The following is a 576,716-nucleotide window of genomic DNA, read 5'->3' as shown; positions in this document are numbered from 1 at the left end:
GAGTTCTACCTGATAAGATACAAAACATCAAGAAAGGGGATTATTATTATTTTTTTTACATATTCCAGCTGTGAGGAACTGCAGAAATGCAATGTATTAATGTAAAATTCACACTGTGCAAAATAACAACTGTTTGAATCGTGTCCAATTTCGCTTCTACCGAATGTTAATGTAGGTGATTTTCTTAGATATGTTTAATGCACCTCTATGACCTTGAGGGTAGCTGTGTCCACACTTTACCCCGCTATCCCCACACTTTACCCCGCTATCCCCACACTTTACCCCACTATCCCCACACTTTACCCCGCTATCCCCACACTTTACCCCATTATCCCCACACTTTACCCCGCTATCCCCACACTTTACCCCGCTATCCCCACACTTTACCCCGCTATCCCCACACTTTACCCCGCTATCCCCACACTTTACCCCGCTATCCCCACACTTTACCCCGCTATCCACACACTTTACCCCGCTATCCCCACACTTTACCCCGCTATCCCCACACTTTACCCCGCTATCCCCACACTTTACCCCGCTATCCCCACACTTTACCCCGCTATCCCCACACTTTACCCCGCTATCCACACACTTTACCCCGCTATCCCCACACTTTACCCCGCTATCCCCACACTTTACCCCGCTATCCCCACACTTTACCCCGCTATCCCCACACTTTACCCCTCTATCCCCACACTTTACCCCGCTATACCCACACTTTACCCCGCTATCCCCACACTTTACCCCGCTATCCCCACACTTTACCCCGCTATCCCCACACTTTACCCCGCTATCCCCACACTTTACCCCGCTATCCCCACACTTTACCCCGCTATCCCCACACTTTACCCCACTCTGACCCTGTCTGACGAAATCAAATCAAAAAGCGTGTGGGTGTTTGCATGTAACCCTAATCGTCACGTGAATCGTATTTCCAATACTTCTACAGAGTCACTAGTGTTTGGGATGGCAATTGGATTGGTGAAACTGTGGCCTCAGCTCTCCACTTACAGAACTCTCCCCTGAGAGAGCTTGAGCGTAGAAACAAAGACCTGGTGTATTCAGGATGGAAGCTACACTGATGGACTGTTGAGGCCACACTGTAAACTGGAGGCTCTGAGGTCAGTACAGTCACATAACAGATAAAAACAAGATGTTATGTCAACAGAGGGCCTTCAATGGGTCATCAAATGATGAAGAGCACATTACTGAGATAAAACTCACCCTTCTGCTGATATACTTTCATTTTTTTCACTACCATGGTCATTACATAACAATGTATATGCTAATTCTGCCCACATAGAATTGGCATACACATGACTTTGCACTTGGATTGAGGGTAACCATGTATTTTGTAACCATTTATATTCAAATGATTTTCTCTACCTTTTATAGTCATTCTGGTGATGGACTCTCAGCAGATGGACATGAATCCCTGGCATCTGCTCTCAAATCAGTGAGTCTCCACCTGAGTGAGCTGGACCTGAGTGGCAACACACTGCAGGAGTCCACATTGTAAACTAGAGAAACTGAGGTCAGTGTTTTTGCTCTCACTTTTGTGTGTACAGTAATGGCATAAACCATGTATTCGCTCTTGTAATACTTACATATTAAAACGAGGTCAAAATGACAAATAAATGAGGTGTTTTTAATGTTTTTAATGGATTATTTGCATTGTTGTCCCCCCCACCCCCATTTTACACTGCTGCTCTCTGTTTATTATCTATGCATAGTCACTTTACCTCTACCTACATGTACAGTACATATTACCTCAATTACCTAGACTAACCTAAATGACCTAGACTAACCTCAATTACCTGGACAAGCCTCTCGACTGTTATTTTGTTGCTCTTTAACTATTTTCTTATTTTTATTTAGATTTTTTTTAACTTCAGTTTATTTTAGTAAATACTTTAACACTTATTTTTCTTAAAACTGCTTTGTTGGTTAAGGGCTTGTAAATAAGCATTTCACTGTAAGGTCTGTTGTATTTGGCACATGTGATGAATACGATTTGACTTGATTTGAACTGCTAGGCTCAACTCTTAACTTGAACTCCAAGAGAGCTGAACCTGAGTTCCAGTTACCTGAAGGATTCAGGAGTGGAGTTTCTTTGTGCTGGACTGAAAAGCCCACACTGTAAACTGGATGCATTTAGGGCAGTAATGAATTGTTGTTCAAAATGTTGAATTTAATAACTAGGGCTGTCAAAATTGTACACGTTAAAAACACTTGAACTCATTACATGTTTATCGCTGTTTCTTCACCCTAAGGAACCTTTTAAGCAGACAGGTTTTCTCACAGAACCTTTTATGTGCAGAACACAATAATTAATCTAACTACAGTCAATGCTTGATACTTTACATCGCTGAAGACCGTGTGCCTTCAGCCAAAATCTTGTAAAGTTATGCTCAATCAGTTGTGGTGGGTGACGTTTAAGATGAGGGAGGACGATATTTTTTTCTATTACAGCATATTGGATGACTGTCATTCATATTCCATTTACCCAGCTCAATGTAACATCAATAGGTTTAGGCTACTACATGATACTTCCATTTTTGCCTCACCCATCATGAGGTTGCTACAATCAAGCCTACGAATGAAGTTTACAATGTAAGTGCACAGGTCTAGAGAAAATATTTGAGTAATCAAGGTGACAGACAGTGACGCATTCAATAACACACTCTTGTCTGAATCTAGATAATCTAGGGTGTAATCATTGGTCTAACAGTTGCAAACGAGAGTTTCTATTGGACGAATTCAGGTATGTTTTTCCCCGTTCTGTTTGCTTCCGTTTAAGAAAAGTTTTTCAACAGAATCGGCGGAATGAATACACTCCTGATCACACGCAAACACAGTTCACTTTCATAGCAGCAACATACTGTAACGCTCTGGGCGTAGTGGGTGCGAAGTCAGGTGCAGGAAGCAGAGAGTACAGGGTAGTGCTATTTATTGCACACACGGCGAACATAAGCCACCCCACGAAACACAGGGCGCACACAAAACAAATGCCCCAAACACAGGGACTCAAACAGTCGGGAGAAAAACTCACGAACGAAACACGTCAACATCGAACGTGCTCAGAGCAACACAAAACAATCCGGCACAAAGACCAGGCGGGCCTACTGGCTAACATTGCCCGACTAATCAGCCTACACACAAAACAGGTGAAACCAATAAACAGAAAGGGGAAAAGGGATCCGTGGCAGCTAGTAGGCCGGTGACGACGACCGCCGAGCGCCACCCGAACAGGAAGGGGAGCCACCTTCGGTAGGAGTCGTGACACATACAAACAGCATGATCATTTTGCTCATTGTATAATTCCTTCTCACATCTACCCACTCTCCTCCTCTCACCATTTCCCTCCGCTTATGGACTTCAGTGCACAACACATCAGCTGTCTGTGACCAGGCGAAAAAACCTTTCCAAGCCAAACCTTCATATCATAACCGCTAACCACTACACAGAGACTACATCATTGTCACCATTATTAGCTAACGCCATAGTCAACATAGCTACTAGAACCAACGCGTTAGTAAACCTGTTACAATCATGCTGTACAGTGTACAGTCACCAAGCAGTTTAGCAGTTACGCACATAGGGCCCACGTGTGTGTGTGTGTGTGTGTGTGTGTGTGTGTGTGATAAGACGGAGTAGGCCTACTTAAACATTGGGAGCATTACTAGCTGTATGTAACAGTGACTGTTGTGTTGTTTATGGTGAAAATGCTATTAAAACATTCTGATGTAGATTATTGTGTTTCCATCCCTTACAATTAAAGCATAGTATGATTTTAACTCAATACACTGCTTTTAAATGGACAAATCTTTATTTGGGGCCAATTTTTTGCTAATTCCAAAATGTTAAAACATTTAGATTAATCGTGATTAACTAATGCCATTAACTCTTAATATTTTTCATTATTTGACAGCCCTAGTAATTACCTGAATTATCTATACTACCTTATCTATTTTGATATGTTTATTTCTCATTTTGCCTATATCAGAGGTAATGGCTTCAGCTCTCTGGTCAAACTCATCCTTCCTAAAAGAACTGGACCTGAGTAACAATGACCTACAAGATTCTGGAGTGAAGCTGCTCTCTGCTGGACTGAATAATACACGCTGTACACTTGAGAACCTAAGGTCAGTATTGATACAGATGCTCATGCTGTAAGTGACTGAAGCAAGAGTTTTGCCAAATAATCCCATCCCATGACCTTTCTGCACAGTCTGTCACTCTGTAGAGTCACAGAGGAAGGCTGTACTTATCTGGCTTCAGCTGTTATGTTACACTCATCCCATCTGAAAGTGCTAGACCTGAGCTACAATCACCCAGGAGACAAAGGAGTGAAGCTGCTGTCTTCTAAACCTTGAGAAACTGAAGTAGGTGTAGTTGATGGGAAAATATATGAAGTACATGATGACGTGGGGGTTTCACATCTGTCTCTCTGTCTGGACCATATTGAAGAGTGCTGGGTGAAGTTGGAGCTACTGAGGAAGTGTAAGGACATCTGTCTATAAATTCTGAGCTGTCACGTCAAAGGCCACACACACGACCTAGTGTTGCGCTGTACACCGAAACGTCAGTACTTATTCCGTCAACTAAATCTATTGAACTTATTGGAAATATTAATAAATTAGCCTAATTGTATCATAAGACATTAACAGAATGCATCAGTAATTCGTATACCCAGCAAACTTTCTGAAGAAACAACAGCACGGGAATCCCCCTTCTCCCTCTGTGTGTGTGTGTGTGTGTGTGTGTGTGTGTGTGTGTGTGTGTGTGTGTGTGTGTGTGTGTGTGTGTGTGTGTGTGTGTGTGTGTGTGTTTCGCGTACGTCTACCACTTTGTGTAGCCATTAGCGTGCTAATGATAACCGTCTTCGGGCAGGCTTTCCAAAAAAAAACGTTTCTATTAAAAGTTTAAGGTGGGTAGCAATTCATTTCTGAGAAACATTTAAGTATCTTTCTGTGATTGTTTTCAAATTTATTTATTTTTTCCAAACACTAAAAGAGCATCATCATTTTCACAGTATTATTACAACCTCCTAGTGTGGAAGTATATATAAAACACAGGTACGTCCAAAGCAAATTATTTGCATCAATCCAGTGGCCATTTGTTTTGCAAACTCCATCACATGTGCGGTACAGAATCACCACTGATCTCTTGGCTACATAGCTGATGCACGCTGGACTGTCCATTAATCACGGTACTCCACTCCGCTTGTTTGTTTTATCTGTCGGCCCCGTTGCCTAGTCAACGCCATTTTACCTGCTGTTGTTGTGCTAGCTGATTAGCTGTTGTCTCACCTACTGCTTTAGCTAGCTTTCCCAATTCAACACCTGTGATTACTTTATGCCTTGTGTATGTCTCTCTCAAATGTCAATATGCCTTGTATACTGTTGTTCAGGTTAGTTATCATTGTTTTAGTTCACAATGGAGCCCCTAGTTCCACTCTTCATACCCCTGATACCTCCTTTGTCCCACCTCCCACACATGCGGTGACCTCACCCACAACCAGCATGTCCAGAGATACAACCTCTCTCATCATCACCCAGTGCCTGGGCTTACCTCCGCTGTACCCGCACCCCACCATACCCCTGTCTCCGCATTATGCCCTGAATATATTCTACCATGCCCAGAAACCTGCTCCTCTTATTCTCTGTCCCCAACGCTCTAGGCGACCAGTTTTGATAGCCTTTAGCCGCACCCTCATACTACTCCTTCTCTGTTCCGCGGGTGATGTGGAGGTAAACCCAGGCCCTGCATGTCCCCAGGCACCCTCATTTGTTGACTTCTGTGATCGAAAAAGCCTTGGTTTCATGCATGTCAACATCAGAAGCCTCCTCCCTAAGTTTGTTTTACTCACTGCTTTAGCACACTCTGCTAACCCTGATGTCCTTGCCCTGTCTGAATCCTGGCTCAGGAAGGCCACCAAAAATTCAGAGATTTCCATACCCAACTATAACATAGAACTGCCAAAGGGGGAGGAGTTGCAGTCTACTGCAGAGATAGCCTGCAAAGTAATGTCATACTTTCCAGGTCCATACCCAAACAGTTCGAACTACTCATTTTGAAAATTACTCTCTCCAGAAATAAGTCTCTCACTGTTGCCGCCTGCTACCGACCCCCCTCAGCTCCCAGCTGTGCCCTGGACACCATTTGTGAATTGATCGTATTAGTATTGAAACCTGTCCCTGTTTTTGTAACTACTTCTTCACTAATGGACACACACACACACACATACACACTTATATGAACCCCTGTGTTGAACAAGCCAGTGATCCCCCATCTAGCTTCAGAGTTTGTTCTGTTAGGTGACCTAAACTGGGATATGCTTAACACCCCGGCAGTCCTACAATCTAAGCTAGATGCCCTCAATCTCACACAAATCATCAAGGAACCCACCAGGTACAACCCTAACTCTGTAAACAAGGGCACCCTCATAGACGTCATCCTGACCAACTGGCCCTCCAAATACACCTCCGCTGTCTTCAACCAGGATCTCAGCGATCACTGCCTCATTGCCTGTATCCGCTACGGAGCCGCAGTCAAACGACCACCCCTCATCACTGTCAAACGCTCCCTAAAACACTTCTGTGAGCAGGCCTTTCTAATCGACCTGGCCCGGGTATCCTGGAAGGACATTGACCTCATCCCGTCAGTTGAGGATGCCTGGTCATTCTTTAAAAGTAACTTCCTCACCATTTTAGATAAGCATGCTCCGTTCAAAAAATGCAGAACTAAGAACAGATACAGCCCTTGGTTCACTTCAAATCTTCACTGGAGATCCCCTGACTTTTGTGTAAAACATGCATTGGGAGAATTGTGCAAAAACTCTAGTAGTCCAAAGGTTTTTACTCACATTTAGGCCTACAAACCGACAAAGTAGCAATGCATGTAAATCGAATTCTCAACTCTACAGCACGAATGCTGAACACTAGCCTCAAGCTAAGTACACGGAGTGCACAGTGGGACACTGATGACAACTTTATTGAATCTCAGCCTTCCTCAATACAGCTAATTGTCAGTCTAATTCTTCACACAGACCATAAATCCATGTGGTTATTGGGGTTCCTGAGTGGGTTAGTATTGAAACCTGTCCCTGTTTTTGTAACTACTTCTTCACTAATGGACACACACACACACACACACACACTTATATGAACCCCTGTGTTGAACAAGCCAGTGATCCACGCTGACTCTACACCAGGATGCCTACGGTATAACCCTGCCAAGTTGCCGACGGCTACAAATAGATTGAGACCCCTGGTGAAGGCATTGTTTTGGGACCTCTGCTGTTCCTGGAGGAGGGGTGAGTGAGGACAGAGAGCAGCTAGGAGGGAGGTATCGGTGTCATACATACTCACTCTATACCCACTATTGAAACTGCAATCTTTCCACAACCTTCATTTGAACCAAACTGTGACAATATGGATGAAAGTGTGCATACGTATTTGATTGTTATAATAGTATAGATAAGGAGGATAGTGGGAGGCTGCTGCATTGCAGGAGAGAGACCAGACGAGCACAGTGGCTGCTATGTCATTGTGGATTTGCTGTGGTGATCTGCGGTGCCCTATCATTTGCGTGCGATTTGTCACTCAACAGTGAAGTTTTATCCATATGAAAATATCAAAGATTTACATAGCAGCACTGAGGAGCGCACTCACACGGAGATACATTACGTCACCAGTCTCCATCAGCCTGCATCCAATGCAATAGAACTGTGACAACAAACCATGGGAGGATTTGAATAATAATAATAAAGAGGAGAAGACTGTCACACCACCGGGAGTGGCAAACCAATAACAAGGTCACTCCACCCAAGAGAAGGCTCTCAAGTCTTCCCAATATCAGTGTTCCAATTCAAATTAACATATAAGTCAAGCCACATCCAATACATATGATAATGGAAGCATACATTTGAGGTCACCAGCAAAATGATTGAGGGCCTTGTACTGAGAAGTGCAGTATGTTACAGCCAACACATTTTGTGGCTTCCTTTGACATTCAGTGGCCTTGTGTGTTGTCTCCATAACATTGTGATTTAGAAAAATAAATACCAGGATCAAAAGTTAGCTATTTAGTAGAAGAAAAGATCAAACTACTCAGTTCATTTGTGCTGAATATTAAATGTGTCAAAACATGCTCTCTATAAAATCGTTATCTGTTATTTTGGCCCATTGAAAACTGACAGGACCCACACATACATGCACACACATCTTGACAATAGAGGCATTCATTGAAATGCCCATGCAAAGACTAACACATCAGTGGACTCTTTGATGTGGCTTTTCAGCTCATTAGGCTCCATTTCCCATTGACTGGAAGCCACTGTGACAGCCATTTTGTGCCAAACAAAGGCTAGTGATGAGTTAACGCCTCTGTTTTCATTATCAGGCTTTAAACACTCTGTCCTCAATGGCCCGTAGACAGACCCTTACTGGCTGCCCTATTAATGGTCATTGTATCTAGTGACAGCTGTGGGAAAACACTAGGGTCAGAGTGCAGCCATGCAGAGAGGGAGTTCAGAGGTCACAGTGGCATTGTTGTAGCGCCACGGAGGAGTGCATTGAAGAGCCCATAAACATTACTCATCTCATTGGCTTCTACAGCTGCCTCCATCGCCCCTTTGTGCTGCGACATAGACGCTACCAATTCCTATTCGGCTTCTGAATGGGGTCGATTTCTATCTGTTTTTGCACTAAATGGTCCTTGATTGGCTAAGGTCACGGAATTTATGATCAATGAGGACTGTCAATAGTTTTTTAGGACTGGGGAATGGGTTTGTAAATGCAGACAAATGTAAAACTGTGTATGACACAGCCATTGAAAGGATATTTGGCTGGTAACCTTGGTACGGAGGTCATGACCAACGCAATAAAGTGTTGTGATGGACATTTACACAAACATGAACTTTTTATATGCGCAGGCATGTGAAAGACACATCTGCAGCTGCAATGGTAATGTCTGAAGTCTAACTGACATTTCATTTAGAGGGTTGAAGACTCCTTTTGAGGCATCGTGTGCTCGGTAACTCTCCATCGCTGGTTTGAGATGGCTTGAGAGACCGAGCACTAGCTAACTTTTTTAACGAGCTAAGTGACAGCTTCTTCAACTGTATAACCCGAGAGCAATCAGGTCTGATAAAGTTCTGACCATAAGAGAAGGGCAACAATTGAGATAAGTCTGCTGAAGTTTTGACCAAATAGCAACAACTGACATGGGTAGGGTTGATAAAGTTCTGACAAAACTCAAAGACAGCCACTAATCACTCCCTGTGATCTAGTGGACCTATGGCCCTCTCCTCTGTGGCACTCTCTCCTCTCTTCAATCTTAATTGAATCAGTCTGATAGAAGACTTGACACTGAGAGATGGCCTTAATCTAGGAGGCCCAGTCTAGGTAGAGAGAGAAAATGAGAGAAACCGTCTTCACGCCTCCATTCACCTGTCTGCTGTCTCCCACCCACAGATTCCCTCATTATTCACTGTCTGTCACAGATAACATCACAGTGACAATCAGATAGCAGAGAACGTGGAAGACCACTCAGATCTCCTATATATGCACTGGAGCATTATGTTGTGCCAATAGGATTTAGTGGCTGTGGAGGACCGATTTAATTGCTTGTTGGCTGTGGGAGGGCCAATTGGATCTCGTGTATATACGGTGTCTCATGTTGTCAAGGGTCAATCAGAATTTACTCGGTCATACAAGATTTTAAGGCCCCGGCAGAGTTTTCGAGCACTCTCACTTGACACAACCAATTTCCTTATGGTGTCTTGAATTCATGAAACAAATTCTTAATAAGATGAAACACTTATTGAACTAACAGAATCATGTCAAAAATCCTGTAGGGTCTATACTAGTTGTAGTCTATCGCATGAATGTGATTATGAACCAGGGTCAGGATGTGACCCTAAGCCATTTAGCTACAATTAATCAATAACTGCAAGAAGATGTTTTGCATGAACTGGCTGATGGTTTCGGTCTAGTTGTCTAGCATCTAATCAATCAGGCCATAGATATCTGCTCATCATTAATCTTGGGCTTTCTTATCAGTTGTGTGTACCTGAATGGGTATCTGATCTATTCCACTGATAAAACTCTGCCCTATCAGATAATAGAATGCAGTGGAAATAGACATTATGCTATAGGCCTATGTTTTTATTCACCTGAATAGCAGATGAAGTACATATTTAATGTGTTGGATGATTTTCTTATTGTCCATCAAGATTGTACATTTAGCCTGCGTAGGGATATGTTAAGAAGGTCCTTGGTTGTCTCTGAACCTTGATTGTCATATTAGTCAAAATCCATCTTCTTACCAGGCGGTATGACCTGGCTTCTGTTCCACCCCCAGTGACGTTACACTATAGAACTATGATCAATGGCGCCGGAGGGAATGGCTGCCATTTTACAGGCTCCTAACTAACTGCTATTTTGTGTGTTTTTTTCGCATTGTTTGTAACAAATGTTGCACATAATGTTGCTGCTACCGTCTCTTATGACCAAAAAGAGCTTCTGGATATCAGAACAGTGATTTCTCACCTTGAACTGGACAAAGATTTATTTCATTAATGAGTCCGATGCGAAGGAAATACTGCTTCTTTGAGACCCGGCCCAAATCCCTGTCATTCGCGTGAAGAAAATATGGAAATACAGGGAGCAGAGATCAGGGTGCCTTGTTAGAAATCGTTGGCAAGTGGGTAACCCGCCTCTACCATCCGTTCTATTGGCCAACGTACAATCACTAGAAAATAAACTGGATGATCTCCGTTCGAGACTATCCTACCAACGGGTCATTTAAAACTGTAATATCTAATGTTTCACTGAGTTGTGGCTGAAAGACGACACGGATAATATACATTTGGCTGGGTTTTTCGTGCATCAGCAGGACAGAACAGCTACGTCTGGTAAGACGAGGGGTGGGAGTGTGTGTCTATTTGTCAATAACAGCTGGTGCGCGATGTCTAATATTAAGGAAGTCTCAAGGTATTGCTCACCTGAGGTAGAGTGCCTCATGATAAACTGTAGACCACACTATCTACCAAGAAAGTTGTAATCTAAGACCGTACTCAATGGGCTGTATAAGGCCATAAGCAAACAAAAAAATACTCATTTAGAAGTGGTGTTTCTAGTGGCCGGGGACTTTAATGCAAGCAAACTTGAATCCGTTTGACCTTATTTCTACCAGCATGTCAAATGTGCAACTAAAGGGGAAAGAATTCTAGACCACCTTTACTCCACACACAGACACATACAAAGCTCTCCCTCACCCTCCATTTGGCAAATCTAACCATAATTCTAACCTCCTGATTCCTGCTTACAAGCAAAAACTAAAGCAGGAAATACTAGTGACTCGGAAGTGGTCTGATGACGTGGATGCTACCCTACAGGAATGTTTTGCTAGCACAGACTGGAATATGTTCCGGGATTCATCCAATGGCATTCAGGAGTATACCACCTCAGTCACCAGCTTCATCAATAAGTGCATCGAAGATGTCGTCCCCACAGTAACCGTACGTACATATCCCAACCAGAAGCCATGGATTACAGGCAACATCCGCAACGAGCTAAAGGATAGAGCTGCCCCTTTCAAGGAGCGGGACACTAATCCAGACGCTTCTAAGAAATCCCGCTATGCCCTCAGACGAACCATCAAACAGGTAAAGAGTCAATACAGGACTAAGATTGAATCCTACCACACCGGCTATGACACTCGTCGGATGTGTCAGGGCTTGCAAACTATAAGGGACTATAAAGGGAAACCCAGCCGTGAGCTACCCAGTGACACAAGCCTACCAGAGGAGCGAAATGCCCTTTATGCTCGCTTTGAGGCAAGCAACACTGAAGCATGCATGAGAGCACCAGCTGTTCCAGACGACTGTGTGATCACGCTCTCCATAGCCGATGTCAGCAAGACCTTTAAACAGGTCAACATTCACATTATGTAATACCTACATGTTTCAAGGAGACCACCATAGTCTCTGTGCAAAAGAAAGCGAAGGTAACCTGCCTAAATTACTACCGCCCCGTAGCACTTATGTCGGTAGCCATGAAGTGCTTTGAAAGGCTGGTCATGGCTCACATCAACACCATCATCTCATCATCCCAGAAACCCTAGACCCACTCAAATTTGTATACAGCCCCAACAAATCCAGAGATGACGCAATCTCAATCGCATTCCACACTGCCCTTTCCCACCTGGACAAAACAAACACCTATGTGAGAATGTTGTTCATTGACTACAGCTCAGCGTTCAACACCATAGTGCTAAAAACCTCCCTCTGCAACTGGATCCTGGACTTCCTGACGGGCAACAACACATTTGCCAATCTGATCCTCAACACGGGGGCCCCTCAGGGGTGCGTACTTAGTCCCCTCCTGTACTCTCTGTTCACCCACGACTGTCTGGCCAAGCATGACTCCAACACCATCATTACGTTTGCTGATGACACAACAGTGGTAGGCCTGAACACCGGCAATGATGAGTCATCCTATAGGGAGACCTGGCAGTATGGTGCCAGGACAACAACCTCTCCCCTCAATGTGAGCAAGACAAAGGAGCTGATCGTGGACTACAGGAAAAGGAGGGCTGAACACATTCCCCATTCACATCGTCAGGGCTGTAGTCCACGAGTTCCTTGTTGTCCTCATCACCAACAACCTATCATGGTCCAAACATACCAAGACAGTCTTGGGCTCGACAACACCTTTTTCCCCTCAGGAGACTGAAAAGATTTGGCATGCGTACAAAGACCATCAAAGAGTTCTATAGCTGCACCATCGAGAGTATTCTGACTGGTTGGATCACCGCCTGGTATAGCAACAGTTATGCATCCTACCGTATGGCACTACAGAAGGTAGTGCGTACAGTCCAGTACCTCACTGTGGCCAAGCTTCCTGCCATCCAGGACCTATATTTCAGGCGGTGTCAGAGGAAGGCCCAAAAATTGTCAAAGACTCCAGTCACCCAAGTCATAGACTGTTCTCTCTGCTACCGCACGGCAAGCGTTACCGGAGCTCCAAGTCTTGGTCCAAAAGGCTTCTTAACAGCTTCTACCCCCAAGCCATAAGAGTCCTGAACAATTAAGCTAATTGCCACCCGGACTGTTTACACTGCTACTACTCGCTGTTTATTATCTTTATTATCTAAATTACCTCGAGTAACCTGTACCCCCGCACATTGACTCGGTACCGGTACCCCCTGTACATAGCCTCACTATTGTTATTTTACTGTGTTACTTTTTAATTACATTTTTTTAGTTTCTCAACTCTATTTCTTGATCTGCATTGTTGGTTGAGGGCTTGTAAGTAAGCATTTCACGGTAAGGTCTACCTGTTGTCATCGGTACATGTGACAAATAACATTTGATTTGATTTATAAATGTACCTTCTTATAATGTACCATGACAGGGTTGTCAGTTTGTTGTCAGAGGTTTGTCATAAAATACTATGACATATGTCAGACATTATAACGGTGTTATGTCATGCAATTTTAAGTGAAGACTTCACAGCATATGCAATTCGTAAGTTATGATAGCGTTACACTCTGATGGATGTACATTAATGCTCTATGGGAATCTTAACACTATTTCGAGTCAGTCAGTGTTCATTAGCAGTGCACAGTGTCTCTAGCCACTGGTCGCTTCATTTCCCACTTATCGTTTATGCAAATGGTTTTGGCATACCTTATTAAACCACATAATGACCTTAATGCTATAAGGCAACCAATGAATTGAAACCAAATTGAGACTTTTAAGATATTCTGTGGAGGGGGAAACATGAAACATGCTTCTCTATTTCAAACAGAGCATTTTAGTTCTCAGTGGAAAGCTATAACACATCATGTTAATGCTAAATGAGTTTACATGTAAATTGATTATCAGGAACACTGAAATAAGATGTTCAAGTCCAGCTTTGAAATGTAATTTTCCAAATACCAAATCAGGAGAAGTTAGACTCTAGACTAAGGAGTCTTTCAGCAGCGGGTGTGTTCAGGCAAAGATCTAACTGAAGACCTTCAACAAAATACACAGCTTGTTCAACTGGATCACTCTCTCACTCACACACTCTCTCTCTCTCTCACACACACACACACACACACACACACACACACACACACACACACACACACACACACACACACACACACACACACACACACACACACACACACACACACACACAATAAACAGTCCGTAATTAGCAGTGCCATTTATGTACATGAGAATATATGAAAACAAAGTGTGTTTTATTCTGTAAATGAAAGCAAAACACATAGCTACATAGGCATCCCAGAAGCATGGTTTCCATTTCAATTTCTACATCACAGAGCAGATACAGTCATAGAGGAGCCCAACCCAGCAGTGGGGAACCGTGAGGGCCTTCAACGCCATCAGAGAAAGCCTACTATAATAGTGGTAGTTTTCAAATATATATTTAGGTTTAATTTCTATTTAATCTCTTCACTAAAATGTCAATGGTATTCTAATTATATAATTATTTTCAATTATATTTTGATTTAATCTCTTCAGTATGGAAAGGGGTAACACTGAAAAGAAAAAAAGATCCAATCAGGATTTTTCTTTGGTGGTCTCTGGGTTAATCTAGCTACCTAAATCCGCCATTGGCTAGGCCCTCAAAAGCTAGATAGAAGGCATTAGGGCAGAATTTTGGAGTGACAATGGAATCAACCAATCATACATTGACTTGGAATGTGTGGGACCATTTTACAAAAACTTATGGAAACTTCTGCCTTTTCGAAGGTTGACCGGTCACTGTGCCATAGCCAACAGTAGTTTTGTCATGGTCTAGCTAGCTGTGCGTAACGGACGGAAAGACACAAGAAAACTGTTGTAACTGAAATAACTGTTGGCTGCAACTGTGTTAATCACGGTTACAACAGTGCACAGTAAGTGTGTATATAGCATTTGTGAAATTATTCTAATGTGATATGAAATTAAAGGGCTTTATATTTCTATAATCGTATCGCAATTGAGTCTCCCTCTAAACATAACATATAAGGTCAATGGCTCGCCTACACTCCTTCACAGAGCATGTTTGAGGTAGGTGTTATTGTGATAGTCATGGTGTTAGGCTACCATACAGGGCAGTGCACAGACCTTTCAGGGGGCAGCTGCTCAAATAATACATTCATAATACAGCTTAAAATTCATAATATTCTAATTCATGATATACAGTATGGCTGGCTGGCTGGTTAGTTACTTGTGTGGATGGTTCAGCTAGAGTCTGGGCCAGTGTTCCAAAATTGGCGGCCCACGGGTGGTTTTAATTGGCCCCCCAAATCTGAGCAAAAAAAGGTAAACAAATAATAATATACAGTTGAAGTCGGACATTTACATTCACCTGAACCAACTACATTTATACTCAGTTTTTCACAATTCCTGGCATTTATTCCTTATAAAAATTCCCTGTCTTAGGTCAGTTAGGATCAGCACTTTATTTTAAGAATGTGAAATGTCAGCATAATAGCAGAGAAAATTATTTATTTCAGCTTTTACTTCTTTCATCACATTCCCAGTGGGTCAGACGTTTACATAAACTCAATTAGTATTTGGTAGCATTGCCTTCAAATTGTTTAACTTGGGTCAAACGTTTCGAGTAGCCTTCCACAAGCTTCCCACAATATGTTGGGTGAATTTTGGCCCATTCCTCCTGACAGAGTTGGTGTATCCGAGTCAGGTTTGTAGGCCTGCATGCTCGCACACGCTTTTTCAGTTCTGCCCACACATTTTCCATAGGATTGAGGTCAGGGCTTTGTGATGGCCACTCCAATACCTTGACAATACCTTTTCCTTAAGCCATTTTGCCACAACTTTAGAAGCATGCTTGGCGTCAATGTCCATTTGGAAGACTAATTTGCGACCAAGCTTTAACTTCCTGATGTCTTGAGATGTTGCTTCAATAATCCACATAACTTTCCTACCTCATGATGCCATCAATTTTGTGAAGTACACCAGTCCCTCCTGCAGCAAAGCACCCCCACAACATGATGCTGCTACCCCCGTGCTTCACGGTTGGGATGATGATCTTCGGCTTGAAAGACTCTCCCCTTTTCCTCCAAACATAATGATGGTCATTATGGCCAAACAGTTATATTTTTGTTTCATCAGACCAGAGGACATTTCTCCCAAAAGTATGATCCTTGTTTCCATGTGCAGTTGCAAACTGTAGTCTTGCTTTTTTATGGCGGTTTTGGAGCAGTGGCTTCTTCCTTTCTGAATGGCCTTTCAGGTTATGTCGATATAGGACTCGTTTTACTGTGGATATAGATCATTTTGTACCTGTTTCCTCCAGCATCTTCACAAGGTCCTTTGCTGTTGTTCTGGGATTGATTTGCACTTTTCGCACCAAAGTACGTTCATCTCTAGGAGACAGAACACATCTCCTTCCTGAGCGGTATGATGGCTGTGTGGTCCCATGGTGTTTATACTTGCGTACTATTGTTTGTACAGATGAACGCGGTACCTTCAGGCATTTGGAAATTGCTCCCAAGAAAGAACCAGACAGACAGACTTGTGGAGTTCTAAAAAAAATTCTGAGGTCTTGGCTGATTTCTTTTGATTTTCGCATGATGTTGAGCAAAGAGTCACTGGGTTTAAAGTTAGGCTTTGAAATATATCCACAGGTGCACTAATACATACACAGGTGCACTAATTTTCAAAACTGTTTAAAGGCACAGTCAACTTAGTGACCTCTAGATCTCTAGGTCTGTCAGAGTGACCATCGGGTTCCTGGTCCCCTCCCTGACCGAGGCCCTTCTCCCCCGATTGCTCAGATTGGCCAGCTCTAGGAAAAGTGTTGGTGGGTCCAAACGTCTTCCATTTAAGAATGATGGAGGCCACTGTGTTCTTGGGAACCTTCAATGCTGCAGAAATGTGTTGGTACCCTTCCCCAGATCTGTGCCTCGATAAAATCCTGTCTCGGAGCTCTACAGACAATTCCTTCGACCTTGTGGCTTTATTTTTGCTCTGACAGGCACTGTCAACTGTGGGATGTTATTTAGATAGGTGTGTGCCTTTCCAAATAATTTCCAATCACTTGAATTTACAACAATTTTAGAATAAAGCTGTAACGTGATGAGGAAAAAGTCAACGGGCCTGAATACTTTCTGAAGGCACTGTATATATCACAGTGTCAAGGGATATGAACTAACAGGTTATGGAGCAAACAATGCAATAATCACAACACATAGGTTGTAATTGGGGCTGTTACGGTGACCATATTACCGCTAAACTGCAGGTCACGAGTCATGACGGCAGTCAAATTCCATGTGACCGTTTAGTCACGGTAATTAGGCTAACTGCCTGGTACTCAACACTCTATTGTCCCTCTAATCACTCTGACATCAATGCAATCAAACACTTCATGAGAGCCCATGAGCTCATATTGCTCACATTTCTATAGGCTATGCAATTGTGTGAGAAAACAGAGTGTTGGACTCTATGAACTTCTTCGGGATTGGTGTCCTGTCCATGGGATGATTGAGCTAGGCTAATGCGAATAGCATGAGGTTGTAAATAACAAGACAATTTCCCAGGACATAGACATATCTGATATTGGCAGAAAGCTTAAATTCTTGTTAATCTAACTGCACTGTCTAATTTACAGTAGCTATTACAGTGAAATAATGCCATGCTATTGCTTGAAGAGAGTGCACAATTTTGAACATGAAAAGTTATTAATAAACAAATTAGGCACATTTGGGCAGTTTTTATACACTATTTTGAACAGAAATACAATGGTTCATTGGATCAGTCTAAAACTTTGCACATACACCGTTGCCATCTAGTGTCCAAAATCTAAACTGCACCTGGGCTGGATTAATACATTATGGCCTTTCTCTTGCATTCCAAAGATGATGATACAAAAAATACAAAAGAACGGTTGTTTTTCTCTTTGTATTATCTTTAACCAGATCTATTGTGTTATATTCTCCTACATTCCTTTCACATATTCACAAACTTTCAAGTGGTTCCTTTTCAAATGGTACCAAGAATATGCATATCCTTGATTCTGGGCCTGAGCTACAGGCAGTTAGACTTGAGAATGTCATTTTAGACGAAAATTGAAAAAGATGGGTGGATGCTTATTAAAAAGAGGAGGATCCCATAAGCTTTCTATAGGCTAGACCTACTATATTTATTTATCAATTTTCCTAATATTAACCACATTTCTTATCTTTACAACAGGAGTATAACCTACCTAGCTGGCATGAAAATGAACCACGGGAAAAGTGTCCTCCGTTCGCTATTTAATTACATAGATTACGTATTTTTTTACATTGCCCGGTTCGAGACGGTGCATGATAATGTTCCCTTCGAAATAAAAACAATTGTCACGCGTATATTATTTAGTATATGTAAAGATAAGATTAAATCAAGAATAGTGTGATGGGTGACATTATTAGCCTATCACTGGTGAATGATGTATTTTCACTTGTGAAGGATGCTCAATGGCAAGAAACACACATGCATTTTTAAAAACGTTTTCAAATCATAGTTGCACACCTCATGTGCACCCATAGGCCTATATGTTATGATAAGGTTTGAATCACAACTAAAGTGGCCAAATAACTTCTTAAAGTGAACCGCATTAATCTGCTTTACACGGGTGAAGAGCCTAATTGGCATACATACACAGCACGTTTTGTGTTTTGGGCAGATAATTTTCACCCAAAAAATGCACCTTTATAATAAAAGCATTACATGCATAATTGCATTTGTGGTCAATTTTGAGAATGGTGTTTTCCTGCTAATGGAACGTTCACACAGGAGTAATATCATTTTGTGAATGTATTTACATTTATTTTTTATTTTTATCAGAGGTGCTGCAGCACCCTACCTCCCCTATGCCATGATTGCTTTCCAACCCCAATGCAGCTCAATGTAAACAAGCATAACGGTAGGGTCAAAATCTTCTGGCAATGCTGACACATTGGCTGTGAATCATAATCTTGGATTGGCTATGTTCAAACGTGTATTTACTGTTGGCTTCCATGACAGTATGGTGACAAGTGTTGGGGAGGTAGTGAACTACATGTAGTTCAACTAGTAATTTAACTACATTTTGCAGTAGCTTGGTGGTAGTTCAACTAAATTCAAATCTAGGTAGTGTTTTGGGCGCTTGATTGCGAATAATGTAGAGGGAGTCGAAAAGAGAACAAACCTGTCTACGGATTACATCTTCAAACTAAGGGCAACCACATGGCATCCATGACAGAGAGAGAGAGGAGCGTTCATCCATGTATACGGGTAAAATAGTCTAGCTACTGTAGCTACCTTTTCAGATATTATACATTTCAAATTTTGTCAGAAGTCCTTTTCATTGCAAGTTAAAGTGTACTTTTAGCTAGTTAGCTAACATTTGCTGGCTGGCTCGCTAGCTAATGTTACGTGTATGATCTGTGTAGTAATATTATTCGTATCTCAGAACCATTTGCATTGCTAGTTATAGCCTAATGTTAGCTAGCTAGCTAACATTGAACCCAGCTAGTTGGTTAGCCTTAGCTACCAGCAGGTGCATGCACGCTAACATTATGAGTTGGGATTATGGTTCATTGTTTAGCTAGCTAGCTTCATGTCTAAACAAAAGATTCCACTCTGCAAGTAACCACTTCACTGTACTGTTTACACCTTCTGTATCATGTGCATGTGACAAATAAACATAACTTTTATTTTATATTGTGTGTGTACCAGAGACGGTAATGTAAAGAACAACATGACCTGCACCAAAGTCAAATTAGGATATAACGTTAGGCCAACGAGACAGTGTCCAAGTTCTAAAATTCTCAGGTAGAAAGCCCTGCTTTTATTTAATCACACTTATGACCATAAGCTATTTTCTGTAGTTAGCTCACCCTTAACTTGTAAAAAATTATCTTGTTGTGAGTTTATTCTCCTGTAATAATGAATACAAATTAGCTAAAGTTAAGACATTGTCAGCTGTATGGTATGGTCAGTATTTGAACTGGCTAGCTAGCCAGCTAACTAAATGTTCGCTAGCTAGCTAACAAGCTAGAAACGAATCAAAACATTAGTTAGAAAGTTGCTTTTAGTTGCCTGGTTTAATAGATTGACATACACTAAATTCATTTTTAAACTGTTCGGTTTATTGGTGTTAAAATACACCAGTTATGCTATTTTGGACAACCTGTCATTTTGTGTTTATACTTTTTCATAACGTCAACGGTAAGTTTGATGTCGGACAATAGAATGTTCATGATGTCACCACGACAAGTGTCTATAGACATATTGATAGAAATAGTATAAACCAGTCTTTAGTCTTGAAATCTTTGGTTGTTTAGTACACTACCATACCCACTCTGAATAGCACATTGCCTCACATGTAAATCCTTAAGGAGATGGATGGGTCTAAGGCTTAAGATGGCGTGAACGATGCTGAATGAGTGTAGACAAAGAAGAGCTCTCCAGTAGGTGTACCAAAACAAGGTTCATTTTCTCAAAAGTGGGGATACAAGTTTCAAAGCAGAATTACTTTCCCCTTGTTCCTCAACTGTCGTGCATGATATACCATTTTCTAGCTCTGTCTATACTTTTATCCAATGTAAAAAACACAATTTTATATATAAGACCGAATCGAGCCAGTTGGTCACATATTTTTCACTAAATGGTTTAGCTGTAGTGAACTACTTTTTCGAAGTAACTTTTAACTATTCTATCTTTTTCATTGGGGTAGTTTAATGTAGCTTAACTTCTTTCGTTGTGAAGTAATTGGTAGCCTGGTAAAATATATTTTCGGAGTAGCTTCCCCAACACTAAAGGTGAGTCTCTCTCTCTCGCGTGCACTCTCTCTCTCTCATAGGAGATGGATTGGATCTGTAAGTCAGGATCTTTCATGAGCAGTATCTGTGACAAGGGGCCTGGAGCTGATCTACTGGCACTGGAAAACACCTCAGACGGGACAAAAAGTGATTACTAAGAAGACAGGACATCACAAGTGTTTAGTAATATCAGAATCACCTTTATTCGCACAATAAATGTCCAATAAAATAACATCAAATTGATAAGAAATACAGTGTAGACATTGTTAATGCTGTAAATGGCAGATTATTTTAATGGAATATCTATATAGGTGTACAGAGGCCCATTATCAGAAACCATCACTCCTGTGTTCCAATGGCATGTTGTGTTAGCTAATCCATGTTTATCATTTTAAAAGGTTAATTGATCATTAGAAAATCTTGCTCAGTTGTGCCGTGGGACCTCCAAACTCCTCTTTCTATTCTGGTTAGAGCCCATTTGCGCTGTTCTGATTTTGATTTGTAAAGTACAATGTAGGCATACTGACATTTACAGCAGAAAACTTAACACAAACACATCCATCAATTTTTGTTGTTGTTGATATATCTACACTCAAGCTGGGCGATGTTTGTGCAATGTCCATATGTAGCCTACACCTGTAAGGTGATCTAACAGCGGACACAAGGAGAGATGAGACAAAACTAGCCAGTTATAGAGTATTTTGCTGTAGGACAGCTGAGCTGACTGAATACCACGACATTCAACTTGCAGTAGTTGATATAATTTCCACAGTAACATGTATTTCCATGTCATAATGAAACGTTGAAACTAAGTTGCAAGCTACTTTCGTAGCAAGGTGTTGTAGAACAAGTTTCTTATGAAACACATTCCAGACACTGGAATCTTGCTATCTTGCCATAACTGATTTGACAGAGAAATATCCGCTAGATAGGATAGTCAGCTGCAGCTATCACCAAGCGTTGCTAGCTAGCTTCCGTCAGCTTGGCTAAACACAAGGTCGCACGCTTTAGCCTCCACAAAGAACTGAGAACTGAATTAGCTGACCATCTTGAGAAGGAAGGGAGAAGTCCTCAACTTAAAACTTTGTTCTCTCCACAGCAAAGATAACTTAGTTTGCATCGCCATACTCACTACTGCACTTGTTTGTTGTGATTGAAGGGCAAAGACACACCCAAGAAATACCCACATCAAACCACACCCCCAGACAACTCTTGTTTGCCTCCAGTCATGGGCCAAATCTGGAAGTGTAGTTCTCCTTTAAAGGAGGCTATCCCCCATTTTGACGTGTAACTATTTTTGCAGTTACCTACACTGTTTTTTGATATCCCAAGACATATCCCACATACAGTGCCTTGCGAAAGTATTTGGCCCCCTTGAACTTTGCGACCTTTTGCCACATTTCAGGCTTCAAACATAAAGATATAAAACTGTATTTTTTTTTGTGAAGAATCAACAACAAGTGGGACACAATCATGAAGTGGAACGAAATTTATTGGATATTTCAAACTTTTTTAACAAATCAAAAACTGAAAAATTGGGCGTGCAAAATTATTCAGCCCCCTTAAGTTAATACTTTGTAGCGCCACCTTTTGCTGCGATTACAGCTGTAAGTCGCTTGGGGTATGTCTCTATCAGTTTTGCACATCGAGAGACTGAATTTTTTTCCCATTCCTCCTTGCAAAACAGCTCGAGCTCAGTGAGGTTGGATGGAGAGCATTTGTGAACAGCAGTTTTCAGTTCTTTCCACAGATTCTCGATTGGATTCAGGTCTGGACTTTGACTTGGCCTTTCTAACACCTGGATATGTTTATTTTTGAACCATTCCATTGTAGATTTTGCTTTATGTTTTGGATCATTGTCTTGTTGGAAGACAAATCTCCGTCCCAGTCTCAGGTCTTTTGCAGACTCCATCAGGTTTTCTTCCAGAATGGTCCTGTATTTGGCTCCATCCATCTTCCCATCAATTTTAACCATCTTCCCTGTCCCTGCTGAAGAAAAGCAGGCCCAAACCATGATGCTGCCACCACCATGTTTGACAGTGGAGATGGTGTGTTCAGGGTGATGAGCTGTGTTGCTTTTACGCCAAACATAACGTTTTGCATTGTTGCCAAATAGTTCAATTTTGGTTTCATCTGACCAGAGCACCTTCTTCCACATGTTTGGTGTGTCTCCCAGGTGGCTTGTGGCAAACTTTAAACGACACTTTTTATGGATATCTTTACGAAATGTCTTTCTTCTTGCCACTCTTCCATAAAGGCCAGATTTGTGCAATATACGACTGATTGTTGTCCTATGGACAGAGTCTCCCACCTCAGCTGTAGATCTCTGCAGTTCATCCAGAGTGATCATGGGCCTCTTGGCTGCATCTCTGATCAGTCTTCTCCTTGTATGAGCTGAAAGGTTAGAGGGACGGCCAGGTCTTGGTAGATTTGCAGTGGTCTGATACTCCTTCCATTTCAATATTATCGCTTGCACAGTGCTCCTTGGGATGTTTAAAGCTTGGTAAATCTTTTTGTATCCAAATCCGGCTTTAAACTTCTTCACAACAGTATCTCGGACCTGCCTGGCGTGTTCCTTGTTCTTCATGATGCTCTCTGCGCTTTTAACGAACCTCTGAGACTATCACAGTGCAGGTGCATTTATACGGAGACTTGATTACACACAGGTGGATTGTATTTATCATCATTAGTCATTTAGGTCAACATTGGATCATTCAGAGATCCTCACTGAACTTCTGGAGAGAGTTTGCTGCACTGAAAGTAAAGGGGCTGAATAATTTTGCACGCCCAATTTTTCAGTTTTTGATTTGTTAAAAAAGTTTGAAATATCCAATAAATGTCGTTCCACTTCATGATTGTGTCCCACTTGTTGTTGATTCTTCACAAAAAAAATACAGTTTTATATCTTTATGTTTGAAGCCTGAAATGTGGCAAAAGGTCGCAAAGTTCAAGGGGGCCGAATACTTTCGCAAGGCACTGTATTTAGATACTTTATAGGAAAATCATGTTATGCCATTTTCCCATAGGATCCCATTCAATTAAAAAAATACATCTGAAATACCTTATAACCCCACATATCCAAGTCCTAATGTACCAATATTACCTAAAGACCTTTATTTATAAGTCACATGTATTATTCTTTTTTAAATACAAGCACATAATTACAGTTCTTATACCTATGCTAAAATATGGGGTATTTTTGTCAATTGCATTAAGATCAGTGACTTTACTATTATGCAAGTCATTTGGGATCAGTGTTGGGATTAGTTACTTGAAAAAGTAAAATATTACGTATTACCTGTTACATTTAGCAGAAGTAACGTGTTACTTTACAATATTACTTTGTCTGGAGTCACGTTTTATTTAAGCAATAAGCCCCGAGGAGGTGTGGTGTACCGCCAATATACCACAGCTAAGGGCTGTTCTTGCCTGGATACTGGTTACCACCGTATTTTTTTTTTTCATATCCGTGGTACACCGCAGATTTCAGACGATCAGCATTCAGGTCTCAACCACCCAGTTTATTATACCCGTTATATTACTTTGCATTACTTTCATGAAAAAAAATACTAAAAATCGCAACGTTTGTTTGACAGTCGGAGCGAGCAACGCGAACCGCATGCGCTCTACCAACGATATTCTACTTACTAACGCAGGTTTGATCAAGAGTTTCTCCTTTCATCTGTGACGCTGCTTTCCTGTGCTAGTCTACATATGGGCTGCTTAAATTGCCATAGAACTACATGAGAAAACGGTTGGATGGGAGACCATAGGGTAGCTGTAGATAGATACATTCTCCAGTAACAGGTGCTGCCCAGCCGATTGTTTTTTTTTTGTCTGAGTGGATATAACATTGAAGAACTGACGTTGTTTGAATGGTAGACATTCAACATATTTTATTCAAGGTTTGTCTATGTTGAAATTTAGTTACCATGATGACATAATCCTGTGGTCCCAATTTCATTCTCAAAACAGCAGTTGATTACTTTTTCAAATCCAACGTAGTTTCCACGTAGATTGGTATGTCACAATTCGTTGACAAATTGCGTTGAAACAATGTTGATTCAACGAGTTGGTGCCCAGTGGAATCCAATCATGAATGCAAGGAGAGCGTTCATAAATGTAATACACTTCTGAAAATATATATCAACAAAGGTAAAAGCGAGAGTAGCTAGCTATACTGAACATGCAACAATTTCATTGATATTACTGAGTTACAGTTCATATGAGGAAATCAGTCAATTGAAACAAATTAATTGGGCCCTAATCTATAGATTTCACATGACTGGGAATACAGATATGCATCTGTTGGTCACAGATACAGGCCTCCAATGGGCATCAGGATCTCGTCACGGTATTTTTGTGCATTCAAGTTGACATCAATAAAATGCAATTGTGTTCGTTCTCTGTAGCTTATGCCTGCCCGTATCATAACTCTACCGCCACCATAGGGCACTCATTGACATTAGCAAACCGCTCACCGCTTTTATTCTCTGGCAACAGCTCTGGTGCACATTCCTGCAGTCAGCACGCCAATTGCACGCTCCCTCAAAACTTGAGACACCTGTGGCATTGTGTTGTGTGATAAAAATACGCATTTTAGAGTGGCCTTTTATTGTCTCCAGCACAAGGCGTACCTGTGTAATTTATTATAATGTTAACTATTATTTAACTAGGCAAGTCAGTTTAGAACAAATTCTTATTTACAATGACAGCCTACCCCGACCAAACCTGGACAACGCTGGGCCAAATGTTAATTATCTTGGCAAAGGAGAAATGCTCACTAACAGGGATGTTAACAAATTTGTGCACAAAATTTGAAAGAAATATTATTTTTGTGCGAATGTAATATTTCTGGGATCTTTAATTTCAGCTTGTTAAAAAAATGGGACCAACACTTTACATGTTGCGTTCATATTTATGTTCAGTGTACATGCTAAATTCCATAGTAAGGAGAGAGACCTGTGCCAGACAGTTGAACAACTTTCTTTAACTTTCAATCAATCAAATCCTTTTGTGCTTCTCTGAAGTGACCAATCATACTTTATAGCCATGATCGTAATAAAAATGGCACCCTATTCCCTACACGGTTCACTCCTTTTGTGTGTGTGTGTGTGTGTGTGTATATATATATATATATATATATATATATATATATATTTATTTATTTATTAATGGGTTTCATGTGTCCTGCATATATATATATATATATATATATGCAGGACACATGAAACCCATTAATAAATAAATAAATAAATATATATATATATATATATATATATATATATATATATATATATATATATGCACTATATATATATATATGCACTATATATATATATATATATGCACTATATAGGGAATAGGGTGCCATTTGGGATGCAAAATAAAACAATTATTATCTATCTTTAATCAGAAATGATCTCCATAGAGCTGTGGGGATTGAAAGCTGTGGAAGTCTATACTGGATGGGGAGCGGGGGGGCCGTGGGGTCTGAGGCGCAGTCCCAAACTCCAGGTTGTTGAGGTTCCCCTGGCTCCGCGAGCGAGAGAGGAGCAGAGAGGGTAGGTTGGTGTAGCGCTGGGCCTTTCTTCCTCCTTTTGATGACCATTTCCCACCTGAGAGGGGGAGGACCAAAAAGGCATGTTTCATCAGTATCGGCATGCCATGGTCTACAGAAAGCGAGAGGACACATGAAAGGACACTTGCAACCCATTAATTACAACAGCTCTACTCAAACTATACCAAACTACATCATTAGTGGATGAGACGGCTGAAACAATACCACCTACTATGCCTACTACATGGATTGACTAACTGTTGTGGTGGATGTGGTGTTCCCTTTAGCTACAAGAGGAAACCACAGGAAGGCCACACAGTAAAAGCACTTACATGACTGCGAGCCTGGTTTGTTGAACACATCAGCATTGCCACTCCAGTAATGGGCTGCAAGCTTGCCATGGTAGTCCCTGATGTTAGTTCTGGCATCTGATCAAATGGGGAAGAAGATATTTTCTGTATATCGATACTTAGACGTACAGTGAGGCCCAAAAGTATTGGGACAGTGACAATTGTTTGCAGTTGTTTTGGCTCTGTACTCCAACACTTTGAAATGATCCAATGACTATGAGGTTAAAGTGCAGACTGTCAGCTTTAATTTGAGGGTATTTTCCCCCGATATGGATGAACATCTCAAATTAAAGCTGACAGTGTGCACTTTAACCTCATAGATATTGTAGAATACAGAGACCAAAACAACACAAAAATGTGTCACTGCCCCAATACTTTTTGAGCTCACTGTGCAAGACACTAGATTTTGAACATATCTGACTTGCAAAGTCAGGAGATCATTTGATATAGTCCCAATAATTAATTTATTTACATATAAATCCATTCATAACATGCAAAATAGCAAATAATATGATAGTGTATTCCCTAAATCCCTCACTCACACACACACACACAGTAGCCTAGAAACTAGGCTAGAGGCAGTTCAGCTGGCTCATACTGTAGGCCAGCAGCACTAATGGTTTTGAGTCGTATCTCAAACTGTCAGTGAGTGAACAGGAGTGAAGGACACAGGAGCGACTTGCTCCTCAGCTCCCGTATCTGACGTTTTTTTTAAAGAAGTACCTGTGGGGGGTGTCATTAAAACTAATCTCCACAGTGTGATGGGCGGGAGGTGGTGCGGTCTCTGGCTATTGGCCCCGTGTTTTCCCACAATGCTCATCACTGTTACACTCTTGTGTACGGAGGCTCTCAACTGGGAGGGGAGCCTCCACCACCAATACCTGAGAGCCTCATTAAGAAATAGCTTGTTGGCTAGCAGGAAGATGGGCTGAAAACTCCCCCTCCACTCTTCTTTTTATTTTCCTCTTTTCCTCCTCCATTCCCTTCCACAATGGAGCGGCTGAGTGAGAGGGAGGGAGAGAGAGGCCCCCAGGGACTCTGGAGAAAGGCGGCAGGTAATTATCTGAGATAACATGCAGTGGAGGAGAGGGAATTGTGCTTTTGAGAGGAGGGCGGGCAGAGAGAGAGTGACTGAGAGAAAGGTCAGCAGCTCCTCTATTCTTTCTGAAGGCAAATCAACAGCCTGTAATACCTCTTCAGAATGAATGACACAGGATCCACCGATTTTAAAACGTCTCATTCTGTATTCAGGTTCTCTCCCTCTCGCTGCAGACGCACAGTTACCATCTGCCAGCCCTGCCAATCCAATCTGAATGAATAAGGGTGTGCTGTGTCTGCTTTGATTGCCATTTTGGGGCTGCTTGATGCAAAACAGCATTTAAACCTCTCATGACCATATGCAGATGAGGGGCAAGTCCCCCCTGTCCATGTAATCTTATTAATTGTGATCTAAAAGGCAAAACTGATCCTAAATCAGCTCTCTTACTCCGAGATGCTTAATACATACAGTCCTAGGGCACTGTAGATAAAAACAGGCCAAGGGTAAACAATATTTCCATTGGTATAGTTTCAGAAAGGAATGCCAAAAAGTCAATCTATTGGGTAATATAATATAAACATGAGTATTATGAAGATCATCCTGTCTGTGTAATTGATGCAAATTGCTGTTATTTGTTGATTGGACTGTGAATATGATACATTTACAATAGTTGGGTAAAAAACTGTAAATTCAGTCAGAGTACTTATTTCCCCCCACAAATGTACATGATACTGTAGATGTACATATCTGTGTAGACCAAGCAATTATAAAGCAGTTTAAATGAGGTAGAGGGCCCACAGAGGTTGTTTTCTCGCTCACACAGAGACAGTAATGGATGTGTAACTGACTCTGTTCATTACCGACAGTTTCCTCCTACTGACACTCCCTTGCAGCTCTGGTAAACAAGAGTTAGACAACTACTGCTGCGTGTCTGTCTGCAGAGACTCACCTATCTCTTTACAGTGCCTTCAGAAAGTATTCACACCCCTTGTCTTTTTCCAAATTTTTTGTTGTGTTACAAAGTGCGTTTAAAATGGATTTAATTGTATTTTTTTTTTGTCAAAGACCTACTCAAAATACTAACATTTGAAAAAACTATTATGAAAAATAAAACGCTAATATATCTTGATTAGATAAGTATTCAACCCCGAGTCAATATACACTATACATACAAAAAGTATGTCGATACCCCTTCAAATGAGTGGATTCAGCTATTTCAGCCACACCCGTTGCTGACAGGTGTATAAAACAAAGCACACAGTCATGCAGTCTACATTGACAAACACTGGCAGTAGAATGACCTTACTGAAGAGCTCAGTCATTTTCAACGTGGCACCGTCATAGGATGCCACCTTTCCAACAACTTAGTTCGTCAAATGTCTGCCCTGCTAGAGCTGCCCTGGTCAACTGAAAGTGCTGTTATTGTGAAGTGGAAATGTCTAGGAGCAACAACGTCTCAGCCGCGAAGTGGTAGGCCACACAAGCTTAACAAATGTGATTGGCGAGGGCTGAAGCGCGTAAAAATCGCCTGTCCTCGGTTTCAACACTCACTACTGAGTTCCAAACTGGCTCTGGAAGCAATGTCAGCACAAGAACTGTTCATCGGGAGCTTCAGACGCACACAAGCCTAAGATCACCATGCGCAATGCCAAGAGTTGGCTGGAGTGGTGTAAAGCTCGCCGCCATTGGACTCTGGAGTAATGGAAACGCGTTCTCTGGAGTGATCTGGCAGTCAGACGGACCAATCTGGATTTGACGGATGACAGGAAAACACTACCTGCCCCAATGCATAGTGACAACTGTAAAGTTTGATGGAGGAGGTTTAGTGGTCTGGGGCTGTTTTTCATGGTTCTGGCTAGACCCCTATACGTTCCAGTGAAGGGAAATCTTAACGCTACAGCATACAATTACATTCTAGACAATTCTGTGCTTCCAACTTTGTGGCAACAGTTTGGGGAAGGCCCTTTCCTGTTTCAGCTTGACAATGCCCCCGTACACAAAGCGAGGTCTGTACAGAAATGCTGTGTCGGGAAGAGTGTGGAAGAACTTGACTGGCCTGCACAGAGCTCTAACCTCAATCCCATCGAACACCTTTGGGATGAATTGGAATGCCGACTATGAGCCAGGCCTAACCGCCCTACATCCGTGCCCAACCTCACTAATGCTCGTCGCTGAATGGAAGCAAGTCCTCGTAGAAATGTTCCAACATCTGGTGGAAAGTTTTCGCAGAAGAGTGGAGGCTGTTATAGCAGCAAAGGTGGGACCAACTCCATATTAATGCCCATGATTTTGGAACGAGATGTTCAACTAGCAGGTGTCCACATACTTTTGGTAATGTAGTGAATGTTAGAATCTCTAAGAGCTTTCCACGCCTGGATTGTGCAACATTTGCCCATTATTATTTTCAGAGTTCTTCAACTCTGTCAAATTAGTTGTTGATCATTGTAGGATGACCATTTTCAGGTCTTAGATTTTCAAGCAGAAAAAACTAACTCGGCCACTCAGGAACGTTCACTTTCTTCTTGGTAAGCAACTCCAGTGTAGGTTTGGCCTTGTGTTTTAGGTTATTGTCCTGCTGAAAGGTGAATTCATCTTCCAGTGTCTGGTGGAGAGCAGACTGAACCTCCTCTAGTATTTTGCCTGTACTTAACTCCATTCCTTTTATTTTTTTTTATCCTGAAAAACTCCCCAGTCCTTAATGATTACAAGCATAGCCACCACTATGCTTGAAAATATGGAGAGTGGTACTCAGTAATGTGTTATATTGGATTTGCCCCAAACATAAGTTAAAAAACGCTGCTGCTTCTTTATGGAACCAAACTCTTTCAAAACTTTTTAAAGAGACCGGCCCGTAGGCAAGTCTGAATCGCGTGAGGGTGACAGACAGTCAATTGACAGTCATGTCGGGGAATGTTTGGAGAGTAATCTGGCGAGCCTAGCTATACATTTAGCTGGCTATCTACCTTGAAAGGCAATAACAGAAAAGCTTCAAAGATATGGACTCTGGTAGAAATCTACGCAGTGGTGAGAAAAGCATGGAGCCGAATTGATCAAAGAAAGTGCCAATAGCATGGCTAATCTCATGACGGAGATAAGGAGTCTAGGTACAAAAATAAAAAAGAAGATGGACGAAATGAAGCTTAGTATTGAAAAAGGAATGAAAAGTCAAGTTGATAATCATACAGTTTTGCTGACTCAACTGGAGAATAATAACAAGCAGCTACAAGACCACATAGCTCTTGAAGTTGGACGTCTGGAGTCCCGTGTAGAATTCCTAGCATCTGGGAGAATAGGTGCTGCCAAAACAACAAAGTTCTATCATGTTTGCTGGACTTCCAGCTGATGAAAACAAGGACCTAAATCTCCAAAGTGAACCAGTTGACGTCGGTAGGCCTTAGGCTGCGAAACAGAGGTGATTGCAGTTGAGAGGACGAGGGACAGAGGTAAAGGTCCCGGGGTTGTGAAGGTGGCGTGACGGTCCGTGAAGGAAAAAGTGGCTCTGTTATGAAACAAAAAGAAGCTGCGAGGCCATCCTGATTATGACAGAGTCTTCCTTTGATCAGCCAAGTCCCACACCGATCGCCTGAACTTCAAGAAGCTGCTGAGGGAAATACCAGGAGGAAAGGACTATTTCGTCATGGGAAGCGGATGGGTCATGAAACGAGATCAACCAGAGGGACAATGTGGACAAGGACATGGGGTGGACAGACCTACGACATACTGAGGGGCTTCCCATCCCCTACGAGATTCGATTTCAAATCCACATTGAAATGTTAACGGATGGACTACCTTAAACAATAAATTACGAATACCGATAATAAAATACTTAAACCCAGACAATATCTCAATAAATGAAAAGCATTTGCATCTGCAAGAAACTATTGATATTGAAGTTTATGTAATGGCATGGACTCAACATCAAAACTAATGTGAAAGCTCCCAGAGGCTCAGCGGGAATGGAAATATGTGTAAAGTTTGATATGATGAATGCAAATAAAATTGAAATTATCAATAAAGCCATAGAAGGAATTATTGGTTTGTGCTTTGAACATAGGGAGCCAGAATATTGTTTTGTTGTGTTTTCATGCAATTTGCCACCTGAACAGTCCACATGGGGTAGAGATGCATCCTCCCCCTATAGTAATTTGTTAAGTCAAGTACACCTATATACAGAAGCAGATGCTATTTACATACACTACGGGTCAAAAGTTTTAGAACACCTATTCTCATTTGTTGTTCTTTATTTTTACTATTTTCTACAATGTAAAATAATAATGAAGACATCAAACCTATGAAATAACACATGTGGAATAATGTAGTAACCAAAAAAGTGTTAAACAAATCAAAAAATATATTTTATATTTGAGATTCTTCAAATAGCAACCCTTTGCCTTGATGACAGCTTTGCACACGCTTTGCACAACCAGGTACTATGTCCATAACAGAGCAGTACGTAACTTTTTAGGTGTCCACACGTTTGCACCTATACCCTGCAATAACTGGGGACATGGGCTGGGAACCCTGTGAGGTGAAATGGAAGGCATGTATGGTGAGACTTTGGAATAGACTGTTGGACATGCCAACTGCCAGAATAGCTAGTCAAGTTTTTCAATGGGATCTATCCAGAGGTGGAGCCTGGGCAATTGAAATGTCTGACCTTTTTCAACAGTCTGACTGAACATCTGTACGAAAACCAAATTAAGGGAGACATAGATATGATTAAAAAAAAACTGTTAATACAATATGAAAAAAAAATGGGTGGAGGAGATGAATCATAAACCCAAATTGAGAACCTTTTGTTTGATTAAGGGTGAATTTGTGTGTGAGAGATATGTTATGTATAACCTACCTAAAAGCAAGAGATCGCTATGTGCACAGGTAAGATCAGGGATATTGCCTCTGCATATTGAAACAGGTCAGTATTGTGGTGAAATGGAAGATAAAAACCTATGTAACTATTGTGACCTCGAAGAAATAGAGAATGAAACTCATTTTATCCTCTATTGCCCTTTCTACCACAATATATGCTTGCTCTTATTCCAGAAAGAACACCAGATATACCCTGGCATTCTGTGGCTGAGAGATGAGGAGTAACTGAAATGTTTTTTTGTCCATTGTGTATTTCCGTTTGCAGAATATTTAGATAAAGCCTGGAATAAAAGAAAAAGGGCTACCTAAAATACAATTTTTAACTTCTATGTGGTAAATGGCATGTGTGTCTATAGATTGTGTATAGGCTTGTCTCCCATATGAATCTTCTATGTGGTAAATGGCATGTGTGTCTATAGATTGTGTATAGGCTTGTCTCCAATATGAATCTTCTATGTGGTAAATGGCATGTGTGTCTATAGATTGTGTATAGGCTTGTCTCCCATATGAATCTTCTATGTGGTAAATGGCATGTGTGTCTATAGATTGTGTATAGGCTTGTCTCCAATATGAATCTTCTATGTGGTAAACGGCATGTGTGTCTATAGATTGTGTATAGGCTTGTCTCCCATATGAATCTTCTATGTGGTAAATGGCATGTGTGTCTATAGATTGTGTATAGGCTTGTCTCCCATATGAATCTTCTATGTGGTAAATGGCATGTGTGTCTATAGATTGTGTATAGGCTTGTCTCCAATATGAATCTTCTATGTGGTAAATGGCATGTGTGTCTATAGATTGTGTATAGACTTGTCTCCCATATGAATCTTCTATGTGGTAAATGGCATGTGTGTCTATAGATTGTGTATAGGCTTGTCTCCAATATGAATCTTCTATGTGGTAAACGGCATGTGTGTCTATAGATTGTGTATAGGCTTGTCTCCCATATGAATCTTCTATGTGGTAAATGGCATGTGTGTCTATAGATTGTGTATAGGCTTGTCTCCCATATGAATCTTCTATGTGGTAAATGGCATGTGTGTCTATAGATTGTGTATAGGCTTGTCTCCAATATGAATCTTCTATGTGGTAAATGGCATGTGTGTCTATAGATTGTGTATAGGCTTGTCTCCCATATGAATCTTCTATGTGGTAAATGGCATGTGTGTCTATAGATTGTGTATAGGCTTGTCTCCCATATGAATCTTCTATGTGGTAAATGGCATGTGTGTCTATAGATTGTGTATAGGCTTGTCTCCAATATTAATCTTCTATGTGGTAAATGGCATGTGTGTCTATAGATTGTGTATAGGCTTGTCTCCCATATGAATCTTCTATGTGGTAAATGGCATGTGTGTCTATAGATTGTGTATAGGCTTGTCTCCAATATGAATCTTCTATGTGGTAAATGGCATGTGTGTATATAGATTGTGTATAGGCTTGTCTCCAATATGAATCTTCTCTTTGTGCCAGACTGGGTTTAAATTCATTCGGTTTCTTTTTTTCTGTATTTATTATGTATGTTATGTATGTATGTATATTATTTTACTGCTCTAGGGATATAATAATTTTTTTGTATAACCTTATTTACTATTATGTATTGATTTTTACATGACATTTTTTCACTATTTATGCGATGTGCATTGCAGAGAACACCGGAAGAAGAATTATAATTTAATATCCACAGTGAATTATTGTAATGTTTGTTTATTTGTCAATTAATCCCATAAGGGATGGTGTGCCAATTGGCAATTTGACACAAAAATAAAATGTAACTCATTCATTCAAAATGTAATTCATGCTTTGCCACATTTTAGGGCAGTAATAATTTTAGTGCCTGGTTGCAAACAGGATACATGTTTTGGAATATTTTTTATTCTGTACAGGTTTCCTTCATTTCACTCTGTCACTTAGGTTAGTATTGTGGAGAAACTACTGTTGTTGATCCATCCTCAGTTTTCTCCTATCTCAGCAATTAAACTCTGTAACTGTTTTAAAGTCACCATTGGCCTCATGGAGAAATCCCTGAGCAGTTGCTTTCCTCTCCAGGCAACTGAGTTAGGAAGGACGCTTGTATCTTTGTAGTGACTGGGTGTATTGATACACCTTCCAAAGTGTAAGTAATAACTTCACCATGCTCAAAGGGATATTCAATGTCTGCTTTTTACATTTCTTACCAATCTACCAATAGGTGCCCTTCTTTAGAAGGCATTGGAAAACCTCCCTGGTCTTTGTGGTTGAATCTGTGTTTGGAATTCACTGCTCAACTGAGGGACCTTACAGATACTGGTATGTGTGGGGTACAGAGATGAACACTATTATTGCACACAGAGTGTTATAAACTTATTATGTGACTTGTTAAGCACATTTTTACTCCCAAACTTATTTAGGCTAGCCATAACAAAGGGGTTTAATACTTATTGACCCAAGACATTTCATCTTTTCTTTTTTTATTAATTATAAAAAAATATATATGTATATATTCCACTGACATTTATGGGGTATTGTGTGTAGGCCAGTGGTAAAACAAACTAAATGTAATCCATTTTAAATTCAGGCTGTAACAAAGCAAAATGTGGAAAAAGTCGAGGGGCGTGACTACTTTCTGAAGGCACTGTGTGTATGGTGAGGTCGAGAGCTCAGGTTGAAACAAACAAATAAAGTTGGACTAACCGTTCCTTCACTTTTAATCAAATCGTCCTTCGCTATGGTTACGCAGTATCGTTGCTTACAGTTTTCAAAATAAAAGCCTATTGTTAAATGTTGGAGTGTTGAGTCTTGTCCAACAGGGGTGGAATAGGATTTAGAGAATTACATTAATTCAAACAGTTCTCCCAGGAGACTGTGTGTGTCACTTCTTTGGTCCTTTCGAAGACAGAATCAAGGGAAAAAACACCAATTTGCATAGAGAAATAAGGTTCAGACAAATTGGGTGCATGTTTGCAACACACCATTGCTAAACCAGGAGTAGGCAATCCTGTTCCTGGAGTGCTGCAAGCCGTGCAGGATTTTGTCCCAACTAGGCACCACACTGAGCTACTTAGCTAATTGATCAGTTCAGTGATCGTCTAAATTCAACATATAATATTGATATGTGTCAACATTCTGAATTGTAATTGGTTGCATTCTGCCGCCGTATCATACTGCGATATGATTGGTTAAGAGGTCATTTTTTCCAGTTGATCCTGGCCGGAGACACATGAACATGCCAGTTATAGCTAACTAATAAAGAGCTACGTTTACAAAGAGAGGTCAAGCCTAGAGCTGTCCTATACCTGTGAAATGTCAAAGGGTGTAGTTTGATCGCTGCCCTAAAAGAGTTCCAGACTATAAACTTGTTTTTAAAAAGTTAACTTGAAATGCTTTGGTATCGAATTCATTTGACATGTTTTGATGTCATTGCTACAGTGAAAAGCTGAGTTGCTGAGAAATCTTTATTTTAAAAGTAACAGTATGTTGAGTCATTGTTTCAGAGTCTGTTATGTTGATGCAGTTGGTCCAGTATGCAGAATAAATGGTTACTTACCTTGAGTTCAAACTACAGAGCATGTATTGGTTGCATTCTACCGTCGTATTATACTGTGATATGATTGGTTAAGACCACCCAGGTCATGAGGTCATTTTTTCCAGTTGATCATGGCCGGAGACACATGAACATGCCAGTTATAGCTAACTAATAAACAGCTGTCGTCTTGAATTTTATTATTTTGTACAAAGCGTGCAAAACAAGACACAGCACACCTGGTCTTCCAGGTTAGTTCTTAAAAAACATGAAGTGCCCGCGGCACTACAGGACCAGGGTTGCCTATCCCTGAGCTAAACTGTCACACAGCAACAGGAGCACTTGACTGACAGGCCAAACGCCCATCCTCCCTCCCTGCCTTCCTCCATACCTCGCCTCAATCTCATTGACTCTGAAAGACACAAAAAAAAGGGATTTGTAGAGGGGGGTCCTTGGCAGAGAGAGACCAGACTCATTATTCTCATTGGCCATATGGAAACATGCTTTTGTGTACAGAGAGAGTGTCTGAAGACAGCGACGCTGAGGGCCTGTGTGTCTGGGTGAATGGTACAGGCTGACTCTAAGCATATGGCTGTCTATACTGGCAGGAGGGTTCCACAACCAAGGCCTCTGACCTGGCACACCACCACAGGGATCCTGCAGATTTGAGGCTGAGTCCCAAATGCCACCCTATTCCCTATATAGTGCACTACTTTTGACCAGGGCCTAGAGGAAGGGCCCATATGGCTCTGGTCAAAAGTAGTGCACTATATAGGGAATAGGGTACCATTTGAGATGCACAACTTGATCATGAATTGCTCCACTGGGCTTCATATATTGGTTAGACACATTAGAGCCCATATGTACTTATCAGCCTCTCCTTTTGCTATATTTTGAGAGTTGGCTCGGCAGCGTCTAGCCTTGTCATCTGATGGAGGAGTTTGGTGCTCTGTTTCAGCTCTAACCAAGGTCATTTGGGATGCGCTATTCTTTAGATTGGCTTTCAGACAAGCCTCGAATGCATGATCTGCATATCCAGCCTTCTCTCGCAGTGTCCGAGCCTGAACCCATATGTCATATCCTGTGTGCAATATGCATTTTAAACACTTTACAGCAGCTACAATGTAACACGTGCAAGAACAGTAGTCGTAGGCAAACAGTTGTAGGGACGCGTTTCTAGTGTGTGTTGAGGGTCTGATTACGGCAAAGATATCAGATAGACGTGCTGCATTATGATTAGAACAAAAGTAGAGTAAGCGAGTCAGGTCGGTGTAATCACTTACTGTAGATGTTGATCAGGAGCTGGATGACGTGCTGGTGTCCGTGTATAGAGGCCAGGTGAAGCGCTGTATAGCCCTAACAGTCCCAAAACAAACAAATCAGTGTTATGAACTCAACTCTCATTTTGCTCATGCTGTGTTATAAAATCCAACGGGGATCTTAGAGCACCAGGTCTGTGGGAAGTGCTTTGGAATATGGATTGCGAACGGCAGTGTCACGTTCTGACCATCGTTCGTGTGTGTTTTCCTTGTTTTAGTGTTGGTCAGGACGTGAGCTGGGTGGGCATTCTATGTTGGATGTCTTGTTTGTCTATTTCTATGTCTGGCCTGGTATGGTTCTCAATCAGAGGCAGGTGTTAGTCATTGTCTGATTGGGAACCATATTTAGGTAGCCTGGGTTTCACTGTGTGTTTGTGGGTGATTGTCCTTGTTCCTGTCTCTGTGTTTGCACCAGATAGGACTGTTTAGGTTTTCACATTTCATTATTTTGTAGGTTATTCATGTATAGTTTTTTCCTTTTATTAAACAAACATGAATCATCATCACGCTGCGTTTTGGTCCGACTCTCCTTCACCCAAAGAAAACCGTTACAGGCAGAGTGAAGTATTTGTTAGCAGTTTATTTTTTAATAACCGGTGTGTCTCTCATTCTGTCCATCTGCATCAGTCTGAACGGTTCTATCTGTACATTCTGATATCGTCACTAACCAAATGACACGTCGTGCTTTGACGCGTGAGGAATCTTTGCGTTTACTCCCGTCTAATGTGGGCTACTACCCTTGACTCACACCGAGTCCTTCTCTGGCGTCATTATCATACGAAACACAGTGCTCCGAAACTTGAACGCCGTTTTCTTCGTCAGAGAGAAGTTAAGTGACAACCCGGGTGAGACTTTGATGTCAGTATTGATAGAGTAATGGGTCTGTGTGAGGCGCTGGAACACAGTCATGCTGAACTCTTATCACAACAGAGACTTTATACGGGGCCCGGGAGACTCTTTGATCTAGAGTGCATCTAGGGAGCTATCAGACAAGCTGAAACACCGTACTGTGACTGTTTCCTCTGTGTTTCTTTCTGGTCACTTTCCTTCCAAATGGGTCTTTAAATCCAATTGTCCACTGAAAATAGGTGTGGATGGATGTGAGCGTGTGGATGTTGAGCAGATTAATATGCTGTGCATAAACGTAATGCACTTAACATACTGTACTGTGTAAGTATGTATTGGGAGGTCTACATTTGTATGGGTATTAAAAACATGCTCCGGTACTTTGGCAACTAAGTATGTTTTACACCTCTGCTTTGGGCTGGGATGTGTCATACATGTAGAATTACTGTTTTAACTCAATTAGCCACAAAATCCCTAGTTTGAAAGCAACTGTTTTCTTGAAGTTGTGCCGCGCCATTTTCCCTACATGTCCCCCCCCACGTGGGCCAGCCCCCTAGCAATTCAAGTTCAAGCAAATGAGCTCCAGCCCCTCCCATTTGAGTGACAACTAGTTAGAGGCCTGCCCAGCTTTATCCAATGAGGTTGCAGGGGGGGCCCCAACAGCTCAGTAGACACAGCAGAGAGAGAAAGAGCAATGACGTGATGCACATATCTGCACATATGTGACATGGTTAGAGCTGTTGCGGTGACTGTATTACCGCCACACCGGGCAGTCATGACCGCAGTAAAATTCTACGTGACCGTTGAGGCAAGGTAATCTCCTCTTATGCACTCTGGACATCATCAGGTTGCTAATGGCCTGGTACGCGGGGCTCTATTGTCCCTCTAAATAACTCTGTCATCGATGCAAATGCGATTGAAAATCACATCAAACACTTATCATCAAAACAGTATGTACTTTTAAAAACTCACCTCACGGTGAATGATCAATTGGAAGAAAGATGTTCAATAACAGGTTAAAACTGAGTGGAAAACATGGTTGCTGTGGATGTTGTTTCAAAGCCTAACACCACGAAATGGACAGCTCTTTCTAAGGTGATGATTAATTCAAAACATCCATATGCATATTAGAGCTTATGTATAAGCATAGGCCTATATACAGTGCATTTGGAAAGTAGTCAGACCCCTTTAATTTTTCCACATTTTGTTACGGTACAGCTTTATTCTATTATGGATTAAATTATTATTTTGTATTATAAAGACAAAGCAAAAACAGTCTTTTGGGAACTGTTGCTAATTAATTAAAAATAAAAACAGAAATGCCTTATTTACCTAAGATTCAGAAACTTTGCTATGAGCCTCGAAATTGAGCTCAGGTGCATCCTGTTTCCCTTGATCAGTAAAAGGCACATGACAGCCCGCTTGGAGTTTACCAAAAGGTACCTAAAGACTCTCAGACCGTGAGAAATTCAATTCTCTGGTCTGATGAAACCAAGATTGAACTCTTTGGCCTGAATGCCAAGCGTTACGTCTGGAGTGAACCTGGCACCATCCCTACGGTGAAGCATGATGGTGGCAGCATCACGTTGCGGGGATGTTTTTCAGCGGCAGGGACTGAGAGACTAGTCAGGATCGAGGGAAAGATGAACGGAGCAAAGTACAGAGAGATCCTTGATGAAAACCTGCTCCAGAGCGATCAGAACCTCAGACTGGAGCGAAGGTTCACCTTCCAACAGGACAACTACCCTAAGCACACATCCAAGACAACACAGGAGTGGCTTCGGGTCAAGTCTCTGAATGTCCTTGAGTGGCCCAGCCAGAGCCCGGACCTGAACCCGATCTAACATCTCTGGAGATACCTGAATAGCTGTGCTACTTTCAAAATGTGGAAAACGTCAAGGGGTCTGAATACTATCCGAATGCACTGTATATTCAATTGATTTATTAAACTTTTTTTAAATGTAGATGTTCCAAAGGCACCCATCAGCGGCTTGTATGTGGCTTGTATTCGTTGAGGCCCGGCAATGCTAAACGTGTTTATGTTAATTAACGGTCAATTTAACACGAGACCGGCATTCTTTTGCATGACAATAATCGTCTGACAAAATGTCATGACCACCACAGCCCTAGACATAGTACGCCGTTTTCAGGGACCACTTTTGGCTCGTGAGCGCTACTTTCAGAACTACTGGCTAAAAAAGTATACAAAAGTACTTGAGAATCTCTTTAAGGCGGGTAAAAGAAAAACAGTAAATATATGTGTGGTAGGAGCTATAGCATACAGAAGGCATGTACTGTAGATACTGTATGCTGCTTTTTCAAGGTAAAGGAGACCACCTTTCACTTCTACAATTTCCAGAAAGTTCAAAGCCCCTTTAATGTGTACTTTGAGCTTTACATTGGAGGTAAAGGGCGTTTAACTAGGGGTTTCGAGGGAGCAGGGTGAGATCAAGGCACAGTATATGAATTCAGCGGGAATCCAACTCTGTCGTTGGTAGGCTAGCTTGTTTTGTTACTTGTCCAAGACAACCCATAAGCTACTGACGTAAGCCCACTGACAAACAGGGAGACGATCTAAACAGACACAGAATACCCTCTCCTTTCACTGATACACGCTGACTTTGCCATGTCAGAGAGTACAAGTTTCAGTTCATTCTGATTGTGGACACGAACCCTCCATGTATGATAACAGTTAATTCAACGACCCAATGTAACTTCACCCCTCTCCTACTCCTGTCTGTTGAATGCCTATGGTGGGCAGACTGGTATTGACTTACTTCTGTATGCCTGTTTGTATGAGTCCTACAGCCCACACATCCTGTCTCCAAACACACGTGAGGGGATATTGCTATAAGGCGTGACAGCTCTCCTTTACCATATTCATGACCACTATAGTATGGACTCATTTCAAATGTGTATTAGAGTATTACAATATAACTTACCCCCTTCAGAGCAGAACGTGTCGACAGTCAAATCGCCAGGCATGGAGAAGGCCAGAGGAATACAGGGAGAATTAGAAAACATCAAGAGACAGAGGCACAACCTCATTTTACACTACCAACACAGGTCATTTGACTTTGTAAATTGTTTGTCAATGCTCATTTCATATTTTGGTATTTTTGGTATTTTATTAGGATCCGCATTAGCTGTTGCGAAAGCAGCAGCTACTCTTCCTGGGGTCCACACACAACATTAAACATGACATAATACAGAACATTAATAGACAAGAACAGCTCAAGGACAGAACGACATATATGTTTTAAAAAAATATTTAAAAAAGAAGGCAAATGTAGCCAACATATCAATGCATACACACAAACTCTCTAGGTCGAATAGGAGAGAGGCGTTGTGCTGTGAGCTGTTGCTTTATCTGTTTTTTTAAACCAGGTTTGCTGATTATTTGAGGAAATCTGATGGAACGGAGGTCGATGCAATAAATGCTCTATATAAAACTGTACACTTTTTTGAAACTGTGAAAAGACCCCTGGTGGCATGTCTGGTGGGATAAGTGTGTGTGTCAGGGCTGTGTGTAAGTTGACTATGCAAACAATTTGGGATTTTCAACACATTAATGGTTCATATAAAAATAAGAAGTGATGCATATAAAGTGCATATACAGTTGAAGTTGGAAGATTACATACACCTTAGCCAAATACATTTAAACTCGGTTTAGACCATTCCTGTCATTTAATCCTCGTAAAAATTCCCTGTCTTAGGTCAGTTAGGATCACCACTTGATTTTAAGAATGTGACATGTCAGAATAATAGTAGAGAGAATGATTTATTTCAGCTTTTATTTCACTCAATTAGTATTTGGTAGCATTGCCTTGAAATTGTTTAACTTGGGTCAAACGTTTCGGGTAGCCTTCCACAAGCTTCCCACAATAGGTTGGGTGATTTTTGGCCCATTCCTTATGATAGAGCTGGTGTAACCGAGTCAGGTTTGTAGGCCTCCTTGCACACACACTTTTTCAGTTCTGCCCACAAATTTTCTATAGGATTGAGGTCAGGGCTTTGTGATGGCCACTCCAATACCTTGACTTTGTAGTCCTTAAGCCATTTTGCCACAACTTTGGAAGTATGCTTGGGGTCATTGTCCATTTGGAAGACCCATTTGCGACCGAGCTTTAACTTCCTGACTGATGTCTTGAGATGTTGCTTCACTATATCCACATAATTTCCCTACCTCATGATGCCATCTATTTTGTGAAGTGCACCAGTCCCTCCTCCTGCAAAGCACCCCCACAACATGATGCTGCCACCCCCGTGTTTCACGGTTGGGATGGTGATCTTCGGCTTGCAAGCCTGGTCATTATGGCAAAACAGTTCTATTTTTGTTTCATCAGACCAGAGGACTTTTCTCCAAAAAGTACAATCTTTGTCCTCATGTGCAGTTGCAAACCGTATTCTGGCTTTTTTCTGGCGGTTTTGGAGCAGTGGCTTCTTCCTTGTTGAGTGGCCTTTCAGGTTATGTCGGTATAGGACTTGTTTTACTGTGGATTTAGATACTTTTGTACCTGTTTCCTCCAGCATCTTCACAAGGTCCTTTTGTTGTTGTTCTGGGATTGATTTGCAGATGTCCTAACCGACTTGCCAAAACTATAGCTGGTTAACAAGAAATTTGTGGAGTGGTTGAAAAACGTGTATGTAAGTGTATGTAAACTTCCGACTTCAACTATAGCAGCCCTAGGGCTATTCATATTTCTAGCATTTGCATATGCATTTTGCGGTACTGGCCACAGTGAGGTCAGGGACTACTTACATGCTTTGTAGAGATGGTGAGGATTGTGTGTCATAGGAAGGGGCAGGAGGTAAGAGGAGAGCAAATTCGTTTTTAATCTTGTTCACAATATCATTTTTCAAATAAATATATATACATTACCAGTCAAAAGTTTGGACACCTACTCATTCAAGAGTTTTGAAATAACTATGAAATAACACATATGGAATCATTTAGTAACCAAAATAGTCACCTGGAATGCTTTTCTAACAGTCTTGAAGAAGTTCCCACATATGCTGAGCACTTATTGGCTGCTTTTCCTCCACTCTGCGGTCCAACTCATCCCAAACCATCTCAATTGGGTTGAAGTCAGGTGATTGTGGAGGCCAGGTCATCTGATGCAGCACTCCATCACTCTCCTTGGTCAAATAGCCCATACACAGCCTGGAGGTGTGTTTTGGGTCATTGTCCTGTTGAAAAACAAATGATAGTCCAACTAAGAGCAAACCAGATGGGATCGTTTATCACTGCAGAATGCTGTGGTAGACATGCTGGTTCAGTGTGCTTTGAATTGTAAAGGAATCACAGACAGTGTCACCATAAAAGCACCCCCACACCATCACACTACCTCCTCCATGCTTCACAGTGGGAACCACACTTGCAGAGATCATCAGTTCACCTACTCTGTGTCTCACAAAGACACAGTGGTTGGATCCAAAAATCTCAAATTTGGACTCATCAGACCAAAGGACAGATTAATTGCTCGTGTTTCTTGGCCCAAGCAAGTCCCTTCTAATTATTAGTGTCCTTCAGTAGTGGTTTATTTGCAGCTATTCAACCTCGAAGGCCTGATACACGCAGTCTCCTGTGAACAGTTGATGTTGAGATGTGTCTGTTACTTGAACTCTGTGAAGAATTGATTTGGGCTGCAATCTGAGGTGCAGTTAACTATAATGAATTCATCCTCTGCAGCAGAGGTACAGTAACTCTGGGTCTTCCTTTCATGTAGCGGTCCTCATGAGAGCCAGTTTCATCATAGCGCTTGATGGTTTTTGCGACTGCACTTGAAGAAACTTTCAAAATTCTTGAAATGTTCCGGATTGACTGACCTTCATGCCTTAAAATAATGATGGACTGTAATTTCTCTTCGCATATTTGAGCTGTTCTTGCCATAATATGGACTTGGTATTTTACCAAATAGGGCTATCTTCTGTACACCACCCCTACTTTGTCACAACACAACTGATTGGCTCAAACGCATTAAAAAGGAAAGAACTTCCACAAATTAACACACCTATTAATTGAAATGCATTCCAGGTGACTACCTCATGAAGCTGGTTAAGAGAATGCCAAGAGTGTGCAAAGCTGTCATCAAGGCAAAGGGTGGCTACTTTGAAGATTTTCAAATTTGATTTGTGAAAAACTTTTTTGGTTACTACATGATTCCGTATGTGTTATTTCATAGTTTTGATGTCTTCACTATTATTCTACAATGTATAGATAGTAAAAATAGTAAAAATAAAGAAAAACCCTTGAATAAGTAGGTGTGTGCAAACGTTTGACACGTACTGTATGTGTATATATACAGTCGTGGCCAAAAGTTTTGAGAATGACACAAATATTAATTTTCAAAGTCTGCTGCCTCAGTTTGTATGATGGCAATTTGCATATACTCCTGAATATTATGAAGAGTGATCAGATGAACTGCAATTAAATGCAAAGTCCCTCTTTGCCATGCAAATTAACTGAATCCCCCCCAAAAATGTCCACTGCATTTCAGCCCTGCCACAAAAGGACCAGCTGATATCATGTCAGTGATTCTGTCATTAACACAGGTGTGAGTGTTGACAAGGACAAGGCTGGAGATCACTCTGCATTGCTGATTGAGTTCGAGTAACAGACTGGAAGCTTCAAACGGAGGGTGGTGCTTGGAATCATGGTTCTTCCTCTGTCAACCATGGTTACCTGCAAGGAAACACGTGCTGTCATCATTGCTTTGCACAAAAAGGGCTTCACAGGCAAGGATATTGCTGGCAGTAAGATTGCACCTAAATCAACCATTTATCGGATCATCAAGAACTTCAAGGAGAGCGGTTCAATTGTTGTGAGAAAGGCTTCAAGGCGCCCAAGAAAGTCCAGCAAGCGCCAGGACCGTCTCCTAAAGTTGATTCAGCTGCAGGATCGGGGCACCACCAGTATAGAGCTTGCTCAGGAATGGTAGCAGGCAGGTGTGAGTGCATCTGCACGCACAGTGAGGCGAAGACTTTTGGAGGATGGCCTGGTGTCAAGAAGGGCAGCAAAGAAGCCACTTCTCTCCAGGAAAAATATCAGGGACAGACTTATATTCTGCAAAAGGTACAGGGATTGGACTGCTGAGAACTGTGGTAAAGCATGATGGAGCACCTTGTCATAAGGCAAGTGATAACTAAGTGGCTCGGGGAACAAAACGTCGATATTTTGGGACCATGGCCAGGAACTTCCCAGACCTTAATCCCATTGAGAACTTGTGGTCAATCTTCAAGAGGCGGGTGGACAAACAAAACCCCACAAATTCTGACAAACTCCAAGCATTGATTATGCAAGAATGGGCTGCCATCAGTCAGGATGTGGCCCAGAAGTTAATTGACAGCATGCCAGGGCGGATTGCAGAGGTCTTGAAAAAGAAGGGTCAATACTGCAAATATTGACTCTTTGCATCAACTTCATGTAATTGTCAAAGCCTTTGACACTTGTAATTATACGTCAGTATTCCATAGTAGCATCTGACAAAAATATCTAAAAACACTAAAGCAGCAAACTTTGTGGAAATGTATGTGTCACTCTCAAAACTTTTTGCCACGACTGTATCTGTGTATATATATATATATATATATATATATATATATATATATATATATATATATAATGGACTAAGGTGAACTGGGCAATACCATATCTATGTGATGCATTGCATGTCAACATTGTGTGTCCTCCCTTTCAAGTTCAGCTGACAGCGATGGCTCTTTAATGTCAGATGAAAGCTGACTTGGGGGATAACACACACACATGAAATTCATCGGCAGTCAAAGAAAAAGCTACAAAACCCTCTAAACCGCCTCCAGTGAATGGAGTATGTTCAGTGAATCCAACAGTTTCACAGCACTTAAAGCCATTCTATGAATTATAGATTTTTGATTTGCTTTCTGCTTTGGCTGAAAAGCCGTTTCATCAGTGCCATTACCACTGTAACGATTAGAGACAAAAAAGTGAATTATGTAATTATAGAGCCAATAACTGACTTGTCCGGTTTACTTTGCTCTGGTAAGGATTAAACATTATCTCTCCTGTGTGTGTACACATCGCATCATAACCAGGCAGCGGTCTGCGAGGACAGGAGATTAACACTTAGAGAGGCAGACGCTAAATTGAATTCTACAGGCCCATGGCTGTCTGAGAAGCCATTAAGTAATCACAACATTGCCCCTTCAAATAAATCCACCACCCACCTGCCTCTGCTGCCTCTCTACATACAAGGCAGCAGGGTTTGTGTGTGGTATGGTTTTCCATTTTATTTACTGTGAAGGCAAACTTAGCCCCGGGCTGAGAAAATAACAAAACTCTCAAATGTCTATATCAGCCCCAAAATGAATGACAAAAAGAGTATGATGTGATAGATAAAAGAGAAATTAGCATTTTTAAAATAACGAAATGACAGAAAACAAACAATGAATATTTTCACACTACTTAAACCAGATAGGGAGGGATTGAGTGAAAATCCTTATGAGGTAATGCTTAACTGATATTTATTCAGTGCTGCACATTAGACAATGTCAGTTGTCTTGGGGACATTGACTTGGGGTGGAATGGGTTTAAGTGTAGCTAGAGACTGTGCACCAGATAATGTAATATAACATACGAGTTTTGGTGTAAAGCCCCATACCAACCGCTGCCATAGAATTTTCAAATAACCTGTATTTGGCGATACCTTTTTAGTTGTCGATTCGGGCAAAGAAGTATATTATAAATTATTGTGTCCAGTTGCAGGTGGTTCATTTGAATTTAGAAAATGCTCTGTTAGTAACCCTTTCCACTCACAGCCCGAGTCATCCCGTATACAGATTTTGTCATTGATAAGTGCATAAATTGGAATGCAGATGCTGTACAGTAACATGCTGTACATGACGTCAGAGCGCCTGTTCTCCGTTTCGCAGCGCTGTATTGGTTTTGACTGCCCGCATCTCTACCGCTAATTGGGCTACTTTTGCACATTTGTTGTTGTCTGATTGAACCAAAAATCTTTAGTTATATCAAATTTTCTGGTGTACAATCTGTAGCTAGCTTATGTGGTGCACTGCTTTATCAAACCAGCAGCCCAGAGTCGAGGAGAAGTTCCTTCGGAAGCCTTTGGACTAAAACACCACAGGGAAACGGAAGTATAACCTCAGCGGGAATTTTAAAGAGTAGTCACACCTGTACATCTCTATGTGTGTGTGTGTGTGTGTGTGTGTGTGTGTGTGTGTGTGTGTGTGTGTGTGTGTGTGTGTGTGTGTGTGTGTGTGTGTGCGCGTCTGCATCTGTGGTGGACAATCGACGGACATAGAAAATGATAACTGCGTGAGGAGATGCGGTAGCTGTGGCCTGTATGAGGTGCGAGCGAGTAAGGCGTCAGTGTGAACTGAAGTCATTGACCCTTCACAGCCCGACACCACCTGTCACTGCGGCGTTCGCTCACCGATCTGATGTTGACGTCCACGCCGGTGCGAGCCATCATGTCCACAGCCTCCACGCAGCCTTGCTTGGTTGCCCAGTGAAGCGCCGTCTGAGAAGACGCACAGACAGAGGGGAGGGGCCAGTCATTCAACACTGAGACTGCTCCTACCATACGCACCCACTGAGTGACTGACTGGCTGGGTGGAATCCTGACTAGGAACTAGGCTACGTAACATGTAAATAAAGCACTGATGCCAATGGGAGATTTGTGCAGAGGTTTGAGTTGAGTTTTTTTTTGTGTACATAACTAATAAGGTATTGTATGGTCACAGATACTATTCCAAATCTTTAATGAAGGCATATTTCTTGAGTAAAATTTCAGTTAGGACTTACTACGTTTCAAGGTTACAATAGAAGGGATAACCGCTCCTCACTCAGGCCAACTGTCAATTAATATAAGAAGAATTGTACGTCTACACAGCCTCCACAACAGCAGTGACACAAAAATGAAAAAACACGAACGGCTCATTTAAATAAAATGTCCCTTTGAATTGAATTCATGCCTAATTTGCCTAAACAGATTTGGCTGTGAAGAATGGCCAGGCACTGTGTCTGCTCTGTAATAAGCTGGCTTAATTCGGCCCAATGTTGAGTTTATTGATGCCTCACTAAAGAGCCAGATTCAAGGACAGTTATCCAATTTCTATTGTGTAGAACTGAATGAGTCCAAATCAGATCATTTCATGTATTATAATGAATCGACTGGTAACTAGCTACACAATTAGGGAACACAACAGTCTAATGGGAGAGAAAGAGGAACACGTTGTACACACACCCACACAAACAGAGTCATTGAAGCCCATCTATAATATTGATGTTTAATTCTATATACTTACAAACTTGATGTCCAATTCACGGGGACAGAAGAAAAACAAGACGAAAGGAAGGAAGGAGTGAAAGTTTAATGTAGGATCACTGTTCTAACCATTCTAATCAATCACAATGTGATACACGGTGGGCATCATAACCTGTGTATCCCTTTGTATTATGTCCGGATTCCATCCCTGTTCTGCCTTTCTCCAGAGCAGCTATTCTTATTGTCCGCGTGGACGTATTGATGTAGAGCCGGGACGCTAGCTATTCCCCTCCGTCCACATTCCCAGTCGAAGCACATCAAAGTAGAGAGAGGTGAGAGGAGAGGCATGCTTTGATGGGTTCACTCTCTGACATGTCCATTCATTGACACCTTTGGTCCTATTCTGTTCAGATTTGGCATGGGTTCAAACTAAACCCTTCAATCAACAAGAGTTCCCCGTAATCTTCCTTTTAAGATTAAGATAGTCCCCATAGAGAATGCAGGGAACTATAGTAACAGTAATCTTCTTGTCCTTCTGAACTGATTCTTTGTATCTTGTAACACTGAGATGGTTAAAACTCTTTCCACCCCATCCCTTTCATAAGGACACACAGCATCAACCCTGGCCTTTCCACCCCATCCCTTTCATAAGGACACACAGCATCAACCCTGGCCTTTCCTACCCCGTCCCGCTCCCTACCAACCTCACACTGTCACTACACTGTCACTACCATGTTGCGGTACAGTAGATTAGATGAAACAAATAGAACAGTGTTTCCCACTGGTTTCCAAGCGTTTAATTATCTCTCGCCAATATATATCATTCAGCCAACAACCGAGAGCGCGGAAATCTAGCAGAAACCAATGGCTGGGAGGAGGGGGGGGGGGAAATGTCTGTCTGCGGGATAGCTAACGGGAGTTATTTTTGGGTGCCTGCAGCAGCCCCCTTTAAGTGTGTGTGTGGGGAGCGCATGCATGCGTGTGTGTGTGTGTGTTAATGTAGACTGACCACTGCGCGCGTCGAGGCGGGATGCTGCCAAGCTGCTTTACCCAGGCCTGGTTTCATTACAAGGTGCTAACCGAGCTCTGTGATGCCTGTTGGGGTTCTTCCGTCACTCCGTCAGACTGTTTGGCCTCCCCAACGCTCCAGACACAAACTGATTAAAAAAAACGCTTCTCCATCCAGGTCTGGAGCTACTGTCACTCTCCATGTTATGATGAGCAACTGTGACCAGTATGACTGTCCACTTTACATCAACGATTTAAAAAAAATAATAAAAAATGAAATAAATGTTTTGCGGTTACACTTATAGGATTAGTAATGATGCACATAGTTGCTGAATACAATACAATCGAACAGTATCATATTGTGTTTAAACCAGTACCTACTGTTTACAAAATGTCCCATGTTAGTTAGCATTATGGCACACCATAAATTGCATTAGATTTACTGTGGCCGTAAGGTACAACCTTTCTTTAAAACAGGGTGTTTTAAATCCGGCCCATGAATAGAGAGAGAAGCCTTCTGGGAGGTATCTGCCATGCATCATGGGACAGTTTGACAACAGTGACCCTGTTCAAACTGGTAACTGCCATCCGACCGTCTGCTACCATCAGATTGGCATCTGTGGCCCTTTAGTGGGTGGTATTCTGGTACAGGGACGAACAACAAAACCAGTTCCCAATGCCTCGCTGAAAGCAGCAGGAAAAAGAACATCAAAAAGGCGTAAATTCCACTTCTTCCATTTTGATCAAGTGAAGCATAAAAAGAAATGTAATAATCTCAAGTGGCAAGGGTTTACACCATTGATGTTGTTACTTCTGCATGGTGGGGCCCATGGAGCTGATATCGGGGGGGGCTATACAAACTGACTGAAGGAGGGAGAGTTGTAGGAGAGGCCATATGGACGAGGTCTTTTGCTTTGGAGCCTTTCAATAGACAGCTTAGCGCTTGTTTATGCAGTCTCACTCAACGCTGTGTGAAATTCCTGCTCTGGCTTCAGCAGTTGCCTTTCAAAGCCGGACTGTGGCAATAGGCTACCATATGCTCTGCTGGTTGAAACATTCTCAACAGACATACCTCAACAAAGTTTTCATAGCAAGTGAAATAATGCCTTTGTGTTGTAGCATACTGGTGTGGAGCCAGTTAGAGAGAAAGTATTGGTTGGGGTTCAACTAAACCAAAGTAATGCTGCATTTCTGTACAAATGACAGTGGCAGTGAAATTCTGTGTTTAAACACACCAAATGTTCAAACAAAAAACCTACATAAAATTTAAAAAACACTGCAAAGTTCATGGAATTGTTTCATTCTACGAAAAAACGATCAGTAGCTCTCATCTGGTGAGGACAGTATAGTGGTATAAATCTGCCTTCAGGCACTGAAAGCTGTGTGTTTTTTCAACTATTAATTACCATTCAATTACAATATCATTACACACCATGATCATCTGGGCTCCGGCGTCATGTCTGCATCCCAAATGGCACCCTAGTCTCTTAAGTAGCTCTATGGGCCCTGATGAAAAGTAGTGCATTATATAGGGAATACGGTGTCATTTGGGACCTAGCCCATGACTACAGAGTGAGCTAAACTCAGTGGATACAGTCATTTGGATTCTCTGGCCCATTACACTGACTGACCGTAATACTAAACAAAACCTCAGACGCCTGAAGAAAGGCTTGATAAAAAATAACCAGCCCTGTAGGACAATACAGTGTGTGTGTGTGTGTGTGTGTGTGTGTGTGTGTGTGTGTGTGTGTGTGTGTGTGTGTGTGTGTGTGTGTGTGTGTGTGTGTGTGTGTGTGTGTGTGTGTGTGTGTGTGTGTGTGTGTGTGTGTGTGTGTGTGTGTGTGTGTGTGTTTGACTGTAGGGTGATAGGGAGAACCAAGGCATGTCAGAATGTAGGGTGGTGTGTTTTTGTGCCTTGCAAAACAATTTCAGCTTTTTGTTTGTTTTGTAGATAAACATATGCTGTCATGCCCTGATTTGTTTCAACTTTCTTTGTGCTTGTCTCCACTCCCCTCCAGGTGTCACCTATCTTCCCCATTATCCCCTGTGTATTTATACCTGTGTACTCTGTTTGTCTGTTGCCAGTTTGTTTGTTCGTAGAACCTACCAGCGTTTTGTTTCCCTGCTCCCGCCTGTTCCTTACTCCTGTTTTCTAGTTTCCCGGTTCTGCCTGTTCTGCCTGCCTTGACCCCTGCCTGCCTTGACCTGTCATTTGCCTGCCCCTGTATAAAGAATAAACTTCAGTTTCTTCAACACTGGCTGCACCTGGGTCATACCTTAAAAGTTGATACATGTCAGAAATTGGATGTTGGTGTGAATCCCATTTAGTAGACTTCTGAATAAATGTTCTTCCTGTTTTAAAGAACAGCGAGACACCCAACCTTTGTCCAATCTTTGACACTGCCAGAGCACTATGAAAGAGCACTATGAATTATCAATGCTTAGCTAATTGAAATAAAAGTATTGGGGATGTTTTGTTTTAGCTGTAAGCCAGCAGCAACATGTTTGATCAGTACAGAAAGGAGGCACATGGACCATGTAAAAATACCACTACTCACCCCCTTGGTTTCCAGCAGCAGGTTAACACAAAACAGTTGTAGAACGGCCATCGGGCAGTACAGTTCATAGGAGAAAGAGAATATTGAATATTATGGTTCTTGTTAGAGTATAAGACGTCATTCCTATAGGAGTATTAATATTAATAGTGTTCAGTTTTGTCTGCAGAATTTGTCAATAATGTATTATTTGATCATTTTAATCATTTACAAAAATTCAACCTATCATGGTTCACAACAGCTGGTTGTTGAGATTTTTTAACACCTTCCACCTTTAATCTTGGATAGAATCATAGGTTTTGGAAAGGGGGATAACCTGTCCTTTGGAAAGGGGGGATAACCTGTCCTTTGGAAAGGGGGATAACCTGTCCTTTGGAAAGGGGGATAACCTGTCCTTTGGAAAGGGGGATAACCTGTCCTTTGGAAAGGGGGATAACCTGTCCTTTTTTTGTCACATGTTCTTCTCTAATCTGGCTCTCCTGTCCCTCTGATAAAGGTGGGGAGTCTCTCTCCCTCCATCTCTCTGTCCCTCCACCTCTCCATCCTCCCTCATTTCGTCATGCTAAGAAGTTTACTAACTGCTTGTTTGTTGTAGCTGAAGCGTCTGATTTCCTTAAGACCATTGTTTTGTAAGTGCTCCCACTCGAACGCCAGAGCTTCAGTGGGAAGGGAGGGATTGGTTTAACCAGCCAGCGGACCGGTCAGATAGAAATCAATACAGGCGTGTTAGCCAATAGGTGGAGGAGAGGGGCTGTCGATGCACACTGGAGAGAGTAGTGCAGTATATTTAGTGGGGGTCTGAAGAATTTAAACCTGTGTCATTTGAGTCCACCGCTTGTTTCCCCCATTACACACGGGGTAAATCAAGGAGGCCATTTGAAGAGTAGAGGATATACACTTAATATGTTGACGTCACACTAAGTTTCCTTCGTACAGTTTGGCATAGTACTGACTATTCAAGAAGGAACTATGTATTTGTTTTGGTAAAACATCAAACTGCAGAAATAAAACAAAAAAACAAAGCTACTGTATATGGACTACTTTTCTATGTGAATCACCAACATAACAGATTAGCTTAGGGCCAGGAAGAGAGGAAGGGAGGATGGTAGGAGAAATACTGGAGGCTACTTACAGTGATGAAGTCCTGGTGAGAGCGTCAAACACATGGGAATAGAGTGCAAATGTTAGGCATCTGGGGGGAAAAAATGGGTCTAATCTATTACCATAATATTTATTTAATATTTATGGTATGGTATATCAGAACTGTATTATAAGAAAATCCTTCAATATAAGTACCAGATGGCTTTCAGAGGATCCCTATCGGAAGATCTCATCTTTAAACAAGGTCAATGACATCAACATTGCGATCTGACAGCTTTTGTGGAGGTGAAATGGTCCATGAAAACCTGATGTCTCAAGAGAGGACGACAAGACAGCAACTATGGGCTGTTTCAATTCTGTGAGACAACGCTTGATGGGATTGACTGATAAGGGATCAAGCTACCTTTCCTGATGTTTATTTTTTGTCTTTCAATCTCAGCAGCCTCAGTAGCTAGATGCCCATCAACCCCATCAACAGAGGCTCTCTTATCTGATCCTAGATGAAGAGAGGCAGCTCCTGGGTGCCATCATGCTGAATCCTATAGGAGGCCAGAGTCTGTGTGTTTAGTGTCAATCCTATGGGAGATGGGCTTGAAAATGTGCCAATCAAATGTATGGCTTTGGATAGACCAGATCAAACAGGTTTACCCTAGTCCAGAGCCTTATATTTGGTATCTTCTTGGAGGCCAGAATGGCGCTGATGGTGAGGTAGAGGGTGAGGGTTAGGGGGAGGTAGTACCTTCTTTGAGGCCAGGCTGGGGTCCTGTGTGAGGAGCTGTCGGAGAGCAGCTGTGTTCCCCAGGGCACAGGATCGTAGCCAGTCCTTCTCCAGAGGATCCAACTGAATCCTGGGGAACACAGACTGAGTAGAGAGAGACAGATTATCAGTAGAAACGAAACAATGAAAATATTTTACGCTTGTCTACAGTTGCTGGTGGAGTCGGATTAAAACTACACCATGCTAATATTCCCGAAAAGCTACACAAACACGATGTTTGTTGGTAATTTCACACCAAGAAGAGCATTTCTGAACAACTCTGGTCATTCTTCTTGAGAAACAAAACAATCTCTTTCACTACAACTATTTCACATCATTTTCACTACGATCCTCAGCTTTCTTCCAAAGCACACATTTTGTCATCCAGTCTGAAGACTCTCCCGGGCTGTGTCCCAAAGTACCCTATTGCCTACATTAGTGCACTACTTCGCTGATCAAAATTAGTGCACTATATAGGGAATAGGGTGCCATTTCTGAATCTTTCATGAGCCTCTTCTTACAAGGTGATGAGTCGGGAGGACAATCCATTTATCTTCACAGAGTGGAAAGGCTATTATCAGTGGGAAGTGAGGGAATTATTCCCGATAGTAAACAAACAAAGCCAACTAATAAAGTAGATAAGGATCTATATGCAGGCAGGGAATCTGTGGTAGAAACGGCAGGTACTCGCTCCAGGGCTAAAGAGAGGCAACCAACCCAAATCTGGCTTAAGCTGGCAAATCAAGGTCAATGATTAACTTGAGGGGATTTTCAGCATTCGAGGCTGAGGCAAAGACGAATTGTCAACACTGCAACTCTGAATAGTAGAGCATCAATCTAACAAACAGAGCGACATGAGTACATTTGAGTGCACTCGCTTGTGCAAACCCATCTAAAAATATGTGTTTTTTTTTAGGTTGAAGAATCATATAGAACTTTTCTGAAATTAGGTTCAGTCCAACTACAGTACACTCAGGCCACAGACCAGCCCCACCACCTCCCTGTTATGTTTGACCTTTATCCGTGCCCGTGGGCTGGGTGGGTGGTCTGATACCATTAGTGGTGTTTATTGACCAGCGGGACAGCGTGAATGAGAGAGAAGCAGAGAGCCAGGCTTTAATCAGTGGCCTGCCAGGGAGGGCCTCTTCTTCACAGTTCACCTGTTTACACTGGCCATGCAGGTGTCAGCTCCACGTTAATTATAAAACCCTGCCTCTCTACCTTTCGCCCTGGGAAGCTGTCCCTCAGCCTGACAACAGCACCACAGTGGGGGGAATGGTGGCAGCAGAGAGGCAGAGTTAGCTAGAGGATAGAGGGCGGGAGGGACACTGAAAGAAAGTGAGAGGACATACAGTATAATGCGGTATTGCAACGCCAGGGTCGTGGGTTCGATTTCAGAGGCGGCTACCCATACAGAGGGAGAATGAGGGAAGAAAAATGTGTTCAAATTAAAATGATGGTTTTCATACTGTTTGTGTAACTGGAGAAGTCTCCACGTTTTTCCAAAGCCAATATACAGTAAGATACTGTAGTAAAGTAGGTCTAATTATGGACACGAACCCCTAGTGTTATGATGAGCATCACTGTAGGGACCCATCTCACTCTCCTACCTTCTTATGGGTACCGTTCTCTAATTACCCCACCCTCTTTCTCCCTCCCTCCATCCTTCCCCTCTCGTTCAGTTATAGGAGATACCCTGCTATTTCCACCGATGGCTCCTCTCAGGCCCCTGCTGCTTCCAGTCAGTGAGAGGTAGGAGGCTGTCACAGCCAATGAGCAAATGAGTCTGTGTCCCACCACGAAGGAAGACAGGAGTGATTATGGGATATCACCATGGGAACGGCGTGGGGGGAAAGAGGCTCCATTTTATCCTGATGGCAGCTCAGAATGCCTCTCTCTCTCTCTCTCTCTCTCTCTCTCTCTCTCTCTCTCTCTCTCTCTATCTCTCTCTCTCTCTCTCTAACAAATAAAGGGAACACTTAAACAACACAATGTAACTCCAAGTCAATCACACTTCTGTGAAATCAAACTGTACACTTACACTTATGAAGCAACAGTGATTGACAATAAATTTCACATGCTGTCGTGCAAATGGAATAGACAACAGGTGGAAATTTTAGGCAATTAGCAAGACACCCCAAATAAAGGAGTGGTTCTGCAGGTGGCAACCACAGACCATTTCTCAGTTCCTATGCTTCCTGACTGAGGTTTTGGTCACTTTTGAATGCTGGCGGTGGTTTCACTCTAGTGGTAGCATGAGACGGAGTCTACAACCCACACAAGTGGCTCAGGTAGTGCAGCTCATCCAGGATGGCACATCAATGCGAGCTGTGGCAAGAGGGTTTGCTGTGTCTGTCAGCGTAGTGTCCAGAGCATGGAGGTGCTACCAGGAGACAGGCCAGTACATCAGGAGACGTGGAGGAGGCCGTAGGAGGGCAACAACCCAGCAGCAGGACCTCTACCTCCGCCTTTGTGCAAGGAGGAGCAGGAGGAGCACTGCCAGAGCCCTGCAAAATGACCTCCAGCAGGCCACAAATGTGCATGTGTCTGCTCAAACGGTCAGAAACAGACTCCATGAGGGTGGTATGAGGGCCCGACGTCCACAGGTGGGGGTTGTGCTTACAGCCCAACACCGTGCAGGACGTTTGGCATTTGCCAGAGAACACCAAGATTGGCAAATTCGCCACTGGCGCCCTGTGCTCTTCACAGATGAAAGCAGGTTCACATTGAGCACATGTGACAGACGTGACAGAGTCTGGAGACGCCGTGAAGAACGTTCTGCTGCCTGCAACATCCTCCAGCATGACCGGTTTGGCGGTGGATCAGTCATGGTGTGGGGTGGCATTTCTTTAGGGGGCCGCACAGCCCTCCATGTGCTCGCCAGAGGTAACCTGACTGCCATTAGGTACCGAGATGAGATCCTCAGACCCCTTGTGAGACCATATGCTGGTGCGGTTGGCCCTGGGTTCCTCCTAATGCAAGACAATGCTAGACCTCATGTGACTGGAGTGTGTCAGCAGTTCCTGCAAGAGGAAGGCATTGATGCTATGGACTGGCCCGCCCGTTCCCCAGACCTGAATCCAATTGAGCACATCTGGGACATCATGTCTCGCTCCAACCACCACAGACTGTCCAGGAGTTGGCGGATGCTTTAGTCCAGGTCTGGGAGGAGATCACTCAGGAGACCATCCGCCACCTCATCAGGAGCATGCCCAGGCATTGTAGGGAGGTCATACAGGCACGTGGAGGCCACACACACTACTGAGCCTCATTTAGACTTTTTTTAAAGGACATTGCATCAAAGTTGGATCAGCCTGTAGTGTGGTTTTAATTTTGATTGTCACTCCAGACCTCCATGGGTTGATAAATTTGATTTCCATTGATCATTTTTGTGTGATTTTGTTGTCAGCACATTCAACTATGTAAAGAAAAAAAGTATTTAATAAGAATATTTCATTCATTCAGATCTAGGATGTGTTATTTTAGTGTTCCCTTTATTTTTTTGAGCAGTGTGTGTATATACTCTCTTATATTCTCTTATATTGGAATAGAATACACGGCACCAGAATGCTGAGCATACCATGACAGAGGATGCAGCCACACTTCTTGTATCTTCTTCCTGGACATATCCCTCGCTCTAAAACAGAAGAAGAATCAGGAGTTAGCATGAGCATCAGAGATTTAGAGGAAAAAAAATTGCAACATTTGTGGCAAATAACAGTACCATTTCCATATTGTCAATTATCAAATATTTTGACAAGAACACCTCTGTGCTTACATTTTTGGGTATGAACCTCCCTTAGGGAAAAGGAAAAGAGGGAATATTAAATGAATCTATTAAAATCCTAAAATGATTCTCTAAATTCCCAAAACACAGAGACAAAACTGTTTTCATCTTCAAACTGACATCTTTACTTCCAGTCTACAGTCAGTTGAGCAAAGACTAAGGTCAAGTCTCTTGATTTTTGGTTTAATTCTTTCATTTTCTAAAATCTTTTGTTTCGTTTCTACTGATCAACGCTCCCTCTCTCTCTCTCATTACTATGCTGCGTGATTACCTTCAGAAACATTTTTAAAAAACTAGAGCACACCTTGCATTGTTGGGGTAAGCTGTCAATGAGGAGTTTAATCACGGTACTTCAAGATGGAGGACTTTAGTAATATACTTCTTGTAGCTTAAGTGAGCACACAGGGAAGGAAGAAAAAAAAACCTACGGAGGACGTTGTGGTTTTCTCTGTTTGGTTGTTATTAATATTAAAGGGAGACTACACACAAAAACTATCTTTGATATGATGCAAAACGCATCATCAAGCCAAGTTGAGCTCTGTGCTGCAAGTGCTCCATTGTGAAAACTTGACTGCTGACATGCATATGTTTTTGGGATTGTATTAATAGTGGACTAATGAACAAACATTTCTGAGTGTAGCATTCCTTGAAACATGCTGCATCCTGCTATACCCTACTGGGTGTTACCTTATCCCCCATCCTGTCAATTCTAACCCCTCTTTTCGTAACTGTCGTCACAGAAAATGATCACAGTGGCATGCCATTCATTTTCTAATAAAAGCTGAGTACTGGGGTATTGTCCAGACAAAGATTTTTACTGTAGCAATATTAAGTTGTATGAAATTAAATCAGATGTGAAAAATAGGCTATGCAAAAATGTGGGCACCCTTGTCATTCTGTTGATTTGAATACCTGTAACTACTTAGCACTGATTAATTGGACAATTGGTTTGGTGAGCTCATTAAGCCTTAATAACCTTCATAGACAAGTGCATCCAATCATGAGAAAAAGTATTTAAGGTGGCCAATTGCAAGTTGTTGTTCTCTTTGACTCTCCTCTGAAGAGTGACAACACGGGGGCCTCAAAACAACTCTCAAATGACCTGAAAACAAAGATTGTTCAACATTATGGTTTAGAGGAAGGCTACAAAAAGCTATCGCAGAGATTTAAGCTGTCAGTGTCCACTGTGAGGAACATGGTGAGGAAATGGAAGACCACAGGCACAGTTCTTGTTAAGGCCAGAAGTGGCAGGCCAAGTAAAATATTGAAGATGCAAAGGCGAAGGATGGTGAGAACGGTCAAAAACAGCCCACAGACCACCTCCAAAGACCTACAACATCATCTTGCTACAGATGGTGTCACTGTGCACCGTTCAACAATTCAGCGCACTTTGCACAAGGAGAAGCTGTATGGGAAAGTGATGCGAAATAAGTATTTTCTGCACACACGCCACAAACAGAGTCGCTTGAGGTATGCAAACGCACATTTGGACAAGCCAGCTTCATTCCATCATGCTGTGGGGCTGTGTGGCCATTGCCGGTACTGGGAATCTTGTTAAAGTTGAGTGTCGCATGGATTCCAGTCAATATCAGCAGATTCTTGGGAATAATGTTGAAGAATCAGTCACAAAGTTGAAGTTACGCCGGGGCTGTCCATGCTCGACAACCATCAAACTGAACTGGAGATGTTTTGTAAGGAAGAATGGTCCAAAATACCTTCATCCAGAATCCAGACACTCATTAGAGGTTATGGGAAGCGCCTAGAGGCTGTTATTTTAGCAAAAGGAGGCTCTACTAAATACTGATGTGATTTTTCTATTGGGGTGCCCAAATTTATGCACCTGTCTAATTTTGTTTTGATGCATATTGCCCATTTTCTGTTAATCCAATAAACCTAATTTCACTACTGAATTATTACTGTGTCCATCAGTTATTTGATAGATCAAAATTAAATTGCTGATCCAAAACACCCAATTATTTATAAATGGAAATCATGGAAATTGTCAGGGGTGCCCAAACTTTTTCATACGACTGTATATATATATATATGTACATATATAAACATGGGGAAAAAGACCCAAGAGCGGTGGCGAAGACCAAGAGTTATTGAGAAGCCCACCATAACACTCCCTCCCTTATCCATCCCCCAATTCTCTCCACAGCATGACAGCATCATCGCAGAAACCCCTAGTGTTGTGATGGACACTTGCTTGCTGTTTTGAAATGGACACGATGGCAATGCTTTGGAAGAGAGGGAGCGGGAAATATCCCAGGAGAGAGACTTTCCTCATTAGCAACCTAAGGACAGATTGTCACTGTGAAAATTACATTTATTTTATGGTGATGGGTTACTAGGACATCATTAGACAGTCAACCACAAATGAAAGGGTAAAATATTCATCAAACCAAGGAATGAGGAAATAGAAATACTAGAAATGACCTCGACTCCTTTTCTCCATACAACATCACCATCCAGCCTTCCTTCCTTTCACATCCACAGCCTCTAAATATGGGCCAATGAAATACAATAAAAATAAAAACTTTCTCTGTGTTGATAAATGACTGGGGCTCCTCTCTTCTACCTCGGCTGAATAAATTGGCGTATGAAAAAGGGAGGGACTTTGTAGAATACAAAAGAAAGAAGAATAGCTAAAGGACACAGAGAAAAAGAGAGCGAGATAGCAAGAAAAAGAGAAAGAGTCAGGGTAGTAATTATGAACATATTATACAACTGCAATCTGATCAGGAAAAGAGCCTGGTCCCTTCCTGTATAAAAGAGGTGTGTTATACTGAGTGTACAAAACATTAGGAACGCCTGCTCTTTCCATGTAAAAGACTGACCAAGTGAATCCCGGTGAAAGCTATGATCCCTTATTGATGTCACTTGTTAAACCCACTTCAATCAGCGTAGATGAAGATGAGGAGACAGGTTAAAGAGACAATTGACACATGGATTGATTGTGTATGTGTGCCATTCAGAGGGTGAATGGGCAAGACAATTGAGGCTGTTCTGAGGGCAAAAAAAGGGGGGGGGGGGTGCAATTCAATAATAGAAAGGTGTGCTTAATGTTTTGTACACTCAGTGTATATCAGTGTTGTGTGTCCCCTCACCAACCTATACAGAATAAAACAATATTGACCCAAAGGAGCCTGAGAGATCCACATCCCTTTTCCATCACCAAAGCCAGTTAATGACGGATGCGATTGTTTTCAGCTTTTCTCATCGTCAAAAACAAGAGAGAAAACATCCGACAAGGAATACATTATTTCGCAGTAACAAGAGAGATAAAAGCTAGCTATGTAATTTCAGCAACCTGAAGTTCAGGTTTTTATCACGAGCCTCAAAAGACAAGCCTTTGATCATCCAATTAAATGTAATTAACGGTCTCGTCCATCATCGTGTTTTCATCTTATTTGATTAAGGTTACTGGGCAGCAACATTAACGCAAAATAATTTGCCTACGTCCCAAACCATATTCCCAACATAGAGCTCATAGGGCCCTGGTCAAAAGTAACTATTGGACTATGTAGGGAGTAGGGTGCTAGTTGGGATGCAATCAATAACAACAGAAACCCACAACTCTCTGGTTTTCGCACTACTTCCCTTTTAATTACTCTTAACCCTTTTTCACCCCAATTTCGTAGTTACAATCTTGTTCCATCGCTGCAACTCCCTTACGGACTCAGGAGAGGAGAAGGTCGAAAGCCATACGTCCCCCGAAAACACGACCCTGCCAGACTCTGCTTCTTGACACAGTGCTTGCTTAACCCGGAAGCCAGATGCACCAATGTGTCAGAGGAAACACCATCCAGCTGGCAACCGAGGTCAGCCTGCAGGCGCCCGGGCCTGCCACAACGAGTCGCTAGAGCCAAACTCTCCTCTAACCCGGACGATACTGAGCCAATTGTGCGCCGCCTCATGGGTCTCCTTGTCACGGCCGGCAGTGACACAGCCTGGGCTCGAACCCAGGTCTGTAGTGACGCCACAAGCACTGCGTTAGACCGCTGCGCCCCTCGGGAGGCCCCTATTATTAAAATCTAAAGTTAGCCCTGCAGTCATGATTTAATAATTCGGTTTGAAAATTAAACGGCCTAAATAGTCTAGTGAGATTGAAAGGAGCAAGTGGGGGCTTACAGCCTACTCTCTAATCATACAGTAGTTAGGGAAGTACATTTTTGCTGATGCATGTCTAAGCTACTAACGAGGATATCAACATTAATTCTCACACATTTCCTTTGGCATAACGTCCAAGGTGGTGGCACTGGCTCATTTGCCACATAACAGCTAAGAATGTCAACAGAGCACCATTTATAAATAATGAATTTACAGTGTTAGTAAAGGAAAGGAGGTTTACTTAGAAACATTTGAGTTCCTTCTGAATACTGAGTCGGATTTAACTACAATGATACATCAAGGTAACAAGTTATAAGTTGAAGATGTATCGGCACAAGGACTGCTACGAATCTAGCATATCAACGGTAGTTATTCCTTCTTGGTTGAGGATTTCAATTTATGATTTGTAATTGAAAAACCCCTCCAGCACCAACAGGCAATTTAAACAAAGCAATGCCCCCCCCTAAAAAAATAAAAAATATTCCTGAAAAAAATGACGCCAATAACTCTTCTGGTAACTAATGAAAAATCTCAGAGACATTAACATATTAATTGAGATTTTGACAACAGGGCTGCAGCAGTGATGAGCATATTCAAATTGGGCTTTCAGGAACGCTCAAGGAGCTAAATTAAATGAGAGGGGGAAAAGAAGATAACAGTACCGTCAGCACGTACACTAGGGTCAGACCACACGCTTCTGGAGTTTAGAAAAAAGCACTTAACTCAAACCAGAGAACCCACAGCTTATGTCATCTGCCCTTCCATTCAGAGGATCTAGCGTATGATTGTTTGAGGAATGAAAAAGCCATTTTGGCGTCGGCGGGCGTGAAAGAGAGTGCCTGTCCTGTAGCATGGCCCCGCGTTGTCAAAGCCTCCGAGGGTCACCAAGGTCAGGGGAATTATGATTTGACGAGCGCTCTGCCCGATGTCTGAAACAACGATACAGCCTCGCTGCTCATTGGAGAAGTGCCATGGTTCCATATTCCCGGCTGACCTCTGGATAAAGCGGCCCTTTTTTTCTGCGATGATGAAACTGGATAGCTCTGAGGTGAGACATGAATGTTTTGTTAACAGAGGAATATCTGTGTCGTTTGGTTAGAGAGGTACATCTTGGGAAGATGAGGGTCTTGGTGTATGAGAGCCTCACCTAGGCCAATCTCTTACAGCTTGTCGTGGCTTTATCAGACTGGGCCCAGGTGCCATAAATGCAATAGGCTATCCACAAAATGGATGCTGTCAGGAAGAAGGGAATCGAAAGGCAGAGAAAGCATCTTAATGCTATTCTGATATGTGCTTCAGAGCTCGCTTTACATAACACTAATGGCAATGACATATCACCTGTCAAGACAAAGTCACCATGAGAGTAGCTGGAGGGGTGCTCTCATTTTATCTATCAGGGCTCTAACTCCTCTTGCTCCATAATGAGACAGGGTGCAGGCCAGGCAGCAGGCTCTTAGCCAGCCTGCCAGCTTTAAGTTGGCCCCTAGCACAGTCAGTGTAGTCAGCTCAGCTTTTCCCATTGAGACTATGTCTGAGCCTCGACCTAGGTCGGGCAAAACTAAACATGGCGGTGTTCGCCTTAGCAATCTCACTGGAATAAAAACGTCCATTCCTTTCATTATCCCCCGACAGTTGACTGACACACTGGTGCGTCAATCTAAGTTACGTAACAAAAGAAATCCACATCAAAATCAGTTTAAGCTAGAGATATGTTTTTTTTTTTTGTATTGGATGGGTCTGAATCCACCACATCCGCCAGGGTCGCACTTCCGCATCCGTGGTGAAAGGTGGCTAAAGCAGTGTTTGTCAGACCATGAGACACGGTTTGACCGACAGGAGGAGACTCTCACTATGGTGTCCGGAGTCTCGCCTAAAGTCGATACCGTTGATGTCAAATCAAATGTTATTGGTCACATACACATATTTAGCAGGTGTCATTGCGGGTGTAGAGAAATGCTTTTGTTCCTAGCTCTACCAGTGCAGTAATATCTAACAGTTCACAACAATACACTAATCTCAGAGTAAAAGAATGGAATTAAGAAATATATTAATATTTGGATGAGCAATTGGCATTGACATTGACAAGAATACAGTAGAAGGCAGTATATACAGTTGAAGTCGGATGTTTACATACACATTAAGCAAATACATTTAAACTCAGTGTTTCACAATTCCTGACAATTAATCCAAGTAAAAATTCCCTGTTTTAGGTCAGTTAGGATCACCACTTTATTTTAACAATGGGAAATCTCAGAATAATAGTAGAGAGAATTATTTATTTCAGCTTTTTTTCATTCATCACTTTCCCAGTGGGTCAGAAGTTTACATACACTAAATTAGTATTTGGTACCATTGCCTTGAAATTGTTTAACTTGGGTCAAACGTTTCGGGTAGCCTTCCACAAGCTTCCCACAATAAATTGGGTGAATTTTGTCCCATTCCTTCTGACAGAGCTGGTGTAACTGAGTCAGGTTTGTAGGCCTCCTTGCTCGCACACGGTTTTTCAGTACTGCCCACACATTTTCAATAGGATTGAGGTCAGGACTTTGTGATGGCCACTCCAATACCTTCACTTTGTTGTACTTAAGCCATTTTGCCACAACTTTGGAAGTATGCTTGGGTTCTATGTCCACTTGGAAGACCCATTTGCGACCAAGCTTAAACTGCCTGACAGATGTCTTGAGATGTTGCTTCACTATATCGCCATAATTTTCCTACCTCATGATGCCATCTATTTTGTGAAGTGCACCAATCCCTCCTACAGCAAAGCACCCCCACAACATGATGCTGCCACCCTCATGCGTCACGGTTCGGATGGTCTATGATCTTTGTCCCCATGTGCAGTTGCAAACAGTAGTCTGTCTTTTTTTATGGCGGTTTTTGAGCAGTGGCTTCTTCCTTGCAGAGCGGCCTTTCAGGTTATCTCAATATAGGATTAGTTTTACAGTGGATATAGATACTTTTGTACCTGTTTCCTCCAGAATCTTCACAGGGTCTTTTGCTGCTGTTCTGGGATTGATTTGCACTTTTCACACCAAAGTAACTTCATCTCTAGGAGACAGAACGCGTCTCCTTCCTGAGCGGTATGACAGCTGCGTGGTCCCATGGTGTTTATACTTGCTTACAATTGTTTGTACAGATGAACGTGGTACCTTCAGGCATTTGGAAATTGCTCCCAAGGATGAACCAGACTTGTGGAGGTCTACAATTGTTTTCTGAGGTCTTGGCTGATTTCGTTTGATTTTCCCATGATGTCAAGCAAAGAGGCACTGAGTTTGAAGGTAGGCCTTAAAATACATCTTCAGGTACACCTCCAATGGACTCAAAGGATGTAAATTAGCCTATCAGAAGCTTCTGAAGCCATGACATTATTTTCTGGAATTTTCCAAGCTGTTTAAAGGCACAGTCAACTTAGTGTATGTATAGTATAGTTGGGGACGGTACCAGAGGTAACAGGAGAGAGTTCAGTTTTGATCCCCACAGGACACAGCAAGACCCGGAGCTCAGAAGACGGTATCCGGAGAGGGTCCCGGAGGCCCTGCTGAGTGGGTGCCGGACCGAGTCGGCGACCCATTCGAGGAGTCGGAAGGACAGCCCCACTGCTGGGTATCCCGAAGCGACAGTCGGTAGCGCCAAAGGACCGCAAACCAGTGTAGAGACAGCCAGGGTAGGGCCGACCCGCCAACGACAACCCCAGGTAGATGGAGACCAAAGGAGGTTTGAGAGGAGTCGATGCCCTCTGCAAGCCCCGGAAGCGAGGTGGGTCATACTGCACCCATGGTCCCGGTGATGGTTGACGGACACGGAAGCTCTATTAGACTCCGGAAGTATGGTTACCCTCGTAACCACAAGCCTGCTGAACCAGGAGACTGAACGTGGAGACGTCAATTTCCTGTGTTCACGGGGACACAAAGCGGTATTCAACCGTATGGGCCAACATCGTGACGCCACAAGGGAAGTGCCAGATGATGGTGGGTGCAGTACCAGACTTACCGGTACGCTCAAACAGGATCGTAAGAACTAGGACCAGCTACTACCCCACCTAATGTTCTCAATCTGAGAAGTACCCCAGTCCTCCACAGGGTTTTCCCCTTTCGAACTCCTCTACGGGAGGAGGCCACGCGGCCTACTGGACCTCGCCAAGGAGGTGTGGGAAGCCCAACCGACCCCCTTACGCAGTGTGGTAGAGCACATGGAGATGATGATGGAGAGGATGACAGCCATATGGAGAGTCGTGAGGGAACATATGGAGAAGGCCCAACGCGCCCAAGCCCAGGTCTACAATAGGGGAGCCCAGCCCCGAGAATTCCAGGTGGGAGACAGGGTGTTGGTCTTGATTCTACTCTGTCCATGTCTGATCTGTGTAAACGTTTTGAACCAACCCCCTGGTCTGCCACAGTATGTAAACTTCCGACTTCAACTGTAAATAACGTTCATTCGGAAAGCATTCAGACCCCTTCACTTTTTCCACATTTTGTTACATTACAGCCTTATTCTAAAATTGATTATTTTCCCTCATCAATCTACAAACAATACCCCATAAAGCAAACATTTTTGCTACATTTTTCGAAATGTATTATAAATACATAACTGAAATATTACATTTACATAAGTATTCAGACCTTTGACAGCGATTATAGCCTCAAGTTTTCTTGGGTATGACACTATACGCTTGGCACACCTGTATTTGGGGAATTTCTCCCATTCTTCTCCGCATATCATCTCAAGCTCTGTCAAGTTAGATGTGGAGTATCACATCTTGTTTCTCATGGTCTGAGAGTCCTTTTGGTGCCTTTTGGCAAACTCAAAGTGGGCTGTCGTGTCTTTTACTGAGGATCACCTTCCGTCTGGCCTCTCTACCTTAAAGGCCTGATTGGTGGAGTGCTGCAGAGATGGTTGTCCTTCTGGAAGGTTCTCCCATCTCCACAGAGGAAGTCTGGAGCTCTGTCAGAGTGACCATCGGTTTCTTGGTCACCTCCCTGACCAAGGCCCCCGATTGCTCAGTTTGGACGGGCGGCCAGCTCTAGGAAGAGCCTTGGTGGTTCCAAACTTCTTCCATTTAAGAATGATGAAGCCACTCTGTTCTTGGGGACCTTGAATGCTGCACACATGTTTTGGTACCCTTCCCCAGATCTGTGCCTCGACACAATCCTGTCTTGGAGTTCTACGGACAATTCCTTTGACCTCATGGCTTGGTTTTTGCTCTGACATGCACTGTCAACTGTGGGACCTTATTTAGACAGGTGACAGCCTTTCCAAATCATGTCCGATCAATATAATTTACCACAGGTGGACTCCAATCAAGTGGTAGAAACATCTCAAGGATGATCAAAACAGGCTGGACCTGAGCTCAATTTCGAGTCTCATAGCAAAGGGTCTGAATACTTATGTATTTCTGTGTTTTATTTTTTTTAATAAATTAGCTAAAATGTCTAAAAACCCGTTTTCACTTTGTCATTATGGGGTAATTAATCAATTTTAGAATAAGGCTGTAACGTAACAAAACGTTGAAAAGGTGAAGGGGTCTGAATACTTTTCCGAATGCACTGCATGCTACCTCTTTGTGATGTAATTCAGAAACACAATGTCAAACTTTCAATGCTATTGCAGACGACACATACATTGCAAATAAACGTGGTGAAGCCCCAAAACTGCCTGGCATGGCGGTAAATGTTTTATTTGTAAACTCGGACAAAACAGAGATGCTAGTTCTAGTTTTCTTGAAACAACGACATCTGCTGTTGGATCTGACAATGAATCTTCATGGATTGTACATTTGTCTCAAATAAAACTGTGAAGGTCCTCGACCTTATTACTCTTGTTGGGTTCGACACTTGGACCCGTGCCACGTCTTCTGTGAGAAAATGGAGCGATTCACTGTTTTGATGTTTGCAGAGAACAACAGGGATCTTTGCTCCAGGGATCTTTGGACTTTGGGAGTTGTCAACCGTGATGAAGAGGTCTTAGAGTGGGCAGGCTTTCCCCAGGAGGAAGAGCAGCTCCGTCTTGTCGAGGTTGAGCCTGAGGTAGTGGGCCGACATCCAAGCTGAGATATCTGCCAGGCACACAGAGATGCATGTCGCCAACTGGGTGTCTGAAGTGGGAATGAAAAAAAGTAGTTGAGTGTTATCTGCATAGCAATAATTGGAGAGACCATGTGAGGATATGATGGAGCCGAGTGACTTGGTGTATAGAGAAAAGAGGAGAGGTGCTTAAAACCGAGCCCTGGGGGACACCAGTAGTGAGAGCACGACGTGCAGACACAGATCCTCTCCATGCCAGCTGGTAGGAGCGACCTGTCAGGTAGGATGCAATCCAGGAGTGTGCAGAACCTGAGATGCCCATCCCTGAGAGGGTGGAGAGGAGGATTTGATGGTTCATGGTGTTGAAGGCAACAGATAGATTTAGGAGGATGAGAAAAGAGGAGAGAGTCAGCATTGGCAGAGCAGAGAGCCTCCGTGACACAAAGGAGAGCAGTCTCAGTTGAGTGACTCATCTTGAAGCCTGATTGGTTAAGGTTAAGAAGATTGTTTTGAGTGAGATAACGAGAGAGCTGGTCAGAGATAGCCCGCTCAGGTTTTTTGGAAAGAAAAGAAAGAAGAGATACTGGTCTGTAGTTCTTTGATCAGAGGGGTCGAGTGTTGGTTTCTTGAGGAGGGGAGCGACTCTGGCCATCATTACATCAGAGGGGATGCAGCCATTGGTGAGGGATGAGTTGATGAGGGAAGTGAGGAATGGGAGAAGGTCTCCAGAGATGGAGTCTAGAGAAGGGGATGGTGTTGAGTGGGCAGGTTGTCGGGTGGCTGGACATCACTAGTTGCAGGATTTCATCTGGAGAGAGAGGGGCAAAGGGGTCAAGGTGTAGGGAAGTTCTGTGTGAGTGAGACCAATGGACTCCGTAAGCTGAGTGAATGAGGAGCGTTGTCAACCTTTTTTCCAAAGTGGTTGACACAGTCGTTCACAGAGAGGGAGGAGGGATGGGGAGAAGGTGGAGGATTAAGGAGGGAGGATAAGGAGGAAAATAGTTTCCCAGGGTTGGAGAAGAAGAGCATGTAGAGAGGAGGGAGTGGAAGGGTGATAGGTCCTATGGAAGTTTAGTTTTTCCTCCATTTCCACTCTGCTGCCCACATCCCTGTTCTGTGAGCAGGAGGAAGGGTCGAGCCAGCCGGGAGGAAAGGGGAGAGTGGGAGTTAAATGAGGTGTAAAGGAAAGTAGGTTCGAAGAGGCAGTCAGGAGACAGGAGGGAGAAGGATTTAGCAGAAGGGAGAGATGATAGAATAGAAGAGAGTAGTGGGAAAAAGACAGTGAAGATTGTGACGGTGCATGACCATCTGGGTAGGGGCTGAGTGGGTAGGGTTGGACGAGAGTGGGAAGGAGAAAAAATAAACAAAATAGTAATTAGAGACCTGGTGGGTAATTGGAGTGAGATTGGTAGGCTAACAGCCTCTAGTAAAGATGAGGTCAAGCTTACTGCCTGCCTTGTGAGTGGGAGGGGACTGGGAAAGGGTGAGGTCAAAAGAGGCAAGGAGAGGAAAGAAAGAGTTTGAAAGAAATGAATTGAAGTCATGCTTCGGGACGTTGAAGTCGCCCAGTATGATGAGCGGTGAACCATCGTCGGGAAATGAGCTTATCAATGTGTCAAGCTCATTGAGGAACTCTCCAAGGGCACTTGGTGGACGATAGATGACAACAATGTTAAGCTTGAGTGGCAGTGACAGTGTGACAGTGACAGCATGGAATTCAAATGAGGAGATGGGCAGGTGAGAGAGGGGGGAAATTGAAAATCTCAGTTTAGGAGAAATGAGTAGTAGCAGTGTTCTCATGGGTAATCTATGTCTCAGCCTTGTTGACCACCGATTGGCAGTTCCAAACACTGCCAGAGACTAGGAATTGCACATGGGTTGTGCGGGAAGGGTACACTAGATTAAAAGGGTTGCAGCCACGGAGTGGGGAGTTCCTGTAAAACCTACAGGTAGAGGAGTGAACAGGAAATCACACATACTTGACAAAACTACACAACAGCAAAATCTGATCATCTGAAATATCTTGTTTCGGCAACAGTCTTCATTTTGGGCAACAACGCGGTGAAAAACTAGGGGAGATTGAAGTACTTACACTAATTGCTGATTGCCTAGCAGAGGTGAAGAAAAATACCCCCTCCAACAGACATACCCACCAATTATCAGAAAGCTCTCACAAATTCCCTTGAAACCAGTTGAAGTCAATGGTCCAACACTTCAAAGTCACAAGTACTGAGCATTCAGCAGCTCAAAAAGCAATGATTAGGCTGCTAGCTAGAAAGAGGCCGCATTTAACTAGAAAGGTCTTAGCCAGACTATATCAACAACAACACTTATTGAAAGACAAAAATAAACTTTGACTACTCTTGCAGAGATGAGTTGTCTTCCCAGGCAATAGATGAGCACTGATCGGGTGACAGCCCTGTAATGTGTATACATGTATGGGAGAAGTCACTCACCCTCCCTGTAATGTGTGTGTTCGGGAGAAGCTACACACCCTCACTGTAATGTGTGTGTTCGGGAGAAGTCACTCACCCTCCCTGTAATGTGTGTGTTCGGGAGAAGTCACTCACCCTCCCTGTAATGTGTGTGTTCGGGAGAAGTCACTCACCCTCCCTGTAATGTGTGTGTTCGGGAGAAGTCACTCACCCTCCCTGTAATGTGTGTGATTGGGAGAAGACACTCACCCTCCCTGTAATGTGTGTGTTCGGGAGAAGTCACTCACCCTCCCTGTAATGTGTGTGATTGGGAGAAGTCACTCACCCTCCCTGTAATGTGTGTGTTCGGGAGAAGTCACTCACCCTCCCTGTAATGTGTGTGTATGGGAGAAATCACTTACCCTGGCCAGGGACACAGTGTCACTCTTCAGGGACAGCAGATCACAGCAGGCCAGTAGGTCCCCCCCTTCGATGAGGCTGGGACTGAGGTCTGCACTGAGAGGGCTGGGACTGAGGTCTGCACTGAGAGGGCTGGGGCTGAGGTCTAAAGTGGTCACTGGAATCATGGTTGCGATTGCTAGTTCTTGTGGTCTCTCTGGTCCTGTTGGTATCTCTGGCCTCTCTGCTGGTGTCTGTGGCCACAGTGGTCCAGCCTCCACTCTCTCTGTTACCTCTGGCGCTGTCTCTCCACCTTGATTCACCACTTGCCCCCGGCTCTGATAACACACAGGAGAAAATACATTAGTCAATGGGGAAACACACACGCACACTTGGATGCAATATTCCAAATGTTTTGTTTTTAAGAACTGCCCTATCTATGGAGTAATGGCAGTTAGTGCCATTTAAGATGACGGAGGATGATAAAAAAATAAATATGTATGAGCATAGACTGCGACGAATACAACTGGTGTCGACCTTACAGTGAAACACTTACTTCACAGTAAATACCTGTTGTATTTGGTGCATGTGACAAATAAAGGCCATGCTCAAAAAAAATGTAAAGAATCATCCTCCGTCATCTCATCTTAAACGGCACTGACAAACACTGATGGGACAGTACTTAGAAACAAAAAGTTTAGGATATTGCATCCAAGTGTGATTCTATGTTTTTCTATTACAGCTTATTGGATAACAGTCAGTCATATTCCATTCACCCAGCTCAATGTAACATCGATAGGTTTAGACTACTACATGATACTAACATTTTCCATATACCCATGATGAGGTTACTACAACCTAGAATGAAAGTTTATAACGTAGGGGCACATGTCGAGAGTATTTTGAGTAATCAAGGTGACAGACAGTGACACATTCAAGACCGCCTTGCACACTCTTCCCTGCATCTAGCTGATCTAGGGTGTAATCATTAGTCCAACAGTTGCAAATTTGAGTTTCTATTGTACAAATTCAGTTATGTTTATCCCTGCTTCGTTCTGTTGGCTTCCGTTTAAGAAATGTTTTTCATTACAATCGGTGGAATGAATACACCCCGATCATACGCAAACACAGTTCACTTTCATAGCAGCCACATAAAACAGCATGATCACTTTGCTCGTTGTATATACAGTGCATTCAGAACGTTTTCAAACCCCTTGACTTTTCCCACATTTTGTTACGTTACAGCCTTATTCTAAAATGTATTAAATTAATTGTTTTCCTCATCAAATCTACACACAACACCCCATAACGACAAAGTGAAAACAGGTTTTTAGACATTTCTGCAAATGTATTAAAAATCAAAAACAGAATTACCTTATTCATTTAAGTATTCAGACCCGAAATTGAGACTCGAAATTGAGCTCAGGTGCATCCTGTTTCCATTGATCAACTTGATTGGAGTACACCTGTGGTAAATTCAATTGATTGGACATGATTTGGAAGGCACACACCTGTCTATATAAGGTCCTACAGTTGACAATGCATGTCAGAGCAAAAACCAAGCCATGAGGTTGAAGGAATTTTCCGTAGAGCTCTGAGACAGGATTGTGTCGAGGCACAGATCTGGGGAAGGGTATAAAAACATTTCTGCAGCATTGAAGGTCCCCAAGAACATATTGGCCTCCATCATTCTTAAATGGAAGAAGTTTGGACTCTTCCTAAAGCTGACTGCCCAGGCCAACCTGAACAATCGGGGGAGAAGGGCCTTGGTCAGGGAGGTGACCAAGAACCCGATGGTCACTCTGACACAACTCCAGAGCCTGTGTGGAGATGGGGGAACCTTCCAGAAGGACAACCATCTCTGCAGCACTCTACCAATCAGGCCTTCATGGTAGAGTGGCCATCGGAAGCCACTCCTCAGTAAATGGCACATGACAGCCCACTTGGAGTTTGCCAAAATGCACCTAAAGAACTCCAAGATTGGACTTCAAGACTCCAACTGTTTGGCCTGAATGCCAAGTGTCAAGCCTGGAGGAAACCTGGCACCATCCCTACGGTGAAGCACGGTGGTGGCAGCATCATGCTGTGGGGATGTTTTCAGTGGCAGGGACAGGGAGACTAGTCAGGATTGAGGGAAAGATGAACGGAGCAAAGTACAGAGAGATCCTTGATGAAAACCTGCTCCAGTGCGCTCAGGACCGCAGACTGGGGCGAAGGTTCACCTTCCAACAGGACAATGACCCTAAGCACACAGCCAAGACAATGCAGGAGTGGCTTCGGAACAAGTCTCTGAATATCCTTGAGTGGCCCAGCCAGAGCCCGGTCTTGAACCCAATCAAACATCTCTGGAGAGACCTGAAAATAGCTGTGCAGCGACGCTCCCCATCCAACCTGATAGAGCTTGAGCGGTTCTGCAGAGAAGAATGGGAGAAACTCCCCAAATACAGGTGTGCCAAGCTTGTAGTGTCATACCCAAGAAGACTTGAGGCTGTAATCGCTGCCAAAGGTGCTTCAACAAAGTACTGAGTAAAAGGTCTGAATACTTATGTAAATATGATATTTCTGTTTTACTTTTTGATAAATTAGCAAAAAAGTCTAAACCTGTTTTGCTGTCATTATGGGGTATTATGTGTAAATTGATGAGGGGAAAAAACAATTTATTCCATTTTAGAATAAGGCTGTAACGTAACAAAATGTGGATAAAGTCAAGGGGTAACGAAAACTTTCCGAATGCAGTGTATGATTTCTTCTTGCAACTATCGACACGCTCTCCTCCTCTCACATTTTTCCTTCACTTTTGGACTTCAGTGCACAACACATCAGCTGTCTGTGACCAGGCGAAAAAAAACTTTCCAAGCCAAACCTTCATATCATGACTGCTAACCGCTACACACAGCCTACATCGTTGTCATGTCATAGTCAACATAGGTACTAGAACTAACATGTTAGTAAACCCGCTACAATCATGCAGTACATTGTACAGTCAGAAAGCAGTTTAGCAGTTTCACCGGCGGGCCCGGTGGCAATAAATGAATCAATCCAAAAACGTACCTTGACTTGGAAGAGTTCCAGTGTTGGATAGCCATAGCCAGCTAGCTAAAATAGCATCCCTCTCTGTTTGAGCCAGGTGTTTGAGTAGGCTAAACCAGCAAGCTGCATTTGCTAGCTAAGTAAGTGAATGTGAAAGTTTAAAAAAATATAACAAAATCTCTCTCTCACTCTTGCTTCTTAATTTTGGAGGAAATTCATTTGTTCAAAACTGTTAAACTATTGTCTTTCTCTGTCTTTGAGTCAACTACTCACCACATTTCATGCACAGCAGTCTTAGCTAGCTGTAGCTTATGCTTTCAGTACTAGATTCATTCTCCAATCCTTTGATTGGGTGGACAACAAGTCACAGTTCATGCAGCAAGAGCTCTGATAGGCTGGAGGACGTCCTCTAGAAGTTGTAATAATTATTGTGTAAGTCTATGAAAGGGGGTGAGAACCATGAGCCTTCTGGGGTTTGTATTGTCAATGTACCCAGGAGGACAGAAGCTCTGTCCTCCGGGTACACCATGGTGCTACCCTACAGAGTGAGGCTACTGAGGCAACTGTAGACCTCCATTGTGACATGAATACATTTAGTATAGTTTTCCCCTAAAAGGATAACTTCTTTAATGTTTCACTCTTCTTATTTTCATTCAATTCACAGAGGACGATGGTCCTCCCCTTCCTCCTATGAAGAGCCTCCACTGCTGTGGAGAGCTATGGTTATTTTGTGAACTTCAAGGGCTGTTTTGCAGACATAATATGTAGGCCAATATCTTCTATTCTAATCCTGCTCAGATATCTTGAAGTCATTGTAATATTAACTTAAATTCCAGATGCTAGGCTATGCAAATCTGAATTAATCATCTCTTGCTCCACACAATTGTGTTTGTCCTGAATGAATGCAAAACTAATTTACCAAAAACAAACAATGCAGAGAGAAAAACCCACTGTTGGCACTCAGCACGATACGATCTACCCCCATCAATTCCAATAAGAGACCTGTCTTTCAAATGTGCTTTCGTGTGCCACTGAATTATCATACGAGAGAGTGTTTACAACTCCACAAAATATCAGTCCGTCTGCTTGTGTGAAAGTCTCTCATTCCTGTGAAGCTACAAAGTGAAGCACCTGCCTGGCCTGTAGAAAACAATTAGGTCGCAGTAAAAGACAAAGGCAGCAGGCAGCAGTTTAACATCCCATAGTGCTATGATTGTCCTTTAACTGTTCCGACTGTCATCCCTCGAGAGCTAATTATCCAGACGAGTCTGTAGCACACACACACACACACACACACATTGACACGTTACACAGATTCCTTGTTCAATCACGGCGTAAAATGCACTAAAATTGGAATATATAGAGGATACTGCTCCAATCAGTTTGATTTCAGTTAATTACAGTATGTCGAAGTGCTCAAGTGTTACTGCGTTCCATAGCTATGACACCATTTGAAAAGAGACACCATGTAAAAGACTGGCGTCTGTCTGCATTGTAATTCACATCTAATAGTCAGATTAAAAGTCATGAAAAACAAGTATTTGCCAGGCTGCTGGTAGGGAGCATACAACAAAGCTGGGTTTAAAAGCTTGGCCCTTCTGAGTTTCAACTAGGGATATACTGTAGCCAGTACAATACAGTGATATAAAATCCACATTTGGTGAAAGAGCGAGAGAGTTATAGTACTCATCATTTGCTCATTTAGTTTTCATGGCAGGTAATGACCAGGCACACAAACACAATGTTATCCTCCTACTGTTAAAGAGTAACGTTGGTGAACTTTTCTGTGGAAATCTGTGGTGAAGATACGAGTTGTCGTCATGTACAACAATTATTTTTAATTCACAACTGAGAGCATGTAAATGATCAAGTGGGTTTGAATTGGGAAGACAAACGCCAACAGAAGACAAGATGGGAGACATTTCTACATATATGACACGGGGGGGGGGGGGGGGGGGACTCTAATTGGTACAGTGACTGACAAACAATACACATCAATGTTTCTCTATTACACAAATAGCACCACATAGACCATTAACAAGGACACGCAAATGAAGTGTGAAGGCAGTAAGAAACCATAGATGTGAAGGGCAGTATGGAGATGAAGAGGCAAAAGGAGGGGAAGGAGATGACGTACACGATGTCGCCCAATCAAAGGCAATAGAAGGAGAGCAGTGATTTGCGGTGCCTTGACAGCCAGCAGCACAAAAAGGGAAGAGAACTCCGACAACTAAATGTCAATTGCAGGGCTATTGCTAATCCCCTCTGTTGTCGAAATGTATGTTGACACTGTTTTGTATGGCTCCCACTTGTAGTACTATTGTGGGACCATAATTGAATTACATTTATTGTGATATCAGATGCTATTGCTCTGGGTATAAAGATCAGGGGTACTGGGAGATCTCTTCGGATTAGGGTTTGGTGCCATAGCAGTTGCTAGCTATCGGCTCATATGATTTCTCCTTAGATTTGATTTGTCCCCAGAAGTTGAGTAATTAAACGTTGAGTCATATCTGAAGTCACAGTGTCCATGGAAAATCATTCTTTAGCCCGGCTTACACTATTTATTTGCTCAAAATGTGGTTGCTCTGTTAATCTCCTTCATGAGTCTTAAAAAGTTACAAATTGAGACTTTTTGCAATGGTTGCCGTAAAAAACAAATCACACACTTCACCAAGCATATGTCTAACGTTATGGCATTCCAAACACTATTCTTCACTTTAACCAAACCTTAAGGAAGTCGATGAGCTGAAAATGTGGATGATTATTTTTAAAGAGCCACCGAATACGCCGATTGGCAAGTGTGTATTTAATACGAGAATTCAGTCTTGGAGGTGTGTTTCCTGACCGATTCTGCGTTTGGTTAATGATGTTTGTCCCCCATGAGACACTGTAGACGTGGAAACCGATTTCACTTCCTCAAAATCCCCAGAAGGAATCTAAGATAACTTTCATTTTTGATGTTTTTGCTGAGGATGTTTTAGTTGCCCAATTTTACATCTAACTAATTGTGTTTGGTGCAGTATTTCTGAAGTAAAAAAAAGAATAATGTGCGACGTGTTGTCGGAGCTGCTGGGCAGGTCTGTCTCACTGTCCATGCTATTGCATGCTAGTGGGCAAATGGACAACATCAAATCCAAACCCAGCCTTAATTTACCCACTGTGATTCACGGATGTTCCAAACTCTATTTTAGACTAAACTGACTTCATGACCAAAATTATCCTATTTACACTAAATGTTGACACTGCCACAGAGGCCATTTTCAAAGGGATTCGTTTTCGTTTCTTTAAGACAAAAATGACTTAATTCGGACAACAACAACAAAAATCACTAAAGTCAAAATGGCCAAATACCATGGGAAATGGGAGGAATACCTACGGTAAAAAAGACATCCAAAAGAAATGACAACTGTAGATACACTACATGACCAAAGGTTTGTGGACACCTGCTCGTTGAACATCTAATTCCAAAATCATGGGCATTAATATGGAGTTGGTCCCTCATTTGCTGCTATAACAGCCTCCACTCTTCTGGGAAGGCTTTCCATTAGATGTTGGAACATTGCTGTGGGGACTTACTTCCATTCAGCAATCAGAGCATTAGAGAGGTCGGGCACTGATGTTGGGCGATTAGGCCTGGCTCACAGTCGGCGTTCCATTTCATCCCAAAGGATTCGATGGAGTTGAGGTCAGGGCTCTGGGCAGGCCAGTCAAGTTCTTCCACACTGATCTTGACAAACCATTTCTGTATGGACCTCGCTTTGTGCAAGGGGCATTGTCATGCTGAAACAGGAAAGGGCCTTCCCCAAAACAGTTGCTACAAAGTTGGAAGAATGGAATTGTATGTTGTAGCGTTAAGATTTCCCTTCACTAGAACTAATGGAGATTGTCTATGGAGAACGCATGGCTGTGTGCTTGATTTTATAGATCCGTCAGCAACGGGTGTGGCTGAAATAGCCGAATCCACTAATACGAAGGGGTGTCCACATACTTTTGTATAGCTAGTGTATTTCATGCTTAAATTATATTTCATGCTATATAGTTCATCGTGCTAAAATGTAACAGGGTGGTCTGATCTAGTTGTAATGATTCCAGAAGCTCAAGGGGTTAATAGAGATAAGGACGTCGAAAGAAAGGGGATGCTGGAACAGACCCTCTCTCTCCAGATTGGCATCCTCCCCATCTCCTCCTGTGCGCGGGGGGGGGGATTGTGTGTGTGGCCAGGAGAGTGTGTATTCCCCAGTGAACACTGAGGCCTGTAAATTGTTTATCAGACACTAATGCAGGAGGCTAACCCTATTTGCATTCATATTAGTTCCCCCGTACCGCCATCTGAGGGAATTACTTATTCCAATTCTTCAGAGGAGTAAATAACTTTATGCATGATATCGGTATCTTCATAATTCAGATCGGTATAGTCAATTTGGTTTAAGTGCTCCTCGGCTCCGCCTGCCGTGTGTGAGGGAGAGGCTGTGAGGGGAACTTATTTGGAGGCGGTTTGGATCACTGGACATGAGAGCAGGAAATGGATTCTGTCATAAGAGCGCTGGCTGTAAGAGAGTTCAATTCTCACATGTTTACCCCCTCGGAATCCTCCCGCCTCTGATTATAGCATCTTACAGTCTATAACTACAGTATGAGCGGCTTGGTTTAAAACATTCTGTTCCACTGTGCTGAATAGCTACTTAAGAAACGGACCTGGACTCATTTGTAGGCCTACTTTAATATTGTTTTATTTTTGAAAGTGGAGTTATTGCCAGAAGGGCAGGTGAAGGTAGTATAAAGACAATAGTGCAAACTAAATCAAGATGGAAAACGGAGGGTCGGATAGGAAATGGACGACAGAGAGATGTCCTTACCTAAACACACACACAACCTATTCACTAAGGAGGGCTTTGTGAAAGCATTTGCTTGAATAAGAAAATCCGCTGCAGTAGGAAAATCATCTATATTATGAAGGAAGTTCAGATCATCTCTAATCAACATTGTGATGTGTGGAACCAGGACAAGAACGCCTTATTTACCACCCTAAACCTATAAAATCATGTACAATGTGAACATAGAGAAACAGATTTCAGTGGAAGAAATAAAAAATGGTTTGATGAAACAGGATAAAGAGAGGAGGGGTGAGAGAGGAAAAAGCTGTCAGAAAAGATGGGCTTTGAACATGATCAGAGACATCGTTTAAACAAAGAACAAAGAACAAATACGGAGAAGAAAGGCCTACCTGCGAGTTGGGAAAACAAAGGGGTTGAGGAAGAGAAGACATTTGGCAGTGTGAGCCGTGTGGCAGAGCTCTAGTCTAGAGTGGTGTGGAACAGTACAGTTGAAACCCATGAATATCAATGAGTGCATATTATTATTTTCCATCGGGTATTGTATCTTTACTCACCCCTTCTGTCTGAGTGATCACCACCGCTGGGATACAGGCGCCTTGTTCCCCTGCCGCATCTTCCCCACAAGCCTCATCTGTGGTGTGGTCCTGGTTTTGGTTAAGTCGTCTATCTGGGTCCACTGGGGCCTGCTCCTGGTCTGTCCCAAGCAGTTTCTCTTGGTCCTGTTTTGGGGTTGGATTTGGATCTGTGCAGTGTGGTAGATCCATTCCACCAGCTAGATCATGGATTGAGTCCTGTGTTTGGTTCTGGTTCCCAGCTGACACCAGAATGGGGATGTCATGAGGGCTGCTGTGGTCTTGTGCGGGACCAAAATATACTGGATCCTGGTTCACACCACTCAGCCTGTTTTCACCCTGGTCTGCGCTATGAGCTGTGCATTGCTCCAGGACTAAATTACATTGATAGTCCTGGTTCCCTGGTGGATCCTCATCCTGGACTGAGACCTTTATGGAAGGATCCTGTTCTTCTGTTGTGCATTTATTGGAGCCTAGTGAACGATCCTGATCCTGGACTTGATGGAAGTAATTCCGACTCGCCTGGTCTTGTGCTGGTCCCTGTTTAAAACCATGCAGTGTTTCCTCATCTTGCACTAAACCCTGGTCTAGACCTTGCGGTCTCTCCTTGTCTTGTGATAGACCCTGTTCTAGACCAGGCAGTGTTTCCTTGTCTTGTGCTGGACCCAGGTCATGACCTGGCAGTGTTTCCTCATTTTGTGCTGGACCCTGGTCATGACCTGGCAGTGTTTCCTTATTTTGTGCTGGACCCTGGTCATGACCTGGCAGTGTTTCCTTGTCTTGTGCTGGACCCTGGTCATGACCTGGCAGTGTTTCCTTGTCTTGTGCTGGACCCTGGTCAAGACCTTGCAGGTTTAGTCTATTCTGGTCTGGTGCTGAACTCTTGCCTAGACTGTTCCGCCAGTCCTGAAACTGTCTCGGTGTCATGGGCTGTTGGTGATGTTCTGAACGCCTCGACTCCCCGTCCATGTCCTGCTGGGACTCCTGGAACTGAGGTAACACTGAAGAACACTCTGTCATAGGGCACAGAGTCACCTGCCAGTGGAGAACAACATGAGGCAATAGTTAAAACATACAAGTATACAAATGTGTGCAGCTGGGCGTCTTGACACAAACACACACACAGAGACAAACACACATTTGAATTCTAGACTAAAAGCCTTGTTCTTAAATACTGTGGTTAGTGGGATATCTCGTCTATACCAACAGAGGCGTCATGCCCATAGGGGGCATGTGCCCCTTCAGATGTGTCCCGTTAAAAAAAATACAATAATAATAATAATAATAATAAACAATAATAATAACAACATTGTGGTTACAAATTTGTTGTGGCTTCTCTGTAATATTGCTAGCCACCTGGTAATTTTATGAAATTGGCTTTAGCTAGCCCAGATTGGGAACCTATCTCCCAACCACACTACCTACCAAGAAGCAATTTCAGGCTTTAAATCAAGTTAGAGTATCTAGATGGTCTAACTATCTTAGCTGGCATGCCTGCTGACAAGATTGGTAGACTTTAGAAAAGCAAACAATTACTACATTTACTGAATAAGTCTCAAATTACTTTCAATCTTTTACCCAGATTTTAGCAGAGCATATTTGCATATAAGCATATTTAGTTTCTTAAAAAATATTACCACCAGTCAGGAGGACTTACAGAGATGTATCCTCCTGACTAGGCTACCTAGGGCTACCTACACCTGGGGCGGCAGGTAGCCTGGTGGTTAGAGCCTGTCAGAATCCTTTTTTTTCTTTAACGAGTCTGATGAGTCCGACGCAAACGATATACTGCTTTCTTGGGAACAGGCCTAGATCCGTGATTTAGACCCGTGATTTGCATGAAGAGGCGGAGAAAAAGGGGCCAGAAGAGGGCAGGCTGCCTTCTGAGAATTCCTAGGCGATCGAATAAACCCCCACTTCCTCCCATTCTGCTAGCAAACGTGGAATCTTTGGAAAATAAAATCGATGACCAACTCACAAGATTAAACTACCAACGGGATATTCAAAACTGTAATATCGTATGCTTTACGGAGTCGTGGCTGAACGATGATACTATCAACATACAGCTGGCTGGTTATACGCTGTACCGGCAGGATAGAACAGTGGCGTCTGGTAAGACAAGGGGCGGCGGACTATGTATTTTTGTAAATAACAGCTGGTGCATGATATCGAAGGAAGTCTCAAGCTATTGCTCACCTGAGGTAAAGTATCTCATGATAAGCTGTAGACCACACTATCTACCTAGAGATGTTTCATCTGTATTTTTCATAGCTGTTTACATACCACCACAGTCAGAGGCTGTCACTAAGACAGCATTGAATGAGCTGTATTCCGAAATAAGCAAACAAGAAAGCGCTCACCCAGTGGCGGTGCTCCTGGTAGCCGGGACTTTAACGCAGGCAAACTTAAATCCATTTTACCAAATTTCTTTCAGCATGTTAAATGTGCAACCAGAGGAAAAGAACTCCGGACGACCTTTACTCCACACACAGAAATGCATACAAAGCTCTCCTTCGCCCTCCATTTGGCAAATCTGGCCATAATTCTATCCTCCTGATTCCTGTTTACAAGCAAAAATTTAACAGGAAGCACAAGTGACAAGATCAATTAAAAAAGTGGTCAGATGAAGCAGATGCTAAGCTACAGGACTGTTTTGCTAGCACAGATTGGAATATGTTCCAGGATTCCTCAGATGGCATTGATGAGTACATCACATCAATACAGTATGTGCATCGATGACGTCGTCCCCACAGTGACCGTACGTACATACCCCAACCAGAAGCCATGTATTACAGGCAACATCTGCACTGAGCTAAAAGCTAGAGCTTCCGCTTTCAAGGAGCGGGACTCTAACCCGGAAGCTTATAAGAAATCCTGCTATGCCCTTAACAGTTAACAGGCACACCTGTTAACTGAAATGTATTCCAGGTGACTACATCATGAAGCTGGTTGATAGAATGCCAAGAGTGTGCAAAGCTGTCATCAAAGCAAAGGTTGGCAATTTGAAGAATCATACATATATTTAGATTTGTTTAACAATCTTTTTCGTTACTAATTACATGATTCCATATGTGTTACTTCATAGTTTTGATGTCTTAACTGTTATTCTACAATGTAGAAAGTAGTTTATTTATTTTTATGAAAAACCCTTGAATGAGTAGGTGATCTAAAACTTTTGACCTGGTAGTGTATATACAGTGCATTCCGGAAAATATTCAGACCCCTTCACTTTTTTCATATTGTGCTGTATTACAGACTCATTCTAAAATGGATTAAACAAAAGAAAATCCCTCATCAATCTACATACAAGACCCCATAATGACAAAACAAAAACAGGTTTTTAGAATTATTTTTTAAATTAAAATTGTATTAAAAAAAAATCTAAAACTGAAATATTACATTTCCATAAGTATTCAGAGCCTTGAAGCACCTTTGGCAGCAATTACAGCCTTTAGTCTCTTCTTGGGTATGACACTACAAGCTTGGCACACCTGTATTTGGGGAGTATCTCTCATTCTACTCTGCAGATCCTCTCAAGCTCTGTCAGGTTGGATGGGTAGCGTCCCTGCAAAGCTGTTTTCAGATATCTCCAGAGATGTTCGATCGAGTTCAAGTCCAGGCTCTGGCTGGACCACAAGGACATTCAGACACTTGTCCCGAAGCCACTCCTGCGTTGTCTTGGCCATGTGCTTAGGGTCGTTGGGTCGTTGTCCTGTTGGAAGGTGAACCTTCACCCCCAGTCTGAGGTCCTGAGCGCTCTGGAGCAGGTTTTCATCAATGATCTCTCTGTACTTTGCTATGTTCATCTTTCCCTCAATCCTGACTAGTCTCCCAGTCCCTGTCACTGAAAAACATCCCAACAGCATGATGCTGCCACCACCATGCATTCAGGCCAAAGAGTTTAATTTTGGTTTCATCAGACCAGAGAATCTTGTTTCTCATGGTCTGAAAGTCATGGCTTCCGTCTGGCCACACTATCATAAAGGCCTGATTGGTGGTGTGCTGCAAAGATGGTTGATCTTCTGGAAGGTTCTCCCATCTCCACAGAAGAATTGGAGCTCTGTCAGAGTGACCATCAGGTTCTTGGTCACCTCCCTGACCAAGGCCCTTGTTCAGTTTGGCCGGGCGGCCAGCTCTAGGAAGAGTCTTGGTGGTTCCAAACTTCTTCCATTTAAGAATGATGGAGGCCACTGTGTTCTTGGGGACCTTCAATGCTGCACACATTTTTAGGTGCCCTTCCCCAGATCTGTGCCTCAACACAATCCTGTCTCAGAGCTCTACAGAAAATTCCTTCAACCAACAATGATGGGCGCTGCACACTTCAACAGACTGGGATACAATTGGTCAGCCCCATGTGGATTTCTTGATGTCTATTGTTAGCAAAGCATCCAGGACTTATTTTTCTGCAAATAGCCTAAAACAAAAGCTTTGAATGTCATTTCTCTGCTCATTCAGCAAGGTCCCCCTATCAGCATCCAGCCCAACATCATTGTGAAGAGGCTTAGAAGTTTTTTCAGAGATAGCCCGCTGAAATAAAAATGGTGATTAAATGCATCAATGAAGGCATTTTCTTCCCATAATGAGTGTCTGAATTAATTTGTTGTGGCAGAGAGGAGGAAGTAGAACTCTTCAGGAACTTGACAGTTTTCCAGAATTTCGCCGGGTTACAATCGGAAAGAGCGGTTACATAATAATCAGATTTAGCCTTTCTTATTTGTCTTACACAATGATTCCTCAGTGGCTTAAAAAGCTTGCCAGTTTGTGCCTAAGCCTGTGTTCCTGGCCTTGACCCAAGCATCTATCTATTTTATGAATGATTTCTGATGATTCCGAAGTGTACCAGGCATTCGATCTACCTTCAACCCTTCATTTTTTTGAAGGGAGCATGATTATCCACAATAGTATTGAAGACATCTGCAAAAATGCTCAACGCTAAATCAGGTTCAGGGATATCTTAAATACAATCAAGGACACTAAAATAAAGATAATGTAAAAAAAAGTATGTTCACTGACAATTTCAAAGTTCCTCTTTGTGATGACACGAGCCTTAGATTTTTGTATTCTCACATCTCTAATACAAACAACTGGGCAATGGTCACTAATGTCTTGGGCAAAGACACCAGTAGAAACATATTTCTTTGGTGTATTTGTTTAAATAACATCAATAAGAGTTGACTTTGAAGGATCTTTAGGGTTGGGCTGTGTGGTCTTAGTCAACAGACGGGTTAGTTTTAGATCTTTACATGTCTTTCAGATTTTCTGAAGCCTGCGTTTCCCAATCATAATTTAGGTCACCCAAGATAATAACTTCTGATTTAATAAAAGAAGACAAACTAGTTAATTTCTCGAGTGCACAAATGTTAGCCGAGGGAGGACGGTAAAGACCCCTATAACAGTTATGGATACATCTTCCCCAGACAAATGTTAGCCGAGGGAGGACGGTAAAGACCCCTATAACGGTTATGGATACATCTTCCCCAGACAAATGTTAGCCGAGGGAGGACGGTAAAGACCCCTATAACGGTTATGGATACATCTTCCTCAGACAAATGTTAGCCGAGGGAGGACGGTAAGACCCCTATAACGGTTATGGATACATCTTCCCCAGACAAATGTTAGCCGAGGGAGGACGGTAAAGACCCCTATAACGGTTATGGATACATCTTCCCCAGACAAATGTTAGCCGAGGGAGGACGGTAAAGACCCCTATAACGGTTATGGATACATCTTCCTCAGACAAATGTTAGCCGAGGGAGGACGGTAAAGACCCCTATAACGGTTATGGATACATCTTCCTCAGACAAAGCCTTAAAGATGGTAGCTACAATTTTGGGACAAGGGAAATGGATTTCTGTAAAGAGACAGAGAAATTATGTTTAATTAGACTGGCCACTTCAACACCACTGCCCTGTCTGCCAGCTCTGAACACATTCTAACCCTCAATATTAACGAAGGTGCAATGTTAAGTATGACTGTATTTACAAATATAAGGGGAATTGTGTCTTGGTCGCGCAGTAGAATAAATAGTATATACTAGAGCAGCAGTGTTGAATGTGTGTGTGCTTGTGTGTGTGTGTGTGTGTGTGTGTGTGTGTGTGTGTGTGTGTGTGTGTGTGTGTGTGTGTGTGTGTGTGTGTGTGTGTGTGTGTGTGTGTGTGTGTACTTTTGTGTAAGGGTTGGATGAGTGGAGAGTAAGTGCAAATAGTCTAAAGTACAGAAAGTCTCTAGGGTGCAAATAGTCACTACGGTGCAGGTCTGTGCAGGGAGACAGATACTGCAGGGTTAGTTGCTCAGCAGTCTGATGGCCTGGTGGTAGAAGTTATCTCGGAGTCTGTTGGTACGGGACCTGGTGCTCCGATACCGCTTGCCAGATGGTAAAAGAGTGAACAGTCCGCGGCTCGGGAGACTGGAGTCCTTGACGACCTTCCGGGCATTACTTAAGCACCGCCTGGTGTAGATGTAGAGCTGCTGATTAGAAATAGATCACCAGCATACCACATGCATTCATGGCCTCTAATATGATTCTCATGCACTCCACACCTACCAACAGTGGTGATAAGATGCAAGCCTACGGTATGCTGCACCTCCCCAACTGTAATCAGTACAGTGCATTAGTGAGGGATGCTTAAAGGCATGAAAATGCCATCTCTAATCTACCCAACCTATCTGTAGTCTATAAACTGAGAAACTGCATATGATCCACAAATGATCATGCCCAACAACTGCACCATTTCCCGCTGCACACAAGCACACACATACACACACAAAGACCATAAATTGCACCAATAAGGAGTGCGGTCATGCTTATGATGTGATGAGAGACTCCTTAAGGAGAAGTGTTTTCACATTGCTCAGGCTTCATTATGCTCAATCAATATTTTTTTTGTGTTTCAGGTTATTGACTTATTTTCATAGAAAATGTACTCTTTCTTCAGGCTCGCTCTGGTAATTTTTTGTGTAATTGAAAAGGGAATATTATCCCAGTCTCTTTCCCAGGTGTCTTAAAAGTCTACTGTTAATCATGTTGCTGTTGCCTTTTAAATACTGTTTATGAAATGTTGTAAAGTCAACTTATTACTGCTATCTGTCACAGATAAATGGATGGGAGAACAGATTCATTTCAGAATATCAACACAGCATTCGTATCTTAAAGGCCCAGTGTCGTCAGAAACGTGATTCTATTGGTGTACGAGCTGACTGAAAAGGCCGCCTGAAATTTGGTGGGATGGACTTTTCACCAGGCTGTAAATGAGTTAATAGACCAATAAGAAAGGGACATCCAAACCTGGTGGGTTGGTGTGGCTGCCATCTAAAGAAAATCAGAAACACTGAGCATATCAAGATGCACTGTTGTTGCTTTTTCTCTCATAAGACAATGACAGAGACTGACCACACACCATGGGCCAGTGCGAAAGTGAAGTCTTAAGCTACCCACTCTAATTATAGTAACAACAAATAAGATTAACTCTGTCCCTGCACACAGGTCTAAGGCCAGACTAAGCAGCGCTGTTCAGGGTTGTGTTTACAATAGAAGCTTACAGTAAGCACGGGCCATATCAATCAAAACGTGTTTAGGCTATGCTTTTAGGCAAATATAATGTAAACAAATATTAAATTGCATGTTACTTGTATGGCTACCTGAGGTGTAAAACGTATCCCCCCCCCCCCCCCCCCCCATTGGTAGACCTTTCCTTAGAACTTAATAGCCAAAACGTGAATTAGGATAGGACTAGGCTACTCACCTACTGTATCTGCTCTTGTTTGAGAAGAAAAAAATGCCAGGTGTAGGCTATATGGTCCAGAGAAATACTGTCCCTTTCTTTTTCTGCTGATAAAGTGTGGTCAAACTATTTATCAGGCTTCCATTGATGTCGATGTGTAGCCTATTCATTGCCCTATTGGCGACAGCGAGAAGCATGCATGTTCAACTGATAGCAGAAACGATCTGTAGAGTATGAGGATGATCTAATGTCTGTTTTCTAGCCAGCTTTCAGCACGTCACGCAACTCACAGATCGTAGATTGGCCTAATCGTCCACTGAGACGTTCCTGAGCTTGAAAATGTGACGTCACTACCTACAGTGCCAACATTCAGCACTTGGACAGTTCCCCACAAGTTATCCGTCTGTCCATTCGACTATTTATTCTATGCCTGATTGGCTATATTGTTGGCAACTGTATTCAGGGGCAAGAAGTATTATTCACAAACATCTACTGACAAATCAAATAACTAATTATTTGAAACCACAACAGCCAATTAAACCAAATGGTAAGACTGTACAAATATTCCTTTGTTTTTATTAGGCTATCTGCTTTTACTTGAGTGTTTTTAAAAGTATTTCTCTGGTAAATAACATATTTAGATATATGCAATTGTGATATAGCCTATATACCTGCAATTGTTACAACTGAAGATCAGGTTAGGGATCCTGTTAGCAGTGCATACAGCGATCCCGCTCTGGTTAACGAGGAGTGCAGTTGATAATAAAATAATTTATAATTGGGTCTAAATTATATAGATTGACATCATTTTGTGTGTTGGGGTACAGATAGCCTAAATTATAGCATAACGTGTTGTGTGTGTGTGTGTGTGTGTGTGTGTGTGTGTGTGTGTGTGTGTGTGTGCGCGCGCTCGCGCACGGGGGTGGAGCTGAGGATCGTAGAATGAGGTTGCCTATTCCTCCGCTGACTCTCCCATATCCAGAGCCTGGCAGGTTGAGCATCGACAAAGCGTTCCGTTGGAAGGCTACATGCAGACAACTTTCCCTGACAAATTGCTGCAGCAAACAACAACAAACCAACCAACGCAACAGTTCGCAATGTTATTAAATGGATTAGTTGTTTTTCAAATGCGAACATTGAGGGAAGGGAACTGTTTTCAGGTGTGAGTTTTCATGCGCTTTCCTTGTGTGTTCGCATCTAAGGTCGAAAGTGCACAAGTGGACATAAGTGACTGACTTTAGGAAGTCACTCACCATGGCCTATCCTCAAGGCTTTCTCTTCCAACCGTCGGTGTCTCTAGCTCTCCATTCCTGTCCCCCGTTCAGTTCCAGTGTGATTTTAGGAGGACCAAGGACAGAGGAACTGGGCCGGTCGTCTTCAGGCTCAGCCTTCGCCCCTTACGCGGGATCACCGGCGTTCAATGGTTCATCCCCTGGCTTCAATTCTCACCTCCAGTATAGCGGAGAGCAGACGGCGGCACTGAACTCATTTGTGGTAAGTGAATACTGTAGAGTTTAACAATTACGCACTGTTCGATTTCGGAATAATTATTGGGAAAAAAATGCCTTTCGTTTCTTTGAAAAGGCCTATTTGTATCCAGATTTTGTAACGAGTAAGCTGAAGTATAGCTTTCTGATACAATTAGTGCACAATCAATAGAGGTTAAATAAAACATGTATAAAAGTTAAGTCATTTATAATAAGAGCTTATGCAATGATTATTCACAATTATTTTTTCTACTTTGCAAAATAAAAACTTTTTTGTTGTTGTTGTTCAAATTGTGCCCAATATTGTATCTGTCATACGTTGTATAGCTTACGTATAGGCCTATAATATATATACATTTTGAACTCCAAATATGATCATTACAATTGGAAATTGAAGGTCTAGAAATTATCAATGTCTACCTTTAAGCTTTCCAGTCTTGTGAGGTCAAACTGTTGAGAGAAATGTGTATCTATTGACTTTCTATTGACTTTCTAGGGCTCCGCGTACGATCCCTCAGCGGGTATCGCTGGCTCTTTAGAGTATCACCCGTTCGGTGTAGCATTGGGCTATCCATATGGAGACCCTGCATACAGGAAAAATGCTACAAGAGATGCGACTGCCACTCTCAAAGCGTGGCTCAATGAACACCGTAAAAACCCCTACCCAACCAAGGGTGAGAAGATCATGCTGGCCATCATTACTAAGATGACCCTTACCCAAGTGTCCACCTGGTTCGCCAACGCCAGACGGCGGTTGAAGAAAGAGAATAAAATGACGTGGACCCCGAGGAATAGAAGTGAGGATGAGGAAGAAGATGACAACATTGACCTGGAGAAGAATGACGACGAAGAAGAGCCACTTAAGCCCACGGCAGAAATTGGGTCGAAAAATGAAGCAGGTAAGTTTAAGTCACTTTAAAAAAAATATAGGTTTCTATGCTACAGTATATCTAAAAATACTTTTTTCCCCAGGCGTTTCATTAGTTTCAAAAGTATTGGCCAATTTTTATGTAATTCACTGCATAGACTTAAACATGTTGTTGCTTTCGTTAGACCTTGACAGGGTGATTAGGCCTAATCCTTGGAACGCTTTGGTCTAATTTATTATATCTTGCAGTTGGGCAGCATCCAAATCCAGTGGGAATCCCCTGTGAGAAATACAAAGAAGACAATAGCGGCAATGACATGGAACCTGTCTTAATTGATCCGAATGTAAAGGACCACGGGGACAGGAGAGTGCCCGAGATGCCACGGCCCACCACCGCAGCATCTCCCCAAAACGCGGACCTTGGAGTGGAAAGGGATTCAGACTCCGCAGCCTCGGAAAGTCCACCTCCACTGAGGCGTAATGACTCAGGCAACTCCAGCAATGCTACATCAGTGATTCACTCGGCCCTTCCGGCCCCGAAACCAAAACTGTGGTCGCTCGCGGAGATTGCAACTTCTTCGGATAAATGTAAAGGATGTAGTGATGCCGCTCAGACCGTGCCCAGACAATTACGTACAGAAATTCCGGGCGGTAGGCCTATGTCATCTCCATTACGAGACGCTTCTCAGAATATTTTCCCTCACAGTGCAGCCCTATCCAGACATGTCTATTATACGTCTCCCTTTTTCCAGGGTTACTCGAACTATCATGGCACTTTTGGACACCTGCAGAACCCCGGATCCAACATGGGGTCAGCGACGCATTTAAATGGATTACATCAAACTATGTTACACAGAGCCGAGGCTCTGGCAAGAGACAGCCAAGCCAGGAGCCAAACACAGATAGATATTTGTAAAGACTTGAGATATGAAATTAAGAAAGGTATGACACATGTCTAGTAGCCTGTGTGACATTTGGTAAGCTATAGGCTCTATATAGACATTTTATTTATTGTCCAACTGGGAAAAGAAACTATATTTTCAGTCGGGGAAAAAAACATATTGAGATGCAAATGGAACAATGACATTGACTATTCCTGGGAGTCCCTAAAAAGGCAACAAACAATTATTTAGGAATGTGAATATTCAATTATTACATTTAGAATGTTTTAAGGGATAATGTGGAGGGAAAAAAAGTGGATTCCTTTGTCAAACCACGTGGTGAATAATTATTAATTAAAGAAGACTAGTTTTATTGTAGTCTTTTTTTAGAAGAAAAGTGTGTTACTTTGTCATTTCCATTTATATTGGTCGTTCATTACGCAACAAAAATGACCTATTTTTACCAGGTTAATTTCGTGTTGCATGGCTGCAATAGTTGACGTGTGCTTTGCCAAATAATCACAGCCATGTGAAGCACACAACTCCACACAGAAAGTTGCCAATGCCGGCAAAAGTATTGGATTATTGGATAAAAACTATTCATCATTGCATTGACTGCATTATCGAAGCACCATTCCAATACGCAATATGTCCTGTATTGCAATAAGCCATGCATTACTCTCGAAATTCCCTCTGCATGTACTCTAGATTTTAGTAGCCATTACTTCAAGCAACTGTGGAAAATGTAATCCTTATATCAGAAATGCTGTAGTCTGTTTTTTAATTTATTTTTTAACTTGAGCAGAGAGGAACTTACATTTGATCAAACCACAAAATATTCCACGGTAACCAGGCATATATCTGGGTTTTTAAAATATCAACACATAAGAAGCTTACATTTTCCAAGGCCATCTTCGAGGAATTAAGTGTGTAAATTCGAATTTATGTTCTCCTGAAGGAGGGGATTTCTCTTAATCGTGGAATTGCAAGAGCCAAACAGTAACAAAACATGCAGAGAAAGGTGAGGAAAAACGCGCCTGTGTGTAGGCCTACTAAATTCACAATGACTCAAAGGGCTATGTAATCTCTAAAGTATGTTTTCTATGTTAGGGATTTTTCGTTGCTTTCTGCATAGGCTACATTTTGCTCAAAAGCCACTTGACAAACAAGTATTTTTTGAAGCTGATAACTAACAGAGAAAGTGTGAATAAATACAAACGTTTGTCTATGGATGTTTAAAGATTTATCGAGATGTTCTAGGCCTACAGTCAACTCAAAGACACACCGTGATCTTATGCAAACCTTTAATATAATTTTTTTTTTTTAATTGACAATTTACATTTTCAGTAAGCTACTTAATTTTTGTATTTGTATACACATCTCTGGTCTTGGTTTCAGTAAAAAAAAACTCAGGCTACACAAAGGCCATAAGAAGAATACATGATATCCTTTTAAACTTTAAACTCAAATTGATAGTATATGGATCATTTTATCACAATGGCAAAATATGACAATTTCGTTTTTGAATAGTGCAGAATATATACCCATTTAGTTTTATAGAATTACTTCTAAGTGCCAGATACACAAATGGCAGCCCATGGGCCAAGTCCAGTCTGCCACAATGTCTAAAAAAGGAGTTCAAATATGATAAGTAACAGCAAAACAAAGACTTATAAATCCTCAGATAATCAAGCCGTAATTGATGGATGAGCATTATTATGCCTGGCTAGTGGCTACGATATGTTAATATTGCTAAATTGGTCCATATAACGCATTCAAATGATTGGCCCATGACCACTTCCTAAAAGAAAATGATCTGCTTCATAAAATCTAAAGAGTCTATCAATGTAGTAACTCGATCATACCAAAGATATACCCTCAGAATGTATTTAAGAGCGGTCCTCTGTATAAATTGGCCAAAGTTGCATTCAATAGATAAACTAAAATGTTAACATTTGCAGTTAAGCAATTGTTTGATTGACTTTAGGGCCCATATGTCTCGCTTTCCCAACTGTGTTGTGCATCGAAGCTAAACACCACCCGACATCCGACACCGTTGGGACATGTCTCTCAACCAGTGTGAGGTCCACTCTGCATGGGATAACCCCTAAGACTGACAGATGTTAGGATCTGATATCACCTAGCCCCCTGCCATGCAGTACACCTTCACCATCTTCTCTCCCTTATGCCTCCTCTTCTCTCCCTCTCCTCACCTTCTCCCGCTCCTCTCCCTCTCCACTTCTCTCCAGGACCTCTATAGAAACATCTGTTCTCAGTGTTGATCTTTCAGCGGTAGAACACCAGGGTGAACGGCCCAGTCTCTGGCCTCTGAGGTCTGAGGTAATGTTCTGCCTCAAAACAAGCTCTCTCTCCCCCACATCACATGCAGTACTTTTCATATGAAAATAATATAAACAAGCCATTTGTAAGTCTTGCATTTCAATAGCACTTCTCCCAAAGTTTTCAAGTGCTTTACATATATATAATGAATGACCTCATGTGTCATCCTCATTTAACATATAGCTTCATGTGGTGTTCAGAGCAGGGGGCTAGCCTCCTGCAAAACAAACTCCATCCCTTTTACCTCAGGACCTCGATTAGCTGAATCAGGTGTGTTAAGAGTAAGGTTGGAACAAAAGCCTGCAAGCCCACTTGCTTTCTAGGAGGGTAGACACAACAGACTGAGGCAGACGTGTAGAATAGATTCATGTAACCATAACTTTGCCTGGAGTGCCCTCTTGTGTGAGTAACACTACACAGCAGCCAGAGAGACACCCAATCAGAAACCACTGCCTACATTCCCTACTGAATGTGGGCTAGGCGAAGTAACTGCAGACGAGAAGCATTCTGTAGCATGCAATATGGCTGCCCCAAAATGTTTCTCATTTGTTTATGTTCTCCAAAAAAAAAAAGTCAAACAAACGTCAACGCTTGACGTTTTTCATCAAAAAGTTTGCCTGATGTAGCATGAGACCAGGTAGAACATCCTAGATACGCTTTCACAATATTATATAGACTTTCCTCCAGTGTTGCCATACTGAGCCTGTGATAGTGTGTGTCGTGTCCAGGTGGTGCTGTTTGCTTAGAGTCATACCTCCAGTGACCCTCACTGTTGAATATCACACAGCAGGACATGCCTTCCGTGGGTTTGGCTGGTGGCATTCTGTCAGGTTCATCCGTTTTCACTGTAACTCTGTTTTTCCACCATCCCTTGTTTGGGATTTACCTTAAAGCAGAGGCGAAAAGGCAAAGCAATAAACTAGTCAAACGATAATATCTTTGCCACAGCCCTGAGTTTGTGTTGATCAAGCCCTTCCTGTCACTCGGTTTGGTACAAAGCTAAAAGATGGGTCTGGTAAATTGTAACCACACTTAAACCACACTCATAGACAGAGAATACAAGGACTGACCATGAGTCTGTGGAAGACACCTTGCACTCATAACTGTCCCCTGCTGCGAGCAGGGAGGCTGAAGTTCATAATGGCACCTGTCCTGAAGTACTGAACCTCCTGCCTCCCCTACATCCCCCTAAGCAGACGGCCATGGAGTACGCTTCACCTGTTTCAGTCAGGACCATGCAAAGAGACCGCCCAGGGTGTGCCTGGGATGCCTTGAACACATTGGCACTCCACACTCGAGGCCAAGTTGACAGTGTCATACATGAACAATATGGACTCCATGGTGTCATAGCAGAAAGCAACATTCTTAGACTGAGGCTCAGCTGTTGTCTCTGCTTACTACTAACTTTTCTGGTAGCACCTAGGGCCCCGCTATTGGATCGCCTGTGGCGGAAGGCAACACGAATTGTAGGGTAAACACCGCCATCTAGTGGTGGATACCATTAAATTAAAATGAGTAGGAGGAGCGTACTTAAAAGTACCACAACAGCGGAAATTCACTTTTGTTCAACTGAAAGACGATGTCCTGAGCTTATCCATGATGTTGGAAATTGATTTAAGTCAGTCATAGTTTTAGTCAAAGTATGATCTATTTGGGCTATAAATGGGAAATCCGAAGTGGGACATTCATGGAAATCTGTGTCAATGCTGTTTCCCTTTTATAGATGACGTGGAAATACTTTGACTACGTTTCATTTCAGGGCTGGGTCTTATTTGAATGTTTACCACCCACCTGCTGCAAAGTTCTTCCTCTTCGTGACTGAGCTGAGCAAGAGAGTAGAAGGCGAAGCAAGACGGGTAACTCGGCCTAAAAAATGTTCACCCACCAAGTGAGGAATTTTTGTATGGAGGTCAATGAGAGTGTCGAATTTGGTCAACAAACAATTGAATGGCTTATTTATTATTTGATCGAATATAAGTTTTGTGATGTTTCGGTTGTTACAAAAGTACCAATATAAGTACACACGAGGCATACCGACAACTTTGAGGAAAGTTATTTTATATACGAGTTGTGCCTTTTGTGCACAGGATATCTGCCTTCTCATTGGCTAGAATGGTCCCACGTGATCTTGCTTCATCCCTCCTGCCTCTTCCTCTCTGAGGACAGCGAATCCCATTGTTAGACATGAAATATGACCAATGATGTCTGTATATAAACCCTGGTTTGCTGATGCTTTGTACTGGCCATTGAATCCTCCTATCTGCCATATTGGCACTTCCCAGGAGCAGTCCTCCACAGGAATGAATGGAATTCTACAGTATTTCAAGGACAACATTACATGTATTCAAGTTTTTTGTTGTTGTTGTAGCAGGGATAGTAGCATTAGTAATAAAAAAATGTATATACTTTTTTATTTGTATGTTTAGCTCACATAATACAATGACAAAGTATGCATTAAGGTGTTTGTCATAGAATACATGGCAAAAACGTATGTAGACATTAATAACTACATTTCCATAGCTTCCCCCCAAAAAAAGTATTGAGTATATATCATATATATGACCATCTCATCATCGAATACCTACGGTTCCGTCGGAAAGTATTCAGGCCCCTAGACTTTTTCCACATTTTGTTACTTTGCAGCCTTATTCTAAAATTGATTAAATGAAACATTTTCCTCAATCTACACACAATACGCCATAATGACAAAGCAAAAGCAGGTTTTTAGAAACTGAAATACCTTATTTACATAAGCATTCATACCGTTTGATATGAAACTTGAAATTGAGTTCAGATGCATCCTTTTTCCAATGATCATCTTTAATCTACAACTTGATTGGAGTCCACCTGTGGTAACTTCAATTGATTGGACACGATTTGGAAAGGCACACACCTGTCTATATAAGGTCCCACAGCTGACAGTGCATGTCAGAATAAAAACCAAGCCATGAGGTCAAAGGAATTGTCTGTAGAGCTCAGAGACAGGATTGTGTCGAGGCACTGATCTGGGGAATGGTACAAACATTTCTGCAGCATTGAAGGTCCCCAAGAACACGATTGCCTCCATCATTCTTAAATGGAAGAAGTTTGGAATCACCAAGACTTCCTAGAGCTGGCCGCCTGGCCAAACTGAGCATTTGGTGGAGAAGGTCCTTGGTCAGTGAGATGACCAATAACCTGATGGTCACTCTGACACAGCTCCAGAGTTCCTCTGTGGAGATGGGAGAATCTTCCAGCGGGACAACCAACTCTGCAGCACTCCACAAATTAGGACTATATGGTAGAGAGGCTTGATGGAAGCCATTCCTCAGTAAAAGGCACATGACAGCCTACTTGGAGTTTGCCAAAAGGCACCTAAAGGACTTTCAGACCATGAGAAACCAGATTCTCTGGTCTGACCAATATTTTACTCTTTGGCCTGAATGCCAAGCTTCATGTCTGGAGGAAACCTGGCACCATCCCTATGGTAAAGCATGGTGGTGGCAGCATTATTTTGTTGGGATGTTTTTCAGCGGCAGGGACACTAGTCAGGATTGAGGGAAAGATGAACAGAGCAAAGTACAGAGAGATCATTGATGAAAACCTGCTCCAGAGCGCTCAGGACCTCAGACTAGGGTGAAGGTTCACCTTCCAACAGGACAACGACCCTAAGCACACAGCCAAGACAACGCAGGAGTGGCTTCAGGACAAGTGTCTGAATGTCCTTGAGTGGTCCAGCCAGAGCCTGGACTTGAACCTGATTGAACATCTTCTGGAGAGACCTGAAAATAGCTGTGCAGTGACACTCCCCATCCAACCTGACAGAGCTTGAGAGGATCTGCAGAGAAGAATGGGAGAAACTCTCCAAATACAGGTGTGCCAAGCTTGTAGTGTCATACCCAAGACGACTCTAGGCTGTAATCGCTGCCAAAGGTGCTTCAGCAAAGTAAAGGGTCTGAATACTTAAATGTGATATCAGGTTTTTTATTTTATTTTTATAAATGGGCAAAACAATTATAAAAAAAACAGTTTTTGCTTTGTCATTATGGGGTATTGTGTGTAGATTGATGAAAAAACAACTGAATCCATTTTAGAATAAGGCTGTAATGTAACAAAATGTGGAAAAAGTCAAGGGGTCTGAATACTTTCTGAGTGCACTGTATCTCTGGCTGAGTCAAACAGCCTTTCTTCCACCTGAGCCATGGCACAAATTAAAATAGGGGGTGCAAACATATGTCTTTCCGCCTAAACTTTTTTTACCCTAAAATGTAATCATTTGTCAATTTTCCCTTATTTTTTAGCTAGCCTGTATATAAAAAATATATATACAGTATATATACAGTACAAGTCAAAAGTTTGGACACACCTACTCATTCAAGGGTTTTTATTTCTTTTTGCTATTTTCTACATTGTAGAATAATAGTGAAGACATCAAAACTATGAAATAAACACATGGAATCTAGTAGTAACCAAAAAAGTGTTAAACACAAATAAATATATTTTATCCCCTATTTTATCCCCTATTTTTTCCCTAGCCATTCATATTTTGTGCCCAATTCCAAATAACATTTTTGGTCAGGGTTGGTATGGAATTGGACATTGGTTTCTAGTTGGTGTTTGCATATCTGGGGGTTCTAGATTTGTGTACGTAATATGGCAGAAGTGTCCTGTAGTCCATTACACAGCAGGGTTGAGTCATCACCATATTGCTATACCTATCCAAGCCCCATCAGGTCAAACACTAAAAAGATAGAGAAGGGGGTTAAAGGCCTTAATTAAACTGTGACTGGCTGCCTGTCGAGGACAAGTGACAAGAATAACTAGTCGCAGCACCTGTCTGTTGATTCAGCCTCTTTCCGCTCTCCTCATCCTTTCTCTTTCCCTCCAGATTCACTTCTGCATCTAGTGACATCTGATTGCCCGACAATCTGTCCACTCATCCCATCCCCTCCTCCATCTCATTACATAATTTAAAGCTACTGTTATTGTCATGTTGTCATTATCTGCTAGTGCCAAGAGTGTTCAAAGCTGTCATCAAGGCAAAAGGTGGCTACTTTGGAGAATCTCAAAGGACCAGTAAGGAACTGGGCAACTGAACAGTCAATTTAACATTTTACTTGCAATGAATACATTTAGAATGCAAATGTATACATTTGTCCGTACAACAGGCGTGAGGCGATAGGGTGAGTACTTGGTGGAGGCCTGGACACTGCTGTTGTGTCCGACTGGGGACTTGCCCATGGCAGTCCTGAGGGTCCAGTTTCAAATACTTACCAGCAAACAAATGGAAAAATATACAAATATTTACATGCTTGTAAACGTTACTTGCAATACAAGACAGATACATGTGCTGTATACTTACCAACCACCTTCACAGCCAATGTCTGCAAGAAAACACATCTTTATACAAATTAATTACAATATTACAACAGGTTATTAAGGTTATTTACAATAACATACAATTTACAACAACATGCAATGTAGTAAAATACCTACCGTCTCGAGTCGGGGAGCCGGCCAAGCAGTGAAAACAAGGGTGGGGAAAACATCAGACAAAACAGATGACAGACGATGGACAGACAAATTCACGCACATTGACGACATGAGACAAACAAGACACGTGAAAATGCTTGCAGCATCTCCTGCACAGGGCCGCCTCCTTACCTTCTCTCACGTATTTCTGACAGAAGCACCGGGGACTGGAATCGGGACTGGGAAATGGTGCCAGGCGTTCAGCCTGAAAACATGAGAACATGTGTTTACTCATGGATTTATGATGGTATCGTGCCATGTAGAGTTCCTCATCTCTGCAGAGAGTAAGACTGTTTGCAATAGCAAACAATCTGTGCCCCCTTTCTGCTTGCTGGACTGCCGGGCCACTCCACAGTCACAGAGGTCCCTGCAAAAGATAAGAGGTGAGTTGTGAGAGAAACTCTGGGGTGGTGTCATGACCACTGCAAAAGAGCTTGAGCATGGTCATGATTGTAAAATTGTCTAACCAGGAGTGTGACGGAATAATGACCCCCCCCCCCCCCCCCCCCCCCCCCCCCCGGAGGTCCTCCATCCGGCCTGAGAGAGCAGTTGGCCTTACCTGCCCCTGTTGGACACTAGTGATGAGAACCTCACTAGTGTCTTCTAGTCCAGTGACTGAACCTACCTGTCCCTGTTCCTCCAGTCGGACACAAGCCTCTTGTGAGAACATTTGACAGATTAGTGCAATGTTATGAAGGAGAGATATGTAGTTTAACAGATTTTGAAAGTATAGCCGACCTCAAGCTGGTCCCCTTCTGACTCAGAGCACAGAGAATCAGACTGATCCGAACTCACTGGCTCTGGTGGATGGGATACCTCCTGGGTGGTTCGGACAGTTGATGGTCCTAAAGTCATTTGGGGAGGTAAATTGAAGAGGTACATTGTTATGAGCTCAGCTAAAAATGTCTTGCTTTCTCAAATGTCAACCAACGCTTAACATACTTTGTCTCACGGGCTTCACCGAAGTGTAGGGCGTCAGGGCTTTCAGTTGTCGACCTTCCGACTGGAGAAGATTGTTGGCTTCCACCGAGGTAACCCTTATGAAGACATAAAGAGAAATGTCAGTGTTAGGAAAACTAGACTAGCTTCAGGTTATTTTGGGTGCAAATTCAAATAATTATTATCTGAGATGCTTTATATTCACCTTAACGGAGGATGACTCCAGCTAGGAGCGAAAGAGCAACAAGGTTTCCCAGGTCTCACCTTCGTTTCATCCTTCTTCCAAACCAAGTCATTCGCCCGGATGTCGAAGCACATGGTCCTCTTCTTGATTTTCCTCCGGTAGCTCTCCTGCTCATCCTGAACATTGTCGATGTTCAGTCTCACCTTGAATGATAACAGAAATAAATGCTAATTTATTTCATATTATTACAAATACATACCTTACATATCTCTTGGAGGGCCAGAAAATAAATTAACAGCAGACAAAAAAATGTACCTGGTCAAAAACCTTCTCAGCCTGTGCCTGAATGTAGTCCTCGAAGGCATTCTGATCTGTTTTCACAACTTCCACCACATCAGGTGGAGTTTCTGTGATCTGAAAGTATGTTATTCAAAAATAGCAATAGACAAACAATAACACATTAAGTCAATCACAAATTTGAATGATTACAGAATATGCCATAATTTTATAAAATTGTATATACAATTGCATTGTTTACCGCAGTCAACAGCTGCAGCTCCCGTCCGTACAACAGGCAATAGGGTGAGTACTTGGTGGAGGCCTGGACACTGCTGTTGTGTGCAAAGAGAATTACCTTCAGGTTGTCCTCACCACCATTCCTGGTACCCATCAAGGGACTTGCCCATGGCAGTCCTGAGGGTCTGGTTGGTCCGTTCATCCAAACCTGGAGGAGGTGGTAGGAAAGGGATATTTACAGACAATGTAAGATCAGTCTGATTATGTACCATGGAAAAACACTAAAAACGAATTGTAAAAAAAACTAAAACAAACCGTTGGTCTGTCTGTGGATGATATGCATCGGAGAACCGGTGCTTCACACCCCATTCCTCAAACAAGGCTTTGTTGTTCTAAGGAAAATCGTACATCAGTAAATAAACTTCGCTATTTATATAGTTGGTGACATAATACAGCCTATAATAGTATTACCTTGTTCCAGAGTTCAAGACCTCGGTCACTCAAGATGACCTCAGGAGCACTGTGGGTGTTGAAGATGTCCGTCATCGCCTTGGGGGTGGCCTCACCATTCTTGTCCTTGATGGGTATCATGCAACATGAAAACCGCTTTTTTTGGTTCCAAGCACCCTTTTTTAATGGGTTACAGAAGTGAATTTAGAGTTAAGCACATTCTCTTCCTTCACTGACCTTAATGGGTATTGCCTCCGCCCACTTGGTGAAGTAATCGGTTGCCGTTAGACACCAGCTGTTGCCATTCCTGGATTTCGTGAAGGGTCCGATGTGGTCCACCCCTAACATTTAAAGTGTTAGAGAGAAGATTACTTTATTCTTACCTGTTTCTGTGTCATTCAGTATGCAGTCTTCATATTTGTAAGGAAACTGACAAACATTTGATAATATTGAACTCTGCTGTGTTCAAAAATAAAGCAATCGTTAAAAAACAACTTATCATTACAAAATTTGAATTGACACACACTTACCGGTCATGTGCCCTGATGAAACAACTTTAATGGGCTTCAACTCAGGCACTACAGTCTTCACCCTCTCAAACTTCTGGCAGGCGAGACAGGTACTGACCTATAAGAACAAAGTGACAAATTGAGAAACTGTGTGCGCTCTGATATGACATTCATCAAAATCATAATCATTTCAGCTATAATAGCATGTGATTGATATACAATAGGTTATTTCACTTGCACAGCTGTCCACATCCTTGACAATCCCACACCAGAAGAAGCGTAGGTTGATTTTGGCAATCATGCGCTTCACTCCGAAATGTCCAGCATGTGTCTCTGTTAGTACAGCCTCCTTCTTCCCCTTACTTAGTGAAAATCACCCTCCTGTGTAGCTGGCCATCCTTCCCCCGTAGGTTAATGTGATTGCCTAACAAGTTGGAAGACAAGAGTTGTTCAAATACTAAAGTCTAAGTAAATTTGCATTGCGGTCTCTTTCGGTTTCTCTTGCTCTCCATCTCTCTCTGACTTTCACCCTCTTCCCACCTCTCTCCCTCTGTCACTTTCTTTCTCACTTTCTTCCTCTCTCTCTATCTTTGTGGGTCTCTCTCTGTCTAGTGAAGACACCTAGTTAAGGGCAGTTGGATTTACCATAATTGCTTACAAATATAAATTTGAGTGATCCGGGTTAACTTATAGCTAGATACCTAAATGTGACAGACATATACAGTACCGGTCAAAAGCTTGGACACACCTTCTCATTCAAGGGGTTTTCTTTATTTTTACATTGTAAAATAATAGTGAAGACAAACAAATTATGAAATAACACATATGGAATCATGTAGTAACCAAAAGTGTTAAACAAATCAAAATATATTTCTATATTTGAGATTCTTCCAAGTAGCCACCCTTTGCCTTGATGACAGCTTTGTACACTCTCTGCATTCTCTCAAACAAGCTCATCTGGAATGCTTTTCCAACAGTCTTGAAGCAGTTACCACATATGCTGAGCACTTGTTGGCTGCTTTTCACTCTGCTGTCCAACTCATTCCAAACCCTCAATTGGGTTGAGGTTGGGTGATTGTGGAGGCCAAATCATCTGATGAATCCCTCCAGCACTCTCCTTCTTGGTCAAATAGACCTTACACAACCTGGAGGTGTGTTGGGTCAATGTCCTGTTGAAAAACAAATGATAGTCCCTCTAAGAGCAAACCAGTTGGCATGGTGTATTGCTGCAGAAAGCTGGGGTTGCCATGCTGGTTCAGTGTGCCTTGAATTCTAAATAAATCACAGTGTCACCAGCAAAGCACCATCACACCTCCTCCTCCATGCTTCACGGTGGGAAACACACATGCAGAGATCATCCGTTCACCTACTCAGCGTCTCACAAAGACCCGGCAGTTGGAACCAAAAATCTCCAATTTGGACTCATCAGACCAAAGGACATATTTCCACAGGTCTAATGTCCATTGCTCATGTTTCTTGGCCCAAGCAAGTCTCTTCTTTCTATTGGTGTCCTTTAGTAGTGGTTTCTTTGCAGCAATTCGACCATGAAGGCCTAATTCACAGAGTCTCCTCTGAACAGTTGATGTTGAGATGTGTCTGTTACTTGAACTCTTATCTTCTGCAGCAGAGGTAACTCTGGGTCTTCCTTTCCTGTTGCGGTCCTCATGAGAACCAGTTCATGCGATTGATAGTTTTTGCAACTGCACTTGAAAACTTTCAGTTCTTTAAATTTTCCGGATTGACTGACCTTCATGTATTAAAGTAATGATGGACTGTCATTTCTCTTTGCTTATTTGAGCTGTTCTTGCCATAATATGGACTTGGTCTTTTACCAAATAGAGCTATCTTCTGTATACCACCCACACCTTGACACAACACAACTGTTTGGCTCAAACGCATTAAGAAGGAAAGAAATTCCACAAATTACACTTTTAACAAGGCACACCTGTTAATTGAAATTCATTCCAGGTGACTACCTCATGAAGCTGGTTGAGAGAATGCCAAGAGTGTGCAAAGCTGTCATCAAGGCAAAGGGAGGCTACTTTGAATCATCTCAAATCCATGTGTGTTATTTCATAGTTTTGATGTCTTCACTATTATTCTACAATGTAGAAAATAGTAAAAAATACAATAAAAAAAACTTTTGTCCAAACTTTTGACTGAATATATTTGATTATTTTGTAAATATTATATTAGGGGGTAGATCAGCTTTAATATTGTAGATCGATTGTAGCTTCCATCAATGTAATTGTCTGCATCATTTCCAATCCCCCATGTGAAATTATTAGTGACTGGTCTTTTTTAATATTGAGAAATATTTCACTTTCTCTGGTCATAGGAGTAACAATATGAATTGGTGCATGAGTGAGAAATAATGCAGTGCGTCCCAAAGCCACTCCTGCATTGTCTTGGCTGTGTGAGTAGAGTACTGTTGGAAGGTGAACCTTCACCCCAGTCTGAAGTCTTGAGCACTCTGGAGCAGGTTTTCATCAAGGACCTCTCTGTACTTTGCTCCGTTCATCTTTCCCTCGATCCTGACTAGTCTCCTAGTCCCTACCACTGAAAATCATCCCCACAGCATAGTGCTGCCACCACCATGCTTCACCTTAGATATGGTGCCAGGTTTCCTCCAGACGTGACGCTTGACATTCAGGCCAAAGAGTTCAATCTTGGTTTCATCAGACCAGAGAATCTTGTTACTCATGGTCAGAGTCCTTTAGGTTCCTTTTGGCAGACTCCAAGTGGGCTGTCATGTGCCTTTTACTAAGGAGTGGCTTCCATCTGGCCACTACCATAAAGGCCTGATTGGTGGAGGGCTGCAGAGATGGTTGTCCTTCTGGAAGGTTCTCCCATTTCCACAGAGGAACTGGAGCTGTGTCAGAGTGACCATTGGGTTCTTGGTCCACCTCCCTTGTCCCCCGATTGCTCAATTTGGCCCGGCGGCCAGCTCTAGGAAGTCTTGGTGGTTCCAAACTTCTTCCATTTGAGAATGATGGAGGCCACTGTGTTCTCGGGGACCTTCAATGATGCAGAAATGTTTTGGTAACCTTCCCCAGATCTGTGCCTCAACACAATCCTGTCTCTGAGCTCTACGGACAATTCCTTCGACCTCATGGCTTGGTTCTTTGCTCTGACATGCAATGTCAGCCGTGGGACCTTATATAGACAGGTGTGTGCCTTTCCAAATCATGTCCATTAAATTGTGTTTACCACAGGTAAACAATCAAGTTGTAGAAACATCAAGGATGATCAAAGGACACAGGATGCACCTGAGCTCAATTTCAAGTCTCATAGCAGATGGTCTGAATACTTATGTAAATAAGGTATCTGTTTATTTTTTATTAAATGTGCAAACATTTCTAAATGTCTTTGTCATTAGGAGGATGGAGAAAACAGGTACAAAAGTATCTACATCCACAGTAAAACAAGTCCTATATCGACGTAACCTGAAAGGCCGCTCAGCAAGGAAGAAGCCACTGCTCCAAAACCGCCATAAAAAAGCCAGACTACATTTTGCAACTGCACATGGGGACAAAGATCGTACTTTTTGGAGAAATGTCCTCTGGTTTGATGAAACAAAAATAGAACTGTTTGGCCATAATGACCATTGTTATGTTTGGAGGAAAAAGGGAAATGCTTGCAAGCCAAAGAACACCATCCCAACCGTGAAGCACAGGGGTGGCAGCATCATGTTGTGGGGTTCTTTGCTGCAGGTGGGACTGGTGCACTTCAAAAAATAGATGGCATTATGAGGTAGGAAAATTATGTGGAAAAATTTAAGCAACATCTCAAGACATCAGTCAGGAAGTTAAAGCTTGGTCGCAAATGGGTCTTCCAAATGGACAATGACCCCAAGCATACTTCCAAAGTTGTGGCAAAATGGCTTAAGGACAAAGTCAAGGTATTGGAGTGGCCATCACAAAGCCCTGACCTGAAAAAGCGTGTGCGAGCAAGGTGGCCTACAAACCTGACTCAGTTACACCAGCTCTGTCAGAAGGAATGGGCCAAAATACACCCAACTTATTGTGGGAAGCTTGTGGAAGGCTACCCAAAACATTTGACCCAAGTTAAACAATTTCAAGGAAATGCTACCAAATACTAATTGAGTGTATGTAAACTTCTGACCCACTGGGAATGTGATGTAAGAAATGAAAGCTAAAATAAATCATTCTCTCTACTATTATTCTGACATTTCACATTCTTAAAATAAAGTGGTGATCCTAACTGACCTAAAACAAGGAATTTTTACTAGGATAAAATGTCAGGAATTGTGAAAAACTGAGTTTAAAGGTATTTGTCTAAGGTGTATGCAAACTTCCGACTTCAACTGTACACACACTCTCCACCGTTCCCCCAAAAACTACCACAAGCGGAGATATTCAACGGTTGTTCCATCCCTGAGCCCAACTCAAAGGACTTGATGTGCAAATGCATCTACAGTTGTAGCTGTTTGAGAGGCATGCAAAATTGAGATTTGTTTAACCAATGTCAAGTCCTAGCTGATGGAGCTCCGATACACCCCCTTCCCCTGAAACAGACACACACTGGTCCCCCTTTGTGATCATTTCCCCAAGCATCTCTGTGCAGTCAGACCTTTGATTATTTTGTGCCACCACGAGCACAATAATTTTACCCCTCTCTGAATGTCCAAGTTTGAACCCCTCCCCATGTGTTACTGCACCTAGTGTTGCCAGCACTGCCACTACCTGGGTGGAGGGCTCCCCATTGGAATTCCCACCGGCTAGGTACAAGGTCATCAAGGTTCTCATTAGCAGCTCTGAGAAATTCCTTGTATATTATGCTCACTCATCCAGGGGCTTTGGCCTTGTAAGACCAACCCTGATAGGCAGGCTCAGAATCTTGAGGGGGCAATTCTGCTTTTAGTGGGTCTCTGACCGCATTTATCCTTCTGTCTTGGCTGGGTAAAGGCTAATTGCCGTAGGCCTATAAAACAGATAAAGACTACTCAGTGTATGGGTCGCTCAGGTGGGTGTCTAGGGTATAGGATTTGGGACGTTCCATCATGATAGGATAACAAATAAATAAACTACATTTATAATTTATTTTCAAATGTATATCCCATATCTGCACAAAATTGAAAGCTCTCTCTGTCACAACTCCTGCTCGCAGACCAGTGGCGGATTTAGGGGCGGCACTGGGCGCCCACACAAAAAAAAATCTAAAACTGCAACATAACGTTAGATAGCTGCCAGTGCCCCATTTGAGGTTTCTCCACTCCACGTTAAAATGACCACTCCGTTCATTCCCACCTCCAATTCGTGAATACGTAGCCTGTGTCATTCTTCTGAGGTAGAACCTAAACGAGCATTTCCGCTCTAGAACAGTGGAACCGGGCTGCCTCACAGTGCCACGTTCAAAGCCGGCTCAAAACAAAAAAGTGCCGTAATTAAGTATTTGGAGTAACGAGTAGGACTCTGAGTTTTCACTTTCCTCTTTTGTTCTGTATTGCTCCTCAAGCAAGGGGGAGGCCAATGACAGAGGGCACCATCAGACCAACTCCTTGAATGGCCTCCATATTGTCTAAAACCCTTAAGTGTATGTTCCTACACTGTATTCATGCATGGAATATTGTTTTTCAACTAGAAAAGCTCAGAAATAGCTGGAGTGCGTCTTTAAAACAATATTTTAACAGTAGAAAAATCACAACATTAACCAACATACCTAGCCTATCATAAAGCACAATATTTGAAAAAATACCAACAATAAGCCAACTCTTGCAAAGAACACAATAGTCAAAACAAATGACCTCTTGATCATGAGTTTATTACAGGTTAATTTGACAAATTAAATAAGGCACGTTCACTGCATCTAACATTTAAAAAAAATGTAATAAAATACTTTAGTAGGAAAATAATCAACATTGAGATTGGAGTGGACAACTGCTACTGTATAAACCAAAACAGTAACTTTGAAATACAAAATACATCTGTACACTGATGCTAGTCATCTGTGTTCAATGTACTGTATGTGCTGGATAATGATGAGTTCAATAAATGTCAGTTCAAAACTACTGATATTTCAGAGTGTTGCTGATAAAACATCCCCCCCAAAAAATGGTACTTGTAAAGTGCAAACTCCCCATAGAATTGGTTGGGTCCTATATGGCCTCGCTTTGCAGGATTAGGATCAACTGCCATAGAGGTGAAATTGAATTATCAGTTGAATGCTACATTAAACACTTTTGTTTTTGCATTCGATTATTTTCTACAGGATAAATATCGGAATAGAGTAAAGGTGATGGATAAACAAATTAAATATGGCAATTGTGTTATTATATTCTCAAAAGCAGTATTTAGCGACAGTACTATCCATTTGTGGAGTCAGTGGATTGAGCTACCGTATAAAGATTTGTGCGTATACACTGTTATGGTTCTCTCTCTACCTACAAAGCAACCAAGATAACTATTCTAAGTGTTTCGACATTCACTGGGATACAAGTGTGGCCTCACTATGCATAGTCATTCAAATGCCACACACCAGGGAGGTACATTGTGTTATAGATAGAAAACCATAAATGGACATTTCTAACCTATGTCAATTTATGGTTTTCTAAATGGGAATAACTCAGTAAATAAAATAAAATCCAAACCGCAGGACTGTAATCAAATGAAAGTACATTTTTAAAAATAGAGCCCTGATTTTATATGTTCAAATAAAAAAAAACATCCAGATGTAACATAATCATAGATATTCAGATTGTCAAGTAGACAAAACAATAAAAAACATACTGATATGCTATGTCACTATCCACTGTCAGAATGTTCTATCGACCGTCTCTTTTATAAGGGTGAGCAACAAAACTAAAATAAGCTAAAACAGAATTACATTCGCATCAAGTTGAATTAACATGTTTTGCATCCCTTTTTCGTGAAGGCAAGGAGAAAAAGTGCTTAAAATAACAGTCAGGTCAACTAACTACAAATAGGCCCCACTCTTCTCTGGACACTGTGCAAGTTCTCCCTTGACTGGGGTCTGCCTTGGCCTCTGCACCTCAGAGTACCTCTATTTCTTCTACCAGTTCTTCTACCAGGTCCTCCATGTCTTTGGGTGGGCTCTCAGTCTCAGGACAGTTCCTCTTAGACTCTACTTCGGTGTCTGGTGAGGTGTGGACATTCTTTTCCTCTCCGTTTCGGTCTCCATTGACTTGGCAAGGTGTGTGTGATGGAACCTCGTGAGTGTGTGACAGGTCGCTGCTGGGGGTTTGTTGTGTATTTGATGGGATGTCAGGTGTGCGTGTACTTGACGGGTTGGGTGTGTGTATGTCAGGTGTGTATGTATGCAATGGTTCACCTGGAGTGTCTGAATGGTCTTTAGCTATGTTTGTCTCCTCATTTGCCTCGGCCTCTCCTGTGTGTCTCCGGTCCCGGCCCCACTGAGGAGACTGGGGGTGCACTGTGTCCAAAGTGTGACTGCGGCTCAGAGCCCTCTCTCTGTCCCTTTGGTCACCAGGCTTGGGGCTTCCCTCTGGGCTAGAGCAGATGCTGAATGGCCCACCGCTCTCCAGGGTCTCCCCCCGCCTCAGTTTCCACCTCTCAGAAGTGGGGGAGTTGATGGAAGGCACACTGGTGTCCCTGGGAAGAACTTTCTTCATTTGCTGAACACTGAAAAAAAACATCAAACAACATCCACAAGCTCAGAGGAATTGCACCGAAGCATAGCAGTTCCTTAAAATGTACATTTATTGAAACTTATGAGTAAACTATGACAAAAGTTGTTCTGGATCGGCTTTGTGTACATAGGAACACATTTTATATCTAGGAAACATTTAACATCTAACTAAACAAACAAACCGCACATGGTCTCAACTGATCTTTTTCCAAACTGTAGTCAAATTGAGATTTACTTCACTATGAAGGACAGCATACATTTTCCACAAGGTGGCACACAATCTTTTCCATGGTACTGACCGGTTTATTGACTGGGCCAGCTTCTGACGTCTCCCACTGACATTAACCTGCTGATGCTTGAGCCGCTGGACAAATGAGTGTGCTGGGATTGGGAGAAAGAAGTAAGAAAGACTGTTCCATATCCACAGCAGTATACCATGGGCATGCATTCTAAGTGGTATGACAGTATGGACAGTGGAACATAGTTTGAATTATTGGGTTTTGGAAAACAAACCTCAATAATCCAAAATACAGCAGTAGTAGATTGGTCCCCAAAATTGACGAAGATAATTATTAGGTGACAAAGTTGGTGAGAAGACATTTCATTGTGTGTTACTTGCAACATATCGCTGTACCTTCACGCTCTAGCAGGTAGGTGGTCAAGGAAAAACAGTGGCTGGTGTCTATACCGACTCTCTTACCCAGAGCCCCCTTGGGCACAGAGAGCAGTTTGATTGGTTCAGCATTGTGGGAGTCTCCAGATGCCTTCTGAAGAGTCCTCAGGATTTCAGTGTTCTGAAAGTGGAAAAACAAAAAGCCCATTTCATAAAGAACTCATTATTTCCCCCAGCTCTATGGTTGTTGGTTCAGATCTGCTACTGAAAAGAATGACATGTAGACCCATACACAAAACAGTTGGTGAGGTGCTGACGAACAGAAAGTTAGCAAATCTAAGACAAATAAAGTTGCACATACTGTACATCTTTGTGCAACTCTGTTTAACAAGGTCACCTTGACCCTGATCTAACCCTTCAGTGGCTGTTAGATTCTCACTTTTCCCCTGGTCTCCACAGCACAGTCCAGTGCTGTCCTCTGTCTCTTGTTCCTCATGTGGACCAAGGCTCCAGCCTGCAGTAACAGCTCCACCAGGGCCAGGTGGCCCCCTTTCACAGCCTCGTGCAGGGCCGTGTTGCCCTGGATGTTGGACAGGTTCACTGAGGCGTTGCTCTGGAGGAAGACAATATAGAAACGTCTGATCGCACACCGTTTTGCTGCTCACAATAGGCAGCCTTTTTAATGAAGCTTAGGTGGCATGGTTTACAAGGTTTGGACCAACACGGTCTTTGTCAGGTGATTGCCCTGCTATCATTTTTCTACTTTTTGGTCCCTGGCAGTTAGCTATAAAGACCCCACTTAGCTGTTTATTTCTCCAGTGTGATGGTGTTGGCCTGTTTGACCCACTAGGGGGCAGCAGTATCAGTGTTCTGTTCACCTGCAGCAGGATGGTTGCCGTGTCCAGGTGACCTCTGAGGCAGGTGTGAATCAGAGGGGTGTTGCCATAGCGATCCTTCTTATTCAGCTTGGCGTTGCACTCCAGCAGTGATGTCACTACCTGAACATGAAACCAATGAGAGATTGAATCTTTTCCCATCTTTGCCCCAGACAATCTGCAGCAGATCTGCGTGTTCTTTCAAACACTTCAAACTTCTGGGCGAGTCTGCCTGGAGACCTAGATGGAAGGGTGCTGGGACTATTCCGGGGTTTCTGATGAGCCAGAGAAGCTCAATCAAACGCAGCTAAAGTATAGTACTGTCTGCCCACCTGTATGTGGCTGTTCTGGCTGGCCAGGTGCAGTGGCGTGGCACTCTGGTTGTTGCGTGCGTTGACGTTGGCCCCGTTGCGGCTGAGCAGGGACACCAGCGCCGTGTGACCATGGAGCGCCGCCACGTGGAGGGGAGTGAAGCCATCCACACTACTGCTGTTCACACCCAGACCACTGGCCTGCAGGCACACAAACTTCTGGAGGCACGCACACACACACACACACACTAAGTTAGCTGGACAGCTCTGCAGGAACATTACAAAAAAACTAAACAAAATCTCCATTCACCATAGCTTTAGTACTACCAGTAAGGCCCTGTCTGAAGACTGCTGTTTGTTTGCTCATTGTACATCAGAAAGAGGTTTGGTAAGTGTGTTTGTCAGGGTATGGAGCCTACAGTGGTGAGGAGACATAAGAGGGTTGTCTGACCTTCTGTGACGGCCCACAGTGTGGACACTGGCACAGTGGGTGGCACAACTTAGTCCAGGAGGGCAGCCCTGCTTCCTCCTCCTCTGGCTCCTCGTCCAACCACTCCAACAGGTACCGCACCATCTCTATGTCTCCATCGGCGGCCGCACGCAGCAACTTCTCCACCTGTCAGTCAAACAGAGAGAGGCAGCCTATTAGAACACCAGACAGTAAACGCAGGGCCTTTAGAAACTGCCAACATGGATTACAAATTACAGATACAGTCAGTCCTACAAAAACTTTGTGTGAAAGCTCGAAATATTAGCATCCCTCAATAAATAGAAAAAAACTGCTTCTAATTTCACCTACATTCCCTCCCCATTTCTGTTCCCTATTTAGGGGACTTTGAGTGGTTCTGGACTAGTTCCGACTGATATTTCTGTGCACAGTGTGCTCTGTGAAAGGTGCAACATCAATTGCTTTACATTCCCTAAAAGTTCTGGTTGTCTTGATTCAAATGCGCTATTTGCAAGCGCAGCTGTGAGGTTCACAGACATATTTGCATAGGGAGCGACATGACATTTTCTGGCCTATCCAGACAAAGGAACGATTTCCAGTTCCTGTGACCCTCGTAGATGCACATGGAATAGCGCATATGAAAACGGGAGAGTCTAGCAGATGTAACAGATGGAAAAAACAGAAATAAATTTCGCAGAATTGAAACAAGACCACTTCCTCTAGGTCACAGATGCACAAAATCTCTTTGTGCTTAAAGCAGAAGTTGTAACAAGTCTGCACACATTTGAATGGTGTCTGAGTCGCTCAGAGGACGTTTGGCAGAAAAAGTTGTAAGTTCTATGAAAAATGGTGCCAATATTGTACTGTCACTAAGTATGATCATGTTTATTTTACAGTTATAAAGCTGAAATCTTATAGTAAGTCGTTTATAATTTGATTGTTGCTATATTTAGAAAGCACTTCAGTCATTTTAAGCCCATTGCCCTACTTTTGTTGAATAGGTGGGGAAAAAATCTTATGATTTCTCATATTTGTACTATGTTCTTCAGCTTGTGTCATCAAAAGTGAGTACACCTCAGCAATTTATAACCACTTACCAGAAGGGTGAGTCCCAGACCTTTCTAAAACTATGCAGCATTACCAGTTATTGTTTATGGCCATCTCATGAAAATAATTACTTTTGGATATGTCTTTTTTGGCAGAAATCTACATTTTGCCCTAACGCTCGATAATTGAATTAAGAGGATGGTACTCCTCAAACATTTTCAGGGTCAACTCTGCCTAAAACAGGGGTCCTGAGTGCTCTGCTCACCTCTTTGTGGAGGACCCTGTCGCAGTCGGGCCTGGCCTCAGAGCTCTGGGAGGTGGTGCTGGAGACAGAGGAACGGCGGCTGCTGCAGTCAGAGGCCTCGGGAGAGCGGTTAGGGGACTGGCAGGGACAGCAGGGGGAGAGAGAGAGCCCCATCAATCAGCTGGCCATACCACACCCAGATCATGATCGGGTTTCCCGATAGAACTTAAACTTACCCGTGTTTTAACGATGCATCGTTACTATAACGTCCGAAGACGTCACATGCTTTTCCCAAAACACCACGTAGACCATGTTAGCTAAGTGCTTAGATGGAGCATGTCTCGATACTGATAGCGCCGCTCTCAGATCAGCTTTCTCCATTCAAATCTCATTCAAATGATTCCACAATTCTGATGACGGATCAGCTCCTAAATAGATATTATATGGCTGCAAATGTTGAGGCGGCTTATTCTAATTCTTACCCCATAATAATGCACTAAATCACAGATTTAAATACATAGGCCTATGTAGCATATACTATATTATTTTAATGCAGTGATCTCTGTTTGAATTTGAAGCATCTTTGTATCATTCGCTTGTTTGTGGCAATTGCAAAGACATTGGCAACTTTTAAGTTCGTTCTGAAGTTATCTGCGGTTACAGAGAGACAGAAACATCTTGATTCTAAGTTTAGCAGAGATTTTCTAACGACCCACTTAGCTTGTTCTTCGAGTGGTCTGAGGTAGTGAGTAAACATCTAGCGTTTTCAAGTGAAACTCCGACGACGGTTTTGGGGAACAGCTCGGGGATTTAACGATGCTCCTACGAAGGTTTTAACAATGAACTTAGCCTTGAGATGCTTTTGGGAAACTGGGCCCAGGCTGCTTCTAGCAGAGCAAGTAAAGAGATTTCTTTGGAATATTTAGGACAATACACCTACAGGATTCTGGTTAATGGTATTTTAACAGCTTGGCTGGTCAGAGGCAATAGTTTATCGAATGAAATGCTGTAGTTCCACTATTCTGTGTCAACTCTTCTATGTGATGACATTTGACTTACATCATTGCCATCTCTTCTGTGAGAACTGTGTTGTGTCAACTCCAGCAGCGTCAAAATCTGCAAGACAGACACACACACACACACTTACTTACATATGAGCACATACAGTGCATTGGGAAAGTATTCAGACTCCTTGACTTTTTACACATTTTGTTACATTACAGCCTTGTTCTAAAATTGATTCAATTGTTTTTCCTCCCCATCAATCTACACACAAAGCAAAATGACAAAGCAAAAACAGTTTTTTTTACTTAGTTAAAAATAAAAAAATAACGGAAATATCACATTTACATAAGTAGCAGACCCTTGCTGAATCAGAATTAGTTAGGTGACATAGATAAATAAGATGTTTTATTTACTTTCATAATATGCTTATGTGAGATACTTGTCATTAGAATGTCTCTTTTTGGACTATACTGTCAGCAGTTGCATTTTCCTTTCTTCTCTAGGGAAAAGTCACTTGGGCCCAGAGAGGGGAGAGGTCAGGCTTGTCTTCATATGTGAATGTATCTGTTAAACCATGTGAAGGGATGATTAAGGGGGAACCAATTATCTCTTGGCTCCACAATGTCTGTGCACAAGTCACTCCCCTCAGTGAGCTTGTCCAGGGGTGGGTTGTATTTGAGATGGGAGTATCTAAAGTTGACAATTGATATATGCCATTGGATGAGGTAATGTTTTGGTACTATGAAGTACCAAGAACGAGATTAGAACCTCGTCTTAGAGAACAAACTGAACAATAATTTATAGCTAATGCTATCTGGCTATGGGACACTCCTCTCTCAAGTAAAAGGCCCTTTGTGAAGTTTCTGAGATCTGTGGTTCGTCAAGTGAGTTGAGAGGGATGCATCTTGGCTATAAAAGATACTAGAATTATTTTATAAGCACTCTCAGAATTCATTTATAGACACTGAATTGATCTGAGAGTCAAAGGGCTATGGTGAAGCTCATATAATTAAGGATTAAGTTTAAAATATAACTCTGACTTGTGTGTGTGTTTTGTAAGCTCTCCTCATTTAGTAATACAGGAAATTACCACGACACCCTTTACTCAGTACTTTGTTGAAGCACATTTGGCAGCGATTACAGCCTCTTGGGTATGACGCTACAAGCTTGGCACACCTGTATTTGGGAAGTTTCTCCCATTCTTCTTTGCAGATCCTCTCAAGCTCTGTCAGGTTGGATTGGGAGCGTCGCTGCACAGCTATTGAGATGTTAGATTGTGTCGAAGTACTGGCTCTGGCTGGACATTCAGAGACTTGTCCCAAAGCCACTCCTGCGTTGTCTTGACTGTGTGCTTAGGGTCGTTGTCCTGTTGGAAGGTGAACCTTTGCCCCAGTCTGAGGTCTTGAGCAGGTTTTCATCAAGGATCTCTCTGTACTTTGCACCGTTCATCTTTCCCTCGATCCTGACTAGTCTCCCAGTCCCTGCCGCTGAAAAATATGCTTCACCGTAGGGATGGTGCCAGGTTTCCTCCAGACGTGACACTTGGCATTCAGACCAACGAGTTATGTCTTGGTTTCATCCAGACCAAAGAATCTTGTTTCTCAGGGTCAGAGTCCTTTAGGTGCCTTTTGGCAAACTCCAAGCGGGCTGTCATTTGCTTCCGTCTGGCCACTGTGGAGTGCTGCAGAGATGGTTTTCCTTCTGTAAATGTATCCCATCTCCACAGAGGAACTCTGGAGCTCTGTCAGAGTGACCATCGAGTTCTTGGTCACCTCCCTGACCAAGGCCCTTCTCCCCCGACTATTCAGCTTTCAACTTTCCGAAACACATACTTCATTTAAAAATATTTTTTTAAATGGCCCATCTGGGTAGGTGGTAAAATGTTTGCATGTGACTGACTAAGTCGCTTTGGATAAAAGCGTGTGCTAAATAGCATTTATTAGGTGGTTTTAGCAGATCAGGGGGTCTCACTCCTCACCTTAGAATTCAAAGCACACTGTAGTGGAGAGTCCTTGGCCTTGTTGTAGATGGTGGTGCTGGCTCCGTTCTCCAGCAGAACCTCGATGATGCCCTCGTAGCCCCAGCGGGCCGCGATGTGCAGGGGGGTGTCCCCCTTGTCGTTCTGGATGTTCAGACGGCACGTGGGCAGGTCGTAGTACACCAGAGCCTTAACACACTGGGACACGGATGGGATAACACCGTCAGACTAAAAGCAATCTCCTCTGAACTACCATAGAGCGCGACACTGTCAGTAGAGGCTGTCGTCATCATCCTCCATCTACCTGTACTCATTTACAGCAGAAAGGACGGGCTCATAGTATTGGATGGAATGGCATTGAACGCAAACACATCGTGTCAATGCGTTTGATACCACTCTATTCACTCCATCCAAGCCATTATTATGAGCCATCCACCCCTCAGCACCCTCATGTGATACAGATACTTTCATTTCTATCCCATGTCCTGTGACTGGTTGCACTTCCTCAGCTCTATCCCTCAGATTACCAAACACATTGGCACAGTCAAAAGCTGTTGAAATGACAGATTGTGACTTTAAAAAGACAGATTTACACTGAAGTGGCTCCCCAGACTGACTTACATCTTCATGTCCATACATACAGGCCAGGTGCAGAGGAGTGTTTCCATTGTTGTCCTGGGCATCTGTGTTTGCCTTATAGTGCAAGAGCAGCAGCTGGGTGGGAGAGAGAGTGAGAGAAAATATGTCAGAGATTGAACAGTTTGTGTAACAGAAGTATCCTTTTTGTGTACAGTTTCTGTGATATAGTGTAGCTCATCTTAGCCTGGTCCCAGATCTGTTTAGGAGTAGGTAAGGCAGCACAAAAAGATCTGGAACCAGGCTATTACCGTCCAGCTAGCATCCCGTCTCACCGTGACTCCCTGGTAGCCCTTCTGACAGGAGAGGTGCAGGGGTGAGAGGGCGTGGTAGTCTGTGGCGTTCACCAGAGCGCCCTTAGACACCAGCAGGTCGATCAACAGGGACTGACCTGCCATGGCAAAGACAGGCTTTTTACTTTATTTAGACAGTGGGGAATGAGAACGGGAGACAGACGGAAGGGGATAAAAAGTACAGAAAGTGGCAGATCGGAGATTTTGATTCCCCCTGCCTTTAGGGTCTATGTGTAGTCCCAAGGAAGATTTGTGGATCAATAGGCCACCCTCAGGCACTTCTTAGCATCACCTACCACAGATAGCAGCGACATGAAGTGGCGTGTATCCTCTATCGTCTCGAGAGAAGGGCGTTACAATGGACGGGTCATTCAGTCTTCTGCGCAAAGCAGACACAGTAATAGAGAAAAGGGAAATGAAACTTCAAGGGGAATTACAAAAGTAGGAGAATAAATCACGTGTTCGGTTTCTATCCACTGCATTTAATGACAATAACACAGAAAGAGAATATGATTCCACTAGGAGTGAGAGAGGCAGAAAAACAGACAAGTGAAGTGTCTGAGACTTACCTGATGGGTGAGGGAAAGGGGATATCTAGTCAGTTGCACAACTGAATGTATTCAATTGAAAAATGTCTTCCACATTCCTCTGAATCAGAGGTGCGGGGGGCTGCCTTAATCAAAGTCCACGTTATCGGCGCCCGGGGAGTAGTTGTTGTGGGGGGTTAACTGCCTTGCTCAAAGGCAGAACGGCAGATTTTTCCACCTTGCTCGGCTCGGGTATTCGAACAAGCAACCTTTCGGTTACTGTCCCAACGCTCTAATTGCTAGGCTACCTGCCGCCCCGTCATAACAAACCTGTGTGTGGTATTGCGTGCGTGTGCTCACCCAGAGACCCGGAGCTCACAGTGATCACAGGAGCAAAGGGGGTGACACATCTTCACCCCGTCCTCATCGCTTTCGTTTTCACTCAACACACGCTTGACCTCCGCTTCGTTACCGTTGGCTATGTGCTACAGGACACACACACACACACACAATCAGTTAAAAAAAAGAAAAAAAATCATACGGATAATTGATTTTTTTTAAACCCAAAGAAAGTTAGTTAAACAATGTTTTCATGTGAACAAATTAAATTGTTTAATGAAGTAAGGTATCCATTTAGCCAATAGACCATGATGCCCAGTCAGTGCTGGGGAAGCTACTCTGAAATCATAGTTTACCAAGCTACCAATAACTGCACACTAGAAGTTAACGCTACACTAAAGCTACCCTTAAGGAACTAAAGCCACTTTGAAAAATGTCACAGACTACAAATTGCAAGAACAGGTCACTCTGGGGTCAGGTGTTAACAGACTGTAATTTAGCCTACTAAACACGAAAACTGTTTCAAGTGAGAATTAGGTAGGTCTGATGCCCTCATATTTTCGTATATATTTGTGCAAAAAAAAGCTTTGTGTAGTTAACTTTTTTTGCCATGTAGTGATGTAGCTATTAACAGAAACCACTACCAAGACTAGAATTGAGTTCAACTACAAACAAACTACTGCAAAATGTAGATAAGTGACTAATTTACAACATGTAGTTCACTACTCCCCAACACAGAGTAAAGCTTTCCTTCCCCCTAAAACTTGGTCATGTTCTCACCTCAAACAGACAGTTGATGGGGGTAGCATCGTTCTGACAGAGCAGGTTTATTTTCTGTGTGAAACGCACCTTGTCGTTCAGTTCCCCTGAGCCCTGCAAACAACAGACACAGTCACTTACTCTGCACACAGGACTTTTTTTCCCCTCACTCATTTCAGTCAAGTTCGCTCACTACTGTGGCCTGTTATGACAGGTATTGCAGTGATAAAGTGGTGTATCTAAGTCAACAGCGCTTGTATAGGATATCAGCTACAACAATGTTGTATGTGCTGGTGGTGTATGAATCCATTTTCACAACATTGAGCCAAGTCAAGCTAGCCAGGGCCCAGGTACACTGAGTGAACAAAAACATTAAGAACACCTGCTCTTTCCATGACACTGACCAGGTGAATCCAGGTGAAAGCTATGATCTCTTATTGATGTCACTTGTTAAATCCACTTCAAAATCAGTGTATATGAAGGGGAGCAGACAGGTTAAAGAAGGATTTTTAAGCCTTGAGACATGGATTGTGTATGTGTGCCATTCAAAGGGTGGATTGGCAAGACAAAAGATTTAAGCGCCTTTGAACAGGCGCACCAGTTTGTGTCAAGAACTGCAACGCTGCTGGGTTTTTCACACTCAACAGTTTCCTGTGTGTATCAAGAACGGTTCACCACTCAAATGACATCCAGCCAACTTGAAACAACTGTGGGAAGAGTCTATGCCCCGACCAATTGAGGCTGTTCTGAGGGCAAAAAAGGAGGGTGCAAATCAATTTTAAAGTTTTGTACACTCAGTGTAGTGTAACGTAAGGAAGGAGCCACCCTGTGTGAGTGCTACTGTACTTTGTTGTGCTCACCATTTGTCTCTGGCTCAGGAAGTTGACCTAGCTGATGACTGTGTGAGTTCTTACTGTGCGAGTACTACTATACTGTACTGTCACCTTTTGTTCCTGGCTCAGGTTGAGGTTGCCCTGGCTGATGAACTCGACGGCGGCCTCGAACGACGTCAGCCAGTAGCTCAGCTCGTCCTTGGTGGAGCTACAGAAATGGAAGTTCTTGATGTAGCTCAGGTTGGCCATCCTGGAAGAGTATTAGTTAAACACAACACTGGCTTTTAATACATTATTTACTAGTTAATGAATCAATCAATGACTCGGTTTAATTACTAGGTCACTTTAGTAATTCATTCATTCATTCAACTAGTTTACTTGAAGTAAATCAAGTCATTCCATAGTCAGTGGTATTAGTAGGTTGAAGGTTTTCTGCTGAACATCTTCCTCACCAATTGGGGATCTCCGTCTTCACAAGTAAGTACAGAATGACAGAGAGAAGATCGTCTGCACATACGGCCTCTATGCTCACTGCATGTGAAGGAAAAAAGGGAAATGAAAGGAAGAACTCAATTACGGTGGTTCCTTCGGTAACTGTAACCTGTTAATGTGACTGAGGTTTATGGCAGGGGCACACAGTAGACTGAATACATCAAAATCGCTTCATCCTACAAACACATGAGCGTTGCTTTACAGAGTTGCTTTACCTGTGAAATGCCCATACAGTCTGTCTAACCTCTGTGAGACAGACACTCTGCCTCTTTCCTTGACGTTTAGGCTTTAAATTGGTAAATTGGCTGTTTGGCAACAGAAATTACGAGTGGATCACACTACGCCACAGAGACAGGGTAAGGGTTGTTATGTGGCCAACAAGGTTTTTATTTCCAAAACAAACTGGACAAACACATTAGGCCCTAAGAGTCAGGACATTGTTATGCGTAAGTACAGAGTTAATTATATTACCAGGCAGGGAGTGAACAGAAATTGAGGAATGGAGGACATTATGTGGGACTGTGCAGAGTTTAGTCAACTTTCCTACACACCCTGACCTGGGCGGTTACAATGACCAGCCTTGTAAGCTACTTATAGTAACTTAATGTCATCATAAAACATTGGTAAATCAGCCACTTGTGCACATGTAACATTTCTACCTGTAACTTTCTGGATGAAAGCTAAAATTATATTTGACTCCAGAGGCCGAAGCATGACCTTACAGATTTGCAGAGATGTGGTAAAGAGGTCAGTGGAACACAGACCATGGGGGGGGGACGGCACACACAATCAACAAATCTGATCTAACAAAGTGGCAATCCGTAATGATTTATGTATTGTAACAGGCCCACAATGCGGTGTATACAGTCCGATTTGGATATAATTGGCTGTTTCGATGCATAACATTTAGAAGTAGCCGCTTTTCAGGCTTAGAAAAAGTGACTCCTAAATGCTAACTTCCGTTCTTATACGCTGGTAGCATAGCTAGCGTGGAGAAATGGGCAGTGGTAGACAGTCGTTTTTAACTGGATTGAAGTTGATTGGTGACAATAACATGAAATTGTATTGGGGTTGACATCCATACGAGCATTATACTCAAGATTTTTTACCTCAACACAACAACAAATTCTTATTTACAATGACGGCACACCGGGGAACGTGACTGGCCCAACGCCCTAACCACTAGGCTACCTGCCGCCCCATGGTTGAGTTTCTTTGATCTCTTTACCGCATCTATAGTACCATAACAAACAGTCCAGAATCCATTTTAAGGCACATTTACGTTCCAGTGTCAACAGTGCTGTTTGTGGCACAACAACACTGTGTAAACTTCTGCCGATGTGACATGAAATGCAGACTGGAGAGACAAGAGACAGACAGATGGTATACCTGAGCTGCTTGGGGACTGCATGATGGCGAGTCCCACCTTTCTGAGGCAGAGCAGCTTGTGTAGAGGAGAGGTGCAGTGGTTCAACTGGCTCAGCTCTCTCTTGGCCCGGGGTATATTTATACTGTATTTGGTAATAGGGAAATACAACTGGGTATTGATACTATAGTAGGATTCAGGGACACACTAGGTGATATTGATACTGGATGAGACAGGCAAACATACTCCTATAGTCTATAGACACAACGGAACAGGTTCTCTTATATCAGACCTATTCGATATGATGATCAGTTTGTATTAGAAGTGGTATATGAGCGATATGGTGGTGTGGCCCCTTTTTGTTTGTGTTGTATGCAGACTTGCAAAGTTTCTCGTCCAGCATGTATAATGCGATGTCTGTATATGGTTACTTTGGACTGTAAGCATAAAGGCGACCAACCTAAATTCAGATTTGACCCCCAAGTCTTTCTGCTGCAGGTCCTGCAGACCTCTGGTGGTTTTGTTGAAGGCAGAATCCTGTTGAAACAGTGATAGTTAACATGGACATTAACCTTTACCGCATGGTGATTCTGAGGCTATAAAAAGACTGACAGTAATATAAAATACTGTACAGACCTGGCTGGCTTCAAGAGTTCCCACAAAGTTAAAGATTAAATCATGGATACCATGATGTATATACATCTGAAAGATAAAACAGAAAATATGTATACTGACAACATTTCATAAAAACACATGAAGCATTATAGCGTCCCACAACTACTCCGTAGGGCAGTTTTCAAATGTTCAATACAACACAATAGACAGAATTCTCTCTTACTTCCACCGATTGTTTAAGGAGAGTCATCTGGAGCTCCTGTTTGGCCAGCACTTTCTGAAAAACAGGAGGTATAACCAATCTGGTTCATATCTCAGGAAAGACAACTGGGTCGTGGTCCAGTAGGCACGTAGAAATGGAAAACCTGAACTTGTCCAATAAGAAACATTTTAAAAACATTGCTACAGTGTGACCTACTGAACTTAACATGACTCGAGATATGTAGATAATCAGGCAGTGTTGCCGACTTAGCAACTTTGTCACTAGATTTAGCGCGTTCAGACCCCTCCAGCTACTTTTATTGGTTAAAGAGTATAGCAACACGTTTAGCTACTATTCAAGGCTACCCCAGCAACTTTTGGTTGATTTAGTGACTTCCCTATTTGTGTGAGTGTGTGCCCACTTGGCTGAGCCTAGCTGTGCTGCTCTGAGCACTGCTACCTCTCTACCAGCTGCTGCTGCACGTGTGCACCTTCCCCCACCTCTCTCGCTCCCTCCCGCGTCTCTCTCCACTCTTAGCCTCTCAACTCCCTCTCTGCTGCTGCAGCGAGAGAAATTCATTTAAATTGTTCCTTATTGTTAAATGATAGAGCTCTCTAGCATAAATTTAAAAAACAATTCATGCAAAAAAATTATCATTCTAAATAAGTTAGCTACCATACATTTAAACAAAAATAAATTTTTGAAATACAAATTAATTTATTCCTTTTTGTTCTCCTTCAAACATTCTATTAATTTTTGCTTTGGAGAATTTAGCATTGCATGAGAGACTGAGGGACAGCATAAGTATTTGTTATTTTCTTATGTGCAAAATAACATTATGACATTGCTATTACTTCGTAACGTCATCTAGTCACTTTTAGCGACAAATGGAGCAACCAACGGCTACCTTGCTTGAAAAATAGTTGGCAACCCGACAATCTAACAGTCATGTTCCTACAGTACTTACCATGCTTGAGTCTCTCAACAGGCACTGAAGACATTTAGTATAAAGGGCATTCACTGAGTCCTGAGGGGAGAGGACAGTCACAGGTTAGAGCAGTGGTCACAGCAGAATAAATATTATATATCGCATAGAGTCCGGTCCAAAATTATTGGCACCATTGATAAAGCTGAGCAAAAAAAACTGAAAAAATCTAATTTACAAATACTGAGCTATATTGTATGCTCCCATTTTTTTGTAGCCATAATGTGCTTTGAAAGGCTGGTCATGACTCACATCAACACCATCATCCCAGAAACCCTTGGCCCACTCCAATTTGTATGTTGCCCCAACAGATCCACAAATGATGCAGTCTGTATTGCACTCCACACTGCCCTTTCCCACCTGGACAAAAGGAACACCTATGTGAGAATGCTATTCATTGACTACAGCTCAGCGTTCAACACCATAGTACCCTCAAAGCTCATCATTAAGCTAAGGACCCTGGGACAATATACCTCCCTCTGCAACTGGATCCTGGACTTTCTGATGGGCCGCCCCCAGGTGGTAAGGGTAGGAACCAACACACCCGCCATGCTGATCCTCAACACAGGGGCCCCTCAGGGGTGGTTGCTCTGCCCCCTCCTGTACTCCCTGTTCACTCATGACTGCACGGCCAGGCACAATTCTAACACCATCATTAAATTTTCCGATGACACAACAGTGGTATGCCTGATCAAAGACAACAACGAGATAGCCTATAGGGAGGCGCTCAGAGACCTGGCTGTATGGTGCCAGGACAATAACCTCTCCCTCAACGTGATCAAGCCAAAGAGGGTGATTGTGGACTACAGGAAACAGTGGCTCGAACACACCCCCATTCTCATCGACGGGGCTGTAGTGGAGCAGGTTGAAAGCTTCAAGTTCCTTGGTGTCCACATCACCAACAAACTAACATGGTCCAAGCACACCATGACAGTTGTGAAGCGGGCACGACAAAACCTATTCCCTAAGAATTGTCAAAGACTCCAGCCACCCTAGTCATAGACTGTTCTCTCTGCTACCACACGGCAAGCGGGAACCGGAGCACCAAGTCTAGGTCCAAGAGGCTTCTAAACAGCTTCTACCCCCAAGCCATAAGACTCCTGAACATCTATTCAAATGGCTACTCAGACTATTCACATTGCCCCCCACCCCCCTCCCCTCTCCACACCACTGCCACTCTCGGTTGTCATCTATGCATAGTCACTTTAATTAACTCTACCTACATGTACATACAACCTCAACTAACCGGTGCCCCGCACATTGATGCTGTACTGGCACCCCCCTGTATATAGTCTTTATTTTTTACTGCTGCTCTTTAATTACTTGTTACTTCTATCTCTTATTCGTATTTTTTGAAACTGCATGTTGGTTAGGGGCTCGTAAGTAAGCATTTCACTGTAAGGTTGTACTCACCAGTTGTACTCAGCGCATGTGACTAATATAATTTGATTTGAGAACACATTGGGAGTGATCTTAGACCCTTCCTTTATACAGAATTGTTCCAGATTGTTGATATCCTTCATCTGCACTTATGGACTGCCTTCTTCAATGCAAACCACAAATGTTCAATGGGGTTCAAGTCCTGAGACTGTGCCATCTGTTGCAAAATGTTGATTTTGTGGTCAAACCATGTATTTGTGGATTTTGATTTGGGCTTGCGATTATTGTCTTGCTGGAAGATCCACTTGCGGCCAAATTTTTGCCTCCTTGCAGAGGCAACCATGTTTTGGGCTAAAATGTCCTGGTACTGGGTAAAGTTCTACTATAAAGTTCAAAAGGGCCACAGGACCAGTGGAAGGGAAATGGCCCCAGAACATCAAAGATCCACCACCTTTATAGGGTTCTTTTCTGTATACGTATATTTTTTTCCGATGCAAAACACTACTGGTGTGCGTGGACTAAGAGCTCTACTTTCATATCATCCAACAAATGTAAACGCCTGGAGTTTGCTTAAAAGGTATTGACACTTGGATTGGAACCGGAGCTATGGTCAGATGACATGAAAATAGAGCTCTTTGGCCAAGCACAACAGTGGTGGGTTTTGCATCCTGGGGCCCTTGTTAAGGTCAACAGCATCATGAACTTTACCCAGTAAATCATTTCCCAATTTTTGGAGCATACAATTGAGCTCAGTATTTGCACTTATTTTACACAGTATTTTTTTGCTCAGCTTTCTCAAGGATTCCAATAACTTTGGCTCGGACTATGTTACTCTGTCTTATACAGTACAATGTGTATTAATAGTATAGTATCTATCACATTAGAAATGAGTGCACTAGCTATGCATTTCAGTATACATAGTGTACAAAACTTTAGGAACACCTCCCTAATATTGAGTTACACCCCCTTTTTCCCCTCTATTCGTCAGGTATGGATACTATAATGTGTCGAAAGCGTTCCACAGGGGTGCTGGCCCATACTGACTCAAATGCTTCCCATAGTTGTGTCAAGTTGGCTGGAGGTCTTGTGTGTGGTGGACCATTCTTGATACACACGAGAAACTGTTAAGCGTGTAAACCCCAGCAGCGTTTGACACAAACGGGCGCGCCTGACACCTACTACAATAGCCCATTCAAAGGCACTTCAATATTTTGTCTCACCCATTCCCCCTTTGAATGGCACACATCCACAATCCATGTCTCAAGGCTTAAAAATCATTCTAGAATCATTCTCCTCCCCTTCATATACACTGATTGGAGTGGATTTAACAGGTCACATCAGCAAGAGATCATAGCTATCACCTGGTCAGTCTACGTCATGGAAAAAGCAGGCGTTCCTTATGTTTTGTACACTCAGTGTAGGTTATCATGCGTGGAAATGGTTTTACTCGACCCTTGTGAAATTGCTAGCTAGCTAGCAGTGAGCTAGTAGTGTCCATCAGGATTAGGCACGGTGCTTACGATGTGGTGTCGCAGTCCCTTCCTTTCCTGCTCTTTAAAGGAATGGCAGAAGCTGCTTATGAACTTGTCCAGTTTCTCCGCATGGCGGCCCAGAAACTCCCGGACATCCTCCACATTCTTCAGACAGTACAGGCCTGGGCTGGGGGTCACCTCCACTGAGAGAGGGAGAGGGAGACAAGAAAGGTGAGAGCGAGAGAGAAGGTGAGAGTGAGAGAGAAGGTGAGAGTGAGAGAGAAGGTGAGAGTGAGATGGTGGCTGTAGGCTGTTTGTATCTGGTTCAACATCAACTAAAATCGCACACCCACTTAAATAGACTTTCACGGCTTCTGGAGGAGAGCGGTACCTGGGCTTTGGTCTGTGTCGATGGGCCTGGCGATACAGAGGATGCTGTAGCTCTGCTCCTTCTCATTGTAAAAAGTCTCCTCAAACAGGATGGGCACGTTGGCAGGGGCCTGGAACCCTGTGCCCAGTCTGACCTGGCTGTCCTGGATGGTCAGTTCCTATCAGAGAGGAAGAGGAGGAGCAGACCCCAATATCCTCCGTTATAACAGAGTAGAATCAACCAAAGAGATACAGTTAGGCCAGAGAATATGAAATAGTCTGATGTTTTGTAAACCAATGATTCAACACATATTTTACCATGTTAAAATAGAGGAAGAGGACAATAGTACCCTAGTATACAACAGTAGAATCAAGAGATGGCTAATACTTTAAATTTTACCTTTAATTAACTAGGCAAGTCAGTTAAGAACAAATTCTTATTTACAAAGACGGCCTACCCAGGTCGACACTGGGCAAATTGTGTGCCGCCCTACGGTACTCCCAATCAGGGCCGGGTGTGATACAGCCTGGATCGAGACTGTGGCGTTTCCATATGCCGTGGTACTGGTCTGATGGAACTTACCTTCCCATCTACAGTCTGATATCCCTCTCCAGAGGGCTGTAAAACGTAGGTTTCAAACTGGGCTGCTGTGTACGCTCCAAGGGTTAGACTTCCACGGCACGGCACCAAAACCTGGGGGCACAGTAATATGACCATCATCAAGGTTTTAAATAAAAAAATAAAAAAAAACATGTTTCTCGTGACTCTAAGAATGGATTTATCAATGGTTTCATTGGTAAAGTTTCTACAATAAAAAGCATCTGATCTCACTGACATTGCTACTTCGCCCCAGGAAGTAGCCTTGATTTCTTTATGATATGGCCTACTGCCCAGTGCCCACATGCAATCCAATACCCATGACCGTAGTGTCAGCACAAACTCTTTGCTTCTCTTTTAAAGCATTTAATACCAGAGGGAGAAAAAAAAAATTCAGACATGATTCGAACACTGTAAATGGAGAAATATACACATTCATCTAACGGCTTCATGTTGTATTTGTTGCAATTTAAATCAAATCAAAGTTCTCTCAAAGTCACCACAGTATTTTGTCGATGTAGCCTAGTTTTAACAGGCCTATGCTTTAAAATAACGATTGAGCCATTATACAATTGTCTTTGGTACATAATTATTCTGGCCTATACTCCCAAATTAAATTAATTCTAGTAATCACCTTTGAGTGTGTACCATCTTATTATGCATACTGGATGGACTGGTTACCTTATGCTACGCCAAAACGTTCTATTCACGAGTCTGGGAAAGAACGTATAGGCCTAGGCCAGTGGTCACCAACCCGTCGATTGCAATCAATTGGTTGATCTCCAAGGCATTCCTAATTGATCACCAAACATCTCTGTAAAAATAACAATTATAAAGCCTTGCACTCCAATTATCTTTATTAGTTTTTGTTCTATTGGTGGTAGATGCACTTGAGTCAGCAGCCATAGTGCCAGGAAGGCACTGTTATTTTTTCACAAAAAAATATATAAAATATTTTTCCCTAACCCTACCACCCCTCCCATAATTGGAGTAAACTAATCAACAGTTAGGCTTCAGCTTCCTTACTGTCATGACTTCAAGGCCTCCGATCAGCTTGGCAAATAGCCAGACCCCCCCGCTCTCCCACTGTTTTTCATTTTGTGATGTCATTAAAAACAGTACAACACAAATACTGTAACTTGACATACAGTGTGAAAGCTCTTCAAATGTACATCCTTTACATTGTGTAGGAAATATGAAGAACAATTTTTAAAAATTGTTAAGATAGAAAACTGAAATCACATTCCTAACGAGAACATAGTTCATGTGCAAAGGACATGAAAACTAAGCCACACACCGAATGATGTCAGAAGAGCGTGTCAATGTGATGGAACCGCACTTTTCGGCTAGAGTGCTTAAAAGGACTCGCTAAGAATTAACATGCAGACCAACAAACGTGAAGAGTGAGCTAAAAGATGTGAGAGCGTGGTCCATACGTTGAAATGGTTAGAAACTGGAAACTCCACACAAGGTGAAGATAAAGACTAGACCGTAGCATTGTCAGTCTGCAGCTGGGCAAGTAAAAAAGTGGTCCTAGAACTTTGACTAAAGACACAAGGTGGAAAGGGAAAAAAATCCCATCTCAGACAACCATTGGTGCATCTGAAGATCTGTTCTATTTGAACACAAGACCAAGACAACTATGAAGAAGGACATTGTGACCTCAGGTGTAAGGCTCTGGTTGTCCACTAATCGAGCCATTCCCCATACAAAGATTGATTGGTTTCAACAGAGACGACGAACAAAGCCATCTACACATAAATACATTGCATTTCTTACCCAAACGGGTGGCAACTTGTGTGTAAGGTATATGGTTACAGTGAGCGTTGTTTCCAAATGTACGATAAATGTCCCTTTTCCCCCTCTCTCTATTTTACACACCTTTTTCATATGTGCAACAAGCCATTATATCTTGTCAGTCCACTAGAGAGGACAAGTACATTAGAGTGTCTAGTTTGAGAAACAGACACCTCATAAGTCCTCAACTGGCAGCTTCATTAAATAGTCCCCGTACAACACCAGTCTCAATGTCAACAGTGAAGAGGCAACTACAGGATACTGGCCATCTAGACAGAGTTGCAAAGAAAAAGCCTAATCTCAGAATGGCCAATAAAAAGAAGATTAAGATGGTCAAAACACAGACACTGGACAGGGGAACTCTGCCTAGAAGGCCGCCTAGAAGGCCAGCATCCCGGAGTTGCCTCTTCACTGTTGAGACTGGTGTTTTGCGCGTACTATTTCATGTTTTGTTATAATCTCCACCCGGCACAGCCAGAAGAGGACTGGCCACCCCTCATAGCCTGGTTTCTCTAGGTTTCTTCCTAGGTTGTCCTTTCTAGGGAGTTTTCCCTAGCCACCGTGCTTCTACACCTAGATTGCTTGCCGTACAGCACTTTGAGATATCAGCCGATGTATTTATATAGCCCTTCTTACATTTGATTTGATTCTATTCTGGTTAGAGACAGATTGCGCTGTTCTGTGAAGGGAGTAGTACACTGCGTTGTACAAGATCTTCAGTTTCTTGGAAATTTCTCACATGGAATAGCCTTCATTTCTCAGAACAATAATAGACTGACAAGTTTCAGAAGAAAGTTATTTGTTTCTAGCCTGTAAATCAAACCCACAAATGCTGATGCTCCAGATACTCAACTAGTCTAAAAGCCAGTTTTATTGCTTCTTTAAAAATCAGAACAGTTCTTAGCTGTGCTAACATATGTGCAAAAGGGTTTTTTAATGGTCATTTAGCCTTTTAAAATGATAAACATGGATTAGCTAACACAACGTGCCATTGGAACACAGGAGTGATGGTTGCTGATAAGGGGCCTCTGTAAGCTTATGTAGATATTCCATAAAAACAAAAATCAGCCATTTCTAGCTAGAATAGTCAATACAAAATTAACACTATTTTTGATCAATTTGATGTTATTTTATGGACAGCCCTTAGCTGTCTAAGGGCTGTCTTATGTTCATACAAATATTTACACACGTTCAGTTTGCTGAAAATAAACACAGTTGACAGTGAGAAGACGTTTCTTTTTTTGCTGAGTTTAGATTTCTTTTAGAATTGAATTTGGGCGTTGTTAACACTAAACAACTTCTTACGTTGTGCCCCAAATTCCAAATGAGTTAATGGTTATATGATTAATTAAATCTGGTAACAATTAAACATAGTTAGTTGATACGTTAAATAACAGTCATCACATTAATTAAAGTCACGTTAATACTATATACATTTTACGGACACAGTATATTTAAGCAATAAGACCAGAGAGGGTGTTGTACATGGCCAATATACCACAGCTAAGGGCTGTTAAGTACGATGCAATGCGGAGTGCCTGGACATAGCCCTTAGCCGTGGTATATTGGCCATATATCACAAACCCTGAGGTGCCTTATTGCTATTATAAACCGTTTACCAATGTAATTAGAGCAGTAAAAATAAACTGTTTTGTCATACCTGTGGTATGCGGTCTGATATACCACAGCTGTCAGCCAATCAGCATTCAGGGCTCAAACCACCCAGGTTATAATTTACAATAGTTATCTTTTGTTTGTTCTTAGTCCCATCCTTCAGCTCCACTCAATCTCTGAACACCAACCAGTTTTTATTACTATTTGTCATATACGGAGCTGTGATGTTTTACAAAAGTCCTGAACATTTCTAATCTCATAGATTCTACATATTGTTAAAGTTTTTTATTTTTTATTTGCTAAGAGTATTATATTATTGATCGATTTTAAAAAAATCCCCCAGCAGTGCTATTTGCAGAGTTAGCTCCAGGTAAATGTTGCAATTCTTCAGCCGTTCCTGAACCTGCGACCAAAAACCAGCTATATATGGACAGTACCAAAACAAATTATCTAATTATTCTCTTTTCGCAGAAAAATCTGCAGAGCTGGGATGGTTCTATCCCCCATACATATATATTTATATATATATCATTCTATTGGTAACAATAATTTTGTATAATAATGGAAATTGAAAAGTTTTTAACCCAGCATTGTTTAGTGTATCAGTTCATAAACCATGTGCCATGGAATCGTACTTCAAAAATCTCTTCCCAACTATTTTGCAATCTATATAGCACAGTCCTTAAAATTAAACTGGTATACTTTCTTTCACCAATTGTGGTCTTTAACGCAGGGCTGACAGACAAGTTCCTTACTTTCTCCCACAGTCCACTTGCTTCTTTCATTTTTGCTGGAAATGCTGCAATTAGTTGGTTGCAATTTTACGTAAAGCAGACATGTCCATATATTTTTGTTAGCTGCATGTGTGACATAACTCCACCAGTACTATTTATGATAGGGAAATTCTATTTAATACTTTTTATTAAATCATTTTTTTAATCAATTGGTATATTTGAGTTTAACCATAATATTTGTTATATTTGTTCAACAGTTATAAGCCATAAAATGTGGTTTGTCTCTTTTTTACTTGAGATTCATCATCAGCTGAGACTGTCCTCATTTCTCAGTGGAGGGAGGGACAGCGGAGGGACGGTGAGACAGTCTCACCGCTGTTCTCTCCCACCCCTCAAATTGAACATCAGATGCAGGCCATCGGTCCAGTAAAATAAAAAGCTAATTATTATGCTCACTCAGCTGTGCCTCAAAAGTAATACAACAAATGATCTATTATACGTGTGATCATATACCTAACATTTCAAAATGGTCTGAAAAGAACATTGGCAGGGCAATTCAAGCACAGCCAATCTGCAGTGATAATGTATTGGGCATATTAGCCTACTTTACAACCCTCCTTGCGACAGATCTGTTTTTAACAGGTTAATGTTGCAAAGGATTATGTTTTTTTAAAGTCATGATTTAAAAGAATCTGAGCAGTAGATAGGGCTATGGCGATCATAACATTGTCAGCCGGAGATTGTCAAGCAAATAACTGCCGGTCTCACGGTAATTGACCGTTAATTAACAAAACACATTTATCATCTCCTGGCTTCTACTGCACCCACTGACCTTTGGAACATCAACACTCAAAAAAAGTTTGTGGCATTATTTTATAGTATGAAAAAAAAGGAGAAAAATAAATAAATATCATATGGCTGTGGGATACACTAGTTAATTTAGCAGACAAGATTTGCTTAGAATTCCGTGGCATTATTTTATAGTATGAAAAAAATAGGGAAAAAAAAAAAACACTTTGATAGTATCACTGCCCTTTAACAAGCTTACGTATCAGCCTCACAGCCTTCGTCAGAGCTTTTGTGAGTAAAAATAAATAAATTGCACCCTTATGTAGACCTAGCCATACCCATATCCGTTCCAACGCATCGAATGGGGTTGGAGTCGAGGGAAAACAAATAAGTGCTACCAAACAATATACATTTCATAAATATTCAATATTCAAATAAAGTGTGTACATAAAACATATTAAAACACGTCTAAAACCACAGCATTCTGCAGCGATATACCATCCCATCTGGTTTGCGCTTAGTGAGACTATCGTTTGTTTTTCTACAGGACAACGACCCAACACACCTCCAGGCTGTGTAAGGGCTATTTGACCAAGAAGGACAGTGATGGAGTGCTTCATCAGATGACCTGGCCTCCACAATCAACTGACCTCAACCCAATTGAGATAGTTTGGGATGAGTTTGATAGCAGAGTGAAGGAAAAACAGCCAACAAGTGCTCAGTATATGTGGGAACTACTTCAAGACTGTTGGAAAAGCATTCCTCATGAAACTGGTTGAGAGAATGCCAAGAGTATGCAAAGCTGTCATCAAGGCAAAGGGTAGCTACTTTGAAGAATCTCAAATATAACATATTTTGATTTGTTTAAACACATGATTCCATGTGTGGTATTTCATAGTTTTGATGTCTTCACTATTCTTCTACAATGTAGAAAATAGTGAAAAATAAAGAACACACCAGAATGAATAGGCATGTCCAAACTGTTGACTGGTGCTGTATAGCTGGCAAACATTAGTAGTGAATTTCATACAACTGTAACTTGATCACCTCACTTAAGTTGCTCTTTGTGCTTCTTTGTAAACAAACACACGTGACTGGCTCAAACAGCTGTTTTGGGAAACTAGTAAGCGTAGATTATTTCTTATTAACAGGCAAAATTATTAACATAATCTGCTTTATCTATTACCTAGTGCACAAGTTGACTGCAGGTATCTATAAAAGCTTTTTTTTAAATTTTTTAAGTACTAATATTAAAATGTATAACCAACACTAAAATTGTATTGGAAACTCATACTGATGATATTTCAAAATACAGTATACCGCCCAACCAAGAGTTTCTCTCTACATTTCCTTCATAACGCTAAGTTTGACAATTATTTGCTAGGAGATAGCTAAGCTAGTCGACATGTTTCAGCGAGCTAAGCTACCTAGCTTGAAGATGTGCTAACAGTGCATGATGTTGGGTTCATGTTTATTCATGTCACTGAGGGTGAGAGGGTAATGTATAATGTTTACATTATATCAGGTATCCTATTGAAATATTGAGTGCAGGGAAGCAATCACATGTGGCAGGCATTGATAAGGGGAGAGAGCCATGGATTAGTGATGGGGGGGGGGGGGGGGGGGGGGGGGGGGGTCGAGATCAGGTCACGTTATGGGAGAAATAAAAGTTTATGGCCCGTATCACTTAGTGTCCTGCCTGGCAGTAAAGATACAATGTTTGTACAGATATGTAGGAGGAAACTCAGCCTAGGTGGAAGGGTTAAATATCAGTGCTTGTGTAAAAAATATGTCTGAGTGCAGCGGTAGTGACCCTCTGGGAAGAATTAAACTTGGTTAAACTTTCAGTGTCCATTGAGTTTTTAACTCTGAGAATTGGAACCTAACAACAGTAAACAACTAGCCAGCTATGATGTTGACAGTCCAATCAAAAGACCTTAATCAAAGACATTAGACCTTGACTTATGTGGCCAATTACTTTTTAATAAAAAAAATGACAGGCAACACTTTGATTATATGCAACGCAGGACAAGCTAGTTAACCTAGTAATATCATCAACCATGTGTAGTTAACGACTGATTATGTGAAGATTTGTTTTTTTATAAGATCAGTTTAATGCTAGCTAGCAACATACCTTGGCTCCTTGCAGCCACAAGGTCCTTTTGATGCTGCACTTGGGTAACAGGTGGTCAGCCTGCCACGCAGTCTCCTCGTGGATTGCAATATAATCGGCGTCCAAAAAGGCAGATTACCGATTGTTATGAAAACTTGAAATCAGCCCTAATTAAATCGGTCATGCCGATTAATCAATGACGCACCGAAGATGGACTTTGGCTGGCTAGCTCACCCAGCAGGTGCTGAGACAATCACACGCAACCACAGAAAAATCAATGACATCTACGCTCTGTAATTCATTTTCTGTCTGCCCCTCCACCACAGAAAGCACAGAGTGAGACTGAAACGGCTGCATTTTGGAGCCGCCTTATTCAACGAAAATGTACCAAACCAACAATACAATGGGAAAGCGACCACAGATGCTGTATTAGGTCAATCAAATGTTTTAAATAAAATGTTATTATTTGATGATATGATATATTGTTGTGACATGAAATAATAATTGCATGCACATTTCCTAGATATTGGTGGGGCTCCACTCCACCTGCCACATCACCACTGCTTGTCTGAACAAGCTACTATTCTACTGAGCCTAGTCCCTAATACATACAGTGGGCTCCAAAATTACTGGCACCCCTGACTGGCAATGCACAAACAATACTTAAAAAATATAAACAATCTAATTATGGAGATAAACTCAATACCAACATGTGAGAAATACTGTACTTTATTCATGTTTCAATGGAACCAACCAAAATAATTTATTGATTTAATTTAAAAAAAATCTATGTCCTCCAAATCAAGGTTTCACAATTAATGGCACTCTTAAAGATCATTGTAAATAACATCTAGCAAAATTAAACCAAATTAAATTCCACTTATTTAAGTTAATCTAAGACGGAACTATATTGAGCCATTACATCACTTCCTGTTTCACTAGGGTATAAAAGTGAGGTAACACACATGCAATATCCCTCTGTCATCCAACACCATGAAGAAAAGAAAAGAAGTGGCAGTTTAAAAGAGGCAGATGGTCGTAGACCTTCATAAATCTGGAAATGGCTACAAGAAGATCCACAAACGATTGAATATACTGAGCACTGTCAGGGCAATTATTTAAAAATTCAAAAGATATGGAACAGTTGAAAACCTCACGGGTAGAGGACGCAAATGCATTTTGCCCCCCAGGATAGGGAGGAGGATGGTGAGAGAAGCAACAAAATACCGAAGAATCACTGTGAAAGAATTGCAGGCCTTGGTGGCGTCTCGGGGTCACCACGTTTCAAAAAGCACAGGCTCTTTGGAAGGGTTGCCAGAAGAAAGACCCCAAGACACAGACACAAGAGCTTGGAGTTTGCCAAACATCATTTAAATTATGACTGGAAGAAGGTGCTCTGGTCAGATGAGACCAAAATCGAACATTTTGGTCAGATACAGCATCAGCATGTTTGGCGTCGAAACAGAGAGGTTGCCTCTGACAGAAGGCTGGAACTTGGCCGTAGGTGGACTTTCCAACAAGACAATGACCCGAAACATACCTCAAGATCCACACAGAAATGGTTCTGTGACAACAACATCAATGTTCTGCCATGGCCATCTCAGTCGCCGGACCTCAATCCAATCGAGTTGAAGAGGGCAGTTGATAAGCGCAAACCCAAGAATGTGAAGGCTCTTGAAAGGATCTGCATAGAGGAATGGTCCAAAATCCCTCCAAAGGCGTTCCTTAACCTTGTCAAACATTACAGGAAAAGACCATGCTGTTATCCTTGCCAGAGGTGGTTGCACTAAGTACTAAATGAGGAGTGCCAATAATTATGAAACCTTGATTTTGGTTCAATTGATTTTGTATTAAACAATTGTACGATTTTGGTGGGTTCCATTGAAACATTAATAAAGTACAGTATTTCTCACATGTTGGTATTTTGAGTTTCTCTCTATAATTATATTGTTTATATTTTTTTAAAGTATTGTTTGTGCATTGCCACTTTGTGATGCCAGTAATTTTGAAGCCCACTGTACATAACGTAAAAGGCTGAGCTGAGCACTATATGTAGCCCCACAGCCATAGCTGTCAGTCACTCACGATGCCATGGAGCTCTGCCACTCTGCTGCACAGGTCGGGACGCTGCTTCTCCAGCGCCAGATAAAAAGGGTTGTTCTGGAGGTTCTCATCATACAGAGCCATAAGGAACTGGATCTCTGGCTCCTGGGAGGAAGAGAGGACAGTTTACAGTAAATATGTGGTGGGAGGGAAGGGTTCCATACCAGGAAATTCAGCTGACAAAACATGCATTCATGTTGCTCCAAAACGGACTCGTCTCAGGAAACTAGGCGTATGTCACGTGTCACTACTTCACAGGAGAGCCATTTGAACGTAAACGTTTTTATTTTTATCAAAATAAATTTTTCGGCAGAAAAGTCTTCTGGAACATGTGAACTTTCATGCGCCTTAATAACAAACATGTCATCTGTAAATACAAATACAATTGTTAAAATACAAGCCTAGTTGGTTTAGCCCCGGAAAAAGGCTGGAACCTTCCCGCTAGCCATGCCATGATTGACTGAGATATGCCGAGAGATGATTGGTCTGCCATGTAGCGAGCTTTTGTCTATAACGTGAGCTGGTCAGTATGTGTAGGTAATCCTTTCTAACACAGCTTTTTTGAAAAATATCACGTAGTAGAACTGGCTGAGTGTTGCTCTCCACTTTCTGGAGGACCAACTTTTGAAATCAGTGGAATTAAAGTATGATAGCTGAGGAGATGGAGAAAATTATGCCGTTTGATTGCAAATTGTCGAAAAGAGAACACATAGGCTGTTGTAGAAAACACCTGTCTCCGGATTACATCTTCAAACTAAGGGAACGGAAAGGGAAACCATGGCAACCGTGACAGAGTGGGAGAAGCGTCCATCCATGTATACAGGTAAGATAGTCTAGCATGCTACACTTTCAGATATAATACGTTTCTAATTGTCAAAAAGTAGTTTTCATTTCAAGATGTGCTAGCTAACATTAGTTGGCTGTGTAGTAATATTATTCGTATCTCAGAGCCATTTGTATTGCTAGTTATAGCCTAATGAAAACATGTTCACTACATCTTCTGTATTATGTGCATGTGACAAATAAACCTAGACGCAAACTATATCAAATAAAATCTACCAGAGACGGTAATGTGATGAACATGGCCTGGACCAAAGTCAAATTAGGATATCACGTTAGGCCAACGAGAGAGAGTGTCCAAGTTCTAAAATCCTCAGGTAGAACGCCCTGCTTTTATTTCGTCACACTCACAATTGTAAGCTATTTTCTGTAATTAGCTTGCCATTAACTTGGCGTGAACTATGCTGAATGGGTGTAGACAAAGAAGAGCTCTCCAGTAGGTTTACCAAAACATTCAAGGGCCATTTTCTCAAAAGTGAGGTTACAAGTTTGTGAACTTTCAAAGCAGAATTACTTTCCCATTGTTCCTCAACTGTAGTGTATGATATACCATTTTCTAGCTCTGAGTCTCTACTTTCATCCAATGTAAATTTCGCTACATAAGACTGAACCAAGCCAGTCGGTCACATATTAGAGTTGTTGACGTGAAGTAGGTTAGGAATAAACTGCTGGTTGGCTAAGAGGGGTTTCAATATCAATAGTGTCTGCCAAGAGGACAGACTAGTGTTGATGGCACCGGCATGTGATTTGGTTGCACAAATGTTTAGTGACTTGACTTGTCTCCCACAATGTACCTGCAATCCATACAGAACCATACTAATAATGACTAGCCAACTTTTAAATTTGCATGTCCCTGCAAGGCTTGACATTCCAGGTAAATTTGCAAGTGGCACACCGGTCCAGTGCCAACTGAAAGCTACTGGCACGCATTCAAAAGAATAAAGGCCAGGGAAAGAAGATGTTACCTTAAATTTTCCTATAATTTCCCTCCATGCACAAACAATTACATTTTAACTTGACAATATGATATTTAAAGTGATTATTTGGAGAACAACAAAAAAATTAACTTTTGCACAATATTTAGCGATTTTGAACAGTCAGTAGCACAGTAGGGCCTGTGTTTTGTTTTTCCAGGTTTCCGAGTTCAGGTTTTTACTGAAAATCACACTTGTTGCTCTCAGTCCACAACAATTCTTAAACCACATCAGGAGACCACTTTTGAGGTCTTTAGTTGACCTTTAATTCAATTACGCACCTAGCAAGAGACCGTTGTTTGTACTGCACAATGTAGGCTACATGTGATGGCATAGTTTGCTAAACAAATGCCACGCGATCGATACAAATCATGATTTCATTCTGCCAGGTAGACCTACTTTGCAGTCAACAGTTAATTGGGAAGGTATTTTGGGAAAGCCTTTAGAAATGTTGATTCAAACAGTGCACAATGACTGAACTGCGCAACCCGAAGATTCAACCAAGACGTCAAACTTTTTGAAAACCTGGTTTGCATACCCATTGCTGTATGAAAAAATAAATCATTGTGAACCGGAAACTAATCTGACCAGCTAACATTTTTTCACTGGCACCCTAGCAACAATTAAAATGTGGTGTGTGTCCATCAAGCTTCCTCAAGCTACAGAAACAGGAGATCCTGCTCCTTCCCTATGGGCTGCTCTGGCTTGGTCAAAGGCTTAAGCCTACTCTACTTGCAGAGGACAAAGAAGCAAAGACGGGAGCAGCTAGGTCCAGAAGCTCTTTCCTGAGGCATCTTAAACCACAGCAGGAACAACAGGAAGATTGTCTCTCTCTCTCCAGGGTCACTTTTCACCTCGCCAGCCAGCTGCCTCTCGGCTGAGCTTGTTAACGTTTTCGGGAAATTAAATTACTTAAAGTTGGTTCACCATATAATTGCATGATCCCCCAACGTGGGGCGTTAGATTTTGTCTCTGTATGACATGCTTGGGAGACCTTGCAACAGACATCAAATTTCAATGAAGCAGTCAGTCGCCCACAAAGACACACGGGAATGATCTAACTAACAGGCTGTTGGGGGGCGGCAGGTAGCCTAGTGGTTAGAGCGTTGGGCCAGTAACAGAAAGGTTGCTGGATCGAATCCCCAAACTGACAAGGTAAAAAAAATGTGTTGTTCTGCCCGGTAGGCCGTCAACATAAATAATAATTTGTTCTAAACTGACTTGCCTGGTTAAATTAAATGTTTAAAAATTACGGTGAGGTGTGACTTTTCTTTCGAGGTCAGTCTCATTACTGGTTGAATCGGCCTAATAGGAGAGAGGAGATTGTCTTGTCTGGTTGGTCTCTGCTTTGTCCCAGCTACTAGTGCAGATGGTAGCTTTGTAGACGACATGGTTGTGCATAAACAACAAATTGTATATAATAAGCTAGGTCTATTTTGTGTGCACTGTCTTGTCTGCATCATGGGTACTCAAGTATTATTTGAGAAGGTCTGGTCACACAGATGCCCTAGGTGACAAAAGTCCCGGATGGATAATGTAATGTATCGGCGTAGTAAATCCCCACTTCACAACCATCTTGTTGGCGGAGAGAAAATGTTGCAGTTTTAAAGCCAATTTCCACCAATTTGACATTTTTTGCATGAGGCAGAGATTCTTTTTAGCTGTTTAAAGCTAAATACCTGTAATTCTATGCATTCATCCATGGCTTATGTGTGTATATATGATACCAGGGGTCGAAGCCCGACCGAGTAAATTAGAAAAATAAAATGACAAAATTCGGGACCTGCAGCCCGTATTGAACCCGTGCCAGTTTGGGGGCTCTACATCTCTGCTTGTTGAGTCAAGTTATAAATGTTCAGATGTTAGCCTCATCTCCTTTTGAATCAAAACTATAATCTCATATAAAATGTTATTGGTCACATACACATATTTAGCAGATGTTTTTGCAGGTGTAGCGCAATGCCTGTAAATATGAGATTTAGCCAGGTCATATGGCAGGCACTGTGTCGTCACATATTCTTCTGATGTAAGATTCCAATCAATCCATTGAAAACACCATAGAAACATGTGAGCATCATCCCCAAAATGGGGAACAAAAGAGTATGAAATCCATTCAATTCTCATCTAAGATCAGTTCATCAGGCTACTCACGTGATTGCACCTCGTAAACAGGCCTTGAAACGCTGAGATCAACATCATCTTTACGAATCCTAGGAATGATAATGCCATGGGCTTCATGACTGGGCTTCATAGTGAAGCAGTAACTGTCTTAGCGTGAAGGCAGCAGCTCCACCTCCACCCTCATCTCACAGTGCTGCTGCCTTCTTGGTATCAGATGGATGCTGCCTGCTGGCCTGAAACCCTGAAGAATGTGCCATCTAACCATGTGACCAGTCAGCTGGGTCTGAACAGCCCTGTTTGGGGGTAACCTTCCTTCACACGTGTGGGGCTTACAGCACATTTTCCACTTCAGGAAAGTCAAGGCAGGCATTTCACGTTGGGTGGGTTGGTGATGGGATCTGGCCTTTGTGAGCATAAATACAAATGTCCGTTCTCTTCAAGATAATGGGAAATAACGTCTTCTCAGTCTGGCCTTTCATCCTGTTTGGTCACACTGTATAGACCATCACCTGTCAAACTGAATCCACGGTGGGATGAGTGTCTGGAGGTTTTCGCTCCTCTCATGTACTTGATTGATCAATTAAGGTCAACGATTAGTTAGGAACTCCTCTTACTTGGTTGTCTAGGTTTTAAACTGGACACACTTCGATAGGAAATAACAAAAACCAGCATACAGTCGGCCCTCCATGGAATGAGTTTGACACCCCAGCTGTACATCAATCTAATATTGAATGACAAAAGGTTATCTTGAGACTGTCAAGTGTTCTACTTATATCTGTACACTCGTAACAACTTAAGCATTATGAAACTTCTATTAGATCAAATAAATCTTAACTAGCAAATAAGCCATTCATTTTTTGGTTGAACAAATTCGACACATTGACCTCCATACAAAAACTCCTTGCTTGGTGGGCGAAACAATGAAAAAAAACGGTATTATCGGCGAGTTGTGCCGCTCACTTCCTCTCTGAACATACTGATAGACTCCAGGACGAGCAGAAACAATCATTGTAATTCAAACACAAGGTTTCAAACTTACCGATTCAATTGCACTTTAAACAAATAGGAGAAAACATAATTTCCTCTGCCAAAGCCATGGCAATGTTTACAGAGTCAGACTCTCGTTTTGATTCCTCAATACAGCCAATATCACCATCTGTAACATCCATCCTGTTGTTTCCATGGAAAGTCGTTTTCCCAACAACATTGCAGAGTAGGGCTATGTCATGTGCTTGTCCAACAGAATAATAAAATAACTGCAATTGATATAATGTAATTTAGAGTTTTGATCACTAGCTCGGTATCCCACGGATAACATTCCAAAACTGGATATCGTTTTATGTGCCCACAAATCACATTTTGTGGATGACCATCTTAAATTGCGCTCATCAAAGGCTTTTAAATACCACTGTTTTGTGTTCTACTTGTAGCCCTGGTTGCCCTGAAAAGAAATGGCAAAACACTTAATTGTGAGGCTAAATATATGGGCTGGTTATGTAGATAAATTAAAGTCAGATAAATGAAAAGCCCATTTTTGCTGGGACTGATGGGGTTAATCCTCACTAGCGATACAGTTTTGGAAACCCTATCACATAAGCGAGAAAGAATCTTCCAAATACAAAAGATACACTTACCGTACACAATTTAGTGAAGTTGAACCAGGCCGTTTTCACAACGACACCATGCGCTCTCGCATTTCCATTGGACACTACGATTCAACATTTCCGTCCAGATCGCAAGTGCGTCTCAAAATACAGCCAGGTGCAACTTCGCTAAACTGCGTACACTAGGTCTATCTTTTGTATGTGCAAGCGAGGCACATTTGCATGCAATTAAACACTGTTTTGGAAACTATGCATTTCTCTAACGCGGCAAATGGAATAACTACTGTAATGCAATTACATTTGAGTCGTAAGGGCTCTCGTGGGCCAATTCTCATGGAAAGATTAAACGGCAAAAATTTGTCAAGGCACACATAGAATTGTGCAATTATGCGCAGCGACAGTTCCTGGTTTGGGTTTTTGTCGTAGATTTTTGGACAAATCAGGATTGGACGAAGGCAGTGGTTGAACTGGTGATTTTCAAGCCCGGGTGCAGATGATAAACCAATTTCCACTATATTCCACAGCCACAAAGTCAAATTGTCTGTATTGTAAAAATGCATTAAAAGAAAAAAAAATGTTTTTGGGGGGAAAGGGAGATACCTAGTCAGTTGCACAACTGAATGCATTAAACCTAAATGTGTCTTCCGCATTTAACCTAACCCCTCTGAATCAGAAAGGTGCAGGGGGCAGCTTTAAATTGACACCATCTGTGCCCGTTGTTGTTGAGGGTTAACTGCCTTGCTTTCCCCATAGAAATGGCTGAACGAACCAGAGGTAACTCATTTCTGGTTATTAGGACTACAAGCTGACGAGCTCTACTGCATTCCGCCCAGCAATAAAACAGGAAGTGACCAACTTTCATGAGAGAAGAGAATTTTACTTCTGGGTAACAGAGGTTACACTACTGACCTCATGGTCTAGGAATTCTAAAGACAGACTGGTGACCTTTGACACATAGGCTACAGACTCCTTGGCCAATACTACTAAATTAAAAACTGGTCTATTATATAGGCACTGTAGTATATGGAGGTATACATATTTAACACAATTGTCCACAACTCCCCAATAGTATCAGACTCTCACGGTTTATTAAGGTCACTGTTTGAATTGTATCTGCAAGCTCTGTATTATTTTACTATTCTTTGGTTTGATATTCAAGTATAGAGTAAACGGTATGTCAGTTTCCATTGCCAAGTTAATTCTACAGAGCATGACAGGCCCTACATATAATTTTTTCTGCATTCTTGGGGGAACTTCCATGTCGGTCTCAACCATTTTTGGATGTACAAGTAAGTAGCCCAAATCACATGTTGCTCTGCACCCACTCATGTGCAATTGATCATTCGGCCTATGTTCTTATTAGTCTTCCCAAGACCTCACTGTGGATAGGCTGGACATGGCTAGAAAGAATACAACTTTTGTTAAATTGACGTCAAAAGTCGTTTGTTTTTAGCTAACCATAGCCGAATTCTCCTAACCTGCTGTGTTAAATTCTAACCTGCTACAAAAAGTCGAAAGCTGTATCCCGTCTAGTCTCAACGGATAGGCCAGGTGCCCCAGGGATACTATAGTGCCACATGTTGAGATCTTCCAGGTAATGGCTAAACAAGGTTGCCCGAAAATTGTGAAATGTGGTAGCAATTTCCCGTGATAAACTGTAAGTGACAACCAATGTCAAACATATGCTTGTTTTGAAAGTGGAATCAAGCAAAACAGAATTTTAATCCAGAACAGCTGCCCGGATCGAGAGGAACACTTCACTCAAAGTCGTAGCAATATATAGCAAATGGATTGCAGCATCTACATGGGTCGAGGTTTCAATGCCAAATATTTGTGTTCTTACATTGGCTAGCTTTTAGCTAGCTAACGTTATATTAGCTGCTCATCTTTTAGCTAGCTAACGTTTTCTATCACAACAACAGCAACGTCGGCTTGGATGGACATTCATACAAACACAATATAGCTATGTCCATAACGTACCTCTTTATCTGCTAAACACTCCGGAATCGCATTGCAAATTGCACTTCTTCAAAAGCCTGACCGTGTAAACAGAAGAAAGTCTACCATTTGATGCCTGCCTTGCTGTCAGCACTACCGGTCTCTCTAACTTGATGACGGGGAAAACATTCGCTAATTTGGTTTAGTCAACCAATCAGGCGCAGCAAACCAATCCCCCAGGTCCTAACATGTCGGTCGTGTTGAGGGTTCGTGAAAACGTCAAAGGAAAGGATGACACCACCGCGCAGTGTATGAAATCAAATTACAGTATATGGCAAGTCAACATGTGGTCCTAAAATAATATATGACTGCCCTGAGAAATCTATTTGGATCACCATAAATTGATTGAATAAGATTGTCAAAGGTGGTTTGTCCCCCCCACCCTACCACTGACTATTGTATTGGCTTGAAATTTTGCATTTTTTTGGTAGATACAGAAGTTATTGTTACAGAACAACGTGATCTATATTTAAGTGTGATACAACAACAAACATGTAGGCCACAAAAAAAATGCACTGGGGTCTAGTTCTCCTCAGGACTTCATCCTTCCAAAATGTTTTTTTCCTACCATCTCCTTTAAAGGGATAGCGCTGATCTGTATTGCAAAAATAGCTCTGATTTTGCTTAATTAACTGGTCCACATAACATTTCCCCATTTTGTTTAGGTGGGGTGTGGCAAAGTTCAATGGGGGAATTTCGTGTCTCCTCAGTAGTGGGGTCTTCCTATCTTTACCAACAAATTAGAGCAGTTTGCAGCTGAATAGTGGAAGGTGCAGCAACCGCATTGATGGTTACAAAAAAAACAAGTTTTTGGGGGGCAGTTATCTTTGGGGGCACTTGATCTCAATGTGAAACACAGATTGGCTAATGGCCAACAAGCTATGTCAACCATAAACTAAAAGTACAGCAATCATGCTTGGCAACAAATTATAGTGTTCAAAAACCATATTAATATATTCACAGGAGGTTGGTGGCACCTTAATTGGGGAGGACGGGCTCGTGGTAATGATTAGCGGATTAGGTGGAATGGATTCAAATACATCAAACACATGGTTTCCAGGTGTTTGATGCCATTCCATTTGCTCTGCTCTGGCCATTGTTATGAGCCGTTCTCCCCTTAGCAGCCTCCTTTCTTTTTTCTTATTGCATTTAACTGCTGACAATGCTGTTATCAAGGTCATTTCCATAGTAGGTGACGTCAGAGGCCAGCATGTGAAGGAAGTTGTGGCTCAGGGATGATGGACAAGTTTTCCACTCGTAATTACCAGTTGGCAGGGTGTTCAAGTGGATTCTTCCTGGTCGTAAAAAAATTATTAGGTGTGCTTGGAAAGCAAAATAAAACTCTACATTTCTTACATAGTCCTATTATTATTATTCTGTGTTTTTGACTGTACGTTTGTTTGTGTGTAACTCTGTGTTGTTGTTTTTGTCACACTGCTTTGCTGTATCTTGGCCAGGTTGCAGTTGTAAATGAGAACTTGTTCTCAACTGGCCTACCTGGTTAAATAAAGGTGAAATACATTTTTTATATATCTATATGTATATATAATGTATTCGCCCTCTCGAGAGCTTAAACGATTTAAGCTATTAACACGAAACAAATTGCCTAATGTCCAGGCTCGATTTTTGATACTATGTGTACTTTATGAACTATAACTGTTTTAAATTAGCAAAAATTAACATGGGTCTAAATGAGAACCATAGGAATACAGACATAGCTTTTCAAAATGGACCTGTTCCTTGGCCAATTAAGCTACAAGACAAACTTTAAAACATTCAGGCTATCCCAACTTCAAATTCTTTCAAATCTTTATTAAATGTTAGTTGAGGTAATTGAGGTAATATGTACATGTAGGTAGGGGTAAAGTGTCTATGCATCGACAATAAACAGTGAGTAGCAGCAGGGTAAAAAAGGGGGCCAATTCAAATAGTAAGGGTAGCCATTTGACTCTGTTTAGCAGTGTTATTGACATCGCCTGGCATAGAGGCCCTAGATGGCACAAAGCTTGGCTCCAGTGATGTACTGGGCCGTATGCACCACCCTCTGTAGCACTTTGCAGTCGGATGCTCTCGATGGTGCAGCTATAAAATCTTTTGAGGATCTGAGGACCCATGTCAAATCTTTTCAGTCTCCTGAGAGGGAATAGGCGTTGTTGTACCCTCTTCATGACTGTCTTGGTGTGTTTGGACCATGATTATTTGTTAGTGATGTGTGCACCAAGGAACTTGAAGCTCTCGACCCCCTCCACTACAGTCTTGTTGATGTGAATGGGGGAGTGCTCGGCCCTCTTTTTCCTGTAGTCCGCGATTAGATCCTTTCTCTGGCTCACGTTGAGGGAGAGGTTGTCTTCCTTGCACCACACTGCCAGGTCTCAGACCTCTTCCCTATAGGCTGTTTCATTGTTGTCGGTGATCAGGCCTACCACCGTTGTGTCATTGGCAAACTTAATGATGGTGTTGGAGTTGTGCATGGCCACGCAGTACACTTAGGTTGGAGTCATTAAAACTTGTTTTTCAACCATTCCAGAAATGTCTTGTTAACAAACTATAGTTTTGGCAAGTCGGTTAGGACATCAACTTTGTGCATGACACAAGTCATTTTTCCACAAGATATGTGGAATTTCACATCTAAAACAAGGATACTCATCATTGTGGCACAATGCTAGGCCATGGATGTTTTATTTAACAATTTTGACGAACATATCAATCATATTTTAAGGGATTCTTTTCTACATCTTCGTAACATTGCAAAAATCTGAAACTTTGTGTTTATTTAATTTTTCTCCCCAATTTCGTGATATCCAATTGCGATCCAATTACGATCTTGTCTCATCGCTGCAACTCCCCAACGGGCTTGGGAGAGGCGAAGGTCGAGTTATGCATCCTCCAACACTTGACCCACCAAACCGTGCTTCTTAACACCCGCCCGATGACCCGGAAGCCAGCAGCACCAATGTGTCGGAGGAAAAACCGTTCAACTGATGACCGAAGTCAGCCTGCAGGCGCCTGGCCTACCACAAGGAGTCACTAGAGCACAAGGAGCCACGTAAAGCACCCCCCGGCCAAACTCTCCCCTAACTCGGACGACGCTGCGTGCTGCCCTATGGGACTCCCAGTCACGACCAGTTGTGACATAGCCTAGGATCAAACCCAGGTCTGTAGTGATGCCTCAAGCACTGCGATGCAGTGCCTTAGACCACTGTGCCACTCGGGAGGCAATCGGAAACGTTTTAGCAAAAAATGATGCAGAAAAGTTAATCCATGCATTTGTAACTACTAGATTAGACTACTGCAATACTCTATTCTCTGGCTATCCTGATAGCCTAAATACACTTCAGTTGGTGCTAAATACGGCTGCAAGAATGTTGACCAGAACCCAAAAATGTGATCATATTACTCCAGTGCTAGCCTCTCTTCACTGGCTTCCTGTTAAGGCTAGGACTGATTTCAAGGTTTTACTGCTAACCAACTAAGCATTACATGGACTAGCTCCTAACTCTCTCCCTGATTTGGTCCTACCGTACAAAACCTACTCATACGCTACCATCACAAGACGCAGGCCTCATTATTGTCCCTAGAATTTCATAGCAAACAGCTGGAGGCAGGGCTTTCTCCTATAGAGCTACATTTTTATCCATGTGAGAGACGCAGACTCTGTCTCGACCTTTAAGTTTTTACTGAAGACTCATCTCTTCAGTAGGTCCTATGATTGAGTGTAGTCTGGCCCAGGGGTGCGAAGGTGAATGGCAAAGCACTGGAATGACGAACCGCCCTTGCTGTCTCTGCCTGGCCGGCTCCCCACTGGGATTCTCTGCTTGACCCTATTACGGGGGATGAGTCACTGTCTTACTAGTGCTCCTCCATGTCGTCCCTAGGAGGGGTGAATCACGTCGTGCCAGGCTTTTTTGAGCTATACTCGACTTGAGTGGGTTGTGTCACTGACGTGATCTTCCTGTACAGTCTTGCGTCCCCTTGTGCTTATGCGGTGGATGAGATAGTTGTGGGCTAAACTAAGCCTTGTCACAGGGTAGTAAGTTGGTGGTCTACTGATATCCCTCTAGCAGTGGGGGGGCTGTGCTTTGACAGTGTGCGGGGTTATATCCTGCCCTGCCTGGTTGGCCCTGTCCGGGGGTATTGTCGGATGAGGCCAGTCCCCCCCCCCCCCCCCCCCCCCCCTCATCTCAGCCCCATTATCTATGCTGCAATAGTCTATGTGCTGCGGGGCTAGGGTCAGTCTGTCCTGTCTGGTGTAATTCTCTGTCTTATCTGGTGTCCTGTGTGAACTTAAGTATGCTCCCTCTAATTCTCTCTTTCTCTCCCTCTCTCCTTTCCCTCCAGAAGGACCTGAGCCCTTGGACCATGGACCCTCAGGATTACCTGGCCTGATGACTCCTGGCTGTCTCCAGTCCACCTGGTCATGCAAAGCTCCAATTTCATGCTACCTTGTCCTGGACCTGCTGTTTTCAACTCTCTCTCTCTCACTCCCTCCCTCTCTCTCTGTCTACAGCACCTGCTGTCTTGACCTCTGAATGCTCAGCTATGAAAAGCCAACTGACATTTACACCTGAGGTGCTGACCTGTTGCACCCTCTACAACCACTGTGATCATTATTTGACCCTGCTGGTTATCTTTAAACGTTTGAAAATCTTGAAGAACAATCTGGCCTTAATGGCCATGTACTCTTATTATCTCCACCTGGCACAGCCAGAAGAGGACTGGCCACCCCTCAGAGCCTGGTTCCTCTCTAGGTTTCTTCCTAGGTTCCTGCCTTTCTTTGGAGTTTTTCCTAGCCACTGTGCTTCTTGTTTATGTTTATAACTGTCTGTTGTAGGAAAGACTGTATTCGTATAAAATAAGACATTGTTTAGAAACGCACATACCCATTTTCCCAGAAAAGCCTTTCTCCGCGACAGACCGGGGCGAGAGAGAAAACGACAGATTCCCGTTCGTTAAAGGGTGAGATACAGCTTTAATACCCTTTATTTAATTCTAAATCTTTTGTACAGACCTTTTAAAACATGTTATAATTAATTAAACAATTGTACTATTCCTTTCTTACAGATAAAGGGCCCGGTTATAGGTTTACCCCTGACATCCTGCCATTTCCAATTCACCGCCGTCAAGACAGGCTCTCTTGCTCGCAGGATATCCCACACAAGCCCCGCTCCGTAAGTAGTACACATCCAGACAGGCTTTGGAAAATACATACGAACTAGCAGATTTTGTAGCATTTCGACTATATCTGACATGTTACTGTGGTCGTTTTTTAAAAGTCAATAAACATGTGTGTAAAGTGTACACTTTTGTTTCAAAATAGATTTGTTTAAGACCACCAAAAAACGCCTGATTTATCCCACTGCATTAATTAGTAAGTGGGGTAGAAAATGAATCTGTTTAAGTTATAAGTAAAGGGCCCAACTTAAAGAGTACAATTACCCTTTCAAAAAGAGGCTGGCATGATTGACAGTGACCGCCACCCCCTGGAGAGCAGCTCTCCTTTGATCCCCAACATAGGAAAAATCACCTGTTGTTTGGGTATCTTTATGTATATATGCCCTCCTGTTGTTGAATTGTTTAGATAAAAAACATTGTTTCAAACACCCCTGCAGAGACATATACACACACACACACACACACACACACACACACACACACACACACACACACACACACACCCTAGGATAGATCAAATGCACACACATGCTTTCACATATACAGACGCACTATCTTGTTAAATAAACACCAACTAAAGAGTGACAGCTTCAAAGGAATAGATGCACTATATGCGTAAATGAACACTCACTCTTAAGGCGTGAGAACAGGAACAGGATGTCCTGACAGGATGCCCTTATATGGGCATAACCACATGATAACTTCCCACCAGGATGTCCTGACAGAATGGGCATGCACACATCACCCGGACATAGGGTCATAAGTCAAGCGTTTGATACGTGCCGTCTACTGTATTCTCTCTGTCCCTCTTTGCCATGCAAATGAACTGAATCCCCAAACAACATTTCCACTGCATTTCAGCCCTGCCACAAAAGGACCAGCTGACATCATGTCAGTGATTCCCTCGTTAACACAGGTGTGAGTGTTGATGAGGACAAGGCTGGTGATCACTCTGTCGTGCTGATTGAGTTCGAATATCAGACTGGAAGCTTCAAAAAGGAGGGTGGTGCTTGGAATCATTGTTCTGCCTCTGTCAAACATGGTTACCTGCAAGGAAACAAGTGCCGTCATCATTGCTTTGCACAAAAAGGGCTTCACAGGCAAGGATATTGCTGCCAGTAAGATTGCACCCAAATCATCCATTTATCGAATCATCAATAACTTCAAGGAGAGCGGTTCAATTGTTGTGAAGAAGGCTTCAGGGCGCCCAAGAAAGTCCAGCAAGCGCCAGGACCGTCTCCTAAAGTGTATTCAGCTGCGGGATCGGGACACCACCAGTACAGAGCTTGCTCAGGAATGGCAGCAGGCAGGTGTGAGTGCATCTGCACGCACAGTGAGGCGAAGACTTTTGGAGGATGGTCTGGTGCCAAGAATGGCAGCAAAGAAGTCACTTCTCTCCAGGAAAAACATCAGAGACAGACTGATATTCTGCAAAAGGTACAGGGATTGAACTGCTGAGGGCTGGGGTAAAGTCATTTTCTCTGATGAGTCCCCTTTCCGATTGTTTGGGGCATCCGGAAAAAAGCTTGTCCGGAGAAGACAAGGTGAGCGCTACCATCAGTCCTGTAAGATCCCAAGCAAAACAGGTGGAAAAAGACTGCCTAAATATGATCCCCAATCAGAGACAACAATAGACAGCTGCCTCTGATTGGGAACCATACCAGGCCAACATAGAAATGCAAAAACTAGAGTACCCACCCTAGTCATACCCTGACCTAACCAAAATAGAGAATAAAAAGGATCTCTAAGGTCAGGGCGTGACACAGACCGTAATCCCATTGAGAACTTGTGGTCAATCATCAAGAGGTGGGTGGCCATCAGTCAGGATGTGGCCCAGAAGTGGCCCAGAAGTTAATTGACAGCATGCCAGGGCGGATTGCAGAGGTCTTGAAAAAGAAGGGTCAACACTACAAATATTGACTCTTTGCATCAACTGCATGTAATTGTCAACAAAAGCCTTTGACACTTATGAAATGCTTGTAATTATACTTCAGTATTCCATAGTAGCATCTGAAAAAAATTATCTAAAGACACTAAAGCAGCAAACTTTGTGGAAATTAATATTTGTGACATTCTAAAAACTTTTTGCCACGACTTTATGTTGGTGTTTTCTTTATTTTTGCACTTACCTTCACATCCTACAGCATAATCTAGTTCAGATCGCCAGTGTTGTATATGGCTGAACTACTGATATATAATATTGTAATGTATCTCTATACGACATCTGTTTTTCCATGGTGATGTTCCAATCTTGTCTCCCTCTCTGTGCAAGGCCAGCCTTCAGGGCATCGTGGTGGTGGAGAAGACCCGGCTCAGTGAACAGTACTTTCCTGTAATGCAGTAGTTTGTGGTGTATGAGCTCGGTCTCAAACTGCCACCTGTTGCCAGCCAGCTGGAAGCCTCCCAGCTTCTCATACAGATAGTAAGTCAAACTTTCATACATGTGAGAAAAGTAGCGAAGAGTTTGGTCTAGCATTGTCACTTTGCAAAGATGATCCTGATTCCACAAATATGTGTTAAACTCGAACTAACATACAGTCAGATCGACCATAGTCTAACTGTGCGTGACGATTGACTGATGAATTGTGTCCTCTCCTCTGCAGGTACACGGAGAGAGTAAAGACAACCCGTTCCTCCGGAGGAGTGTGTCTCGGCTGCTGGACCCCCTGGTCATGTCCCTGGTTCAGCAGATCCCTGGAGTAGGGATGGTCAAAGCAATGGCCCTGCTCCAGCACTACTCCAGTATCCACCAGCTGTACAACGCAGGGACCCATGAACTGGAGCCCATCGTGGGCCAGGCCATGGCTCAGCACATACGCAACTTCTTCCACAACCCATTAGTCTGACTCTGACAGCACGACAGCTCATTGACAAATCATTACTTGTTTATGTTCAAATGTGTAAGGAGGGGGCACACGTGAACCTGACACAATGTTGTAAAGCTAAAGACTCCCTAGTTTGGAATGTATCTTTTTTCCACATCTCGATGGAATGTAACATGCCTTTGTTTATACAAACAAAATGTTTTGGTGTTTCTCGGTGTATGCAAAATGTGTTGCAGTTCTTCAAAAATCAAATCAAATCAAATTATATTTGTCACATACACATGGTTAGCAGATGTTAATGCGAGTGTAGCGAAATGCTTGTGCTTCTAGTTCCGACAATGCAGTAATAACCAACAAGTAATCTAGCTAACAATTCCAAAACTACTACCTTATAGACACAAGTGTAAGGGGATAAAAAATATGTACATAAAGATATATGAATGAGTGATGGTACAGAGCGGCATAGGCAAGATACAGTAGATGGTATTGAGTGCAGTATATACATATGAGTATGTAAACAAAGTGGCATAGTTAAAGTGGCTAGCGATACATGTATTACATAAAGATGCAGTAGATGATATAGAGTACAGTATATACATATGAGATTAATAATGTAGGGTATGTAAACATTATATTAGGTAGCATTGTTTAAAGTGGCTAGTGATATATTTTACATCATTTCCCATCATTTCCCATTATTAAAGTGGCTGGAGTTGAGTCAGTCTGTTGGCAGCAGCCACTCAATGTTAGTGGTGGCTGTTTAACAGTCTGATGGCCTTGAGATAGAAGCTGTTTTTCAGTCTCTCGGTCCCAGCTTTGATGCACCTGTACTGACCTCGCCTTCTGGATGATAGCGGGGTGAACAGGCAGTGGCTCGGGTGGTTGTTGTCCTTGATGAGCTTTATGGCCTTCGTCTGACATCGGGTGGTGTAGGTGTCCTGGAGGGCAGGTAGTTTGCCCCCGGTGATGCGTTGTGCAGACCTCACTACCCTCTGGAGAGCCTTACGGTTGTGGGTGGAGCAGTTGCCGTACCAGGCGGTGATACAGCCCGACAGGATGCTCTCGATTGTGCATCTGTAGAAGGGCCCCAAGGGGCCATGACATTGGTGCGCTACACTGGAAGTGTGTGTGTGTGTGTGTGTGTGTGTGTGTGTGTGTGTGTGTGTGTGTGTGTGTGTGTGTGTGTGTGTGTGTGTGTGTGTGTGTGTGTGTGTGTGTGTGTGTGTGTGTGTGTCTGTGTGTGTGTGTGTGTGTGTGTGTGTCTGACTGACTGACCACTAGATGGAGTAAGATGCCTTTTCCTTATCCAGAACAATTCATAAACTTCCATTGGAACAATACAACCTTAAGCAAGGCCTGTTTTACTTGAACTGATAGCGGGTGCCAACGGAAATACTATATGACAACCTTTTTCCAACCCATGTCAGGGCTTCTTGGAGCTCAAACAGAAACCACCGATCCCCTGGCTTAGTTCAATCCAATCCATTTGCACTGAAGCATTTTGTCTCAATGGAGGAGTACTTTCTTGGCAAGGCTGTGGAAGGCCTTCCTTCCAAATCCACAGTCAGGACTGCCTTTTATTCCAGTCTGACCATGTGACCTGGGCTGGCTGCATGGAGCTTTCCCTGGCCAGTGACTTCCCCCTGTGACACTCCATTCCATCCCAATCCAACAAGAAGTAACATTGGCATGCTGGCCAAAGCATGAATTGACTGAATTAATTAACTGCTACCTCAGCTCATATCCATTCTTAAAAACTGGAACTTACATTTTTTTTATATACTGGACCTAAAAAAAATGTAACTTTACTAATTTGGGGATTTTATTAATGTTATTACATTTGGTCTGTAGAGTCTTTGTTTGCTTTATTTGTTTATGTATTATTTCATTTCAGAGCGTCATCTAAACTTTTGACCCAGTGTGATGCTGTGAACCTTTGCACTTCACAATGAGATAACACCCTGCTGGCAGTTAAACAGCAGTTGGTTAAAGAAGACTTCTCTCTCTTTCTTTATCTCACTCCTTCCCTCTGTCCACATTTCCTCAGTTACCCAGAGTGGCTCCTGTGACGTATTGGTTTTCTGCTCGGCCTCCTCCTTTAAGCGTCGCAGCACACTGTTGGCAGTGTTCGTCCTTCCTCACTCCCTGCACACAAAGCAGCTGGCCGTTTTATTGGCCTTCTAGCAGGATCAGCTGAATCCAGGCCCTTTATTGGGCAGTCTGTGGTGTTAGCGAGAGAGGCAGAGAAAAGGACTGGTACGAGCGCTCAATTTGACTTCCTAAATTCCACCAGGGTGCTTTCAGAGAGGAAGGGAAACATGAAGAAGACCCTCTTTGGGAAGCATGCGCTGGTGGGACAGAGGAGCAAGTCCGCCTCTCTTTGAGTTTCTTCTTCCGAACAGTTCATCAGGAGGCTGTTCAGAGTTGCATCAATAACATGACTGGGCCTAATTTTAGATACAAAAGGAAACAGAGGGGCGGAGTTGTGTGAATGGGAGTGTATCCGACATGTATTTGCCAAAATATGTTATGTTCACAAGTAAATTATTTAAAAGCAGGTACATGATTCATTTTTTTTTGTTTTGGGGAAATCCCTGTCATCCACATGTTTTGTAATCTATTTACACTTTCTCTTTTCCCACAATTCAAAATAGTAATTTTGTTGAAATTGGTTAAGCTACTTTTCTTTGGAGTCAGTTTGAGATCAATTTTCTCCTATACTGTAGTAGATATAGGCCTGCAATGCACGGTGTGCATGCTCGTTAAATTTTGCTTTGATGGACTGAAGATAGTTCAATCAAACCTTGCGTTTGCTCTTTCACTCTCTTTGAAATATTGATTAGCTGGTCAATCATTTAGTATATTCCATAATGGCGTGCACTTGTGTTTACTGTGGTCACTGTTGAATCATTTTCTTTAACATGTATTTCTTTTTATTGGACGGTCTGGTTGCAATTCACAAGATTAAATACCTTCAAATTCCCTATCAATAATATTTGAGAAGATTTTGTGAATTTGTGTACTCTGAAATGGGGGCCTGAACACTGAGCAATCGAGATTATGCAGACACAGTTGTGTTCAAGATGGGGGGCTTACTCAACTAGGAGAGTGCCCCAAACTCTGATGCACGCAAGCCTCAGCTATTATCGTCGGTATTGAAACGGTTCGAAAGGATCTCCGAGTGAGATTTAGTGGAAAACGTCCAGCGACGCTCAAGTAGTTGATGGCACGAGAGTAGGGTAGTTAGCATTCTACCCTGGACAGCGACAGATTGTTGCGCATGCGCACCCTATTCAGTCTGCATCAATGCCGTGTGTGAGTTCAAGAGAGGAATTCGAGAAAGCCTTTGATATGGTCGCAGACATGGATGGAGAAAAGCGGAAAAGAAGTATCTGCTCACGGCAAGAGCCAGCAGCTGCACTGAAGATCTTGAAAGATGGGAACAACAAGCGTGACGAAATCCCTGATAGAGTGACTCTGAAAAAAGAAATAGGACTTTTAAGCGCCTGTACAATAATCATAGGTAAGGTTGGTAAAAGTGAATTGCATTTTAGAATCTATTACTTGGGGGTGTTTGGTCATGGCTTTATTTGATAAAATAACTTTGATGTAAGTTTGCCATTTACAGCCAATTAGCTGAAAACATGCGTTTTCCATTGATGGATTCTGTGTGTCATTAAAGTCAGTATCCTATATTTGTAGTGGTTAGAAATAGGCCCATCTTCTCACCTGTCATGATAAGATGATGGTCCTATTTCAGATGCCATGCCCGTGCGACTACATGAGAAATCGATGTGCATTAAATGTCTACCTCAATGCTTACGTGGCCAAAATATATTAATTAGTAGCACATTGGTTGTCAAGCAGAAGGAAATTGTCTGCCGAAGCAGAGGAAATGGCAGTGGGCTGCTATAATAAATCTAATCCACTTGCTGAAGGGTGCAAATGAAGATATAGGCCCAAGTTACACCTACAGTAGGGTAAATGCCACTATACAGTTTGGAAGAGGCATATTTATCATGACTGATAAATGTAACTTTAGTTGGTTTTGATATTCAGGGCCCCCAGACTGCTGATGAAAGTCCTGGGCTGTTTATTACATATGTTCTGACTTTATTTTCAGGGTTACTGTAAAATGATTATTAAACTAAAAGTTGTATAAGAATAGGCCTATGCTCTTTATGTCATTTATACAGACAGAGATGTTTTCATTTACATTTACTCCCCAACCTACTCTTGTGGCTTTTAGTTAGTTACACTAGTGCAGTTTTTGATCAAGATCAATCCTGAATTAAGACCTCAAACACGAGCAAAGAGTCAGAAATCCCTTTGAATCAGGCTCCTACCTCCTTGTGTGTGTGGAAGAGAGACCGAGTACAGACTGCCAACTGTTGAGCAATCCAGACCAGGAAGCCCATGCTAGCATCCACCCTGTTGTTTCAAAGTTATACATCTTACTCCCCAACCTGGAGTAGACGTAACATAGTAAATGTAAAACCGACCCACTTCAATATGTTAAGTTTCGTATGTATTCATTTGTGGATGTCCATTAGGGAGTGAACATTATTTATAATAAGGGTTACATGGAGAAAATCGGACCTCTCTGAAATGAAAATGGATGGCCCTCCCTTTAACAAATATATTTTACTTAAATCCTGAACCTTTGGGAAAAAAACAAGTGACCCTCCCCATACCAAAAATAATAATTAAAACAAAAGGTGACAGCAGAGAACATGTTTACAGTTTACCGTACCTTCTTGGACAGAAACGGTTCTTTGTCCTGTAAGCATTACATGGCAACGCAAGAGTTTTGATTCACAGACCATCGTGGACAAGATTAGGGGTAGAGAGATCTCCTTTATAGTAAAATCATTGCATGAATCTATCAACTTATTTGCAGATCAGAAAAAACATTGCCGTTTATAAAAATGTCATGCAATTCTACGTAATTTTACATATTAGCACAATATTTTTTTATACCACACAAATGACCGAAATTACAGGCAAAACATTGACAGAGAGATATTTGTTAATCTTATCATATTTCTCCAATGCCAAATCAGTGCGTCTTGTTTGCAACTAAACTGTCCCTGTTTGCAAATAATTACATCTGAGACGTCATTTGGAATCTGAGCATGGTACTTTCAAAAGTTGGGCCGACCTTTCCACCCCAGACAGAGTAGCCCTACCAATGCAGAAAAGTGTCAGTTTTAACTGCTGGCTACTCTTCTTCCGTGGCTTAACCCAACAAGAGAAGGTCACAAGTATTTCCCTAAAAGCTGTCTGGGTTTAAACATTTTCTATTGCACAGAAAGTGACTAGCTTAAGCAAGTGATATTGACATAATTAGATTACAGTGCATTCTGAAACTATTCAGACCCCTTGACTTTTTACAAATTTTGTTACATTATAGCCTAATTCTAAAATTGATTAAATTGTTTTTCCCCCTTAATCAATCTACACACAATACCCCATAATGACAAAGCCAAAAACCTTTTATTTTTTAAATTATTTTGCAAATTCATTTAAAAAAAAACCCTGGATATATCACATAAGTATTTAGACCCTTTACTCAGCACTTTGTGGAAGCACCTTTGGCATTGATTACAGCCTCAAGTCTTGGCTATGACGCTACAAGCGTGGAACACCTGATTTGGGGAGTTTCTCCCATTCTTCTCTGCAGATCCTCTCAAGCTCTGTCAGGTTGGATGGGAAGCATTGCTGCACAGCTACAGTGCCTTGCGAAAGTATTCGGCCCCCTTGAACTTTGCGACCTTTTGCCACATTTCAGGCTTCAAACATAAAGATATAAAACTGTATTTTTTTGTGAAGAATCAACAACAAGTGGGACACAATCATGAAGTGGAACGACATTTATTGGATATTTCAAACTGTTTTAACAAATCAAAAACTGAAAAATTGGGCGTGCAAAATTATTCAGCCCCCTTAAGTTAATACTTTGTAGCGCCACCTTTTGCTGCGATTACAGCTGTAAGTCACTTGGGGTATGTCTCTATCAGTTTTGCACATCGAGAGACTGAATTTTTTTCCCATTCCTCCTTGCAAAACAGCTCGAGCTCAGTGAGGTTGGATGGAGAGCATTTGTGAACAGCAGTTTTCAGTTCTTTCCACAGATTCTCGATTGGATTCAGGTCTGGACTTTGACTTGGCCATTCTAACACCTGGATATGTTTATTTTTGAACCATTCCATTGTAGATTTTGCTTTATGTTTTGGATCATTGTCTTGTTGGAAGACAAATCTCCGTCCCAGTCTCAGGTCTTTTGCAGACTCCATCAGGTTTTCTTCCAGAATGGTCCTGTATTTGGCTCCATCCATCTTCCCATCAATTTTAACCATCTTCCCTGTCCCTGCTGAAGAAAAGCAGGCCCAAACCATGATGCTGCCACCACCATGTTTGACAGTGGGGATGGTGTGTTCAGCTGTGTTGCTTTTACGCCAAACATAACGTTTTGCATTGTTGCCAAAAAGTTCAATTTTGGTTTCATCTGACCAGAGCACCTTCTTCCACATGTTTGGTGTGTCTCCCAGGTGGCTTGTGGCAAACTTTAAACGACACTTTTTATGGATATCTTTAAGAAATGGCTTTCTTCTTGCCACTCTTCCATAAAGGCCAGATTTGTGCAATATACGACTGATTGTTGTCCTATGGACTGAGTCTCCCACCTCAGCTGTAGATCTCTGCAGTTCATCCAGAGTGATCATGGGCCTCTTGGCTGCATCTCTGATCAGTCTTCTCCTTGTATGAGCTGAAAGTTTAGAGGGACGGCCAGGTCTTGGTAGATTTGCAGTGGTCTGATACTCCTTCCATTTCAATATTATCGCTTGCACAGTGCTCCTTGGGATGTTTAAAGCTTGGGAAATATTTTTATATCCAAATCCGGCTTTAAACTTCTTCACAACAGTATCTCGGACCTGCCTGGTGTGTTCCTTGTTCTTCATGATGCTCTCTGCGCTTTTAACGGACCTCTGAGACTATCACAGTGCAGGTGCATTTATACGGAGACTTGATTACACACAGGTGGATTGTATTTATCATCATTAGTCATTTAGGTCAACATTGGATCATTCAGAGATCCTCACTGAACTTCTGGAGAGTTTGCTGCACTGAAAGTAAAGGGGCTGAATAATTTTGCATGCCCAATTTTTCTGTTTTTGATTTGTTAAAAAAGTTTGAAATATCCAATAAATGTCGTTCCACTTCATGATTGTGTCCCACTTGTTGTTGATTCTTCACAAAAAACACAGTTTTATATCTTTATGTTTGAAGCCTGAAATGTGGCAAAAGGTCGCAAAGTTCAAGGGGGCCAAATACTTTCGCAAGGCACTGTATTTTCAGGTCTCTCCAGAGATGTTAGATTGGGTTCAAGTCCGGGCTCTGGCTGCTGAGCCAATCCTGCATGGTCTTGGCTGTGTGCTTAGGGTCATTGTCCTGTTGGAAGGTGAACCTTTGCCCCAGTCTGAGGTCCTGAGTGTTCTGAGGCAGGTTTTCATCAAGGATCTCTTTGTACTTTGCTCTGTTCATCTTTCCCTCGATCCTGATTAATCTCCCAGTCCCTGCTACTGAAAATGATCCCCACAGCATGATACTGCCACCACCATGCTTCACCGTAGGGATGGTGACTGGTTTCTTCCAGACGTGACACTTGGCATTCAGGCCAAAGAGTTCAATCTTGGTTTCATCAGACCAGAGAATTTTGTTTCTCATGGTCTGAGACCTTTATGTGCCTTTTGACAAACTCCAAGCGGGCCTTAGTCACCTCCCTTCTCCCCCGATTGCTCAGTTTGGCCGGGCAGCAAGCTCTAGGAAGATGTGAGGAGGTCTTGGTGGTTCCAAACTTCTTCCATTGAAGAATGGTGGACACTGTGTTCTTGGTGAGCTTTGATGCTGCAGAATTATTTTGGTACCCTTCCCCAGATCTGCGCCTCAACACAATCCTGTCTCGGAGCTCTACGGACAATTCCTTCAACCTCATGGCTTAGTTTTTGCTCTGACATGCACTGTCAACTGTGGGACCTTATGTAGACAAGTGTGTACCTTTCCAAATCATGTCCAATCAATTGAATTTACCCCAGATGGACACCAATCTAGTTGTAGAAACATCTCAAGGATGATCAATGGAAACAGAATGCATCTGAGCTCAATTTCAAGTCTCATAGCAAAGGGTCTGAATACTTATGTAAATAAGGTATTTCTGTATTTATTTTTAATCCAGTTGAAAAAAATCCTCAAAACCAGTTTTTACTTGTTTTTACCATTTTAGAAAAAGGCTGTAACGTAAAACAAAATGTGTAAAAACTCAATGGGTCTGACTAGTAACCGGAAGATTGCAAGATCGAATCCCCGAACTGACAAGGTAAAAATCTGTCGTTCTGCCCCTGAACAAGGCAGGTTCCTAGGCGTCATTGAAAATAAGAATTTGTTCTTAACTGACTTGCCTAGTTAAATAAAATATTTTTAAAAAAAGTTTTAATCCCAAGATAAGTCCATTTTTTGTCTCCTTGCTATAGATGGTTGTAGCTCAGCCTCTGAATGTCAAACAAACTAAACAATGATATCCCGATATGCATCCAAGTCACGTCTTTGCCGGGTATTTTACAGCTTGTATGCAGCATAAAGCATCATGGACCAAAGCACTGTTATACTGTAGATCACTTTATATAATCGGATCTGTTTTATTTTCTTCAAAATCTTCTTTAATAAAATGTAACCTTATTGCTGCGTTTAGATGGCACGAGGTAGGCAGTTGACGGCAAACCGCATGTCATTGTTTTTGATCAGGGAACGATAGTAAATGCGTTGAGGCTGTCCGTGAATGCTTTCAGCCGCCACGGTACATGGGACTTGCCGTCCAAATATTTCAACCTTTGCCGTCTTCCGTAGCGTTGTTTTCTGCCATATGTTTATTTGCAATGTTTGTTTACTGAAATCCAAATGGTAACGCATACCGTCGTGCTGGCTTGCTTTTGCATTAAACATCTTTCTTGCTTTCTTGTCCCGCTATGCCGACTGGTATGACGTTTTTTGCATCCCTCGTCTAAATGCAGCGTATGGCATACCCTCTCATACACCCTTAATTTGAGTCTTGGGCTGCATTCCAAACACTTAACTGACACACCCTCTCCCCTCAAATTAGATGGATGCTTCTGATGACATATCATGACGTCTGACGAGTTTACACTTGCAGGGCAAGGGGCGAGGGAGGAAGGAATTAATTTTAAATGGACCGCCCTTGCCCGGAAATTCGTGTTTTCAGCCACTGGTAGCTTGTGGGTGCTTTATATGCGCTACAGTCAATTATGATTGCATGTCTACTTATATTAACTATATATTTATTAATATATGCCTACTCTGTGATAGCTAGCAAATGAATTAGCTGACTAACGTTAGCCTGCCTAGCTGGAACTTCTGAAGAAGGAAATTTTTTTATTTCTACGATTTCCAAAAGCTAACCAAACAAAAACATAATTACTTTTACGAGAGGTGTTTGTGCATTAGTAGCACAATTTCTAACTTATTTACATTTGTTTTTACTTATATGTTTACTCCATATTGACGTTGAGGTTTTAAGTGTTGGCGGATGTTTCTTAGCGGATGTGCAATTGTCGCGGATTGAATTATGGGGCGTTTCAGGTCCCGAAGTGAACATAATTGTACACTCGCAAACGAGGGATGAGGGGTTTACGTTGCAAACTTCCCTTGCTTGGCTAATCACTTGGACCGACGACAAATATGGCCGCAGGCATTCCCCCAAGGCCATAAGGCAAGGATAAGTGGACGAGGGTATGTCTTTTATGAGTTTGAAACGCAGCCTTGGTTTTAACCTAGCCTAGCAGCCCTTCACTGACATAGAAGTAGGCTATTTAAAGAGTGCATGGTGGGTGGAGGAATTGACCGACAAATCTATGGATATAGCAGCCTATAGCCTAATTTTGTACCTCTTATTTCTTCAATAGGAAGAAAAAGGTTCCAACACAAAGCCCTCTTGTTGTTAGTAAAGTCTAATTAAAATGAAGATGGTTTAAATGAATTATGCCTACTCGAATTTGCCTACTTTCAGCACCATGAGCTGTCCATTTCCAACTGATTGTGCTGCGGCCGCTGCTTCAAGTTTCAGCACCACAATGTAAGTTACTTGAATCTGACTTATTGTGAGGTCAATATCAAATCAAATCAAATCTTATTTGTCACATGTGAAGAATACAGCAGGTGTACCTTACCGTAAAATGCTTACTTACAAGTCCTTAACCAACGATGCAGAATTTTGTAAAAGTAAGTACGAAAATATTTGCTAAAAAATATGTTTTTAAAATAAACTATAGTAAAAAAAAATTATACAAAAATAATCAATACTAAACAAGTAACACAATAAAATAACAATAGTAAGGCTATATACAGGGGGTAACGGTACCAAGTCAATGTGCAGGTGTACAGGTTAGTCGAGGTAATTGAGGTAATATGTACATGTAGGTAGGGGTAAACTCACTATGCATAGATAATAATTAGCTAGTAGTAGAGGCGTGAAAAAGGGGGTCAATGCAAACAGTCCGGGTAGCCATAACTGTTTAGCAGTCTAATAGATTGGGGGTAGAAGCTGTTCAGGAGCCTTTTGGACCTAGACTTGGCGCTCCGGTATCACTTACCGTGTGGTAGCTTAGAGGAACAGTCCATGATTTGGGTGGCTGGAGTCTTTGACTATTTTTAGGGCCTTCCTCTGACACTGCCTAGTAGAGGTCCTGGATGGCAGGAAGCTTAGCCCCAGTGATGTACTGGGCCGTACGCACTACCATCTGTAGCGTCTTGTGGTAATAACTCTGATAAAAACATCATGGGCAATAAATGTACTGTTTTTAATTAAATCTATTATAGTAGTAGCAAGCTATCAAAGTTGACCATAGGCTATAGGCTAGTCCACACGCAATATTGCGCATTATTTGGACTAGGCCTAATACAAAATAAACGGAAGAAGCCTTTGACTCTCCTCCTGAATTGCCACTATAGACCTACACAGCACAGCACACAAAACAGTTTTTGATCAGCAAGAGCAGAGCAGGCCGGGGCTCAGGGTATATCCATTGCAGTGTGTAATGCAGCCTAGTTGTATTTACACCATCCCAGCAGCTATCTTAGAAATATGACTTTGCTCTGTGCTTCTCCGAGCATGCACTTCGCAGCCTATAGTCTACAGTCTATGGATCATTTGATTGAGACCACACTAAATAGCCTTTAGGCGCACTTGAAGGCTATTTATGCGTGCCCAGCTGAGAATCAGAGCTGAGGGGCGGCATCGGGCACACATCGATATGTAGCCTAATAAGCCATGAATTCTAAAAGACGGAGAAATATTGAAATTTCATCAATTACAAATGACATGACCCTCCTCTGGACTAGATGAAAAAAAAAACTAAATCCTCCCCTTGACTGAAATTAAAAAAGCATGACCGTGCCCCATTTTCCTCCAGGTACCCATTCTGTAAATGTTAATCCATCCCTTATCCATTTTGTATGATATGTTACAAATTAGAATTTGCATAATATGTTAAGAATTTGCAAAAATATTATATGTTACCAATTCCAATTTGTTGTGGCTAACATTGGCTAGGTGGATAATGCTAACGTTAGCTAGGGGATTAGTGTTAACTAAGCTAGTGGTTAAGGTTAGGCTTAAGGTTAGGGGAAGGGTTAGCTAACATGCTAAATAGTTTCATAGTAGCTAAGAGTAGTAAGCAGTTGCAAATGTGTTAATTAGCTAAAATACTAAAGTTGTCCATGATGAGATTCGAACATGCAACCTTTGGGTTGCTAGATGCTCGCATTAACACCCGTCCAACCACCCTACTTTAGTTTTTCCCTTAAGTAGCCTTCTGTGTTATGTAATCACACCAAACTTATTTACTTTCACTATGTTACGTCTATTCTATGAGACCAGGCTTTACTCCCAGTCTCAGCATTTCTGACAGGGTCACACACCAAAGGGAAAGCCGGTACAGTCTAGAAATAATGTAATAGATGAGTTGAATTGAATTCCCAAGAGCGACTTGACTGAGCTCGACAGTTATAAGTAAACAATTTACGTATGTCTAGTCATGTAATTAAGGTCTGTGCCACTTGGCTACCTTCTGCTGTGCTACTACCCTGAATGTGTTGGTTGGGATACTCTTGATCTGCATCTGAAATTGCACCCTATTTCATAATGCCACTACTTTTCAACAGGGTGCCATTTCTGATACACCCTTGGACATGGTACAGCCATATTGGAACCCAGATCATTGTATTACTTCAACAATGCGTGTGGTTGATGTTGAAGCCTCTTGGGTTTAATGGTATCACTTCCTACCGTGTGACTGCTTGATCTGTTCGCTCACATCAACAGCATGATTGTTCCATTTCTGAAGTCCTCTATGGATGATGTTGTTAATTTGCGATGATCATCAGAGAAGGTTTATTTTTGTCACGTATATTTGAAGAGAGAAAGCTATGTCGTTTCGGGGTTTTTTCTTAGCGCAAAACGGGCTGTGGCAAGCAACCCCCAGCTCGCTCAGGGGGAAGTGTACAGAGCAGATGATATCACATCCCTCCCTTTCAACACACCAATATATCTAAACAGTCCAGCTAAAGTTCTTCTGCTTTATTGTTTCCCAAACCTTTTCAACATAACTGATTAACACATGATACAGTTACAGTGTAAAGATGTACATGCAAATAGGAAGATTTTATAATAGTCATATTATTTTTAGCAATATTTCCATTTTGCTTGTTTTGTGTGTGTATTCTAGTAATACCTTCTCCCTCTCCACAGGGAACATAATTGGTTCTGGAATCTTCATCTCTCCTAAGGGGGTTCTAGAGCACTCGGGTTCAGTGGGTCTAGCACTGATTGTGTGGGTACTAGGGGGCTGCATAGCTGCCCTGGGTTCCCTCTGCTATGCTGAGCTGGGGGTCACCATCCCCAAGTCAGGAGGGGACTACTCCTACGTCACAGAAATTTTCGGAGGCCTTGTTGGGTAGGTACCTCTCATGCAATGTGTAAGTTTGTAAGCTTATTATGAAACAGCACGAGGTTGGATTTGCTTGGTATTGGGGGTCAGAAGAGTTGGTTGAATGTTCAATTGACTGTTCAGTTTATGCGATAAACAAATTGTTCATTAAAAAACACAAAGTTGGACCAAAGATATTTTACTGTTTCTCTCCCTTCCCAGGTTTCTCCTCCTGTGGAGTGCGGTGCTCATCATGTACCCCACAACCCTGGCTGTCATCGCCCTCACCTTCTCTAACTATGTCCTTCAGCCTGTATTCCCCGACTGTGTCCCTCCCTACATGGCCACACGCCTGCTGTCAACAGTCTGTCTCTGTAAGTACCATGTTCCTGTGCCTGAACTCACTTATGTAAAGGAAATGTGTTAAATTAACATTAAGGTAACCCCAAAAAGATATACTGTGCATCCCACCTGAGAATTTGTCTTTTTCAGACATATATTTCCGGTGTATGAGGGGTTCCAAAATCCACTTGTCACATTAATCTCGCTAGATTGATTGCTTTCATTTTACTCCTGCGACTGGATCATAGTCTTTCTTGTACCTGTCATTTTTTCCCGTTAAAGTTACCACCTGTCAAATGATCTGTCAAACACACCCTGGTAATGGCTGAAATAAGCTCAATGGAAAACATTATTTTTCCTTTGATTGGGATCTCGCAAAAAGAAGCATTCTTGCGTTTTTACAACCCGCTATTCAGTGTACTCGGAAGAAATTCATTAAGGGAATCGTTGACTAACATTGGCACATTCTAAGATCCGATGACAGTATCAGTCATGTGTTTTCGAGCCTTCCTTTGTTTGTATTCTCGCGGGGCAGAAACCTCAGAGAACAATTGGTAAACTCTGATTTACCACCCCAAAATACCCCTGCACAACGTCTATTTGCGCCTCTACTAGATGGAAATTACAAGTGTAATTACAAGTGTAAATCGAGTGGAACCACTCGATTTCGTCCCTACGTTATATCGGCTTCGAACACGTTACCCTCTCTAGGAGAGGGGGTGACCTCAACAATTCATTGTGAAAACGAGAGGCTGACTGGATCTTTAATTTAAAGACCCTTGCTCCCTTCGGTCTCAAGGTAGACTTTGATCTGAAGCTATTCATGTGATTTTACTATTCAATGTAAATGTTTGCAGGCTTATGTAGCCAAATTGTATCTATGATCGTATGCTATCCATTTCTGTTTTTTATAGGTTCTATTTATATCTGTAAATTAACCAATGATATCAAGCCACACCCGGCCATGATTACAGACACCTCTGTGTGTCCTTTGACACTATATAAACTAGTGACGCGCAGTGTTTGTTAAAATGGAGTCGCTGACCACGACTCCATTTTGTTGATCCCTGCCTACAGACAGAAACTAAAACAAGAGGCTCCCACGCTGAGGTCTGTCCAACGCTGGTCCGACCAAGCTGACTCCACACTCCAAGACTGCTTCCATCACGTGGACTGGGACATGTTTCGTATTGCGTCAGACAACAACATTGACGAATACGCTGATTCGGTGTGCGAGTTCATTAGAACGTGCGTTGAAGATGTCGTTCCCATAGCAACGATTAAAACATTCCCTAACCAGAAACCGTGGATTGATGGCAGCATTCGCGTGAAACTGAAAGCGCGAACCACTGCTTTTAATCAGGGCAAGGTGTCTGGTAACATGACCGAATACAAACAGTGCAGCTATTCCCTCCGCAAGGCTATCAAACAAGCTAAGCGTCAGTACAGAGACAAAGTAGAATCTCAATTCAACGGCTCAGACACAAGAGGCATGTGGCAGGGTCTACAGTCAATCACGGACTACAGGAAGAAATCCAGCCCAGTCACGGACCAGGATGTCCTGCTCCCAGGCAGACTAAATAACTTTTTTGCCCGCTTTGAGGACAATACAGTGCCACTGACACGGCCTGCAACGAAAACTTGCGGTCTCTCCTTCACTGCAGCCGAGGTGAGTAAGACATTTAAACGTGTTAACCCTCGCAAGGCTGCAGGCCCAGACGGCATCCCCAGCCGCGCCCTCAGAGCATGCGCAGACCAGCTGGCCGGTGTGTTTACGGACATATTCAATCAATCCCTATACCAGTCTGCTGTTCCCACATGCTTCAAGAGGGCCACCATTGTTCCTGTTCCCAAGAAAGCTAAGGTAACTGAGCTAAACGACTACCGCCCCGTAGCACTCACTTCCGTCATCATGAAGTGCTTTGAGAGACTAGTCAAGGACCATATCACCTCCACCCTACCTGACACCCTAGACCCACTCCAATTTGCTTACCGCCCAAATAGGTCCACAGACGATGCAATCTCAACCACACTGCACACTGCCCTAACCCATCTGGACAAGAGGAATACCTATGTGAGAATGCTGTTCATTGACTACAGCTCGGCATTCAACACCATAGTACCCTCCAAGCTCGTCATCAAGCTCGAGACCCTGGGTCTCGACCCCGCCCTGTGCAACTGGGTACTGGACTTCCTGACGGGCCGCCCCCAGGTGGTGAGGGTAGGCAACAACATCTCCTCCCCGCTGATCCTCAACACTGGGGCCCCACAAGGGTGCGTTCTGAGCCCTCTCCTGTACTCCCTGTTCACCCACGACTGCGTGGCCACGCACGCCTCCAACTCAATCATCAAGTTTGCGGACGACACAACAGTGGTAGGCTTGATTACCAACAACGACGAGACGGCCTACAGGGAGGAGGTGAGGGCCCTCGGAGTGTGGTGTCAGGAAAATAACCTCACACTCAACGTCAACAAAACTAAGGAGATGATTGTGGACTTCAGGAAACAGCAGAGGGAACACCCCCCTATCCACATTGATGGAACAGTAGTGGAGAGGGTAGCAAGTTTTAAGTTCCTCGGCATACACATCACAGACAAACTGAATTGGTCCACTCACACAGACAGCATTGTGAAGAAGGCGCAGCAGCGCCTCTTCAACCTCAGGAGGCTGAAGAAATTCGGCTTGTCACCAAAAGCACTCACAAACTTCTACAGATGCACAATCGAGAGCATCCTGGCGGGCTGTATCACCGCCTGGTACGGCAACTGCTCCGCCCTCAACCGTAAGGCTCTCCAGAGGGTAGTGAGGTCTGCACAACGCATCACCGGGGGCAAACTACCTGCCCTCCAGGACACCTACACCACCCGATGTCACAGGAAGGCCATAAAGATCATCAAGGACATCAACCACCCGAGCCACTGCCTGTTCACCCTGCTATCATCCAGAAGGCGAGGTCAGTACAGGTGCATCAAAGCTGGGACCGAGAGACTGAAAAACAGCTTCTATCTCAAGGCCATCAGACTGTTAAACAGCCACCACTAACACTGAGTGGCTGCTGCCAACACACTGACACTGACTCAACTCCAGCCACTTTAATAATGGGAATTGATGGGAAATTATGTAAATATATCACTAGCCACTTTAAACAATGCTACCTTATATAATGTTACTTACCCTACATTATTCATCTCATATGCATACGTATATACTGTACTCTATATCATCGACTGTATCCTTATGTAATACATGTATCACTAGCCACTTTAACTATGCCACTTTGTTTACATACTCATCTCATATGTATATACTGTACTCGATACCATCTACTGTATCTTGCCTATGCTGCTCTGTACCATCACTCATTCATATATCCTTATGTACATATTCTTTATCCCCTTACACTGTGTACAAGACAGTAGTTTTGGAATTGTTAGTTAGATTACTTGTTATTACTGCATTGTCGGAACTAGAAGCACAAGCATTTCGCTACACTCGCATTAACATCTGCTAACCATGTGTATGTGACAAATAAAATTTGATTTGATTTGAATATACCCTGATGAAGACAGTTTGTCTGTCGAAACGTTAGTTATTAGGTTATTAAATGATTGCACCTGAGCTCCTAGAGGGCGTGCCTCTCCTTCCCTTTTTCAAGTGTTCCACTCCGCTAGCCAGCACCTCGCCTAAACAGATGTGTGCGTTTCTTTCGACCTCAAGTTTATCTGGTACAACAGAGTGAAATATCTCTTGCATAACCATTGCCTGGAAGCCCTTTAAAACTTTCAGAGTTGGAGACAGGAATATAAAAACAATGCATAGGTGTGTCAAATAGAAATTGGAAGGGAGGGACAGGAGGAAGGAGTGGGCAGTGAAGTTAGGGAAACAAAGACCGATGAAGTGTAGAGTTTCTGAAGGATGTAGGAAATCATCCCAATGGACAAACGATTCCTGTGGTGAAATTAGGCCATGGGATGTCAGGGTGACCTAACTTTCTGCTTCCTAATTCTTTTTCAGTTCTTTTTCCAGAATATTTGATTTTTATCTGGTTGTAGACTTATTTATTGGTTCGCTTAAAAGATATCAAAAAACATAATTTTACAACCAACCTGACCGTCATGCCATAAAGACGTCAGAATGACATCACTGCAGCCAGTTCTGTAAACCTGAGGAAACTTGTACTTAGGGCTCTATTCAATCAGATCCACTTTAGCAGACATCGGCATAGCAGTTGCTTTGGCAGGGTCGGAGGTGGAACTGCGTTAGAGCTGTCAAATCCACAATCGGCTCCTAGCATAATACCTAAAATGGAGTCGCGTTAACAGAAATCCCATGCAGCCCTGTGTACAAGCTGGAACACTGGAATGTGAGATGAAATCTACACCTTCATTAAGACGATAGAAACCCTCATTATTTAGTTCAATAATTATTTCTATATAGCCTACACTTTCTCATTCTGAACTTCTAACGTGAGCAGGTGTCTGCTTTTGCTGGGTAGCACTTGATCTGAACAGTGTCTGTCCCATTTGTTGAAGTTCGAGCCAATTTTGTCGCCTGTGATTTGTGTGTTGCTTTTCACTGGGTTGCATCCCTCATTCTATTGACCATGTGGTCGTGCTACTATTACTAATTACTTGGAACCAAGCCCAAGAGTACCTGCACTGTACCTCCAATGAACCCTCTTAAGTAGAGAAAAAAAACACACAAAAACCCCATTGTACCATGAGTGAGCAAAATGTACTATGAGTGAGCCGCAGAAAAGCCAACAAGCCAACAGCGTTATGACCCATGAGGTGAAACAACAGGGTTTTTTTTTCGCGCGTAATCCCTGCTTTTAGAGGACATTATTCACACTTGTTTTTGGGGAACTGGATGCCAATGACCTGGAGAAAATGTGAGCTTTCTGCCCACCCCTTCAGGGACCTGCCCACCTTTCCTTTCTGGGTTTTGTTCTGTTGCGTTGGAAGCGGTTTGTTTTGGTGGCCTTGACAGCTCCCCTTTGTCTGGGAGAGCCAGGCCACCATGAGAGAGAGAGGCGAGCCAATGACAGTGATGGATGAGGTGAAACAATGTGCCCACCCCTAGGATTGTACATAACTTGGGTTTAGGGTTTAAATAGTATTTTGTTTTCTCAATGAAACGCTTAAAAGTATTGTGTGTGTGCATGTGTGTTTGCAGTGTTCCTGACCTGGGTGAACTGCTCTAGTGTGCGTCTGGCCACCAGGATCCAAGATGTGTTCACGGTGGGGAAGCTGGCGGCCCTGGGTCTCATCATAGTGGTCGGCCTGGTGCAGATCTGCAAGGGTGAGACACACACTCACCTTCTCTGTAGAATGATTTTCATTAGCGCACACTGTAGCAAGACGTTTTGCGACTGAAAGCGAAAATGAGGGTTTCTTATTTAGCAAGTTCAGATAATACCTCCCAGTTTCGGACTGCTTTCTTCCACACATGCCTACTGAACATGATCCAGGTGCCGAAGGTTAGTAGCACCTTCAACAAACCAATAGGAACTTGCACGTCTGTAATATTTACCAGTTTTTATTGATCAAAGAGGCTATCATGCTATTTCCCTAAAACATCACCTCGACATTGATGGGGAATTTGTATCCCTTCAGGCAACTACGAGGGACTGACGCCTCATGTGGCTTTTGAGTTCAGCAGGACTCCCTCAGTTGGGCAGGTCGCTCTGGCTTTCCTCCAGGCCTCTTTCGCCTTCAGTGGATGGAACTTCCTGAACTATGTCACAGAGGAAGTGGTTGAACCGCGACGGTGAGCTTCTGGTTCACCAAACATTATTTTACTTTGCATTCTATTCTATTCGCAATTATCTATCCAATGCTGTGTACTGTATAACCAGTCCGGCATGAAAGCAAGCATTGTGGGGCGATGCACAGTTGTATGTTGTGATCTTGCGGTGGTATATCAATTAAAATATTGATAAGAAATGTAAGTGATATAATGCAAATAAATATATATAAAGAGTTATATTTTTTTATATACACAAGATAAAGTACACTACATGACCAAAAGTATGTGGGCACCTGCTCGTCGAACCACTCATTACAAAATCATGGCCATTATTATGGAGTTGGTACCCTCTTTGCTGCTATAACATCCTCCACTCGTCTGGGAAGGCTTTCCACTAGATGTTGGAACATTGTTGTGGGGACTTGCTTCCATTCAGCCCAGTCAATTGCAGACCATTCAGGTTCTTCCACACCGATCAAACCATTTCTGTATGAACCTCGCTTTGTGCACAGGGGAATTTTTATGCTGAAACAGGAAAGGGCCTTCCCCAAACTGTTGTCACAAACTTGGAAGCACAGAATCATCTAGAATGTTATTGTATGCTGTAGTGTTTAGATTTTCCTTCACTGGAATAGGCCTAATCAAACAATGAAAAACAGCCCCAGACCATTATTCCTCCTCCACCAAACTTTACAGTTGTCATGCTTCGGGGTAGGTAGCGTTCTCCTGGCATCCGGCAAACACAGATTCAGCCGTCGGACTGCCAGATAGTGGAGCGTGATTCATCACTCCAGAGAACGTGCACCTACTGCTCCAGAGTCCAATGGCAGCGAGCTTTACACCACTCCAGCCGACACTTGACATTGCGCATGGTGATCTTAGGCTGCTTGGCCATGGAAATCCATTTCATGAAGCTAGGGCAGGGCAGAAACAGGTGTGGCTGAAATAGCCAAATCCAATAATTTGAAGGTGTGCCTACATACTTTTGTGTATATATAATGTATATTGCATGTCAGCTGCCTTCTTACTTCCCCAACCATGCATGATTTATGAGACTGTGTTGATTGCATGGTTTGTATGCTATGTGGATTACCTCATCAGTACTTTGTGTACCTTGTGGATGACCTCATCAGTCATTTGTGTACCATGTGGATTACCTCATCAGTAGTTTGTGTACCTTGTGGATGTCTTTATCAGTAGTTTTTATACCGTGTGGATTACCTCATCAGTAGTTTGTGTACCTTGTGGATGAACTCATCAGTAGTTTGTGGACAAACTCATCAGTAGGCTTTGCACCATGTGGATTACCTCATCAGGAACCTACCTCGTGCCATTTACATCTCAATCCCATTGGTGACCTTTGTGTACACGCTCACCAACATCGCCTACTTCTCCGCCATGTCACCCGAGGAGCTGCTCTCTTCCAACGCTGTGGCCGTCGTGAGTAACGCTGTTCGCTTTGCTTTGCAACATGACAAATATTGCCTGGAGTACTGTACTTTAATGGTGTCATTATTTGATGTATTGACCTTTTAATGAATGTTCAACTCAATGCATGTTCACATAAAGATGCCATTCATTTATTAAAAATACTTTCTCTGCATTGAGCTATTCAAGGCTTGTTTTTTGTCCTAAATGTATAAACCTTGTGCTGCTGCAGACGTTTGGAGAGAAGCTCCTGGGGATGTTCTCTGTCATTATGCCCATCTCGGTAGCCTTGTCCACGTTCGGAGGCATCAACGGCTACCTCTTCACCTCCTCAAGGTATTTTGGATCCCGATTAGCTGCTGCCAAGGCAGCTAATTACAATACATTTATAACAGATTTCACAACACACTGTGTGCCCTCGGTCTCCTACTCCAAAACCACAACACAAAACCCATGTGTATGTGTGTGTATGCATGTGTCTGTGTCTATGTTTGCGTTGCTTCACAGTCCCTGCTGTTCAATAAGGTGTATTTTTATCTTAAAAAAAAAAAAAAATCTGATTCTACTGCTTGCATTTTCTTTTTTAAATGTTCCACCTTTATTTAACCAGGTAGGCTAGTTGAGAACAAGTTCTCATTTGCAACTGCGACCTGGCCAAGATAAAGCATATCACTTCGACACATACAACAACACAGAGTTACACATGGAATAAACAAAACAGTCAATAAAACAGTAGAACAAATGAAAACAAAAAAGTCTATATACAGTGAGTGTAAATTAGGTAAGATAAGGGATTTAAGGCAATAAATAGGCCATGGTGGCGAAGTAATTACAATATAGCAATTAAAACACTGGAATGGTAGATGTGCAGAAGATGAATGTGCAGGTAGAGATACTGGGGTGCAAAGGAGCAAGATAAATAAATACAGTGTGGGGATGAGGTAGGTAGATAGATGGGCTATGTACAGGTGCAGTGATCTGTGAGCTGCTCTGACAGCTGGCGCATAACGCTAGTGAGGGAGATATGAGTCTCCAGCTTCAGAGATTTTTGCAGTTTGTTACAGTCATTGGCAGCAGAGAACTGGAAGGAAAGACGACCAAAGGAGGAATTATCTTTGGGGGTGACCAGTGAGATACCTGCTGTAGCGTGTGCTACGAGTGGGTGCTGCTATGGTGACCAGTGAGCTGAGATAAGGCGGGGCTTTACCAAGCAGAGACTTGTAGATAACCTGTAGCCAGTGGGTTTGGCGACGAGTATGAAGCGAGGGCCAACCAACGAGAGCGTACAGGTCGCAATGGTGGGTAGTGTATGGGGCTTTGGTGACAAAACAGATGGCACTGTGATAGACTGCATCCAGTTTGTTGAGTAGAGTGTTGGAGGCTATTTTATAGATGACATCACCGAAGTCGAGGATCGGTAGGATGGTCAGTTTTACAAGGGTATGTTTGGCAGTATGAGTGAAGGATGCTTTGTTGCGATATAGGAAGCCAATTCTAGATTTAATTTTGGATTGGAAATGCTGAATGTGAGTCTGGAATGAGAACATTGATGTATACAGAGAAGAGAGTCGGCCCAAGGACTGAACCCTGTGGCAACCCCATAGAGACTGCCAGAGGTCTGGACAAATCGGAGGGATTTGACACACTGAACTCTATCAGAGAAGTAGTTGGTAAACCAGACGAGGCAATCATTTGAGAAACCAAGGCTGTCGAGTCTGCCAATAAGAATGTGGTGATTGACAGAGTCGAAAGCCTTGGCCAGGTCGATGAATATGGCTGCACAGTAATGTCTCTTATCGATGGCGGTTATGATGTTGTTTAGGACCTTGAGCGGGGCTGAGGTGCACCCATGACCAGCTCTGAAACGAGATTGCATAGCGGAGAAGGTACGGTGGGATTCGAAATGGTCGGTAATCTGTTTGTTAACTTGGCTTTCGAAGACCTTAGAAAGACAGGGTAGGATAGATATACAGTGGGGAGAACAATTATTTGATACACAGCCGATTTTGCAGGTTTTCCTACTTACAAAGCATGTAGAGGTCTAATTTTCATCATAGGTACACTTCAACTGTGAGAGACGGAATATCAAACAAAAATCCAGAAAATCACATTGTATGATTTTTAAATAATGAATTAGCATTTTATTGCATGACATACGTATTTGATACATCAGAAAGCAGAACTTAATATTTGGTACAGAAACCTTTGTTTGCTATTACAGAGATCATATGTTTCCTGTAGTTCTTGACCAGGTTTGCACACACTGCATCAGGGATTTTGGCCCACTCCTCCATACAGACCTTCTCCAGATCTTTCAGGTTTCGGGGCTGTCGCTGGGCATTACAGACTTTCAGCTCCCTCCAAAGATGTTCTATTGGGTTCAGGTCTGGAGACTAGCTAGGCCACTCCAGGACCTTGAGATGCTTCTTACGGAGCCACTCCTTAGTTGCCCTGGCTGTGTGTTTCGGGTCATTGTCATGCTGGAAGACCCAGCCACGACCCATCTTCAATGCTCTTACTGAGGGAAGGAGGTTGTTGGCCAAGATCTCGCAATACATGGCCCCATCCTTCCTCCGCTCAATACGGTATAGTCGTCCTGTCCCCTTTGCAGAAAAGCATCCCCAAAGAATGATGTTTCCACCTCCATGCTTCACGGTTGGGATGGTGTTCTTCGGGTTGTACTCATCCTTCTTCTTCCTTCAAACATGGCGAGTGGAGTTTAGACCAAAAAACTCATTTTTTGTCTTATCAGACCACATGACCTTCTCCCATTCCTCCTCTGGATCATCCAGATGGTCATTGGCAAACTTCAGACGGGCCTGGACATGCGCTGGCTTGAGCAGAGGGACCTTGCATGCGCTGCAGGATTTTAATCCATGACGGCGTAGTGTGTTACTAAAGGATCTTTGAGACTGTGGTCCCAGCTCTCTTCAGGTCATTGACCAGGTCCTGCCGTGTAATTCTGAGCTGATTCCTCACCTTCCTCATGATCATTGATGCCCCACGAGGTGAGATCGTGCATGGAGCCCCAGACCGAGGGTGATTGACTGTCTCTTGAACTTCTTCCACTTTCTAATAATTGCGCCAACAGTTGTTGCCTTCTCACCAAGCTGCTTGATTATTGTCCTGTAGCCCATCCCAGCCTTGTGCAGGTCTACAATTTTATCTCTGATGTCCTTACACAGCTCTCTAGTCTTGGCCATTGACGAGAGGTTGGAGTCTGTTTGACTGAGTGTGTGGACAGGTGTCTTTTATACAGGTAATGATTTCAAACAGGTGCAGTTAATACAGGTAATGAGTGGAGAACAGGAGGGATTCTTAAAGAAAAACTAACAGGTCTGTGAGAGCCGGAATTCTTACTGGTTGGTAGGTGATCAAATACTTATGTCATGCAATAAAATGCAAATTAATTACTTAAAAATCATACAATGTGGTTTTCTGGATTTTTGTTTTAGATTCCGTCTCTCACAGTTGAAGTGTACCTATGATACAAATTACAGACCTCTACATGCTTTGTAAGTAGGAAAACCTGCAAAATCGGCAGTGTATCAAATACTTGCTCTCCCCACTGTACGTCTGTTTGGGTCTAGTGTCTCCCTCTTTGAAGAGGGGGATGACCGCGGCAGCTTTCCAATCTTTGGGAATCTCAGAAAATACGAAAGAGGTTGAACAGGCCAGTAATAGGGGTTGCAACAATTTGGCAGGTAATTTTAGAAAGAGAGGTTCCAGATTGTCTAGCCCGGCTGATTTGTAGGGGTCCAGATTTTGCAGCTATTTCAGAACATCAGCTATCTGGATTTGGGTAACGGAGAACTGGTGGGGGCTTTGGCGGGTTGCTGTGGAGTGTGCCGGGCAGTTGACTGGGGTAGCCAGGTGGAAAGCATGGCCAGCTGTAGAGAAATGCTTATTGAAATGATCGATTATAGTGGATTTATCAGTGGTGACAGTGTTTCCTAGCCTCAGAGCAGTGGGCAGCTGGGAGGAGGTGCTCTTATTCTCTTTACAGTGACTCTTTACAGTGACTTTACAGTGTCCCAAAACTTTTTTGAGTTAGTACTTCATGATGCAAATTTCTGTGTGAAAAAGCCTTAGCTTCCCTAACTGCCTGTGTATATTTGTTCCTAACTTCCCCAAAAAGTTGCATATCATGGGGGCTGTTCGATGCTAATGCAGAACGCCCCAGAATGTTTTTGGGGCATGGGGCATGAATGGGGCATGCTTATTTAAGATGGTGAGGAAGGCACTTTTAAAGAATAGCCAGGCATCATCTACTGACGGGATGAGGTCAATGTCATTCCAGGATACCCCAGCCAGGTCGATTAGAAAGGCCTGCTCGCAGAAGTGTTTTAGGGAGCTTTTGACAGTGATGAGGGGTGGTCGTTTGGTCGCAGACCCATTACGGATGCAGGTAGTGAGGCAGTGATCGCTGAGATTTTGATTGAAAACAGCAGAGGTGTATTTGGAGGGCGAGTTAGTTAGGATGACATCTATGAGGGTGCCCGTGTTTACAGATTTGGAGTTGTACTTGGTAGGTTCATTGACAATTTGTGTGAGATTGAGGGCATCAAGCTTGGATTGTAGGATGGCCGGGGTGTTAAGCATGTTTAGGTCACCTAGTAGCACGAGCTCAGAAGATAGATGGGGGGCAATCAATTCACATATGGTATCGAGGGCACGGCTGGGGGCAGAGGGAGGTCTATAGCAATCGGCAACAGTGAGAGACTTGTTTCTGGAAAGGTGAATTTTTAGAAGTAGAAGCTCAAATTGTTTGGGTACAGACTTGGATAGTAATACAGAACTCTGCAGGCTATCTTTGCAGTAGATTGCGACACCGCCCCCTTTGGCAGTTCTATCTTGGCGGAAAATGTTAGTTAGCGATGGAGATTTTTTGGTTGTTTTCCTATGCCAGGATTCAGACACGGCTAAGACATCCGGTTTAGCAGAGTGTACTAAAGCAGTGAGTAAAATAAACTTAGGGAGTAGGCTTCTAATGTTAACATGCATGAAACCAAGGCTTTTACGGTTACAGAAGTCAACAAATGAGAGCACTTGGGGAGTGTGAGTGGAGCTAGGCACTGCAGGACCTGGATTAACCTCTACATCACCAGAGGAACAGAGGAGAAGTAGGATAAGGGTACGGCTAAATGCTATAAGAACTGGCCGTCTAGCACGTTCGGAACAGAGAGTAAAAGGAGCAGGTTTCTGGGCACGATAGCATAGATTCAAGGCATAGTGTACAGACAAAGGTATGGTAGGATGTGAGTACATTGGAGGTAAACCTAGGCATTGAGTAATGATGAGAGAGAGATATAGTCTCTAGAGACATTTAAACCAGGTGATGCCATCGCATATGTAGGAGGTGGGACAACATGGTTGGTTAAGACATATTGAGCAGGGCTAGAGGCTCTACAGTGAAATAAGACAGTAATCACTAACCAGGACAGTAATGGATGAGGCATATTGATATTAGAGAGAGGCATGCGTAGCCAAGTGAACATATGGGTCCAGTGAGTGGTTGGGCTGACTGGGGACACGGCGATTCAGACAGTTAGCAGGCCGATGCTAACACGCTAACAGTTAGTAGGCCGGGGATAAACAAGCTAGCAGTTAGCAGACTGGGTCTGGAAAGCTAGCAGTTTGCAGACCGGTTTAGCAAGCAAACAGTTAGCAGGGGCTAGCAGTTAGCAGACCGGGGCAGTCAAGCTAGCAGTTAGTTGACCAGGGCTAGCAAGTTAGCCTTTGGGGGACGTCGCGATGGGGGTAAGTCTGTTTTTGCCTCTTCGTGCGGTGACGTCGATAGACCAGTCGTGGAGTTAGTAGGGTTCCAAGTAGCTCTAGGTAGCTAGCTGGTTAGCAGAATGGGCCTTCAGCGGACGTTGCGCCTGAGGGGCCTGTTGGAATCCTCGGGCAGATTATGTCAGCATTCCAGTCGTAGAGGAACGGTGGGGTTCCGTGCCCCGTACCTGCAGTAGAAGGGGTCCGGATATTGTAGCCCAGGAGTGAGCCGGGAGATGGGTCTAGCATGGGCTAGCCCCAGGCTAGTTGGTGCTAGCTCCGGGACAAAAACTTTAGCCAGGAGTAGTCAACCCGGGTTGCGGTTAGCTAGCTGTGATGATCCAGATGAAAAGGTTCAGAGTTTGTGGAAGGAAATTAGGGATATGGAGAGAAAAATAGGTCCGGTATGCTCTGGTTTGAAACGCGTTGTACGAACTGGCGAGAGCTTTCCGAGCTAAAGGTTAGCTGATGACCGCTAGCAGTGGTTAGCTGACTGATAGCTTGTAGCTAGTTAGCTAGCTAGCTTCAGTTAAGGTATTCTAGTTCAGAGGTAAATAGAAATACTTTAGGAAAAAAAAACTGATCCACACTACATTGGGTGAGGCGGGTTGCAGGAGAGTATTTTGAAGTTGAGGTTTAGGAAAAATATTAAAAAGAATGCAAAGAAAAATATATATGCACATGGGACAAGACAAGACAAAGACGTCTGACCGCTACGCCATTTTGGATACCTGATGTTGTTACCTGATGTGGAATAGAGTTGAGGAGCTCAACCCTGGGAATGTCCTCTAGGCCGTGTCACAATCCACAAGGATGCTGCCTTTGGATTGAGATACGTCCTGGAAACGGAGGTGCATGCATGTTTTTAAATTTCGTTAAATGATTGTACATGGGTCTTTACGTCCTCTATATTTTTATGGGTCTTTCTAGATTGTGTTTCTCTGGGGCCAGAGAGGGACATCTACCCAGCTTGCTGGCCATGATCCACTTTAAGAACTGCACCCCCATCCCAGCTCTCCTCTGCTGTGTAAGAAACAAATACTTAATTTCTACTATTCTATTCTACTATTTCTAGTGCACACTCAGTGGCCAACTCAATGCCCCTGTTACAGCCCTTAACCACTGTCTACGGTAGGCTTCCTCTGTATTCTATACCTCACTCAGGTATATATCAGTTGTCCTCACCTCTCTTCTCTCTCCTCCTTCCCCCTGTCTGTCTCTTGTCTATTTATCTCTCTCACTCCCTTTCTCTCTCTCTTTGTCTTGCAGTGTACTGCCACCATTGTAATCCTGTGTATAGGAGAGACACACAACCTGATCAACTATGTGTCCTTCATCAACTACCTCTCCTATGGAGTCACCATCGCAGGCCTGCTCTACTACCGATGGAAGAAGCCCAAACTTTACAGACCAATTAAGGTATTATTACTCCGCTCATGGTTCAATCATGGGCCCTCTGACATTTCTGTAAAGTTTACAACTGTTTTTATATAGCAGGATGTCAGTTTGTGCTAGTTTGCATTAGAGATAAATGATTGACACAGTAATTGACAAATAAGAGCAAACTACAGCAATACATTGAACCTGTTCTCACCTACTTATTCATTCAATCAATCAATCAAATTTATTTTATATAGCCCTTCGTACATCAGCTGATATCTCAAAGTGCTGTACAGAAACCCAGCCTAAAACCCCAAACAGCAAGCAATGCAGGTGAAGAAGCACGGTGGCTAGGAAAAACTCCCTAGAAAGGCCAAAACCTAGGAAGAAACCTAGAGAGGAACCAGGCTATGTGGGGTGGCCAGTCCTCTTCTGGCTGTGCCGGGTGGAGATTATAACAGAACATGGCCAAGATGTTCAAATGTTCATAAATGACCAGCATGGTCGAATAATAATAAGGCAGAATAGTTGAAACTGGAGCAGCAGCACAGTCAGGTGGACTGGGGACAGCAAGGAGTCATCATGTCAGGTATTCCTGGGGCATGGTCCTAGGGCTCAGGTCCTCCGAGAGAGAGAAAGAAAGAGAGAATTAGAGAGAGCATATGTGGGATGGCCAGTCCTCTTCTGGCTGTGCCGGGTGGAGATTATAACAGAACATGGCCAAGATGTTCAAATGTTCATAAATGATCAGCATGGTCGAATAATAATAAGGCAGAACAGTTGAAACTGGAGCAGCAGCACAGCCAGGTGGACTGGGGACAGCAAGGAGTCATCATGTCAGGTAGTCCTGGGGCATGGTCCTAGGGCTCAGGTCCTCCGAGAGAGAGAAAGAGAGAAGGAGAGAATTAGAGAACGCACACTTAGATTCACACAGGACACCGAATAGGACAGGAGAAGTACTCCAGATATAACAAACTGACCCTAGCCCCCCGACACATAAACTACTGCAGCATAAATACTGGAGGCTGAGACAGGAGGGGTCAGGAGACACTGTGGCCCACTCCGAGGACACCCCCGGACAGGGCCAAACAGGAAGGATATAACCCCACCCACTTTGCCAAAGCACAGCCCCCACACCACTAGAGGGATATCTTCAACCACCAACTTACCATCCTGAGACAAGGCTGAGTATAGCCCACAAAGACCTCCGCCACGGCACAACTTAAGGGGGGGGGGGGGGGGCGCCAACCCAGACAGGATGACCACATCAGTGACTCAACCCACTCAGGTGACGCACCTCCTCCAGGGACGGCATGAGAGAGCCCCAGTAAAGCCAGTGACTCAGCCCCTGTAATAGGGTTAGAGGCAGAGAATCCCAGTGGAAAGAGGGGAACCGGCCAGGCAGAGACAGCAAGGGTGGTTCGTTGCTCCAGAGCCTTTCCGTTTCCTATTCATTGAAAGGTGGAGCGGCACGTGACACTCTCTCTATTATAAAAATTAATCTGTTCTCATCCCTGCTCATCAGGTAAACCTCCTTGTCCCTGTCACCTACCTGATGTTCTGGGCCATGTTGCTGGGCTTCAGTCTGTACTCTGAGCCAGTGGTGTGTGGTGTTGGGCTGGTCATCATGCTCACTGGTGTACCAGTCTATTTCCTGGGGGTGCACTGGAAATCAAAGCCAAAGTGTATCTATGACTTCATCGGTGGGTGTCCTCTTCAATCCTGCAAATACATGTTTGTCTTAATAATCACGGGCTCTTACTTTTCCCCAAAAGTGTCTGAATTTCTGAATTCAAATTCAACCGAGTGTTTAATATTATCCAACGTCCCTAAACCCTGTATACTGTATATGACAAGTATCAAACCATTCTTTATTTCAGTAGACCCAAATACAGTGCCTTGCGAAAGTATTCGGCCCCCTTGAACTTTGCAACCTTTTGCCACATTTCAGGCTACAAAGTATTAACTTAAGGGGGCTGAATAATTTTGCACGCCCAATTTTTCAGTTTTTGATTTGTTAAAAAAGTTTGAAATATCCAATAAATGTCGTTCCACTTCATGATTGTGTCCCACTTGTTGTTGATTCTTCACAAAAAATACACTTTTATATCTTTATGTTTGAAGCCTGAAATGTGGCAAAAGGTCGCAAAGTTCAAGGGGGCCGAATACTTTCGCAAGGCACTGTATATGGCATTTAAAAGGAATCATATTTTAGTTGTCTGGTCAGACACCTTGATGTGATGCTAAAAGTGGGCTCTGTTTTCTCACAGAGTCAGCAACCTACGTGGCACAGAGGCTGTGTTTTGTGGTCTTCCCCCAGTTCGACCCCATCGAGATCAGTCCAATCGAAGAATGGCCTGACAAATCTTCCAACATTCTCTCTGGGAAGTCTTAAACTTTTTTTGCCTTCTGAAGTATGTTTCTTTTTGTATATTCTGTCACTGTATGATGACATGGTCCGTTCCTTTTAGTGGAGCCCCTTGTCTGGTCTTTGGTCACCTGAGACTCATATCCATTTCTTTACTGCTAAGTGGAATTGCCTGCGTTTTGATGCATGGGCCACTTGCAAATGTTTTTCTTCTCTTTTTCTACTAAGTCGTCAAGTACAAGCTAATGCCAACAGTATCACGTTTTGAAACGGACTTCATATTCCCGAAGGAACTATTTGTGCCTTTTCTGTAACTTTTCAACATTGGCAGTATTTTGGTTTTGACCTGAGATTTACTGTGTATCACTGTGCCTTATAGGGAGAAATGTGTTCCTTACATGCTGACCAGACCGGACACGTCGCGTGCGCGAGCGTTGCAAAATAAATTTAGAAATCCATTTTATTCAATTATTGCACCCACACTGCTCGCGCGCGCCAACGAGTGTCTGTGTTGCCAAGGGCTGTCTAAAATAGAAGTCATTCCTATTTCTGACGCAGATCGCGCTGAAAGTCCTGCCTCTCCCATCTCCTCATTGGTTTATAGAAGCAGGTACCCACGTGCCATCTCCTCATTGGTTATACCCGCGTGGGTGATTGAAAGACAAACTTTGTTGCCGGTTATCGTGGTAATACAATGAAAGTTTAGATGCGATCACCATATAAGTTCAAAGATGAGAAAGCCTGGAAGGAGGAGAGATGACTAGAAACGATTCAGTTGGCCGTTTTATGTGTGGATTAATTGTCGGAGTAGAGGTCCTTGTGCATTTCAGGTAAAATAACAACTCAAAGTTTATATCCCAGGACAAATTAGCTAGCAACAGCAAGCTAGCTAAATAGGACAAATTAACGTTAGCTAGCAAGTGCAAGCGAACTAGCTAAATTGCCATACATGTTTAATGCTTTTCGACCTGTCCCCAAATTAATGTAATTGGTTCAGAGTTTGTTTTGATATTTTAACCTGCGTGTCGTGATCGCGTTTGGTGTGGGGGGGCAAAATAAATGTATGCACGATGGCGCACACGCGCAGCCGTTTTTTTGTTCCGTGTTATTAATTAATATTATCTCTTACCGTATTTTGGAACGCTTAACGCTTTGTGTGTTCCTTATGGGAATTAGAAAAAGCACTGGTCTTCCATATTCTGCTTCTTGCCGGTTGTTAATTTGCTACATGAAATGGGTTCCTCGGATTTGTGAACATATTCAGAACTATCTGTGAACATAGACTTCAGAGCCTTTGACTTGATTCCTTTGGAAATTAATATTTTTAGCCAGCAGCAGCAAACAAGATAGATTTGTTCTGATTGTATACTACTGAATGATAGATAGAGTGACCCTCAACTACAGCCTATGTTTTTACTTAGTATAATGCTTGCCATTGCCTTTTACACTACTGATTCTATGTCATAGTATAAATACACACAACTGTAATGTTCACAGCTGACTAAATGACCCAAACTCCAGTTTATACGTGGAAGTAAAACTCCTCACAAAATGCTTGCTGCACTTTTCTAATGTTTGTTTCTAAACTAAGATTGTAATATCAAGTTAACTTATTTTATGTTTTATTTTTACCACACTTAAAACTAAACATCCTTACATGTGCTGGGAAACTGACAAAAACATACAAAAGGCATTTGCTTTTTCAGGGGAGTACTGTACTGCCATTGAATTTCTCAGCCCCAAACAGAGTTCTTTAACAACTATGTGTTCTTCATTCAATACAACGAACTTGTGATTTGTTGTATTTCTTTGTAAATAGATGTGAATTGGCATACCTTGATTGTACTAAATGGATAGGTACAGTGGCAAGAAAAAGTATGCGAACCCTTTGGAATTACCTGTAGTTCTGCACGAATTGGTCATCAAATTTGATCTTATCTTCATCTAAGTCACAACAATAGACACACACAGTCTGCTTAAACTAATAAAACACAAACAATTATATAATGTCTTAATTGAACACACTGTGTAAACATTCACAGTCCAGGGTGGAAAAAGTTTGTGAACCCTTGGATTTAATAACTGGTTGACCCTCCTTTGGCAGTAATAACCTCAACCAAACTTTTTCTGTAGTTGCGGATCAAACCTGAACAACGGTCAGGAGGAATATTGGACCATTCCTCTTTACAAAACTGTTTCAGTTCAGCAATATTCTTGGGATGTCTGGTGTGAACCGTACTCTTGAGGTCATGCCACAGCATCTCAATCGGGTTGAGGTCAGGACTCTCTAGAAGGCGTATTTTCTTCTGTTGAAGCCATTCTGTTGTTGATTTACATCTGTATTTTGGGTGAATGTCCTGTTGCATCATCGAGCTTCAATTGGCGGACAGATAGCCTTACATTTTCCTGCTAAATGTCTTGATAAACTTGAATTCATTTTTCCGTCGATGATAGCAAACTGTCCAAACCATGATGCTCCATCCATCATACTTTATAGCTGGGATGAGGTTTCACGTTGGTGTGTTGTGCCTTATTTTTCTCCTCACATAGTGTTGTGTGTTCCTTCCAAACAACTCAACTTTAGTTTCATCTGTCCACAGAATATTTTTTCCAGTAGCGCTGTGAAACAACCAGGTGCTCTTTTGCGAACTTCAGACGTGCAGCAATGTTTTTTTTGGGACCGCAATGGCCGTGGTGTCCTCCCATGAACACCATTCTTGTTTAGTGTTTTACGTATCGTAGACTTGTCAGCAAAGATGAAGAGTCGCTCTACAATTCTTATTAACCTCATTGAGTATTCTGCGCTGTACTCTTGCAGTCATCTTTGCAGGACTGCCACTCCTAGGGAGAGTAGCATCAGTGCTGAACTTTCTCCATTTATATACAATTTGTCTTACTTGACTGATGAATATCAAGGCTTTTAGAGATACTTGTGTAAACCTTTCCAGCTGTAAGTCAACAATTCATAATCTTAGGTCTTCTGAGATCTCATTTGTTCAAGACATGGTTCACATCAGGCACTGCTTCTTGTGAATAGCAAACTCAAATTTTGTGAGTGTTTATAGGGCAGGGCAGCTCTAACCAATATCTCCAATCTCGTCTCATTGATTGGACTCCAGGTTAGCTGACTCCTGACTCCAAATAGCTTTTGGAAAAGGCATTAGCCTAGGGGTTCACATACTTTTTCCAACTTACACTGTGAATGTTTAAATAATATATTCAATATAGAAAATAAAAATACAATAATTGGTGTGTTATTAGTTTAAGCACACTGTGTTTGTCTATTGTTGTGACTTAGATGAAGATCAGATCACATTTTATGACCAATTTATGCAGAAATCCAGGTAATTCCAAAGGATTCACATACTTTTTCTTGCCACTGTAGATAATTATATACTGTAGATGGATAGATACAGTTGAAGTCCCAAGTTTACATATACCTTAGCCAAATACATTTAAACTCAGTTTTTCACAATTCCTGACATTTAATTCTAGTAAAAATTCCCTGTTTTCGGTCAGTTAGGATCACCACTTTATTTTAAGAATGCGAAATGTCGGGCCTCCCGGGTGGCGCACAATTGGCCTAGCGTCGTCCGGGTTAGGGAGGGCTTGGTCGGTAGGGATGTCCTTGTCTCATCGCGCACCAGCGACTCCTGTGGCGGGCCGGGCGCAGTGCGCGCTAACCCAAGGTTGCCAGGTGCACGGTGTAGCCTCCGACACATTGGTGCGGCTGGCTTCCGGGTTGGATGCGCCGCTGTGTTAAGAAGCAGTGCGGCTGGTTGGGTTGTGTATTGGAGGACGCATGACTTTAAACCTTTGTCTCTCCCGAGCCCGTACGGGAGTTGTAGCGATGAGACAAGATAGTAGCTACTACAACCATGAAATTGGGGAGAAAAAGGGGTAAAAATTAAACAACAACAAAAAAGAATGCGAAATGTCAGAATAATAGTAGAGTGATTTATTTAAGCTTTTATTTCTTTCATCACATTCCCAGTGAGTCAGAAGTTTACATACTCAATTAGTATGTGGTAGCATTGCCTTTAAATTGTTTAACTTGAGTTTGGGTAGCATTCCACAAGCTTCCCACAATAGGTTGGGTGAATTTTGGCCCATTCCTCCTGACAGAGCTGGTGTAACTGAGTCAGGTTTGTAGTCCTCCTTGCTCACACGAGCTTTTTCAGTTCTGCCCACAAATTGTCTATAGGATTGAGGTCAGGGCTTTGTGATGGCCACTCCTATACCTTAACTTTGTTGTCCTTAAGTCATTTTGCCACAACTTTGGAAGTATGCTTGGGCTCATTGTCCATTTGGAAGACCCATTTTTGCGACCAAGCTTTAACTTTCTGACTGAAGTCTTGTGATGTTACTTCAATATATCCACATAATTTTCTTGCCTCATGATGCCATCTATTTTGTGAAGTGCACCAGTCGCCCCTGCAGAAAAGCACCCCCACAACATGATGCTGCCACTCCCATGCTTCACGGTTGGGATGATGTTCTTCGGCTTGCAAGCCTCCCCCCTTTTCCTCCAAACAGAACGATGGTCATTATGGCCAAACAGTTCTATTTTTGTTTCAGCAGACCAGATGACATTTCTCCAAAAAGTATGATCTTTGTCCCATGTGCAGTTGCAAACCGTAGTCCGGCTTTTTTATGACGGTTTTGGAGCAGTGGCTTCTTCCTTGCTGAGCGGCCTTTAAGGTTATGTCGATATAGGACTAGTTTTACTGTGGATATAGATACTTTTGTACCTGTTTCCTCCAGCATCTTCACAAGGTCCTTTGCTGTTGTTCTGGGATTGATTTGCACTTTTCGCACCAAAGTACGTTCATCTCTAGGAGACAGAAAGCGTCTCCTTCCTGAGCGGCTGCTTGGTCCCATGGTGTTTATACTTAGATACTATTGTTTGTACAGATGAACGTAGCACCTTCAGGAGTTTGGAAATTGCTCCCAAGGATGAACCAGACTTGTCGAGGTCTACAATACTTTTTCTGAGGTCTTGGCTGATTTCTTTAGATTTTCCCATGATGTCAAGCAAAGAAGCACTGAGTTTGAAGGTAGGCCTTGAAATACATCCACAGGTACACCTACGATTGACTCAAATGATGTGAAGTAGCCTATCAGAAGCTTCTAAAGCCATGACATAATTTTCTGGAATTTTCAAAGCTGTTTAAAGGCATGTGATACAGTGAATTATAAGTGAAGTACTCGGGCGGTAAACAATTGTTGGAAACATTACTTGTGTCATGCACAAAGTAGATGTCCTAACCGACTTGGAAGACATTTTTTTATGAGTTTTATTGACTCCAACCTAAGTGTATGTAAACTTCAGACTTCAACTTTAGATAGATACCACAAATTACTCAAGGAAAATATGTTATGCCAATAACCAGATAAAATGATTTAGGATTAAGACACACTACATGACCAAAGGTATGTGGACACCTGCTTGTCGAATATCTCATTCCAAAATCATGGGCATTAATATGGAGTTGGTCCCCCCTTTGTTACTACAACAGCCTCCACTCTTCTGGGAGGGCTTTAGACTAGATGTTGGAACTTTGCTGCAGGGACTTGCTTCCATTCATCCACAAAAGCGTTAGTGAAGTCAGGCACTGATGTTGGGCGATTAAGCCTGGCTCGCAGTCGGCGTTCCAATTCATCCAAAAGGTGTTCAATGGGGTTGAGTTCAGGGCTCTGTGCAAGCCAGTCAATTTCTTCCACACCGATATCAACAAACCCTTTCTGTATTAGCCTCGCTTTGTGCACGGGGCATTGTCATGCTGAAACAGGAAAGGGCCTTCCTCAAACTGTTGGCAAGAAGTGGTAAGGACAGAATTGTCTAGAATGTCATTGTATGCTGTAGCATTAAGATTTGCCTTCACTGGAATTTAGGGGGGACTCACCCGAACCATGAAACTACCCCAGATCGTTATTCCTCCTCCACCAAACATTACAGTTGGCACTATGCATTGAGTCAGGTAGCGTTCTCCTGGTATACGCAAAACCCAGAGTCATTCGTTGGACTGCCGGATGGTCAAGCGTGATCCATCACTCCAGATAACGCGTTTCCACTGAGAGTCCAATGGCTGTGAGCTTTACACCACTCCAGCCGATGTTTGGTATTGCGCATGGTGATCTTAGGCTTGTGTGCAGCTACTCTGCCATGGAAACCAATTTCATGAAGCTCCCGACAAACAGTTATTGTGCTGACATTGCTTCCAGAGGCAGTTTGGAACTCGGTAGTGAGTGTTGCAACTGAGAACATACAATTTTTACGCGCTATGCGCTACAGCACCTGGCGGTTGCCTAGACGTTTCCACTTCACAATAACAGTACTTATAGTTGACCGGGGCAGCTCTAGCAGGGCAGAAATATGATGAACTGACTAGTTGGAAAGGTGGCATCCTATGACGGTGCCATGTTGAAAGTCACTGAGCTCTTCAGTAAGACCATTCTACTGCCAGTGTTTGTCTATGGAGATTGTATGGCTGTGTGCTCGATTTTATACACCTGTCAGCAACAGGTGTAGCCTACGTAGCCGAATCTACTAATTTGAAGGGGTGTCCAAATACTTTTGTGTGTGTATATATATATATATATATATATATATATATATATATATATATATAGTGTATCATTATTTAGTTTGTAAGTACAACATTAAGTTCTCTCTCTCTCTCCAACAGCTGCCATAACCATTAAGCCCCAGTCAGGTAAAACACACTGCTTATGCAAGGTTTTATTACTACTTTATATGCAGTTTAGTTCAGATTTCTAGAGTACTCTTGGTATGAAGAGATTTTACAAGTTATTTGTAAAGCATCAGGTGTTTACAATGGGTTCAGTACTTGGAATGTTAACTGGAGTGTATTTTAGTGCACTTTTTGTAAATTAGAAAATAACAATAATAGCACAATAAATCAAATACCTATCGGAAATGCTTTTTCTCATTGCCATTCTCATTTACCATACACTATATAGTATTCAACTGTTTAAATGTGCCAATAATGTACTGGTAACTGCCAGCCAGACAAAAATAAAAAAGTATTTACATCACTTTGAAATATTTTAACCATCGCATTGTTGAATACATGTTTCTCATTGGCTTGAAGGGCATTCTAGAACGTGTATTATTTCCATAAAAAGCACAGAATATTTGCACGCTAGAATTCAATGGCTATAGTTCATTCTTACGTGAATGAATGCCATGAGTGTGCAAAGCTGTCAAGGCAAAGGGTGGTGTCATGGTTGTCATAGTGAGGAGACCAAGGCGCAGCGTGGTAAGAGAACATAACTCTTTAATTAAAGAGAGAACACTGAACAGAACTAAACAAACCGTGACGCAATATGGCTAGTGCAGCACAGGCAACTAAACATAGAATAACAACCCACAAACTATCCAAGGAATATGGCTACCTAAATGTGGTCCCCAATCAGAAACAACGATAAACAGCAGCCTCTGATTGAGAACCAATCTAGGCAACCATAGACTAGAAAACACCTAGACTAGAAAACCCCCATAAACATACAAAAAACCCTAGACAATTCAAAAACAACACAAACCACCCTTGTCACACCCTGACCTAACCAAATAAGAGAAAACAAAGATAACTAAGGTCAGGGCGTGACAGGTGGCTACTTTGAAGAATCTCAAATATACAATATGTTTTGATTTGTTTAACACTTTTTTTGGTTACTACATGATTCCATATGTGTTATTTCAAAGTTTTGATGTGTTCACTATATTATTCTACAATGTAGAAAATAGTAAAACATAAAGAAAAACCCTGGAATGAGTAGGTGTGTCAACTTTTGACTGGTACTGCATATTTTTTGTGGTACCTATTTTGTATGTTATTTTTGGCACTAATATGTGTCACATGTCAGTTTGCAAACAGTGTAAAAGCTGCATACCAACATGGTCTATTTTTTGCTTTCTTGAGTAAGGCAGCTCCAAAATGCAGGTGTTTCAGCCTAGTGCTTTCTGTGGTGGTGGGATAGGCAGCGGAAGATGTGGAGTGTAGGGGTTGGTAATGTTCTCTAGTTGCGCCGTAATTGGCTCAGTGTTCTGTCACTAATGGGAACACTACGTCACTGCAAAATCTAAGGGTTGAGCTCGAAAATTCAAGCTCCTTGGGTGCTGCCATAGAGTTACATTAGAAGTGCCCATCCAAGAAGGCTCAAGGTCACTAGCCACAGATAAAATTACGTCAAATCATGTTATATCTACAGTAGCTTTGATTAGACTGATCATGTCACATCATACTTTCAAAATCTTAGCTAGCAAGCTAGCAGTCATCATGAATTAAGTCGACAAATTACTGGCAAATCCTTTTCAATCTTTGTCATATGAAGATAAATAATGAAGAGAAATTATAGATAAAATGTATCGGAGATAAAATAATGGCGCCGAAGGGGATGGCTGCCGTTTTTAGACAACACTATCAACCAAGACCCCACTCAACGTGCTGTATAAGGCCATAAGCAAACAAGAAAATGCTCATCCAGAAGCGGCACTCATAGTGGCCGGGACTTTAATGCAGGCAAATTTAAATCTGTTTTAACTCATTTCTACAAGCATGTCACGTGCAACCAGAGGATAAAAAAAACCCGACCACCTTTACTCCACACACAGAGACACGTACAAAGCTCTCCCTGGGAAATCTGACCATAATTCTATTCTCCTGATTCCTGCTTACAAGCGAAAATTAAAGCATGAAGCACCAGTGACTAGATCAATAAAAAAGTGGTCATATGAAGCAGATGGTAAGCTACAGGACTGTTTTGCTAGCACAGACTGGAATGTGTTCTGGGATTCCTCCGATGGCATTGAGGAGTACACCACATCAGTCATTGGCTTCATCAATAAGTGCATCGATGACGTCGTCCACACAGTGACCGAACGTACGTACCCCAACCAGAAGCCATGGATTACAGGCAACATCTGCACTGAGCTAAAGGCTAGAGCTGGCGCTTTCAAGGAGCTGGACTCTAACCATCAAACATGCAAAGCGTCAATACAGGACTAAGATCGACTCGTACTACACCAGCTCTAACACTCGTCGGATGTGGGAGGGCTTGCAAACTATTACAAACTACAAAGGGAAGTACAGCCGAGAGCTGCCCAGTGACACGAGCCTACCAGATGAGCTAAACTACTTCTATGCTCGCTTTGAGGTAAATGACACTAAAAAATGCATGAGAGCACCAGCTGTTCCGGAAAACTGTGTGATCACGCTCTCCTCAGCCGATGTGAGTGAGACCTTTAAACAGGTCAACATTCACAAGGCCGCAGGGCCAGAAGGATTACCAGGACATACACGGAACAACTGGCAAGGGTCTTCACTGACATTTTCAACCTCTCCCTGTCCGAGTCTGTAATACCAACATGTTTTAAGCAGACCACTATAGTCCCTGTGCCCAAGAAAGCGAAGGTAACCTGCCTAAATGACTACCACCCCGGAGCACTCACATCGGTATCCATGAAGTGCTTTGAAAGGCTGGTCATGGCTCACATCAACACCATTGTCCCAGAAACCCTAGACCCACTCCAATTTGCATACCACCCCAACAGATCCACAGATTATGCAATCTCAATCGCACTCCACACTGCCCTTTCCCACCTGGACAAAAGGAACACCTATGTGAGATTGTTGTCCATTGACTACAGCTCAGCGTTCAACACCATAGTGCACGCAAAGCTCATCACTAAGCTAAGGAGCCTGGGATTAAACACAAGTCCATGATGATGGTCCATTCTAAATCAAAACAAATATCACACATATATTATTTAGTATATGTAAAGGCAAGATTAAATCAAGAATAGTCTGATGGGTGACAATATTAGCCTATCACTTGTGAATTATATATTATCACTTGTGAATGATGCCCAGCATAAGAAACTGCCTTTCCCCCCGATTTTTTTAGAACCTTAGTCGCACACCTCTTGTAGCCTAGCCCATAGACCTATATGTTTGATTTAGGTTTGTATCACAACTAAAGAAGCCCAATAACTTCTTAAAATTAAGCACATTAATCTGCTTTACAGGGGGTTTAGAGCCTACGTGGCATACATAAGCAGCGCATGAGTTTTGAGATTGGGGAAGATACTTTACCATAAAAATGCACCTTTATAATAAAAGCGTTACATGCATAATCACGTGATGCAGAGCCATGTGAGTGAGAAGAAAGGCACAACGACCACAGGCTGCAAAAGGCATGGATTTTTTAGTGTTCATTACGGCCACAAAGGGGATGCCACCGTGAAATTCGAGGAATTATCAAGTGCTTGTCAAACTGTGAATGAGAGACTAATGAAGTGTGTACAGCCTGCTCAAAAAACAAAGCAGAGCTCATGCCTTTCAAGCAACTTTTTTCAAATCATCATTAGTCACATCATGCAGCCTTACAATGTATTAAAAATCTAAACATATAGCCCAATGTTTGTAGAACTGAAGTTACATTAATAACTCTAATTGAAGCATATAGGAGTAGCTATTTCTTTGTTAACCGCTCAACACAGAATAGCCGCGTGTGCGCACTCCCTCAAATCGCTTGGAGAAAATATTTATATTTTTTTCAGCTTTGTTCAATTCTTTTCTTCATACTATAAAATAATGCCACGGAATTCTAAGCAAATCTGGTCTGCTAAACGAACTAGTGTAGCCCACAGCCATTTGGCATAGCCACATCAGGACCTAACATAAGGACAACTCAGAGTATGATATTCATTTATTTTGAAATAGACTACATTTTCTTCATATCATGCTTCTTTAGACCTGTCTAAAATAAATAATGGATTTATTGTGAAAGTGTAGGCTATATTACATGGATTTATTCGATTTTTTAAAAATGTAGATGTTCCAAAGGTATGTGTGGAAGCCAGGAGATGCTAAATGTGTTTGTTAATTAACGGTCAATTGTTGTGAAACTGGCAGGCATTTGCTTGACAATCACCGGCTCACACATCCCTAGGCCTGATCACCGACAATGATAATAGGGAAGAGGTCAGAGACCTGGCAGTGTGGTGCCAGGACAACAACCTCTCCCTCAACAAGAGCAGGACAAAGGAGATTATCGTGGACTACAGGAAAAGGAGGGCCGAACACGCGCCCATTCAAATCGACAGGGCTGTAGTGGAGTGGGTCGAGAGATTCAAGTTCCTTGGTGCCACAACACCAACAAACTATCATGGTCCAAACACACCAAGAAAGTAGTGAAGAGGGCACGACAACGCCTATTCCCCCTCAGGAGACAGAAAATATTTGGCATGGGTACCCAGATCCTCAAAAAGTTCTACAGCTGCACCATCAAGAGCATCCTGACCGGTTGCATCACTGTCTGGTATGGTAACTGCTTGGTATCTGACCGTAAGGCGCTACAGGCGGTAGTGCGTACAGACCAGTACATCACTGGGTCCAAACTTCCTGCCATCCATGAACTATACACTAGGCAGAGTCAGAGGAAGGCCCCAAAAAATTGTCAAAGAGTCCAGTCACCCAAGTTGACTGTTCTCTCAGTCACCAAGTCTAGGTCCAAAAGGCTCCTTAACAGCTTCTACCCCCAAGCCATAAGACTTCTGAACAATTTATCAAATGGCCACCCGGACTATTTACATTGACACCCCCCTCCCCCACTTTGTTTTTACAGTGCTGCTGATCAATGTTTATTATGTATGCAAATTCACTTTAACCCTACCTTGAAAAATTACCTAACCTGTACCCCCCCCCCCCCCCCCCCCCCCCCTACATTAACTTGATACCGGCACCCCATGTATATAGGGGTGCCTCATTGTTATTTTATTGTGTTATTTTTTTTCTTTTTTTAAACTTTAGTTTATTTAGTAAATATTTTATTAACATTATTTTCTTAAAATTGCATTGTTGGTTAAGGGCTTGTAAAGTAAGCATTTAAGGTCTACTACACCTGTTGTGTTCGGCGCATGTGACAAATACAATTTTATTTGATCACTGACGTCATCATGATTCGACCCTGTTTTTTTCCCCGAGTTCCCTGTTGTAAATGAAAGCACCATAAATCCAGAGAATGCCAGACTGACAAAGTTTGATGACAAAATTTGCCCACGAAGGACCGCCGCGCCACCTTCTTGTTCAAATGAGCACAGCACAACAAGGTGAGTCCAAAAAATGTATTGTATGCTGCTGCATAAATTAAGTAATATACCAGGGAGATATGTATCATGTAGCTAAGAAAGTAATACTAACGTTAAGTGTATGTTGTGTAGTAAGCTTTACATGCTAAAATCGCCACAGCTTACATGTTCTATGTTTTTGGCTGCTTTTGAAAGCAAAATACAATTTGAAAACAGTATTGGCATTGTTGAATTCGATTTTCATTATGTCAAACTAAGGACTGATGGTTTGGTTACCACGGCAACTACTGTAGCTATCTGGTAAACTTGCTAGCTACTTCAGTGGATGTTAAACACATTTCTACCGGCAAATTAACACATTTCTAGCGACAAATGTGTCGCAACTCAGGGGTCTCTGGAAAATAATATAATTCCTTGGAAGGACAGTTGTATCCCCGCTAGAGCTGTTCTTGGAGCACACGTTCCGTGTCATTCATTATTTTCCATAGAATGCACAGCCCATCGTTGATTATCCCTTACATAACTTATGTTTTTTTTTTAGGTTCGCCTGGTTTATAAACAATATACAGTGAGGTATGCTGCACACAACACACCAGGGATTTATTCAATGGAATTATTATATTTAGAACACATTACTCTCATATTGGGTATACCTGTTCTATGCGGTATATTTCGAGACTGAGTCGGCTAGGTTTGATGACCCAAGGAAATAGCAACACGCGTCTTTGGAAGTTTCTAATGAAGACCACTGCAATGTACTTTCTGTAAATGACGGTGAGTTATTTTAATTGTGGATTAAAAACTTAATATCGTAAGTGCTAGATGTGTGTCCTCCAATTATTTTACGAGCAATAAATGCCACTCGCTGTTTATTATCGATGCGTAGTTACTACACCCCTACCTACATGCACAAATTACCTCAACTAACCTTTACCCACGCACACTAACTCGGTACCGGTACCCCCTCCTATATGTTGTGTTACTTAAAAACTTTTTTTTTAAAGTTTACTTTGGTAAATATTTGCTTAACTCTTCTTGAACTGCACTGTTGGTTAATGGCTTGTAAGTAAGCATTTAACTTTAAGGTCCACACCGCATGTGACAAATAATGTTTGATTTGATTTGACTTACACGTTTCTCTAGTTGAACACAAGCAAACTGCTACACTACTATGGAAGGTCAAGAGTTTTAATTCGTCTTACACTTGCAACGATAGTTTTTCACTTGCTTTTTTCTAGTGTCTAATGTAATTTATTGAACACGTGATTTTTTTTCACCTGTGTGTGTTTACAGGCGATTTGAACACTTGTTTTGGGCATTTTTACACGCGTTCATTACATCTGTTCAATGTGCATTTGTGACTCACAACCTGGATTCGGTCTTATGTAGCAACATTTTAATTTCTGTCTTTTGGACATTGGATAAAAGTAGAGACTCAGAGCTACAAAATTGTATATCATACACTGCATTTGAGGAAACAATGGGAAAGTAATCAACTTTGAAACTTGTAAACTCTTTTGAGAACCACCATTCAGTGTTTTGGTACTACTATTGGAGAGCCCTTCTTTGTCCTCACCCATTCAACATTGTTCACACCCTCTTAAGACCCATCTCTTTAAGGGTTGACCTGTCAGCTACTTCCAGACTTCTAAGAGACAGAGAACAGCTCACTGAACATTACTCGCCCTAGCAGAGCTGGTTAGGCTGTTATGTTATCCAGAGCGTTGGTGACTGCAACTGTGCTGTCAGATTGTCCGTTTGTGAATTCATAGCGTTTCATGTTCTAAGCGCACACTGGGCACTCTGGCCAATAAGTAGGGTTGTTCCGAAAGCTCTGACCTCAACGACAGTCAAGCACCCAAGCTAACTGGCTAACATTGGCTAGCTAAACTAAGCAAAAAAATAAAACGTCCTCTTACTGTCAACTGTGTTTATTTTCAGCAATATTTGTATGAACATAACAAGATTCAACAACTGAGACATAAACTGAACAAGTTCCACAGACCGGTCACTAACATAAAGGGAATAATGTGTCCCTGAACAAAGGGGGGGTCAAAATCAAAAGTAAGTCAGTATCTGGTGTGGCCACCAGCTGCATTACGTACTGCAGTGCATCTCCTCCTCATGGACTGCACCAGATTTGCCAGTTCTTGCTGTGAGATGTTACCCCACTCTTTCACCAAGGCACCTGCAAGTTCTCGGACATTTCTGGGGGGAATGGATCCACAACGTCTGGATCCAACAGGTCCCAGACATGCTCAATGGGATTGAGATCTGGGCTCTTTGCTGGCCATGGCAGAACACTGACATTCCTGTCTTGCAGGAAATCACGCACAGAACAAGCAGTATGGCTGGTGGCATTGTCATGCTGGAGGGTCATGTCAGGATGAGCCTGCAGGAAGGGTACCACATGAGGGATGTTACAGGATGTCTTCCCTGTAACACACAGCATTGAGATTGCCTGCAATGACAGCAAGCCCAGTCCGATGCTGTGACACACCGCCCCAGACCATGATGGACCGTCCACCTCCAAATCGATCCCGCTCCAGAGTACAGGCCTCGGTGTAATGCTCATTCCTTTGACGATAAACTCGAATCCGACCATCACCCCTGGTGAGACAAAACCACGACTCGTCAGTGAAGAGCACTTTTTGCCAATCCTGTTTGGTCCAGAGATAGTGGGGTTGTTCCCATAGGCAACGTTGTTGCCGGTGATGTCTGGTGAGGACCTGCCAGCAGGCCTACAAGCCCTCAGTCCAACTTCTCTCAGCCCATTGCGGACAGCCTGAGCACTGATGGAGGGATTATGCATTCCTTGCATATCTCGGAAAGTTGTTGCCATCCTGTACCTGTCCCGCAGGTGTGATGTCCGGATGTACCGATCTTGTGCAGGTGTTGTTACACGTGGTATGCCGCTGCGAGGACAATCAGCTGTCCGTTCTGTCTTCCTGTAGCACTGTCTTAGGCGTCTCACAGTACGGACATTACAATGTGTTGCTCAGGCCACATCTGCAGTCCTCATGCCTCCTTGCAGCATGCCTAAGGCACGTTCACGCAGATGAGCAGGGACCCTGGGCATCTTTCTTTTTAGTGTTTTTCAGAGTCAGTAGAAAGGCCTCTTTAGTGTCTGTGACCTTAATTTCCTACCGTCTGTAAGCTGTTAACGACCGTTCCACAGGTGCATGTTCATTAATTGTTTATGGTTCAACAAGCATGGGAAAGTGTTTAAACCCTTTACAATGAAGATCTGTGAAGTTATTTAGATTTTTACGAATTATTTTTGAAAGACAGGGTCCTGAAAAAGGGGCGTTTCTTTTTTTGCTGAGTTTATTTCCAGACAATGTGAGAACACCCCACTCTGACCATTTTACTCCCCCTAGCAGAGCTGGTTAGGCAGTTTTCATGTTATCCAGAGCATTGGTGACTAACTGTGCTGATGGCAACAATCAATTAATCTGCGCTCTGTCACACTAAGACAATAGTCTTTTGTTAATAAATGTAGCTAGATAGCTAGCTAGGTAAACAATGAATACCAACGCATGATGTAACGTTAGGTAGTGAGCCAGCTAGCTAACAGTACACTAACTTAAAAACAAAATGCTTTGTCAAAATTAGAGTGGAGTCTTTTGTTAAGACATGTTGCTAGCTAGCTAAACAATGGACCATAATCACAACATGACATTACTACCCTACATGAATCTGCAGGTATCTAATCAACCAGGTTCTATGGCCATAACTAGTCAAGTAAATGTGTCTGAGATAAGAATAAGACCAGACACATAACGTTAACTAGCAACCCAGCCAGCTAATGTTAGCCAGCGAACAGTGCACTTGAAATGAAACCACTTTCTGTCAAAATTAGAAATATGTAATATTTGAAAGTGTAGCTAGCTAGACTCTTACCCATGGTCTGAAATTAGAGTAACGTAAACTCACTCACTTTTGTACATCGCCTTGGTCCGTACAAATTACCTTATTTTTGCGCCCAAAAAACGTAATACTTCCAGATCAACTGTAATAGCAATACCAATGTAAAGCACAATTTCTCTCCAACCCAAAACAAAATGAATGACGAGACCTTCATGATGCCCATCTCTGCATAATTCCCACCCAACATTTAAAAATGTCGGGTGGGGAGCTAAGGCTACGAAGTGATCTTGAAAGGGGGAAATATCTTGTGTGAAGAAACAGGTTATTTTTATTTTTTTATTTCCCCCCCAATTTCGTGGTATCCAATTGTTTAGTAGCAACCTTGGTTAGCACGCACTGCGCCCGGGCCCGCCACAGGAGTCGCTGGTGCGCGATGAGACAAGGATATCCCTACCGGCCAACCCCTCCCTAACCCGGACGACGCTAGGCCAATTGTGCGTCGCCCCACGGACCTCCCGGTCGCGGCCGGTTACGACAGAGCCTAGGCGCGAACCCAGAGTCTCTGGTGGCACAGTTGGCGCTGCAGTACAGCGCCCTTAACCACTGCGACACCCGGGAGGCCCAGAAACATTGAAGAGGGATTTAGGGCTGCGCTAACATTAGCCTCACAAGTGAACTGCAGCTGTTCTGGCTTTTAAGTGTCATGATGGCTCGCAGTAATGACATGTAAAAGAATGCAATTGGCACCCTAGTCATGAAATATTAGTTTAATATTAGCAATAATTATATTAATTTAGACAAATCATGAATAATTAAGTTCTTACAAGTGTATAGGGTTAAGCATGATTTTAATCTGTGAGAGAAGGGTGGAAAGAGGCTGTACCCCTGGTACAGGCTCCACCCCTGGTGGAAAGAGGCTGTACGGCACAAAATGAGTTGCAAATGCGCGCTGTACGTTACGTAGTGACACGTCATGATGTAACGTACAGCGTCAGAGGGGTCAGTTTTTTTCATATTTTCTCCAATACTGTTAGTCCATTACCATGTCAATCAACGCTGAATCGAAACGTAGTTCACACCCCGGATTTTGATGCCAACAGTCACTACAGTCCCGTTCGTTTTCATTGCAGCCTCGTTTGAATGTCACGGTATGCACATTTGTACGGAATGGGGTGAGTATACGTTAGATAGCCAGAGCAAATTTGCCAGCTAGTACGTCTATCAACAGTTGCAGTGACATTCTATTGAAATGGATTCTTGCATGGAGTATTTTGTTAAGACATGTAGCTAGCTAGCTAAACAATGGACCATAATTACAACTCATGACGTTACTAGCCTGCATGAATCTGCAGGTAGCTAACTAACCAGGTTCTATGACTATAACTAATCAAGCAAATGTGTCTGAGATACGAAGACACTACGATAGATAGCAGCCCAGCCAGCTAACGTTAGCTAGCGAACAGTACACTTTAACTTGAGATTAGGTTTGTGTAGTTTTACTACGCGATACATTAAAAAAGCCACATTTGACACAATTACCGAGACTTACTGACCAGCTCCAATAGACAGCCGCGTGCTATATGGCAGACCAATCCAAACTCATCTTTCAGCATGTCCAGCCCACTCATTATCTCAGCCAATCATGGCTAGCGGGAAGGTTTCTCACTTTTTCAGTGGCTAAACAAACTAGGCTCGTAATTTAACAATTTAATTTGTATTTACAGATGGCTTGCAAGTTTGATATTAAGGCATTTCTGTCAAAAAACAAAAACAAAATTTTTCCGTTCAAACATCTCTCCTGTGAAGTCGTGACTTGCGACATATGCCTCGTTTCCTGAATCGAGTCACATTTACAGGTGATTAGAATGCTTATGGGAATTTTTACACATTTTCATTACACCTGTTCAGTCTATTGGGTAAGGAATGTTGTTTTTGTAGTTTCTGGATAATTGCCAAAAACTTATTTGATAGCTAACTTCACATTTATGTATTGAAAAAAAGCACAAAGGCTTCATAATTAAGGTATTTTTTCTTTTTAATTAGCTATCCATAATGTTTCCTTGTCTCTAGTATCAAGTGTATGTGTATATAAAAACAACGACTGTTTCCATCCACCAGATGGGATTGTTTTGAGAAGTACCTACTTTTCCAAAACCCCATTTGTTTGATGAATAAATTAAAGCAATAATCACTACACTTTCAAAACCACAAAGGCTGAATTAAAATGTTTTCTAAAAAATAATTTATAAACTTTTACAGTTATCGTAAGGCTACCTCTGCCCAGTTTCTTTTGTCATTGATACTGCAGGCTGTACATTTACCTACTTAATTCCCTGACATTGTCCAAGTTCTGATTTCGCATTCATTCTCCCTTCCTCCAATGTATTTCATATTGTTCACTTCCTCACCAGACAGTAGCAACAAACTATTAGAAACCGTGCTAATTTCATTCATCAGCAACATTAAGGGTAGTAGACATTTCCCCGATCATAGTCTAGCTCAAAACTAATGACTGTTTCAGCATGTAAAAAGTAACAGTACAAACATACTTATTTTATGTTTGCTAAAATAATGTGAGTTTTGACTGAATAGATAGTTAAACATTTCAAAACAATACATTATACAATAGACCTGCTAAATTACTGTTACGAATCCCTTTTGGCCCGACAGTCTAGGGGGGGATGGTAGTGAGACCCGTAACATAACTCATGTAAATTATAATTGTGACAGAGTGTGAACGAAATAACCACGACAACCGAAATAATACCGTCAAACTCAGGGTTTATTTATAAACACACGGTAATGGGGGGAGCAGGAAAAAGGGCTGAGCTGGACCCAAGGAAAGAAACAATAAATATGCAAAAACACCCCTAAGCTAGACTAGCCTACTTTAACAACAGCTAACTAACTAACCAAAAATACAGTGGGTGGTCCGCTCAGTTCTAACTAGTGTATTTAACAAAGTTCACCTACGGGTAGTGTATGCCCATGGGCGACTTGTCTTGGTTTCCCCCTTTTCCCACCAGCAACAAACAAACACCATAACCAAAACAATACTCACAGGAGATGACAAAGTGCTTTGGAGGTGCTCCCACAAAAGGAAAGGTTAATTAATACACAGAGAGCGAGCGAAGAACAGAGATCTACAAACATGGCATTTAACAAAGAGATTGAGCTACTGAAATCTATGAAGAACAGAGATCTATCAACATAGCATTACAAAGAGATTGAGCTCCTGAGCAAACAAATGATGGGGTTTTTAAACCATGGGGAAGGAACTGTGATAGGGTAGGAAACAGGAGGAGGTGTGTCTTCTGATTGATGGGTTGATTGTTGACTGATTGGGGAGTGATGATGTTCACCTGTGAGGGGAGACAGAGAGAAAAGAAACACACAGGATACACACACACACAGGATAATGGTATCCGTAACAATTACCCACATCCTGCATAAAAACAGAATAAACAAAAATAATTATGTATTTATTTCAGATGTAACAATTGTTCATGAAGCAAACATTGCATGACTTGGTGAAGGTATGGTAGATGGAAGCTGTCTGTTTTCCGCCGCCTCCTTCATCCGTGGTGCTCATTCAACATAGCATTTGGAGATTCCTGTGAACATCAAGCCATATACATGTCATTCTGGATAGCAACATCTTCCTAACAAGAATTTGGACCAGTTGACAAGTCAACAGAATTCAGTATTGTTCATGTTGATGATCTGTACAACATGAGACAGATGGCAAGATAGCAATCCATTGGACCATATACTACGGGTATGAGCCAATATTACTTGTTTACTGTTGTAATTATGTTGGTAACCAGTTTAATAGCAAGGCACATTGGGGGTTTCTGATATGGCCAATATACCACAACTACGGGCTGTAATCCAGGCACTCCGTCATGCATAAGAACGGCCCTAAGCTGTGGTATATTGTCCATATAACACAAACCCCTGAGGTGCCTTATTGCTTAAATATAACAAAAATACATGCGCGTGTGAGGTTTCAAATAATAATGTTACTACTACTAGCTTGAACATGTTTATCTGGTACAGCTAGTTGTTAGTTCTTCCTTGCTCATCCAAAGCAGGCGTTTCTCCTCCTCGCTAGTCTTCAGATGCATGACTACATGATCATCATGTTGTGGCTGTAACATGGACATTACAGTAGAACAATTAGATGCACTATTAGGGGAAAAAAAGGGTTCTTCAGCTGTACCCATAGTACAAAACTTTCCACCTGTAACGGTTGTCTTCCTCTTCTGATGAGTAGGAAGGATCAGACCAATGCGCAGCGTGGTAAGTGTTCATGTTATTTTTATTTCAACTGAACACAAACCAAAATAACAAGCGAATGAACGAAAACGAAACAGTCCTGTCAGGTGCAGAAATGTAACGGATGTGAAACGGCTAGCTAGTTAGCGGTGGTGCGCGCTAAATAGCCTTTCAATCGGTGACGTCACTTGCTATTTATACAATTTCTCTTCTTAAAATGTTATTTTAAATCTAACCCTAACAGTGTTGCAGCCATCAAATGAATAGAGCTGATGGGTAGCCTACCAAATGTGCTAACGGCCCTCGCTATTGGTCTGTTATTCAGCCCTCTACTGTCCTGCTGAGCTAATCACTCTCTAAACGCTTCATGATTGAATTTGAATAAAATGAATGATGAAGACAAATGGTGATGGGAGTTAGAGGCCTGTTCCAAAATGGATACGCAAATCCCCGGACCCGATATGAATAAGTTCATTTTTACAACCCATTCCTAAAGGACAACCAGACCATCCTCTTTTTATTTTTTAAATTTAACTAGGCAAGTCAGTAAAGAACAAGTTCTTATTTACAATGACAGCCTACCCTAGCCAAACCCTGACAGCACTGGGCCAATTTTGCACTGTCCCATGGGACACCCAATCACGTCCAGATGTGATACAACCTGGATTTGAACCAGGGACTGTAGTGACACTTCTTGCACTGAAATGCAGTGCCTTAGACCGCTGCATCACTCAGGAGCCCTTGTGGACCGGTCCGATCAGAGTGAGGGATGCAGCACAAAAGCCAATTGTTTTGTTACTTTATTTAACCAGAGCCATGGTGAAAAGGGAGAGGGAGAGGCACAGAGCAAGCTGCTGTAGGCTATAGGGAGCGGAGGCCGTGTGTGAGCCTTGGAACAGCAGAGCAGGCACTGAGAGACAGCAGGCATAGAGAAAGAGACCGCAAACCCTGTTAACTCGCGCTAGACTAATTTATAGTTATTAATCATCCCATCCGATTACATAGTATCTGTCTTTACTGCATCAACCTGAGTGAAGTTAGCTAACTAGGCTAATTCTTAAGTTAGCCTACACATAATGACTGCGTTCAGATCATAGCCTAAATAGCAATCTTTGCATTAGCAGCTTGTATGCGTGGAAGCTTGGAGATGCTAAACATGTTTATGTTAATTAACGGTAAATTACCATGAAACTGGCAGGCATTTGCATGACAATTACCGGCTGACAACTTTTATGACTGCCCTAATTGTGGATCGACCAATTGCACTATGACCTAGGAAAGTTGCATAGGTAATTCAAGGTTTGTCTTTTCACCTGATAATTACTCAATCACAAAATACAGAGGGTGTAAATCAGAGATGACTTGCTAAATACCAACTTTACCAAGCAAATGATAAATTGTGTCATCTTAGAAGTATATTAAGAAATGTCTGTTTTTGTATTTGGAGGCCATCCGCTATGACAACCATGCCTGTACTGCCTGTGTCAGATGCTGAGGGATTAGGTGGAGTGTCCACTGGGGAAGCAACTAAAGTCTGCCCAAACAAAGAGATCTGATACACGTTTTTTGAATCATGATGTCCAAGAAAACCTTAACTGTGAATTCCAGTTAATTTCCTATTAAATGTAGTTCTATTTAATATATTATTTGATTTGTGAACTTTTTTTGGTAAAAGGTACTCAGACATTGTAGTATTGGTATGGTACTCAAGTTTGATGTTTGGGTATTTAAATCTACACCTATGTTTTCCAGTGAGGGCTATGGGCTGCAGGAATACCACAAGAACTCCCAGGCAGAACTACAAGCCAGAAAGGAAGCTTTCCAAACCAACCTTAATCACCTGGACCACCCTGTCCTAGACAGTGATGTCACCACAATGTGTGTGAAATTTGAAAGGTTTGCCCTATTTACAGTACAACTGCTTTTCCTCATCACTCTTTTTGGGGATGCCGGTTGTCACCTTGGGGACATTCAGACCAGTTTGTAAACATTTGTTTAGGTTCCATATGATTTCAATTACTTTCTGAATACACCGCTTTTGATTTTAACAAAACATTTCATACATCTTTTCCCATGGTGGAAGTGGTCAGAAAGTGACTTTTTGGAAAATATTCAGGAGATGGAGGTGCTCAAAGTTGACCCATTTTGCATACCCTACCATAAGAATATAAACGGTTGAGTTTGATGTCATTTGAAAGCTTACAAACAGGGTTGTCAAACTATTCTTAGATTTAAATAATAATAATAATAATAATGAAGCTTTAACTTCAATTACAGTGAGCTCCAAAAGTATTTGCAAAGTGACAATTTTGTTGTTATTTTGGCTCTGTACTACAGAAATTTTGATTTGAAATGATACAATGGCTATGAGGTTAAAGTGCATTCTGTTAGCTTTAATTTGAGGGTATTTTTAATCCATATCGGGTAAACCATTTAGAAATTTCAGCACTTTTTTGTACATAGTCCTTCCATTTTAAAGAACCAAAAGTATTGGGACAAATTCACTTACGTGTATTAAAGTAGTAAAAACATAAACGTACCGAAGAGTCCATTCAAATCAAGAGGTACAGTCAGAAAGTGATTGAAATCATATGGTACGATCCTACTGTACAGGAGTGGGCAACATACGGCCCACGGAGGTTTGATGTTTTTTTTGGGGAAAAACACTCAAATCAAATTTCTTTTGTCATTTGCTTCATAAAAAACAGGTGTAGACTAACAGAGAAATGCTTACTTACGGGCCCTTCCCAACAATGCAGAGAGAAATAATAAAACGAGTAATAAATACACAATGAGTAACGATAACTTGGCTATATACACTGGGTACCAGTACCGAATCCATGTGCAGGGGTACGAGGTAGCTATATACAAATACAGTGCCTTGCGAAAGTATTCGGCCCCCTTGAACTTTGCAACCTTTTGCCACATTTCAGGCTTCAAACATAAAGATATAAAACTGTATTTTTTTGTGAAGAATCAACAACAAGTGGGACACAATCATGAAGTGGAACGACATTTATTGGATATTTCAAACTTTTTTAACAAATCAAAAACTGAAAAATTGGGCGTGCAAAATTATTCAGCCCCCTTAAGTTAATACTTTGTAGCGCCACCTTTTGCTGCGATTACAGCTGTAAGTCGCTTGGAGTATGTCTCTATCAGTTTTGCACATCGAGAGACTGAAATGTTTTCCCATTCCTCCTTGCAAAACAGCTCGAGCTCAGTGAGGTTGGATGGAGAGCATTTGTAAACAGCAGTTTTCAGTTCTTTCCACAGATTCTCGATTGGATTCAGGTCTGGACTTTGACTTGGCCATTCTAACACCTGGATATGTTTATTTTTGAACCATTCCATTGTAGATTTTGCTTTATGTTTTGGATCATTGTCTTGTTGGAAGACAAATCTCCGTCCCAGTCTCAGGTCTTTTGCAGACTCCATCAGGTTTTCTTCCAGAATGGTCCTGTATTTGGCTCCATCCATCTTCCCATCAATTTTAACCATCTTCCCTGTCCCTGCTGAAGAAAAGCAGGCCCAAACCATGATGCTGCCACCACCATGTTTGACAGTGGGGATGGTGTGTTCAAGGTGATGAGCTGTGTTGCTTTTACGCCAAACATAATGTTTTGCATTGTTGCCAAAAAGTTCAATTTTGGTTTCATCTGACCAGAGCACCTTCTTCCACATGTTTGGTGTGTCTCCCAGGTGGCTTGTGGCAAACTTTAAACAACACTTTTTATGGATATCTTTAAGAAATGGCTTTCTTCTTGCCACTCTTCCATAAAGGCCAGATTTGTGCAATATACGATTGATTGTTGTCCTATGGACAGAGTCCTCCCACCTCAGCTGTAGATCTCTGCAGTTCATCCAGAGTGATCATGGGCCTCTTGGCTGCATCTCTGATCAGTCTTCTCCTTGTATGAGCTGAAAGTTTAGAGGGACGGCCAGGTCTTGGTAGATTTGCAGTGGTCTGATACTCCTTCCATTTCAATATTATCGCTTGCACAGTGCTCCCTGGGATGTTTAAAGCTTGGGAAATCTTTTTGTATCCAAATCCGGCTTTAAACTTCTTCACAACAGTATCTCGGACCTGCCTGGTGTGTTCCTTGTTCTTCATGATGCTCTCTGCGCTTTTAACGGACCTCTGAGACTATCACAGTGCAGGTGCATTTATACGGAGACTTGATTACACACAGGTGGATTGTATTTATCATCATTAGTCATTTAGGTCAACATTGGATCATTCAGAGATCCTCACTGAACTTCTGGAGAGAGTTTGCTGCACTGAAAGTAAAGGGGCTGAATAATTTTGCACGCCCAATTTTTCAGTTTTTGATTTGTTAAAAAAGTTTGAAATATCCAATAAATGCCGTTCCACTTCATGATTGTGTCCCACTTGTTGTTGATTCTTCACAAAAAAATACAGTTTTATATCTTTATGTTTGAAGCCTGAAATGTGGCAAAAGGTCGCAAAGTTCAAGGGGGCCGAATACTTTCGCAAGGCACTGTAGGTAGGGGTAAAGTGACTAGGCAACAGGATAGATTAACAGCAGCATATGTGATGAGTCAAATGAGTTGGTGCAAAAAGTGTCAATCCAGGTAGTCCGGGTAGCTATTTGGTTAACTATTTAGCTGTCTCATGGCTTAGGGGTAGAAGCTGTTCAGGGTCCTGTTGGTTCCAGACAAGGTACATCAGTTCTGCTTGCCATGCGGTAGCAGAGAGAACGGTCTATGACTTGGAGTCTTTGTCAATTTTTAGGGCCTTCCTCTGACACCGCCTGGTTTAGAGCTCCTGGATGGCAAGGAGCTTGGCTTCAGTGAAGTACTGGGCCATGCACACGACCCTCCGTTGTGCCTCGCGGTCAGATGCCAAGCAGTTGCCATACCAAGTGGTGATGCAGCCAGTCAAGATGCTCTCAATGGTAAATTTTTATTTTTTTTTTTTGAGTACGCACACGTACTCAAAAACTAAATTAAAATAAACACACAAAAAAAAAATAATAATAATAACATATAACACTTGCAGCAGCACTATCAAGGTTCTTATCAGCTATTTCAAGCATTCGCTGAGACAACGGGCTAATAATTCGTTTTTAGGTTTTACAGTACCTTACACAACATGTATCTGCGCATTTCCCTAGTCACCACGTTCGCTCTGTCCAGTTTGAAATATAGTTGAATAGTGGAGACCAGAGTCTATCAAACTTGGGCTGTCTCTTGTGGAGGTCATAAGTGAGCTTTTCAAGAGGAAGAAAGTCAACAATCTGGTCAATCCACATTTTAAATGTAGGAGGGGTATTAGAGGCCCACAATAGAAGAATACATTTCTTAGCAAAGTATGTAATAGTCATAAGCAAATTTTCTATGTCAGGATCAAGAACAAAGTCCTGCTGGGCATTAAGAAGATAGATACACGGGGTCATATCAAACTGGACATCTAGTATTTTCTGTGCAGCAGTATGTACAGATTGCCAGAATCTGGCAATCTCCCTACAGCTCCAAAATACATGCATATAGGTTCCACTTTCAGAGGTACATCTTTTACAGTTAGGAGGAACATATCTGTTTTCATTCTATGGAGTCTCAAAGGAGTATAATAAAATTTGTACAAAAATTTGTAATTAGATTCTTTCATTTTTACACTGGTAGAGGAGCAGTATACCCTGTCGCAAACCTCCGCCCATAACTCATCACTGATAGTCAGACCAAGGTCCTTTTCCCAGATTATTTTCAAATGAGTAAAGGAGGAGCTTCCTTTCTCAGAAAGGAGTCTATAGATGTAAGATATTTTGCCTTTAATGGATTGTGCTGTGACAAGAAGGGTTTCAACTTCATTCAACTGAGTTCTAAACCTCCTCTTGGAGGTAAATGAGGAAATTACATGTCTAATTTGAAGATATTTAAAAAAATGGGATCTTGGCACATCGAATTCACTGCAGAGCTCTTGAAAGGATTTCAGTGTAGTGGTTTTCTGATGAAATAGGTCTGAAAAGGTCCTGATTCCTAGAGTATGCCAAAGATTAAAGTTGGCATCCCTCAGGGCTTTTGGCAAGTCTGGGTTGCCTACTATAGGCGAGTGAGAACATATTTGGGAGGAAATGCCCAGGTATTTCTTACAGTCCCTCCACGCTAGTAGGGTGCTGTAAGTCGCAAAGGTTTTGGCTATGTTGCCCACTTCACTAAAGTTATTAATGAATATAATTGAGCTTAAGGGCAATGAACCACAAGATTGGGCTTCTATCTGAATCCACGTTGACTCTTGTCTGTTTGTGATCCATGTTAGCATGTTGCGGATTTGGGCAGACCAGTAGTACAGTTGAAGGGAGGGAAGGGCAAGACCACCTTTAGATTCAGGTTTTGATAAAGTGGAAAACTTGATCCTAGGTTTTTTATTGCCCCATATAAATTTGGTGATGCTTTGGTTAGTTGTTTTGAAGAAGGAAACTGGGAGATAGCATGGGAGCATCTGAAATAAGTAGTTTAGTCTAGGGAGGACGTTCATACGGATTACATTAATTCTTCCTACTAAGCTAATTGGGAGGGAGATCCAGGTTTGGAGATCGTTCTTGATTCGATCCAGGAGTGGAAGATAATTTTCCTTAAAAAGGCTATTCAGATCTGGTGTTATGAAGATCCCGAGGTATTGAAACCCGTGTGTTTTCCATTGGAAAGGACAAAGTGTCTTCATAGAGCTGGTGAGTGTAATATTGAGAGGGCAGACAGTGGATTTGTTAAAATTAATCTTATAACCTGAAAACTTGCCATACTGAGCAATTGTGTCTAAAATGAGAGGGAGGGATTTCTCAGGGTTGGATATGTAGAGCAAGACATCATCCGCGTAAAGCGAAATCTTGTGCTGCAGGCCACCTGCAGAAACACCCATAATACTTGGATTGCTCCTTATCAGCTCTGCCAGAGGCTCCGCCCCCAACAAGTAGAGCAGCGGGGACAGCGAGCACCCTTGTCTTGTGCCCCGTTCCAGAGGGAATCTGTCAGAGTTCAGTCCATTAGTAGTCACCATGGCATTTGGATGAGAGTATAGTGATTTGATCCATTTAATAAAATTTGGGCCCATATTGAACTTTTCTAAGACTGAAAACAGAAAGTTCCACTCCATCCTGTCAAACGCCTTCTCAGCATCCAGTGAAGCCAGCAGGACAGGGGTCTTTTGTGCGTTTACTTGATCAATAATATCAAAAAGACGGCGAATGTTATCAGAAGAGTATCTGTCTCTAATAAATCCAGTTTGGTCCGCTTTTATTATTTTGGGAAGAAGAGTGTTTAGTCTTTTGGCGAGCAATTTGGTAATTATTTTATAGTCGAAATCCAACAAGCTTATGGGCCGGAAGGACGAGCAGGATAGGGGGTCCTTGTCCTTTTTTAGCAACACTGTAATGCGAGCTGTGTGCATTGAGTCTGGGAGAACTCCGTTTTTGCAAAAATCCTCCAGCATTGACATGAAGATAGGGCTGAGCTGGGGCCAAAAAGCTTTGTAGAACTCTCTGGGGAATCCATCTGGGCCTGGGGACTTATTAGGTGGCATGGAGGTAATTGCCTCCAGGATCTCCTCAGGAGTGAAGGGGGAGTTGAGATCTTCCTGGTCGGTCTCTGATAGTTTAGGTAGCGAGATTCCCTCTAGGAAAGAGTGGAGTTCTGCCTCTGTGTGTTTTCACTCAGAGGTATATAGTTTGCAGTAAAAATCATGAAAAGTTAAATTGATATTTTTTGGGTCATATGTGACCTCGTCCTCTGCTGTTCGGATAGCCATGATTGTACGCTCTGACTGCTCCTTTTTTAATTGGTGAGCAAGCAATCTACTGGGCCTATTGCTATACTCATGGTATTTCTGTTTAGTAAAGAAAACTTTTTTTTTTATCTCCCGAGTGTAGTCCAAATTCAGTTTGGCTTTGGCTGCTTTAAGATGACTCCAGGAGGTGCTGTCTAGGGATTGTTTATGTATTTGTTCACAGCATTCCAGCTCCCTCTCAAGATCTAGCCTGTGTGCTTCCATTGCTTTTTTCTTAGAGGAAGCATATGCAATTAGATGACCTCTTAGTGTGGCTTTAGCAGCGTCCCACATTGTGGCCGGAGAAACAGGAGAGTCTTTATTGTCTTGTGTGTAGTTGTCTATCCATGTAGTTACCAATGTATGGAACTCGTCATTTGATAGCATGGAGGTGTTGAATTTCCAGCTCTTTGACCTCGGGATGTTTTTGCAGAGGTCAAAGCAGAGGTGGACAAAGGCGTGATCTGAAAGTGCTATGGGTCCGATTGTACATGTGGCTGAATTTATGAAACTCTTTGGGATAAAAATGTAATCTATACGGGAGTAGGTGTTATGGACATTAGAGTAGTATGTATAGTCCATAGATGAGCTATTATTCTCTCTCCAGATATCTATCAGTCCCATCTCTTTAGTAAGAGAGTTCAACATCTTTGCAGATCTAGGATTTGTGGTGGGGACTTGAGATGATTTGTCTAGGGTTGGGTTAAGGGTACAATTAAAATCTCCGGCCACCACGCCAAAGGAGACACAATGCTCATTGAACAGGGTTATAATTTTTGACATGAAGGCAGGAGTATCTGTGTTAGGGGCGTATATGTTTAATATAGTAATTGGTTGACCATATAGTGACCCAGTTATCAAAATAAATCTCCCCTCCGGATCAGATATGTTTTTGTCAATTATGAATGGAACATTTTTATGGATAAGTATGGCTGTGCCTCTACTGTTTGATTTGAAAGATGAGAAATACACCTGTCCCACCCAAGCTCTGCGGAGTTTGGCATGTTCAGCATCACAGAGGTGTGTCTCTTGTAATAGTGCAATGTCTGCTTTTTCCTTTTTTAGAGCACATAGTATCTTTTTTCGTTTTATTGCATGTCCTAGACCATGGCAGTTCCATGTCAATAGATTTAAGGTACTAGTCATCGTCATCGAGCAGTAATCGAACTTTAGTGCAAGTCATCGCTGGGTAAAAGTGGATAGTAATTACAGCTGCGTTCACATAAAAGGAAAATAAATGGTGTACATAAAATAATAATCTCTGAACACCCCAGCCGAGTTCCCAAACAACTCGACACATCCCGTTGGATCTATTACCCCCCCGCTCAGTCTCAATTCTGTGTTCCGAATAAAACAAAAACCGGGAACAGTTAGCAACGCACAACGTCTCCTTCTCCCCACCAAAGAAATGCCTCATCCTCTCCACCCCGCATTGAGTAAATAACACAGTTGCCCTCGTCCAGACCCCAGTAAAAGAGGGGAGAAAAATAAAATCAATAGCCCAGCCTACATATGCCTCCCCCAAGGGACATAGGGAACCCCAGGTAATAATAGCAACAACAAAAAAACAGGGAAATAAAAGTAGGCTGAAACATTAGTAGGCCTAGGTTAGGCTATACAGCCCATCCCTCTCAGTTAAAGGACAATAAATATAAATTGGACGGCTATAATGACATTTAGGGGGTGGATCTCTGGATATCGGCTATATGTCGTCTTACCTCCTTTAGTAATGGCATTAATCGCATTTAGTCATTGGTCTGTTTCTCATTGGCCAGGATTGTCTTTCAAAAAACGTTTTGCCTCTTCGGGAGTTTTGAAGTGTCGCAAGGCTCCCTGGTGAAGAATCCTGAGCTCGTTTGGGTATTTGAATCCCCTGAAGATGCCTCGGTCAATGGAGTATTTCTTCACTTCGTCAAATTCTCGGCGCTTTCGGCGTATTCCAGCTGACAGGTCCTGGTGTAAAGCGAGTTTGGCGTTTCCCACTGTGATGGTGTTGTTTTTCGCCGCCTGTAGGACTCGTTCCTTGTCGGTGAATCTCAGGAAACGTATGGTGATTGGGCGCGCTGGTTGTCTGGCTGCTGGTGGGGGCCTCAGTGCTCTATGGGCCTGTCCGTGGGCAGGTGGAGCCACTCGGGAAGTTTGTCTTGCAGGTAGTGGATCAGTGGCATGTTTCCCTCTTCTTTTTCGCCCAGATTGAATAGAACACAATTATTCCTTCGCCCCCAGTTTTCCAGCTCCTCTGTTTTCATTTCCAGATGCTCAATTTTCTTTTTAGCATATGCTATTGTTTCCATGGCATCTGTCAATAAGTTTTCCATGGATAGGATTCGCCCCTCTGCCTCGTCCAGGCGCCCCGCGTTTATGGTTATCTTGTTGTTGATGTCAGGCAAAGCGTTTTCCAGGATTGTCACCTTGCCCCCTATCGCACTGAGCTGAGAATTAATGGCATCTAATTTAGTGTTTAGTTCTGTATGTTGGGATCTCAACTCAGAAAGGATGTCTTCGACAGAGTGCGAGGTTGGCATTCGTTGTGCCTCGTGGGGGAGCGGGTTCTCTTGCTCCTGGCTAATGGCGCTAGTTTTTTCTGAAGCTAGCTTCTTCTTGGAGGCTTTTTCCGTCGCTAATACTCGAGTCCGGGTAAAAATGTCACCTGTAGTGTCGCCTTTTGTAGCCGCCATGACTTTTTCTTACTAAAGCTAAATGAGTGTGAACTTGGAGTGGAGGTAAGATTAGGAATTGGAAACTACTTGTGCGGAGCTCTTAGTTCATGCGGCCATCTCGTTCAAGGGTCACGTGATCCCAATGGTACAGTTTTTGAAGTTGAGGAGGCCCATGCAAAATCTTTTTAGCCTCCTGAGGGGGAAGAGGTATTGTTGTGCCTTTGTCACAAACTATGTTGGTGTGGGCAGACCATGTTAATTCCTTAGTGATGTGGACACCGAAGAATTTGAAGCTCTTGACCCGCTCCACTACAGCCCCGTTGATGTGAATGGGGGTATGCTCGGCCAGCCATTTCCTGTAGTCCAGGATCAGCTCGTTTCTCTTGCTGACATTGAGAGAGAGGTTGTCCTGGCACCAAACTGCCAGGTCACTTAGTGCCTTGCAAAAATATTAATCCGCCTTAGAGCTTTTCCTATTTTGTTGCATTAGAACCTGTAATTTAGATGGATTTCTATTTGGATTTCATGTAATGGAAATACACAAAATAGTCCAAATTGGTGAAGTGAAATGAAAAAAAAGACTTTTACTGAAGTGAAATAAATAAAAAAAAACGGAAAAGTGGTGCATGCATATGTATTCACCCCTTTTGCTATGAAGCCCCTAATTAAGATCTGGTGCAACCAATTACCTTCAGAAGTCACATCATTTGTTAAATAAAGTCCACCTGTGTGCAATCTAAGTATCACATGATTTGTCACATGATCTCAGTATATATACAAAAAGACATTGCTTAAAGAAAAAAATAAGCAAACACGTTTGGTGTTTGCCAAAAGGCATGTGCGAGACTCCCCAAACATATGGAAGAAGACACTCTGGTCAGATGAAACTAAAATGTAGTTTTTTGGCCATCAAGGAAAACGCTATGTCTGGCGCAAACCCATGCTGTGGGGATGTTTTTCATCAGCAGGGACTGGGAAACTGGTCAGAATTGAAGGAATGATCGATGGCAATAAATACAGGGAAATTCTTGAGGGAAACCTATTTCAGTCTTCCAGAGATTTGAGACCGGGACGGAGGTTCACCTTCCAGCAGGACAATGTCCCTAATTGTGCCAAAGCAACACTCAAGTGGTTTAAGGGGAAACATTTACATGTCTTGGAATGGCCTAGTCAAAGCCCAGACCTCAATCCAATTTAGAATCTGTGGTATGACTTAAAGATTGCTGAACACCAGCAGAACCCATCCAACTTGAAGGAGCTGAAGCAGTTTTGCCTTGAATAATGGGCAGAGATTCCAGTGGCTAGATGTGCCAAGCTTATAGAGACATACACCAAGAGACTTGCAGCTGTAATTGCTGCAAAAGGTGGCTCTACAAAGTATTGACTTTGAGGGGGTGAATAGTTATGCACGCTCAAGTTTTCTGTTTTTTTGTCTTATTTCTTGTTTGTTTCTCAAGAAAAAATATTTTGCATCTTCAAAGTGTTGTGTATGTTGTGTAAATCAAATGATACAAACCCCCCCCCCCCAAAAAAAATATATTTTAATTCCAGGTTGTAAGGCAACAAAATGCCAAGGGGGTGAATACTTTCGCAAGCCACGGTACCTCCTCCCTATAAGCTGTCTCATCGTCGTCAGGCCTACCACAAACTTAATGATGGTGTTGGAGTCGTGCGTGGCCACGCAGTCGAGAGGGAAACCGGGAGTAAAAGAGGGGACTAAGCACGCACCCCTGAGAGGCTCCCGTGTTAAGGGTCAGTGTGGCAGATGTGTTGTCTACCCTCACCACCTGGGTGCGGCCCATCAGGATGTCCAGGATCCAGTTGCTTAGGGAAGTGTTTAGTCCAAGAGTCCTGAGCTTAGTGACGAGATTGGAGGGCACTATGGTGTTTAATGCTGAGCTGTAGTCCATGAACAGCATTATCACATAGGTGCAATTACAGCTGCCCAGGTGGGAGAGGGCATTGTGGAGTGCAATTGAGTTTGCATCATCTGTGGATCTGTTGGGGCGGTATGTGATTTGGAGTGGGTCCAGGGTGTCTGGGATGATTGTGTTGATGTTAGCCATGACCAGCCTTTCAAAGCATTGCATGGCTACAGATGTGAGTGCTACATGGCGATAGTCATTTTCGACAGGTTACCTTGGCATTCTTGGGCACAGGGATTATGGTGGTCTGGTTGAAACATGTAGGTATTACAGACTGGGTCAGGGAAAGGTTGAAAATGTCAGTGAAGACACTTGCCAGCTTGTCAGCGCATGCTCTGATAATCTGTCTGGCCCCGCTGCCTTTTGAATATTAACCTGTTTAAAGGTCTTGGCTATGGAGAGCGAGATCAGTCTTCCATAACAGATGGTGCTCTCATGCATGGTTCAATGTTGCTTGCCTCGAAGTGAGCACAGCAGGCATTTAGCTCTAGCTCGTCTGGTAGGTTAGTGTCACTGGGCAGGTCGCGGCTGGATTTCCCTTTATTATCTGTGATAGTTTGCAAGCCCTGACACATCCCACTCGCGCCAGAGCCAGCGTAGTAGGATTCGTTCTTAGTCCTGTATTGACACTGGCTCATCGGAGGTCGTAGAGGGATTTCTTATAAGTGTCTGGATTAGTGTCCCGCTCCTTGAAAGCAGCAGCTCTAGCCTTTAGCTCATTGCAATGTGATGTTCAGGCCCGAAACCCAAAATCAGAGAACTTCCTCCGTTAGTAAATCCATTAGTTGCTCCTCAATGTCTGTCACTTGCACCCTGCATGCATTCTGCTCATGGCGGTTCTGAGTCTGTGTAGCCATAGCAATGGCTACGCTTTGGTTTCGCTGCTCAATGAAGAGATATGAGAGAGCAGTTAGCTGTTAGCTGCTTTATCACTCTAAACTCACTCAAAATGTTAATGATCAGTTTAGTGATACCTGAGCCCTGCCCGTACCCTAGATATTGATGAAGAAAACAGGACCCTACCCGGCCCTAACCTGATTTAAAATGTCGGGGCTCGTCAGGCTTGGGTCGGGTAGCTCTAGTGCGGATGTTGCCTGTAATCCATTGCTTCTGTTTGGGATATGTACATACGGTCACTGTGGGGACGCCGTCGTCGATGCATTTATTAATGAAGCCGTTGACTGATTTGGAAAACTCCTCAATGTTATCGGATGAATCCCGGAACATATTCCAGTCTGTGCTAGCAAAACATTCCTGTAGATTAGCATCCGCTTCATCTGACCACTTCTGTATTGAGCGTGTCACTGGTACTTCCTGTTTGAGTTTTTTTGCAGGCCACTCTTGAATGCCTAAAACTTAATAGAAAGTGTATAGAAATGATAATGGACCTATATTTTCAAATAACTGCCCTTTTTCTGGCCCGCAAATAGCTTTTGACTAACAAATCAGTCCACACAAAAAATCTGTGCAGCCCTCTGCTGAATTTTGAAATCCCCATGTGGCCCTCGAGCCTAAATAATTGCCCACCCCTGCTATAGTAAGTTCCTAGTTAAGTCACCTGTTAGTATCTATGTAGGCATTACCAACATAGTATCTATGTAGGTATTAGGCAGGTATTTCCTGTAATATATACAGTACCAGTCAAAAGTTTGGACACATCTACTCGTTCAAGGGTTTTTCTTTACTTTTACTATTTTCTACATTGTAGCATAATAATGAAGACATCAAAGTTATGAAATAACACATATGGAATCATGTAGTAACCAAAAACGTGTTTAACAAATCAAAATATATTTGAGATTCTTCAAAGTAGCCACCCTTTGCATTGATGACAGCTTTGCACACTCTTGGCATTCTCTCAACCAGCTTCATGAGATAGTCACCTGGAATGCTCAAATATAAAATATATTTTGATTCGTTAAACACGTTTTTGGTTACTACATGATTTCCATATGTGTTATTTCATTATTCTACATTGTAGAAAATAGTACAAATAAATAAAAACCCTGGAATGAGTAGGTGTGTACAAACTTTAGACTGGTACTTTATGACGTTTGACTGTAAATATGACATATTGTACATTATGATTGTACATATTATTATGACTGTACATATTATGACAGTAGTGTGATGTTTGTGTGTTAGGGGGGAGTACCCTGGCGAGTTTAGCCCTAAGATGTTCCCGGTAGAGTGGAGCCGCAAGAAGAAACTGGCGCAACCACGATATGAGATGGTAAGTTGACCACTTTATATTAGCCATGGTCTTACAACATACAAGCTGTCAAAAGCATTTATGTGTGGTGTTGATATGTGCGTTTGGTTTCTAACTAAATGTATTGTGTATGATGTTTTCAAGTACAGCGCTCTCAAGACCGGGCGTTCCAATCCATAGTTAGTGACAAAGAAAAAGTACAGATCCACTCTGCGGTGAGTTTATACAGTGCCTTCAGAAAGTATTCATACCCCTTGACTTATTCCACATTTTGTTCTGTTACAGCCTGAATTGAAAATGTATGAAATATATATATATTTTTACCCATCTACACACAATACCCTATAATGACAAAGTGAAAACATGTTTTTAAAAAATGTATTGAAAATAAATTTGGAATGTCAGCATGGTGGTGGCAGCATGGTGTTGGCCGCATCATGCTATGGGGATGCTTTTTAGCGACAGGGACTGGGAGACCGGTAAGGACAGGGGGAACAATGAATGGAGCCATATACAGGCAAATCCTCAATGAAAACCTGCTTCTAAGTACAAATGACCTTAGGCTTGGGGCGAAGATATACATTCCAACAGGACAATGACCCCAAGCATACAGCCAAAGCAGTGCTAGAATGGCTTCAGAACAATAATGTGAAAGTCCTTGAATGGCCCACCCAAAGCCTAGACTTCAATCTCATTGAAAATCTGTGGAAAGACTTAAAGAATGCTGTTCAACGCTCCTCCCCATCAAACTTAACAGTGCTTGAGAAAATCTGCAGGGAAGAATGAGGGGGGGGGGGGGGGGTGCCAAAGTGCTTCTACAGAGTATTGACTCAGGGGTTTGAATACTTATGTAAATGAGATTTCACTTTCACTTTCAATCAATTTGCACACATTTCTAAAAACGTGTTTTCACTTTGTCATTATGGGGTATTGCGTGTAGGTGGGGGAGGGAAAACATATATTTAATCCATTTTGAATTCAGGCTGTAACAACAAAATGTGGAATAAGTCAAAGGGTATGCATACTTTCTGAAGGCACTGCAGTGAATGTGTTAGTCACCCAGGGAGTGTCCCAAGTTAAACCCTGTGAATGTAATGCTTGATAACACTGTTATAGTAATGCATATTACGTAACAATGCTATAATAATGCTTAATAGCTGTGTTATTCACTCATAATAATGCCAAATGACTTAACACAACACCTTCTCTTTTATTATATCCATGCAGGGAGAAGTCAAAGAAAAATGCAGAACAGGCTGCTGCTATAGTATGTCTACGTGTTCTGGGACTGCCAGAGGGGCGGGCGGGTGAACAGTACTCTGGGTTGGTGGGCAAGAGAAAGAGGGAGGAGAAGAGGAATAAGAAGCCAGATGATGAGGACACCACTGTAGAGTATGGAGCCAGGAAAAGACCCCTGTCTAAAAATCCAAAGGAGCAACAGCTGCAGAAGACAACAGGGCACCAGCTATTCCAACTGGTGTACAGCACCAGACAAGCACAGAGTGATGCTGCACTGTGTAAAATGACTAATGCTTTACGACCGCAATAAGACGGTATGCTCCTTTTTATATTAAATGGTGGCGGATTTGCAGCAGGGGTCAGCTCTTGCCAGGGGGAGTGATCGATACAGTAGCGGCCATATTGTTGTGAGTTTGAGTCATTGCCTACAAGAGCAGCGTACAGCGAGTAACTGAGACACTGAGTAACTGGAACTGTCAGCTCTCACCCCAATAGTCAAACATCAATTAGCATGAGGCGTTCCATGCTATTTATTTTCTCTCCTGGATTATTTTGTTTATAGACAACTATCATGTTTGGTGTTTGTGTGAAGAAGGCATGCTCTACAGGGGATTAAGAAATGGCCCTATTCTTAATTTTTTTTATTTGATAACCAAAACCGATAATAAAAAATGTAAACTGGTCAAATACGTAACAAGACAGACAGTATGGCAGTCTACTTGAAATCACACATTCTCCTTATGCTTGCAATACTGAATGTATTCTGCTGTAATGTCACGATAGAAAACCAACTTTCAGCACCACATCATATTGACCAGAAGCAAGGTAATTATTGGTTTTGTTTTATTGTTATTGACAGGAGTGTATGTACTGTGTAATAAAAGGTGCCAGAGGAGGGCAGTACAGGAGCTGTATAAAGCTAGTTAGAATTATCAGACAGTATTTATTTTGTAAGGCCCTTTCACAATTGGTGAAAACGTACTTTTTTTGTTGCAGTTTTCATCCTTATAAAGGGATTGTTGCTCTATCACTGTTAAACTATAAAGGTTGATGATTTGATTGTGGTATGAGTGGTGTGTGTGTCTGCTGTTGGATCACGGATGGTTTCTTTGTTTTTAAAACTGTTTGCTTCTAACGAGATAAGTATTCGTATCGTTGATTGATTGCAGTCTCCAGAAATACATTCATTGTCTTGTCAGGTGATTTGATACTCTAAAATGGTCTAGTAGCTTGTAGGCCTACAGTACTCTCTCACCAGCTACTTAGTGTACGCGGGGTGATGCCGGGTGTAGTATTTTGCTGACGTCATGAACCAAGCTGTCTGTAATGCTTTGTTTGTAATGTGGAAGTTTGGAGTAGACTACCAGCCTACTTCACCAGGCATCAAGAGTAACTACGGTCGAACCATTGTGTGCGTCTTTTCTAGTCCGAGAACTGAACTGGTGAAGTATCAAGAGAATATAATAGATTCGTAATAAATGTCGCCTGGAGGGGACACGCATTTAGGAATCGCTTTAGTTATTTACAACTTCGGATAGGCTTCTTGCTGCCGTTTATAGTGTAAACTAAACAAATTTTCCTCCTGTTGTATCGTTAACCTTCCGAATCCAGTTTTGAAACAACCCAGGAATAAAGAACTGTAAAGAACCGACTCGTAAGACCGAATGACTACTGTAAATTGTAGCGGCAATGAGGAACTGGACTTCAGACTTATTTTCGGAGAGGACGCGCAACAGCTAGGCCCCGCAGGTGAGTTTTTATTTTTACAATGTATCCGTATTCCACAAAGCCTTAATAGAATTTTCAAAGTTACCAATTTGGTGCAAATGTTCTGTTTGTGTCGCCTTGGCCAAATTGCGGTATCTGGTCATAGAGCCGAACCACGACTGTAGGCTGCATTCATTGACTAATATCAAATCATATTTTATTGGTCACATACACATGGTTAGCAGATGTTAATCCGAGTGTAGCGAAATTTTTGTGCTTCTAGTTCCGACAATGCAGTAATATTTATATAACAAATTCACAACAACTACCTTGTACACACAAATGTAAGGGATGAATAAGAATATGTACATATAAATACAGTGGGGCAAAAAAGTATTTAGTCAGCCACCAATTGTGCAAGTTCTCCAACTTAAAAAGATGAGAGAGGCCTGTAATTTTCATCATATGTACACTTCAACTATGACAGACAAAATGAGAAAAAAAATCCAGAAAATCGCATTGTAGGATTTATTATTTGTTATATACCCTTTGTTGCCAATGACAGAGGTCAAACGTTTTCTGTAAGTCTTCACAAGGTTTTCACACACTGTTGCTGGTATTTTGGCCCAGTCCTCCATGCAGATCTCCTCTAGAGCAGTGATGTTTTGGGGCTGTTGCTGGGCAACACGGACTTTCAACTCCCTCCAAAGATTTTCTATGTGGTTGAGATCTGGAGACTGGCTAGGCCACTTCAGGACCTTGAAATGCTTCTTACGAAGCCACTCCTTCATTGCCCGGGCGGTGTGTTTGGGATCATTGTCATGCTGAAAGACCCAGCCACGTTTCATATTCAATGCCCTTGCTGATGGAAGGAGGTTTTCACTCAAAATCTCACGAAATATGTTCCCATTCATTCTTTCCTTTACACGGATCAGTCGTCCTGGTCCCTTTGCAGAAAAACAGCTCCAAAGCATGTTGTTTCCACCCCCATGCTTTACAGTAGGTATGGTATTCTTTGGATGCAACTCAGCATTCTTTGTCCTCCAAACACGACGAGTTGAGTTTTTACCAAAAAGTTCAATTTTGGTTTCATCTGACCATATGACATTCTCCCAATCTTCTTCTGGATCATCCAAATGCTCTCTAGCAAACTTCAGAGGGGCCTGGACATGTACTGGCTTAAGCAGGGGGACACGTCTGGCACTGCAGGATTTGAGTCCCTGGTGGCGTAGTGTGTTACTGATGGTAGGCTTTGTTACTTTGGTCCCAGCTCTCTGTAGGTCATTCACTAGGCCCCCCTGTGTGGTTCTGGGACTTTTGCTCACCGTTCTTGTGATCATTTTGACCCCACGGGGTGAGATCTTGCGTGGAGCCCCAGATCGAGGGAGATTATCAGTGGTCTTGTATGTCTTCCATAGCCTAATAATTGCTCCCACAGTTGATTTCTTCAAACCAAGCTGCTTACCTATTGCAGATTCAGTCTTCCAAGCCTGGTGCAGGTCTACAATTTTGTTTCTGGTGTCCTTTGACAGCTCTTTGGTCTTGGCCATAGTGGAGTTTGGAGTGTGACTGTTTCAGGTTGTCGACAGGTGTCTTTCATACTGATAACAAGTTCAAACAGGTGCCATTAATACAGGTAACGAGTGTAGGACAGAGGATCCTCTTAAAGAAAAAGTTACAGGTCTGTGAGAGCCAGAAACCTTGCTTGTTTGTAGGTGACCAAATACTTATTTTCCACCATAATTTGCAAATCAATTCATTAAAAATCCTACAATGTGATTTTCTGGATTTTTCTTTCTCATTTTGTCTGTCATAGTTGAAGTGTACCTATGATGACAATTACAGGCCTCTCTCATCTTTATAAGTGGGAGAACTTGCACAATTGGTGGCTGACTAAATACTTTTTTGCTTCACTGTATATGGATGAGCGATAGAGGAGTATATACATATGAGATGAGTGATGTAGGATATGTAAACATTATTAAAGTGCCGTTATTTAAGGTGATTAGTGATACCTTTATTAAGAACATTTATTAAAGTGGCCAGAGATTTGAGTCTGTATGTTGACACAGCCTCTCTATGTTAGTGGTGGCTGTTTAACAGTCTGATGGCCTTGAGATAGAAGCTGTTTTTCAGTCTCTCGGTTCCAGCTTTGATGCACCTGTACTGACCTCGCCTTCTGGATGATAGCGGGGTGAACAGGCAGTGGCTCGGGTGGTTGTTGTCCTTGATGATCTTTTTGACCTTCCTGTGACATCGGGTTCTGTAGGTGTCCTGGAAGGCAGGTAGTTTGCCCCCGGTGATGCATTGTGCAGACCGCACTACACTTTGGAGAGCCTTGCGGTTGAGGGCGGTGCAGTTGCCGTACTAGGCGGTGATACAGCCCGACAGGATGCTCTCGATTGTGCATCTGTAAAAGTTTGAGTGTTTTAGGTGACAAGCCATATTTCTTAAGCCTCCTGAGGTTGCGTCTTCTTCACCACGCTGTTTGTGTGGGTGGACCATTTCAGTTTGTACGTGATGTGTACGCCGAGGAACTTAAAACTTTCCACCTTCTCCACTACTGTCCCGTCGATGTGGATGGGGAGGTGCTCCCTCTGCTGTTTTCTGAAGTCCACGATCGTCTCCTTTGTTTTGTTGACATTGAGTGAGAGGTTATTTTCCTGACACCAGACTCCGAGGGCCCTCACCTCCTCCCTGTAAGCCGTCTCGTCTTTGTTGGTAATCAAGTCTACCACTGTAGTGTCGTCTGCAAGCTTGATGAGTGAGTTGGAAGCGTGCATGGTCACGCAGTCATGGGTGAACAGGGAGTACAGGAGAGGGCTGAGAACGCACCCTTGTGGGGCCCCAGTGTTGAGGATCAGCGGGGTGGAGATGTTGTTTCCTACCCTCACCACCCGGGGGTGGCCCGTCAGAAAGTCCAGGACCCAATTGCACAGGGCGGGGTCAAGACCCAGGGTCTCGAGCTTAATGACGAGTTTGGAGGGTACTATGGTATTAAAACCTCTCTGGGATCTAGCGTCCCACCTCGCCAACAGCCAGTGAAAGTGCAGGGTGCCAAATTCAAAACAACAAAAATCTCATAATTAAAATTCCTCAACCATTCAAGTATTTTACACCATTTTAAAGATACACTTCTTGTTAATCCAACCACAGTCTCCGATTTCAAAAATGTTTTTCGGCGAAAGCAGAACATATCATTATGTTAGGTCAGCAACAAGTCACAGAAAGCATTCAGCCATTTTCCAACCAAAGAGAGGTGTCACAAAAAGCAGAAATATAATCTAAATGAATCACTAACCTTTGACGATCTTCCTCAGATGACACTCCCAGGACTCAATGTTACACAATAAATGTATGTTTTGTTCTATCAAGTTCATATTTATATCCAAAAACCTCAGTTTACATTTGCGCCATGTTCAGAAATGCCTCCAAAACATCCGGAGAAATTGCAGAGAGCCACATCAAATAACAGAAATACTCATCATAAACTTTGATGAAAGATACTTGTTTTACATAGAATTAAAGATAAACTTGTTCTTAATACAACTGCTGTGTCAGATGTCAAAAAAGCTTTACAGCAAAAGCACAATATTCAATAATGGAGAGCAGGTCCACCACACTAGTATTTTATTATTGAACTGTAATCAATGTGCATAACAAGCAGTGACGATTTTAGCATGTAAATCTTGGTGGGGCAATTTTGTTTTACATGCATGCCAGCAATGCATGCCACAATACTAAACAATACATTCATTGCATTATAACGGTGACAAACAGTGCCCACAAACTGTTAGGACCTACATAAAGCTGTCCCAACACCTTACCACTGCTACACCTGGCTATCAGCGGAGCCTTGTCTGGCAGCGAAACAGTTCATTCAGCCTCTTTTACTGCCTTTTAAAAAATATAGCTGATATGGATGACTTGCTTAAACAAATGTGGTTTCTACTGACAATTGAGATGTACAAACTATGGCATAAGGGGACGAAGAGCGGATAAGAGGCAATCCGTAATATCGATTAAGACACGGGCGTAGTCAATATAACTGTTTGTTCTGCACTTTTGAAATGTACAGCGACAGAATTCAGACCAAGTCACAACCATAGGATAAATAAAGGGGACATAGCTGTAGTCTAGTGGTTAGAACATTGGACTAGTAACCAAAAGATTGCAAGTTCAAATCCCCGAGCTGACAAGGTACAAATCTGTCGTTCTGCCTCCGAACAGGCAGTTCAGGGGCAGCAAAAACCCACCCTAGGCCGTCATTGAAAATAAGAATTTGTTCTTAACTGATTTGCCTAGTAAAATAAAGGTAAAAAAATAAAATAAGCAGACAATGGAAGCTCTTACAATATTCAATGATGACTTTTCTCTAAAACAGACTATAGGCTAAATTTGCACCACCAAGTTAGAACAGTAAGTTATGGGGTTGAAAAGGGAACAAATTATTAGGGTGAGGAACATGGTCTAATAACAACTTACTACACAACATACACTTAGTATTACTTTCTTAGCTACAGTTTTCATATCTCCCTGGCATATTACATCATTTATGCAGCAACATACAAAACGTTTTTGGACTCACCTTGTTGTGCTGTGCTCACTTGAACAGGAAGGTGGCGTGGCCCGAAATCCCGACTTGGAATTCAGAGTTGGATGACCAATTCCGAGTTTGCAGTTGTTTTGAATGTGGCAGAAGTCATGCTGGATTGACAGCATGGCCAATGTATTCAAACTTTTCTGGCCCATGGTGTTACCCCTTTTTTCGTGATATCCAATTGGTAGTTACGATGTTGTCTCATCGCTGCAATTCCCCTACGGACTCGGCGAAGGTCGAGAGTGAAGCCGCACTGCTTCTCGACACACTGCTCGCTCAACCCGGAAGCCAGCCGCACCAGCTTGTCGGAAGAAGCGATGTGAAACCACCACAGAAAGCACGGAGCTAGGCTAATACCCCTTCAGTTTGGAGCTGCCTTTCTCAAGAAAGCAAAAAGAGACCATGTTTGTATGCGGCTTTATTAACTCAATTATATATTTAGGATATGTGACACGTATTAATGCCAATATAACATGCAAACAGAATATAAATATATATAATTAATTATAATTATTATAATTATATTTTTTATATATATTTTTTATATTAGCTTAACAGCCCTGATAATGACACATCAGACATCTTGAATGACATGGAGTTTATTACACAGTTGCATTTGATTATATTTAATCAGATCCTGGTCCAGTTTACATTTGGATATATGCAAAATCTGAATGTCCAAATATACAGTATCACTGTGTAATTTGTCAAGTAAAACACTATTGTATTGACAACTGCCCATTTTGTAATTTGGGGGGTCTTGCACAGAGATTTCAGGTGAAAGGCCTGGGGAAAGGGTCAAATGTCAGTGACATTGGGGTTTGTTTCGCCTTGGCTAGATTGTGGTATCTGGTCATAGAGCCGAACCACGACTGTAGGCTGCATTCATTGACCAAAGTGTCGGCTACTGTAGCCCTCTACATAACCTCGGCTATCAATTGAGTAGCCAAATAAGCCTAGAGTAGCCTACAGATTAAGTTGAATAAGAATGTACTTTTTATATCTTTAATATCTATTGTAATAGAAGAGAATAAAACATGATAGCCACCCACTCCCTGTTTTCCATCGGCCATTTCTCTTGTTTCCTTCCTTATTTCCAACTCCTGTAAATGGCACCCGCATCTCGGTCAGGCGCCAACACATTCTACCACCCAGCCAGAGGGGCCGCCGAGCCCGTGTTGCATCAGATAACGTTTATATTCATTACATTCATTTTGCAAATAAGTCAAGGCGAAGGGGCCGTTCTTTTATGTGCTCCATATCGTGGCACACATAGCCCTTGGACATCTCACCATCTTTGCATTTTGTGTGCAGACCAGGCCAGAGCAGAACAGTGTGTGGTTACGTTTGTCCTTGTGTGAACTAGTGTAGACAGTAGGCTGTGGAGTTTAAAAGTATCGACACGACCACTTATCGCAGGCATTTTCCTGATATTGTTCATGAAGATAGGTAGCCTATACTAGAGAAATGTGAAGTTTGAGGTGAAATAAGTTTGCTAATATGGGTAATTTGGACCATTGATGGCTACAATCATGAAACTAGTAGTAGTAGGATGACTTAGAAAAACATGGTGCACATGAATGTTATAAATGTATCATTCTATTTATTGTTATGGAATAAATGCAGGCAATTTATCATCATATGGACTTTTGTCCATATTGCCGACCAGCTCTAGAAGGCCGCCGCTTTTATTGCTGTTGCTCAGTTGACACCGGTGATAACGTACAGTTAGTTAGTTGTGTGATTTAGACTGGTGAGCGCTGCTGTTGTTAATCTATCCACCCGCCAAGCTGCAGGAGCCCCTGCCAAACAGGTCAATCTCTATATCTAGTCTTCCCCACAATTTGTGGAGAGACTCTGAAATGGCATTTATGACAACATTCCCAGTGGGTTATGGATGACTAGTCTAGGCTGTCTGTGTTAAAGGATCGATCAAAAGAGAGAGTAGTAGATGGTGAGTAGTTGATCAGAGAATTATCATTTGTTTGTCTGTTATCTCCTCTCTGGAGTAATGCAGGGAGCAATGGCACCAGTTTTATCTGCTGCTGTATGCCCTAAAGACACTTTGCATTGAAAATGAACCTCCCCCTCAATTTGCCTACACTCCTATCTAGAACCAAAAAGGGTTCTTCGGCAGGCTCCATAGGAGAACCCTTTGAAGAACCACATTTGGTTCCAGGTTCCCTTTCCAGAGGGTTCTACGTGGATCCCAAAATAGTTCTATCTGGAACCATAGGGTTCTCCTATGGGGACAGCCGCAGGAACACCTTTTTCTAAGTTTCCTTTTTTTATACCCAGGTCCAGACCCTGGTGACAGCACGCCATACTATACCACCCAGTCTATGGTCAATCAGCCTATTGGCCAGGCCCAAGACTTACAACAGAGCCAGCAGCACCACCAGGCTGCTTCTCAACAAGCTCCTCTCCAAACCTATGGTAACTACCACCCCAGCTCCAGCTATGAAGTTCACAGTTCCAGATACTGTCCCATGGGACACCTCCCCAAGGCGTTCGACTGCCCAAGCATCCAGATCACATCTATCAGTCACAGTCACCAAGAGCTGGGCTCCAGCCAGGATGCCGTGCCCATCAGCGGGGCAGACGGCGGGGGTGAGTGCGGTCGTGAACGGTCCTGGTCCAGGGATCACCTCTACCTACCCCTGGACCCCTGTTACAGGGACTCATCGTCCCTGAACCCCAGCCCTTGCAGCAGCCTGTCCTCCAGGAGCTGGCTGTCTGACGTGTCCTCCTGCGAGTCCTTCTCGCACGTTTACGACGACGTGGAGGCTGAGCTGAACGAGGCGGCCGCCCGATTCACCATGGGTTCCCCGCTGGCCTCTCCCCTGGCCTCCCCTGGCTGCTCCCCACAAGGCCAGGCCGCGGGGGGATTCGGGGTAGAGCTGTGGCAGCAGCAGTACTTCATGAACACCCACTCCCTCTCGCCCCACCAGTCCCCTCGCCAGTCGCCCCGTCAGTCCCCCTGTCACTCTCCGCGCAACAGCGTCACAGACGAGAACTGGCTTAACCCGCGCCCCACCTCCAGGTCCGGCTCAAGGCCCACATCACCTTGTGGGAAGAGACGACACTCCAGCGCAGACGTCTACGGACATGGACCTTCCCCCTCCCCATCCCCTCATCAGTCCCCCTGCCCCACCCCCAGCCACTCTCCCAGAGGCAGCGTAACAGAGGACACCTGGGCGGTTGGAAGCCCTGGTGCCATGGGGGCCCTCCTGTACAACCTCCCTGAGGTAGACGTTCCCTCCAAAACCAGGAGGACCTCTCAGCAGGCTCACATGGGTCTACTGCTTGGACAGGGAGACTCAGGGCTGGTGCCCGAAGACCAAGGAGTCGTGTTGCCTCACCTGGACTCACCTGCAGATGAGTCTGGGTCTACTCTAAAACAGGATGGCCTTTTTGAAGAACTCTTTCTCTCGGTTCCCTCACACTTCACCTGGAACAAACCCAAACCTGGCAACACACCCCTTTTCAGGTTTGTTATTCATAATTACATAAGCATCAATTCTCACGTGTGCTTCATCATGCTATCCACCAGGTGAACACTAATTTCTGCGATCACTCAGCATGGTGCAGACATTGTACTACCATAGCAACCCTAGCAAGGCCAAGGGCCAGGAGATCATAACTAGAGGTGAAGAACAAGATACCAACCCCTATGCTGAATGACAGTATGTTTATGAGAAATAATGTCTGGGTTGTAGTCGTTAACGCACACTGTAGCAAACATTCTTGCAATGGAAAATTATAATTTCGTATTGGGCAAGTTCAGGTAATCCCTCCCTGTTTGTCTGTTTTCTTCCATTTGCTACCTAAGTAATATGACCCTGTGTTGCCTTCCCACCTAGGACCTCCTCCCTACCCCCACTGGACTGGCCCCTGCCCAGCCAGTTTGGCCAGTGTGAGTTGAAGGTGGATGTGCAGCCACGGGGCCACCACAGGGCCCACTACGAGACAGAGGGGAGTCGGGGGGCCGTCAAGGCTGCCTCAGGAGGACACCCTGTAGTCAAGGTTAAGAGAAAGTCTTTCCCAACCTCATGACACCAGACCTGGGTCCAAATAGTATTTGCACTTGTAAAGCTCAATCTAGCACAGCTAAAGTATTTAAACACATACTATTTGAATCCAGGTCTGCATGACACATGTACAGTTGAAGTCTGAAGTTTACATACACCTTAGCCAAATACATTTAAACTCAGTTTTCACAATTCCTGACATTTAATCCTAATAAAAATCCCCTGTTTTAGGTCAGTTAGGATCACCACTTTATTTTAAGAATGTGAAATGTCAGGGCTCTGACCAAGAAGATCAATATGATTGCGCTAAACTTTATGCCTGGTTCACATAACAAGTTGTGTTTTGATAAACTGCTGTTTGCAATTGTAACCTCGAGGTGTCAATCAACGTGTGACATCCTGAGATATCAAAGGAGGTGTTCTTGTTACAATGAACTGTGTTGAGTAGGCGTTTTGTGCAATTACTCCCTCCCTGTTATTACTTGAAATTGACATTTATTGAACAATGTTATCAGGGGTTTGTGACACTTGTTCATGTATTAGGCTCAGTAAATATGGGGGGTGACGTAGCTTATTCAAACCCAACCAACCACAAGAGCACTGGCGGCCCTAATCTCGCACTGTAGTTTCTCGCTCTCTTGCTCTCCTTCTCTGTAAACGACAGATACATGGTAACCCTCAGACAGACAGCCTGTTATTGTAGCCCAACAGCTATTCATTTAACACAGGCGCGTGCAAGCATGTGTGTGTGTGTGTGTGTGTGTACATGTGAGCTTTGTGTTCTGTATATTCAAGTCCACATCAAGCATGGCCTTGGAAGCCATAACTCTAGTAAACAACTAGGCTGTGCTGTGACTCACTACATGAGAGAGGAGGGATCCAAGGTGTATGCATTTAAACCCATGGATGGATCACAGCTCGTACTCTAGTTACTCCAAAGTGCTGCACGTACACCAACAACCACACCCTTTGATCTTTTACCATTTTAAGTAGTCTGTGCTCGGGGTATCACACTGGGCATCACACTGGTTATATCACCAGAGCGTATCACCTAACGTTTAGCAGAGCACTACTTGCCAGTGGGGCTGGAATACAATCCCTGGATCAGGGCTCAGAGTATCACCTAACATTGAGCCGAGCTCTATTTGCCAGTGGGTACCGTCTAGCAGAGCACTATTTGCCAGTAGGACTGGAGTGGGACTGAACTACCATCTATGGATCAAGGTGCAGCCAGGCTGGAACAGATGCAGGCTGAGATAAGCAAAGCTTTATTGAGGCCTGGCTCTCATGTAATATATACCAGCTAGTTTATTTTGGGGTGTCTTCATTACTCTAGTGTTAAAGCCACACAGCTTCACACTCTAGTCCTCTGTAATGCCACAAGCAGTGTTTCCCTGTACATTGCATCACGTAGGCGTGTTGGACATTCCTCAACCTCAGGCTGGCTCTTCAGGGGCACACCTTATTTTTGTTGACCTCAAATGGTTTGAATTGGGTAATTTCATTGCAGGCAATCCAGGATGTACATTGCATATTGCGCAGGTCACATTTTTAGACATTGTCTGGGTGTATTGCTATCAGTACAGAGCTTTGGCATTGGTTTTGCATACTGTTTCTAAACAGACCCAAACACACTTATTCAAATGTACAGCGCAGAGAACAAGAGTGCTCATAAGAAGAAGTGAAACATGTTGTATTTGTGTATTTGTTAATCAAATGTGGTAGAATGCGTATATGATTTCTATGGATTGGTGTCATTTTCAGCTCATTGGATACAACGAGAAGCCAGTCAACCTGCAGATTTTCATTGGAACGGCAGACGATCGGTACTTGAGACCACATGTCTTCTACCAGGTGCACAGAGTAACGGGAAAGACGGTGGCTACTGCTTGCCAGGAAAGCGTAATAAGCAGTACAAAGGTTCTGGAAATCTCTCTCCTCCCCGAAAACAATATGTCCACCAGGTACGGGTCATAACCATGTCATATTTATGTTTTCAAAGCATCACAAGGCTAAAAATAGAACATTTGTGCTTGTGATTTATTGGTATTATGATCTAAAATGTAAAATGGCTTCCACTGTGAATTCTCATCATTTTTGAACGATTTAGAACAGATGATAGCATGTTAAAAATGGGAATGGGTTTTCGTCTAAGAATAAGAATATTTCTACACCTAGAACAAATAGAAACAGACAGAACATAACTATTTTGTCACGGAAATGTGGCTGCCTTACATAATAGAAGAATCCAGGCATTATTTTCTCGCACTATCTGATACTTATTGGTCACTATTCAACAAACGACACGACATCATAAAATGACATGTGAAGAATGTGAACTATTTAAAGCATTATGGTCATTCTTTATTAAGGGCGGCAGGCTGCCTCGAGGTTAGAGCGTTGGGCAGTAACCGAAAGGTTGCTGGTTTGAATACCGGAGCTGTGCCCTTGAGCAAGGCAATTAACCCTAATTGCTCCAGGGGGCCTGGACATGACCCCACACCCTGCGGGTGTCTCAGGGGGAGTTGGGATAGGCAAAAAAAAAAAAAACATTTCCATTATACACTTGTGTGTAACAGGAAAAATAGAAGCACCCCCAAAAGTAGGATTATTATTAGCTTACTGTAAATATTAAAATGGAAATGTGTATATGGGCCTTTATATAATGTTGTCTCATGCTTGTATTTCTCCCTCTACAGTATTGACTGTGCAGGCATCCTGAAGCTGAGGAACTCTGACATTGAGCTCAGGAAGGGGGAGACTGACATCGGGAGGAAGAACACGCGTGTGCGAGTGGCATTCCGTGTTTATATCCCTCAGCCCAGCGGCAAGGTCCTGTGTCTGCAAGCTGCCTCTATTCCTGTGGAGTGCTGTGAGTACCTTTTATTCAGTAGGCCGGCCTACATACTGTAGTAATAGTACCAGTCCAAAGTTTGGACACACCTACTTATTCAAGGGTTTTTCTTTATTTTTTACTATTTTCTACGTTGTAGAATAATAGTGAAGTCATCAAAACTATGAAATAACACATATGGAATCATGTAGTAACCAAAAAGGTGTTAAACAAATCAAAATATATTTTATTTGCGACTGCACTTGAGAAAACTTGAAAAGTTCTTGAAATTGTCTGGATTGACTGACCTTCATGTCTTAAAGTAATGATGGACTGTCATTTCACTTTGTTTATTTCAGCTGTTCTTGGTCTTGGTCTTTTACCAAATTGAGCTATCTTCTGTATACCACCCATACCTTGTCACAACACAACCGATTGGCTCAAATGCATTAAGAAGGAAAGAAATTCCACAAATTAACTTATAACAAGGCACACCTGTTAATTGAAATGCATTCCAGGTGACTACCTCATGAAGCTGGTTGAGAAAATGCCAAGAGTGTGCAAAGCTGTCATCAAGGCAAAGGGTGGCTACTTTGAAGAATCTCAAATATAAAATATACTTCGATTTGTTTAACACCTTTTTGGTTACTACATGATTCCAAATGTGTTATTTCATAGTTTTGATTTCTTCACTATTATTCTACAATGTAGAAAATAGTAAAAATAAAGACAAACTCTTGAATGAGTAGGTGTGCCCAAACTTTTGACTGGTACTGTACATGCGTTCAAAAAGCCACATATTATTCATATAGAGTTTTTCCCGATTATGGGACTTGACCAGAAATAATCTTTATTTATATAATCTATATTTAGTGTTTGGTATAATAATTAGTTAAAGGCTATAACTTGTGACCAGACCTCCTCTTAAGGATCAGACCCTTTTTTTTCAATTTTCACCTAAAATGACATACCCAAATCTAACTGCCTGTAACTTAGGACCTGAAGCAAGGATATGCATAATATTGATACCATTTGGGAAACAATTTGAAGTTTGTGGAAATGTGAAATTAATGTAGGAGGACATAACACATTAGATCTGGTAAAAGATAATACAAACCCCAAAAAATTGTACAATCTTTGAAATACAAGAGAAAGGCCATAATGTATTATTCCAGCCCAAGCACAATTTAGATTTTGGCCACTAGAAGGCAGCAGTGCATGTGCAAAGATTTAGACTGATCCAATGAACCATTGCGTTTCTGTTCAGAATTTTGTATCAAGACTGCCCAAATGTGCCTAATTAGTTTATTAATACATTTTCAAGTTCATAACTGTGCACTCTCCTCAAACAATAGCATGGTATTATTTCACTGTAATGGCTACTGCAAATTGGACAGTGCAATTAGATTAACAGGAATTTAAGCTTTCTGACAATATCAGATATGTCTATGTCCTTCACTGTTCAGTATATGTAATAGTTAAATGTAATTGACTTGCAGCCCAGCGCTCGGCCACAGACCTTCCCCAGATGCAGAGCTGCAGTCCCCTCAGCTGCTTGGTCAGTGGGGGTGGGGAGATGGTAATTACTGGCTCCAACATATCCCCCGAGTCAAAGGTCATCTTCCTGGAGAAAGGCCCTGGTAAGAGACGCTGACGCCGCCTTGACTTTATAGAGTTCATAGAAAAGCTAGAGGATAAGTCTGGTTTATCCTTTTCCCAAACCATACTCACTTGGATATGTTCTTTCCAGCACCATTCCAGCAACTATAGCAAAGTAGCTTTGCCTTGTGCGAGCCGGACCGGCTCATAGGAGCAAGAGCTCCTATGATCTCAGGGTGAATACTGTAACCATGAGTCCACCGAGTTGGTCCAACAACTATGGTGGTGCATAACCAGGCCAGCACAGTGCAGAAACTGAAACCATATCATGACCAATACTTGGCATCTATAAGGTCTTATTTATGCATACATGTAAGCAATGACATGAGAAATATATATTACGTGACTTGGCTCAGTAGTGTGAAAAGGGTATAAAAACGATGCCAAAAAAAGGAAAATATTCTTCCATTAACACATTACAACAGTGTGTTAATTGTGATGTTTTATCTCTCCAGATGGACGCACACAGTGGGAAGTTGACGGAAAAGTTATTCGAGACAAGAGTAAAAGAGTAAGTAGAAACCTAAATTACATGATTAAAGTTAGCCTACATGAAATCAACCTCCCAAACCCTGGATCCCTTGAAAAGATGATAAATCATTTGGAAACATTCTCTTTGCAGTCCAGAATCGTGGTTGAGATTCCTACCTACCACAACACCACTGTGAGCTCTGCAGTCCAGGTGCAGTTCTACGTGTGCAACGGGAAGAGGAGAAGAAGCCAAAGGCAAAATTTCACATACTTGGCTGGTGCTTCTCCACACCATTATCCCACTGCCAGTGACCATGCAGTTGTGGCTCCTCGGGTGAAGCAGGAGCTCACCAACTCAACCTATCTGTCTACTTGCAACAATCTCCCTGGCCTATATCCAACAAGCAGCAAGCAGAATTCTTCTGACGGGGCCTTCTCTCAGGACAGGCCCTTGTATGGTTCCTCTGGTGGTCACCCTGTGCCTTGTGGTCCGCCCTCCCAGCCAGCATACACTCCCTCAGGCTCCTCACCTCTTCAGCACTCCCCTCACCTCCACAGCTACAGTCCCAGTATGGGATACCAGCGGATAAGCCCCATGCATACACCTGATTCAATGCCACCCCCTCGGACAAAGCCTGTCTACCAGGCCACACAACATAATGTGCCTTATAGTGGCCAGGCCAGCTCTCCCATGAGACCTGGTCTTGCCGCATTCCAGGTCATTCGACCTCAGTCTGCCCAGCCCAGGCCAGCTGTCTCCAGCCCTCATAGGGAAAGTGTGATGTACCAGAGCCTCATTGGACCTGATCTCTCTGTTGCCACTCTCCAGTCTGCCAGAACCCACACCCAGAATGCAACCCAGCTGCAGTCTCTAAAATACCACTTTTCCCACTCAGACTCTGACCTAGCGGCTCTACAGGCTGAGTATAATCTGAGCTACCATTCTGACAAAAACTTGCCTGCTTCGTATTCTCCCACTCCTGGAGTAGCAGCAACCTGCTCCACCTCCCCGTTAGCATCAGCCTCCTCTGGGGGTCCCCTGAGGCACCTGTCCCCCAGCAGCGCCCAGGGGCTGGCCTCTGGTATCGACCCCCAGGAGTGTCCCCCGGCACCCCATTCCCTCTTCTCAAACGACAGAGGGAGGGTGAACATCAAGCAGGAACCAGAGGAGAAGCTGCCTCTTGGCTCCATGGGACTCCAGGAGATCACACTAGATGATGGTAAGGGGCTCATATGATACTTCTGGCCATGTAGTGTATGTGGACACCCCTTAAAATTAGTGGATTCGGCTATTTCAGCCACACCCATTGCTGACAGGTGTATAAAACAAAGCACACAGTCATGCAATTTCGATAGACAAACACATGCGCCAAATACAACAGGTGTAGTAGCCCTCACAGTGAAATGCTTACTTACAAGCCCTTAACCAACAATGGAGTTTTAAGAAAATACCAAAAAACAGTAAGAAATAAGAAAAGCAAATAATTAAGGAGCAGCAGTAAATAACAAAAAGCGGGGCTATATACAGGGGGGGTACCGGTTCAGAGTCAATGTGTCAATGCGATGGCACCGGTGTCGAGGTAATTGGTGTAATTATGTACATGCAGGTAGGGTTAATAAAGTGGCTATGCATAGATAACACAGAGTAGCAGCAGCTTGGGGTTGGGGGGTGTAAGTAGTCTGGGTAGCCATTTGATTAGCTGTTTAGGAGTCTTATGGCTTGAGGGGAGAAGCAGTTTAGAAGCCTCTTGGACCTAGACTTGATGCTCTAGTATCGGTTGCCGGGCGATCTTATCGTTGTCGGTGATCAGGCCTACCAATGATCTGGCCCCCCTGAGGGGCCCCTGTGTTGAGGATCAGCATGGCGGATGTGTTGTTACCTACCCTTACCACCTGGGGGCGGCCCGTCAGGAAGTCTAGGATCCAGTTGCAGAGGGAGGTGTTTAGTCTCAGGGTCCTTAGCTTAGTGATGAACTTTGAGATCACTATGGTGTTGAACGCTGAGCTGTAGTCAATGAATAACATTCTCACATAAGTATTCCTTTTGTCCAGGTGGGAAAGGGCAGTGTGCAGTGCAATAAAGATTGCATCATCTGTGGATCTGTTGGTGCGGTATGTAAATTGGAGTGGGTCTAGGGTTTCTGGGATAATGGTGTTGATGTGAGCCATGACCAGCCTTTGAAAGCACTTCATGGCTACAGACGTGAGTGCTATGGGTCGGTAGTCATTTAGGCAGGTTACCTTAGTGTTCTTGGGCACAGGCACTGCTTGAAACATGTTGGTATTACAGACTCAGACAGGGAGAGGTTGAAAATGTTAGTGAAGACTCTTGCCAGTTGGTCAGCGCATGCTCGGAGAACACGTCCTGGTAATCCGTCTGGCCCAGCTGCCTTGTAAATGTTGAGCTGTTTAAAGGTCTTACTCACATCAGCTGCATAGAGTGTGATCACACAGTCATCCGGACAAACTGATGCTCTCATGCATGTTTCAGTGTTACTTGCCTTGAAGCGAGCATAGAAGTTATTTAGCTCGTCTGGTAGGCTCGTGCAACTGGGCAGCTCTCGGTTGTGCGTCCCTTTGTAGTCTGTAATAGTTTGCAAGCCCTGCCACATCCGACGAGCGTCGGAGCCGGTGTAGTACGATTCGATCTGAGTCCTGTATTGACACTTTGGCTGTTTGATGGTTCGTCAGAGGGCATAGCGGGATTTCTTATAAGCTCCTGGGTTAGAGTCACGCACCTTGAAAGCGGCAGCTCTGCCCTTTAGCTTGGCGCGAATGTTGCCTGTAATCCATGGCTTCTGGTTGGTGTATGTACGTACAGTCACTGTGGGGACAATGTTCTCGATACACTTATTGAAAAACCCAGTGACTGATATGGTGTACTCCTCAATACCATCGGAAGAATAATGGAACATGTGCTAGCAAAACAGTCCTGTAGCTTAGCATCTGCATCATTTGACCACTTTTTTTGAAGAGCTCAGGGACTTTCAACATGGCCCCGTCATAGGTTGCCACCTTTCTGACAAGTCGGCTCATAAAATTTCTGCCCTGCTAGAGCTGCCCCGGTCAACTGTAAGTCCTGTTATTGTGAAGTGGAAATGTCTAGGCCCAACAACGGCTCAGCTGTGAAGTGGTAGGCCACATAAGCTCACAGAACAGTACCGCTGAAGTGCGTAGTGCAACTCTGACTACTGAGCTCCAAACTGCCTCTGGAGCAAGGTCAGCACAATAACTGTTCGTTAGGAGCTAATGAAATGGGTTTCCATTGTCAAGCAGCTGCATACAAGCCTAAGATCACCATGCGCAATGCCAAGCGTCGGCTGAAGTGGTATAAAGCTCACCCCCATTGGACTGTGGAGCAGTGGAAACACGTTCTCTGGAGTGCCCGAATCACTCTTCACCATTGGCAGTCCGACGGCTGAATCTGTGTTTGGCGGATGTCAGGAGAACGCTACCTCCCCAAATGCATAGTGCCAACTGTAAAGTTTGGTGGAGGAGGAATCATGTTCTGGGACTGTTATTCATGGTTCGGGCTAGGCCCCTTAGTTCCAGTGAAGTGTAATCTTGAACGCTAAAGCATAGAATTACATTCTAGACGATAATGTGCTTCCAACTTTGTGGCAAAGCGAGGTCCATACATAAATGGTTTGTCGAGATCGGTGTGGAAGAACTTGACTGGCCTGCACAGAGTCCTGACCTCAACTGACCTCAAAAAGTTGTTTTATCGTCTTATAGGCATAATTTTATCCAAATGTTATTGTTCACAATGCATATTATTGTCCACTATTTGTTTAGTAATGTCAATGCATATTGTTGTCCACAATACTTCTTTAGTAATGTCATCCATGTGAATATCGAAGACCCCGTGAAACACAGCCTTGGGATTTATACATAGGCCTCCATCAAACCCGATCATTCTCATCAAATCCCATATTTCTTTATTTCTGTAATATTTCACTAAAAGGTGTTCTAAATTCTGTTCATCGTGACAATTGGGGATAAGACAGAATTGACTTTTGTCAAAACAACTCCAATTTACTACAGCATGCACTGGTAAACATCGTACGGAAATCAACCAGAAAAAAAGATCACTTTATAAATAGTTTTGTTCGAGACTGTTCCAGTTAATATTTCATTGTCTGAGAGACCCGATCATCACCGTATTAAAATCCCCACATAATATCGCACACATAAATAGCCCCTAGTTTCATAAATAATAGCTTTTTCTTAGATGCTGTGTATACATTTATCACTGTTATTTTCGTTTCCTCTAAAGAAGCAGTCCAGTATTAACCTATCGATGTCTGCCAAAAGCTAATATTCTCAGCTCATTTAGATTATTTGCTTACCTTCTACTGGGGACTTGGTTTCTCATTTTTCTTTTTAACTTGGCTTTGGATTGAACTGCGTTTGGAAGTGTAAATGGCGTAACTAACTCTGGCGGGGAAAGGGAGCAGGGGTTGGAAGGAATCTGTCTCTCTCTTTCAGTACTGAAATCAGTACTGAAGTCTGACTCGTTCGCGTCCTCAAAGGACTCTTCTTTCTTGCTCTCACTGCAGCTGGACCTGGAGGATTGGATACTCCTTCACTTTCGTATTCAGCTCCCTCAGCTTATCTCGCATTCACTGGCACTTGCCTCTCAGCTGTGCTTTGACCTGTAGTGGTGACCTCGCGCTCTGCCGTGGCGTGGTGGATGGAACTCACTGTTGAGGTCGGTGGCTCTGTCTCCTCTTCCGGCTCTTCCTCTGGGCTGGATTGGGGACCAGCCCTCGCTTTGTAGGCATAAGACTGGGGACACTTGCAGAAGTCGTGGCCCTCTTTTCCACACAAGGTGCACTTGCTTGGAGACTCACAGTCCCTGGATTTGTGTCCAAGGTCATCTCATCTCCCAACACTTCACCTCTGGGCAATCCTTGACATGGTTGTCCGGCCCCTGGCAGATGTAACACAGAGGGGTTTGTCCAGGGAAGGAGATCTTCCCCTTGTACGGGTCAAGGGATATTGAGTTAGGGATTGTTATCGACTGCCCACTTGTGGTTTTGTGCACTTTGTACTTGCGTACTCCATACCATATCCCGAACTTATCCACGTGTTTCACTGCAGGTTGTAAAATAGTGCAATACCCATTTAGAAACAGTTTGACGTCATGATCTGGAACTCTTCCCGTCCAGAACTTTACAAAGACCATCTTGACGTCCAGCACAATGGAGGACTCCACTGTCCCGTCCTTCTAATTTGTGGCTGTCTCTTGGGCTAAATAGACTCCAGGAAGCGGCGTAATGGGGGTTCTTCCTTAAAGACGGGCTGTAAATCTCTGCAATGAATCAGTAAACATCAACTGCACAAATCTAATTGGATTTGAATAAGAGTGTCTCTCTAACATAGTCACAACTTGGTGGATCGAGATTGACGGTGTATTTTAATCTTGCCCAGTATTGATCAAAACGAGCAACATATGTCGACCACAGATGAACCATATAGCTCTGACAGCTCGGGACTACAACATGATTATTATGGGAGATAATTGATCTATACTTTGGTTTGTCATGGACAACCGCGATGATCGGTCAGACATCGTGTGTTCACCAAAATCGAATCCAAGTGAATCCAAAACATTACACTGTTGATTTCATGTGTCTCCAAGTGGCCACACGCCTCTCCGAAAGTGTGCACAGTTCCTAAGTCATTTCAATGCACTTTTATGCACTTTTTTTAGTTCTTCTAGCTGTGCCGTTGAGGAACTAGAGCACACTTGTTGTTATTATGTTTGGAACACAACCCTGCAATCACACAATCACTGTTGTTGTTTACGCAATCCAAAAAAACGGCCCATTATAAAATCGCAATTTGGGTCAGGTGAGCTTCACTTCAACACTTGTTCTATTTCCCAACATGACTAGCTAAGTTAAAAAAAAATATATGATCTTAGTGTTAGGCTTTCACAGGGTAATTCAGAGAAACAGATGGTCATTTTGGTGCACATAGAAAGGAGTCATGCATTCAGGTGCGTGTTCCACTGCAAACTTTCTTTACAATAGACAAGCATAGGCACATTCTGTAACTTGTAACTTGTACATCAAACATAGTGATCATAAACGCTGACACTGTATAGGACATGAGTTTTATGATTATGGAAATGTGAAGTGCACATTTGGACTCACGGGTGTTTGGCTTGCTTGTAATTGCATCATAGCTGTATTTATTATAATCCCCAACGTCTCATCTTTCAAAGTACTTCGAGTCCTCTTAATTTACAGCATTTCCCTCACTCTTTCAACAGTTTTGCTAATGTTGTCCAATTAGCGGGAGAGATGGAGGTAACTTCTAGTCATGTGCCGTGCTCAAGTTCAGAACGGCTGTCAGTCAATAACCATACAGCTCTGTGAAGCACAGAGCCTGAGCTTTGACATCATTTATAGCATGTTCCTGTACAGCCACTGTCTAATTTAGGTGCTGATCAGTGCCCCAATCTGCCATTTTCAACCCGTATACTGGTAGGAATGTAAAGGGGAACTGTCAATTATCTAAACGTATGGGAGTTGTAGCGATGAGACAAGATAGTAGCTACTACAACAATTGGATACTACGAAATTGGGGAGAAAAAGGGGTAAAATTCACAAAATAAAAAAAAGGAAAAAAAAAAAGAAATATAATTCTTAGAATGGACCTATCCATTCAGACCACTGCAATTTAGCTGGTACACCATTGAAATTGTAATTGAATTAACATTTTAACTTCTAATTACTACCACAAAGATGGCCGCCAGTCCACCCACTTTCGAATGTCAACTTCAATGGTCATGTGTTTTCTATTATTTATATTTCTAGGATCTTAGTAGGTTTCTTATGGAGGATTGACAGTATAATTTAAAAGAAAATATATTCCCATTCAAGTCAACATTCTCTGATGTGTGGACCTCCAAACAGCTTTGTGGTACCATTTTAGTACATTTATGAGCCAAAACATGACACCCACCCTGTATTCAAGAGTATGTTGTGTCTCCACCGATGGCGGGCATAACACAACAACCTCAGATTATGTCAAATAGGGTCTAAACGACAACATATGTGAATTATGAATAAATCTGAGTACTCGTTTTTAGATAGTTGACGTTTAAAGTTTAAAAAAATACCACAAAAAAATGTCTTCAATAGTATGACAGCTCTGTTTGTAAGCTTTTAAATGATATCAATCTCAACCATTTATCTTTTCGAGTGATGTAGACATGGACGCCTCGTGGTATGGTGGGGTATAGAAAATAGGTCAACTTTTAGAACCTTTATCTCCAAAAAATCACTTTCTGAGCACTTCTACCTTGGGCAAATATGTATGGAAGGTTTCATTCAAATCAAAAGAGGTGCTGTCGAAAAGTGATTGAATTCATATGGATTTACCCAGCTTAAAGTAGGGCTGGCTGTAATTACAGGCCTTTAGGGGCCAGGCGATGAACCATAAAGCTCTCAGGATCTCACCATGCCGACCTGATTTTTTAATTAATCACCTCGCGCTGGCCGGACTGTGTTTGTCCCGACAACACAGTCACTGTGGCCCAGTATTCTTGTCACCATATGCCCACTAGGTCTTTGTTTGCTCCTATACAGGGCTGCATGGCTGCCAGCCCATGTGTGTGCATTTGTGTGTGCGTGCATACGTGTGTGTGCACTTGTGCACATACTGTATGTGTGTATGCGTGCATTATGATGTAGGTTAATTATAGGCAGAGGCCGGATTGCTAGCTAAGGAGATGACACTTTTAACTGTGTGTATGTTAGTATAGCCTACAAACTATAGTCACATAGAGGAGGCTAAAGATACCTTGCACGCTAATCTTCTTCATTTACCATCTGTGGCACAGCTGTCACAGGGCAGTAATGACAGACAGGCTTTCATAAGACCCCCACAACCCCCCCACTACATACGGCTTGAAAATAGGACCCCTGGCCTGAGCTGGGTGGAAGGGTCCTCTTTGAACTTTACTTTCACCCAACAGGGTTTCTGCAACTCTGATACTTAAATTAAGAAACAGCGAGTTTATGTCTCATTAGGTGAGATAAGATAATCATTTAATTGAAAGGATTTAATCAATTTGTCATTTCAAATTAAAGTGATTTCATTGATGTACAGTTGTGGGATCTTTTAGTTTCAATGATTTTGTTTTTCTTAATGACTAATTTTCGGCCGTTACAATGTCTTGTACGTGTTCTTGGAGGAAGGGAGCTGGTGCAGTCAAGCTGTCGGAGTTCCTGTTAGTCTATTGGTTGAAAAAAAAACAGGGACTGGTTATTTCCGTTCCCTCAGTGCTAGCCTGTTTGTTTACATGTGTTGTCTATCATCTACCCTCATACACGGCTCGGGTTGCAAACACACCTTTTCATGGAAAGGCTATGAGTACGGTGTATATGTGACCATTTGATCCATGTGTTTTTGTTGCACTGTAGGGAATATAAATAGACCTCACAAATGCAGACTGGAACCGCAGCCTTCGACATGGATCCCACCCTTTGATAAAGCTCCAAAATGTGTTCTCACCATTCAGCCATCTCTAACCTTTAGACCAGGCCTCAATCCTTGTTGTTTTTTTCATCATGCGTGACATCTGCAGAGGGAGACTGTTAAAACTAAAAGAAAGCAATGTGTATCAACAATGCATGGTATTCAACGTCTGTTCCACATTGGTTCACGTCAAAATAAGTCAATTTATACATTTAGCGTTACAACAAACTGTGCACACACACACTGGTTGAAACAACGTTGATTCAGCCCGTGTGTGTGCCCAGTTTTTTTTTTTTGTACTGCAAAAAAAATGTATAATTGACTTGTTTTCCGTTTTGGTTTAGATTTAGAAGATTGGCAATGCTGCCCTCAGATGGCTGAAACAACTATAAAGTAAGACACGACAAGAGCCTTGAAACTAAACCCTGGTGTGTCTGTCTTTTGCAGTGAATGAGATCATCGATAGAGACATATCTCAGCTCGGTGGCGGAGCGGCAGAGTCCAATCAACCAAAACAGGATACTTATGGATGGGATACTGTGATACTCCAGTGATAATGTTCTTCCATTCTGTGGCCTTCATTCGGTTTCTATTAATCATCATCATTACTCAGGACAGGAGTTGAATTGTGCTATCTATGCATTTGGCGGTTCTATTACTAACTGACCATAAATAGACGGCAAAACCCATTGTGGTTTAACTGGTACAATTAACCCAGTTGCTGGTAATACATACACCTGTGGAGGTGGTTAGGCTGTAGAGAATGTAACCACTGGGCACAGGTGTCAATTCAACGTTGGTTCAATGTAATTCCATTGAAATGACGTGGAAACAACATTGACTCAACCAGTGTGCCCGGTGGGTAGGCCTGTTTGTTTGCTTATCTAACAGTTCAGGATTTTCAAGTCAAACTAAAATATATTTTAAGATGGAAATACTTCTCACACCAAAGATTTTTTATTTGTTGCCCTTTAGGCACAGCTGAAATATGACAACTAATTGTCTGTAAATGCATGAAAATTACGTATTTGGTGTTGAAAGAACATTGATGTCAATGAAGAGGCTGAAAAAGGCCAAATACCAAATGCTGTGTTAATTTAATATTTATTGGTGAAATACATTCGATTTAAATTAATTTTTGATACTGTAGCTCTTGCAGTTGTATGATTCTTTAGAATAATGATACATTTTCATAACCTTCTAATGCCTGGTATTTGTATGCCTATTTTCTATTTTAGTTTCCAAAGAATGTACAGTATATTATCAAGATTTATATGATACTTTTGGCAGTATGCTTAGGTGTGAAGTAGCTATATCAAAGTCAAAGTTATAATCAACAAAAATATAAACGCAACATGCAACAATTTCATTGATTTGACCGAGTTACAGTTCATATGAGGATATCAGTCAATAGAAATACATTCATTAGGCCCTAATCTATGGATTACACATGACTGAGAATATAGATATGCATCTGTTGGTCATAGACACCTTAAAAAAATGGGCCTCGGGATGTGGTCTCGGTATTTTGGTGCATTCAAATTGCCATCGATAAAATACAATTGTTTGTTATCCGTAGTTTATACCTGCCCATACCATAACCCCACCACCACCATGGGGCACTTTGTTCATAATGTTGGCATCAGCAAACCGCTTGCCCGCATGACTCCATACACATACGTGGTCTGCGGTTGTGAGGCCGGTTGGACATACTGCCAAATTGTCTAAAAGGACATTGGTGGCTTATCTTGGCAAAGGTGAGATGTTCACTAACAGAAATAGGATTTTTGTGTATGGAACATTTCTGGGATCTTTTATTTCATCTCATGAAACATGGGGGACCAACACTTTACATGTTGTGTTTATATTTTTGTTCAGTGCATTTCATCAGGTTTTTGTTCAATAAAAAAAAAAGCAATTAATAAGCCTGTTCTCTGTGTATCTGTGAGTGCTTTTGAAAACATACAAAAGGAGGGGGTAGGTGTGGTTATACATTTGAAGTTGGAAGTTTACATACAGTTTGCAGACATACACGGCTTTGTGCACTGTATTGCTCGCCAGGATACTCTTGAGTAGCTACTCTACTGTCTCAGACACCTGGCAGTACTCCTGTAGAAAGTGGTGATGTTGTCGATGATGACTAATTCACCTGCCTTGGAGATGTGGCAGCAGCTATTGTAGCCTACCTGGTTTGGGTACGTTTGTAAACTTAGCCTCTGGTTTGTTGATCTTCAGGCTTTGAATAGTACTGACTTGTCTGTTAATTGTGTTTTGAATAAGAACAAAACCATTGCAATTGAGACTTTCACCTCACAACCCGAGGAAAACTTTCACCTTGATATTAAAATAATGGATTTGGGATTGTGTTCATTTGCTGTGTTTCATTTGATGATTTGATGATGAACGTTTCAGTTTGATATGTCATGCTGCTCATGTGATGGTGAATACAGCCTGCTGTGTCCTGATGCTGATTGCAAAGTAGATACAGTGCATTGTCTTTTGGCTGTTCCGCATCAGTGAAAAACAGGTTAGCAGGAATGTGTTCTGTGTTTGTCAATGTCAATCATCAGGGAAAATGGCCAATTTGGATTAGGGCAAAGTTGAAACATTTCAAACAGAATGACCATTGTACCAATTGAAAGAGAACACTGGAGATTCAGACCAAAAGTGAGGACAGAACAGTTCACCTGACACAAGACTGAATCCAAACATTACACGGTTGATATTAGTGCCTTAATTTGTATACATGCATATTTACAGACTTTTCCACATTTTGTTGTTACAGCCTGAATTTAAAATGTATTAAATTGAGATTTGTTACTGACCTACACACAATGCCCTAAAATGTCAAACTGTATTTTACATTTTTTATTAATAAATAAAAAAAACAAATGTCTTGTGTCAATAAGAATTCAACCGCTTTGTTATCAAAAGCCTAGATAATTAAAGAAAAAGCCTAGGAATAAACTCACTGTGTGTGCAATAATAGTGTTTAACTTGATTTTTTAAGTGACTACCTCATCTCTGTACCCCACACATACAATTATTTCTAAGGTCCCTTAGTCGAGCAGTGAATTTCAAACAGATTCAACCACAATGACCAGGGAGGTTTTCTAATGCCTTGCAAGGAAGAGCACCTATTGGTAGATGGGTAAAAACTCAGAGTGATTGTTTTGGGTCCTGTACAAGGCCCATTGAGTTTGGGGGGGTCCCCCCCTCTCTTACAGCTGGCAATGTCATAAGAATCTCCCCCCAGCCACCCATCCTCTGTTTAGTTAGATCATTGTTTACAGTAGGAAAAGTGAATGGGAAAAAAAGTTTGAAGTGTCTTCACCTGTCTGTGTGTAATTTCAACAACAACAAAAAACGTGAAAGCTCTGATTGCTAAGGTAGTTAGCCCTGATTGCTACGGTAATTTTAAGATGTCAGGCTTGAAAACCATTTCAGCCATTTTGGCACAGTAACTCACTACCAAAACCAGACACAACTGGTTTCAAGTGGCCAAGAGACATCATGTGATCTACTACTGCCATCTAGTGGATTAACTGGGAATCAGACAAGTGATATATTTATTTACATCAATGGATAGCTAGAGACTTCAGCTTTCTCTTCATACAGTATGTAAATCATTCATGTAAGAAAAAAAATGAAGGCATAGCAATGTTGCACAAACCCTGCACTTTTAAAATGTCTGTGATACTATGGGAATTTGCACATGTTTAGAGTGCCACTATTCAGTAGAATACCTGACAAAATATGTTTCTTGAATTTCTTTAAAATCCTTTTGGAACAGTAATTGTTGACATATTTGATCTCAAACCTAGACTGTCAAATATCTTATTCAAGACATTTAATATCCCTTTGAGCATGGTAAAGTTATTGATTACACTTTGGATGGTGTATAAATAAACCCAGTCACTACAAAGATACAGGCGTCCTTCCTAACGCAGTTGCCAGAGAAGAAGGAAACCGGTCAGGAATTTCATCATGAGGACAATGGTGACTTTAAAACAGTTACAGAGTTTAATGGCGTTGATAGGCGAAAACTGAGGATGGATCAACAACATTGTAGTTACTCCACAATACTAACCTAACTGACAGAGGGGAAAGAATAAAAATATTCCAAAACATTCATCCCGTTCAGCAGGACAATAACACAAAACACAAGGCCAAATCTACACTGGAGTTGCTTACCAAGAAGACAGTGAATGTTTCTGAGTGTCCGAGTTACAGTTTTGACTTAAACCTGCTTGATAATCTATGGCAAGAACTGAAAAGTGTTGTCTAGCAATGATCATTAACCAATTTGTCAGAGCTTGAAGATTTCTGAAAATAATAAAAGGGTAATATTGCACATTTCATGTGTGGAAAGCTCTTATTTTAGACTTACCGAGAAAGACTCACAGCTGTAATCACTGACAGAGGTGATTATAACATATTGACTAATGTGATTGAATACTTATCTAATCAAGATATATTAGATTTTTTATTGTTTTTAGAATTGTTCCTACACTTTGACATTACAGAATATTTTGTGTAGATTGTTGACAACATTTTTTTAAATTAAATCCATTTTAATCACACATTGTAACACCAATTTTTGGGGGGAAAAAGTCAAGATGTGTGAATACTTTCTGAAGGCACTGTATGTGCATTTGACATTTATTGTACTTTTCGCAGCATTTGTCAATAACACAATCAGAAAATACTCTGGATACTTTAGTAATGTAAAAATATTCATGTACATTTGGTGGTAGGTGCAACATAATAAAAAACGATTACAAGGGTTGGAGTGAATTGTCTAACTGGTGTTTCTAAGTGGCAACACACCTCTCCAAAATATGCGTGGTTACTAAGTTATTTCAATGCACTTTTATGACTCAAGGAAAGAGCCTTCAACTATAAGGTGCTTTTTTGAGCTTTCCTAGCTGTCCCGTTGAGGAACTGAAGCAATACACTAAGTTTTTATTTGCAACACAGCCCTTCAGCCCCCCCACCATCACACAATTACTATTGTTGTTTAATAAATCACAATCTGAGTCAGGTGGGCATCATTTTAAAGCTTATTCTATTGCCAACGTGACCAGCTAAGTTATAAAATACAATCTTACAGTGTTAGGCTTTCATAAAACCCTTCAGACAAACAGATTGTAATTTTGGTACGCACAGAATGGAGTCCTGAGTTTCATTCAAGTGCGTGTTCTCCGGCAAATTGTCTTCACAGTATGACAATCAAACGCTCAGTCTGTTCCAAATATGTTCATGTGAAGTGCACATTTGAACCCACGGGTCTGTGGTTTGCTTGTATGACATCAAAGCGGTATTATTAAAAAACCCAACATCTCATCTTTCAGAACACATTGACTCCTCTCGATTTACAGCATTCCCCTCACTCAGACAACAAACAACACATTTGCTAAAGTGGCCCAATTAGCAGAAGGGATGGGGGCATGTTTTTGTTGCGCAAGGTACACGCGTACAGATGAAACCCATACAGCGATGTAAAGAAGAGAGCCAGTAAAGAAGAGAGCCAGTAAAGCTCCGAGACAGGATTGTGTCGAGGTACAGATCTGGGGAAGAAACAAAAAAAATTCTGCAGCATTTAAGGTCCCCAAAAACACAGTGGCCTCCATCATTCGTAAATGGAAGAAGTTTGAAACCACCTAGACTCCTAGAGCTGGCCGCCCGGCCAAACTGAGCAATCGGGGGAGAAGGGCATTGGTTAGGGAGGTGACCAAGAACCCGATGGTCTCTCTGACAGAGATCCAGAGATCCTCTGTGGAGATGGGAGAACCTTCCAGAAGGACAACCATCTTTGCAGCACTCCACCAATCAGGACTTTATGGTAGAGTGGCCTGACATAAGCCACTCCTCAGTAAAAGGCACATGACAGCCAGCTTGGAGTTTGCCAAGAGGCCCCTAAAGGACGCTCAGACCATGAGAAACAAGATTCTCTGGTGTGATGAAACCAAGATTGAACTCTTTGGACTGAACGCCAAGTGTCACGTCTGGAGGAAACCTGGCACCATCTCTACGGTGAAGCATGGTGGTGTCAGCATCATGCTGTGGGAATGTTTTTCAGCAAAGATGAATGGAGCAAAGTACAGAGAGATCAGTACAGAGAGATCCTTGATGAAAACCTGTTCCAGAGCGCTCAGGACCCCAGACTGGGGTCAAGGTTCACCTTCCAACAGGACAACGACCCTAAGCACACATCCAATACAACACAGTAGTGGCTTCAGGACAAGTCTCTGAATGTCCTTGAGTGGCCCAAATAGAGCCCGGACTTGAAACCGATCAAACATTTCTGGAGAGACCTTAAAATAGCTGTGCAGCAACGCTCTCCATCCAACCTGACAGAGCTTGACAGGATCTGCAGAGAAGAATGGGAGAAACTCCCCAAATACAAGTGTTCCAAGCTTGTAGAGTCATACCCAAGAAGACTCATGGCTGTAATCGCTGCTAAAGGTGCTTCAACAAAGTACTGAGAAAATGGTCTGAATACTTATGTAAATGTGATATGAACGTTTTTTTTTTTAAATATATACATTTGCAAAAATGTCTAAAAAAACGTTTTGCTTTGTCATTAGAGGGTATTGTGTGTAGATTGAGGGGGTGGGGGGGACAACTTAATCCATTTTAGAATAAGGCTGTAACTTAACAAAATATGGAAAAAGTTAAGGGGTCTGAATACTTTCCGAAATGCACTGTATAGAATGTTAATGTACAGCCACTGTGTTTAAATGTAGGTGCTTATCAATGACAAAATGGTTACCGGGTGGTTTCCGACGCATTTTAATTTAGAGACAACTTTAAAAATTCTGTTGGATCCTCTTACCTTTGTTGCTCTAATGTATATGGATCAACATGTTTAGTGAAGTGCTTCTCTCTGTTTTATGTGTACAGCATGAACTTATCTGATGATGCTCCCTGCTTTCATTGTTTTCTCATGTTTCCTTTCAGTAAGTACTGGTGTCCGTTAGAACTGGACATGTCATTATCTGGTAAGTGATTGTGCTGGCAATTACCAAAATAATGCATATCTTGTACGAACGAACCCATTACCAACTGGTGGTACATCTGAAAAGGGTACACATGCACACACACACACACACTGAACCACATGTTCCTGCTTCCTCCAGGTACTCTATCCACCTGTGGGACCTGAACCATGAGGGGCCTAGAGTAAGGTATCATACATCTACTCCATTGATTTTGTGATGGAGCTGGCTCTGCTGGGGCTGGACCTCCACGCACCACATCCACAGTTCAAAACCCCCGTCCTCAGACGTTCTGTCACATCTGTTATTACTATTTGCATTACTAGCGTTGTTGCTAAGGTCCTTCCATCTGTAGGTCCCTTCTTGTTGTAACCGTAAGGTCTTCTTTCTCTCCACTTCTTACCCCTCCAACCTCTCAGCTTTTGTGTGCCATCTGTATCTCCATGGCTAGCGTTGTGATCTCCGTTGCAGCTACGCTACCTGCTTGACGAAGTCCGTTGCCACAAGAACTACCTCCGCGTCATCCACAACATGGAGAGGCCCGGTTTGTTGCTCAATCCGCTAGCTTTATCCGTCTTCAAAGAGCGTGGCAGTACGTGTAGCCTACAGTACGTGTTTCAATGACCTTTTATACGGTGCCTATCTGTGCTCTGAGGCACATTTGAAGGCAAAATGGAAGCAGAAAACGGATTTCCGTGATCTAAGAAGAAAATGGACAGAGTGTTGTTTGTCTAAATATGTTGCTGATTGGTTGATTGCAGGTTTGCTGTGGCCACCTCTGATGAGCTGGTAGCCGACAATGATGACTGTGCTATCTGCTGGGACTCCATGACTACAGAACGCAAGCTGCCGTTTGGACATCTCTTCCACAAGTGAGCAGCTGTCTGTAAACTGTAACAATTTTTTCTCCACCGCTGTGCACATTTGAACAACCGCAACATATATCTGTTTTCGTTTGCAAAGGCTGATGGATATGTATATATTGATGTTTAAATGGCTGGGTAAAATATTTTTGGCTGGTGGACATCAACTGATAGTGAATGAATGATGTGAGTCCTCCACCATCCAATGTGGAAGTGCGATATAAATGTATAATATACACAGTACCAGTCAAAAGTTTGGACACACCTACTCATTCTAGGGTTTTTCTTTCTTTCTTTTTTACTATTTTCTACATTGTAGAATAACAGTGAAGACATCAAAACTATGAAATAACACATATGGAATCATATAGTTACCAAAAAAGTATTAAACGAATCAAAATATATTTTATATTTGAGATTCTTCAAAGTAGCCAAACTTTGCCTTGATGACAGCTTTGCAGACTCTTGGCATTCTCTCAACCAGCTTCATGAGGTAGTCACCTGGAATGCTTTTCAATTAACAAGTGTGCCTTGTTAAAAGTTAATTTGTGGAATTTATTTCCTTCTTAATGCGTTTGAGCCAAACAGTTGTGTTGTGACAATGTAGGGTTGGTAAACAGAACATAGCCCTATTTGGTAAAAGACCAAGTCCATATTAAGGCAAGAACAGCTCAAATAAGCAAAGAGAAACGACATTCCATCAAGGTCAGTCAATCCAGAACATTTCATGACCTTTTAAAGTTTCTTCAAGGGAATTCGCAAAAAACATCAATCGTTATGATGAAACTGACTCTCATGAGGACCGCCACAGGAAAGGAAGACCCAGAGTTACCTCTGCTGCAGAGAATACGTTCATTAGGAGTTACCAGCCTCAGAATTCCAGCCCAAATAAATGCTTCACAGAGTTTAAGTAACAGACACATTTCAACATCAACTGGTCAGAGGAGACTGTATGAATCAGGCCTTCATGGTTGAATTGCTGCAACAACAAAAAATACTACTAAAGGACACCAATAAGAAGAAGAGACTTACTTGGGCCAAGAAACATGAGCAATGGACATTAGACCTGTGGAAATATGTCTTTTGGTCTGATGATTCCAAATTTGAGATTTTTGGTTCCAACCGCCGTGTCTTTGTGAGACACAGAGTAGGTGAACGGATGATCTCTGCATGTCTGGTTCCCAAAGTGGAGCATGGAGGAGGAGGTGTGATGGTGTGGGGGTACTTTTCTGGTGACACTGTCAGGGATTTATTTAGAATTCAAGGCACACTTCACCAGCATGGCTACCACAGCATTCTGCAGCGATACGCCATCTCATCTGGTTTGCACTTAGTGGGACTATCATTTGTTTTTCAATAGGACAATGATCCAAAACACACCTCCAGGCTGTGTAAGGGCTATTTGGCCAAGAAGGAGAATGATGGAGTGCTGCATCAGATGACCTGACCTCCACAATCCCCCGACCTCAACCCAATTGAGATAGTTTGGGATGAGTTGAACTGCAGAGTGAAGGAAAACCAGCCAACAAGTGCTCAGCATATGTTGGAACTACTTGAAGACTGTTGGAAAAGCATTCCTCATAAATCTGGTTGAGAGAATGCCAGGAGTGTGCAAGCTGTCATCAAGGCAAAGGTTGGCTACTTTGAAGAATATAAAATATATTTGGATTTGTTTAACACTTGTTTGGTTACTACATGATTCCATATGTGTTATTTCATAGTTTTGATGTCTTCACTATTATTTTACAGTGTAGAAAATAGTCAAAATAAAGAAAAACCCTTGAATGAGTAGGTGTGTGCAAACCTTTGACTGGTATTGTAAATGTAGAATATATGTAGAACATGTAAATGCCTTTGTGTGGCCAGCTCCTGCACGCGCTCTTGGTTGGTGCAGTACACGTCGTGTCCCACATGCCATATGTCTCTTAACATCAATGAGGGGGCCGGAAGGGAGAGAGAGGAGAGGCAGAGGGAGCCCCTGCTGGAGGATAACATGGGCCCTGGAGGCCCCGGGCCCAAGGCACGGCAACACCTCAACCAGCACAACCACTTTTTCCACTTTGACAGTGAGGCCCCAAAACTCATCCAGTATCTTAATTTCTCTCCTAGCTGTCAGAACTACTCCATTTACGTATGTATGCATTTTATTTAACTGGGAAAGGACACATTAATCAACAGTTTGGCTTCCACATCAATGTTAATGTTCCTATGAAAATAAATTACATCAGTAGTCCCTACTAGTTTTGTTGTTGTTTTCTGCATCAGGCCTTAGTATCTGTTGGGCTAAGAGCATGCGCGAAAGTAACACCCATACAATATGCAGATAGACATCCCCTCAGCGGTTACGCTGAAACAGTTAGCGACTCTTCAGGCTTTTCTCTAAACACAAGACACCCGAATACAGTGTAGAAAGTATATCTCTCATGAATATTCTATGAGCTTGAACTTACATGTATTTCACCCTTACAAGGTTCTCGCATTGCAAGCTGGCCGCCCAATTTCTCATCCCAGCTTAAAAGCACTGTTTTCTATAGACTTCAATGGAACACTTCCGGTTCCTAATCTGCTAGCCTGGATTTTCAAATTGCAGTCTATTATGGACAGTGTGAATGATGCCAATTAAAAAGGGTTCCTCCTATTTATTACCTTTCAATGCTCTACTTGTGCACACTTGACTATGGATGTTTTTGTTTGAATATTTTGTCCTGTATGTTACCCTGTGTTTTTTCCATTTAATTTTCTCTATTCCATCGATATCCATTTAGCTCCTTCTGTTTCTCATGCTCCTGTTAATGGTAGTAATCTATTAGCAGCGCTGGCTAATCAGCCCTAATGATGATGAGGCTCTGGGCAGCACGGACTCCATTAGCACACCCATGTCCTCTGGCCCCATAACATTAACACGTCCGGCTTCAAAAAGTACTTGTCTTTCAAATACTTTGGGCAGTGAATTTGCCAGACGGACAGGGTTTGCAGTTGCACTTTTGGGACTATTCCATTGGTTCCATTGCACCAGGCAAGCTAAATCAACATGAGCTAAATTATTTGACCCGCTCCACTACAGCCCCATTGATGTGGATGGGGGCATGCTCTGCCCTCTGTTTTATGTAGTCCACAATCAGGAACTACTATCTATCCATTGAATTAGTCTGGCAGACAAGAAATGTGCATAGTAAAAATTTTCCCATGCTGCATTTTAAATGTTCTGTTTGGGAGCTATAGCCAGACCAGGGACTGGGTTCTGTCATAGATATTACAGCTTTAATCAGTCTCTCTCACCCCAGGAGTACAGAGCATTAATGCCTGGACTGAATTAAGTTGATGCTCCTGCCGCTTTCACACTTTGGCATTAAATCTATCCATGAGTCATTCTGTCTGTTTATTACTTGATCCAGTGATCCTCAAACTAACAATGTCTTATTAATGTGAGTCATGAAAACAGGACACGATGCATTCTAAAGTGGGTCTATTGAATTCAGGCCTTGAAAGATTCTAGTCGATTTTGGCTCTGCTTATACCAAAACAGTATTTGCTTTGGTTCAAAACAGCAGGTCTGGGACAGGTAGCATGTCCAGTGAACAGGTCAAGGTTCCATAGCCGCTGGCAGAACAGTTGAAACTGGAGCAGCAGCACAGCCAGGTGGACTGGGGCCAGATATAACAGACTGACCCTAGCCCCCCGACAAATAAACTACTGCAGCATAAATACTGGAGGCTGAGACAGGAGGGGTCGGGAGACACTGTGTCCCTGTCTGACGATACCCCCGGACAGGGCCAAACAGGCAGGATATAACCCCACCCACTTTGCCAAAGCACAGCCCCCACACCACTAGAGGGATATCTTCAACCACCAACTTACCATCTTGAGACAAGGCCGAGTATAGCCCACAAAGATCTCCGCCATGGCACAACCCAAGGGGTGGCGTCAACCCAGACAGGAAGATCACGTCAGTGACTCAACCCACTCAAGTGATGCACCCCTCCTAGGGACGTCATGGGAGAGCACCAGTAAGCCAGTGACTCAGCTCCTGTAATAGGGTTAGAGGCAGAGAATCCCAGTGGAGAGAGGGGAACTGGCCAGGCAGAGACAGCAAGGGCGGTTCATTGCTCCAGTGCCTTTCCGTTCACCTTCACACTCCTGGGCCAGACTACACTCAATCATAGGACCTACTGAAGAGATGAGTCTTCAATAAAGACTTAAAGGTTGAGACCGAGTCTGCGTCTCTCACATGGATAGGCAGACCATTTCATAAAAATTGAGCTCTATAGGAGAAAGCCCTGCCTCCAGGTGTTTGCTTGGAAATTCTAGTGACAATTAGGAGGCCTGTGTCTTGTGACCGTAGCATACGTGTAGGTATGTACAGCAGGACCAAATCGGAAAGATAGGTAGGAGCAAGCCCATTTAATGCTTTGTAGGTTAGCAGTAAAACCTTGAAATTAGCCCTTGCCTTAATTAGCGCACGGATCCCGTTAAATCGACAACATCCGGTGAAGCTGGAGTGCGCCAAATTCAAGTTACAAAATTGTAATATTAAACATTCATGAACATACAAGTGTCCTAAATCATTTAAAAGCTTAACTTCTTGTTAATCCAGCCGCTTTATCATATTTCAAAAAGGCTTTACGGCAAAAGCATACCATGCGTTTATCTGAGGACAGCGCCCCACACACAAAAGCATTAAAAACATTTTCCAAACCAGCACAGGCGAAGTCAGAAATAGCGATAAAACAAATCACTTACCTTTGAAGATCTTCCTCTGTTTGCAATCCCAAGAGTCCCAGCTACACATCAAATGGTCATTTTGTTCAATAAAGTCTTTCTTTATATCCCACAAAAGTCAGTTTAGTTGGCGCGTTTGATTCAGTAATCCACCCGTTCCACTAGTTCAACATGCATACAAAGAATCACAAAAGTTACTAATAAACTTCGTCCAAACAAGTCAAACAACGTTTCTAATCAATCCTCAGGTACCCTAATATGTAAATAAACAATGAAATTTAAGACGGAGAATAGTATGTTCATTACCGGAGATAAATAACCGGAGATAAATAACGAAGTGCGCACCCTCATCCACTCGCGCCACAACATTACAGTCAAAATGAGAGCCACCAAGAAAAACTACAAAATCTAGCTCAGTTTTCAAAAAACAAGCCTGAAACCCTTTCTAAAGACTGTTGGCATCTAGTGGAAGCCATAGGAACTGCAAACTGGGAGGTATTATTTTGATTTTCCCATAGACAGGCAATTTAAATGGTGGTAACCTCAAAATAAATATCCGGATGGATTCTCCTCGGGTTTTCACCTGCCATGTCAGTTCTGTTATACTCACAGACATTATTTTAACAGTTTTAGAAATTTCAGAGTGTTTTCTATCCAATACTACCAATTATATGCATATCCTATCTTCTGGGCCTGAGTAACAGGAAGTTTACCTTGGGCATGTCAGTCATCCGAATTTCCGAACACTGCCCCCGGCCCTTAAGAAGTTAACAGGAAGCCAGTGTAGAGGCTAGCACTGGAGTAATATGATCACATTTTTTTGTTTCAAGTCAAGATTCTAGCAGCCGTGTTTAGCACTAACTGAAGTTTATTTAGTGCTTTATCCGGGTAGCCGAAAAGTAGAGCATTGCAGCAGTCTAACCTAGAAGTGACAAAGCATGGATTAATTTTTCTGCATAATTTTTGGAAAGTTTCTGATTTTTGCAATGTTACGAAGATGGAAAAAAGCTGTCCTTGAAACAGGCAATTTTGAGCTTCACCATGTTTCATCGAAATGTACAGCTGTGTGTCATCTGCATAGCAGTGAAAGTTAACATTATGCTTCCGAATGACATCACCAAGAGGTAAACAATAGTGGTCCTAAAACAGAGCCTTGAGGAACACCGAAATGTACAGTTGATTTGTCAGAGGACAAACCATCCACAGAGACAAACATATCTTTCTGACAGATAAGATCTAAACCAGGCCAGAACCTGTCCGTGTAGACCAATTTGGGTTTCCAATCTCTCCAAAAGAATGTGGTGATCGATCACAAGTGCAGTCTCAGTGCTATGATGGGGTCTAAAACCAGACTGAAGCTTTTCGTATACATTGCTTGTCTTCAGTGAGTTGCTGTGCAACAGCTTTTTCATTTGTTTTGGAGAGGAATGGGAGATTCGATAGTAGACGATTCGATAGACGATAGTTTTTTATATTTTCTAGGTCAAGGTTTTCCTTGAATCGGGTCCAGTTACCAGTATTTCCCTGGGTTAGTTATATGTCAGAAGTTTAAACAGGAAGCATGGAAATCCTAATTGACCGTACTGGCATGGCTATATACAGAAAAAAATATGTACGAGAGCTTCCCTAGTGGCGAGGAGGATAAAATACCTGCTTGTACAAATGTACAGATTGTCAATATATAAAGTATAACAACTATGGTTGTGTTTGTATGATTTAAATGCTGTTCAAATGTCCTATGAATTAAATAATGTACAGATTGTCAGCACAATGAAGTGTAACAAATGTGGTTGTGTCTGTATGATTAAATGCTGTTCAAATATCCTATGAAGGAAATCATGTGCAGAATGTCAACATATGAAGTGTAAAGAATATAGTGTTCAGGTCCGGATTAATGCAGAGCGTGGGAGGCACAATAGGCAAAAACAACAACATATCATATACATATTTTTTTCTTACACTACAACCGCCAACTACAGGAGGATTCAGGAGCCCACTCTCAACGAGTGTAGCCAGCCTGCTGCTGCTGCACTGGTACTCATCAGATGGGAAGAGGATTGGAGGTAGGGGGCCCACGTGGTTAACCGGGGGGGGGGGGGGGGGGGGGCTGCCTTGATTGGGAAATGGATTAATAGAAAATGCTGCATATACTGTTACGGTGCGTGAATGAGGACCCAAAAGCGAATTAACTTAGACAGAGCTTCTTTAATTACCAAACATAGGTAGGCTCAGACGGACCGGCAGATTCCGACAGGACAAGACAAGGTTACAGCAAACATGACGACAGTCTGGTTCAGGCATGAAACACAACAAACAAGAATCCGACAAGGACAGGAACAAAAACAGAGAGAGATATAGGGACCTAATCAGAGGGAAAAAGGGAACAGGTGGGAAACGGGGTGAATGGGTAGTTAGGAGGAGACAAGGCACAGCTGGGGGAAAGAGGAGGAGAAAAGGTAACCTAACAACGACCAGCAGAGGGAGACAGGGTGAAGGGAAAGGACAGAGACAAGACACAACATGACAGTACATGACAGTACCCCCCCACTCACCGAGCGCCTCCTGGCGCACTCGAGGAGGAAACCTGGCGGCAACGGAGGAAATCCTCGATCAGCGCACGGTCCAGCACGTCCCGAGAGGGAACCCAACTCCTCTCCTCAGGACCGTACCCCTCCCAATCTACGAGGTACTGGTGACCACGGCCCCGAGGACGCATGTCCAAAATTCTACGGACCCTGTAGATGGGTGCGCCCTCGACAAGGATGGGGGGGGGGGGGGGGAAGACGAGCGGGGGCGCGAAGGACGGGCTTGATGCAGGAGACATGGAAGACCGGGTGGACGCGACGAAGGTATCGCGGAAGAAGAAGTCGAACTGCGACAGGATTAATGACCCGAGAAATACGGAACGGACCAATGAACCGCGGGGTCAACTTGCGAGAAGCCGTCTTAAGGGGAAGGTTCTGAGTGGAGAGCCAAACTCTCTGACCGCGACAATATCTAGGACTCTTAGTTCTACGCTTATTAGCAGCCCTCACAGTCTGCGTCCTATAACGGCAAAGTGCAGACCTGACCCTCTTCCAGGTGCGCTCGCAACGTTGGACAAAAGCCTGAGCGGAGGGGACGCTGGACTCGGCGAACTGAGATGAGAACAGCGGAGGCTGGTACCCGAGGCTACTCTGAAAAGGAGATAGCCCGGTCGCAGACGAAGGAAGCGAGTTGTGGGCGTATTCTGCCCAGGGGAGCTGTTCTGACCAAGACGCAGGGTTACGAAAAGAAAGACTGCGTAAGATGCGACCAATAGTCTGATTGGCCCGTTCTGCTTGACCGTTAGACTGGGGGTGAAAGCCGGAAGAGAGACTGACGGAAGCCCCAATCAAACGGCAAAACTCCCTCCAAAATTGAGACGTGAATTGCGGACCTCTGTCCGAAACGACGTCTGACGGAAGGCCATGAATTCTGAAAACATTCTCGATGATGATTTGTGCCGTCTCTTTAGCAGAAGGAAGCTTAGCAAGGGGAATGAAATGAGCCGCCTTAGAGAACCTATCGACAACCGTAAGAATAACAGTCTTCCCCGCTGACGAAGGCAGTCCGGTGACAAAATCTAAGGCGATGTGAGACCACGGTCGAGAGGGAATAGGAAGCGGCCTGAGACGGCCGGCAGGAGGAGAGTTACCGGACTTAGTCTGCGCGCAGACCGAACAAGCAGCCACGAAACGACGCGTGTCATGCTCCCGGGTGGGCCACCAAAAACGCTGGCGAATGGAAGCAAGCGTACCCCGAACGCCAGGGTGGCCGGCTAACTTGGCAGAGTGAGCCCACTGAAGAACGGCCAGACGAGTAGGAACGGGAACGAAAAGAAGGTTCCTAGGACAAGCGCGCGGCGACGGAGTGTGAGTGAGCGCTTGTTTTACCTGCCTCTCAATTCCCCAGACAGTCAACCCGACAACACGCCCCTCAGGGAGAATCCCCTCGGGGTCAGTGGAGGCTACTGAAGAACTGAAGAGACGAGACAAAGCATCAGGCTTGGTGTTCTCAGAGCCCGGACGATAAGAAATCACGAACTCGAAACGAGCGAAAAACAGCGCCCAACGCGCCTGACGCGCATTAAGTCGTTTGGCAGAACGGATGTACTCAAGGTTCCTATGGTCAGTCCAAACGACAAAAGGAACGGTCGCCCCCTCCAACCACTGTCGCCATTCGCCTAGGGCTAACCGGATGGCGAGCAGTTCGCGGTTACCCACATCATAGTTACGTTCCGACGGCGACAGGCGATGAGAAAAATACGCGCATGGGTGGACCTTGTCGTCAGAGAGGGAGCGCTGAGAAAGAATGGCTCCCACGCCCACCTCTGACGCGTCAACCTCGACAACGAACTGTCTAGAGACGTCAGGTGTAACAAGGATAGGAGCGGATGTAAAACGATTCTTGAGGAGATCAAAAGCTCCCTGGGCGGAAACGGACCACTTAAAGCACGTCTTGACAGAAGTAAGGGCTGTGAGAGGAGCTGCCACCTGACCGAAATTACGGATGAAACAACGATAGAAGTTCGCGAAGCCGAGAAAGCGCTGCAGCTCGACGCGTGACTTAGGGACGGGCCAATCAATGACAGCTTGGACCTTAGCGGGATCCATCTTAATGCCTTCAGCGGAAATAACAGAACCGAGAAATGTGACGGAGGAGGCATGAAAAGTGCACTTCTCAGCCTTCACAAAAAGACAATTCTCTAAAAGGCGCTGGAGGACACGTCGAACGTGCTGAACATGAATCTGGAGTGACGGTGAAAAAATCAGGATATCGTCAAGGTAAACGAAAACAAAGATGTTCAGCATGTCTCTCAGGACATCATTGACTAATGCCTGAAAGACAGCTGGAGCGTTAGCGAGGCCGAAAGGAAGAACCCGGTATTCAAAGTGCCCTAACGGAGTGTTAAACGCCGTCTTCCACTCGTCCCCCTCCCTGATGCGCACAAGATGGTAAGCGTTACGAAGGTCCAACTTAGTGAAAAACCTGGCTCCCTGCAGGATCTCGAAGGCTGAAGACATAAGAGGAAGCGGATAACGATTCTTCACTGTTATGTCATTCAGCCCTCGATAATCTATGCAGGGGCGCAGAGACCCGTCCTTCTTCTTGACAAAAAAAAACCCTGCTCCGGCGGGAGAGGAGGAGGGGACTATGGTACCGGCGTCAAGAGCTACAGACAAATAATCTTCGAGAGCCTTACGTTCGGGAGCCGACAGAGAGTATAGTCTACCCCGGGGGGGGGTGGTTCCCGGAAGGAGATCAATACTACAATCATACGACCGGTGTGGAGGAAGAGAGGTGGCCCTGGACCGACTGAACACCGTGCGCAGATCGTGATATTCCTCCGGCACCCCTGTCAAATCACCAGGCTCCTCCTGTGAAGAAGAGACAGAGGAAACAGGAGGGATAGCAGACATTAAACATTTCACATGACAAGAGACGTTCCAGGAGAGGATAGAATTACTAGACCAATTAATGGAAGGATTATGACAAACTAGCCAGGGATGGCCCAAAACAACAGGTGTAAAAGGTGAACGAAAAATTAAAAAAGAAATGGTTTCACTATGATTACCAGAAACAGTGAGGGTTAAAGGTAGCGTCTCACGCTGAATCCTGGGGAGAGGACTACCATCCAGGGCGAACAAGGCCGTGGGCTCCTTTAACTGTCTGAGAGGAATGTCATGTTCCCGAGCCCAGGTCTCGTCCATAAAACAGCCCTCCGCCCCAGAGTCTATTAAGGCACTGCAGGAAGCTGACGAACCGGTCCAGCGTAGATGGACCGACAAGGTAGTGCAGGATCTTGAAGGAGAGACAGGAGTAGTAGCGCTCACCAGTAGCCCTCCGCTTACTGACGAGCTCTGGCCTTTTACTGGACATGAAGTGACAAAATGACCAGCGGAACCGCAATAGAGACAGAGGCGGTTGGTGATTCTCCGTTCCCTCTCCTTAGTCGAGATGCGGATACCTCCCAGCTGCATGGGCTCAGCACCCGAGCCGGCAGAGGAAGATGGTAGTGATGCGGAGAGGGGGGCGACGGAGAGCGCGAGCTCCTTTCCACGAGCTCGGTGACGAAGATCAACCCGTCGCTCAATGCGAATAGCGAGTTCAATCAAGGAATCCACGCTGGAAGGAACCTCCCGGGAGAGAATCTCATCCTTTACCTCTGCGCGGAGACCCTCCAGAAGACGAGCGAGCAAGGCCGGCTCGTTCCAGCCACTGGAGACAGCAAGAGTGCGAAACTCAATAGAGTAGTCTGTTATGGATCGATTGCCTTGACATAGGGAAGACAGGGCCCTGGAAGCCTCCTCCCCAAAAACAGATAGATCAAAAACCCGTATCATCTCCTCCTTAAAGTCCTGATACTGGTTAGTACACTCAGCCCTTGCCTCCCAGATTGCCGTGCCCCACTCACGAGCCCGTCCAATAAGGAGAGATATGACGTAGGCGACACGAGCAGTGCTCCTGGAGTAAGTGTTGGGCTGGAGAGAAAACACAATATCACACTGGGTGAGGAACGAGCGGCATTCAGTGGGCTCCCCAGAGTAACACGGCGGGTTATTGATTCTGGGCTCCGGAGATTCGAAAGCCCTGGAAGTGGCCGGTGGATCGAGGCGGAGATGGTGAACCTGTTCTGTGAGGTTGGAGACTTGGGTGGCCAGGGTCTCAACGGCATGTCGAGCAGCAGACACTTCCTGCTCGTGTCTGCCTAGCATCGCTCCCTGGATCCCGACGGCTGAGTGGAGAGGATCCGAAGTCGCTGGGTCCATTCTTGGTCGGATTCTTCTGTTACGGTGCGTGAATGAGGACCCAAAAGCGAATTAACTTAGACAGAGCTTCTTTAATTACCAAACATAGGTAGGCTCAGACGGACCGGCAGATTCCGACAGGACAAGACAAGGTTACAGCAAACATGACGACAGTCTGGTTCAGGCATGAAACACAACAAACAAGAATCCGACAAGGACAGGAACAAAAACAGAGAGAGATATAGGGACCTAATCAGAGGGAAAAAGGGAACAGGTGGGAAACGGGGTGAATGGGTAGTTAGGAGGAGACAAGGCACAGCTGGGGGAAAGAGGAGGAGAAAAGGTAACCTAACAACGACCAGCAGAGGGAGACAGGGTGAAGGGAAAGGACAGAGACAAGACACAACATGACAGTACATGACATATACTGCATAATAAATACATGTGACTTGTCAATTGTGTGAGTCGGGCTGTGCTCAAGTGGCAAAGAAACAAACAAAAATAGGCATAATCCATAGTTGGATTTTGGAAACTCTTACCCTGGCATTTTTTGTGTTAAACTCATGGGTTCACTAGCAATAGCTGTCAGTCCTGATTTGAATGGGAACTATCATCTATGGATTATATTTTCATGCTTGGTTGGGGCTGTCGGTTTGCCTTTTGCTATTTTCTAAATATAATTGAAGACCCAATAGAAGAAAAAAAATCTCAACCTCCCAATTTCTGGCGAAGAGCAGTACTGTTTTCCTAAGTAGCTCATTGTGAGATAGGCTATTGCCAACACATCAGCCATCAAAGCCCCAGGGCCAATGATTTCTTAATCCGGCCCTAGTTGTGTTTGTATGATTAAAAGCTGTTCAAATGTCCTATGAATTTAATTATAATGCCATGTGTCTCTAGATCACCTTCAAAATGCGAATTGCCATTAAATATGGAGAGAAACATAATGGGGATGTATTCCAATGGGATGTATTCCAATCTGCTTTCTTACGCTTTAAGGAGCTACACATTTGTATGCTGAGAATGTTGTAGTAATATTAGGTAAAATATAAAATAACATTTTCTAAATGTTCTTGAAATGTTCTGAGGACCTCCAAGGCAAAGTAAAATGTATATACCGTGAACATCAATGGAGCATTATGCTAAACCTGAAACATATGCTATGAATGTCATAAAAACGGACTTATTTGCAGTGGTGTAAAGTACCTAAGTACAAATACTTTCAAGTACTACTTAAGTAGTTTTTTAGGGGGTATCTGTACTTAACTATTTATATTTTTGATAACTTTTCCTTCACTACATTTATTTTTCCTGACACCCAAATGTACTCGTTACATTTTAAATGCTTGTCAGGATAGGAAAATGGTCCAATTCACACACCTATGAAGGAACGTCCCTCATCCCTACTGCCACTGATCTGCAGACTCACTAAACACTCATGCTTCATTTGTAAATGATGTCTGAGTGTTGGAGTGTGGCCCTGGCTATCAGTAAATCAAATTTAAAAAACAAGAAAAAGTGCCATCTGGTTTGCTTAATATAAGGAATTTGAAATTATTTATAATTTTACTATATGTATCAATAGAAATTACATTTACTTTTGATAATTAAGTACAGTAACAGTCAAAAGTTTGGACACACCAACTCATTCAAGGGTTTTTCTTTATTGTTACTATTTTCTACATTGTAGAATAATAGTGAAGACATCAATACTATGAAATAACACATATGGAATCATGTAGTAACCAAAAAAAGTGTTAAACAAATTAGTGATGCAGCGATATTACATACCGGTATCCGATATTTTCCTTGCAAAAAAATAAATATACAGAGAACCGATATTTACAATTTTTGTGGCCTTTTAAGCATTATAGTACAGTTAAATAGTTAACACACACACATGGATGCAGCGGTCTAAGGCACTGCATCTCAGAGCAAGAGGCATCACTACAGTCCCTGGTTTGATTCCAGGCTATATCACATCCGGCCGTGATTGGGAGTCCCATAGGGCGGCACACAATTGGCCCAGCGTCGTCCGGGTTTGGCCATTGTAGATAATAATTTGTTCTTAGCTGACTGGCCTAATTAAATAAAATAAATAAAAAATGACACGATGGCAGGCATATATAATTTCCTTTGAAATGTTTTATATTCTGTTTTCAAATAAGTGTTATTGACATGCATGCACTTTCAGACCTATGTTTAAGGTCTGTTAAGACCTATCCTGGCTAGAATTGTTATAAGGTAGCCTACCATTCATTTTTACAATTTGAAGTAGCAGCCTAAGCCTAAACCTTGTAAATCTCTTTTACCAGTAGTAAATGGGTTGTTCCAAGGGAGGCACAGTGGATGACCGCATTTGAAGCCTGAACTGACAGAGATGGGGGCGAACTTTAGGATGAGGAAGACAACGTTCCTCAGTCTATGTGATATTCTTGGTCCTTCTCTTGTCCATTAACAGTGTCATTTACAGGAAAGCACTGTCTGTGGAGCAGCGTGTTGCCATTTGTCTGTGGAGACTTGCCACTAATGTAGAGTACCCAACCATCTCGTTATTTTTTGGTGTAGGTTTTTCCAACTGCTGTCCCTAATCAAATTGCCAGTCTCATCCGGGAGAAAATGTTGCACGTTTACATCAAGAGACCAATAGAGGCTGAGTTCAGGGACATAGTAAACGGATCCCGGGACCGTCACCACAGATTCCCTCAATGCTGTGGAGCAATCGATGGCACTCATATAACCATCGTAGCACCACAACAAGACAAGGAAGACTATTATAACAGAAAGGGGTTTTAATCAGTGGTCCTACAAGGGGTTGGAGGTCACAAATTAACGTTTTGGGACATACACATTGGTTGGGCTGCCACAGTTCATGATAGCCATGTGCTGGCCAACTCAGCACTATTTACCAAGGGTCAGGAGGGGAGACTCCTCCCAAGATGGACAGACCTTTCATGGAGTGAATGTGCCACTTGTAATATTAGGAGACGCTGCCTACGTACTTCTTCCGTGGCTGATGAAGCTCTACTCAGAGAGAGAAGGGAATCCCACCTGTGCTTAACCAACTTTAATGAGAGGCTCAGTAGTTCTTGCATGACTGTATAGGGCTTTTGCTCGACTGAAGGGAAGATGGAGGTGTTTGCTTCAACGCAATGACTCTCACATTGACATAATAAACACACTAATTACAGCACGTTGTGTGCTGCATACATTCTGTGAAATTCATAATGAGACTTGAGGATGATGAAGTACAACAACAAAGAATTCCCAGCAATGCAATTGGAAGGGAGGGCAACTCCCATAACTTAATTAAATGTTCTGGGAACCTTTAAAGAACTTAGAGCAGGTGTTCTGTCAACATTATTACAACATTGTAGGAATGCAACCTATCGTAAATTAAACATTGTATGAATGTCATCACAACTGAGCATATTGTGTGTTTTGGTACAATACCTACAGTGCTGTGAAAAATGATTTGCCCCCTCCTTGATTTTCTAAGTGTTTGCATATTTTTGATACTGAATGTTATCAGATCTTCAACCAAACTTAAATTTTAGGTCATGGAAATCTGAGTTTACAAATAACTAAAAACAAAAAGTATTTAGTTATTTGTGAAAAAAGTAACCCTTACATTCTATAACTGGTTGTGCCACCGTTAGCTGCAATGACTCCAACCAAACGCTTCCTGTTGTTGATCAGCCTCTCACGCCACCGTGGAGGAATTATGGCCCACTCTTCCACGCAGAACTGCTGTAACTCGGCGCCATTTGTGGGTTTTGAAGCATGAACTGCTCATTTCAAGTCCTGCCACAACATTTCAATTGGGATTAGGTCTGGACTAGGCCATTCCAAAACTTCAAATGTGTTGCTTTTTAGCCATTTTCATGTAGACTTGATTGTGTGTGTTGGGATAATTGTCTTGTTGCATGACCCAGCTGCGCTTCAGTTTCAGCTCACAGACGGATGGCCTGACATTCTCCTGTAGAATACTCTGATACAGAGCAGCATAATGGTCCCTTCTATTAAGGCAAGTGGTCCAGGTGTCGAGGCAGCAAAGCCTCCCCAAAACCATCACACTACCACCATCATGCTGGACTGTTGGTATGATGTTCTTACTGTGGAACGCAGTGTTTGGTTTTCGCCAGGCATAATGGGCTCCATGTCGTCCAAGAAGTCGACTCAAGTTTGCCAAAAAACACCTGGATGATCATCAAGACTCTTGAAAGAATGTTCTATGGACAGATGATTTATAATTATAACTTTTTGAACATTACAGAGAATTACGTAAAAAATTAAGTAAGTCCAAATCCCTATCTCAGTCCATGGCTAATTTAGGAGAGGGACAATTTTAAATAGCTAGCCACCGGAGGACAACAACACAACAAAAAATGGTTTGTCAGTGACGTTTGGCTTGATGTGATTGGTGTGAAGCCAAATCTAAACTGGCTTCCCTTGACACTTTTTTGGTGCAAAATGACCATTCACAGTTGAGCTCACTCAGTTTAGCGCAACGCTGATTGGCTATTACTGTCTAAAAATATCAAGGAGGCCTAATGCTCACTGGCTTCCCTTGCTGTGTACGACAACAATTTCAAACCATTTTTGACCAGAAAGCATCAGATAGATGGGCTACACATACAGAGACAGAGGGGCACTGTTTTGCTCGATCCGGTGAGATACATTCAGCCTCTTTTGAATAAAAAAAAAAAAGATGAAACACAAAGAGATGAAAGATACATTATTTTATTGGTACATTTTTTGGGGAAGCCTGGCTTCCCTTGGCATACATGGTATTCATGGAGGACAAGGGAAGCCAGGCTTCCCCCCCCCAAAAAAACGGGTTCCCCCTGGAAAACTTTGAATACCACTACTGTAGATTTTACTATTGTATTCCCGACGGTGACTTTGTGTAATTTGTCACTAGAGGGCAGTAGCAGTACACTACTGTTTACAAGGGAACATCAGCTGTGTACATCTTATGTCTCAATCATCACAAGGTAAACATTTTCCTGAGACTTCCTCAGACTGCATTTACACAGGCAGCCCAATTCTGATATTTTTTCACTAATTGGTCTTTTGACCAATCAGATCTTTTGACATTAATTGGACAAAATATCAGAATTAGGCTACCTGTGTAAATTCATAAAGCTTCTAGCAATACAATATGTTAAACTTTTCTAAAATCCATGAAGTTTGTGTGGATGTGTGTGTATGTGTCACGGGTGGGATCTGAACCTTGGTCTCCCACGGGAGAAACCAACATCTGATCTATAGACCGAGAAAACTTTTCCTCTTGGGCGACACGAATTTTGAAGTCACAGGCTGGAATACCTCTGCATGAGACAATGAACCTGTGTCAAGCCCACTACATTCGCTCTCTTTGACCTCCTCCCCCACGAGAAACCGTCCAAAGTTGGACACCATTGTCAGAGAGATCTGAACCCAGGTCTCCCACAGGAGAAACCAATGTATTGATCATTAGACCAAAAGGAAATTACCTTTTGGTCCTAGGGTGACACAGATTTTGAAGTCCAAGCAGGGCTACGTCATCACTAGACCATAAGCCCGACTCATGTCCACTATGTGTGTGTGTGTGTTATATGAGGCATGTTGCAATACCTGACCCCTGACCTTTACAGAGCCCTGTCCAGTAAAGAAGACTGACTGGGATAGCCTGTCTTTGTCTGAACAGGTCAAGGCATGCATGCCACCTCTGTAGAACACAATACAATAACTTTACATGGACATTTTGTGTCGCTTCCTCTCTCACACTGGGGTAAGGGCAAGACAGAGGAAGAGAAAGAAAGAATGAGAGGAGGGGGAAAAAAAGAGCGAGAAGAGGGGAGCAAGGGAGATAGAGAAAACAATTGGCGGAGGGAGGAAGCGAATAAGATTCGAGATAGAGGCCTTTGGGTCCCAGGCTGCATTATGTGTTCCGGTGAATTCCCTTGGTGAGATAAGTGCCAAGGAAAAGAGACTCAAATATTTGCTTGTTTTCTCACTGTGCACCAGGAATTCGGAAGAAAAGCAAACCCAATCAACAACTTGATCTGACCGCTGTGTTATAGCCTAACAATATTTAGAGAAATACATCTAATAAATGTGTTTACATAATTTACACATAGATTACCTACCCCCTTGGGTACACCCAGACATGTTGTGAATTGTGTGATAACAGAAAACATACACTGAGTTGTATTAGCTAGCATAATTAGCCTCTAACCTCTGTAAATTGTCTGTTGATGACACCAGTTTTAGACATAGAGATAGCACTGGGACAGATAAGTGTGACAGCTCCAGTTGTAGAACAGCCTGGTAATGCTGCTGGTATAACATGTTGCTGAGCCTCTTATCAGGCTGACCGGCCTGTCACTCTCTCTGCAGGAAAATGAGCGGCTGAATTGAGTATTAATTGGTTCTGCTCTATGTTGGGGCTGGGGCACCAGTCCGTCACTGAGGGTGGCATTTGAGATGCCTGTTGGGGCCAGTAGTGTAACGTACTTCAGTAGTATTTTTTACTTAAGTCGTTTTTTGTGGTATCTGTACTTTTACACGTTTACTTTTTTCCTTTTCCTTTATTTTTGGGGCTCCCGAGTGGCGCAGTGGTCTAAAGCACTGCATCTCAGTGCTAGAGGCATCACTACAGACACCCAGGTTCAAATCCAGGCAGTATCACAACTGGCCGTGATTGGTTTGGCAGAGTGATTGTCATTGTAGGTAAGAGTTTGTTCTTAACTGACTTGCCAAGTTAAATAAAAAATAAGGTTGACACACCTGCTTCATTTGTAAGTGATGTTGGAGTGTGCCTATGGCTTTCTGTAAATTAAACAAACAAGAAAATGGTGCCATCTGGTTTGCCTAATAGAAGGAATTTGAAATGATTTATACTTTCACCTTTGATATTTTAAACCAAATGCTTTTAGACTTTTACTCAAGTAGAATTTTACTGGGTGACTTTTACCAAAGGTTGCGTGTTCGAATCTCATCATGGACAACTTTAGAATTTTTACTAATTAACAATTTTGCAACTACTTACTACTTTTGTAGCTACTTTGCAACTAATTAGCCACCTAGCTAATATTAGCATTACAAATTGTAATTCATAATATATCATACATTTTGCAAATTTGAAAACATATTGTATGAGTTGCAATTCATAACACATCGTAACATAATTTTCTATTAAGGTATCTTTACTTTTACTCAAGTGTGACAGTTGGGTACTTTTCCCACCAATGGTTAGGGCTATAACTAGTCTAGTGCTATTTGCCAGACTAATGGCACTCCAGTGGCTGTGGGAAGAGACTACTTGGCTATAGTATCTGGTTTGGCAATCTGGGCTCGGGGGTAGACGTAACACAGTAAAAGTCAATCCGGGACACTAGAATTAGTATGATATGTTACATTTCGTATGGTGTGTATTCATTTCTGGATGTCCATCATTTATTTTGCATGATATGTCACAAATTATAATTTGTGCGATATGTTATGAATTGCAACTCATACAATATGTTTTCGAATTTGCAAAATGTATGATATATTATGAATTACAATTTGTTGTGGCTAATGCTAATATTAGCTAGGTGGCTAATTAGTTGCAAAGTAGCTACAAAAGTAGTAAGTAGTTGCAAAATTGTTAATTAGTAAAAATTCTAAAGTTGTCCATGATGAGATTCGAACACGCAACCTTCGGGTTGCTAGACGTTTGCGTTATACACTGACCCCTCCACCCTGACTTTATTTTTTGTCTTAAATAACCTTCTGTCTTATTAATGCTCTATTGGCAAGGGACTAGTTTTACTACAAAACGTAGGTTACGTAATTATTACCCCAGCATGTCCGTTTTTCCAGTGGACGATTCAGGCGGGATTAGTTTGACCAAACTACCCCGGTAATTATTTTTTCCCCTCATTCACAATTGAACATTATGATGGAAGCCTGAAGGCTCTTCTAGGTATAGCCTAATATTGGCCTAATGGCCTTCAGTTTGGAGAAAGTCAAAATAATAATGCATACGAATAAGAACTATGAACAGTAACCTATGCTGACATTTAATTACCTGACATATTTGGCAATTTATCAATTAATTGGCACAATATTGTCCACTTCATATTTTACAAGAGAAGTATGGCACTAGGAACGTTGATATATGAGAAAACAGATCATTCATCTGCACTTTGTTTTAAGCATTTGTTCCCATGTTCTTACCCTTACTGGTTAGACTGTAAACTCTCCTTCCAGACCCACATCAAACATCTCCAATCCAAAGTTAAATCTATAATTGGCTTCCTATTTCGCAACAAAGCCTCCTTCACTCATGCTGCCAAACATACCCTTGTAAAACTGACCATCCTACCAATCCTCGACTTCGGCGATGTCATTTACAAAATAGCCTCCAATACCCTACTCAACGAATTGAATGCAGTCTATCACAGTGCCATCCGTTTTGTCACCAAAGCCCCATATACTACCCACCATTGCGAACTGTACGCTCTCGTTGGCTGGCCCTCGCTTCATACTCGTCGCCACACCCACTGGCTCCATGTCATCTACAAGACCCTGCTAGGTAAAGTCCCCCCTTATCTCAGCTCGCTGGTCACCATAGCATCAACCACCAGTAGCACGCGCTCCAGCAGGTATATCTCTCTGGTCACCCCCAAAACCAATTCTTTCTTTGGCCGCCTCCAGTTCTCAGCTGCCAATGACTGGAACGAACTACAAAAAATTCTGAAACTGGAAACACTTATCTCCCTCACTAGCTTTAATCACCAGCTGTCAGAGCAGCTCACAGATTACTGCACCTGTACATAGCCCACCTATAATGTAGCCCAAACAACTACATCTTTCCCTACTGTATTTATTTTATTTATTTTGCTTCTTTGCACCCCGTTATTTTTATTTCTACTTTGCACATTCTTCCATATTGTATTTACTTTGCCACCATGGCCTTTTTTTGCCTTTACCTCCCTTGTCTCACCTCATTTGCTCACATCGTATATAGACTTGTTTCTACTGTATTATTGACTGTATGTTTGTTTTACTCCACGTGTAACTCTGTGTTGTTGTATGTGTCGAACTGCTTTGCTTTATCTTGGCCAGGTTGCAATTGTAAATGAGAACTTGTTCTCAACTTGCCTACCTGGTTAAATAAAGGTGAAATAAATCAAATAAAATAAACTGAGTGCAACACCTGTTCAACTCTGTAATATCCCTCACAGTGGTGACAATGACGATTAGGGGATGATGATTCGCACCGGATAAGTATTATCAGAGGACCTTGGAGTTTTTAGGGCTGGGATAATAACCTTCCTGCCAATTAGAAATGACTGACATGGCCCCCCTTGTAAAACTTATCCCGTCCGAATAGGGCTTTATGTAACCATACCAAACGTAACACATCATTCTAATTTGAGTGTCACGGATTTACGTTTACTATATTACGTGTAGTCTATGAGACAAGGCTGGGTTTGGCTGTGATACTAGGAGATACCGATACCATAAAGACCCTGGGGTTATATAATGAAGCAAGCCAGGGGTCCAGGGCTCCCTGGCTAGACTGAGGAATCCTATCTAGGCATTAGGTATGCTCTGTTTTACTGTGTGGACCTTTGACTTGGCCTGCTTTGGGTTGAGTAGCCATTTCAGAATCCATAATTCTTTCCAGAAGAGGCTATGGTTCAAGAACTGGTGACCCATGTCTCCCAGCAGCACATCCTTTATCATGATGTCTTGAATAATAACATGTCATGAATATTAAAGCTGCCCAAATATGAAATGCAGTCAGAGAATTTTATTCTACCCTTAAAAACAAAAACAAAATGTCCAGACCCTCCCTGAAAACAACCCAATTTGCTTAATTAATTCTGTGACTGGCTGGTGAACCATTATGCAGTGAATCTACATTGCATCCATGATGTAAATGAACCATCACTACTGCTGTTTACAAAATCAACAGATCAAGTTTAGTCTTATCTATGCTATATTTCAACCTTAGGAGCTAGTGGGGTGTGCTGGAGTCAAGGCGGTCTCTCACACCTCCATGGTTGAAAGCTCCCCCACATTTGGAGGTAGCGCGCCTCCAGGCGCAGGCGAATTACATTTCAGATGGGCATCGCTCACAGCGCCATGACCTGTACTCAGTTTAGACATGTTGCAGCATGAATAAGAAGTAGAGTGTGAAAGAAAATAGCTCAAACTGCCAGGCCCCAAAAACCTTCCTGTAAGTGATTTTGACCAACAACAAAAAAAGTTTATCCGCTGGAAAAGCCACATTCTCTTCACTCGGTTTTATGAATTCAATTTACCATTTAATTTCTATTGCTTTCTATTGCTGTGTTGGTAATATGATTGTCGTGTTCAATAAGAGGACGATGCTCATCCAAGGGGCTTTCTGGAGTATTGGAATAAGGAGCTATGACAGTGGCTGTCCTCCGGGTCATTCTTGAACAGATTAAAAGCTTATTTGAATTATATGTTTTCTTACAAACAAGACAGCTTGTTTACTGGGAAGACTGGATGAGCCATTTTGAACGGTTACAAGCTGTCATGTCTGGAGGCCTCCATCGTGTGGAAAGATATGCAAATTGAATACACGGAAGTGAAATGAATGAATCTTTTGAATTTCTATTTAGAACAATAGCAATAGAGTAAACATCAATCTATTGGTATGTGCTTCTTATAGATCCAGTTGAAGTATGATTTTCACCCCTAGAACTGCCACCTTCAACAGACATTCCCCCACGGTATGGCAGTGCTTACCCTGTGATAATCTAATAACAAATTAAAATGTAATTATATAAATAATTGTCATTATTTTTGCATGTCTAATGTTTTTTTTCTCAATGGCTCTGTTGTTTTTTTATGCTCAAAATCTCAAAATTTGCTTAACTGCATCAAAACCTCAGCAAAGGCGCCATTCATCCATTTCTTTCCATCCATTCAAATAATCAGATCCTCAAAAGGTTCTACTGCTGCATCATGGAGAGCATCCTGATGCAAGGCACTACAGAGGGTAGTGTGTACGGCCCAGTACATCACTGGGGCTAAACTGCCTGCCATCCAGGACCTCTATACCAGGCGGTGTCAGAGGAAGGCCCTAAATATTGTCAAAGACCCCAGCCACAGACTGTTCTCTCTACTACCGCATGGCAAGAGGAACCAGAGTGCCAGGTCTAGGACAAAAAGGCTTCTCAACAGTTTTTACCCCCAAGCCATAAGACTCCTGAACAGGTAATCAAATGGCTACCCGGACTATTTGCATTGTGTGACCCCCCCAACCCCTATTTTACGCTGCTACTACTCTCTGTTTATCATATATGCAGTCACTTTAATTATACATTAATGTACATACTACCTCAATTGGCCCGACCAACCAGTGCCTGTATATAGCCTCGCTACTGTTATTTTTCACTGTCTTTGTTATTTCTTTACTTATCTATTGTTCACCTAATGCCTTTTTTGCACTGTTGCACTGTAAACTATTCACTGTTGTATTCGGCGCACGTGACAAATAAACTTTGATTTGATGCGTGCTGCTTTTCCTGACTCCAGTCATTACTTTGCCTAGCTCGAAGTAGCATAATTTGTTGCATTGAAACGATTTTGCCAAAACTCCACCACGTTATTCAGAGGGACGTTCTACTACGCTCCCATTGGCTAGCTAGCATCGTCTCACTCACAGGCAATCAGCGCAGAGACAGTGACCTTCCAAAGTAAGGATGGAAAGTATAATATAATAATTTATCTGCCTACCGTAATGCAGGCCTATTATCATGATGTTTGGGAACATTTGCCCATGTATTTATTTTCAGTTTCAATGAGTTGTAAAAATGTCTCAGAGAACTCACATTGCTGAATTCCTTCAATTGAAGGTCAGCTAAATTAACCTAGGCTACTTAACGTTACTAGCTCTGTATTTGAAGTTGTAACATTATCATTGAGTCTATTATCAGGTAAAAGCATATGCTTATTATTCATAATTTCTCAAATAGTTATTAGCTAATCATTCAGTCGAATATGCTATGCTACAGCCATTGAATCTGTCTTTGAGCATTAAGGGACGTTAATGGCTAGCTCGGTCCACGACATTATGTTATTATATTTTTCAATCTTGAAAAACAAGGGCACATGTTATTAATCAGTGACTCGCCCTCTGAATAACGGGGCGTGGCTTTGGCCTAACTGCGTTGGCAAAAAGAAAGACGCGGTATTGCCTGGGGTAAACATTTGGGCGTCTACATGCTCATCCCTTGAACTGAACAATGCTAGCAAAAACAACCAGACACTACTGCACCTCAAATAATTTTCCAAGTTGGAATAATGTAAAGAGTCGTTTGGTGGGTTCGAAGAGTGGAACGTAAACTATAATGAAAGTTTAGACCAGACAGAGTCAGCATACAGGAGCTCTACAAGACATTACTTTATTCATGACAGGCAAGATAGCCACCATCTCCCATACTGCTACAGTAGCTGTCAGGAAGGCTAAGTACTGGACTGTTCACTTGTCTGAAACGTCATTACCAATTAATACTTTTTACCCAGACTTTTACACTCATTTACTTTGGCTGTGTGGACGTAGTGGGAATGGGGCTTCTCCCGCCACTCAATACGGGCCCGAGCCTTGGTTTCTACAAGATAGATGCGACTAAATACACTACAACAATTCTAAGTGCATGGTTGCATGGGGTTGCACTGGCGTGGGATTATTCTGCTCTCTGGCCGCCTGGATGCCCTAATGGATGGAGCTGCCTACATGTGTGCTGCATGGGATAACTTTGCTACTAGCTACTGTTTGTGTGTGTGACTTTTTGTGTCACTATGAAAATGGAACCAAAAGAGATCTCGGGATGGTGGGCCTGCTGTGTGTATGCAGAATAAAATAATTGACATAGGGTTCTGCTGTGACTTCAACAATGCTGACACTGAGAGGTTTACCCTTAAGGACAGAAGAATGGACTTCATTTAATAGAAGGTAGGCCTAAATGCATTTTCCTCTGCCATTTGCGGGTTAACATCCCTTTGAATGCATTTAATTTATCAAGCTAGAATTTTGTTTTGATAAGACACTTTTTTGATGATTGGAATTGCATTTTTCTGTCATTTTGATTGTTGATATGGAAATGTCATTAGAACCTTATTTATTATATAAGTGTGTGTACTAATATTTCACATATTATTGTGTGAATGTTTGTGCGCGCCGTGTGCAGTGCATTGGAAGAATTGTAAATCCATTGTGAAAGGTTATGGAGTTTCCATTGCAAATTATTCTGATGAAATGTGTACATTGTTATTTTAGTGCCACCTCTCAGTTGTAGCTGTGGATGCTACATCGGCCTATGGCTGAGTTGAGTAGTGTGTCATTTTGTCAGATATGAAATATGCCGCAATCGGAGGCTATCACTTGTGTATCTTGGCTACATTGGAATTTATATATTTGGTGGAAATATTTGTACATTTCTGTTAATAGCTTATGTCACTCTGGTTGTATGGTGAACTTGGGCTTGATCAAGGTTTATTTGTGAGTAAATCTGCCTTTGATAATAGCCAGTGCCTACCCAGCCACCGACCTCATGTCACTGAAGTAGAAAATTGATGCAACAACTGCCTGCTACGGTGCGTTTCCATTTAACTGCCTTGGGTTGATGAAAACAGCTGGACATAATGATGTCACATTGGGAGAGAAAAAAATTCTCGCAAAAATCTAGTGTTGAATAAAAATGATGTGGTTTCCATTATCCATTTAGGCAAATTGCGCATTCATAAATTGGTGACAGACTGTATGCCCTCCCATCTATATGGTTCATGTCTCAGGTGGCCCGCAAAAGCCAGCATGGAGAGAATGCAAGAAATTACTACTATATTTGCCATATTCTAATAATTCTATGAAACGCTGGGCGGAGCAGGTGAACCCAAATGCAGACTCAGATGAGGAGACAAGGATATGTAACCAATGTATTTATTGAAAATTGGGAAAGGAGATGGGGTGCAGTCCAGGGGAAACTTGGCTGGGTAGTAGGGAATCCAGACTGAGGCTGGGGGCAAGGAGATTAGGAACTGGGTAAGCAGGTCTGGAGCGGAATCCAATGAAGCAGGGATCCAGGGCAGGGAAGCAGGACTGAGGAGATGAGGGACTGGAGACAGGTACCAGTGTCAGAACAGACGGGACTGTAGTGGAGAGAAAAAGCAGTGTGAGGCTAGGGAAAACAGGCACAACAGGATAACAAAATCTATGCAGGAACAAACAGCTAGAAATGCAGACTGACTGAGTAGAGGATATGATCTGGCAGCGGCAGGGCTGAGTATTTGTAGGGTTCTTGATTATGGCACAGAATCCGCTCTGCTTCCAGCACACCTGTCTCCACACACACAATCACATACACACAGAGGGAGAGGGAGAGAGCACTGGGGGAGTGGTGGCAGGTTTAGGGAGGTTCAGGATGAGAAGTAGAGGGCGTGGCAGGAGCAGATGTAACGTTTTCATGTTCCAATGTTTCGCCACAGCCCGTACATGTGGTGAACATTGCACTCCTGTAGATCTGAAATAATTGGATGATGAAACATCCAGCCAACCAGTAAAACAATTCAGGCATTCTTGAAAGTCAAGACAATCCTTGTCCTGCAAATAAACATAATTTTTTATAGTTGAAAGAAATGTATTTAACAAGCAGTGGGCATTTAGAATTATATGTGGAGTTGAGCCACAGAATTTCTAAAGAATCTTTGGGGGCGCTTTATACTGTAGTTTGTTTACGCGATGACATCACACGCCCTGTCTACCTTCAAAATTATTCAACAATCATAATTTATTCGAAAAGCACAGCTTCTATCATAATTTGTTGTAATAAATAAAGGTTGACAAAGAAAAATCCCCAATCGAACAGATAAACATTTAGTTGATCTTTAGAACATTTCTCTATAGCTGCCATTTACATACTCATGTCACAATGCTTTTTTTGCGACATTGATTTTGTTGAATAAACCTGGGTCAGGACAGAATGAGATTATTTTTTCTCATTAATAGCACTTTTACAGCTCCTTTAACAGTGTCGAACAGTAAGGGCCTTCGGAGAAGGCCTACGGATTTATAAAATTATTTATTATATTTTAAATAAACATTTTCATTTCTATTTAATCTTTTCTATAATTTAAATGATATTCTGATTTAATCTCTTCAGTTGTGTTGGAAAGTGAATGGTTAACACTAGCTAGGTTTCCATCCAATTGGCGACAGATTTTCATGTGAATATTCTAATATCTGCATAAAAACATTTTCCCACCATAGATGTTGTTTCAATCTAAGTGACTTGTTGCGGACAAAATGCTGTGCATGATGATGTTGTGCACATAAAAATAACTTTTGCGGTTAAATCCCCATGTACCGAATGAAAAATTAAAGTTAAATGGGATTCCATCGCATTTTCACCTCTGCTGATGATTTTGCCAAATATACACTACCGGTTAAAAGTTTTAGAACACCAACTCATTCAAGGGTTTTCTTTATTTTTACTATTTTCTACATTGTAGAATAATAGTGAAGACATCAAAACTATGAAATAACACAATCATGAATCATGTAGTAACCAAAAAAGTGTTAAACAAATCAAAATATATTTTATATTTGAGATTCTTCAAATAGCCAACCTTTGCCGGGATGACAGCTTTGCACAATCTTGGCATTCTCCTTGAATGAGTAGGTGTTCTAAAACTTTTGACCGGTAGTGTATATTTTTTTGCAATATATGGCAAATGTGCCCACTCTGGTCTTGGCACGTGTGCTCTAGCCAACAGCTGGCAGATAGGCTAGCCTACATGATGAGATTATTATGTACAAAAGAGCAGCCAAGGATCGATCATCATGTCACCAGAATAAGACCCTTGATATTTATTGGAAAGGAGCATCAAGCTCATTGCCGTGCACTTTCACCCTACTGAAGTTCATCATAACTTATTTCATCTGTAGGCTACAGTGGTGTGTACAGTGGTGTGTATTCATGGATCCCATCAAATTTTATTTGTCACATACACATGGTTAGCAGATGTTAATGCGAGTGTAGCGAAATGCTTGGAGAATTCCCTTGGTAGATAATGCGGTCGACATTTGATTGTGAGGAATTCTAAATCAGGTGAACAGAAGGACTTGAGTTCCTGTATGTTGTTGTGACCACACCACACCATGTCTCGTTAACCATAAAGCATACGCCCCCGCCCCTCTTCTTGCCAGAAATATGTTTGTTTCTGTCGGCGCGATGCATGGAGAAACCAGCTGGCTGCACCGACTCCGATAGCGTCTCTCCAGTGAAGTGAACTCAGGCTTCCCAAAAAATTTGACCAAGAACAAAAGAACGGATATTTTGCCTCTGTGTTTCATAATTGTACTTCAATTCGTAAGTGGCTGAATGTATTTCACCTGAGAAATCATCAGAGTAAGCAAAACAGCGTCCCTCTATCTTCGTACGTGTAGCCCTTCTATCTGATGCATCTATCTGATGTGGGCTGGTAAAAAAGAGTATGACATTGTTGCCGCCCGTAGTATTGAATTAATAGCAAGGATAGCAAGCGACCATTTGGCCTCCCTTTATATTTTTTGTTGTTGTTGAAAAGAATAACCAATCAGCATTGAACTAACCTGAATGAGCTCAACTGTGAATGGTCCTGGCGCACCCAAAAAAAAGTGTCAATGGAAGAAAGTTTGGGATTTGTGTGAAGCCAATTCCAATCACATCAAAACGCAATTGACAGAAAAATTTGAATTGTTGTATAGTTGTCCTCCAGTGGCTAGCTAGCTAAAATTGTCCCTTTCCAAAATGAATCATTGATGGAGATAAGGATTTGAACTTGTGTACCGGCCAACGATTATAACGGCGATTCTGATCCAACCATAAAATCATACATTGTGCCGCTGGCTTAAGAGGATGGACGTTCAATATGTAGCTAGATGTAGTAGGCTAACTTTAACTCGCTAGCTGGTTCATCAATGCCTATTAGAAAGTGTGTGCCCTCAGGCCTGGAAGGAAGCAAAAGTAATTCTGCTACGCAAGAATAGTAAAGCCCTCTATACTGGCTCAAATAGCCGAAGAATCAACCTGTTACAAACTGTCAAAAACTTTTGTAAAAAATTGTGTTGGACCAGATACAATGCTATTTTACTGTAAATAAATTAACAACAGATTTTCAGCACCCATATAGGGAAGGACATTCAACAAGCAAGGCACTTATACAAATGACTGATGATTGGCTGAGAGAAATTGATGATAAAAAGATTGTGGAGGCTGTTTTGTTAGACTTCAGTGCGGCTTATGACATTATCGATCATAGTCTGCTGATGGAAAAATGTATGTGTTATGGCTTTACACCCCTGCTATATTGTGGATAAGAGTTACCCTGTAACAGAACACAGAGGGTGTTCTTTAATGGAAGCCTCTCCAACATAATCCAAGTAGAATCAAGAATTCCCCAGGGCAGCTGTCTAGACCCCTTACTTTTTTCAATCTTTACTAATGACATGCCACAGGCTGTAATTAAAAATCAGCCTTAAATTACATTTTTTATTTCACCTTTATTTAACCAGATAGGCTAGTTGAGAACAAGTTCTCATTTACAACTGAGACCTGGCCAAGATAAAGCAAAGCAGTTCGACAGGTACAACGACACAGAGTTACGCATGGAGTAAAACAAACATACAGTCAATAATACAGTAGAAAAATAAGTCTATATACAATGTGTGTAAATGAAGTGAGATAAGGGAGGTAAAGGCAAAAAAGGCCATGGTGGCGAAGTAAATACAATGTAGCAAGTAAAAAAAATAAAAATAAACACTGGAATGGTAGATTTGCAGTGGAATAATGTGCAAAGTAGAGATAGAAATAATGGGGGAGCAAAATAAATACAGTAGGGGGAGAGGTAGTTGTTTGGGCTAAATTATAGATGGGCTATGTACAGGTGCAGTAATCTGTGAGCTGCTCTGACAGCTGGTGCTTAAAGCTAGTGAGGAGGATAAGTGTTTCCAGTTTCAGAGATTTGTGCAGTTAGTTCCAGTCATTGGCAGCAGAGATCTAGAAGGAGAGGCGGCCAAAGTAATAATTGGTTTTGGGGGTGACCAGAGAGATATACCTGCTGGAGCATGTACGACAGGTGGGTACTGCTATGGTGACTAGCGAGGTGAGACAAGGGGGGACTTTACCTAGCAGGGTCTTGTAGATGACCTGGAGCCAGTGGGTTTGGCGACAAGTATGAAGCGTGGGCCAGCCAACGAGAGCGTACAGGTCACAGTGGTGGGTAGTATATGGGGCTTTGGTGACAAAACGGATGGCACTGGGATAGACTGCATCCAATTTATTGAGTAGGGTATTGGGGGCTATTTTGTAAATGACGTCGCCGAAGTCGAGGATCGGTAGGATGGTCAGTTTTACAAGGGTATGTTTGGCAGCATGAGTGAAGGAGGCTTTGTTGCGAAATAGGAAGCCAATTCTAGATTTAATTTTGGATTGGAGATGTTTGATGTGAGTCTGGAAGGAGAATTTACAGGCTAACAAGACACCTAGGTATTTGTAGTTGTCCACATATTCTAATTCAGAACCGTCCAGAGTAGTGAGGTGGACGGGCGGGCAGGTGCAGGCAGCGATCGGTTGAAGAGCATGCATTTGGTTTTACTTGTATTTAAGAGCAATTGGAGGCCACGGAAGGAGAGTTGTATGGCATTGAAGCTCGTCTGGAGGGTTGTTAACACAGAGTCCAAAAAAGGGCCAGAAGTATACAGAATGGTGTCATCTGCGTAGAGGTGGATCAGAGACTCACCAGCAGCAAGAGCGAAATCATTGATGTATACAGAGAAGAGAGTCAGTCCAAGAATTTAACCCTGTGGTACCCCCATAGAAACTGCCAGGGGCCCGGACAACAGGCCCTCCGATTTGACACACTGAACTCTATCAGAGAAATAGTTGGTGAATTAGGCGAGGCAATCATTTGAGAAACCAAGGTTATTGAGTCTGCCGATGAGGATGTGGTAATTGACAGAGTCGAAAGCCTTGGCCAGGTCAATGAATACGGCTGCACTGTATTGTTTCTTATCGATGGCGGTTAAGATATCGTTTAACAAATATCAAAACGAACTCTGAACCAACTAAATTAATTTGGGGACAGGTTGAAAAGCATTAAACATTTATGGCAATTTAGCTAGCTAGCTTGCTGTTGCTAGCTAATTTGTCCTGGGATATAAACATTGGGTTGCTATTTTACCTGAAATACACAATTAATTCACAGATAAAAGGGTAAAAGTTTGTTTCTGGTAATCTCTCCACCTTCAGGCTTCTTCTTCTTTGGACTTTATATGACGGTTGGAAACCAACTTTAAGGTGCATTACCACTACCAACTGGACTGGAGTGTGGACCTCAGCTCATCTTTCAATCACCCACGTGGGTATATGCTCCTAAAAAACAATGAGGACATGGCATGGACATGGATATGCTCCTAAAACCCAATGAGAAGATGAGAGAGGCGGGACTTGCAGCGCATCAAGGATCACAAATATAAGTTTTATTTTAGCACCTGGCTACGCAGACGGTTGTTGAAGCACGCAAACTGTGTTGGTGCAATGATTGAATAACATGTATGTATCCATTTATTTTGTGACGCGAGCGGTGTGGTCAGCATGTAATCGACGTATATCATGTGTACAGTATATGACTAATAAACAAACTTGAACTTGTCCAATTGCATTGACCTACTTTAGCTACAGCATAAGCGGTTGGCGACACCTTAATTGGGGAGAAAGGGCTCGTGGTAATGGCTGGAGCGGAATAGGTGGAACAGTATCAAATACATTAAACACATGGGCTCCATGTGTTTGATACCGTTCCATTTATTCTGTTCCAGACATTATTATGAGCCGTCCACCCCTCAGCAGCCTCCACTGCATTGTTATACCTAATGAAAGGATCACCATTTATCCCAACTGCTAGCACAACAAGAGGACCAAAATATGCTTCCTCGGCTACACAAGGAGTTCAACAAGGCTTATTGCCACAGTGATTAGGTAACACTGTGCTCAGTTTAAAATTGGTTTTTACCTCAGTTGTATGTCGATCCAATACAGCAGGCGTCTTCAACCTTTTCTTGCCCAGGAACCTCCTCCCATCATACATTAACAAAAATAATACAAAATCACCTATTTTGTGTTACCAGGTGAATGATAATAACAAGGATAAGAAATCAACATTTATAGATTTGTCGTTTTTCATTACTTTGACTTCCCCAAATTATAATTGGAAGAGGAAGTGTAAACTCTAACATAGCCTATTAACTAGAAAGGTAACTCCAAACACATTTTTTTCTAAGAGCAGCTGTTTAATACCATCTATTGCATCTGTGTTGGCAAAAATGTATAGCCAAGTCAAGAAAGCTTACCAGCAGCCAGTGGCACTTGTAGCAATGGTAGCCTATTTGCTGATGCTTTTTCAAAGCCAATGTCAGATACTTCAGTGAGTGTAATATGCTCAATATTATGAGTTAAGAAATAGTAAGAAGGTATTCTCCTCTTTTTGACAGTAGGTATGTCATCCAAAATGTGTTAATTATATTATTGGTAGTGATATTCATAAAAACATTTAAACAAACACGAACATACTGTAGAACCCTTCATGAGACCTGGAGAATTTTGAAACCCCACAGGATTTTCTAGAATCATTCTCAAATATCAGTTTGTCAACTTGTGGATTCATGCTTTAATGGGATAATAATACTGTGTTTTAATCTCACTCTAAATACATACTTCATTATCTTTAAATATGACATTATTGGATCAATTTAAGATGACACATGCATGTTAAAAGATACTTTCTTGATAACGTATAAAGGTTGTGGCTTATGGAGGAGATACAGATCCATTGAAGGTTCATTCAAAATGGCTGGTGATACTGCAATTTGAATGTTATCATTACAGTTTTAAATTGCAATAAGAGCATAACATACTTTTATTTTTATTTTTTAAAGACATCTTTCAAGACGAGAACATCGCCTGCAGATAATGAACTTACATTTTTGTCCAAGGCTGCAATAATCTTAGCATCATGCAACTCTAAATATGCAAAAAGCAGTTGTTATCTCACGGAATCAATATTATTGTCATTGTCAGAGAATAATTTATCCATCACCGAGGAGAAAAGTGTTGGACATGGGCTCTCGTGCTAAAAAGGATTATTAACAAGTATCAGAACAGCATATATAGCGGCTTGGATTTTGCCAGTAGCTTTGCGAAGACAAAGGGCTGACTTAACCTTCCAAATACATTTTAGTCATTGAGCAGACTCTCTTATCCAGAGTGACTACATGAGCCATTAGGGTTAAGTGCCTTGCTCAAGGGCACAGACAGATTTGTCCCTAGTCGGCTCGAGGATTCAAACCAGCGACCTTTTCGGTTACTGGCCCAACACTTAATGGCTATAGGCTACCTGCCGCCAATACAGCTAGTTAGTTATTATGCTGTATACATATTTGGTTGTCACATTCTGGCACAGGAACTTTTCAGACTTCTATATGACTCCTGGAGCAACCGTCTTCCTTTTGACCCACCTCCGGTTTGAACTCTGACTCAACTCTCACAGTCTCACTAGCATCAGCCATGGCCGAGGGCAAAGTCTTGGTGTCATATGCAACTCTAGATTTTCAAAATGGAGGACATCTTTTACCAGGCCTAAAGCACCCTGCCCTTGAGTACGAAATCAGCAGTAAAGGCAAGAACTGGAGGTGAAGGGGACATAGATAGAGCACCAGTGTGTAGATGAAGGTCAACCAATACAGCTTCAGGGCAGTTCATGATGTATGTGAATAAAATTGACCTAGAGATGCTGACCTTGAATACTATTGCACTTACGATTGTTATCGGGTAATGATATAGGTTTTAAAGGTCTAATTATTCTTTCAGATTTTTTAAAGACTTGAATGTACGTTAACATTCCACTGACCAATCTCTATGACCGTCGAATAAAAAAACAACACTCGTTTTTAAAATTGTAACTTTTGCTTTTAGACTGACTTCTCCCCTGATCTCCTGCTTGGTGTGAAGTGTTGATGAGGATCAGAAATAGCAGGTTAATGGCTGCTGAATGCTCACACTGACTAACCGTATACAATTATCCCAGAATAGACTAGTGAGAGGAACTCTCTAGGTTATTATATCAGCGTGAGCCCAGGGCAAATTTATTCCATGCTTCTAAACACACATCTGCCGCCCTCTTCCTCTCCGCCCAAAGTCTCGTAGCTCTGTAAACAATACAGTATTAATATCTCACAGTAAACACTCCTACTCATCATTAGGGGTTAGACCACTTGTTAGGTATCAAACATGATATAAAGGATTTTGGTTGCTTCTGCTGCCTTGACCTTCTGCAGCCTTTATGAAGGAGTACCGCGGGCAAAAACCATCACGGCAAGGTTCATTTAAAGTCAAAGAGACAATCACTCTGCTCCTAGCCCCCTTTATTTACATTTTTTTTTTTACATTTAAGCTTTAACTGGCAAGTCAGTTAAGAACAAATTCTTATTTACAATGACGGCCTACCTCGGACAAACCCGGGCCAATTGTGCGCCACCCTATGGGACTCCCAATCACGGGCCGGTTGTGATACAGCCTGCAATCGAACCAGGGTCTTTAGTGACGCCTCTAGCACTGAGATGCAGTGCCTTAGACCGCTGCGCCACTCGGAAGCCCTCACGAGTGAGGGAAGGTTCGTTCAGCATTCCACTCACTGTTTAATATCCATTACTGGGCCAGATTATACGCCCTTTGATCACCCAAACGCCTTCGGAGTATGGGGGTAGGAAGGAGAGGAGGTAGGGAGGAGAGGGGGTGTGGGTAAGACATTGAGGCAAGGTATGAGCCCCAAAGTGCTGTAGTGACCCTGGACCGTGCTCCGATTGATCATAATTGCATTTCAAACTGGTCAAAACCGTAACAAAGAGACCAATCAAGCGGCCAAATGAGGCATGGCACGTCACAGACTGCCTCAAGACTTCATTACAGAGTAGGGAAAACCAACAGAGGGCAGTACCAGGGCAAAAACTATTGCAATATGTATGAACACATGACATTGTGAAATGGAGGATTTTTATTCCCTTCTGCGTTGTGTAACGTTCAGGGTCTAGCAATGACTCATCTCTGTTATTGTTCGCAAGGTGTTCTTACTTTAAGATTGGCAGTAGCACCTTGGTGTAAGGTAATACTACTGTAGGTACAATATTGTATTGTAATGTCACCCTCGGTGGACTCAGGAACAGTGAGCATAGACAACATGAGCAATAACATACTAATAAGCGGGGGGAACTGGGGAGCAGTAACGTCATACTGACATATGGCTGACTGGTGGGCCTATTAGCTTGGGATATACCATTGTCAGAATTCTTAAATCACTTCATGCATTACATTTCCCTTCGTATAATTTAATGTATTTCCAAGCAACACATCCTGAACAAGCCATAAATTGTGGATAAGACTAAGTCTGAAGGAGGCCGCTCTCTCTCTCTCTCCATCCGCTGACAGCAGAAGGATGGGCCTCTCTCTGTGCAGTGTTTGCTAAGCTGTTCTTCTAAAGAGAACTCCATTGCTTGGAGTCTGAGTCAGTTGGTTGCGTGCCTAAATAAGGGCATATCTCAACAAGAGGACCAGAGTATCTTAGCAGCTGCAGCGTGCATGGTTTGTTGGCAAGGTAACGGAATATAAATGTATAAAGAGGTCAGCCTTTTCAGCGTTTTTGTAAACTTGGTAGATGCAAGTAATAATTCAACATTTCAGAGATGCTTTATTAAGTCCTCGGACTGTAGTTACCAGCAACATCTTGGATATTCATTCTTAACTAATGCAATGAAATATGGTAGACACAATCTCAAATGTGTCCATTATAAACAAGCATTGGGACAATTTGTTATGCCATTGGTGTGCACACAAATACTTGTGTTTGCATGCGTTTACAGAAAATTAAGGTCTTGAGACTGGAAATCTTACAGTATTACATTTCAGACTATTCAAATATAATTCTCTTAATTATGCATATTTTATCATCACAGCATTGTGTGTGTGTTGACTCAGTGGGCGGGCAGAAGACTGATTCTCTCTCATGCTAGACTGACACAGCTGTTCCCATCCCACAGTCAACAACCACACTGCTCAATTCGCTACATTTACCAGAAGAAGAGTTTCTGGCTCCAAAATGCTTCAATAAAATCTCAGTAGTAGTGAACTTCCACATTCTCTGTTGCAGTCAATTTGAAGTCAAATTACGAGTTCGAACAAATGTGTCATGTGGAGGACTCAACATGGATCAGCAGTTTCTAGAGGGGATGGGAGTAGTGTTTCCTACTAAAGAAAGCCCGCTCGCGATGAGTTCTCGCATAAAGAAAACAGCCTACTCACATGAAGCAAATTAAGATCTGCTGGCAGTACACGATCATCATCACGTCAGTATTGTCGCGTAAAATGTTAAAAGGTACACTCAGCAAAACTACATCATCATAGATACACAACTGGGGTCGACTTCCTACTTACATAAGCCAACAGAAATGACATAATTAAAATCTGTCAAAACACAATTTGCTGATATTGTTTTCTGTTAGTAGGATGCCCCTCTGAGTATGACGACGACGTCATCTTGTTGAGTGTTTAAGATGTACTGGTATGTTGGAAATGAACCCCATGGATAGAGCTAAATTGAAATGTTTCTTACAGAGGAAATTTGAAAAGCATATGCATAACCATGGCAGTGGTAGCAATTGAAAGGGAACTGTTTGGGGATTATGGGACAATTATTATTCCGAAGGTGAGGACACAGTTCACCTGACACAAGACTGATGTCAAACATTACACTGTTGATTTTATTAGCATTTTAGAATGACTGTACTTTTCGCTGCATTTGTTGATAACGAAATCTGAAAATACTCTGGATACATTCAGTAACATGATAAGAATATCCCTAGAACATGTGGAGTAGGTGCAACATAAGACAACCAATTTACAGGGGTTTAAGTGAGAGGACTTAACTGGTGTCTCCAAGTGGCCACACACCTCAGCACAGTCATTTCAATGCACTTTTATGACTCAAAGAAGAGTCTTCAACTATAAGGTGTTTTTTGGAGCTCTCCTAGCTGTGCCGTTGAGGAACTAGAGCGAGCACACTTGTAGTTGTTTTGTTTGGAACACAACCCTGCATCCCCGCCATCATACAATTACGGATGTTCACGTAATCCAAAAACAGTCCATTATAAATCTGTCTGGGGCTTGTGGGCATCGATTGAAAGCTGGTTCTATAGCTAATGTGACTAGCTAAGTTATAAAATACGATATTACACTGTCAGGCTTTCACAATGCAATTCGGGGAAACGGATCATAATTTTGGTGCACATCGAAGGGAGTCATGAGTGCATTGAGGTGCGTGCTGTTTCTTCGCAATAGACAAGCATAGGCACATTCGCTTCAGAACAATCCAGGGCATGAAGCCATGTCATCTTGTAACTGTACATCAAACATAGTGATCATAAAATTGACACTGTATAGGACATTAATTTTATGATATGGAAATGTGAAGCACATCACATCATTGATTCCACAGAATACAATTAAACGCCATGCTGATTTCAACTTCATCTGGAATTGCACTTAGAATGTACTGTACAGCTTTAAACGTGTACTGTAGGCAATGCTAATCTAATAAAAAAATATGTTATGAAAAAGGTGTTATGAAAAGCCATCCTCTGGGATGTCCCCAGGACAAACCGGGAACTAGACAAAACCTCCAGGGGACAATGACACAACGTCCCAAGAACGTCATAAACAGCCTCAGGGATGTCCCCGGGACAAACCGGGATCTAGACAAGACACCCAGGGAACCATGGCACAACGTCACAAGAACATTCTAAAAGTGTCTTCGGGGAAGTCCCCGGAACAAACAGGAAACTAGAAAAAAGATCCCCAGAGAACATTACCTTGGGAACATCACACGACATCCTAAGAACTAGTAAAATGAAAGTCCTGAGAACATCCTAAAAAGGTTTAGACATGGTCCTCAGTGATTTTGTGGGAACTTAGAGGGAACTACCCTGCAAACAACAAAGAGTCGTTAGGATGTCCCCGGGACGTCACGAAATGGTGGCCTGAAGTTGTCAGGACGTTGTGTCACGGTTTTGTCTAGTTTCCGGTTTGTCTTGGGAACGTCCCCCGAGGACGTTTTTAGTACTTTCTTGGGATGTTGTGTCAGGGTCCCCTGAATGTTCTTTGGACATTGTCATGATCCCATGGAAGTTTATCTCCAGTTCTTGGTTTGTCACCTGATGTTTGCAAAAATAATCATACATTATACCTAGTTTCATTACACATCACCCCTTGTTACTTTTGCCAAGTCCATCAAGGCCCTGATTGGTGAACCACTGATCCAGTCACAGCTCTTTGTCTTTTGGATATGTTAGGGCCACCAACACCCCCACACAAACAAACAGTGCTTTTCAACTTACATATTTGACACACTGACATATAGTGCCTCATAAAGTATTCACACCCCTTGACTTTTTCCACATTTTGTTGTGTTACAGCCTGAATTTTAAATGGATTACAATTAGATATTTTGTAATTGGCCTACACACATGCCCCACCCATAATGTCAAATTGGAATTATGTTTTTTGAAAATTTTACAAATTAATAAAAAATCCAAAACTGAAATGTCTTGAGTCAATAAGTATTCAACCCCTTTGTTATGGCAACCCTAAATAAAAAATCTGCTCAACAAGTCACATAAGTTGCATGCACTCACTGTGCAATAATAGTGTTTAAGATGATTTTTGAATGACTACCTCACCTCTGTAACCCACACATGCAATTACAGTGCATTCAGAAAGTATTCAGACCCCTTGAATTTTTCCACATTTTGTTACGATACAGCCTTGTTCTAAAATTGTTTAAATTAAAAATGTTCCTCACCAATCTACAGACCATACCCCATAATGACAAAGTGAAAACAGGTTTTTAGAAATTGATACATTTATTACAAATAAAACCTTATTTAAATAAGACTTAATACTTAGTATTCAAACCCTTTTCTATGAAACTCGAAATTGAGCTCCGGGGAAGATCTGGGGAAGTGTACCAACACATTTCTGCAGCATTGAAGGTCCCCAAGAACCTAGTGGCTTCCATCATTCTTAAATGGAAGAAGTTTGGAACCACCAACACTCTTCCTAGAGCTGGCCGCCCAGCCAAACTGAGCAATCGGAGGAGAAAGGCTTTGGTCAGGGAGGTGACCAAGAACCTGATGGTCACTCTGACAGAGCTCCAGAGTTCCTCAGTAAAAGGCACATGACAGCCCGCTTGGAGTTTGCCTAAAGGCACCTAAAGACTCTCAGACCATGAGAAACAAGATGTTCTGGTCTGACGAAACCAAGATTGAACTCTTTGGCCTAAATGCCAAGCGTCACATCTGGAGGAAACCTGGCACCATCCCTACGGTGAAGCGGGTTTGTGGCAGCATCATGCTGTGGGATGTTTTTCTGTGGTAGGGATTGGGAGACTAGAAAGGATTGAGGGAAAGATGAATGGAGCAAAGTACTACACAGAGAGATCCTTGATGAAAACCTGCTCCAGAGTGCTCAGACTGGGGCGAAGGTTCACCTTCCAACACGATGACCCTAAGCACACAGCCAAGACAACGCAGGAGTGGCTTCGGGACAAGTTTCTGAATGTCCTTGAGTGGCCCAGCCAGATCCCGGACTTGAACCCGATCGAACATCTCTGGAGACCTGAAAATAGCTGTGCAGCGACACTCCCCATCCAACCTGACAGAGCTTAAGAGGATCTGCAGAGAAGAATTGGAGAAACTCCTCAAATACAGGTGTGCCAAGATGGTAGCGTCATACCCAAGAAGACTCAATGCTGTAATCGCTGCCAAAGGTGCTTCAACAAAGTACTGAGTAAAAGGTCTAAATACGTATGTAAATGTGATCAGTTTTTTTTATTTTTAATACATGTTTTTTAATTTTTTATTTTGGGGTATTGTGTTTAGATTGAGGGGAAAAAACTATTTAATCCATTTTAGAATAAGGCTGTAACGATAACAAAATGTAGAAAACAAATCAAGGGGTCTGAATACTTTCCGAATGCACTTTATCTGTAAGGTCCCTCAGTCGAACAGTGAATTTAAAACACAGATTCAACCACAAAGACCAGGGAAGCCTAAAATATTCCAATGACCTTGTCATTGGCCACAGATTAAATGACGTCAAATAACGTTATACAGTGCCTTGCGAAAGTATTCGGCCCCCTTGAACTTTGCGACCTTTTGCCACATTTCAGGCTTCAAACATAAAGATATAAAACTGTATTTTTTTGTGAAGAATCATGAAGTGGAACGACATTTATTGGATATTTCAAACTTTTTTAACAAATCAAAAACTGAAAAATTGGGCGTGCAAAATTATTCAGCCCCTTTACTTTCAGTGCAGAAAACTCTCTCCAGAAGTTCAGTGAGGATCTCTGAATGATCCAATGTTGACCTAAATGACTAATGATGATAAATACAATCCACCTGTGTGCAATCAAGTCTCCGTATAAATGCACCTGCACTGTGATAGTCTCAGAGGTCCGTCAAAAGCGCAGAGAGCATCATGAAGAACAAGGAACACACCAGGCTGGTCCGAGATACTGTTGTGAAGAAGTTTAAAGCCGGATTTGGATACAAAATATTTCCCAAGCTTTAAACATCCCAAGGAGCACTGTGCAAGCGATAATATTGAAATGGAAGGAGTATCAGACCACTGCAAATCTACCAAGACCTGGCTGTCCCTCTAAACTTTCAGCTCATACAAGGAGAAGACTGATCAGAGATGCAGCCAAGAGGACCATGATCACTCTGGATGAACTGCAGAGATCTACAGCTGAGGTGGGAGACTCTGTCCATAGGACAACAATCAGTCATTTATTGCACAAATCTGGCCTTTATGGAAGAGTGGCAAGAAGAAAGCCATTTCTTAAAGATATCCATAAAGTGTCGTTTAAAGTTTGCCACAAGCCACCTGGGAGACACACCAAACATGTGGAAGAAGGTGCTCTGGTCAGAGGAAACCAAAATTGAACTTTTTGGCAACAATGCAAACCGTTATGTTTGGCGTAAAAGCAACACAGCTGAACACACCATCCCCACTGTCAAACATGGTGGTGGCAGCATCATGGTTTGGGCCTGCTTTTCTTCAGCAGGGACAGGGAAGATTGTTAAAATTGATGGGAAGATGGATGGAGCCAAATACAGGACCATTCTGGAAGAAAACCTGATGGAGTCTGCAAAAGACCTGAGACTGGGACGGAGATTTGTCTTCCAACAAGACAATGATCCAAAACATAAAGCAAAATCTACAATGGAATGGTTCAAAAATAAACATATCCAGGTGTTAGAATGGCCAAGTCAAAGTCCAGACCTGAATCCAATCAAGAATCTGTGGAAAGAACTGAAAACTGCTGTTCACAAATGCTCTCGATCCAACCTCACTGAGCTCGAGCTGTTTTGCAAGGAGGAATGGGAAAAAATTTCAGTCTCTCGATGTGCAAAACTGATAGAGACATACCCCAAGCAACTTACAGCTGTAATCGCAGCAAAAGGTGGCGCTACAAAGTATTAACTTAAGGGGGCTGAATAATTTTGCACGCCCAATTTTTCAGTTTTTGGTTTGTTAAAAAAGTTTGAAACATCCAATAAATGTCGTTCCACTTCATGATTGTGTCCCACTTGTTGTTGATTCTTCACAAAAAAATACAGTTTTATATCTTTATGTTTGAAGCCTTAAATGTGGCAAAAGGTCGCAAAGTTCAAGGGGGCCGAATACTTTCGCAAGGCACTGTATCTACATCCAAAATCGTTATATCTACTTTTCAAAATCTTAGCTAGACAAGGAGTCATCATAAATCACGTTGACAACCTACTGGCAAATACTTTTTAATCTTTGTTCATCTGAAGAGATATATTATAGATAAAACGTATCGGTGCTCATCGGCCATTGAACATAAACATTACACGAGTTGGAAAACGAATTTAAACAATGAGTGGTTTGGAAGGAATCTAACTGCAAGCATTGCAAAGCAATCCCTATTTTGCTTCCCTTACCTGCTATTCGGTGGAGAGTGTGTTTGGTCCAAGTCTTGGTCCATGTCTGTGCTTCTACATCTGCATTACTTGGAGGTTTTAGGCTGGGTTTCTGTATAGCACTTTGTGACATCTGCTGATGTAAAAAGGGCTTTATAAATACATTTGATTGATTAAAAATGTCTTTTCAAAGCGTAAATGGGTTAAAATTCACAAGCAACACCATGGGCCAGAAAAGGTTGAATACATTGGCCCTTCTGTTATCCAGCATGACTTTTGCCATGTTCAAAACAACTGGAAACTCTGAACTGGGAAATCTCAGGATACAGTGAGTTCAAGACAACTGTGAACTCCAAGTCGGAATTCCAAGTCGGAAACTCAGGCCTCTTTCGAGGGCTCCGACCTGAAGATCACTGATGTCATGATTCAACGTAGTTTTTTCCAGAGTTCCCAGTTGTCTTGAAAGCACCATAAATCCAGAGCATGCCAGACTTTGATGACAAGGTTTCATGAATTTGCCCACAAGGACCACCGTGACCAGTTGACCTTCCTGACCTTCCTGTTCAACTGAACACAGCACAAATGTGAGTCCAAAAATGTCTTGTATGCTGCTGCATAAATGATGTAATATGCCAGGGAGATATGTATACCGTAGCTAAGAAAGTAATACTAAGTGTATGTTGTGTAGTAAGCTGTTAGAAGCACATGTGCCTCACCCAAATAATGTGTTCCCTTTCCCCCTCATAACTTAGCCTACTGTTCTGACTTGGTGGTGCACATGTAGCCTATAGCCTGTTTTAGAGTAATGTCATCTAATATTGTAAGAACTTTCATTGTCTGCTTATATGCCTGTTATGGGATTTTTATGAATGACTAAATTATGTATACATTTAACTTAGAACTACAAATAAACAGAATACTACTCTGTTACTGTATGAATGTATGAAAATCATAATACTGAATATAAGGTGTGTAGTTTTAGTCAAGAATTTGAACAAGGACTTTCTGTTCCTTGTTAGAAACGAATGGAGCTATCGTCAGACCGGCTGGAATACTGTGTTCCTTACAGGACATTCTGTCCCCACCCAGGGACGGGAGAGACCTTGGGCTTGTAGTAGATTGTTTAACAGGTGGCAGACAATGTGAGAAGGCTTGTGAACTATTTTTCCATTGTATCTGAGAGGAGGGACATTTATGACGATATGTGAGGCATATAAACCAATGTACATGGTATTATGACCAGAGCTCTCGGGAATAAACGCTATCGATTCATTTTGAGACTGATCTTTGTCTATTTTATGCAAATAAGAACCTTACAAATTCTTAGAATCGGACAAAGTGTTTTGCTTTGTTATAATTGAATTGGTTAACAAACATATAAGTATTACATTCCTCTAACAATGCCCCCTTTATTTATCCTACAAATAGTTAGATTAACTGATAACTAAAATAGCAGTGCAGATGGCATTCTTTTGCCATCTGTGCAGATATGTATTATAGGTAATGAATGTGTAGTGGACTCCTGAAATTGTACAGACTTTGTGAAAGATCAGCATAACCCAAATCCACATGTTATGAGTTCAAGTCCCAGGTGGGGTCATATGGAAAAAAACAGTACTAAGTGAGCATGCCAAATGTAATCATATTGTCCTTGATTAAAGATTGTTACGCTATTTTAGTTGAACAGCGTACCACTTACCTTAAAACCCACATAACATTTCATTACCTGACTTATAATGGTTTGGAAAACCTGGGACCATCAACGTGATAAAAACCTCCAGGGGACCATGACAACATCCTAAGAATGTTCAGGGGACCATGACACAACGTCCCAAAAACGTCTCAGGACAAACCGGGAAATTAAAACAGGTCCCTTGGGACCATCACACGGTGTCCTAAGGACTAAGAATGTCCTAAAAAGATCCTGACATGGCCCTCAGTGATGTCCTGGAAACTTACAAGGAACTACACAGAGATCCCCCAGAGAAAACATGGCTGAATGTCCTCAGGACCTCTTCTGTTTGCAGGGGAAAACTGAGATTTTGAAGGACCTTATTAGAGTAACATGCTACCTAGGGAAACACGAATTAGCATTTTGTGGTAATGATGTGAGTACAGGTTCATGTAATCATGGCAACTATGTAGAGTTATTGGATACCTTTGCTGAAAAATGTGAAATGTTAGCAAGACACTTGAGACTTCCACAGTGTTTCCAGGAATATCAAACAGAATACAGTATGATTTCATTGAAGCAGTCAAGGATGTGATTTGAAATGACATTGAAGAGGAGATTAATGCAGCCACGTTTGTTGCAGTAGATGAGACAACTGCTAGATACGACAAACAAAGGCCAGATCTTTATGATTTTGCATTGTGGCTAAAAGTGAAGTCAAGGAGGCGTATTTGGTATGATGATGTGTGCGATGACAAACAGGTGTGCGATGACAAACAAGCTGTGGCCTTGGTGGATTATGTATTGGGAGTGTTGGGGAAGTACAACTGCGCCCTCCTAGGCCCTCATGTCAACTGAGACTTTTCAAACTCAAAAGGAATAAAGACTTCAACGCTGTCACTGAGAGGTTCACCCTGATGTACTTCATTTACAAGTAGGCCTCTTTTTTTTGTGTGTGGGTTAGGCTACTGTTGAATGAAAAAGAGAATGGTGCTGTTGTCCATTCAGCACCATGGAGTTAACCTGTAGGCTATCATATGAGCGAAATATTTACATTTGTAGCTTACTTCCTCATTTTCGACCATTGCCTATACTTTAGCGTCTTTAATATGTGCATTTAATTTCCTAAAGCGGTCTAGCTGTACGGTTTGGATTTACGAACAACATCCCAATGATGCATTTGACTTATCAAGCTTGAATTTTGTTTTCGATGAAAAAAGTTTTGAACTGCGTTTTTCAGTCATTTCGATTGTTGATATGGAAATGTCATTAGAACCTTATTGATTATATATTGCCAAAGAGCTCTATAACATTTCATAGCTTTATTATGTGTGTGTGTGTGTGTGTTTACGTGTGCATTGGAAGAATTGTAAATCCATTGTGAAAGGCTATGGAGTTTGCGTTGCAAATTATTCTGATGAAATGTGTCCATATTGGTATTTTAGTGCCACCTCCGTTATAACTGTGGATGCTATGGCTGAGCTGAGTTGAGCAGTGTGTTATTTTGTCAGATGATTTGAAATATGCCGCCAACAGCTTGTGTATCTTGGCTACACAAGCGATGGCGGCATATTTGGTTTTTTATATACAGTGCCTTGCGAAAGTATTCGGCCCCCTTGAACTTTGCGACCTTTTGCCACATTTCAGGCTTCAAACATAAAGATATAAAACTGTATTTTTTTGTGAAGAATCAACAACAAGTGGGACACAATCATGAAGTGGAACGACATTTATTGGATATTTCAAACTTTTTTAACAAATCAAAAACTGAAGAATTGGGCGTGCACAATTATTCAGCCCCTTTACTTTCAGTGCAGCAAACTCTCTCCAGAAGTTCAGTGAGGATCTCTGAATGATCCAATGTTGACCTAAATGACTAATGATGATAAATACAATCCACCTGTGTGTAATCAAGTCTCCGTATAAATGCACCTGCACTGTGATAGTCTCAGAGGTCCGTTAAAAGCGCAGAGAGCATCATGAAGAACAAGGAACACACCAGGCAGGTCCGAGATACTGTTGTGAAGAAGTTTAAAGCCGGATTTGGATACAAAAATATTTCCCAAGCTTTAAACATCCCAAGAAGCACTGTGCAAGCGATAATATTGAAATGGAAGGAGTATCAGACCACTGCAAATCTACCAAGACCTGGCCGTCCCTCTAAACTTTCAGCTCATACAAGGAGAAGACTGATCAGAGATGCAGCCAAGAGGCCCATGATCACTCTGGATGAACTGCAGAGATCTACAGCTGAGGTGGGAGACTCTGTCCATAGGACAACAATCAGTCGTATATTGCACAAATCTGGCCTTTATGGAAGAGTGGCAAGAAGAAAGACATTTCTTAAAGATATCCATAAAAAGTGTTGTTTAAAGTTTGCCACAAGCCACCTGGGAGACACACCAAACATGTGGAAGAAGGTGCTCTGGTCAGATGAAACCAAAATTGAACTTTTTGGCAACAATGCAAAACGTTATGTTTCGCGTAAAAGCAACACAGCTGAACACACCATCCCCACTGTCAAACATGGTGGTGGCAGCATCATGGTTTGGGCCTGCTTTTCTTCAGCAGGGACAGGGAAGATGGTTAAAATTGATGGTAAGATGGATGGAGCCAAATACAGGACCATTCTGGAAGAAAACCTGATGGAGTCTGCAAAAGACCTGAGACTGGGACGGAGATTTGTCTTCCAACAAGACAATGATCCAAAACATAAAGCAAAATCTACAATGGAATGGTTCAAAAATAAACATATCCAGGTGTTAGAATGGCCAAGTCAAAGTCCAGACCTGAATCCAATCGAGAATCTGTGGAAAGAACTGAAAACTGCTGTTCACAAATGCTCTCCATCCAACCTCACTGAGCTCGAGCTGTTTTGCAAGGAGGAATGGGAAAAAATGTCAGTCTCTCGATGTGCAAAACTGATAGAGACATACCCCAAGCGACTTACAGCTGTAATCGCAGCAAAAGGTGGCGCTACAAAGTATTAACTTAAGGGGGCTGAATAATTTTGCACGCCCAATTTTTCAGTTTTTGGTTTGTTAAAAAAGTTTGAAATATCCAATAAATGTCGTTCCACTTCATGATTGTGTCCCACTTGTTGTTGATTCTTCACGTTTGAAGCCTGAAATGTGGCACAAGGTCGCAAAGTTCAAGGGGGCCGAATACTTTCGCAAGGCACTGTATGGCGGAAATATTTGTCTATTCTGGTTAATAGCCTATGTCACTCTGGTTGTTGGAGCTGTTGTATGGTGAACTTGGGGCTTCATCAAGGTTAATTTCTGAGTAGGTCTGGCTTTGATAACTTCACTGCACATCACTGATGTGGGCCATGTTTCAAGTAATTATCAAATATGAAGTCCATGTACAGCTGAAGGCAGAAGTTTACATACACCTTAGCCAAATACATTTAAACTCAGTTTTTCACAATGCTTGACATTTAATCCTAGTAATACATGCCCTGTATTAGGTCAGTTAGGATCACCACTTTATTTTAAGAATGTGAAATGTCAGAATAATAGTAGAGAGAATGATTTATTTCCGCTTTTGTTTCTTTCATCACATTCCCAGTGGGTCAGAAGTTTACGTACACTCAATTGGTATTTGGGAGCACTGCCTTTCAATTGTTTAACTTGGGTCAAATGTTTTGGGTAGCCTTCCACAAGCTTCCCACAATAAGTTGGGTGATTTTTGGCCCATTCTTCTTGACAGAGCTGGTGTAACTGAGTCAGGTTTGTAGGCCTCCTTGCTCGTACACGCTTTTTCATTTTTGGCCACAAATGTTCTATGGGATTGAGGTCAGGGCTTTGTGATGGCCACTCCAATACCTTGACTTTGTTGTCCTTAAGCCATTTTGCCACAACTTTGGAAGTATGGTTGGGGTCATTGTCCATTTGGAAGACCCATTTGCGACCAAGCTTTAACTTCCTGACTGATGTCTTGAGATGTTGCTTCAATATATCCACATTATTTTCCTTTCTCATGACGCTATCTATTTTGTGAAGTGCAGCAGTCCCTCCTGCAGCAAAGCACCCCCACAACATGATGCTGCCACCCCCATGCTTCACGGTTGGGATGGTGTTCTTCGGCTTGCAAGCCTCCCCCTTTTCCGCCGAACAGTTCTATTTTTGTTTCATCAGACCAGAGGACATTTCTCCAAAAAGTACTGTCTTTGTGCCCATGTGCAGTTGCAAATCGTAGTCTGGCTTTTTTATGGCGGTTTTGGAGCAGTGGCTTCTTCCTTGCTGAGTGGCCTTTCAAGTTATGTCGATATAGGACTCGTTTTACTGTGGATATAGATACTTTTGTACCTGTTTCCTCCAGCATCTTCACAAGGCCCTTTGCTGTTGTTCTAGGATTTATTTGCACTTTTCGCACCAAAGTATGTACATCTTTAGGAGACAGAACGCGTCTTCTTCCTGAGCGGTATGACGGCTGCGTGGTCCCATGGTGTTTATACTTGCGTACTATTGTTTGTACAGATGAATGTGGTACCTTCAGGCTTTTGGAAATTGCTCCCAAGGATGAACCAGACTTGTGGTCTACAATTATTTTTCTGAGGTCTTGGCTGATTTGTTTTGATTTTCCCATGATATCAAACAGAGGCACGGAGTTTGAAGGTAGGCCTTGAAATACTTCCACAGGTACACCTCAAATTGACTCAAATGATGTCAATTAGCCTATCAGAAGCTTCTAAAACCATGACATAATTTTCTTGGAATTTTCCAAGCTGTTAAAAGGCACAGTCAACTTAGTGTATGTGAACTTCTGACCAACTGGAATTGCGATACAGTGAAATAATCTGTTTGTAAACAATTGCTGGTAAAATGACTTGCGTCATGCACAGAGTAGATGTCCTAACCGACTTGCCAAAACTATAGTTTGTTATCAAGAAATTTGTGGAGTATTTGAAAAACGAGTTTTAATTAATGACTCCAATCTAAGTGTATGTAAACTTCCGACTTCAACTGTATCAAGTGTACAATCTATAAATCGAGGTAGTTTCAATCAGCCTTTCATGCCACAGGCTCCTTCAAAGCCCAACCCGTTTTAGTTTAATATTTCCATACATGTAATAACATGGTACTGCACTAGTCTGAAATTCTGATAACACAACATACAAATATATATCTCAGCGTTCAGTTGTTCACATTACATGGTTGCAAAATGTTTTTAAAATATTTTTTACAATTGGCCACAGACATACAGTTTCATACTTTTCTTAAATAATTCCCTATTTCTTCTAAAATAAGATGACATTAAAAAAATATATTTTGTCAACATAAGTTTATGCTTCTTGTAACCATCAATGAGCTTTCTGTACCTTTCTACTAGCAATTTGGCCCACTTTTCAGAAGCAAACTGCTGTAATTATTCAACATTTGATGGGTGCCCTTTACCAACCGTTCGCCATATTGGACCTCGCCGTAGGTTTTGGATGTAATTCAGAGCTGTACTTTTCGCTGGCCACTCCAGAACAGTCCAACATCTCTTCTTAACCATTCCTGGGTGCTTTTTGATGTGTGTTTGGGGTCGTTGTCCCGCTGGAAGACACAACCTTCAATGGAGACCCAGTTTTTGGACACTGGGTTGAACATTGGATTGTGCACATTCAAGGTCCCCAGTACCAGAGGCAGCAAAGCAACACCACAGCATGATTAAACCTCCCTTATCTTTCATTGTAGGGAGGGTTCTTTTTTTCATTGAACGCTTAATTTGGCCAGTAAACAGAACGCTGATCTGTATTGCCAAAGAGCTCTAATTTTGTTTCATTGGCCCACAGAGCATCCCCCCCCCCCCCAGGATTTAGCCTTGTTTAGGTGGGGTTTTGAGAAGTTCAATCAGGCTTACTTGTCTCCTTCAGCAGTGGGGTCTTCCTATGTTTACCAAGACTAAAACCAATTATGGAGGAGGTTCAATAATGATGTGGGATTGCTTTGCTGCCTCTGGTACTGGGCGCCTTGAATGTGTGCAAGCCATGAAATCAGCAGATTATCAAGGGTGTGTTGGAGTGCAATGTTCAATCCAGTGTCCAAAAACTGGCTTCCACAGTAGGACAACAACCCCCAAACATACATAGAAATCACCATGGAAAGGTTCAAGAAGAAATCTGTTCTGGAGTGGCCAGTAAAGAGTCCAGATCTGAATCATAACCTATGGCGAGAGGTGAAAACAGTAGAAGTGTGCTACAATAAGCATTTCTTGGCAGTTATCTTTGACAAAGGCTGTGCAACTAAGTACTAGCTCCGGGGTGCCAATAATTGCATCCATGCCATTGGTCTTTATTTTTTAAATAAAAATGTTAAACTTATATTTACAAAAACAAAATAGGTTCTGCAATGTTGAATATCCCAAAAACAAGGTGTGGAGACCAAACTTTATTTTTCAACTTATTGTAGAAGAAATAGGCAATTATTTAAGAAAAGTGCAAGGGTGCCTATAAATTTGGCTGCAACTGTATGGGTAATGGGTATCTGATCCATTGACACACTCAGCTTCTCAACAACAAAGAGATATCATAACTGTGCCACATCAAAGGATTATGACATTTTCACATGTACTGTATGACAGAGAGTGCAGGTAGTAGGTACAGTATGTATACAGCCATGAGCAGGCCTCTCCTCAGTCCTCCTCCTCTGTTGTGTCCCCGTGCCAGTTCAACAAGGGCTTCCGCTCAGGGGGGAGGGATGGCTCGATCCTCTGCCACCGATTGGGCGGCCAGATGATGTGGGAGGCACGGCCGTGGACCAACCCCAGAGACACCTGCGGAGAGGAATATAGGGAGGAGAAGACCCTGGTCAAAGAACTATGATACTATCGCTCATTCTAAGTGATCATTAGAATAAAGGGGCAGTTCCTTGGCTGCAGAAGGCTTGATGGCAGAAACTTGTCCATTGTGAATAGTGCTGGTCGTCTTTTTCAAGACAAATATAACATGGAAACTGATTCTAATAAAAAAAAAAGTAATTTTTTAAAAATGGAATTGATTCAATTATTATTTTAGCTGTGATGTCACGACATAAGTTAAATAGACTTTAATATGTGGACTGTTAAGCACATTAAACTACAAAGGTTTGTTCTTGTTTTCCCAGACAATCACGTCTATGTCAATTAAGCGCTTAGCACAAAACACACTGACCAATATCAACTGCTATTAATGATGCTTATCTTTCATAAGGCCTGTTATTTACAAACGAGAAACACAATTATTCTGTTCTCCTTGAAGGTAAGGCGGAGTTTGGCTCATGCCACAGGGCTTGCTCTGTGAGTACGAAATGGCACCCTACAATATAGGGAATACGGTGCCTTTTCAGACTCGGATAGAGGAGGAGGCCTTTCTGACTCCCTTGGTAATACATGTCCTGGGGGGTGATATCAGCACAACATAGGTCTCTGGCCATGAATAATTTAAAAGAACATTTAAACTACCAATACCTTAATTCTGGCATGTCAAGATTGAAATATAATTAAATTAATGGATTCATTTATTCTTCTTCTCTACTTCAATTGAACTACACTAATTCCTGGCTGATAAATATATTAAGTAATATTCCCTTAAATGAATTTGGCCCATGCTTCATTCCCGGGTATTGGTACAGAAAAAATAAATAAAACAATTTGGTCAGTATTTCCAAATATATTGTCCTACCAGACATAATATACAACAGACAGAGATCCAGTACAGTGCCATTCCATTACAGAACCTTCCTTCAATATTCCCCTAATACACTGAACAGAAATATAAACGCAACATGTAAAGTGTTGCTCCCATGTTTCATTAGCTGAAATAAAAAGATGCTATACATTTACCATATGTACAAAAAGCTGATTTCTTTCAAATGTTGTGCACAAATTTGTTTACATACCCATTAGTGAGAATTTCTCCTTTGCCAAGAAAATCCATCCACCTGACAGGTGAAAAGCTAATTAAACAGCATGATCATTACACAGGTGCACCTTGTGCTGGGAACAATAAAAGCCCACTCTAAAATGTGCAGTTTTGTCACAACACAATGCCACAGATGTCTCTGCAGAATGTCCACCAGAGCTGTTGCCAGAGAATATAATAATTTATCTGTCATGAGCAGCTTCCAATGTTATTTTAGAGAATTTGGCAGTACGTCCAACCGGTCTCACAACCGCAGACCATGTGTAACCACGCCAGCCCAGGAACTCCACATCGGCTTCTTCACCTGCGGGAACATCTGAGACCAGCCACCCGGACAGCTGATGAAACTGTGGGTTTGCACAACCAAAGAATTTATGCATAAACTGTCAGAAACCGTCTCAGGGAAGCTCATCTGAGTGCTTTGTCGTCCTCCCCAGTTTCTTGACCTGACTGCGGTTCGGCGTCGTAACCGACTTCAGTGGGCAAATGCTCACCACTGATGGCCACTGGCACGCTGGAGAAGTATGCTCTTCACGGATGGATCCCAGTTTCAACTGTACCGGGCAGATTTCAGACAGCGTCTATGGCGTCATGTGGTTTGCTGATGTCAACGTTGTGAACAGAGTGCTTCATGGTGGCGGTGGGGTTATGGTATGGGCAGGCATAAGCTACGGACAACAAACACCATTGCATTTTATCGATGGCAATTTAAATGCACAGAGATACCGTGGCGAGATCCTGAGGCCCATTGTCGTGCCATTGATCCGCCGCCATCACCTCCTGTTTCAGCATGAAAATGCACTGCCCTTGTCGCAAGGATCTGTACACAATTCCTGGAAGCTGAACATGTCCCAGTTCTTCCATGGCCTGTACACTCACCAGACATGTCACCCATTGAGCAGGTTTGGGATGCTCTGGATCGACAGTGTGTTCCAGTTCCCGCCAATATAAATAAAGGTGAAATAAATAAATAAAAATATTCAGAAACTTCGCACAGCTATTGAAGAGGAATGGGACAACATTCCACAGACCACAATCAACAGCCCAGCCCGATCAAGTCTATGTGAAGGTGATGCGCTGCATGAGGCAAATGGTGGTCACACCAGAGACTTTTTTTTAAATCCACGCACCTACTTAAAAAAAAAAAGCAAGGTATCCATGACCAACAGATGCATATCTGTATTCCCAGTCATGTGAAATCCATACATTTGGGCCTAATTAATTTATTTCCGTTGACTGATTCCTTATATGAACTGTAATAGTAAAACTTCTTAAATTGTTGCGTTTCAATTTTTGTGCAGTGCAAATGAAGTCATCTCCCCTTGCAGCAGCACATTGTGAGGAGAGCTTTAGAGTTGAGCCCTGGCCTGGGGATCAGAGTGTAATTTCCCTCACAGCAGCCAGCATAAACACTTCAATTCCACAGAGGAGAGGCGAGGTGGCAAGAAGAGACAAAGGCTGTGTCCCAAACGGCACCAAGCCAGAGACTGTGAAGGGGGGGGGGGGGGGGCTCCCTTCCATCACCATGCAGGGGGCTACTGCTGTGCTGGGTGGAACTGGGGCTGGAACTGAATTATCCAGTAATTGATGGTTTTGGATGAAGACCATCATGATAAAGTAACTGTCAAAACCATTTAAAAATAGGCCTACCTACATTCATTTTAGGATAAAAAAAAGTTCCCTAATAGCAGGAGTATTTAATGATTACAAAATATTTTGGTAACTTAATCTGTCTATGAAACGGACTACTTCACCTCCTCTTTCCAACTGTCCTTTGATGCTTGAGCAGCCAAATCGCTAGATTCACTGGGGGGGTAGAGCGCTATAGGCATTTCAGTAAAAACTTGATTTTATACCATGCATGTTTTCATTGCTTGCTAGTAAATACATCATTTGGCCTTTAAAAAGGTTGGATGTGTCTGACTATTCATTAATTATGTATAAACAGCAGTTGACAAGGTTGTTCAGGCTCTGAGGCCTATAATGCACTAATGTTGTGTCAAATGGATAATTCTCTCGAACCTGGCATAGTATAATTTGATACAGACTGCATACACTGATCAGGCCGGGACGATACGCTGACCTCCTATCCCTGCAAAGTAAAACGGTAGCCTAGGCTATACAGTGTGGGCCCGCAATGGACCTTTTATGAATGCCCATGCTGTAGCCAACCATTTGTAAAACAGACAATTTACCATTATTCCCTGTCATTTGGTTACATTAATTTATCTTCATGCATGTGTTAATTACAGTCGCATACCATTCGCATTCTCAGAGTGGAAACACTGATTGCAGAGTTCACAACCTGAGACACTTGTGAGAAAGTCTCGGTTTATTTCATACCATCATTTACACGCTCCACGTGAGCAACGGGTCTGGTTTATCTGCCCTGTTAATGTTGATGGAGAGCACGCGCGCCTGAGCGCACACAGAAGCACCTGGCCTGCTTCTCACAAATGTCAAACTGTAGGAAAGTGCCCACCCATGTGGTTGGGCTAATAAGCCGGGCTTCTCAGTCATTTATTTTCTTCACGTCACATGGTGCAGTAAGTCAACAAAGTCCGTTTTATATATATATATATCTCACAGTACTTGAACAATCTTTCCAACACCCTCCCCCCTCAGTAATCAGCTTCACCGATAAATAGGCTATGGACATGTTGCTTTTACTTGGTTCTATTTGAATGATAGTCAATTGAATCTTCATAGTATAAACCCTCCCCTTCATACCTTACTTGTCGACTCATTATATTGTAGCCTACTTTCTTGAAAACATAAGGAAGGCCTAGATTGTTTTAAAACACATTTTAAGGAAAGGAGAAATATTTGCTTGTGTCTGAAACACGCTGGCGGTTTTGATTGACGGGTGCATTTACACGGGTGTGCGTGAGTGAGTTTGCTGATTCTTCCTGTACCCATATGTCCATTCAGAACGTTTCCCTACACTGCATTCAACGGGAAAAGAAGAGCGTCACAAGGTTGACGCTTACGTCAATGCGAAAAGGTAAGTGCCACCCTATTGACGCCTGTGTCAATTCCCTGCATTCAATGGGAAAAGATGTCACAGGGTTGATGCTTATGTCAATACATTGCATTCAATGAGAAAATATGAGTTTCAACCAATTGACACTTACGTCAATCCATTTCATTCAATGGGAAAATATGAGGGTCACAGGCTGGATCCTTATGTCAATACATTTCCAGTCAATGGGACATGAGTGTCAACCAATTTCAACTCTTCACAGTGAAAACTAGGTCCCACAGAGAACGAGGCCTTTCTTCCATATAAAATCATTGCCTACAGCCCTCACATAACCGTGGACTGCAACTGAGCTAGCTAACCGTCCTTACACACAACCCATCATGACCTTACAAGGATGCTCTCCTGTGTTGAGATTCAGCTTACTGCGGCAACAGGAAATAGCTTAATCCATCCTCAACATGGTGCTCCATTCTCTTCCTGCAGACCGGGGGACCGCCATGACCCGCCAAATAAAATTTGAAGCCAATCTACGCAAAAGCATTTGAAGCATTAAAAAAAAAAAAAAAAAAACTCAATTGGATACAATGGTCTTGCAGTTCTAGAAACCAAGAGCCTTGTTAGAATTCATTCAGAAGGAGATGTTGGTCAAAAATAATTGTTGGGGGGGGTTGACTTAACTGTATGTGTCTGTGTGCATGCGTATGTCTGTCTCCTCCCTGTCTGTGTTGCCTGTGTCAATATTATGTCTTTGGAGGTGGGAAAGAGGAGAGAAAGAGGGGAGAGAGAGACCCTTCACCAAGCCCGAACCCCTTGGTTACTGTTGCAACCTCTGACAACATTTTTCCAGGAATCCCAATTCCCCATTTTCAATTAACTTGCAAACATTTCTAAAAATATTTTTTCACTTTGTCATTATGGGGTATTGTGTTTATCTATTGAATCCATTTTGAATTCAGGCTGTACGACAAAATTAGGAAAAGGTTAAGGGGTATGAATACTTTCTGAAGGCACTGCATCAATCAGCCATTTTGGGATAATGATATAGAAAGACAAAAGCAAGGTGCTTAGGTACATAGAAAAAAATCTTACACACAAAGGACTGGAGACGGATGCCAAGGCTTTCATAAATACACAATATAATCTTCAAATAACATTTCAAGGCTGTGGGAGTGAGGCAAGGGAGCGTAGAAGGCTAAACTAGCTTGTCCACTCGGTCCCTCACAGGAAAAATGAGTGCTACGGCCTTGAAGACATCAGGGGTATCTGAGAAATGGCTCCAGAATACCAACACTCCTTCCTCAGAAGGCTTAGTTTAGAGACTGGGAGTGAGAAAAGAGCCACTAAAGGTTGTCATATAGGGATGGATTTGTTACACAACTCACAAGCGTATTGCTGTTGTTGGGTGGGTGATGACCACTATGCCATTTATTGACTTGATCTGGACGACGACTATGCTTGCTTTTTAGATTTGAGTTTTAAATGTCATTTTAAATGCCGCTGAGAAATCTGTGACCTGGAAAAGAGTAAGACATTGAAGCCCCGCAATACAATAAAGTTACATTTATTTTTGCTGTTTGTACTCCCAAAACCTGTATGCAAAGCAACCGTTGAACGCCATTTCAGGCATTCAGCATATTTCAAGCTACAAGACATAATCTGATTTTGGCAAAAAGGTATGACTGTGATATTTGTTTAGGTCTATCCAACCTGACAGCTCACTCAGCAACTTCATCTCACGCAGCACTTTATACAGCACCTGGCTCTCCAGGGAGTCCAAAGAGCCTATGGGGTTTTAGACAAGTATAAATAACAAAGCGAGAGAAAGAGAGAGGGGGGAGAAGTGGGGGGGGAGAAGTGGGGGGGGAGAGGGGGGGGGGAGAAAGAGGGAGGGGGGTTGGAGAGAGAGAAGAAAGAGGGACAGAAGAGAAAGAGAGGGATAGAAGAGAGAGAAAGAAAGCGAGGGAGTGGCAGGTATGCGCTTTACTGAGAGGCATGTTAATTCACTTCCTAGTGAGAAATATACTTACATTTAGGAGCAAAACAAGGTTCAGAGCACCCATTTAAAATTAAGTCAACACAACAGAAAATTTGAACATTTCTTCCTCTTTGGTTGTTCCACATATATTTTAGGAACAAAGAACCTTTCACGTCAGTGGAACACACTTTCTGTGAAATGTTAATCAAGACAGGATTTACATTTCACATTTTTTTTTTTTTATGCCTTCAGAAAGTATTCACACCCCTTCACTTTTTCCACATTTTGTTGTTACACAGCCTGAATTTAAAATGGATTCAATTGATATTTTTTTGTCACAAGCCTACATACAATACCCTATTACGGCGCCGGAGGGGATGGCTGCCGTTTCATGGGCCCCTAACCAAATGTTCTATTTTGTTACATTTTATCACATTGTTTAACTTATTTTGTACATAAAATTGTTGCTACCGTCTCTTATGACCAAAAAGAGCTTCTGGACATCAGAAAAAATCCCCGCCATTCGCGTGAAGAAAAGGCGAAATACAGAGGGAGAAGGTCAGGATTCGGAGATGAGTGAGTAAATCGCCACTACCATCCATTCTATTGGCAATCACTGGAAAACAAACTCGATCTATGGTCGAGACTATCCTACCAACAGGACATTAAAAACGGTAACATCTTATGTTTCACCGAGTTGTGGCTGAACGACAACATGGATAATATACAGCTGTCTGGGTTTTCCGTGCTTCTGCAGGACAGAGCAGCTTTGTCTGGTAAGACGAGGGGGGGGTATTTGTCAATGCCTGCTGGTGCGTGATGTCTACCAAGAGTTCTCATCTGTATTATTTGTAGCCGTCTATTTACCACCACCAACCGATGCTGGCACTAAGACCGCACTCAACGAGCTGTATAAAGCCCTAAGCAAACAAGAACATGCTAATCCAGAAGTGGCGCTCCTAGTGGCCGGGGTCTTTAATGCAGGCAAACTTAAATCCGTTTTACCTCATTTTTACCAACATGTCACATGTGCAACCAGAGGGAAGAAAACTGTAGACCACCTTTACTCCACAAACAGAGATGCATACAAAGTAGAGATCGAACGATTATGATTTTTCAACGCTGATACCGATTAATGGAGGACCAAAAAAAGCAGATACCGATTAATCGGCCGTTATATATATATTTGTAATAATGACAATTACAACAATACTAAATGAACAATGAGCACTTTTATTTTAACTTAATATAATACATAAATAAATAATGAAACACACAGTGTTGGAGAAGAAAGTAAAAGTGCAAAAATCAGAACATGAGAACATATGAAAGCTGGTGGTTCCTTTTAACATGAGTCTTCAATATTCCCAGTTAAGAAGTTTTAGGTTGTAGTTCTTATAGGAATTATAGGACTATTTCTCTCTATACCATTTATATTTCATATACCTTTGATTATTGGATGTTCTTATAGGCACTTTAGTATTGCCAGTCTAAATATTGCTGTTATGTCATAATTATGTAAAATTCTGGAAAAGGAATTATTGTCTTTGTTAGGAAGAAATGGTCCACACAGTACGCAACGAGCCAGGCGGCCCAAACTGCTGCATATACCCTGACTCTGCTTGCACTGAACGCAAGAGAAGCGACACAATTTCCCTAGTTAATATTGCCTGCTAACATGAATTTATTTTAACTAAATATGCAGGTTTAAAAATATATACTTGTGTATTGATTTTAAGCAAGGCATTGATGTTTTATGGTTAGGTTAATTGGTGCAACGATTGTGCTTTTTTCGCGAAAGCGCTTGTTAAATCGTCACCCGTTTGGCAAAGTAGGCTGTGATTCAATGATATAAATTAACAGGCACCACATTGATTATAGGCATCGCAGGACAAGCTAGTTAAACTAGTAATATCATCAACCATGTGTAGTTAACTAGTGATTATGTTAAGATTGATTGTTTTTTATAAGATAAGTTTACCGCTAGCTAGCATCTTACCTTGGCTCCTTGCTGCACTCGCGTAACAGGTGGTCACAGCCTGCCACGTAGTCTCCTCATGGTTTGCAATGTAATAGGCGTCCAAAAACGCCGATTTACCAATTGTTATGGAAACTTGAAAATCGGCGGAGAGTTGGAATTGTGACATAAAAATAACAAGAATCGACAGAAGTTCATTTGTAGTTCTAAACATATTGAGGGTGTTTTTGACTCTTTCTGTCTCTCCCACGACGTTATTCCTCTCTCCTAAAGCGTCCATCACAATTACATGCACATGCCCAATTATGCAAATTAGGTGATGATGTCATTTAGCGACTTCTAGCGAATTTTAGGACAGCCAATAGCTACTTTCCTTACTGAGGAGTTGGCAACACTGCGTGCGATATGCACACGCAGTTACAAGCCTGCTAGAGTTAGCGGCAGGCGAATGAGCAATATGCACCGTCGTAATACGGATGAAGCCTGAGCTGGAATGTGAAGCTAACTGAAGCTAGCCCATTTCAGAAAAGCCTGGGCACATCTGGCTATACACCCCTCTGGTGCACTGTTAAATTATTTAACCATTTAAACAATTTGGGTTTGGATAAAAAGTCTGTTTTTGCAATGCCCTCAATGGCTTTCATGCGTTTAAAATGTGCCACACATGCCTGCACTGGGAAACAACGCAAATGACAATGTCAGTATGACCAATGCATTTCTTATTGAGGTGGTGAGATGGCCTAATAAGCATGCAGGCATAAGCGAATAGTGGTCATAGTGCATACATACAGTACCGCACTGTATAGGCCTAGATAAGAAGTAACCATATATCCATTACAGAGAGCTTGTAGATCCAACGGGAAATAAGGTATAATAAGACAATGGGTTGAGGAAACGGTTTCCTTAAATTAACTGTTCCCTTATAGTATTCTGTTCATGGCCGATAAACTGCTTACAATAATGTCATCCACAAAATCACCCCCAATCCACCCAAATAATTCAATGTTCAGATCCAGCAACAGACAGAGAGAATACTGACTGACATGGAACCATCCAAAACCAACTTCAGAAAATAAATCCCTCCACAAACCAGCAGCTGACCCAGTTAAATGTCAAGTACAAAGTTGTTCCTTTATAGGATTGGAATGCTACAGATAGATAATTCCCTGGCCTCTACTCGGCTCTGCTGCTTCCTTCCTCCATCCAATGACAGCTCCCTGAAATACTTTGTCAAAACCCAAAAAGCACAGAGCGCCTCGCTACCCGATCACTCACTCCTCGTCACTACTTTCAGACCCTTATCAAGACACATTTGTTATTGCCCGACAAGGATGAGGATATGTATGGAAAATACAACAATGAAATACGCTAAGCCTTCTTTCTCCACAGGCAGGAGAGGCTGCGGGGCCCACATGCCCAATGAGGCCTGCCAGAGATTAATAGCACTAACTGTACCTACCTGCCATAATGGAGAAACTGTTCAGAGTTTCTTTCCTCTAAGGGAACAGCTTTGTCTTAATAAGCAGCACAAAAATGACAAATTTAGAACCCAGGTTTGTTCTCCAACGCATGGCTATTCAATTATTTTCCTTTTAAGGACTCCCCGGGTCTTTTTAGGCCCCATTGTTGGAGTTCAAATGTGGAGCTGCTGGACACGACTCAGACAAGCTGTGCTTTGCTTTGCTTTTCAATGGCATGGGCCAAAGCCTTGTACTTATATACAAATATAAGGCTTTTATATGCAAGTATAAGGCTCTGGCATGTGCCATTCCCATTGAGTAGTAGAGGACTGAGCAGAAAAGTGGCTTACCGGTCCAAAGCTGTTGCTGTCCAGACTGTGGCCGTGATGGTCCCCCTCGATCCAAAAGTGGCCATCAGGGACCCTGAGATAGCGGTTCTTATAGCCAAGCGTCCTGCAGAGGGAAATGGAGGGCGGGAGGTTTGGATCATGGATAAAACGCATTAGCCAGGTTAATACAACCCAAATTTACTTCAGAACCTAGCTACGAAAGAAAGGCAGTCTTTAACATTGATTGAGCTACGGGATCAATTGAAAACAACAATAAACACATTGAAATTAGACAAGACAAAAGGCTAAACTTAAATTGAGAATAAAGTTAATCTACCTACATCTGCATTAAGGAAATTGACATTTTCGTTTCATTGTGGTGTATCACCTTTTTACTAAATAATCCATCTGCCAGTCATCCATCTGCCAGTCATCCTCCCTTTAGATTAGACTATTTTGTAGACAAAAATCGAATCTAATCAGATGAGGACAAACATCCATTGTGTGTAATGACTAATGAGATATGGACAGGACAGCACACTCCCTTAGGTCTAGTCTCTGGTTGTGTCTCTTAACGCCACACTATCCCCTATTTTGGGCCCTGGTCAAAAGTAGCACACTATATTAGGGAATAGGGTCCATTTGGCACGTAACCTCTATCTGATCAGTTCCCCTCCAGACTTGTTTAGCGTCAATCAACTATTTTGCGGCGTGAGGACAGGGTGGTGTACGCCATCAATCACCTGTGCACTTAGCTGTGACTGAGCCCTGATGCATGGTTCATCTCCGGAACATTGTAAATTACGGGAGAAATGACTTTTTAAAATGACAATTCTTCTCCTATTCCTTTCCAGGGCAATGTTACAGGAGCCTAAATGACTACTCTTTAGACCTTGGACAAAAATATTGATTTTGCTGCTGGGAGGGGAAAATGTTTTTATTGCCACATACAACGGATAGGTGGTGAAATATGTTGTTTTACAGGGTCAGCCATAGTAGTATAGCGCCACTGGAGCAAATTAAGGTTAAGTGCCTTGCTCAAGAGCACATCAAACACATTTTTCAACTTGTCTACTCGGGTATTCGAACCTGCGACCTCTCGGATACTGGCCCAACGCTCTAAACGCTAGGCTACCTTTTGCCCCGTCTGTTCTCCAGCAAACTGAAGTTCAGTGACTTTTAAATGTCAGGGGTCAGGCGTCTACATACAGCATCTGAACACAAACAATACGACAAACAAAATACTGGCTACTTCAAAATCTAGTGACTATATCCCATAGAATACAAATAGTCCCCATCTTATTTGTACAGTAGAATAGTTTGCAGTAAAACTTTATAGTAACTTTAACGAGACATTTGTTATCTATTTATAAGCCGTGTTCATATACATGTATTAATAAATGATAATTCAAATGGGGCTTACACTACGTACTTATTAATAGTTTATCAAATAGTTTATTAATGAACATTATTATAAAGTGTTACCTAATCAGCTACCCCGGCTATGCTCAGGAAAAAAAGAACAGTCTTGAGTTTTGTGGGAAGACAAAAACAGGTTGCATCCCAACTGGAACCCTATTCCCTACATAGTGCCCTACTTTGACCAGAGCTTGTTGGGTCTGGGTCAAAGGTAGTGCACTAAATAGGGTGCCATTTGGGACGCAGAGAAAAATGAATATACAGAGTTCAAAGCAGAATAGACAGACCCCTGTATTAATGCTGTTTGTATGCGACTCACTGCCTGGCAGTGTCTAGCAGCTACAAAGGGTTTAGGTTGCGTTCAGGGGTTTGGGCAGATTCTCAGCATTGAGTTGTGTTAAAAATGTATGCACTCTCTACCTCTCAGTGTAGCAGGTTTAAACTATAGCTGCCTGGTACAGTGGAGGTTTGATGGAGGTTACTTAACCTTTGTTTAAACTAGGCAAGTCAGTTAAGAACAAATTCTTATTTACAATGACGGCCTATCTCGGCCAAACCCTCCCCTAACCCGGGCGACGCTGGGCCAATTGTGCGCCGCCCTATGGGACTCCTGATCCCGGCCTGTTGTTTTACAGCCCGGGATCGAACCGGGTCTGTAGTGACGCCTCTAGCACCGCGATGCAGTGCCTTAGACCGCTGCGCTACTCGGGAGACCTATAGGGCACAGATACACACGATAATGGGACATATGAAACACGATAATGACGACGATGATGTGTAAAAGCCTGAGGTGAATTGGACAGGTCAAGTCAAAGGTTCAGTTTCGATATCTAGACCAGGAAGTATTCCACTGCGAATGAATCAAATGTGTTGACATGCATCCTAAGCGGTATGCTATCATGGACATGGGAACCCACAGTCATAGTCTTGTCCACCAGCCATGTCTGACAGTCTGCCTGGCACACCGCACTGGGTTGTTCCGTACCTCTACGAACACCAGAATCTCCATCTTGAGGTAGCTCTTCCTCATACACCTCACATGAATATACTCCGCATTTCCCTCAATGTATGCATTCCAGTCATCAGCTATCCACACAGCGTAGCAACACTGACAATACAGTGGCGTAACACTTGGGCTTTCTGGGGTTTTTTAAAGCCGCGATTCGATTGCAACGCGATTTATGTCCCGTAAGCCATCATTGTTTGGAGATTAATCTCCGAAATGGCCCTCTATATCTCTGAAGGGCTCAGTTCAGAGGGATACAGATAGCAAAAACACACACACACACACACCACTCAGAGGGCTATAATTGGCTGAGAGGCCTCTTCCTGTGTCAGGCAGAGCAGACAGTCTCTGTGCGTAGCAAGATTAAAACCATAGCTGTGATTTATAGCATGGCGGGCCCGCAGGCTAACACACATGCACACACACACACCAGCCTCAGCTAGTTTAGGCCATCATCAAACCCCCAAGTTAATTATTCATCCATCTCCTCCCAGGCAATACAAGTGACTCGTAATTTGTTCAGCGGCACCCGTCACAAATAGCTGCCAGAGGGATTCACATGGCGACATTGTGGTACGAGTAGTGGCACCCGAAGATTTGATGCTGGTAGATAAGAAATAGAGGTTTAAGACAGAGCTTCAAATTCCCGAGTAAACAACGAGTTGACTTGTAGCAGCAGTCTTCTCATAGGAAGTCTCTGAACAGGCCTTTAAGACGCCCTTTGGTTTTACATGATTTAATTGCCTTTTGTTTCGTTTTTACTGTATAATGTGTACGTACTTGATGAAGTCTCCCTCAAGGGCTATGACCCGCTTGATGATCTTCTGCTGCGGGTTCTTGGGAGACCTGAAACAATAAAGATACATGACATCAATTAAGATATGCGATGAAGAGATGTATATCCATCAGCTCCTAGCACCAATAAACCCTGTGCGGTAGCGACCCTGTTCACTCCACGCTTTCATCAAAATGAATAAAAGACCCTATTCACAACACTAGATTGAACTGGAATCAGTGTTCCTCACCAGCAGACAGAGAAATGGACTATACTGCAGTGAGTATTGGGTGGGTTCAAGTACCAGGGTCTCATTCCTCCTCCCTCCCTCCCTCCCTCCACATGTGGACCTCACACACCACCGGGGAACACAAACATAGCAGCACCATGGTAGAGAGAGCTCTACCATAGAATAAACCCTTAATAACCCGTAATACCACAATGCTCAGTTAATGAATTCTACAACCATTATTGCCAATGCTGATGACCTTCTCCAAGCCACGAAATACTTCTAAGTAGCCAACAGAGGACACGATTCATTTGATATCAACAACGACAGTCCTTTTGAGAACATACAAAGCAATGGCATTCGCATTCTGGACACAAAATCAGTCTAATAAATGGGTAATTTAGAAAAGATTTGTCGTCTTTCACTCTCTCGCTTGGGCATATTGTTCAAGGCCATGATCAACAGTATTACAATGATCAACATTCTTCTATTCCCATCCACAGGTTTTATAGATACATGTGAGGCAACCAGGGAGCCAGAGATACAATGGTGTTCAGTTGAGAGTGTCTGGCCAAATGAGGGACGTCTACACAAAGGCATTGAATAATGACCCACAGAAACCGCAGTTTGTTAAACGTTGCCTTCAAATGCCCAGAGAATCAAACAGAAATGCCAGTCTTAATAAGAAGCCACATCCATTCTCCATCCCTCCCTGCTCTCCCTTTAACACACACACTGATACATAGAGGCCCACACACACTTATACATAGAGACACACACACACACACTCTGTCACTCCCTTTCTCCCACTCTCTACCACACATACACACACATTTGCTCTCTCTCTTCCTCCTCCACATACCCCCCTCCCTCTTTGCCTCAGGGATACAGGGGATCATGACTGATTGGCAGCCCGATCAGCCAATCAGAATTACCAGCAGCTCAGAGAACAGAGCCCGCAAGCTAACCAGGGGTTAACCTGTCTCTAGAGAGGCTGTGTGTGTGTGTGTATTAGGGCTGTGACGGTCATGGATTTTTGGATGATGGTAATTGGCCAGCCAAATGACCACGGTCAACGTAATAACCGTTTGAATAGCAACACAAAAAACTGTTATACATAACATCTGTTTTAAGCACATTTTCTCCATTCCTGACTGCATGTGCTGCCATAGAAATATAATGAATAGAACGGGTATCCATATTCAAGTCAATGATAATATAATATGTGGACTGGCAGCCGCTGCGAGGATCAAAGCAGGAAGTGTATCGATCAATATGTGCTGTGATTTGTTGATTCAACTCAACTGACATAACAAAAAAAGACATCCCATTGCATAAGCCACATCAGTTAACATATTGAACAAACATTCTACATTACCATGACAATGATTGCGTCACAATACCAGGCAGCCATTGTTTCCAGGGTTTTCTCTGGATCGAAAAGGAGCTTAGGTGGTGGCCGTGGCATGGGGCTTGGCAATTGGCGAGGTCGGCATGACTGAATTTTTTAGATTATTTTAGAGGCCCCCATCTTGGCGGTGTAGAGATTTTTCTACATGCTGAAGCCAATTTCTGCACACAACCCTAAGATCACCATGCACAATGCCAAGCGTCGGCTGGAGTGGTGTAAAGCTCGTTGCCATTGGACTCTGGAGCAGTGGAAACACGTTCACTGGAGAGATGAATCACGCTTCACCATCTGTCAGTCCGATGGACTAATCTGGTTTGGGCGGATGCCAGGAGAACGCTACGTGCCCGAATGCATAGTGCCAACTGAAAAGTTTGGTGGAGGAGGAATAATGTTCTAGGGCTGTTTTTCATGGTTCGGTCTAGGCCCCTAAATTCAGTGAAGGCAAATCTTTACGCTACAGCATACAACAATATTCTAGACGATTCTGTGCTTGCAACTTTCTGGCAACAGTTTGGATAAGGTGAGGTCCATACATAAATGGTTTGTTGAGATCGGTGTGGAAGAACTTGACTGGCCTGAACAGAGCCCTGACCTCAACCCCATCGAACACCTTTGAGGTCAATTGTAACGGCAACTGTGAGTCAGACCTAATCGCCCAACATCAGTGCCCGACCTCACTAATGCTCTTGTGAAAGAATGGAAGCAAGTCCCCGCAGCAATGTTCCAACATCTAGTGAAAAACCTTCCCAGAAGAGTGGAGGCTGTTATAGAAGCAAAGGGGGGACCAACTCCATATTAATGCCCATGAGTTTGGAATAAGATGTTCGACGAGCAGTCCACATACTTTTGGTCATGTAGTGTACCTTATATCTGGTTTTAGTCGTTTAAGTTTACACTGATTGAACTTAGGCGTTCCGAAAAATCTCTTAGGAGGTTTTAGGAATCTTTTTACCAGTCAAAGTGCCATGGTTAGAGGTTCCAAGCCTGTTCTTTCCATTCTGCTGCAGGGAGGGTGGTGTTGCCATGGCAACTAAAGACTTGTTTGCCACAACACCTTTTTTCAGGTGTTTTCAGCAAGGAGCAACAAAGTTATCACATTTTTAAGAGTCCACATGATCGCAGAAACAGACTTAGCCGCACGAATACCCGAATGTCCCGTCTTCAGTGAGCTGTTGGTTCCAAAACGTTTCTGTTATTAATGACAGTGGAGCTGGCAGCAGCAGGGCAGAGTGATGGTTGATCAGCTGAGTGATCTGCTCTCTAACCGCAATGGAGAAACGGAGGGATAGACAGGGAACAGCGCCCGCCCCGTCGCTCTGCTCTGTACCCAGCATCTTTAACTTAACAGAGCCTCTCTCTCTCTCTCTCTCTCTCACACACACACACAGTGGAACAGCATCAGAGCTGGAGCTACCCATCTCTCCCTCCCTCTCCTGTTTCTCTCTCTTTCCCTCTGCCTCTCTCACAACGAAAGGAGAAGAAGACTATTGGACTTGGAAATACACATGAAAAACCGTCTGTGATCTGAGTCTCACGGTGTCACGCTGGACTGCTGCTCTAAAACATGGGTCCCAGCCATGAGGTGAATACCTGCTGCTGCTCAATACAGTATGTGAGGGGGCTCACTCCCGCGGGTAAGTTACTAATCTCTCTCGCCTATGTGTATGAGTCATATGTGGTTGGTTGGGGGGTGGGGGGGGACGACGACGACGACAGAGGTCTGGTTTTCAGTGTGGCACTGCGGTAGTCCTTGAGTGTGGAGGGAGTTTGCAGCAGAGAAGGCAGAGGGCACAGCCTATAGTTATGTGGGAGGCTTGGCTGAGGGGGAGGGTTGAGGAAAGAGAAAGCTGCTCAGTCCAACACGGGCTTTTGTTGTTGATACTTTATGCACGGGTTGGATGAATATGTAGGCGCCACAGAGGTTTTAGAGAGGGAACTACCTGTTATTTGCGCCGGGCTTTCCCTTCTGGTGACATTTAGATTTTCTGGTGTATTTTGAAAGCAAATGAGACAGATGTGGGTTTCAGGCTGGAGCAGAATGGACGTGGTGTTCTCTCGGCAGCATCGCTCTACAGGTACATTTGAGAAAAAGAACAGCCCTGAAGTATACTCGCCTCTGTGTGTCCGTCAGGGCTTGAACAGATAGGAAGACAAGACAGGGAATCTGCCGTCAGTAGAAAAGACCAGAATATAACGAGGTAAACCAGTAATAAGCCTGAGGTAAAATAGAACCCCCTCCGTTTTCAGTGAAAGCACATCATAACACATAAATACTGGATGTGTCTAAAGTTAAACACTATTTGGCTGTGTGTGCCAAGAGGAGGAAGATATAGGATTCCTACGCGGATTTATTTAAGATTTGTTAGCGTCTTTAAGGAATCCAGGTGAGGTAGGTCAATATGAGGCGAGCGCTGGAGTGCTGGGAGTAATCCTCAAACCATCGGAAAAGACATTCCCACCACTGCCTGCCTAATTTACCAGAACGGCACACGCTCCCCCCTCCATCTCCATCTCTCTCCCACTCTCTTTCCCCCCTCTCCCTCGTTCCCTCTCCGTCTCCCATCACTCTGGGTGTATTTAGGGCTTGTTCATAATTAAACATCATCATACTGAGGCATCTTTAGGGAGCAGCAAACCTCATTCAGCACTGTCACAACATTAGCTACTAAATGGGGTCAGAATTAGCCTAATCATGCATAAAAATGCCCAAAAAAATGCACCAATATCACGCTGAATATCCTGGCTCTGCATATGTTTAAAGAAGCAGTCGTCATACAGTAGTCCTCTATGGCCATCCTGCTTTCCCAAGGGTCTCTATGTAGACCGGTGGGGGAGATGAATCCACAAGAGAACGCAAGACTAGCGCTTTACACGTGTGAGAAAAAAAGTGAAAGGTGTACACGGTGAATCTCTGATGTCAGTCTTAACAGACCGCACTAAAGCAAAACACTATCCGAGTGTCAGGCTGCACAGAAACAAGTGAACGAATAGGATGAATAGGTTGCTACAAGATACTGTAACCTCACACGCAACACCATTCCATGGTAGAATAATGGCGGTAATGTTTGCATCTCTCAATAGACACTACTGTGTATTGAGTTTATCGCAAACATAAAATGCAGGCTAATTGAAACGATGTGAGATGGCATTACTATGAGACGTGAATTATTTATGACAAGCAGTTTCAATTTGTTACTGGAATCTTGACTTGAGATCCACATGCAAACCTCAAACTCCTGTGTAGCCTACAGATGTCAGGTCTTAATTTGACCCATTTCGTTGCAGGAGGATTTGAATTAATATTGAATATTTAGAATTTGCCGCCAGGGGGCAGCTGGAAGCAGTGTTTGAAGGCTGTACAATGTACCTAGGCTACGATTTGGTGAGGCCGTCACGAACCAACCTTCTATCATCAAGTATTCCCCGTAGAGGAGTGGTCTTTGCAGCATGCTTTGGCTCCGAGCATCATGAGTTTGCTCTCAGTGCTAGGCAATCGTTTTGATACTTCATATACATGGAAACTGTGTAGCCTACTGATATTTAACTTTTTTTTGTGTCATTTAGCAGATACTCTTATCCAAAACGACTTAAATGATTTACATTTTCCCTTACTGGTCCCCCTTGGGAATCGAACCCAAATCCCTGGCGTTGCAAGCACCATGCTCTACAAACTGATCCTTATTTATGTTATCCATTAAATACAACTGTCTTTAAAATAAATAATAAATAATAATCATAATAATTAAATAAGTAAATAAGTAAATAATAAGTAAAATAAACGGCGTGGCTGCAGATCCAACTTTTTCGGGACTAAAGATCGCGGAAAAGTCCGAACCACAGCCACGCCATTTATTCCTGAAGCTTCTGCGGATGTGTACATTCTCTACTTTACATGTAGAGAACAGGTTACTCAGACGAATAGTGCTTGTTTAATTTGTTCAATTATTTACATCACAGCTGCATCAATGTCCGCAAGATCACAGTCACATAACGATCACAGTATTCTACATAACAGAACCAAATACGGTATAATAGCACAGTATAATGTTACTGTAAGACACACAAAAAACACAGCATTTCTCTCTCTCTCGTGGCCAAAACTCAACAGCGCGTGCCACAAAGCTAAATACACAGGTAGGCTATGCTACAGTTTATCACCATATCTTACTGTAGGCTACATCATTCACAACACGATAACTCAAGATCTACATGCATGTCCCCGTCAAACTGATTGAAATCAAATGGTTACGACAGTGCCTTCGGAAAGTATTCAGACCCCTTGACTTTTTCCACATTTTGTTACGTTACAGCCTTATTCAAAAATGTCCTCAATCTACACACAATACCCTATTAATGACAAAGCAAAAACAGGTTTTAAGAAAGAAATGACTGAAATATCACATTTACATAAGATTTCAGACCCTTTACTCTGTACTTTGTTGAAGCACCTTTGGCAGCGATTACAGCCTTGATTATTCTTGGATATGATGCTACAAGCTTGGCACACATGTATTTGGGCAGATCTTCTCAAGCTCTCTCAGGTTCGATGGGGAGCGTCACTGCACAGCTATTTTCAGGTCTCTCCAAAGATGTTCGATCGGGTTCAATTACAGTCTCTGACTGGGCCAGTCAAGGACATTCAGAGACTTGTCCCGAAGCCACTCCTGCTTTGTCTTGGCAGTGTGGTTAGGGCCGTTGTCCTGTTTGGAAGGTGAACTTTCGCCCCCAGTCTGAGGTCCGAAGCGCTCTGGAGCCGGTTTTCATCAAGATCTCTCTTTACTTTGCTCCGTTCATCTTTCCATCGATCCTGACTAGTCTCCCAGTCCCTGCCGCTGAAAAACATCCCCACAGCATGATGCTGCCACCACCATGCTTCACCGATGGGATGGTGCCAGGTTTCCTCCAGACGCCAGTTCTAGGAAGAGTCTTGGTGGTTCCAAACTTCTTCCATTTATGAATGATGGAGTCCACTGTCTTCTTTGGGATCTTCAATGCTGCAGACATTTTTTGGTACCCTTCCCCAGATCTGTACCATGACACAATCCTCTCGAAGCTCTACTAACAATTCCTTCGACCTCATGGCGTGGTTATTGCTCTGACATGCACTGTCAACTGTGGGACCTTATATAGACAGGTGAGTGCCTTTCCAAATGATGTCCAATCAATTGAATTTACCACAAGCGGACTCCAATCAAGTTGTAGAAACATCTCAAGGATGATCAATAGAAACAGGATGCACCTGAGCTCAATTTCGAGTCTCATAGCAAAGGGTCTGAATACTTATGTGAAAATGTGCACTGTATGCAGATAATGTATGGAAGTTTCACCAGTAAAACTTAAAGAATTAACATTCACGATTGAATGCGGTGGTGTCTTTGTCTTACGGTAACAATATACTATGCTATTATATTTGGTTCTGTATTGTAGAATACTATCATTATGTGATCTTGCAGACATTGATTCAGCTTTGACCTAAATGTATTAAAACGAGCACCATTTGTCTGAGTAGCCTGTTCTCGACGTGTACACATGCGCAGAGGCTTCTGGATGCTCTGGATCTTTTTGTCCAGAATACGAAGATCCTGAAAAAGTTGGATCCTCAGCCACGGACTAAAATGAAAGTGTCTGGTATGGTCATTTCTTATCAAGATCGGGGGTAAAATATCCCTGGACTGTCCATATTTGAAATGTGTAACTAAATTTAGTCAATCGGAGGGGAATGAGTTATTTGAGCCAGAACGGTGTGGGCCTATATACTGAGCGTACAAAACTTTAGGAACACCTGCTCTTTCCATGACATGGACTGACCAGGTGAAAGCTATGACCCCTTATTGATGTCACTTCAAATCAGTGTAGATGAAGGAGAGGAGACAAGTAAAAAGAAAATGATTTTTAAGCCTTGAGACAATTGAGACTTGGATTGCGAATGTGTGCAATTCAGAGGGTGAATGAGCAAGGCAAAATATTTACGTGCCTTTGAACGGGGTATGGTAGTAGGTGCCAGGTGCAATGGATTGAGTGTGTCAAGAACTGCAACGCTGCTGGGTTTCTCACGCTCAACAGTTTCCGTGTGTATCAAGAATGGTCCACCACCCAAAGGACAACCAGCCAACTTGACACAACTGTGGGAAGCATTGGAGTCAACATGGGCCAGCACCCCTGTGGAACGCTTTCGACACCTTGTAGAGTCCAATGCCCCGACGAATTGAGGCTGTTCTGAGAGCAAAAAGGATGCAACTCAATATTAGCAAGGTGTTCCTAATATTTTGTATACTCAGTGTATGTGCGCCCCAGGCCCCGATTGAACTCGATTTTCACACTTCATTGTTGTGACAATGGATAGACTACAGAATATGAACAAATATGGCTCCACTGGTTCCGAATGACTAGACTGCCCCCACATGGATAGAAAGAGAACTGTGGATTTCATGAGGCTCATTTGAATTTCCTGATGCGCTCGAACATTTTCCACAACAAAAGATTGATCAAGTTAAGATCCGACATCTGTACCATGCCTTGTCAGAGCCAAGCGTGAAAACAATCAATTCATTTATGAAAACCTCCTTGCTTATTAATAAAGAAAATAGCCAAATGGAAACCGCGCCACACGACCTACCTATCCTACAAAATCCCCACTCTGGGAATATCAATATACCGTAGCACATGGATTCATGGGCTAAACAAAGATTGATTTGATACACTGGGAAAACTCATTCCCAGCAGGTACGACTCGGATTCTGAAGCGCCATGCATTTTTCAGTCAGCGCAGCAGAGCAAGTCCTACCTGGGCCCGTGGAAAGGGAATGGCAACATCTAACACCCCAAGCATTTCCAGTTAATGTATTGCATTAGGTATTAATGCAATGATCGGTCATATTGATAGCTTAATCCAAAGTGAAAAATGTACATGTGGCTAGTCCATTGCACCAAACAAAACTTATTGATTAAGGTATATACATACAAATAACAGGCAGTTCATGTGTACATGTGCACCTTACTTGTGTGTGTGTCTGGTGTGCGCACGCATGTTGCTTGTGTGTGGCAGTAGACCATAGGAGATGGGGTGGGTGGGTAGGAGGAAAGGGCTGGTAGGACACCGTGGGGAGCTGACAGCTGAACACCGATCCCTAATGAATTGTTGACTTGCTGATTATTTGCAGGCGGCGTTGAGCAGATGTGAGAGGGAAGCTCTCCTCTCCAGATTACATTATGCATGGGTACCACACAATAGGCTGGCCTAATAAATGTAGTCATACTGCTAATGCTAATGACAGGCACATTTCTAGCATAGCTAATGCAGGTTTTCATGGCGGGCTGCGCAGGCAAAACATGTTGTTGTTGCTGTTGACTTAGGCTACATAGCAGGCTGTGATATTGTAGCAGGCAGTACTGTATGGAAACACAGGGGAGCAGGTCACGTTGAAGGAACACAGTTTTAGCTGGGACAGATTTAATGGTTAATCAATGAAAAGACATGGGGGTGGGGGCCATAGACAAAGAGGGGCACTTAGCTCACTCCATTTCCCTCACCCCACCTCCCCCGCCCACCCCGAGGCATCAGCAGCATGCACACGGCCAGGCTGTGGCCTCTTGATGTAGTTAAGACTCTAACATCCTACACAACAGAGAGGTGCTGAGAGATGGAGAGGGATCAATAATTCCCTTGGGTGCAGAGGGGTGGGAAGGGTATGACCGAGCGCATGGTCGACTGTGTAACACAGAACAACAGAGGGCATGGTCTGTCGATGGAAAGACCACAAACAGGCTCCCAGCTGGGATATACAGTGTCTTCAGAAAGTATTCACACTCCTTGACTTTCCAACATTTTGTTGTGTTACAGACTGAATTAAAAAATGTCACTAGCCTACAGTACACGCAATACCCCATAATGTCAAGATGGAATTGGTTTTTAGACAGTTTTACAAAATGAAAAGCTGAAATGTCTTGAATTAGTACGTATCAACCGCTTTGTTATGAAAAGCCTAAATATGTTCAGGAGTAAAAATGTGCTTAACAAGTCACATAATAAGTTGCATGGACTCACTCTGTGTGCAATTACAGTGCCTTGCGAAAGTATTCGGCCCCCGTGAACTTTGCGACCTTTTGCCACATTTCAGGCTTCAAACATAAAGATATAAAACTGTATTTTTTTGTGAAGAATCAACAACAAGTGGGACACAATCATGAAGTGGAACGACATTTATTGGATATTTCAAACTTTTTTAACAAATCAAGAACTGAAAAATTGGGCGTGCAAAATTATTCAGCCCCTTTACTTTCAGTGCAGCAAACTCTCTCCAGAAGTTCAGTGAGGATCTCTGAATGATCCAATGTTGACCTAAATGACTAATGATGATAAATACAATCCACCTGTGTGTAATCAAGTCTCCGTATAAATGCACCGTGCACTGTGATAGTCTCAGAGGTCCGTTAAAAGCGCAGAGAGCATCATGAAGAACAAGGAACACACCAGGCAGGTCCGAGATACTGTTGTGAAGAAGTTTAAAGCCGGATTTGGATACAAAAAGATTTCCCAAGCTTTAAACATCCCAAGGAGCACTGTGCAAGCGATAATATTGAAATGGAAGGAGTATCAGACCACTGCAAATCTACCAAGACCTGGCCGTCCCTCTAAACTTTCAGCTCATTCAAGGAGAAGACTGATCAGAGATGCAGCCAAGAGGCCCATGATCACTCTGGATGAACTGCAGAGATCTACAGCTGAGGTGGGAGACTCAGTCCATAGGACAACAATCAGTCATATATTGCACAAATCTGGCCTTTATGGAAGAGTGGCAAGAAGAAAGCCATTTCTTAAAGATATCCATAAAAAGTGTCGCTTAAAGTTTGCCACAAGCCACCTGGGAGACACACCAAACATGTGGAAGAAGGTGCTCTGGTCAGATGAAACCAAAATTGAACTTTTTGGCAACAATGCAAGACGTTATGTTTGGCGTAAAAGCAACACAGCTCATCCCCCTGAACACACCATCCCCACTGTCAAACATGGTGGTGGCAGCATCATGGTTTGGGCCTGCTTTCTTCAGCAGGGACAGGGAAGATGGTTAAAATTGATGGGAAGATGGATGGAGCCAAATACAGGAACATTCTGGAAGAAAACCTGATGGAGTCTGCAAAAGACCTGAGACTGGGACGGAGATTTGTCTTCCAACAAGACAATGATCCAAAACATAAAGCAAAATCTACAATGGAATGGTTAAAAAATAAACATATCCAGATGTTAGAATGGCCAAGTCAAAGTCCAGACCTGAATCCAATAGAGAATCTGTGGAAAGAACTGAAAACTGCTGTTCACAAATGCTCTCCATCCAACCTCACTGAGCTCGAGCTGTTTTGCAAGGAGGAATGGGAAAAATGTCAGTCTCTCGATGTGCAAAACTGATAGAGACATACCCCAAGCAACTTACAGCTGTAATCGCAGCAAAAGGTGGCACTACAAAGTATTAACTTAAGGGGGCTGAATAATTTTGCACGCCCAATTTTTCAGTTTTTGACTTGTTAAAAAAGTTTGAAATATCCAATAAATGTCGTTCCACTTCATGATTGTGTCCCACTTGTTGTTGATTCTTCACAAAAAAATACAGTTTTATATCTTTATGTTTGAAGCCTGAAATGCTCAAAGTTCAAGGGGGCCGAATACTTTCGCAAGGCACTGTATATTGTTTAACATGGTTTTTTAATGACTGCCTCATCTCTGCACCCCACACATACAATTAACTGTAAGATACCCTCAGTCCAGGAGTGAATTTCAAACATCAAAGATCTTGTTTCTTTTCACCTTTATTTAACTAGGCAAGTCAGTTAAGAACAAATTCTTATTTTCAATGACGGCCAAGGAACAGTGGGTTAACTGCCTGTTCAGGGGCAGAACGACAGATTTGTACCTTGTCAGCTCGGGGATTCGAAATTGCAACCTTTCGGTTACAAGTCCAACGCTCTAACCACTAGGCTACCTGCCGCTCCGATCAGGGATGTTTTCCAATGTTTCCAATGCTTTGCAAAGAAGGGCACCTATTGGTAGATTTAAAAAAAAAAATAATAATAATAATATATATATGGGTGTATTGAATTTCCCTTTGAGCATGGTGAAGTTATTAATTACACTTTGAATGCTGTATCAAAACATCCAGTCACCACAAACATACAGGCGTCCCTCCTAACGCAGTTGCCGGAGTGGAAGGAAACCGCTCAGGGATTTCACCATGAGGCCAATCTTTAATGACTGGAGAAAACTGAGGATGGATCAACAACATTGTAGTTACTCCACAATACTAACATACAGTGCATTCGCATTGAGACCCCCCTTTCCCCACATTTTGTTACGTTATAGCCTTATTCAAAAATGTATTAAATCATTTTTTTTCTTTAAAAAATCTACACACAATTGACACTCCATTCCCCATAATGACAAAGCAAAAACTGTTTTTTAGCAAATGTAAAAAAGTTAAATAATTATCACATTTAAATAAGTATTCAGACCCTTTACTCAGTACTTTGTTGAAGCACCTTTACAGCCTCAAGTCTTCTTGGGTATGACGCTACAAGCTTGGCACACCTGTATTTGGGGAGTTTGTCCCATTCTTTTATGCAGATCCTATCAAGCTATGTCAGACTGGATGGGGAGAGTCGCTGCACAGCTATTTTCAGGTCTCTCCAGAGATATTCGATCGAGATCAAGTCCGGGCTCTGGCTGGGCCACTGAAGGACATGACCCGAAGCCACTCCTGCGTTGTCTTGGCTGTGTGCTTAGGGTTGGAAGGTGAACCTGCGCCACAGTCTGAGATCCTGAGCGCTATGGAGCAGGTTTTCATCAAAGATGTCTTTGTACTTTGCTCTGTTTATCTTTCCGTCGATCCTGACTAGTCTCCCAGTCCCTGCCGCTGAAGAACATCTCCACAGCATGATGCTGCCACCACCATGCTTCACCGTAGTGATGATGCCAGGTTTCCTCCAGACGTGACGCTTGGCATTCAGGCTAAAAAGTGTTCCATCTTGGTTTCATCAGACCAGAGAATCTTGTTTCTCATGGTCAGTCCTTTAGGTGCCATTCGGCAAACTCCAAGTGGGCTGTCGTGCCTTTTACTGAGAGATTTCCGTCTGGCCACTCTTCCATAAAGGCCTGATTGGCGGAGTGCTGCAGAGATGGTTGTCCTTCTGGAAGGGTCTCCCATCTCCACAGAGGAACTCTGGAGCTGTGTCAGAGTGACGATCGGGATCTTGGTCACCTCCCTGACCAATGCCTTTCTCCCCCGATTGTTCAGTTTGGCTGTTCGTACCCTTCCCCAGATATGTGCCTCGAAACATTCCTGTTTCAGAGCTCTACCGACAATTCCTTCGACATTGTGGCTAGGTTATTGCTCTGACATGCACTGTCAACTGTGGAACCTTATATAGACAGGTGTGCCTTTCTAAATCATGTCCAAACAATTGAATTTACCACAGGTGGACTCCAATCAAGTTATAGAAACATCAAGGAGGACCAATGGAAACAGGATGCATCTGAGCTCAATTTAGAATCTCATAGCAAAGGGTCTGAATACTTATGTTTAAGGTATTTCTGTTTCTTATTTTTAATAACTTTGCAAAAAATGATAAACCTGTTTCATTTTGTCATTATGGGGTATTGCATGCAGATTTGATTGTTTTAGAAGAAGGCTAACGTAACAAAATGTGGGAAAAGTCAAGGCGTCTGAAAACTTTCCAAATGCACTTTAATGACAGTGTGAAAAGAAGGAAGCCCGTACGGAATACAAATATTCCAAAACATGCATCCCGTTTTCAATAAATCACTGACGTAAAACTGAAAGATGGCTGATCAATGATCAACAAGATCTGGAATACGTTAAAGAAAAGAAGTGCAATATTGTACAATCCAGGTGTGCAAAGGCCAGAAAGACTCGCCGCTGTATTCGCCTCCAAAGCTCATCCTCACTCGTATTGACTCGGGCGTGAATACAGACATTTCTGTTCCGTAAATGTGCAAATGTTTCTAAAAACACATTTTCACTTTGTCATTATGGGGTATTGTGTGCATTAAATTCATTTTGAATCCAGGCTGTAACACAACAAAATGTGGAATAAGTCGAGGGGTATGAATACTTTCTGAAGGCACTGTAGCTAATTGGTAGTATATTAAGAGGAGGGGAGTTGCAGTCACATTTTGGCCAGTTTGGTGACTCTGTCTTTTGGTCTTATAATGTGATTAATCTGTTCTCAGGGGGGCTAGATAATAAGACAAAGATATTATGGGAAAATCCTTACACTTAAATGTTCACATGACCAGATCCCCTTACCATACTGTTTATCATAACCCCTGTCACTGCAATCTGCTCCTCATCACTGCTAGCCTGAATGGATTGTGAATAAAACATGGTGGAATGGGACCACTTTATGAGATGTTTACCACATAAGGAGGTGGATGGAAGGAATTCACTGCACTGTGGCCTCACAGTACAGAGCCTGTTTCACTGTATGAAAAGGCACATCAATATTTTAGGTGCATCTCAACCCCCCTTCCTTTCTGCCATACACCCATAATCCATTTGGAGAATGTCAATATTCAGCACTTAAAAATGCTGTGGCATGCAACCTCGCAGGGTTAAATATAGTACAATCATTTAATTGTGAGGTAGATAGCTTTTATATAGCTATAACGCTTTCCCAGCTATTCTTTGTTAGCATGCCAGCAACTTCACACATTGTTGTCGTAAATTGCAGCCCAATTGTTAGAGCATTGTGCTTGTAACGCCAGGTTCGATTCCCAGTAACCACCCATATGTAAAATGGATGGATAAAAGTGTCTGATAAATGGCATTTATTATTAGAACATATTCTTCTCCCTTTTATAAGTAACAAACACAATTCCATTTTTGTAGTCTTTGAAGGGATTTTTGTAAGTGTGCTGTATTTTGGTAGAGTTGAGGTTTATTTAAAGAATGCTGCCTTTGCACTGTGCCCAACTGCAGCATTTGGTACTTGGTAATGCAATGCACTCTACTAACGGGCATGCGGCTGACTGAGTGGACTTGTCCCTCTGTTCCCGCACCACAAATGGCTCCACAGACGTCAATTGTTTCCCGTTACCTCAACCTCATGGCCACAACTCCTACTTCCATGCACTGTTAAAGAAAAAAACTGGTATTTCTTTACTCTGTTTGATCTGCTGAAGCCGATTCTGGGACAATGTAATCGCAGCAATTCAGAGAGGCAATGTCATCTCAGAGAGAGAGAGAGAGCGAGCGAGAGCGAGAAGAGGTACATTAAATAAGTGTTCTGCTGTTGCATCTTGAAACTACTCTGCAGCATAAGTGAAATCACTAAGGGAGCTGAATACGATGAATAACTGGACAATACGTTATACAAGTGCATGGTGTTATCGCCAATGTGAAAACACAAGCAAGCAGTGTCAGCTACGTCATGACGGAAGAGCATATCACACCACTCAAGCCTCCATTTGATCTAATTTAATTGAGAGTGGAAGGTATGTAAAACAGCCCCAGGCGCATTTGTTTTGTTTTTGAGGAAATGAGCATCCAGCTCGAGGTAAAAAAAAAAGAAGAAACAATGGTGGTACATACTCTGCTGTTCTATTGCGCGTGCAATGATGTCAGAGGGGGGGAAAAAAACAGTGTTCTTTGTTTGGAGTAACGTCTTTGTTGTTGCAATACCACAAAACGGACGTGTCAGTTTCACCGCTATGGATTCCAGATGAAATAACTAACCGGGAAATGCTCGTGAGCGTCGCGGAAGCTAGCACTACCACACTTAACTCGCTCACTGTCTCTTAGTATTTCTTTCAACACTTAACATAAAAAGCTTTGAAATAAAACGCCAAATGTGTGTGAATATTCAACATGTTGTGTAATATCAGACATGGAGCAGCTTGGACAAAATCTGTACACAGGTTCTACACAGATGGCTGAGCAGGAGACCATTAGGCACACTAAAAATTCTTCCACCACTTGGTTCCACCTGCGTGTGTTGACTGACTGCCATAAACAAGCTAATATAGGCACGCTCGGTCATAGTGCGTCTTCCTCAGCAGCCTTGCTCGTATAGCCTTATAGACAGCTTCCTCTACCATGGCCCACAGAGCCTTTGGCTTCTGCCCTCAAGGTCTTTGGCTTCTGCCCTCAAGGTCCTAAATGAATCAAAACATCAATATGTGCAGTCGACACAAGCAAAACCCGGCATGGACACCTGTGGGAACAATTTGATTCAACTCATCATAAATATGCAATAGGGAAGAAGAGTCACAGAACAAGACCTGTAGCAAGCTTCGGAGCTATTTTGGCAGAATCTGAAATGCCTTGAGGTCAGCTAATTGGGCAGATTTGTTACTTATCAAGACCGTTTTGCATGGCTGATTGGGCTGCACGACCAGTACACCGGTGTCGTATGAACATGCCTACCAGCCGGAGACCTGACATGATCGTGTCTCCGGCGGTAACTAACGTGGCATTTTTTCCCCCTCCCATGATTTGATTTCAAGTAGAATAGCAGCCTACACAAGAAATAACTAATATTGAAAACCATCTAGATGTCACCTGGATATATGCACATACAGTCTACTCAATGGGGAGGGCATGAATGGCAACAACAACGGGAGACAATGCCCCTTCGGTAGTTGTGTGGTAAGAAACAGAAGAAGAAAAAAACACTCCTCAATCAAAACAGTCTAACCTTTCCACACATCCACTACTTTCCTTTCCACACATCCACTACTTTCCTTTCCACACATCCACTACTTTCCTTTCCACACATCCACTACTTTCCTTTCCACACACCCACTACTTTCCTTTCCACACATCCACTACTTTCCTTTCCACACATCCACTACTTTCCTTTCCACACATCCACTACTTTCCTTTCCACACATCCACTACTTTCCTTTCCACACATCCACTACTTTCCTTTCCACACATCCACTACTTTCCTTTCCACACACCCACTACTTTCCTTTCCACACACCCACTACTTTCCTTTCCACACACCCACTACTTTCCTTTCCACACATCCACTACTTTCCTTTCCACACATCCACTACTTTCCTTTCCACACATCCACTACTTTCCTTTCCACACATCCACTACTTTCCTTTCCACACATCCACTACTTTCCTTTCCACACATCCACTACTTTCCTTTCCACACATCCACTACTTTCCTTTCCACACACCCACTACTTTCCTTTCCACACATCCACTACTTTCCTTTCCACACACCCACTACTTTCCTTTCCACACATCCACTACTTTCCTTTCCACACACCCACTACTTTCCTTTCCACACATCCACTACTTTCCTTTCCACACATCCACTACTTTCCTTTCCACACATCCACTACTTTCCTTTCCACACCCCCCCACTACTTTCCTTTCCACACACCCACTACTTTCCTTTCCACACATCCACTACTTTCCTTTCCACACATCCACTACTTTCCTTTCCACACCCCCCCACTACTTTCCTTTCCACACACCCACTACTTTCCTTTCCACACACCCACTACTTTCCTTTCCACCCACCCACTACTTTCCTTTCCACACACCCGCTACTTTCCTTTCCACACACCCACTACTACTTTCCTTTCCACACACCCCCCACTACTTTCCTTTCCACCCCCCCCCCCCCCACTACTTTCTGCCCCCCCCCAATAATTTCCTTTCCACACCCATCCACTACTTTCTGCCCCCCCCACTACTTTCCTTTCCACACCCCCCACTACTTCCCCCCCCCACTACTTTCCTTTCCACCCCCCCACTACTTCCCCCCCCCCACTACTTTCCTTCCCACACACCCACTACTTTCCTTCCCAAACACCCACTACTTTCCTTTCCACACACCCACTACTTTCCTTTCCACACACCCCCCACTACTTTCCTTTCCACCCCCCCCACTACTTTCTTCCCCCCCCACTACTTTTTGCCCCCCCCACTACTTTCCTTTCCACACCCCCCACTACTTCTCCCCCCACTACTTTCCTTTCCACACACCCACTACTTTCCTTTCCACACACCCACTACTTTCCTTTCCACACACCCACTACTTTCCTTCCCACACACCCACTACTTTCCTTCCCACACACCCACTACTTCCTTTCCACACACCCCCTACTACTTTCCTTTCCACACCCCCCCCCCCACTACTTTTCTCCCCCCCCCCACTACTTTCCTTTCCACACCCCCCACTACTTCCCCCCCCACTACTTTCCTTTCCACACACCCACTACTTTCCTTTCCACACACCCACTACTTTCCTTTCCACACACCCACTACTTTCCTTCCCACACCCCCCACTACTCCCCCCCCACTACTTTCCTTTCCACACCCCCCACTACTTCCCCCCCCCACCTACTTTCCTTTCCACACACCCACTACTTTCCTTTCCACACACCCACTACTTTCCTTTCCACACACCCCCCACTACTTTCCTTTCCACACACCCCCTACTACTTTCCTTTCCACACCCCCCCCCCACTACTTTCTGCCCCCCCACTACTTTCCTTTCCACACCCCCCACTACTTCCCCCCCCCCCACTACTTTCCTTTCCACCCCCCCCCCCACTACTTTCCTTTCCACACCCCCCACTACCTCCCCCCCCCACTACTTTCCTTTCCACACACCCACTACTTTCCTTCCCACACACCCACTACTTTCCTTCCCACACACCCACTACTTTCCTTTCCACACCCCCCACTACTTTCCTTCCCACACACCCACTACTTTCCTTCCCACACCCCCACTACTTCCCCCCCCACTACTTTCCTTCCCACACACCCACTACTTTCCTTCCCACTACTTTCCTTCCCACACACCCACTACTTTCCTTCCCACACACCCACTACTTTCCTTTCCACACACCCCCCACTACTTTCCTTTCCACACACCCCCTACTACTTTCCTTTCCACACCCCCCCCCACTACTTTCTGCCCCCCCCCCACTACTTTCTGCCCCCCCACTACTTTCCTTTCCACACCCCCCACTACTCCCCCCCCCCCCCACTCATCCTCCCTTTCCACCCCCCCCCCCACTACTTTCCTTTCCACACCCCCCACTACTTCCCCCCCCCACTACTTTCCTTTCCACCCCCCCACTACTTTCCTTTCCACACACCCCCTACTACTTTCCTTTCCACCCCCCCCCCCCCACTACTTTCTGCCCCCCCCACTACTTTCCTTTCCACACCCCCCACTACTCCCCCCCCCACTACTTTCCTTTCCACCCCCCCCCCCACTACTTCCCTCCCCCACTACTTTCCTTTCCACACCCCCCACTACTTTCCTTCCCACACACCCACTACTTTCCTTCCCACACACCCACTACTTTCCTTTCCACACCCCCCCAACCACTCCCCCCCCCCACTACTTTCCTTTCCACACCCCCCATCACTTCCCCCCACCACTACTTTCCTTCCCACACACCCACTACTTTCCTTCCCACTACTTTCCTTCCCACACACCCACTACTTTCCTTTCCACACCCCCCCCACTACTTTCCTTTCCACACACCCCCTACTACTTTCCTTCCACCCCCCCCCCACCACTTTCTGTCCTCCCCACTACTTTCTGCCCCCCCACTACTTTCCTTTCCACACCCCCCACTACTCCCCCCCCACTACTTTCCTTTCCACTCCCCCCCCCACTACTTTCCTTTCCATCCACCTACTTCCCCCCCCCCACTACTTTCCTTTCCACACACCCACTACTTTCCTTTCCACACACCCACTACTTTCCTTTCCACACACCCACTACTTTCCTTTCCACACACCCAATACTTTCCTTCCCACACACCCACTACTTTCCTTCCCGCACACACCCACTACTTTCCTTTCCACACCCCCCCACTACTTTCTGCCCCCCCAAAATTACTTTCCTTTCCACACCCCCCACTACTTCCCCCCCCCCACTCATTTCCTTTCCACACCCCCCACTACTTCCCCCCCCACTACTTTCCTTCCCACACACCCACTACTTTCCTTCCCACACACCCACTACTTTCCTTCCCACACACCCACTACTTTCCTTTCCACACAACCCCACTACTTTCCTTTCCACACACCCCCTACTACTTTCCTTTCCACTCCACACCCCCCCCACTACTTTCTGCCCCCCCCCCACTACTTTCTGACCCCCCACTACTTTCCTTTCCACACCCCCCACTACTCCCCTCCCCCCACTACTTCCCTTTCCACCCCCCCCCCCCACTACTTTCCTTTCCACACCCCCCACTACTTCCCCCCCCCCACTACTTTCCTTTCCACCCCCCAACCACTTTCCTTTCCACACCCCCCCCCACTACTTTCTGCCCCCCCCACTACTTTCCTTTCCACACCCCCCATGATTCCCCCCCCACTACTTTCCTTTTCCCCACCCCCCCCCCCCCACCACTTTCCTTTCCACACCCCCCACTACTTCCCCCCCCCCCCACCACTTTCCTTTCCACACACCCACTACTTTCCTTCCCACACACCCACTACTTTCCTTCCCACACACCCACTACTTTCCTTTCCACACCCCCCACTACTTCCCCCCCCCCCCACTACTTTCCTTTCTACACCCCCCACTACTTCCCCCCCCATCATTCTTCCTTCCCACACACCCACTACTTTCCTTCCCACACACCCACTACTTTCCTTCCCACACACCCACTACTTTCCTTTCCACACACCCCCCACTACTTTCCTTTCCACACACCCCCTACTACTTTCCTTTCCACCCCCCCCCCCCTCACTACTTTCTGTCCTCCCCACTACTTTCTGCCCCCCCACTACTTTCCTTTCCACACCCCCCACTACTCCCCCCCCCACTACTTTCCTTTCCACCCCCCCCCACGACTTTCCTTTCCACACCCCCCACTACTTCCCCCCCCCACTACTTCCTTTCCACACACCCACTACTTTCCTTTCCACACACCCACTACTTTCCTTTCCACACACCCACTACTTTCCTTTCCACACACCCAATACTTTCCTTCCCACACACCCACTACTTTCCTTCCCACACACCCACTACTTTCCTTTCCACACCCCCCCCACTACTTTCTGCCCCCCCCACTACTTTCCTTTCCCACACCCCCCACTACTTCCCCCCCCCCCCACTACTTTCCTTTCCACACCCCCCACTCACCCCCCCCCCCCCCACTCATTTCCTTTCCACCCCCACCCACTCCCCCTCCCACCACTTTCCTTCCCACACACCCACTAACTTCCCTTCCCACACACCCACTACTTTCCTTCCCACACACCCACTACTTTCCTTTCCACACACCCCCCACTACTTTCCTTTCCACACACCCCCTACTACTTTCCTTTCCACTCCACACCCCCCCACTACTTTCTGCCCCCCCCCACTACTTTCTGCCCCCCCACTACTTTCCTTTCCACACCCCCCACTACTCCCCCCCCCACTACTTTCCTTTCCACCCCCCCCCCCACTACTTTCCTTTCCACACCCCCCACACTTCCCCCCCCCCACTACTTTCCTTTCCACACCCCACACTACTTCCCCCCCCCTACTACTTTCCTTTCCACCCCCCCACTGACCTCCCTCCCCACTACTTTCCTTCCCACACACCCACTACTTCCTTTCCCCACACACCCACTACTTTCCTTTCCACACACCCACTACTTTCCTTTCCACACACCCACTACTTTCCTTTCCACCCCCCCCACTACTTTGTGCTCCCTCTACTACTTTTTGCCCCCCACACTACTTTCCTTTCCACCCCCCCACTACTCCCCCCCACTACTTTCCTTTCCACACCCCCCACTACTTTCCCCCCCACTACTTTCCTTTCCACCTCCCCACCACTACTCCCCCCCCACTACTTTCTCTTTCCACACACCCACTGACTTCCTTCCCACACACCCACTACTTTCCTTCCCACACACCCACTACTTTCCTTTCCACACACCCACTACTTTCCTTTCCACACCCCCCCAGCCACTTCCCCCCCCCCACTACTTTCCTTTCCACACCCCCCACTACTTCCCCCCCCACTACTTTCCTTCCCACACACCCACTACTTTCCTTCCCACTACTTTCCTTCCCACACACCCACTACTTTCCTTTCCACACCCCCCACTACTCCCCCCCCCCTACTACTTTCCTTTTCACCCCCCCCCCACTACTTTCCTTTCCACACCCCCCACTACTTCCCCCCCCCCACTACTTTCCTTTCCACACACCCACTACTTTCCTTTCCACACACCCACTACTTTCCTTTCCACACACCCACTACTTTCCTTTCCACACACCCAATACTTTCCTTCCCACACACCCACTACTTTCCTTCCCACACACCCACTACTTTCCTTTCCACACCCCACCCCCCACTACTTTCTGCCCCCCCCACTACTTTCCTTTCCACACCCCCCACTACTTCCCCCCCCCCACTACTTTCCTTTCCACACCCCCCACTACTTCCCCCCCCACTACTTTCCTTCCCACACACCCACTACTTTCCTTCCCACTACTTTCCTTCCCACACACCCACTACTTTCCTTTCCACACACCCCCCACTACTTTCCTTTCCACACACCCCCTACTACTTTCCTTTCTACACCCCCCCCCCCCACTACTTTCTGCCCCCCCCACGGTCTCCTCTGCCCCCCCACTACTTTCCTTTCCACACCCCCCACTACTCCCCCCCCCACTACTTTCCTTTCCACCCCCCCCCCCACTACTTTCCTTTCCACACCCCCCACTACTCCCCCCCCCCACTACTTCCCCCCCCCACTACTTTCCTTCCCACACACCCACTACTTTCCTTCCCACACACCCACTACTTTCCTTCCCACACACCCACTACTTTCCTTTCCACACACCCACTACTTTCCTTTCCACACACCCACTACTTTCCTTTCCACACACCCACTACTTTCCTTCCCACACACCCACTACTTTCCTTCCCACACACCCACTACTTTCCTTTCCACACACCCCCCACTACTTTCCTTTCCACACACCCCCTACTACTTTCCTTTCCACACACCCCCTACTACTTTCCTTTCCACACACCCCTACTACTTTCCTTTCCACCCCCCCCCCCCACTACTTTCTGCCCCCCCTCCCACCACTCTCTTGCCCCCCCACTACTTTCCTTTCCACACCCCCCACTACTTCCCCCCCCCACTACTTTCCTTTCCACACACCCACTACTTTCCTTTCCACACACCCACTACTTTCCTTCCCACACCCCCCACTACTCCCCCCCCCACTACTTTCCTTTCCACACCCCCCACTACTTCCCCCCCCCACTACTTTCCTTTCCACACCCCCCACTACTTTCCTTTCCACACAGCCACTACTTTCCTTTCCACACACCCACTACTTTCCTTCCCACACACCCACTACTTTCCTTCCCACACACCCACTACTTTCCTTCCCACACACCCACTACTTTCCTTCCCACACACCCCCTACTACTTTCCTTTCCACACACCCCCTACTACTTTCCGTTCCACACCCCCCCCCACTACTTTCTGCCCCCCCACTACTTTCCTTTCCACCCCCCCACGACTCCCCCCCCCCACTACTTTCCTTTCCACCCCCCCCCCACTACTTCCCCCCCCCACTACTTTCCTTTCCACCCCCCCCCCCACTACTTCCCCCCCCCACTACTTTCCTTTCCACACACCCCCTACTACTTTCCTTTCCACACCCCCCCCCCACTACTTTCTGCCTCCCCCCACTACTTTCCTTTCCACACCCCCCACTACTTCCCACCCCCACTACTTTCCTTTCCACCCCCCCCACTACTTTCCTTTCCACACCCCCCACTACTTCCCCCCCACTACTTTCCTTTCCACACCCCCCACTACTCCCCCCCCACTACTTTCCTTCCCACACACCCACTACTTTCCTTCCCACTACTTCCTTCCCTACACACCCACTACTTTCCTCCACACACCCCCCACTACTTTCCTTTCCACACACCCCCTACTACTTTCCTTTCCACCCCCCCCCACTACTTTCTGCCCCCCCCCACTACTTTCTGCCCCCCCACTACTTTCCTTTCCACACCCCCCACTACTTCCCCCCCCCCCACTACTTTCCTTTCCACCCCCCCCCCACTACTTTCCTTTCCACACCCCCCACTACTTCCCCCCCCACTACTTTCCTTTCCACACACCCACTACTTTCCTTTCCAACCACCCACTACTTTCCTTTCCACACACCCAATACTTTCCTTCCCACACACCCACTACTTTCCTTCCCACACACCCACTACTTTCCTTTCCACACCCCCCCACTACTTTCTGCCCCCCCCCCACTACTTTCCTTTCCACACCCCCCACTACTCCCCCCCCCCCACTACTTTCCTTTCCACACCCCCCACTACTTCCCCCCCCCCACTACTTTCCTTCCCACACACCCACTACTTTCCTTTCCACACACCCCCCACTACTTTCCTTTCCACCCCCCCCCACTACTTTCTGCCCCCCCCACTACTTTCCTTTCCACACACCCACTACTTTCCTTTCCACACACCCACTACTTTCCTTTCCACCCACCCACTACTTTCCTTTCCACACACCCACTACTTTCCTTTCCACCCACCCACTACTTTCCTTTCCACCCACCCACTACTTTCCTTTCCACACACCCACTACTTTCCTTTCCACCCACCCACTACTTTCCTTTCCACACACCCACTACTTTCCTTTCCACACACCCACTACTTTCCTTTCCACACAACCATGCTGTACTCCGGTCGCCATATTGAGCTGCAGCTACCACCTTCTCCATGGGTGGTTGTGTGTAACAGAGAGAGAGAGAGAGTTGATGTGTGCATGTGAATAGTTAATATATTCATGGCAGAGAGAAATTCAGCTAATTGGGGAGTATGGTAAAACTGGGGGGGGGGGGTTGTTTTACTGCTGTGAGCAAGATATGAATCGCTGTTTAAAAATTCTGATCTTCCAGCAGATCTCTTGCCCTTCAGTGATATTGAGTGACTCCAGTGCTATTGTGTGCATCCCAAATGGAACCATATTCCCTGTAGTGTTTCGACTTTTGACTAGGGCCCATAATGCTCTGGTCAAAAGTAGTGCACTATATAGGGAATAATGGTGCCATTTGGAACGCATCCATTATTAGTCTCCAACTTATCAAATAATATATATATATATATATATATATATATATATATAGGTCAAGTCAACCATAACTTCTAATTTTGATGGCAAAGTGACAGCAATAAAATAAAATGAGCACTGAATGTGTCAATATTCCTGAATGTCAATACATGCCTCAGTCTCTCAATAATGCCTTGTTGTACTGAGCTGATTTTTTTCTGTCCATTTTCTCCCCAGATGGAAATTGACACGATGAGCGACAGTGATTGAGGATAACAATGATGGAAGACAGAGTGATCCAGCCCAAGCCAGAGCATTCCTCCTCAACCCTTCCTTCGCTTCACCGTCCGGCCATCTGAAGGATACATTGACCTTCACACATCCAGCTTGCCTGACAAACTGGAGCAGGGTACATTGAAAGGTTGCTCCTCTCCTCTCTGCCAAGGACGAAACGACTACAACAGGGCCAAAGCTTTGGGGACCAGGTGACAGCAGAAATCTGCTCTGTCTGGCCACGGTAACAAATGAGCCTTTATTTGTGAAGTTAACAGTGCTAACATCAGACTCCATAAGGACCAATTACTATCTGAAGGGAATAGTGGGCCAAGATGAAGGAGACTGCATTTGTGGCTTGTTTGTTAGCGGAGCTAGCTCTGACTGCCTTTGTTCTGGCCTCAGAGGGGGGCACTGCCCATTGCCCTGCATTGTGCCGGTGTGAGATACGACCCTGGTTCTCTCCCAGCTCTATTTATACAGAGGCTCCCACGGTGGACTGTAATGATTTAGGCCTATCGACACTGCCAGAGAAACTGCCCTCAGACACACAGGTGCTATTGTTACAGACCAACAATATCATCAGCATCGAGAAATCTTTGGATTACCTGGCTAATGTCACAGATATAGACTTATCCCAGAATAACATATCGTCTGTGAGCGATGTCCGTCTGGGTCCTCTTCCCCATCTGCTGTCACTGCACATGGAAGAGAACTGGGTTCCGGCCTTATCAGATAGCTGTCTCCCGTCCCTGCCCAACCTCCAGGAGTTCTACATCAACCACAACCTGATCTCCTCCATCAGTCCTGGGGCCTTCCAGGGGCTGGGGAGGCTCCTGCGGCTCCATCTCAACTCCAACCGTCTAAGGGGTATCAGCAGGGAGTGGTTCCAGCCGCTACCCCGCCTGGAGATCCTGATGATTGGGGAGAACCCCATCGTCCAATTGTCAGACATGAACTTTAAGCCCCTGGTCAACCTACGCAGCTTGGTTCTGGCCAGGATGAATATGTCCGAAATCCCAGATGACACTCTGGTCGGCCTCGACAATCTGGAGAGCATCTCGTTTTTTGACAACCTGTTTGTCAGAGTTCCCCGGGCTGCTCTGAAGAAAGCCAAGAGCCTGAAGTTTCTGGATCTCAACAAAAACCCCATTGAGCGGATTCAGAGAGGGGATTTTGTGGACATGTTCCATCTCAAAGAGCTGGGCATCAACAGCATGCCTGCACTGGTGTCCATTGACAGTTTCGCCCTGAACAACCTCCCAGAGCTGACCAAGATAGAGGCCACCAACAACCCAAAGCTGTCCTACATCCATCCCAACGCCTTTCACAAGCTGCCGAGACTTGAGACGCTGATGCTGAACAGCAACGCCCTCAGCGCTCTGCACCGCGGCACTGTGGACTCCCTGCCCAACCTGCGCGAGGTCAGCATGCACAGCAACCCCATCCGCTGTGACTGCGTCATCCGCTGGATCAACATGAATCGGACCGGAGTACGCTTCATGGAGCCCAATTCCCTGCTCTGTGTGGAGCCGCCTGAGTACCAGGGCCAGCACGTCCGTCAGGTTCACTTCCGGGAGATGACCGAGATCTGCCTCCCACTCATCTCGCCTGGGAGCCTTCCAGATCGAGTCACGGTCGGGAGAGGGAGCTTGGTGACGCTGCACTGCCGGGCATTTGGAGAGCCGGAGCCAGAGATCTACTGGGTCACCCCCTCTGGGGACAGAGTCCTGCCCAACAGTGTGTCTGATAAGCACTACATGCATCCAGAGGGGACCTTTGAAATCTATGACATTACAAAGCGTGAGGCAGGACTGTACACCTGTGTCGCTCACAATCTTGTTGGCGCAGACCTTAAGTCTGTGTTGGTGGTGGTTGACAGATACTTTCCACATCCTTCTGTTAACGCTTTACATATATACGTTAGATCAGTGCAGCCCAACTCTGTTTCAGTGTCTTGGGATAATACTCACGGTGGTCTTGTATCCAATATAAAGTGGTTCACAGTGGCAAATGCTAAGCACCCCTCCATGGCACACACTGCGAGAGTACCATCCGATGTGAAGGAGTACCGTCTCACCCACCTGAACCCCTTCACCCAGTACCGTGTTTGTGTGGAAGTCATGAGCATGCAACTCGGACACAACAGGGACTGTGTCAATGTCACCACAAAGGGACTGGCTCACCCCGTGGAGAGCAGGGAAACGTGGAACACAGTGGTGATGGCTGCCTGTGCTGTGCTATTCATTGTGGTCGCTGTGGCTTGCTCTCTCATATACACATCTCTGCAAAGCCAACACTTTTACAGGAAGTTGATGGTGGACCAATCTCAGTCATTGCTCAGTCCTAGCACCCGCCCCGGCTCCGCCTCTTCTCTCACAGAACTCTGTGTGGCTGGAGTCAAGGTGAGGGCGACAGTGATAGACTTGCCAGAAAACTCCATGTAATGTAAGAAACGTCCTTGAGAAGGAAAATTAATGTTCTGGATTTTAAACAAGGTGAAATAGTGATGGACACAGAACTATGTTGATTCGTGCCCCCTCATTTCGTGACAATGACAGGACACCGCGTTCTGAAACTCCTGGAACACGATGGAATCAGAAGCCGGAGCCCTCACGCTTAAATATTTAACCAGCTGAACTCTGACCCATAGACTATTTTATACAAAAAATTTGTGTTGTTGCGGAAAAAACTTTCACAGACCGGTATCTAGATTGTGATATACGTGGCTACTGGTCTGTCATTCATGAAGTGCAACTGGAATAAAGCAGAGCACAAAGACTGTTGTCTCTCTCTTGTTATGGCTTTGTGCTTTATAACGCCTTGTGGAGATGTCTTTGTGGTCCACAATGAGGAATATTTCCTGTGCTGTTTAATCAACACTCAAGGATCATCATTAAGAAATACCGCTCATATACAGTTTATAATGGAAAAACGTGTTAGATTAGTAGACAATAACAGTGTATATGATGTAAACAATTTTATGATCACGTTTTTCATTAAAAACAGTACATTGTAATTATGAAAGACCCAACTTCAAGGATGATTTGCTTAGGACAATCTGAATACGATATTGGGATACTCTGAAAGTAAACAATCTAAGCTCCCTTCAACAATAACATTCAGTTGTCCATGAAATGGAAAATGTTATAATTCATAAATATGAGTCCCATAAATCTTTCCATGTCACGGTCTAAACATTGCAAGAGGAAAACAGAGTGATGTAGACAAACACAATTACTGGGACTGCCCTTGAAGGCGGACATTTTAACATTGTTACCAAAATGCAATCTCAGGCAGGAGGACGTGTTTTGTCAATGACCTGGGAGTAGGAGTGTGTGCGTGTATACACACTGTACTGTGTGTGTGTGTGTGTGTGTGTGTGTGTGCGGCATCAGAAAAACCCATTGACTTTGAACTGCATTATATTCTCTTTCATTAAAAATCCAATATGGATTCCTAACACAAACCTCACAGAGGTGATGAATAGGCGACACATGCGGACTGATGGGGGGCATTTATCAGAGGGACTCCACCATATATCAACTGAGTTTCAGCACCTTGGACAGGGCTTTTAGAGTGGTGCCATTTGTCAACGCCACAGAACCTAAAATATGACCCATTAGAGCGCAGGTAGTGAATAGGTCAGCAAGAAACTTGGAGGCTGCTAGCCCCTAAGCGCAGTGCAGTGCTCCCCTTCCCTCCATGACCCTGGTGAAACACGGACGCCATTACAAGAACAGCTCAGCAACTCTCTAGCTAATTTGCTAAGCACTTCACATTGAACCGACCCACCGAGAGGGGAAGGAGACAAATGGAGTGCAAAATTAGGACAAAGTACCTACTAGGGCCAGTAGAGGTGCGTGGGTAAAATCACTGGGGAAGCCAAGCCAGAAAAAAAGCCATAATGCAACCAATGTTGTGATAATTGTGTTGTTTTCTCTATAACCTGTTAGGCCTATATATCACGGTCGCAAGGCATATGAACTAAAGCCAAGACAATAAGAACAAAATGGCAGAATAAATTCAACCACACCTTTCTTTAATCACAAAACTGGAGAGCAACCTCTGTCCGGTGAAGTACACAAAGCATACTGCATGTAACAAACATTTACACGACCTACTGCATGGTCAAGCAAGTTAATGTTTCAGACATTTTCGGACCAGTAAACAAACAACTATTGACTTAGAACCACGGAGAGTTACCGCAAATCGCAACGAAACCCGGAGCTGCCTCCACTATTCCAGCCCCATTTTAATTATCAAATCACATACGCTTAGTCAAATACAGTGACAACTAAACGATTCCAAAAACTATTTAGTCCAATCAACATAAGCGAAATATGATGTGGCTGCCCATGGTTTTTATTTCTGCGTGTGTGTGTGCACACGTTCATGCAAGTAGAAAAAAACATGTTGACTCAGTGTAGAGAAACGCCAACGCCATCTCTTTGATTAGATTTTTTCATGTTGAAGAAACCATCTTTCACTCATACAGTACACGCTTTCATTTGTTGGCCTAGGCTAGCATTCTAAAAATATGCTTGCTAGCCTAACTTCCCTTCATGGGTAACATTAGCTAGTTAACATTAGCCTTCTACATCTAGCTACATATTGAACTTCCATCCTCTCAGGCCAGGGGCACAACAATGTATAAATGAATGGTTGGGTCAGAATTGCCGTTATAATCATTGGCCAGTACGGAGAATTAAGTAAAACCCCAAGTCCAGATCCCTATCTCCTTCCCTGGCTGATATAGGAAAGGGATAATTTTAGCTAGCTAGCTAACGGAGCACATCAACACAACGAGATGCATAACAAGTTTCTGTCAGTTACGTATATTCTTGATGCGATGTGATCGGAGTGAAGCCAAATCCATACTGGTTCTCTTGACAATTTTTTTTGATGTTCCAGGACCATTCACAGTTTAGCTGATTGGCTATTATTTTTTTTATCAAGGGAGGACAAATGCTTGCTGGCTTCTCTTGCATACAATGCTACGGGCGGCAATAATGTCATTATTTTGGACCAGACAGCATCAGATAGATGGCCTAGACATACATAGACAGAAGGGCGCTGTTTCGCTCGCTTGGAGATACATTCAGCGAAGTAAAGGAAAATTATGAAACACAGAGAAAAACATTTTTTTCTTGGTCCATTTTTTTGTGGAAGCCTGGCATCCGTTGGCATCCATGATTATTTAAAATATATATATTTTTTATTTCACCTTTATTTAACCAGGTAGGCAGTTGAGAACATGTTCTCATTTACAACTGCGACCTGGCCAAGATAAAGCAAAGCAGTGCGACAAAAACATCAACACAGTTACACATGGGATAAACAAACGTACAGTCAATAACACAATAGAAAAATCCATATACAGTGTGGCAAATGTACTGAGATTAGGGAGGTAAGGCAATAAATAGGCAATAGTGGCGAAATAATTACAATTTAGCATTAACACTGGAGTGATAGATGTGCAGATGATGATGTGCAAGTAGAGATAATGGGGTGCAAAGAGCAAAACTATATAACAATATGTGGATGAGGTATTTGGGTGGGCTATTTACAGATGGTCTGTGTACAGATGCAGTGATCGGTAAGCTGCTCTGACAGCTGATGCTTAAAGTTAGTGAGGGAGATATACGTCTCCAGCTTCAGTGATTTTTGCAATTCGTTCCAGTCGTTGGCAGCAGAGAACTGGTAGGAAAGGGGGCCAAAGTTGGCTTTGGGGATGACCAGTGAAATATACCTGTTGGAGCTACGAGTGGGTGTTGCCTTGGTGACCAGTGAGCTGAGATAATGCAGGGCTTTACCTAGCAGAGACTTATAGATGACCTGGAGCCAGTGGGTTTGGCGACAAATATAAAGAGAGGGCCAGCCAACAAGAGCATACAGGTCGCAGTGGAGGGTAGTATATGGGATTTTGGTGACAAAACGGATGGCACGGTGATAGACTACATCTAATTTGCTGAGTAGAGTGTTGGAGGCAATTTTGTAAATGACATCACCGAAGTCAAGGATCGGTAGGATTGTCAGCTTTACGAGGGTATGTTTAGCAGCATGAATGAAGGAGGCTTTGTTGCGGAATAGGAAGCCGATTCTAGATTACATTTTGGATTGAAGATGCTTAATGTGAGTCTGGAAGGAGAGTTTACAGTCTAACCAGACACCTACGTATTTGTAGTTGTCCACATATTCTAACTCAGAACCGTCCATAGTAGTGATGCTAGTCAGGCTGGCGGGTGCGGGCAGTGATCAGTTGAAGAGCGTGCATTTCATTTTTACTAACATTTAAGAGCAGTTGGAGGCCACGGAAGGAGTGTTGTATGGCGTTGAAGCTCGTTTGGAAAACACAGTGTCCAACGAAGGGCCAGATGTATACAGAATGGTGTCGTCTGCGTAGAGGTGGATCAGAGGATCACCAGCAGCAAGAGCGACATCATTGATATATACAGAGAAAAGAGTTGGCCTGAGAATTGAACCCTGTGGCACCCCCATAGAGACTGCCAGAGGTTCAGACAACAGGTCCTCAGATTTGACACACTGAACTCTATCTGAGAAGTAGTTGGTGAACCAGACGAGGCAGTCATTTGAGAAACCAAGGTTGTCGAGTCTGCCGTTAAGAATGCGGTGATTGACAGAGTCGAAAGCCTTGGCCAGGTAAATGAAGACGGTTGCACAGTACTGTCTTTTATTGATGGCAGTTTTATCGTTTAGGACCTTGAGTGTGGCTGAGGTGCACCCATGACCAGCTCAGAAACCAGATTTCGTAGCAGAGAAAGTACGGTGGGATTCGAAATGGTCGGTGACCTGTTCGTTAACTTGGCCTTTGAAGACGTTAGAAAGGCAGGGCAGGATGGATATAGGTCTGTAACAGTTTGGGTTTAGAGTGTCTCCCCCTTTGAAGAGGGGGATAACCGTGGCAGCTTTCCAATCTTTAGGGATCTCAGACGATATGAGAGGTTGAACAGGCTAGTAATAGGGGTTGCAACAATTGCGGCGCAAAATTTTAGAAATAGAGGGTCCAGATTGTCTATCCCTGCTGGTTTGTAGGGGTCCAGATTTTGTAACTCTGTCAGGACATCAGCTATCTGGATTTGGGTGAAGGAGAAGCGGGGGGTGGGGGGGCTTGGGCAAGTTGCTGTGTGGGGTAGCTTTAGCCAGGTGGAAAGCATGACCAGCCTTAGAAAAAATTCTATTGAAATTCTTGATTATCGTGGTGATTATTAGTGGTGACACTGTTTCCTAGCCAAGCTGGGAGGGGGTGCTCTTATTCTCCATAGACTTTACAGTGTCCCAAAACTTTTTGGAATTGGTACTACAGGATGCAAATTTCTGTTTGAAAAAGCTAGCCTTTGCTTTCCTAACTGACTGTGTATATTGGTTCCTAACGTCCCTGAAAAGTTGCATTTCTCAGGGGCTATTCGATGCTAATGCAGTATGCCACAGGATGTTTTTGTGCTGGTCAAGGGCAGTCAAGTCTGGAGTTAACCAAGGGCTATATGTGTTCTTAGTTCCACATTTTTTGAATGGGGCATGCTTATTTAAGATGGTGAGGAAAGAAGCACTTTTAAAAGAATAACCAGGTATCCTCTACTGACGGGATGAGGTCAATATCCTTCCAGGATACCCAGGCCAGGTCGATTAGAAAGGCCTGCTCGCTGAAGTGTTTTAGGGAGCGTTAGACAGTGGACCCATTACAGACACAGGCAATGAGGCAGTGATCGCTGAGATCCAGGTTGAAGACAGCAGAGGTGTATTTTGAGGGCAGGTTGGTATCTATAAGGGTGCCGTGTTTACGGATATGGAGTTGTACCTGGTAGGTTCCTTGATCATTTGTGTGAGATTGAGGGCATTTAGCTTAGATTGTAGAACGGCAAGGGGTGTTAAGCATATCCCAGTTTAGGTCGCCTAACAGTACAGACTCTGAAGATAAATTGGGGGGCAATCAACTTGCATATGGAGTCCAAGGCACAACTGGGGGCTGAGGGGGGGCCTATAGCAAGCGGCAACAGTGAGAGACATTTCTGGAAAGGTGGATTTTTAGAAGTAGAAGCTCTAACTGTTTGGGCACAGACCTGGATAGCATGACAGAACTCTGCAGACTATCTCTGCAGTAGATTGTGACCCCTCCCTCTTCGGCAGTTCTATCTTGGCGGAGAATACACAACACTGACAAGGGCCATAAATCAGAAGGGACAGACGAGGAACAAGTTTGATATCTAGAAAGTGGTACAACTAGACTGCTGTAGGTATTAGAGATGTGTGTATTTTTTATGTTTTTTTTTCATTTTAATTTACTGGCAAAGAGAGATAATTGCTCCACGAGATAAGATAAGAATGCTTGTTTGGAGATCTTGGGTCTGTATTAATATTCCCTGGTTCATTAGGGTAGCTTACTTGAAAGGAGAAGAACTGACAGGATCTCCACTGAGGTTTCATCACATATTCTTCATTCCTCTGTTTGTCTGTTTTTTTGTTTGTTTTTCTAACAAGACTTCTGTAAAACCCAGGGAATTTATTGAAAGTTCCCGTCATTTGCAGCCCTAATTTTAACTGTTAAACTGATAAACTGTTTCCAACAATAAAACTCCTACACTACAGTGTCATAATAACATGTTCAACAGCTTTTGATATTAATGTCTGCGGCACACCAGTATCAATCAACGGGGGGGGGGGTGTAAGTGCCATACTTCTCAGTAAATTAAGTTAATCTTGTTCCGACGGGGGTGTGTTATGAGTGTTAAATCACCGAATCCCTCAACAGTAACCGCACACACACTGGTGGGCATTCCTCTTATGTAGATATGATTAACCCACTGATCATTCTCTCAGGGAAATATGTGTATAACATTGCGTATGACAAATAGGCAGCATATGATACACTGCATTTGAATTATGATATTCATGGGCAGATCTGGGAAAATTAGTAAGTCATTTTTCTACCTCCACATATAAAGTAATCCATTGTCATTTTGAATATAATCTCCCAAGCAGGACAAGACAGTGTTTGCATATCTGCAATTAGGATATTATAATTGAAGGCAACAAATTCTATGCAAAGGGAATTTAGAGCTTTATGCTTTTCATGGAGATACACTACATGACCAAAAGTATGTGGACACCTGCTCGTCGAACATCACATTCCGAAATCATGGGTATTAATATGGAGTTGGTCCCCCATTTGCTGCTATAACAGCCTACAACTCTTCTGGGAAGGCTTTCTACTAGATGTTGGAAGATTGCAGCAGGGACTTGCTCTGTTCAGGCCTGTCAAGTTCTTCCACACTGATCTCAACAAACAATTTCTGTATGGACCTCACTTTGTACATGGGGGCATTGTCATGCTGAAACAGGAAAGGGCCTTCCCCAAACTGTTGCCACAAAGTTGCAAGCACAGAATCGTCTCTAGAATGTCATTGTATTATGATTGCCATTCAACGGAACTAAGTGGCCTAGCCGGAAAGATGAAATACAGCCCCAAACCATTATTTCTCCTCCACCAAACTTCACAGTTGGCACAATTCATTCTGGCAGGTGGCGTTCTCCTGGCATCTGTCAAACCCAGATCTGTACGTCGGACTGCCAGATGGCGAAGCCTGATTCATCCAATGGCGGCGAGCTATACACCACTCCAGCCTACGCTTGGCATTGCATGTTGTGATTTTAGGCTTGTGTGCGGCTGCTCAGCCATGGAAACTCACTTCATGAACCTCCCGACGATCAGTTATTGTGCTGACATTGCTTCCAGAGGCAGTTTGGATCTCGTAGTGAGTGTCGCAAACGAGGAGACGATTTTAACGTGCTACATAATTTGAGTCAATTAGAGGTATACCTGTGGATGTATTTCAAGGCCTACCTTCAAACTCAGTGCCTCTTTGCTTGACATCATGGGAAAATCAAAAGAAACCAGCCAAGACCTTTTTTGTTGAACTCCACAAGTCAGGTTCATCCTTGGGAGCAATTTCCAAATGCCTGAAGGTACCACGTTCAACTGTACAAACAATAGTATGCTAGTATAAACACCATGGGACCACACAGCCGTCATACCTCTCAGGAAGGAGACACATTCTGTCTCCTAGAGATGAACATACTTTGGTGCGAAAAGTGCAAATCAATCCCAGAACAACAGCAAAGGACCTTGTGAAGATGCTGGACCAAATAGGTACAAAAGTATCTATATCCACAGTAAAACGAGTCCTATATCGACATAACCTGAAAGGCTGCTCAGCAAGGAAGTAGCCCCTGCTCCAAAACTGACATAAAAAAGCCAGACTACAGTTTGCAACTGCACATGGGACAAAGATCGTACTTTTTGGAGAAATGTCCTCTGGTCTGATGAAACAAAAATAGAACTGTTTGGCCATCATGACCATCGTTATGTTTGGAGGAAAAAGGGGGAGGCTTGCAAGCCGAAGAACCTCCCCCAACTGTGAAGCACAGGGGACGCAGTATCATGTTGTGGGGGTGCTTTGCTGCAGGAGGGACTGGTGCACTTCACAAAATAGATTGAATCATGAGGCAAGAAAATTATGTGGATATAGTGACGCAACATCTCAAGACATCAGTCAGGAAGTTAAAGCTTGGTCGCAAATGGGTCTTCCAAATGGACAATGAGCCCAAGGATACTTCCAAAGATGAGGCAAAATGACTTAAGGACAACAAAGTCAAGGTATTGGCGTGGCCATCACAAACCCCTGACCTCATCCTATAGAAAATTTGTGGGCAGAACTGAAAAAGTGTGCACGAGCTCTGTCAGGAAGAATTAGCCAAAATTCACCTAACTTATTGTGGGAAGCTTGTGGAAGGCTACCCGAAACGTTTGACCCAAGTTAAACAATTGAAAGGCAATGCTACCAAATACTAATTGAGTGTATGTAAACCACTGGGAATGTGATGTTAGAAATAAAAGCTTAAATAAATCATTCTTTCTACTATTATTCTGACATTTCACATTCTTAAAATAAAGTGGTGATCCTAACTGACCGAAAACAGGGATTTTTTTACTAGGATTAAATGTCAGGAATTGTGAAATGCTGAGTTCAAATGTATTTAGCTAAGGTGTATGTAAACTTCCGACTTCAAATGTATAGTGTACGAGTAATAATGTAGGGCAGAATCCTATAATCGGAGATATTCACGTGCAACCTGACCTTGAGCTGTTACATAAACTGCAAATCTGTCATTGACATCAATACAGTGGTTTATATGAAAATTAACGATACAGGTATATAAAACCTCAAATGGCAAATGTATAACCCTTGATTAGTCACCCAATAACTAAAGAAATACAAACTCCTCAGAGGAAGTAGGATATTAGTTGAATACATTGGGTACAATAGCAGGTGTAGATACTCTCAATTCAAAAGCTGTGGATTTATCATTATTTTCTAAGTGTACAGTACCCAGGCCAGGGTTTGCCAACTGGCGGCCCGCGGACATAAGACTACAAAAAACACCAGGAAAACAATGCCAAGTATTCTGTTCCCAAGTATTCCCACGCATAATATAGAAATGTAAGCAAGGTTTGAAATTATTATGATTTAGTCAAAAAAAAAAAAAAATATATATATATATATATATATATATATATATATATATATATATATATATATATATATATATATATATATATATATATATCCATCCGTTTGGACATTTTTGCGGTCAACTTGCAGGTTACAAATTATATTCCGGTCCCCCGAACATCTGCTCAAGAAACAAAAACATCCCGCGGCTGAATCTAGTTGATGATCCCTGACCTAGACAATATGTGAGAAAATTAGATAAGAGAATTGTGGTATAGAAGAATGAAAGCCTGGGAGTGAGAAGAGGGCAGAGAGGGCGGTGATTGGGTTCAGCGGTGAAAGGGGAGGCATGCCCAGAGAGGACAATAACATGTCAAAGAAAAACTATCCAGCAGACCGGGTAATGTATCTGTCAAATCAAAATCAATGTTTATTGGACAGGTGCGCTGGGTACAGGTTGAAACGGTACAGTGAAATGCTAACTTGCTAACTTTCCATAACAATGCAGTACTATCAATAGCAATCAAGATCCACTGTGATGACATGATCAAAATGTAATCAAATCACATAGACCAAAGCCAAGTCTCAGAACTTAATGCAATTCAAATGTACATTTTAGTCGTGGAATACAGGGTTTTAGTACATTCTTCGGTTGTTTATTTTCATTTCTGGAAAACATCTGGGAGAACAGCATAATGACCTCTAGTTGAAGTAAACAAATATCTCTTATTATAATGTTTCCACTTCTAAAATGCCCAAATCCTCTGCGATTTGTCAGGCCAGAAAATAGCCTAATCTGTGGATATATACTTTTTTTTTCAACAGTTGTGTGAAGTCATCCCATTTTGAAATATTGCCCCATTATCCGGTTGTTGTATTGGGGCCAGACCTCCAGCTCGTTGCTTAGAGTAAGTAGCCTACAGTGTTAAAATAGAAATGCTGACATTTTCTCAAGCTTTCCTCAAACTGCACCTTGGGCTTGAAGTAATTATTACCCCACTCAGTGGCCCACTAAATTAAAACAACACTGGTGACTTTGTGCAATCTTGTAATAGGGGTTTGTCATTTTTGTTGTTGTTGTGTATTTCATTACTTTAACTCCGAGACGGGGAAACTTAATCTTTGCTGATAAACTGGCTATGATTATGAACAACTTTGTAACTTTTGATTTGTTTTTGAGTGTTTGAATAGGCATTGAGGACTGCTCTCCCTTACACCCAAAATCATATTGGATTAAACAGACATAAAAAAGGTCAAACAAAGTGAGAAATTGCACTCCCTCATAGTGACGAACACACTGATGACAACTAACAGACCAGTGAGTGTTTCTGAGGAGGAAGACTATCCTTGCGGCTCACCACAGGAAATAGGAAAAGCCTTGCAGAGCTACACTAGAACTGCCAAAGTCCTTTTTATTAAAGGTCCAATGCAGCAGTTTTTTTTTTTTTAAATCTCATTTTCCAATAATTTCTGGGTAAGTATTAAGTACCTTACTGTGATTGTTTTCAGTTAAAGTGGTCAAAAGAAACAAGAATAGCTTCTTAGCAAAAAAAGCAACTTCTCAAGCAAGAATTTTGCTGGGACAGTCAAGGAGTGGTCTGAGTGGGGAGGGGAAAACGAGCGCTTAGCGTATTCGTCTATTGACGCCTGCAGTTCCACCGCGACGCAGGCGCATTTGGACGTGTAACCCCTTTAAAACATTGTGTGTTTGAGCAACAGACATCGTTGATACCAACCATTAGTCTGTGTGATGTAAACGGGGGCTGAGCTAGAGGGGGTTTTGTGAGACAAGGGCAGATCCTGAAGGGGGTATGAGCTCCAAACTATTAAAAGCACATGCACAAGTTTTGCTCTATGTCACTCACAATCTACACAAGGTAAAGGGTTATTCTACATAGGAAATCCCAGGACATTGTGTCTATATTACTGTAATAAGCTCACATAGCGGCTGTCACAAACGCAAAACAGCTGTCACTAACTAGATGGATATTAATTTCCCACTGAGCAAACCATTTCTGTACATACAGCATTATTATACATTCATTTATCAGGTTTTTGCATTGTCAATAGAACTTGCAAATGTTTTATCAAATGTTTTGTAGTCCTGAAAATTAAAAAAAGGTAAAACACTTCATTGTGAGGCTAAATATAAGGGCTGGACATGCAGATAAATGACAGTCAGATAAATGAAAAGCTGGGTCTCGGGACGGATAGGGTTAACTCATTTACTGCCTGGGGAGGTCATCAGGCAGAACAAAACTCCATCCCGCCAAAACAGGCGGACATTTCTGCCACAGTCTTTTCAAACAGCTCCGACACTAAAAGGCAATTATCATAATTTTCACAATTTAACAGTATTACTCCAAACTCACTGTGGAAATACAGTGCATTCGGAAATCATTCATTTTCCCACATTTTTTTTACGTTACAGCCTTTTTCTAAAATGGATACATTGTTTTTTTCCCCCTTTTATTTATTAAAAATAAAAACCTGAAATATCACATTTACATAAGTATTCAGACCCTTTACTCAGTACTTTGATAAAGCACCTTTGGCAGTGATTACAGCCTCAAGTCTTCTTGGGTATTGTTACATGTGCTCCACCTCGGCCTCTAGGTCACCAGGTTGCTCGTTATGGCGCACACCTGCCACCACCGTTACGCGCATCAGCGCATTATGACACTCACCTGGACTCCATTACCTCCTTGATTATCATTGTTTCTGTTTCAGTTTCCCGTCTGTGCATTGTTCGTGTTTCTTGTTTTGTATTATGCTTCATTTATTTATTAAAAACACTCACTCCCTGAACTTGCTTCCCGACTAGCAGCACACATGACGCTACAAGCTTGTCACACCTGTATTTGGGGAGTTTCTCCCATTCTTCTCTGCAGATCCTCTCAAGCTCTGTCAGGTTGGATGGAGAGCATCGCCACATAACTATTTTCAGGTCTCTCCAGAGATATTCGATCGGGTTCAAGTCCGAGTTCTGGCTGGGCCACTCAAAGACATTCAGAGACTAGTCCCGAAGCCACTCCTGCGTTGTCTTGGCTGTGTGCTTAGGGACGTTGTCCTGTTGAAAGGTGAACCTTCAGCACCAGTCTGAGGTCCTGAGCGCTCTGGAGCAGGTTTTCATCCAGGATCTCTCTATACTTTGCTCCGTTCATCTTTCCCTCGATCCTGACCGGTTTCCCAGTCCCTGCTGCTAAAAAACATCCTTACAGCATGATGTTGCCACCACCATGCTTCGGGGTTCAATCTTCGTTTCATCAGACCAAATAATCTTGTTTCTCATGGTCTAAGTCCTTTAGGTGCCTTTTGGCAAACTCCAAGCGGGCTGTCATGTGCCTTTTGTCTGGCCACTCTACCATAAAGGCCTGATTGGTGGAGTGCTGCAGAGATGGTTGTCCTTCTGGAAGGTTCTCCCATCTCCACAGAGGAACTCTGGACCTCTGTCAGAGTGACCATTGTGTTCTTGGTCACCTCCCTGACCAAGGCCCTTCTCTCCCGATTATTCAGATTGGCCTGGCGGCCAGCTCTAGGAAGAGTCTTGATGGTTCCAAACTTCTTCCAATTTAGAATGATGGAGGCCAACGTGTTCTGGGGGACCTTCAATGCAGCATAGATTTATGGGTACCCTTCCCCAGATCTGTGCCTCGACACAATCCTGTCTCTGAGCTGTACGGACAATTTCTTCAACCTCATGGCTTGTTTTTATGCTCTGACATGCACTGTCAAATGTGGGACCAAAGATAGACAGGTGTGTGCCTTTCCAAATCATGTCCAATCAGTGGAATTTACCACAGGTGGACTCCAATCAAGTTGTAGAAACATCTCAAGGATGATCAATGGAAACATGATGCACCTGAGCTCAATTTCGAGTCTCATAGCAAAGGGTCTGACTACTTATTTATGTAAATGTGATTTTTCAGTTATTTAAAAAAAACTAAAATTAGCATAACATTTATAAAACCTGTTTTTTACTCATTATGCGGTATTGTGTGTAGAATGTTGAGGGAAAACATTTATTCAATACATTTTAGAATAAGGCTGTAACGTAACAAAATGTGGGGGAAAAGTCCATCTGAATACTGGTATTCTATGTGTCAATTCAGAGTTTAATAAGGAAAGGAAGAACTCTAAAGCATTCATCACTGCTGTATGGGATGACCATCAATACCACACTGTGGGCAGAGACAGACGGAAGCCAGAAAGCAACTACATCTACATCTGAAGCTTCTCCAACAATAAGACTAGCAGTAGATGTAACATTTTTTTTTTTTAAATACCTCTTACATACATGCCAAGGAAACATTTAATTTAAAAAAAAGGCAATTCATTATGAGCAACAGCTCTACATTATGTAGGATGTGCCTGTGGTTATATCCATAGGATACATTCCATTGTGTTCTATTTAATTCTATGGTGGGTAAATCTGTAAGTAATGAGGCTACCATAGCACAATCACACTTTGGAACTGTATAAACTGTGTGCCAACTCCAAGAATGGCTTTAGTACTGGACAGTCAAGTGTCACCTCACCACTCGAGGCTATATCTAGCCTACGTGTTGTTCACTGAGTGAGGCTCTTCACGCAAGGGGGGCAGCTGCAGCAGCAACAACAACCAACTAAACACAAACCCTGGCATGCGTGATGAGAATTCTGAGTTGCTACATAGTTAATTACCAACGCAATTTGCACACAGCTCCCTAACCTCTTTCTGGACCCTTTGATCCCAGCGCTTCTTCATGGCTCCTGCCAATGTGAGCGAGTGGTGAGCGCCAAGCGGGCGAGCATGGTTAGCTTAGCTAGCGCTCAAAAGGTGGGACTGAGAGAATTCCCTTATCCCTCTTCCAGCAGCGTATATAGCATTACAAGAAGCGAGTATGGTTATGCTATACAGCTGCCTGCCACCAAGGCTCTGCTATAATTACACATTCCGTAATGAATAATTTAACTTTTCCTAATGACCCGGTAAGCTGGTTCATTTAAACAGCGCCTTCCTCCTCCTAGTGCAGTGATTATACAGTAGCTGGGAGCCAAGGTGACAGAGGTAGATTAGAAGGAATTACCACTGGCTCAGGAGGGGTTGTCTATCCCATAGACATACCATTAGGCTCGTTAGTGCTGCTGGGGCGGTACTCTCATAATGCTGAACCCAAACGACCAAGATGGTCAAATGAAATGTCATCTTAGGACATAAACAGAACTCTGATTAAGACTTGGAAGACAGTAAAAACAAACAAATGCTCCCTCTGAGATTGTCCTTCCATCAGATCTTAGACGAAGACATAGAAGAACGTTACTTTTCCTGAAGGAACATCATGGTGTTCTTAGTCGTCGACAACGTCCCCACAACCTAAGATGGTCTTTCATCGGCCAGTTATACCACAACCTGTTAGAGATGCTCACAAGCCACTCATAACTTTCCTTAGAGAACATGACGTCAATGCGGCGGATGAATGGCACGACAATGGGCGTCAGGATCTCGTTACGGTATTTCTGTGCACTCAAGTTTCCATTGATAAAATACAATTGTGTTCGTTGCCCATAGCTTATTCCTGCCCATACCATAACCCCACTGCCACCAGGGGCACACTGTTCAAAACGTTGACATCAGCAAACCGCTTGCCCACACGACGCCATACACAGGTTGTGAGGCCGGTTGGATGCACTGCCAAATTCTCCAAAACAACATTAGAGGCGGCTTATGTTGGAAAATTAACATTGTGTTGTGTGACAAAACTGCACATTTTAGAGTGGCCTTTTATTGTCCCCAGCACAAGGTGCACCTGTGTAATGATCATGCTGTTTAATCAGTTTCTTGATATGCAACAACTGTCACGTGTGTATCTACACACACACACATTTATATAAATAAATAAATATTTATTTTATATATATATATATATATATATATATACACACACACACACACACATACAATACATACACACAGTTGAAGTCGGAAGTTTACATACACTTAGGTTGGAGTCATTAAAACTCATTTTTTCAACCACTCCACAAATCTCTTGCTAACAAATTATAGTTTTAGCAAGTCGGTTAGGATATCTACTTTGTGCATGACAAGTAATTTTTCCAACAATTGTTTACAGACAGATTATTTCACTGTATCACAATTCCAGTGGTTCAGAAGTATACTAAAGTTGACTGAGCTTTTAAAAATCTTGGAAAATTCCAGACAATTATGTCATGGCTTTAAAAGCTGCTGATAGGCTAATTGACATCATTTGAGTCAATTGGAGGTGTACTTGTGGATGTATTTAAAGGCCTACCTTCCAACTCAGTGCCTCTTTGCTTGACATCATGGGAAAATCAAAAGAAATCAGCCAAGATCACAGAAAGAAAATAAATTGTAGACCTCCAGAAGTCTGGTTCATCCTTGGGAGAAATTTCCAAACGCCTGAAGGTACCATTTTTATCTGTACAAACAATAGTACGCAGGTATAAACACCATGGGACCATGCAGCCGTCATACAGCTCAGGAAGGACACGCGTTCTGTCTCCTAGAGATGAATGTACTTTGGTGCGAAAAGTGCAAATCAATCCCAGAACAACAGCAAAGGACCTGGAGGAAACAGGTACAAATTAATCTACATCCACAGTAAAACAAGTCCTATATCGACAACCTGAAAGGCCGTTCAGCAAGGAAGAAGCCACTGCACCAAAACTGCCATAAAAAAAGCCAGACTACGGTTTGCAACTGCACATGGGGACAAAGATCGTACTTTTTGGAGAAATGTCCTCTGGTCTGATGAAACAAAAATAGAACTGTTTGGCCATAATGACCATCGTTATGTTTGGAGGAAAAAGGGGGAGGCTTGCAAGCCGAAGAACACCATCCCATCCGTGAAGCACGGCGGTAGCAGCATCATGTTGTGGGGGTGCTTTGCTGCAGGAGGGTCTGGTGCACTTCACAAAATAGATGGAATCATGAGAAAGGAAAATGATGTGGATATATTCAAGCAACATATCAAAACATCAGTCAGGAAGGCTTGGTCGCAGATGGGTCTTCCAAATGGACAATGACCCCAAGTATACTTCCAAAGTTGTGGCAAAATGGATTAAGGACAACAAAGTCAAGGTATTGGAGTGGCCATCACAAAGCCCTGACCTCAATCCTATAGAGAATTTGTGGGCAGAACTGAAAAAGTGTGTGCGAGCAAGGAGGCCTACAAACCTTACTCAGTTACACCAGCTCTGTCAGGAGGAATGGGCCAAAATTCACCCAACTTATTGTGGGAAGCTTGTGGAAGGCCACCCGAAACGTTTAACCCAAGTTAAACAATTTAAAGGCAATGCTACCAAATACTAATTGAGTGTATGTTAACTTCTGACCCACTGTGAATGTGATGAAAGAAATAAAAGATGAAATACATCCTTCTCTATTATTCTGACATTTCACATTCATAAAATAAAGTGGTGATCCTAACTGACCTAAGACAGGGAATTTTTACTAGGATTAAATGTCAGGAATGGTGAAAACTGAGTTTAAAATGTGTTTGGCTAAGGTGTATGTAAACGTCCGACTTCAACTGTATACATACACACACTCCAGACTCCGACATTGCTTGTCCTAATACAGTATTTCTACATTTCTTAATTCCATTCTTTTAGACGTTCGTATTGTTAGATATTACTGCACTGTTGGAACTATGAACAGAAGCATTTCGCTACACCCGCAATAACATCAGCTAAATATGTGTATGCGACCAATCAAATATGATTTGATTCTATATCAGTACATTGGAGTTTAACCATGTTATTTGCTGTAATATTTGCTCTGCCTCTTCTGGAGGATGAAATTGGAATTGTAACCAACTTTGTATGGCTTCATTTAAAAAGGGATACTTTAAACATGGTTCCATTGGAAATGATTGGTTTTAATCTGTATAATGGCAAAAATACCACTTTTGAACATTAGATGTGCCTCACTTTGTAGCCTGCTGGAAAATCAGTTTGGATTTAGATATAATTACGGCATAATGGAAGCTTTAAAAGAGACGTTAAATGCCTTAATATTGAATAGCTTATTTGTATAATTTTTTATTTGATACCCCCCCCCCTTTTTTTTTATCTAGTCTCATTGCTGCAACTCCACAACCGGCTCTGGAGAGGCGAAGGTGAAGTCATGCGTCCTCCGAAACATGACCTGCGTAACCGTGCTCCTTAACACCCGGCAGCTTAACCCGGAAGCCAGCCGCACCAATGTGTCGGAGGATGTGTCACCCTGCAGGCACCAGGCCCACCACAAGGAGTCGCTAGAGCGTGATGAGCCAAGTAAAGCCCCCCTGGCCAAACCCTCTTCTAACCCGGATGATGCTGGGCCGTCCTATGGGACTCCAGGCCACGGCTGGTTGTGGCACAGCCGGGAATTAACCCGGGTCTTCAGAAATGCCTCTAGCACTGCAATGCAGTGCCTTAGACTTCTGTGTCTCTCTGGAGGCAATATTGAATAGTTGTACCCCTTTAAACTCATGTTCGTTATGTAAATATGTCCATTTAACTTAATCTGGTTTGCCATTCCAAATAAAATGAGGGGAAAAAATCTTGCATGACTTGAGAAAAGATTCTCCTGGAGAGAGCCATGAATAAATATGTAAACTACTATATCACTAGAGAATTAATCAGTGTTACTTTCCCGTAGATGGACAGGTGTTTCCCTCTACACGGTTTCAAGATCCTCTCTCTTTTGCAGTTTTCCTTCAAAGTTAACAGTTGCAAGACGAGTGCTCAACTTGTCCGGCCTACACTACATGACCAAAAGTATGTGGACGCATGCTGGTCGAACACTGCATTCCAAAATAATGAGCATTAATATGGAGTTGGTCCCCCCTTTTCTGCTATAACAGCCTCCACTCTTCTGGGAAAGTTTTCCACTAGATGTTGGAATAATGAGCCACAAGAGCATTAGTGACGTCAGGCCCTGACATTGGGTGATTAGGCCTGGCTCGCAGTCGACATTCCAATTAATCCAAAATGTGTTCTATAGGGTTGAGGTCAGGGCTCTGTGCAGGCAAGTCAAGTTCTTCCACACCGATCTTGACAAACAATTTCTGTAGTGACCTCACTTTGTGCACAGGGGCATTGTCATGCTGAAACAGGAAAGGGCCTTCCCTAAACTGTTGCCATAAAGTTGGAAGCACAGAATCGTCTAGAATGTTTGCTGTAGGGTTGAGATTTCCCTTCACTGGAACTAAGGTGCCTAGCCGAACCATGAAAAAAAGCCCCAGACCATTATTCCTCCTCCACCAAACTTTACAGTTGGCACTGTGCATTGGGGCAGGTAGCATTCTCCTGGTTTCTGCCAAATCCAGATTTGTCTGTCGGACTGCCAGATGAAGAGTGATTCATCACTCCAGAGAATGCGTTTACACCACTCTAGCCGACGTTTGGCATTGCGCATCGTGATCTTGGGCTTGTGTGCGGCTGCTCAGCCATGGAAACCCATTTCATGAAGCTCCCTACGAACAGTTGTTGTGCAGACATTGCTTCCAGAGGCAGTTTGGAACTCGGTAGCGAGTGTTGAAACCGAGGACAGACAATTCTTACGCACAATGCACTTCAGCGGTCCAGTTCTGTGAACTTGTATAGCCTTCCACGTCGCGGCTGAGCTGTTGTTGCTCATAGACGTTGCCACCTCACAATAACAGCACTAACAGTTGACCGGGGCAGCTCTAGCAGGGCAAAGCCATTGACAAACTGACTTGTTGGAAAGGTGGCATCTTATGACGGTACTACATTGAAAGTCACTGAGCTCTTCAGTACGGGCCATTCTACTGCCAATGTTTGTCTATGGAGATTGCATGGCTGTATGCTCAATTATATACACCTGTTAGCAACATGTGTGGTTGAAATAGACAAATTTGAATGGATGTCCACATACATCTGACCATGTAGTGTGAATACACACACTACCGTTCAAAAGTTCGGAGTTACTTAGAAATGTCCTTGTTTTTGAAAGAAAAGCACATTTTTTGTCCATTAAAATAACATCAAATTGATCAGAAATACAGTGTAGACATTTTTCTATGGAATATAGGAGTACAGAGGCCCATTATCAGCAACCATCACTCCTGTGTTCCAATGGCAAGTTGTGTTAGCTAATCCAAGTATATCATTTTAAAAGGCTAATTGATCATTAGATAACCCCTTTGCAATTTTTGCAACAGCTGAAAACTGCTGTTCTCATTAAAAAAAAGCAATAAAACTGGTCTTCTTTGGACTAGTTGAGAATCTAGAGCACCAGCATTTGTGGGTTCGATTACAGGCTCAACAGGCAGCTTCATTAAATAGTACCCACAAAACACCAGTCTCAACGTCAACAGCGAAGAGGCGACACCGGGATGTTGGCCTTCTAGGCAGAGTTGCAAAGAAATGCTGCAGGGTGTTAATGACTACTCAGGGAGAAAAAGGTGTAGATTCACGTGCAGAGTGCGGCAGGTGTTCATTTCACCTTCGCAGAAGGCAGGAATCATTGTCACATGCAGGCAATGGTCATACACAGGTAGGCAAACAGGCAGATGAATCAAAACTAGGACTTAAGCCTATAACTGGTTCTCACAAACGAGCTAGGAAAAGGCTTAGTAGAGTCAAAACGAACAATACCTCAAACAGAATGAAATTAACTAAATAAGGAGCTGATGAGACCAGATGAGTAACTAACACAGGTGAAATCAATGAACACAAAGAAACAGGGCTACGTTCAAGAACACAACGAAACAGAACAAGGTTGACTAAGAAAATAAATACAGAACCTTACAATGTAGATAATCCATAAAAAAATCTGCCGTTTTCAGCTACAATAATCATTTACAACATTGACAATGTCTACAATGTATTTCTGATCAATTTGATGTTATTGTAAATGGACAAAAAAATTGATTTTCTTTCAAAAACAAGGACATTTCTAAGTGACCCCAAACTTTTGAATGGTAGTGTATATAGGGAAAGGGGGATACCTAGTCAGTTGTACAACTGAGTGCCTTCAACTGAAATGTGTCTTCCGCATTTAAACCAACCCCTCAATCAGAGAGGTGAGAGGGGGGGTGGGGCTGCCTTAAATCGACATCCACGTCTTTGGCGCCCGGGGAACAGTCGGTTAACTGCCTTGCTCAGGGGCAGAACGACAGATTTTTACCTTGTCAGCTCGGGGATTCGATCCAGTAACCTTTTGGTTACTGGCTCAATGCTTTACCCACTGGGCTACTTATTCAGGGCAGAGCCCCACCTGTTTTGCATGTTATTTTAGCACTAACTCGTGTCACAAATCAGTTTGCAAACAATGTAAAAACACATTTATTTTGTGAATAAAGCCACATAAAAACATGGTCTCTTTTTTGTTTTCTTGAGTAAGACAGCTCCAAAATGAAAGTGTTTCAGCCTAGCGCAGTACTTTCTGTGGTAGAGGGGCAGCCAGCGGAAAACAGAGCATAGGGGTTGGTAATGTTCTTTATTTGCTCTGTCATTGTTCTGTCACGCGCTGGGACACTATGTCACTGCAGAATCCACAGGGAGTGCTAGGCAGTTCAAGCCCCCTTGGGGGCTGCCATAGATTTACATCAGAAGTGCCCATCCAAGAAGGCTCAAGGTCATTGGCCACAGATAAAATGATAAAACTCCAAGATAGCCCAGAATAAGCTGATCAGGATAGTATTGAAGTCCACGTAGTCACATAGGCAGGAGCTGCTTTCAGGAAATCAACTGGCTGCCTGTTGATTAGACTAGGTTTGGTTTACAGGAGAATTAATGGTTCTGCGGCCAGATATCTAACTGATTACTTTCCCCGTGTTAGGGATGCACACAATCACAGCACCAGATCAGGTGTTGCTAATGTGTGCTTATACAGGTTCAATAGTAATGCTGGGAAAGCTACATTGTATACTGGAGCCTCATAGTGAAATGAGTTACCTTTGCCCATAAAAACGACATCCTCTCTGGGCAGCTTTAAAAAAATGTGAAAAACTGTTTGTTGTCTTCTGTGCCCATATGAATGAACCCTACGATGTAACTGCAATGAGATGGATTGTCTTTTTTGTTTTTGTACTTATCCTACAGTTCTGACTTGGTATACAGGGAGATTACTGTAAGAACGGCCCATGTTCTGAATTCTGTCGTTGAATATTTCAAAAGTGCTGAACAAAATATTTATCTAAACCCGCTCATTAAAGTCTTAATCAAAATGACAGATTGCCTCTCATCCACTCATTGTTCCCATATGCTATAGTTTGTACATCTCAATTGTTATAGGCCTATTGCTTACATATGTCTGTCTATCTCATTCATCCTTTCAGGCAATGTTGGAATGATTTAATTGTTTTGCTTACTTTGTGTATTATAATTAGCGTATGTGCTCCTCTTGACAAGGAGGAGATACTATACAGTGCCTTGCGAAAGTATTCGGCCCCCTTGAACTTTGCGACCTTTTGCCACATTTCAGGCTTCAAACATAAAGATATAAAACTGTATTTTTTTGTGAAGAATCAACAACAAGTGGGACACAATCATGAAGTGGAACGACATTTATTGGATATTTCAAACTTTTTTAACAAATCAAAAACAGAAAAATTGGGCGTGCAAAATTATTCAGCCCCCTTAAGTTAATACTTTGTAGCGCCACCTTTTGCTGCGATTACAGCTGTAAGTCGCTTGGGGTATGTCTCTATCAGTTTTGCACATCGAGAGACTGACATTTTTTCCCATTCCTCTTTGCAAAACAGCTCGAGCTCAGTGAGGTTGGATGGAGAACATTTGTGAACAGCAGTTTTCAGTTCTTTCCACAGATTCTCGATTGGATTCAGGTCTGGACTTTGACTTGGCCATTCTAACACCTGGATATGTTTATTTTTGAACCATTCCATTGTAGATTTTGCTTTATGTTTTGGATCATTGCCTTGTTGGAAGACAAATCTCTGTCCCAGTCTCAGGTCTTTTGCAGACTCCATCAGGTTTTCTTCCAGAATGGTCCTGTATTTGGCTCCATCCATCTTCCCATCAATTTTAACCATCTTCCCTGTCCCTGCTGAAGAAAAGCAGGCCCAAACCATGATGCTGCCACCACCATGTTTGACAGTGGGGATGGTATGTTCAGGGTGATGAGCTGTGTTGCTTTTACGCCAAACATAACGTTTTGCATTGTTGCCAAAAAGTTCCATTTTGGTTTCATCTGACCAGAGCACCTTCTTCCACATGTTTGGTGTGACTCCCAGGTGGCTTGTGGCAAACTTTAAACGACACTTTTTATGGATATCTTTAAGAAATGGCTTTCTTCTTGCCACTCTTCCATAAAGGCCAGATTTGTGCAATATACGACTGATTGTTGTCCTATGGACAGTCTCCCACCTCAGCTGTAGATCTCTGCAGTTCATCCAGAGTGATCATGGGCCTCTTGGCTGCATCTCTGATCAGTCTTCTCCTTGTATGAGCTGAAAGTTTAGAGGGACGGCCAGGTCTTGGTAGATTTGCAGTGGTCTGATACTCCTTCCATTTCAATATTATCGCTTGCACAGTGCTCCTTGGGATGTTTAAAGCTTGGGAAATCTTTTTGTATCCAAATCCGGCTTTAAACTTCTTCACAACAGTATCTCGGACCTGCCTGGTGTGTTCCTTGTTCTTCATGATGCTCTCTGCGCTTTTAACGGACCTCTGAGACTATCACAGTGCAGGTGCATTTATACGGAGACTTGATTACACACAGGTGGATTGTATTTATCATCATTAGTCATTTAGGTCAACATTGGATCATTCAGAGATCCTCACTGAACTTCTGGAGAGAGTTTGCTGCACTGAAAGTAAAGGGGCTGAATAATTTTGCACGGACAATTTTTCAGTTTTTGATTTGTTAAAAAAGTTTGAAATATCCAATAAATGTCGTTCCACTTCATGATTGTGTCCCACTTGTTGTTGATTCTTCACAAAAAAATACAGTTGTATATCTTTATGTTTGAAGCCTGAAATGTGGCAAAAGGTCGCAAAGTTCAAGGGGGCCGAATACTTTCGCAAGGCACTGTATAATGTTGTTGGGTCTGTAAACCATGTTCGCCAGTGGCAGTCTCTTCCCATTCAAATATTTGTTTGACAAAAAGTTCAGTAATAGACCCATGTAATTCCAGTTGATATTGCGAGGGTGGTTTTGTGCTGTCTGTGCGTCTGTATATTGTATTTAAAGTGGATCCTAATGATTGTATTTCCCTTTCTTTTTAGAACACATAGGCCTAATAAAATCTCTCTCTCAAGTTAAGGCCTCAACACCATGCTGAATTTATCTGAAATAACTTCTGTCGGTGTCCATTTTGAAAGTGCTGAACAAAATCGGAGCTCTTTTTCTTGTACTTGCTTATACTTGGGAGTGGAAGTGTAAATGAGAAAATTATAAACATTATGAATTTACTGAACATTAATGTAATAACGTTTGTGTATGGTTCAAATATCAAAACTCATTTTGGCGTTTGTTTTATTTAAGGAGAATAAATCACTTAACCACATTTGTTGAAGCAAGTCAGACATGTCTGCTAGCAGTAAATAAGGCTGAATGAACTGTTTAGCTGCCAGGCTCCATGGTACTTAAAAGAAAGCTCTGCTGTTAGGGCTTACACAAAGCTATCCCAACAGTTTGTGGTCAACATTGGTCTCTGCTAAACCATTTTTAAAAAATTTTTTTAAGTTTGCCCCACAAAGATTTGCATGCTAAAATCGCCACTGTATAAATAGAGTATATATATACACACTACCGTTCAAAAGTTTGGGGTCACTTAGAAATGTCCTTGTTTTTCAAAGAAAAGCTCATTTTTATTCCATTAAAATAATATTAAATTGATAAAAAATACAGTGTAGACATTGGTAATGTTGTAAATGACTATTGTAGCTGGAAACGGCTGATTTGTAATAGAATATATACATATGCGTACAGAGGCCCATTATCAGCAACCATCACTCCTGTGTTCCTCCTCTCTGGATGGAGATCGTAGTTTAGGATCATATCACCTCCACCTTAAACGGCACCCTGGACACACTGCAATTTGCATACACCAAACTGGCTCTATGGACAGGGACCGTAGATCCGGAGAGAGCCATGATTCTGTGAAACAGAATTTGTTACAGTCCCTGATGTCTCTCTGGATGGAGATCCTCGCCCTGAGCTCATCTACTTTATTGTCCAGGGACTGAACATTAGCGAGTAATATACTCTGAAGCAGTGGATGGACTAAAATACCACGCCGAATATCTCTTTTACGCCAGTGGCCTCTTGGAGCAGCCTCTGGGATAAGTTAAATTGCCTTGGGGGATACAAACAAAGGATCCAATTCAGGAAAGTAATTTCTAGTCAAAATGCTGGTGATGATATCCAAAAGTTATTTCCGGCTGTATATAATAATGCAAAAAATGTTATGGGCTAATAATATGAGAAATAACACCAAAACAAAAAATAATAATACTGCAAAGATGCTTAGGAGCCAGAAACAAGGTGGCCATGTCTATTGGCGCCATATCTCAGAGGAAAGACATATTTACTTTTTTTAAAAAGGCATAAGGTATCATGTTTATTAATTAAATTGTAAAGAAGGTTGGTAAAATTGTCACACAAGCGATTAACAAAAGGTGTATGGAGACGTATGCTCAATACAAAAGTATAACCAACTCAACACAGCTCTGCCACATAAACAGAAGAGGCAATGACTGAAAAGAGAAAGGAATACAATTGGTTTGTCTGCCTCCAATGAGAACCCATGCATGGCTTAAAATGACTAGTATAAATCGTATGTACAGTTGAAGTAACAACTTTACACATACCTTAGCCAATTACATTTAGACTAAGTTAACTATTCCTGACATTTAATCCGACTAACAATTCCCTGTCTTAGGTCAGTTAGGATCGCCACTTTATTTTAAGAATGTGAAATGTCAGAATAATAGTAGAGAAAATGATTTATTTCAGCTTTTATTTCTTTCATCACATTCACAGTGGGTCAGAAGTGTACATACACTCAATTAGTATTCGGTAGCATCGCCTTTCAATTGTTTAACTTGGGTCAAACATTTTGGGTAGCCTTCCACAAGCGTCCCACAATAAGTTGGGTGAATTTTGGCCCATTCCTCCTGACAGAGCTGGTGTAACTGAGTCAGGTTTGTAGGCCTCCTTGCTCGCACACGCCTTTTCAGTTCTGCCCACAACTTTTCTATAGGATTGAGGTCAGTGCTTTGTGATGGCCACTCAATACCTGGACTTTGCTGTCCTTAAGCCATTTTGCCACAACTTTGGAAGTATGCTTGGGGTCATTGTCCATTTGGAAGACCCATTTGTTACCAAGCTTTAACTTCATGACTGATGTCTTGAGATGTTGCTTGAATATATCCACATCATTTTCCTTTCTCATGATGCCATCTATTTTGTGAAGTGCACCAGGCCCTCCTGCAGCAAAGAACCCCACAACATGATGCTGCCACCCCCGTGCTTCACGGTTGGGATGGTTTTCTTTGGCTTGCAAGTCTCCCCCTTTTTCCTCTAAACATAATGATGGTCATTATGGCCAAACAGTTCTATTTTTGTTTCATCAGACCAGAGGACATTTCTCCAAAAAGTACGATCTTTGTCCCCATGTGCAGTTGCAAACTGTAATTTGGCTTTTTTATGGCGGTTTTGGAGCAGTGGCTTCTTCCTTGCTGAGCGACCTTTCAGGTTGTCGATATAGGTCTCGTTTTACTGTGGATGTAGATAATTTTGTACCTGTTTCCTCCAGCATCCTCCTCCAGGTCCTTTGCTGTTGTTCTGGGATTGATTTTCACTTTTTTTTAGGAGACAGAACGCGTCTCCTTCCTGAGCAGTATGACGGCTGCGTGGTCCCATGGTGTTTATACTTACGTACAATTTTTTGTACAGTTGAATGTGGTACCTTCAGGCATTTGGAAATTGCTCCCAAGGATGAACCAGACTTGTGGAGGTCTTGGCTGATTTCTTTTGATTTTCCTATGATGTCAAGCTGAGGCACTGGGTTTAAAGTTAGGCCTTGAAATACATCTACAGGTACACCTCCAATTGACTCTAATTATGTCAATTAGCCTATCAGAAGCTTCTAAAGCCATGACATCATTTTCTGGAATTTTCCAAGTTGTTTAAAAGGCACAGTCAACTTAGTGTATGTAAACCTCTGACCCACTGGAATTGTGATACAGTGAATTATAAGTGAAGTGGAAAAATTACTTGTGTCACGCACAAAGTAGATGTCCTAACCAACTTGCCAAAACAATAGTTTGTTAACAAGAAATTTGTTGAGTGGTTGAAAAACGAGTTTTAATGACTCCAACCTAAGTGTATGTGAACTTCCGACTTCAACTGTATCAGTTTCACTTAAAGTCGGGAGGTTTGACAACTATGCTGCATAAAAGTCAAGATAGTTGGAAACAGCTTTTTTTTATGTGCCAATACCATGACATCGGGGTTATGAACTGACATAGAAAACAACAATTGACGCATCAATCTGATCTTCTCAGTTTAAACTATTATATACAATTATTGCTGCAAAAATAATGCTCAGTATATGGGGCATTGAATAGCCAGCTCTGTGCAGACTCTGCCACAAGGAAACAGAATCAATAGAGCATCTCTTTTGGTGACTCGCTTTTGGAGTCAGGTCCTGGAGTGGTTAAGTCAAGTCATATTGTCTGTGTTCAGATGGACCTATAAACAGTACTACTGTTAGGACATCTGAAAAACCACCATCAACTAATGGGAAACGTGATTATACTCTTAGGTAAAATATTTATTTAAAGGGAAATCTCAGTAGAAATTGTACAAATAGAGGTTCAAGACCCTCGTATAGGGTCCCAGAGTGGTGTGGCGTAAAAAAAAAAAAACATTATTGGATGACCTGCAATTCCATGAATCTGATTGGTCAAGACACGCAAAGAGCCTGCAGCAGCACTCCGATGTGAAGGGCAGAGAAATTGGACGCGATTTTGTTAAATCACCAGGCAAGGTAAAAAAACAACACCGTGGCTCTCTTTTTAATGCTTAGCGTTGATATATTTTATTTCACCTAATTGAAAAGTGCTGTGGCAAATGCCGTCTCACTACACTATTTTTTCGGTGTCCCTGCCCTCGTAAGACAATCACAGTAAAAATAGGATGTGTTGCAAAACCAAATAGTAAAAGGGTAGTGAACTGGCAAAGATGCGTTGGTCTGTAGACACCTGAGTGTTGGAATTAAGATCAGAGTGTACAGTATACGTGAGTGAAAATAGCTATAAGGAGAAGTAGAAGACATACTACTGTCTGTCAGTTTACTCCAATCGGGGGAGGAGTAGTAGGGGTAGCCCTTTCCTGCAGTCAAATGACCTACTGGCCTCATGGGTGGAATGTAAAGAATATTTTTCAGAATTTTATAACAAATAAACATCATTTAAAAAAACCTGTGTCTATGTCAAACAGTTTTGTTATATTTCCGTCTTCTGTGATGTATTTATCACTTTTACACAATGGGTTACCAACATATTCAAATAATGATTGACATATTTTCATTAAAAACTTTATTTTGCATTCATTTATTCATACCATTTCATCCTTCCATAATATATAGCCCTGACACAAATCTAGGGTTGCTACCCAAGGCGGCTGGTCGTTTGTTCTATTGGTTCGGTTGCCAGAGTCTTTTTGTTCTGTTTCTATGGACGCGACCCAGTCGTTCGTTCTAACGGCTCCATTGCCATACTGGCTGGCAACATTCTTATCACTTGCTTGCAAGCTCGCTAAGTATGGATAACTTAGAGTCATGTCAAACTTCAAAAATAATAACAACAGTAGCTGCATTTGCAATTGTTTAAGATGTTTTCTAGTGACATTTATTTGGATAAATCCGTAACAATGAGCTAATGAGAAGCGATTTCGTCTGGTACAGAAAATGTGCTCTCTCGTCAGGACACTGTTGTTCAGAGTAGCTAGCCAACAGCACAGCTAACACAATCACTTCAAACACTGAAGCTGTAAGACTGCAAACTAGCTGCACTTCGTTTCTTTATAACTTTTTATTTATTCATAAACAATTATGCCAGCTGATTCATGATTTTGACTGGCTGAGAAACGCTGCCTGCCTGTCTGTCTTGTCCCGACTCCCACACCTTCATTACTATGGGACAGCTGGAGATCGAATATTGAAACAATGTTGCAAATGTCGGAGAGGCAGACAGCAAGGTTGATACAAATCTCCGCTGTTGAAAATTAAATGTTAGTCTAAAAGCAATGTGAGGTAATGTTTTTAATAGTGGATATCAACTTTATAAATTTGCCTGGCTGGGCTGATGAGACAGTGGCTTGCGCAGTCAGATGGAACAGAGTAAATAGGCATTTTAACGTCATAGATTTAGCCAGTGGTAATTTGTGTAATAGGCACAGGCTGGAATGTGCTTTTAACCAATAATCATTCAGGATTAGACCCACCCGTTGTATAAATAAATTGTAATATTGGGATGCAAACTCAAAATTGTATACATTTCAACTCTATATCTGACATGGTACAGGTGTCTTCTTTTTTTAAGACCATAACCATGTCGGTGAGGTCTATACGTTTGTTTCAAAGTAGATTTGTTTAAGACTACCAAGAAACACTGTGACCATGATTTAGCCCACTGCAGTAAAAGGTTAAAGAAACGTGCATGGGCAGATACTCCAAACAAGGCGCTTGCTCAGCAATGTTCCCTCTAAGCTATACCCGAGACTGCTCAATATACCCGAGACTGCTCAATATACCCGAGACTGCTCAATATACCCGAGACTGCTCAATATACCCGAGACTGCTCAATATACCCGAGACTACTCAATATACACGAGACTGCTCAATATACACGAGACTGCTCAATATACACGAGACTGCTCAGTATACACGAGACTGCTCAGTATACACGAGACTGCTCAATATACACAAGACTGCTCAATATACCCGAGACTGCTCAATATACCCGAGACTGCAGAGCAGCCTCCCACAGGACTGCCCCAGGACTGCCGCGTGGAAATATCAGTCCACAGAGAAAACGAGATTGAACTTTCTAGAGCAGTGGCCACCAGCTGGCCGATCTTCAAGGCATTGGCAGGGTAGCCTAGTGGTTAGAGCGTTGGACTAGTAACCGGAAGGTTGCAAGTTCAAACCCTGACAAGGTGCAAATCTGTCGTTCTGCCCCCGAACAGGCAGTTAACCCACTGTTCCTAGGCCGTCATTGAAAATAAGAATTTGTTCTTAACTGACTTGCCTAGTTAAATAAAGGTAAAAAAATATATAAAAATCCTAGTCGATCGCCAAACATTCCTGTAAAAAAACAACAACGATAAAGCCTTGTGTTCCCCAGCTTCTCCATGAAGGCCTTCCATACACGTGATTTGAATTGGGGACCGCGATCGGAGATAATATCCTCTGGAAGGCCAATGCCTCAGTGATCTGGATAGCAGTAGGGAGACCAGAGAGAGGGATGACACGGAATGATTTAGAGAATCTGTCCACTATCGCAAAAATGGTGGTAAAACCATCAGAAGAGGGAAGATCAGTGACAAAATAAATGGACAGATGAGACCTGGGACGCTGAGACACGGGAAGGGGAAGGAGTTTCCATGCTGGAGTGTTCCGGGAGTTTTTGGATTGGGCACATACGGAACAGGAGTTGACATCCTGCGCCATGGTGGGCCGCCAATACTTTCCAGAGATGGACTGAATGGTGCGGGTCATACCTGGATGTCCAGCGACAACAGCTGTGTGCACCCAGGTCAACAGCCGATCCCTTATCCCGATGGGAACGTAGGTGCGCTCAGGAGGACAACTAGCAGATGCGGGTTCCCTCTCCAGTGCCTGGCGACTCGAAAGGGCGGAATTATGGGGCACTCAAGACAGGAACCTCTCCCAAATTGTAGAGACAGGACAGGGCATCGGCTTTGATGTTATTTTTTTAACCTGGGCGATATGTCAGCGTGAAATCAAATCTGGTGAAGGACCCACCTGGCTTGACACAGTGGCCTCCATCATTCTTAAACGGAACAAGTTTGGAACTACCAAGACTCTTCCTAGAGCTGGCTGCCCGGCCAAACTGAGCAATCAGGGGAGAAGGGCCTTGGTCAGGAAGGTGACCAAAAAAACCTTGGTCACTCTGTCAGAGCTCCAGAGTTCCTCTGTGGAGATGGGAGAACCTTCCAGAAGGACAGAAGGTAGAGCGCTCGACAGAAGCCACTCCTCAGTAAAAGTCACATGACAGCCTGCTTGGAGTTTGCCGACTGGGAGACGAGGGAAAGATGAACGGAGCAAAGTACAGCGAAATCCTTGATGAAAACCTGCTCCAGGGCACTCAGGAGCTCAGACTGGGTCGAAGGTTCACCTTCCAACTGGACAACGACCCTAAGCACACAGCCAACACAATGCAGGAGTGGCTTCAGGACAAGTCTCTGAATGTCCTGAGGTGGCCCAGCCAGAGCCCCGACTTGAACCCAATCGAACATGTCTGGAGAGACCTGAAAATAGCTGTGCAGTAACGCTCTCCATCCAACCTGACAGAGCTTGAGAGGATCTGCAGAGAAGAATGGGAGAAACTCCCCAAATACAGGTGTGCCAAGCTTGTAGCGTCATACCCAAGAAGACTCGAGGCTGAAATCGCTGCCAAAGGTGCTACAATAAAGTACTGAGTAAAGGGTCTGAATACGTAAGTAAATGTCCTATTTTAGTGTTTTTGTTGTTTTTTACCTAAACATTTGTTTTTTTGTTGTCATTATGGGGTATTGTGTGTAGATTAATGAGGGGAAAAAAACATTTTAGAATAAGGCTGTAATGTAACAAAACATAGGAAAAAAATCAGGGGCTCTGAATACTTTCCGAATGCACTGTATAACCTTATTTATTAACAAGAGATTTGAGCGTGGCTACTGCTAGGTAGGACTCTAAATGGTAGCCCATCTTTTCAACTCACCTAAGAGTAGATGCACAATGTACACAGTAGCCTCCAACAGAGTGCATCGAGCCAATCCACCATTACTGACTGGGCGACATATTATACTTATATTTGGCTTTCTACACATCCTCCTCTCCTTGGGTACTCATACATTCAAAGGACATAATTGTATCTTTCTGAAAACAGAACGTGAGAGATGTAGGCTGCATTAACCGTGACTATTTCTTAAGAGAGGGGAGAAGGGAGCTGTTTTTCTGAAAAAGCATAAAGTAGCTTGAGAGAGAGAGAGAGAGAGAGAGAGAGAGAGAGAGAGAGAGAGAGAGAGAGAGAGAGAGAGAGAGAGAGACAGAGGAGGCTAAGAGGGTCCTTTTACTGAGACCAAACGGCTGGGGAAAGATGCTTCTTTGATCTTTTTTTATTTTTAAATCACACAGAAAGAGAAGGCCAAAACCCATCCTTTATTGATAGAACCCACTGGGCGCACACTGCTTGAATCAACGTTGTTTCCCCACGTCATTTCAATTACGTTGCACCAAGGTGGAATAGACGTCGAGTCGACGTCTGCAAAAATATGGCCCTGGACGATCAAAGCACAGCGAGCATGACATGCAGGAGGTTTGGCTGGATCAGGAGGAAGAAAAACAACTACGCAAACTGTGAACGTTACTTCACAAGAACTTAAAAGCAAATGAATAACACACTTGGACAATGGACACCACATCAGAGAGAAAGAAAAGTACTAAAATCAACAACAAACATCATATACCCAGATAAGCACCCCAGTACTGGGGACATTTAGTGGTGCTGGCACACCTAAATACGACACAACATGCTTTCCTTACCTGTCCTGAAAAGTGAGCTGCCTCGATGCTGGTAACATTTCCTAATTGTGTATCTTATATAAGCCCCACATTCAAACCCCTGAAACCTCATCAGCAGCGAATTCAGGCAACGGCAGTTTGAAAGAATGCCAAAAATGTAGCTATCTTGAAGAGAACAGAGCAAGAGTCTTAATGTGCTGTTCCACTCTCAAGAATGCCTTAGCATTGTGTACCATTGGATTTGTTGCCTTACGTAAGGAGTCCAGTGTGGTAGATCAATGGGCCAGGCTAGTCTGAACCGTGGAGTAAGTCTGCTTCTGGTTAAATGCCCCGGAGATCGCTAGCATAACGACTTCCCTTGGCTCATCTGGTTCAGGGCCTACATCCAAAATGACACACTTGTCCCTATATAGTGCACTACTTTTGACCAGGGCCCATAGGGCACCCATAGGACTCTGGTCAAAAGTAGTGCACTATATATAAGGAAAAAGGTGCCATTTGGCACGCAGCCAGGGTGAACTTTTGGAGGCCCGGAGAGAATCGTTTCCTGCCATTGAGTTGTATAGTCATTGAGGACTGAGTCAACAAATGTTCCGGACACATTCAGACTCAACGAAAGCAAATACAGAACCATTCAATGTTTTTGCCGGTGACATTCAAGGAATTGTTCTGGGTGGTACAACGTTGAGAACAATAACTGAACAGTGGCTGAACATGATTAGTGAGCCTGTTTGCGTAGGACAGCATGGAAAAGGGAATAGATGAATACCTGTTCCCCTATTTTATTACCCTTTCCATAATGTTTCTCAGCTGTTAATATGACCCTTCTACTGAGACGATATACAGGTAACTGCCAAAATAAAGGAAACACCAACATAAAGTGTCTTAATAGGGTGTTGGACCACCACGAGCCAGAACAGCTTCAATGCACCTTGACATAGATACAAGTGTCTGGGAACTCTATTGGAGGAATGAGACACCATTCTTCCACCAGAAATTCCGTTATTTGGTGTTTTGTTGACGGTGGTGGAAAACGTCGTCTCATGCTTGGGTTGAGTTCTGGTGAACAGACGGCCATGGCATATGGTTTACATCGTTCTCATGCTCATCAAACCATTCAGTGACCAGTCATGCCCTGTGGATGGGGGCATTATCATCCTACGGCCAAAATAACGGACTGCCCAGCATTTTTAGACATGACACTAAGCCTAATGGGATGATAATTGCTTAATTAACTCAGGAACCACAACTATGTGGAAGCACCTGCTTTCAATAGGCGCCGATTCCATTATAGTAGCAGTTACCCGTACATACTAACATTGCTCTGCGTCACCTTGTCCGACAGTATGACTTTTCTTTACACTAATAAGTGCGTCTCATCACCTGTGCTGCTCGCCCTGCACTGCTCTCCCTCCCACTCTCAGTCACCGTGCCAACCCCCTCACCGGTCTGGTCAGAGACACACTCCCTTGGCAGCTTTGTGTCGACCTACACCATGCGGTCACTGTGTGGTGTAACAATACCTAAACAAGTCGCCCAAGAGGTGGAGGCTGTTCTACGGCTCTACTTTGAACTTTCAAACATAAAAAGTAGCTGCCTAATATACATGTTATACTTTTTGTCTAAAAGGCGTGGCTTCATGCTATCAAACAAGCCATCGGGTGTAGTATTTGAATGATAGTGAATCAGGCAGACATACATTGTGAGTAGAAAATATTAACTCCATATAGGCAACATTTTTTCAGATGAGAGTTATGTACATGCTTCTTGTCTGCCTCGAATGACACGAAATAGGATTTATGACAAGCAAAAGGTTGGCGGACTGGAAGACTTGACTTCAGCGGGCACAAGTTGCACCCGTGTGGTTTCTGCAGTGCATCTCCCAACGCAGCTGTTTGTTTCAAGCCTCGTGGAATCGCCGAAAAGCTCTCTCCCACTCCACCTCTCCAGCCTGCGGATTGATGAAAGACGGAGTGAAATATGAAGTGGCCATAATGAAAGAGCTGTGGTCCCAGAAAAGGTGGAGGAGAGGGAGAGAGGGGGGGGGGGGGGGGGAGAGGCACCAATAAAAGAGTGGAGGTTATAGAGAGGCCTTGGTTCAAAGGGTAGCTCGGAGAATAAAACAGCTAAATAAAATCCCTCTACACCGCAGGTCAGACACCAGCACTCCCTCCTTTTGGCACGGCACCTGACAGAGAGTGAAACCCACCCCACTAGGAAAGGAGAGAACATTGTCCTGGCTGGTTAAGTACTAGGTTACCTCCGCGGACACAAGGGTAACCGTCCACACGCAACCCCGCGTGCTGAACGACGTCTGTAATGTACAGGCGTGTTGGCGAACTACAGGAACATACCGTGGAGTCATAAAGCCTGGAACTTGTGCGAGAAACCCATCGCACTGTCTCAGGCTGGCTGGATACTACACAAGTAACCTCCACATGCACGAGGATAATGGGGTCCACACACCCGCACGCGCACACACACTCAGCTCGACGTGCTGAACCGCCTCTGTACTTAAGGAATATGCATTTGTAATACATTGTTTATCCTAAACAATCCCAGGCTACAAACTCGTGACATATTCTTAGTATAGACATAATTTCAGAGCAAAACCTTCAGGGACCATATAATAAAGAGAGTGGTGGGCCGATTTACTACAATAAATAATGTATCGAATAATGCCTCCTAGTAATAATGGAGACAAGGTGCTTTTATGTGTTTCTCTATGTCAAATGACATAAAACTCTGTGGCATTCGAATACATGCAATGTACAAAGACTAAGGCTGGAATTCAATAGTTGCAGATTATGGATCCCCCCCCAACTTGCAAAATCCGCTATCTGCAATGATTAAATTCCGGCCTATGGTGAGTGGCTGTACTACCTCAGTTACTGAACATATGTATGTAAAGTTTATCCCATTTCTATGTAAGAAAGTGCCAGTTACCACTACTCGCCTTAAAAGATAGCATGATTGACAGATGCCAATCAAATGAAATCAGTGCCCTCACCAGGCAAGCAGGGTTGTTTAACTCAAATCAAATCTTATTGGTCACATTCACATATTTAGCAGATGTTATCGCAGTTGTTGCAAAATGCTTGTGTTCCTAGCTTCTACAACATGTTTGTTGGCTGTCTCACTGCACTGTAGGTGACTGACAATACTGCGTGGTCCAACTTAACATGCTGCTCAGCAAGCCTTTTGATGGTGTGCGAGTGCATGTGTTTTTGCGTTTGTTGATTCTGATCTCTGTCATTATCTCCAAGGGCATTTAAGGGCTCTAAAGGAACATCAGATAACCATAACAATGAACTCTGCGGATCAATAGTTCCTGGCGCCAGGCTAAATGTTTTGCACTGGGCCGAGCGGCCGCGCTCTTATTACAGGAAGTTATTGAGGTGCGCATCAGGGCGGAGAAGACAACACACGGCTACACGAGAGAGAGAGGTCTGGAGAGAGAGAGAGAGGGAGGTCTGGAGAGAGAGAGAGGTGTCGAGAGAGAGAGGTCTGGAGAGAGAGAGAGGTCTGGAGAGAGAGAGACGTCTGGAGAGAGAGAGAGGTCTGGAGAGAGAGAGGTCTGGAGAGAGAGAGAGGTCTGGAGAGAGAGAGAGAGAGAGAGACATCTGGAGAGATAGAGAGGTCTGGAGAGAGAGAGAGAGAGAGAGAGAGAGAGAGAGAGAGAGAGAGAGAGGTGTCGAGAGAGAGAGGTCTGGAGAGAGAGAGACATCTGGAGAGAGAGAGAGACATCTGGAGAGATAGAGAGAGAGCGAGAGAGAGAGACATCTGGAGAGATAGAGAGGTCTGGAGAGGGAGAGACATCTGGAGAGAGAGAGAGACATCTGGAGAGAGAGAGACATCTGGAGAGAGAGAGAGAGCGAGAGAGAGAGCGAGAGAGACATCTGGAGAGATAGAGAGGTCTGGAGAGAGAGAGAGAGGTCTGGAGAGAGAGAGAGAGAGAGAATCTAGTCTGTAATATGACATTTGTAATGTCTTTACTGTTTTGAAACCTCTGTATGTGTAATGTTTACTGTTAATTTTAGTTGTTTTTCACTTTATATATTCACTTTGTATGTTGTCTACCTCACTTGCTTTGGCAATGTTAACACATGTTTCCCAATAAAGCCCTTGAATTGAATTGAATTGAGAGAGAGAGAGACATCTGGAGAGATAGAGAGGTCTGGAGAGAGAGAGAGAGAGGTGTCGAGAGAGAGAGAGAGGTCTGGAGAGAGAGAGGTCTGGAGAGAGAGAGAGAGAGACAGAGAGAGACATCTGGAGAGAGAGAGAGACATCTGGAGAGAGAGAGAGACATCTGGAGAGAGAGAGGTCTGGAGAGAGAGCGAGAGAGAGACATCTGGAGAGAGAGAGAGGTCTGGAGAGAGAGAGAGAGAGAGAGAGAGAGAGAGAGAGAGAGGTGTCGAGAGAGAGAGAGAGAGAGGTCTGGAGAGAGAGAGAGAGAGACATCTGGAGAGAGAGAGGTCTGGAGAGAGAGAGAGAGAGAGGTCTGGAGAGAGAGAAAGAGAGAGAGGTCTGGAGAGAGAGAGACACATCTGGAGAGACACATCTGGAGAGATAGAGAGGTCTGGAGAGAGAGAGAAAGAGAGAGAGAGAGAGCGAGAGAGGTGTCGAGAGAGAGAGAGGTCTGGAGAGAGAGAGACATCTGGAGAGAGAGAGAGACATCTGGAGAGAGAGAGAGACATCTGGAGAGAGAAAGAGGTCTGGAGAGAGAGAGAGAGAGAGAGAGAGAGAGAGAGAGAGACATCTGGAGAGATAGAGAGGTCTGGAGAGAGAGAGAGAGAGAGGTCTGGAGAGAGAGAGAGAGAGGTCTGGAGAGAGAGAGAGAGAGAGAGGTCTGGAGAGAGAGAGAGAGAGAGAGGTCTGGAGAGAGAGAGATGTCGAGAGAGAGAGAGAGAGAGAGAGAGAGGTGTCGAGAGAGAGAGCGAGAGCGAGAGGTGTCGAGAAAGAGAGAGAGAGAGAGAGGTCGAGGTGTCGAGAGAGAGAGAGGTCGAGGTGTCGAGAGAGGTCGAGGTGTCGAGAGAGAGAGAGAGGTCGAGGTGTCGAGAGAGAGGTCGAGGTCGAGGTGTCGAGAGAGAGGTCGAGGTCGAGGTGTCGAGAGAGAGAGAGAGGTCGAGGTCGAGGTGTCGAGAGAGAGAGAGAGGTCGAGGTCGAGAGAGAGAGAGAGAGAGAGGTCGAGGTCGAGGTGTCGAGAGAGAGAGAGAGGTTGAGGTGTCGAGAGAGAGAGAGAGGTCGAGGTGTCGAGAGAGAGAGAGGTCGAGGTGTCGAGAGAGAGAGAGGTCGAGGTGTCGAGAGAGAGAGAGGTCGAGGTGTCGAGAGAGAGAGGTCGAGGTGTCGAGAGAGAGAGGAAGAGAAAGAGACAGTCCAGCGGGCTTGAGAACATTTAACCTTATTGCAGTATATTTGTTTTGCTTATTGCAGTATATATTTAAGGAGGACAATGGAGAAACGTGAAGCTGGTCATAGCAAAGATAAAATGATGCACAATACTCCATAGATAGGCTAGTCTTAGAACATAAGACCTGTACACATGGTAATACACCATAGATAGGCTAGTCTTAGAACATAAGACCTGTACACGTGTTAATACACCATAGATTCAACGGCTCAGACACAAGAGGCATGTGGCAGGGTCTACAGTCAATCACGGACTACAGGAAGAAATCCAGCCCAGTCACGGACCAGGATGTCCTGCTCCCAGGCAGACTAAATAACTTTTTTGCCCGCTTTGAGGACAATACAGTGCCACTGACACGGCCTGCAACGAAAACATGCGGTCTCTCCTTCACTGCAGCCGAGGTGAGTAAGACATTTAAACGTGTTAACCCTCGCAAGGCTGCAGGCCCAGACGGCATCCCCAGCCGCGCCCTCAGAGCATGCGCAGACCAGCTGGCCGGTGTGTTTACGGACATATTCAATCAATCCCTATACCAGTCTGCTGTTCCCACATGCTTCAAGAGGGCCACCATTGTTCCTGTTCCCAAGAAAGCTAAGGTAACTGAGCTAAACGACTACCGCCCCGTAGCACTCACTTCCGTCATCATGAAGTGCTTTGAGAGACTAGTCAAGGACCATATCACCTCCACCCTACCTGACACCCTAGACCCACTCCAATTTGCTTACCGCCCAAATAGGTCCACAGACGATGCAATCTCAACCACACTGCACACTGCCCTAACCCATCTGGACAAGAGGAATACCTATGTGAGAATGCTGATCATTGACTACAGCTTGGCATTCAACACCATAGTACCCTCCAAGCTCGTCATCAAGCTCGAGACCCTGGGTCTCGACCCCGCCCTGTGCAACTGGGTACTGGACTTCCTGACGGGCCGCCCCCAGGTGGTGAGGGTAGGCAACAACATCTCCTCCCCGCTGATCCTCAACACTGGGGCCCCACAAGGGTGCGTTCTGAGCCCTCTCCTGTACTCCCTGTTCACCCACGACTGCGTGGCCACGCACGCCTCCAACTCAATCATCAAGTTTGCGGACGACACAACAGTGGTAGGCTTGATTACCAACAACGACGAGACGGCCTACAGGGAGGAGGTGAGGGCCCTCGGAGTGTGGTGTCAGGAAAATAACCTCACACTCAACGTCAACAAAACTAAGGAGATGATTGTGGACTTCAGGAAACAGCAGAGGGAACACCCCCCTATCCACATCGATGGAACAGTAGTGGAGAGGGTAGCAAGTTTTAAGTTCCTCGGCATACACATCACAGACAAACTGAATTGGTCCACTCACACAGACAGCATTGTGAAGAAGGCGCAGCAGCGCCTCTTCAACCTCAGGAGGCTGAAGAAATTCGGCCTGTCACCAAAAGCACTCACAAACTTCTACAGATGCACAATCGAGAGCATCCTGGCGGGCTGTATCACCGCCTGGTACGGCAACTGCTCCGCCCTCAACCGTAAGGCTCTCCAGAGGGTAGTGAGGTCTGCACAACGCATCACCGGGGGCAAACTACCTGGCCTCCAGGACACCTACACCACCCGATGTCACAGGAAGGCCATAAAGATCATCAAGGACATCAACCACCCGAGCCACTGCCTGTTCACCCCGCTATCATCCAGAAGGCGAGGTCAGTACAGGTGCATCAAAGCTGGGACCGAGAGACTGAAAAACAGCTTCTATCTCAAGGCCATCAGACTGTTAAACAGCCACCACTAACATTGAGTGGCTGCTGCCAACACACTGACACTGACTGACTCAACTCCAGCCACTTTAATAATGGGAATTGATGGGAAATGATGTAAATATATCACTAGCCACTTTAAACAATGCTACCTTATATAATGTTACTTACCCTACATTATTCATCTCATATGCATACGTATATACTGTACTCTATACCATCGACTGTATTCTTATGTAATACATGTATCACTAGCCACTTTAACTATGCCACTTTGTTTACATACTCATCTCATATGTATATACTGTACTCGATACCATCTACTGTATCTTGCCTATGCTGCTCTGTACCATCACTCATTCATATATCCTTATGTACATATTCTTTATCCCCTTACACTGTGTACAAGACAGTAGTTTTGGAATTGTTAGTTAGATTACTTGTTGGTTATTACTGCATTGTCGGAACTAGAAGCACAAGCATTTCGCTACACTCGCATTAACATCTGCTAACCATGTGTATGTGACAAATAAAATTTGATTTGATTTGATTTAGATAGGCTAGTCTTAGAACATAAGACCTGTACACATGGTAATACACCATAGATAGGCTAGTCATAGAACATAAGACCTGTACACGTGGTAATACACCATAGATAGGCTAGTCTTAGAACATAAGACCTGTTCACATGGTAATCTTAGGAAAATATACTACACAAAACTCAGTCACTTCCTAGATAATAACAGTTAAATAAACTATTTTGAAACCATTTATTTTGAACACTCTACAAGGAATTCAAATTCTATTGCACTTTTGCAACAAAGGAGAACATCAGCAACAAAAGACATCAAAAGACATCAATACATGCATTTCCTTTCATGTTTCCTTTCTGTTATAAGTTAGAAAACACTTTTCAATTAGTTGCCTTGATCCTTTCCATCCCAGGGGTGACATCATGGAAAATGTATTATTCCGTGTACCATTTTACAGGACAACCTATAAAATATATGCTTAGCCCTAGATGGTATGACTGTGAATACGGAATGGAAACTAAAACTTTTTTTTTTTTTTTTAAATCATCGAATGTTTAGTTAGTTTGTCCACGTTTTATTCGTTGAAGAAAATAAATGTGCTAAAACATACTAGTGCACGCCCATGAGATTGGTTCTGTTTCATGCCCGGGATTACTTAGAAACCTTTATTGGAGTGATTTAAGTACAGCGTAACAAAAAGAGTGCGGTGTTACACAAGATATTTGCAGTACCACCTACCAATCTATAAAATACACCTCCGTAATCTAGTATGGGTAGGATGGTAATCTGAATCAGGGTTAGTCTGGCAGCTGGGGTGAAAGAGGAGCAATTACGAAAGAGGAAACCAAGTCTAAATGTAACCTTAACCAGCAGCTTGGATATATGCTGAGAGAAGGACAGAGTACCGTCTAAACACACTCCCACAAGGGGTGGGGGGGGGGGCATTAATTCAAGAGAAAACTTGATGGCCACTAAGAAAGCTTTTTGTAGAGTGTTAAACACTAAATCTGGGAAGGAGCCATCTGTGTGGAAGACTATCATCTGCATATAAATGCTTGAGAGAGCTTGCATGAGCAGGGGTAAATTGAACGGAGCGGGGGGCTTGGATCAAGCCTTGGGGTACTCCCTTGGTGACAGGCAGTAGCTGAGAGAGCAGAGGTTCTGACTTTACACATTGCACTCTTTGAGAGAGGTAGTTAGCAAACCAGGCCAAAGACCCCTCAGAGATACCAATACTAGCTGACCCACAAGAATGGAATGGTCTACCGTGTCAAAAGCTTTGGCCAAGTCAATAAAAATAGCAGCACAACATTGGTTAGAATCAAGGGCAGCGGTGACATCATTTAGAACCTTAGACATGATGACAGCTGATAGATCAGAGCCTCCTATTGATTGGCACTAAATAGAGTGATTGATGGATCGGCATTAAAATGATTGTGTGACAGAGAGGACTGAGGAGGAGAGAAGTGAATCTGGACTTACAGCTAGTCTATTGGTATAAGTACGAAAAGGACAGGGAGGAGTATGTGAAGGAGAAACTACAGTCAATGAGGAAGAAGAGGAGGTGGTGGACAAAGAAGAAGAGGAAGAAGAAAATGAGGTAGAGGAGGAAGAAAAGGAAGAGAAGGAGGAGAGAATTAGGAAAAAGGGTAAAGACTATTTCTCTTGGAAGCAGATGCACGGTGAGCCAAGGCTCTGGTATAGTTTGTCATGGCCTCCCTCAACCTCTGAGAATTGCTCTCGGAGCGGCCTTCGGCTTGTGCTGTACGTTAGACCTGATCCAGCCTGGCTCTGTGGCTACATCTGGATCAGGTCACACGTCCCTAAGCCACACTCCTCAGAAGCATGCCAGGATCAATACTATGGGTATTAACCTATCCTCGTTGAGGCGCACACGCACACCCTTTCTTTAGTTATGGTACTGAACAGTGGGGCTGCAACTGTGACACTATTTCATAGAACAGGACACTTCCACCTCCTTTACGCAGTGGTGTTTCACCCCCTTGCTTCCCTGGGTGCATTAGTAAGTGACTAGTTATAGAGTCAAGCTCTACTGATTTCTCCTGAAAAGACAACATGTCTGTGCATTTAACAATTTCTTCAACAGCGGGAGAGTTAGTATAGGTTAGCTGAAAGCCAGTCAGCTGGAAGAGCATTACCTACAGTGCCCTTGAAAGTGTTCAAACCCTTTACTCAGTACTTTGTTGAAAACCTTTGGCAGCGATTGCAGCCTCCCGAAGCCACTCCTGCGTTGTCTTGGCTGTGTGCTTAGGGTCATTGTCCAATTGGAAGGTGAACCTTCACCCCCAGTGAGGTCCTTCATCAAGGATCTCTCTCATCTTTCCCCTCTATCCTGACTTGTCTCCTAGTCCCTGCTGCTGAAAAACATCCCCACAGCATGATGCTGCCACCACCATGCTTCACCGTAGGGATGGTGCCAGGTTTCCTCCAGATGTGACACTTGGCATTCAGGCCAAAGAGTTTAATCTTGGTTTCATCAGATCAGAGAATCTTGTTTCTCATGGTCTGAAATTCCTTACGGTGCCTTTTGGCAAACTCCAAGCGGTCACCCCTCTGACCAACTGTGGGACCTTATATAGACAGATGTGCCTTTCCAAATCATGTCCAATCAATTGAATTTACCACAGGTGGACTCCAGTCAAGTTGTAGAAACATCTCGAGGATGATCAATGGAAACAGGATACATCTGATCTCAATTTCGAGTGTCATAGCAAAGGGTCTGGATATCTATTATAAGAATGGTATTTCAGTTTTTAGGAATAAGCAAAGGCTTTGATTTCTGGTGGAAACAGATGGACAGGGGGTACTCTACTCTACTGTGGTGTCCAAACTTGTGAAACATGGATCTCTGTAATTGTTTCAGATTTGCTCTGGTCCAACCAAACGTGGGGTTGTTTTTTTGGGTGCGGAGCTCATTACAATAATAGCCCGTGTGTGGAATGATACCCAAATTCATATCCATAATTATGCATTTCTGTATATGATCAGGGACCCATGATGTAATTCTGTTACCAGATGTAAATCCACTTCACCTACTGTAGTTCAATAACCAAAATATATATTTTTTCAAACTCAAGTAGTCATGTCATAGCTGACACCCCCATTCTGACACCCCCATTTTGGAAAAAGGTGGTCACAAACGGAGGGAGATTTTACCGTAATTCTGTTACCAAAATGTGCATCAGCACAGTTCCTCCATTAAATGTAGAACTTTGTGTAAATTGTCAAAGTAGTCCTTGTGCATGTAGTTGTATGGTTTGTAAAACTTTGAAATCAATGTTCTTTTAGAAAAGGGAAGAAAACTAAATCGGAGTCAAAGTGTCTAATTGCCCATATCTAATAGGACTACATATAAAATATGAAACCTGAACTACTTCACACAAATTGTCCACAGGGAAAGGGTCTGTTTTTCCCACTAGAGAGGACAGACCATGGAGACAGCACAACATGTTTTTTTATCTATGGGACACAGACTGAAATAGGTGCAGTAATGTCCATTACAGGGAGTGATAACATTGTGCTGCATTAAATGTTGTATCCCAATTACCATTGACTAATTACCTCTAAAGACATAGTGCATCACCGAATGCTTCCAGTATTTGCACACTAATATGAGTGTATTTGACAGCACCATTAGTGTCGAGATTTATAACCAACAATTAGAACATCTGTGATGCGTGTTGATTCTGAAAAAGTCTCTCACACACACACACACACACACACACACACAACTACAGTAAAGCTGAGAATTTGCCATGACAGAATAAGATAAATAAGGGACATTATTCATGCACTATTACGCCTAAAACCATAATAAATAGTATGATGAATGATCAACCCCCTAAAACGAGCAATTGTAATGAGTTAGTTATACAAGGAAAACAGACCTCCTATATAATTTCATCCAAAACAACTGGACTCTGTCGGGAATGGACCCTTCTAATCCGCTGCCTGCTGCCTTTCGTGAGTTTAAATCAAGGAAATAACTACCAGGTCTTCTGAATGTGAACAATGGGAATACTCATAATTTTCAAGCGTTTCAGAGTCACTGCACTGAAATGACCTATTTCACTCCACCCACTGAATAGTGAGCATAAGCATGCATAAACCCCACTAGGTTAGCCTAAAAAAAAACGGCGGTAGGTGCTACAACATCCACTACTCCAGCTAAATAGAATGGCAAATAAAAGTTTGAAAAAAAACAAAAAAACATTAAATCCTCAACCACATTAGATGTAAATCGTCTTTGTTGATTTCATGCACTCAAAATGACTGCTGGAGTGGAATGTATGTACACGTTGTCTTCTGTAACTGGTATGAATCATGTGTGTCAATCATAGTAATGCTTAGTGGACTAAACTCCACTCCACGGTGAAGAAAGTTTATTATGAACATCATAAATCCCTAGTGTCCCGTCACCTCCTCTCCTCTCTGAGCTGTCTGTTCAGTAGCTGTATCATCTAGAGCTCCATACCAGGACCAAGATTCAAAGTGTTTCAATGCACGAGGTAAATATTCAAAAATTCCGACACGTTCCTAGACTCATTCGAAACCCAATCCAGCACATGCATTTGTTTGAAGTCAACGATTACGATTAGAGCAAATTCTGCTGGTTTGTCGTGATTTCTGAAGGCTTCTGTGAGTTCTGAATCGCAAGTTGAAGTAATTACACTAGCCAAGGCCCAAGTGCACATGATGCAAATAAGAATACAGGACTGAAAGAAAAGCACCAAATACTTTCATGTAAAACCTCTTCATATCCAGCCATTTCCCGACAGATGAAATTAAAAATGTACAGTTCGCGCAACTCACTTAGAGGGGAAGTCTACTTAAACAATAAAATAAACTGAGGTGATGAAGTTGGCTTTAAAGATAAAAGTCCAGTCCACATTAAAGTAAACATTTCTTACCACATCAAAAAACTATAGGCTGCTCTTTTTAATATGCAAGCTTCAGACTCCACGGTTCTGAGCAGACAAGTGTCCCAGTGCAATCTGCTGGAGAGGGGGAGAAAAAAAACAGCCTGAAGTGGAGAGTAATCCGGGTCACGTCGCAAATGACACCCTATTCCCTATATAGTGCACTACAGTTGACCAGGGCCCTGTACAAAAGTAGTGCACTATGTAGGGAATAGGATGCCATTTAGGACCTAGCCCCAGATACAAGCCCACTACCCCTGCTATCAGATGGCTTATCTAGCTACCTACCTCCTGCCTGGCCTGTACTGTATGTCAATGTCGAAGACGCTCTAAGAATCCATGTGAATAACAAGCTAATCCCTGGCAGGAATAAGGGCTGGACTTGACTTAGCAGTGGTGCAATGAATCCCGTGGTGAAGTGCAGGTTGTGTTGGAATGTTAATGCTCACGGGGGGTGGGGGGGGGATGCAAAGTCATGAAATACCAGCCACACCAAAAAATAAAAGAAAAAAGGAAGGTAAGACAGTAATACTTGGCATAAAGTTCAGAGTTAAAAGCCTTAGCCATACCTAGCCACTGTGTGTACAGTAGGGTATGCGTCAATGCGTTTGCCTCTGCTGACTTCAGCCCGTTTAGTTGCCCTGCGGGGTGAGATTAAAGTTGTATTGTTTTGTAGTGTGTGTACTATAGTAGGCCTATACCTAGTAGCGGCGAGGAAAACATTGTGTTGCGCTCAGCGGGAAGAACACAGTGAGTCTGAGAGATGAAACAGCAGGACATGATACAACCATTTAAACGCGGTTGTTGTTGTTGGTGGTGGTGGTGGTCGTCGTGTGTTTATGTGTATGGGCAAAAATGACCCATCTGGTTAATCATAATATTCTACCAAGAGCTCTTTCTTAGTTTAATGTAGTCGATTCAACCCTAACACAAACAAACAAACAAACACACACACACACACACACAGTACTGTGTTACAGAAGGGGCTAGCCACAGTGATTCATGTCATGTGAACCTGTGCTACTAATTTTCTAAAAACTTGCCAGCAGCCGTCGGTTAATTTATGAGTATTCAACATTCCAATACAGCTAGTCTGGTTTCCATAATCCACATGATACTAGCTTGATGAATTGGTTTTAAGGAACATATTCCTCCAGTAAATCAAGCGATAATTAAGTAATGTGACCTGAATACCAAGTAATACACTGACTGTCTGGGGATCTGAGATCATGCATTCCTAATGGACCTCAACTACAGGCCTAAATGAAGGGGGGGGGGAGGGGGTGTCTTCAAACCAGTCAATGTGAATTGTGAAAAAATGAATTTAAATGATTTTGGCTAAGGTGTTTGTAAACTTCTGACTTCAACTGTAGCTAAAATGTTTTTGCTGACATGGGCTAGTTGATCTGGACTAGAAATAGGAAGAGGAGTGGGAGGCCCCGGTGCACAACTGAGCAAGAGGACAAGTACATTAGTGTGTCTAGTTTGAGAAACAGACACCTCACAAGTCCTCAACTGGCAGCTTCATTAAATAGTAACCGCAAAACACCAGTCTCAACGTTTGAGAGAGAGAGTTCCTCTGTCCAGTGTTGGTGTTCTTTTGCCCATCTTTTCTTTTTATTGGCTAGTCTGAGATATGGCTTTATCTTTGCAACTCTGCCTAGAAGGCCAGCATCCCGGAGTCGCCTCTTCACTGTTGACGTTGAGACTGGAGTTTTGCAGGTACTATTTAATGAAGCTGCCAGTTGAGGACTTGTGAGGCATGTGTTTCTCAAACTAGACACTAATGTACTTGTCCTCTGTCTCAGTTGTGCACCGGGGCCTCCCACTCCTCTTTCTATTCTGGTTAGAGACAGTTTGTGCTGTTCGGTGAAGGGAGTAGTACACTGCGTTGTCGGAGATCATCAGTTTCTTGGCAATGTCTCGCATGGAATAGCCTTCATTTCTCAGAACAAGAATAGACTGACGAGTTTCAGAAGAAAGAACTTTGTTTCTGGCCATTTTGAGCCTGTAATCGAACCCACAAATGCTGACACTCCAGATACTCAACTAATCTAAGGCCAGTTTTATTGCTTCTTTTAAATCAGAACAACAGTTTTCAGCTCTGCTAACATAATTGCAAAAGGGTTTTCTAATGATCAATTAGCCTTTTAAAATGATCAACTTGGATTAGCTAACAGCGTGCCATTGGAACACAGGAGTGATGTTTGGAGTGAACCTTGTGCCCCCACCACCGACCTCACAGTTTGGGAACCACTGCTTTAGAGCACCGGGGTCCCCAGGTTAGCATTCTGCACGGGGCTCCTGAAATCCAATGTCGCAGAGCGCTGCTCCTTCACTCAACCCAGCCAGTAAATGGAGACGTTTTTTTTCTTCTCTGCTCTTGCTAGTCCCCTCTGTTTTTCTCAAAACCATTGTGTCAAAACAGCCTGTTTATCCCCATCCATACGGTACGCCATACGGTGAGACACTGCTCTTTTTGACGGTGTCCTCCCAACGACAGAGAGAAATAATGATAAAGAGGAGGAGACAGCAGGCATCAATTGGGGGAGCGTGCCTAAAATGGCTACGACTGCATAGTAAAGCCCTTAATGCTCGTCTATCTGCTCATTAGCCTGCCAATTAGGTGGCCTAATTTCACACTGACATTTAGAAATGTTCCCCCGTTAATGGAAAGGCAACAGCGAGAGACAAAAAAAAAAAGAAAGAGAGAGAGAGAGAGAGAAACATGAAAGTCTGTTCTCTGAGTAATGCTGAAGAAACGTGTTGACGAACTAGATAGAATTGCGCTAGTTGCGTCACAAAAAGATGGCACATATAAATGAAGGCTCAGTCCAACTCGAAAGATAACAAGCACTGCTGGCATCTTATCAACATTTGACACTAAGGATAGTTTACTTCGTCTCGTCAAAGCAAGGGACACATACTGAAAGCACATCATACATTGATACAAATCCAAACGCAGACAAAAAATACACCACGTACAAATACTTTCATGTCAAAAGGAGCTATTTTCTGACTGGCTCTTGGACAGAGGGGCAAGCCATCCAGCCGCTCCATCAAAGTCAGAAGATGCTCATACAAAAGAAAGAGCTCAGAAAACAGGCTAATGGTGTTGTGTCATCGGTGAGATGGTAGAAGAGACCACAAGGCCTCCCGAGTGGCGCAGTGGTCTAAGGCACTGCATCGCAGTGCTATCTGTGCCACTAGAGACTCATGGTTCGAGTCTAGGCTCTGTCGCAGCCGGCCGCGACCTTGGAGACCCATGAGGCGGCGCACAATTGGCCCAGCGTTGCCCGGGTTAGGCCGGCAGGGATGTCCTTGTCCCATCATGCACGGTCGACAGGTGCACAGTGTTTCCTCCGACACATTGGGATGTGTTACCCTGGCTGGCTTCCGGGTTAAGTGTCAAGAAGCAGTGCGGCGTTGCTTGGGTTGTGTTTCGGAGGACGCTCGGCTCTTGACCTTCGCCTCTCCCGAATCCGTACGGGAGTTGCAGCGATGAGACAAGACTGTAACTACCAATTGGATACCATGACATTGGGGTGAGTGAGTGAGAATTAAAGCCGTGGGCTGCTCTGTCCTCCGAGCGCCCCCATCCTTCATCTGCAGAGCCCGCAGACGACTCGCCATCATTAACAAACGAGGGTTTAAGCGAGTAAAGATGGATCCAGACCCTGTCGCACACTGACGGCAGCTAACACTTCTCTTTCTTTTCTTCCCCTCTCTCTCTCTCTGCCATATACACACACAACGTACTCTCTTGCACACACACACACACACACACACACACACACACACACACAGACACACTCACTCGCACACACAGTACTGCAGCACACCAGACCATTAATTCAACAATTCTCTGTCATTTTATCCTCCTCTCTTCCACTGCTCCTACCATAAAAGACATCAGTATCTGTAGATGTGAGCCAATTTGAGACAGAGATGGGAGAGCGACTGCAGGTGTCTGGTTTGGGGGGGGGACGTAGGCTAGTTGTGGAGCTAGATTATACAAGGGGGGGGGGGGGAGTGAGAGAGAGAAGCATGAAAGTAAAGGCACTGGAGCGTTTCCCGGGGAACCATTTAACAGACTTCTTTGGCTTCTTTGCGTTTAGACAGCTGTGCAGCAGAGTCTTGTACTACGGAACAGGTTTGACTTGTATCAACCTCATCCTGTGTGTACATCTGTCAACGACTCCACAACACACTGACATGAATACTCTAATCTGTGCACACACAATACGGTTCTGTACTGTAGCCTGCACTTTCTATATCAGACACCACCAGACTGCATGCGATGTTCATGTTCCTAACAGTATGGTTCTACATGCAGATAATAATACCACAGTCATGAAATACACTGGATAGGATAGAATGCTGTCAGTGAAGGGAGTATTTTCTCCAGGTAGGTCCAACCAGCCTCTTATTCATCCCACCACTGTCCTCCACTATGTTATCAAAAAACCTATACACCATCCCTTTCTCTCCCCCTCATCTCCCTTTTCTCTCCTTCCCTATCTCTCTCCCTCCCCCTGCCCACTACCCTCGCTCGCTCGCTCTCCCCCTCCCTCCCACTCTCCCCCACCCCACTACCTCGCTCTCTCTCTTCCTCCACTGCCTCTCTCATCTCTGTCTCGCCCCCTCTTTCTCTCCCCCTCCCTCTCCCTTCCTCCCTCCCGCTCATCTCCCTTTGTTTAATTAAAATTAGAACCAGTGGCAAAAAGGGCAGCCACAATTTATAAAAAGTATCATATCTCTCTGACTGGGCCCTTGAGTCCACAGGCTGGCCCTTAACATAATAATACAAAAAAAATAATTGCTGTGAGTGGGAGGGCCGGCAAGGACCGGCACTAAAGCCCCGAGAGACCCATCACCGCTCGGAATCAGAGATGGACGACTCTGTTTCACCATCCATAGATAATGTCCACTCACTGAGAGACCAGTGTGTTAGCTGTACTTGCTTGAAGTACCTGTGTGTCCTGCTCTGGCCAGTTGGACAGTGTAGCTTGACTCCTCTCAGCCCGAGTCAATGGTCAGTCGCATACTGTGGAATAGATTCTGAAGGACAATCATCCGCAACATCCACTCACTGGGATACCTGTGTGTTAGCTGTACTTTACTTGTCTGTGCCCTGGCCTAGCTGTGGGCCAGACACAGTATAGCTCGACTCCTCTCAGCAAGAGTCAGCGGTAGGTTGCAACGGTTTGTTACATACTACAGATTCTTAAAAGGACAACCAATCAAAATGTCCACTCACTGGGAGTGTTAGCTTTACTTGCCTTTACTGTGCCTGAAGTGGGCAGAGTGTTGCCTAGCTTGACTTCTCTCACCCAGAGTCAACGGTTGGTTCCATACTGTCGATTCTGACTGATGGGGAATGGAGTTCTATCAGCCCACCGCTGCATTATACAGAATTTCATCGCCATTCAGAGACAAGCACCCTTCCATATGGTTACCTTTTGGGATAAACGGTAAACGAAGACAAATGTTACAGGGTGTAATGGTCTCGCATTTTTAAACAGAAACTGCCGCGGCTGTTCATATCTACATTCACCCTGGCTGTAAATAGAGTTCTGACGAGCAATTAGCCAAACAAACAGAACGCTATCTTCATAATAATGAGTCCCGTGTCGACGACCCCCTGCTCTACACTAATCAAGTCATTTGTAGTCTTGCTATCAACCACGCAGTTCAAACCAACTCCACGTTAATGTCAGGAAACCAGCTAATTGCTATGCTACCAAAACGTGTCAATATCAGTTGCTCAGGTGTCTTCGTAAATAAGATTTTTTTTTCGAATTGGCTTGCCTGGCTAAATAAAGAATACAGTAAGTAAATATATAAAAGTTTGTCTGTCCACCTACCTGAAAGAATGGACACTTCTGTGGCCGAGACAAGCGACATCAACATTATGTCACACAGCATTATATCAAATCACAATGCAGTCTGGGAGACAGAAACAAACCATGGGAGGGAGTACACCTAGATGTAACGACAAGGACAGATGATCTGGTGTTAGAGTGTTACTGAAAACAGGCCTTTAGAAAGACATAACACTGTAAGACGTCTCAGACTCGTAAACAGGGCCTCTCAGGAGAGGCCCGTCGTCTCATTCTGCCGTCTTATCGCGGGAAGCCATCCCCCGCTACGCCTTGCTACCGGGCTTCACTGTGACAGGTGACGTTATATCTCCTCGATGGCGTCTCACCCTCACGGCACAGTGCAACACACACCAGACGCTCTGGCCTTTTCACACTGAACCAGAGAGTTTCCAAACAGCAGCAGGAGGTGGTGTGGCGAATAGAGAATAGTTGCTAGGAAATAAATAATTAGGAATACGGACTAGGGAAGAGGGAATGTGAATAGGAAAGGAAATAGGGAATATGAAATAATTAACTGTGCAGACTGTCCAACAGGGCGTAGTTGAGACAACCCAAAGGCAGCGTCACTTACAACCGACCCCTACAAACACAACTACGAGAGACAAAACAAACCAACACTCTGAAGCTCAGATCGACAGATGCATAAATAAACCCCAGGAGGGAGCTAATAAGTTACAACATCCTCGGTTCAAAAAAACAAAAAGGAGAACATGAAATATCAGACAGAATACACTTCTTGGCTGGAAGAGTCGTGAGCAGCCAACAGGCTAACTCTATCAAACAGAAAGAGGAAGTCAGACGAGGCGTTCAGGCTCCAACAGACACGCCTCTAAAAAGAGCAGAACAGCAGCAGCAGCAATCTGATTCTCCAGCTGCAGTCGAACTTCAGTCTCCGTTATCAAGATTCGCAGAGAGATCAGCGCTCTCGCTCAGACTGTATCCCAAATGGCACCCTATTCCCTATTTAGTGCATTAGGGCCCACATGTCTCCGGTCAAAAGTATAGAGAATAGGGTGTGGTCTCCGTCGGCTGCCAAATAAGACCACTTCCATAAACCAGACAGCCTGGGAACTCAAACATGCTTAAACCCGAGTCGGCCAGAGTCCTGGTGGGAGACGGATCACATCACAAAACACTAGTTTGAAGCCACATTTCCTGTCCTCTTCTCTGCATCGCATTGTCTCTAACAGCTGTCAGAATCACATTTATCATGGTGCGCGAAGGTTAAGGAAATGTCCCAAATGGCACCCTATTCCCTACATAGTGCACTTCTTTTGAACCAGGACCCATATGCTTTGGTCAGGGCCCTGGTCAAAAGTAGTGCACTAGCCTATAGGGAATAGGGCACCATTTGGAATTCAGCCTTCAAGACACAGCACAGGAGCCAGTGGATCATAAACACCACGCATCCTATTTATAAATTAGATTCCTCGGCTTGTTTTGGCTCCCACATGGTTTCTGATAACTAACTCGCGCTGATGAAATTATATTACGAGTCAAGCGCAGCAATCTGAGAAGCGGCTTTTAAAACGATGGGCCCTGGTCAAATGTAGTGCACTATAAAGGGAATAGGGTGCCATTTGGGATTGCAGGGCCATCTCTTCATCTGAAAGAGGAATAAGGCTAACATGGAGTCAAGAACAGAACTGTCCCTTGGGCAGGGTAGTAAACTAGGCCTGTCACTGTATGAAGGCAGACGAGACTCCAGACAGCCACCTTCACATAACCACAGTCAGACAGCCACACAGACAGCTTCACATAGCGAGAGACAGCCAACACAGACAGCTTCACATAACCACAGCCATGCCAAAACTATTCTTACAACATCCTGTCAGACTGCTTAGAGTCAGCTCACATTCTTGGCTACTTCCCAAATTGAACCCTATTCCCTATATAGTGTGCTACTTTGGCCAGGGCCTGCATAGCTCTCTGGTCAAAATCAGTGCACTTAGTAGGGAATAAGGCTGCCATTTCGGATGCAACCCAGTCCAGACACAGCTAACCGACAGGTGCATAATGACCTGCCACTGAGCTATACACCCAGAAACGGGGAACCGAACAGACAATAAAATGACACACAAAAATTCAAACGAGGGAGAAAACAGACATGTTTTTCCATGCCTTACAGGACGAATATTCCATCTAAAACAGACTAGAGCGTTGGTTCTGAAACTAAGGTCCAGCGACGTTATTGGCGCAGTAGCACATCTCCTGCTCTAGACAGGAGTATATAAAGGACATCTCCCAAATGCCATCCTATTACCTAGAGTGACATTGGGGATACGTCAGTCCTCGTTGACAAAAAAAGCTGGTCGTACTGAACTGGATCCATTGTATCTTAGTCTCGGCTTGGAGAACAATGTACTAAGCGTGATTTAAATGTATATGATGAACAGTATAAATCAGTGGCGTTGACAAGTACCGGCAGATCTTAGCTCCTTGAGTCTGGTGAAAATTAGCCTGCGGTAACTACAAAACGATGCTCATTTCCATCTCCCAAAACGGGCCTTGATTAAAAGTGAACAGGCTGGGCGACTGCACTACATTAATGAAGGCAACACCACAGGCTTAATTGCCTGTGTAATGGCGACAACCTGTACAAAGGCCCACTGACTTTCAAAAGGGAGAGGTCGCACTTGATGTCAAAAGTGGCCTAAAAAATGATGACACCAGCCTCATGGGATGTTCTAGAGTCTGCCCGAGACCTCTTCTGCTCAGTCATTGCTAAGTAATGGCTATTTTTCTTTTTGCCTTTATTTAACTAGGCAAGTCAGTTAAGGACAAATTCTTATTTTCAATGGCGGCCAAGGAACAGTGGGTTAACTGCCTTGTTCAGGGGCAGAACGACAGATTTTTACCTTGTCAGCTCGGGAATTCGATATTGCAACCTTCCGGTTACTAGTCCAACCGCTCTAACCACTAGGCTACCTGCCGCCCCGCTATGTCCCATTAGACACCCTATTACCTACGTAGCCCCATCAGCCCTGGTCAAAAGAAGTGCACTATAAAGGGAATAGTGTGTCATTTGGGATGCAACATATCTGCAGCAAGCCGTGCTGTTTCTTTCCATGGCATTCAACACAGGACCGTGTCCAGCTCAATGGCTGTGTTTTATGCTGGTACTTCCCATTGATTCCAGAAGGTTCTCCAAGGATTTAAGTACACAAGTAACAAACTGTCCCATGCCAATAGTAGTTACATGCCGGGGGGAAATAATATAGCCATGCCCTGTTAATGAGTGGGTTTGTGAGATAATAGCTTTGTTTAGTGACAGAGAATACTTCAAGGCTTTTGGAGTTGTTCTTGCTAGTCGAAAGATGCTGTTTGGGGCATTTCCTGTTTCCAATATGGAGGCCAGAGAACAGTTATTGTAACTTACAGACATCGCAGTCTCTGAGCAACAATTACTTAGCAGCTGAAGTTTAATCAGTGGAAACAATCCTGAACTTCCCGCCTTACTCGTTTGAGGCAATTAGTCAAAGTCACATCCACTCATTTTTCACACCGGTCTCCTAATGGTCTCCTACGGTTCAATGGATAAACAGTTTACCTCAGCAAATGTTACAAAGCTACGGGGGGGGAAATTGTTGTGTCTCAACAGGATCATCAAGAGAATTGTAGTCTAGCTTCACGGCATAGGTATTCATTTTAATTCTATATCAGCGACGGACTAAGACCTGTATGGGAAACCAGGTTATGAGATTGGTGATTGACCAATCAATCCATTAAATGTATTAATTCTTTTTAAAAAAAACGGGAGAAAATAGAAACATCCGGTCCGTCCTCAGTGACTGACTAAAAGGTGAATAGGCCTACCACTACTGCTCGGATTTAAATGACGGCTTTCAAGGGGCATCCACTTCACTCTATTACATCAAAGCCTCATCAATTCCACACCCACCAACTGAAAATGTTTTCCCTCGCGTCAGAGCTTCCTGCCGATTCCATTCCGGACGGAACCGAGTGAGCGACTAGGACTCAGCTGAGCAGCCATTTCGGTCAGAAGTCTCTTTTTCTGTGTTACGCCTAAGAAACCATTTCAGTTACACACTAAGCTGCGTGCATCTTCCCACGACAGACCTACGTCCCAAACGGCACCCTCTTCTCGATGTAGCGCACTACTTTTGACCAGGGCCCACAGGACACGATAAAAGGGAATGGGGTGTGATTTGTGTCAAAGCATGTGGAGTCGACTGCATCTGATCTCCTCCTCATAACTTGAAATGCACACCTACAGGTGCAGCGACACACCAGCCAGGCCAACACGCCAGTCACTTTTCCCGGGAGAAATCACACCAATTGCCATTTAGGAAATTAATTCAGTGACCTATTATAATGTAAGATTCATTTGCACTGTGTGCTTGCTTGCTGTGCTCGAAATATAAATGAGTGCTCGCTCTTTCTCCTCTCACTCATGCAAAATTCATTTGAGATAATTACTGCATACACGACACGGCAGAAAACAGAGCAAAAGGATAAAGGGCCGACTAAATATTAGACTAATTAAGACCAAACATTTGATCCAGTGCCAAATTACTTTGGTGCTTGAGTGACAGCGAGCCCAATGAATACACCTGAGCAGTCGGTGAACACAGCACTCCCTTTGAAGCACAGGTCTGCAAAAGGACACAGGTCTGCAAAAGGACACAGGTCTTTCACAGGCCCCTTTTAATGCACAAAATATAACAGATATCTGGGCTATTCCTGGGGGAGAGCAACATATTCCTACACAAGGCTGTTTCCCCTCAATTAAAAAAAGGAAAAGACAGCCGGAAACCATATCATAAAGACAATGATTGACGCATCAAAGAATGGTTACCGGAGAAAAATCTTTTTGGATTTCACCTATGAACATCTATGTGTGCCAGCCGATTACATTATGTTTGAGGGGGACACTTTTGATGTTGTTTCAATACATCTAGGCCTAACATGAGATATCCACATTGGAGTAAGAGGAAGTGACTGTACCACTCAATCCTGTTGAAAATACAGACACGTCAAATGCAAACCTGGAGAATTCACTGTTTGACACAGCCTACGGTTTGTGTTGGGACAGTCTTGAACTCAAAAAGGACCCTAGCTACGTCTAATTAGCAGATGACAAATGGCTTTGTGTCCATCGCCAAATACCTTTGCAAATGAAAATGAATGAAACAAGAGCAGGAAATCCTTCACTCTTCAATTAAAAGGATGTAGTAGTGCAGTCTAAGGCACACCTCTGAAAAGGCAATGTATGAACAGCATTTAAACTGCTGACTGTACCCTTACATGGTCTTGTGTTAGTTTGACCATATAGGCCTATATCACCATCATACTCAATACGTTCCATACAATCATAATGCACACATTTCCACATTTCCAATTTTCAATCATATGACGAAATACTGTTGTCATACTGAGTCTCGAGAACATAAGATTTACATTTTCCCATAAAAAAAAGAAAAGCTAAACAGAAAAGGGAAATCTATTGTGCTGAAATATCTTATTAACATACTGCTTGAATAGGTCATGTGTTGTTATCACTTCCCTGTAAAAGAAAAAAATATATAATACAAGAACCTTCATCGAATCCTAGTTCACGTTTGAATTGTAAAATGAAATAGAATATCTGGCTGCATAAAGATAATGCTGTACTTGTATCAAAAATACAAAAAAGTTGTAGTTGTGTGAAGTACATTTTTTTTTAAGTGTTGGAATTTCCTGAAGTCAATCGCAGCTCTCCAGTCCTGTTCATTCAAATGTCGCCTCCGTAATCATCGTTGCCTTTCCAATTTGCATTAAAATGGCTACAACCTGTACATGCACGCCGAATTTGGGCGTGACCTATGAGAAAAAAAAGTCATCCGTGGACGGAGGTGGAGATGGCAGATAGCAGCAGAGGCTCAATGTCCCCGTGTTACCATAGCAACGGGTGCACACGCAGGCAGAGGAAGTCGGCCTGGTACTCCAGTGAGGGAGGGCGTTGTGACAGACAGGCAGGTTGCCTGCTGGATGCACCGTGCGTGACCTGACTGTCAGAAATGGTACAAACAACAGTAAGTGGAAGTGGCAGTTTACGGCAACGGACACACACACAGGGTTGGGGTAGAGAGGAATGGGTGCTACATGACAACGTGCAAGACTTCAGAATATTTCTGAAGAGTCCCAATGGAGTATAAGGCACATGACTATTATGCATAATACCGTTTCGGAGAGCCATTGAATGACAACCTTATTCCATTATAAAATGTTAGTCCCATTAAACCATTAAACCACTTGTAAGTATACATTCAGAGTTATAGAAGCCATTGGAACTCCGTGTCACAGAACATCACCTTTATTGAACGATTAGGAGGTTTTATTCCTCAGCTGATAGCTGGGTCAGAAGACACATTTCAGTTGAATGCATTCAGTTGCACAATTGACTAGCTATCCACCTTTCCCTTTCGTTTCCTCACGTTATCGAGGGGCTACCCTTGGTGTGCCTGTCCTTTATCATCTTTAAAGCAGGGCCGCTGTGGGAGCTCGTCCCTGGTCCTGAGCTGTGGAGTGTGGCACAGACACCCCAGCCTAAGGCTATGGGTCATCTTCCTCTCTTTTCATCCCCTCTCCTCCCCTCTGCTGCTTGGCTGGATCTGCTGCCCAGCTGAGATGAGCGATAACAGAGACCCCCCCCCCCCCCCCCCCAGCAGCAGACATGGGTTCAAATACTATTTGAGATATTTTAAATGAGCGTTGGCTGTAACCTGACTGCAGTGCTATATTAGGTGCAGGGTTTGCAGTTTTGGGACTATTCTATTGGACCTCCACAGGCATGCTTAATCATCAAGCACAGAAAAAACATTTTGAAATAATTTCAAATAGTATTAGAACCCAGGTCTGCCAAGCAGTGGTGTTGGAGGAGTCTGTTCATCACACACTCCATTGAGTCAGTCTCTCCAAGGACCACACCCCGAGCTGTGAGCACACACTGACCATGTAGTTTACAAGCTTTAGCCTGAGAGCAGGGAGGGGAGTGTGTTAACAGCATTGGTAGGCTATAACCTTGGTTGCAGTTCTCCTCTCCTTATCATGTATCTTTATTGACAATCTTGTTTTGAGGGGGTTAGGGTGTGTAACACTGAGTTAGCTCTGCAGTAAATTCAATCGCAAGTTAACAACATGAGAAACGGTTAAGTGGCCTGTAGGTTAACCACAGTTCCCAGACTGTGAAGTCCACCTATTGACTCAATGGAGTGTGTGTAGTTATTCCCTCCACAAGGCAATCAAACAAGCAAAATGTCAGTATAGGGACAAAGTGGAGTCGCAATTCAACGGCTCAGACACGAGACCTATGTGGCAGGGTCTACAGTCAATCACGGACTACAAAAGGAAAACCAGCCACGTCACTGACACCAATGTCTTGCTTCCAGACAAACTAAACAGCTTCTTTGCCCGCTTTGAGGATAATACAGTGCCAAAGACATGGCCCGCTACCAAGTACTATGGGCTCTCCTTCGCCGTGGCTGACGTGAGTAAGACATTTAAATGCGTTAACCCTCGTAAGGCTGCCTGGCCCAGAGGGCATCTCTAATCGCATCCTCAGAGCATGCGCAGACCAGCAGCTGATGTGTTTATTGACATATTCAATCTCTCCCTATCCTAGTCTGCTGTCCCCACATTTTTCAAGATGGCCAACCATTGCTCCTGTACACAATAAGGCGAAGGTAACTGAACTAGATGCCTATTGCCCCGTAGCACTCACTTCTGTCATCATGAAGTGCTTTGAGAGACTAGTCAGGGATCATATCACCTCGACCTTACCTGTCACCCTAGAGCCACTTCAATTTACATACCGCCCCAGTTCCACAGACGATGCAATCGCCATCATACTGCCCTATCCCATCTGGATAAGAGGAATACCTATGTAAGAATGCTGTTCATGGACTGTAGCTCGGCATTCAACACCATAGTTCACTGCAAGCTCATCATTAAGCTTGAGGCCCTAGGTCTCAACCCCGCCCTGCGCAATTTGGTCCTGGACTTCCTGACGGGCCGCTCCCAGGTGGTGACGGTAGAAAACAACATCTCCACTTCGCTGGTCCTCAACACTGGGGCCCCACAAGAGTGCGTGTTCAGACCCCTCCTGTACTCCCTGTTCACCCATGACTGCGTGTCCATGCACGCCTCCAACTCAATCATCAAGTTTGCAGACGACAAAGGTAGTAGGCTTGATCAGCAACAACGACGAGACAGCCTACAGAGAGGAGGTGAGGGACCTGGCGGAGTGGTGCCAGGAAAATAACCTCTCCCTCAATATCAACAAAATGAAGGAGCTGATCGTGGACTTCAGGACACAGCAGAGGAAGCACCCCCCCCATCCACATCGACGTGACAGTATTGGAGAAGGTGGAACGTTCGAAGATCCGCGCCATACACATCACGGACAAACTGAAATGGTCCACCAACAAAACAGTGTGGTGAAGAAGGCGCAACAGCGCCTCTTCCACCTCAGGAGGCTGAAGAAATTTGGCTTGTCACCTAAAACCCTCACAAACTTTAACAGATGCACAATTGAGAGCATCCTGTCGGGCTGCATCACCGCCTGGTACGGCAACTGCACCGCCCACAACCGCAGGGCTCTCCAGAGGGTGGTGCGGTCTGCACAACGCATCACCGGGGGGGGGGGGGGGCAAACAACCTGCCCTCCAAGAGACCTACAGCACCCGATGTCACAAGAAGGCCAAAAAGATCATTAAGAACAACAACCACCCAAGCCACTGCCTGTTCACCCCGCTATCATTCAGAAGGCGAGGTCAGTACATGTGCATCAAAGCTGGGACCAATAGAAGCTATTTTTCAGTCTATCTCAAGGCCATCAGACTGTTAAACAGCCATCCCTAACACAGAGGCTGCTGCCTACATACAGACTTGAAATCATTGGCCACTCTAATAAATGGATCACTAGTCATTTTATTAATGCCACTTTAATAATGGTGTTTACATATCTTGCATAACTCATCCCATATGTATATACTGTAGGTCTGCTACACGCAGACACCAAGACGCAAGGTCCACTTTCAGGCATAAGTCTGAGAAAATTGAAGTTTTCCTGGCAGAGACTAATATTCTCTGAAGATTGACTGCATATCTATTTGATTTGTAATTTCTCCCCTATAGCTAGCTGTATAGGCCTAGCTGTCACCAGTAGTGTGACTGAGACACGTGCATGAACATCCATGATGCATGTGAGGCTTGATGAAAAAACCTTTACCTCTGGAATGATCTGCCAACGCACAGCGATACAATCTATTTTTAAGTTCATGTATGCCTGCCAAACTGGCAGAGAGAGAGAGAGCGAGAGGGCAGTAAAGTCTGAGCTATTGGAGGAGAAGCACTTCACAAAGCATGAAGCATTGAACATTAAAGAGGCACAGTTTAGCTAAATTACAGGGATTAATCATCCTTCTCCTACTTACTGATAACGCTGTTCTTGTTTTGCTCTTTCTGTTGCCAGAGGAAAGAACATTCATGTTTCTATGATCTTACCTTCTCACCTTTTCTGCTACCCCAGAGCAAGATGATGTTGCCTGGCCCTGACCTGCATTAGCGTAACAAGCATGAGAGAAGTAAGATGACAAACGCACACACACCCGAAACACACAAGCACACACACATCCCCCCCAACCCCCCCCCCCCCCTCCACCCACACATTGCCCTGCTCTGACTGCTCTCTTCCTCCAGTCATATCAAGGGGTGGGGTCTTTATTAATGGGCACAGTGTGTTGACAGTGGCTGTCTGTGTCTTAATCTGTAGCCCTCCAAACCCCACACGGGTCTGACACCGCCGCTATGCTAACCCTCAGCCCAATTTGCATAACTGTTCTAAAATGCCACTGACAGCCAATTTAACATAGCACTGTGTGTGTGTGTGTGTGTGTGTGTGTGTGTGTGTGTGTGTGTGTGTGTGTGTGTGTGTGTGTGTGTGTGTGTGTATATGTGTGTGTGTGTGTATATATGTGTGTGTGTGTGTGTGTGTGTGTCAGGGAATTTAACACAGAGCCCTGTAGGTAGCATGTGGGACAACCACAAACCATCAGCCATTTCTCAAATAGGCCACGGAGCAGTCGAGCGTTGAAAATAAGCTGGGACGGATTCTTGTTTCAAACGGCACATTATAACTGGATAAGACGCTTGGAAGGATGAGATATGTTATTCACTGGGGATTCAAAATGTACTCTGTCAGTAAATGGTTACATTCGTTGAGAACTCTACCCTCAAGGAGTCACTTCATTTTTCACTTATCCTTTATCTGTCACATTTTACCAATGAAGAAGCCAGTTCAGGGTCACTTAGTTTGTAGGCCTACCCCTCGGAAGCAAGCGAACTCCAGGTTCCAACTAGTCTGGTTTAGTTCCTTAACCATCCTTCATTTAGGGCATGGGCATAATGCGAATACTATCTCTGACTTGGAAATGTGTCACTGTAACAGCCTAAATGATAAATCCTGTCCCTGTGGCATTTGAAACACCAATTTCCTTCCATCCAGAGCCCAATTTTAATTTAAAGCTTTTATGCCCTCAATGTGTCAAGTGAGTAACCTGCCCACTACGCACAGCTCACTCTGTATCGGCAGGGTGCTTTCCAAGCTGCTTCTGTTAAAACGGGGAGAAATGAGGGAATATTTCATGTCGAGGTCATTCCCATTTCATTGCATGCCTGTTGATGGATGTGAATGCCAGGAAAGCAGCTTTGATGTTTGTACAATTACACGGTGGCTGAATGAGAGGAATATCTCCTCGCTGCATAACCAAAGTACCCGCTGGGGCTGATGACAGAGCTCCCGTGTAATGAAAAACATCATTTGTGTTTGGAGACAGGTTGTTTTCTCCTCAACCACGTTGTCTCCGTGTGAATGCAGGTTCTGAAAAGGAACATCAGGAAAATCACCAGAAGGAAGGGAGAGAGAGAGGAACACGAAGCCAGGAAGCAAGGGATGGCTGAAAGAAATTAAGCTGAAAACAGACCACCACAGCCAAGTGGGTATTTTCCACATTCCATGAAAACCTGCTGCTATCTATGTGGTTCCCTCTGAATGTAAGCCAACCTCATTATGTTTATGCAAACCCAATGTTTACTGTATATAGATTCTGATTTACAGTAAAATCCTATTATTAGGACTACGGGCACGTATCATTGCAGATATACAGTTGAAGTCGGAAGTTTACATCCACTTAGGTTGGAGTCATTAAAACTAGTTTTTCAACCACTCCACACGTTTCTTGGTAACAAACTATAGTTCTGGCAAGTCGGTTAGGACATCTACTTTGTGCATGACACTGCATCACAATTCCAGTGGGTCAAAAGTTTACATACACTAAGTTGACTGTGCCTTCAGCTTGGAAAATGCCAGAAAATGATGGCATGGCTTTAGAAGCTAATAGGCTAATTGACATCATTTGAGTCAATTGGAGATGTACCTGTAGATGTATTTCAATGCCTACCTTCAAACTCAGTGCCTCTTTGCTTGACATCATGGGAAAATCAAAAGAAATCAGCAAAGACCTCAGGAAAAAAATGTAGACCTCCACAAGTCTGGTTCACTCTCGGGAACAATTTCCAAACGCCTGAAGGTACCACGTTCATCTGTACAAACAATAGTACGCAAGTATAAACACCATGGGACCACGCAGCCGTCATACCTCTCAGGAAGGAGACGCATTCTTTGGTGCAAAAAGTGCAAATCAATCCCAGAACAACAGCAAAGGACCTTGTGAAAATGCTGGAGGAAGTACAAAAGTATCTATATCCACAGCAAATCCAGTCCAATATCGACATATTCTGAAAGGCCGCTCAGCAAGGAAGAAGCCATTTGCAACTGCACATGGGGACAAAGATCATTCCTTTTGGAGAAATGTTCTCTGGTCTGAAGAAACAAAAATAGAACTGTTTGGCCATAATGACCATTGTTATGTTTGGAGGAAAGAACGACAAGACGAAGAACACTATCCCAACCGTGAAGCACAGGGGTGGCAGCATCATGTTGTGGGGGTGCTTTGCTGCAGGAGGGCTGGTGCACTTCACAAAATAGATAGCATCATGAGGTAGGGAAATGATGTGGATATATTCAAGCAACATCTCAAGACATCAGTCAGGAAGTTAAAGCTTGGTCGCAAATGGGTCTTCCAAATAGACAATGACCCCAAGCATACTTACAAAGTTGTGGCAAAATGGCTTAAGGACAACAAAGTCAAGGTATTGGAGTGGCCATCACAAAGCCCTGACCTCAATCCTATAGAAAATGTGTGGACAGAACTGAAAAAGCGTCTGCGAGCAAGGAGGCCTACAAACCTGACGCAGCTACACCAGCTCTGTCAGGAGTAATGGGCCAAAATTCACCCAACTTATTGTGAGAAGCTTGTGGAAGGCTACTCGAAACGTTTGACCCAAGTTAAACGATTGAAAGGCAACGCTACCAAATCCTAATTGAGTGTATGTAAACTTCTGACCCACTGGAAATGTGATGAAAGAAATAAAATCACTCAACTATTATTCTGACATTTCACATTCTTAAAATAAAAGTGGTGATCATAACTGACCTAAGACAGACATTTTTTTACTAGGATTAAAATGACAGGAATAGTGAAAAACTGAGTTTAAATGTATTTGGCTAAGGTGTATGTAAACTTCCGACTTCAACTGTACTTGCAGCAGTTCTGATGAACTGAACCCCAAACCTCATTCCACCCAAGCAGCCCTGCTTTAATCTGTCCGCAGCGCCTCTCTCTCAATCTCTCAGAGGTTCTTATTACACTGGCATGCTGCTGCTCTCTTCCTTCATAGCTCATGTTGACATATACAACTACTAAAGGGCTCTCAGAAATGTTTCCCTGTTGTATACTGCGGAATTTTACCCCAATCAACTTTTCAGAGGCACATCCGAGTTCAAGTGGACCTATCTAAACGTTGAAATGTACCAGAGGTGGACGCATTCATTCATCACATCTGATAAGTGGAAAGGAACAGGGAGCTGAGTCACTGTGTGAGAGGGGATGAGGGAGAACGTCCCTACAGGAGAAAGGCAGAGGGCTGCGTTAGGGAGTATAGTAGTCTGCTTTGTCATTTAAACCTCAAAATCATTGCACTGTAGTAGGTAGAGGTTTACGTAGGTTGCCAATTTGACACGTTGAGGGACAACAGGCCTGCAACGGGAGAGGCAAAAAGGCTGAGGTAGAGGGAAAGATAGTAGTGTGTTGTGTGGTTTACTCCTGACATCCTTGTACTGTAGTAACTTTGAGAGGTCTACCTGTTAAAAGGATAACGCAATGTGAAAAATAGCCTATTGGTCTCCAAAACCACCTTTACTCTACACAAAGAAATGCATACAAAGCTCTCTCTCGCCCTCCATTTGGCCAATCTGACCATAATTCTATCCTCCCAATTCCTGCTTACAAGCAAAAACTAAAGCAGAAACTACCAGTGACTCGCTCAATACGCAAGTGGTCAGATGACGCAGATGCTAAGCTATAGGACTGTTTTGCTAGCACAGACTGGAATATGTTCCGGGACTCATCTGATGGCATTGAGGAGTATACCACATAAATCACCGGCTTCATCAATAAGTGCATCGATGACGTTGTCCCCACAGTGACCGTACGTACTAGGGGTCAACCGATTAATCGGAATGGCCGATTTCAAGTTATAACAATCGATAATCAGTATTGTTGGACGCCGATTATGGCCGATTACATTGCACTCCACGAGGAGACTGCGTGGCAGGCTGACTACATGTTACGCGAGTGCAGCAAGGAGCCTAGGTAAGTTGCTAGCTAGCATTAAACTTATCTTACAAAAAACAAATCAATCTTAACATAATCACTAGTTAACTACACATGGTTGATGATATTACTAGTTTATCTAGCTTGTCCTGCGTTGCATATAATCGATGCGGTGACTGTTAATTTATCATCAAATCACCGCCTACTTTGCCAAACGGGTGATGATTTAACAACAAAAGCACAATCGTTGCACCAGTGTACCTAACCATAATCATCAATGCCTTTCTTAAAATCAATACACAAGTATATATTTTTAAACCTGAATATTTAGTTAATAGTGCCTGCTAACATGAATTTCTTTTAACTAGGGAAATTGTGTCACTTGTCTTGCGTTCTGTGCAACAGAGTCTGGGTGTATGCAGCAGTTTGGGCCGCCTGGCTCGTTGTGAACTGCATGAAGACCATTTCTTCCTAACAAAGACTAATTCATTTGCCAGAATTGCGCTGTTTATGACTTCAAGCCTATCAAATCCCGAGATTAGGCTGGCAATACTATAGTGCCTATAAGAACATCCAATAGTCAAAGGTATATCAAATACAAATGGTAAAAGAGAGAAATAGTCCTATAATAACTACAACCTAAAACTTATTACCTGGGAAAATTGAAGACTCATGTTAAAAGGAACCACCAGCTTTCATATGTTCTCATGTTCTGAGCAAAGAACTTAAACGTTAGCTTTTTTACATGGTAAATATTGCACTTTTACTTTCTTCTCCAACACTTTATTTTTGCATTATTTAAACCAAATTGAACATGTTTCATTATTTATTGATGTACTATATCAAGTTAAAATAATAAATCATTCAGTATTGTTGTAATTGTCATTATTACAAATATATATAAAAATAAGAAAAATAAAATATTTTTTTGAATTATATAAAATAAATAATATATAAAAAAAAATTTAAAATAAAAAAAATAAAAAAATAAAAATATCGGCCAATTCATCGGTATCGGGCTTTTAGTGGTCCTCCAATAATCGGTATCAGTGTTGAAAAATCATAATCTGTCGACCTCTAGTACGTACATACCCCAACCAGAAGCCATGGATTACAGGCAACATCCGCACTGAGCTAAAGGGTAGAGGAGATACTTTCATGGAGCAGGACTCTAAACCGGACACTTATAAGAAATCCTGCTATGCCCTTAGATCAACCATCAAACAGGCAAAGAGTTGTATTCAGCGAATGTGACAAATACAATTGAATAATTCAGAATAAGGTGACACATACAGTGCACCTTATTACATAAGTATTCAGACCCTTTGCTTTGAGACTCTAAATTGAGCTCAGGTGCATCATGTTTCCATTAATCATCCTTGAGATGTTTCTACAACTTGGGAGTCCACCTGTGAGTAATTTAAATTGATTGGACATAATGTGTAAAGGCACAAAACCAAGCCATGAGGTTGAAGGAATTGTCAGTAGAGCTCCAAGACAGGATTGTGTTGAGGCACAGATCTGGGGAAGGTTACCTAAAAATGTCTGCAGCATTGAAGGTCCCCTAGAACACAGTGGGCTCTATCACTCTTAAATGGAAGAAGTTCAGAACCACCACGACTCTTCCTAGAGCTGGCCGCACGGCCAAACTGAGCAATCAGGGGAGAAGGGACATGGTCTGGGAGGTGACCAATAACCCAATGGTCATTCTGACAGAATTCCAGAGATCCTCTGTTGAGATCCTCTGATGGGAGAACCTTCCAGAAGGACAACCATCTCTGCAGCACTCCACCAATCAGGCCTTTATGGTAGAAGCCACTCCTCAGTAAAATGCACAACAGTCCACTTGGAGTTGCCAAAAGGCACCTAAAGACTGTCAAACCATAAGAAACTAGATTCTCTGGTCTGATGAAACCAAGATTTAACTCTGGCCTGAATGCCAAGCGTCACATCTGAAGGAAACCTGGCACCATCCCTATGGTGAAGCATGGTGGTGGCAGCATCATGCTGTGGGGATGTTTTTCAGTAGCAGGGACTGGGAGACTATTCAGGATCAAGGGAAAGATGAACGGAGCAAAGTACAGAGATCCTTGATGAAAACCGAAGGTTCACCTTCCAACAGGACAACGACCCTAAGCACACAGCCAAGACAACACAGGAGTGGCTTCAGGACAAGTCTCTGAATGTCCTTGAGTGGCCCAGCCAGAGCCCAGACAGGAACAAAATCGAACATCTCTGGAGAAACCTGAAAATAGCGGTGAAGCGACACAGCCCATCCGACCTGACAGAGCTTGAGAGGATCTGCAGAGTAGAATGGGAGAAACTCCTGAAATACAGGTGTGCCAAACTTGTAGCATCATACCCAAGAAGATTCAAGGCTGTAATCGCTGCCAAAGGCGCTTCAACAAAGTAAAGGGTCTGAATACTTATGTAAATGTAAATGTGATATTTCAGGCGGGGTTTTTTCCATAATCTAAAAACCTGTTTTTTGTTTTGTAATTATGGGGTATTGTGTGTAGATTGATGAAGGGAAAAAAATGATATAAAACCTCTTAACCTCTCCAGGCTAGGTGGATAAAACCTCTTAAGGATCGTACCCTTTTTTTTAAACAATCCCCTAAAATGACATACCCAAATCTACAGTGCCTTGCGAAAGTATTCGGCCCCCTTGAACTTTGCGACCTTTTGCCACATTTCAGGCTTCAAACATAAAGTAATAAAACTTTATTTTTTTGTGAAGAATCAACAACAAGTGGGACACAATCATGAAGTGGAACGACATTTATTGGATATTTCAAACCTTTTTAACAAATCAAAAACTGAAAAATTGGGCGTGCAAAATTATTCAGCCCCTTTACTTTCAGTGCAGCAAACTCTCTCCAGAAGTTCAGTGAGGATCTCTGAATGATCCAATGTTGACCTAAATGACTAATGATGATAAATACAATCCACCTGTGTGTAATCAAGTCTCCGTATAAATGCACCTGCACTGTGATAGTCTCAGAGGTCCGTTAAAAGCGCAGAGAGCATCATGAAGAACAAGGAACACACCAGGCAGGTCCGAGATACTGTTGTGAAGAAGTTTAAAGCCAGATTTGGATACAAAAAGATTTCCCAAGCTTTAAACATCCCAAGGAGCACTGTGCAAGCGATAATATTGAAATGGAAGGAGTATCAGACCACTGCAAATCTACCAAGACCTGGCCGTCCCTCTAAACTTTCAGCTCATACAAGGAGAAGACTGATCAGAGATGCAGCCAAGAGGCCCATGATCACTCTGGATGAACTGCAGAGATCTACAGCTGAGGTGGGAGACTCTGTCCGTAGGACAACAATCAGTCGTATATTGCACAAATCTGGCCTTTATTGAAGAGTGGCAAGAAGAAAGCCATTTCTTAAAGATATCCATAAAATGTGCCGTTTAAAGTTTGCCACAAGCCACCTGGGAGACACACCAAACATGTGGAAGAAGGTGCTCTGGTCAGATGAAACCAAAATTGAACTTTTTGGCAACAATGCAAAACGTTATGTTTGGCGTAAAAGCAACACAGCTGAACCCACCATCCCCACTGTCAAACATGGTGGTGGCAGCATCATGGTTTGGGCCTGCTTTTCTTCAGCAGGGACAGGGAAGATGGTTAAAATTGATGGGAAGATGGATGGAGCCAAATACAGGACCATTCTGGAAGAAAACCTGATGGAGTCTGCAAAAGACCTGAGACTGGGACAGAGATTTGTCTTCCAACAAGACAATGATCCAAAACATAAAGCAAAATCTACAATGGAATGGTTCAAAAATAAACATATCCAGGTGTTAGAATGGCCAAGTCAAAGTCCAGACCTGAATCCAATCGAGAATCTGTGGAAAGAACTGAAAACTGCTGTTCACAAATGCTCTCCATCCAACCTCGAGCTGTTTTGCAAGGAGGAATGGGAAAAAATGTCAGTCTCTCGATGTGCAAAACTGATAGAGACATACCCCAAGCAACTTACAGCTGTAATCGCAGCAAAAGGTGGCGCTACAAAGTATTAACTTTAGGGGGCTGAATAATTTTGCACGCCCAATTTTTCAGTTTTTGATTTGTTAAAAAAGTTTGAAATATCCAATAAATGTCGTTCCACTTCATGATTGTGTCCCACTTGTTGTTGATTCTTCACAAAAAAATACAGTTTTATATCTTTATGTTTGAAGCCTGAAATGTGGCAAAAGGTCGCAAAGTTCAAGGGGGCCGAATACTTTCGCAAGGCACTGTAACTGCCTGTAGCTCAGGACCTGAAACAAGAATATGCATATTCTTGATACCATTTGAAAGGAAACACTTTGAAGTTTGTGGAAATGTGAAATTAATGTAGGAGAATATAACACATTAGATCTGGTAATATAAAGAAAAACACATGCTTTTTTAAAAATTGTATTATCCATCTGTGAAATGCAAGACAAAGGCCAATATATCCCTTGGGAGTCTGGGCGCAATTTACATTTTGGACACTAAATGTCAGCAGTGTATGTGCAACATTTTAGTCTGATCCAATGAACCATTGCATTACTGTTCTAAATGTTGTATCAAGTCAGCCCAAATGTGCCGAATTGGTCAATTGATACACAGCAGGGGTTCAAACTGTAGAACCCAGTTCCTACATTTGAATATAAAGTGTTTTTTATCAAAACTATGCTACATTTTATCTCTGGGACCCTTAGCCTGACAAATTAGAGCAAGATTACTGAATGTAAGTATATTATTTACCTTCAGAGGTGAATGTATCAAACCAGTTGCTGTGCAAGTTTTGTTGTTGTGCACTCTCCTCAAACAATAGCATGTTCTTATTTTACTGTAATAGCTACTGTAAATTGGACAGTGCAGTTAGATTAACAAGAATTTAAGCTTTCTGCCCATATAAGACATGTCTGTCCTGGGAAATGTTGGGAAATGGGAAATGTTCTTGTTACTTACATCGTCGTGCTATTCACATTAGCGCACGTTAGCTAAACTGTCCCGCGAGGAGGGCGACACAAACCGTGCATCACTGCCTAGCTAAATAAAGGTTAAATAATTATTTATTTTTTTAATCACTATTGCATATCTACCTCAATTACCTGGTACCCATGCACATCGACTCGGTACTGGTACTCCCTGTATGTTATTTTCTACTACACTTAGGTTGGAGTCATTAAAACTAGTTTTTCAACCACTCCACAAATTTCATGTTAACAAACTATAGTTTTGGCAAGTCAGTTAGGACTTCTACTTTGTGCATGACACAAGTCATTTTTCCAACAATTGTTTACAAATAGATTATTTCACTTATAATTCACTGTACCACAATTCCAGTGGGTCAGACATTTACATACACTAATTTGACTGTGCCTTCAGCTTGGAAAATTCCAGAAAATTATGTCATGGCTTCATAGGCTTCTGATAGGCTAATTTGCATAATTTGAGTCAATTGGAGTTGTACCTGTGAATGTATTTCAAGGCCTACCTTCAAACTCAGTGCCTCTTTGCTTGACATCATGGGAAAATCAAGAAATCAGCCAAGACCTTAGAAAAAAAATTGTAGACATCCACAAGTCTGGTTCATCCTTGGGAGCAATTTCCAAACGGCTGAAGGTATGCGTTCATCTGTACAAGAAATAGTATACAAGTATAAACACCATGGGACTACGCAGCTGTCATAGCGCTCAGGAAGGAGACGCTTTCTGTCTCCTAGAAATTAATATACTTTGGTGCGAAAAGTTCAAATCAATCCAGGAACAGCAGCAAAGGACCTTGTGAAGATGCTGGAGGAAACCGGTACCAAAGTATCTACATCCACAGTAAAACAAGTCCTATATCGACATAACCTGAAAGGTCGCTCAGCAAGGCAGAAGCCACTGCTCCAAAGCCACCACAAAAAAGCTAGACTACGGTTTGGAACTGCACATGGGACAAAGACCGTAATCTTTGGAGAAATGCCCTCTGGTCTAATCAAACAAAAATAGAACTGTTGGCCATAATGATCGTTATGTTTGGAGGAAAAAGGGAGAGGCTGGCAAGCCGAAGAACACCATCCCAACCGTGAACACGGGGGTCATCATCATCATGTTGTGGGGGTGCTTTGCTGCAGGAGGGACTGGTGCACTTCACAAAACAGATGGCTTCATGAGGGAGGAAAATGATGTTGATATATTCAAGCAACATCTCAAGACATCATTCGGGAAGTTAAAGCTTGGTCGCAAATGGGTCTTCCAAATGGACAATGACCCCAAGCATACTTACAGTTGTGGCAAAATGACTTAAGGACAACAAAGTCAAGGTATTGGAGTGGCCATCACAAAGCCCTGACCTCAATCCTATAGAGAATTTGTGGGCAGAACTAAAAAAAAAAGTGTGTACGAGCAAGGAGGCCTACAAACCTGACTCAGTTACACCAGCTCTGTCAGGAGGACTGGGCCAAAATTCACCCAACTTATTGTGAGAAGCTTGTGGAAGGCTACCAGAAGTTAAATTTAGTGTATGTAAACATCTGATGAAAAAAATTAAAGCTGAAATAAATCACTCTCTACTATTATTCTGACATTTCAAATTCTTAAAATAAAGTGCTGATCCTAACTGACCTAAGACAGGGAATTTTCAAATGGATTAAATGTCAGGAATTGTGAAAAACTGGAGTTCAAATGTATTTTGCTAAGGTGTATGTAAACTTCCCACTTCAACTGTATAACCATGTTATTTTACTTGTTATTTTTTTATTCGTTATGCACTGTGTATTAATTCCTCATGTCACTATTTCTATTTATTCTATTTTATCTTTAACTCTCTATTTTTGGTAATGCACGTGTAAGTAAGCATTCCATTGTTAGTCTACACTTGTCTACGAAGCACGTGACAAATTACATTCAATTTGATTTCGCAGGGCATTGAATTAATTTACTAATTCAGGTCGTTCTTGTTTACATGTTGAATGAAATGGCTGCCTCTAAGCTGGTTGGAGGAAACGCCAACCTTTATCGAACTTTTAAGATAAAATGAAACACATGTAATCAATGCAGGTGTGCGTGCTCTGAGCACCATGTGTGTGTGTGTGTGTGTGTGTGTGCGCACGCACAAGCTTGTGTGTGTGTTTCGCAGAGTGGGATTCTTAGCTCAAGAGGCCAATGTCTTCCTTTTAACAGAGGCCATTACCCAGCCATCACGCTGCTGAAATCACACAAATGATAGATAATAACACTATTACAGCCAGCCAGGCAGCAGACATGTCAAAACATCCCTATCTATCTGCTAGATTAGGAGACAGACTGAAGCGATCTCTTTTGGCAAAAACAAACCCTATTAACCTCCCCTGCCCTCCCCTCCTATCCCCTCCCTGGGGGCCAGAGTGTGTTCCACAGTGGCCTAATGGCTCATGGAAGGGTGGCCAAGCCAGTCAGCTCCCCTTTTCCTGTGTCCAGGAAGGAATTCCTACCTCCACAGACCGCGTTCTACTGTTGCCCGAACAACACGTCTGCAGAGGAGAGATTGTCAGCTCAGAGTATCCTAGATTAAGTATCTCAGAGGTTTTTGTTTTCCTTTTTTCCCCCAGCTCGGTCTTCTCTTTTTTTGGTAAACCCAATCCCAAAACAATGGGCTTTAGTTTCGGCTGGCTAAAACACACCTCAACAAATCCAAACTGGATTCTGTTGATGCTAAAAATGACAGAAGCTCAGTACCGTCCAAACGAACAAGAGGGGTGATGTTTCTCTCTTCCTGGCATCCACACTTCAAAGACAAGCTACGGGAAGAGAAGCAACTACAGACTTGAAGCTTTTGAAGGTTTACACAACTGCTGCTGTGCATGCCATGAATACTCACACACCCTCAACAAACGTACCACGTCAAAACTTTCAACATCTGTTTTTCTATCGTCTTGTACCAGGATGGTAAACCTAAAACCTTGTCATTAACAAAAGAACGGTGCCAGGAAAGGGGATTCATTAACCCGCTATTTATAACCCGGAGAGGAACATTTTTCCTTCTGGAGCTGCCTAAAAAAAAATGTTTTTAATTAAATGGTCATGTTAACAAGGAGAACATAAAATCAAATCAGCTTATTAATAGCCTGCACTGAAAGCATGACAAAAACCCGATGTGGCAGATAAATTGCCATATTTGCACTCAAACACGGTGACCATTTTCCTCATCCACTACTATGGACCTGAAACGAGGAGTATTCTATCCTGTAAATAAGAAATTATTCAGAGGACCAGAATATTGCCTTGGACAATTTGCTTTTCAAATTAGAAGAGGGAATTCAGTCTGCCTTGCTGAAGCAGTAGTCCACTATCACACTTCACATGTAAATACAGTACAGGCCAGGGTGGAATTCTTTGGCAGATGAGAAATAGGCTTTTACATTTTTTCCCACCCAACAACAGTTGTTGATACAGATCTACTTGACACGTTGCCCTTCCTCATAAATGTTGCTTTAGAAGAAAAAAAACCATTTTCAAAAGCATGCAGGTTAATTGGTGTATCTATGACATATTCCTCTTAGAGAAGTGAAGCGGACTCCTGCCATACTGAGCTAAATGCTGTGTCTAGCCTATCTGTATGTCTTCCTGTGCCTACAGATTCACACCGACAGATGTGGGTGAAACACACGTCATAACTTTAAAATCTATTGGAGTGGAACGGTTGCCCTGAGACGCAGCTGTAGGCTAACTAACTATAGAGTCTGACGCCATAGAAGTCTACAGTCAGGTCTCGGGGCAAGGGTCAGTACAGAGGTCAATAATCTAAACAACACAAACAAGATGATGCACATATCTCCTACAGTACCTTACAGAGTATATCAGGGTTGGACAAGTTTAGTACCTTCCAGTTTCCCTCAGGTTTGTACTTTGTGAACATGACCCGGTATAATTTTCTCTTTACCCAGTGAGTCCACAAAATTAACAATTTCATCCTCAAGGGGAAACACAAGAGGGTTTCTCAACAACCATGACTAACTCTATCGTATACAGTGTAGTACGCCTATAGTCTGTGAAATCCCCCACACAGAAATAATTCATTCTTACAATTTAGTTTGTCAGTGTACATTAGATTAGCATTCCACGCTAGCTCTCTCACTCGCTTTCGATCACTTCCCCCTCTCCCCTTCCCTCTTTCTCCCGCCCTCACCTTCACCCCCTCCCTCCGCTCTGCTAGGAATGGTGCTTCATAAATGGCTGAACGTCCTGTTCACAAGCGCAACACGTCCCCTGCAGGGAAGGGAAGGGAGAGGCTGCCATCTTGGGGTAATTATGGAAGAGGGATTTATCCTGCCTGCCTGCCGCTGTCTGTCTGTCTGAGCCCACACAATCCACATCACATCAAACCCCACAGCAGCAAATCGTGGCATTTAATAGGATTTTCTTTGAGGTATTATTATATTTAAACAGGTAGTCAGAATACCTATTTTCTAAGGGAAACCTGCATGGATGGGTGGTTTCTGGACACCTGTGCTGAATCACAATAGTCATGTCGAACCCTATTAAACCAGTCGTGGCAAAACTTTACCCTGAGGTTGTCAAACCCAGTTTAACTAATGAACACATCAAATACATAATGCAGTAATATTCCTTGACCGTACCTCGATGTCGGCCTATTCATGACCTCTGCTCTGCTCTTCTGCATGAAACAATCATCAAACCTGAATCCCATCAAGGCAACGCAGCACAAATTCATCAGACAGCTGCGTTATCACACATTGAAGTCTCAGAAGCCATCGCAAAAACAAAGACTGAGATAAGTAGCCTGGGATAAGTGCGCCCGGGGACGTGAGCATACGAGGAGAGAAAGAGAGAGAAAATACTTTCTTTCAGGGGAGATTTTGACTTGCGTCCCAAATAACACCCTACTTCCGACATAGTGTACTGCTTTTGGCCAGAGCCCTATGGTCAAAGGTCGTGCACTATATAGGGAATATGATGCCATTTGTGACTGAGTCTTTTTCATTAGCAGCCAGGGCCACATTTGGCTTCCCACGGTGCTTCAGAACAAAGAGTATGTCTGAAAGCAGGGAGCCTTCGCGTGGCTGTGTGGCGCTCTAATTGCTCTCTCTCTCTCTCGCTCCCCCTCTCCCTCCCTCTCTTGTGGAGCCAACAGTGTCAACAGGTCCTCCATTTTAAAAACAGCACAGGGGAGTTATAGGGGAGCAGAGCGTCACTGCTCAGCCAGCCATTGGCAGAGGGGCCTACTCCAGAGGTGGAGGGAGAGAAAGGGCGAGGATGTGTCTCCAAATCCACTTGATCTTAGCAACTAACAAGGTCCCAGCATGTCTGACAGCAAACAAAACAAACAAGAGTTGATGTAAACGTGGTTGAAACTTGGTTACTTACAGGACTGATACAATGTCTCCTCGACGTACTTGGTAGTTCCTCACACTCCAGCGGTTCAGGAGCACCACGTCAGAACCTGTCACATTCCCCTCAGGATTCAGGGAAGGCTGAGACGACAACACACATGCACACAAAACACAAAAAGAGGCGAGTCAGTCACATCGGAAAGAAACAAGGAACAGGGGAAACGAGCAACATTGTCATCGGTGGCCTGGAAAGAAGAAAGAGCAGCAAGGGCCAAGCAGAGGGCAACCAGGGAACAGAAGACAGACTGAATGACATATTCCTCTTAGAGAAGTGAAGCGGACTCCTGCCATACTGAGCTAAATGCTGTGTCTAGCCTACCAAATCAAAGTTGATTTGTCACGTGCGCTGAATAAAACAGTGAAACGCTTACTTACAGGCACTAACCAACAGTGCAAAAAAAGGTACTAGGTGAACAATAGGTAAGTAGAGAAGTAAAACAACAGTAAAAAGACAGTGAAAAATAACAGTAGCGAGTCTATATACAGGCACCGGTTAGTCGGGCTGATTGAGGTAGTATGTACATGTAGATATGGTTAAAAAGTGACTATGCATAAACACTGCTCAAAAAAATAAAGGGAACACTAAAATAACCCATCCTAGATCTGAATGAATTAAATATTCTTATTAAATACTTTTTTCTTTACATAGTTGAATGTGCTGACAAAATCACACAAAAATGATCTCTGGAAATCAAATTTATCAACCCATGGAGGTCTGGATTTGGAGTCACACTCAAAATTAAAGTGGAAAACCACACTACAGGCTGATCCAACTTTGATGTAATGTCCTTAAAACAAGTCAAAATGAGGCTCAGTAGTGTGTGTGGCCTCCACGTGCCTGTATGACCTCCCTACAACGCCTGGGCATGCTCCTGATGAGGTGGCGGATGGTCTCCTGAGGGATCTCCTCCCAGACCTGGACTAAAGCATCCGCCAACTCCTGGACAGTCTGTGGCGTTGGTGGATGGAGCGAGACATGATGTCCCAGATGTGCTCAATTGGATTCAGGTCTGGGGAACGGGCGGGCCAGTCCATAGCATCAATGCCTTCCTCTTGCAGGAACTGCTGACACACTCCAGCCACATGAGGTCTAGCATTGTCTTGCATTAGGAGGAACCCAGGGCCAACCACACCAGCATATGGTCTCACAAGGGGTCTGAGGATCTCATCTCGGTACCTAATGGAGGTCAGGCTACCTCTGGCAAGCACATGGAGCCAAAGAAATGTCACCCCACACCATGACTGACCCACCGCCAAACCGGTCATGCTGGAGGATGTTGCAGGCAGCAGAACGTTCTCCACGGCGTCTCCAGACTGTCACGTCTGTCACATGTGCTCAGTGTGAACCTGCTTTCATCTGTGAAGAGCACAGGGCGCCAGTGGCGAATTTGCCAATCTTGGTGTTCTCTGGCAAATGCCAAACGTCCTGCACGGTGTTGGGCTGTAAGCACAACCCCCACCTGTGGACGTCGGGCCCTCATACCACCCTCATGGAGTCTGTTTCTGACCATTTGAGCAGACACATGCACATTTGTGGCCTGCTGGAGGTCATTTTGCAGGGCTCTGGCAGTGCTCCTCCTTCTCCTCCTTGCACAAAGGAGGAGGTAGCGGTCCTGCTGCTGGGTTGTTGCCCTCTACGGCCTCCTCCATGTCTCATGATGTACTGGCCTGTCTCCTGGTAGCGCCTCCATGCTCTGGACACTACGCTGACAGACACAGCAACCTACTTGCCACATCTCGCATCCTCGTACCATCCTGGATGAGCTGCACTACCTGAGCCACTTGTGTGGGTTGTAGACTCCGTCTCATGCTACCACTAGAGTGAAAGCACCGCCAGCATTCAAAAGTGACCAAAACATCAGCCAGGAAGCATAGGAACTGAGAAGTGGTCTTGCTAAATGCCTATAATTTGTAGGCCTCCTTGCTCACACATACTTTTTCAGTTCTGCTCACAAATGTTCCATAGGATTGAGGTCAGGGCTTTGTGATGGCCACTCCAAAACCTTGACTTTGATGTCCTTAAGCCATTTTGCCACAATTTTGGAAGTATGCTTGGTGTCATTGTCCATTTGGAAGACCCATTTGCGACCAACTTCCTGACTGATGTCTTGAGGTGTTGCTTCAATATCTCCACATAATTTTCCTACCTCATGATTCCATCTATTTTGTGAAGTGCACCAGTCCCTCCTGCAGCAAAGCACCCCCACAACATTATGCTGCCACCCCCGTGCTTAATGGATGGGATGGAGTTCTTCAACATAACAATGGTTATTATGGCTAAACAGTTCTATTTTTGTTTCATCAGACCAGAGGATATTTCTCCAAAGTACGATCTTTGTCCCCATGTGCAGTTGCAAACTGTAGTCTGGCTTTTTTTGTGGCGGTTTTGGAGCAGTGGCTTCTGCCTTGCTGAGCGGCCTTTCAGGTTGTCGATATAGGACTCGTTTAACTGTGGATATAGATACTTTTGTACCAGTTTCCTCCAGCATCTTCACAGGGTCTTTGCTGTTGTTCTGGGATTGATTTGCACTTTTCGCACCAAAGTACATTCATCTCTAGGAGACAGAACAGTTGGAAAAATTACTTGTGTCATGCACAAAGCAGATGTCCTAACCGACTTGCAAAAACTATAGTTTGTTAACAAGAAATTTGTGGAATGGTTGAAAAACAAGTTTTAATGACTCCTACCTAAAGTGTATGTAAACTTCCGACGTCAACTGTATGCACATGAACGTATAGTTAAAGTGACTATGCATATATGATAAACAGAGAGTAGCAGCAGCGTAAAATAGTGGTTGGTGGAGGCACACAATGCAAATAGTCTGGGTAGCCATTTGACTACCTGTTCAGGAATCTTATGGCTTTGGGGTAAAAACTGTCCTAGACTTGGCACTACTGTACCGCTTGCCATGCGGTCATAGAGAGAACAGCCTGTCTTTTTAGGGCCTTCCTCTGACACCGCCTGGTGTAGAGGTCCTGGATGGCAGGCTGCTTTGCCCCAGTGAAGAATTGGGCCAAATGCACTACCCTCTGTAGTGCCTTGCGGTCAGAGGCCGAGCAATTGCCGTACCAGGCAGTGATGCAACCATGCTCTTGATGTTGCAGCTGTAGAACCATTTGAGGATCTCAGGACCCATGTCAAATCTTTTTAGTTTCCTGAGGGGGAATAGGCTTAGTCGTGCCCTCTTCACGACTGTCTTGGTGTGTTTGGACCATTCTAGTTTATTGTTGATGTGGACACCAAGGAACTTGAAGCTCTCAACTTGCTCCACTACAGTCCCGTCGATGAGAATGGGGGCGTGCTCGTCCTCCTTTTCCTGTAGTCCACAATCATCTCCTTAGTCATGGTTACTTTGAGGGATAGGTTGTTATTCTGGCACCACCCGGCCAGGTCCCTGGCCTCCTCCCTGTAGTCTCATCATTGTCGGTGGTCAGGCCTACCACTGTTGTGTTGTCTGCAAACTTGATGAAGGTGTTGGAGTCGTGCCTGGCCATGCAGTCGTGGGTGAACAGGGAGTACAGGAGGGGACTGAGCATACATCCCTGGAGGGGCTCCAGTGTTGAGGATCAGCGTGGCAGATGGGTTGCTACCTACCCTCACCACCTTGGGGCGGCCCATCAGGAAGTACAGGATCCAGTTGCAGAGGGAGGTATTTAGTCCCAGGATCCTTAGCTTAGTGATGAGCTTTGAGGGTAATATGGTGTTAAACGCTGAGCTGTAGTCAATGAATAGCATTCTCACATAGGTGTTCCTTTTGTCCAGGTGGGAAAGGGCAGTGTGGAGCACAATAGAGATTGCATCATCTGTGGATCTGTTTGTGAGGTATGCAAATTGGAGTGGGTCTAGGGTTTCTGGGATAATGGTGTTGATGTGAGCCCTTACCAGCCTTTCAAAACACTTCATGGCTACGGACCTGAGTGCTAAGTCTGTAGTCATTTAGGCAGGTTGCCTTCGTGTTCTTGGGCACAGGGACTATGGTGGTCTGCTTGAAACATGTTGGTATTTCAGACTCAATCAGGGACATGTTGAAAACGTCAGTGAAGACACCTGCCAGGTGGTCAGCACATGCCAGGAGCACACGTCCTGGAAATCCGTCTGGCCCCGCAGCCTTGTGAATGTTGACCTGTTTAAAGGTCTTACTCACGTCGGCTATGGAGAGCGTGATTACACAGTCGACCAGGAACAGCTGATGCTCTCATGCATGCTTCAGTGTTGCTTGCCTCGAAGCAAGAATAGGAGTGATTTAGCTCGTCTGGTAGGCTCGTGTCACTGGGCAGCTCGTGGATGTGCTTCCCTATGTAGTCTGTAATAGTTTGCAAGCCCTGTGACATAAGACGATCATCGGAGCCGGTGTAGTACGATTCAATCTTAGCCCTGTATTGACGCTTTGCCTGTTTGATGGTTCGTTGGAGGGCATAGCGGGATTTCTTATAAGCTTCCGGGTTACAGTCCCGCACCTTGAAAGCAGCAGCTCTATCCTTTAGCTCAGTGCGAATGTTGCCTGTAATCCATGGCTTCTTTTTGGGGTATGTACATACAGTCACTGTGGGGACGATGTCCTCGATGCACTTATTGATATTGCCAGTGACTGATGTGGTGTACTCCTCAATGCCATCGGGAGAATCCCGGAACATGTTCCAGTCTGATAGCAAAACAGTCCTGTAGTTTAGCATCTGCTTCAACTGACCACTTTTTTTTATTGATTGAGTCACTGGTGCTTCCTGCTTTAATTTTTGCTTGTAAGCAGGAATCAGGAGGATAGAATTATGGTCGGATTTACCAAACGGAGGGTGAGGGAGAGCTTTGTACGCGTCTCTGTGTGTGGAGTACAGGTGATCTAGAATTGTTCTCTCTCTGGTTGGACATTTAACATGTTGATAGAAATTAGGTAGAACTGATTTAAGTTTCCCTGCATTAAAGTATCCGGCTACTACGAGCGCCGCCTCTGGGTGAGCGGTTTCTTGTTTGCTTATTTCCTTATACAGCTGACTGAGAAAAAGCTGACTGAGAAAAAGCTGACTGAGAAAAAGCTGACTGAGAAAAAAGCTGACTGAGAAAAAATCTTGGTCTAATCCGAGGTGAGTGATCGCTGTCCTGACATCCAGAAGCTCTTTTTTGCCATAAGATACAGTTGCAGAAACATTTTGTACAAAATAAGCTACAAATAATGCAACAAAAAAAACACATAATAGCACAATAAGTTGGGCGCCTGTTAAACTGCAGCCATTTCTTCCGGCACCATTTTATATATATATATCTGTATGTCTTCCCGTGCCTACAGATTCACACCGACAGATGTGGGTGAAACATACGTCATACCATTAAAATCTATTGGAGTGGAACGGTTGCCCTGAGATGTGGCTGTAGACTAATTAACTATAAAGTCTGACGCCATAGAAGTCTACAGTCATGTCTCGGGGCAAGGGTCAGTACAGAGGTCAATAATCTAAACAACAACACAAACAAGATGATGCACATATCTCCTACAGTACCTTACAGAGTACATCAGGGTTGGACAAGTTTAGTACCTTCCAGTTTCCCTCAGGTTTGTACCTTGTGAACATGACCCAGTATAATTTTCTCTTTACCCAGTGAGTCCACAAAATTAACAATTTCACCCTCAATGGGAAACACAAGAGGGTTTCTCAACAACCATGACTAACTCTATTGTATACAGTGTAGTATGCCTATAGTCTGTGAAATCCCCCCCCCCCCCCCCCCACCCACAGAAATAATTCATTCTTACAACTTAGTTTGTGTCACTTTATCGAAGAGCTAGTGTGTGACGAAGCCCCACTCCAAGCAGCGGGTGACATGACACAGGAAGAATGATTCATTAAACAGGATGTGCACAGGCCATTTCACGCTTGCCGGGGTAATTGACAGAATATCTCTTATCCGTCTGCTGAAAATAAATATCCCATACGAGTGCTGCCAGCCGCAGAATGTATCTGTTACAGTTGGATACGTTATCATTTTCACTTTCAGTCATATTTTACCATATTACATGCTGTATTGTTTCAAAGACGTTTATCTTGCTAGCTTGAAAGCACCCTAGAATTAATAAAAACCTGAGAAAAAAACAACAACACAGGAGACAAGGAAAGTTAGATCAAATAAGATTGTCTGGTCAACAATTCAATCTTGTGAGCACTGCAGCCTTAGGCAAGACAACGCAGGGGTTTTGAAAGGATTCTTGTTTAAACTATCACGGTCTTGTAGGAGGAGAGGCAAAGTGAGGCAACGGCCTGTCTACACAACTAGAACCTGGCGAAATCCTAACAACTCCAACAATGTAAACAGCCTTCAGTATCTGAACGTATTGACTTACTAATTAGAAGTATGGGAGGAGAGGAGGGAGATCAATAACGATCTTCTTCAGACAAACATTTGTTGTTACATTTCTTTCCTTCTTACTTACTTAGAAAACCATGCAAATATACTTGGATTCTAATTACGTCACATGGGATGGTACAAACGAAACTATATCACGCTGTATAGATTCTCTTGTCAACCATTCACAAGAAGCTAAACTGCCATCCAACACTGTCAACAGGGAGGACAAGCCCCAGCCAATGACGCGATACCAATGGGTCTCAGCTGCCCGGCTGACTTACCTCGATGCCTACATAGCTACAGATGTATGCCTGATTAACTCTGTTTGACATCAGAATGAAAGATGAACGTGCATTGAGCATAGAGGTTTAAAACAAGTGTTTATGTGCGTTTTCGTAACGTGAGCAAAGACGTGAGATGCATTTGATGTATTTCATCACGACCAAGTGTCAACCCAGGCCATGAAGTATGACTTCTGTTGTATTGTATGGCTTCTGAATCCGAGCACGGCTAAATGTCTTCTGTGGTATTGGTATTTGAATTGTGGGTTGAGGTAAGGCCAATTTATTCCATTCAATAGAACCTCTCCCTCTCTTTACTGCATGATACAGTAGATACCGAGATGCAATCAACTCTGTTACAAAAGGAAAGTGGGGCTTTGAAAAAAGTACAAACAAGATCAGTAGGAATTGATGGAGAAAGCAGAGAGCGTGTGTCTCACCTGCATTGAGGCTCCTTCTACTCGTGCTACATAGGCAAAGCGGTCCAGAACAGTGACAGTTACGGGCACTGCCACGAAGAAGCCGCTCACAAACGCCCTGATATACCTGCGCCCAGCCCCGGCCTGCTGAGCCATCACCTAGGGACAGAAGAACACAGTTCAGCCATCATAATTGGAACACAGCCATAAGAACTCAGCATGCAACAGCAAATGGAGAATCAGATAGTAGGCAGTTTGTATTGGCAAGAACAGGATGTAATTTCAGTCATTTCTCACTCAAAGAGAGAACACATATTGCATGCAGGCATTTCTCATCCTTCTCTGCCCTCTGTTCTCAAAAACGACAGCAGGACAGCAAGACAAGTGTGAAATAACAGAGTGACAGACCAAAGACCCTAGGACAGGCTAATGCATCAGCGGCTTTAAATAACACAGCCACCAGGCAGATACTCAAACTTTGTTGTTACTGATTGTGATCGTGAGATGCTTCAAAAAGTTTATGCTTCAGAGGTGCATCAAATATTCCTTGGTGGTACTGTAGCATGTCCTTACCTATCCTTAGTGTTGCACGTTATACCGAAACTTCGGTACTTTTGATACTAGAACATGAATAACGTCCCGGGTACTAATATATATATATAATTTTTTTACTTTCTGTATTTCTGTTAATGTGTCTCACGAATCAAGCCTGTCTGTCAGCGCAGCCGATCCCTTACTATAGCGTGCACCGTACCTGCTCCACTTACCCATTGCAAGCCTGCACTGGGAGTCTGGGCTGCGTCATGTTAGCTCCCCACTCATGCTGCACAGAAGATAACACATTTGAATCCGACACGGCATGAAGAAATTTTAAAACTGTTAATTACTGTTCGCAAAACAATGTCCATATAAGCTAGAAGACTTGCACAATGCAAAAAGATACCGGTAGCTTCCAACTTTGCAGGCTAACTTTTGTTGCTAGCTGACAGCTAAAGCTAACATCAACTCAATACTCTAGTACTTTATTTATGGTAATATGCAAACCATTACGCAAAATATGCTGATTGACACAAAAAACTAAATTAATTCCCACATCTCTCCCAAAGATGATCTATTGTGTCATCGAATTGACTGTGCTCCGACGGGCCGCCCCCTCTTCTCCCGTGAATGATGTCATTACTGCTTAAAGACACATTCTTGTAAAAATAAGCTACTTCTATGCAAATGTTGTTGATAAGCACAATAAAAAAATTATTAAAAATAAGTCCGAAATGGAATGGAAACTGATTGTTTGTCATCTGTAGCCCCATGCAATCAGCCAAAAGAAGCTCAATAACTCAATGCACGCACACTCCTATTGAATATGAATTCACCTGTATTGTGAATAGGTCTAAGCTACATCTTGATTTACCAAGTTTATCAACAGAGATTTACCTTTCAAATAAATTATTACCATTATGTTGTCATGTAGTTGGTTAAAAATAAAGTCAAGTTGATTGTATAATTTATTAATTAATGCATACACGGCTGTCTCTGAAAAATATTGACATAAAAAATGATAATGTAATGATATTGAACTGAGATATTCTTAGTCTGGCAGTGGCAAATATATAAAAAAATATATATATATTTGGCACATGAGACACCTGTCTGATTGGACTAATCCATTGCGGAGGCCACAGGGATGGCACACCAGTATCACCAGTAGTACATTTAGTGTTAATTACCATCATTTGTAATCTACAATGTTTGTTTGGTTATGGCCATTTATGTTAATGCATTCAATATATTTTTATTACAGTCTTACCGTTCACATTGAAGGAGCGGACACGTTTGCAGAGCGCACAACCTAAGTTTGGTTTATCTCATTCCATTTATGAATAAGGACATGGGGTACCTGATTACGCATAGAACTAGGTCTAGGCTACCTGGCCTGTGCGCAAATGTAGGCTCATGAATGTTCCCATTTGGGGATTTGATAGTATTTCTGATTGTCTTAAAATCAGCATCACTGTGGAGCTTATCAAAGTCATTCTTTCTTCGACCTCAAAAAGCAAAGTAAACAAAGTTTGTTTTTACATCCATTGAGAATGACAATAGCTCCTTAACGTAGCCTATTTGAAAAGTCTTTCCAGCTCTCTCCCTTTCAATAACCGCTCAGCATGAAAGTGGAAAACATGTCATGCTCTGATCTGGTGGAAAAAAGGCCTACCTGATTACCTCTCATCCCTTGCGCAAATAGCTTACAGCTGTGTCTGTCTGTCCAGAGCTCACTGGCACAGAAACTCTTGAGGGCCCAGAATATTTTATACAATGTTGCAAGTTTGCTAGTACCAGCATCAAGCTGGACCCAAGTTAATAGTTGATACAATGTTAAGTTCCTTGCAGATAGGCCATGCGATGTATAGGATATTTATTTTAAAAAATATGGTTATTTTCTACCTGTGGGCTAAAATATAACTATTTGTTAGCTTTATGTAGGCTATTTTTACATATTGGCAAAGGCAATAGAAGTTACAAATCTAAAAGTATAATTGTCAATTAGATAGAATTTTTATTAACCACTTAGAGACTTTATTATAAATTAAATTAACCTGTTCCACAAAATGTGCGTATGAAAATCATAACTGGCATGCAGATCGGTAGAAATAAATGGTACAATTACTTGGCACTCCAAATGGAAAAGGTTGCCGAAAGCTGGTGTAGCCTATTACCGGAAACTTCAGGAGCATAAAGGCAGAATCAGGGATTGCCAGCAGCAGCAGGCAGCGAAAGGAGGGGGGTCGGGTAGGGATCCGTATTTTCCTTCTTCTGGTTAAGATATATTAATCTCTGGCTCACTCTTTAGTAATTTGTAGGCAAAGTAGCCTATATATTGTTGATGATTTCAGTCTCGATATGGAAAAATACACTAAATCTGGTATCGGTTTTGTAATCAAAATGCTGGTATAATGACAACACTAGTGGCTATTGCTTTGAAACAATAACAACCCTCCGTGCAAATATTGTTTTCCAATGGCTGGCAAATATTGTCAACAATATTGTTTCAACATACTTTCCTTGTTATTTCAACTTCCTGCATTAGTGTTGCATCAACCTTTTGTGCAAAAAGTTGCCTAAACAGTGTTAATGAACGCGACTGAGTTAGAAGTAAAAGAAGTAGAAAAGTAGACCCGGACAGAACAAGATCCGCCCAAGGACACAACCGCCTAGCCAATTAAGGCCAACCTGCATCACACATCCTCTCAGCCTCTGGCCCCATGACTGCTCTGCTCCAGCCCGAGTCAACCTGCTGTAATGAAGCTAATTAAAGCTATGCAGAAATCTCTACGCCATTCCCTGGTTGCTAAAATTCTAATTGTTCACTTAATTTCAGTTTCTGACAAAACAAGAAACTATGGTGTAGAGAATCATTGTACCATCTAAACTGCTGTGAAATATATTTCCCATAACCAAAACTATTGCATTTTCAGCTGTTTGAAGCTGGTGTACAACACCAAAAGTTTAAGACGCAAAAATGAAACTTAAGAATGAAAGCATAGAAATAGCGTACATAAAACAGATCTACAGCTTCTTAGACTTGCTGTCAATGGGAATGACAGATCTGTAACTCATTTTCTATGTGAATTTCGTCAGGTCGCCCAAAAAGTCACATATTACAGCTTTAAAAAGGCCAAGCACATAGCAGGTGGAGTCAACCTGTACCCATAGCACTCACAAAGGGTTGAGGAAACACACACAAAACCCACTTGGCACACATTGGTTAAATCAACGTTGTTTCAACGTAATTTGGAAATATATGTGGAAAATAAGTAATCCATTTTACAAAACTGTTTTGTGAAATTTCAACCACAGGAGTTTGACATCATGTTAACCAATTTTCAACAGACAAACCTTACATAAAATATGATATAGACAGTCCCTATCGGCCTAGGATTCCAACTTTTGGTTGATTTTAAATGGAATTTAAAAGTTAATACCAAATATGTTGGATTCACATCTCCATCTCAAACAAAAATCTAAGTTAAAGAATAGGACTGTATTTAATGTGCATTTAAAGTTTGATTTGATTCATTCACATTCTTTAACTTAGATGCTTGGTTGAAATAGAGACGTGAATCCAACATGTGAATTATTAATTTGTAGACAAACTGAATTATAGCCAGACTCAGTGGCACAGAAAGAACTATCCAAGCAGAAGATACATCTCCTTCAAACATTGATATTTTGTTGCGTTGACAACCAATATCCCTTTTACAATACAATCAAAATGTTCGATTCAATTCTCCATCTCATTCAAAAATAAAAAGTTAAAGAATGTGATTAAGCCTGTGGCTCAGACAGAACTATCCAGGCAGTAGATCCATCTCCTTTAAAATGTTGATATTTGGTTGAGTTGTCAACCAAATACAACCAAACTCAATATTACCTTTGTAATACAGTAAATAGTCTACAATAAACAATAATACAAAATTAAAAACACCCAAAACCACTCATTCCTTTCATTTACAATATTTTTGCGAACAAATGTTTCATTTTGGCGTTATAATAAACATGGAATATTGTTCCGAATATCTGTTGTAGCTTAAGACATCTACAAACCCACAATGCAATGCTCTCTCTATGGGCTGGCTAGCTAGCAAATGTAGGTATACACAATAATACCAAAGACAACATCAGCAAGTAACGTCACTCAGCGATGCACAAAAACAATATAACATTCAAAAATGGGTGAGCCTTTCCTTTAAGGCTATCTTACAAACTAATGTTACAGTATTTATTTGACCTTAAAATGAATAACACATCATGGCCACATTGAGGTTACTGTAACAAATGTATTCTTATGTAATCATAGAAAGCATGCATGTTCAAGATAACATGCAATGGTCGCAGGTCTGTGGAATTGTTCACAAATGCTGTAATAATCTGCAGAGGCATTGACCACTTGCACCATGTACTTTAATGTAATCTCAACTGCAATCCAGGTCATTTGGTTGTGCTATTAGCTGAAGCACAGTGATAACGCAATTAAATTGGTGTACAAATAAAAACGGTATCTGACATTGTTTTCCCATTTGAACTTGTGTGCTTTTAGACAGTTAATCGCACAGTGATAACTCATTTACAGTTGAGTAGGAAGTTTACATACACCTTAGCCAAATACATTTAAACTCAGTGTTTCACAATTTCACATTTAATCCTAGTAAAAATTCCCTGTCTTAGGTCACTTAGGATCGCCACTTTATTTTAAGAATGTGAAATGTCTGAATAATAGTAGAGAGAATCATTCATTTCAGCTTTTTTTTCCCCCATCACATTCACAGTGGGTCAGAAGTTTACATACACTCAATTAGTTTTGGGTAACCTTCCACAAGCTTCCCACAAGAAGTTGGGGGAATTTTGGCCCATTCCTCCTGACAGAGTTGGTGTAACTGAGTCAGGTTTGTAGGCCTCCTTGCATGCACACGCTTTTTCAGTTCTGCCCACACATTTTCTATGGGATTGAGGTCAGGGCTTTGTGATGGCCACTCCAATACCTTGACTTTGTTGTCCTTAAGCCATTTTGCCTCAACTTTGGAAGTATGCTTGGGTTGTTTGCAAGCCTCCCCCTGTTTCCTCCAAACATAACAATGGTCATTATGACTAAACAGTTCTATTTTTGTTTCATCAGACCAGAGGACATTTCTCCAAAAAGTACAATCTTTGTCCCCATGTGCAGTTGCAAACTGTAATCTGGCCTTTTTATGGAGGTTTTGGAGCAGTGGCTTCTGCCTTGCTGAGTGGCCTTTCAGGTTATGTCGATATAGGACTCGTTTTACTGTGGCTATAGATACTTTTGTATCTTCACAAGGTCTTTTGCTGTTGTTCTGGGATTGATTTACACCTTTTGCACCAGAGTACGTTCATCTCTAGGAGACAGAACACGTCTCCTTTCTGAGTGGTATGAAGGCTGCGTGGTCCCATGGTGTTTGTACTTGCGTACTATTGTTTGTACAGATGAATGTGGTACCTTTAGGCGTTTGAAAATTGCTCCCAAGGATGAACCAGACTTGTGGAGGTCTACAATTATTTTTCTGAGGTCTTGGCTGATTTCTTTTGATTTTCCAATGATGTCAAGCAAAGAAGCACAGAGGTTGAAGGTTGGTCTTGAAATACATCCACAGGTACACCTCCAATTGACTCAAATGATGTCAATTAGCCTATCAGAAGCTTCTAAAGCCATGACATCCTTTTCTGGAATTTCCCAAGCTGTTTAAAGGCACAGTCAACTTAGTGTATGTAAACTTCTGACCCACTGGAATTGTGATATGGTGAATTATGAAATAATCTGTCTGCAAATAATGTTTTGAAAAATTACTTGTGTCAATCACAAAGTAGATGTCCTAACCGACTTTCCAGAACTATAGTTTAACAAGAATATGTATGGAGTGGTTGAAAAACAAGTTTTAATGACGCCAACCTAAGTGTATGTGAACTTCTGACTTCAACTGTAGGTGACATCTAAACCAAAAAATCAGACATTGATTTTCTATTGGAATTTGGTTGTACTTTTAGATGGTTGAAAGCATAGTGATAACACATTTTGAATTCAACAACATTTTGGCAGTTTTTTTGACTAGGTGAAAATAGGTTGTAATCTCATTGATCAACCAAATATCAAAATGAAATTTTAAATTGGTCACACACACATGGTTAGCAGAAGTTATTGCGAGTGTGACAAAAGATTTGTGCTTCTAGTTCCGACAGTGCAGCAATATCTATCAAGTAATATCTAACAATTCCACAACAAATACCTAATACACACAAATCTAAGTAAGGAATGGAATAAGAATCTATAAATATATGGACGATATATGGATGAGCAAAAAAAGTACGCAATTCCCACAATGAAATGACGTTGGGTGCCCAGTGGGTGTGTAGCCTACACACATTATGTAGCCTGCCCACATAGCCCTACAGCATCTACCCTTAACAAATGAACGATTTCCGCGCCCCTGTATATTTTTTTTTTACGTCCTATTAAACACAGTAATCTATTTTCCGAACCCACCATAGGATATTGTAAGACATCAGTTACCATGTGCTAGAGGGAGAGGCACTCCAGCATGGTTGGCAGAAAATCCATTGTAGCATAACAATCCATCCTGACATGAACATATTGCCATTCCTGCACATTAATAGAGTACATAATCCATATCAAAACAAATTGAATCGCATAAGGCCTACAGAGCGCTTCAGTGAGGTGTGAGGGTGGCACAGAGCAGCTGTGCTGCATTAGGCCGGCTTTCCTCCTGTGCTGACTTCTTGCAGAGTTGTGTTCATGGTAACTGACAGCCTTTCATTGATTCATATCAATCTCTAGCCAATAGGGCTGGGAATTGCCAGGGACCTCATGATACTATCACGATTCTTAGGTGCCAATGCAATATGTATTGCAATTCTCACGATTCTATATGTATTGTGATTCGATAATGTGATTTAATTTGCAATTTGATGTTCCAAATACAGTTGAAGTCAGAAGTTTACATACACCTTAGCCAAATACATTTAAACTAAGTTTTTCACAATTCCTGACATTTAATCCTAGTAAAACTTACCTGTCTTAGGTCAGTTAGGATCACCACTTTTTTAAACAATGTGAAATGTCAGAATAATAGTAGAGAGAATGATTTATTTCAGCTTTTATTTCTTCCATCACATTTCCAGTGTGTCAGAAGTTTACATACACTCAATTAGTATGTGGTAGCATTGCCTTGAAATTGTTTAACTTGGGTCAAACGTTTTGAAAAGCCTTCCACAAGCTTCCTACAATAAGTTGGGTGAATTTTGGCCCATTCCTCCAGACAGAGCTGGTGTAACTGAGTCAGGTTTGTAGGCCTCCTTGGTCGCACACCCTTTTTCAGTTCTGTCCACACATTTTCTATAGGATGAGGTCAGGGATTTGTGATGGGCACTCCAATACCTTGACTTTGTTGTCCTTAAGCCATTTTGTCACAACTTTGGAAGTATGCTTGAGGTCATTGGCCATTTGGAAGACCCATTTGCGACCAAGCTTTAACTTCCTGACTGATGTCTTGAGGTGTTGCTTCAATATATCCACATCATTTTCCTACCTCATGATGCCATCTATTTTATGAAGTGCACCAGTCCCTCCTGCAGCAGAGCACCCCCACAACATGATGCTGCGACCCCCGTGCTTCACGGATGGGATGGTGTTCTTCGGCTTGCAAGCCTCCCCCTTTTTCCTCCAAACATAACGATGGTCATTATGGCCAACAGTTCAATTTTTGTTTCATCAGACCAGAGGACATTTATCCAAAAAGTACGATCTTTGTCCCCATGTGCAGTTGTAAACCGTAGTCTGGCTTTTTTATGGCGGTTTTGGAGCAATGGCGTCTTCCTTGATGAGCGGCCTTTCAGGTTATGTCGATATTAGACTCCTTTTACTGTGGATGTAGATACTTTTGTACCGGTTTCCTACAGCATCTTCACAAGGTCCTTTGCTGTTGTCCTGGGATTGATTTGCACTTTTTGCACCAACGAACACGTCTCCTTCCTGAGCGGTATGACGGCTGTGTGGTCAAAGGTGTTTATACTTGCGTACTACTGTTTTTACAGATGAACGTGGTATCTTCAGGCATTTGGAAATTGCTCCCAAGGATGAATCCGATTCGTGGAGATCTACAATTTTTTTTCTGATGTCTTGCTGATTTATTTTGATTTTCCCATGATATCAAGCAAAGAGGCACTGAGTTGGAAGGTAGGCCTTGAAATACATCCACAGGTACACCTTCAATTGACTCAAATGATGTCAATTAGAATATCAGAAGTTTCTAAAGCCATGACATCCTTTTCTGGATTTTTCCAAGCTGTTTAAAAAGGCACAGTCAACTTAGTGTATGCAAACTTCTGACCCACTGGAATTGTGATTCAGTGAATTATAAGTTAAATAATCTGTCTGTAAACAATTATTGGAAAAATGACTTGTGTCATGCACAAAGTAGATGTCCTAACCGACTGCCAAAACTAAAGTTTGTTAACAAGAAATTTGTGGAGTGGTTGAAAAATAAGTTTTAAAGACTCCAACCTAAGAGTATGTAAACTTCCTACTTCAACTGTATATTGCTCATTTTATGTCTGCTGCAGAGAGAGAGAGCATGAGTTTTGATCAGTCAGGGAGATAAATATGTTGGCTCACTATTTAAAAATAAGATGGAGAACAGTTTTGGCACAGGTACAGCCGACAAAAAAAATCTAATTATAATAATGCGATATGTAACTGCATAGATGTTTTCCCCTCATCACTACTAGACAATACAGTAAAACAGTATAGATCTGTAAACCCATTAGGATACTATTACCACCACATTACCCGGTATCTGGGAACCAAAAGTCTAGTTTCTCAATGTAAATTTCCCCATGCGTTTTCTCCATTCAGCCATGACAAGACTACAGAGCGAGGAGAGAGCGTGAATGCAGTATCAAAGAAAGAGTCAGAATAAGAAAGGTGAGACAGAGGTTATAGAGCTTGAGGTATAGCCCGAGGTACCGGAGTTGGCTGATGGTATGTCAAGGTAACACACTGTGTGTGTGTGTGTGTGTGTGTGTGTGTGTGTGTGTGTGTGTGTGTGTGTGTGTGTGTGTGTGTGTGTGTGTGTGTGTGTGTGTGTGAGCATGTGTGTGTGTGAGTGCACACAGGCTAATGCATGAGGAATTAACTTTTCCTCCCCACACTGAGCCATGACCAACCACCCTAAACCTCACCTCTCCTGGTTCTTTTCTACCATAGGTTTTGCATTTTGTGCCACTGGCCCGAAACATCTTCCTTTACAGTATTATCTGTCGGCCTATCAATCGTGCACAGAGGGCCTTAGCGTGGCATTGTTTACTGTGATTTGACAACTGCACTCAAAGCACATTAAAAAGTGAGCTCCACTGAGGGAAAAAGCCTTCATCAAGTCTTGAGGCAAATGCATTAATACTGCCGACACGGTGACAAACGAGTTAACGCACTACATCCCTCTTTGAGCATTTTGTATTCATGTCAATACCCAAATGTGCAGGAGCAAGCTCTGTAACGAGCTGTGGCAATACACTAGACAGGTTATCATATACAAGCATTTATCTGGTGATGTTACTCTATTGTGCTGCTCCGTAAAAGCGGGCATCCGAGATTTTGTTGCTGAAAAAGACAATGGACTGTAGTTGTTACAAAGTCATGACAGTGTAGCTACCCAAAGTAATCCGTTTATGAAGCCCATATCTGAACATTTCCAAAAATACATTGGAACTAAGAATGGAACTAGCATAGGCCTAAGCCTTATGAAAACAGAGTTTCTATTGGTGTCGCATACTCTCTGAAAAATACACAAAATGGCATTCCCATTTCAAAAGGACCCATGGGCACCAACATGTGAAGCGCATGTCAAATTGAGCGTTAAATGAAAGCTAAGAGTCTATATTTTTTTTAAATGAAGGCATTAAAACATTTTTTAACCATTTTCCATCCCAAAAAAATTGGAATAAGCTAAGTCTTTGATTTCTGGTCAAATAGATGGAAAAGGGGTCTTAGACAACATCTACCAGAAAAAGTATTCAAAGGTATTAGGGCCTCCTGAGTGGCACAGCGGTCTAAGGCGTCACTAAAGACCATGGTTCGATCCCGAGCTGTATCACAACTGGCCGTGATCGAGAGCCGCATAGGGCGGTGCACAATTGGCCCAGCGTCGTCCGGGTTAGGGGAGGGTTTGGCCGGGAGGGCTTTACTTGGTTCATCGCGCTCTAGCGACTCCTTATGGCGGGCCGGGTGCCTGCAAGCTGACCTCAGTCGTCAGTTGAACATTCTTTCCTCCAACGCATTGCTGCGGCTGGCTTACGGGTTAAGCAGGCAGGTGTTAAGAAGCGCAGTTAGGCGGGTCATGTTTCAGAGCATGACTCGACCTTCGCCTCCCAAGGCCATTGGGGAGTTGCAGCGATGAGACAAGATCGAAATTGGGGAGAAAATGGGGGTAAAATACACACACAAAAAAAAGGGATTACAATAGAAATACATCAAAACACAATAATGCCAACTAATATCAACACTTATGTTCAGTTTTGAAGAAATTATTTGCATTCTGTACTTTTTAAAGAAACATTCCCTTGCGCCTGGTAATTCCTTTACCAAAAACCCACATAGATGGGTTTTTTTGATAGATTTTCTCAATTCTATCCCTCATGAGGAGGGAGGATAATGAAAGTTCACAGAAGCAACAAGTCAAGGTAGTTAGTTGTAGTTTCTTTAACTGATCTCAAATTTATTTACAAATTATTAAGTGATTAAAACTCGTAATTCTGTTACCAAATCGGTAAAAATCTGTAACGGAATTACTGCAATTGAATTGTCTACAATGGGAAATCGTAGTAGTCACAAACCATAGTTCTGACCACCTGCTACTGTCCCCCCTTCCACTGGCATACTGTTCTGTTCAGCTTAGTGATGTTAATAGTTAAACGTTAGTCAGTTAGCCGCCAAAAATAAATGTAAAAGGTCATGCTTATCAGTCTATAGTATGCAAACATACTTTCATGGAATTAAATTGGTGTCAGAATGAAACAATTCTCGTCAGTCATAAATCCGGAATTATTATTTTGCCCAAAACAGTAATGTACAGTGAGTTTATAAAGTTAGAACATGCCTGCTTAACATCAACTAATGCCAGAGTGGAGACTCATTGCTAGGCAACTCACAGATGCAGGCTGCAGCAGTGGAGCTGAGGGAGAGACCGAGTGGAGCAGCACGCAGCAGCTAACAACAGCTAAGCTAGAAACCGATAAAGTTCTTCAGAATGTTCTCTCCTGTTCTACTGGTTTTTATATCAACTTTCTTTCGTTGTCCAAAAGCATTAACCTAGTCCTGTTAACAACCCATCCTAGTTGTTGCATATTTAGATTTCCCCTCTTTCTAAGTTTCTAACGGAGATGCTCACCTCTGCCACATGAAACCCAGGGCCGGCGACATTCAATCTCACAGGGGGGACAACTATGGAACCTGTGTGTGCACGCGCTTGCACAATTTCTTTAATGGGTGTTACAGTAAAGACCATAGTTGGCTCGTGGGTTTTACGTTTGGGGATGCTTACAATTTATCTGACCATTTCTACCGATCTGCGTGCCAGTTATGATTGCTGACAGGTGTATAAAATAGGTCACACAGTCATGCAATCTCCATAGACAAACATTGGCAGTATAATGACCTTCATGGGCCTCTTAGTTTCAGTGAAGAGAAATCTTAACGCTACAGCATACAGTAACATTCTAGACGATTCTGTACTTCCAACTTTGTGGCAACAGTTTGTGGGGCGAGCGGTTTGCTGATGTTAGCGTTGTGAACAGAGGTTATGGTATGGGCAGGCATAAGCTGCGGACGACGAACACAATTGCATTTTATCGATGGCAATTTGAATGCACAGAGATACCGTGACGAGATCCTGAGGCGCATTGTCGTGCCATTCATCCACCGCCATAACTTAATGTTTTGGCATGATAATGCACGACCCCATGTCGCAAGGATCTATACACAATTCCTGGAAGCTGAAAATGTCCCAGTTCCTCCATGGCCTGCATACTCACCATACATGTCACCCATTGAGCATGTTTGGTATGGTCTGGATCAACATGTACAACAGCGTGTTTCATTTCCCGATAATATCCAGCAACTTCAAACAGCCATTGAAGAGGAGTGGCACAACATTCCACAGGCCATAATCAACAGCCTGATCAACTCTATGCAAAGGAGATGAAGCAAATGGTGGTGACACCAGATACTGATTGGTTTTCTGATCCATACTGTACCCCTACCTTTTTTTATGCATCTGTGACAAGAGAAGGGAGAAACTCCCTAAATACAGATGTGCCAAGCTTGTAGCGTCATACCCAAGAAGACGCTGTAAGGCTGTAATCGCTGCCAAAGGTGCTTCAACAAAGTACTGAGTAAAGGGTCTGAATACTTACACTACCGTTCAAAAGTAGTGTAAGTATTTTGTCCGTTAAAATAACATGAATTAGTTCAGAAATACAGTGTAGACATTGTTAATGTTGTAAATGACTATTGTAGCTGGAAACGGCAGATTATTTTAATGGAATAGGCATACATTATCAGCAACCATCACTTCTGTGTTCCAATGGCATACTGTGTTAGTTAATCCAAGTTTATCACTTTAAAAAGGCTAATTGATCATTAGAAAACCCTTTTGCAATTATGTTAGCACAGCTGAAAACTGTGGTGCTGATTTAAAGAAGCAATAAAACTGTCCGTCTTTAGACTAGTTGAGTATCTGGAGCATCAGCATTTGTGGGTTCGATTACATGCTCAAAATGTCTAGAAACAAATAACTTTCTTCTGAAACTTGTCAATCTATTCTTGTTCTGAGAAATGAAGGCTATTCCATGCGAGAAATTGCCAAGAAACTGAAGATCTAGTACAACACTGTGGACTACTCCCTTCACAGAACAGTGCAAACTGTCTCTATCCAGAATAGAAAGAGGAGTGGGAGGCCCCGGTGCACAACTGAGCAAGTGTGTCTAGTTTGAGAAACAGACGCCTCACAAGTCCTCAACTGGCAGCTTCATTAAATAGTACCCGCAAAACACCAGTCTCAGCGTCAACAGTGAAGAGGCGACTCCGGGATGCTGGCCTTCTAGGCAGTGTTGCAAAGAAAAAGCTGTATCTCAGACTGGCCAATAAAACGAAAATATTAAGATGGGCAAAAGAACATAGACACTGGACAGAGGAACTCTGCCTAGAAGGCCAGCATGTATTTAAAAAATGTAATAAAAAGAAGCAGCTTGCTTGTTTAAGGCTAAATTTATTTCGGAATTGGAACCAGATTTTAAGGGAGTTCTTGACAATGGGATTCAGAACACGCCTAGGTTCATGAGCAGTGGGGAGCACAAGAGCGAGACAGGAGAAGTTGGAAGGCTTGACTAACTCCATGATGGCCCAAGTTGGACCATCCTAGTTTTCAAATTTAGAAACTCAATAAACACATTTAGATATATTTGTTGGCCAGTAGTAGTGTAAAAAAAATGGGAAGGCCCAGTCAGCCTGCGGGCCCTTCTCATTTGTGGATTTGACTTATTCCAAATGAAGTTGGAAATGTAGCTCTCCAGTTGTTTGAACATCGACTTTGGCAAAAAAGTGGGAATCATTTGGATTAAGTACAACAACCTAGGTAGTACAGTCACCAACAGAATTAATGCGACCTGCTAATGAAATGGGAAGAGATTACCAATTTATATTTAAACAGAGCCTTAAATGAGCGTCACCTTTATCCCCAAATAAGTAAAGACCTGATGCTTCACCTTAAATGGGAAATTGGCATACCCAATACCTTCTGCTAACTGATTAATGGGGAGCAGCACACTTTGTTAGGTTTAACATAACCAGAGAATGTCCCAAAACCTTGTAGCATGTCCAAGAGATAAGGTATAGACTCCACAGGGTTAGAGATGTATAAAATAAGATGTGTTTTAGTATTCCCTTAAACCTCTCCTCCGGGTGCAGGGTGATAGCAAGAGGCTCAATGGCCATATCAAATAGGAAAGGGGATAAACAGCAACCCTGCCTGGCCCCCCTGTGGAGAGGGAAATAGCTGGAGGTAACACTGTAGTTGCAAACAGAAGCCACTGGGGACGAGTACAAATTCTTAATCTAGGAAAGGAATGACGGGTCAAACCCAAATCTCTCTAGTATTGTAAATAGTTATTCCCATCAACCCAGTCGAAAGCCTTCTCAGCATCAAGACAGATTACGACCTCTGGCTGTGGAGTTGAGTGGGCAGAATAAAGAACATTAAATAGCCGCCGCATATTATAGAAAAATTGCCTACCTGAGATAAATCTGGTTTGGTTAGAGTTAATTATGAGGCATCACTGTCTCTAAACGGCATGAGAGGACATTAGTGAGAATTTTACAAAATCGCAGCACAAAGGCTTATAGGGCTGTATGTGTCATGTTGTGTCTTGTCTCTGTCCTTTCCCTTCACCCTGTCTCCCTCTGCTGGTCGTTGTTAGGTTACCTTTTCTCCCCCTCTTTCCCCCAGCTGTGCCTTGTCTCCTCCTAACCACCTCGTCACCCCTTTTCCCACCTGTTCCCTTTTTCCCTCTGATTAGGTCCCTATATCTCTCTCTGTTCCTGCTCCTGTCCTTGTCGGATTCTTGTTTGTTGTGTTTCATGCCTGAACCAGACTGTCGTCATGTTTGCTGTAACCTTGTCTTGTCCTGTCGGAATCTGCCGGTCCGTCTGAGCCTACCTATGTTTGGTAATTAAAGAAGCTCTGTTTAAGTTAATTCGCTTTTGGGTCCTCATTCACGCACCGTAACAGAAGAATCCGACCAAGAATGGACCCAGCGACTTCGGATCCTCTCCACTCAGCCGTCGGGATCCAGGGAGCGATGCTAGGCAGACACGAGCAGGAATTGTCTGCTGCTCGACATGCCGTTGAGACCCTGGCCACCCAAGTCTCCAACCTCACAGAACAGGTTCACCATCTCCGCCTCGATCCACCGGCCACTTCCAGGGCTTTCGAATCTCCGGAGCCCAGAATCAATAACCCGCCGTGTTACTCTGGGGAGCCCACTGAATGCCGCTCGTTCCTCACCCAGTGTGATATTGTGTTTTCTCTCCAGCCCTACACTTTCTCCAGGAGCACTGCTCGTGTCGCCTACGTCATATCTCTCCTTATTGGACGGGCTCGTGAGTGGGGCACGGCAATCTGGGAGGCAAGGGCTGAGTGTACTAACCAGTATCAGGACTTTAAGGAGGAGATGATACGGGTTTTTGATCGATCTGTTTTTGGGGAGGAGGCTTCCAGGGCCCTGTCTTCCCTATGTCAAGGTAATCGATCCATAACAGACTACTCTATTGAGTTTCGCACTCTTGCTGCCTCCAGTGGCTGGAACGAGCCGGCTTTGCTCGCTCGTTTTCTGGAGGGTCTCCGCGCAGAGGTAAAGGATGAGATTCTCTCCCGGGAGGTTCCTTCCAGCGTGGATTCCTTGATTGAACTCGCTATTCGCATTGAGCGACGGGTTGATCTTCGTCACCGAGCTCGTGGAAAGGAGCTCGCGTTCTCCGTTGCCCCCCTCTCCGCATCACTACCATCTTCCTCTGCCGGCTCGGGTGCTGAGCCCATGCAGCTGGGAGGTATCCGCATCTCGACTAAGGAGAGGGAACGGAGAATCACCAACCGCCTCTGTCTCTATTGCGGTTCCGCTGGTCATTTTGTCACTTCATGTCCAGTAAAAGGCCAGAGCTCATCAGTAAGCGGAGGGCTACTGGTGAGCGCTACTACTCCTGTCTCTCCTTCAAGATCCTGCACTACCTTGTCGGTCCATCTACGCTGGACCGGTTCGTCAGCTTCCTGCAGTGCCTTAATAGACTCTGGGGCGGAGGGCTGTTTTATGGACGAGACCTGGGCTCGGGAACATGACATTCCTCTCAGACAGTTAAAGGAGCCCACGGCCTTGTTCGCCCTGGATGGTAGTCCTCTCCCCAGGATTCAGCGTGAGACGCTACCTTTAACCCTCACTGTTTCTGGTAATCATAGTGAAACCATTTCTTTTTTAATTTTTCGTTCACCTTTTACACCTGTTGTTTTGGGCCATCCCTGGCTAGTTTGTCATAATCCTTCCATTAATTGGTCTAGTAATTCTATCCTCTCCTGGAACGTCTCTTGTCATGTGAAATGTTTAATGTCTGCTATCCCTCCTGTTTCCTCTGTCTCTTCTTCACAGGAGGAGCCTGGTGATTTGACAGGGGTGCCGGAGGAATATCACGATCTGCGCACGGTGTTCAGTCGGTCCAGGGCCACCTCTCTTCCTCCACACCGGTCGTATGATTGTAGTATTGATCTCCTTCCGGGAACCACCCCCCCCCGGGGTAGACTATACTCTCTGTCGGCTCCCGAACGTAAGGCTCTCGAAGATTATTTGTCTGTAGCTCTTGACGCCGGTACCATAGTCCCCTCCTCCTCTCCCGCCGGAGCGGGGTTTTTTTTTTGTCAAGAAGAAGGACGGGTCTCTGCGCCCCTGCATAGATTATCGAGGGCTGAATGACATAACAGTGAAGAATCGTTATCCGCTTCCTCTTATGTCTTCAGCCTTCGAGATCCTGCAGGGAGCCAGGTTTTTCACTAAGTTGGACCTTCGTAACGCTTACCATCTCGTGCGCATCAGGGAGGGGGACGAGTGGAAGACGGCGTTTAACACTCCGTTAGGGCACTTTGAATACCGGGTTCTTCCTTTCGGCCTCGCTAACGCTCCAGCTGTCTTTCAGGCATTAGTCAATGATGTCCTGAGAGACATGCTGAACATCTTTGTTTTCGTTTACCTTGACGATATCCTGATTTTTTCACCGTCACTCCAGATTCATGTTCAGCACGTTCGACGTGTCCTCCAGCGCCTTTTAGAGAATTGTCTTTTTGTGAAGGCTGAGAAGTGCACTTTTCATGCCTCCTCCGTCACATTTCTCGGTTCTGTTATTTCCGCTGAAGGCATTAAGATGGATCCCGCTAAGGTCCAAGCTGTCATTGATTGGCCCGTCCCTAAGTCACGCGTCGAGCTGCAGCGCTTTCTCGGCTTCGCGAACTTCTATCGTCGTTTCATCCGTAATTTCGGTCAGGTGGCAGCTCCTCTCACAGCCCTTACTTCTGTCAAGACGTGCTTTAAGTGGTCCGTTTCCGCCCAGGGAGCTTTTGATCTCCTCAAGAATCGTTTTACATCCGCTCCTATCCTTGTTACACCTGACGTCTCTAGACAGTTCGTTGTCGAGGTTGACGCGTCAGAGGTGGGCGTGGGAGCCATTCTTTCTCAGCGCTCCCTCTCTGACGACAAGGTCCACCCATGCGCGTATTTTTCTCATCGCCTGTCGCCGTCGGAACGTAACTATGATGTGGGTAACCGCGAACTGCTCGCCATCCGGTTAGCCCTAGGCGAATGGCGACAGTGGTTGGAGGGGGCGACCGTTCCTTTTGTCGTTTGGACTGACCATAGGAACCTTGAGTACATCCGTTCTGCCAAACGACTTAATGCGCGTCAGGCGCGTTGGGCGCTGTTTTTCGCTCGTTTCGAGTTTGTGATTTCTTATCGTCCGGGCTCTAAGAACACCAAGCCTGATGCTTTGTCTCGTCTCTTCAGTTCTTCAGTAGCCTCCACTGACCCCGAGGGGATTCTCCCTGAGGGGCGTGTTGTCGGGTTGACTGTCTGGGGAATTGAGAGGCAGGTAAAGCAAGCGCTCACTCACACTCCGTCGCCGCGCGCTTGTCCTAGGAACCTTCTTTTCGTTCCCGTTCCTACTCGTCTGGCCGTTCTTCAGTGGGCTCACTCTGCCAAGTTAGCCGGCCACCCTGGCGTTCGGGGTACGCTTGCTTCCATTCGCCAGCGTTTTTGGTGGCCCACCCGGGAGCATGACACGCGTCGTTTCGTGGCTGCTTGTTCGGTCTGCGCGCAGACTAAGTCCGGTAACTCTCCTCCTGCCGGCCGTCTCAGGCCGCTTCCTATTCCCTCTCGACCGTGGTCTCACATCGCCTTAGATTTTGTCACCGGACTGCCTTCGTCAGCGGGGAAGACTGTTATTCTTACGGTTGTCGATAGGTTCTCTAAGGCGGCTCATTTCATTCCCCTTGCTAAGCTTCCTTCTGCTAAAGAGACGGCACAAATCATCATCGAGAATGTTTTCAGAATTCATGGCCTTCCGTCAGACGTCGTTTCGGACAGAGGTCCGCAATTCACGTCTCAATTTTGGAGGGAGTTTTGCCGTTTGATTGGGGCTTCCGTCAGTCTCTCTTCCGGCTTTCACCCCCAGTCTAACGGTCAAGCAGAACGGGCCAATCAGACTATTGGTCGCATCTTACGCAGTCTTTCTTTTCGCAACCCTGCGTCTTGGTCAGAACAGCTCCCCTGGGCAGAATACGCCCACAACTCGCTTCCTTCGTCTGCGACCGGGCTATCTCCTTTTCAGAGTAGCCTCGGGTACCAGCCTCCGCTGTTCTCATCTCAGTTCGCCGAGTCCAGCGTCCCCTCCGCTCAGGCTTTTGTCCAACGTTGCGAGCGCACCTGGAAGAGGGTCAGGTCTGCACTTTGCCGTTATAGGACGCAGACTGTGAGGGCTGCTAATAAGCGTAGAACTAAGAGTCCTAGATATTGTCGCGGTCAGAGAGTTTGGCTCTCCACTCAGAACCTTCCCCTTAAGACGGCTTCTCGCAAGTTGACCCCGCGGTTCATTGGTCCGTTCCGTATTTCTCGGGTCATTAATCCTGTCGCAGTTCGACTTCTTCTTCCGCGATACCTTCGTCGCGTCCACCCGGTCTTCCATGTCTCCTGCATCAAGCCCGTCCTTCGCGCCCCCGCTCGTCTTCCCCCCCCCCCCCCATCCTTGTCGAGGGCGCACCCATCTACAGGGTCCGTAGAATTTTGGACATGCGTCCTCGGGGCCGTGGTCACCAGTACCTCGTAGATTGGGAGGGGTACGGTCCTGAGGAGAGGAGTTGGGTTCCCTCTCGGGACGTGCTGGACCGTGCGCTGATCGAGGATTTCCTCCGTTGCCGCCAGGTTTCCTCCTCGAGTGCGCCAGGAGGCGCTCGGTGAGTGGGGGGGTACTGTCATGTTGTGTCTTGTCTCTGTCCTTTCCCTTCACCCTGTCTCCCTCTGCTGGTCGTTGTTAGGTTACCTTTTCTCCCCCTCTTTCCCCCAGCTGTGCCTTGTCTCCTCCTAACCACCTCGTCACCCCTTTTCCCACCTGTTCCCTTTTTCCCTCTGATTAGGCCCCTATATCTCTCTCTGTTTCTGCTCCTGTCCTTGTCGGATTCTTGTTTGTTGTGTTTCATGCCTGAACCAGACTGTCGTCATGTTTGCTGTAACCTTGTCTTGTCCTGTCGGAATCTGCCGGTCCGTCTGAGCCTACCTATGTTTGGTAATTAAAGAAGCTCTGTTTAAGTTAATTCGCTTTTGGGTCCTCATTCACGCACCGTAACAGTATGAGCCACAGTCTAGGGGATTCTTGTCCTTTTTAAGCAAAATCAAAATAGTCGCCTGGGTAAGTGTCTGGGGCCGTTTCTGACTAAAAAAACATTTAATTGTACATTGAGCTGAGGATAGGGAATAGTTTAGAAGAGAATGTTTATCAAATTCAATAGGGAAGCCATCAGGCCCAGGGGCTTTATCGCTCTGCATGGACTGGATTGCCAGAGTAGCTTCATCATCACTTATTCAGGCATCCGTATTAGTTTTTTCATTTTAATTGAGACAAGGGATGTCCAGATTGTCTAGAAATGCATGCATCTGAGATGTGTCAGGAAGAGCAAAGAGCAGAGTAGAATTGCTTAAATTGATTGTTGATTTCTTTGGGATTGGTAGAAGTTAAATCAGAAGCAACACAGACTTCAGGTATGGTGCCTCTAGCAGCGGATTGTCGAAGCTTGTGAGATAACAACTTGCCAGCCTTCTCTCTCTGTTCATAAAATGTCTGACTCGACTTAAACAGAAGCTGCTCCGTTTGTTTAGTGGTAAGATTGTCAAATTCCGATTGGTGTAGCAGTCTCTCTTTGTAGAGTTCAGGAGTCAGAGAAGAGGCATACCTGTTGTCCACATCTAGAATGAGTTGAGATGGCTCCCATAAGCGTTTTGTGCACTGTTTATCGTCATAGGCTGTGTATGAAATAATTTGGCCCCTTAGATATGCTTTTAACGACTACCACGCAGTAGAGTGAGACACGTCAGGGGTGCGGTTGATATGTATAAAGATGTGTATTTTTTAAAGGAATTCCAGGATAGTAGTAGTGGGTCAAGTCGTCACGTGTTGTGACGCAGTACTGCCCGGAAAGCGGATATCTAGCAGGACAGGGCAATGGTCTGAGATAATGATGCTGTGATATTGGCTATTAGAATTCTATTGTCCGGCAGGAAAAAGTCAATCCTAGAGTACGAGTGGTGGACTGGAGAAAAAGGGAGTACTGTTTAGCAGTGGGATTGCTCCTGGCTCCTGGCTCCTGGCTCCTGGCTGCCCCTCTGGCCTCAGCACCACAGTTGGAGTGAAATATTTGGTCTACTTATTCCCTCCTCTCTTTAGTTTATCATGGTCGCTACCGGAGATGGGTTTCTTGGAGAAAAACAATGTCCGGACTTAAAGACTTAAGATGAGCATAAACTCGGCTACGCTTGACCACATGGTTAATTCCTTTTAAGTTCCAGCTGATAAAGCAAGTGGAGCCTGGAGTATGTGAATCTGGCATTCATCGTTTAGTTTTTTTAAGTTTTTCTTTATTTAACCTTTATTTAACTAGGCAAGTCAGTGAAGAATAAATTCTTATTTACAACGGCCAAACCCGGACGACGCTGGGACAATTTTGCGCCGCCCTATGGGACTCTCAATCACGGCCGGTTGTGATACAGCCTGGATACGAACCAGGGTGTCTGGAGTGACGGCTCTAGCATTGAGATGCAGTGCCTTAGACCGCTGCACCACCTGGGAGCCCCCAACTTAGAAATTAATGTTAGTACAATCACATGGCCAGTGTAAGAATATAAAGAAAACAACAAAAAACAGCTAAAAACAAAAAATACCCAGAAGAAAACCTTGGACCCCAATGCTGGCCTTCCACCTGTTGGAAGGCTGCATCTACCTCCCCTAGACTAGAGCAAAATACTACCGTGTTAAACTGAACCTCAGTAGAGATCTATCCAACTAAATATTGAATCACTTATTAATAAGGGAGCAGGTCGATACAACGCACACATATAAAGTGAATCGATTGAGTGCTCTACGATAATGATGGCTGGTCGACGAATCACCCTCAGATGATTCGTTGAGACCCCCGAGACAAAAGTACAAAAGGTATTTTATAGCCAAGATACACCCCTTTCAACCTACATGACGAACAACAGATGTATAGAATGGGTCACAAGGTTAAGATTTGTATGAAAGATACTTATAATTCACAGCAGACCGTATCTGCTGTTAAAACAGTTCTCTCTCCCTGGTACCATATAGAACAGAAACATTAACTCATGCTCTGGAATGCGGCCTTTTTAGGTTTTATCACCCAAAAGACATGGTAAATCTCCTGTCAGTGTTATCTCCCAGAGGCCCATCCTCAGTAGAACACACACAGGTGAGCCTTCTACCAACCCTTTATTCTGTTGCATAAACTAACCGTTTGATGCAATAATAGCATTATAACATCATCTTGTCATTTCCACCACAAATGTCAGAAAAAAAGTGAGTTGGGTTTGATTCCTAATTAAATGTTACAAAATTAACACGGTAGGAAAGGTGTTGGTCAAGTATTAATAGTTAATTGTTCTCCCTAGACAGGAGCACCGAGAAAACGTTGCTGCTCACCAGCGCCTCCATATTAATATAATATTGAATGCATTAACAGAAATTACCGTAACCAAACAAACATTGTAGATTACAAATTATGCTAATTAACTTCCAAATGTACTACTGGTGACACTGGTGTGCCACCTCCGCAGCCTCCGCAATGGATTAGTCCAATCAGACAGGCATGAATCAGGTGTCTCGTGTGCCATATATTTTTTTTTATAGATATTTTTGCCACTGCTCGACTAAAGAAAATCTTGGTCAAACAGCCAATCGACCAAACAATCGACCGGTTGAGTAAATGAGGTCAGCCCTATAAAACAGTATGTAAACATTATTAAAGTGAAAAGTGTTCTATTATTAAAGTGACCAGTTTTCCATGTACACTACCGTTCAAAGGTTTTGTGGTCACTTAGAAATGTACTTGTTATCCATGAAAAAAATAAAAGAAATGAGTTGCAAGATGAATAGGAAATATAGTCAAGACGTTAACAAGGTTATAAATAATAATGAATTTTAATTGAAATAATAATTGTCCTTCAAACTTTGCTTTTGTCAAAGAATCCTCCATTTGCAGCAATTACAGCCTTGCAGACCTTTTGACATTCTAGTTGTCAATTTGTTGAGGTAATTTGAAGGGATTTCATCCCACGCTTCCTGAAGCACTTCCCACAAGTTGGATTGGCTTGATGGGCACTTCTTACGTACCATGTGGTCAAGCTGCTCCCACAACAGCTCAGTAGGGTTGAGATCCGGTGACTGTGCTGGCCACTCCATTATAAACAGAATACCAGCTGACTGCTTCTTCTCTAAATAGTTATTGCATAGTTTGGAGCTGTGCTTTGGGTCATTGTCTTGTTGTAGGAGCAAATTGGCTCCAATTAAGCGCAGTCCACAGGGTATGGCATGGCATTGCAAAATGGAGTGATAGCCTTCCTTCTTCAAGATCCCTTTTACGCTGTACACATCTCCCACTTTACCACCACCAAAGCACCCCCAGACCATCACATTGCCTCCACCATGCTTGACAGATGACGTCAATCTCCAGCATCTTTTCATTTTTTCTGCGTCTTCCAAATGTTCTTCTTTGTGATCCGAACACAAACTTAAATTTGTCTGTCCATAAAACTTTTTTCCAAACTTCCTCTATCCAGTGTCTGTGTCCTTTTGCCCATCTTTTCTTTTATTGGCCAGTCTGAGATTTGGCTTTTTCTTTGCAACTCTGCCTAGAAGGCCAGCATCCCGAAGTCACCTCTTCACTGTTGACGTTGAGATGCGGGTTGTTTTGCGGGTACTATTTAATGAACCTGCCAGTTGAGGACTTGTGAGGCATCTGTTTCTCAAACTAGACACTAATGTAGTTGTCCTCTTGCTCAGTTGTGCACCGGGCCTCCCACTCCTCTTTCTATTCTGGTTAGAGACAGTTTGCACTGTTCTGTGAAGGGAGTAGTACACAGTGTTGTACAAGATCTTCAGTTTCTTGGCAATTTCTCACATGGAACAGCTTTCCTTACTCAGAACAAGAATAGACTGACGAGTTTCAGAAGAAAGTTCTTTGTTTCTGCCCATTTTGAGCCTGTAATCGAATGCACAACTGCTGATGCTCCAGATACTCAGCTAGAAGGCCAGTTGTATTGTTTCTTTAAATCAGCACCACAGTTTTCAGCTGTGCTAACATAATTGCAAAAGGGTTTTCTAATGATCAATTAGCCTTTGAAAATGATCAACTTGGATTAGCTAACACAGTATGCCATTGGAACACAGGAGTGATGGTTGCTGATAATGGGGAATAAATAAATCAGCCGTTTCCAGTAGAGGTTGACTGATTATTATTTTTCAACGCCGATACCGATTATTGGAAAACCAAAAAAAAGCCAATACCGATTAATCGGCCGATTTATTTATTTTTTACATTTGTAATAATGACAATTACAACAATGCTGAATGAACACTTATTTTTACTTAATTTAATATAATACATCAATAAAATCAATTTAGCCTCAAATAAATAATGAAACATGTTCAATTTGGTTTAAATAATGAAAAAACAAAGTGTTGGAGAAGAAAGTAAAAGTGCAATTTATTGCCATGTAAAAAAGCTAAAGTTTAAGTTCCTTGCTCAGAACATGAGAACATATGAAAGCTGGTGGTTCCTTTCAACATGAGTCTTCAATATTCCCAGGTAAGAAGTTTTAGGTTGTAGTTATTATAGGCATTATAGGACTATTTCTCTCTATACCATTTGTATTTCATATACCTTTGACTATTGGATGTTCTTATAGGCACTATAGTATTGCCAGTGTAACAGTATAGCTTCCATCCCTCTCCTCGCTCCTACCTGGGCTCGAACCAGGAACACAACGACAACAGCCACCCTCAAAGCAGCGTTACCCATCGCTCCACAAAAGCCGCGGCACTTGCAGAGCAAGGGGAACAACAACTCCAAGTCTCAGCGCGAGTGACGTTTGAAACGCTATTAGCGCGCATCCCGCTAACTAACATCGGTTACACCAGCCTAATCCCGGGAGTTGATAGGCTTGAAGTCATAAACCGCTGCTGACAAACGCACGAAAGTGCTGTTGGAATGAATGCTTACGAGCCTGCTGCTGCCTACCACCAGTCAGTCAGAGTGCTCTATCAAATCATAGACTTAGTTATAACATGATAACACACAGAAATACGAGCCTTAGGTCATTAATATGGTAGATTCCGGAAACTATCATCTCGAAAACAAGACGTTTATTCTTTCAGTGAAATACGGAACCGTTACATGTTTTATCTAGCGGTTGGCATCAATAAGTATAAATATTCATGTTACATTGCACAACCTTCAATGTTATAATTATGTAAAATTCTGGCAAATTAGGCAGCCCAAACTGTTGCATATACACTGACTCTGTGTGCAATGAATGCAAGAGAAGTGACACAACCTGGTTAATATTGCCTGCTAACCTGGATTTCTTTTAGCTAAATATGCAGGTTTAAAAATATATACTTCTGTGTATTGATTTTAAGAAAGGCATTGATGTTTATGGTTAGGTACACATTGGAGCAACGATACGCACCGCATCGACTATATGCAACGCAGGACACGCTAGATAAACTAGTTATATCATCAACCATGTGTAGTTAACTAGTGATTATGATTGATTGATTGTTTTTTATAAGATAAGTTTAATGCTAGCTAGCAACTTACCTTGGCTTACTGCATTCGCGTATCAGGCAGTCTCCTCGTGGAGTGCAATGTAATCAGGTGGTTAGAGCGTTGGACTAGTTAACTGTAAGGTTGCAAGATTGAATCCCCCGAGCTGACAAGGTAAAAATCTGTCGTTCTGCCCCTGAACGAGGCAGTTAACACACCGTTCCTAGGCAGTCATTGAAAATAAGAATGTGTTCTTAACTGACTTGCCTGGTTAAATAAAGATTAAATAAAGGTGTAAAAAAAAACGTGAAATCGGCCCTAATTAATCGCCCATTCCGATTAATCGGTCTACCTCTAGTTTCCAGCTACAATAGTCATTTACAACATTAACCATGTCTACAATGTATTTCTGATCAATGTGATGTTATTTTAAATGGACAAAAAAAATGTGCTGTCTGGGCCGGCAGCCTTAAATGTCTTACTCACGTCGGCCACGGAGAACAAGAGCTCACAGGCCTCGGGAGCGGCCCGTGTTGGTGGCACTGTGTTATCCTCAAAGCAGGTGTTTAGCTTGTCCGGGAGCAAGACGTCGGTGTCCACGACATGGCTGGTTTTCCCTTTGTAATCCGTGATTGTCTGGAGTCCCTGCCACATAACGTCTCGTGTCTGAGCCGTTGAATAGTCATCACTGAAGTTCCTTCATAGAAGCCGCTCTTTCGTAGGTATAATTCTGTGGGCTTTGTTCAGATAAATCAAATCAAATCAATCAAATCAAATTTTATTTGTCACATACACATGGTTAGCAGATGTTAATGCGAGTGTAGCGAAATGCTTGTGCTTCTAGTTCCGACAATGCAGTAATAACAAGTAATCTAACTAACAATTCCAAAACTACTGTCTTGTACACAGTGTAAGGGGATAAAGAATATGTACATAAGGATATATGAATGAGTGATGGTACAGAGCAGCATAGGCAAGATACAGTAGATGGTATCGAGTACAGTATGTACAAATGAGATGAGTATGTAAACAAAGTGGCATAGTTTAAAGTGGCTAGTGATACATGTATTACATAAGGATACAGTCGATGATATAGAGTACAGTATATACGTATGCATATGAGATGAATAATGTAGGGTAAGTAACATTATATAAGGTAGCATTGTTTAAAGTGGCTAGTGATATATTTACATAATTTCCCATCAATTCCCATTATTAAAGTGGCTGGAGTTGAGTCAGTGTCAGTGTGTTGGCAGCCGCCACTCAGTGTTAGTGGTGGCTGTTTAACAGTCTGATGGCCTTGAGATAGAAGCTGTTTTTCAGTATCTCGGTCCCAGCTTTGATGCACCTGTACTGACCTCGCCTTCTGGATGATAGCGGGGTGAACAGGCAGTGGCTCGGGTGGTTGATGTCCTTGATGATCTTTATGGCCTTCCTGTGACATCGGGTGGTGTAGGTGTCCTGGAGGGCAGGTAGTTTGCCCCCGGTGATGCGTTGTGCAGACCTCACTACCCTCTGGAGAGCCTTACGGTTGAGGGCGGTGCAGTTGCCATACCAGGCGGTGATACAGCCCGCCAGGATGCTCTCGATTGTGCATCTGTAGAAGTTTGTGAGTGCTTTTGGTGACAGTCCGAATTTCTTCAGCCTCCTGAGGTTGAAGAGGCGCTGCTGCGCCTTCTTCACGATGCTGTCTGTGTGAGTGGACCAATTCAGTTTGTCTGTGATGTGTATGCCGAGGAACTTAAAACTTGCTACCCTCTCCACTACTGTTCCATCGATGTGGATAGGGGGGTGTTCCCTCTGCTGTTTCCTGAAGTCCACAATCATCTCCTTAGTTTTGTTGACGTTGAGTGTGAGGTTATTTTCCTGACACCACACTCCGAGGGCCCTCACCTCCTCCCTGTAGGCCGTCTCGTCGTTGTTGGTAATCAAGCCTACCACTGTTGTGTCGTCCGCAAACTTGATGATTGAGTTGGAGGCGTGCGTGGCCACGCAGTCGTGGGTGAACAGGGAGTACAGGAGAGGGCTCAGAACGCACCCTTGTGGGGCCCCAGTGTTGAGGATCAGCGGGGAGGAGATGTTGTTGCCTACCCTCAGATAATGCATGTTATAACAACAAGATGCCCAACTCTTCACGCCCAGCATTCTCTCTTCACCCGCAAAGTTTTTGTTGCATCCTACACTACACTTGCCCACTCCATAGCAAGCTGCTCTATCCATTGGTGAAGTACTTTAGTGTAGAGCTAAATAATTTTTTTAAAGTGCTAATTTCAGGTTTAGGTTTAGAAAGGAACGATATAAACCGTTCGAACCGGTTCAGAACTGTAATTTGCTGGTTGGAACAGTGGAACGGAACAACAACAACAAAAATGACTCTGTTCAGAATGAAACGATTGGAAAATTATTTTGGTTCAAACCCCTGCTGCTTCATTACATAGTTAAAAAGACTGGTCCCCAGACGACAGCTAACATTCCACTTCTTGCCACTCCTGTCATTTTAAATGAGCGGAATGTAACAGCTGAACAGAGATGGCAACCAGGCTACAGTAGTTGCATGTTCAATAATATGAGATGATAGGCTCGCTATTATCCCATTAAAAAAAAAAATGTAAAAGCTCTTTTTGTAACATTTCTGTTCCATGCACAGTATATTCCGTTGGTCACATCATTTTACGGTTTGGAACGAATTTAACCATAAAAATCATTGGGCGCACGCACAACAAACGCATTTCACAAAGGCCCCATATTCAGATGCATGAGAAAGTAGATCCGTTGTTGCTGTGTTTTCCCCATTGTCTCTACCCTACATCAAATGATGAGTTCTATTTGGCTACAATTGGATTTCCAGGGCTCCGTGTATCATATCAGCCAATGAGTAATGTTCACACAGGAAAGGCATTTCAGACCAATAAATCCACCAGGGATGATACACTAAGGCACCTAGGGATACTGATTACAGCCAGACGTCACTAGCTTTCCCCAAAACTCTCTGCAGTTCTGCCGTCGCAGCATTTCTCCCCAGTTTTACCAGGAGAGCACTCCAATCCCCACAAAACCCATGACCCGGAGAAGGGGCTTGATTAGAGCTTGAAAAAAAGCCATAGCTCGGCTGTAGCAACAGAATAAACTGGAGAAAAGGGCAGGGTACCAACCAAGACTTTACCATGTCAAGACCATGCATAATACTGAGCGATGGATCAAACTTCAGAATCAATTAAATGTAGGTAATGAATGCTGTAAGGTCAAATAACCTCAATGATTGATCATTTCTTTGGATGACATTTAGGCTACAGGAATATCAGCAAACAAACACTGATGCGAGAGATGAAGTCAGTAGCCTACCTAGAAGCAAAACAATTGAGCCAAGTACCAGCTGCTCTCTCACGAAGCCATGCCTAATGTATGTTGCACTGGGAAACGTAAACTTTTGGAGCACAGCATAAACAGATGACCTCTAACACACGTAGGGCTACAATCACTGCTCGTCTCTGGTTTGTTTTAGCTAAGGCTCAAGCAGTTTCATCAAGAGAACACTCGTGAATACAAAGATGAAGACACATAGATGTAGCAAGCAGACCACTGCCCCATTACTAGAGCACTGTAATCATGGGTAGTAGCATGCCTCTGGGATCCCAAAGTTCCAAATGTAATGGCTTACAAAAATACTAAACTTCTGAAAAATAAAAATGGTAACTATTTGGTAAATCGGCTACGAAGACAGTATTTTTCTAGATGTTTAAGACCCCTGAAGCAACATTCAGAGCTTCAGACAGCAACACATTTGAAATCAATAATCACCATTGTCATGTGGGGGAGTGAGGGCAACAGAGCTAGGCGCCTAGCTAGTAAGGGGAAAGGGAATACCTAGTATGTTGCACAACTGAATGCATTCAATCGAAATGTGTCTTCCGCATTTAACCCTACCTCTGAATCAGAGAGGTGCGGGGCGCCTGCCTTAACCCGACGTCATCGGGGAGCAGTTGTTGTTGGGGGTTAACTGCCTTGCTCAAGGGCAGAATGGCAGATTTTTCCACCTTGCCAGCACGGGGATTCGAACCAGACATCTTTCAGTTACTGGCCCAACACTCAACCGCTAAGCTACTGGCCCGATGCTCTTAACCACTAAGCTACCTGCCGCCCATATAGCCTAAAGGAAGCGAAACATTGGTCTGAGAGCTTGCCATGCAAATCTCACCACAACCAGGCCTGTCGTCAGTTAGCCCATCTCACCAGTCCTGAAAGGTTCAGTGGGTTCAGACTCTGCATGGACTACACCGAAAGAAACAGCCTCATAACAAGCAACAAACAAATAAGTAAACTTTGTCCAGTGTGCTCAAAAACACCAACTATTTCTCTCTCCATCTTTTCACCAACTACAGGACTAAAGCACCAATTAGAGAATCCCATTATCAATATGAGAGACCCTTTTTTTCATGAGACCCCAGAGAGAGAGAGAGACAGCACACCACTGAGAGCCAGCCAGCGAGCAGTAGATAGACTTTTCCTGATGAGTGCTTAATTAAAGACAAGAGTCCCCCGCAGATGGGGAAGTAGCACCTCACTGCCTCCGTCTGTGACTACCACTATCGCTCTGCTCAGCAGGCAGGGTCCATGTGGCCAGTCCACACAGCAAGCTGTGTGAAATGGTGCATGGCAGATGTATGTATCGTTCCCGAAGAAGGGGGGGGAATGTCTGCTTTGCTGACGCTATATATTTAATCAATCTTTTTTCATTTGTGATTCATATACTGTATTACAATCTAGTTTGAGTAGTTAGGCTGGGTAGTGGTATAGTCTTCAGAAGTCTTCAAACGGTTGTATAAAATAAGTTGTACACCGACTAATCCCTTTACCCTAATCACTGTTTATTCATCTCCTCCAGACACCGAGCAGCCTGGTGTGATGTAGGGCAGGACCATGGTCGCTCAGCCAAAACTAAGGTGATTAATTGAGCTCATGGGTACTGCCCAGGCCCACAAATGGGATTTGTCTCTCAAGCAGAACATCAGACTCACTGTCTGCCTGCACCTGGAATGAGCATTACAACAAATCCCAGCTTCTGATACCTTGGGCATTCAATGGGGAGTTTGAGGTCAGTGCCAAATGTAGGCTAATCACTATGAAGGGTATAGCCTACTTATTTTTGAGACATAATACTGTAAATACCACTCAGAAGTGTAGAATAAATCAAATGTGACTCGTTTTAGGAAACTAGGTGTCACGTCACTAGTTCACAGGAGCGGCATTTGAACGTAAACATTTCTTTTTTTAATAAAAATGTGTTTTTTGCCAGAATTGCCTTCTGCACCATGTGAACTTTCATGTGCTTTAATAACAACCTTGTATTCCATTCATAAATACGAAGAAAATTGTTAAATTACAAGCCTAGTTGGTTTAGCAACAGAAAAAGGCAGATAAATAATAATTTGCAAATAAATTCATTAAAAATGATACAATGTGATTTTCTAGATTTTATTTTCTCATTTTGTCTGTCATAGTTGAAGTGTACCTATGATGAAAATTACAGGCCTCTCATCTTTTTAAGTGGGAGAACTTGCACAATTGGGGGCTGACTAAATACTTTTTTGCCCCACTGTATACGGGTAAAAGTCTAGCTACACTTTCAGATAGAAGTTTCAAGTTTTGTGAGAAAGTCATTTTTATTGCAAATTAAAGCTTACTGTTAGATAGCTAGCAGACGTTAGCTTGCTGCCTCGCTAGCTAACGTTACGTGTATGATCTGTGTAGTAATATTATTTGAATCAGAAACCATTTGCATTGCTAGTTATAGCCTAATGTTAGCTAGCTAACATTGAACCTAGTTTGTTAGCTTTAGCTACCTGTAGATTCCTACTACAGCTATGATCATGTTGTATTGGTAGTAGTATGAGTTGGGATTATGCCGGTTTATTGTTTAGCTAGCTAGCTACATTTCTAAACAAAAGACCACTTTGGCCAGATTATTACATGACCCATCAAATTAGCCATGTGCGTCTGGGGATGATTACGGCCGTCTATTGGGGGGGGGGGGGGTTATAGCATTTCTTTCACATGACCCATCAATTTAGACAAGTGTATCGGGTAAGCGTCATCTAATAATGATCAAATATTTATCTGGACACTTTCTGTTTATGACATTGCTACAATGCAAGTAACCACTTCACTGTAACATAACGTACCTTCTGTATCCTGTGCATGTGACAAATAAACATAGATTTTATTTGATGTAGCGTGTGTTTACCACATGGCCTCACATGTGAATCCTTAAAGAGATGGGTGGGGCTAAGGCTTAAGAAGGTGTAAACGATGCTGAATGGGTGTAGACAAAGAAGAGCTCTCCAGTAGGTGTACCAAAACATTCAAGGCCATTTTCTCAAAAGTGGGGTTACTTTATCAACTTTCAAAATCAGAATTACTTTCCAATTGTTCCTCAACTGTAGTGTATGATATACCATTTTCTGAGTTACTACTTTTATCCAATGTAAGACCGAATCGAGACGGTCGGTCACAAATGTACCCTCAGTCATTATTGATGCAGCAGGGAAATAATGCCAGAGAAAACAATCTGATTGCTTGCTGCAGGGGCCAGGCACAAAAATACTTTCTTGTGAATTAGCCCACTTTATCATTGCATTATGTTTACTAGCCGACTAAAAACTCAACGATTTACAATGGAGTTGAGCAGCGACTAGTGTGGGCAGACTGGATCTCCGATGTCACATAAAATTACGTTTTTATCAAAAACGACTGATTGTAGCACCCAAAGAATAGCCACCAATTACACAGAACAATGTTGTGTGTAATTATGATGTTGGAAGGCCTAGATGATTATCAAGGACCTCAGCCACCCGAGCCAAGACCGGTTCAGCCCGCTACAATCCAAAAAGCGAGGTGAGTACAGGTGCATCAAAGCAGGGACCAAGACTGTTAAATAGTCACCACTCGCCTGCCTCCACCCAGTACCCTGCCTCGAACTTTAGTCACTGTCACTAGCCGGCTACCACCCAATTAACTCTAACATGCACCATAGAGGCTGCTGCCCTATGTACATAGTCATGGAACACTGGTCACTTTAATAATGTCACATACTGTTTTACCCACTTCATATATATATATATATATATATATATATATATACTGTATTCTAGTCAAGGCCTATCCTATTTAACTATTGCTGTACATAGTGCCTTCGGAAAGTATTCAGACCCCTTCACTTTTTCATATTGTTACTTTACAGCCTTATTCTAAAATGTATTATATATTTTTTTTGTCCCTCAATCTACACACAATACCCCATAATGCCAAATGTATTAAACATTTTAAAATAGAAATAAAATGTACATAAGTATTCAGACCCTTTACTCAGTACTTAATTGAAGAAAACTTTGGCAGCGATTACAGCCTCAAGTCTTCTTGGGTTTGACTCTACAAGCTTGGCACACCTGTATTTTGAGAGTTCAGGTTCAAGTCAGGGCTCTGGCTGGGCCACTCAAGGATATTCAGAGACTTGTCCCAAAGACACTCCTGTGTTGTCTTGCCTGTGTGCTTAGCGTCGTTGTCCTGTTGGAAGGTGAACCTTCGCCCAAGTCTGAGGTCCTGAGCGCTCTGGAGCAAGTTTTCATCAAGGATCTCTCTGTACTTTGCTGTTTATCTTTGCCTCGATCCTGACTAGTCTCCCAGTCTCTGCCTCTGAAAAACATTCCCACAGGATGGTGCTGCCACCACCATGCTTCGCCGTAGAGATGGTGCCAGGTTTCCTCCAGATGTGACGCTTGGCATTCAGGTAAAATAGTTTAATCTTGGTTTCATCAGACCAGAGAATCTTGTTTCTCATGGTCTGAGAGTATTTAGGTGCCTTTTGGCAAACTCCAAGTGGACTGTCATGTGCCTTTTAATGAGGAGTGGCTTCCATCTGGCCGGTCTAATATAAAGGCCTGATTGGTGGAGTGCAGCAGAGATGGTTGTCCTTCTGGAAGGTTCTCCCATCTCCACAAAGGAACTCCAGAGCTCTGTCAGAGTGACCATCGAGTTCTGGCCCTTCTCCCCCGATTGCTTAGTTTGGCCGGGCAGCCAGCTCTAGAAAGAGTCTTGGAAGAAGTTTGAAACCACTTCCATTTAAGAATGATGGAGGCCATTGTGTTCATGGGGACCTTCAATGCTGCAGAATGTTGTGGGTACCATTCCCCAGATCTGTGCCTCGACACAATCCTGTCTCAGAGCTCTACGGACAATTCCTTCAACCTCATGGCTTGGTTTTTGCTCTGACATGCACTGTCAACTGTGGCACCTCATAGACAAGTGTGTGCCTTTCCAAATCATGTCCAATCAATTGAATTTACCACAGGTGGACTCCAATCAAGCTGTAGAAACATCTCAAGGATGATCAATGGAAACAGGATGCACCTGAGTTGAATTTCGAGTCTCATAGCAAAGGGTCTGAATACATATGTAAATAAGGTATGTTTTTTTATTTGTAATAAATTTGCCAAAAATTCTAAAAAACTGTTTTGCTTTATCATTATGGGGTATTGTGTAGATGGTTGAGTTTTTTTAAAGTTTTTTTTAAATCAATTTTAGAATACGGCTGTAACATAACAAAATGTCGAAAAAGTCAAGGTGTCTGAATACTTTCCGAAGGCACTGTATTCAGATTGTCTATCAATTCTGTAGATACACACTCCGGACATTGCTCATCCTAATATTTCTATATTTTTAACTTTTTAGATTTATGTATATTGTTACATATTAGTGCACTGCTGAAGCTAGGCACACAACCATTTCGCTACACCGGCAACTTATCTACTGAATATGTGTATGCGACCAATAAAATGGGATTTGATTCGGAACTCCAGTCAGCCCACACTAGTCACCGCACTAGTCCATCATAAATCGTGGAGTTGAGTTTAACCTTCTAGATGTTCACTCACCACTGGTGCGTTTTTTATGCTACACTACTGCAATAAGGGCATTTTAGTATTTAGAGTGCCTTGTTTTTTTTATATAATGAAATTGATCACGTTGACCTTATCAGGGGAAAAAAAACAAGTACACTATTCAATGTTGTCGTCATGGGAAACTTGTAATGGCATTCATTGAGCAGTGACCACCACAACATTGCCATCACGTGCTATTTGAATTTGATTGTGAAAATATAATAAAATGCATAATTGACTTTCATTTGTGTAGGTTAGACTCTCCGATGGTAAACAATGTGCCCTGTCTTGGTCTGCAGCACTATGCACAACATGTGTGTAGCATACTTTTGAATACTGATGACAGCTTCGGGACAAAAGCATGACAATGTATTACAAAGAAATATAAATAGTTATTTCATATATTTGTGCCACATGTTTGAAATAAACTAACCCAGTCACCTCACGACCTCATCACTGCACGGATTATGTCACGTTAGCTAGCTAGCTAGCCAGCCAAGGTTCACGCGTGCACTAGCTGTCAATGTGCATTGAAAGCAAACCACGCCAATCTCCTACTACTAAAACAGGGGAAAATATAACCAATTTCCTTCTCTTTGATACTTTCTGTTCCCCTTAAAATCCTTCGTTCTCACTCAACAGCAGCCTACATTCATTTCACCTACCAGATATTTGACTTCCGTGCTCGTTCTCCTTTCTGTCACTTCTGGAACACCCACCAGCACTCCTCCAGGTCCTAGCGAGAGTCAATTTAGTTTTGTGCATGGCATTTTCTTTCCGTCTCCTCTGTTGCCTCCCCCAAGTAAGCTGCTATGTTGACTTTACTTCATATATGGGTGCTTGATCTTATCATACAAATTCAACTTTTCTCCTCTATATTAAAGGCCCAGTGCTGTCAAAAACCTGATTGTCTTGTGTTTTATATACATTTCCACACTACAAGGTTGAAATAATATTGTGAAATTATGATAATGCCCTTTAGTGTAAGAGCTGTTTGAAAAGACCACCTGAAATTTCCGCCTGTTTTGGTGGGTTTTGGTTTTGACCTGCTGGTGACGTCACCAGGCTGTAAATTAGTTAATAGACAAATAAGAAAGAGAGTTCCAAACCTCTCTGCCAATAACAGCTAGTTTTCAGGTTTCCCCTCTCTCAGACCCCTCCCAGACAGTCCTAGCTAAATTCTTGTTTGAGAAATTGCTCTTTGCTAAGAATCATTTTTTTTAAACAATTTTAATTGAAAACAATCACAGTAGGGTACTTAATTGTTACCCAGAAATGATTTGATATTGAGATAAAAACGGCTGCATTGGGCCTCAGCAAAACTACCTATGAGAACGGGGTTTATGGGAAATCGTGTTCAAATCTACAAATAAAAGACCAAATTCTTGCCAGAGGGGAATCCAAAAACACCTGTACACAGATAGTTACAGTATGCAGTGAAGCTTTAACATGTATAAACCCTAGAATGTATTGTTGTATTCGTGAATCTACAAACATGCTGATTTTTGTGTTTTCTATTGATAGAAAGTTATCAAAAACTTTTGAACTAGTGTTGCTCTAATTTGGGCAGATACTTATGGGTTTAATAAAAGGAACCGATTGAAGAGAGCTCAGAACAGGACACTATCATTCTTATCTCTTTTGGGACAGAACATACTGTACTCTCAGCTGAATGTCTTAAATGGCCTAGGAAGATAAATTGGGTATTGGCTACAATATCTTCTCATTCACATGCTTAGAGCTATGGAAATACAAAAGGAGTGAATTATTACTCACACAGCACTTTCATCCTGACTCCTTAAACCATTTAAGATGAGAAATTGAGCCTCACAGCTACAGTATATTGGAAGCCTGGGTGTCAAATAAGAACTTCTTAACTGAGAGGGGAAACGGGCGATAACGAAAGTATTTAATGAAGTATGCAGAAGTAAATGTGCCAATTAATAGCTAGAGCAGGTAACTTTTCTCCTCGTTGGAGATTCAGCCCTGAATCTTGTTGAGCATTCGATTAAGTTTAGTGATAAGGGCAGTGACAAATGTCCTCTGACAGAACCTTGGACACTATATCATTCTTATCTCTTTTGGGACAGAACATACTGTACTCTCAGCCGAATGTCTTAAATGGCCTATGAAGATAAATTGGGTGTTGGCTACAATATCTCCTCATTCACAGGCTTATTGGCTTATTGGTTATTGGTTAGGAATGGATGAATAAAAGCTGGAGGATGCTCTACAGTTGGATTTGTTTACAGAGCCTATCAGATTCTCATATCGGTTGTCTTTGATAATGCTGGAGTAGCTGCAGGGTGGACATCATCTCAACACAGAGCTACCAAAGGCAAGGTCAGTACAGACATGAGTCTTCCCTGATTCTATGAACACCGCACAACAGTGTAGAGTTGGTATCTACAGGGAACAATATTATTTTCTCCATTAATGTTCAGAATATTTATTTTTTATTGAGGGTCACCTGGAAATAGGTAACAGGGAGAGTGCCAACGGCTTGAGCTACACACTCTACGAATAGTTCCATATATACTGTTTATGTACTATATCAAAGCCTTCACTATACCTCCACGTGACATTAATTATAATAGCAAGCTGTCATCTAGACATCTTCATGTGTGCATCACAGAACTAAGCATTTAACACAATATGAAAACATTATGTAATGAATGAAGTCCGCTATAGATGGGTTACGGGAATCCATTAAGTATTCAACTCATTTGAGTGAATGGCGATGTGACTCAATGATTTAAACTTGGCAAATGGCACAAAGTGCACACTGAAGCCAACCAATGTTCCCATAGAAGATGTGCTGCTCAACTTACCCTCTGAACACAACAGAAGAGCTGTTTACAAAGAAAGTAATCAATTACTTTCCAGTTGTTGGTTGCGTGTGTAGAAGTAAACAGATTAATAAGCTCAGCATTAGCCTAAGAAACAAGTCACTCAGAGTCGAATAGACTAGAGGGTCGATAAGCAGCACAGTGTTAAATGGGGCCATCATGCATGCACTTATCTTCTCCAAATGTGAATTTAGATGTATAAGGCTTCACTGGTGATACAGTCTGGATTTTCCTTGAGGTCTTAATTTAAATTTGACAATCTAAGAGCCATTATCAGTCCATAGCCCTGCAGTGCCATCAACACCGTGGCCACTTTACCTATCAGTCACCATATTTGTTAGGTAACAATATATCAGACATAAACGGGATGTGTTTCTCTAGGGGGCTATATGGCATGATATCTAGCCATAATTTGTGTCACAGAGAGCATGCTCAATGGAGTAATGTCTGTGTCCCAAATGGCACCCTATTCCCTTTATATGGTGTGTTGCCTTTGTACAGGGCCTATAGGGCTCTGTTCAAAAGTAGAGCACTATAGTGACAATGACATTTTGGTACTCAACCCATGAGTAACAGTAGCTGGTTACCCAGCATGCATCAGCACTGTCTCGAAAAGGAAGGCGCATTTTTTTGGACACTGGCAGAGTCAGACACTGACCCACATGGGTGGTTCTGCCCACACATTTGAGTCTGCAGACTCGCAAATGATAAAAACAGGTGCTGAGAAGGCGGTTGCTATGCAACAATCGGGTGCGATGCACGCAGCAGCCAGGTGGGCTTCAGGAGAAAGGAGTGAGCACACACAGAGGTGGTTAATAAACACCCTTCAAAAACACTGTGGGGAACTCTAAAAGGCTGCCGAAACCACGGGGGGGAGGAGACTTTACCAGGTTAATAGGCAACGTGCAGCTCAGGCTCATCTGGTGGTAAAGAGTCGAGCGTAGTGGTTCTTATTGTCAGAGAAAATCTAAATGGTTTGAAATTCAGAGTAGCATTTAATCCAAAGCGTTATTGTAAATGTACAATGCGGTATTGATTGCTTCAATTCACGCCCATTGTATCATAGAAGGAACATTCTGTATGACCATGCTACAACCCAGACATCTATATTTACGTTGAAACATAAATAGAAAGAAGGGTAACATTTTATAACAAAGTCCTTTAATAAATGATTTGTTAACAGTTTGCTTACCAATTACTAAATGATTATTCCGGCATTTGTGAATGTTAATAAGCAATCTCTAAATAGTAATTGCTGCATTTATCAACACTATTTTAAATGATTTATTCATTATTTGTAATGTCATTAATAAGTTGTTTGATCATAGTATGTTCACAATTTCTAAATGATTAACAATGTTATGAAGGAGTTATTGTCAACTCATAAGATTATTTATAAGGCATTTGTTAATGGTTTATTAATGGTTTGACTCATCATTGACATACATATGTATTCATGTATTTATATATCTTGTGAATGGTATATTTATGAATTGTTAATAAATGCATTTATACATGTGAGTATATGCACTTACTAATACCTCAGTGGATGATTAATGGAGATCCTCATTTATTTCACCTTTATTTAACCAGGTCGGCCAGTTGAGAACAAGCTCTCATTTACAACTGCGACCTGGCCAAGATAAAGCAAAGCAGTGCGACAAAATCAACAACACTGAGTTACACATGGGATAAACAAATGTGCAGTCAATCACACAATAGAAACATCTGTATACAGTGTGTGCAAATGAAGTAAGGAGGTAAGGTAATAAATAGGCCAATAGTAGCAAAGTAATTACAATTTAGTAATTTACATTAGAGTGATATGTGCAGATGAGGATGTGCAAGTAGAAATATATGATCCCTTATTGATGTCAACTTTCGACTCTGTCAATCCCCGTATTCTTATCGGCAGACTCAACAGCCTTGGTTTCTCTAATGACTGCCTAGCCTGGTTCACTAACAACTTCTCAGATAGAGTTCAGTGTGTCAAATCGGAGGGCCTGTTGTCCGGACCTCTGGCAATCTCTATGGGGGTGCCATAGGGTTCAATTCTCGGGCCGACACTTTTCTCTGTATATATCAATGATGTCGCTCTTGCTGCTGGTGATTCTCTGATCCACCTCTACGCAGATGACACCATTCTGTATACATCTGGCCCTTCTTTGGACACTGTGTTATCAAACCTGCAAACGAGCTTCAACGCCATACAACTCTCCTTCCGTGGCCTCCAACTGCTCTTAAATGTTAGTAAAACAAAATGCACGCTCTTCAACCGATCGCTGCCCGCACCCGCCCGCCTGACTAGCATCACTACTCTGGACGGTTCTGAATATGTGGACAACTATAAATACCTAGGTGTCTGGCTAGACTGTAAACTCTCCTTCCAGACTCACATTAAGCATCTCCAATCCAAAGTTAAACCTAGAATCGGCAGGTAGCAACAATGGCGGCGGATAATTTTAGGAAAAGAGGGTCCAGATTGTCTAGCCCAGCTGATTTGCTAATTATTAATAATATTAATAAACTATTTTGCAGCCACTAATCTAAAGTGTGCACTGCCACTAAACAGGCCTACTCTGGGTGTACAAGACATTAAGGACACCTGCTCTTTCCATGACATGGACTGACCAGGTGAATCCAGGTGAAAACAATGATCCCGTATTGATGTCGCTTGTTAAATCCACTTCAATCGGTGTAGATGAAGGGGAAAAGACAGGTTAAATAATGATTTTTCTGCCTTGAGACAATTGAGACATGACTTGGGTGTGTGTGCCATTTATAGGGTGAATGGGCAAGACAAAATATTTAACTGCCTTTGAACGGGGTATGGTAGAGTAGGGGCCAGGCACACTGGTTTGAGTGTGTCAAGAACTGCAATTCCGCTGTGTTTTTCACACTCAATAGTTTCCCGTGTGTACCAAGAATGGTCCACCACCCAAAGGACATCCAGCCAACTTGACACTACTGTGGGAAGCATTGTAGTCAACATGGGCCAGCATCCCTGTGAAATGCTTTTGACACCATGTAGAATCCATACCACGATTAATTGAGGCTGTTCTGAAGGCAAAAGGGGGTGCAACTCAATATTAGGAAGGTGTTTCTAGTGTTTTGTTCACTCAGTGTGTACTTTATAAAAGGTTTATAAACAACTTGTTACTCCCCAAAAGCTGGCCACATTAGTAGACAGTACCTGACGCTCCACCAATGTCAAAAAAACAGCCAAAACTTGCTCATTGCAGGTTTTAGGTTAACTTGGCACCGTAACATAATTAAATAAAAAATGCTATTTAAGTTGATTTTCACTTGTGATTTATCAGGCCTTTGTTAATGGCTGCAGTTATGAAGCTTATGAAATATGTAACTGAAATTGTTCATGCAAGAAGTTCATGCAATAAAGTTGACTCTGGAGATGCTCTGTTAACAAAAATAAATTGTATGCTTTTTTTAACATTGAATGTTTTAGGTTATTTTTAGTCATTGGTGGAGTGTCAGGTCCTGTCTACTAATGCGGCCAGCTTTTGGGGAAAAACAAGTCATTTATAAACCTTTTATAAAGTATACACTGAGTGTATGAAAATCATGATAAAAAAAAAAAAAATCTAGTGCAGTTGGTTCAACAGTTTCATGACCAATTAGATTCCATTTGAGCGTGCTGTTATAATTACATTTAAAGGGGATATTGCCATAGCAATCACACACAGTTTATATCTGAAATCATTATATTCACAGGTAATAAGATCCTGCTCTCTCTTCAGTTTTTGGAGTTGAGATTGGTTGAGCAATCTTCCCTCACCACCATAGTGGAGGCTGTTGAAGGGAGGACGGCTCATAGTAACAGCTGGAATGAAATGAATGGTACCCTAACCTCCATCTTCCCTTACCATCACAGCCACCCCTCTTTACCCAATCCCTTGAGTTTAATTAGGCTCTCTAAGCGCTGTCTGAGTATTGCAACACCTGAGCACACCTGAATGTGCTCTGCTCAAACAGAGAGAATGACAGACAGAAAGAGAGAAAAAGAGGGAGAAATAGAGAGAAAGGGAGAGCGAGAGAGAGGGATAGTGAGAGAGGGGGGGATAGAGCGGGAGGGAGGGAAGGAGGGAGAGATGATTCGTTGTTTTTTTAACAGATGTAGGAAGAAGTTTCCCCAATGTACTGGTACCCTCCAAGGCTATGGCATAGAAGATAATAAAATACATTTATCCACTCATGTGAACATGATAGATTGTCTGTCTACAATAAATGAAATGCAGTGGGTTAAAATCCGATTTTTTTTGTTAAGTCTATGACAAATTTAAATGGGTTTGAAAATGCTATGAAAAACCCTTTACAAGATGACCATCTAGTGGATTTTGTACACATTGCAGCTGGAATGCACTGAGCATGTGTATGATTACACCCTTGATGAAGATGAGCAACAAAGACTGTTTCAAATAAATCATACAAAATACTGAGCTATATTGTATGCAAAACATTTTTGGGAAAAGTATGTTATTTTATACTTATACAGTTGCTCAGAGAACAACATGTTGTTTAACAAGTAATACAAACATATCTTAAAAGGATAGGGGCCAAAATGATTGGCACCCCTGCTTTCATTGCTCTAGCACCCTCCCATTGCGAAGATGGCGACACTGAGCCTAAAATGTTTTATGAGATTAGAAAACACGTTGGGAGGGATCTTAGACCATGGCCTTTTCTCAATTTGATTTGGTCAAATTATATTTGCTCAATACGGTGTAATTGTAGACCACAATTCGGGGCATTCCTTGATACCAGGAAACGCACATTGGTGCCTGCCATTGGTGAGTCCATTGATGCATTTGACTTTTTAGTCATTTAGCAGACACTCTTATCCAGAGCGACTTAGCGCATTCATCTTAAGATAGCTTGGTGGGACAACTACATATCACAGGCCTAGAAAGTACATTTGTCCTCAATAAAGTAGCTATCAGTCAGAGCTAGAAGTGGGGGGGTCAAGTGCAAGTGATGTTTGCAGAGAGCGACAGGGTCACACCAAGATTCTTTGCACTCTAGGAGGGCGACACTGTGGAGTTGTCAAACATGATGGAGAGCTCTTTGAGTGGGCAGACCTTTCCCGGGAGGAAGAGCAGCTTGAGGTTGAGCTTGATGTGGTGGGCTGACATCCAGGTTGAGAGAAAAGGAGACAGAAAAAGAAACAGAGACCCGGAGGGGGGTTGCAGTGAGATTGGTAGGAGAGCAGCCTCTAGTAAAGATGAGGTCAAGCATATTGTCTGCCTTGTGAGTTGGAGGGGATTGGGAAAGGGTGAGGTCGAAAGAGGCAAGGAAGGGAAAGAGAGAGTGGGGAAGAAATGAATCGAAGGGAAACGTCGAGAGGTTGAAGTCGCCAAGTACGTAGAGCGGTGAGCCATCGTCGTGAAATGAGTTTATCAAGGTGTCAAGCTCATTGAGGAACTCTCCAAGGGCCCCTGGTGGGCGATAGATGACAATAACGTTAAGCTTGAGTAGAAAAGTGACATCATTGAATTCATTGGTCTGCTCCTGCACTGTCTCACTCTGGTAATATTAAGGAGACTCACAGATTTCCGATGTTGAAAAAGCACTCCTTATCAAGGAATGCTTTAGATATGATAGGAATTGCAAATGTTTTCTTTGTGTGACTCTCTGTGGTAGTGATGGCAAACAAAGGCTTTCTGAAGGCTTCGCTGTTTTCAACAAATTGTGCTGAAAAACGGTTCATTATTCGGAGCTTAATTATCTGTTCACATCTGTGCACATTAGTGACATTTGCTGGTCAGTAATAAATAAGTGTGTGATTATTTAGAGAGACGTGTTTTTTCTCCACTTTTTCAGCAAAACTGTGGTGCAGCTGTAAATCATTGGCTTTAGTAGCCTGTAATCAGTTGGAATATCGTTTGCATCTTATATCATGCTTCCCTTTTCGCCTTCAAGTTTAAAATACTTAAAAAACTGAATCTATGGCATTATTTAGGACACTCAAGACAGGAGCTTATACAAGACTAAATAAAACTAATTATTTGAACAACAGTGCAGAAAGGGAGGTTTCGCAAAACAATTTTCAAAATACCCTTCAACTGGCATTTCACCTCATACCCTCAAGTTCCTGAATGTTCCATAGTTCCTTACTCGCTAAGCTACTGGTCAGTTGAACATTTTTGTACAAAATCCTAACTATACTGAAAAAAATATATAAATGCAATATGCAAGAATTAATGATTTTACTGAGTTACAGCTCATATAAGGAAATCAGTCAATTTAAATGAATTCCTTAGGCCCTAATCTGTGGATTTCACATGACTGGGCAGGGGCGCAGCCATGGGTGGGCCTTGGGAGCCAGGCCCAGCCAATCACAATGAGTTTCCATGGTTATCAAAACGTCACGCCAGGGTAAGCCTACACGAAACACAGACCTTATACCACGGGTATGACAAAACATTTATTTTTACTGCTCTGATTACATTGGAAACCAGTTCATAATAGCAATAAGGCACCTCGGGGGTTTGAGATATATGGCGAATATACCACGACTAAGGGCTGTCCTAGCACTCCGCGTTGCATCTGAGACAAGTTATTGCTTAAGTAAGTATAGCTGTGTAGCAAATGATACAAATGACAAAAGAGCCTAATCACCACATTGCATTCAGTTGTAGACTCAGCACCCGCAGGTGGAGTAGAGGGAGATGGACACAGATCATCAAATTCAGCGACAGCATCCCTGAATGGTTCCCTGCCTCTCGCAGACCCCACGCTGGTTCACTGTCATCAACATTGTTTACATCACTCACTGAGGCATCACTGCCCAAGTTGAAGCCCTAAAAATGTCTTCACACACTCACGAGCTCAAGTTGCGGGGGGGGGGGGGGGGGGGTATCAGGTAAGTGCTGTGCTAAAACATAACATTGCACTTCTGTGGGTCCCCAGGACAAGGAATAAGAAACACTGGTGTACGATTCATGTGCATTGAGTCACACTTACAAACTTACAAAAAAGTTTGTTCCAAACCTGTAAACTCCTATAATAGGGAATGTTCTCCGATAGCCTGAAAGAAAGTGCGTGGCTGCATTAGTAATTTACACTAATGAATGTTATGTATTAATTCATGATGAAATAGATTATTATTGATTACAGAAAATAATTTTAAAGCAAAATGGAATAGACATGCCTAGTTTATTTCTTACCAGCAGGGGGCATAATTTGTCCACCGAAAGTGTGCCATAACGCATCTGTATATCAATCAATATCATTAAAAAGACAGTGAAATCTTTATTTTTATTGCATAGAGACCTCAGTCAACGCTTTAGATTAAAATATTTCCATTTCCATATACAAACAGTTAAGATCAAGCTTGCACATCAAAGTCCCTGTAGGATATGATAAACCTCAAAACAAAACACACAAATGCAAGATCACATAAATTGGCTCCATATTCCTCACTCCATTCCTCCAAGTATTGCAATCGGTATAGGTACAGTAACAACAATTAGAGTCCCTGCAGTAATTATACTCTTCAAAGAAAGAAATCATACAAAAGAGATGAATAGCAGCTGTGGCACAGCAATGACACTTTTCAAGGCTTTGATATAAAATAGTGCATTAAAAGCTGCATATACAAATGGAAATACTTGGATAGGAATAAAATGAAGTTATCGAATTATAAATCAAAAACATTCCACACTTGAAAATAAACAACATAGCTACAAATACAATATCTTAGTAAACTGAGAAACATTTTGGGAGTGGGACAAAGGCCACCTGTGAAAAATATGATCAGTTTCACAGAGCTGGATGTATGCATGTATCGGTCATAATACAAAAGCACAATTTAAAATGTCTGAATGGTGCAATCAGTGTAACCGCTTTGTTGCATGAGAATCTAATGTCGGAGAGTGACAATACGATACCACTTCCATCAACAGTGGTACGGTAACATTCTCGGCTTCAAATACTGATAAATGGGTCTGGAAATTGCTAGGGAGCTTCCTCATGATGCAATTATCATGATACTTAGGTACCGATAGAATATCTATTGCGATTCGATACTGCGATTCGATGTTCCAAACATATTGCTCACAATACGTCTGCTGCAGAGAGACTAGAGAGCATGAGAAATGTTTTGATCAGTCTGGGAAATAAGTGCTGAAAACATGTTGGCTCACAATTTTAAAAGAAAATGGAGAACAAGCCTTGGATGAAAAATTATTGAGTTCTGGCACAGGTACAGCAGACTTTATTTTTTACTAATCAATACTTTGAGTCAAATATCAATATAATATTGTCCAAAAATATTGCGATATGTACAGTGGTTGCTCCACTAAATGTTTTGTGATTAAGCTGCGGTACTTAGAGGTAGTTTGTGGTTTAGTACGGTACCCTGCATCACCACTTCATTGCTCCAGACCAGCGCAAGGGGGAGTTAGAACACTGATTCTGCTTTTGGGTCCTACTGTGTCTCTAAATGACAATGAATGGGCGACATAAACCTAAATAGAAACTGATAATTGTGCACGACTTCAGTATTACTTACTAAAACTGTTGTTACACTAACGTATTTCTTATTTTATTTTGCTCTTACTGTAGTAGTGTAGCCCACTCCCGACCGGTCACGTTGTGCAGCACCTGAGTGTCGGAAGGTCTAAGACACTGCATAGCAAGCTGTGTTGCTACAGATGCTGGTTCAATACCCATGCCGGTCTCGCCTGGGCAACCCATGAGATGACTGTAGGTTTTTGGTTTCTCTCCCTCTAAAAACAGAAATAAATCATTCTAAATAATAATCTGGCTTTATTTACAAATTAGTAACAATGTCTCACCACATGATAAAAAATGGCCTTTTTCTCTCATTTTACATGATTTGAAAACAAAATAATCTTCAAAATATAGTTGTTTTTTAACAAAGCGATTATTATTATTAATTTAGAGTGATATAAAAGCCCCTTGGATATTCTCAGATATATTAACTCTGTTAAAGGCAGGACAATATACAGTGCCTTGCGAAAGTATTCGGCCCCCTTGAACTTTGCGACCTTTTGCCACATTTCAGGCTTCAAACATAAAGATATAAAACTGTATTTTTTTGTGAAAAATCAACAACAAGTGAGACACAATCATGAAGTGGAACGACATTTATTGGATATTTCAAACTTTTTTAACAAATCAAAAACTGAAAAATTGGGCGTGCAAAATTATTCAGCCCCCTTAAGTTAATACTTTGTAGCGCCACCTTTTGCTGCGATTACAGCTGTAAGTCGCTTGGGGTATGTCTATCAGTTTTGCACATCGAGAGACTAAAATTTTTTCCCATTCCTCCTTGCAAAACAGCTCGAGCTCAGTGAGGTTAGATGGAGAGCATTTGTGAACAGCAGTTTTCAGTTCTTTCCACAGATTCTCGATTGGATTCAGGTCTGGACTTTGACTTGGCCATTCTAACACCTGGATATGTTTATTTTTGAACCATTCCATTGTAGATTTTGCTTTATGTTTTGGATTATTGTCTTGTTGGAAGACAAATCTCCGTCCCAGTCTTAGGTCTTTTGCAGACTACATCAGGTTTTCTTCCAGAATGGTCCTGTATTTGGCTCCATCCATCTTCCCATCAATTTTAACCATCTTCCCTGTCCCTGCTGAAGAAAAGCAGGCCCAAACCATGATGCTGCCACCACCATGTTTGACAGTGGGGATGGTGTGTTCAGCTGTGTTGCTTTTACGCCAAACATAACGTTTTGCACTGTTGCCAAAAAGTTCAATTTTGGTTTCATCTGACCAGAGCACCTTCTTCCACATGTTTGGTGTGTCTCCCAGGTGGCTTGTGGCAAACTTTAAACGACACTTTTTATGGATATCTTTAAGAAATGGCTTTCTTCTTGCCACTCTTCCATAAAGGCCAGATTTGTGCAATATACGACTGATTGTTGTCCTATGGACAGTGTCTCCCACCTCAGCTGTACATCTCTGCAGTTCATCCAGAGTGATCATGGGCCTCTTGGCTGCATCTCTGATCCGTCTTCTCCTTGTATGAGCTGAAAGTTTAGAGGGACGGCCAGATCTTGGTAGATTTGCAGTGGTCTGATACTCCTTCCATTTCAATATTATCGCTTGCACAGTGCTCCTTGGGATGTTTAAAGCTTGGGAAATATTTTTGTATCCAAATCCGGCTTTAAACTTCTTCACAACAGTATCTCGGACCTGCCTGGTGTGTTCCTTTTTCTTCATGATGCTCTCTGCGCTTTTAACGGACCTCTGAGACTATCACAGTGCAGGTGCATTTATACGGAGACTTGATTACACACAGGTGGATTGTATTTATCATCATTAGTCATTTAGGTCAACATTGGATCATTCAGAGATCCTCACTGAACTTCTGGAGAGAGTTTGCTGCACTGAAAGTAAAGGGGCTGAATAATTTTGCACGCCCAATTTTTCAGTTTTTGATTTGTTAAAAAAGTTTGAAATATCCAATAAATGTTGTTCCACTTCATGATTATGTCCCACTTGTTGTTGATTCTTCACAAAAAAATTCAGTTTTATATCTTTATGTTTGAAGCCTGAAATGTGGCAAAAGGTCGCAAAGTTCAAGGGGGCCAAATACTTTCGCAAGGCACTGTATATAATATATATATGTCCTCTTGCTGTCAACTGCGTTTATTTTCAGCAAACTTAACATGTGTAAATATTTGTATGACCATAACAAGATTCAACAACTGAGACATAAACTGAACAAGTTCCACAGACATGTGACAAACAGAAATTGAATAATGTGTCCCTGAACAAAGGAGGGGGGGGTCAAAATCAAAAGTGACAGTCAGTATCTGGTGTGGCCATCAGCTACATTAAGTACTGCAGTGCATCTCCTCCTCATGGGCTGCACCAGATTTGCCAGTTCTTGCTGTGAGATGTTATCCCACTCTTCCACCAAGGCACCTGCAAGTTCCCAGACATTTCTGGGGGGAATGGCCCTAGCCTTCATCCTCCAATCCAACAGGTCCCAGATGTTCTCAACGGGATTGAGATCCGGGCTCTTCCTGGCCACGGCAGAACACTGACATTCCTGTCTTGCAGGAAATCACGCACAGAACGAGCAGTATGGCTGGTGGCATTGTCATGCTGGAGGGTCATGTCAGGATGAGCCTGCAGGAAGAGTACCACATGAGGGAGGAGGATGTCTTCCCTGTAACGCACAGCGTTGAGATCGCCTGCAATGACAACAAGCTCAGTCCGATGATGCTGTGACACACCGCCCCAGACCATGATGGACCCTCCACCTCTAAATCGATCCCGCTCCAGAGTACAAGCCTTGGTGTAACGCTCATTCCTTCAACGATAAACGTGAATCCGACAATCACCCCCGGTGAGACAAAACCGCAACTCGTCAGTGAAGAGCACTTTTTGCCAGTCCTGTCTGGTCCAGCGATGGTGGGTTTGTGCCCATAGGCGGCGTTGTTGCCGGTAATGTCTGGTGAGGACCTGCCTTACAACAGACCTACAAGCCCTCAGTCCAGCCTCTCTCAGCCTATTGCGGACAGTCTGAGCACTGATGGAGGGATTGTGCGTTCCTGGTGTAACTACGGCGGATGCTGTTGCCATCCTGTACCTGACCCACAGGTGTGATGTTCTGATGTACCTATCCTGTGCAGGTGAAGTTACACGTGGTCTGCCACTGCGAGGCCGATCAGCTGTCCATCCTGTCTCCCTGTAGCGTTGTTTTAGGTGTCTCACAGTACGGACATTGAAATGTATTGCCCTGGCCACATCTGCAGTCCTCATGCCTCCTTGCAGCATGCCTAAGGCACGTTCACGCAGATGAGCAGGGACCCTGGGCATCTTGCTTTTGGTGTTTTTCGGAGTCAGTAGAAAGGCCTCTTTAGTGTCCTAAGGTTTCATAACTGCCTAAGCTTTTAGTGTCTTAACGACCGTTCCACAGGTGCATGTTCATTAATTGTTTATGGTTTATTGAACAAGCACGGGAAACACTGTTTAAACCCTTTGCAATGAAGATCTGTGAAGTTATTTGGATTTTTACAAATTATATTTGAAAGACAGGGTCCTGAAAAAGGGACATTTATTTTTTGCTGAGTTATATATATATATTACATATATTACATTACACACACACACTGAACAAAAATATAAAAACGCAACATACAACAATTTCTAAGATTTTACTGAGTTACAGTTCATATAAGGAAATCAGTCAATTAGGATCTAATCTATGGATTTACATAACTGGGAATACAGTTATGCATTTGTTGGTCACAGATACATGCCCTAACTTTTTTTAAGGTATCAGAAAACCAATCCATATCTGGTGACCACCATTTGCCTCATGCAGCGTGACACATTTCCTTTTCATGTAGTTGATCAGGCTGTTGATTGTGGCCTGTGGAATGGTGTCCCATTCCTCTTCAATGCCTGTGCGAAGTTGGGGGGAACTGGAATACGTTGTTGTACACGTTGATACAGAACATCCCAAACATGTTCAATGGGTGACATGTCTGAGTATACAGTATACAGGCTTCCAGGAATTGTGTACAGAAACATGAGGTGATGGCTGCGGACAATGGGCCTCAGGATCTCGTCAGGTATCTCTGTGCATTCAAATTGCCATCAATAAAATGCAATTGTGTTCATTATCCGTAGCTTATGCCTGCCCATACCATAAACCCTCTGCCACCATTGGGCACTCTTATCAGCAGCAAACAGCTCGTACTTTTCTAAATTAACGTTGGAAGCAGCTTATGGTAGAGAAATAACATTAAATTCTCTGGCAACAGCTCTGGTGGACATTCCTGCAAACAGCATGCCAATTGCACACTCCCTGAACTTGAGACGTCTGTGGCATTGTTTTGTGTGACAAAACTGCACATTTTAGAGTGGCGTTTTATTGTTCACAGCACAAGGTGCACCTGTGTAATGACCATGCTGTTTAATCAGCTTCTTGATATGCCACACCTGTCAGGTGGATGGATTATATTGGCAAAGGAGAAATGCTCACACTATGGACGAAAACAAATTTGATAGAAATACGCTTTATGTGCGTACGGGATCTGTTATTTCAGCTCATGAAGCCTGAGACCAACTTTTATTTATAAATGTTTTTGTACTTTTACCCCTATTTTCTCCCCAATTTCTTGATATCCAATTGTTAGTTACAGTCTTGTCCCATCGCTGCAACTCCCCTACAGACTCGGGAGAGACGAAGGTCGAGAGCCATGCGTCCCCCGAAACACGACCCTGCCAAGCTGCACTGCTTCTTGACCCACTGCTCGCTTAAAACCTATAAAATATCAGACCCTTTGTTTCAATTTCCGACTAAAATGACAAACCCAAATCTAACTGCCTGTAGCTCAGGACCTGAAGCAATGATATGCATATTCAAATCAAACTTTGTCACGTGCCAAATTTGTTATTTTATTTGTTCATTTCACCTTTATTTAATCAGGTAGGCAAGTTGAGAACAAGTTCTCATTTACAATTGCGACCTGGCCAAGATAAAGCAAAGCAGATCGACACATACAACAACACAGAGTTACACATGGAGTAAAACAAACATACAGTCAATAATACAGTAGAAAAATAAGTCTATATACAATGTGAGCAAATGAGGTGAGAAGGGAGGTAAAGGCAAAAAAAGGCCATGGTGGCGAAGTAAATACAATATAGCAAGTAAAACACTGGAATGGTTGATTTGCAGTGGAAGAATGTGCAAAGTAGAAATAAAAATAATGGGGTGCAAAGGAGCAAAATAAATAAATACAGTAGGGGGAGAGGTAGTTGTTTGGGCTAAATTATAGATGGGCTATGTACAGGTGCAGTAATCTGTGAGCTGCTCTGACAGTTGGTGCTTAAAGCTAGTGAGGGAGATGTGTTTCCAATTTCAGAGATTTTTGTAGTTCGTTCCAGTCATTGGCAGCAGAGAACTGGAAGGAGAGGCGGCCAAAGGAAGAATTGGTTTTGGAGGTGACCAGAGAGATATACCTGCTGGAGTGCGTGCTACTGGTGGGTGATGCTATGGTGACCAGCGAGCTGAGATAAGGGGGGACTTTTTCTAGCAGGGTCTTGTAGATGACTTGGAGCCAGTGGGTTTGGCGACGAGTGTGAAGCGAGGGCCAGCCAACGAGAGCGTACAGGTCGCGGTGGTGGGTAGTATATGGGGCTTTGGTGACAAAACAGATGGCACTGTGATAGACTGCATCCAATTTATTGATTAGGGTATTGGAGGCTATTTTGTAAATGACATCGCCGGAGTCGAGGATTGGTAGGATGGTCAGTTTTACAAGGCTATGTTTGGCAGCATGAGTGAAGGATGCTTTGTTGCGAATACAACACCTTACCGTGAAATGCTTAATTACAAGACCTTAACCAACAATGCAGTTAAGAAAATATTTACCAAATAAACCAAAGTAAAAAAATAAATAAAAAAAGTAACACAAAATAACAATAACGAGGCTATATATAGGGGGTACCGAGTCAATGTCAGGGGGCACAGGTTAGTCGAGGTAATTTGTACATGTAGATAGCGGTAAAGTGACTATGCGTAGATAATAAACAGAGTAGCAGCAATGTAAAAACAAATTGGGGGGTGTGTGTCAATGTAAATAGTCCACGTGGCCATTTGATACATTTTTCGTCTTATGGCTTGGGGGTAGAAGCTGTTAAGGAGCCTTTTGGTCCTAGATTTGGTGCTCCAGCACCACTTGCCGTGCGGTAACAGAGAGAAGAGTTTATGACTTGGGTGACTGGAGTCTGACCATTTTTTGGGCTTTCCTCTGACACCGCCTAGTACAGGCCTGGGCAACTCCAGGCCTCGGGGACCTGATTGAATTCACACTTTTGCCCCAGCACCAGCTAACACACCTGACTCCAATCATCAACTAATCATAATATTCAATTAAAAATGCAATTAGTTTAAATCAGGTGTGTTTGCTAGGAATAGGGGGAAAGTGTGACACCAATCAGGCCCCCAGAGGACTAGAATTGCCCAGGCCTGGCTAGTATATAGGTCCTGGATGGCAGGAAGCTTGGCCTCAGTGATGTACTGGGCCATACGCACTACCTCTGTAGCGCCTTACGGTTAGATGCCGAGCAGTTGCCATGCCAGGCGGTGATGCAACCGGTCAGGATGCTCTCGATGGTGCAGCTGTATAACTTTGAGGATCTGAGGACCAATGCCAAATCTTTTCAGTCTCCTGAAGAGGAAAAGGTGTTGTCGTGCCCTCTTCAAGACTGTCTTGGTGTGTTTAGACCATGATAGTTCGTTGGTGATGTGGACATCAAGGAACTTGAAACTCTCGACTCGCTCCACTACAGCCCTGTAGATGTTAATAGGGCCTGTTTGGACCGCCTTTTCCTGTAGTCCACGATCAGCTCCTTTGTCTTGCTCACATTGAGGGAGAGGTTGTTGTCCTGGTACCACACTACCAGGTCTCTGATCTCCTCCCTATAGGCTGTCTCATCATTGTCGGTAATCAGGCCGACCACTGTTGTGTCGTCAGCAAACTTAATGATGATGTTGGAGTCCGGTTTCGCCATGCAGTCGTGGGTGAACAGGGAGTACAGGAGGGGGATTAAGCACACACCTGAGGAGCCCCGGTGTTGACGATCAGCGTGGCAGGCATGTTGTTGCCTACCCTTACCACCTGGGGGCAGCCCGGCAGGAAGTCCAGGATCCAGTTGCAGAGGGAGGTGTTTAGTCCCAGGGTCCTTAGCTTAGTGATAAGCTTTGTGGGCACTATGGTGTTGAACGCTGAGCTGTAATCAATGAACAGTATTCTCACATAGGTGTTCCTTTTGTCCAGGTGGGAAAGGGCAGTGTGGAGTGCGATTGAGTCATCTATGGATCTGTTGGGGCGGTATGCGAATTGGAGTGGGTCTAGGGTATCCGGGATGGTGCTCTTGATGTGAGACATGACCAGCCTTTCATAGCACTTCATGGCTACTGACGTGAGTGCTCCGGGCGGTAATCATTTAGGCAGGTTACCTTCGCTTCCTTGGACACAGGGACTATGGTGGTCTGATTGAAACATGTACAGTGCCTTGCGAAAGTATTCGGCCCCCTTGAACTTTGCGACCTTTTGCCACATTTCAGGCTTCAAACATAAAGATATAAAACTGTATTTTTTTTGTGAAGAATCAACAACAAGTGGGACACAATCATGAAGTGGAACGACATTTATTGGATATTTCAAACTTTTTTAACAAATCAAAAACTGAAAAATTGGGCGTGCAAAATTATTCAGCCCCCTTAAGTTAATACTTTGTAGCGCCACCTTTTGCTGCGATTACAGCTGTAAGTCGCTTGGGGTATGTCTCTATCAGTTTTGCACATCGAGAGACTGACATTTTTTCCCATTCCTCCTTGCAAAACAGCTCGAGCTCAGTGAGGTTGGATGGAGAGCATTTGTGAACAGCAGTTTTCAGTTCTTTCCACAGATTCTCGATTGGATTCAGGTCTGGACTTTGACTTGGCCATTCTAACACCTGGATATGTTTATTTTTGAACCATTCCATTGTAGATTTTGCTTTATGTTTTGGATCATTGTCTTGTTGGAAGACAAATCTCCGTCCCAGTCTCAGGTCTTTTGCAAACTCCATCAGGTTTTCTTCCAGAATGGTCCTGTATTTGGCTCCATCCATCTTCCCATAAATTTTAACCATCTTCCCTGTCCCTGCTGAAGAAAAGCAGGCCCAAACCATGATGCTGCCACCACCATGTTTGACAGTGGGGATGGTGTGTTGCTTTTACGCCAAACATAACGTTTTGCATTGTTGCCAAAAAGTTCCATTTTGGTTTCATCTGACCAGAGCACCTTCTTCCACATGTTTGGTGTGTCTCCCAGGTGGCTTGTGGCAAACTTTAACTGACACTTTTTATGTATATTTTAAGAAATGGCTTTCTTCTTGCCACTCTTCCATAAAGGCCAGATTTGTGCAATATACGACTGATTGTTGTCCTATGGACAGAGTCTCCCACCTCAGCTGTAGATCTCTGCAGTTCATCCAGTGATCATGGGCCTCTTGGCTGCATCTCTGATCAGTCTTCTCCTTGTATGAGCTGAAAGTTTAGAGGGACGGCCAGGTCTTGGTATATTTGCAGTGGTCTGATACTCCTTCCATTTCAATATTATCGCTTGCACAGTGCTCCTTGGGATGTTTAAAGCTTGGGAAATCTTTTTGCATCCAAATCCGGCTTTAAACTTCTTCACAACAGTATCTCGGACCTGCCTGGTGTGTTCCTTGTTCTTCATGATGCTCTCTGCGTTTTTAACGAACCTCTGAGACTATCACAGTGCAGGTGCATTTATACGGAGACTTGATTACACACAGGTGGATTGTATTTATCATCATTAGTCATTTAGGTCAACATTGGATCATTCAGAGATCCTCACTGAACTTCTGGAGAGAGTTTGCTGCACTGAAAGTAAAGGGGCTGAATAATTTTGCACGCCCAATTTTTCAGTTTTTGATTTGTTAAAAAAGTTTGAAATATCCAATAAATGTCGTTCCACTTCATGATTGTGTCCCACTTGTTGTTGATTCTTCACAAAAAAATACAGTTTTATATCTTTATGTTTGAAGCCTGAAATGTGGCAAAAGGTTGCATAGTTCAAGGGGGCCGAATACTTTCGCAAGGCACTGTAGGTATTACAGACATCCAGGAAAGGTTGAATATGTCAGTGAACACTTGCCAGTTGGTCCGCACATGCTTTGAGTACACTTCCTGGTAATCCGTCTAGCCCCGCGGCTTTGTGAATGTTTAAAAGGTCTTGCTCACATCAGCTACCGAGAGCATTGTCACACAGTCGCCCAGAGCAGCTGGTGCTCTCATGCATGATTCAGTGTTGCTTGCCTCGAAGCGAGGATAAAAGGCATTTAGCATTTCCCTTTGTAGTCCATAATAGTTTGCAATCCCTGCCACATCTGATGAGCGTCAGAGTTGTAGGATTCAACCTTAGTCCTGTATTGATGCTTTGCCTGTTTGGTTTGTTTAACAGCGTAGCGGGATTTCTTGTAAGTGTCCGGATTAGTGTCCCGCTTTTTGAAAGCGGCAGCTCTAGCCTTGAGCTCGATGCAGATGTTGCCTGTAATGCATGGCTTCTGGTTGGGATATGTACATACACCTACGGTGGGGACGACATCGTCAATGCGCTTATCGATGAAGCCGGTGACTGAGGTGGTATACTCCTCAATGCCATTGGATGAATCCTAGAACATATTCCAGTCTGTGCTAGCAAAACAGTCCTGTACCGTAGCATCCGCGTCGTCTGACCACTTCCGTATTGAGCGAGTCACTGGTACTTCTTGCTTTAGTTTTTGCTTGTACTGTAATCAGGAATCAGGATAGAATTGTCAGATTTCCCAAATAGAGGGCGCCGGAGAGCTTTGTATGTGTCTGTGTGTGGAGTAAAGGTGGTCTAGAGGTCTTTTTCCTCTGGTTGCACTTAGGTAAAACAGATTTTAGTTTGCCTGCATTAAAGTTCCCAGCCACTAGGAGCATTTTCTTATGGGCTTATACAGCTGGTTAAGTGCGGCTACGAATAATATAGATGAGAACTCTCTTGGTAGGTAGCGTGGACTACAGCTTATCATAAGGTACTCTATCTCAGGTGTGTAATACTTTGAGACTTCTTTAATATTAGACATTGTGCATCAGCTGTTATTGACAAATAGACACACATCCACGGCCCTCGTCTTACCAGATGTAGCTTCTCTGTTTTGCCAATGCATGGAAAATCCCGCCAGCTCTATATTATCCGTATCATCGTTCAGTCACGACTTGGTGAAACATAAGATAATACAGTTAATGTCCTGTTGGTAAGGTAGTCTTGATCGTATATAATCAATTTTGTTTTCCAATGATTTCACATTGGCCAATAGAACGGATGGTAGTGGAGGTTTACTCACTCGCCTACAAATTCTTAGAAGTCAGCCTGACCTCCAACCCCTTCAGCTCCGTCTTTTCTTCACGCAAATGACAGGGATTTGGGCACATTCCCGAGAAACCAGTAGATCCTTCGCGTCGGACTTGTTCTGATGTCCAGAAGTTATTTTCGGTCATAAGAGACGGTAGCAGCAACATTATGTACAAAATATGTGATGCAAGATTATAGGTGTAATTTATATGTGGTCCACAAGATGGCAGCAGTGTGTGTGCAACTTTTCAGACTGATCCATTGAAGAATTACATCACTACACAATATGTTGTATCAAGTCTGCCAGGTGTCCTACATGAGTTTGCTCAAATGTGCCGAATAACTATAGAGAACATACAAAAAGGCTATAGTAATAAAAAAATATGCAAGTTTACACACTTCCAGGAATATCATACATAATTAATCATTAGCTTCCCTACAGAAAATACATTAACCTTCACACATCTAGACGGCATAGGCAGGGTGAGTGTGGAGCCAGAGACAGCTTTGGGGTCAAACTGTAGAACCCAGTTCTTACATTTGAATATAAAATTAGATTTTATCAAACAGAACTACGCTACATTTGAACTCTGGGACCCTCAGGATGATAAATCAAAGAAAGATTACTCAATGTAAGTACCTTATTTACCTTTGAGGTGAATGTATCAAACCAGTTGCCGAGATTAACACCATTATCCCAGAAACCCTAGACCCACTCCAATTTGCATACTGCCCAAACAGATCCACAGATGATGCAATCTCTATTGCACTCCACACTGCCCTTTCACAACTGGACAAAAGGAACACTTACGTAAGAATGCTATTCATTTACTACAGCTCAGCGTTCAACACTACAGCTCAAAGCTCATCACTAAGCAAGGATCCTGGGACTAAACACCTCCCTCTGCAACTGGATCCTGGACTTCCTGACGGGCCGTCCCCAGGTGGTGAGGGTAGGTAGCAACACATTTGCCACGCTGCTCCTCAACACTGGTTCTCTCCAGGGGTGCGTGCTCAGTCCCCTCCTGTACTCCCTGTTCACCCACGACTGCAAGGCCAGGCATGACTCCAATACCATCATTAAGTTTGCAGATGACACAACAGTGGTAGGCCTGATCACCAACAACGACGAGACAGCCTATAGGGAGGAGGTCAGAGACCTGGCCGGGTGGTGCCAGAATAACAACCTATCCCTCAACGTAACCAAGACTAAGGAGATGATTGTGGACTACAGGAAAAGGAGGACCGAGCACTCACCCATTCTCATCGACGGGGCTGTAGTGGAGCAGGTTGAGCGCTTCAAGTTCCTTGGTGTCCACATCAACAACTAACTAGAATGGTCCAAAAACACCAAGACAGTCATGAAGAGGGAACGACAAAGCCTATTCCCCCTCAGGAAACTAAAAAGATTTGGCATGGGTCCTGGGATTCTCAAAAGGTTCTACAGCTGCAACATCGAGTTACATCACTGCCTGGTACGGTAATTGCTCGGCCTCCGACCGCAAGGCAGTACAGATGGTAGTGCGTACGGCCCAGTACATCACTGGGGCTAAGCTGCCTGCCATCCAGGACCTCTATACCAGGCAGTGTCAGAGGAAGGCCCTAAACATTGTCAAAGACCCCAGCCACAGACTGTTCTCTCTACTACCGCATGGCAAGCGGTACCAGAGTGCCAAGCCTAGGACAAAATGGCTTCTCAACAGTTTTTACCCCCAAGCCATAAGACTCCTGAACAGGTAATCAAATGGCTACCCGGACTGTTTGCATTGTGTGCCCCCCCCTCCAACCCAACCCCTATTTTACGCTGCTGCTACTCTGTTTATCATATATGCAGTCACTAACTATACATTCATGTACATACTACTTCAATTGGGCCGACCAACCAGTGCTCCCGCACTTTGGCTAAGCAGGCTATCAGCCTGACTACCTGGTGTCTGTTTATAGCCCGTCTTTTTACCGTTTTATTTCTTTACCTTTTTTGCACTATTGGTTTGAGCCTGTAAATAAGCATTTCACTGTAAAGTCTACACTTGTATTTGGCGCACGTGACAAATAAACTTTGATTTTACTGCTTTAATTACATTGGTAACCAGTTTATAATAGCAATAAAGCACCTCGGTGGTTTGTGGTATACCACTGCTAAGTGCTGTATCCAGGCACTCCGCATTGCACCATGCCAAGAACAGCCCTTAGCCGTGGTATATTAGCCATATACCACACCCCCTCGGGACTTATTGCTTAATTATATAGACAACCAACCTTTTCTCACGAGCGCACTGCTGGTTCCAAAACAACCTCTCCTTTGAAGAGTTCTTCAAAACCACCCCTTAAGTCTACAAAGGTAAAAAAAAAAAAAAAAAATGGCAGAGTATATATTCTTAAATTAACCTTAAGGTAATTTTTAAAAACCTTATATTATCCCACAGGATCCAAACCTTTTATTTTTAAGAGTGCAGTCGGTGATAGTTTGCCTTGGGCCAACTCCAATACCAGCAAGTGAAGAAGAGAGCCCATCTCATGAAGCCTGGTGATCAATAATAAATCATAGTTTACAGTAGCAACAACTTGACATGTAGCACATCTAGAACTACTGTAAAATTACTCTCATCAACTGAAAATTAAAAACTACAATAGAAGTGAAACCTACTACACTTTGCTATATTTATGCTCTAATAAATATGACCAATACAACGACTCAAGTTCACCTCAGTCCTATAAAAAAAAAAAAACAGAATGGAGTACACAATAAAATCAGACATGGAAGCTACATTAACATTCATTTATAAAATAGAATAACAACCATGCACACATTGTCCTGCAATTGTCAAAATCCTTAATACTGAAAATGAAGCTGTTTATGAAAGTAATGGAATCAAACTCTTGGAAGACAGATACAAGGATGAGTGTGTCACTAATTGCTTACTGGTACAATTCACAACCCTCAAGCAAATGATTTGTAATGACAAATGTCTGTCTCTTCTGTTAAAGATAAATAGATGAAAGTACATCAAACATGAACTGACCAGAAAGTTATCTAGTTACAACGGATGTATAGCAAGTTGAAAGCAATATGTAATTATTATCAATGACAAATGACATCCTTTAAACAAAAACACATTGTTCTTAGGGTAAAACGTTGAGCCAATTATACTTTTAAGTGGTAGCTGGTAGCTCATTTGTACAGTTGCACATAACACAATTATTTGGCAAAGAAAACCCATTGTATACTGCCAAGTGAAAAGTGGGAGTTCTCTAACATATGGGCATGAGAACCAGGACTGCAAAAACATTACCGGGGATAAGTAAGGCACCTTTAGGATTTCAGGTAAACTGATGTGAGAACATTAGGGTACAGGTACATAATACTGGTTATATTCATAAGGGTACGTCCCAAATGGCACCCTATTCCCTACATAGTGGACTAATTTTGACCAAGGGAATAGGGTGCCATTTTGGGAAGCAACCTATATCCCCCATGACAGGAATCACATGACTCATGGCAGCTGAGAGATTAGTCTACTATTTATGAAGTACAGTGCCACACACAAGTACATTACAACAAACACTCATGCACACTCAACCTACATATCTCCACACACACAAAAACATCATTACAAATATATAACAAAATGAGTATTTGTGTGCTAGTGTCATTGAGAACAACACAGAAACCTTCCCCATAAGGATACAGTACAGGATACACCTGGCTATTGCTAAAATGCACTTTGATGAGATCAGAGATTGCATGACTAATGATGAGACCGTGTGGTATTAGTGCAAAACCTCATTGAGGCGAATCTTTTGGAGTTCATAAGACCATTTTGACAACTGTTTGGAGTTAATACATTTCTTTAAGCAGAGTACACACTAAGTACTTTCATGTTGTGGATGAAAATACATATAAAAGGGATAGTCAAATTAACTTACTGATGCAATGAATGACTCAGTATTTGTTGATACTATACTTATTCTGCAAACATATGAATGAAAAAGTAAATATTGACAACAAAAAAAAACTACATTTTGAATTCAACAATTCTTCCTACGGCCAACGTTGCTCTCCTCAGATATGAAGTACTTTAAAGGAAATTAGGTAAAACCGATAGCTAAAGCTGGTGTCTTAGTCGATATATATGTTTCACTTCAGTGGACATAGTGTGGTCAGTATAATTTCTCTAGTTACCAGTACCTATAGAGAAGCCAACAGTTACCTATAAAGAAGCCAAGGCATCACTAGAGACATATTATTGATCAGATAATGAAGCCTAAATATTGTTCCTCACAAAAGTATTATTCTTTTTTTTAAATGTTTTACAAATAAGGTTGTATTGAACATTGAAGGTAAGCTAACATCTGTGCATATGTACATAGCAGTTTCTTCACACCAGCAGAGAAAATAGAGCAATGACTATTTTGCAAAACTCGTACCATGGTATACTATGAAAAACCCCCAACAGTTTCACATTAGGAAAAGTTGTATTTTGTAGTACATATATATATATATTTTTTTTTACCTTTAACTAGGCAACGTAACTACATACACCTTAAGGTTCTGAAAATGCTACAAATATCACTTTAATTGTTATGAATCAGTGAAAGAGACGCTGAAATAAAATGGCGTTGCCACACATCGTGTTGGACAAAACCAGTGTTCAAAAGTGAACAAAACCACATAGTTTGAGTAAAACAATTTGTTTTTTTTTCTCTTTCTTTTTTGGAAAACTAAATGCACGCCAAGAATTAGAGAAAGCAGTGCCCGATTTACAGAAACAAGCGTATCCCTCTTTCCATCTCAATCTTTCCACTAACCAAACCTGACAAACCTCTGTGGTATCGGTCTCTTTAAGAGGGATTTAAAGTCAGCGGCTTGCTGGCACTGAAGCACATTCACCGTTTAACTACTAAAACAAAGCCTTTGAAAGGTTGATTGTCTTCTGTTAGTAGAGCGTGACAGATCACAAAGACGGGATGAAATGCAAGGGGCAGGCTAACTACATCTATCCTGAGGGCATTCAGCTACCATGTCTTCATTTTTAAAAAAAAACTCATTTATTGTGTGTGTGTGCAGTTGTGTTGAGAGACTAACCATGTAAGATATCGAATAATAAACAACTCACTTCTGTAAACGTATTTTTCTTCCAATCTGTGCAAACTGCGTTGTTTAGTTAAGGGAAAAGAAGAGTGTGAGAAGAATGCAGCAGGTTCATTTGGCAGCGCAGCAGTTGGGGACAGAGACAGCCGGTCTCAAATTGCTCCCCATCCCTCCCACTTGCCCCTCCCATGTTGCATGTCTGAAGGCTCTGGTTAGGTATAAGCAGTGCAGTGGCAAAGCTACAACAATATTGCTTTCCTCCTTACAGATCTGCAAACATTGAAAGGTTAGGGCCAAGGGGAGCCTTAGGGATTGAATAAGGACTTTGAGAGAGAGAGAGAGTAGCTAGTAGGGGTTTAGCTAGTCTAGCTCAGCTCTGCAGCAGTATGGGGTCCTCCAGCTCGTGTAGGAAGGGCAAGGAACTGCTCTGACTCTCTCCTGAATCCGAGTCGTAGGGCGTGTCCGGCAGCTCCGTGAAGCCCCACGCCAGCTGGTCGTCCTCGAAGACGGAGTGCGCCTGAACCAGCACGTCGGTGTAGTCCTCCTCCTCGTGGGATTGGAAGTCCTGAGGGATGTAGAGCATCTCGGGGTAGTTACGGCTGACCAGGTCGCTGGTGGTGGTCAGGGACACCTTGCGGAAGGCGATGAGGTGCATGTGGGAGAACTTAATGTACTTGCAGCGCCTGAAGCCCAGTGACTCCACCGCCACGCGCCAGCTGCGCATCATGAGGGCGTGGCGGTTCTGGTGGGAGGAGTCGGGGGTGATGATGAGCAGCAGGCCGTGCAGTTCCAGCAGCTCATGGGCCTTCTTGCAGCAGATCCAGCGCTGGTAAGGCGAGGGGAAGTAGGAGAGGAGCAGGGAGAAGACCACCACGTTGAAGAGCTGGGCGGGCAGTGCGTCAATGGGGCTACACAGCTGTCTCAGGAAGGCTTCCACTGCGTCACTAGCCAGCTGCAGGGGCTGCTGGAGCTGGAGGTTAAGGAAGTCACACTTGTATACACTCTGGGGTGGGGGGGAGAGAGAGCAGAAACAGATACTTTAGAGTAGCTCCCAAAAGATTATCAAGTTGCAGTATTTTAGACCCACATTTAAAACCCACCGTTCTTATTCCATTTGGCTACCCAAATCACTCTACGCTAATATTCTGCCAGTTCCTTCACAGTAGGTCAGGTTTCATTGCAGTCAAGCATCGAAACACTCACTGCCAAGGGGCGGCATTGTTTTGGGATCTGATATTCACACAATGAACTAACTACCCGTTGAGAAAACCCCTGACATTCTGTCGCGGCCGTAGAGGAGTGAGTAAGACAGTAAGAGTCAGGATTTTTTTTAAGCCGGGACCGAGGGAGTGACTACTGACTGTAAATCGTTCATACCTCGACCGCAGGCACTATGTCAATACCGACTGTGAGGAACTCGTCAAACTTCAGGAAGGGGTTAAAACAGCTGCCAACGTCCAGCAGCCGCATTTTACCAAGCTGGGAGATGGACCTGAAAGTAGAGAAATCAGAGGCATTAAAGAGTTATACTTAACACTGACACACAGGGAGTGTGCTTAATGAGAGCAGTGGCTAATAGAAGTCAATATGAATATTGAATGTCAATTATGAACGTACAACAGAGCATGCTGAAGTTGGGCAAAATAGTCCTGAAAATCATCAGGGTCATCAGGGTTGTAACAGTGCAGTACCTGGGGATGAAGGAGCTATAAGGCTGGGTACTCAGAGTTGCAGCTGAGGTGGCTATGGCAAGCCTGGCACTCTTCTCATCCTTCTCCAACATTCTTCTCATTCCACCATCCAGGAAATACTCCTGACAAACACTGGAAAAACAATCCCAAAACATCATACATCATGGTATTGATGGCTCACAGCTAAAACGACACGGATGTTCTGAAATTCAAACGAGCAGAAGTTATGATTCACCCCACAGCGTTGACATCGAAAAGGCTTGATGAGTCATCGCACCTAACATAGTGCATTGGAGTTCTGAGCTAGTACAGCACAGCCAGAGGGTTATTTGTTTTACCTGCGACACCACTCGATGCGGCCCTCTCCCTCGCAGGTCTTGGCCCAGTGGTTGTCGGCCAGGTTCTTCATGGCCAGGGCATATTCACTCAGAGTCTGCTCATCCTCACAGTGCTCTCGCCAGATCTTCTCAAAATCCCCCACTGTGGAAAGAACATGATACATTTTTTAAAAAGGCAGGAAGAAGGTACAAACAGAGAAAATAAACCAAACACGCCTACCTCACAATATACAGTATGACATAGCAAAACAAATAAGCACAAATGAAAGTGGGCCAGGCAGAGATTTGTTTCCCCATTTCATTTCATCAAATTCAAATTTATCATTAGTAAATGGTAAGAATTTAAATTGAAAGTCCTGTCAGTTTTGTTTCTAAAAATGGCATGCAAGCACTGTACATACAGTACCAGTCAAAAGTTTGGACACACCTAGTCATTCAAGGTTATCTTTACTATTTTTTACATTGTAGAATAATAGTGAAGACATCAAAACTATGAAATAACACATATGGAATCATGTAGTAACCAAAAAAGGGTTAAACAAATCAAAATATGTACGTTTGATTCTTCAAAGTAACCACGCTTTGCCAACAGAAGGAGTATGCTGAGCACTTGTTGGCTGCTTTTCCTTCACTCTGTGGTCCAACTCATCCCAACTTGGTTTGAGGTCAGGTGATTGTGGAGGCCAGGTCATCTGATGCAGCACTCCATCACTCTCCTTGGTCAAATAGCCCTTACAGAACCTGGGAGGTGTGTTGGGTCATTGTCCCGTTGAAATTAATTTTATTTTTTTTAAAAAAGAGTCCCACTAAGCGCAAATCAGATGGGATGGCGTATCGCTGCAGAATGCTGTGGCTGGTTAAGTGTGCCTTGAATTCTAAATAAATCACAGACAGTGTTACCAGCAAAGCACCCCAACACACCTCCTCCTCCATGCTTCACGGTGGGAACCACACGTTAAGATCATCCGTTCACCTACTCTGCGTCTCACAAAGACATGGCAGTTGGAACAAAAAAATCTCACATTTGGACTCATCAGATGAAAGGACATATTTACACCAGTCTAATGTCCATTGCTCATGTTTCTTGGCTCAAGCAAGTCTCATCTTCTCATTGGTGTCCTTTAGTAGTGGTTTCTTTGCAAACATTCGACCATGAAGGCCTGATTAACGCAGTTTCCTCTGAACAGTTGATGTGTTTGTTAGTTGAACTCTGAAGGATTTATTTGGGCTGTAATTGGAGGCTGGTAACTCTAATGAACTTATCCTCTGCAGCAGAGGTAACTCTGGGTCTTCCTTTCCTGTGGCGGTCCTCGTGAGAGGCAGTTTCATCATAGCGCTTGATGGTTTTTGCGATTGCACTTGAAAAAAGTTTCAAAGTTATTTTCTGGATTGACTGACCTTAATGATGGATTGTCATTTCTCTTTGCTTATTTGTGCTGTTCTTGCCATAATATGGACTTGGTCTTTTACCAAATAGGGCTATCTTCTGTATATCAACTGTAACTCTCACAACACAACTGATTGGCTCAAACGCATTAAGAAGGAAAGAAATTCTCAAATTAACTTTTAACAAGGCACACCTGTTAATTCAAACGCATTCCAGGTGACTACCTCATGAAGCTGGTTGAGAGAATGCCAAGTGTGCAAAGCTGTCATCAACACAAAGGGTGGCTACTTTGAATAATCTTAAATATAAAATAGATTTTGATTTGTTAAACACATGTTTAGCTACTACATGTGTGTTATTTCATAGTTTTAATGTCTTCAATATTAAAGAAAAACCCCGGAATGAGTAGGTGTCCAAACTTTTGACTGGTATTGTACATTGTGTAGACAATAAGCCAACATTAAGATACCTACTTGTAAAGTTGTGTTTTTTACATTAATTCAAGAGGAATCACTATCATTCAGCCCCACACAGGCTAACACAACATTGCTTCAACATTTTCTAAAAACAGTTACTCATGTCATCCTTCCGGCATTATAGAGGTATAGCTGAAAACCAGACTTTCAACAGAAGTCTTCACATCTGTTCCTAATATATATATCTTCACCAATTCCCTTCACCAGGTCTTCACAGGCGTACAGCAGAATGTGTTTAGCTTGTGTGAGCAAACATCCTGATAAAGGAAGAAATCCCATGACTACAAGAGGAAAGAAAGCGATAACAGATTGGCAGAAATAAAAACCACAAGACGACCGGTTGGAATAAACAGCAGTGCCCTAGTACAAAGCATGACTACTGTGGTACCCATGCCAAGCAGACCAGATCATGCTTTACTTATTAACTAATCATGGCGTCAGCTGACAGGACAACTGCCCAGTGTCTTGTCTTTCAAGACCAGTTGCTAGGCCAGTCAGTCCTTCTGCTGGTAGAGTGGAAAATACCGGTTGTATGCTGTTTTTAAACTTGTGTGATGAGTGCAACACAGTGGGAAATAGACCTAGGCTATTCATAGATGTCGCTATTTTTCACCAGGCCGGTATCTAGCCAAACCGATGCTAAATAAACCAAATGAAAACATCGCGAGTGGCTATTAGACCTATATTCTGTCCAGGTTGACAACCACATTCCACTATTTGCAGCCGAGCTACACACAGAACGCAGAGCTCCATTACGGTTAGACTAAAACTGAAAATGTGGCCCTGGACATTCTTCCAGTAAGATTAGCCAATGTTACGATCCAAAATAGCTGAAGTTGACACGAGAGACTTGCCTCATAATAAACAATATGTTCAGAATAGGATTACTGGCAGATTCCTCAATTGGTTGTCTCAATAACCCTATATCTGAATGCAAGACTAATTCCTGCAAAGGCCAATAAACTGAATTGAACCAGAAATGCATATCATGTTTTTACACAATCTTTAGGCCTATAAGCTACACTTATCTTTCCTCCCCAATTATATAGGCCTATGTGTAAAACAGCCGAAGTAATAGAACAACTACCCTGGTGTAGAATTTTTTTTTTTACAGAAAAGGGAAATCCAAGAAAATATATGTATATATTTAAAGATCTGCTATCGGGATGGAATGGAAGAGGTATGCATGTCAGAAGTTCGGACATACTTACTCATTATTTATTTTTTACTATTTTCTACATTGTAGGAAAGTGAAGATGTCAAAACTATGAAATAACACATATGGAATCATGAAGTAACCAAAAATGTGTGAAACAAATCAAAATATTTTAGATTTGAAATTCTTCAAAGTAGCCACCCTGTGCCTTGATGACATCTTTGCACACTCTTGACGCTCTCTCAACCAGCTTCATGAGGTAGCCACCTGGAATGCATTTCAGTTCATTTGTAGAATTTCTTTCCTTCTTAATGCGTTTGTGCCAATCAGTTGGGTTGTGACATGGTTGGGGTAGTATACAGAAGATAGCCTTATTAAGTCCATATTATGGCAAGAGCAGCTAAAATAAGCAAAGAGAAACGACAGTCCATTACTTTAAGACATGAAGGTCAGTCAATCCGGAATAGTTCAAGAACTTTGAACGTTTCTTCAAGTGCAGTTACAAAAACCATCAAGCGCTATGATGAAACTGGCTCTCATGCGGACCGCCACAGGAAAGGAAGACCCAGAGATACTTCTGCTGCAGAGGATAAGTTCAGTTGAGTTACGGGCCTCAGAAATTAGAGCCCAAATAAGTTCAAGTAACAGATACATCAACAACTGTTCAGAGGACACCAAGTGAATCAGGCCTTCATGGTCAAATTGCAGCAAAGAAACCACCACTAAAAGGACACCAATAAGAAGAGACTTGCCTGGGCCAAGAAACATGAGGAATGGACATTAGACTGGGGGAACAACAAGTGCTCAGCATGTGGGAACTCCTTCAAGACTTTGGAAAAACATTCCAGGTGAAGCTGGTTGAGAGAATGCGAAGAGTGTGCAAAGCTGTCAAAAGCAAAGGGTGGCTACTTTGAAGAATCTAAAATTTATTTTGATTTGTTTAACCCTTTTTTGGTTACTACATGATTGCATGTGTTATTTCATAGTTTTGATGTCGTCAATATTATTCTACAATGTAGAAAAGAAAAACCCTTGAATGAGTAGGTGTTTTGGACTGGTACTATATATATATGCATGCATGTATGTATGGCCTATAAATATATGTGTGTGTGTGGAGAGAAAACAAGTGTTTACTGGCTGAAAATTGTCAGAACTGCATGTGCTTTATTTCGGTCTTGCCCTGGCTGCGTCAGGGTCGATCATAAGTTAAATGTATGTATCCCTTCATGGGTAGAGTGATGTTTATGGCGGATATTCACTCGCAGTCATTTGCGGCTGTCAAAATATATCTTCCATCTTCCTTTTTGCGAGAACATAACAAGGACTACATGAAATACCGGAGCGCACAAAACATTAAGAATACATTCCTAATATTGAGTTGCACCCGCCACACAGAGCATTAGAAAGTTGTTTTTTTTTTTTTAATTTCAAGGTCACATTGGTCAAATTGTCAAGAAAGGCTACTAAAGTGTGACTTTGTCCTTGTGTTTCTTGGCTAGTTATATTATTTTGTTCACATGCCAGGTTGTTTTTCAATGTTAGTTTAAAGCTACAATATTAAACTTTTTGGCCGATCGTTCCAAATTCACAGAAATGTGTGTTAGAGGTCTGTCACTCATGGAAAGTAAGTCTAAGAAGCAGTAGATTTGTTCTATGCGCTATTTCTATGCTTCCCATTAAGTTCCGTTTGTGCTTCTTTTACCTTCAGTTTTGTATAACAGCTTCAAAAAGCTGAATAGACAAAATGTTTGATTATGCAAAAGATATTTCATGACAGTGTAGATGGTACAATGATGTTCTATACTATAATTGCTTGTTTTGTCACAAACTGAAATTAGGCTATTAGAATTTTTGCAACCAGGAAATTAGAGTGATTTCTGCATAGTGCATCTTTAAGTTTGCTGCAACGGTCTGCTGCTCGGAAGACATTGCAGTGTGAGATTTTTTTCATCACAGACAAGCGAGTGCCCAAGTTACCATGGTAACGGCAAGTCCCTTAAAACGGCAGCTGAACATTTGTCTCACCTAATGATTGCAATTGAATCATGGTTCACTCCTAAAAAAAAAAAAATGCATGAACTTTGTCATTTCTTATCATTAAAACACTCAAATACTTTAATTGTTCTCCTAGATTAATGTGTGCTTCTACATTTCTATTTAGGAGCACATTATGTACTCCTTGTAAAAAATGGCAGCGTAGAGCACTGAACTAAACTCAGCAAAAAAATAAATGTCCTCTCACTGTCAGCTGTGTTTATTTTCAGCAAACTTAACGTGTGTAAATATTTGTATGAACATAACAAGATTCAATAACTGAGACATGAACTGAACAAGTCCCACAGACATGTGACAAACAGAAATTGAATAATGTGTCCCTGAACAAGGGGGGGGGGGGGGGTCAAAATCATAAGTAACAGTCAGTATCTGGTGTGGCCCCTAGCTGCATTAAGTACTGCAGGGCATCTCCTCCTCGTTGACTGCACCAGATTTGCCAGTTCTTGCTGTGAGATGTTACCCCTTCCAACAAGGCACCTGCAAGTTCCTGGACATTTCTGGGGGGGGGAAAATGGCCCTAGCCCTCACTCTCCGATCCAACAGGTCCCAGATGTGCTCAATGGGATTGAGATCCGGGCTCTTTGCTGGCCATGGCAGAACACTGACATTCCTGTCTTGCCGGAAATCACACACAGAACAAGCAGTATGGCTGGTGGCATTGTCATGCTGGAAGGTCATGTCAGGATGAGCCTGCAGGAAGGGTAACACGAGGGAAGAGGATGTTTTCCCTGTAACGCACACCGTTGAGATTGCGCTTGTTGTCATGGCAGGCAGTCCGATGATGCCGTGACACACCGCCCCAGACCATGAAGGACCCTCCACCTCCAAATCGATCCCGCTCCAGAGTACAGGCCTCGGTGTAACGCTCATCCCTTCGACGACAAACGTGAATCCGACAATCACCCCCGGTGAGACAAAACCGTAACTCGTCAGTTCAGTGACGGTGGGTCTGGTCCAGTGACGGTGGGTTTGTGCCCATAGGCGATGTTGCCAGTGATGTCAGATGAGGACCTGCCTTACAACAGGCCTACAAGCCCTCAGTCCAGCCTCTCTCAGCCTATTGCGGACAGTCTAAGCACTGATGGAGGGATTGTGCGTTCCTGGTGTAACTCGGGCAGTTGTTGTTGCCATCCTGTACCTGTCCCGCAGGTGTGATATTTGAATGTACCGATCCTGTGCAGGTGTTGTTACACGTGGTCTGCCACTGCGAGGACGATCAGCTGTCCGTCCCGTCTTAGGCGTCCACAGGTGCATGTTGATTAATTGTTTATGGTTCATTGAACAAGCATGGGAAACAAGTGTTTAAACCCTTTTACAATGAAGATCTGTGAAGTTATTTGGACTTTTATGAATTATCTTTGAAAGACAGGGTCCTGAAAAAGGGATGTTTCTTTTAATGCTGAGTTCATAATTATAAATAAGCAATATCACTCAGCCTTTTGTGGCAGGGTAGCCACTTTGTTGATTCTTGATGTTCAGTAGTAACACTGTTCTTATTATTCTATTTGAACATAAATTGGTTAAAGATGCAGGTTACAGACATGAAATTAAGCAATACACCCCATTAAATCAAATCAATTTTTTTGTCACATACACATGGTTAGCAGATGTTAATGCGAGTGTAGCAAAATGCTTGTGCTTCTAGTTCCGACAAAGCAGTAATAACCAACAAGTAATCTAACAATTCCAAAACTACTGTCTTATACACACACAAGTGTAAGGGGATAAAGAATATGTACATAAAGATATATGAATGAGTGATGGTACAGAGCGGCATAGGCAAGATACAGTAGATGGTATCGAGTACAGTATATACATATGAGATGAGTATGTAAACAAAGTGGCATAGTTAGTGGCTAGTGATACATGTATTACATAAAGATGCAGTAGATGATAGAGTACAGTATATACGTATACATATGAGATGAATAATGTAGGGTAAGTAACATTATATAAGGTAGCATTGTTTAAAGTGGCAAGTGATATATTTTACATCCTTTCCCATCAATTCCCATTATTAAAGTAGCTGGAGTTGAGTCAGTGTGTTGGCCTTGAGATTGAAAAACAGCCTCTGTCTCTCGGTCCCAGCTTTGATGCACCTGTACTGACCTCGCCTTCTGGATGACAGCGGGGTGAACAGGCAGTGGCTCGGGTGGTTGTTGTCCTTGATGATCTTTATGGCCTTCCTGTAACATCGGGTGGTGTAGGTGTCCTGGAGGGCAGGTAATTTGCCCCCGGTGATGCGTTGTGCAGACCTCACTACCCTCTGGAGAGCCTTACGGTTGTGGGCGGAGCAGTTGCCGTACCAGGCGGTGATACAGCCCGCCAGGATGCTCTCGATTGTGCATCAGTAGAAGTTTGTGAGTGCTTTTGGTGACAAGCCGAATTTCTTCAGCCTCCTGAGGTTGAAGAGGCGCTGCTGCGCCTTCTTCACGATGCTGTCTGTGTGGGTGGACCAATTCAGGTTGTCTGTGATGTGTACGCCGAGGAACTTAAAGCTTGCTACCCTCTCCACTACTGTTCCATCGATGTGGATAGGGGGGGTGTTCCCTCTGCTGTTTCCTGAAGTCCACAATCATCTCCTTAGTTTTGTTGACGTTGAGTGTGAGGTTATTTTCCTGACACCACACTCAGAGGGCCCTCACCTCCTCCCTGTAGGCCGTCTCGTGGTTGTTGGTAATCAAGCCTACCACTGTAGTGTCGTCCGCAAACTTGATGATTGAGTTGGAGGCGTGCATGGCCACGCAGTCGTGGGTGAACAGGGAGTACAGGAGAGGGCTCAGAACGCACCCTTGTGGGGCCCCAGTGTTGAGGATCAGCGGGGTGGAGATGTTGTTGCCTACCCTCACCACCTGGGGGCGGCCCGTCAGGAAGTCCAGTACCCAGTTGCACAGGGCGGGGTCGAGACCCAGGGTCTCGAGCTTGATGACGAGCTTGGAGGGTACTATGGTGTTAAATGCCGAGCTGTAGTCGATGAACAGCATTCTCACATAGGTATTCCTCTTGTCCAGATGGGTTAGGGCAGTGTGCAGTGTGGTTGAGATTGCATCGTCTGTGGACCTATTTAGGCGGTAAGCAAATTGGAGTGGGTCTAGGGTGTCAGGTAGGGTGGAGGTGATATGGTCCATGACTAGTCTCTCAAAGCACTTCATGATGACGGAAGTGAGTGTTACGGGGCGGTAGTCGTTTAGCTCAGTTACCTTAGCTTCCTTGGGAACAGGAACAATGGTGGCCCTCTTGAAGCATGTGGGAACAGCAGACTGGGATAGGGATTGATTGAATATGTCCGTAAACACACCAGCCAGCTGGTCTGCGCATGCTCTGAGGGCGCGGCTGGGGATGCCGTCTGGGCCTGCAGCCTTGCGAGGGTTAACACGTTTAAATGTTTTACTCACCTCGGCTGCAGTGAAGGAGAGGCCGCATGTTTTGGTTGCAGGCCGTGTCAGTGACACTGTATTGTCCTCAAAGCGGGCAAAAAAGTTATTTAGTCTGCCTGGGAGCAAGACATCCTGGTCCGTGACGGGGCTGGTTTTCTTTTTGTAATCCGTGATTGACTGTAGACCCTGCCACATACCTCGTGTCTGAGCCGTTGAATTGAGATTCTACTTTGTCTCTATACCGACGCTTAGCTTGTTTGATTGCCTTGCGGAGGGAATAGCTGCACTGTTTGTATTCGGTCATGTTTCCGGTCACCTTGCCCTGATTAAAAGCAGTGGTTCGCGCTTTCAGTTTCACGCGAATGCTGCCATCAATCCACGGTTTCTGGTTTGGGAATGTTTTAATCGTTGCTATGGGAACGACATCTTCAACACACATTCTAATGAACTCACACACCGAATCAGCGTATTCGTCAATGTTGTTGTCTGACGCAATACGAAACATATCCCAGTCCACGTGATGGAAGCAGTCTTGGAGTGTGGAATCAGATAGGTCGGACCAGCGTTGGACAGACCTCAGCGTGGGAGCTTCTTGTTTTAGTTTCTGTCTGTAGGCAGGGATCAACAAAATGGAGTCGTGGTCAGCTTTTCCGAAAGGAGGGCGGGGCAGGGCCTTATATGCGTCGCGGAAGTTAGAATAGCAGTGATCCAAGGTTTTGCCAGCCCTGGTTGCGCAATCGATATGCTGATACAATTTAGGGAGTCTTGTTTTCAGATTAGCCTTGTTAAAATCCCCAGCTACATTACTTCTTACTGGTAATAAATGTCTTGCTTTAGAAAAACAGAAAGCATGCCCATCCAGCGCGAGCATGATGTAATTACACCAAATATTTTCACTGGTAAAAAAAAAATAATATCTGAGCGGGGGGTAGATTTTTGTTTTCCAATTTACCTCCCACAGTGGCTTGTCGACCAAAAAGGAAAAATCTCCCACCCTGGTCATGGAAAGAGCAGGTGTCCTTAATGTTTTGTATACCCAGTGTTTTATTTATTTCACCTTTATTTAACCAGGTAGGCAAGTTGAGAACAAGTTCTCATTTACAATTGCGACCTGGCCAAGATAAAGCAAAGCAGTTCGACACATACAACAACACAGAGTTACACAGAGTAGAGATAGAAATAATGGGGTGCAAAGGAGCAAAATAAATAAATAAATACATTGTAGGAAACGAGGTAGTTTGTTTGGGCTAAATTATAGATGGGCTATGTACAGGTGCAGTAATCTGAGCTGCTCTGACAGCTGATGCTTAAAGCTAGTGAGGGAGATGTGTTTCCAGTTTCAGAGATTTTTGTAGTTCGTTCCAGTCAGTGGCAGCAGAGAACTGGAAGGAGAGGCGTATATAGTCTAGTAGCAGAGTGAACAGTCTATGACTTGTATGGCTGGAGTCTTTGGCAATTTTTCGGGTCTTCCTCTGATACCGCCTGTCACAGAGGTCCTGAATGGCAGGGAGCTCAGCCCCAGTGACGTACTGGGCTGTCTGCACCACCTTCTGTAGCGCGTTGTGGTCAAGGACGGTGCATTTGCCATACCAAGTGGTGATGCAGCCAGTCAAGATGCTCTCAATGGTGCAGCTGTACAACTTTTTGAGGATCCGAGAGCCCATGCCAAATCCTTTCGGCCTCCTGAGGGGGAAGAAGTGCTGCCGTGCCCTCTTCACGACTGGGTGTGTGTGGACCATGTTAAGTTCTTAGGGATGTGGATGCCAAGGAACTTGAAGCTCTCGACCCGCTCCACAATAGCTCCGGTGATGTGGATGGGGGCATGCGCTTCCCTCTTTCTCCCTATAGTCCACGATCAGCTCCTTGATCTTTCTGACGTTGAGGGAGAGGTTGTTGTACAGGCACCACACTGCCAAATCTCTGACCTCCTCCCTGTAGGCTGACTCATTGCAGCAGTCGGTGATCAGGCCTACCACCGTCATGTCGTCAGCAAATTTAGTGATTGTTTTGGAGTTGTGCGTGGCCACGCAGTCGTGGGTCAACAGGGAGTACAGGAGGGGACTATGCACACACTCTTTAGGGGGCCCAGTGTTAAGGGTCAGTGTGGCAGGTGTGTTGCCTACCCTTAGATTCAAGCACAAAGACCAGGGAGGTTTTCAATGACTCACAAAGGTCACCTATTGGTAGATGGGTTAAAAATTACATAGATATTGAATATCATGGAGCATGGTGAAGATATCTCCTGCATCGAAGTTAAGAAGAATGCCTGTATCCTTGTTGTGACTAGATGTACTGATACACCTTCTTTGCGAGACATTGGAAAACCTTCCTAGTCTTTGTGGTTGAATCTGTTTGGAACTCATTGCTCGACTGAGGGACCTTACAATTATCTGTATGTGTTGGGTACAGAGATTAGGTAGTCATACCATGAGGCCAATTGTGACGTTAACACAGTTAAAGTTACAAAGTTGAATGGCTGTGATAGGAGAAAACTGAGGATGGATCAACAACATTGTAGTTACTCCACAATACTAACCAAACTGACAGAGTGAAAAGAAGGAAGCCTGTTCATGCATCCTGTTTGCAACAAAGAACTAAAGTAATACTGTAAAAAAAAGTGGCAAAACAATCCACTTTTTGTCCTGAATTCAACAAAATAAATACCACTACCCATATTTTCAAGCAAGCTGCATCTTGTTGTGGGTATGCTTAATTGTTAAATACTGGAGAGGAGTTGTTCAGGATAAAAAAAAATAAAACAAACAAACAGAATGGAGCTAAGCACAGGCAGAGGAAAACCTGTTTCAATATGCCTTCCACCAGACACTGGGAGATAAATTCACCTTTCAGCAGGACAATAACAAAACACAAGGACAAATCTACACTGGAGTTGCTTACGAAGAAGACAGTGAATGTACCTGATCGACCAAGTTTCAGTTGACTTAAATCTACTTGAAAATCTATAGTAAGACCTGAAAATGGTTGTCTAGCAATGATCAACAACCAATTTGACAGAGCTTGAAGAATTTAGAAAATAATAATGTACAAATGTTGCACAATCCAGGTGTGGAAAGCTCTTAGAGCCTTACCCAGAGAAACTCACAGCTGTAATCGCTGCCAAAGGTGTTTCTACAAAGTATTGACTCAGGGGTGTGAATACTTACGTCAAATAGATATTTCAGTATTGCATATATGTGCTAAAATTTCTAAAAACATGTTTTCATTTTGTCATTATGGGGTAATGTGTGTAGATGGATGAGAACAAAATATATTAATACATTTAAATTCAGGCTGTAACACAAACAAGTAACAAAATGTGGAATAAGTCAAGGGGTATGAATACTTTCTGATGGCACAGTTTCCGGTGTGTGGCAATAAAAACTATTTTCATATTTTTCTCGTTCTTTTCAGTTTCAGAACAAGCCATACAATCCCAGGTGAGCCTGGGAGTGACAGTGCCCATGAGCCAGTATGTTACGATCGAACAACCTTCCCAAATGACTATGACTGTAGGTAAGAGGAGGCTATTATGAATTTTGTTGCCAAATTATACAATAATATCCAAACAAGCCTAGTTGACGTTAGTAAATGCACACTGTAGCTTGAAATATTCCCAGGCGGCCCTGATCTAACGTTACATTAGTCTAGTTTGGTCATAAATAAAGTGAAATGTAGACACCTAGCTACTATTGTATGACAATGTTTTTCTATACAGTCGAGCCTGACATGTTGCCCGTCACTTGCAGTATGTGCGAGGCACCCGAAAATAATAAATAATGCTAGCAAGCTAGCTAATGTTACTTAGCTACTTTAGCGTTCTACTTGGGGCCTTATTTTCGCCAAATTTAATGGCCCGTTTGCTGAGACGGACCGGACCCCTGATTTTTTTTCTAGCGGGTTAAATTAACTGACGTTAGTTAGATAGAGCTAGCGACGCGTAACTACCTTCTCTGTATTTTCTTCGCAGTTTTCTATGGACATTCTTGACAACTCCGGACAGCTTTTCCTGCTCCTTCTTGCACCTCGTTTCTGTCGGAATAAGAACACAGACCGGCTCCAGTTCGGTTTCTGTATCTCCTGTCTCAGCATTGTTCACCGGGTCCATAGTCCTGCGCCGCTTCTCCTTCCTCACTAGAGCAAGGTTTTTATTTTTACAGACTAGCTACAATTCTTCACATTCTAGGTTAACTACCGGTGCCAGCCAGCACACCAGGACCACAAGCGAACAACGTGCGTGCTGATTGGTTCCCCTGGACACACATGCTGCAGTGCTGACAGCTATATGACCAATCACAGAGCTGAAAACAGAAACACCTTCTGCGTTCAGTTGCATGCGTTATTTGCTGTTTAAATCGAAATAATAGCTAAACTTAGAGGTGGCAGCTTTATAATGTAGCCTATTGCTATCTAAAATGTGTGTGCAAATGAGGATGTATGGGTACAGGTTGCTCTGGTTTTAAAATATGTTCACATTAGGTACTGTATGGAGGCCTTTCTCCTGTATGATGTTCCTGGCACAAGAATTAGTCAAATAAATTCCATCCTTTCTGCTTTAGGTTTAACGTTCCTAAATGAAGTCCCTTGGAGCCTCTCTGGCAGCCCCTGTAGAGGCCATGCCTTTAGATACAGGCATTGTAACACACGGGGTTAGTAGCGTAGTTTGTGGCTACATACTGCCACCTTATGGTAGGTAATATTGAGACAGATTCCTCAGACCTTTCAGAGTCCAACATCGGACGACATGTAAGAAAACTTTTTAGAAAAATAAATAAAACATCTTTAAAAAAAAAAAGTAAAACGTTTGCTCAAACAGGGATCTCAATTCAGCAGCTCTGGATGTACCATGTGCGCATAGTATTAGCATAGGCCTGTGGCTCATAAGATCCCATTATCGATTAGAGTGAACTTGACATTCGATTTATAAGATCTTGCTCCAGTCAGTTTCAGAACAGATAGTAATGACCTCACACAAAAGGCATACAACCCAGACTCATCTGTCTGCCAGTGCCCATAATATAGGCTTAGGGGAAAGTGGGGTAAATTGAGCAATTTCTTACATTCAGCATCACTCCGTCAAGGGAAATAAAGTATTCTTTCTAACAAAGATATCTACATACTGTATATTTCAGGATGTTGTGTATCCCTGCAATTTATCAGAATTCATGTAAACATTACAGTTTTGAAAACCTAGCTTGTCCTAAAAAACTGTTCTCTTGGTACAATTTACTCCGGGTATGGGGTAAGTTGAGCTGCGGGACAGGGTAAGGTGACGCTGATCTACAAAATTCTGTACTGAATCAAATATTACCACTATTCACTGGACGTTGATTCAACCAGTTTTTGCCCAGTGGGTAACTTTTTAAAACAGTCTATCTTTATTTCCCAAACATATTTTAACACAATCATAATTGCTTTTTTGTCTTTTAAAATTTTTAAGCATATTTTAACACCGGCTTAACACCCAACAAACACGTTGTACTGTTTGAAACACTTTTAATTCATTTGACTTGGTGAACATCAGTTATTCTGCCCTAACTTGCTTACCACTTTTTCCATGTGGCTTCTTCCTTCACACACTCCATGAAATGATGACCTCTTTCTAAATATTTGGTCAAATTATAAATGTTGTGTATGGTTTCCTAGAAACAAGGGTGGCGCTCAACTCACCCCTTGTGCTCAACTTACCCCACTCTCCACCCCACTCATGTGTGATTGAATAATCCATTTATGATTTAAGTAAAATGCTATCACCAATTCATGTATTCACCAATTCAAACCTCATAGACCTGATTTCTCCCAGGAATGACGGGATGGATGCATTTCCTTGAAAATATAGGTCTTCCATAGATTTAGGGCAGTCTAATAATAATAATGCATTGTATTTAAAGTGCCTTTCAAAAAGAAGCAAGACCAATATACAACAAAAGAAAAGAGATAAAAACAAAACTGTGAGTACTGTGAAAGCTAAATGTCTCTTGTGTTCCAGATCTAGGCATTGGATCTAATGCTTAGTGTACACAGGATGTCCACTCTGCATGTGGCTGCCTCCCAGGGTCACTCTGAGGGCCTCAAGACTTCTAGTGGAGAACACAGGTGCCAGCTGCTCCCTCTCACACACACACAGCTCCGTCTTAGCCGAACAGGTACTCTACAGTTAAGTAGAGAGGCACATAAATAGCACATATGTCAAAAATAACTCAGTACTTGTCGAGACACCCAAAAATATAAAGCTTTTCAGTAGATTGAAGAGATATAACAAATATTTAATGGGATTTCAATGGGCAGTTTTTTAATTAAAAATCTATTTAGTTGTGGTCTAGATTTTGGTCTAGATAAAACTTTGAAAGTAACCAATTGGCTCATACAATGTTGCAATCAAATGTACGAGATAATCCAATACAAAAGTTTGGAGGAATAAAATCATTGCAGTCTCATGGTAAAAAGTTAGGTCAAACCTTTACAGTCACGCTTTCAGCCCTCTAAACTTTGGTTTACATGCTTAAGAACAATTATTAAGTTCAATTATGTTTAAACTGGAGGGGCATTTCTTTGGAAACATTTCAGAACAATGCACATGTTCCTTTCTTTTGAAATTGTTAGGATGTTTTTCATATTCCAAACATCAGTAAGCACTGAGAAATTTGCCTAAAAGCTGTGATTCTAAACCATAACAATCTCACATATGGTAGTAGTACTACCACACAAGGTAGTTGTAACGTCTGTGGGTGGTTCATGTCTCTTTGTATAGGCAATGATGGCTGCTGTAACTTGGCTGGCAAACTCATTGGCAGGATTCAAATTTGAACTTATCCTTTCTCCTTGTTTCCTACAAATAGAAACATGTTTCTACTTTTTCATCCCCTGCTTTTTCCACACAAATGCCAGTTGTTTTACTTTCACACAGTACAAAAGTAAACCAACATTTTCCATTTAAAATGATGAAACCAGGGAGTGTGACTGAGTGTCCAGTCTAAAGGGGCAAGTGTCAGTAATATATAGATTCTTCAGTACTTTTGTATACTTTATCCTGTAGTTCTGAAAGTAGTGCCCATGAGCCAAAGGTGGACACTGAAGATTGTGTACTACCTCACATATGTGCAGATATGTGCACCACGTCATTGCTTGCTCTCTCTGCTCTGTTGTGGGTGCAACACGTGCATCTTGCTAGCTGTCAATCTATGATTTAAATAAAATGTAAAAAACAAATAAAACAAAAGAGCTGTCAATCATATGGCGAGGGACTGAAGCTCATTGGTTGAACTCAAATGACTAGGGGGCTGGCCCAAGTGGGAGAACATTTTGGGAAAATGGTGCCGCACAGCTTTCAAACTAGGGATTTCGTGGCTAGTTTAGGTAAGACAGTAATTCTGCTCATAGATTATGCACTTATGAACTACACATTGACACATCCAGCCCAAAGCGGGAGGTTTAAAAAATATTAAGTAGTCGCTAAAATTAAGGAGCATGTCTTTAAATGGCTTCTGGTTTCAAATTCCCATATCCTTGATTGCCATTAATTTTGGCTTGTGGGACCAAAACCCCGGACTGGAGGTTGTGTTTAAAACAGACAGGTGCTGTAGACGGTGACTTTGTGACTGATCTCCTGCAGAAGTTCTTTGATGGACTTCTCCAGATCCACCAACTGGTTGGCCTTGTCTTCCAAAGTCTTCTGGTTGTCCTCATACGACTTCTCTAAATCTAAGTGGGAACCAAAAAAAGAGAGTCATGCTACCGTCAATCAAGGAACAAGATGTGTAGTATCCCTCCACACACCGGTTTTATAATCAGAACATGTGGAATTTCACACAGTGAATAGGCACACCTGAGAAGAGAATGTTTTCAGGGACTGCGTCATTTTATGTTCAACTCTGCAGTGGAAAAAGTGAGTCAACAGGATATGGAGAGCTCATAGGTATTAATAAAGTTATCATGTTTATATTGTATATCCACTAAGCAGGCACCATTGGCTCCCGAGTGGCGCAGTGGTCTAAAGCACTGCATCTCAGAGCTGGTTCGTTTCCAGGCTGTATCACAACCAGCCGCGATTGGGAGTCCCATAGGGCGAATTAAGAATAAATAAGAATGTAAATAAGAATTTGTTCTTAACCGACTAGCCTTGTTAAATAAAGGTTTAAAAGTGTTTGTGATAATGCCTCAACGTGTTGTGAGGACATGTCATGATTGGACCCCAAGGGTGTGTGTTTTAGGTTGTGATTGTACATACACTACATGCAAGGCCCTTTCCAAGCTGTTCTTGATGTGTGTGTGTATAGGAGTATGCATATGTACCTTTCAGCAGCTGCAGCTTGTCACTGGCCTGTAGCAGCAGATCTTTGGCTTCCTGCTGTAGAAGCTCCGCCCTCTTCTTGGCATTGGCCACGCCCCCGGCCTTCTGTGTGATCAGGTCCTCCACGGTGCTGTACTTATCCTTCAGCTCCGAATCCAGGTCCTGTACACACACACACACACACACACACAGTCATATACAAGGTCTGCAATTTATTTTAAGACGGACGAGGCCTGAAAATGAACCACAAACTCTCACATTTGTCCCAATATAACACAGAGTGGATCACACACACCTTTTTGACCTGCTCAGCCACTTTGTTGATGCTCTCTGTGTCTTTTTCAGTTTGTTCAGAGCTGAGTGAGGTGTTCAGTGTCTTCTCTCTGAGCAGCGTGACATCGCGCTCTAACCGCAGCAGCCTCTGGGTGGCGTTGTTCAGCTTGTACTCAGAGTCCACTGTCTCCGACTCCACCTGTTCCAAGATGTAAAGACGGGAACAGGGTTAATTTCTTCGTCTTTACCGTATTAGCTGTCAAGCAAGATACTTTCAAATATTTGAACTGCGCTTTATTTAGTTTCCCCAGTAGAATGGAACCAATGGATTAGTCCCAAAAGTTCAAACTTACTGTGTGCAGTAAAGTGGAGGATGTTGACTTACTGAGGTCAGGAGGTCATTGGTGCCTTTGATGTCAGTGGTGGCCTGTTTGATGGCCTTGGCCGCTGCGCTCTGGGCACGCTCAGCCTCCTCCAGAACCTGCTTCACCATCTCTGCTGTGTCCCTCACGTTTGTCGCCTCTTTACTGTGGGACACACACACACACACACACACACACACACACACACACACACACACACACAGAGGGGGAAAATAAGAAGCACACCAAGCATAACAGTGTGTGTATGTGTGGAGTACCTGGCTTTGCACACTTGCCTCATCTTCTGCGCTCTGTTCAAGGATGATCTAGAGGTGTATGTGTGTGTTACCTGACTCTGCGTGCCTGCTCCAGTAGGCTCTCGGCTCTCTGGATGTCATCGGAGCTCTGGTTAAGGATGGTCTCCACGTGGGCTAGGTCTCCTACTCTCTCCCTGATCTCGTCTGTCAGGGTTTGGAGCTGGGCTGGTGTGGTGGGCATCTGCATGGCCAGCACCTCGTTGGCCACTGCCTCAATGCTCTCCAGGTCCGCTGCATCCTCTAGGGGGCGCCACAGGAGAGACAAGGGTTACGATGGGGGGACTAAGCTCATGAGACATTTATAAGTTACATTCTTCTAGAATCAAATGGGTGAAATTAAAGTAAAACATTTAATTGAAATGGCGATTGAACAGCTGCAGATTGTACCATTAAATAACGGGTAGTAAACAAATGTAGGAGTTAAAGTACGAGGGCTAAGTGGAAGTTGATTGGAGGAGTACACATACGTGTGAGGAAGTCTCTGATCTGTCGGATGAGGCTGCGCAGCTCCTCGTTGCTCTGGTCCACACGCTGCTTGGTACCGTTGGTCTTCAGCAGCACGTTCTGGGCACTCAGCTTAGCCTCATCCGCCTTCACCTTGGCCTCCGACACCTGATCACACACATGCAGGTTAGGAACCAGAGGAGACGTAGTGGGGGGTATTTCTCGTCTAAAGAGAGTTGGTTCATTTGAATTTAAAGTCTCACCATTTTGGCGAGCTTGTCCACTTCCTCCATGGCCGTGAGGATCTCCTGGTCAAAGTCCTTGGCCTTCTGCAAGGCGTTATTGGCCAGGGTGACCAGACCGCCGCACCCTTCGCCACCGCACCTCCTGTTCCCCTCGAAGTCCACACAGCTCAACCCCCCGCACGGAGAGTCCACACACGACGCATCAGCTGGGCTGCCACACGTCTGCAGAGAGAGGACCAGTAGAATGAGAAGAGTTCAACTTGGATGCAAGATCGTGGTTATCTTTTAGGTAAACCTAACATTCTTCCTGACCCACATAAAGAAAGCTTTGATTTAATGTCTTATTTTTGGTGGTTTTATCTCGCAAACTGGGATTAGATTGAGTCCCATCTGTGTCAAACTCAGTCCCACCTCTGTTATGTCAACATCCGCAAGCCAGTGTCAGGCCTCAGATATGGCCTTGCTTGGACTTACCTTCACGTTGAGTTCTGATAGGTCCAGTGTCTCCAGTTGTCCTGCCAGGTCATCCAGTCTCTTGGCGTGTTCTTCCTGCCTCCTGTGGAACTCCTCCCTGGTGTCGTTCATCTTGTCCTCTGTGGCTTGCCGTAAAATGGCAGAGCTCCCCACAGGGTTGCCTGGGCCGCTAGTTGAGGCGTTGGCGCGAGCATCTGCAGCCAGAGACTGCTGGTAGTACTTGGTGACACTGTCTGTCGCTCCTGTCATTACAAAAACAATGTTGAATGTCACAAAGTTGACAAATGGAAGTATAATGGAGATTGACATTGTATATCTCTTCTATATCACAATCCTCAACATGTACCCTTACCCCGAATGTCAGTGTTCTTGATGAGCTCCACTTGGTCCAGCAGATCCTTGACAGTGCGATCCAGCTTCTGGGTGTCCTCTTTGAGTGAGTCCAGTTTGGTGTTGGTGCTGTTGTCATCAGATGATACCTGGGCCAGCGCCTCCTCAGTGAGGTTCAGCTTGTTGCTCATCTTTTCCATTAGATCTCTTAAGAACATAAATATATCACAAAGAAAGAATACAGTACATAATTGGTTTTGATGAGGCTACATTTTTTTTTGCCATTCATGAATATTGTCATTGACCCATTTTGACCCCACTTACGTGGCCTGCTCCAGTAGCTGCTGTATCTCTGACAGTGGCTGTGTAGCCGGGTTCTGGGCCAGGATAGTTCTTATGGCCCCGGCGCTCTGCTCCATGTTATCTATGGTGTGTTTATAGGGTCCGGTGATGCCACTGGCCTTGATGGTGTTCACCTTGTTGACCAGCCTGTGTGTCTGATTGGTCAGCTGGCCCACGACCAGGTCCCAGTCGGCGAAGCACTGGTGGCACCGTTCGCAGTAGGGGAAGGTGCCAGAGTAGCCACGGGTGCAGACGTCACAGCGGGGACCAGACACGCCCTCCACGCACACGCAGTGACCGTTGGCCTTGTGGCACTGCTGCTCGGCAATGCCTCGCGGGTCACAGTCACATGCTGCAAGGCAACAGGAAACCAGTTACTACAATTTTTAATGCATAACTCAACTCACAAAACATCACTTTTTCCACATGAGCATTTTGTTCCATCCTGATCCTGATCAGTCAGTCACCCTCCAAAGGTCCTGAATGGGAGGAAGACATTTCAAACAGCTTGGTGACATCCCATAACAAGGGGACAACAGCCTACACAGCGGTCTTACAAAGCCAGGGAAGTGCTTCTTAGCAGCCCTCCTCTCTCTCGCTACCTCTTCGAAGGACGCATCTGCCTCGTCAGGTCAAATCAAAATCAAATCAAATCAAATTTTATTTGTCACATACACATGGTTAGCAGATGTTAGTGCGAGTGTAGCGAAATGCTTGTGCTTCTAGTTCCGACAATGCAGTAATAACAAGTAATCTAACTAACAATTCCAAAACTACTGTCTTGTACACAGTGTAAGGGGATAAAGAATATGTACATAAGGATATATGAATGAGTGATGGTACAGAGCAGCATAGGCAAGATACAGTAGATGGTATCGAGTACAGTATGTACAAATGAGATGAGTATGTAAACAAAGTGGCATAGTATAGTATAAAGTGGCTAGTGATACATGTATTACATAAGGATACCGTCGATGATATAGAGTACAGTATATACGTATGCATATGAGATGAATAATGTAGGGTAAGTAACATTTATATAAGGTAGCATTGTTTAAAGTGGCTAGTGATATATTTACGTCCTTTCCCATCAATTCCCATTATTAAAGTGGCTGGAGTTGAGTCAGTGTCAGTGTTAGTGGTGGCTGTTTAACAGTCTGATGGCCTTGAGATAGAAGCTGTTTTTCAGTCTCTCGGTCCCAGCTTTGATGCACCTGTACTGACCTCGCCTTCTGGATGATAGCGGGGTGAACAGGCAGTGGCTCGGGTGGTTGATGTCCTTGATGATCTTTATGGCCTTCCTGTGACATCGGGTGGTGTAGGTGTCCTGGAGGGCAGGTAGTTTGCCCCCGGTGATGCGTTGTGCAGACCTCACTACCCTCTGGAGAGCCTTACGGTTGAGGGCGGTGCAGTTGCCATACCAGGCGGTGATACAGCCCGCCAGGATGCTCTCGATTGTGCATCTGTAGAAGTTTGTGAGTGCTTTTGGTGACAAGCCGAATTTCTTCAGCCTCCTGAGGTTGAAGAGGCGCTGCTGCGCCTTCTTCACGATGCTGTCTGTGTGAGTGGACCAATTCAGTTTGTCTGTGATGTGTATGCCGAGGAACTTAAAACTTGCTACCCTCTCCACTACTGTTCCATCGATGTGGATAGGGGGGTGTTCCCTCTGCTGTTTCCTGAAGTCCACAATCATCTCCTTAGTTTTGTTGACGTTGAGTGTGAGGTTATTTTCCTGACACCACACTCCGAGGGCCCTCACCTCCTCCCTGTAGGCCGTCTCATCGTTGTTGGTAATCAAGCCTACCACTGTTGTGTCGTCCGCAAACTTGATGATTGAGTTGGAGGCGTGCGTGGCCACGCAGTCGTGGGTGAACAGGGAGTACAGGAGAGGGCTCAGAACGCACCCTTGTGGGGCCCCAGTGTTGAGGATCAGCGGGGAGGAGATGTTGTTGCCTACCCTCACCACCTGGGGGCGGCCCGTCAGGAAGTCCAGTACCCAGTTGCACAGGGCGGGGTCGAGACCCAGGGTCTCGAGCTTGATGACGAGCTTGGAGGGTACTATGGTGTTGAATGCCGAGCTGTAGTCGATGAACAGCATTCTCACATAGGTATTCCTCTTGTCCAGATGGGTTAGGGCAGTGTGCAGTGTGGTTGAGATTGCATCGTCTGTGGACCTATTTGGGCGGTAAGCAAATTGGATTGGGTCTAGGGTGTCAGGTAGGGTGGAGGTGATATGGTCCTTGACTAGTCTCTCAAAGCACTTCATGATGACGGATGAACACATTTAGTCTATTGGGATCCTCTTAATCTCATTATAAAGTGTGCCACTCGGGAAAGGAAGGGAGCTCCTGTCGCTTTATGGGATTGAACCTTTATGGGTTTATATTCACGTTAATGCTATGTTTGGTGGTGTTCAGCATGGTTAGCACCCTGTTGTAAGCACCTCTTAAATGTGGACTAGCTATCCTAACTCGTCTAATTATATTTGAGACTTTTTCCATTAGAATTCAAATTGTAATATCCCTGTTAATTAATGGTAGAAACTAATATGCCTTGCCATAGCTTCCATTTTTAAATCTACTGGTAAGCCTATGTCTTTCTGGGTGAGTTAAGAGTAGCCAGGTGATGTTTTGACTTTTCCATTTTTGGAATTTCACCTAGTTTAGATGTAGTCTACTTAAGTTCTGGGGAGCCAAAGATCAATGAACTACAGCCAACTACATTACCCTGGTGACTTTAAGCTTACTACAAGCTTTACGCAGAAGCAAGATTTGGAGTGTTGCAATGTCGTTTTTCGTCACAAAAAGGGGCGGCTCCTTGTAATTCGCTCCAGCTGTCGACGTGATTTTTTACTACCTGAAAATTGAGACACGCAGTTTCATTCCTTCCGCAGCCGCCGAGGCATTGTTGTCGCTTGGTTCCTTGATAGCAAGTTTCCCGATAGCGATGGAACTTACATGCATACATCTCCTGTCCCCAAGTTAATATAGTTGGTTCAGAGTTCATTTTGATATTTCAGCCTGCATTTCCTGATCGCGTATGGTGTGGGTGAACAAAATCAACATGCAGACACGTGTGCGAGTGGTCTGGTTAGGCTTACAAGTGTTTTAACGATGCATCTTTCCTATAACGGCAGAAGATGAAACATTCGTTTCCCAAAACACCACGCAGAGAGAACGTTCGCTAAGTGCGTCATTGAGGCGTGTGTTGATACTGATAGGACTGCTCTCAAATCAGCGTTCTCCTTTCCAACCTTACCTTAACATTAGGAATTGCTGGCCTCCGAGGCAGAGTTGCAAAGAAAAAGCCCTATCTCAGACTGGCCAATAAAAAGAAAAGATTAAGATGGGCAAAAGAACACAGACACTGCGCACATAGGAAGATTGGAAAAATGTGTTATGGACAGACAAATGTAAGTTTGTGTTCGGATCACAAAGAAGAACATTTGTGAGATGCAGAAAAAAATGAAACGCGTTCTCTGGAGTGATAAATCACGCTTCACCATCAGGCAGTCGGACAGACAAATCTGGGTTTGGCAGATGCCAGTAGAACGCTACCTGCCCAAATGCATCGTGCCAACTCTAAAGGAGGGAAAATAATGGTCTAGGCCTGTTTTTCATGGTTCGGACTAGGCCGCTTAGTTCCAGTGAAGGGAAATCTTAACGCTATAGCATCCAATGACATTCTAGAAGATTCTGTGCTTCCAACTTTGTGGCAACAGTTTGGGGAAGGCCCTTTCCTGTTTCAGCATGACAATGCCCCCGTGCACAAAGCAAGGTCCATACAGAAATGGTTGTGTCGAAATCGGTGTGGAAGAACTTGACTGCCCCGCACAGGGCCCTGACCTCAACCCCATCAAACACCTTTGGGATGAATTGGAACGCAGACTGCGAGCCAGGCCTAAATGCCCAACATCAGTGCTCAACCTCACTAATGCTCTTGTGGCTGAATGGAAGCGATGTTTCAAAATCTAGTGGAAAGCCTTCCCAGAAGAGCGGAGGCTGTTAAAACAGCAAAGGGGTGACCAACTCCATATGAATGCCAATAATTTTGGAATGAGATGTTCGACGAGCAGGTGTCCTCATACTTTGTCATGAAGTGTATGTATTTAGCTAGGCTAAAGCCTGCTGCCAGCTAGCTTCTACTAGCAAGGGAAGGCTACTCTTCCATATTTTCACAAAATGAAAACACAAAAAATTTAAAATAATCCCATCACCCTCTTGTGAATGGGATCATGCTACCAAAAGGTGTCCGCTACTCCAAAAATCCCATTCCATCCATGTGCACACACGTAGATCAACAGAGTGAAGCTTGTCGTAACCTTTAGGCGGGGCTGGCTGAGTGAATAGGGTGGGATAGAGAAAGGGTGGAAGAGGAATGGAGAAAGAGGGAGATGTTTGCCCACTTCAAAGCCTCAGTGTGGAGCATGTGGAGAACAAAAGGGCCACCCTACAGACTCTGCAAACAACCCTACATGGACAACCTGACATTCGGGGGTCTCTATTTACATTTTTTTATGGGTCTAATAACAAAGACGTAATTTAACGGTAAAAATGAATGACCTTTGAATGTGGCATGAACATGAACACAACCAGTCACGATGCTTTCCCCTGATGCTCAAACAAATCACATAAAGTAGGCTACCTGTGCATGTTTGTCCACTCCAACATAATCCAAACACTGCAATCCATGAACACTCATTTGATGAATGGAAATAAACATCTGTTTACAAAACACCCCAAAAAAGTGCCTAATGACATTCGGCGATTGCCATTGATTAGGCCTACGTAAAATTTTACCTTTTTTGTAGCCTGAAAAGTCAGGACACCTGAAATGGGTCTGAAACTGTCCGGGGGGAAATGGGATTGTTATCCTAACACATACAGTCAATTTACTAGACTAGGCTACAATGTGTAGGCCTATTAGTATGAACTTCACTTCCACCAGTGACGGTGGTAGAAAAATAGGTGGGTAAACTCTGATTGCCGTTCGTTGAATGCTTTGAGTCTTCACAGATTGTGACATAAAACACAACATTTATTTTGTGACATTAATTACATATATGACCGTTATTTGTAATTATTAAGCATTTAACAATTGAATTATGTGGTTAGAGCATTGGGCTAGTAACCAAAGGTTGCTGGATCGAATCCCGGAGCTGACAAGGTAAAAATCTGTCATTCTGCTCCTGAACAAGGCAGTTAACCTACTGTTTCCCGGTAGGCCGTCATTGTAAATAAGAATTTGTTCTTAACTGACTTGCCTAGTTAAATCAAGGGTAAATGTAAAAAAAATACAATAAAAATGTTTTACTTCTTCGCGATCTTGAAAAATGCACTGTAAGTATAACTATATGTAAAATGTCATTGTTTTGCAAAGCACTGAGCGCTCGAAACAGCTGAGCAAGAAATGGAAAATCAGCAGATAAATCGAATGCATTGGAATAAAGGCATTAGTTATTTTTTTTATCAAGGACGTGTCTCAAATAAATGACGAAAATGAGCACGTGCAAAATTAAAATCTAAGTGTTTCAAGGAGCTCAGCTGAGGCTGAAATTTAGCACTACTGAGTGGACAGCAACATGAGCAGGGAGACGGTTTGTGCAGACACATAGAACTAAATGGTTTAAACCGCGAGAGAGCGGTCAGAATGTTAGTTTGATTTGGAAGCTTTTATTTTCATATTTACCACTGTAAAACATATTTACCACTGCATTTTAAACAAATAGGAGAATGGTTAATTTAGCAGTATTTAGAGACCCCCCCACAAAAAAAAGTTTTGTTCCATTTAGTGTAACTAATGACTCATTCAGGGGAGACAAATGCTACTAATGCTACTAATGCTAATGCCAAGTAGCTAATCGGCTGTACCTGCTCCAAAACGCCTGTAACGCCTACAGCTTGTTCTCCATCTTTTTAAACAGTGAGCCGACATGTTTTCAGCACTTTTGTTTCCATGACGGATCAAAACCTGTTTACTCGTGCTCTCTCGTCTCTGCAGCAGACACATAGTGAGCCATACGCAGTATCGAATCGCAATACATAGAATCGTGAGAATCGCAATATATATCGTATCGGCACCTAAGTATCGTGATAATATGGCGAGGTCCATGGCAATTCACAACTAAGTTTTCTGAGAAAATCCTTCACCTCACTTTTCAATAAACAATTTCCAGAATATAGCCGGATCTATGTTGAAATACCTAAACGTGCCTCTTTTCTTTCATTTCTACACCGCATGTTGTACGTTACAGCACAGATAAGATGATTGTGTGCAGGCAAGGGAGGGCATTTCCAGCGTTTTTTGTGACATGGATCCCCCATATGGCTTCTATTCCTCTGCCTAGGCCTAGGGGTGGAGGGGGGCAGAGATGGTTGTAAACAACACCTTCAATGGTCTACAGTTGGAGCAGTCTTTCATCATGGGCCAACACACACACACACACACACACACACACACACACACACACACACACACACACACACACACACACACACACACACACACTGTTTGGGACAAGGCTTTGATGTACAAGGCGCAGTGGACATGGCTCCTACGGAAGTGTATGTAGGTTTTGCAGGAAGCAAACTGCCTTCAAATCACTGCAAAAGCCACACAAATGGCGGGATGGACAACTGTGCAACGTCACACTCCACATTTATAACATACTAACGAACTGCACCATTTAAAGCTAGTTTTATGTCATGTTTAGCTGTTGGGCTGCTCCGGATTGGGGGGAAATCAATACGAGGTGGTCTGACATAGACATCAACAAAACAAAGAAGATGATTGTGGACTTCAGGAAACAGCAGAGGGAGCACCCCCCCTATCCACATCGATGGGACAGTAGTGGAGAGGGTAGTCAGTTTTATGTTCCTCGGCGTACACATCACAGACAAACTGAATTGGTCCACCCACACAGACAGCATCGTGAAGAAGGTGCAGCAGCGCCTCTTCAACCTCAGGAGGCTGAAGAAATTCAGCTTGTCACCAAAAGCACTCACAAACTTTTACAGATGCACAATCGAGAGCATCCTGTCGGGCTGTATCACCGCCTGGTACGACAACTGCTCCGCCCACAACCGTAAGGCTCTCCAGAGGGTAGTGAGGTCTGCACAACGCATCACCGGGGGCAAACTACCTGCCCTCCAGGACACCTACACCACCCGATGTCACAGGAAGGCCATAAAGATCATCAAGGACAACAACCACCCGAGCCACTGCCTGTTCACCCCGCTATCATCCAGAAGGCGAGGTCAGTACAGGTGCATCAAAGCAGGGACCGAGAGACTGAAAAACAGCTTCTATCTCAAGGCCATCAGACTGTTAAACAACCACCACTAACATTGAGTGGCTGCTGCCAACACACTGACTCAACTCCTGCCACTTTAATAATGGGAATTAATGTCAAATATATCACTAGTCACTTTAAATAATGCTACTTAATATAATGTTTACATACCCTACATTATTCATCTCATATGTATATGTATATACTGTACTCTATATCATCTACTGCATCTTTATGTAATACATGTATCACTAGCCACTTTAAACTATGCCACTTTATGTTTATATACCCTACATTACTCATCTCATATGTATGTACTGTACTCGATACCATCTACTGCATCTTGCCTATGCCGTTCTGTACCATCACTCATTCATATCTTTATGTACATATTCTTTATCCCTTTACACTTGTGTGTATAAGGTAGTAGTTTTGGAATTGTTAGGTTAGATTACTCGTTGGTTAATACTGCATTGTCGGAACTAGAAGCACAAGCATTTCGCTACACTCGCATTAACATCTGCTAACCATGTGTATGTGACAAATACATTTTATTTTGATTTTTGATTTGTTTACCAGGATCACTCAGTTGTGCTCTGCCCAGCTGCTGGGGTTGCTGCGGAGAAAGAGTAGGTCAAAGGGGGGTGAGTGTAACTGGTGTGAAATGATTAGCTAGTTAGCGGTGTGCGCTAGTAGCGTTTCAATCGTTGACGTCACACGCTCTGAGACCTTGAAGTATTTGTTTCACTTTCTCTGTAAGGGCCGCAGCTTCGTGGGGGGCTTCGGTGCTTTGTGGGGGGCAGTTGTTGATGTGTTAATAGGGTCCCTGTTCAATCCCAGGTTGGGGCAAGGAGAGGGACTGAACCAACACTGTTACACAGCCTGCCCGAGAAGTTCATTGTTTAAGTCCTATGTTAAAGCCATCAAAGTCATCTCTACACCTTTTGGTTCGATCACTTTTGGTTTGATAATCACTTTCTAATTTCATTGTCAACAATGTATACAAAAGTTTGAAGTAGATTCAACTACCACAGTGGACACTTCAAACAGTGACTGCACATTTCGACTCAAGGGACTAGCCTACATCAGAAGCCAAATCATGTGTCCTTCAGTGGATAATTCAGCAGGCTGCTCTGCTCCATTGATTTATACTCTGTGACAAAGATTCCTTTGTTTTCAGCAGCAGTCACTGTGTTGGACAGCCGTCCCTCCAACAGGACACCCCATCAGAACAAAGGTGCATTGTGGGGCACCGCCGGGATATTGGGAGGCTTAGACAGACCCCCCCCCCCCCCGCCTGTTTGTCATAGAAACACAGCCGCCGGGTGAGAGAGCACATCTGGCCTTAATATTGGCTCCCACAGTAAGGAGAGGATGCAGTGAGTTTCTCCACCATAGCTGAAACTCCTACACATTCCCATGATACGAAGCTAGGGGAATGTGGCTGCCTGTGATACCGTAGTCATTAACACTAAAGGCCTCCTTTGCGTGTGTTGCAATTTAAAATTGTCGGGTTGGAGCTTTCTCACACACAAATGCACATAGACATGCACACGCGCGCACACATACACCTCAGTGTGTGTCAAGATGTAAATTTAGTCAGTGTGGTGTCAGCACGAATAACTGCAATGCTTCTGATTGAGATGTGCCAACTCACCGTTGCATTTCACTTCAGGTTCTCCCCAGAACAGCTCTCTGCACTCCCGACACGTTTTACCCCCAAAGCCAGGCTTACAGGAGCATTGGCCACTCAGCTGTGGACAAAATACATGCATAAATACTAGAAATGTGACCTTCAGGACCCAACAGAAGATGGGTGTGGTCGTGTGAGAACCCACCTCATTGCAGGAAGTCCCAAATGAGTGGTTGGGGTCACAGTCGCAGGCGTCGCAGCCAGTCTTGCTGGCCATGTTCCAGGTGTCGGGGGCACACTGGTCACAGTGCTGACCCACCACATTCGGTAGACACTGGCACTGCCCGCTGCCCAGATCACAGTGGCAGTCACCCACCACCGGGCATGTGGCTGGATTGGTGCCCAGGTGGTTACAAACACACTCTGAGGGAGAGAAGAGATGTTGCTAGCAGGTTAGCAATTGTACAATGACAACGACTTCACCTCACATTGATACGACAAACACATAACAGAAAGAAAGTGAACTTTTTTTACTCACTTCTGCAGTTTTGTGTGAGGGCATCTCCATAGTAACCCAGCTTGCAGCCGTGGCAGCCCTGACCCTCGGTGTGATAGAGACATTTGAGACATTCACCCGTTCTGACATTACAGGACTCCTGATCCAGCATGTCAATGTTGTTGTTGCACTGGCAGGGTTGGCACTGCCCGCCGTTCTCATGGGGGTTTCCATAGTAACCTGGGGCACACTCCTCACATCTGGCACCTGTAGGGGAGAGGGAACAAGAGGGAAAGGGCGAAGGGGGAAAAAAGTGCTTAATAACCCCTTCACCAAAATGATTGTGTCATCACTCACCTCTACAACAACAATCTATTCACCTATCCACACTATCAGAAATAATGACTGCCTATATATTTACTTCCACAATAACATACTGTATGCCAGGGTTGTGTTCAATTCAGAATTTTGGAATTGACTCCCATTCAACTCATGAGCTGAAATTCTAATTGAATTGGCCACACCCCACAGGATGTAGAATTTGAGTTAGCGTGACAGGAAGTATAATTGAATTCAGTGCAATTCAAAGAAATTACAGTCAGTCGTAGAATGTGTTTCATTTAATTTGACATGTCACACTTCCAGATACCAAAAAATATATAACTTTTCTCTGGAAATAATGTTCAAATACTCTTTTAACCTTTGTGCTTAGAATAGCCAATTTTATTTCCATCGACCATTCAATTTGTTTTGCTTTATTTTGAAGGCTTTAGGGTCAACTTGAGGGTTAAACTAATGCACTCTTGTAAATGTAGTATTTTCCCCACAATGAAGCAAATATAAGTGATTCATGAAATATAATAACTTAGAATATTCACATATAGATTTTGTTTTCCTTGATCATTAATTTTAAGTTTGTCCTGAAAATCAACTGTATATGCAATTGTATATGTATGTACAGTACAAAAGTTTGGATACACCTACTCATTCCAGGGTTTTTCTACATTGTAGAATAATAGTGAAGACATCAAAACTATTAAATAACACATGGAATCATCTAGTAACCAAAAAAGCGTTAAACAAATACAAATATATTTACATTTGAGATTCTTCAAAGTAGCCACCCTTTCTTTTCCTTGACGACAGCTTTGCACACTCTTGGCACAACACATCAGCAATGCACAACAGTCAGTAAGCAGTTACACCAGCGGCCCCGGTGGAAATAAATGAGTAATACCAAAAGATTACCTTGACTTGGAAGAGTTCCAGTGTTGTGTTGGAAAGTCATAGCCAGCTAGCTAACATAGCATCCCTCTGTTTGAGCAGGGTGTTTCAGTAGGCTAAACTAGCTAGCTGCATTTGCTAGCTAAGTAAGTGAAACTGGATTTTTTTTGTTGTCTCTTTCTCTCTCTATTTCTCTCTTGCTGCTCCTTCATTTTGAAAGAAATGTATTTGTTAAAAATGGTTCAACTATTGTCTTTCTCTCTCAACTACTTACCACATTGTATACACTGCTAACCTAGCTATACCTAGCTAATTGTAGATTGTGCTTTCAGTACTAGATTCACTCTCTGATCCTTTGATTGGGTGGGACAACAAGTCACAGTTCATGTTGCAAGAGCTCTGATAGGCTGGAGGACGTTACTGTGTAAGTCTATGGAAGGGGAGAGAACCATGAGCCTCCTAGGTTTGTACTGAATTCAATGTACCCAGAGGAGGACGGAAACTAGCTATCCTCCAGCTACACCATAGTGCTACCCTAAAGGGTGCTGTTGAGGCTACTGTAGACCTTCTTTGCATAATAGTGTGTTTTAAGTTATTTGGATATGATTTATCTATCTAAAAAGGATAACTTTTTACATGTTTTACAATTTAAATTGTTATGAAATTCATTGAGGAGGATGGTCCTTCCCTTCCTTCTCTGAGGAGCCTCCACTGACATCATGGAAAGTTACCCCAAGCTTGAACATGAATGCATACAAATCATCTGCTTCCTAGGGAACAAGTCTGAACATAGGAAGCAGGGAACAAGTATTATAAGTAATCCTGCCATGCTTCGCTAGTTTACTACTGTAGGTGCGCTATAAATCTTGGCAGGTGGTTGTTATTGGCTGCCTACCTCTGTACCCGGGGCTGCAGACACAGAACACCTGGTAAGGGGAGTCCAGACCGCGGTAACATTCACCGGCAAACTGTCGCCCGCTTCCGGGCCCATCCGGACACATACAGAGCCGACAATGGTCCCCTGAACCCAGGACGGGGTCGCCGTAGTAACCATCCAGACACCTGTAGGGAAAAGGCAAAATGTGGTATCTATCACTCTATCATTCACATACATGTCTTTATTATAGACAACAACAAAACAAATCAAAGTTGTCAAGTGGCTTTATGCTACGGGGAGATTTAGGCAATCGGCTGACTTCTAAGGACCAATTCTAATGCCTACCCATCCAGCCATACACCAATGAGACACCTTAACCATTGACGCCTGACTCCTCAACCCACATTGACCCCTGGCTGACCTCTCGCAGTTGTGTCCGGTGGTCTGTTCTCGGCAGCCCAGGCACTTTCCGGAGTAGGGGTCGCACTGCTCTGTGTGGCCATTGCAGGTGCAGAGGCGACAGTTGGGGAAGCCCCAGTGACCCGGCAGACAGCGGTCACACTGACGGCTGTATGCCCCGGGGATACACACACACTGGCCTGTGGCCTCGTGGCAGAACGCATCCTCCGATCCCTGGGGATTGCAATCACAGGCTGGGGGGGGGGGGGGGGTGAGAGGAGGAGGGCAAAGGGAGTGATAAGTACCATATTCAGTGCCTGTAATGATGCATCACTGACAGGGAAGCCTTGTCACTTCAGTCAAACGTACGTCTGCAGCCACTGGGTCCAAACAGGAAGGTGGCAGGGGCACACTTGTCACAGTTCCTGCCTACCACGTTGGGGCGACACTGGCACTGCCCACCGCTGGCGGCACACACCGTGCTGAGGGCGCCCTGCGGGTCACACTGGCATGCTGGAGAAACAGAGACCGGAGGAAACGTTAAAGAAAAAGTGAGGGAATGGGCTTAAAAGTGAGTTGAACACACGATCTGGAATGATCTGTTCAAATGGGGGCAATAGTTGCTGCTGGATACACAAGTAAGGTATTTCACCCAAACAGTTTTGAATATGGTATAGGTACTGACTGTACATAAAACCCTGGTTAACCATTTGTCTCAATATATATTTGCCTCAGTATATATTGCCTTTGACATACTGACAAAGGTTTGTTTCATTAAGGGCGACTGAGGAATTTCATCAACAACACCTTCTTTATCTATCAGACTGACAGGCTCACAAAGGGACCATATCCTTCTCAACAGACGTGTGGAAAGAGAGAGAGGGGTACCAGACATTCCATAGAGGACAGTGAGTCCATGAGTGGATTAGAGAGACGAATGAACTGGTATTCACTAGGTTGTGTCAGGGGAGGGAGATTTTAGGCAGGCATGGGAATGTGTGTGTGTGTGTGTGTGTGTGTGCGTGCGCAAGCTTAAGTACGTGCAACCGTAGAGTGTGAGTTTTGTGTCCCTATATGAACTAAACATCCCAAAGGTTCTTCCTGGATAGCGGGTAATGATATGCTCGGAGCCAGACTCTGCCAAAGCCTGGACTCCTTCAACACTATCCTCTGAAGTCTCTATGCTGTCCTCATAAATCAAAACACGCCTGGGACTTCTGAAACACATCTAAACCACTGTGGCTTAAAGCTCGAATTTAAACAATAACAAAGAAGTCACCCTGTCTGTGTTTGGTAAAAAGCAGAGAGATGGGCCTGGTGTAATGTAACCACTTTAAAAAATATATATTAACAGTGCTATGGATGCAAAGACTGACCGTCCATGATATAAAACGTATAGTCGTAACCATGTTTTGAGGCTATAACCCACTGGGCACAGATGTCATTTCAATGTCTAGCTTTGATTTACCTTTGGCTGAGTTTGTCAACTAATGTGAATTCCGTGTGAAATCAACAAACATCATTGGATTAAAGTTAAAAAGTTTGTTGAGAAAAAGACAAAATGTCCTTGCATTGGTGACTTTTTGCAAATCCAATGACTTTTCCATATTGATTCAACATCATCACATTAGATTTTTTTTTGTTGAAATGATGTGGAAACAATGTTGATTCAACCAGTTTTTTCCCCCAGTGGGACATTGCTTCTTTTACACGCACATTACAAACATTGGAGTAAAACAAGCTTCTATTTTGGCTTCTGATGGGGTACGACAGTTGAACTAAGCTCATGAGGAATTTAGAATTTCTATCCTTCCAGAATCAATGTGTATATATATCATTAATGTACGTCCAAACATGGCTGTAGCAACTAAGGATTCCAACTTTAGTAAGGGGACACCACAGCAACGTGAGGACCTTCAGATCTAAGGGAGGTGAACTGATCTGTGGGCTAGATTATTGCACACAGACCTTGAAGACTGGTTTAGACGTTCTGATCTTTATCATCTACTAAGACTGGGGTAAGACTTAAACGGGACCTACGAAACCACATTGGCTTTGTGAAGACATGCAGCAATGTGCAGAAACTACATCTGTGCAGGAGACCTCAAACAACCTCCACATGGGACCTCAAACAACCTCCACGTGGGACCTCAAACAACCTCCACGTGGGACCTCAAACAACCTCCACGTGGGACCTCAAACAACCTCCACGTGGGACCTCAAACAACCTCCACGTGGGACCTCAAACAACCTCCACGTGGGACCTCAAACAACATCCACATGGCAATTGAGACAAGATAATGTGACTTCCACAGCTGGGAGGATTTTAAATAATATTGGCGGCATTCCTAGAGACAACGAATACAAAGCCAATCAAATAATATCACACTTATTTCAATCCTAACAATTACTTTTCTTCCCCTAGACATCTAACTACAGTATTATGTTGCAAAGTAGGTACCGTCATATACAGTATAGCTTTGTTATAAACGTCTTTACTTTTTGCCGACCATGAGTGAGAAGAGTTCCCCTCGAAGATAGAGAATTGGGTTCTATTTTATATTTGATATTATGCCATACTCTTCTACTCTAAATCAGACCACCTGTGTGAAAACGTTGATACGATAGCAGGAAACCTGCATATGCTATAGCCTGTCAGTTCTCACTCTGTCTGACAGGGAAGGAGATTCACTGCTGCGGCGGGCTGAGAATGTTCCTCTACAGGCATTTCAGGATCCGAGAGGGTCTATAATCAAGCTACAGGTCCATACATGAGGAGATTATAGAGAGATAGAGACGCAGTGTAACTGTTGATGAGTGGCATGGGCCGGAAACCGGAGATGACTGCACTATGCCAGAGACACCGGAGGGGATACAGTACAGAAGGACAGAGGATTGACAGGAAATGAAAGAAAGGGATAGGAAAAGAAAGGAATGGAAACTGCTGCTGTATTAGCGGAGAGACCGAGGCTTTTAGTGTAGACAGTCTATGGGGAGATTGACTGATGATGATTGCCAGACAGAGGTGGCAGGTCAACGTTGGAATTAAATTCAGGCGTTCCAAAACAATGTCCACCACATGCAAACTTTAGGACAAAAAACTAGAGTTTAATATTTTCCAGGTATTTTACAAATGTTCCATCCTGAGAATAAATCACTTTTCTACCGGTTAACCTGCTATTTCCCGCCAAATCTGGAAGTGTCTTTTTTTAAAGCATATTAAGAATATACAGTGCCTTTGGAGAGTATTCAGACCCCTTGACCTTTTCCACAAAAAAGCAGAAATATCACATTTACATAAGTATTCAGACCCTTTACTCAGTAATTTGTTGAGGCACCATTGGCAGCGATTACAGCATCGAGTCTTCTTGGGTATGACACTACAAGCTTGTATTTGGGGAGTTTCTCGCAGCTATTTTCAGGTCTCTCCAGAGATGTTCAATTGGGTTCAAGTCCGGGCTCTGGCTGGGCCACTCAAGGACATTCAGAGACTCCAATCAAGTTGTAGAAACATCTCAAGGATAATCAATGGAAACAGGACGAACCTGAGCTCAATTTCAAGTCTCATTGCAAAGGGTCTGAATAGTTATGTAAATAATTTATTTATTTTTAATACATTTGCAAAAATGTCTAAAAACCTGGTTTTGCTTTGACATTATTGGGTATTGTGTGTAGATTGATGAGGAAAATGTTTTATTTAATCCATTTTAGATTAAGGCTGTAATGTAAGAAAATGTGGAAAAAGTCAAGGGGTCTGAATACTTTCTGAATGCACCACATATACCTATATCAATCTTGAACAGGATTATATATTTTGGTTGCAATTTGAATGGAATTGAGAGACTGTGCGAGAGTGCTCGCGCATGCACTGATTTAAAGCAACCATTTTTGAGTGATAGGCTGTTTTAAATCTCTGCAGCAGCAATTAAAAACATTTTTTTACAAATAACATTACAATTACAATAAAACAAATAATAATAAGGTGACCCCCAAAATCCAGATGGAGATGTGTAAACTGGCAAGCATTCAGTCTTTATATTACTGTAGCATAGGCTACGCTGCAGCAAATGTAGGGCCTACCTGTCACAGGAAACCAAGTTACCATGGTGAGATGAATAGGTCTACGAGCCTAGTGAACCGCGCTCCATACTGAGATGGGCTGTGTTTCCCCACACTGAGTAGACACATTCATGATAATTAACTGGTTTCTCGCAGTTATTTATCCCGTTGAAAAAGGGAGTGGTTTTGGGTGGTAAATCACGGTAACCGGGTTCCCGTCATTCAACCCTAACAAAGACCTTTAGTTAAGAAACAAATACATGAGCAGACCAGTATGTTGAAGAATACTTCAGTGTTGGGAGTGCGGTCCCCATACCTTTAGCTCCCCGGTGCAGCAGAGCAGATACGCTGAAGATGAAGTTGTGGCAGATGTCTGTGGACGGGGTCTTCACTACGCTCTGGCTGTTCTCCAGACAGCGGTAACGCTGGAACGTGTCCCAGGCACTGTTGGTGGCCACGTCACCTCCCACAGAACCTGTGAAGATCTCCAGGTTCTTACAGTGGGGCATCAGCACAATCTACAGACGAGGAAGAGAGATACAGAAGATGGAATGAGATTTAGCATGGAGTCAGTACAGGCTCAATCCTAATACGAAATCCGAGTAGCTGACATTTCAGCGTAAATCTACAATTGACATTGATGGGTATTTTAAGGAAAAGTTGTGTGTGTGTGTGTGTGGGGGGGGGGAACTAACCGAGTCGATAAGTGTATATGGGGACTGGACGTCACTGAGTGCAGAGTAGAGGGGCAGGCTCAGACGAACAGTGTAGTTCATCCCTGCCTCGAAACACACTGGTCTGGGGAGCACCATGTATCTGAGGAGACAAGAAAAAGACGGATTTCAGAAAATAAAACACACTTTTTCAAACACTCCTATGACACACACACTAAATCTGTGTTCCCAGTGTGCTCCAGGGGAACCTCCAAGGTGCATACACAGAGTATACCTAGTACACAGACAGAGGCCATCACTCACTCTCACAAGCATTTTCGCTACACTCGCAATACCATCTGCTAACCATGTGTATGTGACCAATACCATTTGATTTGATTTGACCAGTCACCCACCAGTCCCCCCTCCCACCAACACATACACACAGACAGAGGAGGAGGTGTGTGTTTACCGTGATCCGGGATGAAGGGATATCATCTGGTTGTCGTCATCGGGCATGGTGTTGGCACAGCGACTGTCTGCTGAAATCAAACTGGGCCGCATCACTGTCATCAACACCTCCTCCCACTGGTCTGGTAACTTCGCCAACATAACAGGTACATAGACATAAACAGTTAAACAAGGGTAGGGACATCATCCCATGAAGGTGGAGGGATATGTGATATGTGCTGAGGCTGACCTGAGGCTCGTAGCGGATGAGGACGTCGTACTCCATGGAGTGGGGGATGTTGTCAATGGAGAACTCCAGGTAGGCCCCCTCGGGAACGTTGACAAAACCTATCCCTGTCCAGGTGGGGCTACGGTCCTGCGGGCGAGGTCTCTGCACTACTGTCAAACCCTGGAGGAAGAAGAAAGGGAGGGAAAAATAGAGGGTGAGAAAGACAAAAGGTGAGTAGGTGTAGTGGACATGAATCGACCATGATCACGTGATGAGGTAGGTAACTCACAGGTCCAAACTTGGCATCCTCGGCCTCGTAGGTGTAGTGGTCCAGGGCAATGAAATAGAAGCCTGACTCCACCTGGTCACAGCGCCGGCCAAACATGTGTTCTCTACACGCACACTGGCCAGTCTCCTGAGAACAGCTGGAGTCAGAGAGAGAGAGGACCGAGTTTAAAAGTTTCAACATCATAGTATTTTAAGACTTTTGTGGCTGTATCAAAAGCAGTGGTGGAAAAAGTATACAATTGTCATACTTGAGTAAAAGTAAAAGATACCTTAATAGAAAATGACTGAAGTAAAAGTGAAAGTCACCCAGTAAAATACTACTTGAGTAAAAGTCTAAAAGTATTTGGTTTTCAATACACTTAAGTATCAAAAGTACATTTAATTGTTCAAATATACTTAAGTATCAAAAGTAAGCAAATCAGACGGCACCATTTTCTATAGTTTTTTTTTACGCATAGTCAGGGGCACATTCCAACACTCAGTCCACCAGATCAGAAGCAGTAGGGATGACAAGGGATGTTCTCTTGATAAGTGTGTGTGTAGTGGACCATTTTCCTGTCCTGCTAAGCATTCAAAATGTAACTAGTACTTTTGTGTGTCAGGGAAAATGTATGGAGTAAAAAGTACACTATTTTCATTCGAAATGTAGCGAAGTAAAAGTTTTCCAAAATATAAATAGTAAAGTAAAGCACAGATAACCCAAAAAACAACTTAAGAAGTACTCTAAAGTATTTTTTACATAAGTACTTTACACCATTGATCAAAAGAAGAAAGTATGAAGAATTTGTAAAGTAAATTGGATAACAGACAGGCATTTAGATAAGAGAATTAGAGATGTGAACTTTGAACTCACTCGTTATTGAGGGCTCCACCCAGGTCACAGTCACATGGTCTGCAGCCATCCATATCATTGCTGAGTCCCCAGTGCTGAGGCTGTAGGATACACACACACACACACACACACACACACACACACACACACACACACACACACTGTTAAAAACACTCCTTTAATGACACGTTGTTAACGACCTCCCACTATGTTTCACTGCAAAAGCTGTTTCCCAGCTGTGGACGGATGTACCAGTCTCTTTACAAGATTTACAGCCCTGGTGACGACTAAACCAAGCCACCAAAAAACACTTACAGAACGTATGTAGCAGATGTGTAACTAGCTGGCTAGTGAAGCGTTAGTAGAAATTGGTAATCGTAAGTCAACTGACTCTCACATAGTGTCCGGGCTAACTTTCTGGTCTCTCAGTTTGCACAGTTGACTTTGAGTACAAAGTGTTGTGTACAAAGTAAGTAAATCATAATAGGGTTCCTTACCATACATTGGTCACAGTCTCTCCCTGTGACCAGGCTTTTGCAGAAACAATCTCCTGAGTCTGTATGACACGGACTCCCTCCAGGAACTGTCCCCAGGGTATTACAGGTGCAGGCTGGGAAAAACAACAAAGAGTAGTTATTCTAATAAAATGCTGAAATACACAGCTTGAAAAAGCCTATGCAAGGACTTGGAAAAGACCCGAGACGTGTGCGTGAATGTGTGTGTGTCTTTACCCAGGCAGCCCAGAGGGTGGTCACCCAGGCCATAGTGGGCCTGCTGGCACTGGTCACAGCGCTCTCCCTCCACATTGGGTTTGCAGCGACACTGGCCAGTGATCAGTCCAGACGACACATCAGTCATCCTGTCACAGATCCCGCCGTTCAGGGAGCCCACCGGATCACAGTTACATGCTACGGAGAGATGGGAAACATCAGGAACATTTGAGTTAGGAACTATGATGTAAAATGGGGTATTGTGCATGGAACTAGTAGAGTAGAAACGCTGCAGTGGTGACAAGCTAACGGGATGAAAAAATAAATGGTCAAGGTCAATATCAATGTGAGGTATTTGATATTTTCCTCTTGATGAAGGGAATATACTGTAACTTCTGAAGGTTATTTGAACATCTGCATCAATGATTTGTGTGCTTAACTGTAGCTATCTACAGGCTAACAAAATGACCAAACTTAAAACAAAAGGGTAGGGGAAAAAAGTCTTACAAAGGAATAATGGAAGTTCTCTCACACACCACACATACACCAGGACTCCAAACACTGGAGACAAATGTGAAAAACCCTAACAAGCCCATTATTCACACATCAACGCAGACTGCGATGAGGTTCTCCCTAGATGCTAGGCTGAGGCCAGTTATGCATCTCCAGCGGCCTACCCAGAGAGCCATGAAAGGGGGGGAGGTGACACATGAGAAGGGTCTCTTCTACACCATACAGTGGTTTGGGATTAAAAGACCACACTGCTTTGGCTGACATAGCCTCAAAGCCCAGGTGTTCTCGCTCATATCCAGGTCACAGAGGCAGGATCAAAGATCCAGATCGCAGAGCCAGATCGCAGATCCAGATCGCAGATCCAGATCGCAGATCCAGGCGGGAGGAAGGGAAAATGTGAAACATCTATATTTTCTAAAGAGAGACAGACAGAGTCACGGACGAGATGAGGGGGAGTGGGTGGAGCAAAGTGGCGGAGAAGCGTACAAGGATGGAGGCAGAGGTGAAGAAACAGAGGTTCAAGAGGTGGAGGAGTAACGGGGGAGAATGTAACAAGGATGGCTGGAGGTAGAGAGGTGAAGGCTGGGTTTGGATGGTGGGGTGTGGAGGGGAGGGGAGCCGTAGAGGGGGGTTGGAGTTGGAGGCTCGACCTACGTTCACAGATGCTGGGGTCGCGGATGTCCCTCTCTGGGTGCTGGTAGTAGAAAGGCTTGCACTGTTCACAGTTGTGACCCATGGTGTTGTGCTGGCACTCGTCACACACACCGCCGCTCACATTACCCGTAGAGACGTAAACTGCCATGTCGAAGTGACACGAGCCTGAGTGCTGGTTACAGTTACACTCTGCAGAGAGAGACGAAGGCAAGCAGACAACGTTGATTCACAGTGTTCATAAAAAAGCTAGTTGGACGGTTGTTAACTGACTGAGCAGACACTGCAGCCTGTCATCACAAGCGATCAATTATAAGGGGACCACAAGCTATAATATTTCCCTCTAGTAAAAAAAAGACGTTAGGGTAAAGTGGCATACTTTTACAGGCATTGGTGTTGCGTCCCTTGGCTGGTCTCCAGGGCAGCTCGTGGTAGAAGTCCTGACACTTCTCACAGTTTAGCCCCATGGTGTTGTGGTTGCACATACAGTGGCCATGTACCTTAGGAATATCATTCAGAAATGGAGGCGAGCAACTGAATTAGACATTTACTAAGCACTTAAAAGCAGTCAATATGCCATTACTTCATATCCTATCCATGTGCATAAACTATGAACACAAACGATCTATTGACATCGACCTTAAAATGGTTTCACAGGCCATATTCAAGGGTTTAATAGTATAGTTCAGGGACCTATCAACTGCTGTGCAGAGACCCAGGCCTCTGGTGGAACAGTGGTATTTGAAACAGCTTCCCTTGGCCATTATGGTCCATTACAGCTGAGATATCAGTGCAAAAGCAAGGGGAAACTACAGACAAAAGGAACAGTTGCTCGAGATATTGTTTTTCCTCCAGCTCTATCCACGTATTCCCCTTCCAGATGGCAGCAGGACATGTTTACAGTGTTGGCTAGCTCTCATCTGGTCTGCAGACAAAGGACAATACGTTGACAGACAGACTGACTCGGATCCGGTTAAAATGAGCAAACTAACAATTAAATAATAAAACCTTCAAGATAATAGCAGACGCGTGCCAAGTTTGGTGTCGCTATAACAGCCACTATGCCACTCTTATGGCAGGGTTACGTAGCTTTTATGTTAGGCCTCCCCAGGCAAGGTGTTACTGTATCTAGTTTTGTTTTTAAGACATTTTAATGTGAGGGAATCCGTTTGAAAAACACTGCAAAATGACTGAGAGGAAGAGGAGAGTAAATAGGGTTCATTTCCTCTTTCCTGGTGAATAGACTGTATAATAAAAGTGACCAAAAGGCAGAGTAGCCTTTCCACAGACAGACAGACAGACAGGCCGTAGCAGAGACTAAACAGGAACTGCATTGTTTGCCTTTTTCTCTCCAGAGCATACACACACAGACAAACACGTACACACACAAGACACATGCTGTCCGCAAACACACAAACAGTCTCCCAAGCGCACGCAGATGTCGACCCACACGCTCTCACCAACACAAACACAATTGTTCTTAAACGGCAACACACACACACACACGCACACAAAGTGCACAAATGTCCGCACATAAGGAGACCTGATGAAAACTACAACAACCTTATCAGGGAGAACTCACCATGCCCTCCACTCCATCCCCAGCCCCAGCCCCGGCGACGGGGGTGCACTCGGAGGCGTGTCCGTAGCAGAAGCAGTTACCCCGGACCACCATGTCGTAGATGGCGTAGTAGTACTTCTCCTTGATCTCCATGCGGGAGTCCAGCAGGTTGTCTCCCAGGGTGTGCAGCTTGGTGAACTTCACCCTCAGGTTGGTGATCTTCAACATGTCTGAATCGTTCGGAGACATGTGTTAGCCGTTAGCTTGTAGATTGTTAGCCCTGAGGTCATTATGCGTAATAATTGTGTTTTGCAGTTCTAGTTGGCTAACAGGCAACACATAGCTGGTATTTTCCCCCCAGAAAATGGGGAAGGATCAAAAGAACAGATATAAACCATTAAGTACACGTGTCGTCACTGGAACTTACTTTGGATTCTGGGGCTGTAGGGATCTTCAATACGGAAAGCTGGATCCAAAACTCGGAAGATGACCTACAGAGACAGTCACTGCGATTACACTCGACTTTCATTGTGTTGTGTATGTGATTGGTTATTACTTAGCTACAACAAATGACTTGACATACACTGAGTGTACAAAACATTAAGAACACCTTCCTATTAGTGAGTTGCGCCCCACCCTCCTCAGAACAGCCTCAATGCGCCGGGGCACGGGCCTCACAAGGTGTCGAAAGTGTTCCACAGGGATGCTGGCCCATGTTGACTCCAATGCTTCCCGCAGTTGTGTCAAGTCGGTTGGATGTCCTTTGGTTGGTGGACCATTCTTGATACACGTGGGAAAATGTTGAGCGTGAAAAATCCAGAAGCGTTGCAGTTCTTGACACAAACCGGTGCGCCTGGCACCTACTACCATAACCCCTTTCAAAGGCACTTTTAGAATCCTTCTTTAACCTGTCTCTTCCCCGTCATCCACACTGATTGAAGTGGATCTAACACGTAACGTAAATAACATTTACATTTGAGTGATTCAGCAGATGCTCTTATCCAGGGCAACTTACAGGAGCAATTAGGGTTAAGTGCCTTGCTCAAGGCCACAGACAGATTTTTCACCTAGTCGGCTCAGGGACTCGAACCAGCGACGTTCCAGTTACCGGCCCAAAGCTCTTATCCGCTAGGCTACCTGCCACTTTCACCTGGAGTCACCGGGTCAGTCTATGTCAATGAAAGAGCAGGTGTTCTTAATGTTTTGTAAACTCAGTGTATAAACCTATCATTGATAGAATTTAGACTCTCTCAAAACTCAGTCATTCGGAACACACACCTCTCCCTCTGTCGACGGCTCTATGTCGGAGTAATGCGAATCGCAGATGATGTCATCCACTTTCTGCATGGGCCCCGGGGATATGGCAGGGTATGCCGCCGCGCAGTCGTATGCAAAGTAGCGGTACACCTGCCAGTTCTTCCCAAAGTCAGCCGAGCGCTCGATCACCATAGCAGCAGGCCGGAAGGTCTGTCGTGGAGAAGAAACCATACTTATGCACTTTGATGATATACCCTCACACTGAGGTTACGACCATCAATTTGACCTGGAGTACATCTGGAAAATGGCAAACTTTTTCTAAACTAACATAATTCGCTGTGATCAAAGATGACGCGCCATGAGAGAATACAGGTGTGAACTAGCTAATAAAATGATATACTACAATACCATGATTACAATGAAAGTTGAGTCATACTATGTGGACATGTTGATGTTGAAAGATCTGTGAACAACAGGGGACTTATTCTGGCATTTTACTTAACATCCTTCTTATGAGAAGCTGCTAGCCATTGGGAATGTCTGTTACAGTACATTCATCCATAACTGGAACTTTTGTATTTGTCACACAGGATTGATGACACAGTTGAGTTCAATATTGGCTGTATTTCAATAGTGCTTTCACACAGCATAAATAGGCTGCAATTGTGAGTAATGTTATACAGGCTAGATCTGTGTGGAGCGAACAATCCCGGACGGGAAGGAGGTCTGTTCCACATTCCTCGGGCTCACACACAGCTGGGGGATATGTGTGTGTGGGGGGAGGGGGGGAGACCTCCCAGACCAAGTCTTGTGCTAATCTCCTGAGTAGACAGGCCAGCCAGCATTCCCTTACACATTACCCATGCTCCCCCACAGCGAGCCCTCTGACCCAGCATCTCCATTGGTTACCTTGAAGGTCATGATGAGGTGGGTGAAATGAAACTCCGCCTCCAAGTTCAGTTGGATGGTCACTTTCTCAAGACCTGCGGAGAAAAAGAGGAAGAGGGGGGAAAAGAGACAGAGAGGAAAAGGAGAGAGGGACATTTAAAAAAAAGAGGTGGCCAAAAATGGAAAAGGGGAGGGAGAGATAGATGGGCCAGGAAAGAGAAAGCGTCAAAAGGCAAGTGAAGGATAGAATTACAAAAAGTTATGAAGTCAGAGAGGGTGAAACGGATGGAGAGAGGAAGGAGAAAGGAAAACCAAAAAATGAGTTTACAGGGTTCCACTTGAGCCAAGCATAACACAATCTGGAATGCTTAACACTACACGGCACTTATCCCCTCTTCCCAGTGCTTCCTCTGGACCGGAACACTTGCATTAACTCTTCGACTCTCTCCCTTCCATAGTCTAATCATGGTTGGTTCCATTCTATGATATCAATCTCACGGCTGCCCTTCTGATTCCTGACATCCATCTTCTTTGCCACAAAACGATGCGGTGGGTTTTAAGCATAACCACGGGGCAGTTAAACAGCAAATAACAACATAGCTGTTCCAAATGTCCCCATTTCTTTGGTAAAACTAATGTCAAGCGGCTATGTTTAATGAGTAGCAAAAAGAGCTACAAGAGCAACAACAAGCCACCACGTATTCCAACGGACTATAAGTCATGTTTGCCATACAACAACATAAGGCAACTAAGAAGTAATTATACGCTTTCTAGCAACGATTGTTGAGTGTCAGTTTTACAGAGGGTTTGGGGGAAACCTTTTCTGTGCTTATGTACGTAAGAGGTTGTGTTTTGGTCTGGGTCATACACTGCCAGTATCGGAGCGGATCTAGTACGGTAATGTCTGGATTATGAATGAAAATTCCCTGCCTCTTTTCCAACCCCCATCGGTGGAGTTGGCCGCTATTCCTCCACCAAAACCTCCCCAAACTCCTATCAGATGACTTTCTGGATCCAATATCCTTGCAGCCTTATTTTGGGAGTTAACTCTTTCAAGACAAGGTGTACTTGGGATATCAAAATTCTTTCTTTTTTAAAAAAAAAAGGTACAATGCAGCCGTTTTTATTTCAATATCAAATCATTTCTGGGTCACAATTACCTTCCTGTGATTGTTTTCAATGAAAATGTTCAAAAAGTAACAAAAAGCTTCTTTCTTTTTTTTTTTTTGCAAAAAGCAATTTCTCAAGCAAGAATTTTGTAAGAACTGTATGGGAGTCGTCTGAGTGAGGGACCTAATTGGAGGAGCCTAATGGGAGGGATGTGTAACCGACTCTCTTTGTTATTTGTTATTGGTCTATTAACTGATATCGCCTGGTATTATCCAAATGCTCTAAATGTCACTATTATTTCAACCTCATAGCCTTGGAAATATATGTCAAATATAGGGAAATGACCTTTTTGAACGCACTGCCCTTTTAAAGTTGTGGATGATTTCAATGCTGGTGGCCTCTGGGTAATCATTAAAGGCCAAGTGCTCAGAGAAGAGGCAGGCGAGCCGAGAACGGAGAGGAGAAATAACGCAAGGAAATCAAGACAGCAGCGGCAGCAGTAGAGATACCTCATCCGAAGGGCTTTGACTTCTCAAACACGGCAGAAAGCTAACACTATATGATGCCCCGTCCCCTTATTAGTTCAGCCACGTACTTAGATAACTAGCATGGGAAACTTAGGGGTCGCGTTAATGCAGAATTACACGCTTTTCAAGCAGAAAAAAATATAAAACACATGAGAAATATCTTTCTATGTTCCTTCTTTGATAAACATCTGAAATATGTTAGCCATGCATTGTTTTTGCAAAAAAAATACCTTGCTTTTTCATTGTTAGCTCATTTAATTGTGTGGCTGCCAGCCAAATAGCATTGCAGTTCTGTTGTCATCTGATGAAAATGAAGCTATTTTCTGCCTAATGTGTTGCACTAATGTATTTTCTGTGAAGGAAAACTATACTTGCATGCCCCTGATCACTCTATTGAAGCAAAAAAAAATACGGTTGACCTTCAATATAAAACACGACCCCTGTCAGCTGGACTCACCTGCTCCTGCCTTCTCCCATTGTGCAATTTACAAACAAACACGTGACTCGTTCAACTGTTCTGGGGAAATACGGTGAGCTTCATAATGTAAAATAATGTGACAGGTGAACTGATCAACGCGATCTGCATGATCTCCTAACGTACTGCACAAGTTGACAGCAGGTATTTATTTAAATAGGTAGCCACAAATATTGAAATGTATTGAAAAACTGCAACAAAAAAATTGTTTAAACTGTAATGTATATACGGTATACCGCCCAAGCCTAGTAAGAAGTGAGAACTTCCTTACGAGCATCCATTACACGGTGTACACAGTGTGTCATCCCAACGGCCACCTAGCTAATCATTCCCAATGGGTTCATCCTGTTATTCCAAAGTTTATGACAGGTCAGCCATTACTGCTTTCTCTTTGAAGCCTTCCCTCACATTGATTAAAGCTAAGGGATTGGAGGGTGAAAATATGCCAAGAGGCGGGAGTGAGAGAGTCACCATTAATTGAACTCCTCTGCCTACTAGCCCTCCATCTCCCCCCCCCACGAGGACTCACCATTCTCTGACTGCCACCAGGTTTTCAAGCGGTTGGGGGCGAATGTGGTCACGACGTTCTCCACCCGGTGGCCGGTGGTGGTGTTCACCACGCTTTTGACGTAGACGTCGGTGGAGTCACACAAAAAGCATTTCTTCTCATCCTGAAGAGACCGTGGGGGTTGGGAGAAAGAGAGAGAGATGAGACTGCCAGTGATGCCAAGCAGATTTCTCCCAATCGGGGACAGATAAGGAACAAAGCCCATTCATACAGAAATGAATGAAAATGAGTTATTTTATCAAGAGTAGATACGGATGCTGAAATGAGTGATTGCGCCAAATAGGCCCTTAACAACTTTAAAAATAGGCGCCTATCTTGCCCTGGCCTCATCAGCGAATGCTTATCTGAGGCTGCTGACAATGTACGCTTCATTTGGCCACCAGATGTTCAGAAGACACACAGTGTGTGTGGTGGTTGTGTGTGTGTGTGTGTGTGTGTGTGTGTGTGCGCTAGCGAATGTGTACACACACTTTTAAGGGTACAAATTCAGCACCATCTAGATATCCTTCCAGGGTCTTTTTACCACTTCACTTGAGAAGAAACAACTTTACAATATTCTAAAGCATCTATACATCCAGACCATGAAACATTGAGCCCACAGGCACACACTAGAATTTAAATTCCACTACATATTGTTTGATAAGACATGGAACCTCCACCTTCTCTAGGATTCTGTTGGATCACAATCTGGTTTCTCTCTGCTTCAGTGGTCACACACATTATAAAAAATTGTACGTTCCAAAACTCTTTTGTTGGTCGGAACCTCAATAATGCTGCTAGAGTGATTGTGTGACTGAGGCAGGAAGTGGTCTAGACAACTCAGGGGGTTGTGCGACTCCCAAACATCTCTCCCACTCCTACGCTCACATTGAGAAAGCAGGAGTTTAAAGAAAACATATCTGAAAGGAAGTATTGAAAATAAAAGCACAAGGATTATTTTGAATATACACCATTGATATATTCCACCCCCAACAGACAAGGGATTGACTGTAAACCTTAAGGTGATTATTATAACATCTGAATGCCAAATTGACCACGGCAAGAGCGTTTCCATTTTTAGAATGAATTTATTATCCATATCTCTTAATAAGTAAATAGATTTCCTGTCGCTATCGAAGTCATTCCAAAGGGTAGGTTTAAAAACTTCTTCGGGATTGGTGTCCCTTCCGAGGGACGGTTAAGATAACGTAGGCTAATGCGATTAGCATGAGGTTGTAGGTAACAAGAACATTTCCCAGGACATAGACATATCTGATATACATATAGCTTAAATTCTTGTTAATACAACTGCACTGTCCAATTTACAGTAGCTATTACAGTGAAATAATACCATGATATTGTTTGAGGAGAGTGCACAGTTTGAACATGAAAAGTTATTAATAAACAAATGATGCACATTTGGGCAGTCTTGATACAACATTTTGAACAGAAATGCAATGGCTCATTGGATCAGTCTAAACGTTGCACATTCACTAAATTGCACCTGAACTGTAATAATAGATTATCTCTTGTATTTCAAAGAAGATGGTACAAAAAAATACAAATGAACAGCTAACGAACGGGTTGTTTTTTCTTGGTATTATCTTTTACCAGATCTAATGTGTTATATTCTCCTACATTCCATTCACATTTCCACAAACTTCAAAGTATTTCTTTTCAAATGGTACCAAGAATATGCATATCCTTGCTTCAGGGACTGAGTTACAGGCAGTTAGATTTTGTTATGTATTTTTAGGCTATTTTTTTTTTTTAAGTGGCGGATCCTTTAACAGAGTACATGAAACGTAACCATGCTTTATAATACTTTATAAGTGACATATCATCTATTTAGGCCTATATAGCATTTGCAAAGTCATCAACAGCTAGTTTCAATTCAACCAAGGGGTTCAAATAAAAATAGACAATACATATAGGCCTATTTCAATTGAACCTTTATTTAAGTAGGCAAGTCCATTAAGAACAAATTCTTATTTACAATGATGGCCTACCGGGGAACGGAGAGTTAACTGCCTTGTTCAGGGGCAGAAGGACAGATTTTTACCTCGTCAGCTCAGGGATAAGATCCAGCAACCTTTCAGTTACTAGCCCAACGCTCTAACCACTAGACTGCCTCCCCTGGTTTTCAAGCTTTGGTTGATTTAAAATGTTATCTTCAAGTTAATAATTAATATGTTGGATTCATGTCTCCATCGCAACCAAAAATGTAAGTTAAATAATATGACTAAATCAAATCCAACTTTATTTAAAAGTGCATTAAAGGTTTGATTTGGTCCTATTCATTTAACATATCCATAATACATTTGTAAACAAACTGGAAATCGAATTGTGTTTGGTTGTCAACGCAACCAAATATCAACATTTGAAAAACATGTAGGCTTTCTTCTGCTTGAGTAGTTCTATCTGAGCCACTGTGCCAGTTTGGCTTTAATACCAGTATGTCTACAAATTAATAACTGATATGTTGGATTCATGTATTCATCTCAACCAAAAATATAAGTTAATAAATATAAGGCAGAGGCTCAGATTTAACTATTCAAGCATTAGATTCCTCTCCTTTAAATGTTGATATTTGGTTGCGTTTTCAACCACATGCAATTCAATATTACTTTTGTAATACAGTAAATAGCCTAAAGTCAAGGCTCTCTTACAAACTAATGTAACAGTATTTATTCAACCTTAAAATAAGAAACACATCCCATGGTCACATTTTTCACGTTTTATGCACAGCAATGTGTACACGGTGGTAGGCCTGTTCTAAAATGCATACAACACATGCGAGCGGTTCCATGCACCGAGACGGAAATATCTGTTAGAAATGTAGAAAGAAGAGCGATCTAAAGATGCAACAACTATAATGGGTTGCTAATATGACCAGGATGATGCCTTTGGCTGCTAGACAATGAAAGACAGTTCATTTTAAAACCAATAGAACGGGAGAAGGCATATAGTGTTTCTATGGTGGGATCTAGGCTAGGCTACTTTGAAGCAAGGTAAGAAATGCCTCATAATATGAACTAAAATGTCCAGGTTTCGAACAATCAAAGAACAGGAAAAACAGACGCTAATGATAGGCCTAACCGTCTTCTGGTAGATGGAAAGGCTTCTCAATTAAATGTTTACTAGCTACAAAGTAGCCCACAAAGTAACCTGGCAGAATTATATAATGACTATTTGCATCTATCCAGTGGCCATTTGTTTAGCAAACTCCATCTCTTGCACTACAGAAACGCTAACCAAACAACAGTACTAGGTGCCTGCACACTTGAATTAAAGGTTAACTACACCATTCCCCCTAGACCTCAAAAGTGGTCCCCTGGTGTGGTTTAAGCATTGTAGTGGACTTAGAACATCCAATTTGTTGTTTTTCTGTTAAAAAGTGCGACTGAGAGCAAAACTCTAATACAATCAAATACACCTGAAACCTGTGAATTTGACTTAAGTTGACAGCATAATTTGTTATTTTAAATAGTAGGCCACTGTTTCTCATTAAAAACATTCCACATGGCCTTCCCGGGAAATGTTGGCAAAATTACCCACTTCTCCAGGCACCACTACACCACTGCTTATCTCCCTCCCTACAACAGGCATGAATGAGAGACTCCAACTGCTGCCCGAGTGGACACCACAAGTCAGAGAGCTTGCTTATGATGAATATGGTAGCTACTAGCCAGGCTAACTTTACATAACGCGCTGGTGCCACTGTAACAATAACGGAGCCTTTTGATAACAGCACCACCGTGAGTCTTACTGTATTAGGTTTTAACTGTTGCCAACTTGTCATAACAATATGAGTATGATTAAAAGCCCAGAGTTACTTACTTTTATAGGCCTATAATAACATATTGGACCTAGTTCAAATGCGTTCTTTATTGTGCCTGACACATTTACCTGTAAATGACTGACGATACAGAACGGCTCGGGCCGGTGGAGGCCACATGTGGAGTTGGTGGAGAGCTGGTGTGCTCTGCCAATGAGAAGGTCTCCGGTAGCCGGGTAGCAGCTCCCCTCCGTGCATACATCGCTGAACTCGGGAATGCCTACCTGGGCAAGGACGCACGTCCCTGCGGCTATGCAAAGAGGAGGCAGATTTGAACAATGGAATTTATTCAGGCAGGGTTGTTTGAGTGTTGTTTTATTATCAAATATCTCTCATGAAAGTATAGGAATAGGCTACATTAGCCCACTCTCTTAATTAAAGTGCTCAGAATGGTGTCCCTATGCTAGGCCTACATAATAAAACAGTTTTTGTCGTTGAAAACACAAGCCTATGAACCTTTGATTTAGCCTATATTAATGTCACATGCGCTATTAAATGTCTCGTGCGGAGTTGAAAACAAGAACAAGATGGTTCACAGTAAAACAAAAAAGCCAAACCACTCCACAATAACGTTTAATCAAATTATGACGCGTTTACTATTCAAACCTTATAAGAACTACTGTCCTTATAGGAATATGCAGTATTTTATTAATTACTTGCAACGTTATTATTATGCTCTTTCAGTTCACTCAATGTTGGCCATGCGTTCTTAAGAAAACATTTGAAAATAATTTAACTTACATAGCATGGTCGCAATTTGAAATATAAACATTTTTGTTGATATTTCCACCTCTCCTGTTGCGGGTCCTCTCAGTGGGACTGTGTGTGGTTCCTTATAGTATAGTTTTGCGCCTGACCTTTTTTCTTGTCGCCACTGAACAAACCGAGTTTTTTTCTTCCCCTCTCCTCAAGCATGCGCACAGTAACTAGCCCTCCCCCTATTCAATAATTCCAGTTCAGTCAAGAAAGTAAAAACCACCAAGCTCCAAGTGCTCATCAACTTGTAAGATATGTTTAACTACGAATTATAGGAGTTAAATCATTAGGCCTAGTTGCGGGTTATCTCAAATGTGGCGGATTATTTGGAGCAGAAAGGATCATCCTGACAGCATCTCACTCTGCACACATTGAGAGAGCTTTCAAAACACACACACACGGTCCTCTCTTAGATACGAACCCCCATCTATACCTACTCATCTAGAACAAAGGACGTTTCTCCACCAAGGCAGAAAGCTACCCTATGTCCCTAGGCACAGGTAAACCAGGGGGTACATCTAGGTACTGAAGCCATGCTACTAATTTACTGTACTGGAGGGAAATAAGGCAAAGAGAGCCTTGAACAGTGAGTTTCCCCTCCACCAAGCAGAACTCAAAAGTATGTACCACCACCACCACATGTACCACCACCATCGCATGTACCACCACCACTGCATGTACCACCACCACATGTACCACCACCACCATGTGTACCACCGCCGCCACATGTACCACCACCGCCACATGTACCACCACCACCACATGTACCACCACCACACATACCACCACCACCACATGTACCACCACCACATGTACCACCACCGCCACCACATGTACCACCACCGCCACATGTACCACCACCACACGCACCACCGACACATGTACCATCACCATATGTACCACCACATGTACCACCACCACCACATGTACCACCACCCCCACATGTCCCACCCTGTTATTGGAGCTGTCCTTTGAATCTCAAATTGTAACGTTTTCCCTTGTAACTTTCCTGTACTGTTGTTGGTAATGACAGGCTAGCGCCAAAGACTGAACTATCACCTACGGTGAATAACCTACCACCATAATTATATAACACAGTATGTTGCTGCAAAAGTTCAGAAGGCTGGAGAAGAAACAGGCCAGATGTCCTCATTCAATTACCTGTGAGAAGACAGAGGGGGACTGTGGGAACAGATTCAATAAGATTTTTGAGTCAAAGAAACTAGACCATGTTCACATCCACTAGGCACATTAAAGAAAGAAAGAACTGATTGACCGCATCACATGGCTTTGAAAACATACTTGTGGTATTCATGAACCATTCCTTGTTTTACTGCTGAAAATAACAAAGACGTATGATACCTGAAGGGACATGCGACTGGTCTTGCAACACAGAAAAGGGGTCTCATTTGCAAAAAATAAATGTAGGCCTTTGTTAAATGACACTAATACAGTGAACGCAATCTCTCATTCTGAAATAATTCCTAATAATCCATAGTAAGAAATACCACTAACGGGCTAAACATAGCACAATCTGTCCATTCAAGAACAAACACAACTAAAAAACCTTAAAAGGTTTAAAAGGTTCTCAAATAACCACCGCCCTCTTCTGTAATTAGTTGCATCACACGAACCAGTGGCGACCTTCAATCAGGCAGAGCAATCAATGGTCTGTGAATTCCTCCCGTCTAAAAACACAACCAGGGGGGAGGGAGTGGATTCAGACCCCAGTCTGTGACACGTTCCCGGCGGTGAGTGGACTGACTGTGTCCTGGGAGGAATGAGATGGAACTCACCACTCACTAGGATTTGAGCAAACAAGAGCCCTAGCGATTGTTCATACGCATTCCGTCCATGTCCACGCGTTTACTTTGATGAAAAGCCATATCATTTCTACCTGTGAGGTACCCGGTTTTATTTCATACCCACATTCTGCAACTTCATTTGACTTTTGGGAGAAACGTATAATTCAATGCTACTATGTAAATACTGTAGCCTGGCTCGAGATCTGTTTATGCTTTCTTAGCCAACTCCTCTCTGTCGTGTCGTTAGTCTGACAGTCAGAAGAGTTGGCTAAAGCATATACAGATCTAGAATCTGGCAATAAAGGCTGCTAACTCAGGTCAATTGTATAGAGCACAGAGTCTTACTGAAGCAAAACAAGCATGGCAGTTAGCCATTAACAGCTGGATGGAAATGACATTAGTAGTAAGTGGTGTGTTCTCCTCACCACAAAGCATGGTCAATGAGCTGGAAAGAGGTAGAGAGAGAGAGAAGGAGAGGTAGAGAGAGAAATAGGTAGAGGGAGTAAAAGAGAGGTGGAGAGAGAGAAAGAGAGGCAGAGAGAGTAAAACCGAGAGGGGGGGTCTTATAGTGGATGTGGGGGCTTAATGCAACTGACATTTGGGATTTTACACGTCAATTACAAAATTGACAATGTACATTTAATGCCCACCTGTGCAAAAGGCAAAGAGAGAGTGAACATTCCGGGCCAGAGTAGTGACAAATGGACGCATTCCAAACCCAGCTGGGACCCATTCCAAACCTGAGAGTGTGTTAAATCTCATCACATCCTAAGCCAGGCTGGGGGCAACATTGTTTCAGGCCAATAACAAGCTCAACAAAGACCTGTCAAATCTTACAAAGAGGTCTACTTCCACCAAAGACCAGGGTACAAACTGGAAAATGATTGGAAAGAATGTAGATGCAGAGTAGAGGTAGAATGTAGAGGTAGAATAACCTGAAAAAGGTCAGCAAGAAAACTTTCCCCCTTTTTTCACATTAGACCATGTAAGCAGATAAGTAGGTCAGGTTGGTAAAATAATAATGTGTATTACAAGATAAAGTAAAGAACGAGCACACAAGAGCCTTCTCTCTCAACTGTCAGTTTCATGATCACCAAACGCCTCCCTGTGGAGCGTTAGGAGAACTACACTCTCAAATTCAGCCGCAAAACTCAAGAGCTTTTTATTTTATTTTATTGAACCTTTATTTAACTAGGCAAGTCAGTTAAGAACAAGTTCTTATTTACAATGACGGCCTATCCCGGGCAAACCCGGACGACGCTGGGCCAATTGTGCGCCGCCCTGTGGGACTCCCAATCATGGCCGGGTGTGATGCAGCCTGGATTCGAACCAGGTACTGTAGTGACACCTCTTGCACTGAGATGCAGGGCCTTTTGTGGCGCAGCGGTCCAGATGTCTGTGACCCTGAATCATCTCTTGATCCACCTTGGGGGTGTTAGGAGGTACAGTTAATGTAACCATCCACACGCGCAGTAATCTCCTTTTGGAGGGCTTCTACCATCTCCAGCAACATGGCAACCTCCTTGGCCTTGTCCTCTTTGTTTCTGATGAAGTCTTGGATCTTTTTCTCCAAGTCTGAAGCAACAAAGAGAAAATGAAGACCATGATTAGTCAATTCTTTGAAACAGAGGTGTGTTACTGCTGGTGTGGAACAAAAGCCTGCATACCTCGTGGCTCTACGGGATAGGAGTAGGTTAGCTCTGTTTTAAAGTCCTGAGACGTACCGTCAATTTGTTGAATTTTATCTCGGATGTCTTTTGCAACTTTCTCTGCCTCCACAGTAATGTTCTTCAGGCGTTCGTTGGCCGCTTCATTATTGGTCTGGTTTGTGTTTCCCGTCTTTAGCCTATCAAACAGCGCAGTCACCTTGTCAAGCCCCTGGCAAATAAGTCAGAGAAAAACAAAAACCCATACCTATTTAGCATTATACTCACACTATCACGACATCGTACCAAAGTGGTCAGTGAGTAGTGGTTATCAAGTGGAGACGACGTACCTTCTCTGCGTCAGTAGTGGCACCTATGGCTGCATCTGCATCAGCTTTGGCCTGCTCCGCCTGCTCTCTGTTCATCTCGGTCTTGCTCTTCAGAACCTCAATCTCCTCCAGCATCTCTGGAGTTCTAGTAGAGTTCAAGTTAGTCTCTATGTTGTTCAGTTTCTTCTCAATCTGGGGGCCATGACAAATAGATCAAGTTATGAGAAAGAGTCTGATGGATGTTTAGACGAATAGAAATACGCACCAGCAGGAATGGGTAGAGGGACAGAGACAGAGAGAGAGAGAGAGAGAGAGTTGGAAGGTGTTAAGAGAGAATGACCTCTTTAATCATCTTGTCCGCCACGCCATGGCTTTCCTTAGCCTTCTCCAGGTCTTGCGCGACCTTGTCCTGTGTATTCTCAGTGTCCGTGATGGTTTTCTTGAGATCCGTAACATCAATAGCCCTGGTTCTGTCCCTAATGAATTGACAACCGTGGTACAAATATGGTCATTTAGCCTGCAGGTTTGTACAATGTGACAGTTACGCATATAAAAAACATGGTACTGGCTAACCTGATAGCCTGAGCTTTCTCCAGCAGGTCCTGGGCTGTCTTGGCTTGGTCCTTCAGTTTTTTCAGATCCTCCTTGAACTCAATGAAGTTGGTCAGCACGCCCCGGATGTTCTGGATCATGGAGCGGATGTCATCCGGAGAGCCCGGCAGCTGGATGGCCAGAACAACCTTGACCAAATTCTCTATGTCCTCTGGCGCCACCATCTCATCTGTTAGCAGAGAAGTCGGCCACACAAGTCAAGTCAACAAATCACATTTTTAAGGGATCTTTACATGGACAGTTCAAGCTTATATCCAGCCAACAATCACACTGACCTGTGAGGTAGTCTTTGACCCTATTGATGAGGTCCTTGGTGTCCTTCTTCTCCCTCTTATACTTCTCCTTGCTGTCAGTGATCTTCTTCTGTAGCTCCTCTGCCTGCTCATGAGTGCCTTGGGTCACCTGTTTGGCCTCATTGATCTGAACAGGAGAGATTGAGACTTGTGTCATATACTATTCTGTATTAAATATATATTTTTCCATTTTAAAGCAGAAATAAGTATTTGGGAACATGCCTTGATCTTGGAGTCCTTTAGTTTTTGGAGCAGGTCGATAAGGTCATTCTCTACTTGCTCAGCTGTTTTTGTGGCATTGTGGCTCACAGGGAAGCTGCCCTTGCACGTAGGACCCCCACATTCTCTCTGTCCCAGGAAGTCTCGACACAGCGCACCCCCACACTCTGATTTGGAGCATTCCTCATCGCCTGGGCCTCCACAGATCTAGGAGGAGCCAAAGAGTGTAACATGGTTTATATCCTGACATCCAAAATGGTGCTGGCAACAATTGAAACAGACTGCCATTCACGCTAACGCATCACTCTATTGATGCATGCAGTGCAAGCACTACAATAAGGGACACTCACGTTTTTGTTGAGTTTGGCCACACTCAGAGCCTTGACCTTCTTCTCCAGCCCCTCCATGTCTCCCAAGATGCTGCAGCTGGACAGATGGTCTTTGATTTCCTGCCGTGTGTCCATGGAGTTCTCCAGGGCCCTCTCGGCCTCCTTCACCTTCTTCTCATCAGCCATGAAGTCTGCATGCTGCTTCCGGATCTTCTCCAGGGCCTCTGGATCAGCATCAAAATAAACGTCCACACAAATCAGAAACGATTTACATTTGATCACATTACATTATATAGAGTTGCTCTCTACACACAGTGAAGTTACAGTGAATTCCATTTTATTTTGTAAACAATATGGCCCTATGTACCCTGCATTTCTTTTAGATCTAGTTTTGGAGCCTCGCCGATTTTGTTCCTTAAGTCATCCAACAGCATCTTGAACTCGTGGTGGATGTTGTCGATCTCAGTGTTCAGAAGAGATGATGAGTCCACGATGATGGCGTTGGGGTCTATGGAGTCTTTGAGCTTCCTGTGAGGAAGAAAAATGTGTACAGCTCCAAGATGACTGCTAAACGTACAGTGTAAATCATTTCACCTCATGGCTCAATATTCAGAAATGCTGTTTACATACGAGATTATGACACACAGCTTCTCCACGTCTTTCACCCGAGGTAGGGATCTCCCTGTCAGGTTCCCCAGATAGTCCAGCTTGGAGTGCATCTCCAGCATTCGTTGCAACTGACGACTGTGTCCAGGCTCCAGCTGTTCGCGGTGGGGAGGGATGAAGGTGCGCATCCTCTGGGCGGCACGGTGGACGTCGGTGACATTGTCCGCCCACAGGACGGCACAGGGGTGGCACGGGAGGCAGGCGGGGAAGACTTGGTCATACCCAGGGGCACACTCATCACAGAAGATGCCCATCACACCAACGCGGCACAGACACTCACCCGTCAATGGGTTGCAGGCGGGGCGGTCGGTACCCTCCATGTTACAATCGCAGGCTACGCAGACGTGATAAGGAGGGAAGGGACAAGTGTCAATCATTATTATTTTACGCTGAAACACTATTGTCTCTCTTTGAGGTGCTAGAATCTAAAAGACCCAATACTTAGCCATTTATCAATAATCACTTTCGGCCACAACTTACAAACACACTGCAGGTCAGGGTTCCCAAAGTGATTTTCCCCACACTCATCACACTGTCTTCCTCCAAACTCAGTACGACACTGGCAATGACCAGTCACCTAAAGAGTCAAGTATGAAGACATATAGTTCGGACAAATACATATCTCATTGTACCATGCTTTGACATATAATAGTATAGAACACTGTCAGGTCCATAATTATTGGCAACCCTGATAAAGATTAGCAAAGAAGACTGTATAAAATCAATAACACAAATTCTGAGCTATATTGTATGCTACATTTTATTATTATTATTTTATTGTACACTAATACAATTGCTCAGAGAAAGGGATTTTGTTTAAAGGGGAGGTGCAGTCAAAAACGTGATTTCTCTGTGTTTTATAGACTCTGAGCATACAAAAAAATAGGAACAATCGTAGTATCTAGTTGCACTTTTGTCCTCAGAACAGCCTTAATTTGTTGGGGTATGGACTCTGCAAGGTGTCAAAATATTCCACAGGGATGCTGGCTCATGATGACTCCAATGCTTCCCACAGTTGTGTCAAGTTGCCTGGATGTTCTTTGGGTGGTGGACCATTCTTGTTACGTGGGAAACTTGAACATGAAAAACCCAGTGGCGCTGTAGTTCTTGGCACAAACCGGTGCGCCTGGCATCTACTACCATACCTCGTTCAAAGGCACTTAAATCTTTTGTCTTGCCCATTCACCCACATAAACAATCTATGTCTCAATTGTCTCAAGGCTTAAAAATCCTTCTTTATCTTGTCTCCTCCTTTTCATCTAAAATGATTCAAGTGGATTTAACAAGTGGCATCAATAAGGGATCATAGCTTCACCTGGGTGTTCCTAATGTTTTGTACACTTAGTGTATATTTAAGCAATAAGGCACGAGGTGGTGTGGTATATGGCCAATATACCACGGCTAAGGGATGTTCTTCGGCACGACGCAAAGCTGCCTGGACACAGCCCTTAGAAGTGATATATTGGCCATATACCACAAACCCCAGAGGAGGAGCCTAACGGGAAGGATGTGTTTACCTGAAAACTAGCTGTTTTTGGCAGAGAGGAGGGGAAAATCTCTGTTGTTGGTCTATTAACTTATAACACCTGGTGAAGAAAAAAAAACACCCAGCCAAACAAACTGAAATTTCAGGCAGTCTTTTCAAACAGCACATACACTAAAAGTGCATTATCATCATTTTCACAATATTATTCCAACCTCAGCATGGAAATATACACTGAGTGTAAACAACAGGAACAATGAATGTTCAACAGGAACTGACCAGTTGAATCCAGGTATGATCCCATTATTGATGCCACTTGTTAAATCCACTTCAAATCAGTGCAGATGAAAGGGCGGAGACAGGTTAAAGAAGGATTTTTAAGCCTTGAGACAATTCAGGAATGGATTGTGTGTGTGTGCCATTTAGGCCAGACAAAAGATTTAAATGTCTTTGAACGGGTTTATGGTAGTAGGTATAAACAGTCGCTCAACAGTTTCCTGTGTGTTTCAAGAATGGTCCACCATCCAAAGGACATCCAGCCAACTTGACACAACCTTGTAGAGTCCTTGACCCAATGAACTGAGGCTTTTCTGAGGGCAAAAGGTGGTGCAACTCAATATTAGGAAGGTGTTCGTAATGTTTTGTACACTGTATATAAAACACAGGAAAATCGTAGTTTTGACCTCCCCTTTAAACAAAATCTTTCTTCGAGCAATTGTATTAGTATACTATAAAATATAATTTTCCCAAAAAATGTGGAGCATACAATATAGCTCAGTATCTGCACTATTATTTTATGCAGTCTTTTTTGCTCATCTTTAACTTCTTATGGCTGCAGGGGCACTTTTGAGTAGCTTGGATGAGAGGTGCCCAGAGTAAACGGCCTGCTCCTCAGTCTCAGTCGCTAATATATGCATATTATTATTAGTATTGGATATAGAATACTCTGAAGTTTCTAAAACTGTTTGAATGATGTCTGTGAGTATAACATAACTCATATAACTCATATGACAGGCAAACACCTGAGAAGAAATCCAAACAGGAGGTGAGAAATCTGAGGTTGGTATTCCTTATTGAAATCACATTAGGATATGAATGAATATTCACTTCCTAGGGCTTCCACTAGATGTCAACTGTCTATAGAAACGAGGCTTCTACTGTGTTGTGGGACTGAATAAGAGGGGAATGAGTCAGCTTACTGGCAGAGAGCCATTTCCTGGTCACACGCATAGCACATGATATCTTCCTGCGCTCCGTTCCTCCTCAAGACACAAAGCAATTCTCCGGTTGGAACTTTATTGAAGATTTATAATAAAAACATCCTAATGATTGGTTCTGTACTTAGTTTGAAATGTTTCTTCGACCTGTAATATAACTTTTTGAAGTTTTTGTCCGAAGAAATGGTCGACCAGCACCAGCGTTTGGATAGGTGTACCAAACGCGTTAACAAAAGTAGCTAATTGGACATAAATAACTGACATTATCGAACAAATCAAGCATTTATTGTGGACCTGGGATTCCTGGGAGTGCATTCTGATGAAGATCATCAAAGGTAAGGGACTGTTTATCATGTAATTTCTGGTTTATGTTGACTCCAAAATGGCGGCTAATTGTATTATATTTCTGAGCGTTGTCTCAGATTATTGCATGGTTTGCTTTTTCCGTAAAGTTAAAAAAAAATCTGACACAGCGGTTGTATTAAGGAGAGGTATATCTATAATTCCATGTGTATAACTTGTATTATCATCTACATTTATGATGAGTATTTCTGTTGAATCGATGTGGCTATGCAAAATCACTGGATGTTTTTGGAACTAGTGAACGTAACGCGCCAATGTAAACTCAGATTTTTGGATATAAATATGAACTTTATCAAACAAAACATACATGTATTGTGTAACATGAAGTCCTATGAGTGTCATCTGATGAAGATCATCAAAGGTTAGTGATAAAATGAATCTCTATTTGTGCTTTTTGTGACTCCTCTCTTTGGCTGGAAAAATGTCTGTGTTTATTCTGTGGCTTGGTGGTGACCTAACATAATCGTTTGTGGTGCTTTCGCTGAAAAGCATATTTGAAATCGGACACTGATGGGATTAACAACAAGATTACCTTTAAAATGGTATAAGATACATGTCTGTTTGAGGAATTTTAATTACGAGATTTCTGCTGTTTTGAATTTGGCGCTCTGCACTTTCACTGGCTGTTGTCATATCATCCCGTTAACGGGATTGCAGCCCAAAGAGGTTTTTAACAAGGTTGCCAATCATTTTGGACCTGACTGTATACAGTTGAAGTCAGAAGTTTGCATACACCTTAGCCAAATACATTTAAACTCAGTTTTTCACAATTCCTGACATTTAGTCAGAGTAAAAATGCCCTGTCTTAGATCAGTGAGGATCACCACTTTATTTTAAGGATGTGAAATGTCAGAATAATATGTCAGAAGTTTACATACACTCAATTAGTATTTGGTAGCATTGAATTGTCCAAGCTGTTTAAAGGCACAGTCAACTAAGTATATGTAAACTTCTGACCCACTGGAATTGTGAAATTATAAGTGAAATAATCTGTCTGTAAACAATTGTTGGAAAAATTACTTGTGTCATGCACTTAAACTTCCCGACTTCAACCGCATCTTTATTTATCCATTATCCAAGTATGTCAAATTAAGTGCTAGGGAGTATAGAGGCCATGCCTTGTCACAGTGGTTATTGAAGGAGTTAGCAGGGTCACATTTACACGGTTGGCACCCGGACTCTCCCTGAATGTTCCAGAAGCCGGTGGCACACTCGTCACACAGCGTGCCCACCGCGCCCGCCCGACACGGGCACTGACCCGTCAGCGGGTCACAGAAACACGGGCTGCCCAGAGGGCACTGGGTCACATCCGTTCCCTGCCGGTCACAGGAGCACTCTGGGGAACACGCAAACAAAAATAAAGACAGTAAAACACACATAAATAGCCACATATCATATCCAAAGTCATGGGATTTTGATACTGTGTGTCCCTGCTATACCTTTGCAGTCCTGGGCCAGTGCGTCTCCATAGTAGCCAGGCTTACAGCTCTGACAGCGGGGTCCCTGGGTGTTGTGGAGGCAACGCAAACACTCGCCCGTCACACTGTCACACGCGTCACTGTCAGCAGGGTCGATGTTGTTGTTACATAGACACTCGTCGCAGCCTCCGCCGCCCGGCGCGGTCAGGTCGCCGTAGAAACCAGCGGAGCAGGCATCGCAGCGGAGACCTGAATGGAATGTGGGCGGGGAGGGAAACGTGGTTCAAAGCTCAGTATTGAGCAGCCAGTAGCCAGTAGCTTTCATCAAATGTTGAAAAGAGTGCACATGCAGGAACACACAAACACACCTGTGTGTCCAGCCAGGCAGTCACAAGTCAGGCTACCAGACTCTGGGTCCTTGTTGCAGGTGCTGGCAAAGAACCGTCCACTGGACTGAGTGTCAGGACACAGACAAGGCTTACAGGGCTCCCTGGAGACTGGGTCACCAAAGTAACCCTCCACACAGCTGGAGCAACCAAACACAACATTCATTGTTCAGTCTGATTGACACTGTGTGCACTGCACACTGGCAGATATGTGACTGTAGAAAGAATGATAATCAGAGGAGTCGGCACACGTAGATATGGAACCAGGCTATATATATGGGTTGATTCTAATAGGGAAATGAATAAACGAATGAAAGAGCCTTCACCTCTCACAATTGTATCCGGTGGAGTGCTCCTTGCAGTCCAGGCAGGCTCCAGTGTCCTGGTCACACAGTTCAGCCAGGCCGTTACACTTACAGGGCCGACACAGTGGGAAGCCGTAGTACCCAGACAGGCAACGATCACAGCGTCGCCCGCCCACCTCCATACGACACGGACACTGACCTCTGACCTGGTCACACAGCTCCGCCACTGCACCGCGAGGGTCACACTCACAGGCTGGAGGAGGGGAGGTGGGGTGGAGAGAGAGAGAATATATTTTCTTGTTCAGGAAAAGGTTTGGTCACAATCAAAACACAACAAAGACCTCACAGCACCTTTTCAAACACACACATATATATATACAGTATATATTATGGTATGTAACCATAGAATGTAACCATAGGAAGCCTTTGTCATGGTGACATACGTGCACAGCCGTTGGGTCCGAAGCCGAAGTTCAGGGGGGCGCAGGAGTCACAGCAGCGGCCAACCACGTTGGCCTTGCACTCACAGAGCCCTCCGAATTTACTGCAGTAGGGGCCATGAGAACCCTGAATGTTGCACCTGCAAACTGGAGACACAGGTAATGGCATTACCCATACACACTTTGGCTTTTTTCAAAGTCTCTTACCTTCGCTCAGGGCTCAGAGCTCAAATCTAGCTGAAAACAAGTGCTGATTTCTGTTGCCAGAATGAGTATATACCCACAGTGTACACTGTGATAGCGTTGTTGTTGAGATGTTGTTTAGTGTAGGCCAGGCTTTACTCACGCATGGCACCGTTGTGTATGCGAGCCGACAGGCTTCCAATGAGGCCATAACACACATCAGGCAGGGTCTCCTGCTCAGCAGCCAACTCAAAACAGCGGAATCTTCTGAACGAGTCCAGCTCACTCTGCGAACAGAAGTCCTGCACAGACTCCATCTTAGGGATCAGACCCATCTAGAAACAGGAAGTTCATGGGTTTAACCGGGGTACCTCAGAAGACTACATCTCCCATGACAAATGATATTATGATAGAAATGATAAGGTGATGGTATTCTCACTGAGTCGACAAGGGTATGTGAGCTGGACTGAGGGTTAGAATTGGGCTGCTTCCTAAAAGTGATGTCCACATAATATCTTCTTCCCGCGTTCAGACACACAGGCGTATCCAAAATGGCAACCCTGGGGACAAACACACAATCATAATGTTATCAGACTTAGGGGTAAATACTGCACAATTCACCTCGGGTGTGACCTCAGGTTGATATTGGTGACATACTATGTTAATGAGTGCAGTTGTCTTTTACCTGGCAGCCCCAGGTATGGTGAGGGTTTTCTCCCCTTTCGGGCTAGTGGGACAACCTCCGTCACCAGCCAATAATGAAACAATGCTCACAGAGGCCATCCAGTCATCTGGCGACTTCAGAGAACAAAGTAAGCACAGTGTCCAACTTTGAGGGCACAATAAATACAAGCTCAAACTCACACAGAAATGATTTCACACGAACACACATCACAACACTTACAGCGTGTTTCCATGGTTTCAGATTTGTTTTTAGTTGCTATCGTTGCCCTCACCTCTGGTTCATAGCGGATGACTAGATGGTAGTCGAGGGACGCTGGGAGGTTGTCCACAGTGAACCTAAGCCCAGCACCATCCAGGACCCGCACGAATCCTGGGCCGGTCCAAGTGATTGGTACATCTGGTGTCCTCTCCCGGGGCACAATCTGGAGGGCTGAGCCTGGGTCCAGGGGAATGGACCTCTGATGGAAAGAAACCCAGTGTTAGTTACTAATTAGTACTACGCCAGTACTGTGTAAGTAAGGTATTGAGCCATTGCTAGTACCTGTCCCTGTCTTCTCCTCCTGGCTTGTCTTTTGCTTCTCCTGGTCAGGACCAAGCGGCCATTTTGATATTTGATGTCATAGCCCTGCTGTCTGTAGTATTCCTCACACACAGGCAGGTCTGTGGGTTTCAACTGGGGGAGGAACACACACAGACATCAACTTAGTGTTTTTGAATTGCTGCCAAAATCCAATATCAAAAGTTTGACACTGAAGCTTTCCATCCACAGCCATTTGCCACAAGGCTGGAGGTCAAATGTCATACTCAGGCCTCACCAGAGGGGAGGAGCTTTTTCCCTCCAGTGGGGCAGCGTTCTCTGCCTCATACAGGTAGTAGTCTAGAGCAGCCAGGAAATGTCCCGGGGCAGGATCACCACAGCTCCGGCCCACCATGTTTGGCAGGCACTGACACTGTCCGTCCAATGAAGAGCACCTGTGGACATAACAGACAGGGAGATACAGCCAATCAGGTTGGACAAGGGAGCAAGACAGAACATGCTTAGCCTGGGGTGTATTCTGTTTCAGAGGTGAAACGTTCAGAATGTTTACGTAGAAATGTATTGAGTAGGACAGATGGGATTGATGAGGAGTGTTTCACCTCACTGAAAAAAAACCCAGGTGTTACGTCAGTTAAGTGAAGTAAAGGTCTAGTGTGGCCTAGGTGGTCTAGGCAGCTGCTTCCAGTGCACATGTACTGCTGCAGCATGGGTTCAAATCTGGCCCACTGCTATTTCAGCACACTCTTCTCCATCTTTCAGCTCTGTCCAAGACTTAAAAATATATACGCTACTGTTCAAAAGTTTGGGGTCACTTATAAATGTTCTTGTCTTTGAAGGCCAGCATCCCGGAGTCGCCTCTTCACCGTTGACATTGAGACTGGTGTTTTGTGGGTACTATTTAATGAAACTGCCAGTTGAGGACTTGTGAGGGATCTGTTTCTCAAACTAGACACTAATGTACTTGTCCTCTTGCTGAGTTGTGCATCAGGGCCTCCCACTCCTCTTTCTATTCTGGTTAGAGCCAGTTTGCGCTGTTCTGTGAAGGCAGTAGTACACAGTTGTACGAGATCTTCAGTTTCTTGGCAATTTCTCGCATGGAATAGCCTTCATTTCTCAGAACAAGAATAGACTGAATAGTTTCGGAAGAAAGTTATTTGTTTCTGGCCATTTTGAGCCTGTCATCGAACCCACAAATGCTGACACTCCAGATACTCAACTAGTCTTAAGAAAGCCAGATTTATTGCTTCTTTAATCAGAACAACAGTTTTCAGCTCTGCTAACATAATTGCAAAAGGGTTTTCTAATGATCAATTAGCCTTTTAAAAGTATATACTTGGATTAGCTAACAATGTGCCATTGGAACACAGGAGTGATAGTTGCTGATAATGGGTCTCTGTACACCTACAGTGGGGCAAAAAAAGTATTTAGTCAGCCACCGATTGTGCAAGTTCTCCCACTTAAAAAGATGAGAGAGGCCTGTAATTTTCATCATAGGTAGACTTCAACTATGACAGACAAAATGAGAAGGAAAAAAAATCACATTGTAGGATTTTTAATGAATTTATTTGCAAATTATGGTAGAAAATAAGTATTGGGTCACCTACAAACAAGCAAGATTTCTGGCTCTCACAGACCTGTAACTTCTTCTTTAAGAGGCTCCTCTGTCCTCCACTCGTTACCTGTATTAATGGCACCTGTTTGAACTTGTTATCAGTATAAAAGACACCTGTCCACAACCTCAAACAGTCACACTCCAAACTCCACTATGGCCAAGACCAAAGAGCTGTCAAAGGACACCAGAAACAAAATTGTAGACCTGCACCAGGCTGGGAAGACTGAATCTGCAATAGGTAAGCAGCTTGGTTTGAAGAAATCAACTGTGGGAGCAATTATTAGGAAATGGAAGACATACAAGACCACTGATTATCTCCCTCGATCGGGGGCTCCACGCTAGATCTCACCCCGTGGGGTCAAAATGATCACAAGAACGGTGAGCAAAAATCCCAGAACCACATGGGGGGACCTAGTGAATGACCTGCAGAGAGCTGGGACCAAAGTAACAAAGCCTACCATCAGTAACACACTATGCCGCCAGGGACTCAAATCCTGCAGTGCCAGAAGTGTCCCCCTGCTTAAGCCAGTACATGTCCAGGCCCATCTGAGGTTTGCTAGAGAGCATTTGGATGATCCAGAAGAAGATTGGGAGAATGTCATATGGTCAGATGAAACCAAAATATAACTTTTTGGTAAAAACTCAACTCGTCGTGTTTGGAGGACAAAGAATGCTGAGTTGCATCCAAAGAACACCATACCTACTGTGAAGCATGGGGGTGGAAACATCATGCTTTGGGGCTGTTTTTCTGCAAAGGGACCAGGACGACTGATCCGTGTAAAGGAAAGAATGAATGGGGCCATGTATCGTGAGATTTTGAGTGAAAACCTCCTTCCATCAGCAAGGGCATTGAAGATGAAACGTGGCTGGGTCTTTCAGCATGACAATGATTCCAAACACACCGCCTGGGCAACGAAGGCATTTCAAGGTCCTGGAGTGGCCTAGCCAGTCTCCAGATCTCAACCCAAAAGAAAATCTTTGTAGGGAGTTGAAAGTCCGTGTTGCCCAGCAACAGCCCCAAAACATCATTGCTCTAGAGGAGATCTGCATGGAGGAATGGGCCAAAATACCAGCAACAGTGTGTGAAAACCTTGTGAAGACTTACAGAAAATGTTTGACCTCTGTCATTGCCAACATAGGGTATATAACAAAGTATTGAGATAAACTTTTGTTATTGACCAAATACTTATTTTCCACCATAATTTGCAAATAAATTCATAAAAAATCCTACATTGTGATTTTCTGGATTTTTTTCCCTCATTTTGTCTGTCATAGTTGAAGTGTACCTATATGATGAAAATTACAGGCCTCTGTCATCTCTTTAAGTGGGAGAACTTGCACAATTGGTGGCTGACTAAATACTTTTTTGACCCACTGTATGTAGATATTCCATTAAAAATCAGCAGTTTCCAGCTACAATAGTAATTTACAACATTAACAATGTCTACGCTGTATTTCTGATCAATTTCATTTTATTTTAATGGACAAAACATTTGCTTTTCTTTCAAGAACAAGCACATTTCTAAGTGACCCCAAACTTTTGAACCGTAGTGTAAATATATATATGAAGTAACTGTCTAGATTTCTATGAAATATGACCTATAATGAATTAAAATATGAGTGAAATTGTGAGATTTTCACTGGACAGCCACTTTAAGAAGTCATTATGTACTGTACAATGATGTTTTACACACGTGCTGCTGTAGGCTCCTCCATGGTCACAGTCACAAGGTGAGCAGGTGTGTACAGTGTTCCCCAGACCCCAGTAACCTGGCTAGAGAGAGAGAGCGAGACAGCAAGAGCGAGAGAGTGAGAGAGATCAATCAATCAGGTCGTTGGTGGCAGTAAGTTTGGTGGCAGTAAGTTTATGGTGAGAGCTAAATCAAAATAAATGTGGCAGAAAGAAGCAACTCCATCGCTACAACACTGGTTGTCATGGACACATGGTCCTACCAGACATTGGTCACACAGGGGTCCCATGGCGAAGCGTTGACATACACACTGGCCTGTCACCTGGTCACATGGGTAGGGAGTCAGAACACTACCCAGGAAGTTACACCTGCACCCTAAACACAGAGGACCAATCAGAGAGAGGGGATGAACCACAGGGAGGCCACCATAGATATAGAATGAGTCAAGCAGATCTGGCTCTTGGTAAAGATTCTTACTCTGGCAGCCAGTGGGGTCCTCCTGGCTGAACCCGTAAAAGCCAAATTTACAGCGATCACACCTGTCCCCCGCCACGTTCTCCTTACACACGCAGCGGCCCGACACGGGGTCACACAGGCCGTTATCCAGGGATCCCGTCAGGTCACAGTCACATGCTGGAGCAGAGGGAGCCAATGAGATCCACCGTTAGAACAGGATGGAGAGAGATTGAATGATGTCATCGATGCACAGCTTCATATAGGATGACATCAATGCAGGCGTCTTTGACTGCACTTCATGGGAGTAGTACAAGACTTACAGGGACAACTTCATATAAATCATTGGCAGATTATTTGCAGAGACCAAAAGCCCAATCTAGATCTAAACCTGCTAGAAGCTGACTTACAGATACAGCCCCGAGGGTCTTCCATGGAGAGCTGGGGGTCCTGATAGAGATAGGGTCGGCAGCGTTCACACTGGGGACCCATGCGGTCATGTCGGCAGCCGTCACACACCCCCCCGCTGACCCCCCCACTGGCCTGGTACTGGTCTATGTCGAAGTGACACGTCTCCGAATGACCGTGACAGTTACACCCTAAGTGAAGAAACAAACACCAATTTAATACTTATACAATGTAATACACTCCCAATTATACTATTTTCCACATAAGCATCTCGGGTTTGAATTCCAGTCAATTCATGCATAAACACCAGTCAAATAGTAAATAGCCCATTAAAAGTGCATTACTTCTGCAGACATGTGGGTCAGATTGGCCGGCCGGCCTCCAGGGGACATCGTTGTAAAAGTCCTGGCATCTCTCACAGTTTGTGCCCACAGTGTTGTGTTGGCATACACAGCGCCCGTGAATCTAAGAGAGCAAGATCAGAGATATACGCGGTGGTAAACAATACTCGAAGAAACAAACGAAAAAATAAGGAACAAAAAACCCGTTCAGGATTCAATGTGGCCATTATGGATACAGTACAACTGCTACATTCCCTTTCTGCGCCATTCTCACCACGCCAGGCTCATTTAAGACGTCACCCCGGGTGCCATCCACGGGCATACACATGCTGGCATGGCCATTACAGAAGCAGCTGCCGCGCACCACCATTTCGTACAGGGCATAGTAGTACTTCTCCTGAGGGTTCCTCTTCTTCCGCCCCAGTAGGGTGTCACCCAGGGTGAACAGATGGGTGAAGTTGACCCGCAGGTTGGTCAAGGTGATCTGCTCTGAAGGGGAGAACATTTCAAATGGGTGAAAGTGTGTGTGTTTTTATCTTTATTTTTTAAATATATGTATAATTCTACATTGTTCCACCAATGGTAATAATGCAATGAAAAGTATGGGAGCTGTGTCTAACCTTGAATATGGGGAGCATATGGGTTCTCTATGTCAAAGCTTGGATCTAGAGCCTTCAACACCACCTGCAATGGAATCACAGATAAGTTTGGTTATTGCGTTTTACATGTGTGTGTGTGTGTGTGTGTGTGTGTGTGTGTAAGCCACTCTAGATAAGTGTCTGCTAAATGACCAAAATGTGAACGCGTGTGTGTTTGTGTATCTCACCTCTCCGTCAGTAGATGGCTCTGAGGCAGAGTATCTGCTGTCACAGACGACGTCATCGGTGCTGTCAGCCGGCCCCTGTGAGACCCCGGGGAAGTGGGAGGCACAGTCCTCGGCAAAGTAACGGAACACCTTCCAACTGTATCCGTAGTCTTTGGACCTCTCCACCAGCATGGCGGCAGGACGGAAACTCTTCAAGGTCAACAAAAGGAAATATTAGCACACCGCAGGAAGTGGCAGTGCAGACAAAGCCAAAATGGTTAAGAACACTGTGTTATGGTTTGGCTGTGAGAGGTCTTAGACAAGGGGTGTTAGATACCTTGAAAGTGAGGACAAGATGGCTGAACTGGAACAGAGTCTCCAGATCCAGCCGGATACTGACTTGATGAACCCCTACAGTTATGGATGGATAGTGGTATCAGTGAATGTTGTAAGAATACATTTACTGGTGTCAAGGACAAGGTCTTTTGTATCAGGTGTAGTCCAAAAGTCCCTAAAAAGGGATTTCCCATAGCTGTCATCGTATAGTAAGCTCTAGCCGAGCCATTCTTAAGGTGTTGGAGCATTCTTGCTCACCTCTTGATATGATCAGACTTGGTTTAAATACATGCGTCAAATACTTTCAAGTGATGTAGTTCGCCCTGTCGGTACTCAGGCTAAAGCTCACCTCAAATACTTTCACGTGATGTAGTTCACCCTGTCGGTACTCAGGCTAAAGCTCACCTCAAATACTTTCACGTGATGTAGTTCACCCTGTCGGTACTCAGTTTAAAGCTCACCTCAAATACTTTCACGTGATGTAGTTCACCCTGTCGGTACTCAGGCTAAAGCTCACCTCAAATACTTTCACGTGATGTAGTTCACCCTGTCGGTACTCAGGCTAAAGCTCACCTCAAATACTTTCACGTGATGTAGTTCACCCTGTCGGTGCTCAGGCTAAAGCTCACCTCAAATACTTTCACGTGATGTAGTTCGCCCTGTCGGTACTCAGGCTAAAGCTCACCTCAAATACTTTCACGTGATGTAGTTCACCCTGTCGGTACTCAGGCTAAAGCTCACCTCAAATACTTTCACGTGATGTAGTTCACCCTGTCGGTACTCAGGCTAAAGCTCACCTCAAATACTTTCACGTGATGTAGTTCGCCCTGTCGGTACTCAGGCTAAAGCTCACCTCAAATACTTTCACGTGATGTAGTTCGCCCTGTCGGTACTCAGGCTAAAGCTCACCTCAAATACTTTCACGTAAGTAACATTATGTTTTTGACCCAGGCCTGGCTATCATACAAACAACATCTGGAGCGAGACCCACCGTTCTCAGACTGCCACCACTTCATCTTGCGCTCAGGGCCAAAGGTGGTGATGACGTTCTCAATCTGGTGGCTGTTTTGGTTGTTGTAGAGGTTGTAGGGCTGCCTGGAGTCACATTTGAAACACTTCTGCTCATCCTGAGAGAGACAAAAAGGGACATTTTCCATTTTGTTACTCAAAATAAAAGAGTGGTTTTACACATCTAATTGGTTTGTCATGGCAACAACTCCAATAACTGAGTGAGCGATTAAGTTGCAGTTTTTGTTCTACAATTAGTTCTTAACTGCCCCCCCCCCCCCCCCCAAAAAAAGGAGGCAGTATTTTACAAACAAAAGTAACTTATAAAGCCATAAGACCACAAATCATACTAAAGTGTATAGAACTTCCTTGCGATGGTAGGCGTGTGAGGACAAGGATTCACAAACAATGGAATAATCCCATTAAATCAACTCAGTCTTGACAAGGTATGAACCAGAGGGCACCTTAAGACTCTACTGTTGTTCACAACTGTCAATCGGTAGTTAGAGAACAACATTTGTCATGCATCTGTTCTGACTAACTAATAAGAAATTGAATCAAATAAAATAACCAAAATGAACTAGAAAATGACATGCAAAAGAGGAACACACCCCACATACCTATCACCCTGTCAAGGGAGAACAGGGGGAAGAGCTGCGAGAGAGAAAAGGATAAGTAGAAGGAGAGACAGAAAGTGAGGGAGAAAGGCAGATAGTGAAAAAGACAGAAAATGGAAGGGGAAGCAAGAGGACTATACACGCAATCATCATAGCGAGAGCAGAGAAATTAGTCCCAGAGCATGTTCAGGGAAAAGACAGGTAATGACCTATAAATGTAGCAGATCAAGACACGTCTGCAGTGAGAGGCATTTTAAGGGCGAGCCACAGAGCTGTCAATCAAACGGAGAGAGTTGTTCTAAAACAACACTTTATATACTATTCTAACCTTCAACGTCTGGCTTAAAGCCTGTTGAAATTCTGTAGATAATACTGACCAGGTTTGGGTATGTTACTTTCTAAATGTAATCAGTTACAGTTACTAGTTACCACGTTTCTTTCTAAATCTGATAGTTACTTTTGGATTATTTTTTCCCTTAAGAAGCATTAGAAGACAAAAAGGATCCATCAAACGCATTTGGTGTGTCATCATAGCGGTCGCTGACTTGTGGTCAGACTCACTCAGGTGAAATAAACTTACACTTGCAAACTTTTTCAATGCTGAGCTAAATTTCATAGAGAAAACTAAGGCGTCAATGTATTTATTTTTTCTCGCCAACATCCTTTTTGAATTTAAAAGTAATCAAATAAGTAATCATCTAGTTTTGTAAAGTATCTGTAATCTGATTACCGTATTTTTTGCTGGTAAATTCACTGATGAACGTTACAGTTTTTTGTAATCAGGTTACATGTAATCAGTTACTCCTCAACCCTGGTACTGGCAAGCCTGATGTCTTTTTGAGTGGGATCACAGCTATAGTACCTGCACGCGTTTGTCAATCTGTCTGTCTGCGTTTGTGGAACATCTCTGTTAGGACATTACTACTGTGTACAGAGAGACAGGTAAACATATGCAGACAACACAGCCTTCAACACCACGTCTCTAGTTTGTATTTAGGAACGGCGCACCACAGAGCCCCCCTATCAAGGTTTAAGTCCTGACCTCCAGGTATCCGAGGATGCAGTAGTTCTGGGGCCCGTTCCGTCCACAGGTGGAGGAGGCGGAGAGCTGGGCAGCACGGCCCACCATCAGGTCCCCCAGCTGGGGGTGGCAAGAGTTGACATCACAGTCTTCCTGGAGGAGGGCCCCGGGTACCAGCACTGGAACAGAGAAACTGAACTGTCAGAGGCGTCAAGAAAGTAAACATTTTTTCTTTTGCTTTAACCTGTTTCGTGTTTGTTTATAGATTATAGATTAACACTAAATGTAAGACAGGATTCCGAATGAAAAAGTATGATGTCAAGGCTGCACTATAATAGCTAGATTATGGAAGATAATATTATGAGCATTGTGCTATTTGTTTTGGAAGGGTTTAAACCCTATGCTCACAAATGAACAGCATAGTGAACCAGACAAAAGGATAGACAATTTGACTATAATTACAGTATGTGTAAGCTGTCCATATGTAAACATTACAGGTCATTATTAAAGACTTGTGTGCTGTTGATTATATCCAGACACTGTAATCATACACAAGCCAGATGTTGTTCTTCTTTTCATTTTCTAAGTAAACATTTTAAGTCAATTACAAATTGTTTTAAAGACATGCAGTCTTTGATGAGGCCTTTAAGAAAATAATTATTTTATTCAACAGAAATAAAAACGAATAAAAAAAACTAAAATAATACAACTTCATTAGACGACCAAAGTCACTTTTTATAACACTCAACATTTCTACTTGACGATAGTGAAGTTGTCCATACATGACTGAAATGATATCCACCATGTTGAATATTAGGGAAAATATGCAAATAAAAATGTCTCCCGCAAGAGAAAGCAAGTGCCAGCAAGTGGAAATATTCTCCATCGGTGTGCAGCAAGTGATCACACGCTTGTGGAAAAGAGGACTCATGGACTATAATGGCAAAGAGATTCTTCCTGCCAAAAACAAGACAATTTAATCCTGCCCCTGTTGAAACAAATAGCTCTGAGGATCTGTTTTTTCCCTTTTCTGCTACATGTGATTTGCCTGTCATCAATTCAAATAGTGCCAAAGGAAGGTGCATGCGACTTACACACGAGCAGGAACAGAGAAACCATCCTGCAGGTCGTTGGCTGCCAGACCTACTGAGTGATAGAAAACAACCCAGAGTGTGAAAACACAATATGTTTCCTAGATGTTACTGCACTGTTGGAGCTAGAAACATAAGCATTTTCCAATAAACGTTGATTTGACTTTGAAGACAGAGTCACCATGTTCAGTTCACTTGGACCCAGATTAAGCCTATTCCTTGACAAAGAAGCAACACTCAATAGAGATGCTCTAATGGAGGTGCTTTTTAGTCCAAGAATGAACAAGGGTCCAGTGAACCAGGCCAAAGTGGTTATCACTGTCAAGGAGAAGGGAGGGAGAGGGTCTGTCAAAATGTAATTAGTCAGGTTTTGGTCATAGGTCAGACATTGAACAACACATGAACTGCTGAAATGAACAGAGTTTTTTTTTTTTTTAAACAGAGACTTAGAGTGGAGAGTTGATGTTCTGGACCTTTCTACCAGTACAAGTAGGTGAGGGTATTCACGTTATCAGAGATAAATCAAGGTTTCACCAACATGCTGATAAATAGGTCCAGACATGCAGGGCAGGCCATTATTTTGGCTATCATGGCTATGCCCATATAGGATGACAACGCCCCCATCCACAGGACACGAGTGGTCACTGAATGGTTTGATGAGCACGAACATTATGTAAACCACATGCAATGGCCATTTCTGTCTCCAGATCTAAACTCAATTGAACACCTACAGTATGAGAGACACCAAATGATGGAATTACTCGTGGAAGAATGGTGTCTCATTCCTCCAATATAGTTCCCAGACACTTGTATCTATGTCAAGGTGCATTGAAGCTGTTCTGGCTCGTGGTGGTCCAACGCCCTATTAAGACACTTTATGTTGGTGTTTCCTTTATTTTGGCAGTTACCTGCAAGATAATCCTGCAGCAATAGGATTTGAACGTTTAGTCCAAAAGGTTACTTGATCGGTGGTTAGGCTATTAGCTGGACAAAAGTAGGCTACATGCAAAGTGCAATGCTGTTTAACACATGAAACTGTGTGTTAGTGTGGGTTTTCAGTGAATTTATGTAAATCATCTGCCTTTTGCTGCAGCGCAGAGTGATCAAATTAATAATCCTAAACCACCACATGTTTAGGCAATGTATTGTAAACACAACGTGGCTGCAACAGTCAAGTTTACACATACCACAGAAGCCATTTGCTTCATCAGGAAATATTCCGATCATTCTGGTGATGTGATATTAGCTCGGCTGCAAATACCGTTGGTGGTGTGACTGATTTGACCGTCTCCCTAATTGCATGGGCTACTTTTCTCACATCGTGGGTCGTATAGCCAATTCACAATGGGAGACTTTCAATGCATGGCAGCAAAATAATATGCCCAAGGGACTACATTGGAATGTACAATGCCGTATATCACTGTTCCCTGCAAAAGTGAACCCTCAAGGGAGGAATGAACCTCAATGGGAATGTATGGGCCTCAAGAGATAGTATGCGGATTTACTCTTAGGCTATGCTTCGACTTGCATCGTGGAACCAATCCATACAGTAACTCAAATCTCAGGTGAAAAACAGTCGCTAGAATTTAACGTGAAGCCAGCTAACCAACATAATGTAGCTGACATTGCCTGAATGCACATCAAGCAGTCATTTAACATCACATATTAAAGATTGTTGGCAATAATGTAGGTTTTAATGGACAGTATACTGTAGAACAAAGTATGTACATATTTCCTTGGCATTATGTTATCGCTAATTGCATGAAAACAGAATATGGTTTTCCATATGATCTTCTCCAACTGCGTGAATCGAATGAATGTCCCACAAAAGCCCTCAAAGAGGCAGTGAAACAAGACGTCTTATCTCAAATACATCACACCAAATGACTGCCAACAACTCGGGGGAAAATAGTATGAAACCTAGATTTGAGATCTATGGGATACCTATATTTGATAAGTGATCTACTGCACCAGATTTGCCTCAAGCCAATTTCCCAATAGAGTATCTGATAAAAAAGAGGGATGATTCAAGAACAAAACGCATGTCCCATTCAAAGCTTATTACAGATCAGTATCATAAGATCGGTGCAACGTTACAGTAGCTTTCTCATATCATAACGCAGACAGTAGTAGTACTTACAGTATGAGCAGTCTTCCCTGTACGCTTCCAGAATCAGCGCTTACCTGCTCCAGACCCTGACTGTGATTAGAGCGGTAATGACATGGCGTCTCAGCATGTAAGAGCACACCTGAGCACCATACAGAGAGAAAGAGAGGGGGGGGGGAGAGAGAGAGAGAGCAGGCCAAACGAAGCCCCCGGGGGTGCAAGTGAAGGAGAAGAAGGATTAGGTTTCATTCAAAGCTGACACATCCCTCTCTGAGTTATAGCTGAGGTACAGTACAGCAAGGGGGAGGGATTTACCTGGACAAAGACAGGGAACACAGAGTGCACACAGAGTTTTACTGAGGTATGCTCACCTTCCCTGGCTGTAGTACAGTATGAGTTACTGAGGTATGCTCACCTTCCCTGGATGTAGTACAGTATGAGTTACTGAGGTATGCTCACCTTCCCTGGCTGTAGTACAGTATGAGTTACTGAGGTATGCTCACCTTCCCTGGATGTAGTACAGTATGAGTTACTGAGGTATGCTCACCTTCCCTGGCTGTAGTACAGTATGAGTTACTGAGGTATGCTCACCTTCCCTGGATGTAGTACAGTATGAGTTACTGAGGTATGTTCACCTTCCCTGGATGTAGTACAGTATGAGTTACTGAGGTATGCTCACCTTCCCTGGCTGTAGTACAGTATGAGTTACTGAGGTATGCTCACCTTCCCTGGATGTAGTACAGTATGAGTTACTGAGGTATGCTCACCTTCCCTGGCTGTAGTATAGTATGAGTTACTGAGGTATGCTCACCTTCCCTGGCTGTAGTACTAGTACATTCTAGTTTATTTACTTTTATGTTGGTGTGGTTCCCAATCAGAGGCAGCTGTCTATAGTTGTCTCTGATTGGGGATCAAGTTGTCCTTTTTCGTTTGGGTTTTGTGGGTAGTTATTTTCTGTTTAGTGTTTACACTTGACAGGACTGTTTCGGTTTTCACTCTTTGTTATTTTGTACGAGTGTTTTGAGTAATACATTTATCATGAACACTTACCACGCTGCGCTTTGGTCCATGCCTTCTGACGAGAGACGTGACAGAACTACCCACCACAAAAAGACCAAGCAGCGAGGTCAGGAGGAATGGATGTGGGAGGACATTTTGAATGGGAAAGGATCCTGGACGTGGGAGGACATTTTGAATGGGAAAGGATCCTGGACGTGGGAGGACATTTTGAATGGGAAAGGATCCTGGACGTGGGAGGAGATCCTGGCTGGGAAGGGATCGCCTCCCATGGAAGCAGACGGAGGCAGCAATTTTACAAGGGGTCACGGCTAGCACGGAAGCCCGAGAGGCAGCTCCCCCCAACATTTTTTGGGGGGCAGCACACGGGGAGATTGGCGGAGACAGGGTTTAGACCTGAGCCAACTCCCCGTGCTTACCGTGGGGAGCGTGTGACTGGTCGGGCACCGTGTTATGCGGTGATGCGCACCATGTCTCCAGTGCGCAGTCACAGCCCAGGGGGGCTATATTCCAGCTCCTCGCATTGGCCGGGCTAGAGTAACCATCCAGCTAGGACGGGTTGTGCCAGCTCTATGCTTGAGACCTCCAGTCCGCCTCCATGGCCCAGTGTATCCGGTGCCTGCTCCACGCACCAGGCTTCCAGTGCATCTCCCCAGTCCGGTGAGACCTGTCCCGGTTCCACGTACCAGGCCTCCAGTATGTCTCCCCAGCCTGGTAAGCCCTGTGGCAGCTCCACGCACCAGGCTTCCAGTACGTCTCCTCAGTCCGGTGAGACCTGTCCCGGCTCCACGTAAGAAGCCTCAGTGATGATCCATGGTCCGAAGCCTCCAGTGATGATCCATGGCCCGGAGCCTCCAGTGATGATCCATGGTCCGAAGCCTCCAGTGATGATCCATGGCACAAAGCCTGTAGTGATGATCCATGGCCCGGAGCCTTCAATGATAATCCATGGCACGAAGCCTCCAAAAATCATATTTGGAAGCTTTCAAAATAACATGCCTGGTACAATATTCAAATCATAAAAGGAAAAAGGCATACTGCCACCTGCTGGACAACATCAAAATGTTTTTTTCTTGGTCCATGGCCCGGAGCCTCCAGTGATGATCCATGGCACGAAGCCTCCAGTGATAATCCATGGCCCGGAGCCTTTTGGTCCGACTCTCCTTCTGACAGCACTGTCACAGCACTGAGCACTGTCAGGGCATTTATTAACAAATTATAAAGATATGGAACAGTTGAAAATCTCACGGGTAGAGGATGCAAATGCATTTTGCCCCCCAGGATAGGGAGGAGGATCGTGAGAGAATCAACAAAATCCCCAAGAATCACTGTAACGAATTGCAGGCCTTGGTGGCGTCTTGAGGTCACCAGGTTTCAAAAAGCACCATCAGACGCCACCTCCACAGGCTCTTTGGAAGGGTTGCCAGAAGAAAGCCCAGAATGACCCCAAGACACAGATGCAAGCGCTTGGAGTTTGTCAAACGTCCTTTAAATTATGATTGGAAGAAGGTGCTCTGGTCGGATGAGACCAAAATCAAACATTTTGGTAACATACAGCATCGGCAAGTTTGGCGTCGAAACAGAGATGCATACAAGGAGAGGCACCTCATACTCATGGTGAAATATGGAGGGGGGTCAGTGATGTTTGGGGCTGTTTTAATTCCATAGGTCCAGGGGCACTAGTTAAGATTGATGGCATAATGAACTCTACCAAGTACCAGGACATTTTGGCTGACAATCTGGTTGCCTCTGCACATACTTGGCCGTATGTGGACTTTCCAACAAGACAATGACTCTGTGACAACAAAATCAATGTTCTGCCATGGCCATCTCAGTCGCCGGACCTCAATCCAATCGAGTTGAAGAGGGCAGTTGATAAGCGCAAACCCAAGAATGTGAAGGATCTTGAAAGGATCTGCATAGAGGAATGGTCCAAAATCCCTCCAAATGTGTTCCTTAACCTTGTCAAACATTACAGGAAAAGACCGTGCTGTTATCCTTGCCAGAGGTGGTTGCACTAAGTACTAAATGAGGAGTGGCGATAATTATGAAACCTTGATTTTGGTTAAATTGATTTTGTATTAAATAATTGTACGATTTTGGTAAATTCCATTGAAACATGAATAAAGTACAGTATTTCTCACATGTTGGCATTTTGAGTTTATCTCTATAATTATTTTGTTTATATTTTTTTAAGTATTGTTTGTGCATTGCCAGTCAGGGGTCCCAGGAGTTTTGGAGCCCACTGTATATGTGTGTGTGAGTTATTTACAGTGTGAAAAGTACTTAAGTAGATTAAAAACATGAGCTGGTGAACACACAGAAAAATAGTTTGTGTGGGGAAATAAACGATAAACTATCAAAATAAAGAAAGTCGCTCACTCCGTATATAAACTCCCAGTAATTTATTGGGTATTTGCCCACGTTTCTGCATCACTGTGTCTTCTGCAGGGAAAGTTTCTAAAACCATCCTATGGAAGAGATACATAGATGATGTCTTTGTGCTCTGGGAAGGAAGTCAGCAGGAACTAAATGAATTCCAAACTCTACTAAATGAGAGCTCTGAATACCTCAAATTCACCATGCAGACTGATGAGAGAAAAATAAACTACCTGGACTTGTGGATCATCAAAGAGAATGACATTACACACAGACTTATACACAAAGCCCACAGACTGCAATACCTTGCTATGTGTGAATAGTAGGCATCCCCTTCCCCTCAAGAATGGTCAACCATACAGTCAGTTATGCAGGATTAAACAAATCTGTGGCCACCAGACAGATTTTGACAGCAATGCTAAAAGAAATGACAGATCAATTCAAAATGAGAGGCTACAAGGACAAAACTCTTGATGAGGCAATGATGAAAATATCTCAAAACTGAATATTGACTTTGATCTCAGGCCCTTCTTATGAACAATTCCTTCTTTTATGAACAAGTCTTATAAATTGAAATAATCTTTCTACAGCTTATTAGTGTACACCTAATATGTTCCCCTTGTTGATGATGCTCATTATAGATTAAGGTTGAACCAAAAGTTTACATGTAACAAATATGAAATGAAATACGAAACAATTAAATATGTGAAATTGAATTAAACAATAATGTATGTGGATGCTAATATGATGTTTCTATACGATAACAATAGCCTAATATATTAAATATGCAGACGGTATTTTAACAGTTTCACTAATTCATAACTTAATCATTATGACACACTTTCTTTATTTTGATATAAAGTATTTAAGTAAAAATACTTTAAAGTACTGTATCTGTACTTTATTATTTATGTTTTTGACATATTTTACTTTTACAACAATTCTAAACAATACGATGTCCTTTTTACTCCATACATTTTCCCTGACACCCAAAAGTAGTCAATACATTTTGAATGATTAGCAGGACAGAAAATGGTCCAATTCCCACACTTATCAAGAGAACATCCCTGGTCATCCCTACTGACTCTGATCTGGTGGACTCACTAATCACTAAACACAAATTCTTTGTTTTTAAATGATGTCTGAGTGTGACTCTGGCTATCTGGTTTGCTTAATTTAAGGAATTTTAGATTCATACATTTACTTTTGATACTTAAGTATATTTAAAACCAAATGCTTTTAGACTTTTACTCAGACTTTTACTTAGTATTTTATTGGCTGACTTTCACTTTTACTTAAGTCAATTTCTACTAGGGTAACTTTACTTTTACTAAAGTATGACAATTGAGTACTTTTCCACCACTGGTAATTTACATTTCAGTCAATTCTGGCGACTAAACCACACTGTGCTTCATCAAATAGCAGAACCAAATGACCTGGTTTGAAGTTGAGATGACATGGTGCAAGTGATCAGTGCCGTTCGAGATTCTACATTGACTACAGCCATTGTGAATATCTCCACAGATCTCCACAACCTACAGTATGCATGCTATCTTGAACATGCACATTTTATATGATTAACTTTACATATGAATACATGTATAGTTATAGTAACCTCAAAATGTGGCCATGAATCTGTTACTTATGTTAAGGTTGAATAAATACTGTTACATTAGTTTGTAAGAGAGCCTTAACTTTAGGCTATTTACTGTATTACAAAAGTAATATTGAATTGTGTTTAGTTGACAAAGCAACCAAATTTCAACATTTAAAGGATATATTTACTGCTTGGATAGTTCAATCTAAGACTGGCTTAATTCCATTCTTTAACTTTCATTTTTGGTTGAGTTGGAGACCTGAAGCTAACATATAATTTATGAACTTGTTTTGTCGACAAATTAACAGGCTATTTATTGTATTTCAAAAGTGAAATTGAAATGTGTTTGGTCGACAACATCAATTTAGGCATCAGGCATGTCACTTCCCCTATTGACGGTGCTAATACCGAATGGGACCAAAATATTGTGGGTTTAGCGTTGACTCAAAACGAATGCACGACAAGAAAACACACACAACTACTACTATTAAAGTATAGAAGTTAAAATACCTGTAGCTATGTTCCTACTTGGACATAATCAAAAACATTGACGCCACAGTGATTCTCCTTCTAAGAGGATGCTATAATAAATAGATAATTGCGATTTTCAGATTTATTTGAGTACTGGGAATTTATTTGCTGTGCATATATGCTGATAAATTGAATATGAAACTAAAATTGTGAATTTTTATCAAAGGCGTCTGTGTGGCGTCAGCTGCGAACGTTCCACACAGATGTTCAATGAGCGATCGAGTTCTACTAAACTCACTAGGCCTACTCTCATTTTAATTCATTCAAAACCACGACTGTAATGAAAATAAAAGCCAATAAACGGAATAATTACTGTCAAACGATTTCTATTTCTATTCAATTGTTGAATTAGGCCTATTGTATTTAGTTTGACATTTCATGCCTATTCAAGTGGTTTTGACAAACTTTTATGATGTGGACGGCTACTATGTCATAATGTACATGATGTCATAATGAAGCATTCTTTTGTTAAAATACATTCCATAGACAGGTCATTGATGCTCTTCCTGAACTGAGGTAGGACCTAATAATCTCAAATACACTACTTTTATCTTATGACAACTTTATTTGATCAATAACTGTCAGAAAAACTGTTTTGTGATTGGTGACAAAAAAAAACGTTTTTATTTTTTAACTAGGTCTTGTGGTCTTGTGTTTCTGTTTTCAAGAATATATTGTTTAAACTGTATAGTCAAATCCTACGTGTGCAAATTTTCTGGAAATCCAAATTGAAGGTAGGCCTTAGTCTGAGAATCTTTCATTTTTATGAATTTATGAACATTTTGGAAGGAATTGGAATGTCCATTGAAAGTGGAAAAACACTAGTTTATAAAAACAACTTTGATCAAATTCTATTGTAATATATGTAATTTATTCTGTATACTTTTTCTCAAACGTGCTTTTTCTTGATGTTTGCTCCTCCACTGTGACTCTCACAGCCATGAAAGACAGAGGGAAGTCCAGGACTAGGACACAAGAGACCAGTCAGAACAGTTCTGAGAACAGCCTGACAGACATCCTCAATGTCCGGTGTGCCAGTGATATTGTCCTACAGCCAATGCCGCCAGGGAGAAAGAATAGCCGATCCCACTTCCACAACATGGATGTGACTAAAGAGAGGGCTGACATGGGAAGGCTTCCAATGGCCACTCCACCCATCAGGCTTCCAATGCTCACTGTGACCTCTCTCACTGTCCAAAGGAACAAAAACACCCTCAAGGTGCCTCGCATGCCTCGTCTGCAGCTGGAGGGACAGATGGGTAGCAAGCGTCTGGGTCCGGTCAAAACCAAAACCGGAGGGAGCACATTGACCTCCAGCCACAAGAAGGAGCCAGAGGTTAAATCCAGCAGACCACAGACACCAGGAAGCATCCCTAGGAGGCCCAATGTATGCTCCACTGCAGCCAAGGCAGTAGCTCCTTTATCTGGGACTACATGCAGCCAGTCTGAGGTCAGGATCCAGGCCAATCCTCTCCAGAGGTCTAACATCCAGGACCAAAGGCCCCGCTCTCCTCCTGCTCAGGCCAGACGGTCTCTGTCCGACGGCAGCCTCTTGCAGCCGCCATGTTCTCCTGTGGATGTCCTCCAGCCGGAGGTCCAGGCCAGCAGAAGCCTGGCTCGACCCAAGACCGGGATAGCTAGGATAACAAGACATACTGATGGCAGCACTCTGAGGTTCCCTAACCAGACCTTAGAGCTTATAAACTCCATGGGTAGGAGGGAGAGCACCAATTCATTCCCTGTGCTGCCAACCATTGCAGTGTCAGCCTCACCTGCCCAGATAGCCATCCCATTGCCTAACCCAATGGTCAGCCATGTGCCTGACCTTCTGGTGCCTACTCCATCTGCATCTCCGGTTCCTTCCAGCCGAGTGCCTGCCCCACCTGCCTCCCCAGTGCCAGCCCGGCCTGCCAACGTCAGATCACGGCGTGTGTCGAAGAGGATCCAGCTCTTACAGATCCGGTCTGCTATGCTGGACCAGCAGCTACCAGAACAAGTGGGTGACAAACAAATCATATTACCCTCTGAGCCGCTGTCCTTCAGTAGCACTGAGAGGATGTTCCTCTGTGGTCCACCTTTAGTCTGCCACCGAGCTAACGTAGGAGGAGATGATGGCTGTCACCCCCTGCCCAGACCTACGCCCAGCCACACAGGTCACACCGACCATTCCGCTTTAATTACCAGTAGGAGAGCTGTGCAAGCGGGCGAGAAGTTCCCCTCTGAAATCCTCTTGACCCCCCTGGCAGAACAACCTCCTATCAAGCAGGGGCACATGCCCGCCTCCCGTGCCAAGGCCGAGCGGGAATGGGAGAATAGCCAAAGAGGGCGCAGGAAGAGAGTGAAGCCCATTCACTGGGACGTTAACTTTAAGTCTGGGCCTTTCTTCCCAGTGTGTGTCTCTCCATCACTGCCCTCGATCTTGGAGGTGGATGAAGAGTCTCTTTCTGAAGAGATGGAGTAAAGACAGTTGTAGGGTGTCGCACACACACACACCCAAATCTTCATTTTTTATTAACTTTATTTAAATAGACAAGCTAGGTAAGAACAAATTATTATTTACAATGACGGCCTACCCCGAACAAATCCTAACCCGGACGACACCCACAGCGGCCCTTAGTCCACTGTGCCAATCGGGAGCCCTATTGAGACCTCATGGCCTCCCATGGACAAGAGAGGATCAGCCAGCATCTGCCCTGCCTGCCATCCTAGTACCTCCACTGCCCTTTCAACCCCAAACCACAAATGGCAGGTGACAGAAATGATCCAGCGCCCACCGATCCAGGCTGTTCTGCATGAGCAGCAGCAGCTACTGTCGGAAGTACTGTTGGAACAGACTTTTCCTATGAGATCCAACGGGAGCCACAAGCTGTCAAAGTACTTTCATCCCTGGGGTGTGGAGCTTCTCGAACAGTGTTCTCTTCCTGAAGATGGACTGCTTCAACCCCTTAGGAGTATCCAGAGTATCTAGTACGCTGGTGTGATGATAGAATATGTCCCTCAGTATCAACTAGAGATTAATATTAATTCACTTGTTATTCTAGTCAGGAAAATGTTAATTTATCATCACCATGTTCCAAAGAATTATATTTCTATAAAGTTTTATTGCAGTTGAAAATGATCTGTGGTGTGTGTTGTTGGTTTCTTGTGAGCTATGAAGTATACCCTTTTAGTAGAATGTTTATTTCTTCATTGGATTTGTTAATTTGTTGACCAAAGAGTAGAGGTAAGTGCTGAGCGGACTAATATAAGTGAAGTGATTCAAATTTGTATTAATCCGAAGGTGGCACATCTGACTCACACCTTAGTGTCATAATTCTTCACGTTTTCAATGTATAGCAACACTGACAAATTCTAAGGTGGAACTATTTGTACTACAGCATTGGAAATGAGGATCTATCCAAACACAGTGTTCATGAAATGCGAGAATGCTGAACAACATTTTCTGACCAATTGGCTTGTTTGTCGTAATATTTGGCCAAAGTTTTCTTCGCTTGAGTCAATAAGTCCTGTCTCAACTTGCACATGTAAAGGAAGCAGACAGCTGCAGATGAAATATAACTGCTGGGTTCTGCGGTAACCAGGTCTCTCTTGCCAAAATAACCCACTTTTGCAAGAAAGACCTGGATAGTGCCACGTAACACAACGCTTATAAAATTCTTCATTTTATACAAATAAAAATGACCCCTTTATCTGGAATATATGTAGTTTTGCCTTATGTTTGTGAAATGTGAAGGACATATGCTTAGCCTTCAAACTGTGCTTAGTTTAAATACCGTTGGTTGGACTGCGAGGCAGTGACTGTATCGTTTTTCTTTTGATCTGAAGCCTGACACTGTACGACACTTCGTGTCTCATCCTACATCATTTGAATAAAGCTTCCTCAGCATGATTTTATTCTAACATTACCCATGTTGTTTTTTCAACCCTCACAAACAAATGTTGATCCCCATGTAATGACAGGTGATATTCCACAGGGGGGCACTAAAGGTCTGTAACGAAAGGAGGTTGAACAATTTGTACCTTGAACACCATCTAAACTAACACACAGCCTCAACTATTTAAATGACAGAAAATGTCATATCTGCTCTCACACAGTACATTAATACATGATGATCCCTTGGGTTTTTCACAGTCCATCATAATAAATACTTTTTGGCAACTTATCTACTGTTGTCTAAGGTTCATTCCGAAATGCATTCTCTCCACCAAAGCCCAAAGCTTACTAGCATTATAAAGATATCACTCAAGTTAAAAAGGTGTTACCACATTTTTGTATAGATTTATATGGGGGCCAGTGCAAAGACTCACATTACACTGTAAGATCAGTCATGCATCGTACCCAGTTTCTCTCTAGAAACATGCATGAGAAAGCTATGACTAAGCAGGGAAGTATATCTGAATCAATTGTTCTAGAACTGGTTCAAGAAATTAGAGCAAGAGATAGAGCAAAGCATAGAAGGATGTTGGGTTACATATGAACACTTTCCATCATACTCTCAGGAAGGTTAGGTTAGTTAGGCTACATGTGATCGTGCGTCACCATAACTGAAACACAGCCTTCTTTCTTTCACGGTTTCACATCATGGTGCCAGTATTTGCATAAACTGTGAAACATTTGCATACAGTTTCAATTTCCCTGGCTGGCAGCGAATTTGTTAATCAGCTGTGTGCTCTCAGTTTACGCTCACTAGCAGAATATGTCTGCCTCAGCTGCTGTGCTAATCTTCTATCACAGAGAGGACTGACAACCAGAGGTGTTTCCAGAGGCCAACAACACAGAGCAGGTTAAAGAAGCTTCAAACCTAACCACACACACACATACATTTAGACCCCATCATAGCACTGAGACTGCACTTGTGAAGGTGGTAAATGACCTGATAATGGCATCAGACCGAGGCTTTGCATCTGTCCTCATGCTCCTAGACCTTAGTGCTGCTTTTGATACCATCGATCACCACATTCTTTTGGAAAGCCAAATTGGTCTACACGGACAAGTTCTGGCCTGGTTTAGATCTTATCTGTCAGAAAGATATCAGTTTGTCTCTGTGAATGGTTTGTCCTCTGACAATTCAACTGTACATTTCGGTGTTCGTCAAGGTTCCGTTTTAGGACCACTATTGTTTTCACTATATATTTTATTTTTATCTCTTGTGGATGTCATTCGAAAACATAATGTTAACTTTCACTGCTATGCGGATTACACACAGCTGTACATTTCAATAAAACATGTTGAAGCCCCAAAATTCCCCTCGCTAGAAGCCTGTGTTTCAGACATAAGGAAGCGGATGGCTGCAAACGTTCTACTTTTAAACTCGGACAAAACAGAGATGCTTGTTCTAGGTCCCAGGAAACAAAGAGATCTTCTGTTGAATCTGACAATTAATCTTAATGGTTGTACAGTCGTCTCAAATAAAACTGTGAAGGGCCTCGGCGTTACTCTGGACCCTGATCTCTCTTTTGACGAACATATCAAAACTGTTTCAAGGACAGCTTTTTTCCATCTACGTAACATTGCAAAAATCAGAAACTTTCTGTCCAAAAATGATGCAGAAAAATGAATCCATGCTTTTGTTACTTCTAGGTTAAACTACTGCAATGCTCTACTTTCCGGCTACCTGGATAAAGCACTAAATAAACTTCAGTTAGTGCTAAATACGGCTACTAGAATCCTGACTAGAACCAAAACATTTGATCATATTACTCCAGTGCTAGCCTCCCTACACTGGCTTCCTGTCAAGGCAAGGGCTGATTTCAAGGTTTTACTGCTAACCTACTAAGCATTACATGGGCTTGCTCCTACCTATCTCTCTGATTTGGTCCTGCCGTACATACATACACGTACGCTACGGTCACAAGACGCAGGCCTCCTAATTGTCCCTAGAATTTCTAAGCAAACAGCTGGAGGCAGGGCTTTCTCCTATAGAGCTCCATTTTTATGGAATGGTCTGCCTACCCATGTGAGAGACGCAGACTCGGTCTCAACCTTTAAGTCTTTACTGAAGACTCATCTCTTCAGTGGGTCATATGATTGAGTGTAGTCTGGCCCAGGAGTGTGAAGGTGAACGGAAAGGCTCCGGAGCAACAAACCGCCCTTGCTGTCTCTGCCTGGCAGGTTCCCCTCTTTCCACTGAGATTCTCTGCCTCTAACCCTATTACAGGGGCTGAGTCACTGGCTTACTGGTGCTCTTTCATGTCATCCCTAGGAGGGGTGCGTCACTTGAGTGGGTTGAGTCACTGATGTGATTTTCCTGTCTGGGTTGACGCCCCCCCCCCCCTTGGGTTATGCCGTGGCGGAGATCTTTGTGGGCTATACTTGGCCTTGTCTCAGGATGGTAAGTTGGTGGTTGAAGATATCCCTCTAGTGGTGTGGGGGCTGTACTTTGGCAAAGTGGGTGATGTTATCTCCTTCCTGTTTGGCCCTGTCCGGGGGTATCATCGGATGGGGCCACAGTGTCTCCTGACCCCTCCTGTCTCAGCCTCCATTATTTATGCTGCAGTAGTTAATGTGTCGGGGGGCTAGGGTCAGTTTGTTATATCTTGAGTACTTCTCCTGTCTTATCCGGTGTCCTGTGTGAATGTAAGTATGCTCTCTCTAATTCTCTCTTTCTTTCTCTCTCTCCGAGGACCTGAGCCCTAGGACCATGCCTCAGGACTACCTGGCATGATGACTCCTTGCTGTCCCCAGTCCACCTGGCCGTGCTGCTGCTCCAGTTTCAACTGTTCTGCCTGTGATTATTATTACTTGACCATGCTGGTCATTTATGAACATTTGAACATCTCGGCCATGTTCTGTTATAATCTCAACCCGGCACAGCCAGAAGAGGACTGGCCACCCCTCATAGCCTGGTTCATCTCTGGGTTTCTTCCTAGGTTTTGGCCTTTCTAGGGAGTTGTTCCTAGCCACCGTGCTTCTACACCTGCATTGTTTGCTGTTTGGGGTTTTAGGTTGGGTTTCTGAACAGCACTTTGAGATATCAGCTGATGTACAAAGGGCTATATAAATAAATTTGATTTGACATACACACACACAAACTGTATGCTAATGAATATTTGGATGCACTTGCAGGAACATACAGTATGAAAGAAAAACAGCAATGTCTGAATGCCGAGGTGAGAACGCACTAACAGAGTTCATACACTAATTGTGTACAGAGCTGCAAGCATGTGTCTTATTTAATCTTATTCAATGATATTACTACATGTTAAAGAGGACGAGTGTCTTATTTCATCTTATTCAATGATGTTACTACATGTTAAAGAGCATGAGTGTCTTATTTCATCTTATTCAATGATATTACTACATGTTAAATAGCATGAGAGTGTGGAGACCAATGCCAGGTTGGATGTGTGAATAGAAGAAAATAGAATAGAATAAGGCAAACAAGCCACCCACTGGGCACACCACGTCATTTCAATGTGGATAATTTGTTAATATTTGGTTGAGATGTTGATCATTGAGATTACAACCTATATTCACCCACTCAAAAAGACATCCAAAGGATGGTTGAATTTCCAATGTGTTATCACTATGCTTTCAACCATCTAAAAGCAGAACCAAATTCCAATGGAAAAACAATGTCTGGTTTTTGGTTCAGTTGTCACCCAAATGTCTATCACTGTGCTTTCAACCATTTAAAAACACAGCACAGTTCAAATGGGAATTCAATGTCAGGTATTTTTTTATATATATACAGCAGTACAGCAGGTCAGCCACCAGCGGGAGGGAGACTCGTCGAGGCCTGGTGACAGACGGAGTATGCGAGGCAATGGCTCCATCTACTGGACGTGCCAGGTCTCGACAGGCTCTCCGCCCAGGACTAATTGGGGCTGACTGGGGAGTTTGTGAGTAATCAAGGGCTGATTGCTTACCAGCTGTACAAGCCCCATAAAGCTGCCAGAAGGGCAGCACACAAGGGAGGACTGGGGGAAGTAAGGTCACTCCCGTGTAGTTGGAGACGGTGCCCAAGCTAAGATGAGGGAGTTTGTGTGTGGGACAGGATACAGCAAGACCCGGCGCCCAGAAGACGGTATCCCGGCGAGGCTCTCATGGGGGAGACCTATCCTTTTCTTTTTTAAATTTTTTAATAAACACCATATCGGATTACGGAGGCCCGAAGGAAGGCCGTGAAACAGGAAGTGGAGCCTATGCTGAGGATGGGGGTCGTTGAACAGTCCCACAGTGCATGGTGCAGCCCCATCGTGTTGGTGCCCAAACCGGACGGTAGCCTCCGCTTCTGTACTGATTTCCGGGGGGTGAAGGAGCTCATCGACCGATTGGTAAAGGCCCGGTATATCAGCACCCTTGACCTGACCAAAGGATATTGGCAGGTACCGTTGGCATCCTCCTCCCGGGAGAAGACGCCGTTGTCGACACCAGACGGGTTGTACCAGTACCGGGTGCTCCCGTTCGGTCTCCACAGATCCCCGCCCACCTTCCAGAGGCTGATGAACAAGGTACTTCGACCCCACCAGCAGTACGCAGTGGCCAATTTAGATGACATCATCATCCACAGCCAAGGTTGGGAAGAGCACTTGACCGCCTCCAGGCGGTATTGGACGCGCTCAGACAAGCCGGGTTGACCGCAAACCCCAAGAAGTGCAAACTAGGTTTCGAGGAAGTGGAGTACCTGGGGTATTTGATCGCACTGGGGAATGTCAAGCCCCAGAAGAGGAAAGTTCACGCGGTGCCCATTCAACACACCAAGACAGTTCAAGTCCTTCCTGGGACTGGCAGGACACTATAGGCGATTTATCCCCAACTTTGCGGCTATAGCTTCCCCCCTCACCGATCTAACCAGGGGCCGCCTCCCAAAAACAGTGAAATGGACGAACGACACAGAAGCGGTGTTCAGCTGTCTGAAGGAAGCGCTGTGCTCTCATCCGATTTTGTTTTTTTACAGTTTCACTAATTCATTCTAAATAACTTAATCAATATTACACACCTTGGTTTCACTAATTGCACTTTGTCTACATAACCTGGTTCAAGTATTCATGACATTACCCTGAAGATGCTGAAATGTTGGTAAATACCCAATAAATTACTGGAAGTTTATATATGGAGTGTGCAACTTTCTTTATTTTTATATAAAGTAGTTAGGTAAAAATACTGTCTGTTCTTTACTATTTGTTGATGTACTTTACTTAATGTAGTATCTGGGATCTACATCTGTTTATATTTGTTACTGTGCTCTTACTAAGCAGTAATGCATTACGGCAGTGTTACGTTACTACACCTAATAGGAAATGCACGTGCGCACTGGGGTGCCGGGAACTGTAGAGCACGAGGGGTTTTGACTTAACGAAAAACTAACTGTACTCCCGTCTCCTGCCTGGTTATTTCTCCACAACACAAATATTACACTTAACAACATTTCTAAAGAATATGATGTACTTTTTACTCTGTACATTTTCCCTGACACCCAAAAGTACTCATTACATTTTGAATGCTTAGCGGGACAGAAAATGGTCCAATTCCCACACTTAACAAGAGAACATCCCTATACACAAATACTTTGTTTTTAAATGTCTGAGTGTGACCCTGGCTATCTGATTCGCTTCATTGAAGGAATTTTAAATTCATACTTTTGATACTAAAGTATATTTTGGCAACTACATTTACTTTTGATACTTAAGTATATTTAAAACCAAATGCTTTTAGACTTTTACTCAAGTATTTTATTGGCTGACTTGTACTTGAGTCATTTTCTACTAGGGTAACTTTACTTTTACTCAAGTATGACAATTGAGTACTTTTCCACCACTGGTAATTTACATTTTAGTCAACTCTGGCGACTAAACCACACTGTGCTTCATCAAATAGCAGAACCAAATGACCTGGTTTGAAGTTGAGATTACATAAAAGTACATGGTGCAAGTGATCAATGCCGTTTGAGATTCTACATAAACTACAGCAATTGTGAATATCTCCACAGATCTCCACAACCTGCAGTGTGCATGCTATCTTGAACATGCACGCTTTATATGATTAACGTTACATACGAATAAATGTATAGCTACAGTAGCCTCAATGTGGCCATGGATCTGTTACTTATTTGAAGGTTGAATAAATACTGTTACATTAGTTTGTAAGAGCCTTAACTTTAGGCTATTTACTGTATTACAAAAGTAATATTGAATTGTGTTTAGTTGACAACGCAACCAAAAATCAACATTTTAAAGGATATATTTACTGCTTGGATAGTTCAATCTAAGACACTGACTTAATTCCATTCTTTAACTTTTATTTTTGGTTGAACTGGAGACGTGAAGCCAACATATAATTTATGAACTTGTTTTGTCGACAAATTAACAGGCTATTTATTGTATTTCAAAAGTGAAATTGAAATGTGTTTGGTGGACAACATCAATTTGGCTTCAGGCATGTCACTTCCCCCACAGTGATTCTCGTTCTAAGAGGATACTATAATAAATAGATAATTGCGATTTTCAGATTTATTTGAGTACTGGGAATTTATTTGCCTAGCATATATGCTGATAAATTGAATATGAAACCAACATCGTGAATGTTTTTCAAAGGCGTCTGTGTGGCGTCAGATGCGAACGTTCCACACAGATGTTCAATGAGCGATCGAGTTCTACAAAACTCACTAGGCCTACTCTCATTTTAATACATTCAAAACCACTACTGTAATGAATATAAAAGCCAATAAACGGAATAATTATTGTCAAACTATAATCTCTAGTCAATTGTTGAATTAGACTTATTGTATTTAATTTTACATTTGAATCCTACAGACGAAGAACCATATGTGACATAAAAAAAAGAGATATACATGAAAAATCATTATTGGACACCCTTTTTCTACAGGGAACCGGTTTCACAAGCTTTCCACGCGCTAATTAACAATCATTTTCAATTTAAAGATAGGCTCTCGTGGAATAACCGTTCATGTGCACCACTCAGAATGCACGGACAAGCGCACAACTTTTTTGTTGCTGATGAAAATCGCCGAAATGTGGGAAAGAAACATAAAACAAAACTAAAAGAATGGAAAGACAGGCAAAGGAAGATCTTACGGGATGCGGGTAAACCCTATTCAAATCGTAAGGGTCAAGAAAAAAACTGTGAAAAGCTGTCCAAAAGAGGTATGTGGAAGAACCGTATATCAAACAATCAAGCTAACTAGCTATACAGTAACTTACATGTATGTTAGCTAAAGTTCGTTGGCTACTAACTTATACATTATCGTTACAAATGTTATTGCTAGATTATAGAAGAAACATAGCTAGCTACTTTTTCCTCCATCCACCGGATGATTCGACATGGCTACAGTAGCTAGCCTTTTCTAACTAGGGGGCAGTATTTTCATTTTTGGATAAAAAAGGTTCCCGTTTTAAACAAGATATTTTGTCACAAAAAGATGCATGACAATGCATTTTACAGCTTTGGATAGAAAACACTCTGACGTTTCCAAAACTGCAAAGATTTTGTCTGTGAGTGCAACAGAACTGATGTTACAGGCGAAACCCTGATAAAAATCCAATCAGGAAGTGCCGCATTTTTTAAAACCGCCTCATGCCAATGACTCCTTATATGGCTGTGAATGAGCTACGAATGAGCTTACGTTTTCTACGTATTCCCCAAGGTGTCTACAGCATTGTGACGTATTTTTATGTTGAAGAATAGCCGTAAGGTACCACATTTAGCAAGTGGTCACATGGTGGCTCCCGCAGAAAATCTTGCGTAAGGTACACAAGTAGCCATTTTTTCAATCGCTTCTTATGAGAAAACAATTGCCAAGACGGATATATTATCAAATTGTTATGTGAGGATTGATTCTAAACAACGTTTGCCATGTTTCTGTCGATATTGTGGAGCTAATTTAGAAAAAAGTTTGCCGTTGTAGTGACTGCATTTTCTGGTCGATTTCTCAGCCAAACATGACGAACAAACGGGAGCTATTTCGCCTACAAAAATAATATTTTTGGAAAAAAGGAACATTTGCTATCTAACTGGGAGTCTCCTGAGGGAAAACATCTGAAGTTCTTCAAAGGTAAATGATTTAATTTGATTGCTTTTCTTATTTTCTTGAAAATGTTGCCTGATGCTAGCAGAGCCTAGCCATAGCATTATGCCATGATAAACTTACACAAATGCTTGTCTAGCGTTGGCTGTAAAGCATATTTTTAAAATCTGAGATGACAGTGTGATTAACAAAAGGCTAAGCTGTATCTCAATATATTTAATTTGTGATTTTCATGAATAAGAACATTTTCTAGGAAGATTTATGTCCGCTGCGTTATGCTAATTCATTTGAGGCTACGTTACACTCCCGCATGCGGGATGGGTAGTATCAAGACTAGCTAGTTATATGTAACGTTACACTGTATCCTGCAGGGAAGAGCGTGTTCCACGACGTGCAGAAAGGATTGTGGAAAGTTGACTGATGAGCGCAAGCTGCATCTGTTCAACAGTTTCTACACTGTCCCATACGAGAAACAACAAGCGTTGATTCTCTCCGGCTTAGAACAGGTTAGAAATAAAACAAAACGCCTATTATTATAATAGCTATATTGAACACTTGCATAGTTTAACTTTGACAGTAATGACACGTACATTAACATTAACTTTAAAAGTGCAGTGTTACACAATGGTGCAAT

General features: G+C 43.0%; 11 protein-coding genes, 1 non-coding gene and 1 pseudogene across 22 annotated transcripts; 6 read left to right on the top strand and 7 right to left on the bottom strand.

Moving 5' to 3' along the window:
• Positions 1-26,168: 26,168 nt before the first annotated feature.
• Positions 26,169-39,121, bottom strand: LOC110524181 (uncharacterized). The gene is made up of 3 exons (XR_016495477.1): positions 37,418-39,121; positions 26,707-26,802; positions 26,169-26,432 (listed from the first exon to the last, which is right to left on the bottom strand). It is a non-coding gene; the product is annotated as an uncharacterized LOC110524181 (transcript).
• A 14,700-nt stretch (positions 39,122-53,821) lies between these two features.
• Positions 53,822-80,249, bottom strand: LOC110520968 (uncharacterized). Its single transcript, XM_036989632.2, has 4 exons — positions 79,144-80,249; positions 70,745-71,059; positions 57,566-57,622; positions 53,822-54,090 (listed from the first exon to the last, which is right to left on the bottom strand). Exons 1-4 carry the CDS (start codon positions 80,179-80,181, stop codon positions 53,878-53,880), a joined length of 1,623 nt encoding a protein of 540 aa, XP_036845527.2. The 5' UTR covers positions 80,182-80,249; the 3' UTR covers positions 53,822-53,877.
• A 7,607-nt stretch (positions 80,250-87,856) lies between these two features.
• On the top strand, positions 87,857-90,882 carry LOC110524174 (Iroquois homeobox protein 5a). Its single transcript, XM_021603570.3, has 3 exons — positions 87,857-88,376; positions 88,866-89,268; positions 89,487-90,882. The coding sequence occupies exons 1-3, from the start codon at positions 88,137-88,139 to the stop codon at positions 90,194-90,196; spliced, it is 1,353 nt and encodes a 450-aa protein (XP_021459245.1). The 5' UTR covers positions 87,857-88,136; the 3' UTR covers positions 90,197-90,882.
• Positions 90,883-106,330: 15,448 nt separating this feature from the next.
• LOC110524160 (ankyrin repeat domain-containing protein 27) lies at positions 106,331-142,491 on the bottom strand. Of its 6 annotated transcripts, none has more exons than XM_090233177.1 (28): positions 142,253-142,397; positions 134,716-134,838; positions 134,171-134,360; positions 125,569-125,679; positions 125,008-125,164; positions 124,665-124,819; positions 121,747-121,806; positions 120,801-120,854; positions 120,599-120,664; positions 120,423-120,499; positions 119,986-120,107; positions 118,557-118,635; positions 118,216-118,354; positions 117,293-117,385; positions 116,534-116,658; positions 115,943-116,025; positions 115,629-115,744; positions 115,339-115,431; positions 114,718-114,915; positions 112,794-112,850; positions 111,756-111,872; positions 110,447-110,611; positions 110,017-110,214; positions 109,688-109,807; positions 109,249-109,422; positions 108,897-108,990; positions 108,496-108,577; positions 106,331-108,189 (listed from the first exon to the last, which is right to left on the bottom strand). In XM_090233177.1, exons 3-28 carry the CDS (start codon positions 134,207-134,209, stop codon positions 107,580-107,582), a joined length of 3,384 nt encoding a protein of 1,127 aa, XP_090089303.1. In that variant the 5' UTR covers positions 134,210-134,360; positions 134,716-134,838; positions 142,253-142,397; the 3' UTR covers positions 106,331-107,579. The 6 variants fall into 6 exon arrangements, with proteins under 6 accessions (XP_090089303.1, XP_090089300.1, XP_021459225.3 ...); XM_090233174.1 differs by having other exon boundaries at positions 108,831-108,990; positions 142,253-142,378; XM_021603550.3 differs by lacking the exon at positions 134,171-134,360 and having other exon boundaries at positions 108,831-108,990; positions 142,253-142,491.
• LOC110532355 (Fanconi anemia core complex-associated protein 24-like) lies at positions 135,511-153,257 on the top strand (annotated as a pseudogene). Its single transcript, XR_016483295.1, has 4 exons — positions 135,511-135,556; positions 147,332-147,438; positions 149,715-149,864; positions 150,046-153,257. The product of XR_016483295.1 is annotated as a Fanconi anemia core complex-associated protein 24-like (transcript).
• Positions 153,258-153,576: 319 nt separating this feature from the next.
• Positions 153,577-181,859, top strand: LOC110524148 (asc-type amino acid transporter 1). The gene is made up of 11 exons (XM_021603531.3): positions 153,577-153,790; positions 163,088-163,292; positions 163,488-163,639; positions 168,784-168,909; positions 169,224-169,377; positions 170,673-170,796; positions 171,017-171,120; positions 177,490-177,586; positions 177,829-177,978; positions 179,465-179,642; positions 180,210-181,859. The coding sequence occupies exons 1-11, from the start codon at positions 153,619-153,621 to the stop codon at positions 180,332-180,334; spliced, it is 1,587 nt and encodes a 528-aa protein (XP_021459206.2). The 5' UTR covers positions 153,577-153,618; the 3' UTR covers positions 180,335-181,859.
• Positions 181,860-217,390: 35,531 nt separating this feature from the next.
• LOC110524125 (nuclear factor of activated T-cells, cytoplasmic 3) lies at positions 217,391-242,108 on the top strand. The gene is made up of 9 exons (XM_021603497.3): positions 217,391-218,138; positions 224,995-226,186; positions 226,560-226,722; positions 228,492-228,691; positions 229,427-229,599; positions 231,060-231,200; positions 231,675-231,730; positions 231,842-232,910; positions 240,631-242,108. Exons 1-9 carry the CDS (start codon positions 218,054-218,056, stop codon positions 240,735-240,737), a joined length of 3,186 nt encoding a protein of 1,061 aa, XP_021459172.3. The 5' UTR covers positions 217,391-218,053; the 3' UTR covers positions 240,738-242,108.
• A 54,216-nt stretch (positions 242,109-296,324) lies between these two features.
• On the bottom strand, positions 296,325-455,333 carry immp2l (inner mitochondrial membrane peptidase subunit 2). 4 transcript variants are annotated; one of them, XM_036979007.2, is made up of 7 exons: positions 455,161-455,226; positions 420,831-420,886; positions 420,085-420,222; positions 413,001-413,107; positions 311,130-311,195; positions 307,946-308,048; positions 296,325-298,073 (listed from the first exon to the last, which is right to left on the bottom strand). In XM_036979007.2, exons 3-7 carry the CDS (start codon positions 420,217-420,219, stop codon positions 297,933-297,935), a joined length of 552 nt encoding a protein of 183 aa, XP_036834902.1. In that variant the 5' UTR covers positions 420,220-420,222; positions 420,831-420,886; positions 455,161-455,226; the 3' UTR covers positions 296,325-297,932. The 4 variants fall into 4 exon arrangements, with proteins under 4 accessions (XP_036834902.1, XP_021459140.1, XP_090089279.1 ...); XM_021603465.3 differs by lacking the exon at positions 420,831-420,886 and having other exon boundaries at positions 455,161-455,333; XM_090233153.1 differs by lacking the exons at positions 413,001-413,107; positions 420,085-420,222; positions 420,831-420,886; positions 455,161-455,226 and adding an exon at positions 412,253-412,372.
• On the top strand, positions 313,812-340,452 carry LOC110524104 (leucine-rich repeat neuronal protein 3). Its single transcript, XM_036978980.2, has 2 exons — positions 313,812-314,398; positions 336,103-340,452. Exon 2 carries the CDS (start codon positions 336,474-336,476, stop codon positions 338,583-338,585), a length of 2,112 nt encoding a protein of 703 aa, XP_036834875.2. The 5' UTR covers positions 313,812-314,398; positions 336,103-336,473; the 3' UTR covers positions 338,586-340,452.
• Positions 455,334-479,022: 23,689 nt separating the features above from the next.
• LOC110524097 (S-adenosylmethionine sensor upstream of mTORC1) lies at positions 479,023-496,089 on the bottom strand. The gene is made up of 5 exons (XM_021603439.3): positions 495,773-496,089; positions 483,377-483,518; positions 483,039-483,170; positions 482,725-482,839; positions 479,023-482,350 (listed from the first exon to the last, which is right to left on the bottom strand). The coding sequence occupies exons 1-5, from the start codon at positions 495,930-495,932 to the stop codon at positions 481,718-481,720; spliced, it is 1,182 nt and encodes a 393-aa protein (XP_021459114.1). The 5' UTR covers positions 495,933-496,089; the 3' UTR covers positions 479,023-481,717.
• Positions 496,090-498,069: 1,980 nt separating this feature from the next.
• Positions 498,070-534,353, bottom strand: LOC110524092 (laminin subunit beta-1). Its single transcript, XM_021603425.3, has 33 exons — positions 534,151-534,353; positions 533,481-533,659; positions 529,554-529,695; positions 526,934-527,007; positions 526,046-526,234; positions 525,195-525,258; positions 524,789-524,997; positions 523,586-523,706; positions 523,210-523,398; positions 522,064-522,240; positions 521,830-521,942; positions 521,354-521,433; positions 520,502-520,637; positions 520,234-520,392; positions 520,006-520,133; positions 519,576-519,696; positions 519,197-519,398; positions 515,191-515,334; positions 514,844-515,075; positions 514,441-514,607; positions 512,364-512,588; positions 512,031-512,248; positions 511,850-511,946; positions 502,884-503,253; positions 502,582-502,766; positions 502,230-502,471; positions 501,774-501,977; positions 501,534-501,678; positions 501,099-501,306; positions 500,773-500,914; positions 500,410-500,586; positions 500,117-500,276; positions 498,070-499,525 (listed from the first exon to the last, which is right to left on the bottom strand). The coding sequence occupies exons 1-33, from the start codon at positions 534,179-534,181 to the stop codon at positions 499,386-499,388; spliced, it is 5,370 nt and encodes a 1,789-aa protein (XP_021459100.2). The 5' UTR covers positions 534,182-534,353; the 3' UTR covers positions 498,070-499,385.
• Positions 534,354-537,129: 2,776 nt separating this feature from the next.
• On the bottom strand, positions 537,130-558,822 carry lamb4 (laminin, beta 4). Of its 2 annotated transcripts, none has more exons than XM_021603401.3 (35): positions 558,605-558,822; positions 556,468-556,519; positions 555,395-555,552; positions 553,719-553,854; positions 552,729-552,802; positions 552,413-552,601; positions 552,207-552,270; positions 551,861-552,075; positions 551,590-551,710; positions 551,248-551,436; positions 550,862-551,017; positions 550,647-550,759; positions 550,388-550,467; positions 547,359-547,515; positions 547,085-547,216; positions 546,816-547,001; positions 546,545-546,657; positions 546,299-546,419; positions 546,023-546,194; positions 545,680-545,823; positions 545,258-545,489; positions 544,914-545,071; positions 544,567-544,794; positions 544,246-544,463; positions 540,545-540,641; positions 540,029-540,398; positions 539,766-539,926; positions 539,420-539,622; positions 539,073-539,276; positions 538,833-538,977; positions 538,519-538,726; positions 538,286-538,421; positions 537,967-538,137; positions 537,695-537,848; positions 537,130-537,545 (listed from the first exon to the last, which is right to left on the bottom strand). In XM_021603401.3, the coding sequence occupies exons 2-35, from the start codon at positions 556,490-556,492 to the stop codon at positions 537,406-537,408; spliced, it is 5,370 nt and encodes a 1,789-aa protein (XP_021459076.3). In that variant the 5' UTR covers positions 556,493-556,519; positions 558,605-558,822; the 3' UTR covers positions 537,130-537,405. The 2 variants fall into 2 exon arrangements, with proteins under 2 accessions (XP_021459076.3, XP_021459085.3); XM_021603410.3 differs by having other exon boundaries at positions 556,468-556,516; positions 558,605-558,722.
• Positions 558,823-563,227: 4,405 nt separating this feature from the next.
• Positions 563,228-567,210, top strand: LOC149985550 (uncharacterized). Its single transcript, XM_090182112.1, has one exon. The coding sequence runs from the start codon at positions 565,036-565,038 to the stop codon at positions 566,554-566,556; it is 1,521 nt and encodes a 506-aa protein (XP_090038238.1). The 5' UTR covers positions 563,228-565,035; the 3' UTR covers positions 566,557-567,210.
• The last annotated feature ends 9,506 nt before the right edge of the window (positions 567,211-576,716 follow it).

Source organism: Oncorhynchus mykiss, chromosome 1 (genome assembly GCF_057628025.1).
Source record: "Oncorhynchus mykiss isolate SJ-2025 chromosome 1, ASM5762802v1, whole genome shotgun sequence".
NCBI lineage: Eukaryota > Metazoa > Chordata > Actinopteri > Salmoniformes > Salmonidae > Oncorhynchus > Oncorhynchus mykiss.
This window is presented reverse-complemented; position numbering and strand designations above follow the sequence as displayed.

What these genes read in the sequence shown, in the direction of transcription:
- LOC110520968 (XM_036989632.2), bottom strand. Translation starts at nt 80,181, where the DNA reads ATGACAGAGTGTTCTTCAGTGTTACCTCAGTTCCAGGAGTCCCAGCAG. An exon ending in TGATCACTCAGACAGAAGGG is followed by an intron (nt 71,060 to 79,143) that starts GTGAGTAAAGAT and finishes GTGTGTTATCAG; the next exon opens with AGCCGGGGGCAAGTGGTGAA. An exon ending in ACACTGTGTCCCTGGCCAGG is followed by an intron (nt 57,623 to 70,744) that starts GTAAGTGATTTC and finishes CTTCTGTTTTAG; the next exon opens with AGCGAGGGATATGTCCAGGA.
- LOC110524174 (XM_021603570.3), top strand. Translation starts at nt 88,137, where the DNA reads ATGGCCTATCCTCAAGGCTTTCTCTTCCAACCGTCGGTGTCTCTAGCT. An exon ending in CGGCACTGAACTCATTTGTG is followed by an intron (nt 88,377 to 88,865) that starts GTAAGTGAATAC and finishes TTGACTTTCTAG; the next exon opens with GGCTCCGCGTACGATCCCTC. An exon ending in TGGGTCGAAAAATGAAGCAG is followed by an intron (nt 89,269 to 89,486) that starts GTAAGTTTAAGT and finishes TATATCTTGCAG; the next exon opens with TTGGGCAGCATCCAAATCCA.
- LOC110524160 (XM_021603550.3), bottom strand. Translation starts at nt 134,817, where the DNA reads ATGGCTCTGTATGATGAGAACCTCCAGAACAACCCTTTTTATCTGGCG. An exon ending in GAACTCTTGAAGCCAGCCAG is followed by an intron (nt 120,500 to 120,598) that starts GTCTGTACAGTA and finishes CTGTTTCAACAG; the next exon opens with GATTCTGCCTTCAACAAAAC. An exon ending in ACAGGGTCCTCCACAAAGAG is followed by an intron (nt 110,612 to 111,755) that starts GTGAGCAGAGCA and finishes TTTGACTGACAG; the next exon opens with GTGGAGAAGTTGCTGCGTGC.
- LOC110524148 (XM_021603531.3), top strand. Translation starts at nt 153,619, where the DNA reads ATGGTCGCAGACATGGATGGAGAAAAGCGGAAAAGAAGTATCTGCTCA. An exon ending in GAAGTGGTTGAACCGCGACG is followed by an intron (nt 169,378 to 170,672) that starts GTGAGCTTCTGG and finishes TTACCTCATCAG; the next exon opens with GAACCTACCTCGTGCCATTT. An exon ending in TACCTCTTCACCTCCTCAAG is followed by an intron (nt 171,121 to 177,489) that starts GTATTTTGGATC and finishes GGGTCTTTCTAG; the next exon opens with ATTGTGTTTCTCTGGGGCCA.
- LOC110524125 (XM_021603497.3), top strand. Translation starts at nt 218,054, where the DNA reads ATGACTACTGTAAATTGTAGCGGCAATGAGGAACTGGACTTCAGACTT. An exon ending in GCAACAGCTAGGCCCCGCAG is followed by an intron (nt 218,139 to 224,994) that starts GTGAGTTTTTAT and finishes TTTTATACCCAG; the next exon opens with GTCCAGACCCTGGTGACAGC. An exon ending in GAAAACAATATGTCCACCAG is followed by an intron (nt 228,692 to 229,426) that starts GTACGGGTCATA and finishes CTCCCTCTACAG; the next exon opens with TATTGACTGTGCAGGCATCC.
- LOC110524104 (XM_036978980.2), top strand. Translation starts at nt 336,474, where the DNA reads ATGAAGGAGACTGCATTTGTGGCTTGTTTGTTAGCGGAGCTAGCTCTG.
- immp2l (XM_021603465.3), bottom strand. Translation starts at nt 420,219, where the DNA reads ATGGCTCAGCAGGCCGGGGCTGGGCGCAGGTATATCAGGGCGTTTGTG. An exon ending in TAGAAGGAGCCTCAATGCAG is followed by an intron (nt 413,108 to 420,084) that starts GTGAGACACACG and finishes TTGTCGTCTCAG; the next exon opens with CCTTCCCTGAATCCTGAGGG. An exon ending in GGAGACATTGTATCAGTCCT is followed by an intron (nt 311,196 to 413,000) that starts GTAAGTAACCAA and finishes TTATTGTTTCAG; the next exon opens with GTCTCCCAAGAACCCGCAGC.
- LOC110524097 (XM_021603439.3), bottom strand. Translation starts at nt 495,932, where the DNA reads ATGGACCCGGTGAACAATGCTGAGACAGGAGATACAGAAACCGAACTG. An exon ending in GCGAAGAAAATACAGAGAAG is followed by an intron (nt 483,519 to 495,772) that starts GTAGTTACGCGT and finishes TTCTTTCCACAG; the next exon opens with TGGGGGATTTTGAGAAGATC. An exon ending in ACATAGTGCCTGCGGTCGAG is followed by an intron (nt 482,351 to 482,724) that starts GTATGAACGATT and finishes CCCCCACCCCAG; the next exon opens with AGTGTATACAAGTGTGACTT.
- LOC110524092 (XM_021603425.3), bottom strand. Translation starts at nt 534,181, where the DNA reads ATGTTTATATTTCAAATTGCGACCATGCTAT. An exon ending in AGGATGCCAAGTTTGGACCT is followed by an intron (nt 520,393 to 520,501) that starts GTGAGTTACCTA and finishes TTCTTCCTCCAG; the next exon opens with GGTTTGACAGTAGTGCAGAG. An exon ending in CAAGCTGCAGCTGCTGAAAG is followed by an intron (nt 499,526 to 500,116) that starts GTACATATGCAT and finishes GTTCCCACTTAG; the next exon opens with ATTTAGAGAAGTCGTATGAG.
- lamb4 (XM_021603401.3), bottom strand. Translation starts at nt 556,492, where the DNA reads ATGGTTTCTCTGTTCCTGCTCGTGT. An exon ending in TGACCCACATGTCTGCAGAA is followed by an intron (nt 551,437 to 551,589) that starts GTAATGCACTTT and finishes TTCTTCACTTAG; the next exon opens with GGTGTAACTGTCACGGTCAT. An exon ending in CGGACCCAACGGCTGTGCAC is followed by an intron (nt 545,490 to 545,679) that starts GTATGTCACCAT and finishes CCCCTCCTCCAG; the next exon opens with CCTGTGAGTGTGACCCTCGC.
- LOC149985550 (XM_090182112.1), top strand. Translation starts at nt 565,036, where the DNA reads ATGAAAGACAGAGGGAAGTCCAGGACTAGGACACAAGAGACCAGTCAG.